The sequence below is a fragment of the Xiphophorus maculatus genome, chromosome 15 (genome assembly GCF_002775205.1).
Source record: "Xiphophorus maculatus strain JP 163 A chromosome 15, X_maculatus-5.0-male, whole genome shotgun sequence".
Taxonomy (NCBI): domain Eukaryota; kingdom Metazoa; phylum Chordata; class Actinopteri; order Cyprinodontiformes; family Poeciliidae; genus Xiphophorus; species Xiphophorus maculatus.
The window spans coordinates 7,748,535-8,218,114 of NC_036457.1; the positions used below are offsets into that span (position 1 = coordinate 7,748,535).

The 469,580-nt window shown below is 37.3% G+C and overlaps 15 protein-coding genes and 1 long non-coding RNA gene across 20 annotated transcripts; 8 read left to right on the forward strand and 8 right to left on the reverse strand.

Moving 5' to 3' along the window:
• The first annotated feature begins 23,619 nt into the window (after positions 1-23,619).
• Positions 23,620-39,200, forward strand: dusp10 (dual specificity phosphatase 10). Its single transcript, XM_023347965.1, has 4 exons — positions 23,620-23,815; positions 24,713-25,542; positions 31,524-31,892; positions 34,836-39,200. Exons 2-4 carry the CDS (start codon positions 24,759-24,761, stop codon positions 35,099-35,101), a joined length of 1,419 nt encoding a protein of 472 aa, XP_023203733.1. The 5' UTR covers positions 23,620-23,815; positions 24,713-24,758; the 3' UTR covers positions 35,102-39,200.
• Positions 39,201-116,446: 77,246 nt separating this feature from the next.
• On the reverse strand, positions 116,447-120,481 carry hlx (H2.0 like homeobox). Of its 2 annotated transcripts, XM_005803152.3 has the most exons (4): positions 119,817-120,481; positions 119,281-119,463; positions 118,974-119,158; positions 116,447-117,366 (listed from the first exon to the last, which is right to left on the reverse strand). In XM_005803152.3, exons 1-4 carry the CDS (start codon positions 120,286-120,288, stop codon positions 117,019-117,021), a joined length of 1,188 nt encoding a protein of 395 aa, XP_005803209.3. In that variant the 5' UTR covers positions 120,289-120,481; the 3' UTR covers positions 116,447-117,018. The 2 variants fall into 2 exon arrangements, with proteins under 2 accessions (XP_005803209.3, XP_023203037.1); XM_023347269.1 differs by lacking the exon at positions 119,281-119,463.
• Positions 120,482-129,620: 9,139 nt separating this feature from the next.
• slc35f6 (solute carrier family 35 member F6) lies at positions 129,621-137,353 on the reverse strand. The gene is made up of 6 exons (XM_005803153.3): positions 137,166-137,353; positions 134,787-134,859; positions 133,796-133,967; positions 133,378-133,593; positions 133,178-133,288; positions 129,621-132,026 (listed from the first exon to the last, which is right to left on the reverse strand). The coding sequence occupies exons 1-6, from the start codon at positions 137,240-137,242 to the stop codon at positions 131,539-131,541; spliced, it is 1,137 nt and encodes a 378-aa protein (XP_005803210.1). The 5' UTR covers positions 137,243-137,353; the 3' UTR covers positions 129,621-131,538.
• Positions 137,354-145,085: 7,732 nt separating this feature from the next.
• LOC111611421 lies at positions 145,086-148,893 on the forward strand. The gene is made up of 4 exons (XR_002754047.1): positions 145,086-145,340; positions 147,172-147,334; positions 147,673-147,741; positions 148,025-148,893. It is a non-coding gene; the product is annotated as an uncharacterized LOC111611421 (long non-coding RNA).
• A 5,989-nt stretch (positions 148,894-154,882) lies between these two features.
• Positions 154,883-192,153, reverse strand: kcnk3 (potassium two pore domain channel subfamily K member 3). Its single transcript, XM_005803122.2, has 2 exons — positions 191,773-192,153; positions 154,883-158,060 (listed from the first exon to the last, which is right to left on the reverse strand). The coding sequence occupies exons 1-2, from the start codon at positions 192,053-192,055 to the stop codon at positions 157,141-157,143; spliced, it is 1,203 nt and encodes a 400-aa protein (XP_005803179.1). The 5' UTR covers positions 192,056-192,153; the 3' UTR covers positions 154,883-157,140.
• A 10,734-nt stretch (positions 192,154-202,887) lies between these two features.
• Positions 202,888-238,497, forward strand: LOC102229080 (ectonucleotide pyrophosphatase/phosphodiesterase family member 1-like). 2 transcript variants are annotated; one of them, XM_023348017.1, is made up of 24 exons: positions 202,888-203,214; positions 207,763-207,835; positions 209,799-209,888; positions 216,837-216,894; positions 218,062-218,159; positions 218,237-218,316; positions 219,872-219,991; positions 220,708-220,817; positions 220,916-220,981; positions 221,063-221,135; positions 221,217-221,325; positions 222,925-223,056; positions 223,150-223,181; positions 223,319-223,446; positions 224,539-224,608; positions 225,594-225,681; positions 228,103-228,287; positions 228,407-228,446; positions 229,052-229,212; positions 232,895-233,024; positions 233,593-233,667; positions 234,319-234,451; positions 235,929-236,073; positions 237,478-238,497. In XM_023348017.1, exons 1-24 carry the CDS (start codon positions 203,080-203,082, stop codon positions 237,628-237,630), a joined length of 2,484 nt encoding a protein of 827 aa, XP_023203785.1. In that variant the 5' UTR covers positions 202,888-203,079; the 3' UTR covers positions 237,631-238,497. The 2 variants fall into 2 exon arrangements, with proteins under 2 accessions (XP_023203785.1, XP_023203786.1); XM_023348018.1 differs by lacking the exon at positions 209,799-209,888 and having other exon boundaries at positions 202,890-203,214.
• A 4,647-nt stretch (positions 238,498-243,144) lies between these two features.
• Positions 243,145-252,674, forward strand: sytl3 (synaptotagmin like 3). Of its 2 annotated transcripts, XM_023347356.1 has the most exons (14): positions 243,145-243,255; positions 243,434-243,692; positions 244,296-244,505; positions 245,616-245,683; positions 245,776-245,827; positions 245,909-245,975; positions 246,060-246,132; positions 247,821-247,948; positions 248,079-248,201; positions 248,351-248,520; positions 248,608-248,704; positions 248,988-249,158; positions 250,253-250,304; positions 251,012-252,674. In XM_023347356.1, the coding sequence occupies exons 2-13, from the start codon at positions 243,595-243,597 to the stop codon at positions 250,286-250,288; spliced, it is 1,293 nt and encodes a 430-aa protein (XP_023203124.1). In that variant the 5' UTR covers positions 243,145-243,255; positions 243,434-243,594; the 3' UTR covers positions 250,289-250,304; positions 251,012-252,674. The 2 variants fall into 2 exon arrangements, with proteins under 2 accessions (XP_023203124.1, XP_014325756.1); XM_014470270.2 differs by lacking the exon at positions 243,145-243,255 and having other exon boundaries at positions 243,347-243,692.
• Positions 252,675-253,382: 708 nt separating this feature from the next.
• On the reverse strand, positions 253,383-287,936 carry LOC102220601 (ezrin-like). Its single transcript, XM_005803123.3, has 14 exons — positions 287,839-287,936; positions 285,752-285,885; positions 276,992-277,075; positions 269,642-269,737; positions 267,991-268,265; positions 267,657-267,740; positions 267,415-267,561; positions 262,628-262,724; positions 262,295-262,458; positions 260,442-260,572; positions 257,975-258,135; positions 256,127-256,219; positions 255,745-255,984; positions 253,383-254,609 (listed from the first exon to the last, which is right to left on the reverse strand). Exons 2-14 carry the CDS (start codon positions 285,761-285,763, stop codon positions 254,445-254,447), a joined length of 1,749 nt encoding a protein of 582 aa, XP_005803180.2. The 5' UTR covers positions 285,764-285,885; positions 287,839-287,936; the 3' UTR covers positions 253,383-254,444.
• A 2,505-nt stretch (positions 287,937-290,441) lies between these two features.
• rsph3 (radial spoke head 3 homolog) lies at positions 290,442-294,123 on the reverse strand. Its single transcript, XM_023347941.1, has 8 exons — positions 293,893-294,123; positions 292,717-292,798; positions 292,440-292,581; positions 292,216-292,361; positions 291,899-292,102; positions 291,393-291,555; positions 291,179-291,265; positions 290,442-290,634 (listed from the first exon to the last, which is right to left on the reverse strand). Exons 1-8 carry the CDS (start codon positions 293,955-293,957, stop codon positions 290,555-290,557), a joined length of 969 nt encoding a protein of 322 aa, XP_023203709.1. The 5' UTR covers positions 293,958-294,123; the 3' UTR covers positions 290,442-290,554.
• Positions 294,124-300,509: 6,386 nt separating this feature from the next.
• Positions 300,510-318,513, reverse strand: tagap (T cell activation RhoGTPase activating protein). Its single transcript, XM_005803157.3, has 14 exons — positions 318,357-318,513; positions 315,742-315,827; positions 309,244-309,414; positions 306,897-307,070; positions 305,081-305,122; positions 304,697-304,784; positions 304,553-304,606; positions 304,160-304,229; positions 303,743-303,894; positions 303,462-303,623; positions 303,104-303,213; positions 302,576-302,762; positions 302,299-302,380; positions 300,510-301,936 (listed from the first exon to the last, which is right to left on the reverse strand). Exons 1-14 carry the CDS (start codon positions 318,429-318,431, stop codon positions 300,795-300,797), a joined length of 2,595 nt encoding a protein of 864 aa, XP_005803214.2. The 5' UTR covers positions 318,432-318,513; the 3' UTR covers positions 300,510-300,794.
• A 6,793-nt stretch (positions 318,514-325,306) lies between these two features.
• Positions 325,307-362,554, reverse strand: ppp2r5a (protein phosphatase 2 regulatory subunit B'alpha). The gene is made up of 13 exons (XM_005803124.2): positions 361,529-362,554; positions 347,690-347,886; positions 340,065-340,166; positions 339,866-339,958; positions 333,559-333,689; positions 331,967-332,026; positions 331,619-331,727; positions 331,480-331,533; positions 331,295-331,345; positions 331,084-331,203; positions 329,564-329,691; positions 328,745-328,846; positions 325,307-327,264 (listed from the first exon to the last, which is right to left on the reverse strand). The coding sequence occupies exons 1-13, from the start codon at positions 361,674-361,676 to the stop codon at positions 327,012-327,014; spliced, it is 1,548 nt and encodes a 515-aa protein (XP_005803181.1). The 5' UTR covers positions 361,677-362,554; the 3' UTR covers positions 325,307-327,011.
• A 937-nt stretch (positions 362,555-363,491) lies between these two features.
• dtl (denticleless E3 ubiquitin protein ligase homolog) lies at positions 363,492-372,533 on the reverse strand. The gene is made up of 15 exons (XM_014470268.2): positions 372,376-372,533; positions 371,341-371,478; positions 371,150-371,242; positions 370,376-370,437; positions 370,174-370,294; positions 369,898-369,963; positions 369,659-369,774; positions 369,037-369,110; positions 368,838-368,944; positions 368,653-368,757; positions 367,435-367,547; positions 367,245-367,334; positions 367,030-367,153; positions 365,191-365,816; positions 363,492-364,132 (listed from the first exon to the last, which is right to left on the reverse strand). The coding sequence occupies exons 1-15, from the start codon at positions 372,425-372,427 to the stop codon at positions 364,070-364,072; spliced, it is 1,950 nt and encodes a 649-aa protein (XP_014325754.1). The 5' UTR covers positions 372,428-372,533; the 3' UTR covers positions 363,492-364,069.
• A 507-nt stretch (positions 372,534-373,040) lies between these two features.
• ints7 (integrator complex subunit 7) lies at positions 373,041-381,986 on the forward strand. Its single transcript, XM_023347256.1, has 20 exons — positions 373,041-373,237; positions 373,392-373,521; positions 373,831-373,977; positions 374,058-374,195; positions 374,294-374,340; positions 375,395-375,594; positions 375,692-375,814; positions 375,891-376,008; positions 376,444-376,578; positions 376,695-376,792; positions 377,508-377,747; positions 377,822-377,959; positions 378,032-378,238; positions 378,345-378,539; positions 378,911-379,014; positions 379,102-379,170; positions 380,239-380,371; positions 380,593-380,691; positions 381,325-381,510; positions 381,636-381,986. The coding sequence occupies exons 1-20, from the start codon at positions 373,144-373,146 to the stop codon at positions 381,915-381,917; spliced, it is 2,883 nt and encodes a 960-aa protein (XP_023203024.1). The 5' UTR covers positions 373,041-373,143; the 3' UTR covers positions 381,918-381,986.
• Positions 381,987-383,744: 1,758 nt separating this feature from the next.
• lpgat1 (lysophosphatidylglycerol acyltransferase 1) lies at positions 383,745-437,475 on the forward strand. 2 transcript variants are annotated; one of them, XM_014470264.2, is made up of 8 exons: positions 383,745-384,265; positions 390,157-390,409; positions 405,563-405,681; positions 407,490-407,585; positions 411,701-411,980; positions 419,419-419,545; positions 432,232-432,338; positions 433,381-437,475. In XM_014470264.2, exons 2-8 carry the CDS (start codon positions 390,172-390,174, stop codon positions 433,530-433,532), a joined length of 1,119 nt encoding a protein of 372 aa, XP_014325750.1. In that variant the 5' UTR covers positions 383,745-384,265; positions 390,157-390,171; the 3' UTR covers positions 433,533-437,475. The 2 variants fall into 2 exon arrangements, with proteins under 2 accessions (XP_014325750.1, XP_023203621.1); XM_023347853.1 differs by lacking the exon at positions 383,745-384,265 and adding an exon at positions 384,343-384,818.
• A 4,551-nt stretch (positions 437,476-442,026) lies between these two features.
• Positions 442,027-447,265, forward strand: nek2 (NIMA related kinase 2). The gene is made up of 9 exons (XM_023347496.1): positions 442,027-442,364; positions 443,394-443,611; positions 443,689-443,929; positions 444,305-444,387; positions 444,471-444,597; positions 444,676-444,904; positions 446,356-446,410; positions 446,521-446,594; positions 446,854-447,265. The coding sequence occupies exons 1-9, from the start codon at positions 442,269-442,271 to the stop codon at positions 447,045-447,047; spliced, it is 1,317 nt and encodes a 438-aa protein (XP_023203264.1). The 5' UTR covers positions 442,027-442,268; the 3' UTR covers positions 447,048-447,265.
• Positions 447,266-448,242: 977 nt separating this feature from the next.
• Positions 448,243-453,535, forward strand: slc30a1 (solute carrier family 30 member 1). Its single transcript, XM_005803160.2, has 2 exons — positions 448,243-449,133; positions 451,406-453,535. The coding sequence occupies exons 1-2, from the start codon at positions 448,566-448,568 to the stop codon at positions 452,269-452,271; spliced, it is 1,434 nt and encodes a 477-aa protein (XP_005803217.1). The 5' UTR covers positions 448,243-448,565; the 3' UTR covers positions 452,272-453,535.
• Positions 453,536-469,580: the final 16,045 nt, after the last annotated feature.

The following is a 469,580-nucleotide window of genomic DNA, read 5'->3' on the forward strand; positions in this document are numbered from 1 at the left end:
GGGACCACTGAGAGTTGAAAACAATAGTACATGTACTCGATGGCCCTTGTTGCTTCCAGAAGCAGCTGCTTGTGTCTGGTGGGTTGTTTTGGATCCTAAAACAGCGCTAATAATGTGTGTTGATTTGCGATTTCAAACACTAATGCGTTGCTACTATTTAGTGAATAATATTGTGGCAGAAAACAAAGATTAAAGCTGACTTTTAAGGCAGATATGCAAAGGACATTTTGCTTAAGCAAGTTAGCGAATTCAATGCAAAATGTCTCCTAAACATGCAGCATAGTCAGTTCTGCTGACATGTTGCATCACAGGAATGCAGCTGGCGAAGTACTTGCTTTCTGACTAGTAATATAATCTAGAGTACGTCATTTGTACTCTAGATTAAATGTATCGATATAGGTGTTGTAGAAGTCAAGGCACCTTATCTCGTGGTGAGACGTGGTGGTTGTAGCAGTATTATTCTGTGGGGATACTTTTTGAAACATGACAAGGAAGCTGGTCAAGGTTTATGGGAGCATCTAGTCATCCATCCATTTTTAATAATTACATTTAATTCCTGTTAAATTCTAATTGAAATTAGTTTTTGCTTTGTTTTGAAAAGAGGTTGTGCGCTCTAATTGATCAGGTTTAGTGTCCTGATCAGGCGTTTGCTTACTTTTTTCAGAATGAAACCTCAACATAGTTTTTGAGAAGTTTCTCTGGACACAATAAAAATGTTCTGACCTCGTACACGGCATTGCAGCACAAATAAAATGTATTGTAATTGTTGTAGGGAGCCAGACGACCTTTTGGGAAAGTTTTGTCATTAGACATCAGACTGTAAACATCTCTTTCCTCACATCTGTGACCCGATAAACAATCACAGGAAATTATTTTGACTGTTGCTTCGGTTCTTTAACTGCACCCTGTGGGGCAGAGAAGGATTACTGAAGGATCTTTTTGGCATTGTGACCTCAAGCCTGTTATTCTCATTAGCCCCTCGTAATGTGAAGATAAACATCACTGGAAATATACAGAGTCCCGTGAAAAGTATTTGCTCCTTTGAATATTTCTTTTAGACGAAGATAATCTAAGTCTAATTCCTCCAAATTAAATTAATACTTGATCTCAGCTGTTATTGCCAAGAGCGGCACAAACAGTAATTAGGTTTAAAGGGAAAGTTGCTTCTTCACATTGGGTCATGTTGGTTTCTAAAGTAAGAAAATTATCATTTGAGCTTAAAAACATCTGTAAGGAGGCGTAACATCAACACAAAACATTCAAAATAAAACACACATTTATTTTGAACTAGTAAATCAAGTCAAAAACAAGAAAAAATATTATCATTTGTAGCCCTTTGGACTTTATTTCCATGGAAATATTTTTTAAATGCTTCAAAACCTTCCTTGAGTAACCATAGCAACTATATTTCTATCCAGTGAAAATAGGCCATTTCTGATTTCTGGTTTTACAAGTTTTACACTGTAGCGGAGGGAGGGACTTCAGTGCTGCTTCCAGTGAACAAACAGTTAACTGGTTTCACTGGTTTAAGTTTCCAGTTTGTGTGGGATGAAGGAGGAGTTCATGTTAATGTTGATTAGTAATGCGTACTCTTTGTAAAATCCATCAAGAAATGTGTCTTAATATGGCCTCGTTAAGACAACTTTAATCAGGCCTTAAAAAGTTTTTACTGTCTTCATTCTGACATCACTGTTAACTTACAAGCCCAATATTTGTGCCTTGAAAAGTATTCCTGCCACTTGAAATTTTTCACATTTTGTCACGTTACAACTACAAGTTGCAGTATCCTTTACTGACATTTTATGTGATAACAAAACACAAAGTATGGCATAAACATGGAAGGATAAAAAAAGCTATAGGAAGTCTCATTAAAAGTTTTTACAGACTAAAAATGTGGAATAAGATGTACTGCCCAAATGAGACCAAATTCAGGAAAAACCTTGAAAAGAAAATCTAGTAAAGACCACAAAAGACTTGAAACTAGGGTTGCAATTAGATCACAGCAAATTCATATGTTAGGATGTCCTAGTTAAAGCACATACATACAGTATATCAACCTGAAAATGTATGTCATAGAAAAATACTTTGACAGATATTTCACACTAACTAGGCTTGAGCTAAATATGCAAAGAAAAATGGAAAATGGTGTCAGATGATGTGCGTGTCTGGTAGAGAACTACCCCAAAAATTCTTGACGTATGAAATAATAAATACAACTGCAAATTTAGATTTTCATTTTATGGGCAATTTTGAAAACCAATTATCCTACTTTTTCTATTTATGCACTACTTTGTGTTGACTTATGACATAAACTCCTATAAAATACCTTAAATTTGTGGTTTTAAATACAGACAGCACTGTGTGTTTGTGTTATTAGTCATCGTCTCAGTTTGCAGACGGGCCGCGTTTTTCTGCAAAGAAAAACAAACAGTGTTGCCAAGATTGTTTCGGTTCTGTGCTTGATGTCTTGGGCGATTCTTTCCTTTCTGCATTGGACAGAAATTGAGTTTTTCTCCTCTTTCAAACCTTCACGCTTGCTCATTTTGTAGAAGGATAGATACGCTGAGCAGCTGGTCCCATGCAGAGTCTCGCTTGGTTGGTCTGCTGGGCGCCAAGGATTTTTAACCTAAAATCCAGACTTTCCACAGCGAGCGACATTGTGCAACATCTCAGTAACTCTGCACGACATTTCTGTGAGTGTGATGGGGGTTCAGAGGGTGAAAAAAAAGAGAGAGAGAAACTGTGATAACTCAGCCATGCAATTTGGACTTAACATACTGATGTGTTCACCAGTGCAGCATCCTACGAGCTGGACGAAGATAAGACAGGAGGCTGCAGTTAGAATACGACAACAGATCAAACAAATAAATAAACAGGATTTAAAAAATGCATGAATGCAAATCCCACAAAAGTCAGCTTTAAGTCTCATTTTTTTCTAAGATGATTTGGGTGCATTCAGACAAACCTATGATGGCCTACTTGTACACCAGGTTTTCATTTTCTTTCTCTGTTTTTTTTAAATAAATGCTTGCAGCTGTTGAGACAAAAATGCTTGAGGGATGTTCTGTTTTGCTAAACATCATGGAGGCAAAGAAGAAAAATATATGCATATCCTCTGAAAAATTTCCTCTCCGTTCTGTCTGTGAAGTTGAAAGTGACAACTGCAGTACCTTTGTTCTCAGAGTGCAGCCGCAAAAATAGCTTTCAATAATATATTAGGAAGAATAATAAAAAAGTGTGTTAGCTGCTTTCTGCTCAGCTGTGTATGTTCCAGGTCCTCTAGCCTTTTTATTTTTCTGTTTTTTGTACTGTGCGCCAGCTATGAGGAAAAAAAAAAAAAATCAAACTAGTGAACACCAACTGATCCTCTTGACTTGCGCTGATCCTCTTGACTTGCGCTCCACTTATCGAGCATAAAGTAAATTCTTAGCCCTGGAATAAATGGCTTGTTTCTCCACATGCATCATCATCCAATCCTAACCAGACAATTACTTACACAGGACACATTCCTTGTATTTTTCTACATGCAAACAGCAATGTAATGACTCAGACATGCAAAGCGCCTTGACCAACAGAGCGTTCACCTGAGGCGACGGGGGTGGAGATTCAATTTCTTGAGTGCCCCCGTGTGATAAATTGCAATCCAAATGTGACTTTCCTTCAGGCTCTGTGGAGGCCAGCCAAGTGGAGCACAAGTGGAAAATAAAAGCAGGAGTATTCAGTAGCATGGGGGGGGGATGGAAGGGAAAGAAGAGACGAGTCTTGGGCGGGCATCAATTATTAAGACGTGGATGACAGTCGTGACAGTACATCTGTATCACATCAGGGAGGAAATGTTTTAACAAAGCCAAGCGCCACGCTGCTGCGAGTATGAGACGAGTGTTTTGAGTTCTTGCTTCCGTTGTTGTGTTCGGATTGTAATAAAACCACGTGTTGGGTTTCAGGAGAATATTTTCTCATCATGAAAGCTATGAGGAATGGGTTAAAACAAGTTGACGTGGAATGCAACTCAATCACGCGAGTTCAAAAACAGGGTTTTTCCAAGTTGATGAAGACCAAAGCTTTGAGGGCGGTTCCAGGAAGTGGGAAGCAGATGTTAGCAGAAAGTAATCAAAGTAACAAATGAATGAACATGTAGGGAATGATTAAATGGGAATGTCTTCATATGTCTCCGCTCTGAGAACTGGGAAAACATTTGGGACTTAGACTTTAAAGTTTCATAAGGCCTATGTCTGGAAAGGTTTTCATATCCGTTGAACTTTTTGGGATTTTCACACATTGCAAGCACAAACTTTAATGTTTCATCTTGAGTTTTTATGTATTAGAATAATACAACGTCCTACAAAGCTGTAAAACAGAAGGAAAATGATAAATAGCTTTCCGAAACAAGCGTTTACAAATAAAAATCTGAAAATGTACCTATGTATTTTAGCCCCCTTTGCACTGATCCCCCTAAATAAAATCCAGTTAAACCAGTTGCCAGTTAAAATGTCCTATTGTAAATACAGTTGTTCTGCACCTGAGACCGTAGACGTTTGTTAGAGAATAGTACTATGACATAAATGGAACAAGTTTTGATTATAAAACAATGTCCTATCTTAAACAAAAGGGTTTGGTTACATTGAGGTAAAAATAGATTTATTTATTATTTCACTTATTTATTCATAGGTCAACCAGTATAATCACTACATATGGGATCAGTAAACTGGAATTTAAAAAAAAATCCCAGCGTTTTAACAGCAAAGAGCAGAATTACAAGACGACATTCAAAGTTGTGTCAACGTTTTCTGAACAGTCTCCACTAAAATCAACTATAGGCGTGGGGAACTCAAAATTAAGTCTCTTGTTTTATTAAACTGGGCTTTACGCAGACTTCCAAACCAACAAAAACTTTCTCCCTGAGCCACAGAAAACACAACTTGTTCCTCTAAATACTCTAAGCCTAAATCCCTGTGTAAAAGTCAAACTTGACATCTTAATAGTGGAGAGCTGTTCTAAATGTTTGCTACTGTCCATTCCCACAGAAGGCACTACAGCGAATATATTGCAAAACTATAAATTAAAGTAGTAAAGTACATCTCCATTGCTGCTTGAAGCTCTTAGATGTTGACATTTGATTTTATCTGTTTTTATAAGAAAAGTCCCTACATGCGGGAGATTCTGAAGCCATTTCTCTTTTGAATGTTTACATGATGTCATCCTTTTATTCCGGCCCTTTCCTGTCACTGTACACAGAGGCACAACGGCAGCAGTTGTCAGGAAATGTAATCTTTTATTTTCAATCGGTAATTTCATTTGTAATGGATATATTTATGCTGTTTGGTTTGTGATGTCATTCATCAGCACACACAAAAAGAACGTCGTGTTTATTCTATGCTTGTTCTGAAACTCTGCTTACGTGATCCCAGGTAGGTGTCAGAGCTGAGCGATTCTCCAGAAAGCTGCAGGTTAGATCTCCGTGACTCATGTGAGTGTGTACTGTATGAGCCCACTGACTCATTTGTATTTCTTTGTAATGAACCCAAACCACTAAACAGCAGCGTCTGGCTGACCTAACGAAGCCCTGTTTTTGTCAGCAAACTCGGCCCGAATGGGGGGAGACTGAGTGGTTGGAAAATAATGCGAAGCCTGATGCGTTTTGGACTGACGTGGAAGCTGGAGTGGGGTATCAGTCTACCTGTCTGTCTATGTAGTTCTGCCTTTCTGTGACTTCCTCTCATCCACCAGCGCGTCTGCCTGTTGCCAGGTGATGGAGATGGATTGGCTGTCATCAGTTAAAATCTGTCACGCAGATATTTAATGCATAAAGGCTGATGGGTCACTTAATTGATCGGTGAAAAAGCTTTTAGCGCTCTGTGAACAAACCGTGAACTCTGGTAGACTAAAGCTCACCAGAACTTTGCCACGCAACTGCTTGAAAAAGACATTACATGACCCATTGTTTTCCCAAATTTATTAGGGCAAATGATTTGGAATCAATCAATATCATGCGAAAGTGTGAGACAAAAAATGACAGTTCATGTTCTTGTTTCATGTTTTATAATAAATTCATTTACTCTACTTTTCTCATATTGATAATTATAATGCAGTACTGACAGTACAAGGAGATTTATTTTAGTAGAAGATGCTCTAGGGCAGGATGATATGATCGTTTCATATCAGTTGATATTGATAATAATTACTTTTTTGTTATGAATATATAAAATGCTGCCAAACTGATGACGTGATCGTTCCTGTTTCATCCACAGTTTTCACTCCACAACGTTTCTCTTTTTAAGCAGTTATGAGGCAACCTTTAACTGCTACTGCGTCAGTTACTCAACAGGTCGTTGCTAGGTAACCACAAGTTACTCAACAGGTCGTTGCTAGATAACCACAGAGTGAGTTAGTTTGTTGATTCCACTCACTTTGTTCAGCTGGTTCATTGGATGAGACCATCTTTTTGGATTAGGAGGCAAACATTCTGGCTTCTTGAAACATATTTTAAAAAATATACTCACCAAGGAATCTGCATTGGCAATCTGTGTGGGTTAAGAATTGATTTTAAGGTGTTTTCATTGATTTTGAAATGGAGTAACGGTCAATATCTGATTGACTTTTACTCTACAAGCCTACACTTCCACAAATTTGTTAAAAGTGTATCCTGAGTTTTAGTTGAACATCATTTGTTTTATTTTATTCATCCGTGTTTACATATTTCAAGCTTTTTTTTTGGTTCTATTGAATTTTTAACACTTCACACTTCAAATATAAACATAAAATTTTATGTCTCTATTCATCTGTTGTTTGTTTTATGAGTACTTTTTGGTGTTTTGGATTTTTATTTATTTATTTATATCTGGTGTTTTCATGTTGACAGTTTCAATTGCATTTTCCTAGTTCTACATTTATGACATTTAATTGAATAAAATTTCAGATTATTATAAATTTTTTTATTTGCATAGTTTCAAACGTTTTGGTGTGATAGTCATTTGCAGTGCTAATTCTTAAGGTTTGATTGTACTGAAAGTGCTCTATGGATGTTATATAATGGATTTTTAAAATTGATTTTCTGAAAATGGGCAAATATAAAGACAGTTTTATAACAAGGGAGCCAATTTAAGCTTTGCCACCTCAGCCGAGTCTGTCGGCTTGTAAACCTTTATTTCTGCTTCTTCTTTTGCATTCAAAAGGCTGCGATGGTGAGCTGCGAACTGACATTTCGCTGCTGGCCTTTCTCTACGCTGGCCTTTAAATTAGCTGTTTTGTGTGTCTTTGTGCTGTGTTTAACTGTGTGTTAGGTCAGATTAACAAATGCTAAGGCCCTCAGTAGGCTGAATAACAGCATTAACCAGCAAACAATGGGACTGTGGGACTAAGCCCTTTTCCAACCTGTCTGACAGCTTGTAGCGTTGATGTCATCCTCTGACTCAGGCTGTTACCGCCACCGCTGCCACCCTGGACGTTTGGAGGCATGACATCACCAAATGACACATATCATTCTCCACTACTGCCTCTGTGCTTTCAGTTCAACGCTTTGTTCTTTCTCTCTAACTCCAGTCATTTGCATACTCATCAACTCTGCTGCATTGTGGGCTTCCACCTTATCAGACTGTGATCACAGAGGAGGAAAGGTATTGTACTTTGCTCATAGAAATGGAGAAATCTGAATTTTTGTTGTTTTTGAGTTGGTGTGTGTAATTCCTTGGTGAGTATATATTTTTTTAAATACAACACACACGTTTTTGTATTTAAGTATTTTACTTTGTAAGCTTTTCACATTCAAAATTGTAAGTAAATAATCATTTCTTAAATAAACCCTTGAGAATTAGAGATCACTGAGATCTTTATGTCATCAGGAGGCATCCAGTTCAATAGTCAAGTGTCAGCTGCTGCAGCAAGGGGGGTTGGGGTGCAGGAATAATCTTATCTTATTTTTATTTATTTGTTTCCAACATGATAGACGTATAAAATCACACGCATGAACAAGGAATTGAAAAGACACATATTTTAGTACTACAATAATCTTAACATGCTCAATAAGAAATTGTCATGTTTCCAGCCCTTCAGCTCTGCCTTGGCTGTGCTGATTGCTCATTGCCCTCACCTGCACTGAGCTGGTTCCTATTTAAACAGCTGCTCGTCACCAGCTCAGTGCGAGATCGTCTGTTGCCACTGTCACAGCTTTCAAGCCTTGTTGTCCCACGTTCCAAAGAGTTTTCTGGTTTCTGATCCTGCCTGTTTTTGACCACAGAGTTTTGCCTAATCCTTCTGCTGTTGAAAGTCCTGTTGCTGAACCCTGCCTGTCTCTGACCCTGCCTCCTGCCTTCTGGATTTTCATTGCCTGAGACCCTCCCGTGCATGACCCTGGACCGTTTCAAGACTCAGCTTCTGGTTGGTAGATTTTGTCCCTGTCGTCTGCTTGTCCCCTAAGCCTCCCCAGATCTCCCCTTGTCCATTTACCCTACCTGCCCCTGGCTGGACTCCTGACCTCTGTGGATCCCCCATCCCTGACTCCACCAGTGAGGCCACACCCTTCCACACCAATTACTTTTGTAATAAAACCTTTGGTGAAACATCCTCTTGTTGTGGCAGCGTTTTGGGTTCTGGCTGATTCTGCTTTTAACATTACAGAAATAGGAAAAAGTAAGGAACTTATGAACTCCTACCCCATAAACTCATACCATATTTTCAGATGGACCCTCATTATTAAATAATAATAATAAAAAGAAATAAACATAAGTTAATTAATTTTCCATTTTATCTGGGTTTACATATGTCTAAATATATTCATCCATACATCAATACCCACACACACTGATAATAAGGTTGTTGTCACTAAATGATTGGTTTCAAAAACTCTTTAAGATTCCAGACTACAAAACTCTTGTTGCCAACCTCTAAGTTGCTGGTTGATACCCGCAAACATTGCCAATGAGATACTTAAGAAAGAGTATAGTGGGAACACAAGCAACTCTAGCAGGTATTCTTGTGAATGACTCAGTATTTATCCCTGAAAACCTATAAAATCGTTTTAAAATAGTTTCCGTAGATCTTCTCAATTACTCGGTCCCCTTAAGATAGTGGAGTCATGGTTTTAATTTTCAGAATAACGCTAAAATATTGAAAAAGCATAAATGTTTGTAGGAATTGTCAAATCACATTTAGCTACACAATTTTAGGTTTAAAATGCAATTTTACATGATGTTCGCAGCTGCGAAATAACCCCACTTCAAAAAAATTTTTTTTACCTATCCCTTAAGACGATTTTACACATTACAAATTTCCATTCATGAAAATTTACATTCAGTGTATTTTAGTATCATTCTGTTCCCATTCGATAGGGCAGGACCAAAATGTTATATATTCATGTTTTATTGATACACATTTACACACAGTTTCATCGTCCTGCTACCACTGAAATAATGTTTAATAAAATTGCTGTACTAAACATTAACAATGTTAGTGATGAGTCAATACAGACAATCAAAGGAGATATTCAGACCAAATGTAAATGATCCCCCTCCAGTATGGAAATGTAGAAGAAGACTGTTTTGCATATTAATTTGTATCTGATGTGTTGTTTTAGTTTATTGATCTTCATGGAAACTTTTAAACTTTGAAACTCTTTCAAGAGGATTTAAAAGTGTTGGAAATAAATATTTCAGCATTGATTTGCACAATGAAGTTCATCAAATTTGAAGGAATTATTTATTTTTGAAGGCAGACTTGAATGTTTTACATTTCTTCGGTTCCACCAAAGAACATCTGCTAAACGTTGCTCTGGAAAGGCAGCAAAGGAACTATCCTGCTGTATGAGGAAACTTTTCTCCTGCAAAAATCATCCATCTTTCACTTGGGAAGTGGAGCGTTTTACGTTTCTGACAGCTTGTTTAGAGTAATACGGGGATGTTACCTTACAACTGAGGTCATGAATGCAATCTCAATTAAAACTTGCAGAGAAAAACACAAGCTGATAGACCAGATCTTTCTGTGATTTACTGACAGTTCGGATATGACCGTATTAAACCAGAGCAGTTCTGTTTGTATGCAGGATGACAGCTGCAAACGAAGGATAAAGCTCAGCCTCCTGTGGGAGAAACCATTCAGACCTAAAATGTCCTGGCTTCCGCACAGCCATGCAGCAGATGACCCTCCCACTGTCCTAGAAACTGTTGCTATTTAGATATGATTACCATTGGGTGCAGAGAGAGTCATTGTTATTTATATTTTCTTATCTGCCAGTTGGGTTTATAGGTTTAGAGGGAGCAGAAACAGCCGACAACCTGATGGTTGAAGCAGAGAAATTTGGGTTATGACCTCAGAAGCGGCTCCTCAAATAAAGCATATGAGCATAAATATGCAGGGCATCATCAAAAATCCCTAAGGGGATGATGTAGTTCCCCTTTGGGTTAAGGTCAGAGTTAAATCGAGATCCAACAGCGGGATGAGAGAAATTATCTCCTCTTTTAGGGATCATTTTCATACATTTAGTTAAAAGATTGATGGAAATCCCAAACATGTGCAACAGATATCCACTTCCTGACTTAGCTTATTCACCTTTAACGTGACCAAATGTTTAAATTATACGACTATATGAACTGGATAATATTTAGTCGCTCCTTGGTGACCATGAGGATGAGTCACTGCTCCTCTGGCAAAGCGAACATGCCAGCAGGAGCCCCTAACACAAAGCAGACTGCAGAAACTCAGGGAACGCATGAGCTGTTATGAGTTCAGAGATGGAGCTGTTATTGTTAAATGTAAACCGTCCCTGTCCTGTTAATCTGTCAAAGCGGCAGGCTTTCCCGCACACAGCCAACGCTCCCAGGAGAAACTTTGGTGTATATTTAGAACATGATTTTTCTTCTGACTTTGACTGCATACAACCGGTTTATTCTGCTAAATTTAGTTGTCCTTTACCCCCACCTGGAAACCCCCCGTCACAGTTTCAGAGGTGGTGTAAACCACAAGATGACGTCTGAAATGTGTTAAAAATGTTGTCCCCTTTGCACACAGTTCATAGATCTAAATACTTTGTCTGTTTTGACTCCCTGATGCATTTCAGTAAGTTTGATTATAATTGAAATAGCAATTTATCTCAGTGATTCAATTCAAAAAGAGAAGCTCCTATGGAAAAAAGCTCATATTATCTACACTCACACACACATCTATGTATCACATAAATTACTTTATTATTTATTCATTTGCTTATTTATTTATTGTTTGTGTAGTAAATTTCTTAATCTGGGACCTGAATCTGAATTTTGTACCACAAACAAGCAAGATGGTATGACAATAAAACAATTCTTGAATCCTTGAAAAATACACATCACTGAGTGATATTTTTAAAGTGATAATTGTAAGAATGACCACTAAGGTTGTCGCTGTTGCTTTTGCACACTTTGTCCTTCCACTCTACTTTCCCCTGATATGCTTTTTGTGGAGGGTGTCAAGTCAGCAGTCTTCCCCATGGTTGTGTAAACCATAATATTACGATTCTGTACTTAAAATTGTTTTACATTGTTGTGGTGTAATATTCCAATTTCCTGATAAACAGAATTTTTGGTTCGCACTAGCTGTGAACCATAATAATTAAAATGACCAAAAATAAATATTGGAAATAAATCACTTGGTTTGATGAATCTAAATGAGTCTCGCTCTGATAAATAAATGCATTTCCGAGAACCTTGTTAAAATCTGTTTGATGATCTGAAACATTTAAGTGAAAGATAAAACTTCACAAGAGAAACTAAAGACGATTATTGCCATGGCAGACCGAAACTGAAAATAAAGCAAAAATGACTACGTTGGAAAACTTTCTGCTTTGCCGAAACTGATAATGAAGCTTAAGTTTTAAAAAAAAAACTTAGTTGGTCATCTTGAATGCAGAGTTCTTATAGATCCATTTTTTATAGAACCCAGGGGAAACAGTTAATCCTAATTTTAGTTATTGTATAGTTTACAGACACTATGATTAAACAGCAGCAGCTTAGTAGGTAAAAGAACAACTAAAGAAAACCAGCTGACATAAAGGAATTAAACTCTTAATGAAATTAAATAATAAAAAAGAATATTTGAAGAAATATTGAACTTATATTGGCCTACATCCTCCACCAGAATCTATTAGGAGTTGGTAGAGAGGATATTTCATGACTGCAACCATCACTACTGAACTCATGAATGTATGTATTTAAAAAATTTTTTTTTTTACAAACGTGTTACTTGCTAGGTGGTTATAAACAGCCTTAAAGGGAAAGGATTTATTCCCAAGAAGAATTGTTACAATTTAGAAAGAAATCTACACATCCACACAAAAATGTTATTGCTTTTTATGTTAAGTAACCATGCAAGTGTGATACACCATGAAGTGGGAGATTTTAATCATCACTTATTTGTACAGTCAAGAAAATCTGTTTAAGTGTACAAGCCATCACATAAATTATTAGTATTGCAATGCATCATATATGTGTTTTTTACAGTGGTCCTCAACCACCGGGCCGCAGACCGGTACCGGTCCACGGACCAATTGGTACCGGGCCGCGCAAGAAATAATGAACTACTTCTGGATCTTTTATTTTGAAAATCCTAAACCGGCGCGTCACAATTGAGCCAACTTGCAGCAGAATGAGTAATAAAACAACATCGGAGTACTGCGGCGCACAGCCTAACTTTCCCCTATTGTGTAATTGATTCTACTGTAGTTATTCAGAGCTTAAAGTAGATTTGGTTATCTAAATATGTCCATATTAAATTATAAAGCTAATACTAATAAGTCTTTCAGAATTATTACAATTCAAAGAAATTAGTAGCCTTAAAATTACGCTGCACTTGAGAAATTGGTTTTCTTCTTATGTAAATTTGTGAGATTTAAATTTATTGTTGAATTGTTTTGATTTGGCCCTTTGATGCTGTCACAGCTGGTGGGAGCTGATGCTGTTTACTGAAGTGGATGGTGTGTGGTTGTTTTAGAACAACGGAAGGACACTTGGACATGATTGCACAAAGGAATGTTCATTGTATAATTTCATGATTTTGAGAATTTGTAATAAAGAGACAGAGCTTGGGGAAGAAGACGGCGGTCGTTGCTTCATTCACTGAAGCTATTCATGTTTACAGGCTTTCCATTCAGAAGAAAGGAGAAGCAGAGACAACGATAAACATCATTTGTTACAATTGTTTCAACCCAGCTGAGACGTGTAACACGTGCACTAATTTTTTAAAGGATTTTTATTCATAAAACATTTTCTAAACATGGTCGTTTTTCTTCCATTTTCAATTGTGTGCTACTTTGTGTTGGACCATGACATGATTCCAGTAAAATACATTGAAATATACAGTAAATGTGCAATTTGACAAAATGGGAAAAAGTTGAAAGGATAGAAATATTTTCGCAAAACACTTTAATGTTGAATCAACTCTTTGTGACCTCACTGTACTGAAAAGGAAGTGAGGGGCTTTCTCAGCACACTGGTTTCGAACATGAAATACACGTCCAGTGGTGACACCCCATGTTTTTAAATGCTTTCAATGAAGAGTAAACATTTAGACAGGAAATCAAATTTCCATCCAGTAAAACAGAGAAAAACAAAACACAACAGTGTGACAGCACTTCTGAGGGACACATCAGATTGTATTGACAAACTGGGCTGACAGTTTTGTATTTTTTGTTCAAGACAAACAGTCAGACATTTTTATTGAGCTTGCACATTAAAGTAAAGTGTCTTCTGACTCAAAATAAGATTTAAGAAAAAAGATTAATAGTTCATTGAGAGGTTAGAGGTACTTTAAACTGTCTTATTCTATGTTGTATGCTAAAAGTAGAAGCTGATAAATATGCAGAAGGTGAAGAAGCAAAGGTCGACAGGCTGTTGAGTGTTTTGGCAGTGTCCCTCCTCGCCATTGCTGGACATGTTGCTTTTCAAGCTGTTGAGACTGCAGTGTGTCCATCTGTGCTGTTCCCTCTCAGAAGCAATCAGCAGTAACGCTTTTCCATTTATTAAATCTTGAGCTTATGAAATGAGGTGAGAGATGGCGGTCCAGTGAATATTCAAGACTAAAACAGTAATTAGTAAATGGGGAGAGGGAGTTGATTTGTAATTCAAACAGTCACATGTGCCCTGCTAAATGAATATATGTATGACGACTTGTTTCCAAGGTTACTTAAGGCTGAGAGTTTCCTGTGCCTCTGTGAATGTGACTCTGCATCTGCACCTTTGCTGAAGACAGGAAGTGGTTTGGATCTTTCATCTGGGCCAGCGAATGTCGCACCGCGATCAGTCACATTTTCCATGCCGAGCAACAACAAAAAAGCACGACGACATGACTGTGTTTCACATCGAGCTTTCGCATTATCTAATGTGAGATACGCAAAACCGCACCCTGTCATGTTTTCCACTGTATGACATTTTATGAAAGGAAGATGGCTTTCTCGGTCCACATCAAGATCTCGCAAAAGAGATTCTAAAATGAGTTTTCTCTGAAATGATGAAAAGCTTTCATCAGCAGAAATCATTTTCACATCCACCTGTTCCCTGTGTCTCAAGGCAACAGACTGCAGAGATTAGGGATAAAACTATGTTTTAGCATATTTTTGTGCTTTAAGCACAGATCATAACAGTGGAGGTAAAAAACAAAACACAAGCAGCAAATACTGGATGCCTTGCTTCATACCAAAAATAAATGTACCATGGATTAGTTTTCCACACACAAACAAAATCAGTCCAGGATCAAACTCTATTAAAACCAGATAACATCCATCTACCCATAGTCAATACTTGCTTGTTCATGCATCCCTGGTAAAAATGTACACAAAGGGCTGAAAATAAATCATTGTTCTGGAGAGTTTGTGACCCCATTCTTTGCTGCAGCTTTCCCTCAGTTAGTTTTTCCAGATTTTCCTATTGCTCTCTGTTTGTTTGGCTCAGTTGAGATTGTTTTAAATGTTTTAATTATTGCTCTGACTGTTGCTTTGGAAAAATTCAGATGATGAATAATTTTACTTAAGACAATCTTTTGACTTTAACAGATGTCCATCTAACTTTTTAATGACAATTTCCCTGTCGTTACCTTTTTGAAGATACGGGCCTCTGTCTCATATTATATGAAATAAAATTCAACTCAATTCAATTCAACTTTTACTGCAGCAAATATTTATAAATCAAACAAACAGAAAGTCATAGGATACTTCCATTCCTAAGCACTCCTGTCAGGTTGTTGACATCTTTTTTTAATTACATTGTTCAGACAGATCAGTTTCAGAAAAGTTTTCATCCACATCAATCCTCACAAATCCGCCCCTGAGTGTTGTTTTAAACATGCCAAGACCTCAAGGGGCAGTGTGGTGCAAACCTAAAACCTATGTCAGCCAATCAAATTGTTTCAAAACAACCACAACTTTCTGTTGGGAATTAAACGTGGCGCCAGTAGGTTCATTTGTGTGAACAAACATACATAGGTTGAGTTACTTTTAAGTAGCGTATATAAAAAAATATAAAATTACCAAAACACAAGACAATGTCAAAGCAAGTTATGTGGATATATTGGTGTATTATTTTTCTCAGACTTTGATGTTTGAGACCCTTAATCTCTGTTTTCCCATGTATACATGCAAACACAAATACTGAGTTTTCTCAAATCACCATTTTTTAATATATATTTTTTATAAATAATTGTTTTTAGTTGTATTAAACAGATGAAAAGCCAAAGTATGGACCACAAAATACATGGGCAACAGGCTGCCTAATCCAGGATGATAAAGCACAATAGTGTCGAAATAAACAACTCCCTTACTATGCATGCTAGCACTCTCATTATGGGTGGGAGGAGTCCAAAGACATTACTGTTATATTAATTGGTCCCTCTAAATTGTATTGACATAAACATGGTCTCTGTGGTACCACAGTCCAAATGTATCATCTCCAAAACCTTGTTCCCAACCTCTTTCATTGTTCCCTTGATTTGAGCGCAGTTAAATAATGACATGTTTACACAGCTGGTAAGTATACAACATTTATGATAAAGCCGCCATAATTGAGTTAAGCATCCTGTCATCATTACTAATTAAAACACTGCAATACAGACAACATTTACACTCCCAATTCATATCTGGGTAAATTAATCTCACAGCCGACAGATTGTTTTTCCCGGCGACAGAGTTAACAGGAGGCAGTTTTGCATAGAAAAACATCATGTGTGCCTGAACAAACAAAGAGCACTTCTGGGAACCAGCTTGTATTTTCACAAAACCTGTTTGAATCCGAAGTCTGTTTCATTATCAGAGACACAAGATCATCAAAAGCTCCTGTTATTGGCTGTCAACCTCTAACCTAAAATGGTTTTCTTGGAAATTGCTGATTAGCTGGCAAAGCCTCATTTTCATGCTGTTTAGAGCCAAATTAATATTTTTTGTTTAAATTTATGACTGTTATGAGATTAGACCAACGGTTGGGCAGGGGAAACCTGAAATACAGGGTGAGCTAGTTGAAGTGCTCAGTTCATAGAGCATCAATCAACCTGTTTAAAATTTGAATTTTATGTTAATGATAACAAAACCTGCACCCAAGTGCTTTTTCATGACTTATTTAGAGAGATGAAAGAATCAAAAAATGTATAAAATATCATGAGACCCTTTCGCTAAACACTTTAAGGTGGGATTAAAAACCTTTTTCTCCTCATCACCATGTATTTTATTAAAGTAACAATATGATGAGGGGTGTTGAAGTCTCCCTGCATCTCTTACACCTTACTGGCTTCCCACATTCACAGCTAAGCAGCAGCTGACTTGTTTAGGGACAAGTCAGCTTTGCAGCTCGAGGTAATAATGTGGTGATGATGTGTGGTTTGTGTGCCCAGACAGCAAGCTGCAGGATTCAAAAGCATAAAAAGATTGCTTATCATGCAGACAAGAAAAGTAAGGAGGCAGGATGTCGTCGTTAAATTTGAACCATTTGTTCAGCCAAACACAGGATTAATACACTCAGTTTGTCTGCGGTCATTGCTTCAAAAAAAAAAAAAGAAAGAGAATAGTATACAAAGAGTTGTGAAGCAGATTTTATAGAGAGTACTGATGTCAATGTTGTTACCGCACTTCCTGCTGTTTCTGGATATCACCATATCTACTTATGATTGGCCTGAGTGACCTCAGATGTAAGTCATCAATCTGGCTTTATGAAATGTTTTACAAAAGAAACAACAATCTCAAACCGATTCTCCCCGAATTGTGCAGAACACTTTCCCTCCATTATTTGTACATTTATATGGATGTGTTTTTAAAACATGCTATTTTTCCTCCTTGGCAGCTGTTTTGAGACCAGAGATACTTTGATTCGATATTCATATCTGTATAGGTCCTGATGTATATATTTTTATAAAACATTCTAGGGATCAGTGATAATGTACCCGATCCATGAGGGCAGATCTATCCTGTCAAATTCTATGATTTATGCTCTGAGCAAAGTCATACTTTATTTATTATTTCACATATTTAGAATTTCTGAACTATTTGAAAGGTTTTGTTGTTGTTTTTACGTTTGAACAAGGTAGCGAACCTATTGTTTTTGTCAGTTTCTGTTTTTTTTTTTGAGCGAAATTGAGTGGAATTGCATGAGAAGGCAATGGCACACCAAGCAAGTCATAAATTGAAAATACTAGCTGACTGCAACATAATAATATCATGAAACTAAGTTAGGTCTCTTTTGTTTGTTCTCTTTCTCCTTAACACATGGTGTAACAGGAGTCTTTGGAAATCCAATCATTGCCGATCAGCTGTGTCCATTTATAAATAACTACACAGTAAACTAATAATAGAAGCAATAACACATACCCTGCATGGTTTCAGGTTGCCAGAGGGGATAAATGGACTACTGGGGATTATTTTTGGGGACTGAATCCAGCAGGACCCTTTCGCTGCAACACTGGTCCCATCATATGCGGCTGTGCAGTCAGCCAACTTGGCACTTACTCGACAGGGCTGTTGCCAAAAGACACCTACTTATTACAACTAATAATATTTCCTGCCTGTCCTGCATACAGGCCAGTCGTGTTGTCTTTCACTAGGGAGGCATTATGTTTTGCTTCTTCGTGTTTTGACCTGTAGCACCACAGCAAATAATAAAGCGACATGTATTTGTCACTTCAGAAAAAAAAAGTCAATTGGTATTTTCAGACTTTTCAAATGAGTAAGTGAGGTGAAGAAGTAGGTTTCTGCTGTCTGCGATATAACTGTGACTCAGACTGAAAAATAAGACATTGTGATATGAGGATATGAGGTAAGAATATGACATACATAGCTAAACCACATTGACCCAGCTACCTAAAAGTATAATTACCCTTACTTTTTGTACTTTTCAACAGGAAGAACATTTTACTTGTTGCATTATGCAAGAGAAAAATTACTTCAATTAAATGTTTTTCCTTTTCTTCAAACAGTTAAGAAAATAAACGCTGACTCTTTGCCCCTTCATCCTTCAGACTTTCACATCTTTGGTCTTTTCATGCTGCCAGCTTTCAGCTTCACACAGAAGCTGTCTGCCAACCGACCACGGGTCCCTTTGTATACTTCTTGACTGAAAGCATGTTCTCTATAGGACATATAGATTTGTAACTCCATTAAAAGTCTAGTCACAATAACTATGGTTTGATTTGGAGCCATAATCTGTAATTTTATAGACATATACAGACCAAAGGACATAATAAAGACTACAAATGAGAATAACAATTAAATTTTATACCATGCTGCATTGATGGAGTTTTTACTGGTTTTACTGGTATACCTTTCAGATAAACTTCATTTTTGTTGTGTTAGCTATAAATCATATTCATAAAAATGAACACAAATAAAAACTTGTAATATATTACTTGGTGTTAGCTTGTTAGTTTCATTTTTTTTTGTTGAAGAACTGAAATAAATCACCTTTTCATTGTACATATTCTAAATCATTGAGAATCACTAATGTGGGCTGAAAAAGTTTAGCTTTAATTTTTTAAATGTAATTTCAATGTCCATGGAAGCCCAGAAATGTGATTCTTGACTCATATTTAGCAATCTTTATCTTTAATTTTTGAAAGTTAGTTTCTGCTACTTCGCTTACAAACAATAAAAGGTTTGTGAACTCTGACCTAAAAAGAGCATTACTTTGAAAAGCTGGATCTAAATCAAACTAATTCGATTATAAATGTGGGTTAGAAAGACATTCAAACATGTTTCATGATTTGAATGAAATTGGAATATGTTAAACAGAAGTCAAAGCATGATCAGTGTGAACAAATTTTTCTGTAGAAACTCAGACTACTCACACTAGAAACGCATATCCCATCGAGATCACAACATGAAATGCTCAGCAGGGTCTAAAAAATGCCTGCGGCAAAACTTAAGGAATCAGCGGAGCAGGTTCAAATTTCTGTTCATGACTCAACTAAATGCAAATTATTGAACAGACAACGTGTCCATGACCGAAGAGCATAGAGGACATTCAGTTCGCTGTGCTATATAACTCTGCTGCACCATTAAACAAAGATTTAGAGGGGTGATGACATAACATTATACAGGATAATATCATTGTAAAGGTGAATGTTGGCTTCAGTAGAGCTATTCGAATGGGAAAATGAAATAAATCTTCTGAGGCACAGTTGGAAACCAAGACATCCCAGTTTGAAGTTGCCTGGTTCACCACCATAAGAGAGAGTTTATAATTATTTTAGGTTTCTTCTGTCCCGTTGAGACCAGGGTTGATTTGGTTGAGTAAGAAAAATGGTCCACATGATAAAATCGATCCCTGCATTTGGTGTCTACATTTCCTCTTAAACTACAGAAAAACTTGGATTTTTTTTTTTTTTTTTCTTTTGAGAAGTTCAGCACGGAAATACCCTGTCTGAAAAAAGCATAGTTGGGTGTGGCAGAGGTTTTTGAAGCTATTCTACCATCTGATTAACACTTCTGGGGAAGAATGAGCCATCACGCTGCATAGACAAGAGTCTGTAAATAAAAACGTTAAATGTAGACGCCAGTGAGTGCGTACAATATTTATAGCTTAGTGGTTTCCATTTTGCAAGCTAATTTCTGATCCAGTTGCACTGACTAGGTATATTTAAGCTAATTAGCGGTTTACGTATGAACAGCCAAAAGGCAGTTTATAAATCACTTCCAACTTTTTTTTTCACAGCCTGGAAAGAAAGGAGGTACAATGGCTGGGTACTGAGAAACAGGAACAATTTCTTTTCTGTATTACATTACCTTAAAAGCCTGGAGAATAAACATCACACTCATTGTGCTTGGCAAAAGTATACATAACCTGAACTTCTACATATTTTGCTTTTTTTCAGCCACAAAACCCCACTGTTTTTCATTAGAATTTTATATTATAGACCAGCATAAGGTAGGTCATAATTTATAAATAAAATAAAATGTGTCCCCTTTACAGTAAAATCTACAAATAAAACCAATTCACCCAGTTATTAAAGAGTCCACCTATATGTGTAACTGCTGCTCTGTAAATGTTTTAGAGGTGTGTTACAGAACACTAGTGAAACCTGAGGGTCAGGAATAAAGCATTAAAGAGGTTTAAAGCAAAGTTTTGTTAAAAAAAAAAATCTATATTAATTAACGCAGGTGAGAAAAATCAGGGTGAGAACTCCATGAATCTTGAGTTTATGTCAGATTGTTGAAGAGGAAGCTGTTATTAAGTCATGTTAGGCATGGTTGGCCATTATGTGGTCAACTGGAAAATGATGGTAAAAGAAAATTAGCTTAAGTCATTTTTTCCTCTTAAATATAATATTTTAACTTATATATATATATATATATATATATATATATATATACAGGTTACGTGCGGTGAGGTTTATAGCTGGTGAGGTACTAACTTAATCATAATCAGATTTACCAATAATGACCCCCTGTATGTTATTGTTTAAGGAACCTTAAACCTTAAAGGAAATTTCGCGCATGCGTACAACGCTGGAGGGCAAAAAGACTATTCTTCTACATGTGATGCTAAGCCGCGCTGCCGCCGTAGTATAATTCCGTTAACTCAATCAAACTTGGACATGTAGATATTATTAATTTCGTGCTGTGTTTCATAGCAAAGGAAAAACCAGGTAAAGTGCAACTCGAAACCACTTCTTTCTCGCTCTCTGTATCAGCGGAGCAACTGTATTTCTAGCTCGCTGTTACTGTCTCTTACTCTGCAGTTGTGGAGTCACAATGTCTGGGATCATGAGCGCCCCCTGCCATGAGGCAAGAGAACTGCCTGCCTCACCTCGAATCTGTTCTCTGCCGTTTATGATCGCTCCTCAGCACACGAAACATGTTACACACACAGTTGGTGACAAAAAAAACACTGTACATTATATACATAAGCTAAATTATGGAAAGTCAGTTCATACATTAAATGTTTTTTAACCATTTTATTGGTGGACGTACAGACAGGAGGAACATGCTCTCATAGAATGGCAGCCAGTGCAGTTAGTGAGAGGTTGATCAATGGAAGGTGAAGCTCAGCTCGCTGCTGCCTCACCGGCTGAGCTTCTGAGCATTTGAATGGGAAAATGCGAAAATCCAGCGATTTTTAAGAAAAATAATCAGAATAGGTTAAGCTAAATTTAAAATATGTACTGTATAGTACAAACCACTGGTTGAAAATAGCAATATAAATGATCTTATTATTATATATTATTTTGCCATGATGACAGGTGAGGCTCTGCCGCACCTGCCTCCCCTGACCGCACGTCACTATATATATAAAAATTCCCTTCTCACCCACCGCGGGTGGTTCTTATCCTCTGAGCTCGGGTCCTCTACCAGAGGCCTGGGAGCTTGAGGGTTCTGCGCAGTATCTTGGCTGTGCCAAGGACTACACATTTTTGGACTGAGATGTCTGATGTTGTTCCTGGGATCTGTTGTAGCCATTGGTCCAGTTTGGGGGTGACTGCCCCGAGGGCCCCGATAACCACAGGCACCACTGTGGTCTTCACCTTCCAGGCCCTCTCCAGTTCCTCCCTGAGGCCCTGGTATTTCTCTAGTTTCTCGTGCTCCTTTTTCCTGATGTTGCAGTCGTTTGGTATTGCTACATCTACCACAACGGCTTTCCTCTGTTGTTTATCCACTACGACAATGTCTGGTTGGTTCGCCATTACTATTTTGTCTGTCTGGATCTGGAAGTCCCACAGGATCTTAGCTCTGGCGTTCTCCGCCACCTTTGGGGGTGTTTCCCACTTTGATCTCGGGGTTTCCAGTCCATATTCTGCACAGATGTTTCTGTACACTATGCCTGCAACTTGGTTATGTCGTTCCATGTACGCTTTCCCTGCCAGTATCTTGCACCCTGCTGTTATGTGCTGGACTGTCTCAGGGGCCTCCTTGCACAACCTACACCTTGGGTCTTGTCTGGTGTGGTATATCTGGGCCTCTATTGCTCTGGTGTTTAGGGCCTGTTCCTGGGCAGCCAGGATGAGGGCCTCTGTGCTGTCCTTGAGTCCAGCTTTTTCCAGCCATTGGTAGGATTTACTGATATCGGCCACTTGGGTTATTTGCTGGTGGTACATCCCCTGCAGGAGCTTGTCCTCCCATGATGGTATCTCTGGCACCTCAACCTCCGTTCCCTGTTGTCTGAGACATTCACTGAGCACATTGTCTGTTGAGGCTTTGTCCCTGATGTATTTATGGATCTTAGTTGTTTCGTCCTGGACTGTGGTTCTCACACTCACTAGTCCTCTGCCTCCTTCCTTGCGGCTCGTGTACAGTCTCAGGGTGCTGGATTTGGGATGGAACCCTCCATGCATTGTTAGTAGCATGGAGTTAGTAGCATATATATATACATATATATAGGAGCACGAGAAACTAGAGAAATACCAGGGCCTCAGGGAGGAACTGGAGAAGGCCTGGAAGGTGAAGACCACAGTGGTGCCTGTGGTCATCGGGGCCCTCGGGGCAGTCACCCCCAAACTGGACCAATGGCTACAACAGATCCCAGGAACAACATCAGACATCTCAGTCCAGAAATGTGCAGTCCTTGGCACAGCCAAGATACTGCGCAGAACCCTCAAGCTCCCAGGCCTCTGGTAGAGGACCCGAGCTCAGAGGATAAGAACCACCCGCGGTGGGTGAGAAGGGAATTTATATATATTATAGTTTATAGATTATAAAAATAATATATATATGTGTATATATATATATATATAGGCCTATATATATTCTTTTTGACTATTAAATTTTTTGACTATATAATTTTTTTCTTAAAAAAACAGTCACACAATGCTTTTGGGACTATGATTTAATAAAAAATAAGTATTACTTATGGAAAAGTATCTGAGTTGCTTTCACTTTCTTTTCAGATACAAACACAGCGGAAACAAGAAATTGTTACTGACAGTAACAATCCATTGAGGTGTGGGTTTGGGATTTACGAGCCGCACTTGAACGCGCCGCTTTCTTTTTCTCAAGCTTCTAGGCGAGTCCTTTGATTGGCTGCCAGTGACATCATGCTACCTCGTGTCTGGGACTGGAGGCAGTTCAAGCCACACCGCCCCACGCCCCGTCCCTCTTCCTCCTCCCCACGGAGGGACGCAGCTCCGCAGGCCCCTCCCACCGCAAGGCCGGACCTCACTGTACGCATAGAAAGCGCATTTCATATTAATGAAGACGCGCATTGGCTCACAGTCTCGTCAATATCTCTGGCAGACTTCCTTCAATATTATATGTAGGAGAGCAGGGTAAAAGTCCCAATAAAAAAAAAAATGTTGCCGATCCACAGCAAGGCTGGGAAGGACTGAATGGAGGCAGCTCTGTCAGCGGGGGGAGATAATAAATCAGTCTACAGTCAGAGCCCGACACTCACCGGTAAGCGCAAAATACAAGTTCTCAGTGTCGCAAGTTGTTGTTTAATCGAGCAGACGTAGAGCGATTATAAATAATGAAATTGAATATCAAAGGAGTGTTTTATTATGCCTTTTTTTTTTTTTTTACTATTTCAGAAGCGTGTTTTATTAAGCTTTTATTTCTTTATTGTACCAAAGTTACAATACAAAATGAAGAATTCAGTCTCGGCATCAGAATATATTTTATTTTTCCTACACATGCTGCTGTAAAATTGGATTTCCTTCAGTCTGCAGCTCTCCTCATCTCTGCCTTATCACATTCTCGGCACGTTCTCCTGCCGGTTTCTTCAATGAATTTGGCCATGAATGATCACTGCTTCTTTTCTGCTGAACCTGCACAGGCAATGCTCGGGACAGGCACAGCTCTAGGCGGGCGTCTTTATATAACATGCCAGGAGGACATGCTTATTTAAACCCCCTTTGATCAGAAATGAATTACCATCCCTTTTTTTCCCTCTGATAGCCTACCCTGACTTTCTATTTGGGTGAGAGACAAAGCTGCAGCATGGCGTTGATGCAGTGTTTTCTTCTCTTGTTCTAAAAGGTTTGGGTCAGACGGAGCAGAGTTGGCATGAAAAATTCAACATGACACACATATGTGATGTACAGTATCTGAGGGATGATTCATATTAATTGCTCCCACAGTGATTTAGTTACAGGACACCCTCTGATGATCTCACTGTTTATTATTAGTGGTCAGTCACTCCTAAATTTTCCTTCTAATTTGGGTGTAGCACCTGCAGGTGTTGACAGTGCTAATATTTGGCTCCACTATTCACATTGCAGTTTGCATGTTGATCTGTCAGTAAAGTGGTTGAGTTGTCAGAGTCTTTCATGTGGCTTGTCCCTGCCTTCGCAGAGCGGCTTGTTGAGTTCTCCGTAGACGTCCAGCCCTCGGCCTCCCCATGCCTCCATCTCCCCTCGACGACAGAATTGTGGTGGCGCTGCCAAGGCCTATCCGACCTCAGGAACTCCAACTGCGCCTGGACACCAGCTACCTGGACTCAGTCACCAGCAGCAGCAGCAGCGACACAGTCATCAGCACCACCGTGGTGAAGATCCGGGCGACGGCCAATCTTGTGACGTATATGCCCTCATCCAAGGGCTCCACGCGCTCGTTGTCGTGTGGATGCAGCAGTGCCAGCTGCTGTTCTGTGACTACCTATGAGAAGGACAGCCAGAGCCTCGGCCACAGCCAGGTGAGCGCCAGCAGCCCCAACCTCAGCTATGCCGGACCGCCCACGCCGATGGTCGGCAAACATGAAGCGCTCAGCACCCCCAGCCTCACCCAGAGCCAGCTGAAGCCCCTAGCCTCCCTGAGGGTCATCCATCCCAATGAGCTGGCCAAGCGGATGACCTGCTGCCCGCTGGGGCACCCCATTGGGCCTGTCCCCGTCATCATTGACTGCCGGCCCTTCTTGGAGTACAACAAGAGCCACATCCGCGGGGCTGTGCATATCAACTGCTCTGACAAGATCAGTCGGCGCCGGCTGCAACAGGGCAAGATCACTGTGCTGGACCTCATCTCCTGCCGCGAGGGGAAGGACTCCTTTAAGGGCATTTTTTCCAAAGAGATTGTGGTTTACGACGAGAGTACCACAGACCCCAACAGGCTAACATCTGCGCAGCCTCTGCATGTGGTCCTGGAATCACTGAGGAGGGAGGGCAAGGACCCCATCGTCCTCAAAGGTAACAAGAAGTCAGACATAATAAAAAAAGAAAGACACAACAAAGGGAACACACTTTCCTGGGCGTTGGTTTGCTTCCAAAAGGAGTAAACTGCTTTGGAAGAAATACGTGGATATGAAAGCTTTGGGGTAAAGAGTAGAGGTGCAAATGGTGACAATAAGTCTGGTAACTTCTGACATTTATCTTTCTGCTTTCCCAGTACTTCCTCTCAACACTCATAGCAAATTATAATACCACATTCAGTAGGCATTCAACCAATAATCAAAGCTAAGCACGTAGGCACTGGATAGTATGCGATTCCAGTGGTATAACCTTGAATTCCTCAGAAACACACAGAAACAATAACATCTATCATGATCTAACAACTTGCCAACTACCTTTTAAAAAGCATTGAAGTTTTGTGGGTGCGGGTTCTTTAGTTTCCACACCTTAGGCGTCTAAAATGTTGCCGTTCTCTGAAAGCACAGAAGTAGTCTTCTGTTAACCAGTTGAACGGCAGTGTGTAGCAACAGGTGAAGGAAGAGAAAACCAAATCCCTCTGCCACTTTCTCTGGCATTCAGTTAAAAATTGCTTTGTCAACCAAAAACAGAAATCATACATAAAATGGTTAATTTTTTAAGAAATTGTGAATATGACTTCAAACTGATTGCTAAAATGATACAATGTAATAATAATGCAATTTGAAATGTTTATTATTTATGGTTATTCTTATGCTTTCTAATACATAGATTAAAGCAAAACCTACAAATGTATTTAGTATTAGCTTTTTAGTTCTTTCTTAAAATATTTGACCTTTTCTTCTTCTAACTCCAGTAACTAGCCTGCAGTTGGCTGCTTTACAGACTACTACTCATCTCTTATGAACTCACAGTACAGCATTAATAAAAGTGATGGGTAGCACCCTCAGATATTACCGTACTTCAGCCCTCACCAGGCACTTTCTATATGACAAATATTAGGCCTTTTAGCTATTAGTAAAATAGGCAATTTAGTGAGATGGTCATCTTTGGCTTGCTGCCACTTTTTCCAACTTTGGTGTGTGTTTAAAGTATAACACAAGTGCAACAAGCAGAGATTAGATGGTTAATTTGGGTAATTAGTATGCAGTTTGCTGCTTTAACTGGAGCACCTTTAATATCTAAACAATGACGTTTTGTTTTTTTACTGGAAATGTCTCAAATTTGTTTTTCTTGCAAGTGGGAAAGGGGGGAGTGCAGCACTACTTTTCACTTCATACAGTTACAGAAAACCGTACTGAGTGCTACGTTTTCATTTCATTAAAAGGACTTTAAACCACAAGAATGGTGTGATGGGGAAAAAATGCAGTTGTGAAACTACATTTTACCCTGCATATGCATAATGCTCAGTGTTTACATCCTCTTCATACATCAACACATGCCTACCCTCTTTAGTCTCTTCTTTATGGCAAACATTAAATTTTGCATGAGGTGAGAAGCAGCTGTTAGTAAATAAGGCAATCTGTTGAGATGACAGTCTCTGGGTTGTTGCCATGTTTTCTATCTTTGGTGTGCTGCGTGTTTGAAGCTGTGTGCCATGTTGGAGGCTTGGCTGGGAGTGTTTTTTATAATGCCCCGCAGTCACCATGTTGCTGTTAGATCGGAGCACCTTGATCCTTTCTCTTCATGCCTGTTCCCCCTGTTCCTCCCCCCTCCGGTCCGTCTGTGGACTTTGATGAAACGAGGCTCCTCTCCAGTTTCTCATCTTGCGCTGGTGTCTGTCAGAAGCTCGGCTCAGTGGGAGGAACAGGCGGACCGTCTTACTTTTTCTTCATCTGGTTTAAATTCATCTAGTCATCTTACAGCCTCTTTTTTTATGACATTTCTTTCCATTTACAGTTTTATTACATCCTAGGCTAACACAGTGCAAGGAAATGACTTATATTTCACCAAAAGATTGTGACAATAAGTAGTTTTTCTGTTTGAAAACACACGGCCTGCTGATTTATTTACACACAGCCCATTATTTGCTGTGTTACTACCAAATTATAGTCAGGATTTACAGGTAAACATGGCTGCTTCCTTTCCTCCTGCAGCTAAAAGCAGATATAGATTATGTTGAATCCTTCTTTAATAGCCATAAACAGCTCATTGCTTGTTTTGGGAGGATGTCGCTGAGCTTCAGAAACAGCAGGTGATCAGTGAGAGGCAGAAACGGTTAGACAGGAACCAAGACGCTGCTGGCTCAGCCAAGAGGCAGAAGCACGTCTCGAGTTTTCAGTACTCAGTGAGATGGTGATGCTTGAGAGGTTTCATTCCTTGTCAGCGGATATTTCTGAATAATCTGGTCTCAGCTGGATTTTCTGTTACTTTTGATAAAAACAAAACATGCAGCTGTCATGCTTCAGATATAACATAGATGATACATGGGTGTTGCTGTTACACGTGGTTAACTTGTTTAGAGGAAACGAAAATAAACTTGGGCTTTAAATAAGTTTGAGGTTAAAATGGTTGATCCCCAGAGATCATGGATTGCTCTTCAACTTTCTAGCTATAATAAGGCTGGTGGCCATCAACAAAAATTAAAGTCAGGATTTTCTACATCAACAGTGTTTCCATCGATGTTTACAGTTTGAAATATGCATATACTGTTGATATTTACTGACACACTAAAGATGTGTAAAAAAACCATTATAATTCCTCCTTTTTTTCCTCTGGCGTAATGCCACATTTATATAAAAATAAAATTAAAATCATTGGTGCCAATGGTGGTTCATGTGTGCATGGCACGCTGGGCAAGAACATTAATCTGCCACTCTACGTTCAATAAAGTGCTCTCTTTTTGCCCCAAATACACAATACATTTTTCTGCACATTTTTACCAGAATTACTAAAAATAGTGTTTTTGTAGATCGTCTGTTTTATTTTACCAAAAGTTTTTGCTGTCGTCTTCTAAGAGTTCTCTTTGGGAGCATTTGTGGACAATGAGAAATAAATAAAGTTATGATGAATGTTATATTGTATAAATAAGTAAAAACGAGAATTACCTCTTGCTGAAACACAATAAGCTGTTAGGAAAGTACCTGAAACCTATATTGTTTTACTTTCACTTATGATTAGAGACCTCAGACAAAACAAGGAAACAGTTAAGACAACTTAAAACTTAAAAAAATATTGCAATGATTATTTATACTACTACTTATTTAATTTTGATCTCATTATTTACATATTGTGCTAAAACCATATGCGAACTAATAAATAACATGCAAGTGACTTAAAAATATTTGTACATATACAAACTAGTTAAGTTGCTAATTGGATTATTTAAAATCTGAAGTGGAAGATGACCAAGGAGGACATAATGTAAGAAAATACCAAAATACCAATACCAAAGCTGCTTATTTAACTATACAGGATTAAGCATAATACTATATTAATTTTAGTGTGACTCCTAAATGTGTTTTTTTCTGAAAAAAACCTATTGTCACTCAATTAGATAATTTTTTGTCGCCTGCTGTATTATTATTTTACTTTAATTCTAAAAATTAAATTTTTCATAAGGATGTTCTTTGTTGTTTTGATAAAGACAAACAATAAGCAGGCCGCATTAATTTCGTAAGGATAATTGAAACTTGTGGCTTTGTGGCTGCTCAGACTCTAAAAATGAAACAAATGAGGAAATACTTTCAGTCTAAGTAAAAATTCCCTGTTCTCTAAAGTCACTTTAGTTTGGTCACATCTCCTGTGATCACTTCCCTCTCTTCACCAAAATGTAATTATTTCCATATGACTGTGTGGGATTGGCCGTGTGTTTAGGCTAATGTCTTTGTTAATGTTTAACAACCTGTTTCATGAAAACAACAACTTTCAGTGGAGACTCCCACCTGCTTCCCACCCTTGGGGAAGTGGTTTTAGATGTTTTAGATGACCTCACATGGCATGATGTCAGCCCTCACATTGTGAACAATACTCAAACTGATACTTGGACCCCCTCCCCACAGTGCCAAAGGGAAACTTTGGCCTGTGGCATCGCTGTTGCAAACAGGTGCAAGCCAGTTCTTTGGAGAAGTGCACGTGCCCAGAAGTGTGTTTAACCCTGAGTGTGCCTGTTTCCCTGTTAAGTTAAGGTAAGCTAACTGTAAAAATAATTCAGAATTTACGTTAAAATCCGAATTGAGACATTCAAATTAGAACCAAATAAAAATGTGCGTAGTTTTACAGCTTCAAAGTTGGATTTTATCAGATACAGTATGCTTGCAAAGTTTAGTAGTGTTAATCGTAACCTGAGCCATGTGTTGGTCAGACTAAGTATTTTTAGCTTTAGACTCTTCTTGGGGGAATTAAACCTTCAACCCATGCTGTGTTGGCTCAATACATTGCTCAAACTATGAGACTTCGCTTAGATAAAGAAAAGGCTGAAAAAAAAATCAGTATGATGGTCATAATACATTTAAATGAAAAGGTTATCTGACATGACATTTGGTTTATGAAAGCAAAATAAAATCCAAGTTTTACATTTTGGGGAAGCTAATATTGTTCTTTTTTTGGTTTTTAGAAATAAAGTAAAGCTTCTACAAATCGAAAATATATGGGGAAAATCTATTGTGTTTTTTAATATCAGACAAAATCTTGCTGAATTAAATCTAAAATAAATGAATGTTTATTTTAGATAAACATTCTATTATTTTCTCCATTGCTTTTATATTGGAAAAATGTAGTGATTTCATTTTTTTTTCCAATACTTTTATTTAAGTTCTTTGCAATATAACAAACTAAAACATCATGCTCTTACATGTCTTAAAAACAAGCAAAAATTATATAAGCAAAAAAACCAAGCAAAAAAATTATATTAAATCAAAACCCCACGCTAACCTCCCCTCCTACTTTTTACAAATTAATTTACATCCTAAGTTGGCAATTCACTTTTTAACTTTAATTTCCATTAATTAATTCAATATTCTCTAATATTAAACATTAAGCCAGGAGGCTTCCTGACCAGATGCCCAAGCCACCTCAACTGGCTCCTCTCGATGTGAAGGAGCAGCGGCTCTACTCTGAGTCCCTCCCGGATGACTGAGCTTCTCTCTCTAAGGGAGAGCCCAGCCACCCTACGGAGAAAATCCATTTCAGCCGCTTGTATTCTCGATCTTGTTCTTTCAGTCATGACCCAAAGCTCATGACCACAGATGAGGGTGGGAACGTAGATCGACCGGTAAATCGAGAGCTTCGCTTTTTGGCTCAGCTCTCTCTTCACCATGGCAGACCGGTACAGCGCCCGCTTGACGGCCTGATGAAGCCAATAGGACCACATCATCCGCAAAAAGCAGAGATGCGATCCTAAGGCCACCAAAATGGATCCCTTGACTGCTCCTAGAAATTCTGTCCATGAAAGTGATGAACAGAATCGGTGACAAAGGGCAGCCCTGGCGGAGTCCAACTCTCACTGGAAACGAGCCCGACTTACTGCCGGCAATGCAGACCGGACTCTGACACCGGTCACAGGGACCTGACAGCCCGTATCAAAGGGCCCGGTACCCCATACACCCGGAGGACCCCCCACAGGGCTCCCCGAGGGACACGGTCAAATGCCTTCTCCAAGTCCACAAAACACATGTAGACCGGTTGGGCGAACTCCCATGAACCCTCCAGAACCCTGCTGAGGGTGTAGAGCATCCTCCCCCAATGTCTGCCCCTTTTATGTAAAAAAATAAAAGCTTCCAAATTTGATAGAAATTATGTTGAAGGGAAAGTCGAAGATAGCATTGAGAACCATCTGCTCACCTTTGGTCTTCTATTATTTTCACATTTCTGTTTTTGCCAGTAGTATGCCTAAGTCAATAAATACATGTTGATTTTTTAACACTATTTTTATTTGAACATAAGCCTAACTTCAATAATTTTGGGGTTAGAGGTATCTGATTTTTATAATCTGCTGCACTGCTGTGCTTATATGTGTTTGCGTCAACCAGTTGTAGTAATTTCAAGCAAGTGTTAAAAAGGTGCATTGCTTTCTGTGTTTTCAGGAGGCCTTAGCTGCTTCAGGCAGAGCCACGAAAACCTGTGCGAGCACTCGCTGCACCTCCACGAGGGTTTGGAAACGGGCGCGTCTGCCGGCCTGACGGGGCCTCTACCTCACTCCCTGCCCTCTACGCCGGACATCGAGAACGCAGAGCTGACCCCAATCCTGCCCTTCCTCTACCTGGGGAACGAGCACGACGCTCAGGACCTCCACCTGCTGCAGCGCATGAACATCGGCTACATCCTCAACGTGACCACCCACCTGCCTCTCTACCACTACGACACTGGCCTGTTCAACTACAAGCGCCTGCCCGCCACCGACAGCAACAAGCAGAACCTGCGGCAGTACTTCGAGGAGGCGTTTGAGTTCATCGGTAGGAAGTTCTTAAAACTGAAAAACTAAACCGCTTACATTCACAGATTAAGTAGAAGCACACCCGGGAGGGTGCAGAAACAAAAAATGACTTTTTTGTTGCTCCTACTTTTTTAAAAAATGGAAAGAACTAAAGGTTAAAAAGAAGGTTGTGAGGTGAAAAAGTTGTGAATCATCACTGGATTGTGCTTTTAGCCACACACTCCTACACACTGCTGTATATAGCTGCTGTGACTTTAATCTAGCATTTAATTGTTACTTTTTATGAAAACAACACAGCACATCCTTGCCTGAGACACATTTTGTAGACATATTTGGGTCTTGTTGGTCTTTTCTAAGTATTTATTAAGATACTGGATTGTGTGTCACATTTTAAAGTAAATAGCATGACAGCTATGCGGTGGTGGAACTGATAATAGCTCTTACATATCTGAAAGGTCACCCCCGATTGAACAATGCTGTTGTAGGACGTGTCAATCCAAAAAGGTCAGAAGCCCGACATTTTGTCATCTTATCATGCACTTTATCTCAGATGTAAATAGCTAAAAATTGCAAACTTTTGTTTAAACTACCTGAATCTCTCTAAAACACCCCTGTTAGTCTGTTTTCCTCAAAAATAAAATCCTGTTTTCACGTTAGTTACCAAGCATCTTTATATCACCGAGGTGCTAAATAATAAATCACTCCAAATGCATAATTTACATCAGAGCCACAGAGATGATTCATTAGTTGCAGCAGTACTAATTTTTTTGTGTTTACAGAGGATCAATAGCGCAGTTTGTGTTGACACAAAGAATTATCTGGTAAATGCTCCCTGTTGCGTCAGAAAGTGTTTCTTTCATTCATGCTCCACAGTTTATTTAGGTCTAAATGTTTTCACAGTATCATTACCTGTTGTGGAAAAAATCACAATACATTTGAAACAAAGTTGTTTTAGATATAATTCTATTTATTTTCAAATTGCATTTACTTAATTAACACAGAATGTTACTTTCATAAGATTTAAAATTTCCATACCTGTTCTCTTTGTGAATTAAAATATATTCGAAGAGTTTAAATTGTCTCTCCTGTAAATAAGGAGTAGTAGGCTTCTTTCAGCCAGCTGACCATCAGTGTGCAATTACAGGAGCAGCAGAGAAAACTCTGGCTACTCTCTCTCTCTGGTGTCACATTACAGAAGTAGGTCTTGGAGGAAGCCAGTGCATATGATTGCATCTCTAACAGATTTTTATTTTACTTCTCTAAAATAAAACGTGTTTCCTTTTTAATTAACTAGTTCCCTAATCAATATTACAATCAATTGTAATAAAATTAGTATGAGGGCATGAACAGAATAGAATTAAAAATAGTCACAGAAAGCAGGCCAATTTCTTTGGCATTTGAATTGTAGTCAGTAAGGAACTTAAAGCTTTCTGTTTTATTTGTGATCACGAGAAACGCCTCCAGTTGTTTTGATATGAGGTGATTTCCAGCAATTCAATGCTGTAACATTTGAAATGTCACTGAAAATCAGGTACTTCTCCATTAACAGACTAGAATAAATAAGCGCAGCAGCAGTTGTGTCAACAGAAGTCTTTGTTTACTATGCTACTTCCTGTGTGAAAATAAAAAATAAACCTGAATACGTTATGTCCTTTAGCTTGAAGAAAAAGAAGCCGTAGATGAAAGCTGATCATGTGTTGATCAGCTTTCGTAGTTTGGAGAATTTGAGAATAACATGGAGACTAACTGAATCCAGAGCACATCTTTAAAAATATAAAACAACACAAATTTTAATGTAATTACTCAAAACGTATTATTGCTTTTAGAATAGGTGAACTATAGAGAATCAAGCATGAGCCGGTATACCAAAGTTTTAAATACCAACGTTTTAAAACAGTTTTTTTTTTTTTTTAAGTGTTCTTTAGGTATATGGGATATCAAGTTACACAGCTCTGCCCCTCCCCCACCTGTTGCTGTCTGGAAGAAGTCTAAACTATGTTTTTAAATCCAGTTTATACCAATTTGGCTGTTAATAAACAGGAAGATGTAGAATCTAAAAAAAAAAAAAACTTATATCAAGTTAACAGTTTTATAACTACAGTTGGCACAGTACAAGCTGCTTGACAGCTCCTTTAATAAAAAATATTGTATTGTGGTATAAAATATAGTTTTAAATATTTTTAATGTATGAAAAAAAACCTCTTCACACAATCAGTTTTGGATCAAAAGCATAAGTATGCAGTTAACCAGAAGACATCCATGTAAAAATACATCTCTCCTTTCTTCTGCTTTATATTTGTAGTTTTTTTTTTTTTTTTATCATTTTGCATTTTTATTTTCTATAAGACAAATTGTTTTCAGTGAGAGATTTGTATCGACTTTGCATACATTTGTACTCACCAAATGAATATTTCCTGCTTACCCGATTTGATGGGGATCATAAATATACTTCATAAGACTTACAGTAACTGGCCCAAATGGGGATTAGAACCAAAATAAACGGAAATAGGGTGAAAATACATTAAGTGACACATGTAGTTTGAGCATTTTGATGATTATTTATCTTTACTGTAGATGAAAAAGCAAACTGATGGTTTATGTACAAGACAAATGTTTTGTTCCCTAAATATGTAAGTTTTTAATTTTGTTTTTTTGTTATTCAGTGTTAAGCATACAATTATTTCTATAAAGGTCAAAACAGAGGAAGTTTTTTTATTTTGCCAGTGGTCACTCTCAAAGCAGAACTTCAAAATGTGACTAAAGAACAGTAAAGAGAAGCAGTTCTCTAGATTCATATTCTTATCAATGGGGAAAGAGTTGACATTTGATAAAAGGCCCTTATCTTACGCATAGCCATAAAGGAAGTTGTAACGTGTTATCAAGCAGAATGACTGAACTTCCTCTTTGAGAATAAACCGCCTGTGTTTCCATATTTAGATTTTCTTCTCCTTCCTTTCTGCAGAGGAAGCACACCAAGCAGGAATGGGCCTTCTGATCCACTGCCAGGCAGGCGTGTCGCGATCTGCCACCATCGTGATCGCCTACCTGATGAAGCACAGCTGGATGACCATGACCGACGCCTACAAGTTTGTGAAAAGCAAAAGGCCCATCATCTCGCCGAACCTCAACTTCATGGGCCAGCTGCTGGAGTTTGAGGAGGACCTCAACAACGGAATAACGCCACGGATCCTCACGCCGAAGCTGATTGGTGTGGAAACCGTCGTCTAGACGAGCCGCTCGAACCAACGCTCTTTGCGGTCACTCTTGCTGCTGTGCGAACCGGTTGAGGTGACAAAGGGAGCCGGTGTGTGTTTTTTTTAAGAACCTCCTCGACTTCGTCTTGGAGTCTCTTGAGATCGCGACCTCTTTGCTGATGATGAGAGACGGCGAAGTCAGGAGGAGGCGGCGAATCAGGTGGAGAAGGAGGAAGAAAGAAAATCAATTGTGCTTTGGCGCAGTTACTTATAAAAAGGGACTGAGGCACACAGTTTGCAGACTCAGGCAGGGTTTGCCACAGTAGTGCCTGTCTAAATATAGAAAATAATAAAAGATAAAAGATAAGGACTTGTTTGGCGTGTTAATCTTGTTGTTCTATTTTTATACTGGGATTTTAAGGGGATGACCATGACAAGCCAACAAAGGCTTACTGTGCAATAATTTCCGCTGAATGCAACCTTGATCTTATATGTGTATATATTGGTAACGATCAAGAAAAACATTTCCAGCTCTTTGCTGAAGAACCATTTTGATTTTAATGTAACAACTGTTCAGCTCTACTGTATATGTGTTTATGGTGCATACAGTAATGCTGTAAGATTTGGCGCTGATCTGTGCAAGAACCAGAGAAGAAGAAGAAGAAGAAAAAAAAAGGTTTTACTTTAAGTGCAGCTTATGGGATTTTGTTTGCTGAAGCATAACTTCATATTTCGTGTGCTCGCTTCAGCGTGTTGGTTTTGCCATTCGTGCGTCCGCGTATATTTTTAGCAATACGCATACTACCAGACAGCCATAAGAGATCTTTTTATGCATGGCTGCTGGTGGAGAAGAAGAAGAGAGAGAGAGCGCTGAAATAATCGGGGAATATTGTAAAACAGGGCTACTGCTGATGTTTAATGTAACACAAGGGAGGATTTTCACTGCCTGCTTCTGTCTCCTCTGTTTGTTTTTGCTCCACTTCATCCATTAGCCGGCTCTGTTGCACTGCACCTCACCGTACACCGTCTCTGTCCACTCGCATCCAATATTCTTGGCAATGCCCCGCGTTCCCAGCTACTCAGCCAAGTTCTACGGTAGCAACGTTGAGGTGTGTGCTTCAAATAAACACAAATGTCCTGTTGTGGAGTTCAGTTTATCGTGACAGCAGTGGTGCAGCAGAGCGGCGTAACCTTTGGGAGGATTCGTTTTGAGCCGCCTGCTGCCTGCTGCTGCTGCGTGCTGCTTCAGTGCCTCTATTGATGCCTTAATTCATCTGCGTTGAAAAAGATGGCATGTATAAACAAAAAGCACTAATAACTGAGCGAAATTCACATAAGGGAATATAATTTTAGAAAATATAATTTTCAGATTTTCTTTTTGGTTTTCTGGTTTGCATTTTGCATCTTGAGGTCATATTAGAAGAAAACCCCATCTTATTCATATTTATTATGCTAATTTAGTTTGGTAATTTGTAGAGCCAATGTTTCTGATCAAGGAAGATAAATTAAAAGCGACATCAAAAAATTCAGAAGATTTTATTGTAACTTTGAGCTACTAGTGGTGGCACGTTTTTTTTTTTTTTTTTTTTAGAAATAGCATCAATTTAATATTAAACAGAACTTGGGGTAAACATAAAACATTTTCTATTTTTCTCCCGCTCACATTTGATCCATATTAAACATGCACAGAACCTTCCACATTTTGTTCTCCTTGTAATCATTTATAAATATGACAAACTCCTTTTATGTGGTGGTGGCAAAATACCACTACATAAATGATTTAAAAGAACAGAGCTTTTAATTTTAGTGCTTTTATTGTGCAGGGAAAAATTCAAAATTGGTGTAATCACAAACTCAGTTGCAACAGCAAATGGTAGCCATAAATATTCCAGTTGAATAAAAGTCAGTAATGCCCTTTTGATGAAGCTTTTTCTCATTTTGTAAGTTGATCAGAATTTCTAGGAACTTTAATTTTTAAGTCCACAACTTTCTGCTTCAGAGGTGTATAGATATGACATAGATTTATGTTTGCCACTCAAAAGGGGAAAGATGAGAGAAGATGCTACTGAAGAAAGGCATATATGTGTTTTTGTGTCAGGAACAAGGCAATTGCTCCCGGCCAAAGAGAACAACAATAAAAAATGTAAAACGACTGAAGCTGTAAGGAATAAAGCAGGACAAGGTTTGTCTTGCAGCTACACTCAGCGAGGCAACGGAGGTATAAAAACAATAAAAATCTCCAAAGCTAGAAAAGATTGCCATCTTAGGGTCACCAAATCATTAGAACAATTTATTGTGAGCAAAGAAAAATATACTGAATTACTGGTTATCCACTTTGCAGAAAACTGCTTTACTCCACACTGCTTAGATAGTTTTGCTAATTTACTATATTTCCTTCAAATAGTGCAGACATGCAGAAGATGTTTGAATCCACCATATTAGAGCTGGTCTGTTGAAAACTATAGAAAACTTTTTCAAATGAAATCGACATCCATGGTGGGAGATTAAATGCCAGTGTATAGTCTAACCAAAGTTTCTTTCGTGCTCTATTTCTTTTGGGTTTTTTTGAGTTATTGATTCAAGATTACATTACAGGCTTGTGACACAAATGAGAGTACTTTAAATGGTCAACTTTATGCCATTTTAAACAACTGTATAAAGCAGAGCACAAACTTTATACATGTTTTTAAGGAATCTGTGTGTATTGTTTTAAAAAACAAGCATTTAAACAGTTATGATCAGAGTTGTGTGAAGCCTTTCTGTTCAGGCCCAAGCTTTCCAAAACATCAGGAGTAGTTTTTCCTCTTAAGTGAGAGAGAGAGAGAGAGAGAAAAAAATTAATTTTAGAGTGAATCCAAAGCTGAACTGAAGCAGCCTCTTCGTACACTGTCCCGACTCTGTTTATGTCTGTCTGTCGTCCATAGCAAGGCATAAAATGAAGCACAGGGCTAACAATAACTTTGACAAGGTGCCAAAACCATCATCTGTTTTGCAATCCACCCACAGCATCATCCATTATATCCAATTGAATCCAATAGTTTAGAAAAGATCATCTGTTGTTTGTGAGCAGGAAGAAAGATTGTACAAGTATGTACGCAATGTCTGTTCAAGATGGCTTTAAGACAGAGATCTGCAACAAAAAAATAATTCCTCATATTTGAAAAATCATGCTATGCAAAATGAAATCGTCACAGGACGTTTCCAGCTAACAGTTGTGAGATTTGGATTTTCTTTGTAAAAGGGAAAAAATAAGTACATCTGTCTTGTTTTTGTTGGTGTCGTCACTTGTCTACTGGTGCTCCACGATGAATCGGAGTTTATAAACACCATATATGCTAGTAACCATTTAGAAGACATGCATCTTATGCATCTGTACTTAAAAAAAAAAAGAAAGATGGCAAACAAAATGTCTGAGCTGATACAAGACAAGATATAAGGATGTTTTCATTGAACCTGCTGGCTCCTGCAACTTTCAGTAGCAAACGGCTCTTTTTTTAAAAATTTTTTAATTGATCTCTCTGACTGAAAAATCTGACTTTCCTCCCTTATTGGAGACGAAGCATGCTGTGTGCTTCTGCTCTCTGAGGGTCGTAATGGTGCTTTTCGTCTTTCTTTCTGTGGAGGTCAGATCCTGACTGACGGCTCCAAAAAGGCATCTGCTCCCATTCATTTGGAAACAAGGTTCTGAATTAGGACGATATCAAGCCGTCACATTCAGCGCGGCCTCTTTACGACTCGGACTTGTTCAAGAGTTTCTGCTTTGGGCTTGGACGCTCTGGTAGATTTGGGCTTTGCTCTTAAGAGTCACTGTATATTTCTCTGTGTCTGTAGTCTACAGTCAAGTATTTACAGTATATGAATACATATATATATATATATAAATATATCTATTTTCTTTGTATGCATATATTCATTACTATTTTTGCACTGACTTACTGAGAAATGGGTTTATTTTTTTTTCCACAAAGGGTGCTACTATACTGGAGGCCTTCTCCCACACCTTTTTGCATGACTTGCTCAAAATTCCTCAACTGGTCTGTCATCTCTCCTCCTTGAACTGTTGCAACTCAAGCACTGTAATTTTGTATTCCCTACTTGTGAGCTTTGAAATAAAGACGGAAGCTTCAAATTTGGTTTGGTGTCCTGGAGGCCTGTTTTCAAGGCAGTTCCCGCTTCTTTCCTTACAGCTTGCTTTGCCAAGACTGAATTTTTTTTTTACAAATTTTTTATTTTAATTTTTTTTTACCTCAGTAAGCAAAAACGATATCCAATAAAAAAGTTACGCAGGACAAGTAGGTGTGCTACAGAAGAACATTAGTGTTTCTAATATATAATTAATGGGACACTAACAAAAAAGATTTAAAAAAATGTAAAACTTCAATCATAGGCTGTTTTTTAATTGATCCCAATTAATACTTCTACATTGACATTTAAAAGCAACAACAAGCGTTGTTGTGTTTTTGGCTCAAATGCAGTAACCAGAATCAGACTCTCCCAGAAATATCAGACTTCACAACAATAAAGACATTGCAGCGTTTATTTTAAGATCGAGCCTGTGAGCATTTTGACATTTGAGCATGTAGCGTAGGCAGCCAAAGTTGTTAATTATCAACACTTGCCTCCATTCAGCCATGTGTCACATAGCTGCTCCAGTTATGAGACTATATTTACCCCACCTTTGCAGACGTCCGTTACCTCATGGCTAGCGAGGTATTGAGGGTGTTTGTGGGGGGTAGCCTAGGGGTCAGGGTCTCTCCTTAGGAACAAGCTCAAAAATAGTTTTAGTGTTGTTTCTAATTACAAGCGATGAGTGCCCCGCCTCATTAATCCTTTCCTATCAGCACTGGGCAGGCTGGCGGGACCAGAATAGCCCTGATCTTTGTGCCTCTGCACACAGCTCTCCAGCCAGCACTGCATGGACGTATTAGGCAAAAACGCCCTGAGAGGAGGACTTACCTTTTTCTGCACACACATATCAAAGTGTGTACATAATTCCCAGTCAGGGGAGGCGGTGAAATAAAGCAGAGGGGACCTCTCTGCCCCTCAGGGCCACTGCGCTGGTTACCATCAAAGCTGCTCTCTGTCACTGGAAGACACACAAAGTCTCACCAAGACTTCATTAAAAGTTAAATCAACATAAGACGAGGTTTCTCATGTTTAATATGTTCTCGCATAGGGGTGAAAGTAGTTTTACATTCTTGCCAGAACTATGACTGAGAAAATCAGCAGTGGCTCGTTGTGCAAACCAAAACAAATAAAGTCAAAATATTTTACTGTAGGTTACCTGCATGGATAACGCAGAAAGTAGAAACACTTCCCAAACACTGAATCGGTGGAAATTTGATGCTTTTTGGGTACTATGTTGGTAAATACATATATTAAATAAATATATATATTCACTAAATGCCAGTGAATTTCTTAAACTAAATGGTCAGAGATGAATTTCCTTTTCAATCGCTGTAAAATTATTATTATTTTTTAATGCAACCGGATGCCAAAATTATGACATAACATAATGAAATTAAGGCAAGAAACAAAAACATCTGACATCTCTGCATAGTGAACTTCCACTTCACCTGATGACATAGGAGGTTGAAAGATGGCCAAAATAATTGTAAACAAAGAGGTCTTACACAAACATCTGAGTTTCAGGGGGATTTGAGAGTTTTAGTAAAGACTGAGAGCTTAAACTAGTTTTATCCAGTCAGATGGACCTTGTTCTTGAGAAAAACATTGCAGACAGAGGAAGAATTCATCCTGCAAGGACTTAACCATGGATTTTTGGGCCAGAATATAACTCAGATGGTCCATGAGGCATGATGAACAGTAACTTGAGTGCAGCTGCTGAAACAAATGGTGACAAGAATAACAACCATCTCAGAAACTTAAACCAATCTGAATATGGTTATTTATTTTCTCTACTTTTGTCACTAATATTCCCTGTTGTTGTCTCAAATGACTGCGCAGTCTTCTCCAACATAATTAAGGCATTTCTCTCCTCATATCTGCTGCTCTCTAGATTTTATTCTATTTTGGACCATTCTCTGTAAACATGAGAGATGAGTGTACATTAACCAAATCCCAGCAGTTTTTGAAATACTCAATTAGCCAGCCACCAGTTCAAAATGACTTAATCTATTTATTTTTTTTATGTTTGGACTCCTGCAAGTCTTCTTGCCTGCGTCTGGATGGCTTCATGAATTTAATTGCTATCATGTAATAGAATAAGACACTGATTGTGTTAAGAAGCAACTGAAAAAGGTGGCTTGTTAATTTAAACGTTTATGTGCCTAATGTGAACTAATTCAGATAAATCGTTCTACTCATTGAGATGCACTTGTGCTGTAAATATGTTTTGGCCTGAGATGTTCTGCAGTTTATGCAGAGGAGCGTCAAACCGTCAAACCTGGAGCAAAGACAAAAAGACAGACTAAGTTTCCTGGTAAGGTGTCGAGTTGGAAGTGCACAGACAAGAGAAGGCCCGTTTCACAGAGAACACCATGAAGGATGGGGATTAAAGTTTCCCTGGACTGACACAGGAGACACGAATATACCTCTGCAAATAGGAAGACGCAAGCAAGGAACAGATAAATAAGGACGCAGCTGTAGGAGACAACCTCTGTGAGGAAAGATGTTCAAAATGAAATCAAACACTGTCACCGGCTCTACACACAAAGGAGATAAAAACGCTGTCATCCGCGGCTGCTGAGTCTACAAGATTTTTCTGGGCGATGTGTAATTGGTTGCGGCACACGTTGGACTTTCCCGTTTGCCTGTCGTGTGTTGTTACATATTATAACGCACACTGACGACGGCGCAAGAAACAGGTCAGCACTCAGTGTGGCGACACAAAGCCAGAGGAGATGCTGCAGCAACGGATGGAGTTTATCTGATGTTTCAAGGTTACACACCCACTTCTACAACTCATGGGCAAAATGAAGATAATTCACAGTATTTCTTTCATTTAGTATGCTAATTTCAATCATGACTCATTGGATGATGAATAACACACATAACAATATGGTCCAAAATATCTCAAAGATACATTCAGTTGGCTTTGATTAAGGTAATTTATCCAGTGCGTCCCTGAATAACACACGACTTATGCATAGGTTGTGTGATAAAACCTGCTAAGAATAACTCTGAGTTCATGACTAATTATGTTTTTGTTACTTGAGTTAATTACACACAAGATTACTAAAAGATTCGCTTTTTAAACAGGTTCAAATCTTAATGGGGGGTGTAAGTTGGGCTTTCAAAATAAACAAGTGATCTTAAAAATATGAATCTTTATGTGACATTGTTGCATAAAAATAGACTCCAGATTATTGATGCATGACCCTAACCCTACAGTGGTATTAAAAGTAATTATATTGTCCTTTCAAAATGAAGCTGGCAATTTCTGTCAGCTGAATTAACTTATTTTATTTTTTATACTCGGTATACAGGATCAAGCTAATCTGACAACACCTGAAAACAATAAAATGAACACGATATAACCAGACATATAAACATAAATAACTCCAAAAAAGAAAACTATATCCACACAAAGAAAAACCAAAGCCCAAACCCAGGGATGGGACACACTGTGAAATGTGTGTGTGTATTATTTTGTTACATAATTATTAAATCTCATAAGCTTTATTTTTGAAACGGCTGAAAGGTTGTGCAAACACCTCTGAGCGAACTCTGCTGCCACCAAACACATTATGTTGCTGAAACTGCGTTCCATTTTCATCTGCAGGGTCAAGAGCAATGCGTCACCATTTGGCCGAGAGGGTTGAGAAGCCCTGAAGCTTTTGACATCACCAGATGATGAATGCAAAACACTTGAAGCAGCAGGAAAGCAGGTAGGAAGGTAGACCTTGAGCGAGTATTGTCTACTTACCAAAATGTACAACGGTTTTTCAGAAAGCGATTGTGTGCTTATGCCCTTGCGGAGCATTTGAATCAGAGCATCACAAAGAAATGCTGGGAACAGTTTGGGGTTGGCCATGAACGATTCAAATGTTTGATTAATCATTTCAGTCACTTAGAAACCTTAAAACCGAGACAGTTGATGTTATTACGCAAACTATAACATTTAGATTTCGCTGTTGCAGGAGTAGCTTTTTAATTATCTGATGTCACAGCTAATGTGGATAGCACAAATGTTTTGTTTTTCCTGTAACTACATTGCAAATAGTCTGTAATTACAGGTCACCTGGATGTACTCTAAAAACAAAAACAAAAAAGGAAAAACACATATTTAAACCTACTATGGAGCTTGGATTATGTAATGCAGGTGAAAATACCACACTTACTACACATAATACCACACTTTTACTAATAAAACCAGAAAACTTGAGAAAAGTCGGACCTAAACCACACAAGTAGTGAGATAAAATCTGTTTTTAGCATAGGTGTCACTTATGGCTCTTATTTTCTTTACATCACAACTCTCCAATTTTACTTAATGTCAGCAAATTAAATAGCTTTTGCATTGTCTTAAGAGCACAGAAATGATTGTTAAACACTGTCTATAAGTTTTATAGACGTTGTCTGGATGGTGCAAAGTTTTGCACCATCCAGACAACTGCTAAACTCTCCTCTAAAGTGTGACTTGTGAAGCTAGCCCAGTTTGGTCGTCTGTGTACTGTAGTGATCACGAGAGCTGTCTGGTTCTGCTCAGTTGCCCTCCTCTGTTCTTACTGCCAGGAAGCGAAAGAAATTAGCCCCCCTTCTTCCTCCTTCCTCCTCATCTTTCCATCAGCTTTTTTCTCTCTGGGAAACCCCCCACCACGGTCATCATGACACATTCAGCCCACCTATTATGTTGCACCATGGGGGGGCTTTGCAAGCCAAAACAGTAATTTAGACCCCTTTTTTACAGGAGCGCTTATCTGCCAAGTGCTCACCCAAGTAGTTAAAACCATTAATTGTTGAAATGCTGACCCGCTTTGATGGATGATCAGGTCTCACATTTGAATTCAGTTCTAGCATAATTTCACTTATGTGCAATTTATTTTATAGCACTTACAACATTTGGCTCATCAAGCAAATGAACAGTAAGAAGAAAAATCGGTGTAATAAGAGATTGCCACCTTTCATTTGGAATGTCTCTCACACGCAGACAGCCAATCAATAAGTCAAGTTGACCTGCAGTAACACGCCAGGTTCTGTTTGCTGGCTGTGAGCTTATGGTGAAGCTTTAAACTTGAATTTGTAGCCTTGACTTTTCTCAGCCTTGGAGGTTTCATATGCAGCAAGTGTAACTCAATAGCTCCATCAATTACCTCTGTTTCCTTGGTGCCTTTCACAAACAACAGCTGCAGATTTTATTAAACTGGCCATGCAATTCAGTCACACAGTCTAAAATATCACAGTGTCTTAAAACCATCAGGACGATGAAAGTCCTTTTCTCCTGTTGTTGTAGCTTCTGTGCACCTTTTCGGCTTCAACCCTCTTGAAACCTCTTGCTGCTGTAAATCCATCAGGTTTTGACGGAGACAAATTCAGTTTTTAGGAGACGACATGCCTACATGTCGCTCGGCGCTAAGGCACGCACGTTGTAGGATTGGGTTGCTACAGGGATTCATTTTTGGTTGGTGGGACAGAGGTACATTTTTTCCATGGTAACTGGAGACACATTGAACCAAAGTCCTTGAATAGATCCGAGAGCTCCTCTCATCTTTTATTCTGGATGTGAGTCAGAGGTTTACGCACATGTGAACACTCAAGGCTAAGTCTTAGCTGCGTGCACAAATAGAAGATAATAATAATAAAAAAAATAAAAATAAAAAAAATAATAATAATAATAATAATAGTAAGTATAAATTCAGTTAAGATTTCTTTAGATTTTTATACATTTTTGTTTTTTCTTCATTGATAAACAAAGATTAAACCAGAGTTTATAAATCTGTGGAAACCCAAAATGGCGGTAAAATATGTGAAACCCTAGGACTCATGAGCTCTGATCAGTTTTTGATTGTGGTAAAAATTTCTGTAGATTTATCTCCCTGGAAATACAAAATGCAAAAGAAATCACAAGAAGTGTAAATATTCGCTCTGATTTTATTTAACACAATAGAATGTGTGAAAAGTTAGCAGCTTTGATAGTACATCACTTTACTATAGACACAGTCTTATCCAAACTCTAAATCAAATGTAAATTATTCCGATTTTTGCCAGCTCTGATTGCAGATCATCTGAACACACACACATCAGGATGTGATGTATACTTCCTCAAAAAAAGCTTAACTTTATTGAGGGAAAAAAAGTGAAGCTTTTTACATTAGTGCTTCTAAAGTGCTTTCACATTAGAAGCACATGTGGATCTAAACCCCGCAAAAAAAGACTGATCTCAGCAAAAAAAAAAAAAAAAAGAAATCTATATTGAAGACTTAACTTTTGTAGCTGTTATGTCAACAACATCTATGAAAAGCTAGGCAAGCTGGTATAGATCACATATTTATTTTACCTTAAAGGACTGCTTCTCAAACCACTAAATATAAGTTTCTCCACATTTCCAGTGGTGCTGCAGTTTGAGAGACATTGTTTCAGTATTATCACCTTTTCAAATGGAGTAAAATAGCATTTCTTTTAAGCATTACAACATGCATACAGTCAGAAGTAGTTGGACCATGGAGCTAAACTACATCAGACTTTAAATAGTTTGAGTTTGAGATTATTTTTAATCAGGTCTTTCATGAGGGAACCAGCAATTTAAATGGTTATACTGGTTTTTGCATGCAATTCCTCATCAGCGTTCAGGAATTACACCAGACTGTGCATAATAACAATGTCAACAATGGAAAACAAAACAAGCTGATAAGAAAAAATGAAGGTGCCAACTTCTCACACTAGCTTGAAAAGAAACATTTATTTGAGAATACTTTCATCCCTTTAAACTTATAAGTGAGATCTGTAGAAAAAGATGGATACATAGACGACCAACATATTAGCAAATCCTTGAAAAGGCGATATGCATTACTGGAGAAAATCTTTTTAAAGATGAAATAAACTTGACAACACATTTATCCTCCTATCACCTGAAACAAACTTGTTTGATAAAACAGGATAATATATCCTGTAATATCCTTCTGTATTGCCACGATGTCTACAGGCTGCAGCGTTCTTGTCTGCCTCATCGAGGAGAGCAGATGTTCTCACCACGTGACGGCCACTGACACATTTCAGCTTCTTTCAGTCCTGTTGATTCTCGTCAGTTTTCACCATCTCTTTTAGTGTGTCATGTAAATATGCAAGTTATTAAAACACGTGAGTTACAATTGTTGGATTCAAATTTGCATACATAGTTTGATTTGAAAGGTGTGTGTGCAAATGTTAAGATAATTTAAGTTAAAAATAACAAAGCTCGAGCTACTGCACCGATAGACCTTTGTTCCTCATTAATAGTTTTATTTCCTCTTATGTTTTCTTGTTTTTACTCCACAAAGTTGTTGCAGTTTGCTGATAAGTCTTATTTACCAACAAGTGTGGTCAAATTGGTTATTTTGAAGCCCAACATAATTTACATTTATATCATAAAGGATCTCAAGGTGTGACCTAATATTTCCCTTCTATTTCATGCACTGTCACTTGATTATTCTTTTTTTCACATGTAAAATATGGAATTATTACTTTTTGACAAGTTTTAATTGAGCGGTAAAATAATGCTAATGCTTCATTTAATGATACAGTTTTAAAACAAATTATTTTTATGCCATTATATTTCTTTTTTATATGACTGTTTTAATTTTCAGAGGAATTTCTCCATTATTCTGTGTGTGACATGTGTCCTACTTGGATGAGGTTTTATTTACTCGTTTGACCACTTCTTTTTAATGCACTACTTTTGCATAAAATCCTATTAAAATACACAAAAATGTAAGGTTGTACAGGGTCAATTTGTATGAATACTTTTTCATTTCACCCTATGGAGTAGTGACATGTGAACCCATTTATTATTATTCTTTTATAATTTAACCAAATAGTGTGGCATTATGTATAACAGATGAGTAGAATAACCTGTGTGGACTCATTTAAAAATAAACAGAAGCAGCAACAAATCTGGAGCTTAAATATCTTAATGTAGAAAAATAAAGCAACAGAGTTCTTGCTCTACAAAAAAGGAGGAACTGTAAGAGTACATTTTCTCATGAGGAGACATAATGCTGCTTGCTAATACTTAGAAGACTGAGAAATGGCCAAAAGAAGAAGAAAAACTGGAAACTTTGTGCTTTAGATTTTATAAAGTCTGTACAGACACAGTGAAAAACATGACAAAGACCATTGAACACTACTTTCGGCTCCACATATACACGAAGAACATTTGATTACTGCCTCTAAATGACCATTTGTGTGGCAGTGAGGAACCTGAGAGCTGAGGGTGGGGGAAGGTCTAATCTCTGAAAGACTTCAAACAGCCTTAGCTCCTTTAGGATCTCTTTAGTTCAGAGTGAACACATCAGTAGAGCTGAGTCAGGACTTTATAAATAGCTCTGACTCTGATAAAATAACTCAGCTTCTCGGAAGGACTGCTGAAATTCTCCCTGCAGCCACAATTATGCTGTAAATCTATAAAACAGGAGAGTGCTGCCCTCTGGTGGATGGAAGAAGAACATTGATATCACTCTTGTCATTGTCAAAAAGGAGAGAGGAGAACATATTTCCCAGTGATCCCACTTCAAATGCAGTTAAATCACAACCCTCAATTCTGCTAACACAAATGAAATTGCATGTAAAAACCCACAGGAGGGGTAAAAGATTGGATGTCTAATTAATTTGATAGCCTGAGAGCCTGACATCGGTCCCAATGTTCAACTTAATTTGATGAGATCACAACTGGTGGGAGCTACAATCTTGCACCTCCAGCTATTTTCATACACTCATATTCGACGTTGCTGTGTTGACTATGAGATCTTTAGGAATATTTGTAATGCTTGAAAAGAAACACAATTAAGAATTTTTTTTACATTGCAACGCATGCTTCAGTGTTAAAACCTACACTTTCTTTACGATTTAAAGTCACCAAAGTGAAAAAACTGTTAAAACGTAGATGGTTTATTTAAAAAAATATGATGAGAAGGGGTTTATCATCATATGTGCGTAGCTATTTTATCATTTCAAATTAATATTTGATTATTTTACACTTTTCAGGGCAGGGAAACTATGCAGAATTACTTGACTCTATTTAGCAAAGCACAACATCACTGAAAAGGTCTTATAAAAATAAAAAATAGTATTAAAATCTGTCAGTTTGCCTTTGTTTGGTCATTCCAGACCAATAAAATTTCCAACTTGTCATATAACACATCTAAAGTAGAACATCATATGCATGTATTTAATAAGTTAAAAAACTTTAATTCGTACCATATTAAACAGAGTGATTCACTGAATCACTTGACAGAATAGATTAGTAAACGTCAATATGGAACAAAGTCCATATTGACATGATGGCATCACTCAGTTGCTGCAGAGTTGATGAACTGAAGAGCTCATGCAGTGACAGACTGCTGCGTCTTAAGTGCACAAAGCAGTTATTGCAGATCCTTTGTATTTCCTAAGTTAATATGGAAGAAAATCACTGTTAAAAACTGTTTTTGAATATTCAGACAGTCTCATTGAGTTTATAATGTCATTAACTAGTGCCAAAACAAAAAAACAATATTGAAGTACACATATTATCATGTATGAAAATGCACAGTTTTAACAAATATGTAAAGACATATTTTTGTAAAAGTTACAAGCAGAGTAAATATTCTCCTTTTATAAATTAGGGCCTCATTTACATCAAACCTATTTATATATCTACTCAAAGCTCAAAGTGGCAAAATGATGAAAGATGATTAAAAAAAAATCTTTCTTCAGTTTCATAAGTTTGCAAATATTTTCTTAGGCCTTTAAAACTGTATGGCTTTATGCTGCAATACAGCCAATTGGGATGGTGTTCTTGGGCTTGTCCTGTTTTTATTGAAATATGAAAATGATTTTAATGTCCAAAACCTTTAGTTTCCACAGATAATAGTACTTGTCTTGAAAAAGTAAGGCCTTTGTGTTTCATGTTTGTATTTGATGTTGTTTTAGAGTTATGGCTTCATTCAGAACTCGTTTTACTGTGGATAATGACACTCACCGGCTCAGGACAGTATCTCCAGAATTCCAGATCATAAAACTGGATCATAAACTGTAATCTTGTGATGAGACAGCATGATTAAAAACAGTTTCATTGACTTTGAAGTTAAGGTGTTTTTGCTGTGATCCTAAAGGGGACGTATGATACCAAATTGACATTTTACACGTTTTTGTACTTCCATTTGATTTACTGCTTCTAAACAAAAAACACCCAGTCAGTTCATCACAATAACTTTAGGTTTTTAGGTGGCTGGAAAATGACCAGATTCAAAAACCTCCGGAATGTAACGTCACAAATCAGCAAGTACTGCCCCTCACCTAACAAACCCCGCGAAGCCCAACCCGTTACCTAGCAACCCCCATGAAGCCCAACCAGTTACCTAGCAACCCCCATGAAGCCCAACCTGTTACCTAGCAACCCAAGCTGAGCTCCAGGACATTTCGTCAGCTGGAAAAGACAAAAAACACTGACTGGCAAAAAACATTGCCTGCTTCTGACTGCAATGACTGCTGGAAAAGATAAGTGTTTTGTTGTTGACTTCCCATCCAGAAACCACTTGCTGGTTGTGCAGGAGGCTCTACGTCTGCTTCTCGAATACGTATGGTTGTATAATTGCAACCATACATTTTCATATGCGAGTGTAAAATGTTGAGTTCGGGGCCAGCAGCAGATTATTTGTATTTAAAGTGACACGAGGCCCTAAAACAGCTCATTGTGAAAAGAGGCAGAACAACAATTTTATTATATAAGAATAATTTTGTGCAAAAAATATTGTGAGCATGTTTTGCATAGCACATATACCTATCCTTACCTGGTTACTAGGTCACCTGTAGCTGGAAGAAAAAGTGCAAATCCCCCATACAACGATCCCTTCCTTTCTCTATCCTGATGTGTTCTCAGCAACGGTTATAAAAGTCCTTTGCTGTGATTAATGCATGTTTATCAGATACCGCATTAGGACTGTTATTGTACAGATAGCCCCTCCTGTGGGTTATCTGTGTATATTTTCCTCTCTCTGTCTCACAGACTTTTTTTGTGGAAGAAGAAGTTCTTCACTGATGTGACAAGAGAATGCAAAGCAGGCCAGGGCACGACAGGACGGAGGGATGCCGCATCAGGCAATAAAAGTGTCATCTCCCCCGCCTCCATATAAACAGGTCGTAATGCTGACATGAACCAATGCCTATTATGGGTTCTGCCAAGGCTGTGACGTCGATAAACATCTAAAAAGTCTACTGTGAATGCTTGTTCGGAACCAATGAGGAGTGTGTTTTAACAAGCCGATGAGTGTCTGGACAAGCTCGGCCCATGGTAACGCAGGTAGACAACGCACTTGTTATGCTTGAACTTGGGAACGCTCTCAGGTTCAACACTTATCAAGCTGTCTTGTAAGGCCTAAACTTTGGATCATGAATATTGCAGAGGTTATGGGGTTATGGGACAGCTTTATTACTCACAGAAAGACCATTTCTCAGGGGGGCTGAGCTGGAAAGACAGAACAGCCATATGCCTCCTGTTTTGCATTGTAAAAAAGACTGCTGAACTCTTTAACTCTGCGGCATGACTTCTGATTCACCTCAAGCTTGCACTTCTTGACCTAAGCTGCTGCTGCAAACGAGCATCTATCTTTAGATGCTGTGACTCAGCATCTTGTGTCAGAAGGAGGCTAAAAGTCTGCAGGAATTTGGGGAAACTGTGTTTGATGTTGACGCAGACGACTGCGTAAGGGTAGAGAAACACGTCTAGGCTGCTCCACACACATAGCCTATAAGGCTGCAGCAGTCACAACAGTTTTCCTGCTCCCTTGGTGGAGATGCAGATTTTTGTCATAATGCAGGTGGCTGGCATCAAGGGAATGAAAGGAGGGAGTGAGGAGGAGAGAGTCTCCATATGTTCACCACGCCTCATACATGCATTCATGTCCACTTTTACTTCCTTCAGATGTTCAGCAGCAAAGCATGGTAAATTCATAAACCTGTCACTACTCTCCTGCACAGAAAAGCAACGACAGGTCAGTTTGCTAGACTGGCAGACGGAATGTCGCCCCCAGGTGTAACAAAGGAGAACTGCACATTACTGAAAGACGTTCAGCAGCATAAAATTAAATCAGCAATTCAAATCTTAGCCTGTAATAATTTCTGAAAGCACTAAATCGAATGTGTGTGAGTGTGTCTCTCTCTTTGTGTCTCAGTTTTTTTTCCGAGAATAATGAAGTTTTAACTTTTTAAACTTTTTATTTATTTGTTTGTTTTGGAATGTTTGAAATGTAAATAAATAAAAAAATAAATAAATTGAAAAATTATTGCATAAATAATATAAATAAGTGTAATTAGACAAATGAATAAATGATCTTTTATAATTAAATAAAAGATAAAGTGGGACAAGTTAAGTTAAATATCTAGATATTCATGTACATTTAGATAAATATGCACGAATGAATAAATACTAAATATAAATATAATAAATCAAATAAATAAAATTTAATCATTTATCATGTAGTCATATAACTCTAATTTGCCTTAATTAATTTTACTTAAATGTTTTATTGTAATTCAGTTTGTAGAAATAAAATCTTTATAAGATTTTACTTTTTTGTGCAGCAAAGACTCGCCAAATTGAAATACTGTTTTTAATAGACCATTAGGTTTTCTTCATAAAATTATCTTTTAAGAAACATTACTTTATTTTTCGTGCATTTTCTGCAATACAAAAATATTCAAGGGGTTTAAATGTTAGCATCTGGAAATGTAACATGACTACTTTAAGAAAAAAACATAACTATATTTATTCCTCTGATATAAATAAGAGACATTCAAACCAAAGGATAAGATGCACACACTCCAAAACTAAAATAAAAAAGGACATAATGTTTACTTAAATAAATTAAGGGTGTACATATGAGAAACTGCAGACACATACTGGTTTATGTATGGCAATAAGTTATACAATCAAAGTGACTTGAATTAATAAATGACTTCTGAAAGCTGCAGACCACATGTGCATGTAATTAATTGTACACAGTTCTAACTTTTCACCAGGCCTCACACGCTCATTTTTCCAGATTTATAAAATATCATTTTACAAACGTCATTTTATTCCAACTGTCTGTTTTGGTCATTATTTTCAGAGAAAAAAAAAAAAAAACCTAAAAAAAACCCCTTTATAATGTGAAGAAGTAAAAGTGATTCACATTAAATTTAGTTTAGTAATGTAAGAGTAGAAGCCCTACACATATTGGGGTAAATCTGATCTTTCTGTTTGGCTCTTGTTGGGTGATGAAGAAGTAATTTCTCCTCTTCAGTGTGTGATGACAGAGATGTACAGCACCGCTGAGGAAGAACTGGACAGGATGAAAAATCAAGCTGTGAAAGCTCCCTGGGTGATTTTAGAAGGAAGTGGATCCTTCTGGCTTTTAGCTGCCACAGAAGACAAACATAAATTAAACTTCACTTGTGGATCATGACCTAAACATTCAACAAATTTGAACTCCTACGAGACCGACTCATCTCACCATGCACAAGATTTTACCATAAATAGGTCAGATACTGAAATAAATTAGGGAAATTATGTGATCTGTACTATAATATGGAAGACGCAGAGGGGGAACCAGGGCAGGCTTTAAACCTCCTACAGTAAAAATGTTGCAAAGAAGAAAATATTGTAATATGAAGCTCTGCGCTTAGGTAAAATGAAGCATTCATTTCATTTTCTTGCATGTCAATTCTGACTTTTTCCTATTCTATGATGCAGTGAGTTTGATATCAATCACTTCAAAGTTATTTACATTTTTTATTTTATTTTTTGCTTTTAAGAGTACTACTTTCCACTTTTGCACATATTGTCACATTACAACCACAATTATAATCTATCTACTTAAGCGCTGCTGAATTAGAAATTAGTCTTAGGAAGACTAAAAATCAAGAAACATTTTTTTCAAATAATGTACAAATTAAAATGTGACAAGTTGTTTACATTGCTGTGTTTTTGTTTATTTTGTTCTCTGTTATTTATCTGGAAATGTATCTTTTGGTTTTGTCATTTATGTTGCATCTTCTACGATTAACAACGATCATGATAACTCTGGAGAGGTTTGCCATGAAATATGCATGGAGTGAATGATGTTCAAATGAAACTAAAACTGAACTTTTACGCCAACATGCAGAAAGCTATGTGAAAATTAACACAGCACATGAACCTGAATACACTTCATCATTGGGAAACATGGTGGTGGCAGCATAATGCTATGGAGATACATTCCTTCAAAAGGAAAGCTTCTCAGAGTAGATGGGCAGATGATAAAAGTTAAATAGAGGGAAATCCTGGTAGAAAATGATTCATTTTCCAGCTGCTCACTGGCCCTAAACATACAGCCAGACATGCAATTAATGTTTGTAATTAATTTATGGAACATTTTATTAATTGGGTCAAAAATCATCAAGTTATAAAATAATCAAGGGCAAGAGAAAATTGTTTTCTAATAGTAGAGGCACTAGATTTCTACAGTCCTACTTACTATAAAATCAAAATAAAAGTAAAATATGACAAATAAAAGACAGATTCTTTGTGCTAAGTCTAACATTTTCCATATTAGCGCAACTCCTTTAGTGAAAATGTCACCTTAAAACGTTTTAAAAGCATCCATCCATATCAACCACTTGTGTTCTGGGACAAAACTAGTGCCATTTTTGAATTACATTAAAAATTATTCTATGCTCTGCAAATGGCCATCAAGCTGCACTGTTGACCCCTGGATTAGCTCCAAACATATTCATGTGTTAGAACGTCTCAGTAACAATATAAACCTAAATGTTCAAAACTGGATGAGACGTACCCTAGAAAAAATTGAAGCTCCAGCTGCAGTAAAAGGTGTTTCCACAAAATATTTACTTGGCAATTTTAAGAAAATACTTATATATACAAAATACATATGTAAAAATAATATATGTATGTATGTTTTTATATAAAAACTTTTAGGTATCTAAAAAAAACACTTCCTTCACTTCCTTATATTGATCTGTCACATAAAACACCAATCAAACACTTTGAAAATTATGGTTAGAATTTGACAAAATGTTTTACAGCTCAAATAGAATAAAAACTTTTGCAAAGCACTTTATATGTGTCTGTTAGCTCCTTTATGTACATCACAGGGTTAAGTATTTGTTCATCTCATGACTGTTCATCTTAGTTCGCACAAAAAAAAAAAAAAAGGCATCAATCAAGATAATTTCATTGTTGTTCAAAAACAGGTTCAAGGGTAGGAGTTCTTCCTTTGGACCAGAAGAATAAATCCTGATCTAGAGTCTTTTTAAACAGACTGAATGATTTCTCCAAGTTTCACAGTCATTAAACAATTTTGTTCCACGTGTCTCGCTGATTTTGTTCTTTCATTTTGTGACTCGGTGTTTCCCACTCTCGGCTCCACTGCGTCCCAGAGGTTCCCGTTGGGCTTGTAAAGAAGCTTTCATAGAGAGGAGTATAAATCTTCAAGTGACAAACTCTAGTCTCAGTGGAGGGTGTGTATGTGTGTGTGTGGGGGGTTGCTGTGCGCGATCTGGGCTGCTGTGCTGTAAAACCTGGACCTCCAAGACGTCTGTACCCCTCTCTCTGCTATTACGCTGACATCTCACTGGACCCCACAACCTCACAGTTTGGACGCAGAGCAAACAAGATTGGAAGCTGCGGATTGTTAGGGAGAATAGACTGAAGGTGAGTGCTAGACTTTAGGGGTATATAAGGAGCTGTTTATTCCTAAAATGTTAATAAAAATTGCTGGTGTGATGGCAGAAATTAGGCGTAGCAGGATGACTATACGTTTGTCTTTACAACAAACGTCAGTCATGAGAAAATAATAATTATGATGAAGTTGAAAACCTGCATAAGCTGAATTCATGTTCCTCTACTAACATTAAAATGGCAAAGCTGCATGAGAGAGATCTAAAATAATACACGGCTTTAATTACAAACATAATTTTAGCATGTGTACTGATATCTGACATTATTTTATCGTTTCTCCTTTATAATAACTGTACAGCATTAAAAATGTCTAACTTCCTTCAAAACAGAACATTTTAGAGAGCATTACTTCACAATTTGTTTGCAATTTTGGATACATTTCTTATTCCAAATTTTTTTCCATTTTGTCTCAAATGTGCAGCTGCTGTAGACACTATTTTAAAAATTGAGCAAACTGTATAAATCAATTTATTTCATTGTTAATTGTGAGTAAAAGTGTGATTTTTAAATATAAAGTTCCTATGTGTAGCAGGTTTCTTCATTTAACATTTATTGTTTTGACACCACTATTTATCTGGATTTACTGCTTTATCCTTCCTATTAGAAAACCATCATACCTCAACAGGCAAATAGAAATAAAAACATTTAAAATAAATTAAATATATAATAATCTAAATAGATTTTTTAAAAAGCATTTGAGGTTTTCTTGCTCCAACAAAACCATCAGGTGTTTAATCAACTGTCAAAGTTTTTAAAATTTAAGATTTTTCTTTCTCTTGAAAATTTCTCAAAACAAAATTGCATTGAATATAATGTGCGTCACAAACATGCACACACGTAACAAAGCTGATTTATAGAAGATCTCCCTCATGTTTGTGATTATGCACAATTTTAATTAAAATAAATCTATAATATTAATAAAAAACACATTTATAGGAAACATTAAATTACTTTCAATCTACTAAGATACTGAAACAACATATCTTAGTAATACGAATCATAAATACATTTAAAAAACAATAACTGTACTGCTGACGTCGTAGGGATACAATAAAATAGTATAGTAACCTGTTACTCACGTTTCCATTTTAATTGTCCAGCAGGTGGCGCTGCGAACACCTCTTAAAGTCTGAAGGAAAGATAAACTGACTTTTAACTTTTAAAACAACAGATCGGCCTCCACGGCTGCTGAGCTGGAGGATGTAAATGTTCCTCCTCAGATTCCTGTTAGAACAAAAGATGGATAGATTTTCCAGACCCTTTTCGCAAATTAATAATATTGTCCCGCAGAGCGCATCGAATCCTACAACAGCTTTTTGACTCCACCTTTTTTTTTTCTTAGCTCCTTGAATTTGGCTCCAAATTTTCCATTCCCTTGCAGCAGCTGTGTTTTGAGTCATTTACAGCTCAGCTGACATATCCGAGCTAAATAATGGATTGGATGACAGTGAAATCATTTTTTCTTTAGAGACACGGCTGGATTCCATGGATGCAACAGCTGACAAAAGGCATATTTGACTCCACACTGTGTTGAAATTGTAGAAAGAGACTGAGTGGAATACATGATTGCATCAACTTGAGACCATCACAGGAGAAGATAGCTCTTAAAATCCTCCACTCTGTCAGCAGTGGGGTCGTAAAACTTTAAAGATGACTTAATTTGGCAGCAAATTGAAAATATAGTTTTCCGTAATCTGCTTTTTCTTTCTTTTTACATATCCATGTCATAATACCAAGTCTGTGGTTGCAGTCTTCACAGAAGAGTAGGATTATGTAAAGTGTATGATAATAAAATTATTATTTACAGTTCATAAAGGCAGTTAAATACTGCAGTTTAAGTCTACTTTGGCAGCGGTTTCAGTGTAAAACTTCCAGGAAATATTCACCCACTGTGAAATCCCCGAGTCTCTGTACTTCATCACGCTGGGTGGCATGGCTGGCACCGCACTGGAAAGCATTACTTCTGCATAGTGTTAATGGACTTACTTAACTCCTGGGTCCTGACTGGTGTTTTCCGATGAATTAAAGTGTCAGGAACCACAAATCAGCGTCTGGAATCGGTCATGTGGACACCAGAGTGGGAGTGTGGGCTTGTTGGGCGCTGCGCTCTTTCTTAATGGTTTGTTCCCTGGTTGCATGAAACTGGAGCCTACCTTGTACTCCCACCTACCCCATTGGATGCCACATTCAGACTGGAACCCCACCACTTCGTGGCAAGATTCAACTTCTTCCCCACACACGTTTTGGCAAACCAGTAACATTTTGTCAACTGAAACGAGTTAAGTAATCGCACAATCCCGCAGCCTGTGCATTACAGAGGAATTTCCATATTACAGCATGTGATACTCCCTGTTCACAGCTCTCATTCGCCACTAATGCGAACCCCTGGCCAGCCAGGTCGTAATTGGATAGCCGATGGGATCCTGCTGCCACAGAGGCAGAGTGTGTGGAAGCAAGAGATGGGGTAGTGGAAGTGGTGTCGGCTATGCAGACTATATGGATCCCACTTTTTAAAATTTTTTTTTATTAGAGCTCATTAGGACAGCAAATAAATCACAACTCCGTTTTCATTTAGGCAACAAGCCTCTGGAGGGTTTGGCTTTCCGTGATTTAGAATAGCTGAGAGAGGCGTTGTTTGGCTGAACGCAGCTCAGAGTAAAGCTGAGCTTAAGTTACAGCAGCTTTGCCTTTTAACAGCGTCATTAAAAAGCAGAACCGGTAAGTGCTCTCCATCAATCCAATGTGTGAAGTCGTCTGCTCGCGACTGATGCGAATATCAAAAATCATGCGCAATAAAACTATAATTTTCACTCTCTGGTTCCAGATGTATCGCTTTCTGCTCAGAACCTGGTGCCTACAATACCCACAATGCCATTAGAAGCATTGAGAGTGTTTCTCCAGGCCAGGGGGTGGATTTATGTCCAGCTTTTGTGTCTCTTTATTATAATTATGATTATGAACACAAATTTATTTTCACAGTCATTTAAACCGCCATCATTTCTGTTAATTTATATAAAGAAATGTCTAAGTTTGATGTCACTGCTGTTTTTTATCTTCTGTGTGGCACTTTGTGTTGCCTTCACTGTCTGTATAAATAAAAATTAATTGCCTAATTGACAAGAACTCCAAGTAAATCACAAAACTTGTGAAAATCAGGTAAGCTTTAATTGAGGGCCACAATGTTTTTTCTTATATACGTGGCTAAAACCAACATAATTCAGATTTAAGATCACATTAATTCTTTATTTTACAAATATATTTCTTCTGACTGGAAGTTAGTCCAGTCTTTGATCTTATAGAGTCTGTGAAGAGCAGTAAGCATTAAGGTGATGGCAAGGAGGCCTTCCAAGCTCAAAGGCACATTACCGAAGGTAAATACTAACAAGAACTGTGAAAAAGACTGGTAAACTATTGTAAGATGGGTTAAATTGCTTGATTGATCGAATATGATTGATTTTATCCATCATGACGGGTCAACATGTCACTAGTTTTAGATTGTTTAACTGTGTTTTAACATTTGCCCGTCTCGTTTTCTATTTGAAACAAACTTCTCGGTTGAATTAAAATAACTTTATTCAGATGTATGAATAGTTTGAAGCTTCATTGTATAGCTGCATTATAAGAATTGTTGATTATAATTTAAGGACAATAACGGAAATTTCTTCCAACTTTAAAGCTCATACTTGGAATGTAACTTTTATTTACAATTGTAACAAAGAAAGTGCCTGTCTCCAGTGACAGGCACTAATCTAAGACATTTTATTTATGCCTTAGATTAACATAAATAATATGCACAGCCTATAATACAATTTTCCAAATTACAAAAAATGTTTTGATTTTTAAGATTTACTGTGCAAAATGTGACCAGAGGGCTAGCTGGAAGTGCAGCTAATAATTAGTATGCTAAAAACAAGAAGACAAGAAACAGTTCAACGCCTTCACAGACAGTAAAAGACAGTTCTCTGTTTTTTACATTATGCAGTGGGCTAATCAATTATGGCCTCTTGTCTTTCTCTCCTTAACCTGCCTCTAATAAATAAACTCAACAAGCATAGGAGGCCACAGATTCTTTCTTCTCCAAAAAAACAGGGAATTTGGCTTAGCTGGGATTAGACTACTGGTAGATTATTATTAAATAGTGGAAAGGTTGAATCAGCCCTATCAGAAATGCTGATGAAGACTAAAACTCTCCAACTTCAACCTTCAGAAAATGTGCTTTTCGCATTCAGAAATGTAGATTAACAACGATTCCAAAATGCCTTAAAAGATATTATTTCCAGCGATTGCATGAACAGTGAGTTCTATTTTACTATGAGAACAAGTTTAAAAGGCGCCGGGCAGCACAGCTGCCAGGTGTCGTTGAGGTGCTGTTAATAAATAAAGCAAAATGTAACAGAGTCAGTCTCTACTTCTCCCTCACCCTTTAAATCCCTCGCTGCTCCTCTAGGAGTCACGTTTCAGGAGTTCTCTGCGATTGTAATCGAAGACGGTTTTATGTCTCTGGCTTTTTCTGATAACAGAATTAAATCAAGGAATTTAGTGCATACTGTGTCTGCAACAGAAATGGTTAGGTGTTGCATCAGGTTGTCAAAGATACATGCAGTAAAATGACTATTTTGTGCAATCATTTGAGCAGACTATTTGAATAGACAGAATTAAGATACCAAAACTTGCACAAATAACAAACATTTTGGTGTGATTAGAATAACATGATCATCTGTAGCGCTGTGTGGGAGTAAAGTATAAACATGGCTTGAACGAAGTTCCAGACATGCAAAAGTGACTGCAATAAATGCAGTTGCTATTTGTTTCCACAAGGAGTCAGATTTTCAAATTAAAAGTATTAATAAACATTACAGAGGCAGCGATAAAATAGGTTCACCCCTGATGTCCTGGTAACTTTCCACTGTATCATTGTTTGTCCTGATGATTATTATAAACAGGAGACACCACATGATGAAGCCTGAAATAGTTACACTCGAAGAGATACACATCGTTCTTAATTACATTGATATTTTCTAATCATTCAGGAATTTTTAGTCGATTAAATGAACTTTGCTCTGATTATGATTCTCCTGATGATGCTGCAGTCGAGTAGGTTCACTCCCAAATATCTTTAGATCGGGGCTGTTCGAGTGGAAGCACAACAAACAAGGTAATATTCGTGAGGAACAAATAACAGGCAGGTTTCCTGTTTGAGGACAAACAATCAAGAGACGCAGCACGACTGATTACAAGGAAACAAAAAACACAATTGGAGCAAAGCTGCTGAAAGAATGTATATTCTAGGAATGATACTGACTTAGGCTCCAGTTATTCCCGTTTGGGTACGTTGAATTTTATGTACTTGCATAAAATTGTGTATTTATGATTTTCAAAAAAACAGAAAATAAAGCAAACAGGATCAACAGTATAACATGATCAGTGGTGGAAAGGAATTGATTCTATACGAACATGTTTTTTTCCAAAGAAAAAACTAATTAACCAATGTTAATAAGTGTACAGCATAGCAAATATAATTTAAAATTGGTGTGACTTTTGACAAAGACTTGATTGAAAATTTTATTGAACAAGATTCGGGATTAGTTTTTACCACCAGTGTACGTTTTAACTTTCTGTCTGTTTTTAGAAAAATAAATAATTTCTGTGTGGAGTGCCCACCTAATCAGCATTTTTACTCCTATTTCCCCTCATCATGTGTGTCACCAGAACATTTTATATCCCTTGGTTTGGTCAAACTCAGCTCTAGTGATTGGAAGCAGCTAAAAGTTTAATTTTCCTAAAATTATTCAGTTTGTCTTTTACCATTGTTTGACTGCTCAAGAAACAAAACTTTATTCTAAACACATTGTCTGTCACACACTGCAATCCCATTTTGGGTTATAATTTTATAGCATGACATTTGGCCAAAAATAATGGTAAGAGATGAGCGGTTATCACACATTTTCCATATTTTGATCAAATGTTTCTACATACTCTCATTGTGCCTGAAGATTGTTTTAAAAAACATTACTTAATTGTGAATAACTAATATTCCTACTGAGAAGTTTAATAAGTTGTGTGACTCTTAGATATGTTGAAATATGTTGTCTAAAAAACTATCTCAGAAATATCATTGAGAGTCAAACAAATGATGTTAATAACATTTACTGAATGTTTATCTACTACAAGCCTAAAAGTTTTTAAACTGAAGATTATGTTACCAATAATGCTCCATGTAAAAGATGTGAAAGGTGGCAAACATGAACTGCTCGGTTTTGCCAAACCAAGGTGGATGCAGGGAAAATACTCTACTGTAATATCTTCTCCAAAAACCTCCACTTCCTCAGCAAACAAAAAAATTAACACAGAAATGAGTCAATTACTGTGATTTTTAAATTAAATTCATGTTCCACACACAATAATGGATATTTTAGAAAATTACATTTAAAAACCCCCAAAACATTTTGTTATTCCTTTTTACAATATTCTGAGGTATAATTTAGGTTAGCAACAAAACATAGAAACAAAAAAGAACCAATGCATTATTATTCAGCAAAATTGACTTATAACAAGAGAGCTATTTTAATCCACTGAAGTGACAGGAAGCAAATAATCGTGCATTAGCAGACAAGCTGCACGCACACAAAAAGTCTTTGCACAGACAAAGGTACTTGGATTGTTTTGGCAAGCGACGAGTTTATTATTTTGTTTTATGGGGCTTGGAGGCGGGGGGTGAAGTTGTTTTGCAGCACTGCCTGTGATACTGGGGGCTCTGTTTGTGAGCTTGTGAGAAAGGAAGCACCAGTAAGATCAATACATCCTCTACGCAGATTTCCAGCAGAGAGTGACGTGCGTGTGGGGAAATGAGCTGGGCCGAGGATACTTTGCTCGTTATGGGTTTGACATGAACTTGGCCCTGGGCCTCCCAGAATGTGATGAATGTATTATTTAATCTTCCTGTCTTTGTTAACCTCCGGGTGGCAGATTTCATCGTGATTATCTGTTTGTGACAGGATGAAGTGGCCTCACCAATTTGGACTTTGGATGAAATCTAATAACGGTCACAACATTAGTGCCTCTCCTGTGGGAACCCACTGAGAGGACAGGTGCTGCAGTTTAAAGTCCTGCAGCAAAAACAAAGTTTGAAATTAGCATGTCAGACAACATTAATGAGGATGACATTTTAACATTTGCAGCGGCAGGGTCTCAACAGATTATCGGCCTCATTACTCTGGGCTGAAAAGTTTCATGGAACAATGCAGAGGAAATAGATTAGACAGAAAAAATATATGCATTTTCAGTTTATTTTAAAAAGATTTTGTTGGGTTGGAAATGACAAACTGTAACAGAGTTTATATACATTTTATTTCATGTCATTTTAAATCTGTATAACACCTGCAGTTTTGTATATGCAATGTAGAAATTGTTTTTGTTATTTAAAAAAAATTCAATAACATCAAATGTCTTCCTAAAATAATGAATTAAGTCAAAACACAAAAATAAAAATCACTTTGGGAAAAAAAAAGTCATAGACCATTATTTTAGGAAGGTAACGATCTATAATAAAAAGTGTATACACACTTGTTGCCATTAGATGATAAATACTTTCAAAAGTTTTTCCACTTTCAATGTGATATATATATACTGTATATTTCCTTCAGATCAACAAAACCTACATATAATAAATCCACACCTGCCATCAGTTAAATAAACTTAAGCTGTTCCACTAGGATTTCAGACATAATTTGTTTAGATATTTCACAAAAAATAGACAGATCTAATTGAACAAAGGTGTTAGCTAGAAAAATAGTAGGAAAAAACCACAACATTTTACCAATGAAGCACAGAAATCGCTCAAAAGTTAAGATGGAGAACAGTCCGTGGAGCTACCAAGAAGCTAGCAGCAATCCTACAGGAAGTGCAGAAATTTTTGGTTGTGTTCTACGTTTGACAAAATCCTGTTTTTGTTTTTTTATATGCTTTTTTATCATAAACTTAAAATTAAGGAGCAGGGTTTGGAGGGTTTTTCTGGAAAAAGACATCAAGGCCTGTCTAATATTGCCCTAAACTTTGTGTTAGAATTCAAACTCTTGCCCAACTTAATAATTTAATGCACAATGTATGATTTGTAATGTCCTGCCTGAGTAATCTACCTTCTAAATTCTGCTGTATAGGTAAACAAGTACAAGTGAACAACATGGCGTAAAATCACATGTGAGGTCAAGTTTGGGCCCTAAACTACTCACATTGCTTCTGTTGGAAATTTTAAACAACTTCTGCAGTAGTCAACTTAAACTAATTCTCACATAATTTTATAAAAGTAAAAGTCATGTTGTTTGGACATAGAAAAAAAGATAAGCAACAAAGGAGAGTATAAATAAAGAAAAAAAATCAGAAAAGTATAAACACTATTACAAATGAAAAGTCTCTTTTAACTTGTTTCTGTTACATTTGCACAAACCTTTGTCTGAATTTAACATATTATTTTGCCATGTTTGAATAAAGAACTTAAGACATACAAAGAATGAAACTAATAAAAGCTTTCCACTTTGCTATTCAAATTCAAAGATAACAATAAGACAACTGTTAAACAATTGCCCTTTCATCCGAGAGTTCTTATGAAAAGAGGCCTCTAGATACATCAGTCCAGTAATGTGTGTGTGTGTGTGTGTGTGCTGGTAATAAATATCTTGCCTTTCAGACAATGACAGCAATATTTGGAAGCTGTAGACGTCAGAGGCTTTGGACGGGATTCAGACTCTTAAGACAAAGAGACAAATTTAGATCTTTGGTTTTCTGACCAAGAGGGAAACATATTCATCACCTGCAGAGTCAGAGACATTTCAGGAAACCTCGTTAAAAAAAAAACTGAAACCAGTATGTCAAGAAAGAGACACGTTTATCTATACAATACAAAGACGGAAGGCAGCATTGTGAAATTAACACCACTGTGTTCATGTTTAAACACAAATACAAAAACCTAATCTTTATACTAGGCTTTTATTGTTTACATATGAATGTGCTTTCACAGTTAGTTTCTTAACTTTACAGTTTAAAATCTCTTCAAAAAGACATGAATGAAAGAGTTTCTTTCTCTGTGTCCATATTTGAGGAAACTCTGGAAGCAAAAATCTATCTTCTTAACGTATCCGAATGCAAATTCTGTAAAACACAGATGGATTCAGCTTGGGTGGCTTTGTATTTGCAAACAGCAATACTGAAATCCTGCAGCAAAATAAATATGACAGGCAGAGGAGATGACTGAAAAACCACAAGAGTTACTTAAAAAATAGAACACTTTTAAGATAAATTAGTGCCAAGACTGAAGCTAGGATTTCTTGTCCAACATCAGTGTCAGACCTAATAAATGTACTTCTTAAATAAGAGAGAGAAAAAATTCCATAAGCCTTTTAAGAAGAGTTGAGGCTCTCTTAGCTACAAAGGGTAAACCATTACATTTCTATCTTGTTCTCTACATCTTGCAGGTAAAGGACACTATGTGATAACTGAGCTCAGTGGTTCATAAACTCAAGCGTTAAACAGGACGCCTAATTTGCAGAGTAATGGAGCTGCACGGCGTCTCAGTTACAGCTGCAACGACCTGAAGACTGTGAAGCAACTTTGAAAATGGGCCGAATCCTTTCAGAGATGAGGACACGTGAGTGAGAATCAACGATGTGAAAAAATATATTCTGTGACTATTTACACTGCGTATGACTCTAAAAATACTGCAGGCTGTTAATGAGGGGCTCCGTTGCGTCTCTACTCATCTCTGAAGAGGCTTTCAGCTGTTAGGCAGTCAAATAAATACAGTATATAGAGTCTTCCTGGTTAGACAGTCTTTAATTTGTGCACACCGTGATTCTACCAAAAACACTAAATCTAATCTAGCATGAAAGGAACCTTGAAGCACATAATCCTGGGCAACTTTGCCACAAAAGTGTAGTAAACATGTTTGCCAAGGCAAAAGAAAAAATAAAGGACATCTTTGAAAATTTGCAATCATAAAACTTGTCATGCGTTTTTGAAGCTAGGGTTCGCCTGTAAGCCTCTGAAGACAGTGAAATACGGGGTTAAGGATAGGTTAAGCTTTAAAAACAACTTGCAGGGCGAAAATTACACTAAACTCCAAGGCTGCAGCCTGACCAGAAAGGATCAAGCTCTTAAATTCAGAGACACGCCTCTATAGATCAGCTGGACTTAACTGACCGCAGACTAGGGCACAAGAAGGGCACCCGCGGACATTCGCAAGAGAACGCTTGCTGTGGTCACAATGAGCAAATCAGATATGTGGTCCGAAAACTACACTGTTGCATACTTCTCTGCTTGGCAAGGCTGTCCAATTTACAAAAAGGCAATGGTTGGGGAGAATGAGGATTGTTTACTAGCCTCAATTGGTTCCACACATTTAAGGAGAAAGCAGTAAAATTCAATGCATGCATCATTTTTCCTGCTTCCTGTTGACCCAAATGATCCATTATATGACAGTGAAGCAGGAGCCTGGAGATGAGTGGTCTCAGAAGCCTCTTCACATGCCTCAGCGGCAGCGCATCTCGTCCACCCTCCCTGCACAGGATGCAGGAGATTTGGATGTGCAGCGCAATGGTCAACCCCTGGTATGAAAGATGACTCAATCAAGAGAGCCTCTGACCGTAACAAGCATGTTGGAGGTTAAAAATGAAGGACAAATATGAGAGTTGTCTTTCAAATACCTTACAACAGTGGTGCCCAAAGTCGGTCCTCGAGGGCCAGAATTCTGCATGTTTTAGTTCTCTCCCTGGTTTAACGCACCTGGAGCAAATAATGGCTTATTAGAAGGTCTAAGAAGAACATTGACATGCTGAAAAGATTGTTACCATCAGCAGGGAGAAAACTAAAGCATGCAGGATGCCGGGCCTTGAGGACCGACTTTGGGCATCCCTGCCATACACCTTTAAAATACAAGACTGTTCATTAAAATATACAAATATGTACAATCTTATGCAAAGTTTTCAGACCAAAAACAACTTTATTCTGTTTGGTGTTTCCACCAACATCCTCTCATCAACCTGCAAGATTTTCACAGAGCAGCTGTATTTATGCAGAGATTAAATTACACACAGGTGAACTCTATTGACTAATTAGGAGATATCTAAAAACAATTTGCTTTAGGAGTGTCAGAGCAAGGAACAGAAAAATCCTGTTTTAGATTTTTATTTGTTAAATAATTAGAACTTTTATAAATCAATGAAAAAAATTTATCAGATTAATCATCCACTTGGGATGGTCACTTTTAGATCTTTAGTTTGCCTATAGACCGAAAACTGACTCAGTTTTTTATATTTTCACTCGCGTTTGCAACTCTGCATTGTTGATCGTAGCACAAGACCGTGCAACGCGCTGAAGAATAGGCAATGTGATTAATCTGCACTATGTAATATTAACACGTTATGCTTTTTAGATGTTAACACCTAAACATTGCCAGCCCTAATATTTCTCCTTCTACTTCACAGTAATTTGCTTTATAGTTCTTTTGAAATACATTGAGGTTTGTTGTTGCAATTTGACAGAAAGGTTTGAGGGGTATGAACCTTTCAGTTAGGGCTATTTTTCTCTGAGGAGTGACAACTTTCTTTTCTATCAGACTCTAAAACCCACTTGAGTTAAACACACCGATGTGTTTTGCTTTACCCTCTGGAAGGCTGGCTCTCACTGCGGGTCTCCCAGAGGACAACCAGATTAGCTAAAATGTGATGAGATGGTGACAAATATCCAACACTCCCCGGCATCAACAGTCAGTGGTGAAACCACAATGTAGAAAACTTCGACTCCGATTGGGCCGGAAAACAAAACAAAACAGAAAGACTGAGACGCGGCCAGGAAGCAAAGTATCCATTTCATGACCCCCCCCCTCCCTTTTGTTTGCCCGCCACCTGTTAGACATGATCATTACCATGAAGCAAGGGTGTAGAGGGCTAAGCTGGCCACATTTATATCAACAAGCTGGGATAAAACTGTCTAATTATCCCCCATGGTCCCCTGGCCCGGCCCCTCGACTCTCCTTGCAGGGTTGATCCCATTTGCCAGCCTGGCCAGTAGCCAAACTCCGCAGGCCGGCATGTGAAAGCACATCCTAATGACAGCTCTCTTTCAATCCCAAATCTTTGTAATTGCTCTAGTTAGCTTATACACATCACATGGCACTGGTCCAAGTCAACAGTTAGAAGGTCAGGATGAGGCTTAATAGTACAAGTCTGTGAATTTATTGGTGTACATGGTCTAAATATATAATCATCTGAAAGTGCTGAGGTTCATGATGACAGGCGTTCTCCATTTTGGAAGAAAATTAGGGTTTTCTGTTTGAGAATGAGGAGCTTGTCTGGTCAAAAGTGTCTCAATTCGTTAAATTGGATTCAATCTAATTAGATTTAAATCAGATGTTAAAATGACTTTGTCGGTGAGTGATAACATGAAATTATTTTCTAACCAAAGCAAATGTGTCACATGTAAGTTGAGTTTAGATCACCCCTGACTGAGAGCAAATGTAGACTAAACGTAAGCAATTTGCACCTGTGCAAAGCCGACTATTATCATAACAGTTTTGATGGCTACAAAGGGAATGTGGTGGGTGGATGCAGGGCGCCCGGATCCCCCAGCCCCTGGAGAGGTAGCATTAACGTCTTAATTAGGACGCAGGGGGGCAGATTCAAAGTGCTCCAAGATGACGAGGGACGCAGCAATGGGAAACCGGAGCTGATCGTCTTTCCGAGTTCAAGGCTAATTGCTGAAAGGGATCTGACATGGATGGGCAGGGAAACACGGATGGCATGCAGAAAGATGACGTGAGATCATTTCTAAAAGCTGTTGAACTAACGTGCTACGTATTTGTCAGAAGACATCACTTACATGAAAAGATATTTCGCCGTAATGACAATTTATCCAAATATAGAATGTTATTTGTTTGAGTTAGCAACTTATTTTAAGGCTACATTGCTAATGTTTTTTATTTGTCCTGCAGTGGCATCTGAAGACTCTGTGGTCTCTAAATGTTCTTTAAACCATGAGCGAGCTAATTGTCACTCAGCAGAAGCTGCTGCAGAGGCCTGTTTACTTTCAGGAATGTATTTGTCCTCAAGATCTCTGATAAAGCAGCAGCTGTGGCAGATATGATTACTACAACTGGGCAGAAACTGGAAGATTGCCTGGAGCGCTCAGCCAAGTTATGTCAATACATTTAGAGTCTACTTTACAGAAACCCTAAGAGCTGGAGTTCTTATATAAGAACATTATATAAGAAAGCAAAAGAAGATGTTGTTTTAATAAGCTTATTACTGGCCGATGATAATTATCACTCCTTTAAGGAAGCAGCATGTACCTTAAGACAATAAATAAACGGATATTTGTCTTAAGGATTAATTTTGTACTTTTGGGGGGTTCTGCAGAATAATTCCAAGTAGTAAGTATCTTCTCAGCAATACAAAGTTAGCCGTCTTTGTTTAGAGGCTAGTTGATCTGAGGCTGTTTCAGAGTGAAATTAATAGTTTACAAGTTTCACGTTGTTTAACAATCAGGAGTGAGCGGAGGCGTTTCGTAAAATTGACTTTTTGGAGCCTTATATCATGTTAAAATGTTATTCCCTCATAAAAAACTTACCTGAAGTGTTGTTCTGATTCTTTCATGCATGTTTGAAAAATCCTCAAATCTCCCATTGCAACCATTTGGAGGTGCACATTTGCTTTCACAAAGTGTCACCTATTTCCACTAAGCTTGGAGCCTCAGTACCCAGCTGAGTTTCCATCACTCAGCTCCTCCAGACTAGCGGCAGCAACAACTAGCAAACACCTGGTAGAAATGCACCAGTGCTGAGCTCATCATGCAAACTACTTCTCAGTACAACTCTCCTAAAAACATTTGTAAATGCCATAACAGAATAGCATTTTTGTGATGACTTCCTGAAGGTGGAGTTCTTAAAGAGACAGAGGCCAATTTCAAAGCGTCACATTGCGAAGTCAAATTTCTTAACTCATGATTGATATATACAACATTTTTATAACAACTGACTGTGCTATAAAATGGCACAATGTGCCTGGAAAATACATAATACCACCACTTTAAAAGATAGAAGTTCATGTAAACACTATTTATAAATTTTACACCACTGATCTGAATATAATGTTATGAGGGTTAAGGTTGTTTAACACAAGTTGCAAAATAGAATAAGTCAAATCCACTCCGTGAGAGTAACAAGACCAGTAAAACTGGGTAAAAATCTAAGAAACAGTATTTTTCTCCCTGGGGTTTTCCGTTAGAAAGTGTTGAATTTAGAGCAGCTAAAGAGGTGATTGAATATGACTAATAAACACAGAAATGAAGGCAGAGCAGTAGTGACAACCAGTAGTGACAATAATAAGCCACCTAAATAAAATCAGAAAACAAAAGCAAGTGTGAACCAAACATCGCAAAGACCTACTCATCATATGTTTGGTGTCTTAAATTAAAAAAATAAGATGTTTTTTTTTTTTTTTAAGAATTCTTATTCTGTCAGTGAAAATATTGTCTAGAAGGTTTTTCCATGCTATGAAAGCAACAGAATGGAAAAAAGTAAGTTTTATTAAATTTTGACTCAACTAAATGTTTATACTTACTATTTTCTGGTGCTAGCTACACCACCAGGTGGCGCTTAATCAGGCTTGAATTAATAAACATGGAGTCATATCTATCATCAAACACAAAATGATGCTATTGGAATTTCTTTATATTTCTATCCTTACTACTGTCTATTACTTCAGGTAAGATGTGAGGATAAACTGTCTCAGTGAATAACAGGCTTGTTAAGTAATACATTATCTGTGTCTGTATTTCTTACAACACAAGCAGAAATGTGAGTACTGGAAAAAACCCCAAAGAATATAGCAATCCTATTATTGCAAATATTGAAATGAAAGACAAATCTTCCATCAACTGAAATGACAGATGAAAGTAAATTCTAAGTATTTCTGTATTTGCAGGGTATTAAAAAATACATTTATGTTTTCTCCTCAAACTGCATGAGGAGCTCTGTTCTGTTCATTCATTGTTTCTTTTATTGACATAAATAGTTTTTTAAAATAATACTTTTACATTTGCTCTGCGTCCTATTTCATGAGATAAAACTACAGTTTTCAAACAACAAAAATCACCAACTTAAGTTAAAAATATTATATGTTACTGGTAATTTGATATGTGAAATATACAAATTTTTATGTAAATATGAGTAAACTAAATTATTAAATTGCCTAAAACAATTTTTTAATTGATATACTTCATATATTTAAATCATACTGGTCTTTAAAAGTCCCTACATATATTTATTTTCTGAAAACATGCAATATGCCCATTAACTAGTGATAGGTATAGACATTATAGTATATTTTTGGTTATTTCAACCCTTTTCAAGTATGCAGTATGCTGATAAAAATGTTATTGCATATTTATATTTATGAAGAACCATAAATAAAGCTTTTTTATGTATAGAAAAATCAGTGTCTGTTAAGATAAACAATTGAGTGCTGACATTTGTTACAGTTCAATAATGTCATACTAAACCAGGCTTTCTATTTAATAACGTGCGGTCACACAGATTTGCTACAAAATAAAAATAATTGCCTTCTCAATTCAATTCTTTTCACTGACATCATTCTCAAACATTTCTTCCGGACATGAGCTGAGTCTGATTGAGGCACGGCGCACTTCTGTTCAAAAGATCATCAGAAATTATCCCCTTGGTGGTGTCCAAATTTTATGGAGTAGTATAAGGCAAGCCCTCTCCAATAAAAATACAGGTGCTTTTCTTCTTCTTCCAAAGACTTTTGCAGACTTCTTACAGCTAAAACAGTGATATATCATTTATTTATTTTTTGACTGTTCCTAAAGTGACTGTTGGACAGGGCCAAGTTAGGACATTCCTGCTGTTTGTTTGACTCTTCTCCAAACATTAAGAAATGCTAGCTTGCACATTTTCCTTTTGGAATAAAAAGGGTGCTAAGCTTTGAAGCAGATGAATTGGTAAAGGACAAAAAAATCATATACAATTTCCATATGAAATAGGAAGACAGGAGTCCACAGGGAGACGCTAAATTGAAACTAAGGCTGTGCTTGATAGACCACAGGATATGCCTGCAAAATTTGGACATATCAAAATGGCGAAAAAGTCTGTTAGTGCCCATTCATGTAAACTGAATGGCTTGTTATGTTCGCCGTCCCTCAGAGGATACTTGTGAGCTTGGGGGAAGACTACAGGAAGAGGAAAATGGTTTTGACATAACTTTATTTTAGTGCTCTACGGGTTTTCTCTCCTCCCTGTGGTTTAATGTTGTATTCCACAGGGTCCCGGAAGGAAGCAGCCCAGTAAATCCGCACCGCCGGACTTAAAAAGGAAATGGTGTCTGAAGACAGGTGAAGAAGTGGAAGAAAAATACAGCCAGGCCTCTCACTCGGAGTGCTTCTCTCCTGAGGGTCATCTCCCAGCCACACAATTGTGACTGCAAAAGGTGTTTGGTTTAAATTTAGCAAGGATGGAAGCTGTAATAATGAAATAAAATTTCTCTTAAAATAAAATGTTCAATACTTCTGTTTTTTAGATAAGCCTATTGTAAAGTGCCACATATAAGCACATCTAGATTTTCAGGTCAGTTTCCAGCATTATATTGGAAGAAAGTCTGTGGGAACATTTAAAGCTATCGCAGGAGGTTCTCTGGGGGGTTGTGAGGTGGTACGTGAACTAGGAAGTCTTCACTTAGCTGATCATAATGAACTGAGCTGATGTTCACTCCTTTAAGGTTTAACTTCTTTTATTTGCAGGAAGTGGTTGGGGGGGATGAAAGGAAAACAATGAGAAACTGCAGTCACCTCAGCTTCTCCCAGGGCACTTCAAAGGGTTCGCACATGTTTTTCAGTTTGAAACAGACTCCGTTATTCTAATTTAAAGACGATCAAGTGAACATGTTTTTTCCTCCTCATTTGATGCCTCACTTCAATATGCTGCAACAGATAGACAAGCACGTGCAAAAAGACTCCACTTTAAGGCATAGTTGGCATCTTTGGATGTGAGGTTCTGTTTCTATTTAACTGAAGTTACTAAAAGTGTTTATATGTTCAAGGGGAAGCTGAAGGAAAGCATGCAAATTACATGCTGATGCACAATAAAATTAGAACAAATTGTGAATTTTTGAAGAACTTGGGTAAACTCTACCCTTACTTTGTCCAACAGTCTCACCTGCATACATTAAAAACATAACTTTGGAGGGATATTGTTAAACCTGCTGGGTAAGGGACAAATCTATCCAAAGGAGTTAAACTTCCTCAATGATTTCGTGGCACCAGCAGTGACTTCGTACCACTTCCCTTCAAACTTCAGCAAACAGGATGTTAGCTGAGACTCCAGCATCTCTCATGCTAAAAACAAAGGCATCAAGAGGAGAGTAGGAGAAAAAGATGAGAGGAGGAATTCTCGCTTTCTCTTTCCCTCACAGCCCAATTTTGGATAACTGGAAAACAATGAACAGATCGATAGATTGAAAATTAACAACACAAAACAACACGAAAACTATATCCTATTATACATCTCACACTGTTTCAAAAAAACCAAATATAGCCTGATAGTATACCTTTATACTGGTTAAATCCTGCCTTCTCAATTTACATCTGCCAGTCACCTCGGCCTTCCAGAGTGGGGAAAAAGCCAACAAAGTCAACTTTCACATACACAATGTAAACACTAACAATTATTTATCAATAAGAAATGTCAAGCAAACATTTTATGCATGCAAATTGTAACGGGTACCAGGGTTCCGGACCCGTCAGCAGCAGATAAAGCTGAAAAACAGCATGGAAATGAGCACAGTCTGTGTTACTCCAATTTCTCTCAGCTTATTTACTGAACAAACCAGCTCATTTAACTGTCAATACAGCCCAATTTATAGTTCAGTAATTTACTGTACATATTAGACATATTCCATCATTGACATAAACATCAACATTAGCTTTCCGTAAACCAGAAATAATCAAATAACATCATATTTTGTCACAATTCCCTCAGGAAACATGGACCTTCAGTTCACTGCACTTTATATGCATATTTAATCACACACAGTGACATATTTCATGGGCATGCATCTTAAAGTTATTGTAAACTGGCATAACTATCTTAGAATTCAAACTACTTTAATTAAGTGAATGCATCACATCACAATGTGACCTTTCACCATTGTTTAGAGCACAAATAAACCCTGGAGCCTGATAACAGCATATTACTCTCATACCATCCCAACTTCCTTTATAAGCGGTTACTGTTAGTGGTTGCACCTGTCGCTGCCGCTACAATGTGCTAACCAACTAGCATCACGGCAGTTAGCTACTTCCTCTAGCCGCTGCTAGCTCCGAAACACAACAAAACTCTTTCAATATCTTTCACACATTGACGCATCTCCTTAAACATTTCTCCAACAGTACCAAATAATCAAAAAGTACTTCATTAAAACGAACTTGAAGGTTATTCTCACCTGAAAAACAGCATGTAAACGAGCACACGAGCAGTCTGTGTTACTCCAATTTCTCTCAGCTTATGAGAAACGGCAGAGCAACAGCTCAGAGTCTCCATGCGCCACCTACTGGTGAAACACCATTACTACACCCATCGTCATTAACCCCATAAACATTTAAAGAAATGCATGCTCCTTTTTTCTCTATTGTGAGCACACACCCGTGGGCATCACAAAATGCTCAATTTACAAATCATTTTATTCTTTTAATGTCTTTAAGCATCAACCAATCAAAATCCACCTCTTATCACGGCTCTTCCTATAAAAGAGCTGGGTTTGAGGCGGGACTTCCACTTCAGCAGAGTTTCAAGATGGCTGCTACAAAAGGCACACCCATAAGGTAACAAACATTTCAACCACTCACACAAAAGGTTTATTTACACACTCTACAACTAAAAGAATGTTCCGATCTTCAACACAGTTTACTCTTTGTCTTTCAGCCATTAATGTCCTTGAATTTTGTTGCAGTTACATAAATTTTAAGCTAAATGAGAACAGAGTGAAACAAATAGATGTGTGTTGGGGTGGAGGTGGTAAACTCAAGAAAAGGTCCTTTATTATTGTTATTTCTTGCTGAAACAGTAAAATATCACCATATGGGCCTCAACCAATTGTCTCTAAAATGATCAACACACATTTTTAAACATCTTGAGTTTGAAATATCTGTTTAAAAATCTTAGTTTTTCGTCACAGTAAACTTGGTTGACTTGTGAGTGGAATGTGCAAGTCTCAATGATCCCCCCCCTCCAAAAAAAATCTTTTACTGGCCTTAGCACAAACTGAGTCGCACTAATGTAGTTTTATTATGGTATTATAGACTTCTATTGGTCGAGAAAACAGAGAAAAGTCTAACATGCACTATTACGAAAGTGCAGATGGGTGACATTAGCCAATACAGCATTGTATCCCATTTATCTGCTGTTTTTTCAGATTAAGATGTTTTAAATTTCCAAAATTAGCTAAAAAGGAGGCAACTATCTGACTAGCTTTCACATCACTTTGATGATTTATTAATAAAAAATACAAAAAACCCACTCTCTTAAAGATACACATGCTACATTTTTCTCCAAAGATCTTGCAGATTTTCCATTAAGAAATCATTCAATATGATCACAAGCTACCATAATGCTAAAAGAATAATGCTGTCAACGTGACCAGGGTGTGTCTTTTAAGATTATTTACTGCCTCTAAAAGTTGCATCCAAGAATGAATAAAAATGCTATCACTGTGCTCCCAAAACATAATTTATGTTTTTTTTTTCTGCTTAGAATCCAGCTGACAGCAAATGAAGCCAAAAAGTGATCCGTCTCAGGCAAGCTGCATTTTACAATCATTTCTAACAATGTACAGATTTCCATTAAGACACAATCTCTGAAATATATTCAGCATCAAATCAACTCGGTGAAAACTGTGCTCAGATACTGTGAGAGAATAGCTGCATTGTCATCTTAACTTTAAGCTGAGTTCATTATTCTTTACTTAAAGGTAATCAGTGGGGCTCCCAGCACCATGAATTCCACAGGACAATATTTACATATCTGCTTTAATCACTGCGCTTCATTTATTTTTACCCTATTAAAATAAACATGATGGAGTATTACCAGCTGGCTACAGGAATGTGGAGCACAACAGAGACTTCAGAAAAGTAAAATTGCTTTGGTATGAGAGCTTTACAACTGAATACACTTGTAAGCAAGCATAGTACATGAGGGGGCAGAGTGAGTCAGAGGATTCTCCGTTACAGAGATTTTTCCTGGGTCAGCGATTCATAAAAGAGGCACAGACCTACATTAGGGCTTAAACGTTTAACATGCTGAAAGATAACAGGGGTCCTGGCATGATGTCTGAACAAGATGTAAAGCAAATGTGCAGAAAAGCATAAAAAGTACCATGAAACCCAAGTGTTTCAATCTCCAAACATGCCATGACCGTGCGCCATCTGTTTTTTCCTCGTTTCATTTTGAAGCCAATGGAGAGGTCTGTAGTGATGCGTAACCCCCATAAATTCTGCAGATCCTCAGAGACGTCCCCCAATTTGTCCACTGGTGATTCATCTGGGAACTAATAGTGGAAGACAATAAGCAGTGAGCAAGACCATGTGAAAGACATCAGTAAACATGTGCATAAATCACACTGACCCAAAGCGATGGTAGGGAAAGTCTCTTTCCACAAAATCATCCGGTGGTTGGACGAGTACTGGGTTGCTGGCAAGTTGACGTTAAGGCTATTCCCAGATTCTTGATGTTTTGGCCTGCATGAATGATGAGAGCTTCTCCCCTTAGTGACCTTGAGAGCAATTTTCCTTTTGCAACGTGACAGTGCTGTTGATTTCTGCCAATCGAAGATAAAACAGCTGCATATCTTCATTCAGTTTCTTCTGTTACACACCAGGATGTAGGACAGTGATGAATCGGTTGTTGTGGATAATAGGCTTGTTCACGCTGCCACATAAATTATACATCTCATTTTCCGCCTTTGCAACTTCCACTGTATGAATGAATAATCACCAGAATCCTTGGAAATATAAATATTTTTAAATCATATATGAATTTAAATAAGGTATAATAACATGTCCCAGTGTGAGATGCAATAGCTCCCATTTGAAATCAATAATGTCAACTGTCATAACTTTTCCACCCACTGTGGCTTGGCTTGCCAATTGTTAGCAGCAGGGTAAGGAAATAAATTTAACAGTAGGGAAAGTGGCCAACGAATTTTTTTTTTTTGACAGGAAAAATATCCTTTTGGAATGAAAATGTATCTTTTGGAAAATGAATGTATAAAGATGTGAAGGTGATGGTAACTTAAGCTATAGAAAGAAGAATATTGGGATTTTCCATGTTCATTACTTCTAGGTGAAAGTTGATCCAGAAAGTTTGACGGACTTCTTTTAGTTGTCTTGTTAACTTTTTGATACTTTATTTAGATTTTTCCAGACAATAATTAATAAAACATAAGTTAAAGTAGGAGTCAGAATTTCTTGGGATCTGTGATTGTCCTCATCCAAATACATGGTTTGGAAGAATGACTGTACTTTGGCTGTACTTTGGCTGTACTTCCTGTGAATTAGGTCAGGAAAAGGGCAGCTAAAGTCCCTGCAGACCCCACACATTCTGGACACAAACTCTGAACTTTTAACTTCAGGTTTTCAAAAACCAGCCGCCGCAGAGAAAGTTTCTTTTCACATACGTCAGATGTCTTACACTTTTGTAAAAACAGTGTACAACTAAAACTTGTAGTTTTTCCTTTTCACATTTTTGCATTTCAAATGTTGTTATTGGATTATATTTAATTGTATATAAGGATTTGCTGTTTTTACATTGATGTCTTAAGATTTTGAAACATGAGAAAGAATGAATATTTCACTATCTTTTAGCTGGAATAACCATACAAAAATGCAGAAGAGTGCAGAAAGGACAAGTGGGGTACCTAACAATTATGTAATCAGTTTAATGTGGCAAGAAAATGTTTGTGGTAAGAAGAGCTTAATAGAAATAACTCAGTGTCACTCTGTGCTCCTAAAGCTGGTGACTAGCTGTGTAAGTGAAATCACATTGCTTCAATTGCTATAATGTCACACTTCAGCTGAAGAGTGAGAGGACGTTCATATCAGGACTAAACTTAGTTTCTCAACTTTTTATTTCAGAAGACATGCATGTGAACCTAATTTTCAAAGTAAAACAAGTTATTTTCTCACTAAAGACATTATTAGATGCATTTCTTTAGCCATCACCACCTAATTTATGGTCATATCACAGCATTTCAGTTTGATTTAAATCTGGACTTTGACTAAGCCATTTCCAAAGCTTAATATTTTCTTTCAAGCCATTCAGAGACGAACTTGTTGGTGCGTTTCATATTATTTTATGACTGCATAATCCATGTGCTCAAGGATTTTAGTTTATGAACTGACTTTGTCCTCCTTTAGAGCAGAATTTATTGCTGCATAAATAAAGACAAACTACTCTGATCCTGATGCAGCAAAGCGTCCCCAGACTGTCACTTTATTACCACCATGTTTAAATGTTGGTATTACGTTTGTCATGTTTCTGAACTGTTCCAAAATCTTCTCAGTTGATTGATGATTTGATCTTTTAGTTTAAAGGTGACCTGCTTTGCTTCATTGAACATGTTGGGATAGGTCTATGGGCTATACAAAACATGTTCATAACATTTTTTGCACAAAATTATTCTGATAAAATTAGATTTTAGTCTTCTTATTTCTGCCCATTTTCAGAAGGAGTTGTTTTAGGGCCTCATGTCACTTAAAATACAAATAATCTGCTCCTGGCCCTGAACTCAACATTTACACTGGCACATGAAAATGGCTACAAACAGATGCTCAATTACACAACCAAACGTCTTTGAAAAGCATGAGTAGAGCCTGCCGCAGAATCAACAAGAATGCAGCAAATGATTTACCAGCTTACAAACATGCTAAAACTCAGCTTAGGTTGGTAGGTAACAGGCTGGTCTTCTCTGAGGTTGCTAAGTAACAGGCTGGGCCTCAATGGGCTTGGCAGGTGAGCGGCAGTCCCTACTGATTTGTGACATTTTCCAGACACCAAAAAACATTTGCTAACTGTTGCCAAAGCATAAGTTGTTTTCAACTTATTGCTAAAAACTGACTGTTTTATTTATTTATTTATTTATTTATTTTTAATGTTTGGATTATCGTTTGTAGAAGTAGTAGAAACCCAAATGGAAGTATAAAAATGTGCCAGACGTGAATTTTGCAACATAGGCTCCCTTTAGCAAAAAAGTAATCATTTGAAAACTGTATGCTGTATTTAATTTGTTGTTAATAGTGTGACGGAAAGCAAAAACTGTATGTAAGGGAGAATATGCTTTTTCCAAAATATTGTAAGGTCACTGCTGTTTTATTTATCTTGGATTATGAATGACTGTTAGGAGCTACTTTTGAATAATTTCAGCCTACAGTTGCTCTTTCAGCAGCAGACAAATTAACACACAGCTGTTGTTTTTGCAGAGAAAAAAACTCCATCATACTCATATATCAATATCCATCTAATCCATATGCAGTGACAATTTTATTGTGCTCATAAAATGCTCTGAACTGCCCTTAAGAACACTGTATTTTCAGAAGGTATTTTAAAAAGGCTTAAATTACACTCAAACTGCATCAAGATGAATGGATTGGCAGCACTAGTATGAGAGCACTCTTTTTTCTTTCAAGACAGGGAATTTTCCCCCCGCTTGACCATGCCAAGAGCAGGAGGAGAAAATCAACTCCATTCAACTATTTGTCAACTCCCTTTAGAAACATTTAATAGTAATAAAATTTATGGCTCCAGTTTCCAAAGGATACTGCCAGTGAAGTTCATCTCTTCAAAAGTAGCTGTAAATGCTACCATTGTTTCACTATTTGATTTATGACTCAATTTTTCACTAAAGGTTTCAGCGTCAGAACCTTACGAGCAGTAGGTAGTGGTATGACTATGGGATATGCATGAATTCTGCCAAAATATTTACCAATCTGTCCGTTCTGCCAGTTCAGGGCTATCCACAGAGGAAGACGGGCTTTCTGTACTTTCTGCAGGATGAGCAATGACACTACCAGGCGGCTTTCAGGAATCTACTGGAACGGCGCTCGAATCGAGTTGCCATATGGCAGTGATGCTTAAAAGCTGTGTCAAGAAAGGCTGCGGCATGAACTCATATGTCATGTCTGTCGGCTACATTGTGCTTTTATTACATTTTGTGATTAAAATTACCATTTGCCGGACGTGTTTTAGAGGATTACAGAACAACTGAGGCATCATTTGGGGATTTTGCGTCATTTCATCGCTCAGACTTTGTGCAATTTCCTCATCTCCATTTCAAAAGAAAAAAAACACAGCCTTCTTTACAGTTATTCCATTGCTATATAATTTGGGAGATATCGTAAAAATATGTTAGTCATACTATGGATCAGTTCAAAGTGTTAACCTTTATTGTACAATGTAGAGTTGACTATAATAAGGCCATTAAAAGATGGCGTGATGGAGGTAGGTATGAAGGGGGAAAGAGGGAATCATGGTCAGAGTGAGTTATAGACCATCAAGGAGTAGTAAAAGCCAGTGATGAATTAGTATGTATTTCTATTTTTTCCCTCTCTTCTCTTTTTCATCCTGACACGAGGAAGGAAATGCTCTTTGTTTTCTTAAGGATGTGCAGTTTTTACCTCTCTCTCAAATCCTCCGGCTGAATCCTCAAGCCATCAAACTGAGGATTTAAAGGCCTGCGGTAGTAGTTATGGTTCCCTGCAGAAGCTCCGAGAGGCATCCCCAGAAGCCCAGAGGGAGGAAGGCTGTTTCAAAAGAAGCTTTCATCATGAGTTTCGTTCTCTGTGTTGTAATTACTGCGAAACATTTCCTCCTCTTTGTGCACTTTTTTCAGCTCCTATTACATCGAGGAGGAGACTTTTTTTCTCTTTCTGTTAATGCGAGAAAAAGCGAAAATCCTTTAAGAGGCTATAAAGTTTTGATAAAATGTTGTAAAATCAAAACAAATGTAGGAACTTTAAATTAAAAATCTGATTTGGTTTGAGTCACAGAGCTCAGCAGCAACATCAGCCACACCCTCACAACTCGCATGTGCACATGTGTAGATTACATTATGCTCCGAGTCCTACCACAGAGAGTGTGTGTGATTTATAGGGAAATAAATCTATCCCCTTCCTGACAGTTAAACCCCAACTCTAAAGGCTGGCACACAAGGAAAGCTCCCATTTCAAAAAGTAGAAGAAGAAGCAGAGCAAGCTTTAGAGGCGCCTTAAATCACTCGCCGCCACGAACTTTTGACATTTTCTCCCGGAGCCCTTAATGCTTGTATTGAACACCGAATGGACCCAAGTCGGTTTGGGATAAATATGTGTAAGCATCAACATGGAAGCATGCATCTGTCATATCCCCAGTGAATGAGTGGCTTATTTGTGAGCCAAGTTGAGATGCTGATGGTGCTCAGCTGACAGGTGGCTTAAGTGGTGACGGAGTTGTAGAAGCCACATGTAAATCTGGCCATTGTGACAGGGAACAACTTGTTGCTCTCAAATTGAATCTGTAAATGTAAATTGTTTCAAATGAACGGTGAGGAAGGGGTTAAAATATCTTAACAAACACGGTTGGCATAAAAACACACATAAAAATACACAGATTCAGACAATCTGTCAGTTTTAATACCCATGGGAATTGCTTTTAATTTTGCTTAACCCTGATGAAGGCAAATTTTATTCGAAAGTCTGTTACATCAGAAAAAAACATTTCAGAAATGAGACGAAATAAAGAAAATGTATTTATGTATTTATATGTTTGTTTATTTTTTAAACTATTTATATAATCAGTTTATTAATTTTATTTAACAATTTATATGATCTATTGATCAATTTATTTATCTATATTATTTATTTATCCTTTTATTCTTAATATCCCGGTTTCTTTTTAAAAATGTTGTTGTGCTTTATTCCTGATTCTGAAATCAGCGTTCGCTTGTAGCACCATGAAGTTACATCAAGTCAAGTTTATTTGTATAGCACATTTTCAGCAACAAAGTAGTTTAAAGTTATTTCACGTGCTAAACACACCACTTATGTAACATGCAGTAAACATTACATCTTGTCAAATGCCATTATGAAAATCATCAAGCAAATACACATTGGATATTGATCAATGGTCCACTTACTACAAATCAAATGTGATTCTAAATCGGTGGGTTTAAAGCCTTGATTTAAAGGTATTCAGCTGTTCTTCCATCTGCTGAAAGTTTTATTTTAAATGCAAAAATCAATGTACTAAGCATTAATTTGTGCATTAATTTGACTAATGCACAAATCCTGAATGTAAATACACAATAACTTGGGTTGATTTAGTGCTATGATGTTTCATATTTCAGTGTCAATAATGTATATTTGGAGTATGAACTTTAAATAACCAGCAACTATTAGCATTATAATAATTAGAAATATGTTTGGGTGGTCCACTTCAACTAGTTATTGCAAACTTAGACCAGCCTGAAAGGAGAAGTAAAGTTCAATGTTTTGCAAGCAAACGGGTATGATGCATGAAATGTGACAAAAATTTGACTCTTTTATTTAACCTTTTGAATTATTCTGTTTCCTTTCTCATATATACAATGTGTAGATTGTTTATAAACTTATACTGTGTGAATTCAAGAGTTCCTGGTATCTCTGGGCAAGCAGAGGGTCTTAAGCATTTGCTTAGTTCATGTGAAACAAACATGGCAGCTTACATGTTTGGCTTAATATTTATTTGTTTTTCATTTCTCTAAAAGAGTAAAATAAAAGGAAGAATCTGGTGAGCATAATTAATGTCAACATACAAGTCTTTCTTTTTGAAAGTGAACAAAAACATCCTTCAAAGACTTTATAATACTTATTCTGTCAAAACGAATGATTTGTTTACTTGAATAAAACTTAATTATGACAGATTTTGAGCAGCCAGACGAGTTTTGCTCCTTGCACGCAAAAGGTCATTTGCTCAACTGTGATTGAATCTCTAATCCAATATAAACGTTAAGTTCTCGCAAAGTGTCAATGCCTGATTTCGCTGCCAAAAGCCCAGAGCTGCTTCTTGAGCTGGAGACAAGGTCAAGAAAATAATGTTTAATCTGTTAGGGCTTTCTAATAATTATTTGGACCCTGGAGGAGAACCTTTTCTTTGGCTTGACTGTTGGGATCTAATATTTCACTTGATTGATGTGAAACCCATATCACGACTTGTTCTGCTAAAGTATGTAGTGGGAAATTCCCAGATCTACTTAAAAATGTGTTTCACAGCCATTGTAACTAACGCCCCTCACAGCTAGTTATTCATACTAATAATAACTTTAGTTTAAACTGAATATATGAGTTCACTTTAAGACCGTTTCACAATGGTCTCATGGAAAGACTTAAATGTACCCCAAACTGATTTATGTTGATCATATTTTCAGGATTCAGTTCAGTGTAAGAAAAAAAAAGTCCTTTATAAAAACTTTCGAATTTCTTAATTCCTACAGATACGAAGGCCAAGCTATGACCTTTACAGAAGTGTAGGAGGTGCTGTTAAAGCAATATAAATATTCATTAAAACAGCGGTAACAGTGAAGCCAGTGTTAGTTCATCCAATAAATCTCCAGCAGCATGAGGGACTGGAGGAAGAAGTGGCTGGTTTGTGATGCTGTGAATCTCAGAGTTTACTCGTAATTAATAGCAAAAACGATTCAGCTGCCACAAAAAGTTAACATATGTGTATTTTTTAAATAAGAGGATGCAGAGAAGGATAAATATATCACATTCACAACTGATGTACACATAGGTATGACTGAATAGGCCCCACAGAACAAATACAGTGACTGGTAATGGAGACTAGTAAAAGAAATACAGAAATATTTAAAGTTCAATTACATAAACAAATTGTATGATTGAGATTCATCTAGAAAAAAGCATCCTCACATGATGGGCATCATGCAGCCAAAATGTCGTCTGAACATAATAAAAAAGAACATGTTGGTAAGTTGCTTTGAATACTAACAACCTCCATAAAGCATATTGTTATGATATGATTATTATTCATGATATAGATACTAGCATAGAGAATGTAAATAATCAGCTTTGAAAATGAATTCCAGGATATTTGCTCAGACAACGTTGAGACTGTTAGATATTGTTTTCTAAGTTAGGCCCCAACGTTCAATAAAACAAAGAAAATGTAAAGACACAATGGCAATAATTTATAAGTTCATTATATGTTTACATTCTCAACCTGCAACAGACATTTACCACTTATCAGTAGTCAAATATACAATTAATCTGGTTTCAATGATTTGCAACTAGATAAAAATGCCACATCAAAGTCAAATTTGTCTCATATTTTTCTTTTGTTTTTTGTTCATGCCACTGTGATTGTTTAATTAATGCTAATAAATGGGCAATAATTAATGGCTGGTCAAACTGAATTACATTATATTGGAATTTAGTTGAACATATAATTATATTTAACAGAAGTAATGAACAGCAAGCATGTGGCGACTGTGGGCATACAGACTCATAGTTATTTAACTTTCTAACATAAATCCATTTGTCCATTACATTTTGAAGTACATAAGTCCACAATACAGAAACTTAAAGCCTCTCAGTTTAGAGAAACATACTGGTGCGTCTAACAGAGAATATTGTGACTGTGCAGCATGCGATCACTCAACACAAACGGCTCTCTGCTTTCCGCCTTTTACGCTCTGCTCCTTTTCTCTTTCGCGGCTGCAGCTCCTCGAATGCCGTGCATTCCTCTTTGTTTGCTCATAGGGAGGCCTCCCTGCGGATCCCGAGCATGACTTTCCCAAAGCCGATATTAATATCACAGGCCATTGTAATAGAGTTATTTTCATGGAAGCCCTGGAGGAAGTCACGTGGCTATGATTAGTCCCCGGAGGGCCCGGAGTCTCCATTAAGCTCGTTGTTTTAGCTCACATAACCATCAATGAAGTGGAAAAGCTGAGGAAGTAGCTATCACTCAGGGCTGGCTCGAGTGTTTTCTGAGCACCTATTTTGTAAATGGGGCCAGAATATTTTTCCTCTCTCTGTTTTTTTGCAGGGGGAATTATTCTTAAACCGCAGCTTGGAGAAGGAGCCTACACATGTGTGCGCTTATATTGACCCACCTCCATTTAGATTGATAGCAGTGGGATCTGGTGGTTAACACGCTGTTTAAACCTGGAGGAAAAAAAGGGGGGGAAAAACAACATGAGAAAAAGCCCAAGGACTCACACACACTCAGCAACTACACGCAAGGGTGAGCTCCAATGCATCTGCCATAAGGAAGACAACTTGAGTTAAGATGGAAAAAAGGCACCCTGGAATACATTTACTCTGTCAGGTTACTACTTAAACACACATGACTGAGAAAAACAGACACTGCCACATGCGTGCTTCCTCTCATAACTCTGCTCACCTCTCTTCTTGACCTAAAAGCCACTGGGCCACTTCCAAGGAAACAGGAAGAACTGGACCAGCAGGGCAGTTGACAGCTTTCAGATGGAATATAAGCGATATCGACCGTGTTCAGAGGCTTACGGAGCGGAAGGGAGAGCTGTTCTCTACTTAATCACCAAGATGCTAGTCCCATAATTGTCAAATAAAACATTTTTTGTGTGTGCTTTCAGAAGCTAAGAAAGCATGACAAGATTAAAGTTGATCTCCAAGAATTTAACACTTTGTCCTCCAAGGAGGCTGTTTTCCTTCAGCTCTCCGACTATAAAATAAAAGGCATTCATACAATCACAATTTCAACAATTTCAAACACTTTGAGTGCCATAAGTAATTTATTTCCTGAAATGTTAGTTTTCTTTGGAAAAGTCAGGGGGATAAAAAATAATTCTAAATAATCTGCTTAACTAAATCAAATCAGATAAATGCCTTTAGAACATGTGGCAAACTCGAGGTCCACGGGCCAAGTCTGGCACACCAGAAGTTTTAATTTGGCCCACTAGACTCTAGAAATAGAGAATAAGAGTATATAATAGAGAATATTATATCTTTAGAAAACTGGAAATAAATTTGCAGAGGACAAAGCACAAAATCTAAGAGGCATATCATCCTTTATTGGTTATTTGCCGCATTTTGAGCTGAGAGCTTTGAAAATTACCTTAATGGTGTGTGTCACTCTTATTTTTCATATAAAGAATAAATAGCTGTGTACTGTGGCTCACTGCTTCGTCTCTTCTGTGTATAGTTTTTCTTCCATATCTCATAAATCAGAGTTTAATAGCTAAACAAAAAGCCGATTGAGCTCCAGAAAGCTTGAACTACAACCGTTTGGCAGAACTTTAAAAGATTACAGGAAAAGTCTGGCACCTGGAAGAAAATTAAAAGTAGTTTTTTTTTACGACTTTATGCTACTGACTTTACAATTAGGAGCACATTAAACAAGTCTCAAACATATTTTATTACGTTGAAAAACATTTATATTATAAAATGGACTAGGTAAATATTAAAGATGAGCTCCACAGCTACACAAAATGGTGTCCTGACTTACATCACTTTCAAAATCAAATTTCAATGCTAACAGGCAGCTTTTTCATTATAAACTCATTTTCCAACAAATAAATCCAGTGATTTTATTGTCAGTTTTTGCTGTATTGGAAGATGTAAATGCCAAACTGAGCAGGTCATTATAAAAAGACCCTCCATTCAGCCACATCTGCATGTCGTCCAAAATGATGTAACCAACTTCCCACCCCGTCCCCTTATTAATGTCAGCTTCACGTTGGGCGCTGAGCTACATAAACACCCACACACGTGTTAATAATGCACACGCAGCAAGACTATGTGAGACCCAAATGACCCGTGTGTGTTAAACTGACGCTCATATAATCCTGCATGCATCTCTTTGTTCCTCACGCTGCTGGGTCCCGACTGGGCTTGCTGGGGGGAAATGGAAGATCCACATGGAGCCTGTGACACAGCGGCCCTTTTCCCCAGCCGGCGGGACCAGAGGAGGCCGCCGGGTCCACCGCACATTAACTGGAACAGGTGCAGCGAGCGGGGACTTGTTTTTCTTCATCGGCTCCTCAGGAAATCATAAAGCAAATATATTGCTGGAGGACGGTTTTCGGGGTGCCCTGTGAGCAAACTGAGAGGGGAAATGGATCAACGAGCGGCCACCAGGGACAGTAAATCAACAGGCTAAAAGGAGAGCTGAATGTACTGTGGGGGCCCCAAGAGCCCGGCCCAAGGCCAGGGCCTCTGTCAGTCAGAGTCTGGTGTTAATGTCAAACCCAGCTGCGCTTGGCAGAACATGCCTATAAGGAAATGATTGAGCTGTCTGTGTCAATCGCCGGTGCTCCACTAGAGGCCATCATGTCACAGGCCAGCCTTTTGGAGAACTTCAAGGTTTAACGTTTGGACAGACATTCTCTTTCACATCAAAAACTGATCTCATGGCCTGCTAGAACGCATCTCTTTTATTGTGGAAGCAATATAAAAGTAACTCATCTTTTACTAAGATATGCTTAAAAGATTCCCCGTGTTTGGAGTTAGAGTTCATCGCAAATTGATTTGTCTTGCCTATTTAAGCTTCAGAAATATCTCTGTGCCTCTCTATCAAACGCTTCAGTGCACACAAATTTCTCAGTGACTGGAGAGTGTTTCTCTCCCTGCTACTGCACTTAACTCAATCATCGTCAATCAGGACCATATGGTGTTTCTTGCCCGGCTGCCCCTCCCCTGCCCGCCGCCTTCACCGCTGCATGCTGCGCCACACACACACTCGCCTTTTCTCTCGGTTAGTTTACAAATTAGAGCAGCTGAGGTTCGCTGCTACTTCATTCAGGATCGCTTGGCCACAGAGGACGGTTTCCTGTGAATGGGGCCTTATTATGAGTTGGAGACACAAGGCCATTTTTTTCTGATTGAGTGTTTCAACACATCATATAAGGAAACAGCTGGACTACAAATTAAGATGTTTTCTGTGGCAATGATAAATGTGCTGTTTGGAGTAAGAGGGAGACACAAAAATTTCTAAACAATTTTTTTCCCCCTTATTTTTTTGGCACAGATGCTTTTACCACAAAAGCAAATAAAAAGGAAGCTCAAACATCTTAAACCTATACAGTTAAACCAAGATCATTATTGGTCTTCCGTGTGAGCATTTTGCTTAATCGTCCACTATTTTCAAAACTGCTGGCACAGAAAAAAAATGAAGGGGATTGTGCAACTTGGCATGTGTTCTTGAACAACACTTAAACTGAACTTCACGTGTTTTACTTGAAAACTTGCTCATAAATTAATATGACCGTTTGTGAGAGTTAACAAAGTGAAAAGGTGGTATTTTAACTAAAATATTGTCATAAACCACAAAGTGTGTTCCAGATAACATTCTTGTCCCTTGAATGTTATGACATGTTGCTTTGCTACAAATTTAAGTTTCAAACAAACTTCACTGTGACACCTGTAGATAATTAGTACAACTACCTGCGTTGAGTCATCACCTAATTAGTATATAATTTATTTACAGGTAATTTAGCCATGAATACAGCTGTTCTGTGAAGGCATTTGGAGAGTATTAGAGAACATTTGTGAACAAGCACCGTTACACAGAAGATATGTAGTTTTGAAGACATTTTTTTTAATCAACATTAATTTATGAATCAATATCAAATGATTTGAACAATTCGGGACTCTTCCGAACGCATATTCTAACTCTGGAGGAGCTACAGAGTTGCAAATCTATTACTTTTTCCTTTGTGAAGAAGTGGCAATAGGGAACCATTCTTGAAAGTAATGTAAGGCGTACTACAAAGATGCAACTGGTGCTCTGGTAAAAATGAAACCTTCTGGCCTCCATGGAAAGCACTGCTTTCCATGGAGGCAGTGTTGATGATGTGCCTGAACACATCATCAACACAATGAAACATAGTGGAGGCAGCATAATTCTGTTGAAATGCTCTACTTTAGCAGAAACAGAAACTGGTCACAGTTGTTGGAAAGATGATCAGAGCTAAATAGAAGGCAATTCAGAAAGAAAAGCTGTTACAGGCTGCGCTAAACCTGGGACAAGTTTAGTGCCCTCCTGAAAGGTTCAACTCTAAGGAGGGCAACAACCCTAAACATACAGCCAGATAAGCAATAGGAATGGTTTAGAACAGTGGATATTCATCTGCTTGATTACGTCAGTATGTCCAGATCTAAATCCTTCTGAAAATCTGTGGCAAGATTTGAAAGTTTTCCATCTGAACTGATAGAGAAAGAGCCTTGAAGGATAACTAATTAGAAGGCATGAAATTAACTGGCCTTCGTTCAATGAGTGAAACAAACTAGTTAAAACTAGTAAATGTAAACTTATTTTTGAACAGCTGCATGACTGTTTAAACACTAATAACACCTGAAACAATGAGGCTGCAAAACAGGAAGCTCAGTTTGAGTAATAGCAACAAACCTGTCAATGCACTGCAGAACTGTTTTTAAAGTTTTAAAAGTCCCTATAAATCTCTGTTAAGAGACAAACAAGATGTTAAGCTAACATGGAGATTTTTGCTACTTTATTTAGTAGGTAAAAATGAGCATGTTCTTTTAAGGTCTGACCCTGAGTTCTGGATGAGAAAACATCCTTTACAGGCAGACATTTTTATGTCTGGTTTCATCAAAAATAACTTCAGATCCATCCATCCTGGCAGTTAAAGAGCACTTAATTGTCGGAAAGTTACAGAAACCGTCAGATCTAACTCCTTTGAATCCAAAGAGATTATGGTGCGTGAAAAGGGATTTAAACTCTGCTAGACAACCCAACAAGCACCTTACATGGCTAAGCAAACATGCCTGAGGGCAGGACAATTAACAGAAAATGTAGGAATTATCTAGATGGTTAGTTTGATTGGCAATATCCATCATGGGTGAAAAGAAAAACACCAACTCACGAAAATCTCAGGATAGACATTACAAACCAACACAATAATTGTTCATTCTGGTGAATGGAAACAAGTACCGGTAAATGCTTTGCAAAACTGTTTCCCCTTTATGCATTCGAGGTACAGTGACAGTAATTGAGGATTTCCACTTTGGCATTTACAGGTAATTATATGGTAAAACCCTGTATAAACACCGGTTTAACAAAAGTGCAGCCACACTGCAGTCAGTTCTCTGCATGTAACGGAGCCAGATATCTATTGTCTGTGATTTGAAGTCCAGCAAGAGTAACGTGTGGTTTGGGAGAAAGTGATTGTTTCAACGAGCTCAGTAGGTATTTTGCAACTTAAACGAAAAAACCTGAGCCAAAGAGAAGTGAAACTACTTTCGGGGTTGCGCTGCAGGAGCAGCTGGAAGGCAGCCTGTTCCAAGATTCATGTAACAGGAAAATAAAAACGGCACTTCCCCATTTTTACACTATATGCAATTTCACACCAAATAATAAAAAAAACATGCCTATTGCAGAGGAAAACGGTAGCCCGTGACTAGCTGGGTTTCACAATTTTTAAAGTTTTTCTTCATCCTCAGTACCTTCCGGTGTGAGTGCTTAAACAGGATCACTTTTAAGGTCAATAGTTGGTTATAACTCATAATTTCTTCAGAAAACTATATTGATACCGCAGCATCTTTACTTCCCCATTCTGATAATGACACATTGAGACTGTTTCCTGTTTTAATATCATCACCATTGCAGGCTGCAAAAGTGAGACAAAGAAAGATTGACAAAAGTTTAATAAGCTCTTATGAAAGTGTTACGCTTGTTCTGCAGACGTTTATGGAAAGAAGAAACCTGTGACAGTTATTTTGAGGAGTAAGCAAGACATAACCATAGCAACCAAGCTGAAAACTCTTTAAAACTGATGATAAAAGTAAAGGTTGGCCCACATGACTTCGAAGAGGAGAGTTTTCAGACTTTTTTTCTTTTTTTTTTTTAGCTAACCCTCAACTCCGCCTGTGATGTGCAGCCAGGCTGGATATTTTGAGGGAACTATCAGCAGTCCCGAAGAGGCCCAGTGTTATTCTTTCTGCCCTGCAGAGTGGCAGAGACGAGCTAAATGTCTACCCATAAATTTGGCTCAGTGCGGGTCTGCTGCTGGCTGAGCATCAGTGGGGTGTACCAAGTGTGTGCCAAAGAGCCAGGCCCCTTCTTCTTACCACAGAACTGCTCATATATCTTCCTCCTCACTTCATTTCCACCCGTTCTCCACACGTTCGGCACCTGAAATCAACATTACCAGGGATATTTTAGGATGGAATGCTGAAACAATATACTTCATTGTTTAAACGTGGGATCGTCAAACCGATTTTGATACACAATTCCTGGCTACCAAACTTAGGATTGAGTCATTCCACATAAATTGCTGCTTCTTGATCTTGAACAAAGAAGCATTTTTGTTTATGCAAAGTCTAAAAGGGCCCTAATAGCTAATTTGACATGCTGCCTCTGTTAAGCTATCAGTGCAACAGAAGACAGTAAGACGTCTTATGAAGTGGCAAATTTGCTAGAAAATTGTTTACTATTTCCAGAAGGGCATTGCTTAAAACTTAATTTATTATGACAACCTCATTTCCCCTTTCAGTGTAAGTCTAACACACACACACACACACACACACACACACACACACACACACACACACACACACACACACACACACACACACACACACACACACACACACACACACACACACACACGCCTACACCCCCACTGTTCTAGGACAGCTTATCTGTCACTTACAGTTTTGGTATTTGCGTAACTCTGAAGATTTGCCACAGTTGACACCAAGCTATTTATGAGTCATTTTCATCAACCTTAAAGTCATTAGAAAGAAAAAAAAACACTGTATATAACAGTATAAACATCCTTCACTTTTTGGAAGTTAAATTTCTGTGATATAAGTTATATTTAATAACAAAATTAGCAGAAAAATACCTATAAAATGCTTCTTTTGGTTTATTTTGGTCTTTCTTGTGAATGTTTGACAACTGAAAATCACCTAATCTATATGTAAAAAAAATTTTTTGTGAATTTTAATTTTAAAAAGTTTCATTATGAAATAAATGTTAAAAAGAGACTTTTTGTCTTCGTTCGGCTATAAGATGGAAAAAAAAAGGGCTAAATTTTTCACATTTTGCATGTTTTTGTACTTCCATTTGAGTTTCTACTGGCTCTATAAACAGCCAAAGCACCTAAAAAGAAACTACCCAGCTGGTTTTTGGCAACATGTACATGTTTTTTGTTGCCTGGAAAATGTACCGTTTCAAAAACCTCTGAAATGTAAAGTCACAAATCAGCAGACACAGCCCATCACCTAGCAACTCAATCTCCAATCAATTTGGTCAGCTGGTTTTACTGCTGTATGTGCTGTACAATGGCTGCTGGAAAAGATGTGTTTTGTTGTTGACTTACCATCCAGAAACCAACTGTTGGCTTTCTTGTTGGTTGTGCAGAAGGCTCCACTTCTGCTTTTCAAAAATATATGGTTGTATAATCGTGCATCTGTTTGCATGTGCAAATATAAATGTTGAGTTTGGGGTCATGGCCAGCAGTAACTTCTTTGAATTTAAAGTGACAAGACACCCCAAGGTAGCTTGTTCTGAAAGGAGTTTGAAATAGGCAGATAAAAAAATCTCAATATCTAAGAATAATTTAGTGCAAAAAAGGTAATGAACATATTTAGCATAACACATACAAGTATCTTATGGGCCATGCTGAGCATATTAGGTCACTTTTAAGCATTTATTTTTATATTTAAAGTCACACAGCTCTTCAGGGACCCCCATAGATATGACTACCGTCGCTGTAATGATAAGGTGTTTAGATTACATTCACTCAGATCAAAGTGAGCTAACAAACACCTTTTTCAAAGAACATAAAGTCTCAAAATTATTTGAGATAGTGAACAGTATTAATAACATGCTCATTTTTTAATGATTGGAACACAATCTCAAATTCCACAGGCCAAATAGATGTTTTTCAGATTTTTTTCAGAGTGCTTATTCAGAGCCCCGCTTCATGATATTATGCCAGAACTAACCAGAGCTTGTGAAATGATTTCAGAGCTATAAAGAAGTCTCATGTCCCACTGCCTTCAGTAAAATCAGGAGCAGTTTTATTAAACAAGTGATTTGAGTTTTGGGAATTAAAAAGAGGTCATGTTTGTGAAATGTTAGCCTGTTAACTCTGCTGTTTCTACAGTAACTTACTTTAAATAGCCAGAAACTGCACCAGTTTCAAGTTTCATTCAGGCTGGTAAAGAACCGCAATGAGTAAACAAAATCCTCATAGCAGGAGTGTTTACAGTTTAAGGTAAAGATACAGGGAGCTGACACAGTGAGGACTCACTTAATTCTACGTGCTTGGGAATGGTGGCTGACTAACAGTGACCAGTGTTATGAAACATCTTTCCATGATAATGATGGCACTTGGCTTTTTGTTTTTCCTCTAAAACCACAAAACAACTACACCACTGCTGCCTATGTGATGTTTGTGTTTATTTCTTGGATAACAAAACGGATAATTTATAGCTGCAAGTACTTAAGCAGCATGGGAACTTTCAAATGAACCAAACCACAGTAACATCCAAACAAAATAATAAAATGCTTCTAGCGGGCAGATTTGAAGAGGAATGACAATTCACACCGTAATAGGTCCTAAGATGGTATATTATTTAACACAAACTAATAAAAAAGCAGACTTTGTCTCTTGCACAACTGAACTCATCCAACACTGAGAAAGTCTCCTCTCTGTCAAAGTCTTCAGTGTTGTTAGTGGACAGACGGGAAGTAAAACGGGTCGGACAGTCATAACAGGAATCATTCATTTTAATCACCAGGCACGACAGACAATGGAGCTTGTGTTGTTGCCAGTGGCAAGTTAGCATTTCTGAAATGTTCAGACTTTCACAGCCCACACTGACACATGAGAATGATGCACAGTTTCTGATCTTATAGACCACAAGTTGTTTATTTAAAATCCAATAATAGCGTCTATCCAAGACTCGCTCATTTGTCATAACTTCAAATAATGTTTGGAGATAAGTGCAGAGATACATATGAGGTAGCTGGTTTTTGTTGATTTAAATAGTCATCCACAGCATCTGCCTGATATAGTAATTATTAGCCTGTTTTTTTTATGTCTAAATAAAACATCTGATACACTTTTTGGTACATAATTGTTAAACTTGATCAAATAAGCCTCATTTTCAGAAAGCTAGTCTGCAACTCCAGAATTGCTGTTGGCATACATGAGGTACAGTACATGTGTTTTTGATTGATGTATTGTTTTCAGTTTTATGTCAGATTAAATGAATTGGAAAAAAAACAACATTGAGTATGGAACATAATTTTTATTGCTAATTGGCTGAGTGGCAGCATATAAATAGTTTTGCTACACAGTAATAAAGGTCAGCAGGATGGCAAAAACTTAACTCCTGACCTCTGCAAATGGTTGTTATTTTTAAACTAGAGGTATTTCAAAACTAGCTAAATATTCTACAGAAATATCACATTTGATCAGATGTCTGTGGCAACTACTTTTGTTTTGCATTTCCAGTGGCTAAGGGTTTGATTTAATGTAAAACTTTCAAAAAAGAAAAACTACTCATACATGAACTTTTGAACTACTTGAACTGTTTTTAAGTTGATTATATCATTTACCATGAGTTCTGCTATATTTTGAAACATTTTTAGTGTTTTGTCCATATCTCATAATAAACCATGGCTTTAAGTTAGCATAGAACAGGAAGCTATGAATTAGATGCTAACTGCAGTGTCGTTGGCTAACTATAGTTTCTTACATTGCACATTTTTTACAGGCTGCAATGCATTGTGTGTATGAGCAATAGAAAATTAGTTTGGGGCACAGCTGGAATATATTTTTGTGTTCAACCACTCCTGCCACCCACAGGCCTCTGTTACCCTGGGCAGTTTGCCATATTACCAATGCATTTGAAGCAAATTCCTTCTTGTCTTGAGCCTACTTTCTGTTAAAAAGTTAGTATTTCCTGTTAAAATTTAATCTGAATTGGGCTATATGGTGTCTTAAATCTTGAAATACATGCTTTTATCTTTCAAATTATTTACTAGTAACATTTTTAGTATTATAAATTGATCTATACTGATTGCTGGGTCCAAAGAAATTGTTTTCCTTTACTCTGTTTGGCTGGTCATTGCACTAGATCACAATTTAATGCCAGAGAAGCCTCTTGCAGTTGGCGAGATGAAATGTTGCATCAACATGACTGGGCGTGTGTTCGCCTATACCCCTGCGGGAGAATCTGGGAGCTTTTTTATCACCTTCACTGGGCTGCCGAGCTAAAATAATGCCCCCTCTGTTATCCGCATCACCGACGTACACTGAGCATGTCTGAAGGGATATCCTGCTGGCGAAATAAACTCATTCATCCTGCTTGCGGCGGATTTGGTGACACAAGATTTACAAAATGTTCCACACATCTCCACTCCACCTTTTTCAATAGACTGACTAGGGAAATGGACCTCAGAGCCTCTGTTATGTCAGAAAACATGAGTTTATAAAGAGTGCCAACATGAAAAAAAAAAGATAGGAGATTCAAATCAGCAGGTTTGGCTTCACTTAAACTGCACTTGCAACAAAAGCATGGGAAGGAACATTTAATTTTCAGGATACTTTCCGTTTATTACCAACCAATCTTTTATATATAGCTATGTTACACTAAAAGGCTTTGCAATTTTATGAATAACCTACAAGTTCTAACAAAAAGGTTTATAGAGCCAGTTGCCCAACAGCCAACCCAAAGACTTGAGCAAAGTTTTAAAACCACTATGAAACAATTCTGTGGGCTGGATAAGGAGGAACCATTAAGTAGCTGAAGTAATTCAAAACATCCACTAACCATAATACACTGTGTGGTTTCTGATTTCTGGAAAAGTGAAGTACTTAAAAACAATCGAATTTGAAAAGTTTCATTCTATCCTTCATTCTTTCCCTCTCTGCAGCAGCCGACGCCACTGTGGGATAAAAAATACCAAGAATAAAAGCAGAGTAAAATTGTTCTCTGAATAAAAACATGGAGCTGTCTCTGCTATCACAGATTGGTCCGGTTGTTTGACCCAAACCACACTTGTGGTAAAGCTCCTGTCATACCAGCTACCAGCAATGACATTGACATCAGAAACCAGAGGAAGCCTGGCTACGGCCACCCAGGTTTTCCAGGGGTCTGAAAAGCCAGAGAAAGTGTATTTTGGACAAGTCAGTCGACTACTTTTGCATTTCCTCCTATTATTAATTTTATGCAGCCAACCAGCTTTTGCTCCATAAATCATACCTGTGGTTTAAACAAGGCTGATGGGGCTCCTCTCTCTCCTCTTTTTAAGTTATGATGAGTAGATTATCTGCCTTATCCATCTGGTATTCCAGGGATTGTGCAAGTCACTTTCACTACAACACTTATACCAGATGTGTTTCAGACATTTTGTAATTGTTTTACAGTTCAACTAGATTTGACAAGCTGAAAATACGGTTTAGCCCTTTCTTTTCAGTGCTGTCATGTTTTGACACTTTAGTGTTATTGCAGCATCAGAGCTGCTAAAGAGGGGAAACTGTGGTGAGAACGCATTTCAATCTTTTCTCTTTATGGTATTTATGCTTTTTAAAAATGTGTGTATAATGTAAACACAAGGTTTAAAAGGATTAGAGAGACATTCACAAAGGTTCTGCCAGTCACTTTTTCTTCCCTTTGCCAAACTCTTCGTACTTTCAATAAACCTTTCCAATTGTTGCCTACAAGACAGTTTCATTTTCAAAGGCTATGAGCATTTGGTACCTCCGATTACACTCTTTGTTGGTTAGGTAATTAGTTTTACACAAAACACAATGTGTATTTCCAATGTGGGAAAATTCTTTGAATTTCCTAATAGTGTCTCTCAAGGGTAAGTCTTAGAATCATTGAAATGTATATTATTGACAATGTTGTAAAATTGCAAATTTTACTCTTATGCAGATGATACAGTTTTGTATCAGTTCAATTCAGTTCCAAAATACTTTATTGATCCCAATGGGATATTAATTTAATTACCGGTAAAGAGTTATTGCATATAACTCTTTAATTAATTGGTTATGAGGAGGAAAGATCTCCTCTAGTGGTCTGTGTTACAACAAATTTGAAGAAGCCTCTGACTGAAGACTTTACTTTTCTATGACAGGCTCATGAAGATGACAGTCGGGATTGTCCATAGTTTTATTAATTTAATGTAAAATCCTTCATTGCACCATCAAATATTAAATAGCAAAATGTTTTCAGTCTTTGACTTTTGTTTTTTTAAGTGTAGAAAAAATCTGAAGGCCATCTGTCATGTTGACAGATTCCAATCTTGTTGCAGACGCACAGACATTTTCAACTTTACTTGTTTCTTTTCCCACAATGTATTTTAATTTCTTAATTAAACACGTTCACCTAATTCAAGATGAGCTTTGCACCTGGATCCTGGTGTACTTTTACTTTTTCCACGCTTTTTCCTCAAACCGCCACAGTTAAACACTTAAACAATAAAAATTCCTTCCACTAAAACTCAACATAATCCAGATCTGTGTTGACTCATTCAGTGAGTGCTTATATATGCTAACCAGTGAGAAACTCCTTCATACAGACAGCTGACCTCATAAAGATGGACCTATTTGTGCCAGTAAAGCGAAGCAGCAGAGAGTCTCTGTGTGAATGTGTTTAGATTCAGTGTCATCTGAGTGCATTAGGCAGAATGTAAACACATAGCTGACATTTACTGAAACCAGTCTGTGTTCTAGCTGAAGAATCAAACAGGCAGCTGTTGTGGCCTCTTGCAAACTTTGAATCTTGATTTAAGCCGTCTTAAAGTTTTGCTTGCCGATACAAAGGCCGCGGCGTTAAATGTCACTTCCAGACTGCAGACAGACAGCTCGAGGAATTTTTAAACATTAGCAGGAGAAATCCATCATATCAAAACCGTTTTAGGTTTTATTTGGATCTCTGGTGTCTCTCATCTCTTCTGGGACATGACAGTAATTACACCCATCAAGGTGCTTGTCTGGAACCATCAGCCAAGAGTGTGGAGACTGTTTCTCCTCAGCTTGGACTTCTGACATCAGTGCTTCGTTTGTTTTAGCAGACCCTCAAGTATGCAAAGGCCATAATCACAGACAGGCCAGATTTATCCTGAGTTCTCGCCCTGGTCTAATTTATATACCAGGTTAACAGTTGCTGGAAGAATAATCCTATAAACAAGGTGAAGTAATAGGCAGAGAAAAGAATTTGTGGGTAAACTTTGCCTCTAAAATGGTCAAGATGGGAGTTTTCTTTCTCCGTCTGAAACTGTATCAGTGATTCACTTGATAAACTTAAAGTGCCACTGAATTTACACCTGATATTTAATGTTCTTGACACAAGGAGGACTTCTTTGCCTTTGAAAATAGTTGTAAAACATCATCTTTGACTTTGTGTGAGATTTTTCTGAAGCTTTTAAAATACAATTTAGATTATGTCATCAGTCTTATCTTTAACAAGGCTTTAGAACAAAAACAAATAAAGTTTGATCAAGGTATTTAGGGGATACTGGATGTCAAATGAAGAAGCGTGTAAGAAACCCTGTAGGAAATATGACTTCTGACATTTTTTTTCAACAGACAAACTATGAAAATATTGATTTTTGTTTTTTATTGTGAATGACAACCACTGAAAGATGTGGTTGTAATGGGACAGAATATAAAAAATTCAGAGTGTGTAAAGCACTATACAGTATAAGTCTGTATTACAAAGTAAATCAATCATATTTATCTGTTTAATTGTTGAAATTGTTTGTCAGGGAAGGGAAGTGATACTTTTTAGGCAGACTTTTTGTTGCAAGTGTCTGTATTGACTATTAATTAGGATTGTTTGGTTAACTCAGGTGAAAGCAGACTCCATACAAAACCAAACTTAAAACAGGAAGAAATAAACTTTTTGGGGGGGAAAAGCTCTAGTGTCAAAACCACAAGTCAGTTTAGAGTGGAGCTGGGCAATAAATCAATAATAATAATAATAATATATTGTGATAGATATGTACATGATCAATATCAAGAAGAAAATACATCCAATAAAATGTTCAATAATTTCACTTCAGAACTGCACAGCACTTATCTGCTCAACCTTTCACTGCTAGCTAAGCTAGGTTGGTGTCCTCATTTTATTCGTTCTTTGGTTACCTAGCAACTCGCTCACTCACTCACTGTATAGTTACCTAGCAACAACCTGCTAAGCAACTTGCCCACCAGCAGTTTCAGGTTTCTCCACTGTGCCTCAAAATTACTTAAAAATAAAATACAACAGAGTGGCGTGAAGGGGAAAATGGGTACAACAGCTTGAGAGGAAATTATGAATAAAACAGAAGAGGTCGACTGATTTGAAAGGCTTAAATTATGATACGTTTTTCAGCCCAACACTAGTTGAGAGTAAAAGTATCTTACTCAGAGGCGGAGTCATAGTTTTCTTTTCAAATCAGATTTTTTTGGAGCATTTCCTGATTTTTGAATTGAACACTACCCCATTACATCCACCACAAGTAACAACAATATTTATCATTATTTCTCTTTACTTTTGAGCTCCTGAGGATAAGATTGCATTAAACAGTGATCCCAGCCACAAGACGCCACAAACACACTCTCCTGTTGGCAGATGCAGAAAAGATGCAGAAGGCATCTTGTCAAGTTTGCATTTAGATCAGATCATTAGTAAATAACCTCTGTAAGAAAAAAGAAATCAGTCTGTGTGAGCAAAAGGAAAATCTCTTCTTTTACACAGACAGGGGAATTAATTAGGTGATAAATGCTGCCTGTTGCTAACAGTAGGACAGAAAACACAGCCGAGCAAGACTTGGCAGCCTTTCTCCGCCGTGCTCCATGAGCGCTGAACTGCGCTCCAGTTTCATGCATGTTTGAAAATGTTGTCACCCTTTTCCCTCTTAAAAATGAAACACTAAACACATGTGTAAAAATTATGGCATTTTAACAGCTACTAAATGAAAAGACAAATTATTTTTCTGCGTTAAAAGAGATGACTGATTTGCAACGCTCGTTACTGAGGTGTTACTCTATTAGGTTTCACGGTATTATGTCAAATGAAGTCAGCTTTTCCCCCGTGTTAATGTCCACCATGGCACATTTTATTCAAAGGGAAGTGGCTCTGCTAAATCAAGTATAGACATATTAAAATGCTTTAAAAAGTAAAATGGCTTCGATTTTTAAAATAATACTCAATGGAGCTGAATGCCAAGTTCCTACAAAGAGTGGAAAATATGGAAAAGTTAATCTGTCTGATAAAAGCGAATAAAACAACGGAAATTTGAGTGAGAAAAAGAATGGAGCTGTGACATGAAAAGCGAAAACCTGCGCCAGCAATCTTCTAAGAGCCTCTGCTCCAACTCACCAGCTTCTAGTCTCCACTAAAAGTTGACTTTACGGCTGGTTGGCACTTCTGACTTGCAATATGTTTTTTCAGATGGACACGAGTGACGATGGGCTGGTATTTCTCAGGCCTTCTTGTCTTTCCGTTATCACAGGATGCAGAGCTGGAAAGAGTGTAGAAGCAGCGAAGGGAGGACCGGAGCCCTAACGCATGATTTACTTGACCTCGCAGCGCTGGAACCAACAACCAGAACCTCATTAATTCCCAGGGTCATTCTGCTTGGACATAACTTGGTTAAAATCAGAATGAGTGGATGACTTCCAGACATACACCAAGAGTTATGAAATCCCTGGCCTTAACCCAACCTCCCTGGATCTCATAGTACCCACTCCAAAACCAAAGCTTTCTCAAAACGGGGGTTTAAATCACGTTGGGTCCTCTTGGAGGAGTCACCCAATCCTGATTGAAGGGAGGAGGCCAAATGGAACATTTTCTGCTTATTAGGCAGCAAATACGCTGTTGTTTTATGTGATTATCAACTATGAATGATTTTTCTCTCCCATCCATTCTGGAACCTTGGCCTGTCTTTTGTTTATAAAAAAAGGAGCTGGAGCAAGAGCAGGGCTGAAAGGGGAAGCCCAATAAATTACACTAATGCACACATTTAAAGGGGCTTATATTCCCTCTGGCCTGTTATCAAGACTACTCCAGTGAGAATGTAAACTACCTCTTTCTGTCCCCCTCCCCTGACCCAATATTCAATGTTAGCATGCTTTAAAACAACTCCACTGTTTATGTTGTCGCAAATAAAGGGGCAGATTATTTCAACTTTTTCTCGCTATTTCATGCTGGCCCCAGATTAGTCAGGCAAATAGTTGTCTAATGGTGCTGCTGGGCTCATTAATCCAAACAGATAGACCCGGGATTGTGTAAACACAGTGTAGTCAGGGGCAGTGAATCACACCTTCGGTTTGCAGAGGCCGACAGAGATGGTTGGGGGGGAGCATGCTGTGTATGGGCCCACACAAGGAAAGTTGTGGAAAGGAAAACAAGCATAATCCTGCTGATAAAAGCAGGATCGCTCCAGCGTTTATTTGGACACGCAGTGCCTGCATGAGGTTAGACCCTAATGAGACAGCAGCTTGTCCAGGATGGATTCATCACCGCCAGATCAGGGTTATCGCCCTCCGCCCGTGCCCCTCTACTTTTAATCAGGCTCCTCTCCGGTCACTCCCTATCAGCAGCAGTCCATCTCTGGAGCCGTCAGCATCCATCAGCAGCTGCAGACAAGTCCAGGGAGCTCCGACCGAAGAGTGCATTAGTAAGTTATTGCTTTGCAGTCTGACTTTATTGTCTGTCATGCTACAGAGCGTGTGCAGAGAGAACACTTACACACTCACCCAAGCACACCATTGCTCTTGTAATACCTTTGTTGCCTGGCAGCAGTATTCATATCCCTTGAACTTTTTCACATTTTGTCATCTTACAATGAAAAGCTTCACTATATTTTATAGGGATTTTACATACAAACGGCACACTTTTCAGATATTAATCAGTTTCTTCACAGTCATGAACTACGTGTGTTGGTCTATGTAACCTCAATGCAAATATTCGTTTGCATTGTTATCAGAGATCTAGTTATCGGTAAGGTGTCAAAATGTGAAAAAAATCCAAAGGTTATGACATGCTTTGCAAGACACTGCTTAGAAGAGCTGAAGTGGCAAAGAAACGTAGAAGAAATTTTGATGTGGAAAAGACATAAAAGTAAGACAAATATGATATAATATAAAAGTAAACTCCTTGATAAATGTTCATGTTAAACGCAGGCTATCGTCTTAAATCGGGGCCTCTCAGGAACACATTTGTCCACTGAAACACAAACTTATCTTCCACCCTCTCAGTCATAACATATGTCTATTTGTGTGTGTTTAACTTATAAGGTGATTTAGTGGTGTTAGTGTTTCTCACTACCACGACACGACCCACTCCCACCTCATCAACGCGCCCCCGCAGCCCCAAACAAGGACATTAAAGTCACGACAGCTCTTTGTCTTGTTGTCATTGCAATGAAACAATGCGGCCGTGCAGCCAGCAGCTTGCATCTTTCTCAAAAAGAATAAATAAATCCTTTTTTTCCCCCTCCCCTTCTCTACCACTCGTCAAGTAAAATACACAAACCTCTGCATCCGAAGGTGGGAGGCCTTGAATCATCCATTGTTGATGTTTAGACCAGTTAAATCAATAATCTCCATCTTCTTGCAACAGTGATAAGTGATTCAGCAGGAAAAGTCTTTAGTTAAGTTCTGAGTATCTGGTCCTGAGGGGGAGACACCTTCCGACATAAGAGAACAATGTGGCAAATTGCATTTCACTTTTTTGACATTTCGTGGCTGCAGACGACAATGTCACTGTTACTGAGTGGTTAGATGTCTTTAAAAGATATACTAATTGTGTTGCAAAACGCAGAGAACAGGAAAGTGAGAAGCTTCGAGTGGGACTGGTACAAGAAAATCACTCTGACTTATAGTAAAAATAATTAGTAAATGTTTGGAAAATATTCAAATGCACTTAAAAACTATTTAGTACGCAAAACAGTTTGAAGATAGACTAATTTCATCAACATGAACTGGGTGTAAATTAGTTTTCTTAATATTCTCAAATTAAAACGTTTGCAACCTTTACAACTGCATTTGGACCTCCAGCAGACAACAGTTATGTCGATTTCAAAATATAAAAATGCACAAAATGATAAAAGTGAGCCTCAGGCTGCCAACATCGCACACAAAAGTTGCAGATGAGTCACGATGTTACGTAGTTGCAGCACAACACAATGGCCACCCACAGCAAAAGTAGTGACAGCAGCTCAAATGTGAATTTGGAAGATTAATCTTTATATGGGCATTTACTTGGTGAGGAGAAATAAATCAGTAGAAATGTTTGTATCTTGGAGACCTAGTAAACCAGTACTCTGCACAGGACTTTAAAGTGATCTATGATGAGCCCAGTGTGTCTGCTATTTACCACAGAGGCAAATTACCAGTGGTGATAAAAAGCATGACTTTTAAAGTCTGCATCAATGCAGGCAGTTTCTCCCTGTTTCCAACTAATATTATTTATTTGATTTATGTTGGCTTTTGCCAGATTTCCAGGCACATAGAGCCATTTTAAAGCGCAATCAAGTAACTATGTCATATTCAGGTGTTATAAAAATGCTGTACACATATCAAACATAGCCAGGTGTTTGCTAATTGCTTCTACTGCTAGCAGATGCAGCTGCAGAGAAGAGTCTGGAGATTCAAGGGTTTCTCAAACACGCATGAAAGAATCAAGGCAACACTCCAGGTTAAAAAAAGTAAATTTTAAATAAAATCATTCTTTTAACATGACAGAAATCTTTTCTTGAATCAACTGTGTCTAATAAATAGATAAATCTGTATCTTTATTTTTTTAAAAAAAATATTTTAAGCTTTAGAATATTGACCTAATTGACAGACTGTACTTGGGACACCTGGCATAAAAGTCTTTCCTCCAAAAAGAAGCAAATAGTTGGGAATAATTCTGTGTAATTCAACATGTTTTACAACAATCACAGTCAGCATATACCCTTAAAAATTGACATATTTAATATCCCATGTAATTATTTTGCAGTAAATTTGATTATTGATGGTAACGCAATTTAAAATGTGCGCATAATTGATATTGTTTTTGCTAAAAATGCTGATTAACATTTTGCCATAATATTTAGAAGTTTTTATTTCTAATCTTTTTTTTAATCCATATTGGTTTTCCTCAGTGTATTGCTTTTAAATAGCTTAATCATCTAGTTTTTGGCAAACATTAGTGCTCTCTGGTATTATTTCAAACAATAGATCTGTAATTGCTGGAAGTAATCACTCTTTGTTGCTTTTTCACTCAACAACTCAGAGTTGTGCTTCATAAGATTAACTCATTCACCGCTTGAAAAGATTACAAAAACCTGACAGTGGAGATCTTTAATGGCATAAAATCCACGATAAACCTGTTTTGGCGTTCAGTGACATAACATCCCTCCGTTTTCCCCATAGGCAGTAATTACAGGCCGTGTAGCATGTGTCTGTAGGTCGTGCAGCCTCTGCTGCTGCCGAGGAGTCCTGCATCACATCACAGTCCGTAATGGAAGCCAGATGTCTCTCTGTCTGTTTAACGCTCATAATCAATAGCCTCATTCAATGCGGCGCTGACTTTCTCCACCTCTCTCCCCTCTGACAGCTTGTTATGTGAGAGGATCAGTGAAGGAATGGCATATCTGTGCTGCAAACAAGCACAAGTGTGTCAAGAGTGAGATTAACTAATTGGATTCCATCCATGAGTCTTTGTTTGGTGGAGGAGGGCTATACGGTGGGGGTCCAAGCGAGGGGAAGCGATCCCTCTCTGAAGCCTCAACAAGCTACATGACACGGCAGGCTTTCACCTCCAACTCCCAGACGAGGAATCTGGGAATGGAGAAACGATGGAAGGAAGGGGATTCCCATAAAAAAGTGAAATCTGTCTAAATAAATAACTTGAAGTGGCACTCGAGGAGATGCAGTGCATCTACACTTCCTGTGGCTGTTTCCTGCCGTCACGTAGGATCTCTACATATCTCCATCCATGAGCTTGTGCCAGGGGAAACATTATGGAGCTGATGACTTTTTTTTTTTCCAGTGTGAGGGGAAGTTGAGGGCTTGTGTACAACACCGGGTTGGTGCAGGAAGAGGCAGAGGTGTGGTGATTGGAGTACACAGGTCACGACCTCAAACTTGTAATGATCACCTGATGGATGTTGTGAGTCTGGGGTCATCTGTGTGTCAGGGGAGAATAGGGAGGAACAAGTGTTGGGCCTGCAAAAAAACGTGAGACAGTTTCCAAAACGTTTAATATAATTTTCTTTTAAAAGTGCCCTACATCTTGATGCAGCTTTTCTTACTTTGTTATTCCTACATAAAATCCCTGAGAGCAACTGAAAAACTCTCCTCTCATCTTCAGCCATCATTTGAATGTTTTCTATTTTATCAAAATATAGAGCAGTTACTGATACTACTGAATGTAAAAATTAAATATGGTGTAGAGGTAGAAATACAATCAGCCGAAATAATCTTTTGGAATTTCTTAGAAGTATTTGATTTTTTTATCTTCTTATATAAAACTTAAAAACGTAGAAAGTAAAGAAGTGAGTGGAAATTTGGTTGAACTTTTTCAATTAATGTAATAGTATAAGAGACCATAGCCAATGTCTGGATGGATGGATTAATGGATGGATGTATGGCTAGACAGACAGACAGACAGACAGACAGACAGAGTGTTAATGTTTATAATTTTTTGTGCTCATTTTTGAGAGTAAAACATTTTGGAGTTATTTTGATCATTTGAAATCCTAGTGTTCCAGCTGTACCTGAATGCATCATGAGCCTCTGTTGATAAAATCATCTCTTGTCAACTGATATTCCTCCAACTTTACATGCAGGTTGGGAGCAATCGATGGTTCGTGTAGCTGCTATGATGTCATCTGATTTTCCATGTGTGTCTGTGGGGTTTAAATTTAGCTTAACATTGTCTTATGTGAGTAATTCAAGTAAATGAAGAGCAAATTAGAAATTTTGCTCCTGAAAAACACCTTTCTTTCTCCACGGTAGCTGCATGAGAAAATATTCCCGAATGGCAGAGTTTTGTTTTCTTGTCTGCAAAATGAACAACTCCTACAGCAACTTGCTTGAAATGCATGTATTTTTTGTAAAAATGATATATATATTACTGATTTTCTTTTTCTGGTTTGAATGCATTCAGCTCTACATTTGCTCCCATACCAGGAAAGCTGGTTTTTACATTGACAGCAGATTGTGCAGAGCAGTTCCTGATGAGGGCCACTGGGAGACAGAGAGAGGGAGCAGCAGATCTAGGGCTGAGGCCTCCATCCGTCCGGAGAGGGAATAACTCCATCTCTCGCCGATAAAGGCAGCTGGCTGTGCGGACGCTCGGTAAACTTTTACAGTCAGATATGCACAGATGAGTGGGCCAGCTGTGCAGTGTCATATATTCCAAAACAAACCCTGCAGGAGCTGAACTCTCACCCCTTGCACATATGGGTTACAGGGCTTGCATTCACACTGTTGTTCATGCACTTAAACAAGTGCAAACTTTACACATAGCAGAAACAGAGAGTCACAGTGTGCTGCATAGGGCGCATGGAAGTTGGACTACGCGACCCTTTTAAAAACAACAGATATTTTATTCTCTGTGGTGCATGGAGGTTGTCTGACAAGGGCCACAGCCTTAAATAAAGGACAGTAATTATGAGCTCTCATCCGAGTCTGAATCTGTTTTCTAAATCTGTGAAAAGGAAGTGGGACTGAAGGATGTGAAACCAAGCAGCGATTTTTAAAAATCACCTGCTCACTCTCACTTGTGTGTTCCATCGCTGGTTGGTGCGGTGACAGGCAGGTACTTCTTTCTTTTAGTCCTTATTGTTTTGACCGAATCAAAACGAGCCGCTGGAAGTTACAGCGGTTCTCTCTGCCACACAGATCTGTTTATTTTGGAACAAGAGCAAGACAAGCCCAAGTGACGTTGTATTTATTTTCCCGCTCTTGCCCTCTCCTCCCCTTAATGAGCAGGCTTGCAAAGAAGAATTTCTTGATAATCAATCAGCAGGGTGTTCTCAAGAGCATTAACGCCAAGAAAAGGCGCACTCACACATAGACTTAGTGCAGTGTGATGAGGTCTAATGCTAAAGCAGATAGATAATAAAGGGTAATAGATAAGAGGGCATGATTTACAAGGTGAGAGATATTCTTGACTATGATTGGTTAACTTGGGTGGTCATTACTGGTTTATACAGCTGATATAAGCTACATTGTTCCTTTAACTTTCTGTGCTGTCTAATTCTGGTTATAATACATGCTAGATAGAGGTTTCTCAGAAATAGATAATGTCAGTTTTGGTCATAAAAATGAACATGACACTGTACTGAAAAACATGCCAAAAAAAAAAACATGGTGGTCAGTTATTCGGCATTAGTGGACATGCAGGTTATCTTGTTGTTCCCTGAGAGGGGTTTCATTCTGGCTGTTCTCTATAAAACTGCATCTGCGAGCTACGATAAGCCCCAAAAAAGGGGAAATGAGGAAACCTCAGACTATACTCAGCAAACTCAACTTTTATCTACAGAGAGGCCATGCAGGTGACCAGAGTTGCATCATGAATCAGCCTGTGACTGACTGTAACAAAGTCCGTTTGTGTTGTACTTTAAAAAAGTAACACAGGAAAACCTCTAAGCTTTCCACAAAATTATTTCTGTTTCCGAATTGCATTCATAGAGCAGAAAATTACAACAAACTCTCATTCCCACTGGACAAACATGCCGTTCAGTAATTAGTACCAGAAAGTAAATGAGTACCAGCATATCTATTAATGTGGATCAGACTGAGAAGGGTAAGGAAGCTAATACCAAAACTTCCTTAGAGTTTTTTAGCAACCACAATTATTTTATGAAGGCGTTAACATCTTGACCAGAAGGTCACAAAAAAATCCAGAACAACATTTAAACATTGGAGGCCTCACCTCAATTAACGTTGGTATTATTAGGTCCACATTGAGAATTATTCTGTGAACTGATGAGGCAAAATCCAGTTTGGAAATACTAAAGGAAAAGTTTCAGAAAAAGAACATTAGACCAATAATCAAACATGGTGGTGAAAGTGTGACCGTCTGGGTCTACTTTGTTGCTGTAGGATCTGGATGACTTGCTATGATATATTCAGCCAGTTTGTGATTTCTGAAACTTTTGCTCTATTTGTAAATATATGATGCCTCATCTTGTAAGCTTTTGTTATACCTCAGGTAGATAATAAATTCAGGTGACTTAAAAACAACATATTAGGAAATTATTAGGTTATGAGAAAGTCTGAATCATCTGTGAATTCATTCTTTGGTGTTTTAGTTCATGAGTTCCTCAGATCACATTATGACTCATTTTTATCATATTTATTGTGCAACTACCTATTTTCTTTTTCAGTCAGGAAAACACCGTATCAAGTGTTTTGTATTTTGTCCTGGTTGTAGGTTAAGTGTACTGCTAGTTCGAACCTAATCAAGGCTTTTTAATAAAATAAAAGAAAAAGAAAACTTGAAATTTGCTGTAAAAATTGCACCTTCTAGAATCATTAGTGGTTTGATTATATCTTCCATTTGGGGTTCTGTTCTTTCGCTTTCGTTTGTACCACGAGTCATTTGCCAGGAAATTGTTCTTACCAACCATGTGGCATTTCAAACCTGCTTCAGGGATTCACAGCTACTTTTTATTCTTCTCTTTATATAGTAAGGAGAACAAGGATTAGGAAATGTGATTATGTGACTTCATCAAATACCAGTGGGAAGTTGCTTATAGTTATTTTTGGTTTGATCTTTCATGTTTCCAAAGAAAGTCTTTATTGGTGGGATTTTAGCACAAATGAAACCTCATTATTTACATTTACTGTAAAATTTGTTCATAATTTGTTCCCACTTCTACCACCAGCTTAGCATTTATTTTGTTAAGATTTCTGTTGAAGAAAGAGTTAGAAAATTATGTAGCAACTTATTCTTTAGGGTTATTGACTACATTCTCACCTAAACTACTCTTCACACCAATCTACTGCATGGCCAAATATCCAGAATATGCAGAAAATTATTCAGGCACATGGAAGCCAAAGTTAGATCCCAAGGCCTAAACTCAATTTAATATACCCCCACCTGGTCATTTCCAGAATGCTAAAGCATTCACTGAGATCGTAAAAGAAGCAAAATCTTTAACATAAATGTTTACCATCTGTTTGCTTCAGCCTTAGCTGATTTTTACAGGAATCTTTTAATTTGCACCTGAACTATAAATTATGACTTTAAAACATAATACCCTCATCAGTGGAGAATATAATAACTTCACACTCTCGAAAGTCTACATTAAGCTTTAAAATCCAAGCAAATCTCTCATTTGCACCATTAGCTCTGATTGATGCTCGAACCGACCGTATGGTTAGTTTTAAAGCCGCAGGCAGTTTCAAGCAGCAGAGTGAAAATTTGCTGCTGATGACAGGTCGTGTGAAATGAAAGCGCTTTTTACGTCCTCTCCTTTGTGTTTGCTTCTCGGCTGGAACGCCAGGGCTCAGCCATAATCTCCCCTCCCAGTGTGTACATCACTCAGTGAATTTGGCCTCCATGGAAACGTGCAGGCGGTTGAACCGCTGCCATTTTACATCCCTAATTAATACCAAACCTCTGCACCCCTTTACAAATTACAGCATGCACCGCATAGGGTTGGCTTGAGACAGCAGCCTGCAATAAAATTCCTTCACGGGTACAATAAAAACATGGCGGTAGGTCAGAGGACTTGAAGCTTCTAACTGATTACTGCTGGCCATCAGCTCGGGGAGGGTAGGCAGGGTATTATTTGAGAATGGTGGTGAAAGAAGAGATTAAGAAGCGCTGTCCAGGTGGGGGACTCTCTGAGGGATTCTCCGCTATGAGAGCCATCCAAGGACAGTGGGAGAATATTTAAGTGGAGGCTGGAAGGAGGAGGAGGAAGAGTGGGAGAACTGGCCACCCCACTGTGCCCTGCTGGCTGTGGTTTGCAGCCAGTGCAGCAGTAGGTAACTCTGGAGCCAAGGTGGAGTGAGAAAGGAAGGGAGGAAACTCGGAGAGAAACCATGAAAAATGTGGAGCATGAAAATGTCTCCCTTGGTTTATGGCAGTGCAGCCCGGCATCCAAAAGAAACACATCTTTAAATTTAACTTGAGATGTCTTTTTTTTCTTCTTCTTCTTCTTCTTTCCTTCTTCCACTCCCAACTGCTGGCAAAGGCCCGGATTTGGAAGCGAAGCCAAGCTGCTTGGAAACTGCGACCATGTTAAAAAAGCACTCAATAATGTGGCTTTTTGAAAATGTGGCAGGAGCTCCTGTATGTGGGGATAAGCTTTCAGCGTCGGTGAACATGTTTTCTGCGTTTTGCAGCTGCAGAAAATATCTCGGTATTCCCGGGTTTTCAAAAAAAAAAAACACAAGATTTATACGCTAACACTTAATATAAAATGCTGTAAAGGGAATTTTTTAGATTCATAATTCAGGTAAATACTCTCCAGTTTCACATGTGGCACAATGAACATAAATGTCTCTTCAGGAGGGAACAAGCTGAACTGAGCTTTGAATAAAAGGCAATAAAGTCTTTAATACAGTGAATAGGATTAAAATGAAGAGGTCGTCTGGAAACATTTTGACGTGGCATCAAATTAAAGATTTGCAGCAGGTAATAATATTTTGCCGATCTCAGAGGGAAGTTGTCTCTCATGCTGATGATTGAGAGCTCATTTAGGAGAGAATTACCCTGAGGATCTCATAAATCTGCTACAATGGAACAAACATCTGACTCAAACCGAGGTATGCTTCTGTTATAACAACTAAAAGAAGCTCTTTTGATGACGAACAGTTCATTTATTTGGTTTTTCATCTACTTAGAGCTAAATTCCAGCGTATATAAAGCCTGCTGATTATTTATACACGTCTATAAGATGAAAACAGAAGGGTAAGTGTTTCCTTCTCTGTGTTATGTCTCAAATTTAAGGTTTAAATATTTTATTTCAACATTTCTTTTCTGCAATGATCCATACTTTCTCTTTTGATATAAGAGAAAAGATTAAATTTTTATGTAGAATATTGTTTATTTTCTTAGTTATGAGAAATACCTATCCACCAAATGTATATGGCAAATTGTTTTGTGAAATTATTAATACTCCAAGGAGATTTAGTTTTACTTTTACCAATATCTCTTTTCTGACACAATGTAATATTTTTCTACATTTTGGAGTTCTGTCTTGGACGTGACAGAGAGTTTGTGGAGGGAGTTAAAGATTAGGGTGATGGCAAGGAGGTCTTCCAACTACAAAGACCTGGAGCTAAACATCAGAGATCAATCTTCAAAATACCGATGGAAATATTCAAAAATCTGCCCAGCAAATACATCAAGGGTTATACTGCTGCAGTGGCAAAAACAATTTTACCATTGACTGTTGCATATAGTATAAAATTATTCTGTCATGCGATATTAATAAAAATTTTATAGAAACAGGTGTATTTTAATTCTTCCTACTTTTGAATTGTTTAATTGTCTTTAGAGTGATGCTTTTCTAATTTCTTACCTATTTGTTGGATGAAAATCATTTAAAATCTGTGCATGGGTTTACTGTGACAACCAGCCAATAGGGTAATACCTATTACTTATTATTTAATTATCATTTACTTATTTAGTACATTTCTGGTTAGTAATTGTATTACTGACTTTAGTAAATTCACATTTAAACTTAAATTGTCACCTGCAATAAATAGCATTTGGCTAGAAAAGTAAAACTCCAGTTAAAGTGACGAGATGAAAAAGTTATTTAACCTTTAAAAAAAATTATAAAATGTTTTATTTAATTTTTTTTTTAAAACCCAAAGAATTTAAACAAAATAAGGAAATCGACACGTTCTACAAAATTATCAAAGTGACCCAAAAAAGTGAATTTGTTTTGTGAAATGAAATAATTGGTTTGCTTGTCTAACATAAGAAAGCACAAATATCTCTTGCTGTGGTGAAAATCAGCAAAACTGATGTCTCCACCTTATACGAAATGCAAATACCACCTCAACAGTTATTGGCACTCCAAGTAAAGATGATGTATGAAAAAAGCTTTAAATGATCGTGATAAAAACTTTGTGTCCCCACAATGCAACTCTTCTCTGCAATTCTCCAACAGCAAGATTTATATGGTGTATTTAAACCTAATTAACACCACTCTGCATGGTGCCAGAATAATCCCAGGTCCTCATCTACCTTTTTATTTATTGTTCTGCATATTTACATATTGAGTATCTGTTTACCCGATCTTCCTTACATTTACTTAATCTTCCTGGCTTGAATAGCATGTTTTCTCGTCTTTCCCACTTTGATCAGTGACTAAATGAGACGGGCCTCTACGTCATTATAATGTAGACAGGTTGATGAGATGATAATGAAGATTTAATGACATAGCAGAAAATAAAACTACAAGCCCAAAGTCCAACAAAATCCAAAAGCAGGCTCAACACAGAACAGATGTGGCAACTTAAGAACAAGGCGAGAGCCAACACAAACAGAAACCTGGAATTGGTGAGTCTAATCAAGCATGGCAGCTTTATAGAGAAGATTTCTTCAGGGACCGAGGGAAAAACAGATTGAAGAAGAAGATGAACAGGTATGATCACAGGGCCATGGATGAACCAAAAACTGAACGAATAAAATGTAAGCTTCAGGGATAATGTGATGAGTTTATCCCAATGAAAGAGGAAACTTTTTTACTAATTTAAAGTTCCTCAACACTCTCATCAGTCAAGTAAAGCATGAATCTAAAACAATGCTTCAGTTACATTTCTTTTATTGGCATTGTTAGAGGTGAAAGTAAAACTGCACAATACATCGAGATTATATCGTCACTGCAACATCTGTGCAGCAGTCATAACACAAAGGACTGTTTAAAGACAAAGAAATGTAAAGTAATATATTCCACGTGTCATGAACTAACTTTTTACATGCTAGCGTAATGTTTGGATAGAGTCTGGACATAAATAACATTACGCTAGACGCTAAAGTTTGCAGTGTATAGAAAGCACAGATGAGAAAGAGCGGAAAGGAGAAAATGGTTGAATATTCTAACTGAACTGCAATAATTACCAATCATGACACTGTTGATCATGACACAAACTGTTACCAAAAGAACAAATTCACTTAAATTAGGTTTGAGAAAATTCTTTTGCAATTAAAATTTGATTTATCTGAAGTATTTTCACACATCAACCAATAATGGAGGCTGGTGTAACCTATATTTTAATGAGATGAAATTACTGCATGATCGAAACTGTGGTTTTATTGTACATTCTGTTTGAATTATAACGTAATTGATGTGTATTTTAGCTAGCATGCAGTTGGATAATTTTTTTCGGTAGCCTACTTCAATATAAAAAGGGCAGTGAGTGAAGTATGATCATTCAGTTGCGCAGTGATCCATGTCAGACATTTAGACTTTTAGTTGAAAAATAAGAAAGAAAGTCAGTTTTTACTCATATGATCGAGTTTGAATATCCTTGAAAAACAAAAGAAGCTTTTGTGACATGTTGCAGCTGTTCAGTTTTGTGTATATCATGTTTACAGTAAATAAAGGTTTGTAATAGGCTACTCATTCGGGGAAAGAGACATATTTAAACATAAAAATGCTTTTATAAATAATCATTCCTGTCTGTATATCTAGCACTGTTTTTCTAATAATATTCTGCTGACGAACCTGACTAGTTCTTTTTCCACTCTATAAAAATACATTCGTGAATCTAATCTTGATTAAGTTCATATCACCCTCCTCCTCCTAATCATCATGACAATTTAAGACATTATCAACAGTTCCTCCCAAAGGGGGAAGAAGCAAAAAAATACCAAATAAACCTTTATCTTTTTGTCTCAATTTGCAGTTTTCTTTTGTAACTGTTTTCTTCCAGTAGTCTGGCGCAGCCTCCTCTGATGCATTACGACGCTGCAGGAGAAATCTCCAACAGCCTATCCAACAACCTCACAGATAAGGCCTCAAAGCCCTTGAGACGTCACAGCTTTTAGCCTCGTTAATCCCTCGAGCACTTTGGACAGAACCCCCTTTCTTGTTTCAGAGAGACCATTTGTCCAGCACAGCTACTTTTTTCCCCTTCCAAAGTGTTAAATAATGATAAAATCTACAAGGCTGGTATGGTTTATAGGTTGCCCCTGTCCTGGGCTGCAGAGAGTGATGTTTTAATGGAGGTGGAAAGGCTGACGTTCAGCGAGAACCAGATGGACCTTCTCCTATCTTGCTCATAAACGTTTTTAAGACAGTTCACAAATCAAGATCTCTCAGTATTATATTAAGCGTTCGGATTGTTATTGTTATTGTACATTTGCAAATACTAGTGTGATTTATTGCTTTTTGAGTATAATTCAAATCTCAACCCACTTAGACATTTAATACATGAGTGTTTCACAGTTAATATTAGGGGCTGATGAAGTGCAGGGCTTTTACAGCATTCCCTGGAAACTGGCTATCATAACTCTGACAACTTCTCATCCAGCGTGAATTAAGAGTGAAGATTAAGATGAGTGCCATCTACTCTGGGGAAGGAAAATTTGTGGTTAGAACATCTTATCTAGGAAAGAAAAAAAAAACATGGTGGCAACAGGTATACGGCGCTCAGTAGTGAGGCAGAAGGGGGAAGAGATGAAGAGTGAAATGCAAGATGTGAAGCTAGAACAGAAAAAAAAGTGCAACCCTCCTGGGGTCAGTCTTCTTTCCGGAGGAGAGGAAAGTGGACCCTGTTGTTGATGAGGCCTGTGGTGGTCTGGGTTTTGGGGATGTTAACAGTGAAGATGAAGGTGAACCGTAGAACAGAAAGATAGGAGACAATCATGGCGTGTCGACGTTCAGTAAACAGTTTCACAGTTTAGCAATAATTTATGCTACAGCTCACAAAAATATCTAGCTTTTATTTGAAATAGACATAAAGTTTGTCTCTTATGACTTTTTCCTTTTTAAATTCTGATTTACAGAGTCAAGCAGAAATATAACCATCTACTAAATTATAATTGTGGAGAATGCCACACCATTCTGCTCTTTACAAATCAAAGCAGAGAGGATAACAAACTGATATAGTCAGGCTATCTTCTCTGGTAGCCAGCCTGTAGTAACAAACAATTTTAGAGGCACTTTCAAATACCTGAAGGAGCAGAAAACCTGACGAGCAGAAGGTAGAGAATACTTCATACGGTCAGAAATACTTTGGTTGCTTCCTCTAGAATTTCATTAAAATGATTTTAAACCACGTAGTTAGTATTATTGAAAATTGTTGTGGCTGTGAAACTTTTTAAAACCTTGGCAGGTCCTTATATCTGTACCCAGTTTGGTGTTTAAACATTAGATGTGTCTTTATATAAGAAATACAGTAATTAACAGCACTTATTCATATTTAACCCTCATGAAATAAATAGCTTAAGCCATCAACTAAATCTCTCACTTTGTAGCTCAGCTATTTTTATACTCATTCATTATATGGATGGGCAAAATGAAATAGTTGTTTTTATGTTAATTTTGATGAGAATTAATCTTCCTCTGATTGTTGAAAAATAATGATGTATTGAAGACCTTCAGACTGGCAGTAGTTGTTGGTTTTAAACGTTTTTCCACAGCATGTTTACACTCTAGAATACTCCTGAATGCAAATAGGTAAAACTGAATAGTTTGTGGGAAAACAATATTTATGTAGCCAAAAGATATTGCAACCAAAACATTGATCTATTCTCATGCAAATATCTGACGTTTTGGTTTATTATTAATAACCAGAGAGAACCTACCATCTAAACAATGTGAAGTTATGTTTTAAAAGTGAAAGTTGGGAAAAATCCCCATGAAAATGGGCGCTGGTGTCTAATAGTGGTTGAATGATGCTTTGGGTTTATCACACGGGCAGCAGAAAACAGATTTCAAAGTATTTTTTCTGAGCCAAACGAAGATAATTAGCCCTAAGAAAGCTGTTTATGGAGGTCCAGCGTTTGGCCGCGTCACTCTCACTCAGATCATGTCTTCATATACGCGTTGTTGTACAACATGTGTTTTTATTTGAGGTTCTATGCATACTTTTCATCTAACTGCTTTGGGAAATAAAAAGAGAATGCTTTGAAAGTTGAAGGAGGAAAGGATAGAAACCCCTTGGAAACCAACAAGCCAAATAATAAACATTTATTTCTAGGGCCATTAAAAGTGAGTTTACATTCTAAAACACTTGACAAAACCTCATTCAGGAGGTGGGAGCTTTTTCATTGATTTATTAAATTTTTGGCTGCAGGCTGTCACTGGAATATGTTTGATTTATTTTATTTTATTTCATTTTTTGGCAACTATGCAGTGAAGATGTTCTTTTTAAGGCTCTTTGTCAAGTAGCTAAATATTTTGTATACTCCACAAAGGCTTCAGCAAACTTCAATTTCCATCAACAAACCTCTCAGTGGCCCAGTGGTCTCACATAGACTTATGCAGTCATTTTTAAAAATATGTTGTTGTTTTTTTTCTACAAAAGCTCTAAAATATATGACTTAACATCGGCTTGACTCAACTTGTCATCTTACACAATCTTTTCTTCTGTGCTCAGCTGCAGCTGGCTTCTTCAGGAGAATTTTTTATGAGTTCTCACATTTTTATTCAGAATAAAGCCTGCAGCAATTACCATTTCCAAACTCCATGATGTGTGGGGGCTTTATTTAAGATTTGTGTCTATCTTCTAAAATGCAAAGACTCCTACAGACCCAGATAGGTTTAATAGTCTTGTAATGTGAGGGAGGGTATCATGATATCATGTCATTAAGCATCCTTAAACACGCACACACGCTGCGCATGTGCGGGCCTCCGCCTCTTGCTGCAATAAAAGCGGATTCCTTGTAATTCTGTCGCCATTGATGAGCATGACAAGGCGGATTGAGAAAGCACATTTCCCCACCGCTGTCATCCTTCGTGCTACTTCTTCTCTTCTTGTTGGTCTGCACATTGTGAAGCTGCAGCGAGATTAAAGCCCCGCAACGAACGCGCATTGCGGAGGAAGAGTATTAGCAACACCATAAACGGAGAAGAGGCGGATTGTATTTTTAAATGCGTGAAAAATAGTCACCCGGGTGTGAGCTGCTATCTGGAGCCAGTAAATGTATACAGGCTATAAATTGGATCCTTCCTTGGTGCAGGCTCCGAGTGCTCATTCCTAAAATGTATTTATGCGTCAAAATTAATATTTAGACTAATAATATAACTTTTTCTATGGCTATTTATTTGGATTAAACAACCTCCCGAGCCCTTGTACATTAATAATAATATTAATAGTCATATTTTGCCCTCTTCATCTCCTTTATTTACGATTTTAAGAATTTGTCTTCTTAACTGGAGTGCAAAGGGTATTTTTAGTATTATTAGAACGTTTGCCATCACTGGTAGACTCGCAAATACATAAATCACCAAAAAATACTGTAGTGAGTAAGCCAATAATAATAATAATAATAATAATAATAATAATAATAATAATAATAGATTTTCCCAAGTAAAAACATTTTATTTACATTTTTCAGTGCAAATTACTTTTAACAAAATAGCACATCTATGTATCAAAACAAACAAATATGTAATAATACTGCAGTTGTCCAAAGATTTCATTTACAACATAAGTCGAGTGGTTCCTGCAATAACAATAAAATCCGCAACCGCATCATCATCGTTGTCATCATCATCATCATCCTCAACTCTGCAGCTCTATTCAAGACAGTAATTATAGGCCAGAAATAAGTTTAAATTATGTCCGGTTAAGCGATGAAAAAATAATTAGAAGATAAAACAGCAAAATCTAATAAAATTCACACTTTTTCACCATGCTCCTTCTGCCTGCTGGGCTACAATAGTGTGCAAGAATGAATCGGTCTCTGAGCTCCCACTGCTGCTCGCTGGAAGTGAACTGACCTGTTTCCGGATGCAGACGCTAAACACTCCGCGGGTCTTTAATGTCACTGAGGCTCTTCAGACAAAAATAGGCTAACAGACGTTCCTTCATTGTTCGTGGCCTGATTTTTATTTTATTTTCTTTTTTTTTTTCATTTTTTTTTTTTTTTCATACCAACACCTGCGACGCCGTTGCCGTTGCCGTGTCCGTGGGCGTGGGGCAGGAGTCCGCGGTGGCCGCCTGAGCGCTCCCGCTCATGATCACGCTGGTCTTGTTGTTGTTGAGCTCAGAAATGTCCAAATGTCCGTCTCCGCTCTCTTCCTCCTCGGCTTCGTCCGACTCGCTGTCGCTCCGAGCCTCGCTCTCGCACTCGGACTCTGTCGGCTCCTTCGGCTCCAGTCCCCCCGCCTCTGAGGCTCCTTTCTCCGGCTTCTCGTCCTTCTCCTTGTCCTTCTGAGCCTGGGCCTCCTTGGAGTGTCTCCACTTCATGCGCCTGTTCTGGAACCACACTTTTACCTGGGAACACACATTAAGCACGCCTCGGTTTAATTTTTTCTTATGTTTTGTAACAATTTGGGGAAAATGAGGCAAGTTTTCTTCCATCAAATGTACTTAGGCCGGGCCAAACTTAGTCCAAAACATATCTTTTAAATTCGCAGTTTTCCATTTCTTTAATTAACATGTTTGTACTCAAACAGAGCGACACAGTTAAATTGAATATGAATGTTGCAGTTCAATACAATTACCATACATATTTTTGAGCTGGGTGAAAATATAGGGAAAAAAACCTGAAAACCATATTCCATATTCAGTGCAGAAACTTTGCACATCTTTGTACTTCAGTAGCAGTTCAGAAACAATTGCATTAAATTAAAATGTCTCACAATAATAATGATCTTTATCTTTACACACTGTTTAATTGATTATTTGATATTTCCATGTTAACTGATGAGCTGTAAACAAATACAGGCAGTGAAATACTGCTAAAGATATGATGGCCTTTTTCAACCAGTCAACTCACGCCTCACTGGCGCCATGCAGGCTGATGTTGAGTTAAAGGCCAAGGCTGCAGCTTCTAGACACTTGGACAAATAAAATGTGCACATGAAGCGAGGATGTGGCTGTAAGACATTGGTTGCATTTAATGTGAATAATGAAGAAGTATTTTTTTTTACTCACTATTATTCAGCAGAAGTTTTTGTATTTCATAATTTGTTTCTCATTAAATTGCAAGAACTCCTTTTTTTGTACAATGGAGGAGGGAAAACATCACAAATATACATATATATATTATAAATATGAAGCTGCTATTTTATTTTATTTTTTTGTATTTCATATTAGTGGCAAAAAATTTGCCGTTTTGCCTGTCATGGCACCTTTGATAAATAACACAGTGGATGCGGATGCCCTATAGTGTCAGCAGCAGATTTGCTCTGAAAAAGAGGAAAATGAAACATACCTGTGAATGTGTTGAATTGTTACAGCAACAATTAAGACCTGATTCACGCAGTAAATTGGACACAATTTACTGTTTTATTTTTCATTTTGATCTAAAGCTATTGCTACAACAGCTTGTCTTTCCTCTTTAAACAAAAGAAAATACACCGAAGCTCCTAAGCTCACTGCACTTCTGTTCCTGATAATTACATACGCACCAATCTGGCTTTCCTTGGCCGATACCTACTTCCAATTTTGTTGGAAATCTGACCAGACTATGATTTCCTCCCCTCCTCCCCACAAGGACTAAAACATTAAAGAGAAAAATGTGCCAGTGGAGGTTGAATCAAAATTGAAGAGAAAATTGAGGAATATCATCATCATCTGCATTTCCATCTTAAAGCATTTATCTGGGTTTTCTTAAATTCAAAAACTGCGTCATTGTGAATGTTGTTCGGTAATGTGATTATGGAATGAAAATGGCGGAAGTGATTCATTTTGCTTTAATATATACTGACAATATCTGACATTATACTGATCCTCGATCCGAGCAGATTAAAAGGTTCTCTGGCTGATTTAATCAGCGCACGTTTAAATGAACGATTCTCTCTGAGCAATTTTTGTGTGATGGATTTGTGCCAAAAATGTGTTTCAATCAGCTTTGTGCACTTTAACCTGAGTCTTACCTGAGCGTCTGTGAGCCCCAGCATGGCCGCCAGCTGTTTTCTGTCAGGCTTGGTGACATACTTCTGTATTTCAAATCTCTTCTCCAGGCCTTTCCTCTGCAGGTTCGAAAACACGGCCCTCGACCATGACCTTTTCCTCTTGTACGTCTGTGGCATTGTGTCTTTCGTGAGCACTGCGTAGGGACCTGGACAACAGACAACAAGGGAGGACATGGGGTTAAAGCACCACCCGAGGGGTTTCAAGGTTGAAAACACACAAGGAAATGTAATGTTCTCTGTGTTGCTCTACTCTACAGGTGATGTCTACCTGGGAAGGTGTCCTGAAACTGATGCTGGCCTGCGTGTCTGCCGCTGCCGCTGCCTAGTGAGCCCATCATGGAGGACGCGTCGCTCATCCCGGGGTCTATGGAGGAGAAGTAGGGGCTGGCTGGAGGTTGAATAGGGATGTGGAGGCCTGACTGACGGTTCGAGCTAACGATGGAGGTGAGATCTGTTACAAAATGAGAGATGATGATGGGCTTCAGTCAGTTTGGACACAAGCACAGGAGGGAGAAAATTTTAGGGAGACTTTTGAAATAGGTCTGTGTAGAAATGCGGATTTTTGCTGATGATCATGACCTGTGTGACCTCTTGTTAAGGGGCTCCTGAGTTTGTGCTAACTTGCTCTCTTAAACGCAAAACATAGAGTTGCTTCTAGTTTGCTGCTTTCATTTTCTAAACTGCCTATCCCTGTGCTTGATGAGTTCCTAAGTAATTATTTCTTGGGGATAATAACTTAAAATGTGGGTATTAGGACTGGATGCTTCTCTGCAAATGTTTTATTACAATCAAGTTACCGCTCACCTCTTAGAGAAGACTTTTCTTTGCATTTTGGATCAAAGTCTGTGGATAAAATCCTATCGATTCCGAATTTGAGGTCTTTACTTGAAGGCGGGGGTGCCTGCTGGGAATTGAACGGCGTCCTAGAGACGGTGGTGAGCTGCAGTCCGTGTCTGTTGTACGGAGACGCCGGGCTGAGTCTGGCTCCGAACACCGATGAAGGCTCCGGCGCGACGGGAGCAGGACGCAGCGGAGAGCCGCCGGAGTGCGCCTGCTGAGCGCGCTGCTGCTGCTGGTGATGGTGGTGATGGTGGTGTCCCATGTGCACCATGAGGGCGGACGATCCGGGGATGTTCTCCGCATCTCCTGCTTGCAAAATGTCTGCGATGCAAAACGACGGCTTCTTTATGGTATCCACAGCGAAGCCTCCGGCGCAGTATGCCGACCAGAGGCTGAAATTGGATGCGTAAAACGGGTTGAGCCCGGCGGTGTACATCCCGGAGCTTCTAACGACTCGTATTGTTTCTCAAATGATGTTATAAAAAGACAGACATGTAAAACGATAAGCACGGATAACGCTTTCAGGAGGACAGATGCGCGTCCTGGTTGTGCCAAAAACGCTCTCACTGGTCTGAAACTCTAACCCCGAAGTTCCACTCTGAAGTTCCTCCGCTGACGCTGATTGGTCGCTCTCTGAGCCAATAGGTGCGTTGCCTTTACTCATATCGTTTGTTGTTGCAAACTAAGACGATCTCTCTCTCTTTTTTCTCTCTCTTTCTCTTGCGCACACATGAGCAGGGAGCAATTTTGATCCTGAGATGATGGATTGATCACTTAAAGAGAGCCCACTCCTCACTCACATAACGCACTGAAGCAGTCATTAGAGCCGAAGGTTCGCGTTAATTTGGATTCTTCGTGTAAACTAAGTTGAAGAAGGCAATGTGAGGTCAGTTTTATAACACAAAAATACCAAGAAACATAGCATGACATTCAGCCCAGAACACTATTTATACACTTCAAACTTTTTTAGATTTTGTCACTTTACAGCATCAAACCTTATTGGGAACTTATAAGCAATAGACCAACACAAAAGTAAGGAAAATTATGCTTTTGTTCTAAAAATGTCGTACAAATATAAATCTGAAAAGTGTGGTGTGCACTTTTGTTCAACTCTGTTTACTCTTGCACCCCTAAATAAGTCACATTCAAATAGTCAAATAATAAATATTACATTTTCTCAAATGCCATAATCAGAATCACCAATGTGTTGATCAATGATTCAGTTACTACAAATCGAAGTCATCTGTAAAAAGTTGGGATTTTAGCCTCGATGTCAGTGTTTCAGCTGTTTGAAATGCTGAATGCTGCTGCTCGGTGTTTGGTTCTGGTTCTGGCGATGAAAAACAGACTGAAACCAGAAGACCTGAGTGGTCTGGAAGGTTGATACAATAACAAATAAAGCCCAGTGTAAGAGCTAAAACTGTCTTTTGGAGAGAAACAGTTACCACAAACATGAAAATAAAATACAAAAAAAGAAGCAATTGTGAAACACGGTGGTGGGAGCATTATTCTGTGGAAAGGGTTTTGTGTCTTTTTTAACAGGGACATAGAAGCTGGTCAGGGCCAAAGATTAATTCAGCTAATTACAGAGCAAGCTTTAAACAAAACAAACTGTTAAGGCTTCACACGACTTGATCCTGGATCTTTCAGCAGGACAACTCATCATGAGGTCAGAGGTACAATATGTTATACATCAGAGAATTTACAATGGTCCAATCAAAGTCCAAATCTGTGAGTATTTGGCAGAGTATGGAAATTGTGCTGCAGATTTTCTCCTTCCAGTCTGACTGAGCTTAAGGTTCGTTGGGCAAAAATGTCCATCTCTAGATGTGCAGAGCTGGAAGCTGAAAGTGTTGCAGGTGTTACTGCAGTGAAAGGTCGTCAGTGACTCAGACGCTTATTTGGAAAACGAGGTGAAAACAATATCTCATTTTCCTTCCGCATCAGTTCTGTCGATGACATACAGATGTCACACTAAAATATATTGTTGTATGGTCCTAATTTAACAAAATGTGGAGGAAAAAAATGTTTAGGCGGTATAAATACTTCTGCAAGTCTCTATAAATAGGTCAGGTAATAAACGATCAACAGCGCATTCTCATGAAGCTACGCCCAGGAGAGTCTCTATTAGCTCCGTCTCATCCTGTTTTTGATGGGCTCTGATTCGTGTTAAATGAGCGGATACGCCTGTTAGATATGCCCCTAAAATAGAAGCCGTTTTAGTATTTTAGGACACAGCAGAAATCCTTATTTCTTCCGGAGACGAAGAGGAGGGAAACTTTATAATGACTGTTAGAACTTCCCTTGTTCAATATTTGTGCAACTTTATCTCAACCTGCAAGTTGCACGGTGACGCAAATCCGTCCCCATGCTCATAATAAACAGAGGAAATCTATTCCCCCTCCTACGCGCACAACACAATTAACTTCAGAGGCGATACTTCATCCGCAAGGCCCCTCTCAAGATTCATGCCGCTTGGCTCCTGGCCAACGAGATTTTAGAATCGGATGATTTTATGGCCTTTTCGGCCGCTTGATTCTCGTTTTAAACGCGCAGGTTCACCTTCTCTCCACGCATTTTACGCTCAGTCAAAACCGACCCGTCTTCCACTCTTCTACAGTCTGATCTTCTCTGTTTGCTCCCCCTCCTCCTCCTCGTCCTCCAGCTCCAAACTCCGATCGCATGTTTCTCTCGCATGTGTTGAAAACAATAGCTTCAGAAGGCCCTCCGCGCACTCATTTAGTCCCGATTCACGCGGGCGGAAGCGCAGATGACCCTGACTGCCCGCTATCATGGTGTTTTCGAGTGACACTTTTCCGGGTTAAAATTAGAAAAATGACATTTAACGTTTGCCCTCCGTCCAGCAGTCAAAACAATCCAGGGAAGAGGATGTGGCGGTGCGCAGCGCGCCTCGAGTTATTTCAGGTGCTGATGAGCCTTTTCAGTGGGAAGCACTTGAGAAAACAGACGTCGGATCAGCGGTTATACCCACGCAGTGAGGAGAGAAGAAAAGGTTGCAGGTATCTGACGTGCATTTGCAGAAATGGTTTAGTGGGAAGATAATTAGATAATTTTGGGGAAAGAAAATTAAGCAATGTAGTCTGTCTAGAGTGTCTTGCAAAAGATTTCATTTCACTTGAAAGTTTCCTAATTTCATCACCTTGAAGCTACAAGGTTCACTGTATTTCACATGGACATAATCTTAAGCGCACTTAGCATTTTTTGACCTAACAAGTGAGGCAACCATTTGTATGTTCTCTACCAGAATCAGTACCTTCGAGGAACGCGAGCCTCCCTCCCATGTTTAAAGTTTTTTGACTGACAGGTTTTCTTCCGTATTTAGCTCCATCCCTCGTCATCTTCTTTGACATTGACAAGCTGCCATGTTCCTGCTGAGGAAAAGCTTCCCCATACCACGATGCTGCCACCATCATGTTTAACAGCAGAGATTGTTTGCTCAGGATAATGAGCCGTATTCCACAACACATTTAGATTTAGCCCAAAAAGTTACACTTTGGTCTCAACCCATCCCAAGTTTGTTTTATTATCCAATGAAAAAAACATGAACACATGACTTTTTATTGCTTAACATTGACTTTTTCCTCTTGCCCTTTTTGCATAAAAGGCAGTTTTATTTATTGCGACACTAGTAGTTCAGTCAACGCATTTTCACATGTGAGCTCTGGATTTTTGTATTTCTTATTACAGGATTTGATGAATCACCTCCTGGCCTGTCTTGGTAGATTTGCAGATATTTATTTATTCTCAGATGATGGACTGAGCAGCACTATGAGACGTCCAAATCTTGAGACGCTGCTTTGTAAACTAATCTTGTTTTAAACTTTTTAACAAACCTCTGAGACCTTCACAGATCAGCAGGATTTATAATGCTATTAAATTACATTCAAGTGGACTCTGTTTACCAGGTGATTTCTGAAGACTTTTGGTTGCTCTGGTTTTTATAGTGGGTATCAAATTTTCACAGTTTTGGAAATAATTAAAATTTTAACTTTTGTTTCATACTTTATGTTGGTTTGTCATTGAAAACTCAAATAAAATATATGGAGGTTCCTGTTTACAAAAGCCAAACTGTGACACGGTTCAGTACTTTTTAATGTCACTGTAATATAAAAAAGTGTGGCCTCACTTTTTCTTCTTTTCCCATATTATGATATCATTTCCGAAACCATAAAACTCTGAAAATTTTATATAATAAAAACGACACGCTTGATTTACGGATGATCTGTAAAAAAAAAAACGTGAAATATTTCTGCTAGACTCATCCTGGAAGGTGTTCATCATCATCATGTCTCTCCTACAAGTCTAACCTCCGCAGAGCAGAATGACTGATGGGAAACGAGACACTCTCAGGACGAGCTGTGTTAGTTAACACATTCATTTTTTTCCCCCCTTCACAAAGCTGCAGGTCGCCGTGGCTCACACAGTCTTAAATCCAACAGGGAAGAGTTTTATCACTTTTTACATTAACTCTATTTGGATCCTTTTACAGTGAATTGAAAATATATTAAAAAATAAACTCTTAAGACAAAAAACACAATATTTCTTTCTTTCTGAAATAAAAATATAATGGAAACAGGTGTATTCTCTTCCGTCAGATCATAATGTTGTGTCTCTTCATGAAAACTGGGGCTTGCAGATAATATAAATATTCTAGTTATAAAGTAGAAACTATAGAGAAATGCTATCTAATATAATTATCCTTATGTTTAAATCTTTGAGCTTGTGACTATTTGTGCTTGATTTTGTGTATTAGCCTGGCTCTGTTTTTGCTTTTAATGCTATTCAGATTTCAACACACCTTCTAAACACCAAAGATTATCAAAGAAAAAGCAGAAGTTCAGATCATCATTTCCATAAGAGGTCACAGCGTTTTTGAAATGGAGCAACATTCTTGCCTAATTGACTTGACAGCCTTGCGTTCATACTCTGCCATGAAGCTAATCAGAGACTAAACAAACACCATGAAAACACAATGTTGAAGCTTTTATGAGTCACATGCTCATTGTAGATGAAAACAAAGGCGTGCAACTGTGCACTACCCGAAGTTTAAAGCCTCTATTGTTGTCGCCTAATTGCTCCCTCCGTGTTTTTCAGGAAGCCTTATCAGAAGGAGAAGAAGAAAAAAAAAACTGAATGAGGACCTCGGACTGTTTGCGACCCACGCAGCTGGGCAGAATCAAGCGATTCCCATTATTACACTGAGAATTATTGCTCCCCTCCTGTAAGAGCCCCATCCAGTTCGGGCCAGGATTACTATTTCTGGCAATGTTTACCTCAGGAAGGAACTTTCGCAGATTTAATGGGACCTGGGCCATTGTACACAGACTTCTGTATGGCACGCTGCCATCATTTCCATAGAGAGAAGAGAGAGATGAAGAGAGGGCTACGTCTAAAGTCAATTCAAAACATGATTGTCCCGTTTATGTGACCCTGAGCACATCACATCTATGAGACCATGAACTCTCTCAGAGGTTCAGTGAAGACAGTTTTCACTTAAACTAAAGCAAATTCAAAATGTCAAACAACTGTCTGTCTCTCTTATCTGGTTTATGTCTAATGATATGCCTACTCACTTTAATTAAGACTTTGGACAATAGAGGAAGGCCTTTCAGCAGTCATATATTTTCACACTTGTTGCACATATTTAACACCTACATATTAATGTCAAATAAATATAAATTCTGTGTTTTGGTTAATTAAGTTTGATCGGTTTAAGTTGCCTGAGAGTACAAATATTAGTTATGAATAAATTAGTGAACAAGGTCTTCTTGTGGCACATAAAATGTTCCAGCAACATTATGTAGAAGCATTAATGAGTGTTTGAAGGCTGTGACTGTACAAGCAGCTCCCCCCAGTGTCTAAAATCTCATTTCTGCAAATGTGGACCTCATTTATTTTTTCACCTTAAACAGATTTGACTATCGTCTGTTTTTGTTTGAAAATATATATCCAATAAGGATGATGGCTTTCTGTTTAATACTTTATACTAAAAAAAATTTATCTTAGCATTTATAAATATAAATTTAGCTGACAATGCTGTTAGATATGAAAAAAGTGTATTTGTAGAACAAGTAAAGATTATTTTTTGTCTTATGGAATAAACTGAAAGAAATTATTAACACATATTATGTCTCCTTTATTTGTGCACTTAAAATAAATAAATAGTTTAAATGAATGTTATATGTTCTCGCAGGTTCAAAATGCAGTCTTCAACCTTAAAATATTTAACTGGAATTATTTACTTAAAATGTTTAATGGATCCTTATTATTAGAATATTTAACTGACATTTAAAATATAGCGGTTTTTATTCATGTAAAAATATTTATCAAAAAAAAAACGTAAAACGTGGAGTTATGTTATTTCTTTACATTTCATAAGTTTTATGCTCTAACAAAATGTTTGCACCATTATTTTTATGTGACTTTAGCCTGAAATAAACCTAATAATTTGAAAGCTCGGAGAAAATGTCATTTTAATCTCGATAGGCTTAAACAAAAAAAACTCTTTTTTTGGAATAATGTTATTATCAATAACTAGCAACAGGTTTATTAGATCACCAGTAGTTTTTTTACATGAATGAAAACAATAGATTAATGTCCAGTAAATAACGAAGAACATCTTGAAGTGGTTTCGGAATGAGGGAGGACAGACCCCCCATCACTCCCAGCTCGGCCAAATTAAAACCATGAAGTGGACATTAGCTGGACATTGGAGTGGTAGACTAGCCACACTCACCTCAGCCCACCCTCAGTTATAAACAACTTGAGGATGGTTTGCTTTAGTGGGAGCTTTTAAATATAATAGTGACTTGGAGACGTGGGGACATCCGTGTGTTTGCATTACAGATTAGTCGCTTCTTGCGGCTCTGCAGCCCTGCACTGCGCATTAACAGCATTAATCCACGGTTAACGCGCAGGAACCGTAAGCTGTTCCCGTATATATATATAAACTAATTGGATAGAGTCATATTAAGCTCCCATCATAAGCAGATCTGCTCGGATAATTTCTTTATTCTAATAAGAACAACAATGCCAAATTATACGTTAAAAAACATAAAATTTAAATATGATATATTTTTATTGTAATATTTTTATTATTTTTTGTGAACTGCAAATAAATGAATTTGAAACCCTCAAACTCCAGGTCACAGAAAAATGGATAACATTTTTAGTTCTTGAATTAAATATGCGTCATCGCTGCTATCTATCTATCTATCTATCTATCTATCTATCTATCTATCTATCTATCTATCTATCTATCTATCTATCTATCTATCTATCTATCTATCTATCTATCTATCTATCTATCTATCTATCTATCTATCTATCTGTTTGTCTCATGGGACAGTCCACATTATCCTATGGGACAAGTTTGTCCCGCCAACAGCTACTGGAAATGGTTTTCCCCGCTCTGTCCCTGGAGGGTCGTTTATGTTGTTTTGTCCATCTTTTATATCTATTATTTTATTTATATGTGAGAGGCTGCGGGTTCAGATCCAGCTGCTGTCAACAGCAGAATGAGGACATTTTTTGGGCAAATACAAGGCCGTTAGCTCGTACTATATGTTACCTTTTTAATTAAAATCCTCATGCACAAGACACGTGTCTGTGTTAGTTTAACTGTAAATCTAGATGTTGAAGTTTAGCTAATATTTTAGATGTCATTTTTTTAAAGCACGATGTAAATGTCACACTGCGCAGCGCTTACCATGCAATTTCCGATTTTTTTATTGCTTGGGGATATTAAGGTACAAATCAAGGACGAGATTTTCTTTTTTTTAGCGAAACACCGCCACCCAGTGGCTATGACAGACACTGCAGAGACTTTACTGCTATTCTATTATGATATTTTTAAAGTAGTAGTTGTGTGCCGGTGTGGCACTAAAAATGTCCAAAGTTGTGAAACTAATAATAATGTTGCTTCATATTAACATCAGTTTAATAAATACTTTTAGCAGACATATAGACCAGAGTTGAGAGCTGTCTCACTTACATGTTCAGTTCTGTAGAAGAAAATAAACAATTCGCTGCAAGAGAACATTTCCATTACCATCCCTGTGTGAAATCCACAGTGGATACATATTGTTTTAAAGGTGTTCACACACCCTAACCTTTACACATTTTGTAAAGTTACAGCCATCAACAGTAATGTATTTTATTACGACCATATGTGATTGACCAACACAAAGTGGGGCAAAATTATGAGCTGTAAGTAAAATGATAGCTGGTTTTCAAATGATTAGAAATTAGACCTGTCTTTTTTTCTTGCACTTATACCCATAGACAAATGTCTACAGAGCCAAATAGTGATTAGTTTATTCTCAGGAAAAAGTACTGTTCTGTATTTAAATGGAAATATTTATTTAAAATATGTCAGAACAATAAGACTTGTCTGAGTCAATTAAATTCATCGGTGTGTTTTTAACCCTGACTCAATGGCAGAAACCCAATTTAAACTAACGTGACTGTATCGGTCAGCTTCAATTTGAGGTAGAAAAAGTGCAGAAAACACTGCACTTTGTTCTGAAATATTTTAGTTTGGTTAAGAGGAAGCACTGGCTAGCACTTTTAAAGAAACTAAGCATAAAAAAACTTGCTTTTAATAAATAACTGCCGTACATTCATTAGTGGGCAGAGCTTTGATCTGTGCAAACAGTTTCTCTCCACAGCTTCAAGCAAAGACTTTTAAATTCAATTTCATGTCATAAAATGTTGTGCTCCACCATGTGCAAAGGGCTTTTGAGCTTGACTTAGTATTAAGTAATAAATGGAGGTTTTTGAGCTTCGTTGAACTCAGACAAGCCTGCTTGGATTGATTAGTGGGGACAGCTGCAGGTGTTCCTCACAAACACCTGCAGCACATACTGGTGCTTTTCTCTCTCTCACACATGTTCAAAGATCAAACAAACATGTGGAAAAATGTTCCAACATATGCAAATCTCAGTATCTTTTCAGTTACTTGAAGTCTCTGTGAACAGTACAATCAGCTGACAGCTCAATAATATGTGGAGAGTCAACTTTATGTCAGCATACAGAGCACAAAAACAGGCTTAGCAGATGAAAACATGGTGTGTGGCATTTTGAGTTGGAGCTCCTTTGTAATGCACCAAATTAAAACCAATCAGCATGTGTGTGTGTGGTCAGTTAACACATGCTCCTCTGTCTCGCTCAATTAAATTCATCATGGTTTCACATACAGTTCTCTGGGGATCTCTGGATTTGACCTTTGATCTCCACTAAAGCATGAAAAGGATCTTTGGAGCTGATTAGCTTAAGAAAGTGACATTAGAGCCTAGTGTTTCTTCAATATTCAGTATTATGAAATTAATTATTATAGTTTGCAAAATGTCCATAAACCTGAAACTTTACCACATTGTGTCACATTGTACTCATGAATTAAATATAAATTATTATGATTACATAGGATATACCAAAACCAAACAGAACATAATTGTGAAATAGAAACATATGGATGGTTTTCAATTTTGAAAAATAGCTTTATAAGAGAGATATGTGCTTTTGTATTCAACTTTTTGAGTTGAAACTTTGAAGAACCGCCTGTCTCTTCAAATACAGCTGAGACTTTGTTGGCGTCATCGCTACCAGTTTTGCACAACGAGATAAGAAAATAGGGAAGTTGTCCATTCTTCTTTGCATGGACAACTTTGTCCATGCAAAGAAGTTGTCCAAGCAAAGCAGTGTATATACTAATGTCATGCAGAGAAGAAAAAAAACATCACAGCTGAATGTCTTTTTAAGATACATGTTTATTATTATTCAGCATATTCAAAAGTCTTACTTTATAGCTAAATTGATGATGCATTCAATTTAAAATTATCTAAAAACTTAAAGGCCCTAAATCTTTACTTGTGAAATGTAAGTGTGGGATTTTTGTGCATGTTTTATTCTATAAAATCTTCAACTTTAACACATGCACATAAAAGTTCCCTTTTTTTATTCTTCATTGTACAGTCAATAACAGGACACTCTTGAAGCTCTGAAAAATAAAACATGTCAGAGTTTTCAATCATATCCACGTTGTTAATTTTAGGAATCATCCCAACTGGGATTTTAAAAAATTGGCAATACTTTTTTCTGAAATACCTGTAGTGCTGTCTACAAGGAAACATAATGACTGCCCATATACAAGCAGAAAACTTGGCACAACAAATGAAATTTACTTATTTCAGACTTGACACATGATGAGATGACTGTCTGACTTGAAACAAAATTTAAAAATACAGAAAAAGAAGTCATGTGGGCAGGTTTTTTATTCCACAAAAGTGCACTCTAGGATTTTTGCTCCAAATACCAACAAACTAAATTCCCGAGCTTCTTTTCTAAAAATGAAAGAGCAAAAATAATTAGAAAAAACTACACAAAACATTTTTTTGGCTTCTTTAAGAATGTCTAAGAAACTAAAAGTTCCTCTTACACAGAAACACTCCCTTTAAAACGTTGTGATGTTCAAGCCTTTCCACGTCTTCCATTTCTAGCTTGTAATTGTCTGACATTTTGGGACAAGAACAAATTATTCACATTGCAGAATAATTAATGTCAACATTGACATTAATTAATGTTGACATTAATTAATGCTTGAGGTTTGACCTCAAACCTGGAAGCCTTCTTCCAGTTACAAAGAAAAATAAATGCAACAAAGAAACTGGTAGTATAAGAAACACAATACCCAAATCAATGTCTGTAAATCTTCCTAACTTCTCACCAAAAGAACAAGACGCTTTTAAAATCCAGTTAAAGTCAATTTAAATTTCTCTGTCTTTACATTTTTATGCGAATCAGGATTTCTAAGCACTTTTATCTGGTATAACTTCCACTTGTATCATGGGGCTCCCAAGACTCTGTAACAAGCAAAAAACTTTATCTACATGCTGAGCAGTTATTTAGGAGTGATGCCAGTAAACTGGCTTTAATTTAAAATAAAGAATAATAATTTGGAAAAGCACTGCATTGGAAAAGCAGTGCTTTGGCTGTTATTTAGCTCACAGCTAAATAAAGCTGTGGGTTTTATTTAGCACTGCTAAATAAGTGGTTTATTTAGCACTTATTTAGCCGAGATTTTGCCCATGTAATCTCAGAGAGCATCCCAATATTAACTCTTCGAAATACCAAGACAATTTAAATAAAACTCAGATTAAAAGATTAAAGATAGTCAATGAGTCTCTCAGCAGCATATTAACCCAGACAACACAGAAAGGGTTCAACAGACACAAAATTAACCTTTTTTCCCCTCTCAAACCTAAATCCTGTAGAAAACCTGTTATAAGTGTGTACATGTTATAGAAGAAGAGTAAGTGCTATTCTACAGATAAAAGGGGATTGTACAAATTATTCACAGCGGGAGGACCGATGAGTGTGCCAGCAGTGACTTTGTTTTTTTTTTCTTCCTGAATAAATGTATGAAGTCAAATTGATTCGCCTTTAAGAAAGTGTTGTCAGTAAACTTTTAAAGTTCTCTGCAAGAAAAGAAAGTTCCCCCCCCCCCAAAATGTTAAAGTATTACTTTAAAAATTAGTTTCATACTACAGCATTTTATGAGATCAGTAAAAACCTGAGGCATGAACAGAAAATGCGTAAAAAACGTCTGACAGCATTTATAAGAGCTGCAGTTTCTGTGGAACTGTTTTGCCGAGTGTTTCAGCTCAGTTTATGTGTCTTCACTGGCCAGCACCCTTCCATCATTCAGCAGTCTCTCTCTTTCCGCATCGCTGCCTTCATCGTCCAGGTTCATCCTGGCGGCGCACCACGGTATCCTGGCCAGCAGGGGGCGGTGCAGTCCGTTGTAGAGCGCCGTGCCTGTCAGCAGGACCACAAATCCCAGAACCTGCAGGCCGTGAAACTGCTCCCAGCCCAGCGCCAGGCTCACCACCCAGATGACCAGCGTACGCAGGCTGTCCAACACCATCCGGGTGGTGGCGCTGATCTCCTTGGTGACGCTGATCCCGGCGAAGTTGAAGAAGGCGATGCTGACCGTGTTGCCCAGGAGAGCCAAAAGGATGAGGGGCTTGTATCCAATCTGACAGAAGGCGTCCAGCGCGTCCTCCAGGACCTGCCGAGGATTGTCGCTGAAGTTCCCGACGTGGATGAAGTACATGGGGATGAGCAGCAGGGAAAGGACGACAAAACCAAACAAACCTAAGGATAGAAAACACACATTTAATCAACCAGCTGTTTAAGTGAAATCAAATTAATCTTGGCTAAAAATTCCCCTAAAAAACAAAAGTTTTTGTGACTTGAGTGGTGCATACCAAAGAAACTTGTTACAGCTGCTGAGATCATTTTATCAGGATTTTTACACATACAGAATTTATGAAATCAAAAGGAAATAATAAATGATTTTGCAATTTATATTGTTGAATCTTTGCAGGCCTCTAACAGGTTTTCTTTCTGTTTTTACCTCTATCAGCATTTTTATCCCTGCTGGGCCCGGCATTACAAACAGGGACTATCGCCCAGGGCTCCAATATTTGGGGGACGGTCAAAGTTTTTTTTATTTTTTATAAGAATTTGGGTTTTGCAAATATAGAACATTACATAAAACTCAGAGCATTAACATTTTGAGATTTTAATGATTATGAGCAATAGTCCAGTATTTGAAAACTAGTAAGTTATGGTTGATTTCTTTGGGAACAACATGGAGTTATTGGCTAGGGGACATCATGCATCAATTCATACCTGTAGATGTATAGAAGTACTTCTTCATGTATTTAATTTGCATTAGGAAATTTATTTTCTTGGGCACAATAGGCTGGACTTAGGCATGCAATCTCGTTGGCCATATACTGTATATGCTAATACTGTGGTCAGGCTGCCTTTCCACACATGCAGTCATTGGACTGTGAAACAGAAATGTTTTTGTTGCAACAGGCCTACTGATAGCTGAGAGAAGACCTTGAAGGTGCATTTGTGCTTGGCTTCTCAGCTCTAAGATGATTATATAATTGCAAACAAAGGCTACATGAAATTCCATAAAGCTTACAAAGTGTCGTCAGACAAACTAATGCGTCAAGTAACAGTTCAGACGCAGTCAATACCCAGTAAATGACCAATATAAACTTAAAATCCAAATAATCACAAATAAGTCAATTTTGGAGATAGTTTTCTTTCAGGCTTTTTGCCACGATTATCAGTAGATGACTTGTTATCCAATTGATTCCTTGTCCCTGACCTGTCTGGTATGTATTTTCGTATTCACATCACTGTCCAAAGTGCTGAATTAGTGAACTTTTTTAAAGATTATTATAACATCACTTTTGTTGTTGTAGCTTACTTATTAACTTGTTTACCTTCAGTTCCAACGGCTCGAAGAGGATGCACATCATGCTTGTAGACAAACTTTTCCTCCAGCACCATCTGCACCGAAACGATGATCTGAGCCATGATGATCAGGAGATCACCTGCAGAGCAGAAGGTGGACTTTAACTGTATTTTAAATCTAATTAAAAACATTTTGTCTTTATGTAAGGATTTTGAAAAAGTTTTTTACCTGTGATGACATCATTGAGCTTGTGGGAGTCATCTCTGTGGCCACTAACAAAGTCGGCGAGTCCCACTACCACCAGGCCGAGGATGGTGACGAAGATGCCGAGCCACTGACTGGGTGCGAGCCGACGACCCAGAAAAGCTACAGACAGGAGACCGGTGAAGATGATGACGGCGCCGCGAAGCATCTGGAAACTGGAGGCGCTCGTCATGTTGAGAGCTAGAAGAAAAAACACAGTTCTGCAAACAAGATTCCAGAATTTAATGAATGCAGATAAACTGCAAAACGTTATTTTATCCAATTAATAATGAAGAGAAATGAATTATTGATTCTTAATGTCTGATAGAAATTGTACATTTCCAATCAGTCTTCTTGACTGAACCAGCAAACAAACCATACGAACCAGTTCTGCTGAACTTACCAACATACATGATGGACGTGGCTGTCATGTCACACATTGCAGGAGGGAAGAAGAGTAGAGGGTTGAAGCTCTGGCCGATGTTCATTCTTGGCTCTGGGCTGCGTCTGTCATGGCACAGCAAGATGTAGAAGACGGCGAGACAGCTGAACTCGCCCAGAAACATTCCCACAGCCTGGAAAGAGAGAGAGAAAGACAGATTCACCAGTGATTTAATTTACTCAGCAACTGTAAGATGCACCATGTGGTTTTTAGGAACAAAAAGCTGCAGCATGACAAAAACATATGATTCAAACATTTGAGTCCCAGTCTTATTCTTCCTTACTGTTAATTAAACCAATGACATGAGCATGGTAAAAACCTCAACTGTAGCATGTGTTAATATACACTCCATCCTATATGTATGAATCTACAAGTGGTGTTTTAGATGCTGCAGTGTCAGTTTTCTGTGACAGATATTTTGTCCCAAATGGAGTTTCTACAGGAAAGCATTGTGTTTTTAAAGTTATATATGTTTCTGCAGATGGAGCCATAATCTTTGGTATACTTAAATCTCACTTCTGCTGACAATGTTTCCCTGCACAGCAGTTTACTGAAGTGGCTAATGCTAGCATTTTTCTGCTCTATTTTGATGTGACTTGTTGATATTTCTTAACATATTTCTTTGCGGTTCCCAGGTATTCCTTTGTGATAATACTTTACAGAAGAAGTTGTTCTCCTGCCTCATTTATGAGGTTACACTGGTTAATAGTCCAGTGTAAATCTCACTTTGATTGTGAACAGAATTTCAAAAGGTGGAAAAGACCTACACCGCTCAGTTAACACTGATTCTTCAGTGCAGAAGAATATAATAAGTACAATAAGTTGAAAATACTTCAGATAGACAACCAGTTTATATTTGACACTTTTATACATAATATGTGCCCATTTCTGTGAATACAAATTTCAATCATCTCTGCTATAAAATGTTGTCATTTAAAGCATATTACTGTACCTGTACAAATGGATGGGAAAAGGCGTGTTCAGGGTTACCATGGCAACCCTTTGCTGAGAACATGTCAGCCCATCTGTCAGAGAAAAACACATCATGCAGATTGATTATTGACACATGAGTAACGTAAAGCATGACAGTGGCGAATGTTTCGACTAGACTTCAAAAGTTTCCAAAAGATGTCAGGAAGCAAATCCAATAAAAAATAATGTCTGCCATATAAGCAAGAATGTCCCAGTGGATGACAGCAGGCCAGACTCACTGCAAAGGCAGACAAAATGGTGATGACGTTGCATTTTACTTGTGCGGTTAATGAGTGCTTAGGTCGGCATAAAGCCTTTGGCTAGTCACAAGAAGCATGACTGACATGTGAGAGTCCTGTCTTCACATGTCAGTCAAGATTCAAATGCTTGTTTGAAATCTATTAAACTCAGATCAAAATCTACAATAATCTTCTGTTTTACAGTGTCACTTTGCTTTTACATATGTTTCTACAGCACTTAAAACAAGATGCAAGCACCGGCAGAATGACTGAGCGGCTATCTCTGCTGCCAGGAAGCGGCTCTGTGACAGGTAAGCTATCATGTGACTGTAGTGAAATCTAGCCTGTAAGTAGCAGAGTTTCCCTCTGAGCAACATAACAGTGCAGGGATTTTTTTTGTTGTTCTTTTAGAAGCAAGTATCGTTTTTCAATAGAACACGACACGAGGAAATGGAAGCGAGAGACAGGAAGGATAACGCTGACATCACAAAATATTGGAGAAGTTAAAAAAGCCAAATGTTGGGTTTCACCAATGTGATGTACTTTCTATAGGTTCCTATAGGAAAAGATGATTTAATATTTAAAAACAGAATTGTTGATCATATGTACTTCACTTTCAGGCTAACTCAAGAAAACCTGCTTATTCTATGACTTTAGATTACCCTCCTATCTGAAAAACGCATGTCTGTCACATTTGAAACTTTACACTCAGACTGCAAATGAGGCTTTTCTAGTCAAAGTTCCTTCTTTAGCCTCAGATTTTAGTTTTATGCCCAATCAGTAACAATCAAGACACATTTCAGTCCTGCTTCATAAACAAATAAAGCAAAAGTTCACTTTTGTTTTAATTCACTGTCTATTTTAATAATGCTGAAATCAAAAATGTTATTTTTACAACAGTTCTAAAGAGAAGAGTTTAAGCTTAATGTAACAACTAAATGATTAACTCAGACAAAGAAACTGAAGGCATAAAACACGTTTCAGTAGAATATTTCATAGTTTGTTGTTTGAATAAATTGGAATTTATCATTTTGCCTCTGTTTTAATTTTTCTTTTAGTGCAAAATGTATTCTTGCTATATAAATCTTTAATAATAAAATAGTAATTAAATATTAATTATTTTCTACTCTAGTTATTGCAAGTGATTTCTGATTAGGAATGTGCTAATTTTGTTTGGATGATGACAAACTTATTAAATAGGCTAAAAAAATAAAGCATACTTGTAATTTATTAAAAAGCAGAACACAAAAAACAATACTATAAAAAGGAATTTTGGAAGGTAGTAAATATTAGTCATTAAAATGATTAAACTTTAGTTAGATTAGTTTACAAATGTAATTTTCGATAATCTTTTAACTCTTTTCTTTAAGAAAAATAAAATGTATTTATCTAAGTGAATAAAGACCTGTAAAATTGACATAATTTCCACTCAAAAGTAATAATTAAAATTTAGCGAACTAAAACATAAATGCAAATTCTAGCATTTTGTTTTATTGTTGGATATTATGCTTGACACTGAGCATTTTACGACCAAATGACAGCAAGTCATGCGTTGACCTCACTGTACCATATAGTTAGCAAAGCAAGGCTATTCATTTGAAGCCCTGAGAAGTAAGATATATTTCATCGTGCTTTATTCAGCACAGGTGCCTTATTTTATCTTAGAAGAGATCAGTTCTGATTTAGACGTCTGATTTATGGCAAACAAAAAACTGGGTCGTTCGTTTCTCATTAGCAACCGTTTCCTGTCAACACCTTACCAACAGGAACATCTGGGTCAATATTTCACCGCCTGCTGATGCTTTTTACACAAGCTTCTTAATAGACAACGTTGTTTGGGACCTAGCTTGACAACAAGATGAAGTATTTTACCATTTGGCGTCAACAGCTAACGGCTAGCTAGATCTGTGTTGTTAAAAAAAACCTGAAACACGACTTAATGTAGGAAACAGGTGATAACGACTAATTCACGTGGATAAAACGGAAGAAAATAAGCGTTGAATTTATTATGTTGTTATAAACTGATTTAAGTTATTCGGGTATACTGTAATTAACTAACTATAAACACATAACACTGTTTTGAAAAACTAAATAAATAAAACAAAGTTACATTTACTCACTTTGCGGATAAGGTGTTGATGGAGCCAGTTGTGAGCATCAGCCCCGCCAAGAACAACTGATATTTTGTCCACGCCATGTTGGAGGATGGAAACGAACCTGTAACACAACCACCGAGCTGTGTGCTCTCTTTAAAGGGAGCCCGGTTGTTTATTCTTGCACTTTCCGCATACTCTCCGCTGTCTATGAACACCACATGACAGCTCACAGTCAGCTGACCTAACGGCGTGCTGCCTTCACGGACGTCCGGAAATGACGGATAGCAGAAATTTCACTTGAAGTGACTGAAAACTGCAACTCTGATTATTGATGCCTACCAAGATGTATTTTTTTTTGCTTATATTTCACTACTAAATACTACAATTGAGCAAAATAACTGCAAAAGTATTCATACCAGTCACACCATTTCACATTTTGTGGTTTAATATGTTCCACGTGCGTTGAAGTTGGTAGAAAAGGATTTAATATTCATCTTATTTTGTTTTTACAAATCAAAATTAGAAATATTTAGATTAGATTCATCCCTCCATCTACCTGTTTTGCACATTTAGAAGATGAAATATCTATCAGCTACCAGAGCACCTTCTTTCACATGTTGGCCTTTCATGGCCTGTGGCAAACTACATATCAGTCCTTTTAATGTCATTTTTTCAAGAACAGCTTTTTTCGCCATTCTTTCATACAAGTCCAATTTGATTCTCAGCAGAGTTGTGGACGTCTGCAGCTCCTCAAGAATTACCACAGCCCTCTTGGTAACTTCTTTTATGATCACATTGCCTAGCATGTCAGATTAAATAGCCACCTCCTGGTTGGTTTTCATATTTTAGTTTTTGTTATATTATCTGCTCCTATTACTGATGTTGTTAGGTTTCCTTGTCATTTATTAGACCAGAAAATAAGCAAAATAAATAAATAAAGACCTGAAACATGTCAGGACCTTGCCTGACATGTTTCAGGTAAAGCCCTTGGGCCATGACTCTTTGGGTACACACCTATCATTAACCCATAAACTCAGTAAGAACTTTCTCACAACTGCTTTTAAACTACGTTTAAACTGTAAAACTAACAAATACAGAACATTGTTCCAATTCTTTATGAATTTACAAACTGATGACTGATGTTTGCCATCTAAAAAACCCCCCTAAACTTTAACAATTCAGAAATCTACATATTTTACAGACATGTTTTATGTTCTTCTCACTTGTTTGGTGGGCTATTGGGCATCCTGTTTCTGAGGAAGATTCGACAATCTCTTTCGTTCTGCTGCTAGCAGGAATGCTAGCAGCAGCATTGCTAGCATTCAGGCTAGCAATGTTAGCAATGCTAGCCAGAAAATGTGTTATTTTCCACAATTGATTTTAGTTGAAGTAATTAATCACTAATTTGAGTTTACTTCATTCTTTAAATTTATTCTCTAAAATTTAAATCATTACAAATTAATAAATCTGCATTTGATGAAAAATTAAACACCATTGGCTTTAAGCTTTAAATCATATTTTTTAGTATTCAAGACATTTTAATGGCTGATCCTATAAAACTATATTTTAGACTTTTTTTTTTTACATCTGCATGCATCGACAGATCACTGCAGAGGAGGAAAATAATGGTGAGTGGACAGCAGGTGGAGTCAAAGTCTAAGGAACCATCAGGTCTGAAAGTGGGACCACAGTATTTTCTTCCCCTGTGTGGCCTCACGTGGTTAAAATTAGAACACAAATTCTACTTTCCATCTGGAAGTGGCATTTTATGAGGTCAGTCTGAGGCTTTCTGAACCACACAAAGAACAGGTTATCATTCAATGAGGGTTTAAGGTAATTCAGTAACTACTAGTGAATAAAAAGTCATTTAAATGAGTATAAAAAAAACAACCTTTGCCCGGATGCTTGACCTGCCCCTGTTTTGAATTCAGCACTGACGTTGCTTTAGAGATATTTTCAGTGTTAGAGAGTGTTTCTGGTGTTAGAGAGTGCTAAAAAGGACTCCTAGTGTTTTCACAGACAACATATGAGAACAAGAAGTCATTGGCTGATACTTCTTGTGAAGTGTGTCATCTCTTCTCAGGAAACAGCACTAAAAGCTCCAGGCCCCTTTCACTGTCACATTTAATAGTCATAACCGATAAAAATTAAAATTAGCCCATGACACCTAAAAGTTAGAGGGTTCCTGTTCGTCTACATGCTGTTGTATGAAATTGTAACATTAAAATCTGAGCCTCAGTTATTGTAATGCATTTTAACCAGAATATGGAAGTTTCACCTTCAAGGGTTTTTCTGTTTGCTTCCTGCTCAGTAAACTGGAATACATCTTAGTTCAGTGGAAAGAGACAAAAGCAACCTTTGTCAGTCCTTTTCCATAGGATACATATTTCAGTAGACTTTTTTTTTTAAATGTACCAAATAACACTTTCCTGTTTTGATGAAATATAAACTAAAAAAACAAGTCCAATCCTATATTTATTAAGTATCTTAATAAAGAAATGTTCATGTATCAATGTTTAAACTATTTGTTTCATCTGTGGAAAAGAAAGGAATTTAATTGCACTTTAACAGCAAAATCAACCAGATTTTACACATTAAGCAAAATATATTAAAAACAATGTTTTTGTAGAAAATAAATTAGGACATCCTATTCCATTTAGCTGAAATAAATAAGCTCCTTGTAGTCATCTACCACTCTCTGTCTGAGGAAACTTGATCTCACTCCTCACTTTCAGCTGTGAGATATTTGAGGGATTTCTTGCATTTAGAGCTGGTTTTAAGTTAACACACATCATCTCAATTAGCTTGAGGGCTGGACTTCGACAAAGCCCAAGACTTTAATTTCAGTTTCTTAATTTCTCTTAATTCTCAACCAGACCTTAATATATCCTTAATATATTTGGGTCATTGTCGTGTTACAGGGTCTACTTCTGCTTTTTGAAAACATTGTTATTTCCTTGTTATTCTCAAGTACCTTCCAATAAACAGTAGATGGTATGCTGACCAGGTTCTGCAGCAGTAAACCATCCCCAAACCATGACATTTCCAGCTCCGTGCTTCACAGCTGGCATGATGTTCTAATTCTAGAGTTTATGCCAAACATATCCTCTGTTCTGGCGTCCAAATATTTTGACTCAATCAGGTAAAATATTATTTGAGAACTCTTGGTCATTATCTGCATTCTTACAGATAAACTTGAGTCTAGCCTTTATTTGTTTTTAGCGAAGGTTTCCTCCATACACATCTCCTTTTATAGTTATACTTGTGCAGCAAGACAATGTACATGGCGAAATCTGAAGCAATGTTGTAGGTAGAGAGTGCTGTTGCCCCCTTGTGGATGACAAATGACACACATGTTGAGAAATATAAAGTAAAATCACAGACTAAAAGTCAAAATATACGGAAGAGGATTAGGGCCACAGAAAAAAAAATAATTCTGACTTTAAAGTCAGAATTCTTTTGTTTTTTCAGTGGCCACTCATAATGCATAAAGCACAAGGCAGAAAAGTAGCCAACATGGAGCAAATTTCAATCTCATTTCAAGTCCATTGAAAAACTCTTTGTGGAAAATCTGTTACCACAGCTACGAAGAAGCATTACATGTAAACAGTTAATGGGTTAAGTGAGTTTCATGGTCTACTTGATATAATGAGGTTATCTGACTCCAATAAATAATGTCTTTCAGCAGAAGGTCACTGGAGTGATTTTGTTTTGATCAAAGATTGCATAAATCATATTCCAAAAGAATCTTCTCCTTACAAAAGAAACAACAATCAGAACCATAATCAATAAACACCAAATCTAATATAGTCTTTTGAAAATAATGCTTTTGTCACTGTGTTTTTGTTGTTGTTGTTTACTTGTTGTTGTTTTTTTAGAAATTCTCAACTATTAAGAGATATAAAAGAATTGGTTTGCTCACAGGGACGTTAGAGGCAAAATAGCAAGAAAGGAAAAGAATGATGAATAAACTCAAACAATCCTTGATTAAGATTGGAAAATATTCAAAACCTTTAACAAAGCTGACTAAAAATCTTGGTGCCTTCCTCATGCTGACATTTCATCCTAAGGTTAAAATGGTAACATTTGTGGTACAAAAAAAAATCTAAAAGGGTTTGCAGGTGTATACCTTTAAGATAAGCAAAGCCTAACAGATGTTGTCTAGTACTTAAAAGATCACAGGAAAGTAACAGAACAAACTGAACTTCTAGAAGTACTTTATAATATTTTTTGCCAGAATTGGTTTGTACGTTGAACTGTAATTCCTAAAAAAAACTCGTCTGTGAAGGTTTGGAGGCAACATTTGACACCCACAGCTGATCTGATAGGCTGATGTTCAGCCTCCAGGGGTAAAGTTCAGCTTAAACTCCTCTTACATATTGACATGAGATGGACCGCAGAGCGGAGTCTGTTTCTCCTTAAGATCCTTTGCTTTTCTGCATCGGTCTCTCAAATGACTTTGTTGTTCAATTCGAGACACATATTAAAATTAAACAGGCACATCCCTGAGGAGCTAAAACATCTGGAGCTGTCATGCAAAATCCATGAGTCCCCAGAAGCATTAGAGTTTCATGTTCAACGGTCTGAATGCATTTGACTGACAGCCAGCCCTTGGTGGCGTGAGGTCTTGAGAAGGGTAAAGTGGTTTGACAAAGTCTGATCTCAAGCCGCTGATATGTCACATGGTCGGGTCAGACTGAAAAAGAAAACACATCTTGAGAAATTTATCTACCTTCCTGTTTACGGTCTAAAAACCACCTGCTGACTATTACTTATTTATGCTGTTATCCTCCTGCTCTGAGTAATTTGTGTCGTTATTTTAAAGTACCAGGTTGAGAGAAATCTTAATAAAATTTGTTTTGCTTTACATTTAGATTTACATATAGTTATAGCATACTGTTTTTGCAGTGTAAAGAGAAAAATTGGCTGAGCAGCACTATACTTTGTCATTTTTACTCCATAATCCTCCCAACAGGACAATCTGTTGTAGTTGTACAATGAAATTTTAAGTACTTTCTGACAAATCCTCTTGAGATTGATCATCTTATTAATTCACATACATTAGTCCAGGAAATTCTGATGTTATCTAACTTTGCTAAGCTGTACACACACAAAAAACCCCTCAGAGGATTTCACAGTGAAGCAGCTGTTGACATCACTGGGCCATTTTTAGCATTTTAACTCTATTTGAATATATTCCTAATCTTTCTGGGGAAGGGTTGTGGTTTAGTGGATCCAAAAGCAGAGCCTTGGAGACCGAAGAGGTTAAACGAAGCATTTAGAATGAGAAAATGAGAGGTAAGTCCAGTGATTTGGGTGCAGGTTGAAAGAGCATGTAGGGAAGAGAGAAATGGAGGTGAAAAAGATAGCGGGAAACAAAACAAAAGTGTTAAGTATGTTCATTAAACTTCTCAGGTAGGAACTTTTTTTCCCTAGGCAATACTTTATGGCTCACGTTTTCATCTAGATGAAAAAGAAATATGATCTTGTAAGAGTGAGCAGACAGGGGAACTTAAGCGGCTCTACTGATGGATAGATGAGAGTCAGTTGTCTCAAAGGACAGTCAGGGGTCAAGTAGACATCCTAACACACAAAGAGAGGGAGAACACAGGAAGAGGACCCTAAAAGGAAAACTGAACGTCTAAACTCGTATCTCGGGCTGCAGGCTGTTTTAACAGGAGTTCATTCTCCTCATCAGATGGTTTGTCCCTACCCACATGTGTCCTAATGCACTTTCTTCCTCAGCATCATGTCTAACGTTTTTTTAATAATGAGTAAGAATATTTTTCTATTTCCATAAAGCAGATATGTTTTGTAAAACTGTTACCCTTTTTATGTGTTGAGAGATCCCTCTCCCAGTTTCAGTAAAAAAAAAAAATGTTTTCTTTGAATGAAATACATTTCAAATTTAAATCTGTTAAAAGTACGAATAATTTGGGGCTTATCTGTATTGTCACTTCTATGCATTGCCATACTGAAGATATTGCCAGACAGGGTCATCGACAATTTTGGTTTTTGCAGAGAGAACCATTTTTGCATTGTAACTCCTCGTTTGTAACGTGCCAGATGGGTTGCACAATCACTGGAATGTGTGTCTGTTTTGGGATATAAATTAGTTATTATGTCTGAGATTTGGTCAATTAACTTATTAGCAACCAGGCAATAAAGCTCTTTCTGTACATATCATGTTCTTCTTTATGTAGGATGTGCACATTTCTAAGCCATTCAGGTTTAAACCCCATTTTGAGATTTTACTGGAATATTTTGTCGTATTGCAATGTGTCAAAAACCTTTAAGTTGAAAATGGACGTGGCCTTGCTCATCTCCTTGAAAATTATTCAAAACTATTCCTTAAAATGGTTTTTGACAGTGTAAAATGACTTGTTGCTGAAAGGTGCTATAATGATTGATTGATTTTCAGTTTAGTATAATTTCCTCGTCTCTGTGGCCTTAGACTCCTAATTACATGGTATGCTTTCACATTGATTTAATAAGGTAGTGTACCTTTGCAGAAGTGATATTTTAGTATTATAATGCATTTTCTTTCCACACAAAGGTCACAAGACAGCTGGAGCCACGCTGATTGAGGGAAATCTAATTAATTATCCATTTGCATTGCAGATTAAGCGGTTGTGTAGAATCATCCAATTGAAAGGCAATGAGGAAAAGTAAGTTGTTACAGGAGAAGAAAAAGGCAAATTAAAATAAAAGTCAATGCTGTATGAAGAGTGAGTGTGGAGATCTGCGTAGTAAAGTTATTATTTGCTCCATTGGCGGAGTAATGGTCGCTGATCTAGCTCCGTTTTTTAAGAATAAGGACTGCAATCATTGTCAGGGAGTGACTGTAATAGTATGAAACATCATTGTTCCCCCTAGTGTGGCCAAACTTTAAATTAATCTTCGTGCACTGCAGAGACGGAGGAAAAGATTAACACTGCATGCTCTGGAATACATTCATGGCCTTCAAACAAAGCTCCCCTATCAGAATGGACTATAAACAGGAGACTCTTTGCCGCACATCTGACAATGTGCAGTACGTTGTAACAGTGATGCCAAACATCACTGTAGAAAACAGCAGTGAGTGTTGTTTCAACACAGATGGATTTGTTCCTATAAACTTTTCCCTACCTGGAAATGAATATGATCAAGTGGAAAGAACATTAACTGGAAAGAGAAAGAGATGGAGAGAGAGCAAGACAGAGGTAAGGTAAAATTGAATAGTTAGGACTCATCTAAAACTTGGTGCAGTTGAAATGATGAAGCAGAGGAAACAGGTCTGTATCACATTGGCAAAATAAGTAGGTAAAGTATTACTATTAACAGATTAGATTATTTAATACTCTTTGTCTAATAATGAAACACATGAAGGTGGACAATTATTTTAGGAAAACAATAATTTCCTATGTTTTTTAATAAAAATTATTAGTAGCCCCAGGCATGAACTGGTTCCTGTCTCTACAGCTCTTCACCCCTAAACAAAATATGTATGAAAATGTTTGAAATCAATACATATTGGACCACATTTGGGCGCCCAAACAAAACAAGCTCTTAATTTATTTGCATATTGCACAATAATACCATTTGACAAATCTGCTCTTATTGCAATAAGAAATTAACAATCACTTGTGCTGATCTTTAAAACCCTGCCTGCTTTTTGTTGAAACTAGCTTTCAACAAAAAAGCTAGTTTAGGATACTTGTCATCTGATTGACAGATTTCTTGGTGTATGGAAAAAAAAAAAGAAGTGTAGCTGTAATACAGCCCCTACAAGAACTGTATTGTAGTCCACTTTTATGTGGATTTACTGTTCTGAATTGACATGACGCCACCTGCCAATCATTCTAGGGCGTTTGTCAGCAACTGACCAATCAGCGGTCGCAATTTGTTCCGAAGTACACGCCCCCAATTTCCGTAAACACTGCCGTTCATTATTGCTAACGCTATGGCTAACGCGCTGAGGTCATAGAGATTTTCGGGAAAATAAAAGGAAGTCATGGTCCAACTATGTCAGTGGGTAAAACGTAACTCCTACAACTGTTATCCAGAGCGCTTAGAGGGCAGAATACAATTTATTACATTTTCAAAACCCGAACGGAGTCTGGAATAATGCAAGAAATGGATCAAGGCCTGCAGCCCACCTCATGTCTAGTTTAATGAAACTGTGATCAACACAACTACCACATGCTCGTCTGTACCAAGGTAACTAGTTACAAACATCCCATTTTTTGTCATATGACACCGTATGACAGTCAAATCAAAGATCAATAAGTAAATGTAGTTACTCTTGATTTTTTTGTGTGTAAATTCCAAAGGCAGCTCTATGGCAGCAGGAAAACGTGCTGCAGTAACTGTAGTCCTTATATCTGAGCACCTTTTTTATGCTAAAGTTTATTCTTTAGGCATATTCCTGAAGGCAGATTTTCACAAGCCGATATTATTGAAGTTGTTACTCACCCGTTTTGTAAAAAATGCGTCCTACACAGCCTTCACACTCGCATCCAAAGAGACTTTGTGCCCCTCATTCTTCCTCTGACTGCGAAAGACTTGGGCTTTAAGTTGATTTCTCCGTTGTACCAGCAAATAACCTTGCAGACCTGATGTAGGACTCAGATCATTTTTCTTGGCTGTCGTCTTTTCTTCAGTGTTGGCTGATAATGTAAAAAATGACTCAAGTGTGTTGAGTTTCACTATCTCTGCCATTGTAGCCACAGTTTGTTTGTCTGAGGTTTGCTCTACTTCTGCATGAGGATGGAGCCGGCATCATGTGGGTAGACTTTCCAGGATGAGTTGTTCATTCAGTATTTATTTTTCTTCTATGGACTATTTTCATAGGCCGAGATAATGAAAAATCTTAACAAAATTTCAAGAATAATGGTAAAAAACAAGTGTTGCAATTTTGCCACAATTCTAGACCGAAATAATTGTGCTCTGTGTGTTTCTGGAAGGTCCGAAAAGATCTTGATTGAGTCTTGATTTTTTTTTGTTTTCACCCATGACTAAATTGGGATTGCACAAGAGATTAGAAACAACCATATTTGGACACCGTAATGCAGCCGGGATGTCCTCTTTGTATGATGGAGGGAAGTTACTAAGCTTTAAATCTGCCTGAACTGAAACTTCAAAAAACAAATCCTGGTTAGGATTCCGATGCTGCTTTCTGGACCAGCAAGGACAAGCTGCATTGCCTAATTAATCTAAGTGAAAAGAAACCTCAGAAATCTAAAACTTAAAACCATCATGTATAGTCTTATGTTGCTTAATTAAGCAGATTTTTTTTACTGCTAAACTGCTGTGCTTTTTAAAATGCAAAGCCATGTGATGGAAAAAACGCTGACCTGTGACCTGCTGTCATCCCTGTCTCCCCGTCTTCTCTCTAACTACTGTATCAGCAGCACAGCGGGACATTGGTCGTGATTATGCATCAGTTGCTGAGGGATGTCCCTGGTTATGCAATCGCAGTCCAGTGGTGCTCAGCATCTCAGGAGAAAGAACCTGAGCGCTTTTTAGCCCTAGAGTAACTCTAAGAATAAGGAGAAGTTGCTATGTACCTCACGTTGTGAAAAGTTATAGCACAGGATATTAAGATTGGATTTCATATCTTTAGGTGCTAAAATTTTGTATTAATCATTTCAGATATTCAAAGTTTTATAAAGGTTGCTGTAAGAGATTCACAAATCAACTGAACAATGCCTGAAAATGAAAACATTAACTCATAAGTTCTCTCAGATATTATATATTGAATTTATTTTACCTCTTTCAAACTCTTAAGAGTAATAAAACATTCAACAGGCGTCCAAGATTAATAAGGTCATTACTAAATGACATCCCGAGAGCAGCAGACAAACAGATTAAGCCCTGGTTTGTTTTGATGTTTGATTGTTAGCTCAATTTTGTCATAGTACAATGATATATCCAATGTACTACAAAATTACAAGGTTTTTGATCATGTACAGATGAAAGATATTTATAGTCAGCTCATCATTCACTGTCGAGGTCCCATTTTCAGCAAGCTGTGCCTGCGAATTCACAGACACATCAGCTCATATCTGGGCTGATTATCTAACCGTCAAGGAGCTTCTGCACCAGGGTGGCTGGGCTGTGCAGAGTACAGAGGGCCAGGCACATTTTCCTGCAGTTCTTCTGGAGGGACACCTAATCACAAGTGACAGAGAGGCACAACTGGAAATTTGAAGGTAATTTATGTTGACATCAGGAACATTTCCAAGTCTTTCTTCCCCGGACAAAAAAATATGATTGTGACATGATGCTTGTATTGTTGTGTTGATTTTAGGCATTCACACACACCTTAAAGCTGCAGTATGTAACTTTTATATATACTTATTTGTTGAAACGGTCTCTATGTCATGGTAGTTTGGTATGAGACAGATAATCTTTGAAAGGAAATCAAGCGTTAATCTCAGTGCTAACTGGAAACAACCAATCAGAGCCAGGAGGCGGGTCTCAGTGCTGTAAATCATGTCTGTGTACACCACTCATACTCCCCTTTCTCTCTTCTATATCTCAACTTTAGAGCCTGTTGTAGATGCTAAGGTTGTTAGCATGGCCAACGAAGATGTGGATAAACAGTTTTGCTGTAATGGTAAGTTGTTTCTCCGCCATTACCACATTGAGCAGGGCATGCCCGAGGATGATTGACAGCTGTAGTACCTTCCTCCTGGCTCTCATTGTTTGATTTTGATATTTCTCCAGATATCAGTAGTAGCTCAGGGAGGAGGTGGAGGAGCTTGATTCTTTTTTTTCACATATAATCTGTCTCATATTATACTGTCACAACAGGTTTAAAAGTGTATGGAGATTATTCTTACATATACTGTTGAGTTTTCTGCATTTTTGGGCTCAGACAGTCTGTCTGAATGCCACAGGATGCATGTCGCAGACTCTCCATCTCAAGAAAATCAGAAAGAACAGAGTTACGTCACTCCTAGAAGAAGCTTCAGAGAGCTTGGCTGCAGGTATGATGTCCACTTTGATGCTTTGTTGTCTATTCCCTCTTACCTGAGTGCTGACGTAGCAGCTGCATGTGTTGTTTTTGATGTGCTGTGGTTGTAAATCTTTCTTTTGATTCTCTCTCTGCTGTGTTGTTCAATCAAATCAACCTGGGCAACATCACCATTAGTCAGACCAAGCCTCACACAGACCTGCTGATGACGCAAACACCCCATACTTTGATTAGCTGAACTCACATGAACCTGCACATTACAAAAAATAAGAATGTCACCTTTTACATCATTAATGTTACTACAACTACTACTCCTTCTTGTACTTATTTGGCATGAAACCATAAAGTTAGGTGCAGGTTCTTGCAGAAACGTCAGCATGTTATTGGCACCACCAGTGAAGAAACAAAATTAATATTTTATTAATCTGTGGGAAAGCTGTGTTGAAGTTGAAGAGAAGAGAGCAAGAGACCCAGTTATCAGATCATCTGCCAAAGTTTTCCTTGATTTCTAACGCCATTGGAACAGCAGAAGACAAAATTATGTCCTTTTAGTATAAAGTACCACCTTGTACCGATAGGGGGCAGTGCCGAGCTGATCCCTATAGGTGCAACGGGAAAGAGATTCTTTTCTACTCATTGAATAGACTGAAAACAATCAGATAAATACAAAAATTACAGTGGGCATAGAAGTGTTTCATAATTAATCTCCTTCTTGATGATCATTTCTATTGAAGCAGTCAAACCTCTAGAAATAAGGCCAAACAAGGAAGATTTTATAACAGTAAGGTATGCACATTATGTACAAATACAGCTAATATCATCAGTGATTTTCAATTTTAATTAAAAAAAGAAAGCTTGCCAAAAAATAATAAAAAAAATATTATTTCACATTATGTAAGGTTTCTTTCTTGCAACTGTATTAATCAGTGTGAACTTTATTAAGGCATAAAGAAAAACTTTTAAAATGATTTTTTTAAATAAAGGTCAAAATTGAAATACAAGATTCTGTTTTGGATTTTATATATTTGTTCATCCGATTACAGAGGAGTCCGTGTCTGTCCCTGAAAATCACCAGACGTCTTTGCTTTTGCGTGGGCGGCACTAGATTTGTGTCTCAAGTGTATTTTTTAATTAATTCTCCTTGTGGCAAATTCTGGAACGATGTATCTTTTCACATGTGACATCAGTGTTAACATTAAGCTAAAATTACACATGCTGACTCTGACCTTGTGGCTACGTTGACGTACAACTCCTTCATAGAGCATCAGCGCCATTTTAGTCCCAGACCAGAGTTCATAACCCAGACATGTACTTTTAACCAAGAAAGTTGTAAAATTAGTAACATGTGCCTCTGAGATCATTCTGTGCTCCTGTTGTTCCCGTCTCTGCTGACAGCATAATCAGCCGTGATCAGAGGAATATCCTGGCGAGTGCCAGCCGACGTCTTGCTTAGCCACAAAGCTGGGGTCACATCTGAATCCACGCAAGCAGAATGATGACATAGAAGATGGTGTGGTTTGGAGGGATAAGGAGGGGTGACTGTACCAGAGTCAGCAGCAGCAGCAAAGCCAGAGGTCACAGTTATGCAACAACCCTAAAGTTAGACCTTCACAATGGAGACCTCAAACAGCAGCCTTGTTGCTGGCTGCCATTATCTTTCAACAGAATTTCAAGCACTTATTACAGCTTATTTAAACATGTAGAGTTTAGTATTTCAAACCAGAGTGACCAGTTGATTCATTTGTCATTTATTTTGACAATGCTTGCTGTTTATTTTTATTTATTTAGCCTTTTCTGTTAGGAAAAAGAGCACAATATTCTTTCATATGGGTAAATTTGTACAAGCGGCCTTTGGCTATTGGCAGCGGCGGTTCTTGATATGGGCCATATGATCAGTTTCCCCAGGTGGCAGAGAGGGGTGGGTGACCAAGAACTAGAAAATAAAATACATCTTATCTGTCAGTTGTGTTTGCTTCTTCCTGTATGCATAAGCAGTGGGATAAGTTTTCCTTGCTTGCTGCGAGTACTGGAAGTCTGGGTTGCCTGTTGTCTACTGGGAAAAAAAAAATTCTGATAATTTTATGCATTTTAATTTGTTGGAGGTTGGTTTGCCCAGGGCACCATTCCTGTTCGAACCACCCCTGCCTAATGGAGAACAGAAAGCACTGAGGCTGCAAAGGTGAATGTGAGGATTCTCTAAAGCAGAGGTGTCAAACTCACATGCACAGAAGGGCAAAATTAAAAACTACTTTTGAGAAAATTGTATAAACCTAAAAAAACAAGCACAGCTTAATATGATTAGCACATATAGTATTAAGCTATATGTGCTTAATACTATATAGATAAAATTTGCCTTTTTACATATTAAATAAAAGGCATGTTTGTGTTATTTATTTGCTTTCTCACTATTTCTTATCTTGGTTGAATTCCAATGGTAATATTTTTCTAAACTACACTGTAAAAAAAAAAGCCTCTAATTTACGATAAAATTCCTGCAGCTATAGTTGCCAACATTTTACCGTATTTATATGGTATAATTCTGGCAACCATAGCTGCTGGTATTTTACTGCAAATTAGAGACTTTTGTTGTTTTTTTTACATTGCTGTTAATGATAATGATGATAATTTCGGCAAGGAAAGTCCAGTAAGAAAATATTCTTGTACTGTCATGATCTCTCATTCTTACCAGTCCAGGCCACATGACATCTCTTCTTCTGCCTGAACTCACTATTGGATGTTAACAGAGCACAGGGGCACAGGTGGCATCAGCAAAGTATTCTGGGGTTTGTAGTGTTAGTGGTGTACATTTAGATTTATGTTGTAGGACAAATATAATTACTCAGAGCCAGATTTGACCTTCAAGCCTGAGTTTGACACCTATGTGCTTGTATGTATTCTCTCTAGCTTCCCCCTAAACTCAAAAACATGTATGTCTCTAAATTGCTTGAGTGCATGCATGGTTACATCCTCTGTGCTGCCCTCTAAGAGTGGGAATTTCTCACCAATGACCAAAAGAAGTAAACAGCCGCACCGTCACCCGGGGTTGATAAAGGTGGTAAATAAAAGGACCTTAAATATCTCACTTCTTTAGCTTTAATTCTTCTACTTGCTGGGATTGGTTTGAAAGAGAAAAAAACATGCACACGAATAACAAGAAAAAGTTAGTAATTAGATATGTTTGATGGCTGACACCTTCAGTTTGAAGTGACAATTAGTTTCTTTGCTGTCACCTCAGAAGAGAAAATAAATGATTGAGTTTTAAGCATCAAACAACACATTTCTTACTAAAAAGCAAACTTTAAACGTCAATTATGACATGTCAGCTAGTAATACACAATGTCCTGCTGCTTTCTTTAGAACAAATGGCTTCCAGTACTTAAAAAGACATTTCCTCTCCATGGGATTACCAGCCAAGAGAGGAAAGGGCCATTAATGGGATTCTCCACTCCCAAGATAAAGGACCTGGTAGAAAAGTTGAACTTTCAGCTTCCAGTCAAAATTTAAGTTGGCTTGTGCAATAAAACTAAGAATTGAGTGGAACTGAGCACTTGACAGTCAAAGGTGGAGGAAAGTCCACAGTTATGAGCCACCGTCAGCCTCCCTACTTTCGTTATTACTGTGTGTATGCTCTGCTAACCCTGAAAGGGACTCATCTAGAGATTATTAGGAGGAGGGAAAACTGTTAATTCAACAAGTTGTCAATCTTAGAGGAAAATTAAGTGAATAGTGAAGCAAAGACAGAACAGAAGGGTGGAATAAGGGTGCTTGAATCAAGTCTATTAAGGGGACTGAAACAGAAATCTATAATGTTTTTATAAATGGCTACAATTCGTGAAATGCTGAGGGTTTAAACACTCTTTTCTCATAAAATCAATGGCTTGCTCTGACAGTGCTGGGTAGTCAGAGTCACAGATGTTTTTCCACTTTGACAAGAGAAGAGAAGATTATTCTCCTCCTGCTAATATAGAGCTGATAGAAATGACTATTTGAGTGTGATGTATTGCCTTGCGCAGAACAGAGGGTTTTATATCCTCCCTCTATTGTCCAATTAAACTGAAAAACGTTTAGTCATCATCGATTTGGCCTGAGGTTACGTCTTCACATCAGTCACCACTGAGAAGGCTCATTGTCTCTCAGCTGGAGAACAGACAGCAGGTCATTAACCCTCTGTGGTGTTCACACATCACAAGCAGAAGCGTCGCTGCAGACTGATTTCCTTTTCCTCCGCTCATTTTGTAATGCTTGGTCATTGGAGCATAAAGAACTGCAGCCTGTCAGATGTCGTTTATGTTCCGAAACGCACTGAGCCGTGGATTCTTCGTGTTGTTTCCTACAGTTTGGTCTGATAGTGTCCTAGAGGAGTGGTCATTGCAGTTTCTTATTGTTCCACTGCATACTCAGTGGTGCAGCAGCTTGACAGCTGAATACATCTGGGATCGAAACAAGCAAGCAAAAATAAAACTCCACGTGATCGCTGAAGCTACCACAGGCCGCCGAGAGGACAGGATGTCCAATAGAACAAAGTATTTGTATTATTTGGGTAAAAAAGATGACCTAATAATTAAAGTTAAACAAAGAACAATAATGAAAGATCACCATCTTTTCTAAATGTAAAGATATTTAAAGTTCCAGTATAAGATGCAAATTGAATGGAAATTGACATTCATCAATGAGTAGGTTTAAATTTTGATTCAAAATACAGTTGACAACTTTGTGATGGAAAACATGACTTAACTAAGCAATCTATTTTTATATATTCATTCACAAATATAGATTTCCGTCTGTTATTTAGATGCTTAAACATTATGATCTATTTAAAAAGGTACATCATAATGAAAAAACAATTCCTTGGAATTGCTGGGTTTTTTAAAATGAGACCATTTTCCCCAGTTAATAAATGTACTCAATTTAAGATAATAAAAAAATATATTAGAAAGAATGAAGAGAGCTAAAACACTTTTGTCTATATGTATTTCGTGGAGTTGAGATGAAGAATCTTTGTCTTCAGGAGAAATTTAAATGTCTACAGACTTTAACCTGTTTTCCCTCCATCTTCCACATATTAAATTCTCTGACATAAACACCTCTCCCTTTTAAAAATGGTTCTATTTTTCTTATTTTTACAAACGTGTAACCTGTTTTGAATTTCTAAAAATGAGAACGCTCACAGAAGCAAAACATTAAGGAAGGCAAAAATGTTTTATTTCCATTACCAGACAGAAAAATATTATTGCCCTTGATGTAAAAACTTAAATGGAATGGTTTTCTAATGTATGCATAGCAAAAATTACTGACACAAAACATCTTGCTGCTCCTCTGGGAATGTTTTCTTTTTTTGTAAGAATGTTTATGTTTTAAACTTACTTTCTTTTTGGGGTGAGTATTTCCTTTCAGTGTACTGCTGTTTTTGGCTGTCCTGCATTGGCCTTAAATTCCTTTCTCAGTGCTGAATCTTAACTCTCTACAGAAGTCCTTGAAAAGAGCAAACAGGAGGAAAGATGCCATAAAAATCTATGACACAGTGCTCGTTTCATCAGCTTTAAGTATCAAACCTGATCACCGCTTGCTAGTGTGTGCTCTGATCTTATTTAGTCTCACCTAAACATTGCCTGGTTAAGGCTAGGATGTCTGTTCTGGAAATCTGTTTTTGCAGATGAAATCCGTCAGAGCAGCAGTGCATGAAAGACCCGAAGCAAACCCCAACAAAAACCCACTGAAGCACTTAAGTCTCCGAAATCTCTCATGATATTACAATTGTGACTAGCAAGCATTTAAAGTTTCATTAGGGCCACAGTTTTATAAACATAGTACAAGTTTATCTGTTATATAAATCAGAACAACCAGTGATGTGTATTACAGATGATGTGGAAAACTGTCAGCCAAAGGTCAAAAGAGACAGTGATTGGCTTCATGATCTCAGTGCAGGATTTGGGCACTTTTTGCTGAATATGAAAGGGAAAACTCCTACAACAATTAAGGAACAGCATAACAGTTGCATAATATGTATCATAACAGGGACGAATAAACTCTGAATCATCTTTTCTTTAGTTGCATAACCTTTCACTGTGGCTAAAATGTTAGCCATGATGGAAGCGGTAGTGACATACAGATTTAAATATCAGATTAGCGAAGGTGTTTTGAAGAACACAATGGATGTGTCTCATGCTTTTGTGCCTTCAGGTCAGAAAATTAATCAGGCTGCTGCTGATCATCCAAAATGCTGCTGCCAGAGAATATGGATCACATTACATCGGCCCCTAATCCATGCATTGGCTCTGTTTATAAAAACAGAATGTAAAATCTAATTAATGGTATGTAGAACCCTTTGGTCATTAGACAGCTCTTCAATCTGATTGGTATTTTTGCTCTTCAGCTGTGGGACAAACTGCTTGAAAACCTGAGATATGGTGAAAGTGTTGGCTCCTTTAAATCAGGTGCTTACTGCAGTTTCACTAATGCATTTCTCTGTTTATTTTTATCAGATTTTTATTTTCTTTGCATTCATAGTTCTTTTTACATTTCTACACGAGAAAAGTCCTGTTTTGTATACCTTATTATTATCTCAAGATATTGCAGTTTCAAATACATTTTACAAGGTTTTTAGTGTAACTATTATGAAGTGAACACTCCTGTTTTGGTTTTTAGTGCTGGTTCGTGGAAAGTAATATATCATTCAACCAGCCTCGCTGATGTATTCATACAAACCAAAACCCATTCTTCAGTATTCAACACTCAAATACAGTTGTCATTTTAAATTAAATAATATTTTATTATGCTCAAAAGAAAACAAAAACATGTACATGTAACACACACAGCTCTTCTCATCAAGTAGTGAGTTGATGAAAAACGCTAACAGGTTTACTGTAGTCATGAACTTTCCAGTAGAAAAGAAAAACTGAAAACCGTAATGACTCACTGTGAAGATAAACTACAGAAATACAATAAAGACAAATGTCAATTCTTCCATGAAACAAAATGAACACTGCATAAAAGACCTCAATTGGTTGAGTCAAGTGAATGTGGGGCTGGAGAATGCCCCACCGCCCCTTTAAGTGCAAGACGTGCAAAATCTGAGGCTGTTTCTTTGTTTGTGAGGTGCACAAAGCACAGAGCATCAATCCAAATGCCTCTCACTTCCCCGACAAGTAATAGGAGTTAGGTCTTATCATTTACATAACAGAACATGGTGGGATTCATTTAAAAAGAATCAAATATGTCAGACACTGAGTTCCAGTGTCTGAAAGCACAAACAGTTCTCTAAGGTGCAGCAGTGAATACGATATGCCTTTCTACAATACACAGGTGAGCTTACATGCTCTGATTTAAGATTTCAGATTATAGTCCAGCTACACAAAAACATATGATGAGAACATGTACATAATTCAGACTAATGCATAAGGACAACCTATGAAAAAATAAATTCATAGTGATTTTATAAAACTAAGGGGAAAAGTGGCAAAGGAAGCCTAGTGGTCAACAGTGACATTGCATGTCGGATCTTTATTGTGCTTTGCAGATGTGTTTTTACCCTTTTACTTTTCTGTCGTGTCATAATCTAAAAATGTTATGTATTTTATTGGGATTTTATGAGATAACAACACAAAGTACTGCTGAATTACAAAGTTAAAATTTTTAAAATATCTGAAAGTCTTTTATTTTGATTTTGATTCACCCCTCTTTACGCTGATACCCCTCAATAAATAAAGACAATCAATCACTCCACAAAGTTCAAGAGTGATTCTATAACGTCAAGAATGACGTTAGAGAGAAATTCAAAGAAGTGTATAGCTATAAAACTAAATCTCAAGCTTTGACCCTGTTACAGAGCACTGAATAATTTACCAATCAGAGAAGGAACCAGAAAAATCTGAAGAATCTGTCCTCTGGACAAATATTGGATATGTAATCCAAAAAGCTGACTTTAGCGGAAGAGAAGCAAGAACAAAATCATTCTTAGACAACTTGTGTTTGCAGGTTGTCATAAACCATGAAGGGCACATGCAGAAAAAGGTGCTCTATTCTGATGAGACCGAAATTGTACTTTCCGGCCTCTGTGCAAAACGCTGTACACACTACCCCCAAATTAAAATATGAAACGGCAGGATCCTGCCGTGGGGATAATTAAGGACAGGAACGGTGGTCCGAGCTTATTGGGGATAAGGAAAACACGGGTAAAACTGTCAGCGGCTGTAAAGGGTAGAGCTTTGAATTGAGGTTTACATTCCATCATGACAAGGATCCTAAACATAAAGCCTGAACAACACTGGAAGAGTTTATGATTATCAATCTGTGGACATTAAAACTGATGTCCAAGGATGCTTTCCCCACCAACCAGACTGAGGGTGAAATGTTTTGGAAAAAGAGTAGTCAAAAATGTGCAGATTAAGTCATGGCAAAACAAGGTTGTTTAAATTGACTAATTGAGATTAAATAAAAATTCACAGCAAACATTTTAAGGCTTTTACTCACAAAATTTTTGAAAGCTGCATTCACATTTGCAAGCAACTTTTTGTTTGTTGTATTACCCCAATAATATGCTTTAAAATGTATGATTCTGATGTGACAAGCATGAAGAAGTTCAATATACTCTTGCAAGGCAGTGTTTATGACAGCTATCTTAAACCAGTGAGATACTGTATATCATTTGATCTAATGTTTTCTCATGGAAGAAAAAAATAATCTTAAGGAGACCAGGAGGCTTGTTTGAACCTGCATTGTGGAAAAATAAATACAGGAAAAAGCATGTTTGTTTGTTTTATTTTTTGAAAGCTCTCACTGAAAAGAATAAGTTTTATGTGAAGTGTCCAAATATATACACACATTTTACTTTGACTCATCAAGTGAGTTCCTTACTAACAAGTTTTCATTTGAGAAACTGAGTCCAAACCACCAAATTATTTAATTCCAAAACAAAACCCAGATTGGTAGAGTCAGATCTCTGTAGCGTTGGCGTTTTCTTCCTTCGATGGTCTGCTCCAGCTGGACTACCTCACATGGTGATGCACGCAAGTAGACTGTAAAACAAAGTTTTCCAGCTGCTTAGATAGAGCTTCTGCGTTTATTCAGTCTCCTGTAGGTGTTTATGCTGTGCAAACCTGTGGACACCGAGCTGATGCCTGAGTGATGGTGCAAGCTGCACACGCAACCGTTAGAGTGCAGAGGGTTGGAGAAAGCCTCTCCCTGCTCCATGTAGGTATCCGACGTGGAGAAGTCACGTGGGATGATCATGGGGATGGAGTACTGCAGCTTCTCTCTGCTCTTATACCAAAGGCAGGAACACATGGACTGGAAGTGGAGAACCTCGGCGTAAACGTTACGTAAGCCGCGGCTCGCAGCCCCCCCGCTGCTCCCTCCGATTGCACTCCCACCGCCACAACCAGGGGGCGTGGAGGAGGGGGAGACCGGGTCTACGGAGCAGTTAAGGTGCCCACCCACCTGACCGTTATGGGCAAGAAGAGCCCTCTGCTCGGCGTCCCTTTTCTCATCCTCAGCATTCATTGTCATGAATCTCAGTACTGCTAAGTTGAGGAAGGCTCCAATCACCGCCAGGCCCGTCAAGATGTAGATAAAGCTGAAGGCCACATACTCCGGCTTGGTCTGCAGGGCGTCTTTATTCTGCAGCGCCACGTAGTCCCCAAACCCGATGGTGGTGAGAGTGATAAAGCAGTAGTAGTACGCATGAAAGAAGCTCCACTCCTCAAAGTGGGAGAAGGCCATCGCCCCCACGCATAGTGTGCTCATGCAGGATATGAAACCAATGGTCACCATGTTGGCCATAGAAACTTCAGTGCGCCTCATTCCAAGGCACTTCTTTAGGCGATGGAGCAGGTATCTGACAAAGGTGTTAATCCGCTCACCAACGCTCTGGAACATGACCAAAGTGAGGGGGATGCCTAGGAGGGCATAGAGCATACAGAAGACTTTCCCTCCATTTGTGCTGGGGGCTGCATGGCCATATCCTGTGGGAGAAATGGGAGAAAGAAGCAGGGTTACTGTGGTGAAACTAATGAAAACTACTCTGCAGATGACAGGGATCTAACAAGAGAAGGCTGAAACCTGGACTTGAAAGAGACAGATGATTTGTATTCTCTGAGTGGCTCTTCAGATAAATTCAAATACTCTTCATTTCACAGTGGCAAAATGCAATTGGAGATGAGAATGCACAGGAGTGTGGAGGCAGGAAGAGCCAAGTATTGATGTCGTGTATGGGAGAGAGGTCTTGAATAATTCATTGACAATTGGTCTCTGCAGAGTGGCTTTGGCTAATGAGTGCATTTGCACCTAATTAGACCTCAACATTGTTCCAGATCAAATAAACAGGACACCAAAGGCTAGGTTGTAAATACCCGTCTGTATTTGTACATCTGAAAGAGAGAAAAAAAATCTCTTTGTCTTGTATTACTCTGAATTTTTAAATCATAAAACAGGCAGCAGAAAGGCAGCAGTACACTTTGAACAGTGAAAGAGCCCAGAGCAAGAAATTCTCAAAGAAGACAGTTTTTAAGAGGGCTGCACATCAAAGTTTTGGGGAGAATTTTCTTTAAATTTAGCTCCCAGAGAAACTAGATATTTATATACACTGCATAAAAACACGCAACCTTTCTTTCCTCACAGTCACATTAGATCAGACTCAACCATTCTTGTTTTAGTTAAGGATAGTCCAAATTATATTAAATGCCACAATAATAGTAGATATTTTAATGAGACCTCTAATTTTTGGCTTCAAATTCTTTAAATGCAGGAGTTTATATACAATTCATGTGACTTCAAATGCTCTTGATGACCTTCAACAAGCTTCTCATAAAGTTTACTGGATATTTTTCCCATTTCACTTGAAAAAACTAATGTAAATGAAACCTTCACACCTACATTTTCCACTCAGACATTAACTTTGTCGTCTTTTAGCCACTTTATGACTAATTTGGTGGTATGTGATGGTGTTAGTTATGGATGCAATACACAGATTCTGTAAGTACTTTTGTTGCACCTGATTATATATTTGAATATACGTTGCATTCAACCTCTTTGACTTCCTTGTCCATACTCCTGACATGTGGAGCTGTTGCAAACAGAAACAGAGATAACCCCCTGATAACCACAGGTTACACAAGTCAAAGAGGTTGACCGAGTGTCCAAATGTAATTACCTGAGGGTTGATTTAATTCTCGAAGCTCTGGTTTTATTGGAACACCAATCTATTTTGTTCTACCATCTTTCCTTCTGGTGCCAAATCTGTTTAAACATTCCCCCCTTCATTCAGCAAAAGCAAGAGCTACAGTTAATGATATGATTTGAGTTATTTTATCTTTCGGAAGAACATATTTAATCCATATTGAAGTCCCTGTGAGAAAGATCAGCAATTTATTTATTTTATATACAACCAAATTACAACAATTTTCCATTTTAATGATCAACAATCCAAGCTGGATTTAATCAGACAATTTCAATCAGACATATTCAAATCATACTTGCACAGTCAGATCAGTTCAGTTTGATTCTGTATGTCAATCATACAGCTTTTGTCTAGACTTCTACTGCAGACTAGCTAATCTACAAAACATTAATCTTTAATCTGGTCAGTCTGTTCCCTGAGGTGACAGCTCAGATCTGTGAATAAGGCTTTTTTAAAAAATGAATTTTACTCTCTTTAAAGGTATTTTCATTATTGCCTTCCTTTTTCGAAGGCATTCCAGTTCACTTCCTCCATCACCGCACCATTCAACACATGCTGTAATCTACTGAAACAACTACAATAGATGAGAACAGGGACCTAACATGAACATGTTAGCTCTGGGAAAATACGTTTTCAGCAGAGTATGAATTTAACATGATGGCTTGTTTCACTTTAAGATTTTTGTGCTCTACCAAAATGTTGCAGCGCTCATTAAGCAAGTCAGCAGGACAGTTTGTTCAGGTGAGCTATAGACGAGGCTGCAGGGCTGTCACAAGCTCTTTGCAGTGGGGAACGGCTTACTGAGACGCAGGGATCACCAGAGTGACAGCGGGGCTCATCAGCAGCAAATGCTGGCGCTTGAGGCGACAAGCCACACACTCATAGCGTGGTGTGAGGGAGTAAAGAGGTCCCGCATGACAAAGTCATCCTGCTTTCTCAGGTTATGAGAATGTTATCATGAGACAGACTATGACTCCTGTGTTAGCAAGAGTACCATTTGCTCCTTATAAAAAAATTATAATAACATGTTACTACCTCCTGGAGAACTTCCTGTCCTTCTGGTACAAGATTAAATATTAACACTTAATATGTGCAATCGTGTCACTACAAGGGTTTGATGATTGCATATGTACTTAATATTACTGGGTCGGACCCATTTTTCCTTTTAGATGCGCTTTAATTGTTAGTAGGGATGCACCAGTATGAACATTTGGGCCAATGTCAGTAACTGATATTAATACTACTGCTGTTATGGTTTTATTTATTGAATTTTAACATAAGAAAATATCTATGCTTGTTCATAATGACGTATACAAACATTAATGATAGATACGGACATAGAAAATGCCAACTAAGAAGGAATGTCATAACCAAGTTAACACAAATGCTCATTTATTGAGGTAAGAGGGGTGGCTGTAAAAATAAGTTTTTTACTTCCTGCCACTTCTTTAAACATGTAAATCTACTTTACTACTGTTCTTCTTTTGCTTCCCTTTGTTCTAAATTTATTTTCTGTATATATAACTTTGTTTATTCTTTCATTACATGACGTTCAATAAAGTCAAACTCAACTAGAATCAAAGATTTGTAAATTGAGAATAAGCATTTAACTATTATCTGAAAGAAAACATTAGATCATCAGATGGTTCTTCTGAACAAATACTTGGTCTTGTATTTGGGAAGGACACTTCACTCGTCTCTCCTGCTAGTGTTGGTCAGAAATGCAGCGATTGCGTGGCGTCCTTGCTTCTGTTAGGTTGCTTCAGGGCAGCTGTGGCTTTAATGTAGCTTATCACCATCAATGTGTGAATGACTGAAGTAATATGAAGCACTTTGAAGTCCTCCAACTAAATAAAATGCTAAACAAGTACAATCCATTTACTATTTTTTGAAGCACTTTGGGTTTCAGTTTCTGCTTGCTGCCTGAACCAGTCAGATGACCTAATGTGTCTTTCTGAATCTAATTCAAATAAATCTTTTGATCATTTTTCTAAATATGAGCCAATCTGAAAATACCATCATCCTGAGAGGATTCTTATTTATTTTTAAGGCCTCAAACCAAGCGTGTAAGTCATTTTACCCACTCCTTTCATTTTTAGTTTTTAATCAAAAATGGGTGCACATCATTCAGTCTCTGATTACTCAGTCTGATTTTGCAAATTAAACGCCCCATATCATCTGAATTCACTCATTTATGGCAGCAAAACTACAATTACTGATCCAGTCTTTTTTTCATATTTCATCTTTTAGAGCAGTGATTGCTTGTTTGTCTGCTTAGATGACAGCTCACTGTATAAACTTGGCTCCCCAGGGCGTCTGCCTCTAAAATACTAAACACACAGCATCCGACGTCTTCATTGCACTGATTAATTAGCCTTGGGGGGGGCAGTCTTTGAAAATAGATCAAAGAGCAATATAATGTAGCTCTGAGGGCTCAGGCTCGCTGTCACTCAATTAAATTTCCATTGATTACCAAGAACAATTTGTTCTTGCCAAGAAAAGACTAGAAATGTGGCTCATTGGGGAGAGTTTCTCAAGCTGAAGATGCATCATCTTGTATATTTCATGTTTATAATTTCATTAGTTTGTTAACATGATGTTGTAAAGAGAAAATTTTGAGACAAACCATATTGTGTGCATGTAAAACAATGCAAGGAGCACAAGGAACAAGATGACACAGAGTCTTAAACAGCAGTAGTGCTGACAACGCTGATGACACTGGGCTTGACGGATAATATCCTCAGACATCTCTGCTGCCTGGAGAGCAGGCAGAGTCATGCTACATAATACACTCGGCTGTGTGTTCTTGTGTGTGTCGTGCAAGATTTCACACAAATGTAGCTGCTTATTTTCTCTTTGCACTGTTCAAAAGTTTTCGCACTCTTTTAACCTTCTCGCAGCCACTGGCACTCAGCAAAAATGAACATTGTTTCAAAGGGTTCTTGGGAATAAAATGGAAATTTGTGATTAGTCCTAATGAGAATAGTCTTTGTAAAATAACCTCTAACTGAAATTGAAGCTGCAAGTTTTAATTGTGGAAATAGCACCTCCCCAAACTTTTTGTCATTATGCTATGACAAAAACCATCATTAGGTCGTTGTATTATCTGTCTCTCACTCTCTGTCACTCTCAAAAAACAGTCAAAACCCAAATAAATGAAAAATATCAATGTTTTATTATACTATAGGCTACCTGTACGGATAAAGTAGAAAGTAGAAGCACTTAAGTGTGTAAAAAAAATACATATTCTGATTATTCTCTGACATACATGAGATGGAAAGTAAGTAGGTACATTTACTCGCATTGCTGTAATTGATTACAATTTGTCTATACTATGTACTTTTTGAAGGAGTTTTAAGAAGCCTAACTTTTACTTTTATTTTGATTAAGTATTTTATTCAATTACATTTGAAATTGTAAAAGGAAAAAGAAAACCCCAGAAAAAACAGCACTGATCCTTCAGCTGGGTTAGAATTAAGATCTGTGCTAGGAAAACCCATCAAATTAACTTCTGAGAAAAAGAAAAAAACACATGACTTTGCCAAAGGGACCGGTTCAACCTTTTGTATGACTTCTGGCACAGAATATTTTAGTGGTACTTGTACTTTTTTCCAGAATTACTAATTCTAAAATGAACATAAAAAGCTTAGGGAAGTATGTAGACAAATCACCTGTGCACGTCACACCTGCTAGAGCACAAACAAACTGACGATGATATATATGACAGCTTTTCTAAGAGGATATGATATCAAGGCTCTGTAAACACATTCTTTCTGCAAGGCTGAAGTGAGTTCAGAGGTGTTACACACATCCAGCCTTATATGGCCAGCCTAGTTCTTCCACATACAGGTGGCCAGAGGAGGCGACCCGGTGCGACGTCACCATTATCAGCGTTTACGGCCTCCCTAAAATGCTGAGCAGATTGGGGAATGTTCTGGTTACCCATGCGAGTAAACACTGATCATGTCCCCTGATTGGTACAGCCTGTCTTCGCACAGCAGTCCACTCTGCTCCCGCAGCAGGCCTCCCTCCCCGCTCACTTTCATCTCCAGCTGTGTCTGGCCAAAAATATCATAAACAAGACTCTGTGAATTGTAAAACTTCTGTCCACTTGTGTGTAGCAGCAGGCATATCTGCTAATGACACCCAAAGAAGTTATGGTAAAAGATTGCAGCGATGCAGTGTTTTCCCACGAACTATGTCTCATCCCCATCTTTTCCTTGGAGCCCCTGATCCCCATTAATTCTCTTGCACAGACACCTCAAACTCTGTGATTGTTTACACAGGCACTCAAACACAGCTCTGGTCCTCCCATCTGCCCTCAGTTTGGCTTTTGACCCAGAAGGCCTCTCTGGAAACTGCTGTGTAATGTCCCTTTCTGTAAAAGGTGCAGATTCTTGGCCGAGGTTTTATTGGAAATACAGCATCCATGATCCTTAATATTACCTTTTAATTCAATGAAAACAAAACATAATGGAAGATCTGACATTTAATTCAGCAATAAAAATAACCTTCAGATTTTCTCTGTCAACAGTTGCGAAGTGATTTGCTTCCTGGACATACTGTAGTTATAACACTACAATAATTAAGACTGCATGAAAAAAAAAGTGCTTAGGAATTTTTTATTTCACCTAAATTTGACTATAAATACAACAAGAACAATAAATAAATTCATAACAACTGTGACAAACAATGACTGATGAGAAGAACCCAAATTCACATTTCCAATACACATATATACACCCCCCCACCCCTGACACACACACACACACCACCACATTTATTTATATACAGTATATATATATACTTTAAACTGCCTTGTTGCTGAAATGTGCTAAAGAAATAAACTTGATAGTGAGGATTAAAATGAGAAACACATAAAAAATCTGAAGCTCACTATTAGATTAGTAGAAGCCGAGTCTCGGTATCAATAGGACGCCATGATTATAACCAGACCCAATAATCAACCCCCTTTGAATTTATTACCATTTTATGGCTTTCTGTTTTTTTAGCCTCAATGGCAAAACAAAATGAAATTTGTGCAAAGCAATGTCAATCTTTAACAAACGGCTATATAAATATTCACCAAGTCTGCATATAGTTGATGTGACTTTGGCTGCGACTGCAGCATTGAGACTTATACTGATATGTCCCAATCAGGCTGGAACATCAGGGCAGGGCAATTTTTCTCCATTCTTTTTATTTTCCCAAACACAGCTAGAGCTCTTATCAGGTTGCTGGAGGGCGTGGACAGCTCTTTTCATGTCCAGCCACAAATTCTCAGTAGGATTGAGATCTGGGCATTGATCTTGTTGTCCAAACCACATGATGTTTTTTTTTCCCTCTGCAATATGCTTTGTGTTCCCCTCACTGTATATGAAAAGAGTCCATAAAGATTGATTGACTGATCTGTATTCTGATTTCATTTGGACTCTCCCGTATGTCCTTGGGCGAATTTATATGAGCTTTTTTCAACAGTGACAGTCATCTTCATCTTTGACTGGTGGAGACCAACAGTTGTCTCTCCCATCTGAGTCACAAAACATATATGTTATTTATACTTAATATAATATCTTTTTGTCCATCAAAGTGGAAAAGTGCTGTCAGCTCATCTGTATACAAAACAAAAGTAAAAGAAGAGTCTGAAGATTAAAAGTCTGAAAAAATTATATTTTAAATTATATTTTAGCTTTGGATAAGATGCTTTTTTCCATGTTATTGTCAAAAGAGACAAATTGTATTGAATGTGATTTCATTAACAAATCAACACAGAGAAAAACGTTTAAGAAGGATGAATATGTTTAATAGGGATTGTGATGTTTTTCTTCCTCCTAGAAACAATGTTAGACTGCATTCTATCATGAATATTTATTTAAAAACAGGACATTTTAAGTATAAATCTGGATGCCTGTGTCAGAAACCGAAAATGGAAATAATAATCCAGATCACAAATCAAAACAAACTGCTTCCCTCGTGACAAATTCAACCTTACCAATTTTAAAAAAGATCCGTGGGGGTCAAATCTTGTTTAGAATCTTTCACCAGAGTAGGATCGAAGAAACATAAATCTTAGAAAATAATGATCTGCTCCTTCTGCACATCCTCTGAAAGTCAGTTATTTACAAAGATTATGACTGCAATAAAAAATCCCTCCCACTTACACTCCCCAGTGGTGACGCATCAGTAATTATACACAAAACCACAAATGGCCCCTGATACCATATCTTGTGTCGGAGCAAATGCTTTTCCAGTGAAGACAACCTGTGTGCTGATATAAATAAAACCAAACTGAGCAAGAATTAAGACCAAAAACAAATAAAAGTGATGGATGATCTCTATCAACTTTTGTTTCTTTTAGTCATGACCACAATCACCGCCCAACCCGAAGGAAGTAATTATTCCAATCAGAGCTATCATGTTTCCTAAATGCAAGTTACTTTGAATTCTAAATATAGCATATTTACCATCAGCACGGGTTTTCCTTTAATCCTGCTATTGTTTTCACGGGGAATTGGACCTATCTAAAATTTTCTATTTTTGCTAATGAGGATTTAACTACTGAATCCCAACAAAACATGTTGAGCTAAACCAGTGCCAGAGAAGAAAACTACCGCTATGCTAAAAATGTTAGAAGTAATTTTTAGCACCTATTACTCAAAATGCCAAATATTTTCATCATGTTTAGCAGCAAACTTTGAAGTCACTCATTTCATCCACTTGTATTGAGGATATTGTTATTTCAGTGAGGGTTGTAATGACCCATAAATTGAGAACTTTGTATTTTTTATCTTAGTTTTCTTCTCCAATCCCTCTCCCGCTAAAGACTACCATCACTCGTGAACAAAACACATAAATACCTGAACTGAAACTGACCCCAAACCCTAAGAAAATAGTTCACCCTTTTCAAGTCCGTGGCACAAAGTAAGTCTTTTGTCAGGCTTAGCCAGTCATCTTTTGGTTATTTATTAAAAGTGTGCACCCTTTCAAACTCCTACATTCAAAAAATATCATTATGGCTCCCTGTCTCTCTATAGTGAAAAGATGAACGACAACCAGTAGGTTGACATAGAAGCCCCTGCATGCCTCTCTTTAAAAAGAAACAGGAGAGTTCTGCTATTGGTCACACTTCCATTAACAGAAGCATTTCAATAAATTTGATCATTATAGAAAAGTTAATTTATTTCTGCCACTCCATCACTAAATGGAACATGTTATTTAAGCCTTTTTATTTATATTAATCATGATTCTCTTCCACTTACAGGTAATAAAAACATAATTTGAGATTAATTTATCACCTCAGACCAAAATAATACACTAATATGTGCTCATCAGAATACATAGTTTCAATTATGTACCCATATGGGTTTTTTTTGTTTGTTTTTCCCTGTGGAGATTTTAACCAACTTTTCTCAAGTGTTCAAACACAACAGCAAAGATCAAGCCAGAGACGATACAGAGTAACTACAAAATGGAAGATATTTGACGAGTCGTTGCCATTTAAGTCGGTCAAAGAGCACATAAGGTATCAAATGTGTCTTGGCTGGAAATGATTCCACAGATTTGCTTATTCATTCTAATAATGACGTGTCACCTTCTAGGTGATTCAGCTGATGCTGTTGGCGGGTTGATAGGGTTAGAGTAGTCTCTCCAATCAGCCCTTCATTACATGCTTCAGCAGCTAACAACAAATCTGTCCAGAAACAGAGAGAGCACAAGGGTGATGTAGCATGTATTTATCAAAAGCAATCTGATGTAACGCCAGAGGAGACAACATATTGGTGAAGCGTCTGGGTTCGATTTAACTCGGTTATCCTGGTGTGGGCTTCAAATCGGGCCTGGGAGCATGTCCTCTCATCCGACACACAGCTGAGACCCAAACTCTGCAGCGTCACAAGCCTTCAGATCCAAACGACCAGGCGTTGGATCTAAGAGCTGTGAAATATCTGTCAATGTTTTATTTTTGTGTGAAAAAATAAAATAAAATCCATCAGGGACCAATTCCAGACGCACAACATTAGGTTCCTTTTTAGGGGATATGAGAGGAAACCTTGGCAGGCCACAGTTTTCCATGAGGTCAGCAAGCGAGGCATTCCAGGCAAAGTGTGAGATCTCTGGGAGAGTAAGCTAATTAAATAAATCACGTGAGTTAAGTACCTGACACACAGTTGAAATGAACAGGATGAAGAAGGAGGAATTAATATTAAAGAATATGAGGCAGGAAGATGTAAAATGAGAACTGAAACCGCCTGTGGAGATGAAAAAAAATCCACTTGAAGAAGAGCAACACATTTTACCTCATTTAATCTTAAATTTAGCTTTAAGTCTTTAATTTACAGTCGCTGCTAATGTAGGAAGTCCAATTTGGGATCATTTTCAAGGCTTTTAGGAGAAAAGCTCATATGACAAGTATCTGTTTCAAGTTCTCCATTTGAGTGTTTCTCTTTGGGCGGCGGAGAAGTGGGGGTGGGAGTCGGGTGTTTTGTAATGTGATACAGGAATTTGAAATGGTCTCATTTAGAGTAAGAGCTGCAGAGACATACTGCATAATGAAACAACTGTGAAAGGAGTGGGCTGAGTTTTCCAACCAATCTATGAACAAATATGGGTAAGCCCAAATAATGACATTTGAACCGAACTGGAAAAACTTCAAAATGTGTAGGAATAATAAAAAAAAGTAAAGTGCAGTAACTGAGTGTGTGCATATTGGAAGCAATACCAGTTTGCCACCGTTTTGAATTTTGATTCTTTGTATGTTGTGATAAATGTATGATATTAAAATGTATTGCTATGCATTTAGGATCAATCAAAAAAAAATTATTTAGCTTTTTCTGTGTGTTTTCAGTTTTAGTGTCCACCATCATTTTGGGAAAGTAAATTTACAACCTTAGATTTCTTTGTCTATGGTCAGTGATTATATTTCAATATTTTGTTATGCTTTATAAGACCTGCATTAATTATAGTGACACTATTTAGTATTTTAATGATTAATTACTGCTTTTGTGCCATATCATTATCCTTTAGACCTGTTTTATGTCTGCCCACATTTAATTCTGTTTTGATTATCATGCTTACACAGGACTCTTTTGTTTTTGTTATAATAAAAGTTAATCTAACCTCTAACTTCACAGGCTTTTCCCATCAGGTCTGGGTTTCACTCTTTTTCAATCATGAATTAACCGACCTCAAGCACATAAGACACTGTTTAAAATACTGGTTAAGCTACATGGGATTTAAACTTAAACTACTTTTACTTGTTTTGCATTGACCGCTGTTAAGGAAGAATAATTTATAAATTAACTTTGGAAAAAGTTTGGCTCTCTCTCGTCCTCAAACTCCCAGGTCCTCTCAGCGGGCGACGTGCGGCCACCAGGAAAACAACAATGCGTGTTGACGTCACAGAATTACAGAGTTTAATCCCATACAAAGCAACGTATGAATTAACAACAAAACTGCAGAGGAACAGAGATATACATTCATTACCTGAGACAAGAAAAAATAGAGAAAGAAAAAACAAAGAAAAGGCAAAGACGCGTCTTTGGAGAGAGCTGATGCAAAAAAGCAAAATAGTGGCAGCTGTCTGAATTATTACTCCTGTGCACGAACTCTTATACTGAAGGTGTGTCTTTCCTTTTTAATATATTCAATTAAGGCGTACCTCTGGTTGACCAACTGGAAGCTACCTTGGACACTGTCGAGGAAAATTATTGATTTTGGTGCTTAATGCAGTTAATTTTATGCATGTGTAAAAGGGTAGGTTTGATACTCTTGTTTTAAACCGGACAGACAGGGGTTAGAATGCAGATCACTAAATGGGGCGCAGCCCGGCCAGAACACAGAAGCATAAATTAACATTCTTGCAGGCAGTGGGGGAGAACTGCTGGAGGCCAGCATCTGCGATGGTGTAAAACTAATGCAAAATAGAAAATTGAAACCCCGTAACATTTAACTTCTAAGTATTAATACCATGTTTACTGAAGATTGTATTATCTCATTTACAAATTATTAAAGGATGAATGTATTTGAAAACTGTATTATCTGTGACGATATTAGAAGCAAATGGAAATTGTTTGAATGAAAATGTTTTTTACTATTAGAAAATGGCTCAGGAATTATACTTTATTTTGTCCTGTGGATTTTATGTATTATTTTGGCAGAACTTAATCTTTTGGGGGGCTGAATGTGCAAAAGCAAAACTGGGGTTTGTAAAGATAACATTTTTTGAAAATTACCAGATGCAAGTCTCTTCGAGAACGTTAGGAGAGATAATGGAAGAGACGTCAGATTTATGGGTGTCTGCGAAATCTTATCTTAAGACTCTCGGCGCCGGGGACATTCGTACCTGGTATCGTCCAAGATTAACTGGTCCGCCTTTGTCTCTCGATAGAAACCAGACGCCTTTGGAACTTCGTTGTAAATTGGGAGACTTCTCAAGTTTCCTGTAGTTCCTACGGGAGTTTCTAATTGGTTAAAGAGCGGAACGCCTTAGTTGAATATATTAAATTGAAGAAACGCCCACTCAGTATAAAACTTCATGTAAACGTTAAAAATTCAGAATGCTACCACTGTTTTGCTTTTGGCATAAAAAGCTTTCTCCAAAGACGCGTCTTTGCCCCCAACCCCCTTGTTTTCTTTGTGTTTCTTTTTTCTATTTTTTCCTGTTACAGGTAATGAATATATCTCTATATCTCTGCAGCTTTGTTAATTGATTCATGCGTTATTTTGTGTGGAATTAAACTCTGTGATCTGTGACGGCAACGCGCAGTGTCGTGGTTTCACTTCCTCCAGCCGCAGTCCGCCTGCCAGAGATCCGTGGACTTTAAGGAAGAAGGAGCCAAACTTTTTGTCCAAAGTTAATGTTAATTATTCTTCCTTAATAACACTCAGAGAAACTTAGAACTCCCCCTAATTTACGCCAAAGATCAAAGGCCATTTGCTCTCTGTTTCAACAAAAGAGCCAACAGCTGCGTCCTGGCCTCCTGGGTTCTACTGTCATTTGGGTAAAGAAAAACATGAGATAAGATTTCACAGATACCTGTGGAATCCGGAGTCTCTCCCGTTATCTCTCCTTACATAAATTCTCAGGAGAAACTTAAATCCAGTAATTTGGTTCAAAGAAAGGTTATCTTCACAAAACCCCATTTAGCATAAATTCTGAGCAATTTTCTAATACTAAACAAAACATTTTCATTCAAACAATTTCCATTTGATTCTGATATTGTCACAGATAGTACAATTTTCAAATACATTCATCATTTACTAGATTAGTAGTTCTACAATTAGATAATACACTCTTCTACAATTAGATAATACACTCTTCTACAATTAGATAATACACTCTTCGTTAAAAACATGTTATTAGTACTTAGAAAAATGTCTTAAAAATTAAATGTTAGTGGTTTCAACATTCTACGTTGTATTCAGTTTTACACCATCCCAGATGTTGGTTCTGAAAGACTTTTGATCTTCTGTGAACCAAACAGACTTCTCTCCTCCAGGCTCAAGTGATCGTGCCCTGCAGAAGATGCTAATTTTATGGCCTCCTGTTCTCTGACAACACAGCAGGAGCCCCATTGAGAGATCCCTTTTGATCTGCATTTGGTTACTGCACTTTGAATACTTGCCCATCAATAGTTTAGTTTTAAATCCTTAACACAAACCTGTTCAAAATTAAGAAATTTCTTCAAAATAAGAATGTTCAATATACCTTTTACACATGCCGCAAGATTAACTGTATTAAGCACTAAAAATAATAATTTTTCCTCACCACCGCTATGAGGTAAATTGTGAAAAGTTAACTGAAACACAAAGATAAACTGTTTAAAATGGTACACCAAGATGGCCGCTGCTGTTTGAAGGGGATTAAAAAAAAGAAAAAAGGCGCAAATATTGTCTTTGGGTTCTAATCGTAGTATTTAGCGCTCAACTTTTAGTCTCTATAATCTTCCTAATGTATGTGGTTACATGTTAGTTGAACCTAAAACTGTTTCTTTAATTCACCTCTGGAGTCAATAGAGTGTTTTTGAATTGAATTGAAATGCCATAAAACATTGTGATGCAACATGACAGCTACAGTTGTTAAAAGGAGTTCAGTCATTCCTTTCAAACATTGTAATCCTGGTAGTTTTTGAGACAGATGTGAGCGATTTATTCTCAACACACCCCATTTAATTTCAAATTTTCAGTGGATGTACGATAAATATCTGGTTTCAGCTGTGCTACTCTGGAAGATAAACCCATGACTTTGGTAAAGAACATGGACGTTTTGGAGCAGTCCCTGATACCAGACCCATCACTGCCCATTATTCTTATTGCAGAAATGTAACAAAAATTCAATAATATACTAAACAGATTGGAAATTGCCAACAAAGCCCAAAGTATAGCAAGGTCAGCTTTTCCTTCCAGACAATTTTGGTTTTCAGTGAATTTCATTAGCTTTGTTTATTGATCCCAGTTCAGCAATATTTAAAACTAATTCTCTTGGGCATCAATTAGACAGTGGAATCAAAATTCAGTTATACATAAATAGGTTTAATAAAATTCATCGTAATCTGATTCATTACTTTCCAATTAGGGGTGCTGGGTCCTTTCTATTATCTGAATGTCAGTAGCTGTGTTATTCATATTTGTAAGTTAAATAGTAAAAGCTTCCAATTCTTCATTTGTGTGTGTTTTATCAGCTTTGAAGTCTTGGCGCATATCAGTGGTCATGGAAACATTTAAATTGCTACGTATTTTGAGTCGGAAAAGGCAAATTTAAAGAAGTAAAACTTTGTCTTTTTCTGAATTTTTGACTTAGATTGTTATGATTTTGACACAAGAATCTTCAAGCACACAAACGAAGCTCAGCCTCCACAGCTCAGACACCCCTGCTTACTTTCAACTATGCTCATGCAGAAGTGCAGCACTTGAAGAACTGTACTGCACTCCAGTGTGAATTCCAGATTAACCGACTCACTGCAGAGAAGTGCAAAATCTCAGCCTGAACACAAGAAATCTTCCTGCCAAAATTGAAAAAGAAATATGCTCTTGATTACATAAGCTAAGATACTTCCACACAGCAGTGTCACACCATTCAGCAGCACAGTCCAACAATGTAGCAGTAGAGTTACAGCAGACTCGTGTAAGATTAATTAGACTGCAAATCTAAACTGAATCTGAGCAGCAAAGCTCTACACAGTAAGAAGTCCCAGATGTCACAGCTAATGGTGGCGTAAGGATGACGAGGATAATTTTTTGCGAAGAATATAAAGGGCAGAGGCACACTTATATTTAGGATAGGAAGTGGGCCAAGTGTGAATGGGAAGATGAATAATGAAACTGACAGACAACACAGTTTTGGATCCATTTGCTCTGAAGACAGTGTTTTATCACACATCATAGTTAAAAGAAAAAGCATCTGGAGGAAGCAAAAAATTTGATGATAATTCCGGATAAACTGCAGTGGGTCTAGTTACTACTCTCTTTGTATCAAACTAAGCCATACCATTGTGACATTAGGAGGAAAAAGAGAAAACCTGAAGTACAGAGTGGCAGCATTATGTTGTGTTGTTGCAGGAGGTAGTGGCAGACTTCAGAAAGCAGATGACATGATGAAGAAAGATGTCGAAATGTTGAAGCAGCATCTCAGAACATCAAGCTTGGGAACAAATGACTCTTTCCACCAGACAATGTCCCCAATTATATCATAAAATAGTCACAAAGTGTCTTTGAGTCGGGATCATTAAGCCAAGATCTCAGCACTACACTGTAAACATTTGAAGGTGGTTTAACTTGAACATGAAAGTCCACCTGCTGCCTTGAAAATGCAAATTAAGCCAACAAGAAAATAGTTTTAACTCAGAAATTAAAATTCATGAAGCTGATTTAACAAGAGATGAGTTGTCTGAAAATTGTTTTTAAGTTGATTAATCTTGAATCGTAAGTTTGAGTTTAATGCTGCAATTTAAACCAAATAATTACTTTACAACATGTAAGAAAAAAACTGCCCTCACCTCATTAAAGAGCCACATTTCTCTATTATTTTACTCACAATATGAAGTTTTTTACTCATTTTACTTTTGAATTAAAATTTTTGTTTCAAATTGCATGAATAAAATTTCTGATCTTATAATGAATTTTATTAAATTCTGCTCAAAAACATTTAGTGTGAACAGGACATTATATTCAAGCCTTACAATAAACATTTGCATTAATAACACATCTCCGGCTACAAAAACATGCCACTAAGCATTCTAGGAAATAGTTCCCACTCCTGTGTTTTGCCTCTTTCAGTTTTTTTAAATGCTAACCTAAAAACTCGAGTTCATTCAACTCCTGGAGATTTGACAAAACTAATAAAATGTTAACACAACTTACAATTTTAAGTTTATTTTTCACGAGCTCACATATTTAAGTTTAAAATCAAAAACTCGCTAAATATATTTGACTTAAAGAGTAGAAGATAGCAGACACAACTAAATGCGGCTCAAATGTTTACAGTGTAGAAATATTGTGGGCAGACCTTAAAAATTTTTTGCAAATTATTCAGAGAAGTTTGTGGAAAAATACTCACAATATTTCAACTAAACATATATACATACAGGTTGTTCTACCAAATACTAAGAAAATGTATTTAAGACTTTGAATGAAAGCGGAAGAACATTTTTAAAAATGATATGTTTTAATTTACTGATTACTAAACATCAGACAAGTTATATGTCTTTATGTACTATATGTAAGTGTTTGGTTTCAGCCACAAGCTTATACTGTTATTTTTTTTGGATGATTTGCAGTCCTTTGTGCTTCTAACCATCCAGCCTCTCATTCAAATCATAAATTTGCTCGGCCTCAGTGTACCGATCTCTATCACCTGATTCCACGGATATGTTTTGGATCAACTTCAGGTCGTGCGGCTGCTCTTGGGAACCAGATGCTGTACTGATCTGACTGTTAGGCTGTGGAGATGGAGGCGGCATTATCGTCTGGCACATAAAACACAACGCTCAGTTTGCACGGCAAAATGGAAAACCACTTAGAGGAGAAACCACTGCGTTAAATGAGAGATCAGAGAAACACATGGGTGGACAATGATATCACTCATGCCTGGTTTAACAATGACTCTCTTTTTTTTTCAGCCTGTATGTAGCACCTCTTTTTTTTCACAGTGTTTAAAAACTACACTTTTAAAAATAGACAAATGTAAAAAATCAAAAAAAAATATTTGAGAAAGGTTTTGTCATTCAGACCCATAAAATGATGCAAACAACAAACATTTGTCTTCTTTTTAGCCAGCATTGGTTCTCATCTTGCAGCTCTCTGTGATTTTATTATTGCCCAGTCCTTTTCTTAGTTTAGCTGGTTAGACTGTTAAATGTTCATTCGAAAGTATATTTAAACAAGAAGTAGTAGTTTGGCTGTTAAAGAGGTTGCGCTAGTAGTTTTATAGTTTATTTAGTGTTTTCTTTTCATTACAAGTGTTTCGGTTTTTTGTTTTCAGAGTTCTCCATACCAGGAGTCTCTCAATCATGCATGAACACGTATGTAAATGTAAAACCTTTAGATCATTTGAATCATTGGTTTTCAGAATTAGTTATGCATCTGCTTCCCATATATCAGGGATATCTTGAATAAAAAAAATGTAGCTATGAAATATTTATTTAAAAGGTAATTTTAGTTGTTCTAAACATTTATTTCAACAAGACCACATAAACAATTGCTAACCTTGCTAAATACAGGTGATCTCTGTGCTAGATGAGTAATTTTTGAAGAAAAAAGAGCAAATTTTCTGAATTTTTTGCTATTTTCTTTGTCCTGTAATCATCTATATGAGTAACTTTTATCTTCTTTTTTTTCAAACCCAGTCAGCATGGAGACTGTTTTGGCATTCTTTAGCATCACAAGTACAAACATCTGACAGTACTTTCTAATGCTGCTCATCAACCTCTCAGATGACCTGTCACACTTGGCTCATTGCCATATTGTAAAGCTATCATGTGTCACTGCATGAGACTAATCCTGGCACCCAACTTAATGGCCAGAGACAATTAAGTCAAGTATTGGATCTTGTGAAGGTGTCACATGAACCTAAAAGTTAATTAGTTTCTCATCTGCGGCTCTATCTGCAGTGACGTTTATTGTTTATTCTCATCTTATTATTTGGGCTTAGAACCAACATAATCAATTGTTAATAAAAGCTATTCAGCTTTAGAGCTGTTTTGTAACAACTCTAAATAATGCATTCAGTGTTTTAACTCAAATGCCATGACAAAGTCTAAAGTTCAACTTAAAACACAAAAAGCACTTTTTAGCCATAAATGTGCTCTTTTCTATTTTTACTTAACGGATGGCTTGGTAACCTTTTAGAAAAGTCATGTTTTGTTAATTTCATAGTTTATGGTCCTATTCAGAGACACGTTTTCTCCTTTTCTGTTCTAGTCATTTTGACATCATCACTGACTTTTATTCAAGCAATATTTTCTGCAAATCTGCAGCAAATGCTAAGAATTTTGCATCCAAATACTTTTGCTAAATATGCAAGAGCTATTAAAGACTCCATGCAGACAACGCAGGTCTTCCAGTCACCTTGGTTAGATAACCAGCGCCTCAGGCTGCCCATATGGTGTGAGCAGACAGACTAGGAGCTCCTCCTCCACTCAATCTGCAGGTTCACCCTTCCCAGCTCTCACTTCACCAGGAAATACATTAAAGGGTTTTTGCTGTAACCTACTTTGAATTGTGAGCATGACAGGCTTGACCTGATTTTTTGTACCCAATACATTATATCAAATATATCATAAGAGCAATGTATATATTTTCTTCTTTTTCTCTTGCAGCTGATTCAGTCAATTTTATATCCTATCCTGCTATTTCATCAGAGTCAGCTCTGATAAGAGAATTTCTAATCATTCAGAATGGAAAAGAAAACACAATACTCCAGCTTATCATTGGGTACCAACAATGACTGTCTGTGAGAGCGGTTTCAGAAAAAAAAGAAGGTTATACACCAAAATATCTGATAACAAGTTTTCATGACAGTCATGGGTTTTTTTATCCAGTAAATTATGCAGTTTGTTAGAAAATTAAATGCTGGACGGAAATTAATGTTTTGCACCAAGATGGACGTTTCTTGCTGTAGTGACAACAATGACAAAATCCCACCGGAATGAATTTAAAAAAGACATACCTGCTATTCTTATGTTGGGTTTTTGTGGTTGTTTTTAAAAGGTGACTCATCACATCCACCTCATTTTGTAGTGAAAATACAAAATAGGCTACATTTCCCCCACACAGTCTGATTCAGCATGACTATGACGTAGTATGAAGATACAACTTGTAGTGTTTCCTAGAATATTATACTATTTCAAACCTACCAAGGCTTTTCTGTCCACCTAAAGTGAGAAGCAGCCAGAGGAGCTGTGCTAACTCTGGAAGGACTTTAAAGTTTTACCATATTTAGCGATAAAGGCTAATTTGCATCTCCTAAATTTCCATGGCAGGTTGATGATATAGAACAAAATGAAAACTTAAAAACTCATGACTGACCAACAACAAAACATTGTCACAAGGCAGCAGTCAATAGTCTACATATGATCACTGATTGGATTTTTTCAACCAATGTTTAATAGAAACCCAGTTTTGTTCTAAGATTTTTTTAAAAGATTGGACTGCAATGGTCCAACTTAAACATCTAGATACTTTAAAATTATAATCGTTTCTATTTGTGTGTCTTATAAGTGCAAAGTTATTAGTTTAGTCAGAAAATGTGAAAATCATATATTTAGTGTTTTTGGATTAACTACAGGTTTTAACTTGGCCACTGAATTTTGAAAAATGAAGCACTTTTATAAAAGACACTTTATAAAAAATAGTTTCAGCTGCTTAAAAATAAATCATTTATGGATCTGGACGTACCCAAAACATATTTTATTAAGTAAAAAAAAAAAAGAGTTCCCGAGACTCAACTTTGAGAAACATCTGTCTTTATAGCTGAAGCTGCAGAGTGGTGGTTATCTGTGGATACTGAGTCCTCCCATTTAGAAAGTCCAAAAAGTAACTGAATGCAGCTTTTTAAACTAGATTGATTTTTTTTAAAATGGCCACTACAAAAAAATGGGAAGAAGGTGAAATAGTCAAAACTGATTTTTGCTCCTCCATGTAAGGCGTAGCATGATTAACAGAACCTGAGCGCATTATCCTCATGACTAAACATGGTGGCTTTCTAGACGTAATGTATGTTCTCCATCTAATCTGACTGAGCTTGAGCAACTGCACGAAAAAGAATGGGCAACACTTAAAATCTATTGAATTTTAAAGCTGTTAAAGATTTGTAGATCAAATTGAAGTGAAGGTTGGTTTTGATTCAAAAAGCATGCCTCACTTTTCAGATTTTTATTTCTTAAAAATAATTTTAAAAAAGAACATACAGCGTTTTTTTCCACAGAATTTTATAAATATACTTTTCTTTGCAATGAAACACCTTAGGGTTTATTTTAGCAATATGAAGTGCTGTGATTGCAATATGCTGTACCTCCTACATGTGAAAAATTAGAGCAATTCCAGAGAAAACAGGTTAGCATCGTTTTGTTTCAGTTCAAGTTTCTCACAGGGGATGGGTTTGGATTATACACCCATTCTCTGTTTCCAGGCCTAAGGCGTAAACACAACTCACCCATCAGTGCCATTATTATTATTACTATCGTTTTGTCCTCCTGTCTGACAGTCCATTTCATTCAGGTTGGCTTGTTAAAAGATTAAACAGATGCTGGAAAACAAATAGAAAAATAAACTCCCCTGGGACAAATTGCATCCGCTGGGCCAGCTTCGGCTGCTTGGCGCTGTTGAGCTGAATCATTCCTGTGCTCGGAGCTTGTTGGAGTAGCACAAAGCTAACAGAGCAACCAAATAACCAGAGCAATCAAGAGGAACACCATCACAGGTTGAGGAGGAGGCGGAGGTGTCAGGAGCACATAAGATGTGAGAAAATCCCTTCAGGTTATTAGGATGAGGGATTTTTTTTTCTGTGAAGCAAAAACATACAATATTTACTTCACACGTTCTCACTTTGGTCTTCAGATGCTTTATGCACAGCTGAGAACCCGGCAATGCATCATGTGGACATTTTTCCCCCCTTTTTTTGGCACGTGTATACGTACTGAGGCAGAAAAACCGAAGGCTTCTGAGGCTCCAGTATCTCTGGGGGCAGACGGAGACAGCTCTGTGCTTTGGGCGTATAATCAACACTCAGCTGGCTGGCGTTTTTATCCCATTCTGAAATTCTCATGATATTTTTATTTGATTTCCTTATTAAACTGCAGTAGCGGCTCCTTTGTGCTGTGTATGATTATTTAAGTGCTCTGGTTACACACTACAGCGCTAATGTTTATTGAAAGGAGGTAAAGAGTTCACCTGCACACAACAGTGGCTCCATCATAAACCTGTCTATTTCCCATCAGCATTCAGATATTTCTTTAAGACATAAACGCAATTTGCAGCTGAGTACAGGCTGTAATATTGTGTCTCTTAAGTGTCATTGAGGGGAAACATTGTCTGTGCCATCTCCCTTTTAGGCAGTTTATGTAAAGTAGCTTGCATTAGTGTACATAGTGTATGAGCGTTAGCAGCCTGAAAAACTATTTCACTTTCATGTATGTAGGAATAAAATCTATTTCAAGACTTACTTTTATGACATCGATAAAATTTGGTGTGTTGAGACGGTACTGGCACCAATTCTGACTAATAAAAAATTAGGATACGTATGAGAGAATTTAACAACCTCTAAATAACCTAAAATTTAAACCACCAAGTGTTGCAAACTCACAGTGGTGCTGCCTCTAAGAAGTTCACTAATTTTAATGTTTGGTTTTCTATTTTATGGTTTCAAACAACGTATGTTGCGTTCTTCATTCTGCGTGTGCATGCGCGACTTCCTTTCACATTCTAAAAAAAAGATTGCTAGATTAAAAAGTAAACTACAGAGATGTACTTTAATTGCATGTATCAAGAGAAACATATACTTAAATCATAATTATGATGTACAAAAATTACCATGAACTAATAATTGGAACTAAATATAGTTTCACTAAAATACTGAGAACTAATTTGTTTGTGAGTGTATGACGCTAACCTAGCAGCATGCTTACTATTTTAAGAACAGAGGAGAGAAATTCTGATGGAGATTGCATCAGAAACAATCCTCAGGGTGATGTAATGATTTTTGTTTCTCCATTATACAAGAATCTTAAATGTTTCCCTCGAGTAGAATTGGAAAATAGCTGCAGTATGACTTCTGAACGTTTCCCGTATTGCTCTCCTGGTGCAATCGCCTGTCAGAAAAACGAGAAGCCAGACTTGTCACTGTACTACCAGGAGTTTCCAGTTCCTTTCCTTTTCACATCGTGAGAGGAAAAAAAGTGAAACAAACTCCCTCAAGAAACTTTTGAGTGAGTTTGTTTCACTAAAAAGCTTTAATTCTTCCCCAAGAATCTGATCAAATACTTAAAAATGTATATTATTTGGTCGTTTGGTATGTGGTTGAAATGGGTTTTATTCAAAATTTAAACAATGAGCTCTGTTTATTTTCACAATCAGTACATTTATTTAGTACACTGCATGAGTTTGAACACTTTGTTTTCAAAGCCAATAAAGCCAGAAAGTAAAGTCAGATAGCGACTCTATAAGAAAAGCTCTTCTAATACATAAATGACATCATTCCATTGCACCAATATTAGTTTATCGTTAAGCTGATTTCATCAGGAGATGTTATTCCGTATCTCTGACCAGCGGTTCTTTTATTTAACTCACACAGATGTTTCCCAACCAAAAATAAATGTTTTTACTTTCATAATCTTTTATATTTACTGTTTCACGCTTATTAAGGTTTGATAGAGTGGACTAACAACTCGCAACTGTTCAGAAATAACACATGTTGCAACAAAGACGCTGTCTGTGTAGCAACATTTTTATAGCGCAAAAATTGAGTTGGACTTGTTTTATATGACAATAAATATCTCTAATTCTGACATCCAGCGCTTCACCAGTGCCACTGGTAGTGAACAGGCCCTTAGCATGATGCCCCCACCAGTATGCGTAAGACAACAATAATTTTCTTAGGCTTAGAAGCTCCACTTAAACATTTCTGAGTGCCTTGTTCAATCTTTTCAAGTCTACTGCAAGCAAAATGATTCAACACGTATAAACTTTCTCACAATTTGACTACATCATTTGATACTTCTGGTGAAGTACGGCAGAGCGTTGAACTCTACTGTGCTGAAGCATTTTCAGCACTGAAATGCAAAACATCTTTAAGAAACATGTGAAGGAATTCAGTTTCCAAACACTTAAGCATTTAGGATTGTCACATCCTGCTGACTGAGATTCTGCACTATTTGGATCGAGCTAAATCCTGGATTACAGGCTGCAAAAGACTTGATGATTGGTCAGAAGTTCACTTCCCTGCAATACAACAAAATGAAATGGTTTAGATCAACATATCAGCGTCCGTGTCCAAGGGTGTGAATACTTTTACAATGCATGTCACTTCACTTTATTGTGGATAAATTTGTGTGTCTTACTTTGTTTTGTTAAGTTGCACAGTTACAGTGTTGATGGAGACATGCTACATGGTTGACTTGGTAATGCTCATGTCTGCGTATTCTCAAATTTACACTGAAAGCATTGGCATATTAATTAAACAGCTGTGACCAACCCTCACTAAAAGCTGTGTGTTGTGAACAAAGCACGTAATTCAATAAAGCAGGACAATGGATTGTAGGCAACACTGAAAGCAAAGAGAGACAAAACGATAGAGAAGAGCTCATGTTTCTGATCAAATCAATCTCACAGGAGCCAGTTTGCAGTCAACTAGATGAGACTTCACATGTAACATGGTTCATGTTTATCCAAGAGATTCACAGGGAAACACCGACTGACAGAGATTCAGATCTCACTATACTGTGTACTATTTCATTTAGCCAAACTCCAGTCTGGCCAGAATGAATTATGAAGTTCAGTAATGCATTATGCTTTGCTCTATGAGTCAGGCAAGCAGTCAACTTTCCATTCAAGCACTGAAGCATAAAGCAGACACACAACGGGTAAACAAAGCCTGGTTATACAAGTAAGGCAGCAATAAGAGTCACTATCGGAAACTTTCTCAAAACCTCCAGAGTGAGACCAGCAGCGGCTTTCTGAGTCGGAAATAGTGGTTGATGTCGTTTCATTTCTTTTTGCTTTATATTGTTGACATCATTTCCCAACGTCTTTCACTTAAAATATATAAAAACTATTACAAAGACTTTCAGATTTCAATAAATAAGAAGACTTTATTTTGTGCTGAAAAAATTAAGGGTGAAATTAGTCTCTCTTTTTTTCCATCTCACTGGTTTTCATCTCCATGTCACAAAACATCTCAGAGCGCCTGTGTGATGGGTTTGGAGGACGCAGCCTCACTGCAGAGTGCAGCTCTGTGTTATGTAAGGTAATTTGCTTGGGTGGATTTTGCCTTTTCATGCTCGCATCCAGAAGAGTTCCCTTACCCAACATATTCTTCACAAAGCATCTGCTGTTACAAACAGACACCCCTGTATGTTTGTTACTCATTAGATTCTGAGAACAAACAACAGCAACTACTGGAATTAGAAATAATTGTATATCAAATAAATAGTTTAGCTACAAATGAGATCAAATTAATCATTGTTCTCACAGAAATAAATATACATCAAATCTAAACATTCATCATGATACTGTTTTCATGTTTGTTACATTTATATTAAGTTATGTGCATTTCATGTATTACTGTGCAATCAGGATGTTTTAGCCAAAGCTTTAGGACAATTATCTCACTTTTTTAATAACCAATAATCACATACAAAGTGATTGTTGTATACATTTTTTCTGTAACCTTAACTATGCTTTTGACTGCTTACACTGCCCTGGATTTGAACACTTCAACTCAGATTTAAGTCTCTTCCATATTTTACTAAAGCACAACCTTTAAAATAAATCTACAAATCCCTGGTGATATAAAGTAGCAAAGTATCTCAATTTCTGCAGGATATTTTTGCTAAGGCAAAGTTGGGAAAACGCATAGGATAAGATAAAAGGAAGACCTAAAAAATTCAAAAGAAAAATCAGATTCTGTTAACAAAATAATGAATTCTTTAATGTTGCATTAATGAATGACAAAGCAGGACTAAAGCTTAGGTAAAACAAAACGTCTTAACAATGTCACTGCCACATGACAAAATCTCAAATGGATTTGACATTGTGTGTTTTTCTAAATCAGTCACTGAGGTTCTGCCTGTTACTGAGACATGAGGAAAAAGCTTCAGCCTTGATCTCTAAGATACGGTGAAGACAATTACAAAAGGTTTTTGTGCTAAATTATCTTCAAAGACAAATGAAAATGAAATGAGGAGGTGGTGGTAGTTTTTACTTCTTTCTACATGTGATGCCACATGTTATGATTAGTCTGTAATTCTAAACATTGGTCAATGTGGAAAATTTGAAGAAGCAGTTGTGGTGAGAATTATGTATTTTTTCTACTGTGTACAGTTTGCATTTCTCTGAAATCACTTCTAGTTCAAAGTGCTTTTAATAAAGAGAAGACTGATCATATTCCAATACCAATATTCAAACAGGAAGCAATCAATTTCTGATCAAGAGTTTGTCAATGAGAATACACTGCAACAATAAATTGTGTTAAGTACATGTACAGGTTGTAATTTGAAGATCTTACATGAGGCGATCTCTTAACTGGTTTCTTGGTTACCATGGTAATGATCCCAGCTTTCTGTTGCTGAAAATCCTGGTCAGAAGCTACCAGCCTAGATAAGCCCCTGGTACAAATCAATGAGAACTCATTAAAGATGTGCAAAAGAAACAGGCCATAAACAAGAGTAAGAAAAACACATCTGGATCCAAAAAAATAAAACAACTTAAGATATAAGTGTGAAACTTCACATCTGCAATAAAACAACAAGGCATGTTCTTTACTGCAATGTGTTCACTAGACAAATAAAGAAAACAAATAACCTCTTCAAAAAAATGATTTCTTTCACTTTTGATTTCCTCCGTTGCGAAAATGCTATTCAAATGTTACATGAAAGTGCATTGATAAACTAGCTAAAACAGGCAACATACGTGGATTTAAATCCAAAAGTATAGCTCAGTTATTTACTATTTTCGTCCAAAGTTATTATGAACCTCTGTGGAGTGTTAGAGGAATAACTTGAACACACAGAGCGAGGAGGAGAACGATGCTTAATGACATTAGCAGTCAACATTCTCTTTGTGAATAAAATCTCACGGCCCAACATCCATGTTTGGTAGAAAACCCCCCCATAAAAATTAAAAATATGTTCTATTTTTCATTGTATTTCTTCAGTTTTTTAATCAGAGAAGTGTTGCTCATGCCAGTTTTTATTTGTATTTTTTCACACATATGCAGAAGATTGCAGTGTGGAAATATTTCTAACTCTTTTAGGTAAAAAAAAAAAAAAACTTTATAAAATTGCCCCCCAATGACTGTTCTAGTGCTTGTATCAGTGCTTTTATTACTTTTTTAAAATATTTTTATTTCTATTTCAATTAATTTAAAATGAACTATTCCAGATTAAATAGTTAACATTTGCAAACTATCGGGTGGAAAATCGGTGGAAAAGACCCACCAAAATGAAGTATTAGTTTTGAATTTTAAAATAATTTCAAGCACAAAGCAGCAGGAAAATATTGCTTTGCAGGAGTTATATGATTGCCCAAAACCTAAAGAGGGGCTTGTCATAACTTCTGCCTGAAGATTTAGTTATGATGTTACCTTTTTTTTCCATCTTTTCAGCAGTGACACGCTGTGCTGTCCTCTCAGAGGAGTTGAAATATGTCTCTGCATCAGTCTGTTGAAGACCTCTGGGACTGCTGGTGAGAGTTTTATTCCTTATGCACTCCACCACTCACTGCTCTAACCTCTTAAGCGGACTGAATAATAATGATGATACTGATGTAAGTAATTACCATCAGCAATTCAGAATGTGCCCTCATTATGCAACAACTGGAAGTGGATCCTTGTCTGCTGCCAAATCAAAGCTGCTGCTGCCAGAAATGAAAATAGAAAAATAAAATATATTATCCATTGTCCGTCCACATATAGAACGGACGAAGAGCATGTCTACTCGTTTTCAGCCACAGCCTGTGTCACATTCATGCACTAATTGACTTGGTAGCTGCCCAGTAAATAAACATCACCGGTGGTGACGGAGCAGCTAAACCGGGGAGGGTGTCAGTGCTCTGATCCAAGCTACTTTTAATATGATGGAGACGTGTTCGCAGCAAGCAGTCGCCCTCACCAGCTGGCTTTTTCCCTGCCTGGATGTCATCTTGGGATTACAGTGACTCAGACAGATTGAATGGCCTGGATGCATTTGCATTCGTTTTCACTGTCCTACACAGATTTTGAGCTTATTGATGAACTATCGACAACCGGCTTCTCGGCCGAGTCAATAAGAACACATTGACAAAAATCAAATCATATCATTCAACAATATGAAGAACATGTTTTGTTTTTTTTTGCATGTACAGTAACTATCATATAGTCATTTCAATGGATGAGAGAAACACTAAACACATCATTTTAATGATGATAAAATTAATTGGAGTAAAGAACAAATATAAAAGTAGTAAAAAAAAAAAAAATTTACACATTTCAAACTGCATTTTTCTTGCACAGAAATTTCTCCAATGTGGGACAATAAAGGATATTTCTATTCTATTTTAAATTGGAAGATTGTTATTGCAAATGCCTTCCCTCCAATCTACCTGAAATGGAGCTATTTAGCATAGATAAAGGGGCTAAAACTTTGCCCTGTAGTTGTGCAAAGCTGGTAAGAACAAAGCTATAAAATAAAAATAAAAAAACTGCCATTTGGGGGCAAAATGGGGTCCTAAAAAGACATGCAAATGCCAACATTGTTTAAAAAATACTTTTTGTTTCTTTTAAAGTCACATCTGATGAATAAACAGACTGAACAATCTCATGTAGTTTATAGTGACAACCTGCTGAGCTAAGCTAGCGGTAAACGACTCTCCCTCCTCCCATCTTTACGCTCCCGTAGGAGAAAAATTATGCTTACTTTGTTTTTAGTGGGTGGATTTTTTTTATCAAATGGAGGCTTTAACTCTTCTAAGTAGTCTAAATGACTGAGTTTTAAGCTTAAATTTGGTGACAGTCTACAACTTGGTCAACAAGAAGAAAATTAGCAGTTTTAGGGTAAGGAAGATAAGGGAAAAAGAAAGAAAAATCAACAAACTTTCATTTTCTTTATGTACTTTTAAGCTAATCTTTAAGAACCAGAAACTGTACAACTTGTCTCCATGCATCACTCTACCACATCATAAGGAAATATATTTGTGTAATCCGGGTGGTACAATACTTTTTTTGTCTTGTATAAACATTCTGTGATATCATATTCCTTGTCACACAAAGACTGCTTTATTTTAAGGTCAACACATGTTTAAATAAAAACCGGCTCATGGAAAACAAAACAACTGCTCCTCACATCCCGCGACTGCAAGTTCATGTCCTCGTCACATGTCAAACAGCACATCAGATAACACAAAGGACATGTGACATGTCTTATTATAAAACACTGTGTGTTGGGATTTTGTCCTCTGTATGCAACAGACGATCATGGCAGTGACAAGACGTTCACCCCTGGAGGAGGGTGACAACCACTGTGATGCAGACAACCCCCCCTCTGAGCCCCAGAATCTTATTACACCCGCTTCCCGAACTCTGCTTGCTCAAAGCTCTCTCTTTTTTCCCATCTTTGTGCGTCTCGCATCACTTAAATCCATCCCCTGATGGTGCGTAAGAGGACACTCTGCCCTCTGCCTCATCCTTTCTTCTGTGGAAAGTATTGTCTAATTACTGATTGCAGTTTGACTGTGCACATATGTTTAATCAAGAGTAGAGCATGGCGCAGCCAGAGTTTGCCGGGAAATAATAATACTCATTTCTTTTATGTGAGGGCATTACTGTAGGCCATGGTTGCTTGATATTGTGTTACCAGTGTAGTATACACAGTGTTGCTGTTGTGTGCCAGGACTGTAGTGGAACAAGAGAGCTCTGAAGTTGTCATTAATACTTAATGGCAGACTGAAACGCCAATCACTGTGTTTCTGCCATCTGCAGGGCTCACAATTACAGAATGTGAACACGGACACCCGGGTTTTGGTTAGTGTGCAATTAGCTTTCTGCATCTGATACAGTCACTAGTCACAGGTCATGACCGACAACTGGACCAGTCACCAAATACAGGAGGGAAAAGTCAGATAGGAAGTCCTGATACAAGCAAGTTCTAAACAAATAGGAACTACATAATAGAACGGTCCTGCAGCTTTAAATGAGGGAGGGACTTTATGTTCTCTCCTTGCTACGATGCAGATTTATGCTTTAAAAGGCAAATATTGTTCAACAATTTTTCACGAGAAACGTGAAAAGAGAGACAAGAAAAAAAAAAACTAAATAAAATCCAATGTAACCAAATGGCTTCAGAATTCTGATCTAATTAGTAGATAGTCCATCTGTGTGTAATTTAATCTGAGCATAAATCCAGGTGTTCTGTGAAAGCCTCAGAGGTTTGTTAGAGACCATTAGATAACAAACGGCATCATGAGGAGTAAGGAACAGAAATTTATGGAGAAATTTAAAAATGTGAGGATATGAAATTTTATTCCAAGCTCTGAATATCTCTCAGAGCACAGGCAAATCTGTAAATGAAAATATTATGCTTCAACTGCAAACTTTTGAACACATGGCTGAAATGAGAGAACAATATTTATAGAAGAATAAATATGTTTTTTGATTATTCTAGAGGAGTCAATGAGATCCTGAGCCAAGATAGGAAAATCTTTTTAATGAATAACTACTGGTAATATATAAAACAGAGGCAAGAAAACAGCCAAAAGGTACTGTTTGCCACAAACCATATAGGAAAAACACCAACACGAGGAAGATGGTGAGCTGATAAAGTAAGAACAACCTGAAGTTGATGTGAGTTTGTGGATGGACCAAAATGTAAAATGGGAGTGTGGATCATATTGAACATTTTAATGAAAAAACTTACAAACAACATAGGGAGCCAGAGCAGAACAAACAAACACAAATATTACAGGAAAAACAGGAAAGTAACATGATATAATGAAATTAGATGGGAGAAAGCAAAACGTAGTGAAAGGAGCAGAAGTGTTTCAGTACTGGGAGTGTGAATGTGGAACAATAGACCTGGGCTGATTGGCTAATTGACCTCAGGTGTGAGGGGAGAGAGAGAGACAGAGACAGAGAGAAAGTCACACAGGAGGCGAGGGAGAGAACATAAGGGACTATAATAAATCTAACATTAAAAAATAACTAGACCTAATAAACTAAACTAGAGATACAAAGAATAACTAGACTCAAGAAATGATTATAATCAATTAGAATCACTAAGGAAGGACTGAACTAAAGTAAAACAGAAACAACACTTATCAAATAAAAGAAAGAGACTAAGGAACACCCAATAAACAAACCTGAAAACTCAGGATCCTAACCCTCTATGGCATGGCGTTGCCCTCAGGCAACAAACCACATAGCTGTACCTCACATTGCTCCTTTATTTTATTTTTTGGGGGGCATGATTTTTGACATATTTTTGTCCAAAAAATAGTTCTTTTATGAATATAGTTTTTGTTTGATTTGTATTTCATTTCTCATAATCAGTGTAGACAATCTTGGTGTTCTAGACCAATGTTACCCTGAGGCAACAAACCCAAATCTGGTTCCAGGAGGTGTCAGAGTCCGATTTTATGATTGACATGTAATTAGGGACCACCAAGCTCCCAAAGAATGCAGGAAAATATTTCTTCCCCACAAAAATAAAAAGTCATGCCATAGAGGGCTAACATAACTAACACTGCAACCTAAAGCAAGGGATAAAACCTGATGAGAAGACAGATCCAACTGAATACAGGGGAAACCTGGTTGAAAGAAACTATGAAAGACTTGCAGCTGGGGCAGAAGTTCACCTCCCAGCAACAATGACTTAAAACATACAGCCAGAACTACTATGGAAAGGCTTAAATCAAAACATATTCATGAATTAAAATAACCCAACTAGTCCAGACTGAAATCCAAAAATGAATCTTTGGCAAAATTTGAAAAATCTAACCTGAGCTCCAGCTTTTTGCAAAGAGTAATACGCAAAACCTGTAGTCTACATATGTGTCATACATAGACTACATGAAGCACACCCTAAAGTAAAAACTGTAAAAGTTGTTTCTACAAAATCATAACTCAGGAGGACTGGATATAAATTTTTAATAAACATTTGTTAAAAAATATTTGAAAACCATCTATTATTTTCCTCCCACGTACACTATTCCTTAAAATCCCAGTAGAATACATTGTAGTTTGTGGTTGTTATGTGACTCAATGAGAAAAAGTACAATACTTTTATTTTTTTTAAAAAGTCCTCCTACTGCACTGAATATTTTTTACTAAGAGTCTTGTATCACCTCGAAGTTATTAAAAAACTATTTCATGCATGTCAAACGGTGGAAAATTGAGTATATATATCAGATGTTCACAAAGAGCTATTAAAACCAATTGTATAAAACAGTGACAAAGACAGAAAATTCAATCCAATTTTTTTACTGATAAAAATATTGCAGTGTTGAATTTATAGCCAATCAGGCATAAATAGTTCATTTTGCTCATATAAAGTGAAAAGAAAAGTAAAAAATGAAAGCCAGAGAAAATATTGCTCAAAACCACTTTAAAAGATTATAACATATCAACAAATGAGGAATGACTTAAAATATTGTACAGTTCAGTAGTTCCTTAACATAATCTCTGCTACCATGACACATTCCTTTTAACACTTAAACTTGGGAAAGAAATAGAAACAGTGAGTTAATGGAGTTTGTGAAGTAAAACAGTGGAAAGGGACAATATTGAAGTTGTTAAAATGACAGAAGAGGAGTGAGAATAAATGAGCACTGGAGCCCTAATCACGGAAACCTGGCTGAAAAACAATTGAAGAGAAGAATCACTCTCATCACCGACCCAATCTGCCCTGTCTTAAATACAAAATACCTCAATTTGCCACTGAAGCAGCATCAACTAATACGATTCTGTTTCCTCTAGCCTTTCATTTGTGCTTGATTTGTTTAAGGTTTAAAAGCCTTTTCTAGTCATTCCAGAACAAAAATTACTTAGATTGTTGTTCCTTTTTAAAAGAAAAACATCTCAGTGGCATGCGTTAACAATGAAACTATTTTCAGATCATCTCTAAGGTTCAGAGCAAATAAAACCAAAAACATATAAAGATAGACGTAAATATATAATGTCTCAAAGATGATTGTTTTTTGGGGTTCTCACTGAAATATAATTTTACTAATTGTTCTACTGTGATTTGACAACTTTATTGTTTTGTTTTCTTTTACAAGAGAATATACACAGACTTTAAAAGATTAAGGAAGTGTTAGATTTGATGTTATTATTTATTAGTCTGGATACATAAGAAATCAAGTAATTAGAGTATGACAAATTGTTGTTTGAGATTCTAGACATTCATACTCATCCTATTTTCCAAATTATAAAGATCAAAATTTTAAGAACCTTTTGAGGTCGACGCCCGCCCTGTGGCGGGCATGACGTCATGTTTCTGTGTGTGTTTTTTGCTCCAATGTGATAATAAATTTTGTCAAAATGAAACAAACACTGTAAAATCACAAAGTTTAGGATGTTCTGAAAATAATGATACCAAACAAGGTAAGGTAAATAGTTTTTATGGTGAAAATATAAGGGTAAATTCAAAAAAGGACCAAAACGGGCTGTTTAGTTTGTATGTCGACACTGAAAGCACCTAAAAAATTGTAATTGTGAGGACAAAAAGGAAATTTTATTGTAGAGCATCAACTTGTGAGAAATTCAAGTATTCAGGTTGAAATTCACAGTGTCCTGCTGCATCATGAGTGGGTGTGTCACTTTTCAGGAACAGCTCTGGAGAAAATGAAGAAGTCATTCACCCCATTGAAAACCTCCTGGTTATTCCACCAAATATTGCTTTCTGAACTCTTCCTGAGTTAAAACATTAGTATTGTCGTTTCTAAATGGATATGTACTTGTCTTTTTTGCATTATTTGATGTGTGAAAGCACTGCATCTTCATTATTTTGACTATTTCTCATTTTCTGCAAATATGTACAACATTTTTGCTTGGAATTTCGGAGACATGTCAGTAGCTCAGAGAATAAAAGAACAATGTTCATTTTACTCAAACATATATATATAAAAAGTAAAATCAGATAATTTTAAGAGATCTCTTAATTTTTTCCAGAGCTGTATGTATATAAGGGCCAGAGCATTGCCAACATTGTGCCATTTTCATAATTTATGAAGAACATTAAAGCCAAATTTAGTAAATGTCACGTACTCAAACTGTTTTAAAAACTTCTATGCAATTGAGGGTCGTAACTTGAATAATTTTATGATGGAAAGTTAGTAGGAACCATTTTGCACACCTACTGTACACATTGATAGTAAATGTTAGGATAATCTGACAAGGCAATATTTACAGAGCTACAGCTCAACCTATCAAGCCGTGGTCAAGCTGTTTTTTACTATGACATTTGATTTTTACATATGTGTTTATAAAGTTTAAATGAATAACAATTTTCTGGAGACAAGAAAAGTCCTCAAGAAATATTTGATCCATTAATTGCCCCTAAAGTTGATAAACTTCCTTTCACTTTGATATAACTTCCCATCAGTAATAACCTTAGACGTGTAGGTCAGTTACATTCTGCACTGAAACAGAAAAAACAAAATGCAGAGTTTCACGTCACCTGAACGCCTCGTGCTGTTGCACATGAATCTTCTGGGGCAGAAATAATGAGAGCACAATACAACAGAACAAGTTTCCTCAAGTATCAAGTCTTAATAACTTTGGCTTATGCAGATGAAAAGACTCCTTCTGTCGGCTCCAGTAACAGAAACATGTTTAAGGCAGAAAGCATATAGAATCCTATAGAATCAGGCTAAGTTTCTGAAAATCCATCAGTCTATGCTAGTGACAATTATTTACCAGTGTAGGATAAATAAAAACCATTTTGTGTTGACTAGAGTTCAGTTCAGATCTTTTTTTAAATCTGTACATTAAGAACAATTTTACCTATTTCTCTATCTCATATAAGAACACTGAAGACCCAGATGTGGATTCTTTACTCAATAAAATTTTCCCATGCGGCTTTGACTTCCGCCGTCACCTGTCAATGTGGGCTGAAATCCCCCTTCACCCCCGCAGAGCGTTGTTATCACTGATTTCAAACATGCAGGAAAAGTTAGATGCAACAGGTTCGAGCATTCAGCAGCATCTATAAACCCCCTGTAGTGATTTGACCTCGGAAGAAGTGCTCTCTGAAGAGAAATGTAAGTTAGGTTAAAAAAAATAATAATTCTTGTAAGTTTGCTTAGGGGAGCCGCAGTCTTACCTATGGTCGTGATCACCGTGATGGCAAAATAAAAGGAACCTGCGAATTTCCACTGCACGCCGGCTTTGTGCGGTTTCAGCTGCAGCACCACCTTCTCCAGCAGGTCAAAGTCATCTTTGGAGAGGTTGAAGGTGCTGAGCAGCTCCTGCTTCCTCATGTCCAGCGTCTCCTTCTGGGTCGTCTCCTCCTGAGACTCCAGCGCGTCAAAGATCGCGGCGCCCACGATCAGGTAGGTGAAAGTGCAGATGATGAGGGCGAGGGTCCGCACGTTCTGCCTCTTCATGGTCGGTGGTCTGGTGCGGTCGCGGTGCGGGGTCAGGGGCGCGGGCGGAGAGGCAGCGCGGGGCTGCAGGTCGGGCGGCTCGGCTGGCTCATGGCGGTGGCGGCGGCTCTAGCGGAGCAGCGGAGCCCTCTGCTTGTTTTATGATGAAGAGGAGCTGTTCATTCAGCACCACTCCCCCCAAACACACCTCCTCCACCCGATCCCTCCCCTCTTCATGAAAAACCCCCACCCTCCCTTTAGTGTTTCCTAGTTTTCCAATGTTAGTAGATGGTTTCTATGTGTTGTTATTGTAATATTTTTTCATTCAGGCTTTAAAAAGTTTAATCAAAATTTACATTTAGGATTTTTTGTTTTGTTTTGTTTTACCAAAATGTATATTGTTTGGCAAACTATTTGAATTACTTTAACTTTTTTTTGTGTGTTTTTGACAGTACAAACACAATATATTTTCTTCTGATTTTACAGAAAAGTATCATTTTTAACGGGAAACTATTTAAAACACACACAAAAACCGCACTAAATTCTTAAAGTGTGGTGTGCCTCTGAATTTAACCCATATCACTAAATATTTTAAAGATCAAAACTGTACTTCTATCTGTCAATACACCTGCAAGTTTTATGGGATATGTCTCTACCAGCTTTAGAGACTGACACTGACGCTCAGGCTCAGTTGGACTGGATGGAGAGCGCTTGTGAAAAATAATTTTCCAGTCTTGCAATCTCAAACTTGGTTTGAAGCAGCTATTTCGCTTTACATACTTTTTCACCAATAGATGGAGCCACTGAACCATACGTACGTAAATAAAGAAATTAAAATAAGAAACTAACAAAAAATCTTAGCAGTATTAGCATTTTTTATTAACAAAAATGCTAATAAATTTGCAAATGCATATAAACAGTTATTTTTTGTTGAAACCTCTATAACATCTATAAGGGCCAGATTGCTGGAGTGCGCAACCAATAACTTAACTTTTTTAGGTCACACTGGCTTTTATTTGGTACTTTCTGACTACAGGGGGATTACATATTTATTCATATGTTTACCAAATATATGAGTTTGTTTAAAATGTGTAAAACGAGACCCTATCCCTTCCACTTCTTAATCATAAAGGATTTTTGTTAGTCTATCATAAAAAATAATACTAAAAAAACTCACACACACACATTGAACTCTGTTCATAACATGACAGAAATGTAAAAATAATCAAAATGTATGAATACCGTTTTAAGACACCATAAAGTTAAAGAGAGCCCCCAGTACAGTTGGTTTCCTCTCCACCTTTTGCCACAACTTCCTTACTGGTATTCATTTTATAACTCCACAGTTATTATTGAGTTATTAAGAATATAGCAAAGACATTGATTTAAGTTTAAATACTAAAAAACACAATATTAGCCTTTTAAGTCTATCAGGTTTTACCAGAAAATTCTTGTGAACCCTGTTCACATAAAAGTTTTTTGTAGAAACATTTTAATCCCTGAGGGACTATATGTACCACGACGGCTCTGTTTGGCAGACCAGTGACATAAATCATCAAAGTCACTGTGGCTTTCAAACTCCCTAATTTCAGTCATTGGTGTGCATCACAAGAATGTTTTATGGTATTAAAATGAATCTGGTTCAAACTTAGACTGATGCTGCCAACGTGAGTCAGTTCAAAGTTTCTAAAGAATGCAGTTGTTAATTTTAGCTCTGAGAAAAACTGAGTTGTTTGCTATCAAACCTCGGTTCTTCTTATTTCAGGGACGTCAACTCTGAAAGCAGTAAAGTTTGTAGATTCAAAGAACTGAGTTGGATTTGTTTTATGTTGAAAAGGAAAAAGGAAATGGATCATCATGATGCAAAAAGACAAATGTCAAGTGAAATATTGACCGTGGTCAAGTTTGATGACCTTTGGAGTCACTGGTTTCCAGTAAATGCTTCCCTAATGCGTTGTGCGTCAGAGCGAGATGAAGCTACGATTTGTTGAGGATGCTTTGAAGGCAGTTATGTTCATATTTTATTGCATTTGAGTGCTTATTTTTATTTGGGGGGGGGGGGGTTAATCCCAAATATTAATAGAAACATCTCTGGTTATAATACGTAAACAAACAAAATAATATTTTATGATTATTTCTTTACTTACAAAATACATTTAAAAGTACATGAAAGTACATTTTCAACTTAAAGCAACCCTCAAATTTAACCTATGCATGTGCCAACCTGTTACTGACTAATAAATCTTGGCTAATCTTAAATTCCTCCCTTTGAGCTGGGACAGAAATAGCTCTACTTTCAATAAACAGGTCAATCAAGTCAGCTGTGACTGAGCCTGCATAAATCCTCCCTCATAAATTGGAGTGCTGAAAGCCTCAGTCGATCAATGCATCAATTAATCCATAACACTTTAATTCAGAATTTGGCCTATCAGAAAAAAAGCAATTCAAAAGAAATGTAAAAAAATCCTAATGATATAATAAATTGCCTTTTAGGCCATCACATGTATTAGATTGAAAACTTTAGGTTAACATGTGCAAAATTATGAACTTTTTTACTTCTCTGCTGAACCATTAAGCTTTTTACGTCTGATCCATTCAAAACAATCGAACACACACAGAATGATGAAATGAGATTAAGGGAGTAGCCATAAGGCTTTCCGGTCATTGGAGTAGTGATGTCATTATTCAGAATGAGGAGAGGTCTGACAATGGAAAAGAGGAAATAGCAAGAGAAGCTTTATGAGCCCTCAGTGTTCAAGAAAACTGAATGGAAAAAAATTTCATTCTGAATTTACAAAAAAGCCTCTTATTTGTTTAATATCTCCTGATAGACACCTTCCAATCATGTCAGTGTCATGCATGAAATAATCTCTTAGACTTTATAGAACAAGTTAAAAGCTTGTTCTTGTCATATGGTTTCTTTATTTTCTCTGACCAACAGCAAACTAAGATTTTTGGTTCCAGTACTGATGATGTTTGTTTCAATCCTGTTCGAAAGTATAACATATGCACTAAAGTTTTCAGTCTCATATAATTATTACAATTGCAAACTAAATTGCAACCAGGCATACCAATTAAGTTGTAAAGCTGACACACAGAAATGAGGAGCATTTCTAACATGGTTTTCTGTTTCGTTATTGATAATCATTACATCTTGGTCATTTTCCAATATGAGTCTCAGCTGTTGATTCCCTGTTGTCCTGCAGGCATCCAGCTGCAGGGTAACCAGTGTTTTCTTTACTGCAAAATCTCCATTATGTCCTTGTGAGTCACAGCTCTTCCTGCAGCTACAGACCCATTAAACAAAATTGTCCAGTGGCAGCTTCTGACCTCTGGCATGAACTGTGAGCATGGCATCAAGGCTGGGCCCTCATTACTGTGATTCCAAAAAGGCAAAGCCTCATCTGCAGACAGATTTCATATTGGTTACCCAGGAGTGAACACACAAGATTAGAAACTTTGATGCAAACCTTACTGCTAAAGTATTCATACCTCCCAAACCTTCTCACATTTTGACACCTTGCAGACACAAGAATAGGGGCATTTTACCTTGATTTCATGCAAAATATCAACATTTTGCACCAACAGTGGTGCAGCAACAAGAAGGTTGTGGGTCCAAATCCAAGCCTGGTGTATTACTGCATGGAGATTGCATGTTCTCCTTCTTTCCCCATCCAAACACATGGCCATTAGTTAAGTCTGTCTCTTTAAATTGCCATTAATTGCGCTGTATCTCTATATTTCTCTACGATGGAATGCAGCATTTTGTTGCAAACCAGCAACAAAATATTGCTTTGCAACAAAACGCAAACTGAAAACTAAAAATATATTTATGAAGTAAACTCCAGGGCAGAGATGCAGGTTGTCATTAGTATAAACCAAGTAACTCAATATTATTACAGTGCCTTTGCACTGGATGTGTAAACAGTAATTCACTTGTAAGTTTCACCTTACCTAAACAGGCCTTTGGGTTGTTGACCTACTCTTTAAAATTTCAATTTACGATGTGCAAAGACACCAAGGCACAAGCAAGATGATGAGAAAGAGCACTTAGCTGGACGTTTATGAGTTGAAACACTAAGTGTTTCAACTCATAAACGGTTCACCAGGCTGCCATACAAAACTGCAAATGAGTTTATGTAATGGGTTTTTACCTGTTTGCAAGTCTAGTAAGTTAAGGCACCACTTCCTGTAACAGCTGGTCCAGACTTTTTGATGCATTTCAGTGGTCATAGTGCATCAACATTTTGTTATATCAGATCCTGGTTATCAGACATAGTGCTGTGTTATGAGCCCTCTTACAGTTTTCTTCTGTTCTCGCTGTTTTCTCACATGTAATTGTTTCAGAGAATCAAATAACTTTTTGACTTTCAGTCAAAAGGCTGCCACAGAAGATGAAAGTATTGTCAAACATTCATGAACCAAAACAACACTCCAGGAATGTTCAAAAATGTTGATTCTACATAATACACCTTTTATATTGGAAAAAAAAGTTGATTTGTTTCTATGTGAGCAATTGTTAAATCATGACGTAACAGTGACTAGCTACATGTTTTGTTTAGTTTCACCACCTGCACCTGGTCTGATTACTGGCAGGCCTACAGAATCAATAAATCAATTAAATATATTTTGTCAAAACATTCTGTTGACCATGAACATAAAAAGACCTGCATCACATCTTAATCCCTAGAACACTTGGAAATAGATTTTGTTGACTTAAGATGACAAAAGTACAACTCTTAAGGCTGGTGTGTTTGTCATTGCAGCTAGCATAAACATTAGCATTATGCTAATATGGTCAAATAAAGGTGGTGGTAGTGTGATGATATGGTGATGCCTCTGATTTAGCATAGAGAAAACTTGCTATAATTGTTGGATGATTGTTTTTTTTTTCTTTTTAGAATGAAATCCAAGACACCCTGGCAAGCCCACTTCTAAATGTCTCTAAAAATGAAGCTTTCGGATTGGTCTAGTTAAAGTCTGATGGATATGATGATCCAAAACCTTCCACTGCCTGTACAGATTTGCAAGTATATTTTATCTGAGGTTGTGTTTTGGGTCAGATGAATGAAAGTGTTTTCCACCAAGCTTAAATAAACTTTTCCAGTTCTGATGAGAATTTTACCCAAAGGGGGTTAGTGGTTGAAGAATGTGCTCTGTTTCTCCTCATCCTCAACATTTCTGAGCTCCATCTTAAATCCTGTTTGGATTAGAAAAAAAAACCTGCCTTATATTCAAACTTGTACACCCACTTCTTGTTTATAAAACCCTCTGCAGTTGTATGCTGTATTGTCATTAAAAGCCCCAATTTATTAACTTAACAGTGACAAAATAACATCTAATTACTGCTGTCATGCTCTATGCATGTGCATCTACTGTAAACACACACAGATGTAATAAATCTAGCTCCGCAGCTGTAACTGTAGAAGTTGCTTGGAGCGCTGTGTGTGCATGAGGCTAACTTAACTTCACTGGAGAACATATTACATAACACTGAGGACATCATTAAGGGCAATGCCATGCAGACAGGAGCTGTCCTACTCCTGGTTTCCACCCCCTGCCTCCTCCATATTTCCTGAAAGCATCTTGGGAGGGGTGCCCTTCAGCTGCCCACCTCTCATTACATGCAGATCAACATGGCCTGTAGCTTCCCGCTGACATTCAATTAGACTCCTTTTCCCATCATTTGCTCTGCCACCGTTACTCCTGCCATGGCCCCTGCTGTCATTTGCTAATTATTCTAAAACATCCCTCCAATTAGAGCTGACCCTGTTTATTATAGCCACGACGCCCCAGTGAGCGCTCCACACCTGTGCTGCCCTGCCTGATGAAGATTATTGTGGGGGAAATCACATGTTTGCAATATTCAGAAAATAAAAAGCTTGACTGGTTAAAAGTTGTGGCTTTAATACCTCCACCCCTGAGCTGCAGACCTTTGGACATTTTGTTCTTTTTAAATTTTCCCACAGAGTTTGCGTCTGAGTCAAGCATGATCTCATAGTGTGTGAAGATTCAGGATATTTTGCATTATTTAAGAGAAAAGGTTTTCTTAAGTTACATCTAAATCAATGTTGTTAGCCTCCCACCAGTTATGTTGTCACCAAACATGACGTATTAAATTAAACCTGCGCTTTTTGTGTACAAAAACAGAAAAATATTGGTATATGGAAATACAATCTTGGTTGATTTTCCACATTAGAGAAGGTAAAAACAATCCATCTTCATGTGTTAGACTAGTTTTATCCCAAAATAGTGCATGACCCAGTATTGATGTTCAAGTTTCATACTTTAACCTTTGACTTTTTAAATTGGGAGTCCAATAGATTGGTCAAAACATGACTGAATTCATCTACACCATTTGTATTGACTACCGAATATTTTACACTTGTGGTTTATAGATGTCTCTTTTTCCAAAGAAGTGCTTTTTTAAACATACAGTTACGCATGCTCTCCCATAATTTCATCCTTTGCACTATGACTATGCACACATTTGATGTAAATTCATAAAAGTATGTTTTGGCATCTTGATGATGATTAATTATCACAGACCCTAATTTTCCCCCCATAGTTCTACAATAAACACTGACAGCATGTCTCTTTTTAGAACCAAAGTGAAAAAGGTTAGACGCAGGCTTTTAGTTACTGATTTAGCTCAGAGTGGATCGATGACATGAGGAACACTGGAGTTATTTTTATAAATCATGCATAAATCTGAAAGCCAGGAATGAATGTGAACAACAATTAGAATGTTAAATTTATTGTAGGCGATTAGTCATATTAGTGACAGTCACTTTTAAATGCAGTGTAATGAAATTTCGTCACTTGCTTATTACTGAAAACTAAATGGTTATTGCGCTAATGGGTTGTTTTTAGAGTGGAAAAATGACTGTGCAATCAGAAAAACACATTTTTGCCATTTCAAATCATGTTTTCCTGCTTACAACTCGTTTATGTAAACATTTTAGGGAAATGTTTTTGTATCTTATCAGACAACAATAATGAGAATGTTAAAGGTTTCCTGAATCTGACCACTTTTACTGTTAATCTTTTACTTATTTTTTCACAGTAAAAGAAAAATGTGCTTAATTCCTAATTGATTTTGCTACAATCTTTAAGAGGAAATGACAAGTAATAATTTCTCATTCCAACCTTTTCTGACTGATGACAAATGAAAACATCCAATAACATTTTACATTTCAAAACAGGTGCTTAAAAGTGATGTTTTGAGTTTCTTAGCTGACTATTCTTGTCTCATGTCTCTGATTTCTAATATTTAACTCTCACTGCAGGACGCTAGCTTCTGCACATCTGGTCGCTATAGTTCTCTTCGCTGAGAGCTGTGGATGCAGCAAAGTAGCAGCTAATGACAAAAAAACATCAGGAAATGCAAACTATAAGGAGATAGGTGACAGAACTTCTATACAACGCCCCTGTTGGCAATAGATCATATGATGGGCATGAAAACTCATTGAGTGCAGGTTTAATTCATCCTACTACACCATCTGTCTCAGCTGTACTGTGTGCTTACCTGTAATTCATCAAGACACACCAAAAGAAGACCAGAGAGTCTCTTAACTGATGCCAGATTGTCCCCCAGTGATTGCTGTAATCTGACTCTTCTCCTTGCTATTTTACCAAAGTTTGCAAGATACTTTTCCCTTACCTCTTGGTGTCCTTAATCCTCAAGTCCCTTCCAAGTTTTTTTTAATACAACCACACAGGCATTAGTACCTCTGGTATACAGTTGCTGTTGTTTTGTTGACATCCATAAAGAGGATACACCAAAGTCATAATCTCCAATTTGCTACTTGCAAATCTGTGTGTGCACAACCATGTAGTGGATATAAATATGACAATTTTCTTTCAATAATAATTAATTGTGAGGTTGACATTGCATACCTTCAACATGGGATCAAAAGTTATTATATTTTAGCAGCTGGTTGATTAAAAAGATGTTTCTCCAAAGTACTGGTGATCCAAAACACACCAGCAACTCCACCTGAAACCAAATAAATGAATAATATACTAAGTGAAGGTTTTGATGTAGCTTAATCAAGCTCTGGACTTTAACTTAAAACTTCATAACGTCTGAATTAAAACAATTTTGAAAATAAAAGAACAGTGAGTCACAATTCGAGACTCATTGAAAGTTAAAAGCCAGGACTCTCAAAGTTGACTCAACCTGTTGTTGGGTTAAGGGGCAACTACTTTTCACAAAGGGTCAGGTTGGTTTAAATTATTCTGTTTACAAATTATATCTTTTTATTTACTCGGCTTGTCTGTCATGACAAAAATAGCAAAACATGAACAATTCTGTAAGCAGAGATATACAGTACATCTCTCTGCCTAAAATGTGCACCTTATTTGATCTAATAAGTTTGACAGTCCTCTAAGTTTCAGTAAGAAGCTGCAGTTTCTCTATTTTTTAAGGTTTCCTGGATGTTCTCCAGAAATTTGCAGTTTCATCTGTTATTTGTGGTTTCTTCATGTTTTCTGAGTTGAGCGTAGCTAGGCAGCATAGACAGTGATGGTTTAACCTGTACTTGACTTATGTGTGCACAGTTTTATTGGCATTAAGCATGCACCGACAATGAGAGCATACACTTTTGTATGTAGTAATACTGAATACAACGAAGATCTGGCATAACAATTCTGTGCTGAAATGCTGAAAAAATACAATAAATCTAATTTTTTTAAATGAACTCGACTCCTGCAGTCACTGTTACGAGTTACTTTTTACGACAGCAGAAAACGTGTCTCAGTTGAATGGGAGGAAATGAGTGGTTAGCATCAGCATGACCAGCAGCTGCCACTGTGACCAGACAAACCTCCTTTGGTACTGGTTCTTTCCCTCAGAATCTGTCTTTCTTCGTGACTGCTCGTCCTTCTTGAGCACTCGTCCTTCTAATGAATGTCTGTGAATGAGTCACACTTGTTACCAATTTAACAGTTGTCTTGTTTTCACTCGTTGTGCATGAAAATCAACATGTTTTCTCAAAACAAAATCTCAGTTCTCAAAAATTGATAATAAAACTACTCTGTATCTTATACAAAGCACAATATTTTCCTGCAGTTGCAGAGAAAATGAGCAGCTTTAAACCCTAAAAGCAACATGTGTCATTTTTATTAATTTCAGCATATCTACAAAGCTGAGAAAGAATAGCTAAATTAAGTTACATTCTGAAACAAATAAGAAGAGGAACATAAGGTTGGACTGAACTCAACAGAGTTGGTTTTTGTGGCAGAATTTTATAGTGAGCTGGGAAGCTTTGCAGCTGCAAGCACGCTTCCACAAGCTCATTTATATGAGAACTGTGGGTGCACTGCTGTCAGATACAATATGTCCCACACTGTCATTTCATGCTCTCTAAATTGTGATTCCTGCTGCTCCCTTCATACAGGGGTTGCTGCAGAAACACTTTCAGATGTATGATAAAGTTTATCCCAAAATCAACTTAAGGGATGTTGCTGTTAACAAGAATTTGTCTTTTTTCAGAAACATTATACACAGAAACCATTGCCAGAAGCATTTGCTTGTCTGCTTTCACACACACACACACACATATGAATTTGAGTGACATCTCATTTATAATCTTTGGTGTTTATGGAAATCTTTGGTCATTCTACCAATTTATTGAATTGCCAAACAGAAATGCGTGATTTGTCTCCCCAGAGAACATGTTTCCAGTCCAGTGACATGATTACATCCAACACTTTCCAGTTCATTTGTGGATTTACGACTTTGATGCATTTGCTCAGCCATGGAAACTCACCTCATGAATATCTCCATGTACTGTTCTTGACCTAATCTGAAGGTCACATGACATTTGGAGGGCTGTAGTCGATGACTCTCTAAAAATGTGGTTATCTCTGCTCAACCCATGCCTCAGCATCTGTTGACACCACTCTGCAGTTTTATGTTGCTCCTAACTTTGTGATATAGTTTTTATGGATTGACACATATACTGTAACAACATACACCCTGACATTCATATGTATCCAAACCTAGAATGTAAACACAAAGTCCCTCTTCAAACTTAAACATACTCAGACACTGTTTTTCTTGCTATCAGACACAAAGATAAACAAAGAGCAGCAGGACTGAACTCTAAGCTTTAAAAGGGTAAAAACAAGACAGAGGTCAGAGGTACCAGTAACATGTGGCTTCTATTAACACTTCACAGGACACAGATGATCTCGCAGAGGCGAAGTATGTTGAAGTTTGATTAGTATTATAATATAGTACAGCTTTTATTGACATAAACATTATTGGTGCTGGATTTTACAAATGTTACAACACCGCCATCTTGCGGTCACTACATTAAACTGTTACACCCCACAACCTGTGGGCTTTTCCAACAAGTTTGGACATTTTAATAACAGTTTCAACAGTATTGAGAAATTCCATTTTTTTAAAAATCAAGAAAATATCTTTTAAATTTTTAGAAATGTAATTAAAATGATTATTCTGATTAGAAATAAATAAGGGAAATAAATTATGTCAAGTTACAGACGTCAAAAACAATCAGCTACAGCTTGAAGCACTAAGCACTTGTCTGCAATATCTATGTTAACCACCGGATGGCGACATCTGCAGCATTTGCCTCATTTTCTTTCCAACGACTTTTATTTGCCATCTTCAAGTAATGTTTTGCCTAATCAAAGATTTAATTTTCAAAACACCATTCTGATACCTATGACAATTATTTAAAAAACAAACGATTTTTCTTAGCATAATATTACATGTTGCTGTGACGTTTTAAGCTAATCGTTAATTTTGCAAGTTGACAGCCTTTGCTCAAAGTTGTGCTATATCAAACAAGAGAGCAAAAGTAGTGCGGCTCTCTCACGTCAGACACGCGTCTATGTGACACCCTGCAACATGTGTTCGCCTGCTGGGTTACCGCACAAGAATACGTCAAAAAGGCGGTCCTTTGTGCATACCGGAGCAGAGGGTTCATATCCTGCTTCATTGTCGTGACAAACTCCTAACTGCATCTCATTGCCGCCTTGAAAACTGTCAGGACGTTAGTGCATTCAGCGGCATGGAGGGGACCAAAGGAGAGGAGCGGCAACCGGAGCAGGCAGCGTCTTTATTCGGGACGTCCGAGCTGGAGAGCCAGAGGATCAGCGCAGAGCGGAGGAAGAAGCGGAATCACTGCTGTAAAATCATTATTGGGGTATGTGTTGGAGCTAAAAAAACAACAACAACAGCAAAAAACTTTTAAGCTGGCATCACGTCAATTACTCACAACTAAAATAAAGAAACTCAATATCGCGTTTTTAAGAGTCTGCAATAACTAGATTTTAAAGTTTTAATGCCTTCTTTGAAAAAAATGCAAGCTCAGATTCAATTTAGACTTTTTGCAATTGTTTTATTGGTTAGTCAGTGTTAAGTTGCTACAACTTTCTTTTGCACTGCAGTGAAATCTCCATAAAATACAAAAACCACAGCTTCATGTCAACATTTTCACCCTGTTTGCTTTGCCCGTCATTAATCCACAGCTGTCACAGCTGAGACTGTCAGTGGTACCAGAGACTAATGTGGAAACTAACTGTTTTCACTTCAGCGCAAAGAGACAGAGGCCAGGAAATGACCCGCAGGTGTCCTCCAGTTGTTTCTGTGGAAAGCAGAACTAGACCTCACAGCACAGTTTAGGTCAATTGGAAAGTCATGAGCAAAACATTTGACTCACTCTGGGTATTGACGGAGAAAATAAATTGTTCTATTTGTAGTTTATTCATGTTTTTTCTGCCAATTTTCCTTGAAAAATGCTGTTTTCCAGTTCATTAAATTCTTCAAAGCTAAAATCTACCTTTTTACAGGCTGTCAGTGAGTCATTAGACAAAATGTTCTTTGAATCACATTTTTTAATCAGGCTAATTTTGGGGCATTCAGATCCTTTGAATTTTCACACATTAATGGGATTGTATGTGATGGGCCAAAATGGTCATCATGAAGTAGCAACACAACAAAACATTTTCAATACTTTTTCACAAATTAAAATCTATTGGCTGTGATGTGTTTAACTTCAGTTTTCAGTCCTCTTTTCCCTGATGCCCATAAATAAATACCAGTGCACCCAATGAACTACAGAAGCCGTATAATTAGAAAAGGGAATCCTCCTGTGAGTAACGTAAAGTTAGTATAAATACAGCTGTTCTGTGAAGGCTTCAGATGTTTGTTAGAGAACAACGGGGACCAAGCAGCTTCATGAAGGCCACAAACACAGCAGACAATTCCGAGATCAAGTTGTAGAGACGTTTAAAGCAGAGTGGGATTATAAAACTATATGTCAGCTATATGTCTAGAAATGCGTTGGTCACACTAAAATCAAACATTTTGGCTTGCCTGCAGACCATGTCTATTATGAACACACCCTGCCCACAGTGAAACATGGTGGTAGTCATATCATGCTGTGGGCATGCTTCTCTATAGCAGGACAAGGGAGGCAGGATGGATGGAGCTAAGTAAGGGACAATCCTGGAGAACCAAAATGTTCTGATGCAATGGTTTAGATCAAAGTATACTCCTATGCTGGAATGGCCTAGTCAAAGTCCAAACCTTTATCCAATTGAAAACCTATAAAAAGTCTTGAAAATGAATGCTTACAGATATTGCTCATCCAGTCTGATTTGTCTTGAGATATTTTGAAAGAAGGAAAGACACATTGTAATCTATATATGTGTCAAACTGGTAGAAACACATTAAAACACTTGTCTGTAAATACAGAAAATGTTGGTTCTACAAACAGCTTTCGACTCAGGGAGCTAAGTACAAATGCACACCACACTTTTCAGATATTTTTTGGGGAAAATAAACTGAAAAGTATGTCTCTTTCTCTTCCACCTCCTAGTTATGCACTATTTTGTTTTGGTTTATTTAAATCTCCCCAGAATTAAGTGAGCTGTGTGGCTTTAGCATGACAACATAGCATGACTTTCCCAAGGCATTTTGTGGCTTATGTAGAAATGAGCATGAATACATGATGTCTTAATTCTCTATTGGGTTCAAACCTACATCTGCCAGCAACGTGGTGCACTGTTTTTTTCTTTTGTAACTCAGAGTCACAAAATCACACTTTAAAGAACTTATTAATCTGCAAATCATGCAACTGTTACATAAAACAACATCTTAGACTAAAGTTTTAGATCCCAGTGTGAAAAAATGCCATACTGTTATTTAGTCAAACACATACTGTACACTTTGTGTGTGTGTATGTGGACATTATAAATGCTGCTTATAGTATCAGACCCAAGTATGTGTCACACTTCCTGTGCCATTTTAAACCTGGGTGAGAGTACCCATGTTATTTTGTATCGCCCTGAAAGGGCCTTTTACTCCCACAGTCAAAGGTTTCTCAAAATAGCCTCCTTTATTAATAAGCAAACAGACTAACCACGCCCAGTCCAAATAGAGCCAAAAATCTGCGATAGGTTTTTTTAAAGTGCAAAAAGCAAATGACTGAAAACTTTAAGTGAAAAAAAGACAGATTGAAGTTGTTTTTTTATGTTATTTTTCTGTAGTTAAATCATACAGATACGTAAGTAAATATATATATTTTTTATTCCAAAATCCACCTCATGCATAAATTATCAATGGAACTAATTTGTTTATGCATATTCCTAAATTGTTTCCTTCTGACTGAGTTATTTTCCTTCGAACCACAGAAACTCCAGATGTCTGCTTAGCACTGTAACCAGAGTCTAGACAGTGCAAAGTTCCATGATAATGCATGTATTTGGACCAATAACAATTTTACTCTTTGAAAAGGAGTAACTGGAATTTTCCTTCCAGCCTTTACCTCAACTTGAGGAAAATTAGTTCAACACTGGCAGACAAGGGATCCCTTAGTCTAGGTTTTTCATTCTGTAACGTTCACTTTCAAAGTGGACTTCAGACATCACTCTAACTTGGCAATCTCAGGTTCATTTTACAATAACAGCCTAAACTGAAGAATTTTGATGAACTGAAGCAGAAAAGTACCACTTAGAGTCAGACTTGTAGGTGTGAATGAGACAAACTGTACTTTTACTTCCCACAAAGACACTGCTTACATTTTATACTCCCACAAAAGCAAATCAAGGCACCCTGTCTGCTCACCTCTCCATAAAAAAGAAAAGAAAAACGACCAGACACCAAATACACATAACATGTTATCATAACTGTCTAGGAATGCCACATTTGTAAGTGTGAATCACACTAAAAGGATTTCTTGTGGTTGATAATCCCACCAATCCTGCTTTTTGAAAGCTGACAGCCTTGCAGCACACTAACTGTGAAGAAGTATGAGTTTGAAATATGTTTTTTTTTGTTTTTTTTTTGGGGGGGGGGGGTTGTTGCTTAACTTGTAAAAGAAAAGAAATAACCACAGACTAGCATTTTTTCTGCAGAAGTGGTAAATACGTGGTGGTCATCTTAGTAATCAAAGTAATGGCTATAATAACCTTTAACTATGTTTAATTTAAATAACTTTATGTTTTTAGTCCCACTCCTGCAAACTGCACCGTGTGTTGTGATTTAAAATAATACTTCCAGCAAAGTGATAGCACGATGGTCAAAGTTAAAAAGCAAAATATAACTTCTCACAAACAATATTTAATTCTGGCTACACAGAAGATGCCAAGCAGTCTCAGACTGCAGGGTAAGTAAACAACCACAAGAACCACTGAGGGTCTGTTTTAGGCGTTGCTGCCAGTGAGACAAGGCAGAACGCCCCCATCTCTCCATAAACAGGGTGTTTTCTTTGAAACGCCCATTTAATTACAAACCCCTCACCCTCCAGAGCTGTTGTCCCTCAGCAGATAAAACCTCAGCAGCACTTGGTTCACTCATTTTAACACATGAAGATTAATTCTGGGACGCAGTTAGCAAGCCTCAGAGAATAAAGTTGAACAATGTAACAATCACAGGACTGAATGTCAACTGAGTTTTGTGGTTTTAGTTATTTATTTGAAACAGTTTTCTTTATTTTTGCTTAATAGATAATGACATTTTCAATTCCAGTTATTTTTATGGTTGGCAAAAACTTTAGCTTTTTGGCCCCAATAACAAAAAATTTCCTAGGAGGAGTTATGGTAAAACTTTCAAAACCGTAGCCGTCAAGTTTACCAAAAATAATTAAACGTAAGACAATCAAATATAGCAAAAGTAAGAGAGTAAGTCACTGTTTCAAGGTTTTGATTTTGAAGCCTGTAAAGTTATTTTTGTGTGTGCTGCTTAATGAATCATGTACTTGTTTAGGAAAAATCTTTTTCGTTTTCGGGAGTGAGCAAAACGCTGAATCAATCAGAGAAATGCACATTTGTCTTTAGATATTTTATTTAGAAAATTAGAGTAACTATCAGAGATCAGCGTGTGAAAAAAGAAAAGCAAGCGATAAGTGAAACTTAAAACATACAATTCTCCTTTTATGTCTTATCAGTCATGTACTGATAAGTATGTACTGATAGTATGTGACTGATAATCTCTCTCCTGTAAGGAGTTTCTCTCAGTTTCTCCCATCTCTGGTTAATTGGTACCTCTGTCCGTAAATCAAACCCGGTTCAAAGGAGTTTCAGTTGGAAAGAGAAGAAAAAACATCTTCACTGAAAACTCTGTTATCAGTTCCATAAGTATAATACCTGCTCAGAAACCTTCATTATCAGTTAATTCTTCCCAGTAAATAAGCGAAAGTTTTATTTTCCAAAACTGGTGACTTAAACAGCAACTTGTTGTCTTCATTCAGGTTGCACTGCTGTGCTTACTGATCGTCATTGTGACTGTGGCAATTTCACTGAAAAATGGCTCTAAGAGCATGGGTAAGTTTCACAAAGACATCCAGTTTTCTGACTTTTTACACTGTTGATTATAAAGCATTATTTTTTTGAGGATATATTTTCTAGGATGCATGTGTCAAACTTAAGATCCGTAGGCTAAAATCTGGCCCTGAATAACTTTTTATGTGGCCCTCTTCCAGATTAAACAATAAGTGTGTTTAATATTATGTCTTAAACCAAATCAATGCAGTTTTTATTTGTTTACTGCCAAATCATATCAATCAGTCCCTCCAGTTTCTTGAGAATTATCGAGGAAATTCACGTAAAATCAACAAATCCCTGCAGTTTTTTGCACTAATAATTGGGAGTTTATTGCAATTTTTTTCTAAAATTGCCAAAAAATGTTTTTATTTGTACTAAACATCTCCCTCAGCCTTAATTGATGTCAGATTATAGTCTTTACAGCGTGTAATAAAAAGTCACATTTATTGTCACGCATAAGCGCAAATATTGCAAATATTTCCAAATTAGTACAACAAATTCTTTGATTTTTATTGCAAAAAATAAAAAGAATCACAAAATCCTGGAGGAACTGAACATCTGTTCAATAATATTATTTAATTTTAAGAATTCATTGATATTTTTACAGTTTGTGAAAAGGTTTTATCAATACATTCTGGCACAACCGGCCCTTTAAGAGCATTCATGATCTTGATTTGGCTAAAAACAAAAATTTGTTTGACACCCCTGTTCTAGGGAGTGGAAATGCATATGCATGCAAATGGCATTTGTTAGTGTTCATAAGAACGTTGCAACTGTTAAAGCTTCATTGGTAATCATCCTGTGCTTGGCAACCTGTTCCAGTTAAACAATCTTTAAACAAATGCTATTTTTCAAGTGGCTCAGAAAAGCCTTAGCTTAAATCCATCTGAGGAACAGCAAATCAGAAATGCTAAATAATTTAAGGATGGCCGTAGATTGTGGTAGGCTTACTGTTCTCAAAGTGTTGGATCTTATTGCTACTTTCAGTACTGTTGACCATCAGAACATAATGAGCAAGTTAATGAACCCGTTTAGTTTTCTGGAACAGTGTCAGTAGTACTCTGCAATGCTTCATACAAATGTGTCACTTGTGAACACTTTGTTATTGCCTCCCAAAACGTCAGTATTAGGCAATGTTTTGTTTCTATACAGTCATGACTTTTTATCATGACAGTATAGACTCCCTGTCACTCCCTGTGTGTTTGTAAGTCATATCTAAAAAAATAGATATGCACTCTTAATTTTGATAATAAGGAAAAGCAAGAGATATATCTATAACTATAGAACCTAAAGAAAATACGTTTTAAAATTCCCTACAATAGGCAATAAAAATGCAATTTCTGGCATGACGGAAATACAGTACCACTGTATTTATTCTCACCTAAAACAATTAAAAGTGCACATATCATATCTGAAGCACATGATGATATCATCATGTGATAATATCATATTTATTTAATGAGTAATACATTCATAAATAATTTCATAAAGTGTATTTGTAGTTCTAAATGAGAATTTTTAAACACTTTTAGCTTGCCAAAGTAGATATCTTTATCATCTAGTGTCCAGATCACGTATGACCAAATATGCAAATTAGGTAATGATGTCATCTAGTGACTTTTAGGACAGCCAATAGCGATTTTCCTTGCTGAGGAGTTGGCAATGTGTGACGCGTTGAGTAGAAGATATGAACGACAGTGGTAATAACCCTGGTGCCTAGAAAAAATAGTAATATCACATTTTCAAGAAAGTTAAGAGAAAATAGATAACGAAAAAACCAAAATAAAGGGTATCAGTTTATAACCTACTTTTCCTCCAAGAGAAATGAATAGACTGTAGTGTTATTCCTAACCTTTTGGCTTAGCTAAGGCTACTGTTAGCCTCCTTTTCACTAACATTTAATCAGTGAAAGGAAATATTTAACAAGATATTCATATATTTGACTTGTCCATGTACCTTTTAGCACACTTTACAACAAGTGAATATGAGTCACCAGCTGCTCTACCTCCCCATACCAGCGTAACTTCTCCTCCTCGCTATCACAGTGAAGAAGGTGAGCTACACTGTGTTCACTGACATGCCAGTTAGCATCACTGCAGCAAGTCACTGGGGATTTCTCTGTCTCTCTTGTAAACTCATTACTGACAGAGATTCAAACAGTCATTATAAAATATTATTAATTTAAAAAAAATCATGATTATGATTGGAAAAATCGGGTAGTATGTTTTATCAAACAACCGTTCCAGGAAAAAGCATCATACTAACTGAAGAATAGAGCTGGAGTGTCATCGTTTAGCAATGTTGCATTGTTGATTAAACCAAAAGAGAGTAACTGGGTAGAGCATCCTGACTCTTCTCAGATAAAAAAAAAGCATTTCTGTTTATTTATTTTAATTACTGAGGAAAATGAAATTCTAAAAACACTATATGTAAAGTATACTAGATATAAAGGCACTAAACATATTTTTTTTAAATATGTGACCCTTGATAGTTTATTGATATAGTGGTCATTAATGATGATAAGCATGCTGTACCATGCATTCATAGCCATACAGTTATATAAAAATAATAATTTTTATTATCACAACACAATTTTTTATTCATATTTGAGGAGTTGATAGATGGATTTGTTGGGTGACAGGCAGGGTACAACATGAACACAGTGACAAGAGAGAGAAAAAAGCAAATTCAGTGTTGACAGTTACGTTCCTCTCGTTGCCATGTGAAAGAAGGCCAAAGCGACAGGACAAAATCCACACATGCACGAGGAAAACATCCAAAATAAACAGACAAGGCTTCTGACTGCGAGGAAAAAGAGATACATTAGGGCCACCATGCAGCATGACCCACTTCCAAACTGTACACATGATCCACTCGAGTCAGTCAGCTCAGAAACCCTTGAATCACATGCAATAGCTACCTAAAAATCAAAGTTTAGGAAAATATACTTTGCAAACTGACATGCTTTGTTATTTTTAAATACCATACGATCAATTGCATTGACAAAACTGCCAATTGTCAATTTTTTTTGTAGTTGTGTTTCAAGTCATTACACTTTCTTTTATCACTAACCGTTTATCTTTTACTTCCTCTCTATTGTCCAAGATGTTTGTGTTTCAGACCATTTCAACACTCCCACAATCTGGTACAGGAGAATTTAGCAAAACATCCCAAACACAAAGTGATATTTCCATTTTCTGAGTTTTGCAGAAATGGATGCATGTGGAAATAATGATTCATATCAGTACCCAGAAATACTTATAATCCAGATAACTGCATTTCAGCAGAATCAGTGAGGAACTTAAACCGAAAAAAAATGTTTGGCACTAATTATTGTCAATTGTTCTGTGATAAACTTTTCAAAGGCAGAAGCAGCTACTTAAAGGAATGGTTTGGGGATTTCCAATCAGGAATATATTTTTTTTTTCTCTTTTCAGTTTGATGCCAACAACAACCTTATTGCAATCGAGTACTTCTAACCTAAACTTAATTCCAACATGACTTAATTTCTCACATTTCTGTCCACTTTATGCCATAATCACAGAGGAAATTTCTCAAATAAAATGATGAATTACTTGCATGTAACTTTTCTGATTCTTTACCCAAACATTCCAAATTAAGATCAAGTGCTTCCTGTTTTCATCTGATCATCCTTCGAATGTTTCCACAAATTTACTAGATCTAACTGTGGTAGATTCAGTTGATTGACCCTGATTTGGATGCAAACACACTTGTTTATATAAAATCTCACAGGTGAGAGCACATACTAAACTATTAACCAAGCAGTTAATACAAAGGAAGTGTCCATTCCATTTTAAATATTAATGCCAACTGTGAAGCATGGTGGTGACTGCATCATGGTGTGGATGAAACTGGGTAACTAGTCAACACATAAGGTAAAGTTAAAGCTGATTCTTCAAGGAAACCTCCTCCAAAGTGCTTTGTGAAAGTTCTGAGTGGCTCAAACTTAAATCTAATTGTACATTGATGTGGGGAAAGTGGTTGCTTTCAGAAAAGGCTTTAAATACTTAGCGATTTTTTTTTTTGTTTTTTTTTTGTCTTATGGACTACTCTGTGTAGAACTTTTAGTAAAAAGGTACACAGCACAATTTTTAGTAGGGTTAAAAATTCATCATGTGATAATATCATATTTATTTATAAATAAATATGATATTTAAATATATCATATTTATATATCATATATATCAGACAAGCTTTCATCACTTGTCTGAGAAGACATAAACACGGCCAGAAAGGCACAGAATAAATAGCATGATGATGAGTGTTATTATGTATTACATACATAATAACATTATGTATGTCATAATGTTATTATGTCATCAAAAACTCACCTAGAGTTTTGCTTTGATTCTTTCATGCATGTTTGAGAAATCCTTTAATCTTCATAGCAACCATTCAACTGTGCAAAACAGATGGGTTCAGCTCCGCCTCTGAGCTGCAGTTTTCAAGTTTCCACTTAACTTGGAAACCCTGCAACAGTTCCTTCAGACTAGCAAGCAGCAATTAGCAAACACCTGTTTCCAACTATGCATGTGCTGAGCTCGTTATATGATATACTTCTCAGTGCAATGCTGGTAAAAAATGTTGCTAGAGGGTTAATAGAGGAGCGATGTTGTGATGATTTCCTTAAGACGGAGTGCAGGAAAGAGCAGAACTTTTCAAAGAGACAGATGCCTAATTTCAAGGTGCGAAATTACATAGTGGAATTTCTTAAGTTATATTTGATATACATAGCATTTTATAACAACTGAAGGTGACATATTGACTTGATTATGCTACAAAATTATTCTATGTGGCTGGAAGACATATATACTGCCCCTTTAATAAAACTCTTGCATAAAGACGTGGGCAAAGCAAATCTCTGTTAATGCTTTCCATCTGCGCTTTATGCAACTCTGTGCTGAGCCCTTTACACCAGGAAAATTAGCAATATGCTTCACTTATCATAGTTTGGTGGATTAAGAAGAATGTGAACACAAAACAAATTGCTGACCACATAAAGGGTTAATTATGTCAGCTTCTCTGTGTTTATATTAATGCCAGGATTCTGTGTAGTTTCAGGTTTCTGTACCGGTCTTTGTTGCTCATTGTTTCTTCTGTTAACATTCTGTGTGCAGGTAGCTACATGTTTCTGATTTTCCATTTCTTAAGTCATGGGTTTAAATGTTGACTCAACTGTGATTCAAATCCGTTTCCACTGATTGCATGACGCCATTGATCACTTTATCTTTGGAGAAATCTGCATTCAGGTGCTGTTGAGTACAATGGTGATACTGTATTTGTCCACAATGGCATTTTGTTGCATCAAAGTTGCTGTGAGATTTATGAGAAAGAAAGCACGAAAAGTTATTCTTGAAAAAGATCCACATTGGACCCTGAGGAAACTCACAACATGTTAGGGAAGAAGGTGGGTCAGGTTACTGAGAAGCTAGATGTGAATGTTAACGCTCTTGGACAGTCTCAAATTAACCCCTGTGCAGCGTTGCTTTTTGTATCGTCTTACACTAAACCTGCTGTAACCACGTTTTCGTGAAAGAGGAATGTTTTGCGGAAGCGTAGTCTCTCACTGGTTGAACGTGGGCCATGGCACCAATGTACTTTTCATTGCACACTGGCACGCCAAAACATCCCTCCTGCTTTTCTGGGGCAGTAGCGGTGAGTGTGGGCTGCAGTCCTCCAGGGTGGGGTGTTCCCTCTGCTGTGAAAGTTTTTCCCCTTGTTTTTCCTGCCCCACTAACTTGAAAGCCATATGGAAAGAATAGTATTGGATTTTCCACACGCAGACTCGTTTACATGCCGTGTTCTACGTTTTACATTTACACTTCTTTCTGGATGTAGATTTTGGAAACAGAAGACATGAAAACTAGTCAGAGCCTTCTCTATAGATGGAGTCTGTGTGTTGTGTAAAATGCTGAGCATGGATTTTCTAGTGGATTTAAAGATCACTTGAGACACTGCATCCCTATGTTCGCTCCAAACCACAACGCTGACCTCGAGGCGGTGAGAAGGGCCCTTCTCACCAGCATGATAAGACTCTTCTGTTCCATGTCCTGTCAGCAAAGCACTTGACAAATGTATTAGTTGTTCGAAAACTGTGAGGGAACAGGCCTAGAATTTCCTGTCTGGCTGTGGGAACGATCTTCCTTCTTAGGTTTCATGAACAGTGACAAAATTTCATACAGATTTGATTTTTGGTAAATGAAACCACACAAGTAAAATACATTTGTAGATTAATTACACAAAAACTTATGTTTAAACAATTTTTTTTTCTCTTAATCATGATGATAACTGATAAAAACACAACATTTAATAGACAAAAATATTTTTAAGAACAGAAATGTGGACTTGATATGTTTATTTTTAATTTAAAAAGCTACCTTTAATCTGACATGCAAGACTCGTCAGAATATATGTTCCAATTTATTGAATTTGGCCGTACAGTGCTTTGCAAAGATATTTATACCTTTAAAACTTTTGCACATTTTTCACATTATAATTACAGACCCTTATCTTTTTATTTACATAAACCAACACAGTTTTACATGTTTTTGAAGTGCAATAGAATAGTTTTTCAAATGATATGCAAACAAAAAGAAAAGCATGGTGTGCACATATTTTGCTTCCTTAATAAAAACAAAATACAACAATATACCTTACAAGTCAACAGAGTCCCTCTGCATCTCAGTATAACAACAGATGTTCTGTGAATGACTTAAAGAGGTTCATCAGGATATATGAGTGAAGAAACAGAATCCTGAAAGCAAAGGAATAGGCTAAGGATAAGTTTCCAGAGGAGGTTTAAGCTGAATTATATTGTGAAACCTCACAGATCACTGTTCAGTTCATAAAAATAGTTTGGCACAGTTTGTTAGAATGATGGAATATCATTTAAAGTACTAAAAATATACGTGTTAGAATCTGGCAGATGTATTCACAGAGGTTCCTGATTGTCTGCTATAAGAAAAAATCGCAGGTTCCCAACTCAGCAAAACTGGAAATGTTGAGAAATGCAGGTCAGAACTGTTAGGGTTGATTCAATATGAGTAGCAGTAGAAAATTTATACATTTTATTAGAATTACAAAGTGACCAAAACTAAAGTAGCTGCAGGATAGAAAACGCCCAACTTTTGATGCAAAAACAACAACAACTAGAATCTTGCAGTGAGAAAAGGAAACCATGGGTTACTTTTATAGGCAGGGAGCAATGGGAACAAAGAAATGTTAACATCTGTAAGCTGAAAGCAGATGTGAACATCAAACAGACGAAGTGAGAGCAGCTTAGAGCCACTACTGAGTAATGCTTAAAATATTAATATTGAGGAATGACATCACGAAGACTTAACCAAAATAAAATGTGTTTTTAACACTTAGTATTTAACAAGAGCGTTTGATCAAACTCCAGCATTTAGACCTCAAAAGGATCATTAACATTTTTTTTCTGAATCAATTTAAGTTTTAATAAAAAGTTATTTTAACCTCTGAGTGGAAAAGTAGCCACTGCATGATGTTGAGAAACTGCTTCACATTACTAACCTGCAGATACTATCGGAAAAGTGGATTTCCCTTCTGGTGTTTCACCAGCATAGTTTGGGTTTTATGTCTGTGACTTCATTCCTTTGGCTCTCACTAAAACAGCCAATAAACTCAAAGTGGGATTTAATTGACCACAGCCATTTGTTGACATCAATGTGAATCTAATAAAGAGGAAACACTAGAAACAGCAATAATTCTTCACGATATTCCTTCTAAAAAGTTGTTTAACTGAGAGAGAAAGACAAAAGCTTACACACCCTAATCCATTTATTGTGAAGTAGGTTTGTCCAAACCTGGGACCTAAGCTGCATTGTTCAGCTTCCTGGATGTCCGCCATTTTGACAAGCTATAAATTAATGAAGGTTTCAGAGTAGCTTGTGAGTGTTTGTGTAAACTGGAACATAGCGTGTCCACCAGTTCAACTATTTCAATGACATCTTCCTGTAAAGTGGGTTAAAAAGTTTGTTTGTGTTATGTAAATTATTAAATGAAAACAAGATGTCTTTTGTGGATCAGTGAAGGATAAATAATATTTAAAAAGATCTATAAACGTCATGTACAATAGTTAATAGTTATATTATTTTAGTAGTTAGAGATAAAACATCCACTTACTGGAATTAGTTCTTGAAGAAAATTCAGATGTTTTTTTTATTATCTGTAAGCAGAATCTGGCCTGATTCTTTTCCTTTCTCTGCTAGTTAAGTCTCTTTTTGCTCAACATACAGTATATTCAGATAAAAAGAAATACGATTGACTGGAAATACTTCCCTAGCTTTACTGGAAGAACACAGTGTCCTCTGTGTACCTCTAAGTCCAGATATCTTTTTCATGTGAATGGGAAAAGGCAGTCACATAACTCAACTATTACGTTGAAACCAATATTAAAAAACACCTTTTTTTTGCTAGAGAGGTTTCAGTGTTCTGCGGGCTTTACTGTCCAGGGAATCAGCCTCTTGTAAGGTTTTTCATGGCAAACTGTTATCTGAAAATACTAATTTGAATATCTTAATGATGCAAGACACACAATACTTGGCAAACCTCACTTTTATTAGGATTTGTGTAAAAATCTGTCTCTCTATATTCACTAATTTCATTAAAAGACCTTCTTGGAAAAAGGGACATCAACAATTTTATTAAAAACTAATATTTATAGAGTGTTATTTACAAGAGTATGACTTGTAATGATCAAGGGAAAATTGTGCTGAAAAGAATAATATTGCTGATTCTGCACTAGTGTTCATTCTTAATGTTGGATTATTTGAATGTTGAAAAATGTGCTTAAATTGAAAGTTGTATTTAAAAAAATAACTTCACGGTCTCATTATTATTTTTTATTTAAATCCCATAATCTATAAGTGTTTGTGGTCTGGCATTGAGATTGACAGTGAAAAATATAAATCACAATTAACACAACATTTTTACTGATGGTGTTTTTCTTTCTCAACAGGAGGAAGTCTCTGGAAAAAATTCTCACAGGAGATCGGAGAGGCTAAGTGTCCACCTGGGTAATGAAGCTGCAGATGGCCCTCTTTTGAGGGATATATTTCTTTTTGTACTGAAAAAAGAGAATGGAGTTCCAACTTAAAAAAAAAAAATATTAAAATGTTTCGTGGAATCAAATTTGTCAAACTAACTTTATTTATGTTTAAGTTAACATGATAACTTAAACTTAATATATCTACTTTGAGCAACTTAATTTGATTACTTGTAAGAAATTAACTAGTTGGATCATCTGGCTTGTTTTTTCAGTGTGGTATGTTGCTAAAAAAAGTTATTCAGCCGTGTCAATTGCTGTTGTAAAAAGCCCTTTGTTGGAAGATGGTAATAAAATGGTGTTTAAATTTTAAATGGTCACATTTTCTAACACTTAGGGAGTTTAGTTTGTTCCTTTTTGTGTTTTAAGAGAAGTGTAGCCAACCCAAAATCTCAATTTGCTTTGTTTCCCCAATGGTGTCATTATGTTGGGTAATAGTAGTTGTCGCTATGGAAACTGGGTTAATGACTTTGACTAATCAGGCATGTGCTTGTGAGGAGTGTCGGCGTGTGTTTGCATGAGATGAAGCCACACACAAACATAGAGTAAACTAGACAGACTCATCTTCCAATGGAGAATTAAACCTGTTGCTCAAAATGACCTAAACTTTTGTTTTAAAATAGAAATCGCATAAATGTGGTCTGTGTTTTATTTTTTTACCTTACCCTGAGTATGATTTCATTGTGTGCATTCATTCAGATGCAAACCACACTTTTGTATATTGAAATCGAGTATTTGTACACTAAGGAAATAGTAATTTTGTGTACTTGCAGAGTCGTTTCTTCATGAATTAATTTCTATTAATTTGTTCACATCCTGAGCATTTCAAGCAGTGTTTTCTGCACTGCAAAAGAGCAATACAAGCTGAATGTGAAAGTTGTCAAAACATGTTTCCATCTATGGGTCAGGTTCAGCTCCTTCAATTGCAAAATATTTTATCAGTAATATAATGGCCCTGTTTTCACACCATTGGGTTTTTTATCACTGGTCTTACTGGTTAGCATCCAGAAATAGCTGCTTATAGCAAATAGGCAGCCCTGGAGAGTTTACACACCTATTTCCTCATACCGTTTCATGCTAAATGTACATGGAAGCAAGACAAGCAAATTAAATAAGTGAGCTTTTTTCCTTTGCCCAGTTTTTCCAAGTCTCCTCTTCTCCTCGTGTCCTTGGACGGTTTCCGAGCAGAGTACCTGAAAGATCACAAGAGTCGGCTGCCCATCATCAACAAGCTGCGTAAGTCAAAAAAGCGGTCGCCACCTCAACTCTCCAAGATTTTTCTCTTGGTGTTACAAGCCGTTTTTATTCTGCAGGAAAGGATGGAGCAACAACATCTTACATGAGGCCTGTTTATCCCACAAAGACTTTCCCCAACCACTACTCCATCGTTACTGTAAGTCAGTGGTGTCAGACCCATTTTCATTTTGGGCTGTATAAAAAAATCTGAATGTTCTTAAAGGGCCTGTACCAGGATGTATTGATAACACCATTAAATTGCTAAAATATCAATAAATAGGTGTTTGTTTCAGCATTCAACAAGTGTTTCTTAAAATTAAATTATATTGAACATCTTTTCACGTCGCTCAGAATTTTGTGATTTTCTTTTTTTTTTGCCAACAAAATCAGATTTTGTGGTGCTAATTTAAAACTATTTGTAAGGACTTTTTACTATATTTGTGCTAATGTATGATGTTGAGTGTGACCTTTTATTAATCGCCATGCTGATCACGGATTATACCATCAAGTAAGGCTGAGGCAGCAGTCACTTAAACTCATTGTTTTTGACCAATTTTGAGAAAAATTTGCAGTAAAATCAGAAAAAAATTTGAAGATCTGTTGATTTTGTGTGAATTTTGCATAAATTTTGCAGATTTGTGAAAAGCTAGAGGGATTTAAAGATGTAATTTGGTGTCTAAATGGCCACATAAAAAGCGCCAGCGGGCCAGATTTGGCCCCCAGGCCTTGAGTTTGGCACATGTGCTGTAAGTGTTTCAGTTTGTCATGAGTTTAATTTAGTCATCATTACTTTATGTACTCATTCAAATAATGTAACACCTTGTTAAAATATTATTACATTTAAAAAGTTTTTCGACTTTGAAAACAACATGTCCTGGACAACAGTTACGTTTAATCTGATTAACGTGAAACAAAGGTTTTCTTTTGTATCCTTTAGCTGAAGCCTGAAGTTACAAAGAGGTAACTAAGAATCAAAATTGTCTCTTTGTTCAAAAGTATCACTCAAGAGATGACAAAAATAGCATTTTGATAGCAGTACATGTGCTGCAGCTTTGCTAAACCAAGTTGTAGGAGGGTTGCTTATAAACTCCTATCAAAGAAGACTGAATGCTGTAATTAAATCAAAAATGCACAGTTTTTTATATGTATGTATTTTTAAGTTTATATAAGAATAATCTAGTATTAGATGAGTTGGTCCTCTCTAGTTTTGGATCTAAAGGACATAACTGTAAATGTTTTAAATGCTTTGCACCACCGCTGTTAATCGCTTTATTAATATGTGCTTCAAGGTTTTCTCTTCCAGCAGAGTTAGAAAGTCATTGCTCTATCGAGGCATAATAGCTTACATGTGCATGGAAAAAAACAATCAACTGAGAGCTTTTTAAAATGGATTCCATCTCTGCTTTTCATAAACAGACCCCACCATTAAAGTAAACTCTTTAGTATTTCCAGTAATTCTTTGTCTGGGGTCCAGTCTGCCAAGATGTGACTCCTAGAAAATACAATGCAGAATACAGGAGGCACAATTATTAACATGAAATGCATATTAGGGGGGATTAAAAACACATTTTAAGGACCTATATAGGACCGCAAAGGCCTTAATCGTGTTTGGAGCTTTTTATTTTCAGAGAAACAGGAGTGAAACCCATGCAGCTACTGTATCTAAACAGCTCAGAGCGACTGTGTGTTTATTTGATCTCCCACTCCTGCAGGGTCTTTATCCCGAGAATCATGGGATCGTAGACAACAAGATGTATGATGTGACCCGAAACACCTTTTTCAGCTTAAAAACAGAGGAGAAATTCAACTCATATTGGTACCAGGGAGAACCGGTGAGTATCTGTGTACGAAGGTCGAATTTCACTCCTGTAGTTCTTTTAGGAATGAAAGTGTTGTCTTATCAAAATAAAAGATCACAAAGCAGATTTGAGCAATACATTTGCTGCATTTTACTGTAATATCTGAATGTCTCTGAGTTACTCATGGTTTACCCTCCCTGGTCTTATTCAAAATCTGCTGTGATTCATAAAAAAGGATATCCCGACTTGCGTAAGACTGAGTACTCATCATACTGTAATTGGCCCTGAAAGTTGCAACGTTCCTGTTGAAATTTTGGATTCAGCTCAAGTTAAATGTTGGCTTGTGATAGTTGTGCATACTTAAGCACTTTGTAGTTCTTACTTAAACTTGAGGCCTCGTAGTTCTCAATCCTCTTTTGTGTGACGAGCTGCTCCGCCTCACTGTCTTATGTGCAGCAGCTGCATGACTTTCCAAAAGGGGAATAATGATCACCGTGCATAGCAGTGTCTTTCAGTAAAGACTACCAAACCAATACTACAAATCCTATATGCCAAAATATGTTTAGAGTATTAATGTGTCACAGAGCCATTCTACCCACAGACTGAAAATGATTTTTCAAAGAATGGAGAGATAAAACTTCTTCTAACTGACTCAAAAAAAGATCCCATGCCTCTTGTTTTTCTCCATTTTCTCTGCCGTCATCAAAAACGCTGCACTATTTTCCATTTTCTTTCTTTTCCTTATTCAGGTGTGGCTCACCGCAATGCATCAGAAACTAAAAGCAGCCACTTTTTTCTGGCCAGGTTCTGATGTCGCTATTAATGGATCATACCCAAATTTCTACAAGATGTATGATAAGTAAGGATGAACCCGATGGTGATAAGTATGTCGTTGAGTTAACTTTCAGTGTATAAGATGTTTTTGTAATGGCTCCTTTACAAACTTTTTGTGTGCAGGAACATTAAGTTTGAGAACAGATTGGAAACTGTGTTCGAGTGGCTGAGTTTACCTGAGCAAGAAAGGTGCTGCTTATTCTATGTTAACCACTAAAACCCTCATGGAAAAGCACAAAACATGTTTCATTTTTCTGTTTCTGGTTTTAGACCTGACTTTTACACCTTGTACCTGGACGAACCGGACAGCACAGGACATGCTTATGGCCCAAAAAGTTCACAGGTGAGTTAAAACTGTTACTGCCTTAGGCTTGTCCTTATTGTATTGAACCAAAGCGCTTACAGCTTTCTGTTGTTCCTCCAGGTGATTGCTGCTTTGGAGAAGGTTGACACAATTCTGGGCGATCTCATGGATGGACTTTTTACAAGAGATCTTCACCAGTGTGTCAACTTAATGCTTGTATCTGATCATGGTGAGGTTGTTGTTCTGTTCAAAAGACATAACTTAAAGAAATATAATCAGAAAATTAGAATAAACATAGAGGTGGTGTTAAAAATACAGACACATGACTCCAATAAAGACAGAAAATACAGGAGTTGCATGACTGAGAAGAGACTCCACTGACTACAGGATGAAAAATCAGTTATCCCTATCACACAAGGAGGATATTTTTGAGAGAAGCATTTCTATGAGTATCTGGAGACCATATGTCTAGCCCTGTAATTACACAGCAGAGATCAATGTTTCTATGAATGCGTGGCCAGGGCGATGCCCAGCAATTCCCATCAAAGAGTTTTCTTCTAAGAAAAGATAAAAAATTTTTGCATGGTAGTAGTTATTAGTTTACAGTTTGTCATGAAACACAGAAAACAAGACACACGCAGCAGGGTTCTCATGTCCCACCCAAAATAGTGTTGACAGATGTTGAGCTGAAAATATAAGCTTACACATCACTTCTGAAAGTCTTAAAGTGATTGTTTTTGTGGGGATCTATAAAGATCTTTGTATCAAGTCAGTATCTAATTTGCTGTAGTTAAATGTGAACTTATAATGATTTATAGATTTTTACCCTGCTTTAAATATCTACAGATTTGTGGCTGATTTCTGAGTTTTTGTTTTTGAAATGCTTTAACCTGCTAGACATAATTTCATTATATAACTACAATTACTAACAGTTACATTGTCTCTTAGATAAAAATAATTAATAGTGCTTTACAGACTTTTTCTTAACTCCTTGCCATGAGTGCTCATTAATTATTTAATCATGAGCAGAGGTAATGTACCACTGTGTAAAAGTTTTACTCTGTTTACAAACCAAAGGATTTAGTTAAAATTTTAATCAGTTTTAAACTGAGGTTACTTTCAGTAATTGTGAACTTGAGTGTTTTGTCACATCCCATGACAGGCAGAATTTGAAACTTTAAAAAAATAAAACACATTGCTGTTTTGTCTTCATCTGTCCATTAACTAGTTCAAGGTCAGTTTATTTCTTTATCAATTTGACAAAACATCCTGTAACAAACAGCTACTTTTTTGTCCTTGTATAAGGAAACATCCTTAATTTCTATTTTCAGGTTTTAAAATAAAGAAAGAAAGTAACATTTTTGCAATAAAATTAACAGATTTGTTTTCTATGAACTGTTGCTATTCTGGAACAACAGAAAATCATTTTTTAGTATTTTCTGTAAAGTTTATATATGTACACCTAATGTCAGAATAATGTAATTGCCAAAATTCTTTCTTGGGAACACAATCTTGGTCCATAAAGTTGATTCTGCACCTAAAAAGTACTTAGTTACCAACCTAATGATAGAAATGTTAATTATTTTATGGCTATTTTTTTGCAAAGATGGAAAAATAGCTAAGACCTGCAATTATATGCAGGTTCTTTATTACTTCTTGCCAAAGTTATTAAGGCTATACATCCGCGGATTGAAGGTCTTGTAATTGCACCACAGCACCATAGCAATACCAGTAGTTAAAGGAAAAATACACTTGTAATCTATTATTATTTATTTCTCTGAAAAGTATTTTTATGGCTAACATTCATACAAAGCCTTTACTTCAACAGGAATGGAGGAGGCTTCCTGTCAAAGGGCATCCTATGTGTCGACATACCAGCATGACACATCTAACTTCACGGTCATCCAAGGCCCAGCAGCTCGCATCCGACCAAAGCGCCTCCCACAGGACTACTTCTCCTGTGAGTTCCTATCCCCGCAGATTTAACAATCTTTTGGTCTTAGTTTGCTTGAAATCAGAGAGCCTGACTTTCCCTTACTGTTTATTTCTGCAGTCGACTATGAGGGCCTGATAAAGAACCTGTCGGTATGCCAAATATTCCAAGCGTGACTTTTGTGTTGTTAAGAAGAATGAAAAATCATGTGCTTGTGTGGCTTCATGACAAACAGCCCCATCCTCTCTCTGCTGTGTGTTGATCCTCTCCATCTGTGTGCATTCTGAAGTGCAGGGTTCCTGACCAGCCAATGAGGCCGTACCTCAAAGAAAACCTCCCAAAAAGGATGCACTTTGCCTACAGCAAGCGCATAGAGAGGGGTCACCTGTACATGAAGCAGGGCTGGCAGACAGCACTGTAAGTAATCAGATCATCATCTCCTTTCGCACAACAGTTTGCATAAACTGGACTACATTAGTGGGTAAAATCTGCTCCAGTCCAATAATATGGTTTAGTTAAGCAACAGTCTGTCTAGTTTGGGTGTGTTTTTATTTAATGTTATGTGGGGATTTTGATTTTGGGACGATTTAGAAAGGTCTGAAATGATAAATACCACAATTTGCGGTTATAAGTATTTGTGTAATATATGTGACACAACACGGCAAAACCAGAAAAAAGTCACTGGAGCATAAAGATGGAGAAAAAAATAAAACCCATCAATCTCTCACAAAATAATCATTTTTGTTTACAAAGTCTCAAAAATCAGTTTATTTGTTATGTTTATTTATTTTGGATATTTAAAATGTCTTCCAGATCTAGTGTTAAACGTTCATTAGAATTTAAAGTTTATTGATCTTTGAGAATGCATTCTTGTATTATTGTTTTGCCATTACTGTTATTTTACTTCAAAATGGTCTGAAAACAACAAAATTATTGTTTATCGCAATAACTGCTATTACACCATATCATCCAGCAAAATTTGTTATCGTGATACTTCAGGAACACTGGTAGTTCAAAAAGCCAACGCTTACTTTGTGTTCAGAAAGTACATTTTTCTGATGTACTTTGTTGAAAAATGTATGTAACTTTTATCTGTTACTTCTTATAACTTGTGCTTAAAAAGTTTTTTTTTTTCTTATAGAATATTCCAAAAGGTTTACATCAGAGCACATTTTTTGTAGTGAAGAAGCTGGGATTTTTTTCTAAATGGCATGTACAGTAGGTGACACGTCACATGATGGATAAACTGTAGTCATAAATTTTTTACAGTAACTAATGACAGGAACCATGTGTGATGAATGAAGCATGTTGGGAAGGAATAGCACAGATCCTTTGATTTGCACCAACCCTATAATTGTGGTAAATTGCTTCAAGCTGGATAAATAAAGCTACTGACTTGATAGAGTCAAGAAGCTTCTCCTTAATATCCACAACTGCAGTAGAAGATGTTTAATATGTTCCACTATTTCCTCTAATTTTGCTTTTCCTGTTCAAATGCTTTCTCCTCAGTAACAAAAACGATGTCAAGTATTGCACTGGTGGTTTCCATGGCTCAGACAATCTCTTCACCAACATGCAGGTCAGAGGAAGGAAGGATGTGTCAGCTTGCTAGAGACAAGACATTTTGTATCATGTCGTTTTTTAAGTTTGAAGAAAACAGGAACTTCTTATATTTAGCTGTTGATATAGGAGAAAAAAAAATAAAAAAACAAAGGTTTTCTATAATCAGAATATTAACCTCTGGGTATTTGAGACTTGAAATATTGAGGGAATACAACTGTTATCTTAAAAAAGCTTCTGTGTTGAATTAGAGGGACTTTAAAAACAAGTAATTTGTTTATTTAGTAATTCAACATGCTTGTTCTTAAATAAGTAGTCCCCACAAGTATTTTTGTTTTCATGTTACTGTTTGAAAACAATAAAATGAGATCATGAAACACTTTTGGTTCTTTTGCAGAAACCCACAAACCAATAGACAGGAGAAGAAATATTTGGACAAACCTCTACAGAGCCCTTAAGTAGTGCGGAGAACTGAGATTATCCGAGAATTGAGCAAATTACAATAATTGTGCAATAGTATGAGAAGTTTCTCTCAACTTATATACAGAAAGATTTAAACTTAATACCACTGTAATTAATCTTAGTCATCACAGTTTCTCTGAATTGTCTAGATTAATTTGTCATTTGCTAGAATTTGACTTAGAGTACTTAGTTGGTTACTTATTTAGTGAAAACCAAAGTTATTTCTTCCTCTCCGTTAGTGTAGAATAGAATAAAAACAGTCTTTATTGTCCCGCGAGGTGGAAATTCAGTATAGAAAACAGTTTAGGTTTAGATCAATTCCAAGCTTGACTTCTCTTTAAATATTTACCCATGAACTAAATAAGTGAATCAAATGTTTGACGTCTTGATGTTAACAGAGGGGCTGAAATAGTACACAGTACACAAACTGGTAGGCGTTGTTGCTTAAAAGCTTAGCTTAGTTTACTTCATCATGTGTACAGGTTTTAACCTGCATGAAAAGAAATTAATGAAGATGTTTTATGTTTCTTTTTATCTTTTAGGCAATCTTCATTGGATATGGTCCTGGATTTAAAACTAAATACGTTGCACCAACATTTGAAAACATTGAATTATATAACCTCATGTGTGGTAAGTGGCTGTTTGAGTTAATTTTTTTCTCTTCTTGCTGTAAATCATTCATGTTTCTTGATGTTTTGGTGAACTATTGCGGTAAAAAAAAAAAAAAAGAATCTTGAGTTTTAGTAATGAAGCTTGACGTGACAGACTCAAGTCGAGCTCAATTGGAGAATATTTTATTTTATTTGGAAAATAAAATTATCTTTTGCAAGACAATTCTGGTCAAGAACATTACCAGCATAAACAGAAAAAGCGTGCAAAAGCTAATTTAGCTCAAACTACATTATAAAACGAATAACAGTTATGCAAATTTTACACAAATTTTGGTAGCTTATTCAGAACAATCACACCAAAACTACACCAATATTACTAACAGCTACTAACAATAGCAGCAATTAGCAAACAAGTGGTGGAGCTGTACAACTGCTGAATCTATCGTACAGTTGTAAACAACATAATGAGAAGCAAGGTTTTCAGAAAACTTGATAAGCCTGGTGGTTAGGGTGCTCAGCAGTCTTTCATCCAGCGGCCCGCCGTGTTTTAAGTTAAAAAATGTTTAAAGTTGTAAGGAAATTTTAAAATATCACTTGATAATCATGTGTTACTGGAAGATTGGAAGATTAATACCCCGAAGACCAAGTATAAAGTCTTAAAAAATGCAAACATTTAAGAAAAACATAAATAAATAAGCAATGTTAAGCCTGATGGGGGCACAAGTAAAGCCTGGTGGCCCGCCAGGCTTAAAATACACTGGGGGAAACCCTGAGAAGCACTGTTGTGATTACATGCTGAAGGTGGAGTGTCAGAAAGAGTAGGCGCTTCTTAAAGAGACAGAGGTCAGTTTCAAGACTTTAAATTGCAAAGTTTATATAAACTGAATGTATCATAATTGGTTGCGCTATAAAGTGGCACTATGTGCCTGGAAAATACATAATAGTGCCCCTTTAATGGAACATTTTTGCAATTTCAAGACTTTGCTAAGCATGTTCTTGGCTGTTAACTAATAACTTTATACACTTTGGTCATGTCTTTGTTGACAGAGTTAATGTTCAGTCACACCTGTTGAATGGACGTTTACAGTTAGTGACTAATATCCTAAACAGAATGCTGCTCTGTCAAATTTTAACCTGACTGGCCTTAAAAAATGTCTCCCCTGCTCAGCTTTTAATCAGTTTTGCTACATTTTAGAGATAGTCTGTATGTTTGCAACATAAAGAAGTTGACTATTTGCTCACGTTGTTGTTTGGTTTGTTCTTATTTTCCTCCCGCGTTTGGGAGCGCTGCTGTCTGCCTCAGTAGCGACCGCATCCCCATAACTGACACATGTCAGTACAGGAAACAGGTGTATTTCTTCAGCTTTCAGTGGCTGCTCTGCTTCCTAAATATGTCAACAGATCTCACAAACCAAACCTCAATTTTAAAATATCCAAGTCAGAAGAAGTGGATATTGTAAAAAATATTGTGGTTATTTAATAAGATTATTTGAAGAGCAAAATAGAAAATGTGAGAAGCAACCAGTGTTAACCCAGCTAGTTTCAAATGTTTAGAACAAATGTTGATAAATTGTTTTGGATTTTTATGTGATAGATCAAAACAAACTAGGACAAAGTGCCTTCAGAAAATGTTTGCCTTCTTTACAGATTATTCCAGTTTTATCTTTTTCTTACTTCCACTTACATGTTTCAGATCATCAAACTCAGACAAAGATAAATGCAAAATGCAGTTTTCAAATTGTGAATAAGAGAAACAACTTGGTCAGAGACAGTAATCCCAACTTATTAATTATGAACTGTGATTAACCACAAATGACATCATTTTACCAGAACCTGACTACACGAGGTAGACAACAGATCGCAACATGCAACACGCATTGAATTCAACAATAGATGAGAAACTAAGTCATCAACATTCAGTCTGGAAGGGAATTCAAAGCGATTTCTAAGGCCCTGAGACTCCCAGTAAATTTAAGTGAGCCAACCATTGTCCAGAAATGCGGAAAACATGAAACAGTAGTAAACCTTCCCAAGAGGGGCCAGCTTTCAAAAGAAATCAGAAAACTCAAGCACAGCATGAACACAAAAGAACAATGCAACAACTAAAGCGCTGCAGGCTTTAGTCACTTTATGTTCATGATTCAGCAATAAGGACAAGGTTGGGCAAAAATGTGAGCCAAGTCCTCCTCCAAATGGCTTAACAATAAATTCCAAAAAATCAAAGCGAACATTTTGTATGGAACTCTAGAGTTGTGGCATGACTTTGAACTGGTTGTGCATACTTAGAAACCCTCCAATGTGTCTGAATTAAATTAGAAACTAGAGCAGAAATGCTTTTGCAGGTTATTTTCCTCTCAGATAAACATTCTTTACCTCAATTTGTACGAGTTATAAATCCTGTATAATGTGGGGGTTTTTTTAATTTCCTTTCCCCCATCAGACCTTCTTGGTATTCGTCCGTCCCCAAACAATGGGACCCATGGCAGCCTGAATCATCTCCTGAAGCATCCCTTCTATCAGCCCGTTCACCCAGCGCAGCTCTCCCATGAAACCCCCTGTGAGAGCACCAACCTGGTTCCCACAGACAACCTGCACTGCCTCTGTTCGTCTCAGAGCACTGAGAAGGTATGAAACTTTTTTTTAGCCACATCGGATCAAAATATTGATAGACAGATACGTCGGCTGTCTTGAAATGTATCTACAAGCCTAATTTAATCTGAAACAAATTGTGGCTTTCTTTGCAGGAGACAGAAATGAACAGAATTCTTTTATCAACAAACGCAGGTAATTATATATATATTTTCTTTTTTTTTAAACGTTTTTAAGCTTTACATCATGTTATAATGTTCTTCCCTCATTGAAAACATACATGGAGTGTTGCTTTGATTCTTTCATGCACGTTTGAGAATCATTTAATCTCCCATGGCAACCATTCAGCTCTGCAAAACGCCTGAGTGGACCTAGCTCCGCCTCCAATAATGCAGCTCCTCCTCGCCCCTCCACTGTGACTCCCCCACGTGGTTTCTTCAGACTAGCCAGCAGCAATTAGCAAACACCTGAATTGAGCTCATTGTACGATCTACTTCTCAGGGCAACGATGGTAAAAACATTTTTAAAGGGTTAATACAGGAGCAATGTATTGATGACTTCCTGAAGGCGGAGTTTCGGAAAGAGCAGGAGCTTTTAAAGAGACAGAGGCATGTAATTAGGATTTACATTTATTTTAAGTCATATTTGATAGATGTGGTACTTTTACAACAACTGAAGTTAACATAGTTACTTTATTGTACTATAAAACTGAACTATGTGCCTGGAAAACCCATAATACTGCCCCTTTTAAAATAGCACTGGGAAATATTTTTGTCTCACTCTTTAAATTTCCTCCTTAGAGACCAAAGCTAAGTTGCGCCGCCTTCATCATCCTTTCGGCACCCCTGGCGTTGTCCAGCCGGGCAACAGCTTTTGTCTGTTGTTCCATGCTGACTACCTGAGTGGATACAGCCGGGACCGCCTCATGCCGCTCTGGGTGTCGTACACCCTCCAGCCTCTGGTGAGCTCTCTTTCATCTCTAAACTTAGCCCCATCAGTCAGGGCTGCCTCGGCTGTATTTCTTCTGTGGTTTTGGTTTGGCAGTGGATTGGAGGAGGTTTGTACAGCATCTGAATCCCGTCTGTAAACAGCTGCTGCTCATCCTCTCTATCCATGCTGGCTCAAACAGTTCTTGTCTTTTTTCCATTTGTGGTTGAGCTTTCTTGTAATTCACAACCTCCGGCGCAGCAGTTCGTTTCCAAGAGACTTTGGATTCCTCTGAATGATTGAGCAAGTGGATGTGCTTTCCAAATACAGTATGAGCAAAATATAGCCTGCTACAGTACATTCTCTGCATTCATTGTTGGTAAAAAAAAAAGACAGTAAAATAAATTTACATGTACAGTCAAGACTAAGATTCCAGGAGCAAAATCAATCGTAGCCTAATTTAATTTCTTGGAGAAATAAAATACTCCACAGAAATAATCAGCGTAACTTGGCAGGCTGGATCAGCCCCCTACTTCTATTTTAATAGGATTTCCAAGAATGCACCAGGTTTAAATTAAAACTGTCAGCCTGACCCAGCAGGAGCTTCTAACTCCTATCAATCATTGTTTGCTACGGTTCGTACTGTGAATGAAAGTTTGAGACTGAGACAATTGCGAGGAGAAGGAAGTGAAGGAGTCTAAATTAATGTTTATGACCTGAAGTTTTCAGGTTTCTCTTCAGTCCACATTCAGGCTAGTTAAATTCATTCTAATTCTTCTTCTTCAACCATTAATTAAGCAGGGTAAAACTCCTTTAGATCAAAGATTTCTTTTAGAAAGGTATTCTGACAACAATAAAGTTAAACAGTTAGTTATAAAAGACACAAACTTGTGCTTAGGGATAAAATTCACTTTATATTTTAATATTTACCTTTGAAAAAGAATGAATTATATTTTAGTCATCTTATGAGAGAATCTGTTAAAGAAACGTTTGACCTTTTCTTTACTATTGAGACTGCTTACAAAACTTACCACAGAAAGTTATTAAAAAGAAAAACTAATGTATTCTTGTTGACTGAAATTTATTTTTCTTAGTCTCTTTCATATTTACTGACACCCCTGTTAAAGATGTATTAAAAGCATAAACATTTTAAAGTCTAATATAAGAAATAAACTCAGGAGAAATAAAATGTACATCTCATAAAGTCATACAATTACTTTGATAAATTCAAATGTGAAATTTATTTTAAATATATTTGCTTCCAGTACAGTGCATCTCCAATGTTTATGGAGGTTAGGGATCAAATCGTGATTAGCTCAAATATTTGGGACGCTTTCTATAAATGCTTAGTTTCCTATTTTATCTTAAAGGGGATCTATTAGGCAAAATTCATATTTTGCACAATTTTGTGCCTCCATTTGGGTCTCTACTGCTTCTAAAAACAGCACAAGTGCTTAAAAGAAACACCTCGCTGTTTTTGTAGCAGTAAGTTGTTTTTACCAGCAGAGCTCCAGCATGTTTGGTCAGCAGGTTTATCTCTGTATGTGCATTTGCCAACGCCATTCTAAAGTTAGAAATATCACTGTGTTACTTGGGATAATTTTAATAATATGACGTGTTGCTTTTCTTTCCCTCTGATTAAATGTATCTGAATCAAAGGCTGGATTTTTTTATGCTACATGAAGATAAATTTACTTTACACGTCTTTGTGGTACTAACACACCTCTCCTGGTGTCCAGTTATTTATTCCACAAATAATTTGGAGTCACGTTCCACAGAAATATCATGAATAGTTGAATCCATAAATAGTACTTGTGATGCTTATGATGTACTAAAGTATCATAAAACTGATGAAAACATGTTTGTTACAGTTTTTCTGTGAAATACTTTGTGGCATTCAAGTTGTTCTTGGCTGTGTAACTAAAAAAACCTGTACTTTAAAGATAATCTTTTTTGTATCAATATTTTATCTTTCGTATTGTTGCATTCCAGGACACCAGGCTCAATGGAAACTAGAACCGACGCTCTCTGCCTGTGGTGCTAGAGATCCATAATACAAGTTTGATACAGCAAGTTTCTAAATAGGCACATAAAAAAATTTACATTTGGCATTACAGAGTTAAATTACATTAATCTTTTTCCAATAATTACAAACGGCATTGCACATTATCTGAAGATAACTTCAATTATCTCATTATTTTGTAATATTGTGTTTATTTTGTAATGATTAAGAAATAATTGCCATTATCTCAGGACAACATATCTGCCTACTATGTTAGTTTACCAAGAAAATTATGTTTTCTAAACATAATTAAGGAGAGTCATTTTTGCAAGCGGACTGAGCTGAAAAACGTCCCAACAAGAAACACATCAATAAAAGTTTTTATTAATGCATAAACTACAGCATTAAACATTAAAGTATTAAAGGATTAATGTTGCCAGCAGTACTGCACATTGAAACTGAGTGTAACATACAATTACTATTCATTTTGGTTAAACAAGATCCTTACCTTCCCATTCTTTGAATCCAGTTTCTGTAATGTAATTTACAGGTACAAACTACAAACTAAAATTGCCCAATTTAAAACCAGATTTTGATCCAATTAGGAATTTGTGGTTTGAAGAGTCTCCATCCATTCCAACTCAGTTTGGGCTGTTTTTCAAAGAGCTATGGGCAAAAATATTAACTTTAAGACGGGTAAATATGAACTCCAAGGAATCGCTCTGTTCAGTAATACCTACGGGCGCTGTCCAGCTTCAGCTGCACTCTGCTGGTCATGCTAGAATGGGGAATTAGGAGAACACCAATTTAATTTTATAACATAACACATCAAAAGGCGTATAACATCTAATTCGAAATAAAACTAAGTACAAGACACATACACTAAATAATAAAAAAGAGAAATTATGTGAATATCCTCCTTCGGCCTGCGATCTACCAGCTTGGTTTTTCATTTTGCATCTGGAAGAAAATATATATTTAAGAGTTACATTGCCTCCCCTCATCCACAGCACTGATTATGTACTTGGTAAATAAATAATCTGTACAGTCACTTGACGTGTGGTGCACATTAACGTGGACCTAATAACATTGGTGCAGCGATCCGTCAATGTCATTAGGTTGGCCACTTTAGCTTCAATGCTAGTTAATACACACACACACAAGGAGGATTACACAAAAGTTTTTAACACATATTTCCTCCAGATACATTTGGTATTTTCCACGCTTAATGCCACTCGACAGAGCTAACATTAGCTAGCACGATATGCTAACGGGGATGTTTGTTGTTGTTTGACATGATTTTTTTTATTGAGTATTACATTTTTGTTTGAAGTGATTTTATATTATTTTTTTTGATTAAATAACTATGAAGCACATTTAACTCCATATATATATTAACCTTTGAAGAGGAGGGAAACATATTGCCTAAACTTGCAGCACTGTTTTTTTTACTTCCTGTAGATAATGTATGTGTTAGATAATGAAATGGTATCAATAACTAAGATATTCAAATTAAAGATTTAGACATCAAGTTCACATTAAGCATTTTTGTTCTCATAAGACTTTCAAGTTGAAAAGAGAACCAAAAGAGAGATATTTCCTCATTGATCTGTTCAAATCTAAGTCCAGCCAAGCGATCTTCCATAAGAGACGTGTCCTGTTGTCCTGTCCAAACTGTCCACACTGTCCACCGCTGACTGATTCCCTCTCTCAGTCCAGAGTGCGAACCCTGGACCCAGATGGGTGTATTCGAGCCGACTTTCGAGTCCCATCTTCCTCCGGCCAGCTGTGTCTCCTCTACAGAGATGAGGCCGCTCTGTCCTATGACCTGCTGCATCCACCCTGTGAGTGTGTGTAAATGTCTGTGTATGTCATGTAGGGGAGGACACAACCTGTGTAGAAATGAATTCCCTTTTTAAGCACGTAGGAGAGAAGAGTCTCTCGTTAACTTTTTCTGAGATCCCGTCAGTTCAGTGGATGTCGTTTTTGCATTCACACTAACACTGATCTGATTTGTTTTGGTTTCACATTTCTCCCACTTTACTTCATGTAAAATATTGATATCATATATAGAATTTTGTTGCCGCAGGAGGAAAAAATGTCAAAAAGTTCAAGGGGTTTAAAAACTATTACAATGCTCTAGAAAGGTTTGCTTCCAAGAAGCTTCAGCAGATAAACTGAAACAGGGAAATTAACGCACATCAGCAGGTGTAAGAGATCTGGATGACCACAAATTAAACATTTTAATTCCTGTCACTATGTTACAAAGTGAGGTCTGAGACTGATTTTTGCAGGAAAATAGCTGTAGCATTTCACATTATGAGCGTTTGTAGATTTTGCAAGTCATCATAAAGTGACATCTTTTGCTTCAGTTTAAAAATCCTGTTGCTTCACCTGTCATTATTTTTACAGATTTGAATGCCACTGGTTCAGAGACTGACTCGTTTATCAGCAGTAACATGGCACCAATGTTCCCTGCATTTAAAAGTGAGTATTGATGGAAGTATTTGTCAGATTTGTGTGTTTCCATTTTGCGATTAGAGTTATTACATTATTAATGCAATCATTTCAAAACTAAAAATTGTGATCACTGGGGAAAGGTTGTTATACAGGCTGAACAAAGTACAGAAATCTGTGATGCAACTTGCTCATGTTCATGGCTGTTGGTCCTTCGGCAAGTAGAAAAACTGCTTTGTGCATGCTTGAACAAAGCATGGCTGTAAATCTATTCATCAGGTCCCGAACTGAGGAAATATCTGCTTTTTTGACTCAGTGCCAGCAGCAAAACAAAGTTTTGTTACTTCATAGTAACTTAAAACTGTGAATCAGCATTATTAATTTATTTTGTTTTAACTGGAACATGCACCTTATAAATTGGATATATACAATCTGGTTACTGCTGTTGTTAGCTAAGTTCTGATAAATAAAATCCCTCTGAGTTTAGCCAGAAAATAAACAATAAATGGAAGGAAATTTCAGCATTCTGAATCCCTATAAAATGCTAGCAGGTGCTGCCTCCTGGTGGCTCACTGTTCCTGATACACAGGTTTACACTGATAACACAAACTTCAATGTTATTTGTTTGTTTGTACAAATTACAGGATTACATATATTAAACTGCATATTTATATTTTCCAGAGGTTTGGAGCCATTTCCACACTTCTATACTTTTGAAATATTCACAAGAGCTGAACGGAGTCAACATCGTCAGTGGGCCGATATTTGATGTAGACTTTGATGGAAATGTAGATCCAGTCAGCAAAAGCACAGGGTAAGTTTCTACAGATAAACCACAACTTTAGTGATTGCTGTTGCGTGATATTCTGTTTAATAAATGTTTTTGAAAAAACTGAACGTTTTAAAAAACTGTTCCTGTTTTCTATCTGTTAAAAAGATGACTGAATGCATAAATTTAACTTAATATTCATAAAGAAATGTGACTCTTGCTTTAAAAATAGGGCTGTTCAATCAAGTATGTATTAGTTTGGATATTCACCAACTTTCTATTTTTTGTGCGTTTCTTTCTTGCATCTTCATCGTGAATGGATCTCTGACTCAGACTCGATCAGTTTTGTTATTACTAGTCACTTTCTTACCAGTTCTGTCTGACAATATGAAGAAAGTTAAAAAGTTTCGAAAAGCTAAAGAAAAGACGAGCAGCAAAGATGATGACATTTGTCAGTCTGGAAATTGTTGTAAAGCAGGATTTTGAACTCCTCCTAGCAATTATAAACACATAATTGAACAGAAATCCTCAATTTCCTCAGCTAAGGTTCTTGCTTCAACAATGAAAAAGAGAGACTGATAAAGACGGAAAAAAGTCAGGCAAAAAACTAAAACCAAACTAAATGACCAGCAAAAGAAAAACGAGATGAACTTTAGCAGAACATTTGTCAAACCATATAACAAGACAGGCGACTAGACATGCCTGAAATGTGAAAAAAAATTCTCTGATGCATATAACCATAATAAAAAAAATCTCAGTCCTAAATTGAAAAAAAAAAAAAAACTGTTAGGGATCTGAAAAGGTTTCACTGGAATTGATCCATGGTCGGATTTTCTTTCCAGTCATGTAAATTCCTTAAAGGAAAACATTTCAGGAGAAAATGAAAGCTAAACAACTAACCTTAAAATTGAGCAAGAAGAAGTTTTAATTGAAGATGTGCAAACAGCAAACAGAGTAGTCATTACATATTCAACACATTTATTGGTTAAGATCAGACCAAAGGTTTCACACTAAGCCAACACTTGTGAGCTAAGTGTGTTTAAATGTAATTGTGGTTGTGCATATTTTATAAAATACCCAGGGCAATTACAATGTTGCTAAACAAAGATCGTGCAATACGTAAATCAAAACCAGTTGACAGTATGGTGGTTGTTTGGTCACATCTCATCAAACCACATGTGCTGAGCTTTGGAGAAGAACGCTATACATCATTACTGATTATGTTCTTCTAATCTTTTCCGTTTACTGCGATGTTTATTTCTATTTCATCTATGATTTAACCAGGAAATACTGACAGCCTTTCCTCATATCCCCTGGCAGTTATCTTGTGGTAGTGCCCCTGGTGTGGCAATGCAGGACTATTTTTGACAAATAGGGGGGGGGGGGGGGGGGACAGATTTGTGTCATCGCATCACAGAAGATGGAAATCAAAATAGTTAAAGAAAATGTTCTTCTTCACAGGAAACTCTTTTTGTTCCAGCTGTTTTTTGTTAAAACCCCACAAACCTTCCTCTCTCTCCAGGAACGAAACTTCAGTGCCAACGCATTTCTTCTTGATCATGACCAGCTGTCGAAACTCAAGCTTGACTCCTGTTAACTGTGAGGGTCCACTTCAGGCCATAGCCTTCATCATGCCCCACAAACCCGACTACTCAGAGTTCTGTGCTGTGAGTAACACCAACCACACCTCTGTGTACTTTACGTCAGATAAAACCTCCGTACTACAGCGCCGTGAAAATGTAGAGAAATCGCGGGGACAATCTTTCATGTGAACACAAAGCAGAATAACTGTGGGGTGCTACAATCCAGGTCATCTTAATGTAATTATACTTATTATACCTATTTCTAAATAGAGTCAACTTATGTGTACCTTAACATCACTATGCAGTAATGAGAGCAGTTATGTCTGTTACAGGACCTCTGTTCACTAATAACACACAGATCTAGATTATGATGTCACTATTTGACCCGTCCAAGCACTGAACAGATGCTTTGAACAATTCAATGTGTGGATGCATCATAATTTTCTCTGGCTGAACAGAAACAAAACTAAAGTTATCATCTTTAGTTTTTTAAAGAGGAACGATCAAGAGTCGGCTCACAACTTCAGTTATTGCAGCTGAACCTTCAAAGACACATAAAGACAATTACAAGGTCAGCCTTCTATCACCGGAAGAACATTTACAGGATTAAAGGACTATTCATTCAGTAATCTGTAATTAGTAATCCAGATTTTGTAATCTGGAACAAATTTACAGAAAACTGCAAAAATGATGAAATACTGACTTCCCTTAAATGAAAGCTTAAAAACCTTTCCTGCTTAGATTTGCCTTTGATTTATGATAATTGAAACATTGATTGATATATTTAATTTGCTTGAGAATTGTAGTGATAGTATTTGAGCCTTTTTGCTGAAATGTGCTATACAAATAAACTTGCCTTGACTTGACATAACCACTAATCCAGAGCAGGATTAGTGAACAAGTAGGATCTTGAAGACCAAGAAGGAACCAGACAGGTTGGCAAATAAAGTCGTGAAAACGTTTAATCTTTCCAGACCAATCGTAGCGCCGACAATCCAGCCAAATTTGCAGTGCTGTAATTCCAACACACTTTGCGCTATCTGAAGAATTCCAACCGTTTCTGAAAGAGGAGACGATGCGCTTTCCAGCCAATATTAGGTTATTACGGTAATTTCGCCCCCACCCTCAGATTAAGAGTGCCCCCTTAATCTGAGGGACACTCTTTTAATAAAGGGTAAATTGAGAAAATAACATGCTAGATATTGAAAGTTCCAGTTGTTATAGATAAATGGGCAAATATATTTACTCACAGGACATTTAAAGAACTGCGTACGATTAAAATAAGCAAAAAAAAAAATCCAGGCAGACATTTGAATCTTAGGTACTAAAACATCTCACAAATTAGCACAAAAGCAAACATGGCTGTTCTCCGAGGCAGACAAGGAGAGCATTACATATAACACAGTGTTATATATAAAATATTACACTGTATTATATTGATGCTAGTGGTTGTAACGTGACAGAAGTTTTCTTTCTGCCTCTCATCAGGCGGAGTCTGACTTGTCGTGGGTGGAGGAGTGGCTGAGGTTTCACATCGCACGAGTCCGAGACATCGAGCTGCTAACGGGACTCAGCTTCTACCATGGCAGGATATCGGTGGAAGAAACGATACAGCTCAAAACATTTCTACACACTGTTTAAACTCAGAGACTATGGCTAAAACAACCAAATACAGCCAGATCGGTGGGCATGCAGCTACCTTTTTTGGATGCACCATAAACAGTGGATAAAAGGTTCTTCTTTCAAACCAAAATATTTCTAACTTGAAGAGCCATTCACTTCATTGGTCATATAATAATTTTTATGACCAGTCTTCCTGTAATTTAGGCACAAATCTATGCAGTGAATCTTGATTTAAATAATAAAAATCTTTGAACTTCCTCAGACTTTTTGGGAAAAATAAATCGTTTTTTGTCTGGTACAGTTGTTGCCTGTGAAATATCAGAAATACATTACCGTACTGAATAAAATCAAAGAAATCATGCCATACTTTAAGAGGTCTATCCATCCAAGATTTGTTTCTTTCTAATTTTAATAAATTCTTTTTATTTGTATGATTTTGTACCAGTACTACTTTTAGCATTTCATCAATTTTTGAAAAGATTATTCTATTTTTAGTTTATGTATGTTGGTTATGCAGGTATGGATTATTTACCCTTGCACAGGCAGAAGATTTATCCACAGAAACAAAATTGTTGTGCTTTTATTTTATCCCAATGAGTGTGTGAAAGAAAATGGAAGAGGGTTCATTGTCGTTACACCTTTTAAATTAAAAGCAAATTCTAGCAGTCAATTAGCTGTAGTATTTTTTAGAATTAAATAACTAAAAAACTATTTATAATTAGCTTTTATTGCCCTCTCTTCCATTTTCCACACAAAGAGAAAAAGTAATTTATGGCTTTAAGATCATTTTAATTGTATGTATGTGTTTGCAATCTCCAGTTTGAGCCACTAGATGTCACTAAATCCCCCATCTGAAATTCTACAATAAATACTTTAATCATATTTTATGTTCAATGACTTGCTGAATTAGAGTTAAAAATGTGTTAAGCAAATATATTTTTGAAAATGAATTCCATTATATTGATTAATTACACTGAAAATAATGTTCACAAGCCTGTATTTCTGTTAAGTATGATGATTTTCTGCATACAGCTAATGAAAATATGACATTTAAGATTAAAATATCACTTCAGACCAATAAAAAAAACATTATCTGTGAGGAAAATAAAATGTAATGTTTGATATCTGCTTAAATGCTACTTTAATCTGGCAAACAAGCCTCGTCAGAATGAATTTGAGTGTATATATCAATGATTTTGTTCTCTATCTGTTCTTGAATTTCTTTCCTTCAGGGCTTTATGTGTTGCTATTTGAGAGTTTTTTCAGTAATGTGTGTGTACATGTGTGTGTAGCTTTTCTCCTGTCTTCTCCATGCAGACTGGATCAAACCACCATCACTCTACCTCCTGGTTCTCTTTCATTTCTATGTTATTTCTGTTTGTTTTTTAAAAGTGAGGCAGTCTGTGCTCAGATGGGTCCTTTATCAATCCATGTATGAGTGTTTGTGCAAATGTGTGTACGTGTGGGTATAAATTTGGAATCACCACACTGTAATTTCCAACTTATCGATTTTGCATTGAGTTCCTCAAAGTGTCCATGATGTGTTTCTTTTCAGTATTATCAGAAACATAAATATAAACAAATACTTTATTTCATATAAAAAACATTCTACACCAAACTTACTATTTGTTTTTTGGGGAGGGGGGTTTTACTATTCAATCAGAATCAGTGCTGATGCAAAAAGAAATTTTACGCGATCTCACGTCAACAAAAAAGGGACTTTTTCAGACGAACCAACGAGATAAAATAAAAACCAAGCAGCTGTTGCATTGTAAAACTCCTCCAGCTTGCAACAGCCTCTGTCAACACATAAAGGAAGGAAGCAGAGCTGCACACATTTCCTCTGCCGTGTATAAAAATCTGCCACTTCCTCGGGCTGACCGCTCTATCAGTGCTGTTCAAACTGAAGGTAAGACTTTGCATCTCTCTGCTCAGCATCTCTCAGCTCTGCAGTAACCTAATTCACAGACCACAAACGTAGCCTCTCTGCTTTCTCCTAATTGGCGTCAGAAAGAGTTCAATTCTCATGACTTTTGTCCGACATGCTGGTTGGCTTGCTTGGTTAACGTGTTGAAACTCTCATCACGTTCTGGGGTCAAATGTTCTTAGAATATTACGTACAGAGATGTTTTTAGAAATGCTGATGTAAGAAGGAACTATGTGAAGACAAAATTCCTAAATGCAGTTTATTCTGTAAAACAATTACACTGCTTACTTTAAATGACTTCATTTAAAGGTGTTTTAAAGTTTATTTCCTTGCAACAACATTTGGGAACGGTGTGGACTGTGATTTTCCGGAATTTAAAGCTGTGTAACTTTTACAAAACTATGTTTTTATGCATTTGTTAAAACTATCATTGTTAGAAAAAACTTACCATTCCACAAAAATTATTTATCTAGCCATGCTAACTAGCCTTAGCATTCGGGGGAGGCTGTGTGGTGATGAACTAGCTGTAGTGTACCAGAGAGAAAGAGGGAGGATATGAGAAGCGCGTACACAGGAGTGATTAACAACGCTAAGACAGTACTCTTGTTCTGTCGGAGCAATTTATTTCTGCAGATAGTCAGATCATAGGAAGAAAACAAAGGAAGTCGATTTTTTTGCAAATTATCTGTCTCATACTGTCAGTGATAGTTTTAACAAATAACTTAAAAATATATATATTTTTTTATAAAAGTTTCTTACAGCAGCTTCAAAAACACAGATTATTTTTTAAACCCCTCTTCCGTTAGCTCAGAGGAGCTTTTGCTTTCTCATCTGAATTTGCTTGCAGCTATGAGTTTGCATGCAGTTCCTTCCTCAGATCTTCCAGGAAACTCTTCTGCAGCCGCTGAACACGTCACCTATATTTGGTTTGGTCATTCTCACGCTACTCTGGAGCCATATTTAGGTTCCGTGGTAGTCATTTAGGTGTCTTTTACTGTCACTGATGTGGTCTGCTGATACGGTCAGACCATCCCCCTCTCTGTTCTCAAATTGGAACTGTGTCTCTGCTAAACCACGTGGAGCCTTATTCATCTATCTCCTCTGCATAGGAGGGCTGCATGAGAAATGAGTGTGTTTTACCTGTCAGGCCTGGAATGACTGTCGCCCCACTGCCTTAGCTGCTGTGTCCCTTGCTCATCAATCATGTCTAATTAAAACCAACACTGATTTTTTTTCCGCAGGCTTCCTGGCAGCTCTGGTTAGTACAAGTGAAGAGTCTTATCTGCTAATACAGGCTGACACTGAGCTATTCAACAGGCCACTTCTGCACCACTCAATAGCTGTGACGCTGCTTCCTTGGAAGTGATGACCTCAAGCACAGATTTTCCCTTTTAGGGACTAAATTATTTTTGAGTAAGATATCCAATTAATTTAAGTTTATCCTTTAAAATCTTGTACATATATGTCTCCCTCAACTATCAGATGCAGTTTTCACTGTCTGGCAATATATTAGACATCTTTTTTTCTTTTACCTCAGTCAGAATTGCTAAATATATCTCTGTTCTCTAATTAAAATATTTTTATAACTTTCTTCAAATTCACAGATTACGGTTTCATGCCTTTATAAGATTAAATCAAAACATTTCCATTATAGGCGGAAAATCTGTGGATGTATTTTAAAGGGGACGTATTGTACAAAATTCCATTTTTGTATGTTTTTATTCTTCCATTTGGGTCTCAATTTCTTCTTAAAAAACAATCCAAGTTCTTAAAAAAATCATTCAGACATTTCCTGGCACCTAGTTAATGTTTTTGGGTGGCTGAAAAATGAGAAGTTTCAAAAAACCTCCTAATTATTAAAGCGGTTTTTGCGGTGTTTTGCACTGCACTGTTACCTAGCAACCCCAGCCAAGCCCAGACTCTTTACCTAGCAACCCAAGCTGAACTGCTGGACATTTGGTCAGCTGGGTTTACCACTGTCAAAACAAGTGTTTTGTTGTTGCTTGCCACCCAAAACCCACTTGCTACGTTTTTGTTGGTCGCGCAGGAGGCTCCACTTCTGCTTTTCAAAGATGTAGGGACGTATAATTGTGCCTCTGTTTGCAGCCATTGCCTTAAGCTTGTGGAAGAACACCAAAATATTTGTAACTTATGAAGACTTATGACTTCAATGAAAGTACAAAAACCTACTCAGGTGAATCCTAACTGGGCAAACAAAGAAAAAGCTTAGTCTGAATTAGTGTCAGACAGTGAAACAGTTGCCTAAATATCTGCTTTCAGTTGTGGCTTCACAAGTTATTTCTAAAGTCATATTTTTGCAGATGAATATAAATATCTTCATGGTTTAAAGGCTTCCTCTCCACCAAGCACAAGCGTCATTTGTTGATTAATTCAGGTCTGGAAACTTGACAATCCTTCCTGACAACACTGACCATATGTGTCAAATTATTGTCCTGTTAAAAGGTCCACTGCTGCCTAAAGCCAAGAGTTTCCAAAGTCAGTCAGAGTTTTTTCCTCCAGAGTCAGACGAGGATGTGTTTCAGACAAACACAAAGCGAGGCAGCGTGAATCTTAGCAGCTTTGGTATCAACTTGTCAGCAGTAATTTCTGTGAATCATGAATGCAGATCAGTTTAGATGGTGGAGTGATTGTGTGTTTTCCCTCTTAACTAAGCGAATTAAGAAAAAACAACAAAATAAGCAACAATTTTGCCTCCTTCAAAATATACGATTTTAATTCTGAATTTGATTTGTTAGAGAAGTTCAACATTGAAGTATTCAGACAGGAACATAGTCGTGTAGTAAATGCTTTACTATGAAAGCTTTTCTGCCTGCCTGGAATACAGAAAAGGATATCAATAAATCTGGATTCAGGAAGTTTGATAAACTCAACGTTTCTGTTTTATTTTTAGTAGGTTTGACGTCTGTCACACAGCTTTGTAATTTCCCCAGGCATGAAAACTTGACTGTCATGGTTTCAGTGTTATGAGGCGTTTCTTGTTGTGTCATCTTCCTGTCTTGATTTAAGTGATTTGGCATTTATGCTAGGATTTGTGTCAAATCATGCATCAGCAACATGTCATTGCTTTTTTTTTTCTTAATATTTTGATAGATTGAATTGACAATAAATCAAAATGACCCTTCAAATGTGTTTACTTTTATTCTGCATGGTTGCATCAAAGTATCTGAGTTGTATGAGGGAACACACAAAGCACAATTAGCAAAGGTTTTACACTTTTTCAAATTTATATACGTATATATTTTGTGTTTTTCTTGCAAGTGCACAACTGGCTAGGATCTTTAAGATATTAGAGTTTATTTCTCCTTTTTTTAAGCGTTTTATAGTATGCTCCCTTCTCTCTCTTACAGTTATTTTAGTTTTTTACAGTGAAGCTGAAACTCTTACAGAAAGGGTTGATGAATGATCTGAATAGGTTTTCTGTATTAGAAGAGAAACTAGGCCACCGGAGCACAACAGTCATAAATAATGCAAGACCTGGCATTTGGTTTTTGTTTTGCAGACATCATTGAAGCGCCACTGCACTTCCTGCAGCTGAGAGAGAACAGGTTTAACGTCTGAAGAAGGCGAGAGCGATTCTGACACAGGACTTTGTCTGAAGGACAAACTAAAATAGAAAAGAGGAATATCATTTTCTCTGGAACCCTAAAATAAGTATTATAGTCTAAAGTTACTGTGAAGAGAAGAACATTAATGGGGTATTTCCAGCTTTTTTTGTGGCTAGAATTATGTCATTTAGTCAAGTATAAAGAAAATTGCATCGTATCTGACTGAGGCAGGAATTACGTTTCGATGACATCACAGTCAGAAGAAAGAAAAGATGCAATCACGCTGACCTTTTCTATCTCTCTGTGTTTCATCTTTTTTTTGCTCCAGAAGGCAAAAGAGGAGGTCTGTGGGGGAGGACCTGTTAGAGGGGGAGGTTTAAAGAGGAGAGAGCGAGAGGAGGTGGAGTCATAACAGAGGAAAGCACAGTGGTGCGCTTTCAGAGAGGACAGAAGCGGATACATCTGAGCAGAAACTGTCGCCTTCTAAAGATGGATTTAAGTTTTCTCAAAGTTCTGGAGAGAGAACGCGTCCTGGAGGTTCTTCACAGAGACAAACATCTGCGGAAGATTGAAGAGGAGAGGATCAGGTGAGTAGTTTTGTGCTAACATGAAGGTCTTGCGATGAAACTGCTTCTTAGTAACGCAGGATGAGTCAGAAACTGACAGCTCGGATGGAGGTCCTAAAAAGGACCAGTTCAGTGTAAATATGACGTATGTGTTGCTCTTTAAATGCAAATGTTTTTTTTGTTTTTAAAAAAACAAAAACGGATGCATTAGTGAGCTGTAGAGTCAGTCTGTTTTATGAGCAAATCCAGCTAATTTCTCACAAAGTATTCAAACCTTATAGTCACAAATTCTACATATTTTATTGCGTTTTAATGGAGCACCAAGTCCTCTGAGGTAAATCTCTATCAACTTTGTTGTTTTTGCACTTTATTATTTTTGCAAAATGTCCTGAAACACGTGGACATACATTTTCACGTTTTGCTGTAAGGTCTGGACTTTGACTGGGCCACTCCCAAGACACGACTGACTGCATGTTTGCAGTTCTTCCATCCTTCATACCTTCCCCAATCACAAGGAAGAACAGCATCTCCACAGCTGCTGCCGACACACAAACTGCAGCTAAAAAGAGAGGGGCTATAAGCCAAGGCATTAAAGATCTGTGGTTTTGTCCCTTTCTACTTCAGGAAGATGAAGTGCGATCTGCAGGACCTGCGGAGGAAGGGCGCAAAGAGCTATGCTCGGCAGTACGGGGAGAGGACCTGCGCCCGGTGCCAGAGGCCTCTGGGGAAGTTCTGGAACACCGGCGCCGTGTGCCGCGGCTGCAGCCACCGCATCTGCAGCCGGTGCCGTGTGGGGGTTGCAGACTGGAAATGCACCGTGTGCCATGCTTACAGGTGAGTGATGCAGCCGTGCAGATGAATTGCGTGACTCGGTGAATGAAGAAATGAGATGTGTGAACCGCCACTAGCACAGTTGGTTGGTTATATAATTGAGACTTTCACTTTGAGTCAGTTAAAGCCACTGTGCTGTAAAGGGGCCGTAGGTCTCTATTGTGAACAAACGGTGATAAAAGTGAAATGTTTCCCAAGATTCCAGCAAAGAGACAAAAGAAGTTAGTTATAAGAGGTGACGAGAAAACCTGGATTTTTAACAGAAAGTTCTTGCTCCAGACCCAGCAACGCAACCACTTTCTGAGTTTTCTTTTCTTCTTCATTTCTTCTTTTTTCTTCTTCTTCTTCAATATCATATTTGCAATTTTGTCCCTTTTTACTTCATTTCATAGTTTGGAAAATAAAAAAGCACGCAGCCTCACACAACCTCCACCAAACTTAACAGTGGGATGAGGCGCTGTCACAGACACTAAAGTTTCTTTTACACCTAACCCACTTGGAAAGTGGTCATTTGTTTTTCCTCTGAGAAGATCTATGTTCCTGGCTTGCATCTCTAACAACTGGCTGGTATTTAGAGAGCATAAAGTGTTTGCATAAAGTGAGCCCACAATGCCATTCTTTGCTGAATTTTTCTTACAATAAGCTAAAACACAAAATCTTATTAAATATTTTTGTTAACTTCTAGTGCAAATAACCTTAATACAATTGAAAAAGTACTAGTTCCACTGCCACTAGTGTTTTATTTTATTGCACTGGTACCATGGGGAAAATATCTTGTTATATTGCCACAAAAACTAGTTCTTTTTATCAATATTATTGTATGATTTTCTTAAAACAAGCTCCTACTGTATGTCTTGCTAAAAGGTTACTTGTAAGTTAGTTTTTTCCTCTTTTAAGTGTACTAAGATGTTTGCACCAGAAACTAGATCAAAAATACTTGCTAGGATTATTTTTTATTTTTGCACTGCGGGATTTAGGGTAATAATGAGCTTGAGTTCAATATACATCGATGGAGGTGATTGAAAAGAAAACAAATTGATAAAACAATAATTTCTGCACTTTCTTTTAGAGAATTTGAACTGTTTTATGATCGTCTTTGTCTCCTCTCAACAGGGAAGTGAAGATCAGATCAGGAGAATGGTTTCTGGAAGAAAAGGCAAAGAAATTTTCTGCCACCAAAGGTTTGTTTGAACTCAGACTGCATGAATATAAAGCACATATCATGTTTTTTTATTGCATGTGTATAAATCTACAGTATTTCACACTTTTACAGACAAATATGAGACAGTGGGAGAGAAACTACTAAACCTCTACACTGTGCAGAGGTAGGATTTACCTCTTTGTGTTTACTCATTCTCTCATTAGTTCCTTCCGCATTTTCTCTGATTATTTCCTGAATGTTACAGACACATAGCCGTTGTGCCTCCAACTCCTCCGCCTCACCTGGAACAGGATTTTAGAGGCAAATTTAGGGTAAAGCACTGAAATATTCCAACTTGACATAGCAGTGAAACAGCTCAACAGACTGACTGACTGCTTTTGTGTTTTGATCTGCAGGAACTGAAGAATTCAAAGGCTTTTACACAATCTATGGAGGATCTTAAGGATTGCTTCAAGAGTCACATTAGAAGTAAGTTCTTTTTTCTCACATTGAAAGCTGAACTCATAACCCTGGGAACATTTTATAGATATATAACCACCAAGTTTTAGTGAGATTTCATGTGATAAGCCAACAGAAAATAGCAAGTAAATTTTGAAATAAAAGGAGAAGAAAAAAAGCAATTTTCTTCACTTCATTTGTTTTTCAAATAAAAATCTAGAAAGTTTGTTGTGCATTTCAATGCCCCTCAGTTCATACTTTGTAGGACCAACTTTCTCTGCTATAAAGTCTGTAAGGCCTATCCATTTTGTTCATCTAGAGCAGTGTTTCTCAATTCCGGTCCTCAGGCCCCCCTGCCCTGCATGTTTTAGGTGTTTCCCGTCTACCACACACCTGGATTGAATCTTTGGGTGATTAACGGGCTTCTGCAGTACTTGTTGGCTGCAGAAACCGTCATGCAATCATTTCAATCAGCTATTCTGGTAAAGAGGCACATCTAAAACATGCAGAGCAGGGGGGCCTGAGGACTGGAATTGAGAAGCACTGATCCAGAGACTTTTGCAAAGCATAATCTCCATCAGGTTGGATGAATATTGAGTGTGAAAAACAAGTTATAAATTTTCCCACAACCTCAAAACCCACCATTGTAGCTCTGGTTGTATGATTGTGGTCGTTGTCTGAGAAGATGAACATCCCTCCAGTCTATAATCTTTTTTAACCTCTAGCAAGTTTGGGTTTTTTTTCCTAGTATTGCCCTGTGTTTAGCTCCGGGCAGCTTCCTAGTTTATATTTACAAATATATATAATCTGATTAATCCACTTCTATAGACAGCTTCAAATTTACTCACATACAGTCCAACACAAAGCAGTCAATTTCTAATGCCGAAAGATTGTTCTATAAAAGGAAGCCCAGTCTATTCCTTGAAGTCATGAACTATATGACAAAATATGAGAGAGTGGATTGCTCAAAGCGTTCCCACCATGTTTCGTGAGAATTGGTTGTAGGGTTATGTGTAAGATGGTGTTCCGCAAAAAAGCTGAAATCTTCTCATCTTCCTCACACGATATGCAGCAGATTGTGACAAGGACTTATTCTGCTGAGGTGTTTTGATCTTGTTTGTTCGTTAAAATAAACCCCTGACACTTTCACAGAATAACTGTTTTTATACTGAGATTGTGCAATATCAGCATAAATACCGTATTTACTAAGTAGAAATGAACGTACTAGAGGTTCAAATCAAATGCATGCCACTATTTTCAGTTTTTAATTTGTAAATTTGTGCATTATGTTTCTTCCATTTCACAATTACAAAGTTACTTACCTTGGTTTATCACAAACAAATCCACGTTTAAGTTTGTTGTTTATAAGGTAACAAAATGGTATGAGTGCTTTTATAGTCAGCTTTGATCCAGAAACGTGATTTCCTTCGGATGTTATATCAATATGCCCTCATCTGTCCCCCAGGAAGCTGAATATACGCACAGTCATAACCACAGAGGAAATACGCTCAAACTCATACAACAGAGAAAAAAAAAATCCCTTCGATGTTTTATAACTACTGCATCAGCAGAGGTTTCAGAAACAGAAACACATCAGATATAAAGATAGCAATGCCCGAAGAGCCTTTTAAGGCTATCCGGGCCAAATCTTTTAGCTCAGCAGCTACTTGGTTCTTGTCTATATATTTGTAGTGTGCAACTTCCCTTTTTCATTGCAGAATTTTCCAATTCTCAACATGATGTAAGAGGAGACCTGCTGACAGTTGACCTAAACCAAAAGGGGACATGTTTTCGCTACAGCACCCAAAAGAGCCTGTCAGACACGGACATCAGCAAATCTTGCTCCGTAAGTCAATCAAAGCTGCTGAACATTATTTGTCATCATCACAAATTATCTATGTGTTTAAAAATTAAAAATTAAAAAAAAAAACCCAGCAAAACAAACTGTTGATTTTTTGTTTTGTTTTGTTTTCCAGCTCTCTAAACGTGAAAGTCTTCCAAACTTGTTCAAGAAAAGCAAAGACAGCGACCACGAAGGTTCATCTACCGGTGCAGAGGAAGAAACCTCATTTAGCTCAGAGCACTCTTTCAATCACAGAGTGAGTGATCAGAGATAACAGCAACACATCCTCAAACAACATCCTCTAATTATTAAATCAGAAGACGGACTGTGATCTGCTCTTCACACTGAATCTTTCTTTCCTTTGAGACATAAAATGAGGAGAAATGTTTTTTATTGACCTCCCAGGGCAGCATCGGTAGCATTGGCACCGAGAGTGGCGTCTTTGAGGGCATCCTTGTAACCGGGGAGATGGAGCTCGCCGTGGCCTACAACAGCGGCAGCTCCTGTCTGGAAATCACAGTGGGCGCCTGCAGAAACCTGACGTACGGAAACAGCAAGAAGAAGAAGAGTCACCCGTAAGAAAAGCCTCATGACAAAATGTTTCAAACGCCTAATCGCTCGCCGCCTGAGCCTCATCATCCTGTGTTTATTCCCTTGTGTAGGTACGTGAAACTCTACGTGCTGCCGGACAAGAACAGTAAACTGAAGACAGCGGTGAAGAAAAACACGACCGACCCTGTTTATAATGAGGTTTTTAAGGTAATAAGATAAAGTATTATAAGTATGACGTCATTTTTCAACAATGGCTACGAGTGAAAAAGCATCCCATTTTCTGTCAAAAAGCGATTTGTGGTTTAATTATGACCCCTCATATATTTATAGTTAATTGACATTAATAGTAGCTAACTGATTGGTATATTTAGGGTTAAAAGTCTTTAAGGGTCATAAATAATCAATAAGGAGCATGAAATAATTGTTAATAGAAAGAAGTGCAGTTCTTTTCTATTGTAAGTTTAACATTTTTTTATTGGTCTTCTTACAGTATAACATAGAGCGCCATCTGCTGTTTGGAAAGAGACTGCAGGCATCTGTTTGGCATTCAGGGCCCCTGAAAAGGAAAGTGTTTCTGGGTGAGGTGCTGCTTCCTCTGGACGGCTGGAGACAAGAGAACAGCACCTTCCAAGGCCTCTATTGGTACCCGCTGTGTCCGAAGGTACGGGGCGTTTTAGCTTCAAACAGGGACAGAAGCTCTGAAATGTCGTCCAGTATTTATGATTTAACATGTTTTATGGGTATATAAAGTTAGAACAAAATTTCTTCATGAAATGTTTTAATTACTTCAGTATTGAAAGACAAGGATTGAGAGGGAAAGTTTGAATTTTTTGAGGATTCAAAAATATACAGAAATGCAAACTAATATTTGGTTAAATGTCCCTTAGCAAATTGCACCTCTGCTACATCTTTTTTTTTGTAGTAGTAGTAGTAGTAGTCAATTAAATTCTGTTATATTAATGTTTGTTTATTTAAACACTCTTCTTGTCAGAAATTGTGGCATCAGAGTCAACAAATGTTCAATGGGATTTTAGGTTGTGGCTGTTAAAAAAACAGATCGATAACTATCCTATTTGAAAACAGATTTGTGATGAATTGGAATAATTTTGAATCTTGTTTATCTTCCTTCTTTATTAATTCATCCACTCTTTTCAATAACCCAAAGCACTGGCAGTAAAACTCTCCTAGAACTTCAGAAACAGTTTTCTTTCATATAGGAGTGACATATCTGGTCAGATGAATAAAACTTGAATGGAAATGCGTTTTCTGAACACACATAAAACAGAATGGATATGGCATTAAAAGCCAATTCTCTGGCAGAAAAACCAACCAATATAAACAAACTCCAAGAAGAGTTGCTAATGATCCAACCAGAATTAAGCTCCTTGCTGGTTACCACAACCTGCGGAGGGACATTTATCCAAATATTAATGGGTGTGTATGTGTATATATTTTGTATATTTAATGTTGACAGTAAATTCAAACTTCACATTCATATTCCTGTTTCAAAAACTTGTGTGTTGTAGTTGTAGCCATCATTTTCTATGACGGTTTATCAGTGCAAAGTGGAAATTAGTGTCGCATAACATTGAGTTGCTGCCTTGTTTCAACATTTAGTTGCAACTTGCTGATTATATGAGGTCTTTGATCAGCATTTAATAACATTTTCTGTTCCATGTTTCCATTCTCTGTTTGGTGTGGCTGTGAAGGATTTTTCTTTTGAAGTTAATCCTGATGTTTTTCTGTTTTTATCAGACTGAGACTGGCACAGCAGAGTACAATGGTCACTGAACCTCCTACCATCCTGGTGAGTTTATCTGTCTTACTTTTAGTGGAAACCTTATTTCCTTTTTTAAATATGTGTACACTTAACCTGCAAAAAGATGAGATTTTATGATTTTCCTGTCTGCACTGCAAATGAAACACCACACTGTAAAGATTAGATATGGTAGTAATGAGGTTTGGTGTGCTACGTGAGAGAGCCAGCGCTTTCCACACATTAAGAAAAAAATAATAATAATTCACAATCTCCATACCGTTTAAAAAGTAGAGCAATAAAAACCCCATCAGGATACCTGATCGCTCAGTTCTCACTTTTGGCCACTAGATGTCAGTAAACAGCCTCATTTATGAAAACCGTGTGGTCAGGTTCATGTCCTAACAGGCATCGATCAACTACAGGCCTTATCAGAGGCGTCAGACTCCCTCCCCATAATGCAAACACTGCTCTGAACACCCACGTCAGAGTGTGTAAATAATCTGAGTGTGTGTGTGTGTGTGTGTGTGTGTGTGTGTGTGTGTGTGTGTGTGTGTGTGTGTGTGTGTGTGTGTGTGTGTGTGTGTGTGTGTGTGTGTGTGTGGGTGTTGGTGTGTGTGGGTGTGTGTGCTCTTGAAAGTTTGCAGGCTGGTGGGGTGTGTTCTGTGTGTTCTGGTGTGAATTCAAGAGGAGGGATTTAACAATATATGGTGTCATGTGTTTATGTTGATACTCATGAGTCTGTATGATCTGTTTAGGGGAAGACAAAGAGGCCAAAGCTTCACCTGGAGGAGGACTGGATGTACTCTAAAAACAGCAGACGTCTGCTTTCAAACGCCTATAGCAACACTTTACATTAAACTTAATCTATGAAGCATACAAATCAAAATACTATGTTATGGAAATCAAGTTTTCCCCCGGGAAAAAAACATTTATAAAATCAGTGGATAAAGTCTACTCATAAATTAAATATATGGTCTTTCTCTGTTAGCTTGTCTAAAGTTTGCAAAGGCTTTAATATCAATTTGGACCAAGCCGGTCAATTACAGCTGGAAGTGAAACTGAAAGGATTTCAGACAAATTTGAATTAATCTTTAGACAATGCATAAAGGTTCTTCAGTTAGATAATCTGTAAAATATAAGAGAATATTAACTGTATTTTATAGGTATAGTTGTGTGTATTGATGCTTTAGGTCCTTTTTTTCTACTAGAGTCAGTAATTTATGACTAAATCTGCTATCTAAAATTAACATTTTAATCCAAAAATGTTTTGCTCCTTAAGATTATTTATGACATCTAGAATATTCCGACCTCTAATCATGAATAACTTGTTTTTAAAATAGTAAATTTGGAGTTTGAGTATCTTTGTTTATGTGCACACAATTATTCACTATGTTAATGTCTTCCTTTTGGTAGCTCTCCAAAAGGAAGACTCTACTATGTGAACTCTGCACCCTGTTGGCCGACGCGTTTCTGTCTTTACCTTCAAAATCAACATGTTTCACATCTTCAAATACAACAAAAACAGAGCTGGCACTTTTCCCTAAGAGTAGATTGCATGTTAAATAAAGTAGGCTTCAAAAAAGTAGTGAATGAGGTTTATTCATAAATCACATTTATAGTAGAACAACTTTTAAATGATCATTAATTTATTTTTAATTCACAATTCATGCCATAAAAAAGTGGACCCACTTTAAATCACCAAAATATTTAGTGCTTACAAACGTAACCGTTTAAAGTAAAGTGTTGCTGCCTTTCAGATTCCGATCCCTCGTTAATCTTTAGTTCTTCAACGTGACGATTTTAAACTCTGCATCTCAAACGAGACGATCTGAAAGCACTGACATGTCTGACAAACGTAACCTGGAGCTACAGCCGCCGCATCGCAGGAAGTGGTTTCTTCAGCAGGACGAGTGGGTCCGGCTGGCTCTTCAGCATTTCGTCCTGCACAATGATGCCTTTCTTGTTTCGGAGCATGTGAGAGACTTCCTCTGGTTTCAAGGCTTTGGCACGCTGTTGCTCTGGAAGGAGAGCTGCAGTCGATGACACAGTATTTTTCCTGAGTCGCCATGGCAACTGGAAAACTGCCTGACTTCACTTGACTCTTGCAAACAGACAGAAAACTTGGCGATACTCAACATCCCTCAGACTAAGTTTTATTATTAGTATTATTATTATCAAACTACTGGGCACTTTATTCTTTATGTTCCTTTTGTCACAACTATCTTTTATTCATAATGCTTTTAATTTATGTTGCTATTTGTTTATTATGTATTTATTTCTAACTGTATGACAACCTGTTTACTGATACATTGCAGTAGTATGATGACATAATCATACTGTTACTGGAATAAAAACCAAGTCAGAAAACTTCTCTTCTCTACCTGTAAAGAAGTTTTGACCTACATTCCAATAAAAGTCTTAAAAATACACAAAATAATCACATAACTTCACAATTTTATTTTTGTCTTTTTTCTTATAAAAGTATTCTAGTTAAAGCATAAAGTTAATTTTATTTTATTGGAAATATATGTGATTTATTGCAAATTTAATGCAATTTCTTCAACTGTTCTGAATGTTTATGAACTTAAAAAAAATAATCTTTTTTAGGTATTTAGACTTTTGAATGCTGATTAAGTGAAAAAACGTTTAATATCAATTAAGACCCAACATCCAGTGTAAGAGATATTTGATCAGATCTAAATCAATAAGATAAAAAAAGAAAATTGTTGCAATATGTATTAACTTTAACACAAGGTAGAAGAAAACTAAATCTAAATACAAAAACTTTTTTCTCCTTGGTGCTTCAACTTAAATCATTCAATGTCTTCCACTTTATGTCTGTTTTCATTTTAATTGACTTTTGTAAGGCAACAAATCTTATTTAAAAAAATAAATCATTTCAGTAGCAAGAAGCAAACTGATAATATAAAATACAAATAAAATCCACAAGGCTCCAGTGACGTCCGGGAACACCCTGCTATGGAAGCGACCTTACAGCAAATGTTTGCTTTTTATTCTGTATGGAGCAAAATGCAAATTACTGGAGATTCTCTGCAACAGTTTCCTCTCTGCCCCACATGCATGCTCATTTCAAAAAGTTACAATCCTGCAATAAACACACAGGGGTGACAAATCAAGTTACTTTATTGGCAATATGTTGAAACCTCATTATAAAATCCTGGTTATATACAAATCCCAGCATAGCCGAGCGTTTCTGCATGACGGTTTTAGTAAATGCTACTTTAGTCTAAGAGTTTGGTGAGAAATCCAACTTTAAAAACAAACCTCCACATGTCATTGTAACTGTGAGTGACCAGACAGAAAGGCCACTTTAGAGGGTAAAAACCCTCAACATGTGCTTCTTATATTGTAACAATGCGACGTTGAACAAACTGATAGAAATACAAACAAAGCTTCGTATTATTCAACACGTTGCTCTGAATGATCTGCACAGCTAATGAAAAGAAAGTAATCTGGAAAGTTCATCTAAATTTATTTTGTCTGCAACTGGAGTTCTCCTACAATAAGATTAATAATTTACAATAAATCTCTTTAGTTAAGTGATCTAAGGGAAAACATATGGAACATAAGACTAAGCTGTTATTTGGGTCAATACATAAAACCTCTGAAAAATTAAAAGTTTTAATATTAGTAGATAGCAAAAATATACAAACCAAGACGAAATACCCTTTATGTCCCATATACAGTATAAATATCAAACTATGATTTTGTCTTAAAAGCAAAAATAAACATAACTGGAAGTGTTCAAATATAATGGAAAATAAAGATACATTTTCCTGCGTATACTGTCTCCCCCTTTCTGAGTGGTCGCTACGAACAAGGCCTTTTCTTCCAACGCAACGATTTGATTACTAGGTGCATTATAACAAGATTCCCACTACTTCATTAAACCTCCAGTGAAAAATAATTATTTTGGTCCGACTCCATCAAAAAAGTGACAATATTCAAAACACTATAACAAGAGAAAGGACAAAAGATTTTGGCACTAAGGTTTTGCAGAGCGCTGCGTCCTCCCAGTCTTCTGCTGCTTCTGTTTAGTCAGCTACCAGCGCGTGTTAAACATGTCTTTGGGTGGATGAGAAGGGGACGTTTGTGTGTGTCTCAGCAGCAAATCAAGAGGAATAGTGACCATTCAGAAAGGGTGTGCGCTTGAGCGGCGACGGCGTCTTATAAGGCCTCAAACTCGTCGATCCTCTGCTTGGTGTTGCCCTGCCGGATCTGTCGCAAGGTCTTGTATTTGTCTCGGCCGGCGCGCACATTCTCGCTGTGGAGGAGATCGTTCTGGGTGTTCTTGGACTCGTCACGGGCCTGAGCCAGCTCTGAGGTCAGGGTCTAACAAGAGGAGGAAGAAATGTGAGAAAAATATGGAGCAAACTGCACTTAATAAACATCCTCTCCTACTGTATGTGTTCAATAAGTTAATATTAAAAGTCACCGCATTGTGATGTTTTTTTCTTGATTACTGTCCAAAAAAAAAAATCTTTGGTCACTTTGGTCCAACATGCTTGGTCCACTGACTTGTAATACGGGACACAGGTCAGTGGATGTACAACTCACTAGAGCTCATGCAGAGTAAAATATATCAAAGAATCTGAGAATAGTCTTTTGCAAGTTTGCAGAAAAAAAAATCCCTAAAATTTGAATATTTTACTACAGGAACCTTTCCCCAACAACCAGAGCGGTTTTGTAGGAGCATTTTATAACCCCTGTAGTTTCCACTGCACAAACCAGGTGCAAAATCAGATAAGGTGAAACATAAATATACAACATGAACCCTCCTGCGGTTTTAGCACCACGCTCATTAGAAGCGCAGCAAATGCCACAGTCGGACAGCAAGGAAGCGGTGAGTTTATTCACACAACAAAACCCTAGTAAAAGCGCACGCGGGGTCAGTGTGACCCCGCTGGACCGTGCACAGGGCAAAAAGCTCTTGGGGGTCTAATGGATCCCATCTTCTGAAATCCCTCAATAGACTTTAAGTTTGAATTTTAATATTCAATGAGAACATAGAAGTCAAGATTTTATTTCAAGTTTGTTACAGTTGCATTGTTCCATTAGATTTTAGGTGACTAAATAGCATTCAAAGTGTAATTACTGGTCTGAGGTTCAACGCTCTCACCAACAGCAGACTGGTTTTGGTTAAATTGGACTGGCAAAAAAATGTGATGTAAAGTCCCTTTTTGTTAGATAATATTAAACAAATAAACTATTTTAAATTGTCTCTTGAATATTGTATATAAAGGTTTAATTAAGCTGTGTATTTTATATTAAAAGTGGCATTATGTCAGATTATTAGACTTTTTTCACACATGAATTAATATAGAGAACCATCATTAATATGCCAGCTTCATAAATATATATTTTTTTAAGTCCATGGTAACAAACATTGCCATAACGTAAATCAACATAAATTTTAGTTTGTTGATTTTGTTCCCGTCTGATTTGTTGTGTTTTTTTTTTTCCTCACCTTGAGCTGCTTCTGGACGCGCTCGTTCTTCTCGACCTCAGTCAGACGCTCCTCCTCCTTGCGGTGGTCGTTGAAGTCGTCTATCGCCAGGTCGGTGCTGTTCGTGCTGTTGTTGTCCTCGCTGTCGCTGTTGTCATCCCGGTGGTTGTACCCTGGAGGAGGCGGTGGAGGCGGGGGCACCGTCAGCACCATGTGCAGCTCCTCCTTGGTCTTAATCAGATCGTCTTGAGCCTCTACGGCCTGAACAAAACAAAAAGGGTCAAATATGTCTTCATCGGTCTCCTTCTTTTTCAATTTAAGCTGACTTACAGTGCTGTGATGTTCTACATTTATCTACTGCGACAGGAAGTAGACAGCTACACATTTCAGTTCAAACTCTCACCCTGTTCTGCCATGTGCGAGCCTCCTCCTCCTTGCGTCTTCTCGCCTCCTCCAGCAGCGCGATCTTGGCTGAGTGCTCCGCCAGCTCAGAAGCCTGAAAACAGGACAGATTTTATTAACGACATGCAAATCAGATCCAAACAAGGATGGCGATGTTTGGCAGCAGTCCAGAACAAAATGAATAATTCCTGTCTTAGACGAGATGGTTTTTTTGTATTATTGATTGAATGTAGTCGGTTATTTTTATTTCACTTAAAATCTTAAACAGCTTCAATGCCTGTAAATTTAAATAACAGATAACTACCTTTAACATTAAATTGTAAGATTTAATGTTAAAGGTAGAGGTAGACATTTCATATAGAAACATTTTAAGATCTGCCTCTACCTTACAAGATAGAGGCAGAGGTAGACTCCTATACTCCTGTCTTGCATTAACTATAAGATAGGAGTAAACCACAATCCTTAATGTTGTCGTAATTTTAAAAGCTGAGACAGAAGTGGAAAAGCACGCTGCGCACTGAAGAAGCGCCCCGACCCTGCAGGTGTTGTGACGCATTCCTTCAGACAAGCTGAGCTTGTTTTGTTTTTTTAACGCAGCAAAGTGAGATCAGCATTAAATAGTTTCTGTTGCTGCTCTGTCTGTCTTACTTTATCCCGCTGTGAAGCAACATGACGTGAGGTTTGTTAAAGGAAAATTCAGCGAAGGCAGATCATCATCTGCTTTCAAATATTCAAAACAAAGATGACGAAACCTAAATACTTCAGGTCCAGTCAGTACGAGATCTGGAGCGAGTAGAGGAATGCTCACCTTGTTTTTCTGCTTGACCCTCCAAACATGTGTGATCTGGACGGTCAGTCTTGTTCAAGAGGTTGTCAACAATTTACAGCTGTTCAAAGTTTGCTACAGTGCCACAAGTATTTCTTTAGAGAATGGTTTACTTGAACACTACCACAGGTGCACCATTAAACTCAGTCATGTTTCAAGGGTTGCATTCTGGGTTAGGGAAATGCCCCAAAGCTTACTGTTTGATTGGGAATTACTCTTTGTTGGCGCTTGCAGGGCAAAGCAAAATTCTACATTAAAGATTAAAGATTTATGAAACTGATTTTAATACATTGTACAAGTGTATTCTTTATTCGCTGTAGCTACAAAGAAGCAATGTAGCAGGAAAAATGTTCACAAGCAACTGGGAAAAGTTCACTGGTTGGTCAACAGCAGGTGAGGGTCCTTGCTTTACAAACCACAAAATCATTCCTGTAAAATGAGATTTTATTTTGTCCAGTTCTGTCTATTTTGAGTTGTTTTAGGGCATCTAGTCACTTTAAATCCAAATGAGTTGCTACTGGGCTTGACCCCAACTCAACATTTACACTTGTACGTAAAAATGGCTGTTAACAGATGTGCGATTATATAGTCACATATCTCTGAAAAGCAGAAGTGTAGCCTCCTGCACAAGCAACAAAAATGCAGCAAGTGGTTTCTAAATGATAAGTTAACAAAACATTTGGCTTTTCCAGCAGCCATTGTACAGTGAATACAGCGTAAAACCAGATGTCTAAAAGTGCTCGAGCTCAGCTTGGGTTGCTAGGTAATGGGCTGGGCTTCGCTGGGGTTGCTAGGCGAGGGACAGTACCTGCTGATTTGTGATGCTACATTTGGAAGGTTTTTGCTAATTTTCCAGACATTAAAAAGCATTAATTTGTTGACAAAAAAAACACCTCTGTGTATTTTTTAAACACTTGGGCTATTTTTAGAAGCAGTAATGATGCAAGCTGACGTACAAAGAAGGCGCAAAAATATGAATTTTGTCCCCTTTGAATCAAAACGTGGCGTCATTAAAGCACTAACCAGCTGCTCCTGGGTCTTCAGCTGACTCTCAGCCTGGCGGGCCAGCTCCTCTTTAGCCAGCAGGGCAGCCTGACGTTCTGCCTCCAGACGCGCAGCCTCCTCCTCCGCCCTCCTCCGCTCCTGCTCCAGCATCATGGCTCTCTGAAGCTGGTCCTGCAAATCTAACAGGCAGAGGAGGGACAGCTTTATGCACTTAATCTCACATGAGGGAAGATTTTGGAGTGACAGGAAATTTCAAAACAAAAACTTACTTTCTTCAAGTTTCAATAAGTTACATTTTTAAAACCACTTAAAAGCTTTTTCACAATTATGGACAACTACATTAACTTAAGTTGTATTTGGCTTCCTTATTTAATAAATAAATATAATTCGTCAACTTAAGTTGGTATATTTCAACTTTGGCCAGTGACTACTACAAATTCTCATGTTAAATTGTAAGCTTAACCATGGTCTTTGTATACTATTGAGATCCCTGTTTTTAAGCCACATCTTATCAAATCTGCATTTTATTTATTTTTATCAACAGAAACTGAATTAGTGTCTAAATCATTTAAACTAAAGATGTACATTTAGGTAACAAAATGTCATTTGAGACCATACCATAGCACTTAATTTAAAAATTTTCCACTTTACTTGTTTCCAGACAATCTCCTGCTGATACACCTTAACCTTTACAAGCTGGAAACCTTATATATGGCAACCTCAGCATTTGTTGGGGACTATTTTCAGGTGCGGATCAATACATGCTATATTCAAGGCAGCTTACAAGTTTTGCATTGTTACATAGTTTTCCTTTCTTTTTTGAACATCAGTAAAGTAAAATATTAAACTTGATGTTCTAACTGTGACTTTGTTTTCCTCAACAGTGGAAGATAAAAGTTTATCAGAACATGTCTTAGCTCCTACTGAGACATTTAATTTCCTCTCATATCAGTATATGTATATCTGTACCTTCATTACAGAATAGTAAACATTTAATCAAGTCATGTTTTACTGGACTGTCATCTTAACACTGTTTCCATTTCATCAGTGGGGCTTCATCTTATGTTTGTTAAGCTTTGTGATTATTGTAAATATAGAATAAGAAATATATCTTAAAATAGTTTGCATACATCGCAGTCTTAGTTGAATTAAAGTAGCTTCATCTGAGGCTCTGACTCAATATGCACGTTCACCAGTTTATGCTCATGTGTCGTCATTAATCTCAGGCTACTTGCATTTTGTTTGCATAAACAAACCATTTCATACCCACATAATGACATATTGCATATGGCTGTGTATCTCCTGGTAATTATGGATTTACAATGAATTATGGAGAAGCCTACTCAGAAAATGTTTTACTTTATTCCATTGATTGTGGTAGTAATCAACATTTAGGCAAATTGTCACTAATTTAATAGGATGTAAAAATACCAAAATAAATCTGAGAAAGCTTTTGATAATGTAATATTTATCAGACTCACTAAATCACATTTTTATGCAGAAGACAGAACAGTTTATAACTCATCAGCTGTCAAAGCATGTTCAAAACATCCCTGACAATGAATATAATAAAAATGTTATTAGTTATTTGTATTTGTAAAAGTTAAATTTGACTTTAAAAAATACAGTAAATAGTATTAAATAAATTGATCCCAATTTGATTTATGTGTTTTGTCATTTCACAAGTTCTGCACTATATTACACCAAGAAATAATTTAAAGTTTATTATTCAAATACAAACTCAAAGCAGTCTTGGCTCCGGCCATTGGCTGATACTGATGGTGATCATGAAGTAAATAAAAGTGAAAAAAGGATTTGTGCTTTTTTACATAAGTACAAAATAAAAAGTGGTTTGATTCAGGTCTGCCAGACCAGGGAAATATCTAAAAACTGCAAGACACTGACTCGTCAGGATTGGACCCTGCTCTAGATAAACACCAGTTACAACCAGTGGATTTCCCACAGTAGGAAGTCAAATTATTCCTTGGCCTAGATAAAAGTTGAAAGTAAATGTCATTAGTTTTTATGAGCTGCTTTATGAGAAGGAAACAAAAACAGGGAGTCACATGCAGATCTGATGAGCCTGTGCCAACAACAAACGAAGTGGGACATCTTCTCCCTCTAGTCAAACTGAGATGAAAACTAACGAATATCTTGTTCTTCATCGATTTGTGAAACAATACCGAACACATCCTTATTGTGTCACTTAAAAAGGTAATCATTTTAAATCTAAAATTATTAAGTTTTATGAGTTAAATAAAATAAAGAGGAACAGCGCGTAAATCTGACGGCACTTTCTTCATGCTGCTATTTATACAAGAAGTTACCGACACAAACAGAATAACCTGTTGGCCTGGTGTTTACAGTACACACATGCATAATTACAAGTGTGCCGTCATTTCAACTATTTCCAGCAGATAGACTCTTTATATCCTGTCATAGATTTAAGGAGAGGCTTGATGAGCCACAGACCCCTTTAACTCACCTTTCTCTGCCTTTTTAGTCTTCTCCTCAAACTGGTAGAGTCTCATCATGAGTTCCTGTTTCTCCCGCTCCATCTGCTCCTTCTCCCTCTCGATGGCTTCCCTTTTCTTCTTCTCATTCTCCAAATGAGCCCTGGAGACAGAACAGAGAGGTCATAAAGCCAACCTGGTGGATGCTATGAATGCTAATAAATTACATGCTCTATTTTTATTTACTAAAGGGTATCAGAGTGACATGAGCTGATTATAAATGTATTTTTCTAAACATATTTTGTAAAATAACATGAAAAATATCCTTTTCATTCAACTTCACAGCTATGAATTATTCTTTTCTGGTCCATCAAAAAGCAAGCTACATTGTTTGCCTTTATATAAGCTTTGTGATGGTGACAAAATACAAAAGCTAAAAATAGGTATCCATCCCTGCATCGTTTGTGGCTACAAAGTCTAAAATAATCCTCATGCAAATAATATTTGCTTTGCACAGAGGTTGATGTCAGTTTACAGTCGTCTGGCAACACAGTTCCCATAAATATGACAGTACTGTTTATGACAGCATGCCAAAGTATGCAGAGAAATTGCTCCTAAAAAGCAGCATGATGTACTCTAATCAGGACTATGAACAGCAGGTTTAATTAGCTAATGTTGCATCTGTGTAATATTCTTATTTACAGTTTAATCATTTGGCATGAGGCATAAATTATAATTATATTATTTTGAAGATTGCTTTGGCTCAAAAAGCTGTGCCATCTGTTAATGGATGGTTCTAGAAATACATGCTAAGACGCAAACTTTTAAATGTTTTGAGCATAAAAAAGTTGATCTGCGCCTTGAACATCCTAACTGACTAGCAGACATTATTCAACTTCACAGTCAAATAATTTTGACAAATATTCAATGTTTTGGTTCTACTTTGTGAAAATATGTTTGATGTCATTTTTTATGACAAATAAAATTTATTTTTGGAACAACGTCAAGAGAAACCACCTTAAAAAGTTTTAAGCAGCAATGCCCAACAAAGACCTTTATAATGCTTATTTCACAATTTATTCACATCATAAATATTTGATATCAACACAAAACTTATTACTTCTGCTTTCCATGTCTTGAATTATTTCAGCTCTCTATTTCTTTAGCAAAAGCGGATATCTCCCTGAATGTTTTAAAGCAACTCTTCCTGAACTTTCTTCCATCGTTTCCCAGCAGCCAAAACTCGCACAGCCTGCCGAGAGCTACTGTATGAGAACCAGTCCTCTTGTCTTTCATGGTTTTCCTTTTGAATGTCATTGTCTCATCTGTGTTGTGTTACATCATGATGTTTAAACAGCTGTGTGGACAGACCACAAGCTGACAGCTGTGGCTGGGACCACGGTCATATTTCCTCTGTTCAGTGCTCCTACATTTGGAGAGGAATTTAGTTTCCAATTTAGAGGTTTCCAATTTAGTTGTGGTAACCCTACAGCACAAATTATAAACATTAGCTGGGCTTGTGCTAAAGCACTACACAAACAGCATTTGGCGAAAGCTAATTCTTATGCGCTAACTCCAACCATGTCACCAGCTCTGCTGCTCATTTTGCCTAGTTTGACTGCAGCATGGATTTAGTCAGAAAGCAGACAAGGCATCAAGTAGATTTCAAACTGTTCAACTTAAAATTAATACAAGAATCAGTGAAGATAATCCAATTACATCCTACTAACAACCCTTAATTTACTTAAATACAGAACTAATATTAAAAACTTTAATCAAACCAGAAATGATTCAGTTTTTGACCAATCCTAAAGTCTGATTTTTTTCAGGATTAAAAAAAGGATTAATACAGTATATTCCTTCATTCATTCAAGCTCGTCTGTACCTCTCCTTCTGTTTCATCTGCTTCTCCTCCATGGCCTGGGCCTTCATCTGCTGCACCTCGATTGTGTCGGGCTTACGACGACGCATGTAGAGGTCATGGTTGCCCATGCACAGGTGCAGGATGCTTTTGTTGATCCTCAGTCTCGGGGCATAAAACACAAAGTCCTGAAAGTTTGGGGAGGAAAGAAATTGAGAAAATTTAATCAATCTTACATCGCTACTTGGGTTATAACAAAAGTTCTTTAAATGAGGGAATAGTAAAAAGTGGTGTAAAAAAACGGATTCTAATGTTGAAAAATTAAAGTAGAAATGATGCCCATGACATTTTACTCACTGGAGATTTTTTGTCTATAGGCTTGATGATGAACTTCTTGTCATTGAAGGAAATGTTTCTGATCTCACTCCAAGGAAAGCCAATCTTTGGCGTCAATCTGAAGAAGAAATCAAATAAATTATTGCAAATAAATACATAAATTAAAAAAATGAACCTTTTGGATGTAGTCATAAATTATTATTTCATTTTATTTTTTTAATAGCATGTCAGAAAAGTCAGATGATATGGTTGTCCCATTTATAACAATGTCCACCTTCTTGAAGTTTAAGCAGTTATTTTGGCTTATCACCATTACAGAGAAGTCGGTGAAAAACAATACGGTAAAATTTCTGGAATATGATCCTCTCTGTTTACATTCGGTGCAAAATTTGAGATGAGGAAATAGAATAGGAGGGTGCGCACAATCAGTCAAGTTGGGACAAACGTTTATTGTATCATTTATCATTTTGAAACAAAAGATAAAATAAAATCAACAGAATTGTTGGAATTTTTCATATGAGCATCAATAAACAACAATAAATTGATAATGTGCCTTAACAGATCAAACTTCTTTATGTGACCGTGTCCTATAGAAGAATATTTCACAGTTGTGTTTGTGGAGCAGTGACATGCAGCCATAGCCATTCAGTTGCTTAGAAAGAAAGACTGGAAAGAAGTAGTAAGTACTTTATAGTTACTTTTATGACTATCATATCACCAAATTCCTACAGTCACGAACCAGAAATTAAATGTTTCTGTCCTGATTATTAGATGGTTAAGATTTCAGATTGCTTAAAATCTTCTGAAAAACATTTCTGCTAAACCGCTATTTACCTCTGGGCCTCTTAGTACTAATTGAGCATGGTTTAAAAACTCACAGTCTAGATGAGTACAGTTGTTGAACATTGGCATGTTAAGTTGTTGTACCCCAAGAACAATAAATGGGACACACTGTTATCAGAAGGAACTATCGGTCATCTATATGCATAAAAACTAACAATCCTTCTAGTTACTTCCCTAAAATCAAATCAGTCCACAGCTACAAACCGCTTTCGGTCTAATCTCCCGGATCAGGGGATAAATCTGGGGTGTGGTGGCTCACTGTGCTGTTGTCCCAGACAAAACTGAGCCGCTGCCCGTCTCGCTCCATACAATGCAGAGCGGCGCTGTCAACAGGGCCGAGGCGATAGTGCTGTAATCTGTTAAAGCAGCAGCTGAGCATGCAGCCAAACTTGCTGCCATGAAACTCCCTGAACTGGAATTTCACTCCATCGCTGACCCTGACACATGCTTGTGGAATTGAGAAAACAATGTGCTGTTATCTGCTGAATATTTCCCATCGGAGCCGTGTGGTTTATTAGATGTGCTCTATCAATCGGAGTGTGCTCTAGAGAACTGGCATTTGTAAAAAGAGATTTTGTTAATCTATACCTCTGTATCAATCAGTAACAATCTTTAGATATATGGGTGTTAGAATGCAAATATGACCAATTTTAAGAATAATAAAATGCAGTTTAAGCAGAGGTGCTCGGTTAAAACAAGCATGGCAAACTTCAGTGTTTATTGCCGGAATATAATTTCGCACTGTGAAAATAAATGTAGAGTTAAACTTTTACCAGGAATCGCTATGGTTGAAAGAAAGTTTTCTCCAGCAGTTTAACCTTTTACAGGAGCAGGATGGCTTCTGTCACTTTGAGTGCAGAAACAAGGACAAAATCAGATTAAAATGGTAATAATCTACCTGAGAAATATTCCTGGCAATAGGGTAAGACTTACTGGATGTAACCTGAACTTAAAGGCAGGGCTTTTATCTATACAAACAGTAAGCATTTTTTATTTGGTGAAGTTTTGTTTCAGTCATCTCCAGTTTGTTCTTCTTTACAGATCAAAGTTTCTGTTACATTTAATCAATTTCAGTGTTTTTGTTTGCAAACATTTGAAGCCAGCAAGCCATGCCGAGTACCAGTGTGTTACAGATTTTATTTAAAATACAATCTTTAAATTGCAGACTCTTTGTACAGTTGGAAGATTTACAGATGTTATGTTCCAAGATGAAAGTAAACAATTATTCAGTTGTTATTAATATACTGATTAATGTTACTTAATGCCACTTGACAAAATGCAATTTCTGTTACTGGCTTTCAGAATTGTTGACGAAATTATGCGTTCATGATGTTTTTATGATATAGAGCACTTTTAACTGCCTTGTTGCTGAAATGTGCTGTACAAATAAACTTTGATTGATTGACTGATTAATGTTTTTCACTCCTGCTGCTTGGAGTCAGGAACATATCTCAGCTAAACAGCCAGGTTTTAGACAAGATGAGAAAAAGTAGTTATAAAAAGGTAACAAGTACAGGGGGAAAAAAGTGCTAAAATATGCCTATAGAGTAACACAGTAGTGCCCCTCCTCCACTTGTTGCTGTGCACTGCCAGTCACTCATACATTTTTGCGTTACCACTGGAATAATAATTTCTCATTTAAAATAAAATTTAATTATACTTTATACTTGTTACAAATTTCTCAAAGGACAACAAACTAATAAAAAGGTTCTGTTAAAAAAAATAAGGGTCAAGGGTCGTCATACCCTGAGAGTGTAATGTCTCCTTCAAAATAAAAAATAAAATATGGTACTTAAAGCCATTTGTTTTGTTCTGTATATTTTTTTTAAACAAAATATCTTCAAAGAATGTTTAAGATCTTATCTTAGGATTCGTCTAACTTTCCCATCCTGAAAGATGCTAAGATTTACAAATCATGAGAAATGTTTCAAAATAACCACAAGTAATGTGATATATTAATCTCTGCAGGTTTTAATTTATAGAGCAGAAGATTTTTTTTATGTACTTCAGGAGCATAAGGAGTTAAACCTTTTGCTCCAGGCTATACCTCAGTGAAGCCTTGGCTGCACTGTTGCATTGTGGGTCGGTCGCCCTCATTGGGAAAGACTGTGCTACAGTTCAGCCTCACATTCTTAAGTGCCGCAAAGCTTGAAAAACCAGTCAGTGTTGGCATGGTTACAGCAGAGGGCAGCGCAGAGGAGAGGCCTTTCTTTGCTCATCAGGACAAGACGTTCAGAAACACACACACACACACACACACACACAAGGTCCTGTTCCTGAATGCTTTACAATCACAGTCATAATAAATTACAAACTGGATCTTCCTAAATACTCACTCAGTAATTTAAAAAGACAAAGAATTAAGCAGTGAAGCCTCAATTAAAGTTCTTAGTATGAAGCAGGTGGGTGGCTTAACCTTAACATTACCAAAATGTGCTGCGCTTGTTTCTTCCACCAGCAGCAGGCTGGCCTGGAAGCTACCAGAGGAGCCACTTTAACACAAGGTGGACTCTAATCTACAGCAGAGCTGGCAGCATTTCCAGTATAAGGTCAGTGACTGAAAGGCAAGTCACCTGGGACAAAGAGCTACTTTAACACGGTGCACTTCACTCCACTAATCCCACAGAGGACAGGATCTGTCTGAATTTAATTCACCAAATACACAGGGTGATAATCCCCCACACTGTACTGCTCTGTAAATAAGGTGCACATAAAAATCTGATCTCTGTGGGATGTGAGCAGCAATCTACACATGTAGGCCCCAGAAACCCTTCAAAGATGAAAGGAATATTTTCATTTCTTACTCTCGAACAGGAAAAGTAAGTGTTGACTGCTGGCAGATGTGAACCTGGTTCAGCAAGTTTATCTTAGTGTTTTAAGTGGGAAGAGCTCGGCCTGAGTCAGGCGAAAATCATGATAAATGCCTTTGTCGTGAAACATCTGCAGCTTAAATCTAATTGAAACTATGATTACGTGACTATTAAAGGCTCTAATAATCCACCACAATTAAATAATTGCACTACTGATAGTTGTGTATATGGATTAACACATTCTTTTATAGAGAATTAAAATAATAAATGTGAACACACCTAATAAAATCTAATTGACAGGAAACATGTTTATTCCTCTGAAAATTCAACATAAAGAACGACAATTCAACCTGAAACTGAAAGAGCCAACAACTTCTAGACTGATTATCACCACCAATAAAATATCTGTGCAATCCAGCCAGCAAAGGCCTAATCATGCAGCGATCACTTCAGACTTAACATCTTTAGTGTTTCAGATTCATTATTGTGTTAAGAAGGAGACTTTACCATCTATGTTTACCTGTTTTTTAATTCAGTATATGTGTGTTTAAGCAATTAACTGCTCCTCAGAACAAAAAAACTTTAATACTTTTAAATTTATTTTAAACATTTCTCCAATAGATTTAGAAAACAGTACTCAACTCCTAATACAAATGCACAAAAAGTTTTATAGCTGTTCCAAGCAAGAACAGATATGAAAAGTTGCTTAAAAGAAAGTTATTAGTGTGCTAAAGACAGTTTTGTATGACATTAAATCTGCTCCTCGTATTAAGATGTAATGGTCGCTGAGAGCAGAAACGGTATTAAACGTATGATAAATGGCAATAATTTATGTGTGTTATGTTGAATTGGCAAAAACTGTTTTTGTAAAGTTTTGACCTGCTAATAAGAAGAGACCAGAAATCAACTATTAAAATTAATTAATTAAAACCAGAAATATATCATAAAAGTCTATTAAGAATTTAAAGAATAACAGACAAACAACCATTTGACATTACAGTCCTAATTCAACAGGACTAAAAGAGATTCCAGTCAACATACATCTGGCCAAGAAGTTTAGCTTTGTACAACCAAACTGTAGGTCAGAATATAAAGAAACACCAAAAGTATTTTTACTTTTGGAATAAGTAATCTTATAAATAACAAAATGCTTACTTGTCGTCCTTCTCATAAATGTTGAGACCCAGTGCGTCCACTCCCAGCCTCAGCTCTGTTCCCTTCTTATTCTTAATGTCAAAGTAGTTGACTCCGTACATTTCCAGGTCCTGAGAAATCTTTAGGTACTCCAACATGGCGTCCTCCCTGCAAGACGATCAGGAAACGATCGGCCAATCAGCCACTGCACTTCTCACAGCAGAGTTTAAAATTATCAACACAAACTGAGTTTAATAACTCACCTCAACATCCCAGAGTGCTCCTCGTGCCACACCTGGATTCGTTCCTCCCACTGTTCTTTGGATAACTTGTGCTGCTCCATGACTCTAAACACACATAATTAAAACACTTATTTACATCTCAGCAGCAATCACTAAGAAAATCCAGTGATTTGCTGTGCTGCATAACCAAAACTAATGTTACACAACTGGATTGTAAAAAACATTTTTTGGTAATTACCCCGCTAATAGTATTTCTTCTTCTTTGTAAAATTACCAGTTAAAGTGGAGTGCAAAAATAATAATAAGAACATGCCAATTATTCAAATCTAGAAGAAAACAACGTCGCACATCTTACCTCTGAGGCAGCATGCGTTCATTGACCAGATATCCAGGCCGGTGGACTTCTTTGTCGTAGTCACCAAACTTGGCCTGGACTGCGTAGGAGGCCAGCAGGACTGCGGTCTCTGGTGGACAGTAGATCTCGTCGCCAAGGATGCCCTCTTTTACTTGCAGGAAGAAGAGCTTCTGGGTGACTTCCTGAATCAGTTCCTCAGAAACGTCCTCAGGGAAGAACTTGGCCCGAAACTTAAACTGTAGTGGGTTGTCCTTCTTCACATCTTGAGATGACACCTGTAGGGGATTGAAAAGCTCAGTTAGCCGTAAAAAGCTAGAAGTGAGCCTGCTTGCAGTCTGTGGAAAGACACTGATCTGGTCAGACGAGACCAAAATATAACTTTCTGACCTTCTTGTAAACCATTACGTGCATAAACACATCATGATGACACATAGTGGTGGGAATGATTTCAATTATCAATCGCAGAAGAATATCCGATAGAGTCTGCAGTAAAGAAACCTAAAATCTACTAGAGAGCTGTTCAGACACTTGTTGCTCTTCCACAAGACATTTCATTACCTGTAGAAGCTGGAAATCAACTGAATCATTGTAGTATCGTGTACTTAATTCATCAATTAAGGAGTCTAGCTTCCCTTTCATTAGAAGTCAACTTTCACAACTGCCAGCTCAGTGAACATTTTCACAATGTCCTCCTTCCTCTAAATACAAAACAGGAACCAAGCACTCTTGATTGATGGCTTAAAACCAGGAATGTTCCAGTTTGAACTTTTTATTGTGCTGATTAGCTGCAGCGCCCAGTTAGCACCCTGGGAACAGCTTCCTGCTGCTGACTGATGCAAACAACCCATTCTCTTTTTCTATGCGTCTCTCCGTGACCCTTGTTTTTGATAGTAAAATGCTGAGAGGCAACTTCTAAGCTTAGCAAACAGAGGTTAGCATGTGATGCAGAGGACATTAACCTCAAACTGACTAATGCAAACTTATTGACCAACTTTTTGCAGTTGTGTGGCACATTACTGAATTACATAACAGCCAGGCTCGCAATGGAGTTTTTAAGCACATATTAACCATCTGCATATGGGTTCTTATTTCTAAAAAAAAATCAGTGGAATTACCCATTAAGAGATTTTCCGTAAAGTAAACCATTAGTTGGTCTATTTAGCTTCAAAATAGACAAATTATATCCAGAACATCTGGAGTCCTGCGTCTTTGCAGACATTACTTCATCTGCAGCCCAATTTACTTTAGTTAGGTTAGATTATCCATATCTCAGAGAAAGAAAGTGCCTGGTGTAGTCCAGGTAACAAATGTTTACAAAAGAGAAAGATAAAGAAATGGTGGCTTACATAAAGTTCAAATAATTTACCTCCAGCTGATAACATGCAGTCAGGAAGCGACTGAAAATAAGCTGCCATGCACTACATATGTAAAATACACACATAGCAGCGTGGTAGCTACTGATTTACTAAAACGCAGACATCAGGTCACTGAAATCACTTTTCAGTTCACAGGGTTGCAAAAACTAAAGTAGCTATTTATCTGGAAATGTCACTTTATACCCAAGATCCTTCCATTTCTATTCTAGTATTCATTATAACCCGAATATCATGAAAAATCATCTATTTTTCTTTTTTGTTAAATATGTGCTTACCTTTTTGTCCAGTTTTAGCCAGTTGGGGTAACCTTTGGTGTCGACATACTGCAGTCCGAAAAACCACACCTCACGTACACCGATGGTTTTTAACACCTAAATAAAAATAAAACAGCAAAATGTTTATAGGTTGTGGCTTCCATATAAACTACTGTACTACTTTTCATTGCAATTTTTTCCCCTTCATATTTTTAAATCAATAATTAATGATTATTTGACCAAATAATGAAATGCACAAATATAAATGAAAAATGTTCCTCAAAATAAAAAAGATTGATGGTCATATTTAAATATCGAAGAGGAAATGGTAAGTTGCTACTGGTCAGGCAGATTTAAAAACATGAAAAAGCTAAAAAAAAAAAAAAAAACAATAATAATAATAAAATAAAAACCTCCTCAAAGCAAACTACTTATCTTTTTAATTAAAAAAACATTTCTTTTTAAATCTGGGAAAATTTGAGAGGGACATCAGTGTATTTTATCATGCAGTGTTGACAGGACTCGATACTAAAAACACACAACCCATGCTTTAGGAAAGCAATATGTGGCGACATAACTTTTACAGCAGGAAGAGATTGTACCTACAGATACAGTTGTTTTTGTAACAGTTTTTCCACGACAAAATATATCTTCCTCTAAAGCAATAAGTTAATAAACCGCATTAAAATTTTTCAGCATGTTATCTCAATTCAACTCAAATTTACAAAAGGCACCAAGCTAATTTGTTGGTTTTATTAAATTACAAGGCCTAAGTGCCAAGAACTGGGTAAAGAAGTGAACCATTACTAAAAAACAGACCATAAACATGTTTATTTTTGATAAACCTTACTCCTAATTTTAAGTTTTGTGATCTATATTTTGCGCGAGAGGACAGACACTCATATTTTACCCTTATTGGCAAAGCAGCAGCTCTCTAAATGAAGGGTTTTCTGTTCACAAGCTTTTCTGTTATTAAGCTTCAACAAAGCAGTTTTATTGTCCAACCAATGGGAGGGAGTGATGCTGTAAAACCAGGATGTGTTGCATGACTGGTGTTGTGTACTCCAACTTCAGGAACACAGTGTTAGACATTCAACCATGAAGGGATGGTATGATAACTATCAATTTAACAATACAACTCAAGTCCCAGGAACAGGAAGAGGAGGAGTTTTACTCTTCTGACCTCTTGTTAAGCAGTGAGAAAAAATCAGGGAGGCAGCACGCAACCCAAAACCCCCTTTCTTCACTGGTGAAGGAAGGCTGCCCATCGTTCAGGAGCTTTGGATCCAAAATGAAAGACTATTGCATTAATCAGTCAAAGGAGTAAACCTTGATACTGGTTTTGTTTGGAACGCTGCAAAAGGAACCTTGAAGCTACAAGTTCTCCAAGATTGCTGTCAAAAACTAACGCTGACTGCCACCCCACTGAAGGAGAAGAAAGGCAGCCGATGTTCAGTCGAGAGCAGAGAAACACAGCTTCACCGAGTTGCTGCCTACGCAAACCAGCGGTAGGAAAATGCCCCAAACAAACCCCTGAACAAACGCTGTGGTCCGATCCTGGACCGGAGTTGAGCCGACCACGTTCTGAGTCAATGCTGCAGCTAACTGATTACCAATTCAGACTTGGTGAATAAAGCATTTAACTGTGCACAACGAAAAATTAACGCACATTTACCCTTTGTTTTTTTTTTTAAACATGAGTTTATTGTTAATATACCCTTGTATATTTGAGAGAAGTTATTTGTATTTCATTCCATACACCTGTGTAGTGTCCTGCTGTTCAGGTAACACCTGTGCTAGACTAGTGCCATCATCTATTATTATAAAATCTAGGTCAAATCAGGCATTATTTATAAATAATAACAGACTACACCACTTGGCAATTTTCTCAATTGAGTACTTTTGATCGAAATTACTAGTTTTATTAATAATGAACAATTATTTATACCCAAATTTACACAACCTACTAGTATGACAATAGGCAAGAACACAAACAGCTGGTCTGCATCTTCAGATAGAAACTGTTCAACGACAATTTTTATTAGTATCCATCAATGCAGAAAAGTCAAACCGCATTGGAAAAACAGGAATACTTAAAGATAGGCAGTTTTACTGTTTTATTTTCCCCTTACAATAAGTTTTTTAATTCTGGGAAAAGACAGTTATAGGTTTGGAATAATCACTTCTTACACGAGAGGAGTTACAATTTTCCACTGGCTACTGAGAGAAACCAGAGTCTGTCTTTATGGGTTGCACAGAAGTTTTCCTACACCAGAGAGGGACTTTTTTTTTTTTTACATTTTTGCTTCTATGCATCTGTTATTAAGTCAGTCGACCCTTTGCCAGGCCCTTTCTGAACACATTTATTCCAAAAATCTCCACCCAGTCAGCAGGTGAGGTGGTAAGATGTCTGGCTGAAGTTTAAGTGAACATGTTGGCAAGGCTGCATACGCCAAGGATAAGCTCCAAGAACGATAAAAATAAACTCAAAAACTCCCACACAGTCTGTGGTTTGCACAAAATACAGAATCAGACTGGGATGTGGGACTAAATACACAAATGGCTCAAGTTCAGGCAGCACCTAATGGATTGTACTTAATGCAACATCAGGAAGACGCCTGAAACAAGAGATTCTCCCAAAACAAGCAGGCCTTTCATGGTTGTTTTTGCTTCAGGCCTGACTGAGTGAGATGGAGATACAGTTTGCGGCCACACAGACACACATAATCTGTTTTTTGAGTTACAATAAATTATTAAGCTCTTTTATAGCTTAAACAAGTTTCACCTAACGAAGAAATAAACCCATTTTAAATCCAAATTGCATTTGTTCTGTAAGAGGAAGGTGTTCTGGCAAGTTCTCATGACTTTTGAGGGTTCAGACCCCCAGTTTCGTAATTACTGAAACATTACTGAAAGAAATCTTCATAAAAGCATAAGTTAAGGGCTTATGCTTTTATATAGGTTTAAATAGACAGGTTTGAAATTTAAACCTGGTTAAATAGCACATTTTTAACAGGGATTGCAGAATTTTATATAAATCTTCCTCAGTTAGGCAACACGTTATTAGTGCACTAGAAGAATAAACATGTTTAATATATAAACGGAGATATGAACCTTAGTTCAAGATATTTATATAACAAAATGTAAACAGATTTGTAAGTAAAAAAAATCCACCTCTTTCCACCAGCAGATCTTTAATGAAAATAAACTAAATATAGAGATTATTACAATCATCCAAGCTTGCTTTTACTAGCCAAGAAGAAGAATTTTGATCTAATATTCTTCTTAGCTACTAGCTAAGAAGCTAGAAAGCGCTTTCTTCTTCTTAGCTAGCTAGCTTTCTAGCACCAGATGCTAGCTTCTTAACCTGCCGTCTAGCACTTTGTGATAGCTTCCTAGCTAGCTAGCTGACATGTGCACAATAAAAATGAGAATCAGAAATCTCTTTGTGATCAGTAATTTGGTCAGTACGAAAAATACATTTAAATACAATGAAAATTACATAATAAAAACAGACACTGAAACCATTGTGGTCAGTTTAAAGATGTGGATCCTTCTCAGCTACTGAGTCACCAGCTACCTCAGACTCATTTTAGGCAAAAGAGTGAAAGTTGACACACCACAATGGCAGAAAGCTGGAGTATATAGATTCATCTACCAGCCATCACATAAGGACTGAGACCAACTCCTCTTGGTTTATGAGATTTAGGCCAAGCAGAGAAAGAAGGGAATGTTGCTGGACTGAAACGGCAGAACTCTGCATCCTCTGAACTGAATAACCTAAAGTCCACTGACTGAAGGGAAGGGTGGAGTTCACAGACAGAGTCAGGCTGTTGAACAGCGACAAAAAGCACAAAGATGAAAGAGTACTCTTTTGAGGTGAGGAAAAGTCTCTTTTTATGATAGTGAAAAAAGGTGAGTTTACTAACATGAAGAATAAGTAAAATTAAGAACATGCTAAGATCAGAGCTGTTACCTGCTTTATTTAGAACAACTTTGCAGCAAACTTTGAATGTAGCTCAGACATAGCAGTTGGGTGTCGGGTAGAATTTGTTTGGCATTTTGCATCAGGCACCTATAAACCAAACTGGATTTGTTTCATCAATCGAACCTTCCAAAGCTCCTAGGCAGACTTTTATCTAGACGTAAATTTTGGTTTGTCACCTATCAAACAACATCTTATGAACAGTTTCTCTTTTTGTTTTGCGATTTTGTTATAAGATGGTATTTAGTCGAGATAAAAATCTACACCACACGTTTCTGGTGACTTGACAACAGACATCAGTTGATCAGAACTCAGTACGTCAATTTATAATCTTTTTTTGTTTCTCCACTCCTTTTTTCTCCGTGTTTCACCAAATCCCTCCTTCGGCTGTGTTTACTAATTTTGGCATGACTGCATAAAAACATCTAAGCATTATTTAATAACAGTGTGCGGATTTAAGAAAAATCTGGCCACAAATGAAACAGTTTGTGAAGAGAATCAGTACAGATTAAAATAAAATGTCAAAATCGAATCAATTCAAAATGGGTTTTTCCTCTAATGTCAGCTAATCAGTGCGATTCTTTTGTCTTTTGTGACGTTGATGTCATAAACTCAAATACAAAGTGGAACCAAGAGTGCTTTTTAAAAAGTTTTATAAAATCTGACAGTGTTGTGCCGTTATTGGCATATTTGTTTGCAGTGGAGAAATACTGCTGTGGAGGGTCTTTAAACATACCTGACAAACGCATCAATTAAGCTGAAATTGATGTTGCTCGGCAGATAATAAAAGAAGCATCTACACAAAGTCACGTGGAAGTGAAACTGCAGCAGGGTGTGTAGGGGAGTGGCAGATGTTTCTCTTTAAGACCTGAAAGACGGGGACTAAAGGTGTGATCAGTGCTGACCACAGGGGCCACACCAGACTGAGACTGAGCTCACTGCTTTTACTCAGCGTTCCGACAGAACCTGTCCGATGCTACAGCAACATGACCCAATGGAGGTTCAAACCATTCCAGGCCCGTGTTCAAAGTGGCAAATTGATCTTTGCATTGCTGTGCTGTGGAACAGCACAGCAATCTCAAAGGGTGGGTGGAAAAACTCACCAGCAGCTATAATTAGACTAATAGCTTGTTTGTCTTTAAAAAAAACAAAACAGACTATAACCTTGTTGGTTTTATAAACAACTGAGATGATGGGAGAATCCCCTGACTGGCAGCCACGGTTGCTAGACATGCTATTGAAAAACAGGTTTTACAGGAAGTGGTTAAAACAATGCTTTTCCTGCTCTAGTCCTGTCATGAAGCCACAGTGGAGTTCGTACTAATCATTCGTCATCTAATTTTGGATTCAAAGGACGGAGTTTTACAATAGAAGCGCTCCAAGAAAGGAAAATACAAACTATTGTCTAGGAAGTTACCATTACTGAACTCAGTCCCAACTGACCACAGAACAGTGAAAATCTTAATTTTAAAAGGTGACTGTGGCCTCAGGGAAAAATAACTCCAGTTAAAATGATAAATAAAGCTGTCAGCTAACAGAAAAAGAAAAAAACTTGTCTTTACCAAACACACTTTGTTTTCTAATAACACAGGTTTCATTCGCAACTTTAAGCTAAACTGAACTGAGGGACAAAAGTCCTTAAATGGGCTGTGTACACAGCCGAAATTTAACAAAAATTATCAGAGAGCTATTCTAAAGTTCATTAACTTTTTTTATTTGTGTTAATCAGTTTTACCATTTAAATCTTCCCCAACTTTGGTCTTTTCTTAAGAGTTTATCCAGGAACAAAAAAGCAGCTAGATGTTACAAGATGGTTCACAGACACTTAAACAGCTGAAATTTCAATTATATTTTCTATATCCTTAGAAACTGGTGACATAACTCACTTTGTTTTCAATAGAGTTGAATCGGTAGCCATAGAATAATTCTGTTAACTCAATCAAACTTGGACATGTAGATGTTATTAATTTCGTGCTGTGTTTCACAGCAAATGGGAAAATTGTTAAAGTACAACTCAAAACCACTTTTTTCTCACTCTCTGTATCAGCACACATACGCGCAGACTCGTTGCCATAGCAACTGACAGCACCACAACAAACAAACAAAAAAACACTCATATTTCCCACACAAAGAGCAGAACATTCACTCTGTTGCAGTAAAATGGTTTTAGGCTTAATGTTTATTTTGCGATTATTAATACGTGATTGCTGTGGTACGAGGAGAAAACTATAAATATATTGCTGCACTTGACTTTACTGTATTTCTAGCTCGCTGTTACTGTCTCTTACTCTGCAGTTGTGGAGTCACAATGTCTGGGATCATGAGCGCCCCCTGCCATGAGGCAAGAAAACTGCCTGCCTCACCTCGAATCTATTCTCTGCCGTTTATGATCGCTCCTCAGTACATGAAACATGTTACACACACAGTTGGTGACCAAAAAAAAAAAAAACACTGTACATTATATACATAAGCTAAATTATGGAAAATCAGCTCATACATTAAATGTTTTTTAGCCATTTTATTGGCGACGTACAGACAGGAGGAACATGCTCTCATAGAATGGCAGCCAGTGCAGTTAGCGAGAGGTTGATCAATGGAAGGTGAAGCTCAGCTCGCTGCTGCCTCACCAGCTTCGCTTCTGAGCATTTGAATGGGAAAATGCGAAAATCCAGCAATTTTGAAGAAAAAAATAACCTGAATTGGTTAAGCTAAATAAAAAATAGGTACTTTATAGTACAAACCACAGGGTGAAAAGAGCTTTATATATTAATTTATCATTATATATTACTTTTCCATGAAGGCTCTGCCTCACCTGCCTCCCCTGACTGCACGTCACTGGTGTAGTTGGTGAGGAAAGCTTAATATAGCTGTGTGTGTAATGTGTTAAACAATAAATACTCAGAGAGCACAATGCACATGCAAAGATTTTCCATGGAGGTTTGCCTGCTGAGCCTATCAGTTACAGGGTTTTCATTCATTCCACTTAAATAGGTAAATGATTGAAATTTGACTTTTTTAAGCCAACTTCCTGAAAAGGCAGAAATGTAAATCTATATTTAATTGTTTAAAAGTGACAATAGACTATTTAATGTAACAAGCTTTTCCTTTGTACATGTTTAGAAGTCACCATAACCCCTAATAACCGGAAAAGATCAATAGAGATTTATCTTTAGTACATAAAACTTAAAATAAGTGGATTGAAGTTCAAAATACTGACATCAACCATCTCATTTGTCTTTTCAGATGACATTTCTCTGAATGCATTTGATCTGATTACCACTTTCTATTAACAGGTTTCAGTCTGAAAGTCGTCACCTCATTTGAAAGTCTATTCTGTTCCAGCTAGGACAAAGGTTAAACAGGAAAAAAAAGGACATTCACTGTACCTGGTCAAACAGCTGCTTGCCCGTAGTGCTAGGCTGGATGGCGAACTCCAGCTCAGCGTCCATGGTGGTGACGCGTACATTGACCTGTAGAGGAACAAAAAGGCAGCAGTTTAAAAGCTGACACAGAGAAACAGAGCAGTTTTCACAAGATTTAACATGCAGCACTTTTTTTTCTTCTTATAGATTTTTTTTTGTTTTGCTTTTTTGCTACATTTTAGAAAATTAAACAAAAGATAACATTAGAGAAATATAATACGAGAGCCTGCTTTCAAATGTTGATTTCATTTATTAAGAAAAAAGTTGGCCAAATCAACCTCGCCCTGTGTCAGATAGTAATTTCTTCTTAAACCTAAACTTGCTAAGTCACCAAAAATAGAATGAAAGCAAGCAGCATGTATACTTGAGCTTAAAGCAGCGGGGTGTTGTTTTTATAAAAAATGTATATATGTTTTTACCTATTTATGATTTATATACCTAACATTTTAATTGGAGTTATTTTACCATCATTATGTTGCAACAGCTAATAAAAGACACAATGTGTGAAAAAAGATAAGAGCTCCTTTGCCTCTACCCTATGCTGTCATCTGAAAAAATACATTGCTCCATCAGGAAGAAAAAAAAACAATGAGAGCCAGGAGGAGGGTTTTGGCGCTGTCAATCAGCCTCCTGTTTGCACCACTCACATCCTTCCCTAAATGCTCAGGCTAGATAGCATTGCCTATGACAGCAGATAAAAAGTTTTTCTGGAATGGCAAGTTGTTTCTCCGCCATTAGCATATTTAGTAGCACATACAGAAGCTTGATTAACAGCGCTAAGACATTCCTTCTTGCCACGGTTGGTTGTTTTTGACCAGGAGCAGTGAATCTCTTCAGGCTGCAATGGCAGCACTGGGAGGAAGTAGAGGAGATTGATGTTTTTATAGATTATCTGTCTCATACCATCACGGCATGGTGACAGTTTTAACAAACCTGTAAAAAAACATTTTTGTAAAAGTTACCTAGTGTGGCTTTAAGGTCAATGGCTGGTTATTCCTTTGGTTAGAATGGTTTTCTCCTTGCAATTGTTTCCTTGGTATCATTTCACTGACTTTAACTCAAGAAAGTGAGGTTTTACGTAACCTAGATGTTGTTCTGGGTTCAGTTTGACTTTCTGGATTAGTCATTGGTGCACTCTAGGAGTAATTTTTTTATAGGCCAGACTCTCGCTGTAATTTGGTTGGGTCCCAAAAACGTATTAAGTTCTTTGAAATAATTTCAAAATTCAAAAATGTCAGTGACGGTTTTTTACTCATCTGTCCTAGAATTTCTTAGTTTAGGGCATGGTGTGTTGCCATTTCAGATAATTTTCCCAACTTTTGCTGCCAGAAAGGTTTTGTTTAAGTGTCTTAATTTAACAGTTGGGTAATAATCAGACAAGGGTGTGGTTAGAGAAACAACTCAGCTTTCCAGGAAACAATTCATACATAATTTAACACGGAAATAAATATTTTTACATAGGGTTAAGTTGGTTTGGATAATTTCCTTCCTTCAATAAACTAAATCATATTTTAAAATTGCATTTTGTATTTCCTCCAGAAATCTTTGCATGACATTTGTTTGATCAAATTTGAAACATTAAAACGTGACTTTAAAGAAAAAAATAAAATAAAATCAGACAAACTCCTTTAAGCGTAAACTCTTTTTCACAGTACTGCAAGGTGAAGCATGCCAAACTACTACAGGACAGAGCTTAGGTGTATGTGTGTGTATTTGCGTATGTTTGGTAAGGGGGTGTATTTGCAGAGTAAACAGCAGGGGCTCTGCTCTTTCAGAAACACACTATCTGATTGAACTGAACTGTGCAGCAAAATCTGAGGTATTCAAATATCCAGAAAATGAATTCAAGTAAATAAGACATGTTTTCATTAAAAACAAAAAGTCACATGCTGCAATAAAGCAAACCATGATATTAGAGTGCTGGTTAAACTACAGTCACATTTGCAGAATTAAGGCACATCTTCCAGATCTCTGGTTAATGACTGATCACAGCGATCTGCACAAACGGGACAGCCATCTACCTGAGCCATGCATGATGCACAGCAAGACAGTTCTCTTGTCACAACAATCCACCCCAGTGATTAATCCACAGTTTCAAAATATATATGCAAACAGAACGATTGCCATGACAAACGGAATAATAGAAAATGACGTCAACTGTGTATCATAATAGGGAGAAACAATATTCAGCACTGTAGGTTTAGTTCGTAATCATCAAACGTCATGAGAATTTAGACAAAGGCCATAAAACAACCCACAAATATTTACAATGGCCGCTTTGAGGCAAAGCGCACACTGAATGACTTTTCCTGTGGATATAATGTCAAAAGTCCCTGGTATTTGCGGAGGTTATGAAAGAGACGGACCCTGCGAGTATCGACTGGGCTTATGAAAATGACACCAAGAGGTTAGTGGACACAGAGCTGAGAGGGAGAAAGCCAGCTAACAGAAGTCTCCTGTGACATCTTTCATCTCCAGTCCATTGTGACCGAGCCTCTACGACGCCCACGGGAAGAGGGTTGCCCCTGTCTGGTGACTCAGTGCAACTCTGATTCCCATGAATCTACAAAGGCTTAGTGATGGTAAATCCTGCAGAAGCAGCAAATCCAATCACAACATTGGATAGAAAGCACCCGCTCCTACGCCGGTCAAGGATATGATAAAGACGAAGCAGTCTAGACAGTGGCTATTCAAGAAGCCCTTTATCTCATAACATGCGTCAGCTGCTTTTGAAACCATAAAAATCGGAAACTTTGAAAAGCAAGACACTTTATCCCACAGCCTAAATTAAATTACAGTTTGCAGCTACAAATGTTTTTGAAGTTCTGTACCCCAACAAAACATGTGTGCACAATTTGAAATTTAAGAGTCGGCAGGCTAATTAAGAGACCAGTTTCAAGGCAAAGCTAAAATGTAAAGAAAGGAGGGAGGAAGGACTACATTTTACAGCAAAACAAAGCTTTCCTTTCAGCTGTGCTGCCCCGGCAGCCCAACTCACTGGAGCCAGATTACCAAATATACCCACCCAAACTGAATCTGCTTTACCGAGTGTTTTCCTTTTATTAAAATGATGATCTAGACATTGGACAGTTTGGGAAAGGTTTCTTCCATTTGCAAGAAGTTACAAGCAAAGCACCTAGAAAAAACACACAAAGCAGAATAAATGCATGTGTGGCACAGACAAGCCAAAAGAAACCACTGACTGAGTGACACGTGATCTGAACCAGAGATCTCCAACGGCAACGCACAATAAACTGTGACCATTCACAGCGGGGAAAAAGAAAAAAAAACATGACACATTTCCTAAAAATATACCTGGCAGGGGCCCACAGTTCCACTATCCAGCTTTAGTCAGACGAACGTATGCGGGGTTCCATATTAGTCATTACAGTAATAACTGGCTTCATCTTTTCAGCTAGAAAAGCACTCAAATATAAGCTGCCATGACAACAAAGTGTATTCAAGTTTGGTAACCAGGAAAACAAACATGTCTATTATCAACTTTAACATTAAGAGTAATTTCAAACCAATTATTTCCTAAGAAAGGGGACATGACAGTGAGAAACATTTATAGATGTTATCAGTCTAAATAGAAAAGTTTACTGCAGGCTGTTTGCCAAACCTCAGATTACGGAGGACAAGAGTGGCTTTTATCCCGACTGTGGACTAGATCTTTACCCTGAGTTGTACTATGGGAGTTTGGTTGTCCAGTCCGCATGTTTTGTGAAACTCTAGGCGACTTGTACTCATATCCATTTTGAGGCATTTTGAGGCGAGGGCTGCAGAGGTATGAAGCAATGGGTATGCATTTAAGAAGTGCATAACCAAAGACTTTTAGACAAAGTCGAGCTTATTCAGGTTGGACTCAGAGTTTCCTCTCGTCTCCCATCATGTAGTAATATCATTTTTATAGTTTGAATCTGAAATGTTTTCCATCCTGTCATGAAAAACTGAAGGTATAGTAATGGGTGCCTAGTCTCAGAATCTCCATGTCTCATCTTTGTTTATGTAAATGATGTAGTTCTGTTGAAATCTTCAGGGGGAAAAAAAAACCTTCAGCATGCACTGGTGTGGTTTATGGTGAATAGAAGGATTATCTGCAATGTGTGTGTCGACTGTGTGACTGCTATGGTTTTATCTGCTGCCTCCTATTAAAGGTTTTTGGAAATTTTGATTAAATTCCTCAACTTAATCGATTATGTGATGTTTAAGTTGGAATTGCAAAGAGCGAAGATTTAAAACATCTTTGCCAGAGATAAGCTGCGACTGTGATGGTTGGTTAAATGGATTTGTTTTCTGTTAACCGGAGATAAACCAATGAAGTACCCTTGGAAATGAATCTAAGCTTCATATATAAAATCCAACAAAAATATTTTTATTTTGTAATACTCTGAAAAAAATAAAAGACCACTTAAAATGATCAGTTTCTCTGATTTTACTTATTATAGGTATTTGTTTGAGTAAAACTCAACATTGTTCTTTTATTCTATGAACTACTGACAACATGTCTGAAATTCCAAGCAAAAATTTTGTATTTATTTGCAGAAAATAAGAAATGGTCAAAATAACAAAAAGGATGCTGTGCTTTCAGACCTCAAATAATGCAAAGACGACAAGTTCATATTCATTTACAAACAACAATACTAAGGTTTTAACTCAGGAAGAGTTCGGGGATCAATATTTGGTGGAATAACCATGAGGTTTTCATTGGGGTTCAGTGCAGTGGGCTCTTAATTTTTTCCAGAGCTGTATATCTGGAAATGATGACGTTCTGAGTCGGCTGGCCACCAATGCATAAGTTACATGACGTGAATAATGTTCTCATCATTTCCTAAACCTAAGAGATACACATTCTTCAGCAAAAATAAATCAGGTGCAATGTACACTCCTATCTAGGCTATAAAAGTTTACAAGCTGCTTTGGTCCTGCATCATAGGTTTCACTTTTAGTTTTGGTTCTGTTTGTTTTGAATTGACGAGCTAAAAAACAAAACTCAAAAGAAATGTGCAGTATTTTGAATTAAATTACATAAGAACTTAGAAAAAATATGTTTTAAGACTCTTAAGATTTTTATTTTTCTAATTTGGTATTCAACATTTTAGGTTCGGAAATGAAGCATTTTCATTTTAATGTAACAAGCAGGCGGGTTCCATTAATGGACTCTTAGATTGCCATTGTGTGGTAATTGGTACCAATAGAGCTTTTGATATGCTGGTGATGAAATGATAAATATATTTATCATTTAGCATCACAAAAAATTTTGATGTCAAATCAAATGTTGGTCAGCATTAATTCCCACCAATGTAACTCAAACTATTAAAGACACTGGATCAGTCGCTCTCTTTTTACCATTTTACTTTTCACTTGAAATTCATTCAGAAGTCTGCTTAGCCCAAAACGTTATTTTCCAAGCAATTTCATGTATGCTTGTAAAGAAGGGACCTGCCTTCAGCTGCAACAAAAGTTTTAATATTGATTCAGAGAACTTCCACTTGTGATTTGTCATTTTTTAAAGTGAAATCAATAGACTGCTGAACTGTTATATCCAGTTAATGTTTAACTTATTAAACAAAATATATATTTTCCAGCTGCAGTAAATGTTAGGGCACATCAAGAATCCCTAATATTTTTCAGGTGTTTGCTTTGAAACTTTGTGGATGAGGCGGATTCCTTTCCTGCAGGTTAGGCAACAGGCACCAGTCAAGTTAAAGAAATGAGGTGGTCATCACATCTGTGGTTACAAATATGGGCTGAGCTGCATTCCTGTGTCAGGTCTGTTCAATATTTAACCCTAACAATAGCTTACATGTTTAACAAGTATCCAGAACAGTGGGAACCGCCATTGTGATTGAGATGAACCCATCTACAAGAGATATGGACCAGCCTCAGGAGTATTTAAAATACAGTCCTCTTAGTTTCTGAAGCATGGATCACACCCACAGGGAGCTCCACATGAGATCAAGTAATAAAATGTTTGAAAATTGGTAAATCCCAATAATAGAACTGGTCATTACTATGGAAACACCCATCATCAATGATCACCTGCGATGGTAGGCACTCCTTGTTTGGTTTGTGTCCTCAAAGAGACAGGATTCTGGGAGAGCCAAGGAGCGCTATCGTTTACTTCTCACAATGTGTCATTGAAATAAGTGACACATGAGTCACAGAGCCGTCGATATGGGAGCGTTACACACACACACACACACACACACCCACACACACACACACCCACGCCCCCACGCACACTGGTCCTTAAATATGGTTCAAGCTCCTATAATAAAAAAAACATCTCTCCTTTCCAACCACTTAATGCTGTTTGATTTTTTCCCAAGTTGTATAAATCACAGCCACTTTATGTGTTTCTATGCAAGTTAGGATCAAATTCAAGGCAACTTTATTCTCTTATCCTTTGATCTTAGCGGAGAAAAGCAGCTCAGGTGACACATAATTTACTGTCATCACTCCTAGTTACATTTTCATCCCTATAGCTAAATGTATGAAAATATTTTCAAAGTGGTTATGGTCAGGCGTGACCTTTGATTTTGATGATTTCTGTGAGGCTTTGCTGCTATGCTATTAAAGAGAATGCCAAATGACCATTTGAGAATTCAAACCCACAGGGTCATTTCACATAACTCATCCTATGTGGAAAATAAACGCCCCAGCAGACATGTTCTGATTTGTTTACCATAAAATATAAAAATGTTGGGGGTTCTGTGATACTTTTCTATAGATTTTCAGATAATAAAATGCCAGTAGATTCCATGAAGTTTAAAATTGCATCTTAAATGTTCTAATAGAGTTCTGTATTTCTGCACAAAAAGACAAATGAAGCCGTTTTCAGAGATGTTTGAGATTAATTCCCTTCATATTACATCTCCTAAAAGTCCACTCTATAAAACTCTGGATGGATTTATAATAGTTTAAGGCATAATAGTAGACCGTTCGCCCAGGTTCTTACTCTTCCTGTTGGCTGTTTGTTGTCTGATCTCTTTGAAAAGGGGCCACTGGTGATACAGAACCTTCAATTTCAACTTTTCAAATGTAAAATGTTTAAAATATGAAAGGAAATTGACTGATGACCAGCTAAGACCAATGGCAAGATTATGGGAAACTCAAAAATCCAATTATTTTTCCAGTCAGTGAACATATTAAGCACTAACAGATAACTGCAACTGTCTTCAGTACAGAAGTTGTTATTGAAGGAAAAAAACTCAAAGTTAGCAATTTTCATTAAAAATTAAGATGGGAAAAGAAAAAAAAATAGAGATCTGCCATTTATTCAGGTGACACTTTCTAATCAGGATGTAAAGATTTAGCAGAAAACCTGAACGAATTACAGTAACTTTGCTACACTTTGAAAATGTTGACTGTCTTTTGGAAATCTTAAAGAGTTTTGCTAAGGGTCTTAATTATCTAGGAAATACAGACAGAGATTCAGACAGAGATTCAGCAATCCTGAGCTTTTTTCCCCTCTTCATATTTTTGATTAAATGCTGGCTCGACTCACACTTCTCAAGTCTGTTAATCTAATTTCACACTTTTCACAGATGTGAAAACACAGTTTCTTACTTGAATCTCACCAGAAGCAGAAGTGAGACTCAGCAGCTGCGAGATGAATTTTTAAAGTATAAAGCTTTATACTTTAAAAAGCTAAAGTATAAAGCTTTATACTTTAAAAATATATTCGTCAATTCTCCTGTTGCAAAGATTGGGTGAATCATAGGGGAAGGACACATTGTCAGCATCTTCTTCTGAGCTCTTCACGTTGCCATGGAAAGTCAACTGTACAGTCTAATATTGTGGTCCAAAAAGGCTGCTTTGTGGCAACTGCTTGTTGATGCTTTCACATGGCAATGATGTAATTTCCACAGAAACGCTCATGACAACCCAGAGACCTTTTTAAACAAACCAGCAACACACGTTATGAGTCCAACAGTTGCTTTGGTCATCGTCATTACAACACAGGTTTGTACACTAAAACAAACTGTAGATAATAGTGATTTTCTTTAATCCTTCCCATTTGTTCCTCTTTTGCATAAATTACTTATTAAACTCCACTTTACAACATTAAGTCCAAGCAGAGTTATTTGACTGGAGGGAAAAAGTAGACGTGCTTTAGTCCTGTTCATAACGGACAATCTCCATCACTTTTTCCTGCCTACAATAAGATGCACATGTGCGCCTCGTCGGAAATTTCCAAGTAGTGAGCTGAAAGAGGGGTGTGTATGACTGTACACCGTGCAAAGACTGGGGTGGGGCAAAGTGAGTCAGGAGAATGTGAAGAGAAAAAACCTGTTCGAATATATAGTTCAGCTTCTTCTTCTTCAACTGGCGGACAACTCCCAAAATCCAGACAGTTCAACTTTCAATACACTTTTTTTGTTTAAAATACAAGAAATAGGATTCAACTGGTAATAATCTGACAACTTATTAACCTACACTTTAACCACATCTCATATATATATATTTTTTTCTTTATCTTTTTTGTTTCAAACTCCATTTTATACTGTTATGCGACATCTATTTAGTGAAGTTGATCATCTTTAATTAAACTCCCACACTATGTCTGTGATGACTTGTGTTATTTAAATATTTTTAGTGACATATTTTAGTAAAATTAAAGTATTTATGATTAGTGTAAGCGCTACCACAGGTTTCCAACAACAGAAGTGATTCAAAAGGGATCGAGTCAAAATATCAATAAAGTAAAGGGTCACCTACCGCTTTGGGCATTTTGCCGTCCTTTTTTCCCCCGAGCTGCTAAGAAAAGAACTGCTAAATATGAGAACCAGAAATAAATAATAAATAAAATAAAGACGTGTGCTCCGTGCGGCTCCGGATCTCAGAGCGTCCTCCTGGGAGAGAGAAAAGAAGAGAAACGAGTTTCAACCACTTGTGTGCTACTTAAACTCAGCTGCTCAGATCGACACTCCTGCAGGCGACAGTCATCATGAAGATGAATCATCAAAGTCCGCAAACGTAGCACGCGCCACACCGGAATACTTCAAAATAAAAGTCGAACAACCAAGAAATGCTTTTTGATTTCCATACAAAGATATATATACAGTATATAAAAATATAAAACATTCAATTTCTTCCAGTTTTTTATTGCAATTCAAGTCGTTCAAGTCCAGTAAATAACTTTAAATAATTAAGGTTGCCACAAATTGTAAATAATATATGCTGCCAATAAAAGCAGTGTTGGAACACACTCCTTTTTATTGGTGCTCATGAGCATATTGAACAGTCTTGTACAGCAGAAAGTGTCAAGAAAAAGATCATTAACAATGAAAGAGAGAAATGTAGGTCTTTCTTACAGAGAAATTATAAAGAAAGTCAAAGTGTCAGTCAACTTCATCGTCAAAAGGCTCTCAGAAACTGGGGCAAATTCTGACAGGAAGAGAACTGACTGATCCAAAGTCACAACTGAGTCCAGAGGACAAGTTTCTGAGAGTTAACAGCGTGCTTGATATGCGGCTCACAGGAGTTGTCCTGGCCGATGTAAGCAAAACTCAGTTTCAACTGTGAAGGAAAGATAGACAGAGCTGCAGACTTGGGAATACAAGTCCACAATTGGAATACTGACTGGAAGAAGACATTGTGGACTGATGAGTCAAAATGTAAAATCTTCGGTTCAACATGCTAGATCTTTGTACGGTGTCAAGTAGGCGAAAAGGTGATTCCATATGTATGGCATCAACTGTCAAACTCGGAGGAGGAAGTGTGACGATCTGGGTCTGTTTCGCCGGATCCATAGTGAGAGGAACCAAAATGGTTCAAATGGTTTCATTTGAACTAAAATGGTGACCACAGCATTCAACAGCACAATGCATACCTTCTGGTATGGATAGTCAGGAGTTCATACCTAAGCAAGATAATGACCCGCAACATAAATATGCTTTAATTTCAGTGTGCAAAGAGACATTAAACTGCATATTTTAATAGCAAACTTGAAAAACTGGGGTGTTCTAAAACTAAACCTGGTCCTTTGACATTTATTTTTATTTCATTTATTATATTCTGTTAAAAATTTGCATCACAAATATATTGGGATCATTTTCAACAAAAAGATTTTCAGGATTTTATTTTATTTTAAAAATTACAAACCGGAAGCCCTGCAGCTTTGCGTTAGCTTGACAAAATTGAGTCACAACGGCACATATGGACGTTACGTTTTCTATGCAATGCGCCTCACCCACTTTCTATAATAAATGTTTATTCTCTCCACCCTACTTTATTCTAACCTTCAGCGATGACGCCTGCTGCATTCGCCAACAGGCGCACACCTCAATTTATTTTCTTATCCAACTATTTGTTTGTGTCGCCTAACAAAGTCGATCGCAAAACACGCAAAACTGCGTCTTACAGTGAAAACACACTAACAGCTTTTAAGCGGTGTTACCTGTTTACAGAGTGTTCAAATGTAACAAAGTGAAGATTTGTGGACCTGGAAATGTTTCTGAGTTTTTGTTTGGTAATGTGCACACCCACATACATCGAGAGAGAAACTAAGCTCAGAACTGTTTCATTCATCTGTTTTTTAACACATAGTTTTACTAATAAAATTGAGCACAAAACTGCAAACTTTTCAGCATCTTCAATTTGGGTGCTAATACTGAAATTTGGCTTTGAGTGGAAGCCCACATCCTAATCCCACAGACACCTGTTGGGAGATTTTCCTCCTTTGTGCGGCGCAGCAGGGAAGTGCGCGGCAGGATAAAAAAAAAGTGCAGAAAAACCAAGTATTTGCGGATTTTTAAAGGTGCACTCCTAACTCAAACCAATAGCTGCTGAGGTGGAAGTCTTACCGGAGCTTGGTGTTGGGTTTTGGGAGATGAGTTTGTGTTTGTCCGGAGCGGACAGCCGCAGATTTTCCTCCAAACTCAGTGAATGCAGACAGACGCAATATGGCGCTCCTCCATCCCAGACAGAGTGGAGAGCGGCTGCAGGCGCCGGGAAGATGCGGGACTCCACAGGTTCACATTTTCACCTGGGCTTAAAACCTTTGCTACTGTCTACAGGTGCATCTCAACAAACTGGAATATCAAAGAAATATTGATTTATTCCTGTATCCTGTAATTTAATAAATAAGTGAAACTCATGTACAGATTTATTACACACAAACTGATATGTTTAAAGTGTTTACTACTTATAACATTGTTACCTTCTAGCTAATGAAAGGTCAATCGATGGAGTTATGTCACATGGAAAACCCCCAAAAGTAAACAACCTGAAGGCTGCTGTGAAAGCAAATGCTATAGCACATGAATGCAATAACTCATACCAAAGGTGCTCTAACTAGATATTTAATTGCATTTTCATGGACTGACATTTCAGTTGTGAAAATATTTTTATTATTTTAGTTGAAAATATTATGGTTGCTTGTGCATTTTTTTCCTACCACTCAATTTTCAATCAATACGGTTGTGTGCATATGGGAACAGCCAGTTGTTTCAGCAACAATTATCAAATCACCCTGGATTTCTGTGGGCCATAACATAACATTTCTGTTTCTGTTAATATTGCAATGACCTGAGTGACTGATCTTTGAAGCCAAATCTATCAAAATTAACTGATAAAAATGAATGAAATATAAACTTATGGGTGCACTGATTATAATTATGAGATTTGCGTTTTAAAATAAACTACTGAAATGAATGTACTTTTTAAATGTATGAAGATATTTGTGCATAATTACAGGACCCTCATTCAACTGTGTCCTGTAATTATGTAATTATAAAATGTGTTTAACGCTGAATTTATAAACAACTGATTTAAATAGTGATTCCTTACTGATTACATTCTATATTTTAGTTATGATTCAGTAACAATCTGACTAAGAAGGGAACATTTGCCTTTAAATGAGCTGCGTAAATCCGGTGAGAGAGATCAGTCATGTGTGCAGCAGGAACCGTTAATACGACCCGACTGAAAGAAAGCATTTGAAGCGCATCCATCAGCTGATCATAGACTGTGAACGAGAGGTTACCTGCCGCTGGTTACGTCACAGCAGAAACTTTCACAGACAGGAAGTGATCCACCGCACCCAGCGGGCGGAACTTATCCGAGGAGCTGCAGCGAGCAGAGGTGGGAGGCGTCAAAGGTGAGCCGGCCAATGGCGCCGCGGGGATTAAAATAGAGCCGTATATATCCGAGGTTTCACCTACTTCTCTACATCACACGAAACCACAAAGGGATGCGGTAGTCCTGCTCACCGCCACTCCTTTCACCGAGAGAAACGCAGCAATGTGTTGCATTTATCTCCAGGATCTGAAGAACTAAAAATAAAACTTGCCCATAATTTGGCGCAACATCAAGCTTAATGAGCTAATATGAAAGGAATTCAAAGGTTAAAGGAAATTCCCAGATTGGTAATGAAAGATAAAAAAAGAAAGGATGTGGAGACTTGTTCTTTGTACTCTTTTACTATAAGTGCTTCGTTAAGCTGAACAGTTTGCTTGACAAAAATGCAAAACATTCTTTTATTTGCCTGTAGGCGCATCTGAATTAACTGAACAGATGCTGATGCAAATTAATTAATTCAAAGGAAGGCACTTTGAATGATCCTTTGACTGTTTGGAGCTCATTGATTGCCACCAGTTGAGTGTCTCAGCTCATAAAACCTGAGAGAATATGTCATGTTTGTTTGCTCTGCTTTGGCTGAGAGAGAGGCAGGTTGGGACATCAGTGAGAAGCTGCTTATGGTTCCTCTAATGCAGAGCTCAAAGCTCCACATTTGTAGTTATGTGTATAGTTTATTTACGAGTAGATAAACACTGCCTAAACAGTGAATAGTTTAAAAAAAAAATCTAAATGATTTTCATAGATTTCTGTTTCTGATAGGGCTTGACCTAAACACACAGATTTGACCTTTCACACCCTTTTAACACGCTGTCACCACTCTGAAAGTATTCTTAACAGACCATTTTATCTTATTTTAGCCAAACACACTTATCCCAAAGCGATGTCATCCATGACTCTTTAAACCAATACATAAATAAATAATGTGTGGAAATACTGAATGGATGGCAGTTTCACCCAGAGAGTATTTTTATCTGAAATGATTGTTTACATTTTAAACAATGTTATCAAATGGTGATGTAAGAGCTGTACCACATAAAGAAACTGAGCACCTGAGAGAAACATTCATCACTTTCAAATATTGAGGAAAGGGTTTTGACATGGCATCTCTTGCTAAAATATTTTTTATAAAAGTGACCATTAACAGAAAGCAGACTCAGCCTTCTGATTGGATAGTTGCATGAATTTATGTAAAGCTTTATAGGTTTACTAATATACACCTAAGTCATTTTCTTAAGATCCTGGATCAACAAAACCAACTAAATATATTTCTTAATATGAAAGCTAAAGTAGTTTGTTAAATACAAGCCAAAGGGAATCCTTCAGATCCTTCAGTAAAGCACATTTATTTTTTCAATTGACAACAAACTGAATCGTGAAAGATAAAAATACTTTTTTATGACTTTTATTTCTGATGGAACATTTTCTGATCACCTGACCTTTTCATGAGTCACAGCAGTTCTGACCCAACATGAGATGCGTAAACTCCAGCAGTCTTTTCTGGGTGACTTCATAGATGATGTCTGAAACAGACACACAAGATGAACATCTTTAAAACGCATTTTGCTCAGTAATGCTCTTGCTACTCTTCCAGGAGCTGTGTAATGTTTAGTAACTACCAGTAGATGGCACTAGATGAAAGTATTATAACTTTATGCAACTTTTTAAATATTTTGGTGACACATAGATGGGACTAGTAAAATGATTTTTGTCCATTAGTTCTAAGGAGGCACGTAACTGTGGCTGTTTCTGAATAATTACATTTCTTTGCAAAATTATTCATACTCCCTTGAACACTAGAGCAGGGCAAGTTACTTGATTGCAAAATAAAAGAAAAGAAAAACACAAGAACACATGAAAGTTTTCAAATCTTGCCCAAGATGTTCCTGAAAACCTCTGAAGACTTCACAAAACATGACAACGGATGCTAAATAATAGAGTGGGCTGAACATTTCAAGTGTAAATAATTTACCATGCTTCTTTTTTAGAATAACACATCTGAAGCAATTGATGAAGCTGTGATAAAGTAAAAGGTTGAAAACAATAAAAGGATTCAGAGTATCTTACTGTCCAGCACTTCTCTTGCTGCATATCTCTTGTCTAATTGGTTGTTGACCTCAGCAATGAGCCATGGGAGGAAATTCACTGAAATATCTGCAAAAATAACACCAGAAACATATATTTTTTTAAAAAAAACATGCAATGGAAAAGCCTCCACGCAGGCACTCATAGAGCACCAACGCCCCCTTTTGGTAGAACAATGAAAGCTGAAGAGGCTCGCCTTTCTCCACAGGGTCATAGAAGTAGCCGTGGTTTCTGAGAGCGGTGAAGACTGCAGGGATTAGTCCAGCCAAGTACTGCTGGCTGAACACCCGGGCGGCGATCTTCTCTGCGGTTTCCTCCTCCTTCTTTAGCACTTCCTTCTGCTGGGCAACTCTGCGCTCCTGGAATCAAAAGGAAAATGTTTTTTTATATTTCTGTGTGTGTGTGCAAAAAATACCCCCCTCCCCCCACACACACATATATATAAAAAAGAGATTTCTAAGAAAAGCGCCAATCAGATTAGATTTGATGAGTCTCCTTAACAACAGCAAGCCCATCAAACCAAAACCACAGATCACACCACAAAACATAAAAATAGCTCTTATAAAGTTACAACTACTGATTGAATAATAAGTATAAACTATTGCCCATGCAACTTTATGATAATAAATAATCCATTAAATGAAATGAAAATGAAGGTAAGAGTGTTGAATGCTTAATAATGGTAGCTGCTTGTTCTCGTACTTTCTCCTCTCGGTAGCGTCTCTCCTGCTCCTCCAGACGCTGCACCTCTGCCAGCTCGTTGTTTCGGAGCTCTTGGAAGACCCTCTGCTGGGTCCGCAGGCAGGCCAGCTCCTCCTCCTCCATCACTTCCAGCAGGGACTGTTCAATCGTCTTTCCAACCAGAACCTCCAACACAGGCTGCACCTCCAGGTCAAAGTCAAACAGCTGCAGAGGATGCATATATTTAGATGATGCATTGTTTGCTTTACCCTGTAGTCACTGTTTGTCTGTCAATATGTACACATTATCTTTATTGTATTTCTGCTGAAAATACTCACATCCCCCTCCTCTATCTGTGTTTCAACATCTACCCCAGATTTGGCAGGAACGAAGAGCGGAGTCGATGGTTTATCCAGGAAATCGTCGGTCTGACAATCCATCTCACTAACTTGAATGATATTGCTCAGCTCCTCAAGGAAAGAGTCTGGAAATAACAGAGACAGTAGTTTGTTTACAGGGTTCAAAAGTACATTGGAAAACGATTTTAGCTAAAGTGCTTCACCTGTTTGCACATCAACATGTTGTCTGCCCTCTATAGCTTCAGGAGTCTTGGTTTTTAACTGATCCTTGGCCTGCTTTCGAGCAATAGCTCTCCTTCTGTATGCCTGCTGTCTTTGCTGCATACCAGGGTCTGAATGATTATTCTGTAGAAATTGGGGGATACAAGATCATTCAAAATTCAAGAATACTTTATTTATTCCAAAAGGAGATTCAATTAAAAAATAATAATGATGACAAAAATGTAGAAAAAGAGGGTAACATAGATGTTTCATCCATACTTTTGAAATGACCTGCTGGCCTTGGAGATTTCCTCTGACGACCCGACGATCATACATAATGTTTCCATACTGCAGCTGGCTCCTATTTTGGCAATGAAAGAGGTGCAATAAAATCTTCAGCAGTTTAACTTTGTCATCCTGGTTGTTCAGAGAGACAAACTGATCCTGAGTAATGTTATATTTAGATACAGAAGGAGTGTTAGAAATGCTTTTTCAGACATTTCGTTCGATGACTGTGAAAAACATTACTAGAGTGCAGTGAATCCCAATTTCACTTTTTTGTACCTTTGGTTTTTGTCAGATTTAGATGTTATTTTTCTTTGATGAGTTCGAAGGAAAACTCAACTTTATAAAAGAATAAAGATGAGTTTATTCTTTTATAAGTTACAGCCAAGTGTGATTAAGACCTGACCTGTATAATAAAGAAGTCTCATTAAACAGGGGGCCCTGAATATTATTCTCGAGCATAAAACCCAGACAAAGAATGTCTGGTCATCAGCTTACCTGGCTTAGGCAGCAGGAGCATGATTTAAAGTACGCAGCAAGTTTACCTCTGAATAGCTCGTAAAACAAAAGAAATGCTTTACATTAAAGCATTTTCATTTAGAAATGGGAATTTCATTATCAGACAGTGAAATTACAGTTAAAATATGCAGGTTAAAGAGGTACTTTCTTATTTAAATGTCAAGTAATACCATAGAAAAAGAAAAAGAAACCAAAATTGGACTACTATTTGTACTGACTTGTCTGACTACTGTAAAACCAGTGGATTTCATACTTTCTAGTTGTTGTCCTACAGTGAAAGTGAAGGACTTTTTTACTTAAAAATCCTTTATTTAAAACATAAAAACATTAAACAATGGCAGACATAGACAATAACTTGATAACATAAATGGATTTAACTTTATTTTTCTTAAGCTATTTTGACTCATCTTTAAATTACAGAAACATGCATGGAGTAGTCAGATTCTTTTTTAATGTATTTTAAATCCTAAAAATAATTTCAAGACCTTGTATTTTATGGCCCACAGTGAGGACCCGACCCCACGCTTCGGAACCACTATGCAAAATTACACTGCTAGTCTGGACCTGAGAGCTCATACAACTACTATGTAATAACAGTAACAATCTTGCAGCTTTATCGTTTTAGCTAAACAGTTTAAAAAAGAAACGTACGGGTCGGGCAGATCTCTGTATTTGCGGATCTCCACAGGTTTGGGGTGACTTGAGTAGGTGTACATCCCGTTTGGTTCTCTGGGGCAGTACAGACGGAAAGCAATGGATCGGAAGCCGCTCCGAACTTTATTTACCGAGATACAGTTCAAATTGGCGCTGACACTTGGCGAGTAAAGTCGTCTGTTTGGAAGCTAACAAGTGCGCAACGGTTGTAGCAACCGTATCCAGGAAGAAAACCAAGCGGACGTTACGTCACTTCCATTCAACACCAACATTTTTACGAGTTGGCTAATTATAACGCTTAAACCTATTTTAATTTTTTTTTTTTTTTTTTTTTGCCTACCTTTTTGCTGATAACTAGGAATATTATTTATGTGCCGATCAAGTTAATTCAATTGCGTCATGTTTTTAAAAACGCCCAACTAAAAATAAAACATCAAACTTTTAAGGATGTAATAGTTTTTCAAATGTCAGAAATAGGATAGGAAAATAAAATAAATATGGATCTTTTCAGTTTGTACCCAATTATCAAAAGTTCAGAAAATACAAATCTGATAGAGCGTCCACAGAAAAAGTATAACTAACAGAATTGTGCCTAATAGGCATATAAAACACAGAAACAAATTATTTATGAACACTTATGGCTGGCTGTGTTGTCACTATAGGAACTCAAATTAACATGTTTGCGTTACATTCTTCTTTCTATCATCAGTACTTGGACTTTCACAGCAGCTTATATGTTTCTTGTTATTTGCAGACTATTTTTGCCTTGTTGAAAACAAAAAAAAGATCTCAACTTCCTGTGGTTCAGGTCTACGGAGCCCGTCTCAAAGCTAATAAAGACACAGGTAGTGCAGGAAAAAAAAAGTTCTGAGTATAACCTTTTGAAGCAAAGACCACATCCTGCATAAAAAGCCAATAGGTGAAAAGTCATCCTCCTATTGTTGCACACCTACACTTTCCCTAAACTATAAACATAAAAAGTGTTACTAGAAAAGCTCTAATTCAGTCTGGACACTATCTCATTATCTTGATGGTTACATCGTGATAACACCGAATATCTACGTACAGAGGCCTTTGGGAACAGGCAGTGTGTGCAACATCGACTGCTCAGCGTGCATGTGGGGTTCACAGGCAAAGCGTGACTGCACTCTTGAAAACAGATTTGTTTTGCTCCCTGCCAACAACAAGCTGCGGCCAGCATGAGGTGTTTAGTAAAGACCTGAAACGCAGCTGAACACGGCGCCGAACCACAGGCAGCATTCTCAGCCCTACGTACAGAAAAGACTGAAAGTGTCAGAGAAAAGTAGGACAGCGACCAGCCCTAAGCTGCGTGCAGGAGCAAAAAAGGTCACAGCTTTGTGAGAGTGACGTCAGAGGTGGACCTATCAATTATTTCATCTACATCTTGGTTTTTCTCGACAGAACTGTCAAAAATAATTTTTCTAATACTGCTATTACATAACGTAGCCCCCACCACAATATTTATTCACAATGTGGAGCTAAATATAGCTGCAGCAGCATATGCTTCTTTGTATAATGAGCATCCACTCATTCGAGGGATTTGTGTGCTTTGAGGAGCTGGGCTTTGCATCCCTTAGTGCACAATGCATTGTTCATGCCTCAGTGGTCCCAAATCATTACGCTTTATTAAAATGAGCAAACGGCCAGGCTTTGCCACTGTATTAGCCTGTTCTCGTTAGCCAGAGCCGCAATATTATGTAACCAGCAGGGCAAGCTTCCACACGTTCACCCATTGTTTTGGGGGGCGCTTTGAGTCTGAGGTTCTCCTCACACCACCTAAACGTTTAAACTCTCCGCTCACTCTTCAAACACAGACAGGAAGTTTCCAGGTTGACGTCAACAAGAGAGTTATCACATTTTAGAACAATGGGTCTTATCTTGGACAGTGAAGAATTGAAGTGTTACACATGGGCGTAAAAATATAATCTGTGGAAAAAAAATGGTTGCTGAAACCTTGCAAAAGGTGCATCTTTTGTAGAAGCAGGAAAACAGAGAGGCTCCATTGTTTAAACTTTGCCACTTATTCAATTATTACTCTGTTTTATAGTCCCCAGTCAGAAATCAAAAACCTGCAGGGCATTTAAAATACATTTGTCCCCTTGCAGATTCTTTCTGTTTTGGTTTTCTGCTCACATTTAAATAATTTGAGAAATTTTCATCAAAATATAAGCTAGGTCAATACAAAATGTGAAATTATAATGTAATGTTTTAAGCAAACAAATCTGCGTGTATGTGGAAAAGTAATTGCCTCCAGCATTTGTGATGACTGGCAATGAGTCTTTTGCATCAATGTGGAGGAATTTCCATCCACCCTTCTGCGTAGAATTGTTTTATTTCAGAAATGTTTAACAATTTTAAAGCATAAATGGCTGAAAGACATGTCTTACCATCCAAACCTTGTTTTAGTCTAGACTTTGACTAGACCATTCCAAAACCTTTATTAAGTTTTTTCTTCTTCAGTCATTTAGAGATAGACTTGCATCCACATCCACCACTATGTTTAACATCATGATAGTTCATAAACAGTATTTATGAAATACTGTTACATTTATGCCACATTTAACTGTAAGCTACATTTCATCATGTGTAATTTTAAGAATGAAATCAGAACAAGCATAACTGAAAACAGACGAGAAACAGGATGGGGTGGAGTAACAGGGTGGAGTAGCAGGGTGGAGTTACTGGTCATGTTAATGCAGGAATCTGTGAGAGGACAAATTAAAGTGTTGAGCCTAAATACTGAGGGATGAGTGGAGGATGACACTAATATATTACTCCAACTGAAACTTACAGATCTTTACACTTTCTTTGATTCTTCATCTTAGCTGACATCACCAAGAAGTAGCAAGAATACAACCTCTTTGCAAACAAGCCACTTTGGAAATATTTTTTGATAAAACATTCACCAAGCAGAAATGATCATTCAATCAAGCAAGGGAGGCGCTGCAGGGAGAAAATATAATTATTTCCAAGAGTAAAAAATGCAGATGATGTGCTGCTCTTTTTATGATATGGTCTGTTTGCTTCACAACATTTCTATTGCAACACAGCATAAGAAATCTGCCAGTCTTTGTGCCCCAATTATCTTCGTCAACACCGTGTCCCCGTTTATTTTGCTGAACCCAGACTTCACATGAGCGCTGTCGCTGCAATATTTACTGCAGGACATGTTCACACTGCTGATTATTGAGCAGCTCATCATGCTGAGCACTCGCGACACAGTGTGTATTTCTCCTGCCTTCATTATCGACAAGCGGTCACAGTAAGCTGAGCTGTGACAAAGCTCGCTGTCAAGAGCTGCTGGACATGGTCATTATGGCTGCCACATCAAAGGTAGCCTGTTAATAAACACGTGCTCATTGAGTCACATTGAGAGGAGCAAAGGATAAAATATTAAAATGCAGAACAAAAATACGGGTCGATTTTCGATTGTCAGGTCGATTCAACTGTTTTTCATAAGCAAAAGATAAAAAGAAATAATCCAAATGTCCACAAATGTGATAAAACAGCAACTTAAAAATACAAGAGATAAAGATACACTTGCTGTCCGTTTTATTAGACACATCTGTTCAATTGCTTTTGAATCAGCCAATCACCTGGCTTAATAAATAATCACCTCAACATGTATTTAGGCATTTGGGGCCTTTCTTTGTGAAGCTTGCATGTTCTCACCTTGCATGTGTGGGTTCTGTCTGGGTACTCTGACTTCCTCCCACATCCCAAAAACATGACGGTTGGGTTAAGTCAACACTCAAAATTGCCCTTAGGTATGAGTACACTGAAAAAAAACGACTGCATTTCCAACTTTAAAAAAAATGCGTTAATTGGTCACACACGTAATCAAATTAAATTTATCCAGGTTAATTTAATACGTTTGTTTAGTCATCAATGTAAACAAACATAAAGTAAATTTGTGTTCATTGTAACCAATGAACACTATATTTTTTTAATTTGGAGTTCCATTCTCTTTTTTCAGTGTGTTTTGCATGGTTCATTGACCTGTGTTGTCCTGTTGGACTGGCGACTTGTTCAACCCGCCACTGAGCCTCCTCAGAACAACAGCTAACTGTTTTATTACGTTATATCAATATTTCAGACAAGCAGTTAGTGATCATAACCTCAAACTAAGATCCCATAGGTGTTAGTACACCATAAGAGCTTAGATTGATCAGATCTAAAGTCATGTAAAAGGCATTATGAAAAGCCTTGGTGGATGTAACTACTGCTGTGCAAAGGGTCTCCAAGATGTGTTTCACTGCAATGTCATGCTAAGTTGCCAGGGTAACTACTACTAGCAATACAAGCTGATGAGAATATATTTCTCTCCATTCTAATGTTTAGAAGTTCAGATAGTTACTTATAAGCGGATCAGCCATATTTAATCTGAAGAGATATTTACTCTGATGTTGGCTGCACATGAAGTGTGCAGCCAACATCACACATGAAGTTCTTGGAAAAATACTGGCTTAATCAACTTGGAAGCCAGAAATCCCAGCTTCTGAGGACAAACTGAATCTGTCACATTCACAAAATAAGTCACCACCCGAAAAAGGTCACACACTCTAATATTTAGGTTTGATTACAGGACACATATGATGTGGCATTGTTTTGAAAAGATTCTGCAATGTCACAAAATTTATTTCTCTTGCATTGATGACGGCAGAGTCTGACTGCTGCACAAAGCCTTCTCCAGCATATTCCAAAGATTCTTAATGGAGGGTCTGGACTCTGTGGTGACTGATCCATGTGTGAAAATTATGTCTCATGCTCCCTGAATCACTTGTTTATAATTTGAGCGTGATGAATTCTGGCATCGTCATCTTGGGATTTGTCTGTGTCATCAGGGTCATTGAGTATGTTGATAGCGAGCTGACCTCATTCTTGAACACGTATTGTTGCTGAACCGAGACCTGACCAACTACAGCAACCCCTGATCAGCCCTCACTAGGCATGATGGGTAGTCACTTCACCCACCTCTCTTCTTACCCTGGAACTCTGGGTAAATCTGCACTCATCAGACCGCATGACCTTCTTCCATTGCTCCAGAGTCCAATCTTTATGCTTAAATTAAAGCCTTTCCTCCCTGTTATTTAAATAGTCACAAACACAATCATTCTGAATTTTCTTCCGGCCACATTTCCTCCTGAAAGATGATGGGTCCTCACAATCCTTCCAGTTTTTAATAATGCATTGGACAGCTCTTAACCCAGTTTTAGTAGTTTCTGCAATCTCTACAGATGTTTTCTCATGTGAAATATTTCATGAGTTTGTTTTGTCTGTCTGAATCTCTAGCATCATGTGAACCATTATTGTCGATGTTTAGAGTTTGGAAACAGTCCATTATCTAACCACAAGTTATTTGTGGCGAAGATCATCAAGATTCATCGCAGATGCACAAACATGTTGACTTAAGACTTTTCATGTTTGCTTTTTAATAATTCAGGTGTGCATGTTTAAATAGAGACATATGATTCATATTGTGACCTTTCTGAGGATTGTTTTAAACTTGTAATGACTTCCGTTGTCAATGCTGCAACTCATGATGCTTTTTCCAGTGGCATTTATCATTTCTTAAAACAAGATCTCTAGTTTCTGTCTACAGTACATTGGTTTTCTCAAATTCAAAGTGTGATCAAACATGTTAAATGAAGGTCTAAGATGAAGATTGTGTGAATTTACTTGGCAATGTTTGACTTTTACGATGCGTAATATGTCGAAAGATCTTCCTCTTTCAATTATTATCGAATATTTTTTGTACTAGTTTGTTATTTTAACACCCAGGTTAAACCGTTTTCAAAGGCCTGCTCTTTCTCAATCAGATGCAACAATGCAATGAATTAAATCAACTTCTTAAGGAAAGAAAGTTGTGTAAAATGTTTTAGAAAGGAAGGAAGAAGCGGTGGCATCAGCCCATCGCACCGTCACAGAGAAGAGGAACAGCAATTCGCAGAAAAACCAAATCCGTCCATGTGACGCTGTCTGGTTTCTATCAGTTTTAGCATGCGGCGTCTGACAGAACATGCTGTTCTCTCAATAAGGTTGGCTGCTGTTATTATGCAACACATCGAGTAAAAGGAAGTGGAGCCCAGCAAGTTATTTGCTCTGTTTTCTCATTAATTCTGCTGCTAATGAGCTTAGGATGCAACAATTGAGGACTCCGTTTATTTCAATCAAAGACTTACAAAAAGAGCTCTTAAAAAGACAGCCAAGACTTACTTTATTTTTCATATTTTATTTTTATTTTATTTTCTCACATAGTCATCTAGAACCATTTATATTATTTGGGTTTTACAGATAGCAAACATTTGTATCTGCTGGTGTGTAAATCTATTTACAATTTAGCACACAAATAGGAAAAGCATAACTAATCGTAATTAAAAGTGCTTTAGTGTAGTGGAAGAGGAAGACCGTGAAAAGTGAAGTGCATTCACAAAAAGCAAAACAAGAAAGAAAAATGAACTGTGCTCGATGTCATATGTTGCACATAAAACACACGAAACATAGAAACTCATAGCATATTTCGTCCACAGACAGCTGTGTTCATAGCTTCTTGGTGATAGACTAGATATCTATCATGGTAACTACATATAATGTAATATTTGTACTTTAATAGTACTACTGAGGATGTGCATCTTCACATTAGGCACATCACTGACATTCATTCAAACAAAAAGATGAAAAATAAACTTTTCTGTACAAAAACAGCTGCAAGCATATTTACAATGCATAGAACAGTTCCAAACATGCTGCCATCATTGGAAGTCCAACTATACAAAAACTGTGACTAAATCTGGGACAGAAAGAAATTAACTCTTTGCTTTAGCTTCACTCAATTTCAACTAAATTATTTCTACTTTAGAGGAACTTTTTTAGTATTTTCAAACATAAGACTCCTTTGCATACGAAAATTCCTCGAACACTGGCTGGCTGCACCTCCGGGACACCATCTCATGCTGGCCTTTGGATACCGACTCGGACATCGCTCTCTGGCGAAATGGCTGCCGCTGCTCCACGACTGTGTCCTGTGCCATTTGAGAGAAGCAGTCCTGGTTGTATAAGTACTCTCTGACTGGAAGGTCATAGTTCATAGAGGAAGGGCGGGACCTCGTTATGGCATCCTGTACGGTCATGGAGCCATAATGCGGAGGGGGTGCAATGTTCTGCACAGCCTGCTCATATGATGGAGGTCTGGAGGGAAGCCTGCTGTCCACCTGCTTGAACACTTCGATGGCGGACAGAGGGCGTGGCTTGGGCAGAACGTCGGCGGAGGGATCTGCTTCACTCTGCGAATCCTCCTGAAGAGTCTCTGGGAAGGAATTTTCCTTCTGAGCGTCCTTCTTTAGGCTGTTTCTGCTGAAGGCACCCAAGCTCCTGGTTCTCATCAGGACCTTAGAGGCCACCCTCATGGACTGTGATCTCCTCTTCTCCTCTGAAATCGGCCTGGGAACGTCCAGTTTGCCGTTCGTCGTCACCAAAGGTTGACTGTTGTCTTTCTTGGAACACCTTGGCGACCCCGTGGGGGAACTGGTGAAGACGGAGCTCTCCGATTGGTTCGAGGCGGTACTTTCCAGGGAAGAACAGGAGCAGTCCTTGCCCATGTAGGGCAGCAGATCCATGTTGGAGCTGCAGCTCAGCTTAGGGAAAGACAAAACCGAGCTGGCTCCACCACGGCTTTTCAGCAAGAAGGAGTCGTCTGAGATCTGCTTTTTCAGCGGCTGGCCGTCAAAGTCGTCCCGCTGCATGTAGCAGTCGTCGTGGCTCCTGGCGTGGCTGCACAGGTTCTCCAGATTCTCCGGGAGGAGGAGGATGGGTTCGGAGCAGCGGCGGTTGAAGGGAGCCTTGTTGTCGAAGGCGGCGTCGGATTGCCAGGACGAGGTGGTTATGCTGGGACTGAGGGATGAATACGAAGAAGACGAGCCACGGCCTCCATCTATGGAGCTTCTCTTCTCTCCCGCCTCTCCATCGCCATCTGGGTCAGTGCTGTCATACGCAGAGTCATGGTGGACCGAGGAAAGAGAGTCTACATGGTGGGAAAGAGACACAGTTAACATAAATAGATAAAGTGTATGTGTTGGTTTAGTCTCTGTCCAAACTTCACGCCACTGGGGCCAAAACTGGTAAATTTAAACTAATGGTGGCCACAAAATTCATTCAATTTAAAATGCAAAAGTTTGTTTATTTGATTTGTTTTTCCTTTTTCCCCAATTGTTTATAAAATATGTATATAATTAAAGATTAAAAACATGAAAATGGCTTCACTGTTAAAGGAAAAACAGAATTTCCCAATTTTCTGAGTCAACAATTGTTTTATATTTTGTTGCCAAAAAAAATTATTTCAAAGGCCACGCTTTGGACTCTAATTATGAGTTAGTCTTTAATTACCTTCATCTGTATCCAGCAAGCATGGAATATTTTCTCCAAGAATCATGCAGTTCTCAATCAGGAACTGAGTAAGTTCTGTGGCCTGCAGGAAAAAAAAGAAAAAAAATGTAAAACAAGCCAGATAGAACGTAATTTCATTCCTACACCATAATCTAGAGGTAAGAGTCCCTGCAAGTGTGATCTGGCTTGTGAAAACTCATGAGGTTTTCTGCACAGCTAACCACAAAGCTTCAAAGCAGAAAAAGTGAGAGAGCACATTCATCTCAAGAGTTTCTACCTTCTGCATCTTTTCCCTCTGCCCGTCCAGCGGCGTCCCATCCAGCTGCAGCAAGGTGGGGCCGATGCACACCGCCAGATTGGAGGCGTCCATTTTGTTGATGTCTGAGCTCTCTAGGATGCAGTGGAAGAGGCAGACCAGGTACTGCAGGAGGAGTTTGTTGGGCCCCGGAAGATCATCGAGTACCCTGGCAGCGGAGGAAGGAAGAGAAAAAGAACAGGAAGGAGATAAGTTTGGCGTTCTTCAACTTGCTTAGAGTTTGTTCCCTTTTTTAAACTGATCAGACTCAGAAAGAAGAAGTGGCTTTTGTACGGCCTACAGATGGAGGACAGTGGGGATATTCTGCAGAAAAAAACTCCACTCAGAAAAACCCTTGTCTGCTGTTAACCGCATAAGCATTGATAAAAAAAAAAAAACACAAAAGATGTCCTTCCACATATAAATACCACATCTTCCACTGAAAAGATGATTCAGGTGCTAAAAATGTCTCTGGGAAGACCAGTTGGGAGTGGGTGTAGATTTACTCACTTTCTGATTTCCAGAGTTCGCTGCTCGGTGTCTTCATGGTCCAGAGCTGCTGTCCACCTGTTGTAAAGGTCAGACCTGAGCAGGCTGTGGGGAAGTTCCTTCAGGAAACACTGCAAAATAAATAAATAAAAATAGGGATGAGCTGCAGGAATAAAAAAAAAAACATTTCTATGATGGTTTAAGATCCTTCATAGTACAGATGGTTTCTTTAGTGTTTAAGGCAGCTATGGTGGAAAACAGGTAGCAGCTGGTGCGATAAACTGTTGTAACAATGTGGGTTTTTTGCAAACCAATGATATTTCTAGTTGTAAAAAAAGGCGATTTAATCTTAAGAATGCCAGTGTGTTCTGTTACTCACTTTGAGGAGTCCGACCAGCAGATGGACCTGCTGACCCTCGAGGTCCACATCTGTGCCGTTATCCAGCTGCTCTCTGAGGTCCTTCATGAGCCGCGTGTTGCACGGCTTCCGAAACACTCCCTCCGTAGACGGGCCCCTCTTCTTCAGCAGCAGCAGCAGGTCCTGATGGGAGCAAGATGCAGTGAATAAACATGCAGCTAAGTAGATGTTTGCTGTTCAGAAACATGGGATAAAAGATTTTGGCATTTCCTTTTAGGTTCAACATTTCAAAATAAACTTACTGTGATGGGTTTGGGAAGCGAGTAGTCATCAGGGCAGATGTTGCTAAGTGGCTGCCCAAACAGCTGATTCTTGGTGCCTTTATTTGCGTGGCATGCCTTGCTGGAAGTCCTCCTGAGCTTCATCCTGTTCCTCACCAGGTTCCATTTGGTTTCTGAAGACGACAAATGCACTGTTAGCATAATCTGGTAACACATCACATGACTGAGTCAAATGCAGTGAAAACAAAAGTTTGTTTTGTTCACTTGTTCAACCTAAGCAGGCACTAGATTTTCTTTTTTTCGACTCTGCGGTTAATTTTTCAAACCTAATGGGCCCTCCCCCTCTGCACGGTGGCAAAGACCTGCACCATATCCACCGCGAGAGAGAGAGAGAGAGAGAGAGAGAGGAAGACGTGTGCAAAAATTGTTCAAACTCACCAGAGGACTGTGTCAGTCGCTCCTCTTGATTGTTCAACTGTTTTGACAAAGCGCAGTTCTTCGCATCGCCCTGGCAACATAATAAAGGAAAAGAGATGTGGTGATGAACATGGAAGAGGAACATGAGCATGCAAGAGCAAAAGCAGAAGAATATGGGTCTTTTTTCTATTTTAAACCACATAGCACTTAGCAACATGTCCAAAGTGAATGATCACAGGTTATGTAACCAGAGGCATAAGCAGTCACCTCCCATCTCATTATCAGATTTTTGCAACAATCTCAAGTTCTACTGTACATCCTGCACATATCTACACTTGCATGATATATAGATATACATATATTTACACAAAAAAAAACACATGTTGATCACAATAAGTTTATCTTTTGACCTACCTCCGGTGTAAGCACAATTATTTGCTCCATGCCACCTCCTGTTAGAGTTTTAGTCTGTAACCAAAAGACAGACGTTAGGAGAAGTGTAATTGTGTAACAGTAAGCTTGAATTTTTTCCAGTTTAACGTGGCAGTGTAGACTTACAACGATGCTGCCACTCAACACCTTCATGAGGACGTCCGGGGGTGAGGAAGAAGCACAACCAGTCCTCGTTTTTGCGTCTCTAATTTTTCTGCAATGGCGATAAATATAAAAATTGTTCAAAATGCTGCATGTTTCCATCAAGATCTGCTCTAAACTCTTTTATATATATTCTTTAAAATTGAAAATTAAAGCTTGGTGTTAGAGTCTAATCAGTGAATCCTTATGAGTTTCTTTGTTTATAATAACCAAAACCTTCATTCAGGAATTTGATGAATTAATTTTTAGTTTCAACTCAACATCTGATCTTAACATTTAGCTGCACCAGTAGTCAGAAAATATGCAAGATATGTAAATTTGGTAAAAAGGATTAAATATTGACCTCACCTGTGAAGAGTATCTGACCAGCGTTCTTTCACCTCAGGCGAGCTGTGGGCGAGAAAACAGCATGGTATGAGTTACTAAATCCACAGAGCGACTCCAACACGCTTCTCTGCTGACAGTGGGAGGAATGAGACGAGCCGCGCACCCACTGTGTCTTTTAACAACTCTGGTGGAAAGTGTATCTCAGTCATGGGAAGAGGAAGCAGCGTCACGGCATGCCCCATTCAGACACCTTCCACTTCCTCATAGACGTACAGCGCTGCGGTGGCTTTGTGTCCACCAGTGGAAACAGGACGGCGACCCAAATATGCGTGTCTATTTGCTCACCTGCGAGGCTCCGGCATTAAAACATCAGATATACCAGCCGGCACTCGCGTTTGTCTGTTAAAATGCCAACACACTGTTTATCTAAGGCTCCAACTCGAAGTGAATGTGAAACCTTCACACAGTGAATCATAACTCAAGTCCAGTCAGACAAAAAGAGAAGGGCTCTCATCTTTAAACACAACAACTCAAAACCCACTTGGGTATTAATCAGTTTCTTGGAATACATAAATGGGTGAAAAACACAGTCCCAGTGTTCGATTGTGATGACTTTGCGAGAAACGTGGGAGTCACTAAGCACCACAAATGAGCAATTTGTCATCTGGTGCCGCTATAGTGATCAGAAATACACAGCAGGGAAAAATACACTTTCATTCCCTTTTAGCCAATCACAAAGTCTTGACTACAAAGAATGAGCAAGGTTTCTCCTGCACTTCATCCTTACAGTAAAGGCCTGCATTTCTTGCCAGCCTCTGCAGTTAATTCCCTCACGCAGAGACGTGCTTTGCGGCGATGTCCAAACTTCCTATTTTTTTGTGGAGTTTTGTCTTGTGATGCTCCAGGGCCAACTTTCTTTTTGGTACTTCCTCATTTTCCGAAAGGTCACACATCATATGACCATTCTACTACTGAATACGTGCACATGTTCTCGGTTAAAGACTTGCATTCAGACATTTTGAGGAAAAAAAATGTTTACACCAAATTTCAAAGGTTTTCATTCCCATTTCACACTTTCATATTTTGTCACATACACACCTGCACAACCAACAAGAAAGTACAAAGTGGTTTCTGTATGGTAAGTCTAATTCTAGTCAAAGTCAAGAATTAAATCCAATTGAGAATGTGTGGCCTCCATCCATTCTGTCTTAACTTGAGTTATTCTGCTAAAACTAATGGGTAAAATGTCAATCTAGATGTTCAAAGCTGGAGTAGAATAGACATATCCAAATGGTGCGTTCACACCAAACCCGTTTCACGCGACAGGCATCTCTGGTCTACATTCAAAGTCTAATATGGAGGCGCGTCGAAGGTCCATTGTGGTGCGTTTCGAGTGACCAGTGTGGCACGACTTGAAGCCTTGGGAGCGTTTTGAGCGTCTGACAAACTGGCCGGTAACAGAAAACAACAACCAGAGCAATTTTGACGCATCTTGCGTGTCTTACGCGCCCTTGATGCACCTTCAAATAGACTTTGAATATAAACCAGACATGCCTGACACACGAAACGCGTTTGGTGTGAAAGCACCACAACAGATCACACTTTTCAGGAAAAAGTTTTAAAAACCAAATATCCTTTCACTTTAAAAGAAAGAATAAACAGGTGTTCATTATTCTTGCTTGCTTAAAAAGTGGTGAAAACTGCATGGATGAAGTAATGATCACATGAAGATACTCATTGCTACACAAATGCATGATCCTGCTTGAGACACTTGTGAATCAATCAGGTTACATGCAGTTGTTTGTATGTGAGTCAAGTGCTGTGTTTGAAATCTCACCGAAAACACACGAGACAAAAAGTGAGAGCCCAAGCCAGGACAAGAGTCAGCCTGGGATCAACGTCCCCCGCTGTCCCACTGTCGTCCTCCTCTTCTTCCTCTTCCTCCTCAAAGTCACAAAGCCAAATGTCCTCCAGGTTCACTCTTTGCTTTAGGCGGTAGCTGGCTGTTGACCTGTTTCAGCAGAACAGAAACGAAAAGCAATAGGAGAGCTAAATCGTTTTTCTGATTTCTATTTATGCCTGTTTTTGGCATCCACGCAGTGCAAGTCTCAGTTCCATAAATTTCTATCTTATTTATTGACTTTTCTTTTAGACTTTGTAAACAAAATGATGAGAAAATAGTTTTGTTTTGAAGAGTTTTGTTGTTGAAGAGTGTTTTAAAGAGGTTTACTTTCAAAACCATTCACTGTTTATCATTCACTGTTGAGACAGAGAAATGATGGTTTAGATTACATTTGTTCTTAGTATTCATTGACATTTCAATGAATTTCTCTGTAAGTACAGCTCACTACCTGTGCTCTAAAAGGCTGATAGTTGAGTGAAACACCCAACAAAACCGCATCCATAAGACCGTGAGCCATTTCTCCCTTTGGGTCTAGACTCACATGCTTGTTTTGGTTAGATTTAACTAGAATGTCCTGCACTATAGTTCACTTCCCGCTTTTGGAGCGGTCTCCAGTCCACTTTGCATTCACATACCAACTGAACCAAGACCTAGATTTGTAGGTGGACCAGAGATCAGAGTTCAATTACACATTCACACCTCCCCAAACGAACTGGACTTTCTAGAGAAACGAGCCAGAGTTTGATTAAAGTGAACTAAACAGGATTGGTGTGAATGATGCACCCTTACATGGCAAATATATATATTTTATTGTCTTGACCGGCATCAAACCTATATAAGCAATTAACATTTCTATAATTTTTTTTAAAAATCCCATTTGAAACCAAATTTTCTACATACATAAAGCTCTGGAAAAAAATTAGAGACCACTTAATAATGTGAGTTTCTCTGATTTTACTATTTATATGCATATGTTTGAGTAAAATGAACATTGTTCTTTTATTCTATGAACTATGACAACATGTCTCTGAAATTCCAAGTAAAAAATGTTTATTTATTTGCAGAAAATGAGAAATGGTCAAAATAATGAAAAAGATGCAGTGCTTTCAGACCTCGAATAATGCAAAGAAAACAAGTTCATATTCATTTAGAAACAACAATACTAATGTTTTAACTCAGGAAGAGTTCAGACATCAATATTTGGTGGAATAACCATGAGGTTTTCAAAGGGGTTCACTGCAGTTCACTTCATTTTTTTCCATAGCCGTATGTGATTGTGTGTGTAGGTAGAAATTCTCAGTGGTATATAAACAAAAAGCTGACCAAGGCTATTACAATGTGAAAGACTATTTTGTAAAGATTTTGTACAGTTTTCCAATTGGTTTCGCCATCTTCAACTTTAATAGTCAATGATCCAAAGCTGTTTTCCGACCATCTTATCCCCAAACTAAAGTAATCATCGAAAAATTTGAAAGTAAAGCGTTGAAAGCCAGACACTGTAAACAACTGTTTTCACGTGACCAAACAACTGGCAGTCTCTCCAAAAAAAATATGAAAACTGAGTAATGATGCATAAAGTCATCTGTGGAAGTAATTGGTGCTCATGAACAGGTTTACAGTGGCGTGTTGTTGTCCCAGCTGTGTATACCTACAGGAACAGTGGGTAGGTTGTGGTACAGAGATGACTGTGAAAATCCTCCCACTCAAAAGCTATAAAACTTCCACCGACTTTTACAAACAGATCGGATCTGAGCTGTGAGACAAAGTACAGTGATAGTTATTAAGATTTGTTTTAAAGTACAGTAGTTCTGTGGGTTAGAAAAGCAAGATGAGACTTTTTACTAGAGTTAATTTATGTGGTATCTGTATCGGCACTTTGACTTAAATTAAAAGCAGATAAAAGTTACTTATGGTTTGAAATAGGTATCTGAGAAAAACAAATTTTTTAAGGGAATACCTTTGATTTCCCCATCTAATAACTTCTCTCACAGGGAAGCACCCTGCTTTCTTTTTCTATTATTGTAAAGTCAGAGTGACAACGTTCGACTGGGCTGCGTTGCTGGGAGATTCCCCAACACTCCAAGCATGCAGTTCAAAAATACACAGTTTGTTTCTACTTCCCCATTTTACTCTGCAACAAACACGTGGCATTTTCAACAGAAAGCCCTTCAAAAAACAGAAGAAGAAAAAAAACTCTATAAGCCTATAAATCAACTCCACTCAACTTGATGTTCCAGATTAATCCAAACGCTATATTCATAGGAATGTAGGAAAAACTTACTTTAGTTTTGCGAAGATGAGGACATCAGTGAAAAGAAACAGGTGTCGCTCCTTAGTCTTCGTCCCCTCAGTGACTTGGGCACATTCGTCCAACAGCAGTTCACCATTCTCGCTGGTCAAACCCAGGACAAACGGACTCTGTTCAACAGACACCCAGCAGGGAGCCTCTTCCCTGAGCCAGAGGACACACACCAAAACATGAGTGATTCTCAGCCTCACCAGGCCAAACAGACTCCAGAAGAATGAAGGCTGTTTTCTATATCCTGCCTTTAATGGGAAGAGAATTTCAAATCCTTAAGCTGCTGGGAAATCACCATATTCAAATTAATACACTTGCAAAGGTCATTGTTAGACAAAGAAAGCAGATGGTCTGAGTTAGTATCAGTTTGAAACAGCAAGTGTAAAAAGGGTAAATCCAGGCAAGTTGTGGACACTTCCTGCTTTCTATATTTTATTATTGTTGGTTTGTTTTTGATTGCTGTTTCGTTCTCATTGAGCTTGAGTAGTAAAAACCTCAAATAGTCATGTACTGTAGTTAGTTCTGGTTGTAGAGAATTTGAAGAACAATACTGGAATTGAACATCATTAGCATTAAAACTTTTCATAATTTAATTGTAAATGATTCATGTATTCAATCACAGGATAATCGTATATGGTTCTTTTTATTTGAAGTGTTGTATAAAACTCTTCCCTTTATAAAACAGCACAAAAATATAAAAAGACCTACATTCACACTAATGACATATAACTAACATTTTAAGTGACTTAATTATTCTCTATTTATGTAAAAGCATTCATATTAACTACCAGAGGTCACGTAAATTATTACGCTGATGCTTTGAAAAACCTTATTGCTCTCTTAGCAAAACATCATAAGAAAAGTGACTGATAGGACAATAAGCTAACAGGCTAACAAGCAGATATGCTAACATTTTTGGCTTTATTCTTTACATTTTATTTTAAAATGTCACACAGATTGAAATAGTTTGAACTCATAAAAGATTGAAACAGTTAGCTTAGCTAACTATAATGCTAACACTGCACCCAAATAGCTCCTCTGTGAAAAAGGAGGAGCTTCTGTTTTACTTCAATGTCACACTTTATGTATTATAGCAAACTAATCTTAACAAAGGCTAAAATATATTGTGATGATACTCAAACTTCTGAGAAATGATTCTGTTTAATGGGGAAAAAAAAGGTAGGACATTACATTTGTCTTTGTTAAACACCCTTTGCATTTGCACCAAAAAAAGTCACAGTTGTTATAATGCCATTATGATGTTCTGGGGCAGTTTTGCTGTTTCAGGACCCAGATAACTTGCAACAATTCAGGTTATCTCTGCCTAACATTATATGTTTTATGATCTGGAACATGTAAGTGAAAGAAAAAAGCAAACATACAATAAAGCTATAAAGTGTCAAATACTTTTCACAGCTCTGTAGGTGGTACAAATCCACAGCGGAGTCTTTAAATACTGTAGAACGGTAGTGATAGGCAGCTCACTTAGTTTATATGGTCGCAAAATGCTGAACCGATTATAGTTGGGACTTATAAGGTAAAATCAGCAGCTTAATTTTAATTCTGCCATTCGCATTCAAATGTTGAGTGTGATAGTTATTCATTTTTATAATTTTGAAAAATGTTCTTGTGGTTGTGCTTTACCTAAAGTTGTAAGGTTTAAAAAAAAGTTTTGCTGTTTTGAAACTCAGGCTTTTAAAGCAAAGGCGTGAAACAAACTGTTAATACAGCTATGTTCTTTATATGCAAGCTTTTATACTTTTTATGGTGCCAGACACGTACAGCGCTCATGTTTCAAAGGCACTTCAAAATATTTCAACTTCCTCACCGGGTGTCTGAGCAGAAACAGATGAGGGCAAACTTAAATTTGTTGTGGGGAGTTGCAGACACATCCTAATAAAAGTCAGTTCACTCGATGCTTTAAGAGATCATTAAAAAGTTTAGTAATTCAATCCAACAACGTACTCTACTACTACTACTTTACTGAAATTCAACTTAAAAAGATAACTTTCTGTTACATTCAGTGTGCTGACTTTAAGCGTTTATTGCCGTGTACCCAAGAATATCATGGGAAAGTTAAGTGGAAGAAAAATTGCATATCAGCACGTAAAGTGGCATCCTTTGAGTCCTGCAGCAATGCTTATTCAAGAGTTTGTGAGAGATTCATGCAGACTAGACTGAATGAGAGACAACGTTAGAAGCAACTTACATGAACTGAGGAGAAAAAGTGTAATTGCTCTGTGGTCCAAAGTCCTCTTTTCAGGTAAATTTTGGATTTTATTTTTGGAAATCAGCAGTTTTTCAGCAGGTCTTGGCATCTGCCCACACAACAATACTCACTTTAAAGGCCATGGTGATACTATACTTTGTTAGCGACCTGACTCATCTGACCTAAATTCCACAGAAAATATACACAAGACACACCGCACCGAAGCAGTAATTTATGGAAAAGGAACACAGACCAAAAACTGCAAGCACATGCTTTTCAATAGGTTGAAATTTTTACATAAATATAGTTTTTTTTTATTGGTCTTATAAAGTTTTCCATAAAACTGAACTTTGTATTTATTCTTGGCTGTAATCCATAAACATCAAAATGACCAGAAATACCTGAAATATGTCACTCTGTGTAGAGTTACTCTATCTGATGCAGTTAATTTTTTTGAATCGAGTTACTGAAATAAACTTTTTAATGACGTTCTAATTCACATAGATCAAGTTGTTTGTGTACCTTAATACTAGACTGCCCACTCAGGGAAGAAAGGACTCTGAAGAAAGGTATCAGGAAGCACCACACAAAGGTGCAGCTAAACTTCAAAGGGGTTCATTTTCCCTCTGTGTGGCAAAACTAGCAGCCATTTTCCAATAAACACATGAAAAAGATTGTCAAGGATGATTAACAAATTGATCATGTTTATTATGGAAAAGTTGGGTTAAGTGATTAACCAAATCCAGGAAAGTCACTTTTGTTGATGTTTGTGTCTAAGCTAGTCGAAGCTGAGATCAAACTGGTTTGTGTTGAGTGAGTGTGAAACCAGCTTTGGTGTTCGCTCATCCCACTGCCTCTTGGGGAGCAGAAATTCAAATCGCTTCCCCGGAGGTGGTTTCCCTGCGTTTTCTCTGTGGCCTACAATCGATGACTCATAACAAGCAGACAAATAAAACAGTGTGAGTTTTCTTGGCACTCTAAAATAAACAACATAAAAAAAGAAAAGCAAAGAGAACTTTGAGCATGATCTAATATCTGTGGTTTTATCAATATGATGCTGGCTTTGCTGCAGCTTGGCTCACTTTTTGAGGTTGAATTGGAAAAAATTGTTTTAAAATGAGGTCATAATTTTTCACACGTTTCTTTGTCTTGTGGATAAAGCTTTTTAATTATTATTTAGATATAAAATTGTAATTTACAGCTTTATTTTATGCTATAGACAGTGCTTTCCACACGTAACATTGTAGAGTAATAAATAAAGGAAGAATAAAACCTCTACTAACCTCAGCATGTGTACGTCAGAGGCATACCCACCAGAGTGAAACTAACACCCACAGCCCGCCCCCCTCCATGATGTCGAATGTAATGAATGCAACGTCGAGCACTGACTGGCTGGTTTTGTGAGGGTGGGTTGTGTCTGACATTTGTCTCCTTTGCTTTGAAGAAGTCACCCACCACTGTGGGGGTCTCCGCTCAGCCCCCTGATGATGACGGCTTGGAAAGGTTAAACGTTTGATAAACAAGATGGGTCGATACAGAGCCCACATGTGTGACTTAACTAAATTTAAAGTAGGTAGAAGGTGTCATGGTGGATTTTTTTGGCTTTTACTCTTCTATCAAAACATTAAAAGCAAGATACAGTAGTTAAACATATTTCATAACATAAAACTAAAGCTTTAATTTCATTTTAGGGGATCTGTAGAGACTGTTTTTGTGGCCCTCCAGACTTGAAAAGGCTACGTACTTAGAACCTTCCAAATAACATTTGTGTCTTAAATATCGTTTTATCAATCAAATCAAATAAGTTTTATCTGTATAATGCTACATTACATATGTGAAAATATTACTTAACTTTAAAAGGAGCTCATCGAATGCAGAGATAGTTATTCATTAATATTCGAAAAGTTTGTTTATTTTGTAGTTTTGTCAATATTTTCTACCAAAACTGGTCCTTTGAGGAGATTTGTGATCTTTATATTGCCCAAAAGGAAATGAGTTTGACATCTAAACTATATACTTCTTCAGGAAACTTTTATGTACAAAAAAATGTATAATAATTTAGTTTTTCTACGAATTACTGTAATTGTTTGCCACATTCAACGGGCTTGAATCATAGAAATCCAAGCGCGAACTGAAACCGTAACAAACAAATGTTGTTAAATCACTCAAATCCTGTCGACACATAAAAATGGCGGAGAGGAAAGTTTAAGAGTATTTTAAGGGTATTGTGTCAAAACGTTTGTGGGTAAAACCCCTCGGGGGACATCTGTGTTTGAGGCCGGCCTGGGCGCACAGAGTGGTAAACATGGTGGCAAGTCGCAGGTGTCACACATGGTGGGTTCAGGGGGACAGGAAGTGTGCTTCTTTCTCTGTTTGCTCTGCGTGAGGTGCGACTTTCAGATTGAGTGCTGCCACCTGTTTGTGTGGGGATCTGGGGTCTAACATTTTTATGTTTTTGTAGTATTCTAACACTATTAAAAGGAAAATGTGTCTTACTGAAAGTACAAATTAGGCTTTCAAACCAATTGTGTGTGTTTGATTTTGAGAAACATGCAGATATTTGGCAGCTTTATTACTCATGTTTAGTAAACAATCCTACATTGTGTAACACTGCATTGTATTCAATCACTCCATGTCAAGTTTCTTACAATGTAAGCAAATGCTTACTTCTGTGACACTAAAAATGCAATTAAGTACAAAACAAACCATGAAGCACCAACAAAAAAACAAAGATAATAAACAAATGCAAACAGGAAGCAAACACAGATGAGTCAAACAGAAACTTGCTTGTGAAGAAGTAGAGTACCTTCAAAAAGTACTCATAACCTTTAAACTTTCTCACATTTTTTTTTAGATTGCAACCAGGAACTTTTATTAAATTTGTTTTTACGTGATAAATCAAGAAAATGTAGCATGCAATTGTGATATGGACAAAAACTGATGCATGGTTTTCGCTTCTTTTAGTTACGAAAAAATAAATAAGTAAAACGTATTCTAAGCATTAGTGTCGAGTAGTTATATTTTAAGATCACCACACTTCAGAGATACTTCTGCATATCATCAGCACAGAATGAATCATTTAGATAAATAAGAAAAAAACAGTTAATCGTCTCTGACTCTCGTTGCTCTCAAAGTTTTAAGCCAGTTCTGCTTTCTGAAATCTGACACCCAAACTAGAGAACGGTTCTTATTACTGGGCTAAAGGATCACAATATGCTCTTCAAACATGCAAATTAAAAAATTTGCATGTTTGATGTGTAGTGTTTTGTGTTGTTCTTGTATCAATGTTAATATTTTGGACATATGGCCAATTCATTTTGGAGAAATATTAACAGAAACATTTTTATAATTTTTTTTTCTTGCCTAACATCATAACAAACTAAGTGCTGTATCTTCATGGACTGAAAGGACGTGACTACACAGGAAACATAGAAAGGCAGCTTGAGGCTTGCAAACATTAACTTCTAAAGACATGTCTTATGGTCTGAAACCAAAATTTAAGTGTTTGGCCATAAAAACTATTGTAACATTTGGAGGAAAACAGGAAAAGAGTCACCAACTTTGAAGTACAGCGCTGGCAGCATCATTCCCTGGGATTATTTTAGGAAATTCTGACCAATAATCTTCACAAAACAGATAGCAGTTTGAGAAAATATTATTTGTACATATTTCAGTGTAATATATCATTTGACTGACTTTCCCCACCATTTATATTTGGTTTTAAAAGTATTAGTTTGTGCCAATAATTGCAGCTGTTTTGTGATTTTGACCTGCGCAGGAACTTCAGAAGGAAACTACAGAAAATATGTTTTTGTAAATACATCGGAAATAAATGCCTTTCATCAACTGCTCCATTAAGTTCAAGCTGTTTTGACCAGTTTCATTTTATGAATCAGTATTAGATGGAAGAGGTTCGTTGGTAAAAACATCTGACAAGAAAATGTGGTTACATATGTTGGCATTTGAAACTTTCCTAATAGAATTAGTAAGAATAGCAGGTGGTTTTACCTTTAGTTTCGCTTTTGAATATATTGATAGTTTTTTTTTTTTTAGAAACCTAGCTGCTCTTATTTATCTTTATTATCAATTGTAGTTCAGCTTTCTATTCAACACTTCCACCGTTACAACATGTAAGATACCCGTGAGAACCAGCAGCAGCACAAATCGAGGGAGACTCTATCGTTATCTGAAGTTTAGAAGCTTAGTTCATGTGTGTGAATGAACCTTCACGTGTTTACGTGTAGCAATGGCTTCAGATAAATGATTTGCACCTGATAGGAGACCATGGCATCCCAAGGGCCTTCCCAAAAACCAGGGACGGAGCAGAGCGCCGCCTCTGAGCCAAATGTCTGAAGTGCTGAAGAAGAAAGAGAGGTTAAAGGTTAATTTAGGCATTGCAGCTTTATGACAGGAAAAGACTTTGGTGACTTCCTAATAAAGAAATGCTTCACTGACTAAGACTAGAGGTGGATTAAATTAAACATGATTTGATCATAAAATGAAAATATACATGAAAATATTCTAAATAAAATAAGATGTTTTCTCTCCTTTAACATGAGTTAAAAAAATCTACATGATAAACTAGAGTTGGAATCTGCAAGCTGAGACTCCAGAGCCACAAGTGGCTCTTTAGACCGTCTACAATGGCTTTTGATTAAAAATTAGAAAAAACCAACTAATGTTTTTGAATACAGATATAATAACAAAGACAAATAACAAACAAAGTTTTTTAATTACTTTCTATTTTCCCATGGAATAACTGCACTGAATTTCCACCACAGAGGATGCTTTTTAGATCCTCTTTTATATTCGTATCATTTTCCATAAATCTCAACATTCCATGGGAGAAAATACATCTATGGTATTTTTAATAAGTTCCAGGTTTTTCTTTATTTCAATACCTAAAAACAGAAACAATGACTTTTAAAACTACAACAAAACTCCTATAGTTGGCATTTATCTTTTTTTCTAAATCATATTTAGAATAAGTGTCACCAACCTTAAAACAGTAAATATTAGCTTTCTGGCAACTGATGCCTTTTGGAAAAAGTCCACTTTTATGCAAGCCACTTTTACCAAGACAACTTGGTATATACAGTATATATATTACCAAGTTGCTCCAGTAGTATTTTTACTACTCTTAAGTACCACTCTTAATTTAAACACAAGGTTTAAATTAAGAGTAATGACACAGTCAGTAAAATAAAGGTTTTCACCATGCTTTAGTTTTTCCTAACAGACTCAAACACAAGTTTGAGCTTTTGTTTGTGTGTGTTTAGTACAAAACAAGAAGCGTTTTCATCCTGGCTGCTTTTGTGCTCTAATTGCTGGACTGAGTAATTAGGTGAAGCATAATAGACGCTGAATGAAAACACAGCGAAACACAAACAAACAGGAACTGGAATTCTAAATAAAAGGGTCTCCGTCTGCAACCCGGGCCCCGCTGCCACATGCGGGGCAAAGTGAAGGACATGAAGGGGCTGAGGTGACCGGGCACACACCTGCCGCAGCGTCTCTGGCTGTGAATGTACGTCACTGTGAGCTTTGAAGCTTTCGGCATACTTGTGTATAACTAAAGGGAGAAATTAAACTTTCCCCCCTTTTTTTAAATATTATAATTAATAATACTTTTTGTATTGTTAATAATACAAATATTTTTCAGTCATCTTCAAGAATCACCTCCCCCAGGGAAGACAGGGGAAAAAATAGTCAAGTGCCTCACTGCGCCCCCTAAAGGTAGAAGGAGGTGCAAACTGTAGTTTAATTTTAATTTACGGAAATATTGCATCATTTTTAACAAATAAAAATGACGAAAAGTGGGGGGTAGGGAGGTTCCACTAAAAGCCAGGTAAAAGATTTTTCTTATTCATTCTGTTGGTTATTTAAAAAATACAAATAAAAAAGTTTAAAGTCTTTTTGCTACTCTAATCATTTTTATCTAACTCCATCTTTTAAAAGTAAAAAATATCTTCTAATGTGGCTTTCCCACCCTTCATCTAAATATTGTTAACATACATATATTTAATAACAATCTTTCAAAAGTAGTGAGTCTGTATGAAGGCCACCTAAATAGCACATAGATAAAAAATAATGCTTGGTATGGTTTCCAAAGGAAAGCAGATATACATATATGCATAATCTCACACTGTACGTTTTACTTCAGTATAACATTTATGAGTATTTTGGGGAAGTTTTTAACAAATTAATTAGTAATCTACTTAATTAGTAATCACGATTTGGCACATCTTTTGTTACCGCAGTACAGCAAGAAGAAGATTAATTTTATATCTGGTAAACTATTTTTGTTATATTTTGGATAACTGTACTACTGAGGGACCAAATAACTTTTATTGTAAATGTTCCAATATTTAAGAAGTCGTTATGCTACGTTGAACATGGACTTTGAAGACAAGGCCCACAGCATCACAGGTCCTCCACTATAGTGAGCATGAAATGCTTTTCCACTTAATGTTTTCCATCAGACCCGACAGCAGGAGTATTTGCAGAATCTCAGTGCCATCTGGGCGAAGCACACAGGTTCAGAAAAAGCCCCAGTCCAGTCGTTTAAATTTGCAATAGTAAAAATAAATTTACAAAAAGATCTCTTTGTAGATTTAACCAAGTTTTAATGATAAATGACTAGTGAAAATCATCTGTCTCACTTGAATGTCCTTTTCGAAGGGTTTAAATTTAATAGATTAAATTCATGCTTCTTGTCTGTTAATGTTAAATGGGAAACATTTAAATAGTTTTGGCTATCGAACCAGATAGCCAGAGCTATTTGGCTATCTGGCTATTAGACAATGGTCTAAACCACCAGTATAGACCATTGTTTGTGATTTCAGAACAAGCAGAAGTTGGTTCTAGATTTTGGATCAATACTCACAGGGTGCATTGAAGCAGCTGCATCATCATAACTCCCCCTCCTCATGGCTGCAGCTCCATAATCTGCAAGGTCCATGCTGTCCTGAGCTGTTTGATGTCTGTTGTCAGTTTGCAAAGTAATGGAGGATCAGCTCTGCAAGAAGCCAGGAGAGCTGCTGCAAACCGACGCCTCCCGTTCTGCAAAACGTTCTCTATTGAGTGCTGCTAATGAGGGTTTAAACAAAGGAGGCTTGCCTGGCAAACAAAAACAGGAGAGGGGGGTTTTCTGTGGTGGACCTCATGGTGCTGCAGTCCCAGTCTCAACACTCCAACATCTCCCCTCCTGCACCAACACCCACCATCCCAGCCTGGGATGTTACGCTCCAGTGAGGCAACTTCCTCCCATAATGAGATCGTCATGCATCCCATTAGGGCCTTCCCTCTTGTCCCCATTTCCAGGCTAATGAGGGTGACATGTTTGAACAATCGGGGTCACATAGATTGGTTCAAAACATGTGAAATACAGTAGGTGCTCGCAGAACATGGTCTGTAGGAGCTGAGCGTTTTAATATTTAAATGGCTCCTCTTTTACTTAGTGCCAGATGATTGTTGTGTTCAAATGTATACCACAACCATCCATTCCCAGAACCACTGGGAAATTTACTCGCTATCTCAAGAAAACCATCAGGAAAAAGTATATGCAGAAATTGTCCGCTCTCGGCTTCCGTACTCTGGTACAAGCTTTGCTTTAACGTTATTTTTTGTCTGCTGAACCTTTAATGCCATTTGGAGAAAAAGTGAATATAGTAAGCACTATATATTGTTATTAAAAGTACTTTATCATTTACTGTAAGCATGCATCATTTTGCCCCCCAATTCTAGTTTTTAAAATTTACACATAACATTACATTTTCTCCATCTGTACTTAAGTAGTCTTTACACAAAATACTTTTTTACTCTTACTCAAGTAATTTCTTTGATAACTACTTTTTACTTTGACTTAAGTAATATTCGAAAGTAGTGCTGTTCATACCGGAGTACAATTAACTTGTATAGTAAGTTTGATTTTATGATAAAAAAAACATTACAAATTTAAGATTAAAAAATGTATTAAAAGTCAATATTTTTATTATAGTATTTCTTTCTAATCTCATTGACTTTCTGAGGCCCCACTTTGAGAAACACTGTGCTAATCTACAATAAAGCTCTCATTATGCAAATCATCCAAACTGAAACGACTCCAAACTATCGTCCTCGATACCATCCACTCAACTAAGAATGCTAAATGTTAGATTTGAAGCTGATTATCTGGGACCAGAAAACCGTGTTGGCAACAAAACATAGAGCTGCGTAAAACATTCATGCATCTTTGACCAAGAGCTGTGACAAAAAAAAAAGATGGCGACGACCAATCACTGTAGAGCTTCATACCCACCTCTTGTCCTGCTTCTCACGCAAACTTAAATTTTGTCTCCCTAAAATTCTCTACAGTAGAGAGGAAAATCTCTTTTAAGGGATGAATAACTAGTCAGGGTTGACTGGGACAAGAATGCACATTAACAAAGGTTCAAGCAGCAGATATATTGATACTTTACTCCTTTAACCCAATTCTCATTGAATGAAATAATAGTTTTTTCCACCAACTGTTTTCTTGAGGTGGTTGAATGCAATTTTTATTTCAAAACTTGAACTTTTTCAACCTGTACTTTTATTTTTACTAGACTATTTTTTTTCATACAAGCACTTAAGAAGAGAATGTGAGTACTTTTGACACCTCTGTTCTGAGACCTCCTGTGTTTCTTTTGTCATGGAAATCTGTCACTCTTTGACATGTAAACAAACAAGCCTGTTTCATTTAGTTTTTAAAATGTTTTGTTGAACTACATTTAAAAATCAATGTATGATATTTAGTGGTAAATGTCAGTTTCAATTTTGTCCTCGTGTGTAGATAAAAGTCTAATTTTCCGTTTTGTTATTTTGATTCACTCTAACATTTCAAGTACAATCTAATCTTCCAGTGACCTTTGTTTCTGTTTCTGCTTCTGTGTATCGGTTGAAACCAGAACCCTGTTTATGCAGCAAGCTTGCTCGCTGCTATTTGCAATTTGGTTCTTTATTCTAAAGATCGGAGTTGCAAAGATATCCAGACGGCACTAGCCTACTAACCCTAGAATAACGCGATGGAGTTGCTGAAGCTGAGGCGGACGAGCCCTCCAAATGAGGACAGAGCCAAGAGCTGAGGGAATCCAAAAGATTGGTTCTGAGACAGTAAACAGTACCTGACCCAAATGTGTGACACTCTTAATGGTGGTTTAACTCTAAAATATGTGTGAAAGCATTTAGTACATTTCATAGAGACAATGAGAGAGAGACCTCTGAATAAATTAAGACAATTAGATATATTATTGTGATTCACAATTAGTTAATCATTGATTATTTTAACTTGAATTCTATCATTAAGTTTAAATTGTTTAACGGTGTGACTCTGAGAATAGACATAATCATTTATAATATATCCATCTCATTCATTTCAGCAAGGAATGCAAGTAAGGTCGACTGATTCAGTGGAAGAATTCACTTTAACATAATTTTCATAGATTTAAAAACAAAAGATTCTTAATATAAAAACATAATTAATTAAGCAGCCTAACAATTGCAACAGTGAATGTTGGGCTGTTTTTTGAGCATTTTCCCTTTTTGAAAAAGTTATTTATGTCACAATTACTGAAACAAATCCATCACTAAGGTTTTTAAAACTCTTCCCAGATTGGTAGAGTTAACTGATGCATTTTTACATCAGTCGGAATAAACAGTCTATTAAGGTTTTAACTATATATTAATTTAGTAATGACAACTATTATAGAGAGACTGTTCTAAAATGTGTCAAAGAGCAGTAGTATGTCTGCTCTTAGTATGTAGTATGTCTGAAACATGCAGTGCCTTGCAAAAGAATGAATATATTTCAATTATCACAGACCTTTCATAATATAACCCATAAGTAATGAATAGCAGCCAATGTAAGAAAAATAAATCGTTCTATAAGGAAACCCAGCCGGATGCATCTAGTCACCAATTTGACAGCAATTCCTCACACTGACCAAAGAAAAGGAGAACTCCCTTTTAACAATAAAAAAACTTCCAGCAGAAACCGTTACATGTTATGCTGTTAGGTGTAACAATTTTAACAAATATGTAAGAAAAAAAAACGCATTTTTATCTCAAGAATCTAAAGGCATCCTTGGGTTGCAAGTTTGTATAACATGGTTATAAGAAGCACAACATTTAAAGGTTTACCAACTTTTTAAGTTCACTTTGAGGCAAAATAAAGATATTTGTTTTGAGTTATAGTAATTTTAAACTTTCCACAAATTAAAAGTGTGCTTAAAACATTGAAAATATTTGCAAATTATTTGAATTATAAAACCAAATTTTATTGTTGGCTCTGGCTAGGAGGCCGTCAAACAAACAAACACAGCCTTTGGCCTTTTGTTGTTGTCATTATGAGCTGGCTCCACTCCTGCAGGATTTGTTTTCTTCTTATTTGGAGGAGTTAATGGTTTCTAGGTGCTCATGAAAAGCTCAGCACGAAGCCAATTCAGATGAGGCCTCTGTTGTTGTCATGACTGGCTTGATTGCAGCAGTTACTGCTAATAATTTACCAAAACTTTCACCCGGCTCAGTCTAACTTAACTGGTGGCTTTAAATATCTTGAGAGGAACTTACCAGCAGATTTGCTCTCTCGTTTACTTCTCAAAGATTTTCTTTACATTGCAGATTTGCAAAGCAACACATTTTCCAAATGCCTGAAAAAAAAACACCTGCAAGTTACAATGCAAACATTAATGACCACCCAGGTCGGTAGACTGCCCAAAAGTATGTTAAAGTAGCACTACCTCAACATAGTTTTACCCAAGTAAAAGTAAAAAGTAGCTTTCCAAGAAATGACTCAACTAAAGGCAAAAAAGTATTTGGTAAAAAGGTCGCTGAAGTAAAGAGTAACTGATCAAAACATCAATCATTAAATATTTTAAAATTACAATATCAGATGGACCAAAATATATAATAGTAATGATACTTCTTTAAAAGATTACTCATGTAAATGTAAAAAGAACAGCATAGCAAGAATACTCCTAAAAGTATGTTTTCCAAAGATTTACTCAAGTAAAGTTACTAAGTAAATGTAACTAGTTTCTACCCACCTCTGCACCAAGGCGACATTTCACAGTAACCATCCATCTCCACGGTAACACAAAAACAAAACAATATGGCAAAAGAGTGCATAAAAAAGGCAATAAATTGAGATAAAAATATAGATTTTTAGAGTGCACTCAACTGAAAAGTCATTCTCTGTCACACTGACAGCGTTGAGCTTTAAACTCGACTGTTTTTTGGGGTTTTTTAAGTTACTGAAACTCCTAACAAAGCATTGCGAACTGCAATTAGGTTTACACTGGATTCAGTGCGGAAAACATTGGCATGCTTTGTTGCCGTCTCCCATCAATGCGGTCCATTGTCCCATGGTTACATCACCGGCAACTCATTCTCCAAAACCTGATTAAACCTCTCGGTGCTCATCTTTCGACAGAAGCATTCAAACACAGCCTGTGCTGTTCAAACAGGAATTTTGAAAGGGAAGCTTCGGTCCAATGAAACGGGGATTTTTTTTTGTCTCTTTCAGCTTCTCGACTCAATTGCATTGTTTTGCCACAGTGTTTATTATTGGTGAGTTTGCATGTGACTTCCTCACTCGTGTTGGAGGTGTTAGTTCTGGGGAAGAGTCTTGAGGTCAAATGAACCCACTGGACAATTGAGGTGAATTGTCTGTACAACACCTTGTGTTATTTCACAGAACTCAAAGAATATTCATTCACACCTATGGTTAAGATGTGAAAACCTCTAAAACACATCTTTTATTATATTGGAACATTTTTAAGAATCTATTCTTTGGTTTGAGTTTTTTTTTTTTTTTTATGAGGAAAATACATGCAGTTAAAATTTAAATAGTGAAAGTACAAATTCCTGGTTTTCACATAAAAAAGTGAGACCAAGATTTATAATGTCTGAACTTTTTCTGCTCGACAAATACCAACAACAATCCAACATAAAAAACAGGGTAAAATGTAAAAACAATCAAAAATCTGCAAAAATGCAGCTGCAAAAGTTTTCACATCCTTAAAGTGATACTTCGTTGGAGCTTTTGATTTTATTTCAGCTTTCAGTTCTATTGGGCCCAGTCACTTGGCATCACTACAGTGACCGACCTGAAATAAAAAGTCAGCTGTCCAGTTGAATCTTTCTGGCATTTGCTTGCTGAAGAACAAATCTTTCAGGATTAAGAAAACAACATAATGAGCTCAGACTGATGCAGAGCATCTGGAAGAGGAAGTCACATATTAGAGAGGAAAACCTGATGGAAACAACTGAATCATCACTTACGAGGGATACTGGAGGGTTGCTAGGAAACAACTCAATAATCTCAGTGTGCAGCTGAAATGTCTATATTTAGAAAAACTGTGTTACTGAGAATGACTCCTTATATTCATGTGATAAACTTGGCATGACTATTTTAAATCTTATATATTTAGCAGCAAGAAGATGGGATGATTTATAGCTGCCTGAGCAGCAAAGTCTGCTTCAGCTCTTTGGCTTGTGACTAAATCTTTCAAAATGTTCCCACATGCCCAATTTAAGTCAAAGTTTAATGCATAATAAATTAAATTACAATTTGACAAGCTAAAAACCATTAACTCTTGGGAAAAAACAGGAACATAAAGACATATTCAAAATGTGAAAATATTCAACCCTACAGGCACAATCATAGAAGTGAGTTTTAGATCATTTTCCTTTTGGGATAAAAAACTGTCAAAGTTTCAACAATCCAGTCGTAATTTAAGGAAAAACTGAACATTTCAGTTTTAAACTCATTCTTTATTACAACCTCACTGTGGGATGCACCAGTAGCACTGTCTTAGAAACAGACCCACAGAATGATGCTGCCTCCACCATGCTTGGCATGACATGCTCTTAGGTTTCAAAGCCTCATTTTGACTCCTAGAAATGATCACGCTTTGACTTGGCGAAAATAGTTTGGATTAATTAACTTGTGGAGGTGATGACCACAAAAACTTAAAAACAAAAACATAGTAGATTTTCAAAGTATAAATCTGTAAAACCATACATTACAAATACCTTAAATGTCCAGAACTTTCTTTTAAAGTGGTCTTTATTAACAGTTCCTTATGTTTTATGACGTCGTCTGCTTTTTCCTCGTTTTTAGTCCTTTGTACCCGACTATAACAGCATGCTGCTGTGCGTGCTTAAAAAAAATGACAAAAAACAAAACAAATGAACAGTCACAAGAATTATGAAAGCAATTCAGAAAAGACAAGAAAGACAGAGGAAGAATTTCTGCTGGTAAAATAGTTTTTAAAAAATCCTTACTTTATGTCACATTACTGCCAAAAACATGAATGCAATTCACTAGAATTTATTTGGTTACAGTCTCTGATGATGTTTAGAGGACATTAAAGAAGAAAGCATCAAGAAGACCAAGAACTATGGCAGATGAGTGTGGGAATAAGTTGTAAGGAGGTTTAACGCAAAGTTAGGTGACACCACATCTTAAGATTTGAGCATCTCATACAGATCTGTTCAATCTGAAGTGTGTGACAGAATTGCAAACCCACCAGGGCACACTTTCGGTAGTTGAACTTGGAGACAGAGAAAGAGTAGCTTTAATGAGTAGCAAATGTCCTTGGTATGTAGTTTTCCATGTAAACTTCATACTTATTCTTATAAAATCTCATTAAAACTTGTGATTGTCACATGACAAAGCAGGAAAGTTTGAGTATGAATCCTTTTCCAAGGCATTATTTAAAATAAGTAGAAACTTTGCACCCCCTGCTGATCTTAACAGAAAACTGCAATGTTTCACCAAAAAAAAGAAAGAAAAAGAAACAGTTACGCTTTGAATAGAAAGATAAAGTAGACTTTATTTGATGGTGAAACCCAAACAGTGTCTGTGATTACAAAACAGGTTCCCCGTTTTAAAGTTCACAGAGGCTGGAATGCTGTACTGACAAAAAGGCATCAGAGAAGACCGACAGATGAACTGAACAGAGCAGAAACAAGAGCAGACATCAAGTTCAGAGGGAACACCATTCAGCACTGGCTCTCAGAAGTCTTTCCTATAAATTGTGGAGGTCAGGGGTCGCGCTTTTCACATCATGTTTGAGCTCCCAAGATCAGACGCGTCAGGCGAAAAGTCACGGATGGTCTGGATTTCTCATCTTTCATGGGTTTTCTGGTGCAATATTCTTGGTAAGAGAGTAACAGTATGTCTAGTTTAGCACCAGGAAGGAGCCGAGACGATTTTAACTGTTGCTCAACCACAGCAACGTCGAAGCCGAGTGGCATTTCCCTGTAAGTAGCCTCCAAGCTCAATAAATACACTCCAAAAATACACAGAAGCTTATTATGCATCCCATTCCTGGATGACCCAAAAATATTCATCTTCATCAATGCTCAGGCTTTTTTCTTTTTTGGGGTCCGTTTAGATTAACGGTTTTAAAGGAACAAGTCGTTATAGTGGTAAATGTTTGCTGTCTGTGTTGCGTTATTTAATACTTTTAATTTTCTTGTAATGCATATTCTCAATAAAGCATCTACATGCTTTATGTAGATGCTTTATTCAAGCATCTACATGCTTTATTGAGAATATGGATTACAAGAAAATGTGTTAATTAGTGTGCTTTTTAAGTTTAATTTGGTAGATTTTTTATTCTCAGGACAGAGCCATCGTTTACAAGCGCAAAGTTGAAATGCTGAGCTAATCCTTTAAATCAAAAAATTTATTTTTTGAATATCGAAAGCCCTTTTCTCAATACTTTAGTGTGACTCCTTTTATAAACAGTGACAAATGTATTAGCTTCATGTTTTCACCAAGATGAAAAAGTATTTACCAACACCTGAAACCACAAAAATAGGCTAAAAAAATATTACATTTACCTTAAGTATTAATCACTTTTAAATTTTTAGTCTAAAGCAGAGTGTTTTCAGGAATAATATCTGTTTATCATAAATCATTTATGGCCATGATTCTTCGTCTCCTCACAATTTTTAAAATTTTTTTTGCATATAAACAGCTCTCTGTATAAATATATATACGGGTGTCTGTATTTATCTGGGTCTGGTCCCATGTGCGAAGAACAAAGAAAAACACTCCCAACATTCGAGTTCCCTTCTCGTTTCAGGTTTGCACCTACAGGTGTGGGCAGCGACGAGGAAAAGCACATTAAAAATAGACATCTTTAAATAGCTGTTCGGCTTGTTTACTTCTAAGTGCAGCACGGTTGGAAATTCAAGTCATCATTTCCTCTCCTTCCCATGTATCATACACCGAGCACGAGAAAAAGAAAACATTACCGATTAGGAAACTAGACGTGGAAGGATACAGCTCTGATCAGACATATAAACATACGGCAGCCACATTGTAACATCCAAAAAAAATAGTCTCAAGAGGAAATATATATTTATATATACAAAGAACTGCTGGTGTTCTTTGTAGAGCTAAGATTTATTATACTGCTGAGGTGTAATTTGTGTTACATCCTTGTTAATCTTCCTCCAACGGTCCTGAAAGTTGAAGCGCTTCAGAATAAAAAGCCGCCATCCGCTGTCATTTGGCACATGAGACGCTCTCGCAGGCTATATCGGTAGCGTCTTGATGGAGGTCTTCCATGATGACGGCAGTATCTTCAACATCGCTGCTGCTCTCCAGGGTTTCATTATTGTTGTTGTTGTTACTGTTGTTGTTGTTAAGGGCTGCAGGTGACCCGTGGCTGTTGTTCTGGACCTCAGAGGCGCGGCTGACCTGCAGCTCCTCCAGCTTCCTCCACAGCTCGTCCCGTTCCTGCTCCTTCATCATCTCTCTGGAAAAACAAAACAATGTACTGTATATTCAGACAACCGACTTAATACAAATTGCTGAAATATTGATGCCTTTTTTTTTCTTTTTTGAATTCACCTCTGAAATGGATTTAATTATGCTTGTAATCTTTGCACAAACTATTAAAAACATGTAGGGCTGAAACAATTCCTCGAGTGATTCGAGTACCTCGATTATTAAAATTCCTTGAGGAAAATGTATCTGCCTCGAACCTTCGTTAAGTTATATTTTATTATTTAATGCACCGTGTTCCAGCTGGGTTATTACTTGCGCTACCCAGCGCTCTCAGTTCCGCCAGAGTTGTTGACGAAAGCTAAGTGTTAGCAGCATAACATCCAGTTTTCAAGTTCAGCCTGGGAGGATTTTATTGATTAATGATAATATCTGGGTCTTTGTCGTTTTTCGGGGGACCGATAAGCATCCTTAAAATGCTTATTAAATGCCTGGAGTACGGTAGTCTTTTCTCCTCCCAGAGCTGCTTCCTGGTGGCCGGTTCAGAGCGAACAGCAGTGAAGAGCACTGCATGTTTATTTATACAGGTGAGCGGATAGACTGAACACTGTGGGTGGCTGTGCATTAGATGATTAACGCAAGTGTAGCTTTACAGACGAACAGGAAAATTTATTTCATATCATCCCGGTCTCAACAAATGGGTGGCGGAGCCGACGCCCTGAAAACATGAATTCTAACTGAGGAAAAAGTTTGGCCATCCTACCAGCTAATTGTTAATTGCATCCTTGTCTGAAATAAATATAGTGAACGTATTTTCCCACTCCTCACTTTCAGCAAGGCCAACTGACAGCTACAATATTTGTCGATAGTTTTTTTCCTCGAATAGTATTGATTTTTCATCCACGAGTATCAAAAGATTAAATCCTACTTTGAGTTTATGTCAAATCCACATGAATTAAATGACAGCTATCACACATGACATTTTTTTACCCAGCTGCACATGTACATTAAAAATGAGACACAATGAAACATTCAGTTACAATTAATTAATTAAATAAAGAAATGAAATAGATAAATTACATTATATAAATGAATAAGCCCAAAAATTTTCTCTCTCTGGATAACCAAATAAACAAAGCCACACAATTAACATTTAAGCAAAGCAAATAAATAAAAAAAACAATAGTGATTACACCAGCATTACACCATCAGTTCAATTAATTCAATCCAAGAATATGGGACATTCACAAAATGTCACCAAAATCACTCTGTCCCTCTAAAATCTTTCAGAAAATTGTAAAAATGTATCGAATCGCATCACTTGCCAAATATCGTGATATGCATCGTATTGTGAACAGAGTACTGTATCGTATTGTATTGTGAGAATAGTGTATCGCTACAGCCTTATTGTTGAGTAGGTAAAAAAAAGTTTTGGTGATAATAGATAAAAATTATGAAAACTGTCACTAATATTTGATATTGGGGGTAAATGGAGGTTTAATGCTTCTTACCGCTGCTTTTGTGCTTTATAGGAAGCTGTCAGTTCGTCAAACAGAGGGCAGTTCATCTCCATCAGCGTCTTCAGGACGTTGTAGATCAAAGCCACAATTGTCCTGAAACAGAAAAAATACTCAAGAGCTTCAGGAAGACGGTTCACAAACTGGATATAACTTTTAAAACGAATTTTATTATTATGTCAACCTTTAAAGTATTTAAGCTTTTCTTTGGACTTTTGCTGCCTATATTCACTCAGCCAGTCCAGTTAATCTAGTTGACATGTATGATGAAAAAAAAAAAAAAATAAAACAATTAAATTGATATAATGGCATCTTAAAATTATTTTTTTTAGTCTTGGAATTATTACACCACAAGAACAATTGACCAAAGAGACAATATTTTCTTAAGGACATGATGTACATAAGTGTATGTGTACAAATTGAAACATGCCTCTATTATTTTTCTGAAAGGCAGAAAGTGTATGAAGAAAACAAAAACTTGTGCTAAATTATCTGTGACAAACATGATGGTGCTATCATCATGTTTGATGATAGCACCATCATGTTTGATATATATAAACTGTATATGTACATATAAACATATACCGTTTATACGTGTGCATACAGTTCATTAAACTGTGTGCATATAAACACAGATTTAAAAACAGACCACACAAGGTTTATGTGCATGAAAGCTCATCTTTACGGTTACTCAAAATTAAGTTTAAATAAAAATGCCCTTTTTCTGTTCTTTTATTTAAATAACTAGTTTATGTAATCAGTCCCCGTCCTCCTTAAGATTATTTTTACACCTCCTACAGCAACAGTACATACTGGTTCCAGTGCTCTTTAGAGATTTTGTACAAGCTGCTGAACATGATGGGAAGGATCTTATCGATGTTCTCCTCGATGAGGCTGAGGATGTACTCGTTGTTCCAGAAGTACAACGCCCGCTCTGCTACCTGTCAGGACACACAGAGGGAACTTCAGAAAAACAAAACAACCATTTTTAAATTGTTTTTTAATCTAAAATGAGTTTCAAATATCAACAAATCAAAGCTCACAACATTAAAAACTCCTAACACAAAGCTTTTGAATCTATTAGTCTCCTCTTTATTAAAGGTCCGAGTTTAATTAGAAAGCAGGAACACTTTTATGTCTAATGAACATTTGACACCTAATGAAGCATCTAATGCTGAAAGCCTGTTTTTTGTCGGGAAAGGTCAAACAATAAAAGAGATTGGATCTCTGAGAAGCTAAAATCATCCACAAACTTTTTATTTATAACAATTAGTAATAATGGCACCTACAGCTCCACCTTCTTCAAGTAAGCAGAGTCTGCTTATGTAAAACAGGTTAACATTCCCAAAACTGTTCCTAAAAACTCAATTTAATCTGGAAAAAGTAACATTTAAAAAAGTTTAATGTGTATTTATGCAGTAAAACACTATTACAGATTTACAACAAATCTCATTATAAGCCATTTGTGACCTAAAGAAATTTTTAAAAAAGTCAAACATTGTCACATCTTGTCCAGTGACCCGGTTACTGACCACAGCTTTAGAAGCTTTATAAAATAAACCTTTGCTACGCTCCTCACTAACATTTACGGTCTCATTTACCTGAGGGTAATTTCTCTACTTTGTGCTCAGTAATTAAAAGTTTCTGTTTTTCTGCTCATCCTTACAGGAAAAAGTTCTTCTTTAAGAACAGGTGAGACTACATCTGGAAATAAACGCAAGGTTGTTTGGCACTGAGAGACAATTTGAGACTTTTCTTTAACTAGGCAGGTTTTCTGGCGGCGTACCATTTGTAAAAAAACAAGCGTCTTTAAAACAAAGAAAATACATTTATTAAGCAAATTCTTTCTTATTTCTGGCTATGTTTGCCTATGGTTTAACCAGTGTTGCAAAAAAGACTGAAGCAACTAATTTGTAGAAAGGAAAACATTTACTTCCAAGTCTGAAAATAAAGGTCTGAAAATAAACCTTTTTTGGCCCACACTTATTTAGACCTGAAATAAATCAAACTTCAAGCATTCAGAAAAAAGGAACTATGGTAAACTGATGCAAATCAAAGAATTACATCTCTTCAGTTAATTTAGTAATATGCACAAAGGTCTGAGGAAAGTACAATTGCCTGAAAATATTATGAGCAAGCATTGCTGGTAACTTAAAATTCCATCTGACTAAAAACAAGTTGATTTAAATGAACAGTAAACTCTATATTAATAAAAGGTTTCAGTGTTTAGTCTCTGTGTAAAAGTTAATGTTCTTCTGTTGGGTAATGATGTTAACTAAAACCTTTTAGGGTTTAAAAAGATCCTTCCTCACATCTGTGTATTTTGAGCTTACCTGAAAATGTGGGTTGGACACACATTTAGCAATCTGCTTGAATAATGGCTCTTGGATCTTTTTAAACTGCGATGGTTCGATGACATCCAGGATCTCCTCTATTTCGCCCAGGAACATCACCTAAGTGGGAAGGTGAAAATTACAAAAAAAAAAAAAAAACTAGCACCACATAGACAGAAATAGCTGAAAACTGCACAGAGACAAAGAATACCTCTTTTTGGCTGCAGGTTTTCGGCCAGAACTTCAACAGGCCACGGATCACCTTTAGAGACAACAGAAATTCTGTTTTATGCTCATTCGTGTGGGTGGTTTCTAGTAACCACTATAAAATAATTCGCTGCAGCAGACTAATCTAGTGCAGTGAGCTTTGAGTGGGAGGAAGGATAAAAACAGTACCGGCTCGGTAAGCGTGGGATCTTTCTCCAGGAACTGAACCACACAGTAAGCCAGCTGAAGTACAGAAAAAAAAACATGCATTTTCATTTCCAAGCCACTAGAAGGTGCTGCAATACAGAGATCAGAATTTTTTTTCTACCTGTGCATGGAAAAGGGACAATGCTTTAGCTGTGTGCAACGGGATGAGCACCTTCATCAGGAACTGCTTGTGCTCTGCTTTCAGGGGCAACGCGAAACCGTTGATGATACTGTAAACAAAAAACAGGCCTCGCTAGATTACAGAAAACACAAAGAAATCCCATCAGCAGAACGGCTGTTTTCCAAACAGCATGCTCTGAAATACTGATCTCATTCTGCTCATGCCTACAAACCAGATCAGGACACAATCAAATGTACCACCATGTACAGAGACAGATTAAATCAGCATAATCAGTTTTATTTATAACAAAGAAAAACCCAAAAACCTTTTATTTTAATCTTCCCTCACCTTCCGAGGATCTCCAGCAGTTCAGCCACACCATTAAAGTGTTCGGTTTCATAAATGAACCTGAGAGAAAAAAAAAAAAACAAGCAAAGATATAACATTATTAAAACACGAAACTTTAAAACTGGAGGCGATTAATCAGATTACTTGAATCTGAGTGAATTTAAAAATACTGTTGAACTGACTAACATACAGAATAAATAAGTGAAAACTTTATAAACTCCAGGTTTTCTGAAAGCAATATATGGTTTATGAAACAAACATGAACAACGTGTGCTTAAGAAAAACTAAAAATATTTGAGGATTTAAGGCAGCAGAAAAGAGGCTTTGTTTAAGTTATGAGAAATCAAACTTAACTTGTCTTCAAAAACAAAACCAAGAGAAAAATGCAACGGAAACAAAGAATTTATAGATTTAATTACACATGAAAAGGTTCAGGAACAGGAAAACTGTAGGAAAAAGAAAACTGCCACTTCAACAAGGGCCCTTCTAATGTCCTCTATTTTGATTTATTTTCTGAACAAACAATGCAGTGGGAGCATCATCAGACCTGAAAGTCCCTCCTACTCTACAATAGTAAACTCATGGATAAAATAATTTCTAAAAGTCTCAAACACAGTTGGTTTTATTTCAAAGCGAAATAAGAGTTGCATCCTACTGTAGGACAACTTTTAAGAACCGTATTGCTGACAAAAATGCAATTTTATGTCTATAACTGTTATTTTTGGTACTTTATTGACCCAACAACAATAAAAACTGTGCACAAAGATCCAATTTAAATCACTTTTTTACTCAAATATCTTTAAATGATTCTTATGTTTGATTGAAAATGACTGAAATAGTAGCTGTAGTATAAAAAAAAAAATCAGAGTTGAAAACTATTGACACTACTATAAAAAAATTATAGAAATATCAGTCTCCTTGGAAGGGAAATTTTAGGAAATGAGGGCCAGCTCAAAACTTTTGCAGAGTAATATCCATATGAAAAAGGAAAATCTGAATCAGGTGTCACCACGACAAAGAAACAAACAAAAATAATCAATGAGCTATACATAATTCACCTTCACCTGTTTGATAAAGCATTTCCATCTGTCTGCTATGTACAGAGCCTGACAACTGTGGCCCTATTTATATCCTCCGTGGCAGATGGCCAACGTCGGGGTCACCCGTTTTGCCACCTCGCCCGTTGGAAACGACATCAAGCGTTCCCTGCCTCAATCATCCAAAGCTCATTGTCACACAGCAACAGCAGCAATAAAGCTGCAGAGAACCGCTGGTAAGAATAAGTGATGCTTCTCACTCACAGCTTCGAGTCTCCTTAGTAATCAGGAGGGAATCTGAGCTGTTAAGATGAAAATTAATAAGTTATGCTCATTGCTGGAAACTACACCTGCATTAAAAGAAACAAAAGACTTTCTGGGTAAAGTCAGAGATTGAGCAGACATTTATAACAGACTTTTCCATTCTGTATTTATCTTTTGATAAATGATAACATTTTCATTTTCTGGAATGTATTCCACACAAATGAACCTGTCCATATTTCTATGCAGCATTTATCAGTGAAAGACATGCTTCTCCGCGAATTTTTAACTCACTTCAGGAAGATGTTGTTGATCTGCTTCCTGATGAAGGCTCTCAAGCCCAGAAATTTTCCGTAAATCCGATGGAGAATAGTCTTCAGGAAGTCCCGCTCCCTCGGGTCCTCGCTGTCAAACAGCTCCAGCAGCTGCAGAAAGAAGAATAATCTTATCAAAACTTATTGACTTATTAGCAAACATCAGGAAAAAAGGTAATCTATTTGAGTTTTGTTTTTAAGAAAATCCTTCATTTTGTTTGAGAAGCCAACAGAAACATCCTCCATAATCTGGTGAGCTAAAAACAGACATTACAAGTCATAAAGGATTTGAGTCCTTTATGACTCAAATACACTCCCTTTACTACATCCCAATACATGTGTAAGCTCATATAATAACTCCTCTTGGTGGTGTTAGACCACGTCATGTTGCTTGAGTCCCAAATATCCTAAAAATGTCTTGGATTACTAACTGTAATGCAGCTAAGTGGCGACTGTTTCCAGACAAAGTATGAATAATCAAGCTTTGTTTTACCAGAAACTCACACTTTACTTCCCATGCACACAGTACATGTGCCTGAGCGCTCAATAATGTAAACAGCCTTGAAGCCCCCAGAATTAAGCAGCTATTTACAGACATGTGATGAGTCATCATTACAATTCAGTTTGAGGAAAGCAAAGTCAAAGTCACCGAAATAAAAAAGTAGCGTTTGTGGGTTTTGTGCTCATCTTCTGCTCGCATTTTACAGCCACCTTGGTGAGAGGGCAGACAGCTTGTTTCTATCCCAGTTTACTGCCAAGGAAAAGACTTCACCACGTTTCTGCACGCTTTTTTTCCTCTGCTGATTTAAATGCATTCAGCTGTTCTGTGTCATCCAGTGGCGCAAGCAATCTTACTGTTGCAACCGAGTATTGCGACTGTAGATTTGCACAAGGATGCAAATGTTTTCATGTTATTACTTCTTGCTCCACAGGAAATTTTAAGCATCATTTTATAACCTTACATACAATCATTTCAAAGCTGGTGAAGTTTGCAGCCAATGTTGGACGAGTTTTTAGAAACGATGCATTCAAAACCGAAACTAACAAATCCAGCAGAAACTTCTCCATAATATATGTAATGTCAAAATTTAACACCACTTTAGGCATCACCAGATCATGATGTTGCCACCATGTTTCATAGAGGACCTAGTGAGAGGTCAGACCTTTGGTACTTTATTGATCTAGTGAGTTTGAGGTGATTTGCATGTGGTTGTCCTGTCATCAAATTCCAGCAGATTTAACGCGATCCTCTTCACTGCTTCTGTGGTTCATTTTCTGCTTGCCTGTCAGCTCAGGTGGAGAATGTGTCTTGGTAGGCTTACAGATGTGTAAAACACTTTCCCCTGCTTTGAACTTCCTCATAACTTATCCCTGACCTGTCTGGTGTGTTGCTTATTTGCTAATGCTCTCTGAAAGCGGAGACCTTCGAAGGCTTTATTTAGGTAATTTAAAAAAATCACTATGAATTTCAGAAATGTCCACAGGTCAGGTTGTGTAACGTCACAATATATGGAATAGTGGACAGACATGGATTTGTGAACGAATCTTACAAATGAAATGATGAATGAATTTAAAAAAAGGCCTGGAAATATAAATATTTTGTCATACTCCATTGTTTCCTCCTTTTTCAGACCCAGACATAAATTAAATTCCAAACTTTTTCAGACCATAGGATCTCTGGATCTTCAAAGAACAGATTACACTGAAATTGAATTACATAAAAGTAAAAAGTTTCAATTAGGTGATGTGTGATGTAATGTATTTGGCATTATTGACAATCTTTCTAAAAATACAAAATTGCAAGCCTGCAAAGTGCAAACTAGATAACTAGTTAAGTGTGTGATTCTTGCAATACTCAACCTTGAGTCTGTTCAGAATAAATAATTAAAAACTATATATTTGAAAACATTCAGACTTTCATTGCATCATTTTGAACTAATGTGGTTACAGCTACATAAATACTGTACAGTGCTATTGTGATGATGTAAGTTGAGTCATTTAATTGTACTTGTGATGGTCAGGTAAATATTAACAAGCATTATTAGGATTTCTTTTGTGATAAAAGCATATTTGACAATGTGGTATAGTTAAACAACAGATTGATATGCGCATCATAAATTCCAGCAGCTCTGGTTATTCACTTGCAGTAGGCTTTCAAGAGTTACATAAGCACTCAATCAACACTGAAGTTGATCAATAATATTTAAATGGGATGTGCCATTGGGTCTGTGTTTATTATGAAATGAACACAGCCACAGCGTAATACAGGGGTGTTGGTTTCGCCTGAGGGGGAAACATCAATATTCAATCACAAAAGGTCACGCTAGGACGTTAGCTCTCAGCAAAGTCATCATGCAACAAATACACAGAACTGCTTATAAAAAAAATATGAGATCTAAGATGTTTTTATTACTGCACAATGTCATTGTTAATTATGACTGTTAAATTGTCACTCAAATGACTTTATGATATGAGAGCAGCTTTCTATTTCTGTCTAAAACCTCAGGCTCTCATTGACACTGGGTGGACAAAGTCAAATTAAAGGCTGTGCTCTTCATTTTCTCACCCTCTTTCATTCTTTCCAGTCAGATAAAAATCCATTTAATAAAAAAAATACTTAAAACAGAAAATATTTTAAACATAATTCTGGTGCAACCTGACAAAGTGACTGAAGTTAAAGAGCAAGCTCATCCGACTTGTTTGCAAAGGCTCAACTGATCCAAACAGGATGACATCAAATAAACCACAGCCATGTTAACAACCTGCTTTTAAACAGCTCCTTTTTAACACTGGTAGTATAAATTTTGAAATTTATTGTGTTTCAATAAACTGTCTAAAACAGAGATATTCTTTTTTAGGATGCAGAAACTGCTAGAACATCCTAATCTGCAACAGACTCCAAGAAGACAACCCACTTGTTGAACCATTAGTTGAGGGTCAGCCAGATTGTTAAATGATTAAATATTGGAGCATCGTATGCTCATCATTTCAGAATGATGAAGTAGAAAATTATCAGCTGGGAAATACTTAAATACGGCAAAAAGAGGAATATTAATGCACTGAGTTGAGGGAAAGACATGTCCCTAGATATTGATCTGTGGTTATAAATAAATTGATTGGGACTGTGGACACAGGAAGAGTTCAATAAAAAAAACATGTCTGATCATTATCTCACTACAGATGCCTATTATCAAACTTTTATCAATCTATATTCATTACATCACTCAACAAAGAGACAGAATGCACTGTTTTACAGAAATAACTATCATAATCATTAAGAAAATGAGCTAACCTTGATATAAATACAGAACAAAATGCTGCCTTTAAAACAGGCTACTACGCATTTTTATACAAACATTCCAGACTTTTCCAGACTCGGTGTTCCAGAGCTCGCAGCCGTAAAGCTCACCATAAATTTACAGTAAATATTTCTGCAGCTGGCAGGCTCTAAATATGGAATATGTAAAACTAAAAATCTGGAAGAAGGGATACGAGAAAGGAAGGCAGGAATGAAGGACAACTTTTAGATAATGCAATAGAGAACATCTGATAGTCTATTTGTATGGAATTACAAATATTTCCCATTTTCTTATTTTCAATTTCCATTATTGTTCAACATTACCTTAACACCACTGTGTTTGCTATGCAGTCTAGAAATTTTATTATTTGGCAGCAGAAAATTATGGATGACTTTTAAACATTTATTTATATATATCTCGTTAAGAAGTTGTATATCTGCAATATTGTATAGAACAGCCAAAGAGGTCATTTCTTTATGTTGGCCCATCCTTTGTCGCTACACCAGCTTTGGCTATTGTGGAAACGCTTTTGGAGACTGTTTAAGGGAATTGCTCTACATTTTTCCAGAAGTGCATTTGTGAGGTCAGACATTAACGTTGGGCAAAAAGGTCCAATTGTTAGCTTCCCCTCCAGTTAATGCAAAGGTATTTTATGATGCTGAGGTCAGGACTCTATGCTGACTAATCATGTCCTTCCACACCAAACTCTCACCTATGCGTTTATAGACTTTGCTTCAGGCACTAGAGCGTAGTCATGTTGGAACAGGAGTGGGTCATTCCTAAACGATTCAAACAAAGTTGGGGGAGCGAAATTGTGCAACACACTGAAGTACCTTTCCACCAAGCTGAGGGGATGAGCCTAACTCCTGAAAAGCGGTCCCACAATAAAACCCTCTGCAACAAACTTTATACTTGAATCAGTCAGGTAAATACTCATCCGCTGGTTTTCCAGACAAAAAGGCATGATTTTCACTTTGGAAACCACGTCTCCACTACTCCAGAGTCCAGTACACCACTGCATCTGATGTTTTGCATTGAACCTAGTGATGTACGCTTGGATACAGCTGCTCGGCTATATCCTAAACCTTTTCTATGAAACTCTCCACGCATCTTTCCTGAGCTAATTTGAAAGCCAAATAAATTCTGGAGGTCTACATCTATTGACTCTGTATTAGTTTTGCGACCACATTTCAGATTTTACATGGGAAAAGCACTTTGTGGTAAAATTGCTGTCACTCCCAATTGCTCGCTATAATCCCACCAAGAGTTGACTGTATAATATTTAGCAAAGGAAATTTGCCAACTGGACTTTTTGCACAGATGGCATCAACTGTGCTCCTAAAAGCGCATCATTCTTTCATGCAGGTATTGTACACGGTGGATATCAGCATTTTGAAGTTCAAAACTTAAAAAGGTGCATAAAGGCAAATGATTGATGATGAAATGATTTACCCCTAAAACACAATCCAATGGAGTTTAATGCATGTTCTGATCCAATACAAAGCTCTTCAGCTACTGATAAAATATTCTAATCACAATTACTTTGGTGAATACTATTTAAGTTAAACAAAAAGAGTTCGAGCAAATTTTGAGAATGTGCCTAAATTGTTCTGTTGACATTTACCTCCATCATTTGGAGCCAAAGCTGAAATTTACTAACTGTACACACCTGATTTGAAACAAAATGGGTTAAAGTGAGAAATTGACTACTACAAACCAAATGAAAATGGGACTTACAAAAAAAGAAGAAAGAGTGCTGTGTAGAAAGCTGAAAAGCACCATATATGCTTTATGGTCCTTCACTGACTCAAACATGAGTCAAGAATGCATTTTTCTACATTTGCAAAACTGTAAATGAAGTTTCACAACAGGGAAAAGACCACAAAATATATTGCTGCAAGTCCCTGGATCATCACATATCGGAAGCTCTTCAATTCTCTAATATTCATGGAACAGATTTTACCCAATCTATAAAAATGCTATCAAATTAAAAATAAAGACAGATGTCAAGTGGCTCATAAACCCAAATTAACTGGACACCAGAATAATCTACTAATCAACATGGTGAAATTCATGAGCAATGAAAGATTTTTGTCAGAGCTCAACTGGTAAAATGATGAAGTAATAATACACTGTGCACTAGATGTGGGTTTTACTTTAAATGAATTTAAGCGTCTTGGGAGGGGGGAAAAAACCCAAAACACCCTCATTATAGTAAGCCACAAATTGAGGTTCCCCACAGCAACACAGAAAGGCACAGCTACGCTCTGTACAAAAAAAGTTTAAAATACATCCCGACAACATGCATAAGCTTCACATATGGTTATTTTCCAGAATGTCGGCTGTTTTCTGATCCAGCATCACCAAAAGAGTAAAACAAACCAATAAAGTGGTGGAGCAGAAAAACGGACATAATGAGCCACAAAGAAAGCCACCAAATCTTCACTCAGTTTTTTTTTGTCTCCTTGTGAATCTCTGGCTCTCATGGCTGCAGCACATCTCACTGGGAAAGTTGTGTTTTATGATAATTGAAGTTAATCAGGCCTTTTCTGAGTGGCTTTTAGTGCCAGCCAGTGCTGGACCACACTCTTCTTCTCTCCTCCTGAAGAGTAAACAACAGGCAGCTATTTAAAGCTCACAAACGACTCACTCACATCATGGAAAGTCGAACCAGGCACCTCAGATGTGGCTCGGCAGACATTCCAAACCTTATAATGTCTGTTAGCAACTGCTACAAGACGTGAAGCATTCCTGAAGTAGGTGGGTGCTGAGCATGGACATATGTAGACGAGTTGCAGCAGATTGTCTGATTCAGCCACAAAAAGTGAAGTGTAGGCTGGTGAAATGCGGCGATAGCGTCTGCTCTACTTGACACATTTGAAATCTCCAACTTTCTTCATTTATATTTCCACACTGTGAGATACATTCACAAAACCTATATAATGCAACAAATTGGTAATGCATAACGTTCAGGAAAAATCCACCTACCTGCAGCACAAATTTCTGATCAATATATCGCTTTGCAATGCTGGGCTGAAAGTCTGGATTCTCCAAGAAGCGCAGCAGAAATTCATAGACCAGCTGGAAAGGAAAACAAAACACATTTATAAAATAAAAACACTCTGCAATCACTCTGAAACAAAAGCATGAAATCTCAAGTGTAAGTGTAAAAGTTTAGAAAACATACTTGGATGTGAGGCCATGCAGCTTCTAAGGTGGGTTCATCCTCCTCTGGGTCGAAATCGGGATTGTCACTTGGTGGAAGAGCCCGGAAAATATTGGTGCTGATCTGCAGGGAGGAGGGGAAACAACATAAATTTTAATTAAAATAAAACAATCAAAATTTTTAATGAAGTAGAAGAATGCTGAAAAAACATCATTTCTGTGTGAATATATGATCCTATGTAAATATTTCGGCCTGGTATGGATCGTTGTTTTCCGTGTGTTTCACTACCTCTGTGATTAATGTCAAGCTCTTAACACAAGCATCTACTGGAGATGTTCCAGTGATGTTCAAACTTTGCCCCAACATTACAGATGCTTATCAACACTGCTACACCAGTCCTTCCTTCCTGTTAATAAACTGCATACTGTATTGTAGCGTGGTGTGGCTCTAAATGAATTTGCTTACAGCCCATTTGCATGCGTCACATCTCACATGCCGATGATTCTTCTGATAACATTTTGAAAATACAGTGCCTTGTATCTTATTAAGGTTCTTATGTGATAACACAAAATGTATAACTGTGATGTTCAAAGAAAGCAAAACACAACTTTAATTTTTTTCTTTCAAAAAATATTTGAGAAGAGGGACATGCATCTGTATCCAGTATCTAGAAAACTGACACTCTTAAATAAAATCCAGTTCAACCAATTGATTTGGCATTACCCGTAGATATCCAAGCAAATATACAGGACAATTATTTAGACTGATTTACTTGAATATGAAGTAAATGGAAAGTCTTATGAGGTTCTGTGTGTGGGTTTCTTAAAATAATTTGGGAGAGAAAGCAAACATGTGGAAGATGGTGTTCCGGTTAAATAAGGCAACAGTTACACTATTTGACCTACTTACAAATCATGTGTACCAACTATTTAGGAGAAAGTTCACACCCTACATCACCCTAGACGGAAAATACAGTCAGTCATAATGGTGGCATTTTGGGGTTGCTTTTGTGTCAATGGAAAAATTAATGGATCTTTATACAGGAAAATCCAGCGGGAAAATCTGTTAGCGGATGCAGAAGACAACACTGATCGAACTATGAGTCTAAATCTCAATGTTTTATAAAGGCCCAGTCAGAGAAAATATGTCAATCCAGTTGAGTTTTGCGTGACAAGACTTAAAAATAATGCTATTCACGAATGCTCTCCCTTTTATCTGACAGAACAGAAGTTAATTTGCAAAGAAGAAAGGGTTCAAATGCTTGTGTTTAGATGTACACAGCTGTGCAGAGCTAGTTAGTACTGAGACCCTCAAAAGCAGCTGAAATAGCAGAAAAAGGAGATGCAACAAAGTACTGAGTCAGAGGGGCTACAAAGGCATCACACCTTTTTGGACTTTGCTAACTTGGTTAAAAAAAAAAAAAAAAACACCATCTACATTTCTCTACATTCATTTGAAATTATACACAACTTTGTGTTGCTCTATCACACGCAATCCCAGTGAAACATATAGAATAATGTTGGTGAAAAGTCACTAAGCAGCCTGAGCCACCTTTTGATTATAGCAAAAATAATTAATGTTACTGAAACAGAAGGGCAACTGACAGACTATTACAAATTCTGCATCTGCCACAATCTTTTAATAAAATTCTGCAACGAAGACAGTCACTGTAGACAGGTCGCTGCCACCTCTATCCCCCGTATTGTTATTTTTAGCTAGGGTAAATTTGAGAGTGATAAACACACACACAAGCAGAGGGGAGCTAGAAAAGCCAGTGTTATGTGATTGGATGGACAAAGTCACGCTGAAGTGATAGAGGCGACATCAAATTAAGTATTGGCAGCTGGAAAATCCAGCTGACACTAATGGGAGAGGAAGGCAGCAAAGGAGTTTTAAACCTCAACAAACTGAAAAACAAATGGAAAATCAAGAAAAACCTTTTCATCTAAGTAGTTTCTGAAGCAGCTGGCAGCAACATCACAGAGGGAAAAGTTAAAAACATTTACTGATGGCCTAATAACAGCCAACTAATAAAATCCACACAGCTGTTAGCCTAATTGAAATTTGTAATCAGACATGAATGACTTGTGATAAATTGGGAATACCAAAACATCCTACTAATACACGACTTAAGTTCTTAATATGCATGCTTCTTTTTGCAAAATGCTGGGTTTTATTTAACAGTTTATCTGCCATATTAGCACAAAAACTTCACCAATGTTAAGACAAGTATGTCTCACAAAAAAAAAAATTTAAAAATAAAAACTCCTTTGCAACATGCTAATCCAAATATAATCCAAGCTGAGGTATTTTACTGGTAGCTGGACTACCAGTAAAATAGTACTTGTAGTACTATTTTATTACAAGTAAAATAGTACTACAAGTACTATTTTGTAGTACTATAAAATAGTACTATTTTGTACTACGAGTAGTACTTAACGGCTCCTTTGTGGGGCACAGTAAATGTTCAGTTGTGATGTCACCGACAAGTTTCAACAAACATCGTTTGGGAGTCATTACTGCCTGTGCACCACACTGTTAAATGTGCCAATTAAGAAAAAAAGAAAAAAAGTTGCTGATAATTCTGACAAAGAGAGGGAAGTGAAGCCTCAATGCATACCCACAGCATAATGCTGCCACCACCATGTTTAATTGTGGCGATGATGTTTTCAGTGTGAAGTGTCGCATTACCTTTTTGCCACAAGGTGTTTTGAAGGTAACCCAAAAGTTAAATTCTTCCTTCATCTAACCTTCACGGCTCGTGGCAAACATCAAAGAGGTCTTTATGTGTAAAAGTTCAAATGGTGTGAATATTTTTACATGCAACACTTTCATCAGGCGGGTGTCTGTGTCAACCCTATTCTTATAACTGATGCAGCATTTCTGCTTTAGTCCTTCGATGAGTATTCAGAACACAGACCCACGACCACGACCGTTTAGTTCTGGCTTGAAGGAACGGTGTGAATAGAAGAGGGAAAGTCTGCCATGTCCAACATCTGTTCGTGAACACAGCTGCTTTGGTTTCTTAGCAACGTCACAATGAACACAGACTGATTTTAATACTATACTCCCAACATGCACCTCATGTAATGATCTGCATTACTCAAGAAGGTGAAATAAAAAGATTGGATGGAGCTTGAAAAACTGCAGGAATATCTATTTTATTTTGTTGTTCACTCGCTGCAGCTTTAACTGAACCTCGGGGGGAGGGGGGGCATTGTGACATTACAAACTGCTCTGCTGGAAGAATCTAAACTCAGGAAGAATGCCTAAATTACTTTGACATTCAGATAATCCAGGTTTGATTATCTCAAAGGGATAGTGGGAGGCTTAATTTCGTTCAGCTGTAGTCCATCCTTCTCAAGGACATATTAGACTCTTGGCTCCTTCATGGCAAACACACAGAGATGTTATTACATTACTTCCTGGCTTCCTTTTACTTTGGAAAAGTCTGAGCAGAGCAGCTGTTTCTGGGTTAATGAAAACCCCATCTGGTAACATCAAGCATCTCATTCATTCTCAAAATCCCGACATAAAATCACTTTACGGTTCCTTTGTGGGGCACAGTAAATGTTCAGATGTGATGTCACCAACAGGTTTCAACAAACATCGTCTGAGAGTCAATAAAGTTTACCTTTGTCTGTGCACCTCTCTGTAAAATGTGCCAATTAAGAATCCAAAATAATGAACAAGAATGGTCATTATGATCCATTGATTAATTAAACAGTTAGTTGGAAATGCAACGAAGAAATCTAGGAAATGAGTAAGAAAACAAGACATGAAAATCACAAATTTACTTTTACTTTTGATCAAAGATAACATTCACTATGAGGGTGCCAATAGACATATGTGTGAATATTCATGGGTTGAGCATTTGTGCTTAATCCCCAATGAAAGTAGCCTCTACTAGTTTTTCCTCCACCGGTCCCCTTTATTTAGCCCCATCAACTGTGAACAACATCAGTTTCACCAAAGAAAGGAATACCCATAGCATGATGCCGTCACCACCACAATGGAGTTCATGGTGTGTTTAAGGTCATGTGCGGAGTTTGTTAACTAGTAGCAAAAAGTTTAACTTTGACATCATGTTATAAGAGTACCTTTCGTTGCGTGTTTTCAGCATCCTCTAAAAAGCACGCAGGTTCCGTCTGTTTATTAAATAGCACATCATAAAATAGATTTAAGTGGTCTGAATACATATATACTTTTTAAATTTGTGTTTTTAAATTGAAAATTATGTGTCCCTTTTGCTCTACTTTAGAATTAAATCCTACTTTGTGTTAGTCCATTATAGAAAATGTACCTTGTGGATGTAATGTGAAAAACAGCGAGAAAGTTCCAGGAGTCTGAATACTTTAACAAAGCACTGCTCCATTTATTAGTCCCCACCCCACACCTCTACAATATTGAAAAACAACTAGAGCTGGACAAAACAAGAGAAAACAGTGTGGGAGAACGGCAAACATGGGAGGCGTGCGAGATATTTTCAAGAGGGTAAAAAGGAAACAGTTATTTATGCGTGAAAGTTATGTAGGAGGATTCAGAACAGGCTGTTCTTAAGTGTGAGAGCTGCGGATAAAACTCGAGTAGGTTCACCAAGGATGGGGCGATGAAGCTTTGTCTGCCTATGGGTGATAACAACCAACACCTAGCAACTGGCCGTGCAAGAAACCGGGAGAGGAAGGTACAGCAGAGAGCAAGTATCGAGCTCGCCCGCAGCAGAAAGAAAGAAAATGACAAAAGGATTCTGTTTTATGTCTGATTATACAGTTGAGCTGGCAAATAAGTAAAGCCTCCTTCGACATGAATGAGAAACCTTGTTGTTTGCACACCTGACAACCTCAGTATTCTCTCTGCAGCAGAATATTGGGCAGCACTTAAAGCAATTATCTCTTCATTGTCATGTGAGGCCAAGCACAGAGCATCAATGAGAGCCATCAACAAGCCAGCTTCCAGACAGGGTGGCTGCCATTAGTCGCAGCTCATTCAGAGGCAGAGTGCATCACAGGTACGTGATTCTGAGTCAGGTTTTTGTGTCACGTTTTTTCTTTCATCCGCAGCACAAAGGAATTACACCACCAACAAAGACTGTAAGCATGTCGAGTTGTGCATTTACACTACAACTGCAAAATAAAAAAATCTGTACCCGTCTGTACTGACTATTTGGAATAAATATGGATTTTACTTAATCAGTTTTATTTCTTAATTTTATTTTATTTTTTTACACCTTTCAGGTTGCAGAATATTTGCTACCTTACATTTGACAAGTTGAAAATCAGATCACTATGAAACAAACTATAATAAAAACTAATAATTTTATACAATCCTTTCAAGAAGTGTTAAATCTTTCCACATTTTGTTACAATATTCAAAAATTCAGTATTTTGTAGAATCCCCTTTCACTAAATGGTCTTTCTAAATGTTTCTACCACTTTTGCATGTTTAGAGTCTGAAATGTTTCCCTATTCTTCCACGCTTGGTCTACATGGATTTTAACAACCCCCTAAATTATGCCTCTTTCTTAAGGCATTCTTCCAACTACAGTTGTGTCCTTGACATTAAAGTCAAGGAGGAAAGCCACATTTACAGAGTATGTGTTTAACAGTAACCCTGACAACGTATCATTTCACCAGAGTTGTGCATCCCTGCATCTCCTCCAGAATTACCAAAGCATATTGTCTGCTTATCTGATTAATGTTCTCAATGTCTGGCTTTTTAAGTCTAGTGTAGGTGGACTTCCATTCTTTCAGTATGTTCATTTTGTGCATTGGTTTTTGATAAATTCCAAAGCTTCATCCCACCATCCCATTGAGTAGGGTGCAATCCGCGGATAACACTGCCTTATCCTTTTATTCCCCTTCTACTGTCTTCGTGATGCTGTTTTTTCACCACCCGGTCTCCAACAAATCACTGAGACCTTCACAGAACTGCCTTATTTGTACCAAGATCAAATTACACACAGGTAGACTCCACTTACTAGTTACATAGAGTTCATCCATGGCAACCTCTCGAGTCACAAGGTTGCCATGTATTTTATCTCAAGGGGCAGGGTGTTGTTTTTTCAGGCACTTTGTGCACAATAAAACAACTGTTCCTTTATTATAAAAATGTTGTTTATATCAAACATAACAAAAGAAATTTGACTTTGTAATTTTACTCCTTGGAATTGGGCTACCATCTCTTTAAGATCCTCCAGCTCTTTTTCCGACACGCAGCCTTCAGCATCACAACAATGCTCCTCCATCCAGCCGTTTACAGCCATTTTTAGGAGTGCTTGACAGAGAGGTAGATGGTCTATCACATAACATTCTAATTAAATACATAAAACGTTTTGGCTGTAGTGAAACAAAATGTGATAAGTTCAAGAGGTATGAACACTTTCATCAGCAGCAGCAACCTCCCACAATTATCTCTGTGATCTAGTTTTTGGGTTCAAAAAACTCATATCAGAGTTTGTTTTAAAAGGGTGGTGAAAAACGACAGCACTTCATCTAAAAGAGATACAACACACTGGTTTATCTTGTGTTAACTCAATTCTGCAAAAAGATTTATATTAACTCGCATTTTTAGTCATCAAATTAATACTATTCTTATTTATGGAATAAAAGATTTCAGAATAAGGAACTTAAAAAATAACATCTAATCAAGAGGTCATTATTAGTTTGGTGCAATATTTTTTTTTGTTACGCCATCAAGTACTCCAAAGGATTTCCACACAAAACTTTTAAAAGTGCACGACAGAATCCGAAATCAATAGCATGACATGAATTACTGCCTACAATCCTTCAGTAATCTAAAGACTCCTTAACTCAGCTGAGGCTACGCTCAGCTGCATCCATCATTATAATCTCCGATGTGGAGTGAATCACTGCAGCACTGGCTGTTGTCTCCTAAATGCTGCACACATGAGTCATTATTACACCGTGGGAGGAACATCAGGCAACGCACAGGGCACCGGTTACCAACACGTACCTACACTGCATCGGTCAAAGATACTTTGAAGGGTTCTGGAAGAGTTGTCGAACATTGCATTGTGTAACATGACTCCTGTACAATCAATATGCTAATCGCTAGACCCAAATGTTTACAGCGTTGTGCTGCATTCAGCAGATTTTGATGGTGCATATGACTTTAAATTTGCGGGAACAACAAAATTAAAATTCTCACTTGAACACTTCTAACTTAGAAATGTCCCATTTTTATTAATGTTAGTGGACACTGGATGAAAACTAACAGCAATCTACTGGTAAATGTAAATATCTAACCTATTTTAAGAAACTTTTCAGATATGATCCATGGTAGTGCATGAGAGATGAAAAAAGGCGATGTGAGATGATAAGAGATTCAAACTAATCCACAGTGGACAAAGTGGCCTTTGTGCTGGAAATGGAAGCAGTATGGTTCAGGGTTTTAGCCTGAGGCTGCTAACATGTCCCTGCTGTAAAGCTGAGACCACATACTCTGTCTAGACACAAGATCAGCCTCTGCTTCTATAATCCTGCTCAAGCACAGAGGGAGTTACCAACACCCACAGAACAGCATTCTAGCCTGTTAAATAATCAACACTGGTAATAGCAGTTAACTTAAGTTGTCCATTTAATTCCTGAATTTAAAAACACCGCTTAAACAGAGATGTCCATCCTCACCATGTTTGTGATCTCTGGGTATGCATTCTCAACCAGCACACCTCTGTTGGTGGAAAGATAGTCCACCAATTCGTTCAGCGCGGCCCTTTTCACCTCCTTGCTCTTCAGGTCCCCCACAGAGTCCAGGAAGTCGAAAAGCGTGCAACACTGCTGGAGTTTCTGACAGAACAGTTCCTGCTGGTCTGTGGAGGGGGCATCTGGAACAAAATGATAAAATACAATCATTTATTACAAGAAAAAAAGAGCCATTATCAATTACATTATAAAAAACCCCCAACAAAAGCAGTTGTGACAAGAACATAGATATGATATTGTTAAACACCAAAAATGTAAAATGAAACACTTGTACAACCAGTCTGCCTTTAATAATCTGCTTTATTGCAACATAACTCGTCTCACAAGGCGACATGATCAAGTGAGATAACAGAAGAAATGCATACCACATGACGACCGTCCAGTCATTCTAGGCTGCGACTGAAGAGCCTTTTAAGGATCAAGTGGTGAGAGCATCCAGGGTTATTAGCCTGTCTGTCAACTTTAACCTGAGCTAATCTATAAACTGTGTGCATCTGCACTGTGATGCTGCAGATTGTTGTGGAGAAGCCGCACAGTCGGTTTGATTTACAACAACCAGACACCCTGAAGGTTCTGAGGTTACGATAAAATATACAGCCATCCACCACAGCTAATGGCAGAGGAGCAAAAGTCTTCATTAAAATTAATGATGAAATCTCATTCCTGCGTGTTCACGTGTTGAAAGACAGCAAGTTGCCACTCTGTGACTTTCACTGACAAACCTGTGGTGACTGCTGTACTGGTTGCAATTTTCTGTGCTGCTTTTTATGTTTGAAAAGGTCTGATTGGCTGATCTTTGAATGATGCAGAAATTTCTATTCGACAAGTCATGGTAACCAACCAAGCAACTACTGGTACATCCACTTTGATAGTAGACAACTTGAACCACATCAAGTTCGAAAGTCACTGCATTGAGCTTTTTATTGAGCAATATTATGCAACTGAAGAGGCATCGCCCAATAAAACGATGAACAGGAAGATCTCAGTCAGACATGGCCAACAAACCCATAATAATTTCACACATAGCAAGAATGTTCCAGTGGTGTTGACAGCTGACAAAGTGCTTACGCAACTGAACCCTCGAGGTCAGACAGTGGCTGTTGCTGGGAGTAACCTCAATGTGTGAGTGTAACTGTACCAAACTGACTTGTTAGCATGCAGTGCTCTGCTTTAATGCAAATTTTCCAAAGTATCACATCTCAATGGATACCAGAGTGAAAGGGCAGACTGAATACCACACTGGAACAGGAAGGATGAAAGAGTCATGACACCCCCACAGCCATGCTAACATGACACAGTGATGGCTCATATATCTGCAGCAGACATGTGCCAGCTCTTTGGGAAAGAGTAAAGGTTTTCTTCACTGTTTACAAGAGTTAGAGGATCGCAACAGTGTGGGACCACCAAAGGAACATTTCAACCGTTCAAAGAGATGAACTGTTGTGGGTTTCACTGACTGTTGTATGACACCAGAACAGGTAGGCACAAATAAAGAACAACAAAAAAATTAAATCAGATAATTAGCATATATTGAAATAATAGGATAAAAAAGATCAAATAGCCTCTTCACAGCTTTTGTCAAAACTTCAGTTTCGTTTTTAAATAACATGGACAGAGACACTGGTCTCTGCAGGTAATTGGATGTATAAACAGAAAACTTCAGAACAGTCCAAAAATAATGCTTTTACATTTTTGCAAATTTTGCATCTAATTAACAAATATTTTTATTGTCTACTATGGCCATGAAAGTAGTACCAAATATTCTAAAATGTTTCTTCTAACCTCCATCCCTCCCTCAAGTATATTAAGAGACAAATTTTGTGCTTCTTTGCAGGAAATTGTCTTTATGCCCTTGAGGGGAAGAAAAGAGGCGGGCCTCTTAGATACTCTCTGACATGTAGATGCTTTCCCCAAAGTGAAGCTATTTTTGTCTTTCACATAGAGATGCATTAGTACACAAATTCCTCAGGGTGCTTAAGCAAAAAGGAAAATATTTCTACTAGACTCAAGAAGCTATAAACAACAAGGAACATGAAAGCATTTTAGAGATCAGACAAATTTATCAACTTATGAACAGTTCCAGAAACTGATGTGGATACAAGCTTTAGAGTGGAGGATAAATAAATCTTCTCATAGAAACTGTGCAGAGCTTCAGGGAACACTGATCAGTCTCATCTAGATGATTAACATGCTGTGTCATAACTACTCTAGACATAAAAGTGGAAGTGGCTCAGGGTTAAAAAAGAAAAAAGATAAACAAAGCCAAGTCTAATCTCTATGTAATTGCCAGTTAACCTTAGATTTGCTGCTCATTAAAAACTGATCTTTAGTCTCTCGATGACTAATGCGTCTTCAGAAGACAAATGCATCTACTGGGAAGAAATTACAAATGACCTCAAAGCAAAAGGCATGGCTTTACAGATTTTAGCTTTTTACCCTACAATTTAAAATTGTAACTAGAATAGGACGCCCCCAAACTTCAGACACACAAAATAATTACATCCATGTAATGCAACCAAGAACCGTTACAATTACCAATGCAATCTAATGCCTTTTTTTTTTAATTCACATTTATATGATGCTTCATCTTAAGGTAAACAAATCCAACAATTTAAATAAAAGAAAAGTACACTACCATTGTTTTTAAATATATTTAAAAATGCCAATGTTTGAGATAATTTATGTCCAAAAATTCAAATAGGTGATGTCAACAGGTTGTTATGTAAAGTAAACATAAGAACTAAGAAACAGAAGTATTTAAGAAAAAAAAATTACTTGCAGATTGTTTACTCTATATATAGACACACAGATACATATATGAAATTAAAGTAATAAAGGTTAAATAAAAAAAACAAAACAAAAAACCCAGACCAGCCGAACTAAAATATAGCTTCTTAAAAAAGGCTCAAAAGAGATCAAGTACTCAGTTTTTAGAGATTGGATCTATTCTAATCTATCCTTTGGTTTTTAAATACATATATACAGCTCTAGAAAAAAATCACAAGCCCACTGCACTGAACCCCATTGAAAACCTCATGGTTATTCCACCAAATATTAATGTCTGAACTCTTCCTGAGTTAAAACATTAGTATTGTTGTTTCTAAATGAATATGAACTTGTTTTCTTTGCATTATTTGAGGTCTGAAAGCTCTGCATCTTTTTTGTTATTTTGACCATTTCTCATTTTCTGAAAATACATTTTTGCTTGGAATTTCAGACATGTCAGTAGTTCATAGAATAAAAGAATAATGTTAATTCTACTCAAACATATACCTATAAAAAGTAAAAATCTGAGAAACTGATCATTTTAAGTGGTGGTTTAATTTTTTGCCAGAACTGTATATTCTCAATTTTGAGGTTGCTTAAAAATAAAATAAAACAAAACAAAGCCACTAAAAAAGTAAGACGGTAAAATTGTGGTTTTAATTAATGTTGACTATTAGATCTAAAATTTAACATTCATCTCTTTTCCTGGCACTTGCTTCGGGTCACTTTTTCACCATTATTTGCTGCATTTTTCCACATTCTTCTGTAATGACCTCAAATAGAGCAGCTCAGTAAGTTACAAACAAATCAAGTTTCAGGTAGACACACTCAGCAGATTCTGGATCATATTTTATTACATTTCATCTGCTTGAAAGGAAGTTAAATCTGATGAAAGATCAACTTGCAAATTTTTTCCTGGGGTCCATTTTACATGGGTCAAATTTGATGATGACAATTTAATGTAACATTGATTTGTCTTATTAACAGATTTTTTTAGGTAAGTTAATTACCATTATTACTGTGCAGGAAGTCAGATTTTGATGGCTACACTACGCATGCTACTATCTTATAAGAATATGATTGCATAGTTAGAAATAATAATTATCTACAAGCCTGAATTATCTCACGATGAAATAGCAGCTACAGCAGTGGAAAAATATTTTATATCCTGGAAATAAAAACCTCAAGATGACTTACTCAGAAACATACACTTTGCAACAAAAAGATTCAGCGACTAAACAGGAAATGTGAGCTCAGACGTATAACCACAGCACTGCATAGAATGCAGAACAGAGGAGAATAGAGGAAAATGTTACATTTAATGTTCTTAGTAATGAGAATCAGCTTAGTTCTACAAGTTTGGACAAAAATTTAACTTTATGTGATAAAATGGCAGTAGTTATGGAAAGAATTGTATAAAAGAAACTGCAAAGATGGATGCTCTTAAATGATGGGTTTAGAAAGTGCAATAACCTTCAGGAGAAGATGTCTTCCTTTACAGTAACATATCTGCATGCATACAGAAGATAGCCTTTTCTTAATGTAATAGCCAAGAAACCTCCACAAAGGTGGAGCTTGCTGTAAAGTGAGCCACAGTACCATACAAAAGAGAAACTGGGGTGGGGGGTTATTTAATCTTCCAGAAAATGAATGAGCAGAAGGAACCTGTTGATTAAAAGATCAAGTCTGAGAGAATAACAGGAAACAGTGTACCTAAATCTAAAATTAAACAGCTTTTAGTTTTACATTTTTATCTTCCTGCTTGCGATAAAGAAGTGTTTCCCAACAATTTTACAACAGTAGTACAAGGAGTGATCTTTTAAATTTTTTGTTCCATGTCATAAAACTACTGAGAAAATAGACTTACTAAGTTGGGGAAAAAATTGTATTACTATAAATCCAGTATGACCACCTTGAATAGACAATTGGTGAAGTGAAAAAAGTTAATTTGCAATTTTTATATTTTTCACAATCACACACGGCACTATACAACATCCTTAAGAAAGGTGTTGGTCAGCTGACTATAAAAACTTGGGAGTTTGCAGCTCTGCCGGTTCTCTTTAATAAGAACAGTAATTACTTCACCTGTTTGGATTGCATCCCTGCCTCTCATTCAGAACACGGAAAGCTCAGAACAATTAAAATATGCTATTGTTAAGTCTTTTACAATGTATGGACTGTGACAGACAGGGGGGGAAAAAAGGTCATCCTGCAGCTGTTGGACTGGTTAGGTAGGATTCTGCAGCCATTTGTTTGATTTAGCGTCTCCATATTTGTTTAGCCTGCGCACTGAAAATATGCTGGCAAAACATTGTAATGAAAAGACAGCATCAAGAGTAACTGGAGCGGTACAAGAGAAAAGCACATAGTGAAAACATCAAAAAGGTAATATTAACGGAGAGCTTAATCAAACTAAATCATCTGTGTTCTTATAAAGCTGCCAACAAATTACTCGTTTTAAATTGATATGATCTCCTACAGAGATCTGAAATTTTAGATATAGTAATGTTTAAATTTGTAATTTCCACTTTTACAAGTTTTTATTTTAAGCAAAAAGTCCGGTTTTATGAAACATTTAGATGGCATTAAAGAAAGCACAGCATGACTGCTCCTGACATTCTTCTAACCTCTCATTTAACTTTACTCACACATAGTTGGCTTTTCTTATTACACTGGACAGAAAGGGTGTGTCTGAGTGAATGAGTGTGACCACGTGGGTGTGCACAAGAATGCATGCATTCACGCATGACCTAAAAATATTTGTAGTCAGTATAGTCAACAATAAAATGACTCAAGATTAGGCATGGCTTTAATGTACTGGTAACAGAGAGCGTCCAGAGCTTATTCAAAATTGACAAATTTTCTGTAGCAGATTTTGACTAAAAAGTTGTAAAATGCATTTTTTCCTCCAGAAGTCGCTGAACATTTGCGGCTCTAAACGAGTAATTTAGCTTAACGGAGGACAGGAAATGTCTCTTTAGATTGAAAAGTTTGCAGATAGACCCATTCATAAATCAGATATAATTTATCACAGCTGTTGGACAGAAATGAAAAATTTGAAATATAATGACAACAGAGGCCATGGCGTAGGTGGTAAGACTTCATATTAAAAGTTAGCAAAAATAAATTTCTGTTCAGCAACAAAAATCCAAGTACAACTTATTATTGTTTTAGATAACACGAAAATCAACTAATCAAAGTTACAGAAACATGCAAAATATGTTAGACTGAGAATACTAAAGCTATATGAAGAACAGAATTGTATAGTGGAAATGAAACTTGTGGTGGAAAATCTACCATAATCATAACTGATCAATTAATCATTGTTTGACATTTTGATGACTAGTCGTGGTAGTAGTCAAGTGCTCAACTGCTTGGCATGCAGTGTGTAATCTCTTTATGGCAGATGATGAGGACGAGGAACTGAATGCTATTGTGAGAAAATCAGCTGCCAACAGAATGTTAATAACTATCAGCTGTGGCTAATTTGTTTGTTTACAAAACTTCAGAAAAAAACCCACCATTCAAGATCTGCTTCTAAATCTGTTCTATGCGAACAACTAGATTTAGTTCCACAATAACTTGGCTTTCATTATAAAAATTAAAATTAAGAACATGTTATTCTTGACAATTTCAAATCAGAGAAACAAAAAGTCAATTTATCAGGTTGTTTGTGCAACAGTCTTCTCATTAAATTTAAAATCCAAAACAGCCTCCCATAAAAAAAAAAAAATCTTAGTGAATGACTTGAATAGAAACAAACCCATCTGAACAGTATGCAGTAATCTTGCCGGCTGGACAGAAAGTACAAGCGCTGTTTTATTACCTCTTCATCTCTCTAAATGACTCAGAAGCTTGAGCGTGAGCTGTGGTGAAAAGTGAGGTCACGATCTGATCAAGAGATGTTTGGAGTGGAAAAATATGCCTGCAACATTCCTCTGTCTTACTTCAACTATAGATTTGAAAACATCACCGTCTGCCTTCACGTCACTCTCTAAAAATCCTACAACAGCAGATCCACATACACTTTAATTTACCAGCACAGCAGCTGCTGTTACATTTGAGCCAACACAGGACAGCAAAAAGGTGAATAGATGACACCTGTTCAGGAGGAAAAGGTTTTAAGTCGACGACAAAATAAATGATAAAGATGACATACAAAATGAAGAGAAGTATTGTTCCACTTTTGCCAAACCTTTTTGGGTTTTAAAAGTAACCATCTGTCGTGGAATGTTTTACATCAACCACGTGACAATCCATAACTTCCTTGGGAATGTTTTGAATTCTATTTAACAACGGATGACTTAAAATAATTTCCTATAGTTCTCTCAAAGTCTACTGTAAGCCTATGTAGCTCTGCAACTCCAATATTTCATCTATATTTAATAACTATTGTGTGCAATACAAAATCTATGTTACATGTTTTTCTGTAAATCATGAGCACACTTAAGAGGAATGATTAATCATTGATAATATTCAATGATTTAGTCGAGGACAAAACGATTTGTACCAGAGTAACAGTAAATAGCAAAACTACAATCTATACAGCAAAAAGCAACCCACATATGGATACCTATCAACATCACAATCTTCATGAAAGTTGTACAAAAACAATGAAATCACAGTGAGCCAAGGTTAGAACCGGTGAATACGTTATGACAACCACACAAATCATGCTAACCAGCAGCATTTCTGAAGAGCACTCCCCACATGCAAGAAAACGGCACATCACAACCACCATGCTTCATTTAAACTCAACCCCAATTAAACTCTGTCAACTGCTTGAGATGTTGCCTAAAACATAAAACTTCAGACACCTTCAGCGTCTGGTGACCGATGCTCTGGCAACTTCCTGATAATACTACCACTTATGCCCTCTGGCACCTGTTCTTTATGTAGGTTTATTGTAGTTTGAGTTATTTACATACCCAAAGCTGGTCTCTGAATGTGGACCAAAGTATATTCAAATCAGACCAACCCTTCTTGGTGCCTAACTTAGGGCTAAATTGTTTTTGTCTGTGAAAGTAAATAATAATAATAATTAAAAAAAAAACATTAATGCAAATATTGTTTCACCAGATCTTTTAAATATTGTGGATTTGATACACTTAAATACACACTAAGTATGAAATTATTAAAATACTAATGACATAATATCTTGAAGTAATAAAGCGCATTTAACTTATTGGTGAGAGAGGATTGCAAAAACTTCTCCATACCATCTACACTTGATCTTCACTTTGTACCAGATTTTACTACCTTACAATTCTTTCATATATGAAGAACAGACCTCTATTCATTGCTGTTTGTTATAAGAAAATCAAACAAACCAAACTAACAACTCTTTCTACCATCAGACTCCACAGATTTATATGATAAATTGAGGAAGTATTTATTAAACAGAATCTGCCAGAAGCATAAATATGACACACCCTTCGCTAACAAAGATCTGTTCCATTGTTTCCTAGAAAGGGCCTGATTGATATCTGCTCACATGCTGGGAACAGCATGTTAGGGACACACAGGAATCAATGTACCAATAGGGAGGACATGTTTTTTTTCCAGTAACGGATGCTGATGAGAAATTTCTAAATTTTACTCATTTTCAATGATCAGATTGAAACTAAAAACTTCATTCATTATTTTTTACATTATGTAAAGGATTGACTTGCATCAATTTAAAAATGAATTTAAATGTTTCAAATTGGCACAAAAAGAGTTAGAAATCTCCCAATTACACATGTTGAATATAAAATGTTTACATTGTGTCAATTTTCTCAACAGATGCTACAATAATTGCTTTTTGTTGCTTATCACATATAGTAATATCTGAAGTAGAGGACAGGCAGATTTTGTCTGCTTGGATAAATCAAAGATTAGTGGTAGGAAAGCCAAATTGAGGTTTTAAATGGTCCAATGAGAAAAGGTGGTTTTCTTGGTCTACTGCAGGACTAAGAACATAACCCCCTTACTTTCATTACTGTTAATGAAGGTGCCTTCCAGTTTTGACAACGGAAGAGACTGCGGTCAAATATTAGGATCAGTGTCTAGAGGTGGACCCAATAACACAAGGGCATCTAATCTGGTTATAGCAAGGATGGTGATTAAGCGATTAACTCTGACAACTGTAAGTAAGTTAGTTAGTTAAGCAGAAGTTGGAAGAACCATTGAGCTCTGTTCCCTCTACAATCCCTCTCATTTTCTCTAACAATATAATTTCTGTGGTGCCATCAAAACACATTTCATTGGCTCTTCGTGGTCTGAAAATAAGCAGCTAAGGAAAAGCTTTTAAAAAGCAAAGAAAGGCGAATAAAGCAGCGGTATATCCATAAAGCAGGAATTCATACCAATCTAAAATCTTTACAAAGGGAAAACACAATAGTATCTTTTAAACATAAGCCTCACCTTTGCTAGTGTAAGAACTGTGGCTCAGCTGAAAATTTTACTCCAGTGACAGATAAATCAACCTTAAATGAAGCGGTCTGTATTTGGAAAGTCAAACATGTCCCTGGCTTGCTCTCAAGGCTTGAGGCTGCTATGGCAACAATGTTGGTCCCTAAATGACTCATCTTTTCACGGTCTATCTCACAACAGGAGCTATATGCCTTTCAGCCTCTCCACTGCAGGAGGGGATGAGCATCTTTGCAAGCTACTATCTTTCATCACCTAAAAACGATGACTCAAGAAATGTCTCATCTTGGTCTCGTTACTCTGGAAACCACAAAAATCAATCATATTAAGCTTTTTGTGTCATCTGAAGTAGTTGTAAAATTAAATTGACAATTGGGTAATGCAAAGGAAAACTGCTCGTGTTGCATGTTTAAGACAGTCTTATTTGACTTCAAGCTCATAAAGCTTGTACTATATAACTGAAACTTTTGTTAAGTTATACAAAAGTATAACTTAACATACTTAACTGTGCAGAAAAGATTTAACAAATTGTAGAGACGCTACATCCCACACTTCAAGCAATGGGACCTTACTTTAAGGAATGACTGATAGACAGATTGCTGGACAAATAAATGGCCATATTGACAGATGATTGATCGATGAATGGACTGATGGAAAAATCCAATGGTAGATTAGTATATGAATGATTGGATGGATGGTTAGATTAACAGTTACATAGGGGGGATGGAGGGAGAGATGAATGGACACAGATGAACTTATGGATGGGCAGACAAAGAGACTGATAGATTGAGGTAGGAATGGTTGGTTAAATTGATTGTGTACGGCTAGACTAACGAAACGCTTACTGATTAATGGGCAGATAGTATGACAGACAGATGGCTGCATTAAGTGGTGAAAGACTAGTAGGATGGACAGATGGAAGGACAAATTTGTCTGATTGAAAGCTGATGGATAGATGGATGGACGGATGGATGTACAATTAGAGAGACTTGAAATAACTGATGGATTGACAGACATATGGATGCAGTTTATCATATTTGACAATTATGTACCAGGTAGAGTTTCTTTTTTTATCCAATAAGAATAGAATGCTACTTGTTTCCAGACTTTTTAAGGCCGTGTTGGTAAATATAACTTACAGGTGCTATATGTCAACAAATGAAGAACCAAACAACGAATTTGAACATGACAATTAGGTGTATTTTCTGGAGAAAACCAAATTACTACATGTTGGATCACTTCTGCAGACACATTCACCTCAACACATCAAGAAGCAGGTTTACTATTCAAATGCAAAAAAAAAATGTCCAAAATTGGCCTCCCTTCCAATATTCTGTGTTTACGCATTAACAGACAGATTGGCTGTATACTGTATGTAAAGTTAAAACACGAGTCAACAGACCTTTGTGTATCTCTCATCAAAACTGACCACGTGTATATCCAGACTGATTACAGTCTACTGCAGTGACTTTTACAGCAGTATGCATCACTGCATAAAATCTCAAGATATATTCACATTTTTCATTTTTTACAACTATAAATTTTTAAAACTATAATTTTTTACAACTATAAACTTCAATGCATTTGTTGGGTGTCATGTAATAAACCAACAGAAAGTAATGCAAAAATTTGGAACAGAAAGAAGGTGCCTGGTTTTCATTTCTCTCTTTTTTTTTTTAATCAAAATCTCTTCTCTGGTCAGATGAAACCAATATCCAAAATTTGATCTACATGCACATCTTAGGTGGGGTGGAAGACTAATGCTGTTCTCAACCTGAACACAGTAAGTTGTGGTATCTTTTGTTTTTTTTATTTTTATTTTTCTACCAGCAACTACAAAAAGGGTGGCCAAATTTTATGGGAAGGTGGCAGTTAATATTCCAGCAGTACAATAACACAAAATTAAAAATGTAAAACTGGCACCTCAATAAGCCAAAAATGCGGTGAGACATCCTCTCAAAATAAAGTACAATAAAAACTTGAAGTAATTTAAAACTGATCTGCTAACAGACAATCAATGCTTGTTTTAATTGAGATATTTCATGGGTGTTGACAAAATAAAAAAAGAAATATATACATATATGTATACACACACACACACATATATATAATCAGCAGAATTAAAATCAAACACAAATAATGTTTGAGTTTTAAAATGGAAAAATAGATGGATAATTTGCCAGTTTTACAACAGTGGCATGGATGCATGATTTTTCCAGTCATATCAGTGTTCTTCAATGAGTTGGAAAAGAACAAGGTTTGAAATTCCTGCTAAACATCTGTCATCACTTTTAGAACCTTCTCCATAGCACAAACATTTTTAGAATACTAAATGAGTTCAGTGTTTATGATAGTCAATGGCGACATCAGCTCATTTGTGACATGTTTTGTTTTTAGCTTTTGAAAAGTTGCATCAAATCTGTTCAACTACATGAGCAGACAAGTCCTTTTTAGTTGACTTGCTCTTCCTCATAGCATCACCCCATCCATCAAGCTGCTGCAGCTTGCCTCAGCAGAAACCAAGAGGAATTTACAGAATCATAGTCCCGCCTGATGCAAGACCATCTTTAATATGCTATATCACTTCCTTGACAGACAATGGAAGCTGAGGGGAGCATTTCAGAAGAATTATTGAGGAAAATTATTCTCACACTGTTCATTGGAACTGAAATTATCATCAGGCTTAGCAGGATTGGTTTTGGCTCCAGGCTAAAAGAGGCTAACTGGCAGATTCCTCATCAGGCATCTGTTGGGGTTGGTAAACATGCTTTCAAGTTACCAAAGGCCTTTGACAAAAAAGGACTAAAACCGAAAGGAGTACTGGTATGTCTTCAACCCTGACAAGGAACCAACTTGTCTAATATACCATTAAAATGATGACTAAAACATGTGGAGTTTGTTTCAATACTAAAACATGTGCATTATCTGATAGTCCATCCAGATAGTGAGTCGTTATGCTTACTTTTACCAACAGCACATAGCTGTGTATTAAACTAAAACAAATCTACAAAGAGCCACATTCCACAAAATTGTTCTGAGGCTTTCTTTAACAGCTGCTCTTAACAGAGGAAAATCTCTAAAGGAGAAACGATCAGGTGGAAAAAGAAGGCGTATGGTATGTAAAAGGTGACTCATTTACCCTTGTCCTTTCAGTCATGTGAATCATTAAGTATGATTAAGCACCTACGTTTATCAGCCTGATATGGGAAAGGATGAAGGTAAGCAAAGCCACTTTTTTTGCAGTTATGACCCCAAAACACCCCACACTATTCAGTTTTTCTAAAGTGTTAAAATATAAACCTGAAAAGCGACATCAATAGGTCATTTTCTGCTCTCCAAGTTGTCTTCACTATAAACTGTTTGTACCACCATTGAGATAAAATACTGACAATAAAAGCTCCTCATTCAAGGCAGCAACAGAGCTTGTGGTCTATCTTGTTATGATTTGTCTGCAAGTCCATGCAGGTAAAAACAGACTGGACATGGGTTTGAAAAAGTGATAGGCCAATACAAATTTGTGCAAAATTGTAACGTGGATGAAAATGACATGGTTTTTAAATTTTTTATTTAAGAGATGAAATTCCAACAATGTGGTGTGCATTTTTATTTAGTAATTCTAGGACAATATTTTGTTGATCTCTCTTTTGCTGTATTTACATCAATAAGACTTTAGGACCATCTTTACCCACATGTATTTGGGGTCATGTGGAGGGCTAGTGTTTCTTCACATAGTCTTTTTAGGTGTTCACCAAAATGTCTGACCACACTACCTTCTTCCAAAGGTCTTTTGTCTATCCTACATGCAAAACTAGACTTCTCATAGCATCCTCTTACAACAATGTTTTTCATCTCGAGTTACAATTTCTTCTTTCCAGCTTCTTTGTATGAAACAATCTTTGCCAAACTTGTCAATTTACCTGGACGGCCACATCTCAGTGGGTTGTTAGATGTCCTATAATCTTTCCATTTTTAGACTATGCATCACCTGACATCTCCAGGAGATGTCCAACAGTTAGCATACTGTTTTAAACTTCTCTACAAGTTTCTACCCAACATGTCAGTTTCCCATTGCGCTTTATGATGCTGTTTCTTCACTAATGTTCTGAGATGAAATTACTCAGGATTAATTTGATGTTTAGGGGAACTATAAAAACAATTACTTGTACTCGATTTTCATAATGGTGTAGCATATGAAATCCTAATAAAATACATTGAACTTTGGGTTCATAATATGTATTTAATAATATAATATGTATTTATGTAGGAAAATACTTTTGAAAGGCACAATATCTCATGTGAGTTCCTGGTGCTAAGAGAAGCCATGAATGTGGTGCACGTTTGGAAAAAGTTCTGAATTATTCTCAAACACCCAGTGGTCAAGCTCTACCATCTGCAGAAGACATGACAAATAAAGGGGACGCGTCGATTTATGCCTAGAAAAAGGCCTCATCGAGCAACTTATATTTACCCACCAGCTTTCCTTTAAAGGTTGTGTTTGTCTGCAGCAGATCCAACAGTATACACAGAACAATGGCCAGGACATAGTATTTAAAGCAACAGACACCCTCCATTATCCTCTTACCGTACCTTTGAGCTGCGGCAGCGGGGACAGCTCGATCGGAGCGCTCTGAGTGCGAAACTGAGAGGAGCCTTGGGATTTTCTCTGCTTCTGCGCCTTCCTCATAGACTTCCTCGTAAACCCGTCCACTTTCTCGGATGCAGAGACGGCGGACATTTTGATGCACAAACTCACGAAGGTAGAAGGCGAGCTACTGTAAATCAGATGATTGAGGTTCTCCGCTTCCCTCTTTCTCACATCAGCGTCAAATTCTGGAGCCAACTGTCCGAGCTGGGGCTCGTATTATTCCGTGTGATCCAACATGGTCATGCCTACATGTCGGTTAGACGGAGTCCTTAAAGTGCATCTTTGAACAGCTTCTACTATGAGATGCGAAACAGTGCTTTACACCCCCCCAAAAAATCTAAACTAAGACGAAAACGCCGCGCGCCCCAAAGTTAACCACTTAAAAAAGACAGATTGACGTCTAAATATCTAACCGTTCATGCTCATCTGTCGTGCCTGCAAACGGTCTACCTGTTGCATAACGTAGGTAAGGCATTATCATTAAAAGTTGCCTGGATAACAATCCTGACTGCAGCCGAGCAGCACAGCTATGCTCGCAGCTAACGCATCCAGCTAGCTTGCCAAATTCAACTGATGACAATGCGGCGCTACAACAATACACTCCAACGTTGGCAAGGAAAAAGTTACGAAAAATCCGCGTCCCTTCGAATTCACTTAGTTCTCCGTTCAACGGCAACTCCGCGACTTCTTCAAGCACCGGTTGTAGCTGTAGTTCCGTTGAGTGTCTCTTGAAAACAACTATCCACGGGCGACGAAGTTGAAATGTTCTTCCTTAGCAGCTGGAGGTTAGCCGTGACTGCGCAAGAGAGACGTTGACGGAGGCTATTTCCACGCAATATATAATGCCACAGTCTCGTTTCCACGGCCTCTAAAAAGACCGAGAAGAAATTACTGGATGCCGAGCGTAGAAGGCAGCCATAAACGCTCCCAGGCGTTCCGTCGCTCTTAGTCTCTGCGTTCTACTAGAGAAGCGCTGACGGGTGAAACGTCATCGATTGACGTTACTTCCAGCCAATCACGGGCGCGTATTTTAAAAACTTGAAACTTTTTAAACCAATCACATCGCACGGAAAGCGGGTCAATTACATGTGAAATGTAAAAACAAAAAAGACTGACGTTGTTCAGTTGAATGTGATCTGACAGGCAGCTGTAGTAGTCGGGTAAAATTACAACACAGAAAGTATTCTGCCCAGCCCAAAAATATGTACAACAGCCTTCACACAAGAGTGGAGCATTTTAAGACTAGTTATGAAGTGAACTAAAAGCTCTTACCCTTTCAAATTCTTCAGGACCCCTATTTTGCGTTCTGTGAACACAAAACTGCTCTCTCATTTGTAAAAATTCTTCTTTTAAAGACAGCCATAGAAATAATATGTATTAACATGTTTTTTGGGTTGTTTTTTTTTTTACAATGCTGATCAAATTCAAGCTTCAGCACGCAAAATATCAAAATTTTCACTTTTATAATCACATGAATCAGTTTTATATGATAATACTGTTTTTCAGAAGGCGTTTTTTTTAACACCATTTGAACCTGCAAGTTCAAATGGTGTGGATTTTAAGGATTATGTAAAATTGGCTTCTCTTTGATGATCTCACCATTGTCCCATCATGTTTCAGTTTGAGCCTCAGTGATTCCAGGTTGTTCTTTAACATCTTAAAGTATTTTTACCATGAATTATGCCTAAAAATCCAATGAATGGTAGGAAACCAACCAATTCCAGGGAGAAAAGCCATTGAAGTTGTACCATCATGCCACCTAAAAATGAAAAACTCAAATGCATTATTAAAACAAATGACACCCAAACGCATAATGTCAACCTCTAATTGGAACAACAAGCAACATACCACACAGATTGAAAACTTTTAAATTTAATAAAACTTGAATACTGAAATGTGCATCAGTGAAATATAAACCAGAAAAAAAGCAGTTTTTGATTATTTTGTACATATATACATCTGTTCATAAATGGAACAAAAACATGCTGAATAAAGTTTTACATTGTATAAGACACACACAGGCATGAATAACCTCAAAGATTGAAAAGAGCTGATTGAACAGATTTCAGATCATGAGGTCCATATGATAAAGAACATATGTCAATCAAAATTCAACTTTTCTTATAAAAAAGAAACAACACGTCTAGTAAAAATATTTAGCAAAATGAATAAGAAATCCATTGAAAAAGTTTTTAAACAAATCAAATTAGCACTTTAAGTAGCAGCTTGTGCATCTCTTGAGATTATTACAATTGAATACACTGGCAGATTTACCAAAATGCTCATTTATTTCTCAGATGATGAGATATTTTCAGGCAGCAGATTTCTGTCTCAGTGGTACCAGTGTGTCAGCACATTCCAAAATTACTGCCAGAAACAAATAATCAGTTATAAAAAAAAATTATGTTTGGCTGACATTTGTGCAACCAGATGAAAATAAAAAACATAATAAAAAATTGTGGCACATATGTGACTCAAACAGATCATTCCTGAGGCCCTTTTGCAAAATATGTGGAGATTTTCTTGATTTTTGGTGACCGATGAATCTGGAAAACAAAATTAAACAGGATAAGTTGAACACATAGTAAACACATAAAACATTAAAAAAAATATCTGTCCGACATATTATAAAGATAAAAAACTTAAACAAAGATAGAAAACAAATTGTAAATTAAATCACTCCTAAAAGTTGTGTAAATAACAGGGCAAATTTTTGTAGAGATGCACCAATCCGTTTTTTTTCCAACTGATAAGGTTTTAATATTGAAAAAAAAGTTGGTACTTCATCAACTTTTTTGATGAGTAAAAAAGTTGATGAAGTACCAACTTTTTTTTCCCAAAGACTATAGCACAAAAAAGAGACTTAAAAATACACTCAATAGCAGTTTGTGACCTAAATAAAGGAATTGTACATGCATTTGAAATTTTGAAACAAAAGCTTCAAAATTACAAGAATTTTAAAGAATTTTCATTCTCTGGCTTACGAGAGAAAGAAAACCCCAAATTAAATGTCTCAAAAAATTTGAATACTACATAACATAAATAAAAACAGGATATTTTAAAAAGAAACATTAAGACTTCTGATAGGTATTTGCATTTTTATGCACTTAATACTTGATTGGGGGTATTTTTGCATGAATCACTGCATCAATGCGACCCCATGAATTTCCAATATTTATCCTTTTCACAATATTCTCATTTTCTGTGACACATTTGTAAGCCATGGTCATCAATATTACAAGAAATAATGGCTTGAAATATTTCACTTCAAGTGTAATGAATTAATATAATATATGAGTTTCACTTCCCAAAATGAGTTACAAAAAATACTAATCTTTTGAGATATACTTGTACCTTTTAACCTTGTTAACAGAACAATGCATTAAATAGTTAAGGGAAATCCTAAAGGAAGAACAGCTACATTGTTACCATCTATTGGTGCATCTCTCACTTTTACAGCTGAACAAGACTTCCTCTCATGGTTTACTTCAACAAAGCCACCAAACTTCAACAAACCATGACAGGAAGCTGAGAAAAAAGAACAAAATCTGAAGGCAGAGAAAGAGTGTGAGTTTACGTCCAGACTTGGGATCTCTTTACTTACTGCTGAGGTTGGTGTCTTCTCCTCTTGTTTCTTATGTGCACTAGGACCACCTTGACTTTTTTTCATTTTTTGACCCATTTCTGACAACCAGTTTCCTGCTCTAGGAAACCAGTTCTCCTTCCCAGCCTGCCTGGAGGTAACTGGTTCGCTGTCGTCTGCGTGACAGTCTCTCTCTACTGCGCTCTCCTGAGCGAGGCAGTGTACATCAGACAGGACGTGGCTCCTTTTAGATGCAGGGTTGAGTTCTGAAACACACTCGCATTGTGCTGCGTCCACGCAGCTGCAAGGTGAACTTTCACCCGTTTCCAATCTGCGTTTGGCCCGTCGCTGTGTGGGAGAGGAGCCACTCGCTGGGCTCAGAGGACACGGCCTCAGCACTTGGTGTGGTGGAGTAGTGGCGATGACCTGACTCTGAGATCCATGGATCGGGGATAACCACTGCTGGATAGAAGATGTTCTCTGCTGAGTGGGAAGTGGGACAAAGCTGCTCGGTGACGTGGTGCTGGAAGGTAGTGGCAGGGCGGCTCTGTTAGGGGCACAGGCAGCGAGCTGCGGCGAGGCGAGGCCGCCGAGACTTGGCGTCTTCTGGGTATTCACAGGGGACGTTGCAGCTCTGGCTAAAGGCACTGAACAAGAGAAAAAAGTCCTGTTTATATCAGCCAGTAGGATCAGCAACAGTTATTTATGATGGAGAGTTTATATAAACACTGCAAAAACACAAAACCTTACCAAGTACTTTGCCTAGTTTCTAGTGTAAACTTCTTAGTACACTTTGAAAGAAAACTAACTTGCAAGTGACTCTTCAGCAAGATATAAGAGGTTCCTTTAAGTCAATAATGCCTCAATGTTCATTAAAAAGTACTAGTTCCACTGGCAGATTATTTCACTTATAGGGCTGCAACTAATGATTATTTTTGTAGTCGATTATTCTGTCAATTATTTTGATGATTAATCAGATTTTTAAAATGACACATCCTTCCAATTTTTTATGTAACCACTTAAGCCTTTTTTATACAATATTAGAAAGACAATAAAAGATGGAAATTAATGATTCAATTCCCTTTTCAAAGAAGAAAATAAACATCGTACTGCCTAAAATACAAAAACAATGTACACTTGATTGTAAAGAAGAATGTATTTTTGTATAGTTTTGGCTTAATTACTGCGATACATATGTGATTCTTTCAGCAAATGGTCTGTTTTAAAGTTTCCAATTAATCGATTACTAAATTAGTTGATTATTTATGGAGTGCATCTATCATGATTAAATTCTGTTCATCATTTTATACCAGTGGATTTGTTTTTTCTAAAATCAATATTAAGGACTTATTGACTTAATAGAAGCTCCTCTGTCTTGCTGAAACGTTACTTGTAAATTAGTTTTGTCTAATTTTAAGTATTCAAAGATATTTGCACTAGAAACTGGACAAAATATACTTGGTATGAATTTGTGATTTTGCATTGAAGGCTTAGGTAGCGTTTCCACATTGTGATTCTGCCTCCACCATGTTTAACTATGAAACTGGAGTAAAAGATCTCATCAAGGCAATTTCTTACACTGCATTTTATTTAGAGTTAACATGCATGGATACTTGATTTGTCAAGACGCATGGAAGCCGTCTACTTCATAAATATACTCTAATTTGTGTTGGTTTATCACATGAAATCCCAATAAAACACATAAACATTAGCAGTTTAATGAGTGTAAAAATCTTTTCCAAAGGAGATGTAAGCAGTTGCTTATCTCGTTTTTCCCTTGGTTGTTGCTATGTACGAGTTAATGAAAGTTAGACTGATCAATAATAACAAAATCAAAAAGAACTAGTGAAGAGTACTAACTTGTGGGAGATTTGGGACGTGCCCAGCCTATGAGGTTGGCTTCACCCACTGGTGACTGTGCGCCATCCGTTTCCCGACGAAGCCTCCAGACCCGTATGGTGTGGTCGTCGGAGCAGGAAGCAATCTGCCGACAGAGCAGCGGGGTGTAAAAATAGGATCGGAAAGAAGCAAGCAAAAAACACAAAAAGGAAGACAGTTCAAATTCGCTGACTCACTTTAGTGAAATCTGTCGGACACCACACGACAGAGGTCACTTCCTCACTGTGTCCATGGAGCATCACGGGAGGATGTTGAGGATCGGAGATCTGGAGTATTAAAAGAAGTAAAAAAAAACAAAAACATTATTGCTAGGAGACATTAGGATGGATAATAAAATACAACTATTAACGTAATTAGAGACTGCACCTTCCAAATATAGGTGTAATTGTCACTGGATCCACTGGCCAAGAACTGGTCATCAGGGCTGATCGTGGACTTGATATAGAACGAGGAGTTCTGGTGTCCACTGAAAACGGCCACTGTGGGGGAAGACAGATGTAATTTAAAAGATCACCACACAGCTCTTTAATGTAGTAAATTATAGGGTTGAAACAATTAATCAGATTAATCGATTATTTAAATAATTGTCAACGAATTTAGTAATCTATTAATTAGCTGGAATATACTGACTAAATAAAAAGTCATCTAATGAAAGATCAACATTCTCAGAGCAATAATTAAGCCATAACTATAAAAAAAATTCATGCATTTTGCCTTTAAAATAAAAAAATCTTTCTGTGATTATATTCTACCCAGAACTCATTCAGTTTTAGCTTCACCTGATTCCAAATCTGTAAAAAACAAAATCTCCTATAAAGCAGCTTCTGCTCTTGAATTATGAATCTGTTAATGCAGAAATGAGCCAATTAATCTACAAATAATCAAACGCACACTAAAGGAATGCAATGTTATTTTAGTTTAGGCAGTAAAATGTTAACTTTCTTATTTAAAAAAAGGAATCAAATATTTTTTCATTTGAATCTTTTTATGTTTAAAACAAATAGTTAAATAAAAATATCTGAAGGTAACGTTATCCTCTGCAAACATTCCAAGATTAAACATGTGTTTAATCACATGGTCACATGGGACTTCATGTCTGCTTTGAAAAAAAATGGTGGTGACAGTATCATGGTGTGGAGGGACGCTGGACAAAGTTGATGAAGACGTAGATAGAGCTAAATACAAGCAAATTCTGGAAGAAAACAAGTAAAAGGCGACAAAAAACTTGAGAATGGCCTGAAAGTTAACCTTGTGTAACTCAGCAATCCTGCAGTTGAAGGGTCATAACATAAGGATGAATCCAAATGCATGCCACACTTTTCAGATCCTTAATAAAACCATTAGAAAATGATGTATCCCATTTCTTTCCAGTTCAGTTATTTGACTCTCTTTGTTGCCCTGCATAACACACATACACTTCTGGGAAACCACGAGGGGTGTGACTACTTTCAACAGTCACTAAAATAACAACTAAAGACTTTCATCTTTCACATGAAGCTATTTATTTCCCATCAGAGGTCAGCTGCAGAGCTCTAGCCCCATCTAGTGATGCATTGGGTGTATCTGGAAAACGTCTCGATTTACCTGGATTCGTCTTTATTCCACAGACACTGAACATGTAAATGTTGTCATCTGTGCAGTTACACATGATGTTGGACCTGGTAGAGTCCAGAACAAGTCCAGAGTAGCCTGCAACGTATCAAACAAATAATTCAGATCATTTAGTGACGTGTGGCACCTTTCAGGTGTGCATACGTCACAGGACTGACCCAGTCTCATCCGAGTGGAAGAACCAGCATATGGATAGCTCTGCATAGGCACAGGGTCACGATGGTAAGCTGTGTAGTTCTTCCTCAAATCCCACATCTTTATAACACTATAAAATAAAAAATAAAATGTAACCTTCCAGGATCTGCAGTGTGCTTTTACACAGTTTACACAGATTATGAGAAGTGCTTTTTTTTTTACCCATCAACAGCACCCGAGGAGATGAGTGTGTGCTGATCCCGAAATAACACCACTGTAACACTTTGCTTGGTATCCTGCATAACAAAAAAAAACAAAAAACGATAATATAAGTCGCCTAGTCAAGACCACAGTTCAAGAATGATACAAATTGACCCATTAGCACAAATAGTTAATACAGACGGACACTTAATGTTTGTTTTTTTTTTTACCAACAAATTAAAATTTTCTAGAAAAGGAAAGTGGATGGATACTTTCCATCGGTGGATACAACGCCGAATATTTTCTTTAATTATTCGTTATTTAGGAAATGTAGAAAACTGTATGCCTCTCTCTTGCAAGAGGTATTTGTGTAAGACCTCTCTTTTTCTGATGTATCCATATGATTTAAAGATCCCATCTCTTCACCAATCAGAGCACTTTGTTAGTTTATCACAAATATTCCATCTTTAGTTCATTTCAAATAAAACAAACAAAAAAGTACAATAAATTTACTTTTGCATTTTTAATAATAAGAGAAAACACCAAATTTTTGTGCTTCTAACTTTTTGTTTTTAGTCCCAAATGATAACGCTTATCAAAAATAACCAATTTTTCACTCTCTTAGAGAAGCACGTAAACTCACCACGCTCGGAGCCATGCCACGCATGCTGCTCCTTTTTTTCTTCACTTTAGACGAGGGATTTGTCTCAGATTTGTTATGAGCGCCACTGATCTGTTTCACCTGCTTGTAAAAACCATCTGTAGGGCAGAACATCAGATGTGAAAACGGAGTGTTAGTAAGATTTTTCTTTATGTCTTTGCTTAAGATACCAATGAAGTTGCAAAATTGCAATAAACCCTTCAAAGTTACTGATAACTCACCTTTTTGGCTGCACCTGATATCCCAGACCATAATATTTCCATCTCTGCCCCCAGTGCAGAAAACAGCTGTTTGAAAAAAAAAACATCAGTAACATGAATGAACTACTGTAGATGTCTGAGGACGACCAGAGCCAATCCACGTCTTGACTTTTTTCCTTGTTTTTAACACATTTAACCACTTCCATAAAAGGAGAAAGAAAAAAAATTAATCTTGTAGTTAGAAATCTAAGAGGAAATTGAAATTTTAATGAGAAATTCAATAACAATTCAGCATACCTTTCTCTCCTGGTGCAAATGCAACCGACTTGAGGCTGCAGAGGTGGCCTTTAAAGCCTCCCAGCAGTTCCCCAGACTTCACATCCCACAGTCTGGCCATCTGGTCCCCTGCAGCAGTCACCTAAAGATGCCAGAAGTGATCAAAGTATATTCAGCACTTGTGGAAATCTTGTTAAGAAATTAGGGAGGAGCTTCCACCTACCAGCTGAGGTTCCCTCGGCACCCACGCAATGTCAAAGACGGCGTTCTCGTGAGCCAGCCATTCTGTAAAAGTTCACACCAAGTCAATTAATGACATCTCCCAATTCAGAGGTGCCCAAAGTACGGCCCAACAACCATATGTGCACACAACTACAATTTAAAAAAAAAACAAAAGACACAAGTTTGCCAGCACAGGCGATTGATGCACCTGGAGACTTTATTTTTAATCAGTGCAAAATTATTAGAAACAAATTAAAATCTTCTTACAATAGAAAGCATTCATCTTTTATTAACCACCCTTTTTGCATTCTCTTTAATTTAATAGTGAACAGGAACATATCTATTTCCAAACTTTACTCAAAAGCAAACTTTGATGCATACAAATCTCCCAAATCCGCTTTTAATTAACCGATTAACCATGACTAAATAGACTAAGTATGACTCATATTCTTTCCTTATACTGAAACTTTTACTTTTCTTTCTTTTCAAACAAGCCCCCCAAAAATGTGCAAATTGGAAGCCTTATTTTCAATGAGACTGACATGCAAAATTCCTTTCATTTTTGAGTATGCAATGATTTACACAACTCATTCTTATAGAACTACTTAATTTGTTTTTGTATGCTTAGTTTATTGTTGAGCAGGTTAAAAAAAAGGTGCCAATATAATTTTCTTAAAAATTATACTTTGTTTGGTTCTTAAGTAATTTTGACCCATGTGACAAAGAGTTTGGACACCAATGTCTTAATTATTGCTAGCACAGCTCTTAAAAGTACCTTTAAGAAGAGGGTTTTCACGACTTTCTGTGTTATAGATCCTAACAATGCCTTCTTCGTTAGCTGCTGCGAGGACGTTGGGCATGTTTCCGGCTACAAATCAACAAGAATCACAGGTTACATGGATGGCCACTCTTCCTGAACCTTTGTCCGTTTAATTTTCAGTGCATATTGCATTCAAAGAAGATTACCAGTGGAGAAAGCCAGCCCAAATGGCGGCACTGTGTCTCCTGTGTTGCCGTAGGAGATGTGCTCGTCATGCCGGGTGCACTGGTAGCTTTCCAGCAGCGAGCCCAAAGGGATCTTGGAACACGGATCTGCAGGGAAGGCTGAAGGAATTCATGCAAGGTCAGAAGAAGGAAGAGGAAGTTGTTATTTTGTCACAGGAAACATAAACCTTTCATACCCTTTAAAGTTTTCCACATTTTGTCAAATTACAATCGCAAACCTTATTACAGCTTTTTGCTTTTGAATGTGATTGACCAAAGTAGAGGAGAATTGTGAACCGAGTCCCCTTCACAAGTAGAAAACAAAAACAAATGTGAAAAAATAATGGTCAGTTGAGATCACAAGTTAAGTTTTTAGCTTATATGCAAAATATTAGATATCACTCATCATAAAATCATAGCGGTGGCACTATCATGCTGTGGGGACAAGATAAACATACACCATGAGTTACAGTGGACTGGCATACATCAAATCTTATGAGAGTTAGAAAGGCTCAGTCAAAGTCCAACTGAGAATCTGTGACAAGACATAAAATGTTAGGCTAACAGTTACATTTTCATTCCACTTTGAGGCCTGTCATATAAAAAAGTGCTAGAATGCAGTAAATTATAATTTTAAAAGCGTTTTTAGTCCAAACTTATGAGTTTTCCATACATAGACTACATGTAATTTATGGATGGACGGCAAACAAATGCGTAAGAAGTATTAGGCTGGAAAACTTTCTAGTTTGCAGTAAAACTTTAGCACAAACTAGTACGCATAAAACGAAACAACTATGGGAATATTACAACAGATAAACAGAGACGCAGTAAAGCAAAATGAAATACAAAAATATCAGTACAAAGGTTATTTTAAAATGTAACATAAATCTAGCTGTTCTTATTGTGATGCAGATCATAGCTGCATTAGCGATTAGATAGCCTACAGTACGGGTAAAACCCATGCTTAGCATAGCATATTGATACACCTCCCCTCAGACAGAACATAGTGTGTCTCACCGTTCTGCCTCCGTCTCCCCACTCCTCTGTCAACAATAGAGTGGAAAAACATCACCGTGCTCCAGCGGCAGGCGAACTGTTACACACGCCAATAATTTTGTCCGATCGTTAGCTGGTGGTCTCTTTCCCCCCTTCTTGTTGCTACCTGGTATGATTTTTTTTCCCGCGAACAGAACGTTCGATTAAAAGGACCGAATTCCGCGCGAAACGCCGCGTCGTGCGCTGCTATTGGTGCGTCAGACAGCGATTCCGCTTCCGTTTCCGCAACGTAAGTGGACTTTCGCTATAAACGGCCTAGATGCAACCAAATCCTGCTCTAAATTTGGAGATGGATACTTTTTGAAAGATTCCCACGTTATGTGCCCGCAAATAAAATTAAAGTAGCAAGCTGAATGTCTCTTTGTTATGGAGACAACGAGAAGTATTTAGTGAGAAAAACGGTCAGTTTAACAGAATTTGGTGGACCAGCAAGAGTTTCTTATTCTCCTTGAATGTGCTACCAATAGGTTATATTATTATAATAGTACAATACATATTTCTGAAATGAAAGTGAAACATGTTTTCAAAAAATAATGCAGCGTAGATGACCAGAAACATGGATCTTTAGAAAGCAATGCATAAGCTTAGTTTCGACATTTTATTTCGAAAAGGCCAATTTCAGACCGGATGTAATGTCATAGTTGCCGTTGACGTTCTGAACAGCAAGATGCTAACGCTACCTGTTTATGATAACCCCATTTATTTAAAAGTTTAATTTAAAAAACAGAAATGTCGCTTTCAATGGCTCGGTCATTCCTGTCTGAAGCGTGTTATGGGGAGCAGGAGCTGGACGCTAACTCCGCTCTCATGGAGCTGGATAAAGGTGCGTTAGCTAGCGATGCTAACAATGTAGCATAGCGTCTCATTGATTGTGTTCTGGTTCTGTTTTGTGTTTGATTCGTGTGTTATTCATATCATACAAGCTCCAGGAGGGGTCACTGCTTTACCTTAACCGGAAATCTTGTGTTTAATTTCAGGGTTGCGGTCGGGGAAGCTCGGAGAGCAGTGTGAAGCTGTGGTGTTGTTCCCCAAACTCTTCCAAAAGTACCCCTTCCCCATCCTCATCAACTCCGCCTTCCTGAAACTAGCAGACATTTTTAGGCTCGGGTATGACAGCCTTAATATTAAAAATGAATATTATTTAATTACTATTAAATTTAGTAAATTAAATAGTAATTAATAAGAGGACGAAACACCTTTAAAATAAATGTTCGACCTGATTTTTACCTGCTAATGAAAGTAATGTTTTTCTACGGTAATTGGTTGGTGCACCAGAGGATGTTGTTTATGTTTCTCGGATGTATTAAAAGACATTAAAGGTTATATGTTGGAATGTTGCATTAGATGGAAAAAATAGGTGAGAATAATTTTACTGTTAACAAGTTCATTCATACAATCTGCTGTCTCTCTTTTCAGCAACAACTTTCTGCGTTTGTGTGTACTGAAAGTGACACAGCAGAGTGAAAAGCATTTGGAGAAGATTCTCAATGTGGATGAATTTGTTAAGAGGGTGTTTTCAGTCATACATAGCAACGACCCCGTGGCCAGAGCCATTACTCTGAGGTAAGCTGGATGCCATAGAATAAATAATTTTTAACTACAGCCAGGTTGGAAAGAGCCCATTCATTGTTTTATTTCTGCAGGATGCTTGGCAGTTTGGCCTCCATCATCCCAGAGAGAAAAAACGCCCACCACAGTATCCGACAAAGCTTGGACTCTCACGACAACGTGGAAGTGGAGGCTGCTATCTTTGCTGCTGCAAGTTTCTCTGCACAGTCGAAGTAAGAAAAATTCTTGTTAGAACTCCGCTGTATTATCTAAAAAAAAATGTACTTGCTTTCTGGTTTAAATTTTGAACTTTACTGTTTTTAATTTTTAGAGACTTTGCTGCTGGGATTTGTAACAAAGTGAGCGAAATGATTCAAGGTAGAATATGATTCCTAATTTAACTCTATTAATTATTTACTAAGAAACATATTGATGTTTAATTTTGTCTTTTATTTGTCTCTTCTGAGGAAGATGTAAATACTTCGAATAATTGATAAAATAGTTTTTTTGTCATTTTTGGAAAATCGTGGTTGTTTTTTCACCAACACGCTCCTTGAATTTGATTTCAGGTGAATTTTATGAGGGGATCCTAGACTAATATATATTTTTTTCAAATTAAAAGAATAAAGTCGTAATACTACAAGAATACAGACATGGTAACACAAGAATGAACTGATAATAATAGGAGAATAAAGTAGTAATTTTATGAGAACCCAACTCAAAAAATAACAAAAAACTGAAATGAGGAATGTTGAGCATTTTGTGAAGTTATATTTTGTTATAATTTTTAGAGAAAAGGAAATACTTCATCTTTTAACACTTCAGCATCAAATTATTATCTGTAGAAGGTCTTTGAGTTTATTTCAAAGAAAGAACCACACAAACCGAGCTGGTCACATCAGTCCTTGATAACTTTTAAAAATTATAAGACGTTCTTCTGGTAAAATTGCATCTTTTCTGTGCTAATATTTTGACTATATTTTTGTAATTAAACAAAAAAACAAAAGAATTGTATTCTGACATACAATTCAAAGAAGAGATGATTGAGGGGGAAAAAAACACTTTTGTAAATATTTTCTGTCATTTGTCATTTCTGTTTCAGAAAAAAAAAAACGAGGAAAAGAACCCATTTAAATCCAATCTGGTAGAAAAAAATATGAGAATTTATTTTTAACACATATCGCCCAGGCCTAATTTTGAGTCACCACCATAGCACATAAATGAAATCAAGATACAAGCTTTGATGAGGCAAAAACTTCCCTTTTTACATTTTTTTAAATTCTTTTTGTAAATTGTCACATGTCTGTATTAGACACAAACTATCACAGGGTGTGCTAATGTTTTTTCCAGTAGTGTATTATTTGGTGTTCAGGGTGGATGTCTAGTGTCTAAATGACTTTTTTCCCCATTTTGAACCCGACTACGGCGGCAGGTTTGGACACGCCTGTGGATCTGAAGCTGAAGCTGATCCCCATGCTGCAGCACATGCATCACGACGCCAGCCTGGCGTCCAGCAGCAGAGAGCTCCTGCAGCACCTGGTGAACTCCTACCCCTCCACCCCTATGGTCATTGTCTCGCTGCACACCTTCACACAGCTGGCTGCCTTCTCGCTCATTGATATCCCCAAACAGGTATAGCCACAGAGAAAGCACAGGTTTATAGTGATACATTGTGTTTGATAAAAGTTCTGTGAAATAATAAAGTTTGCTGTGCTTTTTATGTCTTCAGTTGCAGCTTCTCCTTCAGTACCTGAGAGACGATCCTAGGAAAGCTGTAAAGAGACTTGCGATAAACGACTTAAAGCTGCTGGCTATAAAAGCTCCTCACCTTTGGATCAGAGAAAACACTCAAGTAAAAATACTGCCAGTCACTCTGCATACTTTCTATTGTTTACAACTTTAAAATGTAACCATTTTAATCCTTTCAGACTCTGTGTGAGTGTGCTTTGACCATCCCTTACAACAGTTTGAAGCTGGGAATGTTGGCTGTCCTATCAACCCTCTCTGGGACAATAGCCATCAAGCAGTACTTCAGCACTGCAGCAAGTAAGTAAATAAACTGTTATTAAACTTAGACATATTTCTAAAAAATGAAAAACGGGAACCTCTTAGGTTGCTGAATAGAAGAATAAAAGAACAGAGATGTTCATAAAGACGTATGAACTGTGGTTGCTCTTAAAAGAATGTTAAAACTTCACTTCATGAAGTGCTTTAACTCATAAAGTTAAAGCGGTGACTGATTCCAATCTCTGGACCGTTTCTAATTCCTGTTCGGGAATCTCTCTGTCATCTTTATTCCTGTACTAACTGGTTCCACTTAATGACCAGCGGCACCCTCTACTGGCCAAACAACAACACTAAAATTTTGATCATTAATCGACAAGCAATTTTAAGTCGATTAATTCTTTGCATCCCTAAAATAAACTTTTAAATATATGTGTGTAGTCGTAAAAATGTAATGGCGTAACACTTTCTCCTCAGCCAGCTCATCCATCCCTCCTCGACTCACTGACCTGGTTAAACTGGCGCAAGAATGTTGTTACCACAGCAACCTGTCAGTGGCGGCTCATGGGGTTGTGGTGCTTTCCAGCATTGCCATTTCCTGTCCGGAAAAAGGTTGGTTTCTCTGGACAATGGCCTATTTGAGGTTCTTCCTCCAGCACAGATTCCCCTCAGTAGTTTTATGAGAGAGTTTCTTTCATTGTGTGTTTTTGTGGGTTTTTCTTCCTCAGATATCGTGCAGCTGGAGCAGGACACGGTGTTGGGAGTGGAGTCTCTACTGATGTTGTGCAGTCAGGACAGCAGCCCCAGTGGACAGGCCACTCTCAAAGTAAGACAGTAATATAAACACAACAAAAAATAAAGAAGTTATATATGCTGTAGCACTCAAAACTGTTAACTTCATTCCCTGACACTTTTTCTAACCTTATGAATGAATGAAGTCATTTTTGAATTTTCTTTTTACGGTTTTATATTTGAATTTTGAAAAGAAATTGTGTGATTATGGGAAACAAACTTCAACAAATGATGCCAGTCAATGAAATTAGTTTTTTTTAGTTTCTGGAACTGAGCCGTTTCAAAAACCTTCTGAATGTAATGTCACAGATCAGCGGGCTCTGCTCCTCAGTTAGCAACCTCTGTGAAGCCCACTCTGTTACCTAGCAACCGAAGCTGAGCTCCAGCATGTTTGGTCAGCTGGTTTTACTGCGGTACAATAACTACTGGAAAAGACAAATGTTTTGGTGTTGGCTTAAACCACTTGCTGCATTCTTGTTGTTTGTGCAGGAGGCTTCACTTCTGCTTTTCAAACATGTACTATTGTATAATTGCTCATTTGTGTGCATCCATTTTGTCGAGCGTAAACATAGAGTTGGGGGAACGTGGCCAGCAGTAGTTTATTTGGATTTTACCTCTTCAAGAAAATATAATAGATCACCTTTAAGTCTACTTTGTGTTGTCAGACAGGTTCTATTTAAGTAGGTTCTAGACTCGGAGCCTACCAGAGATTTTTGCCCTCTTAAACAGCTGTTTTGTTTACACCACAGACGGCGCTCACCTCGCTCGTTAAGCTGCTGAAAAATCGGCCTCACCTCAGCCAACCAGCTGTGGAGTTCTTGCTCGGCCAGCTCCACTTATCCTGCGACTCATCCCGCGTCCTCATGTGCCATGCCCTGGCGGCCATCGCCACCCATCTGCCCGTGCTGGGAGATGGCATGCTGGGAGATCTGGTTGATCTCTACCGGGTGGCCAGTCACTCCTCCACCGGCGAGCAGCAGGAGCTTCTGGTGAGAAACGCCGCACACATCAGCGTCCTCTCCTGCTGCTTAGAGTTGCATTTAATGGCCTATGATCACTGTAGGTTTCCTTGGCGACTGTGATTTTTGTCGCCAGCCAATCGTCTCTGTCATCTGAAGTGAAGACTGTCATCAAGCAGCAGCTGGAGAACGTTGCAAATGGCTGGACAGTGTATCGCATTGCACGGCAAGCCTCCCGCATGGTCAGTAACTTTAATTATGAAGATGACATCACAACGAAATAAGATAATAAACGGCTTGCTATTGATCTGCAGGGCTGTCATGAGTTCTCTAGTGAGCTTTACCAGTGTCTCCGGACCCGTGTGGCGTCGGAGCATTTCTACTTCTGGCTGAACAGCCTGAAGGAGTTCTCCCAGGCAGAGCAGTTCTTGAGTCACGTGGAGGAGGGCGACTACAGTGGCGCCATGAGCGCCATCGCAGAGGCCCTGCGCTCCTACCAAAAGGGCATCGCCTCTCTCACGGTGAGCTGGGGGAAAGAAAAAGTCACTGAAACTTAATTTAGACTGTAACGAGACCTCCGTATGTATTACCGTTTTTATAAGATGTGATTAATCGCTCTGCCTGCAGGCCGCCAGCACTCCGTTGAGCCCGCTCACATTCCAGTGTGAGTTCATTAAGCTGCGCATCGACACTCTGCAGGCCCTGTCGCAGCTCATTTGCACCTGCAACAGCCTGAAAACCAGCCCTCCGCCAGCCATCGCCACGACAATCGCTCTCACATCAGGAAATGACGTCCAGCGCTGTGGCCGCATCTCAGTCCAGGTAAACACTTAGCAGCTTAGGTTTTATTAATGCTTAGAAGAATTTGAAAGATTCAATAAGACACATGGTACCTTGAAATTTGTGGTTGTTAAGTGATGAAATGTGGAACAAGGTCAGGGAGTTTGCAAGGCGCAGTATAAATATTTATAAATGCGTGTGTCAGCTTGCTGGACCAAACTATAGTAGCAGAAACCCAATCATTATAGTCCAGTCATACTTAATATCATCTCTCTTCTATTCTGTTATATCCACATCAGTTATGATTCCAGGGTCTATTTGTTATACCACACCGGTCACTGATATGAAGAATTTGTGCATCAGAGTGGAATAAATCTGATGTGTTTAATCGTGCTGTTACACTTTTCTTCCAGATGAAGGTCTGCATGGATGAGTTCAGAGGTCTTGCTGCCCGCTATGCTGATCTGCACCAGTCGTTATTTGATGCAGATTATGCTACCCTTCGCAACGTGGAGCTGTATCCTTAAACATCCATCAGTCCTGTCAGACTATAACCGCCCTGACTCCCCTGCTGTCATGTCTTGGTCCTTAACTGTTTGTTCAGACAACAGCAGAGCTGCTTGCTGGTCTCACATGTAATCGAAGCCTTGATACTGGACCCACAGGCAGCCAGGTTGGAGTCTCTGATGTAGCGGTTATTCTTCCATAAAGCCTGAGAAAAATGATACAATTTATGTTTTCAAATCATTTTGGTCTGGAACATCAAAAGCAGTCATCATGTGAATCATTTTCATATCAATTTTGCTCTATTAATGTTTGAATATTTTATTTTAGTGTGAAATTACAACTTTGTATCTAATTTGAAGTTCGTTTAGAATATATAAAACCTTTACATAGGCAAATGTAGGGCTGGGAATAACAATTGTTTTATTAATCGATTATTCGGACGATTAATCAGTTAATTGGATTTTTTAAAAATTCCACATTCTGCAGATTTTTTATTTAACCACTTAATCCTAGCCAGATGTATACATACATGTGCACCGTTCAAACTTTGTTAAACATTCTTGAGCAACTTGCAGTGAAACTACATGCTCATCCACGTAATTCATATTAATTTGAACATAATTTTGACTGAAGTTCTCACGGATAAATTACTCTTGCTCATAAATTTCCAGATTGGTCAATGTAGAGACATTTCCTGGATGTTAATCACCAGATCATTGCCAGGATCAGTTTCCTGTTGGAACACCCAGTCCTACCCTGTATTATTTTTATATCTGCAGATTTGAGATTTGAAGTTGAAGGATTTGTCTTCATTTATTCCATCCACTTTTTGTAATGTCACTTGTACTGCTGGTAGCAGAAAAGCCCTACACCATGATGCTCAGGAGTCTGTGATGCTGTTGGCTTTCAAAGCCCTTTATCGACTCTGCCAAATATTTTCTTTGGTGGCAAAAAGCTACATCTTTTTCTCCAGTTTTGATTGCGCTTCAAAGTGTTTGTTTTGGTATAAAAGGTTCTTATGAATTAGAGAAGACCGACAAATAAAATGTGTAACTTTTACACCTTGTGTTTTTTTTTTTTAATCCGTTGTTGAAGTTGTATCTGTTGAAGTTGTAGTAAAAGCACAAATTGTAAAACTGTAGATGCAAGCAACAGCAGCTTTTAGCAGCTGACCGTATAGAAACCAATATGTGGCTCACGTTTTTAACATTCCCACGTTGTCGGTGTGATTTAGTTTTCAGGAGCACGGCACATCGGGTTCTGTTCAGACCGAGAGCGAATATGAGCGACGGATGATGTCGGTGTTTAACCATGTGCTTGTAGAGGTAGAGGGACTCTCCAAGAAACACCCTCCTGTTTCACACCTGGTGAGACTACATCTATGATCACAGAGTTTCAAAGAAATTTGCAGTTTTACTGCAAGATTCAAGACATTTGTGCTTGTGATTTGCTGTAGTGCAATTGGGGGTTTATAAAAAGAAAAATCTTCCAAAAATACTTTGGAAGGTGTATTTGTATATAGTCTTTTAAAAATAGCTTAAAGGACTAAAACCTCTGAACGTAAGAGTGAATTGTGTTTGTTTTCCAGCATACCAACTGCCTCTGTGATGCTGTCATAGCCTTGCTGAAGGTTCCGCTGTCTTTCCAAAGATATTTCTTCCAAAAGCTCCAGTCAACCAGCATCAAGGTAATTGCTTTACAGTCACAAGTACTGAAACCAAGCCAACAACACAATGACTTGGTGTTTGTTTGCAAATAAAGATTCCACATGATTGAAATTTTTGCTAAAAACACAAACTTGCTTTGAATAATAAATGAGGATTGATAATACTTGTGCATATAAACAAATGGCACCAATCCATAGCAAATTTCATTGGAAGTCACTTTTTTTTGCTTCTTTTTATAATTATGATGGATTTATTTCACTCGATTCTGTCCAGATTTGAGTGAAATAAATTCAGTTAATCCACAGACCAAATTTTTTTCTTCTCTTCATGACTCGTTGACTTATGCAACTTATAGTCTGTAAAATACTGTAGTTGTTTTTGTTTAAAAGCCTTCCAAAGGTTGTTGTACATTATGCAGCTATTATCCAGTTACCATAAATGTGGGGCTAGAACTTAACTTAAGCAAGTTAAATTCCTAACTTGGTTTTAGCTAAGGATTGTTGTTTTGTAAGAGAAGTGATTTCTAAGAAACAGCGACTTACACTGTGAAACTTAAACCTTTCTGTTGGTCAGAAAACAATGTAAAAAAACAACAGTTTTTCTTGTCTTCATAGCTTAAAAATAGGTCATTTCTTGTGTTTTGCATTTTCCAGCTTGCTCTCTCTCCGTCACCACGAACTCCAAGTGAGCCAATCCCAGTTCAGAACAGTCAGCAGCTGACTCTGAAGGTGGAGGGAGTGGTACAACATGGTTCCACACCAGGACTCTTCAGGAAGATCCAGTCTGTTTGCCTCAATGTCACATCAGTTCTACAGAGCAAGACAGGGCCTGACTACAAAGTATGATATTTCCCCCCCACCCCCGCCTAACCATTCTACTTTCTACAATTAATTATGCTATCATTTAACAGGTTTTACTGTTTTGACTAATTCTTTTATCACCACCCTGGTTCTTTTTATTTCAGATACCACTTGACAGTAAAACAAATGAGATCGAGCAGCGAGTAGAACCTCACAACGACTACTTCAGCACCCAGTTCCTGCTAAACTTCTCCATCCTGGGCACCCACGTGGTCACTGTGGAGGCGTCTGTGGTGGACGAGAGCGGCATCGAGTGGAAGACGGGGCCGAAGACGATGGTATCCGTCAAGTCCATGGAGGATCCCTACTCCCAGCAGCTCCGCCACCAGTTGCAGCAGAGTGGAACGCAGCCTGCCCCACAGAGGAGCTCATACATTCGCTTTTAGTCAGTTGCTTTATTTTTCTGTTTTTGTTTTTTTTTTACAATTTGAGCTTGTTCACTTTTTTGTCTTGTAGAAAATAAATGTTTTTTGTTTGTAGTTTTTTTTAAACTCTGGTGATTAAAAGACTTTTATTTGAATTATTTAACCATTTATAAAGTAGCAGTTTTTGGACTCAAAAGATGCTAAAGACTTGATGTTAAATTTATTAGTATTAATTGTGTCAATATAATGTGTTAAACGTCCTTGGTTTAATCATTTCCACATTATGTAATACTGGGCCAAACCACCAGGTGGCACAATATGAACATTACAGAATATTTCCAGTTGGCGAGGGCACGTGAAATACATTTTAGAGAGTGACGTTTATGTCACAAATTTATATATTGTTCATATATGTTCATGCAGTGTGTATATATATATATATATATATATATATATATATATATATATATATACACACACTGCATTAACGTAATTGATATGATTAACTTATATTAATACTTTGAGTCGGAGTTATTTAGGGATTGACAAATTTCAGTTCAGAGTCGGAAGATCCAATTTATCTTTATTTTCTTATTTATTTATGTATAGATGTACATATGAAGTCAAGCCATCAATTTTTGACAGCAGGGAGTCTGCGCAGTCAAAGACTAGCGTCAAACAAGCATCAACATAAAGTCACCCTGAATAAAAATTTGACTTCCGGTCAGATTTTTCACAATTAAAGTGCAATTTTAGGTCGTAGTTGAACAGTGAAAAGTCGTTTTACCACATGGTATTTACAGTTTAGGTTTAACAGAAACCTTGATAAACCTCTGATAGTTGTTGAAATAATTTACAAGCATGCTGATAAATGTATTTATTTCTTCCTAAGTTCTTTTAGATTGCTTAAAAAAACGACAAACTATTTCTTAATTTAGTGTTTTATATGGAAATTATTTTATAATTATTAAAAGCTGTTATTAAAATGTCACTTTTGACTTGCAATAAATTTCAGGACAAAAATTTAAAATTTGAACACTATTTTGGGTATGTGAAGAAATTCTTCTCTATTTAGTAAAAAAAACAACATAAATTTGACCCATTTTTAAGAACAAAAACATGTAAATCATTTAAAGCAAGAATATATAAGATGATTTATATATTTTTTACTTAGATGTATTGTTTTTAAAGTTTGCTGGATTTTTTGAAAACTTATTTTGGTCTCTTTTCTGTCAGTTCAATCACTGAGGGTTTATCTTCAGTCTAGTTGTACTGAACGTTTTATTTTTGGGGGTTTTTTTGTTAAAAGGGAAATAATGCTGTCGACTGACACCCCATGCTTCCTTAGGATCAAAGGAATCATGGGCTTATTTCCCGTTATTTAATTTTGTACAGAATATTAGTGTGCTGAATTTAACTGTAGTGACATAAATATGATTAAACCAAGTTAATTTGGATTCGGTTGGGTTGCACAGTGAACTTTTTTCACATTATTACCATAAACATTAATGTCTTTACTTAAAATTTGACTTGACCAACAGAGAGCAGCAGTAAATAAACTTGAGTAACTGACTGATTGCATCTGTAGTTGTATATGTAGGGTTATTATCCTGCTGGAAGGTGAATCTCTATTCCTAGTCTGACGCCACTATTTTCTTTACTTTAGATATTGTGTGTTGCTGCATTTTTACACACAGTTGTTTTCTTGAAGGCCAAAAGATATAATTTTGATTCCATTTGAACTTTTTCCTCATGTTACATGTGCCCTATCTACAGAACCACCAATGCGCTCCTTGGTCCTCTTATTTTGAAGGTGGACTTTAGCCATTTCCGGTTGTGTACCGTTCTTCCTTTGTGTACATTGCCGCGGTGTGATTCGGGATCTGGAGAAAGATAACGGGTCCCCTCCAGCCTAGAAAAGAAAAAAAATCGCTGCTCTCTCTGTTAGTTGCGCACATGTACAGCTTGCGTTGCGGTTATCTAAGGAGCAGCGTTGAGCCCAGGCCCGCCTCAGCAGCCTCTCCCCTCGGACTGTTTGCTGGGCGCCCAGGAGCTAGCTGAGCCGAGTTGATGGTGATGGTGATGATGATGCATCTGAGGATTTATCCCGGTATCTCTCCCTGAGATGGAGCCAGCGACGTTCAACTGGAGCTGCTAACAGCGCCCGAGAAGACCCTGGATGGCTAAATGGGGGGAGGAGTAGCTCTATCGCACAGGGGTTTCTTTGACATTTTCACCTTTTTAAACCTCAATCCAGATCAGATTTAACAGACGTAACATGCCGACTAGCAGAGATAGCCATTTTATAGCCTAGCTTCACAGTAAATCTCGCTTCGGCCGTCCTTGGATGCTTCAGTGACATTAATTGGGTGAGTAACATGAGCTAGCAGACTTTTACTACTAAACTACAGGGTGGGACTACACTCTGGATGAGCCGCTGCGCTTTGAATCAGCGTCAAACTTAACGTTTGCTTTCACCTCCTAAAGCAGCTCACCAATAAAGGCCCCTGAGCTCAATCTGTTATTTATTCCACATTAACGCTGAAGCTCACAGGTGGTAATTTCCGACGCGTTTAGCCGCATCTTTTCCCTTTATGCTAACTCATACTGTTGCTAGCTAGCATGTTATGAAGTAATGGACTTCGTCCCCCTTCCCCGCTGAATGGTCCTTTTAAGGTCCTGGTTTAGCCTGTTAACACCGTTTTGGGTTGGGCGCTCGTTGGTATCAAGGCACGAATGACAACCAACCATCTTTATTAATAAATCCCTTTTGAATAATAATCAGAGCATAGCGTCCTCTACGCGTGTGTTGCATATAAATGCCTCGGAAAAGCCTGATCCTCAACCGGTTAGCGGAGTAAAAAAAAAAAAAAAGAAAAAACCATTTCTGCCAGAGATTCTCACCTGTCTGAAACGTTCCAGGTAAATGTTTGTGCTTATTTTTATAGCCTGCTCGTTCAGTTCTGGTTATACACATTTATAGTGTTGTGTTCAGATAACGCAAAATTTTTTTAAACCCTTTTACCAGTTTCAATGAATGCTGTTATGTTATTGTAGCTACTATTGACATTGTGGAGGGAAAATGATATCCTAACTCCTACATCACAGTGGGAGAAAATTTATCGCACCTTTTGCATGAATGGCCTGTTTAAGTTAATTCTAACCCTCATTTTATGGCTGGACTTTGACTAGGCCAACCCAGAACCTTAATTTTGTGGGGGGGTTTGGACCCAGTCTCAGAGTGGAGTGGATTTTAGATCATATCTATATGTTATTACTTTTCTGAAATGCTTCTTTAGTTTTAGGGAATGTGCTCCTTCCAAAAGGCCAACATTTGTCTAGTTAGTGCTCAGAATGTTTTCCCCAATTTTTTGAGGGGTGATCAAGAAGTGCTGGGGCAAATATGACTAGGGCCTTCATGTTCTTTTTAATAAGTTGTGTTTTTTGCCTCGGATCTGTTCCATATATCTAATTTTTGTTAAGTCTGTTTCTCTTTGTTGAATTCTGCGCATCGGGCCTTCAGTGCTTCAGATGATCTCCTGAAAGAGTGGTTGATATGCTCTTGGGTGTAATTTTGGTTGGCTTGCCACTCACTCCATGTTCTCGCTATTTGTAGATAATGCTCTCACTGTGATTCACTGGAGTCCCCTCACCTTAGAAACCACTTTGTAACCCTTTTCAGGCTGAAACACGTCAGTCATTTCTTTCTCATCCGTTCTTAGATTTCTTCAGATTTCTTCTTTGGGCCATGATGTGTTGGTTTATTGAATATTTTTGCCTACTTGATATTGTCATGTTCTGTTGTCCAACCCAAATGGAGTTGATAAAAAATCATTCAGTATTTAGTTTTTGCTTCCCACATGTGGAAATTGGTAAATTTACAATACATTATCATTAGGGATGCACAATATATCGGCATCAACATCAGTGTTGACTGATGTTAGTCATTTTTTAACCTATCGGTATCGGTCCGATAAGTAAAATGGGGTCGATATGATGTGAACAACTGACGTGTATTTCCATTTTGTTGCAGTTTGTGCATGTATTTCAGTAGGGGAGAGAGTTGGCCATGTGGTATTTGTTTAGTCATGTGACAGTGAAGTAACATAGGACTGTTGGGGTGATCAGTTGAAGCAGAGAAGTAATGTAGTTGGTTTGATCGAACGTGTAGGGAGATGTACACATCAGTAAATATTGGTTATCAATATCACCCCAAATGTTGCAATGAAACATTACATTTTGGGAAAAAAGAAACATTTTTGTTAAAATAAATTGCACATTGCAATGATGAAAGACATGCAAAAAAAAAAAATCATCAGAAATACACGACCTGACAAAATTTTGGTACCATTTCTATTGGCTCATTGCCAAAGTCAAAGTTACGCAAAATAAAATACAAAAATCAGCAAAAACATGTCTGAGGACCCAGATCGATAGCTCTGACATCTTTTCTCTAATGTTTTACGACAAACTCCACATCTGTACATGGTAAAGTTTTCGAAAACAACAATCTGGACAGACATTTTAAAATTGTATCAAAAGAGGACTTGGATTGGTTTTCCTTGTCAAAACTAGAGCTGCATGAAATCAGGAAAACATCATTACAATATTATTGCTAAACATTGCGATTACAAAATATCAGAAGTTTTTCACCAGTTACTGCGAACTTCAGCGTCATAGCCATTAAGGATATGTTTACATCAAGTAACGGCATAGACATGGATGTACTGGGAAGTTTATTCAGCATACCAAAAACAGTTTGCATGGTTTCAATTCATGGGACTAACATCCTACCAAAAATTATAATCTGTTGCATTTACAAACACAATTGACATGGCAATGATGGTTGTGGTGTCAGATATTATGCAGCCTTCACCAAAACATAGTTAATCAGATGGATCAGTAAAATAACTTTGAATTTATGCAAAGGTCATTTGTGTTAGAAATTAAAGCAACTTCAGTATTTAAGATGCTCCAGTCCTGGGATGATTATCATTTTATGTTTTTTTAATAGATGCTACCATAAAACTTTTAACAAATATTCTGGAGTGATTGACTTCTAATAGTTGTTTTATTCAACCAAAATGTCACGTTTGTTACCGTAGATTATAATTTTCCCACAGTTTAAAAACAGTGACATCATTATTTGCTTTGAAGCAGAAAGACATTGTGCTTTGTAAAGTATGTGAACACACGCTTCTCAAAAAATACATTCTATGCAGGAATGTCATTTTAAACTGTGTTGTAGGACCGAACATTATAAAACATAAACCGCCTTAAAAAGTCTGAAAACATCAGTGAGAAAATCACAAATGTCGTTTTATAATAATTTATTGACAGTCTGATGTTCAAGAATTGGTAGAAAAATCTTAAGAGGTTCTGAAATGAAGTAAAAATAAATTCTGGCGCAAAAATGATTTTATGTTTATTTCTGTTATTAGAAAGCATAAGAGTGTTTCACAGTACAGTAATGGTTTTTTGGAGGAACTGAAACCTAATCACAATATGGAACTGGCATTTGAGGTTTTTTAAAATTAGAAATATAGCAGACAAGTTGTTTATTTTTACAATGCCAACAGATAGCGGCAGACACACAGCATCACACATTCTCCACCATACATAACAGTAAGCATTTTACTCTTAATAAACTCACCTGAAAGTCTTTCTGAAAAGCTCAATGTGATTTGACCAAAACACACAGTTACAGTTAAAGTTCTAGTAAAGCTGAAGAAACCTGTTTAGGTGAGCAATGGTGGAACATGAACATGCCAAATATCTCTGTGGTGTTCTCTTGTCTTTACAGTTTTGAAGAACAATTGGCCTCTCTATCAAATCATTTGTATACTTCAGTGAAACAGAAACTTGTGTTAAAACTTACAGAATGGTTTGGTTATATCCAATTTACTGGAATTATTATGGCCGTCAAAATTTATTTTGGTCTTTGCTGGGGAAGATGTGGCTTTTCCCTCTCTCTCTCTGAGTAAATGTACCGTATTTTCCGCACTATAAGGCGCACCTAAAAACCTTCAATTTTCTCAAAAGCCGAGAATGCGCCTTATAATCCGCACTATATAAGCCGTATATATGACTTATATAGTGCCACATATATGGCCATATACTGTATATGGCCATATATATGGCCATAAAACACACTGGGTTTGTGTAAAGACCCCAAAATGGCTCCTATTAAGAGACACGCTTACGACGCAGAGTTTAAGCTCAAGGCGATCAGTCGCCCAGTAAAACACGGGAATAGAGCAGCAGCGAGAGAATTTAACATGAACGAATCAATGGTGCGGAAGTGGATATATATTGTGATTGCACTAACGTTTGATTTACCGTAACAGTATCAGACTGTTTTTTACGTGTTTATTGAATCGAGGAAAAGTTCCCCTCCACTATATGTTATACCTTGCTGTTGTTAAAAGATAAACTGTGTCACGAAAATACCATGTCACTTACTTTACCTCGGGGGAAATAATAAAACAGCTTTTTATTCGTTTTGGGAATGAACGGAGTTTTCAGAACACTGGTTTGTAATCTATTAATAAAGTTTGACTGACCTATCTGACTATTTTGTTGACATTCCCTTTAGCGCAGGTCCATCTAATGGATGCATAACGTAACCCCAGCCTCTGCTGTAGCGTCTATTCTATGCGCCTTATAATGCGGTGCGCCTTATATATGAAAAAATTTTTAAAATAGGCCATTCATTGACGGTGCGCCTTATAATGTGGTGCACCTTATAGTGTGGAAAATACAGTACTTAAAGGCTGGATTTTTCAGTTAATACTTAGAAAAATTGTTTATTTTAAGGCTTTTTGCTTATCTGTATCAGGGAGGAAATGGTTGCGAAGGGAGCTGTGTTTCTGTTTTAAAAAATGGCTACGTAACAGCTATGCGATTATCTTTGAGATAGATGGAGACCGATTATTCTGAAGCATATAACAGAGAAATAAAAAAAATAGTGAAAAGAAAAAAGTGATTTAAAATGGGCTTTAATAGCAGAGTTTCTTGGAAATAGTTTTCATTCTGTGTAGAAAACCAAGCCTAGATTCTCACTTCACTGTCTTCTAGTGACTGTGATTGGTAGATACAGAAAACAAAATAAGACAAAACAAAAAATTCGCTCTCAGTAGATTGTTAGGAGTTTACCGATAATTGAATCTAGACTGGATGATGAAACTAAGCAACATTAAATTAACTGTCACACAGCATCGAAATGTCTGATCACACTTTATTTACATCCCCATCCTGTGATTTGTCACGGCTTCTCGCCATGCTGGTCATTTTACTGTCATCTATCTGATATCAATGTTGACGCTCTGCTGTCTGTCAGCTATTCAGTGTGATTTCCTGCTGCTTGTATATACTGTACTTGTTTAATTTGGGAAGTAAAGGAACAGTATCAGATCCTGCTCTTGGCAAAGCTTTATCTATTTTCCGGAGAATATCTCTCCTTTCTGGCGGTCTTTTTCACCAGGAGTGTCTCATGCAACCTTTTCACTTTTGATACAATATCAATATTGCAGCTTTGAGTGTTGCCTAACACTGATATTCACCTGATACAATATCAGCACAAACCATGCATACTTTTATTACTTATATTTGTAGTTTAAGTTTGGACTTGATCAAATGTTATTACTCAAGTAGAGAACAAAAATCAATGACAATAGATTGTATCAGAGATTTTAGAGGCTGGCTGATATAATCTGATACTCGTTTTTTGGCTTATATTGGATTGATTTCTGATATCGATATTGGAATCGGGAATTCCCTGCTTATCTCACTAAAACTCCTCCTCACGCCATCTAACATTTTGATACCTTAGGATTTATCCTAAAGGTCTAAGATGCTTTGTGAATATTAATATTTTTTGAAAGGCAATTCTGTTTACAGAGTCTTCATAATCCATTTTATTTATGGTTTCGGTTTTGTGTGGTTTTAATTTCCTTTTCATTTTTTGTTTTTTTGTTGTGTTTTATTCTGGATATATAAAATGTCTTTGAAGTATATTAGTATTTCAGAAGGTTATTATTATTATATTATTATGCCACTTCATTTCATAATGGTCTTTGATAAATTATTGATTATCACAATAATCTTTGAGACAATCTATTATCCAGATGTGACAGTTATGCTGCTATATTCTCTATTTCTATTCATTGTTTTCGTGCACATCTTCTGTCTATAAGCAGAACATTTTTTTATTGTAGGTCAAACAACACAAGTCTCCAACGGCGGCTTTGTTTGTTTGCAGACGGTGCGTTTCAGAATGGCACAGCTGATGGATGGTGCCGGCAAACTGAGCTGGGTTCTCCTCAAGTCTGTGATGCGTTTCACCTTCATGTTCTTCAACAACTGTGTGGCCATCCCGTCCTACTGCTTGTACCTGCTGCTCCTCCAGCCGCTGAGAATATGGGACAGCTCCGCTTTCTGGCACATCGAAGGAGTCATGTTCAAATGGCTGCTGGCCATGGTGTCTTCGTGGGGCTGGATCGCGGGCTACACAGGTGAGGTGCTTCAATGGTACCGAGGCGGATTTGCATGCCGTTCTCTCTGGTCTCAGTTTGTGTTCGGTCTGCTCGTGTTCCAGGTTTGTTTTTGCTAAAAAATACAAGCACATAGATTGAAGTCACTAGCAGGAGACGGAAAGATGGCTGAATACAAATGAGATCGATGACGAACGCTGATTCTACGTTTTTTGTCAAGTTCCTAATTATCTAAGAAACTAATTTCATTTCACAGCAAATATTTTCATGATCAGGTGGCTGAATGTAAAGTTTTTGATTTCTGTTGGGTGAATATCTTGAAGTGACCAGGGCAACTGTGGTGTTTGGTTGCACACAGTGGAGAGCAAAATGCTTACAAATTGCTAAGAGGGAAATATGGAGAGCAACAAAGCTCTCTGATGAATAATTGAATGGTTTCAGCATGTAGAAAGCAGTAGCATTGAGATATGTTCATAATTGTGTTAAAGATCTTGAGACTGGCTGAATCATGTGAACTGTAACTTTTATTTTATATGATCAAAGCTCTTTTGTTGGGTGTATAAACTGTTTTGTTTTGCTCATTTCAGCTTTGTGGTCTATTCATATTTTTCCTCTTCTTTGTGAAATGTCAAAAAAATTCTATTCTGAGCCAAAGGTGCTTCTAATGCAGACAGACTTTAGCTTGAGGCAAATGTCACATTATTCCAAAGGGCTATGTATCATTGCTGAGACAAAAATTCACCAATTTTAAAGAAGCAGCAAGTCTTAAAAACAGTCCTGATTAAAAGTGTTTCCTGTCTCTCTTAAATACGAATTCTGCTCTCTAGCGCATTTTGAGAATGCAAGCAAATGCCTCTCTTTCATGGCTCAGAAGCAGAGTAAAGGATTTGGAGTGGCCTAGTCAAAGTCGAAACATAAAATTGGAATGAGTTGTTGTAGCGTGACTTTACACAGGCCATTTTTGATTATGAAAAATCAAAAATCTTCAAGTGTGATTGAATTAAAACACTTCTGCAAAGTATGTACCTTCATAGTGATTTTCTTAAAATAAAGATTATAAATGCTTGATGGCAGTTGTTGCAACAAGCGTGTTTTAGATTCAGGAGGTATTACTTTTTGACATACCATCTGGTTTGCTGAAATGTCTTTTTATTTACTCAAGATATCTTTAAATGATTTTAAAATTTGCATAAGAAACATTTAAGTGCACCAAGACAGAAAAATAAAAGGGACCAAAAGCACTGTTTAAATGAACTTTAGTTGCTTGACATGCATGGTAATTGTGTTGCTTCATGACCCACCTTTTTAAAAGCTGAGTGGTGGAACTTCATCACACACTGCAATTCTGTTCATGTTCAGATTTAGAGCAATGCTGGATTGGTTGAGCGCAAATGATTCAGTTTGAATGCATGTATTGTTACTTCCTTACTGCCAAGGAAAGGAAATGATGTCGCATTGATGACACACCAGGGATCTGCAACTCCTAACGCTTACTGGAGTCTTAATGTGCGGCTGGAAAAAAAAAAAGGTTTTTGAACCACTTTTTCTTCTTTTGTATCTTTCAAACAAAGTCTGGAAGTTGATCAAAGATGCATCAGTCCAGTTCTAAAGAGCGATTGCGAAATCTTTACTGATATTTGATGAGCAGATATGATACATTTCTGAAGAGGTGAAATACAACTATGATTGGACTATGAGGATTGTATTCTTACAAGATAAGGTCACATGGTATTTTTTTCCACAACACAAACGTGTGATGTTTAATGTTTGATGTTGCTTAGCTGCTCTGACAGATACCTTGTTTATGATGCTGTTAGATATAAAGAAATGAACTCTAGCCAGGTGGGATAGAGAAGCAAATATTTGAGATTTAACTTGTTCTGGATAGCTTTGTTTGAAGTAAAACTTTATCTTTACCCTGACCTTATTGACCTAATGAATGTATGAACATCAGACACAATCAACTAACATTTGCTTTGATTTCTTAATCAAATCATCAATGCAAGTCAACATTTAACTTCTCTTTCTTGCTTTGACATATTGATATGCAATCAGAGTGAAGCGATAGCAGTGACGTTGTGGAACTCCATGGATTGTTAAATAGTTGAAGTTAAGTCATGTTATCATGTTAGCTGGTGTAGCAGAACAGTAGTGCTTTGTAAATATCGGATAACTCAATCAGTGCTAAATGGTTTCTGTCAACTGTGTGCACTATACTCTGAATGTTTAATGTCAATGATTAAGCAAGGAGGTGAATGCACTTAAAGTCCTCAGTGTTTATCACTGGATGGTCCTTCAACTTTAACTTGAAACTCAACCAAGAGTTGCATCCTGTTTTCCTAATTAGATGCAAAGTGGTGGGAGAATGAACCTACACAGGCCTCTCATGCTTCTTCTCCTGCGGGCATACAATCGATGCCAGTTGTGGGGCGTAGCTCAGCTTTCAGTGAGTTGGATGGAAAATGTAAGTCATTCATTCATGTGTAATACAACTGAGCCTAATCGGTGTCAAGACGCTTGCTTGACAGGAGGAGGACCCGACCCAAGCCTGCAAACATTACGTCACATCAGAAGCATGGAAGCTAATGGCATTGTAATGTCACCTGGCAGATGTTATGGGAGCATTCATTCCAGCCCAGTTTAGTCTGCTTTAATCAAACTCCAGTTCGTTTGTTTAGAAAGTCAGTTTTTTCTCCTTTTTTGCTGGTGTGAATGTGATGTGGACCAAAAAAGAAATCTTACAACTGCTAAAATCTGATGCTAATATGTTTACATTTTTCAAAAAAATGAAGTTGCTCTCATGTCTTCTTCTGAGGTTTTCCTATTGTTTCATTCAGTGGTTCTTGGTGTAGCCTCCACAGGTGAGGGGATAAACAGGTTTTTCACCTGGTTTGGTGATGGTGCAAACAAATGGGTCGCCAATAGAACCAAGTCTACTGGATTATCATGTGTGAAAACACTCTAAGAATAAATAACCAAACAAATTATAAACTTTCTGAAGAGACATGCCTAAATCTGCTGTCGTTGTGCCAAGTTTAATCTAGGTAAAGCTAGTTTGTATTAGAAACTCACATGAGTTGTATTTTGACTTATTTTGACCCCTTCTCAATGAAGTTGGAACTTTTTTCCCCCTATCATCCAAAGCTCCACACTGCAGTGGAGCACATGGCGTGAAGCCAGCAGAAGGAAGATTTCAGTGTATTTTGCAAGAGTGGGTGGTCTGTCAGACCTGTGAATAAAGATCAAAGCAATCACTGAGCACGCAGGCATCGCACACTTGTTTTCCAGTTAGATGTTGCATCTCCCAGTCTTTGATCAGACTGGTAATGGTGTTTGCATTGGAAGCAGTGTAACATGGATCTTAATCTTCTTGCATACATACATTTTAACAGACCTTGTGTTGTGTCTACCATCCACTCAGGCTCGTCTTTGGTCTCTCTTTATCACCTCTGGGTTTCTGGCAGAACTCAGACTAATTATTCCTTATGTATTCATTTAAACAGATCAGTGATTCATTCTTTTTGTTGATTCAAAAACCCTTGGCTGTTTTATTTACCATGTTTGTTGAAATTATTATTTTTTTTCTTTTACAGGACAGCACATAAATAGTTTATAGATTTCAAAACAAGTAATCATAGGAAACAAAACAAATCTTTACCTCAATTTGACATAAAACATTATCTTCCACACTTTAAATTTGATTTGAGTGACTTTCCAGGTCTGGAGAAGTGCAGCAAAAATAAAACGGAGCAGTACTGGGTAAACTCTGGCCTGTGGGTTAGGGGTTAGTGACCAAAACCGCCTTGAGTAGCTGAAATGTAGGAATACTTGAGACCTGCTCAAAAACACTTATAACCACCTGTGTTAGAAGTTTACACACCAAATATACCGTAACAGGCATTAAAATGCACAGTGGAAACTATCTTACCAATGCTGCAGAAGTTAACTTTCATTGTCTTCCTTATTTCCTTATATCTCTTGACCAATCAAAGCCAAGAAAAATTAATGGCGGTCCTGGATTGGCTACTTTGGAAATTCTAGGTAATGGCGTGTCTCGTAGCATTGCACCAAGGTATTTCAGCCCCCCAAGCTGCATTTTCTTTCAAATAATAGATTTGTGGTCTATAAATCGACAAATTCACAAATAGTGAACAATGAATAGGCTGGGGTCCACTCTGCAACCCTCTGACCTTTTTTATTTGACTTTAAGCATAAATGAAATTAGCAAAAACACAAAAGGAAAGATTTTTGACAACCTGTGGTATTTCCATGATATGATAGGCTTGCTCTGGCCAGGTTTGGGGTCAATGGATACAAGATGAATGGTCAAGCTAAAATGATGGGTGTTAATCATGACAATTGTGTGTTTTTAAAGGACAAGATTAGTTTACATTTTAAAATCTGTCTTTAGTATGTTGATCTTGACAATTAACCTCACTAAATTAAACAGAAGCCTTCTTGTGTATTTTCTAGGCTGAACTCTTGGAGTTGTGAAAACATTTTCAAAACTTACATAAATTGAAAGCTGATACAAAACCAGCCAGATCTTGAACAGGCAGCTTTCTGTGTGTGCAGTCTGGTGTGGAGAGTTGGTGAGCTTAAAAAAACTGAAGATGTGCTGGAACATCTCGAGATGATTGTGTAAAGAGGGATGCCACAATGGGCAACCCTGATCAACCTCTTCTTAAGACTCTGACACAATGGGGCATTTTCAGTCAGAGGCTTCTTTAGAGCTGCCGCAACCAACTGCTACAGGAAATCGTTCTTGCCCACAGCTGAACCCATTTTAAATAACTCTTTGATGAAACTTTAATAATTTACCTTAAAGAATAATGAAGTAGCTTGAATTGAGTCCAGGAAATCAGTTTTGGTGGTTGAAAACCTGACTGGCATTTTAAACCCAATTATCATCTCGGATTAATTGCTCCTTTGACCTTTATGGACCAAGGATGGTCAGACTTAATATTTCCTGGCAGTAGAAATTAAAGCACGGAGTGACTCCTCCTTCCTTGGAAGCAGCAACAGACTGCTTTTTATTTGTTAAAGCCGCCATATACCCACAAAGTGCTACCAGTCACTTGGCTGATCAGACCTAATCACTGGACTGCATAGGTGGGGACAAATCATATCTGACAGACATTTCCCTGTCAGTCCTGAATTATGTTGATTCCTCCCCACCCTCCCCCTTCCCCCAAAAAGAATAATTTCTAAAGTTTGTATATTACACTAAAGATCTTTGCAAATCAAATGTCCTGTTTGTAGATTCTTCTGAAATGTTTTAACCGTGTCCAGCAGCTTTGTATTCTTGCTCTAGAGGCTTCTACGTATGAAAAGTAGGCTTCAGTTGCTCGGTCAACACACTTTGATAAATGTTTCATGTGGCTTGTACATGAAAGCTTAGTGTAGGCTGATTGTAAGTCATGTCGTCTTGTACAAGTGAAGGAGTGAACCACTTTAGAATAATGGCCCTATAGCTCATGCTTAGTTGAGAGGGCGATCGCATGAATGGGAATTAACATCTCTTTTGTTCTGAGGTCCTGGTGAAGGAGGGAGGCTTAAGCGTGATGCCCTGATATTCAGAAAGCGTGCAGGACATTTATGAGAATGAGTAGAGCATTATGTGGGAAATCTATATCTCACTGGCGTAGCGTAATTGATACAACACACAGAGCAAATGGATGGCACCAAATTGTCTATATGTAAAACAATGATGGAAAGAAACTGAAGGCCATGTTTGATGCCTTGACTCCAAATTATTAAAGTAGTTTTTTTTTTTTCCTGAAGCCATTCAGAAGTGGATTTCATAACCCAAGTTTGCTTAAAGTTAAGGTGGTAAACTGATGGCTGGACATTCTCCTTTAGGATTTAATGGTAAATTATAAATGGTCCACATTACTGAATGTCCAGATCAAAAGTAATCTGCTCAAAAAACAAAGCTAGCTGTCTTAGAACAACAGATGTATGTTGTTAAATTGTCAATCATCCTTTGAAGCACTGTTTAAAGATTGCTTGCTATATTGTTTGCTAAAACAGAAATTTCTGTAGATCTTCACCCATATTGAAGGTGTTGATAGAAGTAAAGCACTTTTGTCTCCTGCTTTGGATTTAAATATTGTGTGGAGTTTTTTTTAAACGCTGAATGGTTCTTAAAAAAACAGATTTTAATATTTCTTTACAAGGCCTTAGGTGTAGATGATCTTAATCCTGTCAGACATGCGGTAGATTGTTTTCCTCTTGCAATAAAAATAGTTGCCTTTGGTGACCTTTCTGTCACGACTGAATCCAGACTCATTCTTGGCTTTGTATGTTATTTACATCAGTTGGATTGGAGGAGTTGTGCGTACTACGTTTGTCAGAAAATACTTTGAAATGATAGCAACATTCTGATAAGTCATATTTTCTGTTTCTACCTTTTGAACTGAAGTACCAGCAGTTAAAATTTCTCATTTGAAATGTTATTTACAGCTGCCCTTTGATTTAGCTCTAGAAAAAACCCTTTTTCTGAGGTTTCAGCATGGTATTTTGTTCAATACTTGTTGGTTGATGTTACTGTTGGCAGGGTTCCTACTCAGTCCGGAAATGTTTGCTTAAATTCTGTCTTTTTAGGGAATAAAAATCTATTTCTTAAGAATAAAGTGATTCTTATGGTCATTTTATTACAATCATACAGCCTTTGGTTTTACAGGGCATGTTTGTGATCGACTTGATCTTTTTTAAGACACTGTTTACCTCTAAATTGATTTTTTTTGCTATTTAGTTGTTTTTTTTGTTGGTTAATTGAATGCTTCAGAATGTACTTGAAAAATAGACTGTCAGAAGAATTAACGATTTTAAAAGACCTTGGTGTTGGTTACTAATTACTGAATGGCAAAAAATTTTTTGCCATTCAGATTTATTTTATTTTATTTTTTTACTGAATCCATGTGTGGGTTTAAAACTGGTGTAAGGGATAAATAAGATATTGAAACTCAATTTCTGAACTTTTTTGAACCAAATACCTATAATTATTTTTTAAGAATCTACATTTGGTTAAGAAGAAATCCCTCCATATTTGACAAATTTTAAAGTGTATTTAACTTGCCAAAGAAAAATGATAATAAACCAGTTTGCTTTAGAAGCTGGTAGAATAAGAATGAACTTTAATTGCCTAGTTTATCTGTATAAGTAAGGTAACTGAGGTTTCTCATACTCGCAGAATACAGATACTAAATACAAATATAGAAGTGTATAAATATACAAATATAATGCATAAACAGTAGTGTTGATCTTTATTTGAATTGCTTGAAAATTGGAGCTAAAGTGAAACTGGTTCCAGAAGAGTTGTTACCACAGTATTATAAAGTGAGGGAAATAATACAGTTCTAGTGATTATTTAAATTGAAAGTGACAAAGTCATCAATATTTGCAAGAAAGCTGTAAAAACTCTTTTGTTTGCAGTTTTCCATAAGCCATGTAGGTCAACACAGCAAACAGGTAGAAGAAGGTGGTCTGCACACAACTATGTCCTACATTGTGTTGGTTTGTAACAGGAAGAAAAACAACAAATACATTAAAGTTTGTACAGTAAACATTGCATCCAGCAGTATTAATGTTTTTTATGACTGTGATCACATTCTCCGCTACTCTTTGCCAAACATTCTGGTGTGCTGACCTATTGCCAAGGTCTGTCACAGTTTTTCTGTCAGAGTGACCTCACAAAAGCATCGATAAATAGAAAGTTGGATTGTTTAAGGATTGTGAAAGATGTTTTTGAAAAATGTGGCCTGAAGCTACTGCAGGGTAAGGACAAATGGGCTACTGTTACGTACTCATCTGCTGGGATGAGTTTATCTGAACAGGGGAGTGTTGTTTCCAACAAAGTGATGTCATATAATGTCAGTACAATGATAAAAAAATGTAAACTTATGAACCTATCAGAGCGCACAGTGTGTCTGAGAGATTACAGGTACATTTGGGAAGTGCAGTATGATGTCCATCTCTGTTCAGGTTTATAGCAGGAAGTCAATTCAGAAATACTTTTTTCATCCTAAAAGTTCCTGATTGGCAGCAGAGACGATGATTTATAACATGTCCTGAACGGCATCAATTGATGACAAGAACTGCTAAAGCTAGGTTCACAGTTGATTCAATTCAAAAATACTTTGATTCCAAAGGGAAAATAAATGTTGTAAGTCATATATTCAAGATTCTTCTGAGGTGTTACAGATGGTGATGGCTGTGGGCAGGATGGTTCTCCTGTAGCAGTCTGTATTACAGCAAAATTGAAGAAGCTTCCAACTGAAGACTCTGTTTTTGCTCATGAAGAGTGTTCTCTGTAATTTTTGTGTCAAATTGTTCCTTGCACCATTGTCATGATGTTTTACAGTCGACCCCAGAAGAGAACCATCCTTCTTCATCAGGTTGTTGCTGCATTGTTGGTGCAGATCATGTGCATGCTGCCTTTCATTCAAAATAAACGATTTGCAAGGTGTTCTTGCAGAGGATGTTTGCTGCATTTATATGATCCCTCTATGAGAGCTCTTTAAGATAATACCTCACCAACAAACGTGCTAAGTATAAAAACTGCAGCGTTTGCACGCACAACCTTAATACACCTCATTTGCTTTTGCGGCTCCTCTTTAAATCTTTGTCTCTCTGTATTTTTGGAAATCTGGGCAGAGAGATGTTGGAGTAGGGGATATGGTCTTTGCCCATTATGATGAATGGAAGAGATGATTTGAAATACTTCCTTCTCTCTCTGGATCCATGAAGTTTTTGAACGTCTCCGTTGGGGTTGCAGTTTAGGTATTATTTGAGCTTTGAGATGCTAATCAGATGCTAATGCTAATCAGCAGCTCAAAGGCTTATCAGAAATGATGGTGGTAAAAAATAAGAGACATTTCAGCTAGGACTGAAATGATTAATTTGATGAATCAATGATAGAAATAATCATCAACTAATTTAGATGGTTTACTGGAGTATGCAGAAAAAGTAGATAATTTGCTGGAAAAAAAAAGTTAAAGTAATTGAATCAAAACTGTACAAAATGTTTATGCATTTTGGAATTTAGATAAATACCTTTGTAACCTTTGTCTTTAAATATGTTCTACCCAAAACTAAAGTGGCATAGTTTTAGCTCCACCCGGTTCAAATTCACTAAAGGAATGCTATGTTATTACATTTTAGGCAATAAATCTTTTATTTTCTTATTTAAAAAATAATTGAATTATTTGTTTATTTGTATCTTTTCTATCATTGTCTAAAAAGGCTTAAGTGGTCAACATGAAAATCTGCAAAAATCTGAAATTTTTTTTACTTGGCTGATTAATAGATTGATAAAATAATTGATTACTAAAATGATCAATAGTTACAGCCAAGTAACTATGGCTGTAATTTAAGTCATCTTCTGCTTCAGTGTGAATGTAATGTTTCATTATATGTAATGTGTTGATGTTTTATCCATTATGATGCGACATCAACCTTCTCACATCTGTTTTATAATTTCTCTTATAAAAATCTATTTAAACATGCAGACACAGCTTATACTATATTCAATAAAAGCAGAGAAGAACATTATTTTTAGCTAGTGCATATCCAGGAATCCTCATTTGAAAATAAAGCTTTATAGTTCAGTGGGGTTAATGACTCGATGCAGTCTGCTGCCTACCGCTGCCAAATGCTCATCAAGAAGAAGGATTGCTGTAAGCATGAACTGGGAAAAAAACAAATTTTTAATATCGATATGGATCAGTTTAATAATGCAAAATATCTCATTTGACTGTAGCTCTAGATATGCTATCTGAAATCCAGATCTTATTGCAACCCTTAATTTTTCTTCCTGCAGAAACAATTGTCACTTAGCTTCTTAGTAGCTGCTGCTGCAATAAAAGGAAAAACAATAAGAGCTTTGAATTCTGGTTTTCTCTGAACACAAATCGTTGGTTTTCATTAAGTTGACTCAGTTACCAAAAACCATTGACTTTGTCGGGGGAAATAATCTCTCTCTGTGATGGTTTCTCTTTATGTGGAAGATGAGGAGATGTCACGATGTGCTGTCGATTTACAAGAGGAGATGGGTGTCAAGGTCAGTGGCACAATGTTTAGCTGACCACAGATACCGGATTAGACACCGTGCCTACAGTGTTGCTGTCATCCCGTCGTGATAACTGTGTCATTTCTCAAAGACAATTTCCCTAATGTATTCTGTCTGACAGATGACCCAACTCGCTGATATCATTATGCTTCACTCTTGCAGCAGTGGCATGTAGGAAGGTATGTTCTGTATGAAGTTGCATTTTCTTAAGGGAACACACACTTCATGGACTTTGTGTTTATCTATGCTCTTGATATCTGTTCTCGTGAGTGTTTGTATGTTTTACTTGGAGACAGGAGGTGAAACAAAGGCAGAATGTCAATTGTGTCACCAGATGAAGAGAAACTGCTTTTCTGAAGACATAAAAAGTCCACTTGATGAAAAAATACAACAAAGTGGGGCGGAAATGATTAATTGGGATGAATTGATTATTCAAATAATTTTCAACTAATTTAGTAAATCATTAACTGGAGTATACAGACGCTAAAAAGATGATTTGCTAAAGAACAGCACAGTCACAGCAGTAATTAAGCCAAAATCTACACATTTTTCATTTAAGATAAAAAAAAAAAATCTTTGCCTAGAAATATTTTCTACCCAAACTCCCCAAGTGGCATCGCTTTAGCATAACCCAGTACAAATGATGTAAAAAGACAAACCTTTTGCTGTCCAATTATCAGTTAATTCAACAAATCAACAATCCAAGCAGATCTGGCTAAAGGAATGCTATGTTGCTGCATTTTAATTAATAAAATATTCATTTTATTTGAAAAGGGAGTTGAATTGTTTATTCATATCCGATAAAGCATTTCTAATTCTATATAAAAAATAACAAATATGAGGTGGGCTTAAAGTTTCTTCTGAATCTTTATCTCACTACGGGCCTCCCAGACAGGAACTTGAGTCCTCCTCTGCAAATTAAGGTCTCACATTTACAACATTTGCATTACACAGTGCTAGAACTGGTCAGACCTGCCCTAATTCTTTGGATATCACCTGTACCAGCTGGAGCCTGACTGAATCTTCTCACCTCCCTCTTAATATGCAAAGCTGTTCAAGTGTTTAATTTGCAATAGCAGCTTCTGAAGTTCCCCAGTGGCTTTGGTGTGGTCATCAGCTCAGCTCACATGAGCTATGTTTCAGTTGTTACAGCTGCCATATGTAGCCCATCAATACTCTGATAAGGGAGAGAGGGTGTTGAACTTGGTTGTGTGCTCTGAGCAGACACCTGACAGCGTAGATCAGGAGAACTGTAGATCCAGTTCTGTTAGTGCGGATTGACACGGGGCATTGGGTATGTGTGAAGTGACTGAAAAGACTATAGTACACAAATACATAATAACATAAGATACATTTTTAGATAGATTAAGGATGTTTTCCCTTAATCTTACCTGATAGTCCAGTAGACTCAGTTCGATTGGGGAATAAATTTGCAACAATTGTTAGAAATTCAGTTGCGGTGGTTTGCTTTCACACTGCACTGTGTCAAACAAACCAAGCCCATTGAAAAACCACCTAGAGCTGCGCAACCATTTCTAACTGTATTTTAAACTCTTCCCTTTATATAGAGTTCTCCAAAGAAAAATAACTCCTCACATTAGGTTGATGTAAATATTCTTACAGGTCAGCCTGTGTCTAGTTTGAGTGAAAGGACGCACGCGCTATCAGCACTGAGGTAAATTTAATAAAACAGCGGCAGCGCGTGAGGCAACGAGCAGAGGCGCCAGCTGTCTGATTGGTCAGATCAATTACTAATTTTTCTAAAAATAAAAACAAGCAATGCTTAGCCTGGTGGGGGGCCTTTTAAAATATGGCGGGCCGCCAGGCTTATAATACACTGGGGGAAACCCTGAGTGGTCTCCGGTCCGCTTTGGGTTCACATATACATTCAAACCGCACCAGAATTCACTTTAACCAAACCGAGACCTAGGATTTCAAGCAGACCAGAGTTTGCTTTTTTGATCAATTGCGCATTCACACCTGCCCAAATGAATCGGACTTTCTACACAAATGAACTAGAGTTCAATTGAAGCGGACTTAACAGGACTGGTGTGAATGCACCCTAATAGAAAACTGGATTAACATTTGTCACAGCAGTTGACGCTGTGTTTTATGTCTGAAGCCTTCACACAGAATCAGTGTGTGCATTTAAAAAGGCCTTAAAAGAATTTGAAATGGAAAATGGCATACAACATAGCATACAGCAATGTTCAAAATTGCTGTCATGATACTCACGATGCAATTCACCAAGGTAACCCTGAAAGCAGACCACAAGATGCTTAAGTTACTGGTTACTGTTGATGTGAAAGAGCCTGCCTGTTCAATAAGATCAAGACTTCTCAATGTTAAATTTTATGGTTCTTTATGGTTGTGTTATATCTTCAAAAATTCAATTACATTAATGCATGTTTCTGTTTTGTATTTAGTAACGATTACATGACGGTTCATAATCTTAACAGCATCAGTCAGTGACGCAGTTGCATTTTCCATTGAAGCAGGTGGCGCTGTGTTTAATGTCATTACGAAGCCATTACTGTTTGCTGTTGTCTGCTGAACGGCTGCTGTAAATGAAAGTAATAGGCATTTTGTTGCATAAGAGAGAACAACTCTGCCTCTTTCTACTCAGAACTTCCCAGCCGATGGTGGGAAACCCATCAGAATAAATCTGTGTGGGAGCAGCTTGTACAAACAGGCAGTGCCGTTTCTCTGTCATTTTGTTTGAACCTTTTGGAAAACAGACTGGTGATCATAAAATGTGCACACAGATCATAAAGTGGTCAGCTGGACCTCAGTGTGTGGGCGGCTGTGGGACATTCAGGTCCACTTATGGGAATTCCTTTGTTTTAGTAGACAATGTTTTTTTTTTTTTTGTTTTTTTTTTATTAGTGTTGGGTTGCTGCATGTCGGGATCAGTGTTTCTTATGTACTTATCCTTATGTCACCTAATCCACGCTTACAGTCTCTTGCATTTGAATGACGTTAGTTGTAAAATAAAAGCGAAATGAGTCATTTCTGCATAACCTTTTTGTCGGCTCCTGATCAGTATTGCTTTGTGGGAAGGTAAGGCCTCCATGTACCTGTGTGCTGCATGTCTTACTTGATCTGCCTTTTCTTGGCCTAGAGAGCTTCAGTTTGCAGCTATATTTTTTGCTCCCTGCTATTTTTATTTCTTTGACAGTGAACAAAGCTGCAGTTCTGCTCTCTGGTGTACATGGATGCCTTGTGTTGATTCACAAAGGAGGGAAGCATTATTCATGCACATGCAAATAAGCCTCACGTCATGTTGCTGCTACATTCTGAGCTAGCTTGCAGCTTTTCCAATAGATATTCAGGGATTTCCCATTCAAACACTGCTGCTGATCAGGTTTAGACTTACAGCTTAATGATTGAATGTATAAGAAGTTATTTATATGCGTTCCCAACAACAGACTAGAATGTTAAAGTCATCCCTTGTTCCACTCAGTGGTCACAGATAAAAAAGTGAGTATGCTACCATTTCCTGAAACCTCACTTCTCCTTCCTCATTTCCAACCACAGACCAACATGTTCTCATTCAGTATGAGTCAACATGCATCTTCATTAATGATTCAACTAAGCAAAGAGCATAAAGTCGCCACACACATCCATAATGCTTCTGGAGGAGTTTGTTTCAACACATTTGTCGTCAAATTGGATTATGTAGAATAGTCAGGGTGGGGCCTGCGAACCCAGCAAAGTCTTACAGGAAGAAAATAAAACTTATAGCGCTCTTGTAAATATTACTTGAAATGCACTAGTAGAAACTTAAACGCTGCTTTTCCAAAGACTGACAGACAGAAGAAAACCGATTTACATGAACTGCTTTAAAACAGATTCCACTTGCGTCATAAAAGCTTTTTAAAAAAATCCAATAAATAAAACATAATTTTTTGGAAAAGCTAAATTAATATAACTTTTTGGGGTTCAACGATGTCTGGAAAAGCCTGTGTGGTTTTAGAAAAACGGAGTACATCCAGTTCTTGCTTGTTCTGTTGAAAACATTTTTGGTGATAAGGTCCAGATTAATAAAACTTGGTATTGTAGGAATGTACTGTGCTCATCATTCGTGCAGGGAGGATATGTATCAGCAAACATGTAGCAGGCTAGCATGTTGTCAGAATGACAGAACGAGGGCAGGTGTTGTTAGTTTAAAGCCCTATGCATGTTGACAGAGACAAGAGTGGTTTTTACTGTGTATGTACTTAGGAAAACACACCTTTCAGAGATATTGATGAAAGGAAACACACCTATTGTTTGACTTTTCTATGTTTGAACTAAGCTTGTAGCCTTTGATAAACGATTTGACGGTTTGAAGTCCTCCTTCAAACACTAAGACTGCCCTATGGTCTCATGAAGCTGTGAGATCGAACATGGCTGGATCATGGAGCATTTTGCACCTGTAAAAAAGGTTTCTGCACCTTCACCATTAATTTTGCCCTTTATGTAGAGAAGGAAACAGTCATGATACATTTCAGGTCAGAAATGGAGCACAGATGCAGCTGTCTTTAATGACATAAGTCCTTAAAACCCAAACCCTGGTTTTTGAATTATGCTGCAACTATTTAATATTTTACTTTATAAACCCGCTGTGACACTGCTTGTGCATTTTCCTACTCCTCTTTGCTAAAAACGATGCCAGGGCTTCTCTATAAGACAAAATTTGAATTTGAACAGTAGCCTGTTTGCGCAATTTGGAGGTGTGTGTACCGGTACTTCTTCCCACCTGGGATCACCATTTTACAAGGAGCAGAGCTCATACCGATCCCTAATTGTGTATTTAAAAAAAACTGATGAAGTTCCTCACAATATAAGGTTGGTTTGAATCTTCAATTCAAACATTTTGGTTAATTTCACTAAATCAAACATTGCTGCGCTGCTTTGTATCTACATAGCAGAATGGGAATAACTTTGTAGCAGGTTATTAACTGACATTAAGAAAACATGCATGGATGCAGTCGTGACTTGAATATATTTAGAGATGAATGACGTTCAGAAATATTGTTTCAAACTACAACATAGGCTTCTTGTTAATTTTAGGAATTGATGGTTGAATGAAACTTGTGTTTTTGTGTTTTGTCTTTCAGTCACAGAGTGGGGTGATGATGTGCGGGACATCTCTGAAGAAGAAGCCATGGTCATTGTCAATCATCAGTCCACTGGGGATGTTTGCACTCTCATGATGTGCCTGCAAGACAAGGGCACGGTAAGACATTCAGGAACGGAACCGTGTCAAAGCTGCAGAGGTGTGATGTCAATATACGTAAAAAGCAGAGCAGCTGCTGTAATGGTGCTTCCAGCAGTTCCTTTAGCCATCCTGTTGCCTCGGACTCATTTTGCATTAGACTCTGAGCCACACCAGCTTTAAATTCAATGGGTGTTGTTTTTGAAAGTGAAATGAGGGTAAATTTCCAAGTACAAATGTGTCTTGGATGAATGATTTTTACTGTTTTTAAAGGCTCATATAAAGTAAACAGATGACTTTCTGGGTAATCCAAAGAGCTAATTTCTGTCATAATATTTCTGCTGTTGAAGATGATTTGTTTGTTAGAGCTGTATGCCTGTGTTTTGGAAGTTTATTATGATGTAAAATAGTTTAGTACAATTCTCATAGAGGCGGCTATTTGTCAGACGTAAGCTGGTGTTTCAGCTATTTCTTTCTGCAGTTTATTCAGTCAAATCTACCGAACCTGAAGAAGACTCATCTTTGGATTATAGTTTAATTCATCTATTTTTTCTCTTTTACTTTGTTCTTTTTTACTTATAGGGAGCTAAAATATAAAAGGTAGTATATTTATTGACTTTTCTTATGTTATTAATAAAGCATGTAAATGATTGTATGTGTAGCTGTTAGATTGAATTAAATACCCAAATTAAGTTTTACTTAAAAAATTAGACTGTCACTGACACTCATTTAAGAAATTGGCTTCTAGTAGTGTTCTGCATTTGCAACTAGAAAGTTGAGTGGAAGAAAGAAGTGTCATCCCACATTAATGTAGCAGTTTAAGCAAAATGAGTCATGGCCAGATATTGAGTTCATATACATTAAAGTACATCAACAAACATTTAAGTAGACCTAAATTTCTGCTCTAAAATCCTTATTTACTGGGCTTATTTAATACTACAATATATGAGACGCTAAATGTTGTGTTTTTATTATCTATAAGCCATTGAAATTAATAGAAATAAACACTAATGACTTCTTGTTTTTTTTTTTTTTTTTTTACTGAATCACTAAAATAAAAGCAAGCCTGAAACGATTAGTTGTGATGAATCAATTATTAAAATAATCGTAAAGTAATTTAGTAATCGATTAATCATTAATTGGATTATACAGACTAAAAGAAATCAAAAAACTGAGAGCAGTAATTAAGCCAAAGTTTTTTTCTATATTAAATATAATCTACCAAGTAAGTCAGTTTTAGCCTCACCTGTTTCAAATTCACTAAAGGAATGCTATGTTTTTGCATTTGAGGCAATAAAATGATTACTTTCTTAGTTAAAAAGAAATTGATTTCTTTTATTTGCATATTTTTTTAAGTATTTCTAATATGGCATATAAAGGGTTAAGTAGTTAAATGAAAAATCTGTAGAATGTGCCTATTTTTTAAATCTGATTAGTAGAATAATCAATTACTAAAATAATTGGTAGTTGCTGCCCTAAATAAACTCATATCGTAACTTGTTGATCATGTGTATTTAAGTTTAATAATGGTGTGTTTCCATTGGTTACTTCTGTATTGTTGTTTTTGTTTTTGTTTTGGCTGGTTTGGCACTGGAAGTGCCGAGTCACACTGCACAGACATGATCATGATCCATCTCCACCGCTGCATGGCTGGCCCAGTTTATCCTCTTAACGAGCGAAGGCCAGTAAGCCGGAGCTGCATTTGTGCAGGTCATGAGGGTGGACATGCTCAGGAGGGGACAATGTCGGTTTGTTCCACTTCTGAGCGAAAGAAAAAATGTGGTTGTAACAGATATTTATTGTTTTTTTTTGTTTGGTTTTTTTTACAGGTTGTGCGGAAAATGATGTGGTTGATGGACCATGTGTTCAAATACACCAATTTTGGTCTAGTGTCACTGATTCACGGGGACTTCTTCATCAGACAGGTAGGAGAGCCAAAGTGTTAAATATTCTTCAACATTAATTCACTCCCTCTCTTCCGTCCTTGAGCCGACCAGCCTATTTTTCTGGTTGGTGTCTCGCCCCCTAAAGGCAGCAGCAGCGCTTGTCGCTGGAGAATAAAATCCTATTTTTGTCCCCGTAACTTGTCAACACCTTGTTTTTCTGATGGTCGAAGGATTAAAAGCACAAACCTCTGGGCCACAACACACCACTTGTAACCCCGACTGCTACAGGCTAGTTGTTACTGCCTGTCTCAATTGTGGATTAGAAATCCATCCTGTTATCGCTGCTGGTCAGGAGATGGGTGTATTCCTGCAGCTCTGGTGTCCTGAGAAAGAGAATTGCAGTCGACAGTAATGTGTGAATGTGGTGGGGGGCCCGCTTGGCCCATCTGGCTCCATCTAGACAGCTGAATATACATATGGAAACGTCACGGCTCCTGCTAGCCAGGGAATTCATAGAATGTCAGGGATGTCTTTGTCTTCAAGGTAGACTCAATTATACCAAGCATTGGTGTGTTTTAACATACATTTTTCATTTTTATTTTAAATCTTATCTATTTAAATTTTCTTTGGTAGCAGATTTTTGTATGATGCTAATCAACAAATAAGGGTGCATTCACACCAGTCCTGTTTAGTCCACTTTAATCAAACTCTTCTTCATTTGTCTAGAAAGTCTGTTTTTTTTTACTCCAAAAGCAGGAAGTGAAATGTAGCACAAGGCATTCTGGGTAAATATAACCAAAACAAATACGTGGGTCTTGCACTAGTAGCAGAAATCACTCGTGATCTGTTATCAAGGACAAGAGAAATCATACAACAGCTAAAATTTGACGCCACTTCATTTCTGTTTACATTTCATAAAGCAGGAAGTTGCGCTCATGTTTTCTTCAGAAGTTTTCACGTTGTTTCATCAGTGGTGCTCGGCACAGCACCATCGGCAGGTGAGGGGGAGAACTGGTCTTTCAAAGTGTTTGGCTCATTTCACGAAGTTCAATGTCAAAGAGAATGTAGAAATACAGTTGATATGAATATATCCATGTTTTATACCAACCAACTTGTTATTTTACCCTCTTCATAAGGGTTCAAGCCTTAATTAGAGAGTTCAAAACACGTCATCTAACCCTGTTATTCAATCCCATGGTAAAAATATTTTACTACAGTTGACAGATTTGCTTTGTGTAAGCATGACATACTGGTGCCAGCACCATGTGGACATGGTTGCAATTATTTTAAGATTTTCTGTGCTTCCAGACCCCATTTGCTCTTTCAATATTCTATCTACAAAATGCTTACATTTCATTAAATCTGAATCGGAATGTCTTCACCTTGGTTAAAAAAAAAAAAAGAATAAAATCCCGTCATCTCTCACAGTTTGAGCATGGCGGAACAGCATGAGAGGAGGGAATTAATTTTTTTCTTTTTAGGTCATGGCAGCGCTTTGCTGTGGGATTTCACATCAGGCACTGTGCCGAGGGTGAAGCCAGACGGGCTGTAGAGGAAAGTCTGAGCTATCGCAGCCATTTCTGCCCTTCTCCTCCTCCTCCTTTTTGTCATCGCCCCCTTTGGCATTCTCATGTGTAAATTCCTGACATCTTTCCCCAGAATCCTTCACACATCCACTCAGCAAGCAGCTGCCCCGGTCACCCAGGGCATCTGCTGTCCACTCAAGACTGGCACGAACGTCTCAAACATTGTTACACACAGCACAGCGGCACATGACCAGAGCACAGCAAAGCTCCATCACTTATTATTATTATTATTATTATTATTTATATATATAAAAAGATCAATAAATCCCCCTGACAAAAAAATGTTTGAATGCTTAGTTTTGCAGCATTCAAGTTATTTGTGAATGTACAGTGCATCTGGAAAGTATTATTATATATATTTTTGGCCCAACTAGTTACTGGACTTTGGTTGCATTTACTTTTTCACTGAGGGTCATGTTGGTTGAGGTAGCATTTTTTCCCTTTTCGTATTTACCCAAATTTCCTGATCCAAAAACATTTAACTGTGGCAAAAAAAATCAAAAACAGAAATGATCTGCAATGAAGCAGCTACTTTTCCATATGACTGTACTTTGAGTTTAATAAAATTGAAGGTAAACCTTTATGGACATACTTTAAAACAAAGCTACGATGTCTATCAAAGAAACAGCAGCTCATTTTGCTACGGTCATTGTGTTGAGAAAACAAAAAAGTATAAAAATCTAAATGGGAGCCACTAAGTCAGAACAGAAATGACCGCATCTCCAAGTATAACAATATTTGCTGGTTAATTTGCTGGTTTACTATCTGCTACCTTTCACACAGGTTTCTTACTGCAAAATCAAAACTGAGTTATAGCAATAACAGTGGTGGATGCTGCTCCTTTTTGTTTGTTTTTGCCACCTGGCACTATTTTTGAATACCCAAATTTATGTAAAGGAGTGAAAAGCATAGTAAACCAATAAACTGGGTTATAGTAAACAGTTTGATTCACTTTAAAAAAAGAGATTACTTAAATTAAAATAAATTTTTAACTCCCTTCTTCAAATAGGTCAAACGGAACCAGCTCTTTTTGTTTTAGTTTACGGTAGTTTTCTTTTTTTTCCCTCTATAATCGTGCTGAGTGGAAAATCTTCTGGGACTGTCCTGTGTTGGTTTTAGCGCAGCTAAATGTTGGTTAAGTAAACTGATTAAAGCATGTAGCAGCTCAGCCAAAAACACTGCACTGTGTGTACACTTCAGAGACAGTTGGCCTGAAATCAGAGCAGACCGGCTGATAAATTAGTCCCATCACAACCTTTGCATTTGCTGAAGAGGAAACGGGTTTTGTCTGCAGAGTAAACTGCAACGTATCTTTAATGAAGTGTTAAACTTCCTCATACTCGTCTGTTACACGATATTCACAGGTTTTCCATTTGGATAAATGAATTGTCATTTTACTCCCTAACTCTGGTAGTGCAGTAATTGTGTTGTGTTACATTACAGCTGCACTGGCAAACAAGTGTGCACACTTAAAACACGCAGAGCTGCCCGGCTGAGCTAATACATTTAAAATGGTGTTTGACCATGGCTAACTAAAAATCAGTGCAGCTGCTCCTCATCCTGTCCTTGCTAATGCACTTATCGTTGTCATGGTCATCATGATTTGCATCCATTTTGAACGTGGCATGGCAGCTAAGTTAGAGTCAGCAATGTTTGTGTTTCTTTTGTTGATTCTGCTTTGACAGGAATACAATCTACTTAAATTATAAGATTTTAACCCAAACTGTCCACACAGGGTTATTACAGTCTGTCTCCATCCATCCCTTCAAATCATCCATCTGTTTGTCCGTCTATCCTTTAGCCTTCTCGATTAAATCCGTGCCTTCTGCAGAAATATCTTGCTGTAAATTTATGGTGAAATTAAGTATTTAAATATGTAATTGTAAAACTTTTGTTGAATATTGCTATGACAATATTGGTTCATTTTCAGGGCTCTTTTCCTTCTTTTCATTGGCCTCAAAAAGTGAATATCTGCTTTGGACATTGAGGGCAGAGAAAATCCATCCAAAAACCCAAATACATAATTGACAAGCAGATTTAGTTTGCATGGCTCCTGAAATACAATATACAACCGAAAGTGGCATCCGAACAATGCTTTGTGATTGTGAAATTACACACACAGACATTGCAGTGACACTTGAGATTCAATATAGTCAGTGGTGAGATCATTTTTGCAAATCCGCCAACAGCAGAGCTAATTTTTTTTTGTTTAGCACTTCTGCTAACTTTGAAAAGGTTTAGCACACTTGGCTTCCTATAAATTTACTTTTCTGAATAAATTCTAAAGCGTTTATTTACTTGGTTTATTTATTTTGCCTCCATATCTAAGCTTTCAACATCTTTTTTGAACTTTTATCGACTTCTAAGAATTCTTCAGACATTTATAATCATGCTCCTATTTTGAAATCTGTGTATGCAGCAATTTCCGTTTCCTCTCCTCACATTCTCTTCTTTTCTCCCAATAACATTTTTTAGCGCTAACGCTAAAGCTATGGAGCTTTAGCGGAACATGTGGAACTTTTGTTAACACTCTACATTTACATTTTTTGATTTTTGTTTTTCCATCAGGGTAAAGCTCACAGAGACAAGCAGCTGATCTACTTGAAGGAGCATCTAGAAAAGTACTACCACAGCCGTGACAGGAAGTGGATAGTGCTCTTCCCTGAGGGCGGCTTCCTCAGGAAGAGGCGAGAAACCAGCCAGTTGTTTGCAAAGAAAAACTCTCTCCCTCACCTGACCCATGTCACGCTGCCTCGCCTGGGGGCCACCCACGTTATCCTGAAAACCCTGTCGGCTCAGCAGGAGAACGGAAGCGTGGGCAGCGACTCCGGGACCCGCAACCAAAGAGGTAATGGGAATATACAAATATTTTTTCCCCAACTGTTAATTTCCTCTTTGAATATGTTTTTCCAAGCAGTACAGATAAATGTAGCAGTTCAATTCTGTTCCTGGAGATTTGTCTTTTTTTGGGGGGATTTTGTTTTATCCTTCAAGTGCGTGTGAACTTCTCCCTGCGCACAGGGCTCTGTCGATTTCGATAAAATGTTGTTTAATGTCTGCTGCAGGGCCGCAGGGAGACGCATGCAGCATTAAGCCCCCCTCCATTGTTTTGCTGTTTTCTGGGAGTTTTGCTTTTAAATGAGAGGCGACTAGTTGCAAAGATTGCCAGGAGAGGAGAGAGGTGGCATGGACTGAGATGCCAGAAATTGCATCAATGTTCCTGAAAAACCCCAGTGGTGATTTGCAAGAGAGTGACTTTTTTTGTTCTTTTTTTTGTGCCAAGAGATCAGCCCTAAATACAACCAGAGAGCAGGAAGATAACATGGCAATTAACAAGAAATGGTTTAATGATAGTCGTCTGACTTTCCTTGGTACAGTTTGGATCAACAGGTTCTGTTTCTGCCTTTTTGAAGTTGTTCTGTTTAGTAAAAGTTTTAAAGACTATTTTGAGTTGTTGCTAGTAGTGATTTGGAGTAACCTCGGATTGGCGTAATTGAGAACGTGGCTCAGATTTCTTTGGGTTTGCTAAAGCAGCTTTGTGTCCTACAGCCTGAGCTCTAGCATCTACAAGCCGTCTGTTTGTCCCTCTGCAGGACAGACTATTCGTCCAGGATAAAGAAGTGGTTTCTTGCCATTCAGACTAAAACAGAGACCTCACAGAAACATTTTTTTTTATTTTTTGACAATCAAAAAGCTTGTATTTTTCCAATACAAATAGATTTTATGTTAACGACCAACACAAAGTAGCTATTATTTGTCATAAGACTCTCATACCTCTAAATAAAATACTTTGGAGTGCAAGTCTCTGAAGCAGTGAATGGAGTCCACTTGTGTGTCATTTATGTCTAAATGAAAGCAGTAAGTCATTAAAGGCTTTGGAGGTTTGTTGGAGAACATTTGTGGACAAACAAGATTATCAAGAGTGAGACAATTGTGGGAAAGTTTAAAGAACTTTTAAAACTTTAAAATAAATCATACGTGTTCTGAGAGTTTATGGAGGTTTTGTTGAAGTCGGTATACGTACACGTTTAATTTTAACTGCACTAGACTCATCAATAGCTGCATTTTCACTACAAATCTGTGTAAAACTTTCTCAATATTCCGCTTATGGTGAAAGTACACAATTTTGCAATTGCAGTGTTTCCATTAAATAAGAAACTCATCTAAAATCACATTCGAGTAAGTCTATTTATGCAATAATTCATTAAAAAACATGCAGCGGGATCATCCTCCTACCACTTCATGTTGTCTCTTTAATTTTTTCTGCCAATAGTAACATCAGGTTGTTGATCACATGACTTGTGGGATGCAAAAAAGTGTTTCCATTCCAGTTTGACGAAATACACTCATTTTGATAAAACCAAAAAAAAACCACCTCATCCAAGCGCAAGAAACATTTTATAGAAAAATGAGTTTTTTTCTAAATGGGTGTGTTTTTCATGAAGTAAATTTATTGTTGTACTTCCAGTTTGCACAACCAATTGGTTAATATACTGTGAATAAATAGTCAAGCCCTATTACGCATCATACTGCTTTTTAGTATTTTGCCTCCAGATCTCATCCCAGTTCTTCCTTCATGCGTCCGTCTCTGGTACAGCAGCTCAGGAGAAGAAGAAGAAGAAGAAGCGGCTGCGTGGGGGCTTGTCCTTCTGCTTGGATTTAGCTAACCATGTTAGAACCGAGGGCAAGAAAACACTCATTCCCAGAAGCGCGCTGTGCACCTTGCTGCTCTGTCCTCACCGTGTGAGAGTGTGTCTGATCAAAGTCGCTGCTCTGCCTCACTCTGACCCTCCCTGATGCTCTGCAAGGTGCTCTGAGCTTGCTGACTCACTCAGAGACAAATGGGGCCACTTGGAGAAAATATGATTTGATGTAAATGTGCGTGCCACTCTGTTTCAGCCACGCAATGTCATCCAAGCTAAATGCTCTGCTCAGTGCGGATATAATGCACAGGGGTCACTTTTTGCAGAGAGGCCTTGTGTGCCTCGCAGACCGATAAGGTCGATGTGTGATTATAAAACTATGTTTGCAGTCGCAGATAAGCAAAGGTTGAAGATGGGAACCATTCAGGGTGGGAGTGGAGCTCCCTGAGAGCCTAATATAAACACGTCACTGTATCCAGTTAAGTTGAGCTTAAAGTGTTGTAATTGGTCGGCCGAATGGCCTGATAGAACCACATATCTGTCAGCGGAGTTCCTTCCTCTATTTACAGGAGGGCAGGGCCAGTCCGATGTCATTTCAAAGAGCGTGGCTGTTGATTTCACAGTATTGTTTGTCATTTCTTGGAAGCCACTACGAAACCGTGGCTCAGGGCTTTATTCTTCTACTTTTGGAAGGAGATCTGCTGGTGTTTCAATACCAGCAATGCCATTCAAGTCACTTAGCTGCACAGCCAGTCAGAGTGTTTGTTACTCCCCTACCTCCTACTGCCTCTTCTCTGCGGGATCGCACGTTAAATAAACAAAGGTGTGCATTTGTCAAAGGTTGGGCTTCGCTCCAGAGAACACATCTGAAAACTAAGGTTAAAGGGAAAGTAAGCCTTCGAGGTCCTAATTAGAAGCAGCAGTCAAACTGTGAAACTTGGTTAGACTGAATCAATGGACACTAATTAACAAGAGGGCTGCATTCACAAGCATGTAAACAAACTGTCAACGCTATCATCTTCCCGCATGTCAGAATGAAGTTACACAGACTTTACAAAGCATTCATACCCGTGAACTTTCCACATTTTGCACATTTTCTTTTGCAAAACATCTCAACTTCAGAAGTGGGTAGGGCAAAAAGGCTACTCGCATACTGAGTAATTGATCAAAACATCAATCATTTTATATTTAAAAAATACATCATCAGGTGGACCAGAATATAAAATGATGTGGAAATTTTGGTATTTTAAAAAATTAAAAATGAATCATATCAATACGTTAAAAAATGACAAAATCAGGCTGAATAGATATTTTTCCAAATCAATTTCTTTCAGTAAACTTTAACAAAAACTGCAGGTTTGTGTTTGTGTCTGGTCTGGTGAGTTTTTGGTTAAAACATGCTTGTTCTTCATTCAGTGAAGTTGCACATAGAATAAAATTACTTAAGTAAAAGTACCGCATAGTAAAAATGCTCAAAGAAGTACATTCGACAAAGAGTTACTCAAGTAAATGTAACTAGTTACTACCCAACTCTGCTCAAGTTAAATGGATTTGCAGGTTAAATGTTTTGTGTGGGGACCCTTTAGATTTTAAACTAATAAAATCAAAGATGTTGAGTAGTCAGTTAGACTAGAAAATTATCTACTAAATGTTTTTCCTTGTGCTTTGACTACAGAAAGCTCCAGCTCTGTTTATAGTATTCAGAACAGTGGCCTGGATGGTGAACGGTTGGACAGTTGTAAATGATAAGGTGTCTTTCCTGGTCCGTTTGGCGTGGCATGAAAATGATGTATTGAGCTGCGGCTCTTTGTTGTAACGTTCCTGTTGTGGTTTTCAACCTCTCCTGCTCAGGTTGTACTCTGCTCAAAGTGTTGAAATTGTTACTTTTTGTCAATATTTCTCCTTTTACATCTTCTTACGGAGTCTGATGTAATACATGCAGTCGGTTGTGAAATTGAGTTCCTCTTTTGTCACACATTTCCCCTGCACAAAGAAGCCAGTGTGCTTTGATTGGGAAGTGCTTGCTACACATTAACAGCAGCCGGCTCTTTGACTCCTACCAGGGCAGTCAAATAAGCGCCCCTGCTTCACCTCAGGTTTGTTTCAGATGCGTCTGTGCTGACGAAGGCTGCTGCTGCTGTTGGCTGTTTTTACATTTGACAAGCAAATGCAGACTTGTCAGCTTGAGAGGAAAATAGCGTTTAGTTCATGCCTGCCGGCGGATCAGTTTGGAGGTTAGGATTTGTTTAGGTGTTGGACCTTTAAACAAAATATAAATTTTTCTTCTTTTACGTGATCATTCACTTCATAATATTTAAAACAATCTCAAGATTGAACGATCTAGAGCCCTGAAATCTTTTGCATGTCCATCCTGTGTGTGTGAGGGTTTATGTGTCTGTTTATTGTGTTTGGCAAGACTTTTATTTCCAAGGAAAATTTTTAGTTTGTTGCACACATGGATATAAAAGTTGGACGTAATGCATCATCAGTGATCTGGGAAAAAAAATCTGATTTGTGCTGTTCAGACCATCATAAATCTAATATAGGTCACATTTCAGCAAAAAAAGCTGAATTTGGGACACCTTTGTCTGCAGGGTGAGAATAGCCTTTGCTTCACCTTTGTTACAAAGCGGTATAGTTGTCTAATGCTTGTCTATCTATTTCTACAGGTTCCATATATAAAACCTTATTCCAGTCAAAATATCTCCCTTAAATTCATACGAGATTTGTACTTTGTAAATTGTATTTATGCCTTATAAACTGGCTAAATTAGAGGTCAGAGTAAATCCAATTCTGTCTTGACTCAGTTTCAGTCTGTCCAGTTAATTTCAGTAAAAACCCATCATATGGCCAGATTTTGATCCAATTTCAAACAGCAAGTTCAATCCCAAATAATACATTCCAGTCAAATTCAATTGTTTATTGCAAGTTGATAAAGATGTGTCTCTTTAAGGAAGTATTGACTTTGCTCCAGTCCTTGATTTTGTGTGAATCAATCTGACAAAATGAAACGTCATCGTGTCAAATATTGTTGCACAGTAAGATTCTCTTCTAACATGTGGTCTTTTGCTGCTAGAAATTTATCTGAATAAACTAAAATTGCAAAATTAAGCTCCTTTGTAAAATTATTTGAACCAAAAAACACCTGGTGACGGATGTAATATTATGAAAATATGCCTCCTGTTTTACCAGTAGCCAAGAGGAGCTAGCTTCATTACTAATGAACATATGTGACAAAATATGTCAGTTTTTATAAAAATATGACATAACTGAAAGGTGTAATAAGCTAAATAGTACATTAAACTTACTAAGCATGCATTTACAAATTGGAATGATCAAATTTTTCAAGAAGATTGATCACAGCAGAATATATTTGCTTATTATTTATAAGCACAAAAAACATTTTTCCTTCTCAGTTACCCACTTGTATGTAGAGACTAGAGATCTGTCACTCGCACACTTATTTTTAAATATTGATGTATCAAAATTAAAATTAAAAACATTCAGACATAAGTCTTAAATTTTACCCAATATAACACCTACGTGTAATCTTGTTGATTGTGGACAAAACCCACTTTTTCCAAAGTGTTTTATTGTTAAAAATATTTTCAGCTTTTTTGACACAAAAAAGAACCTTATTTCTACAAATTTCCATCTTTCCCTCTGACCAACCTGATTACAGATGCAGCGATTATGTTCTTAACCTGAACAAAAATGTCCCGCCCACAAAATCTGCCTCTGTCGGTGCGAAAGGTGTCATAGCAAGCTCCGGTTTTATGCAACAAAACACCAGCGCCCTTAATTGCATCCACTCAGACTCACTAATACATACTCTAAAGAACAGGGAGCCAGGGTAAACCACCTAATGTGACATAATCTATTGCATTATGAAAGAAAAGTTACTGGGCACTGCTAACATATTCCACATTTATCACCGACATGAACAGAAACTTCCGAAGGTTATTTAGCTTGTTTTCCTTTAAGGTTGTTGCAAAGTCTGTCTGTGTGTCCAAGAAATCGGCTCTTCTTTAACATGTTGAGACTGGAATGAGGTCTTCCTCTTGGTTGGAGATTTTCCCATCACTGTTCTCCAGAAGTGACTCATGTTGTTGCTCTTCTGAACTGCCTGTTCTGTCATGATTTCAAGATATTTCATAACAAATTAATTATGTAGTTTTGCTCTAAGCGAGATGTATAATAAAGATTAGATGAGCCGACCTTGCTGCTAAACATCTAATCTAAATTAGATGTTGCTGCACAACATCTAATTTACCTAAATGTGTTGCTACAGAACTGACCCAGCCAAGTATCCCTGCAGCAGATTCCCATCCGTATCCCATCAGCCGTCACCAACCTTTCAGCCTCATTGCATTTTTTATTTTAATGACACAGTTTAACGACACATCTGAAATTTCATTTAAAGTATTATTCGGGTCTGAATGGCTATGAAATAGGGAAAAGAGTGTGTGTAAAAATACAGCTGAAAGCAGAAGTTTAGATTCTTTCTCACTGTCTGAAGTTAAATGAAACTTCTCTCGTTTTAGGTCAGTTTGAATTACTAAATGTATTTCTATTTGCTTAATGTCAAAATAATGAATGAAATATGTAAGAGATTTATTTATTAATGTCTTCAAAACCAGAAGTATTCTCAGTATTTGGTAGCGTTGCCTTTGAACTGTATGACTTGGCTCAAACATTTTGGATTTTTTCCACAAACGTCTCACAATAGTTTGCTGGAGTTTGTGTCCAGAACTGGTGTAACTCAGCCAGGTTTGCAGGTCGCTTCACTCCCTCATATCCCTTTCAGATTTTCCTAAAACTTTTTCATAGGACCGAGATCAGAGATTTGTGATGGCCACACAAAAACATTAACATTTGTTCTTTTTAAGCTACTTTATATCCACTTTGGCTGGATGCTTAGGGTTATTGTCCATTTGTAAGACCCATTTGGCTGGTCTTTAGATATTTCTTCATTATTTCTACATAATGTTGTGTAGTCATGATGACATCTATTTTATAAAATGCATCAGTTCCGCCTGCAGCAAAACAACCCCACCACATGATGCTGCCACCCTCAAACTTCACAGATGGAATGGTGTTCCTTGCAACCGTCCCACTTTTTCCTTTAAATTTAACAATGGTCATTATGGCCACCAGACCACAGGACATGTCTTCAAAAATGAAGGTCTTTGAAGGACAGTTTGACTGTGGATAATTACACTGTCTTGCCAGCTTCTTTGGCTTTTGTTCTGAAGTTGATTTGCACATTTTGGACCAAAACACTTTCATTTCTGGGGCACAGAAGCCACATCCTTCCTGAGCGGTATGATGGTTGTGCATTCCCATCATGTCTAAACTTTAACGCGGTTAAAGTTGCAAGTCCTTTTTTCCCTTTTTCCTTTGTCTTTTCAGTCAGGGATTTGTACAGGCTCCATATATAAATCCTGTTGTCCACTGAATTGTCTCTCCAAAATTTATAGTGAAATTTTGTGTTTAGATTTTAAACGTGATCATATAAAAACAGACTGAGAAACTTAAGTCTGGAACTAAAATTCAGTTCACTGTTAGAATAATATGTGAATTTTGAATTAGATTTTGCTATTTATCTTCACAAATCCCATTTTTTCCCTTCTTTCATGACAGTTAATAAAAGTAAAGGCCTGCAGTGGGTTATAGATGTGACCATAGCGTACCCCAAAGCAAGACCGATGGACATCCAGACGTGGATCTTTGGCTACAGGCCTCCTACAGTCACACATGTACATTACAGGTAAGAACCTGATTACATTCTCTCTTTTCTCATTGGTTCTTGTCCAACAATTCATCACTTTGTCGCTCTGTGAGAAAAGTCCATAACTATGCTTGGTTATGCAAATAAACTGCTGCAAATATGCAAAAATTTGTCATAACATATACGATAAAGTAAGGAGGCTTTCATTTGCTTATGGAGCAGTTTATCTTGCTAAAAAAACATGTGTCTCGTGACAGAATGTAAAATATGCAACATCCTCGTATACAGTCGCCACCTTGTATCCAGCGGATAAAAATATCTTTGCTCTTGTGTGAAGTGATGCAGTTTTTCCTCCGTGCTGTCCCGTTCTCCTTGCCCCACAGATTCTCCTCTGTTATCCACCTGAGACCTCGGTGATGGTTGGCCCTGATTACATTTTTTTTTTTTTTTGGTCACGGTTCGAGGGGAAAGTCAACCTTTGTGTGTTTTCTTTGCCGGCTGGATCAGAAAAGATCAAAGATCATCAGGTTGAAGTTGCCATGACCTTCCCTGATATGTGAGGGTGTGTGTGTTTGTGCTTCTCCGTCTGGGCGGCGATAGGACCAAAAAAAAAAAAGGTGATTTATGAAGCCAGGCTCGCATTTCTCTAGAGGATTCTCTGTCCACTCGGGCAACAAACCAAAGGACTCATTAAATCTGTAATGAAAGCATCTTTAGCTCCTCCCTCTTTTACAGGACACTCTAATCAGCCATCAATACGATCAGTTGAGTCAGCAGGTTTTTACACTGGGACGGACAGGGAGCGCTCCAGGCGTGTAGACGATGCTGATCGCTGAGAAGTTAGACCCACGCTGGTTCAGGTGCAGAGTCAACAAGAGAATTAATGTGGCTGCTGATCAAGGAAGCACAGTGGGGGGGGGAGCAGTGTGATTCACTGTGGTGGTGGTGATGATAGCAGAGGCAGTTAGACCGCTGTGCCACCCTACAGCTTTGCTTCTGCTGTGTCATTTAAGGACAGATTTTACTACAAGAGCAGCTCGTCTTATATTTGTTTTTCCTTATAATCCTTTTGGCAATCAGAGCATGAACATCACAATTCTCTGCATTTTTTATCCATGTAAAGAAAAGAAATTAACAAGATAAACAAATAGGCTTTTCTGTTGTTCAGCTGTAGAGGGTAGAGTTTTGTCTACAAATCACGTTTTAAAAGCTGCACCGATTTTGAGTTTTTGTCTGATCTTCAAGTCAAGCAGGATTTTACCACATTACAATTTTTCTTTAAAGTGGACATATTATGTAAAATTCATATTTTGAAAATGTCTGTACTTCCGTTTGGGTTTCCACTACTTCTAAAAACAAGTCCAAGTGCTTAAAAGAAACCACCACGCCATTTTCTGGCAACAAGCTAATGTTTTTTGGTGTCTGGAAAATGAGCCATTTCAAAAACGTCACAAATGAGCAGACACTGTCCCTTGACTAGCAACCCTCGCGAAGCCCAGGCTGTTACCTAGCAACCCCAGCGAATCCCAGCCTGTTACCTAGCAACCCCATCTGAGCTCCAGGAATTTGGTCAGCTGGTTTTACAGCTGTATGCTCCATACAATGACTGCTGGAAAAGATGTTGTTGTTGAAACCACTTTCTGGATTCTTGTTGGTTGTGCAGTAGGCTCTACTTCTGCTTTTCAAAGATCTACAGTTGTATTTTGCTGCAAAAGTATTGATAAAATAGCTACATAGCTTAACAATTAGCATATCTTTCTTTTATTCAATTATTTAGGTTATTCAACCATCAAATTGGGGAAAAGGTCTTTCAGATATACCTGGAATCCTGGTATATCTGACAGACCATTCTTTTCCAGCGTCCCACCAGATAGTTTGTTGAAGCAAAAATGAATCCCTGGCAGGCCAAAAGAAACAGCTTTGTTGTCCATTTTTTTGTTTGCAGATACGGCATGTTCATCAGATTTACCTGAAACACAATACAAAATTTCTAGGTCGGAATTTCTGCATAGAAAGAAGAAAATAAAATTGTTAAAAAATAATAATGAATTACACTTTAAAATCTAGTTAATTAATTGAAATTAACACATTTTAGTCCCAATTAATTAATACAGGCTTGCTTTTGAAGTTGGTCTGTATATTTAATGCTCTAAAATGACACATAACTTGTATATGGTTCATTTATTGCTGTGCTATTTAGTGGGATTGATTTATTTGCTTCTTCATTTGATTCCTGCAATAACTCTCAGCCTGTATTTAGACCATAAACATGGAATCTTAGTTATTGACAGCATATTAGTGGAAGCACACATTTCTGACTGATTTCTCACCATTTTAGTCATTTATTAGCAGAATCTCATATTTATTGCGTGTTTTTCTCTCGTCTTTGTAGCCATTTCTGTTGTTTACATGTCCTCACTGCCCGTCTTTTCGTTGTCCTCTTCAGTAGACCCACGTCGGTGAGTTCAGGCACCACTGGAAAACAGAACAAGACATTTTAATGCATGTGTGTTTGAAATCCAACATCATCACCCTGCTTGTTTCAGTGTCAGCCAGCCTTAATAGAGGCCGTCCATCCTCCACTGTGTTATCATCTGTAGGGGCTCTATAGGCTGCATCTGTTCATGAATATTGAGTAATATTCTGGATGAATCCACATCAAGGGCTCTTCACTTTTTCAAATCCGCCTTCCTCCTCCTCTTCCTCCCCTCCCATCAGCCCCACCCTCCCATCGCTGTCCCCCCTGTCCTCTCTCTTTCCGTATAATCTCAGCCTCCCAGATTGCAGCATCATAAGCCCTCTGTGAATGGCAGATGGGAAAGCTAGGTGGGAGTACAGAGGCCGAACGAGGGCAGAAGTGGGTGTTAAATACGCTAAAATCCGTTTTCCTTTAAATGCACCGTCTCTTCTTCTTTCTCTTTTTTTTTTGCTGGTGTTTGGTTTTCTTAAAGCTGCTTTTTGGAAATATCTGAAGTTTGATTTATGGAGTCTGACTGCCTGGTCATCACATGGTGGCTGTTGAACACAAAGCTTGATAAGTTTGCAGCAATAAATACTGATTTGTTGCACATCAAAAGAAGGAATTGTCTCCAAGTACTTATTACAAAATACTTTGACTTTCTTCTCCTTTTTTCTACTACGGCCAAGCTAATTAATAACCCAGACAAGCTCAGGATTAAATCCTTCATATTGTTCACACAGTTGTAATGAGTGTCTTTGGAGTATAAAACACTTTTTCCCAAGGATCAAAAATTTATTGGGGTTAACTTACCATAGAAAAATGTGCTAAAACTAAAGCTCATTCACAGAATTGATGAAAAAGTAGCATTAACAAAGCTAAAATATTCATTTTCAATGCACATTTTCTAGATTTAATACACTTAACATGTATTGGTACGCTGGGGTAAAGAGTAAAAAGGATTAGAATAAATTAATCTTGTAGTAGGATAATTCATAATGAAAATTTTGGGAAAATCCAACCTTTATTATATTTAATCAGTAGAGAGAAAAGCTCACATTAAAGGCTTTGGCATATTTCCCAGTAAGACTCAGCTCAATATTTGTTACCATTTCTTCCAGTACAGTCACTGGGACTGAAAAGGATGAGACGTTTTCTGGTTGTTTTGGTCGCATGTTTAAGTTCATTAACATTTATTGAACTTAAATAAATATTAATGAATACCTTGTGAGGACCCAACTTAAGTTTATTGACAGAAATCACCTGATTTTTTATCTAACGTCTGCTGTTTTTCACAGCTAATAAGGATAAAATGGCTTAAAATGTCACTTAAATAAGAAATAGTTAAAAGTGCAGAATATTTAATGCTGCTTATGTGTTTTAGATCTTCATTCTGATCCAGAATATATCAGTCTGTAAATGTTTCTTCTAATATTCTCTTGATCAGGAGCCACATCAACTTCCTCTTTCACTGACCTTGACCATGAACAGTCATACGTTGGGCTGTTTGCTGACATCTGCATGATTATCCAGTCAGACCCGCCCATATAGTCCAGATCCACCGGTAACAAAGCTTTTATTGCCCTCTTCAACCTGCCTCCTGCTCTGATAACGGAGGTATATGGGCAGGTATATGGGGGGAAAGTTCGCTCAAGCCACGTAGACATGAAAAATACGTTTGCTGCTCCACATCACGTTTCAGGCCGCTTAATTTTATGCAGACTGAAGATAAGATAATTCAGCATTACCACCATATCCATGATCTTCTGTTCGTTTTTAAGCATAACCGAGAGGTGTAATCTCAGTAGGAACGTGAGAGTTTTTGTAACATTGTGCTGACTCATGGTAGACCGGTGAAAGGAAATTAAATTCTGGTCACTGTCATTGCTCTCCTCAGTACAGATGTTCATCGAAAGAGTGCAACTTTAAAACTAGGACTAAAGAGAGGTGGGAACCAGAGGAAAAAGATTGTTAAAGTAGAATCAATATATATTATTATTATTATTATTATTATTATTATTATTATTATTATAGCAAATAAAATAAGTTCATACCAATAAGCTAATAATCAAGCTTTCTCCTACCACTGATTTTAACACTCTAAAAGCAAATAAATATTAAGGCTGAAACAATTACTTTGATTAATCATGATGAATTGATTATTGAAATAATTGCCGCATTTTGCTATCCAATTATTAACTGTTGATTACTATAAAGTAATCGACAGATCCACTATTTTGATAAGTCGAGCAGAAAGGACTGAAATTTTCAAATGCAGATGTTAGAAGATGCTACAAATGATTAAGCATACACTCAAGGAATGCTGTTATTGCAGTTTGTTCTCATTTAAAAAAGTAAATTATTTGCTTATTGGTATTTTTAACACATTTCTAATATTGCATAAAAAAGCTTAAGTGGTTGTATAAAAAATTTGCAGAATGTGATCTTTTTTTCCCCGATTAATCGTCAGAATAGTCAATTACAAAAAACTTTTAGCTGCAGCCCTAATAAATTTAAGTGAAAAAAGATAATAAAATGAATCACTAAAAAATAAAAATAGTAAATAATAAAAAATGAAAAACATTAAGTAAAAAGCAAGAATTCATAGCAAATATGAACATGTTAAATATCTTTGAGTTTATTTCTGCTTTGTGATTAAATTTTGCTTCGTTGACTTGAGGAGTTTTCCATCTCTTTACGTTTGGGTGACGCCTGTCGCTCTGCGCCAAGCCGCTTCCTGGAACAGTGAAAGTCTTGACATGGAGGAAACACTGTGAACGACCAAATGGAGCTCTTACTGGTCAAACGTCAGCTGCTCCTAGGTCTCTGTCTGATTGCTGGTAAGGGTTCTTGGTCTCCACATCAAGTTAGCAGCGATCTCTATTAAGGAAACTTCTTGACTGTTTCTGAATGATGCATAAAAGCTCAGGCGTCACTGTTTGAAAGCGACTCCCTTGTTTGTTTTTTGAAGGTTTTTCCCACCAGAGATTTGAGCCTAATAGACCAAAACAATGACTGGCATCACTCCAAACAGCCTTGTGTAGAAAGCAGACTTTTACAGCCAAAGTCAAGTTTAATTAGCTTCCTTGGCAAGTTTAGAGTGGAAACAAAATCTCAAGAGCTGCACAGAAGCTAAATGGTCCGTGCAGGGCCGAGTTGGTATGGTCAGCTTTCCAACTAGCCTGCTAAATGAGGAACTAGCATCTTATTACTTTAGTAATCGATTATTCTATTGATTATTCTGATGATTAATCGGATAAAAAAATTGGCACACTCTCCATACTTTTCATTTAACCACTTAAGCCTTTTTTGCAATATTAGAAATGCATAAGAAGATGCAAAAAATTCAAATTCTTTTTAAATAAGCAAATAAACATTATATTACCTTAAATGCAATAACATAGCATTTGTATTTGAACCAGGGGAAACTAAAATTATGAAAATATTTGCAGATAAAGATGCTTTCATCTTAAATGCAACATGTGTTTTGGCTTAATTACTGCTCTGAATATGTTTTTTTTTTCAGCAAATTACTTCTTTTTTTAACAGTTATTCTATTACGTTAATTGTTAAAATACAATCAGTTATTGTATTTCAATAACTGAATTTTTATGATTAATCCAATTAATTGTTTCAGCCATTAGTTAAATTATACAACGTGTTGTGCAATTTAATCTTTTCGCTTCAGGTGTTAACTCCTCAGCAACTCCTGCTGTAATTATACACGCTGAGGCATCACATGTAAGGATGTAATTAATCGTTTGCATGTAGCGCAGGTCGTCACGTGGTGAAAGCCTGACGCTGAAGTTTCCTGACAGCAGAAACTCCAGCTCCCCTCAGCTGTCTGTCTTTGGGCGTCAGGTTACCAAGCAGGCCAGTGCCAAGTGGGTTAGAGTGGAGCTGAGAGCGCAGCCGTGGCCGAACGCCAACACACCTCCACTGCCGTCATCACTACTGTACCCTGCAAACACAAACACCAGCATCTTCAGATTCCTTACAGCGGTGTTTCTGTTTCTCTGAGGGGAACATTGTTTGGCACTGGCTGGCAAATCCTCAGTTGGCTTAACTTGGCATTTTGCAACAATCGTGATGCTGTAAATTAATCAATGCTATTTGCTAATTTTTCTCTATATATATGACACTCAAATCAATCATGCATATTCAGTTTTTTATATATGTTTTTTTTATTATTGAATTTTCTCTTATAGGACACAACCATCTTAACATTACACTTAAATCCAGAAATATACAACTATACAAAACCCTTAAGATTAAGACAGAGAAAATGAAAAGACAGGTAAATACAGCTCTGGAAAAAAATTAAGAGACCATTGCAGTGAGTTAAAACTTTAGTGTTGTTGTTTCTAAATAAATATGAAATTGTTTTCTTTGTGTTATTTGAGGTCTGAAAGCACCTTTTTTTGTTATTTTGACCATTTCTCATTTTCTGCAAATAAATACTAGTTTTTTTGGGGGGGGGATTTCAGAGACATGTTGTCAGTAGTTCATAGAATAAAAGAACATTGTTCATTTTACTTAAAAATATACCTATAAAAAGTAAAATCAGAGAAATTAGTTTTGTCCAGAGCTGTAGAAACTGTAAAGTCAAGACACAGATCCCTGCATTAGTAAGCCCTGACTTCAGTTCCTAGGATATTTAAGGTTCCCAGAGATTCTCAAAGCCGCTGTTCAGTCTTGTTAAGGCACGTTAGTTTTTCCAGTCCCAGCGAGTTTCCTCTATTCGAAACTTTTTTAAAGAACTGCTCACGAAGGCAATTGGTTGCACTGTATTTTAGGGTTAAGAAATCCAGAGTTTCTTAATTTTGGACACGTCTGCAAAAGTCTGAAAATCAACCACTGTCTCATTTCACTCTGCTATGACAGAGAGAGCTGACCGACAGACCACCAGGTCACGTCTGCACGTGAACGTTTAAAAATAGACACCACACTGTTGCCAACATAGTGACTTTGTTGCTATATTTAGCAACGTTTCAGAGCAAAAAAATCTCAGTTGGCCAAAACTATAATTGGTAGGTCAGGTTTTTTAAAAGCTTGAATTTTTTTCCAAGTCAAAAATGTTTATTTTTGACTTGAAATCTGTTATTAAGGTACTTCAACCGTCAAATTGGTGCAAAGCGCTGTTACACCCAGTCAGTTTTCAAATGTTTCAGGAGCCGCTGATCATTCTTGGAACTTTCTTTAATGCAGATAGGCTAACTCTTTTTAGCACAATTTGTACACAACAATAGTCTTTTCAAGCAGCCCATCAGATTGTTTTTTTTAAAAACAAAAATTAACCCCCAGTGAACCAAACAAAGCGTTTTTTTTTTCATCCGTCATTTTATTTTTGGATGCTGCTTGTGCATCAGATTTACAAGCGTCAGAAAAATGGCAAAGTTTCCAGCTCAGGACTTTTGTGTGCATTAAAAAAAAAATCATTAATTATGTAAACAATTTTAACGCATGACCTATGTAATTAATTTTTCAAAACTGACACGTCATAATCAATATTAATTAATCAAAATGAACTCGTTAAAGTCTCCCTCCTACTGCATATGTATGCATGCCACACTTTTCAGAACATTACAAATCTTTGGGAAGTTGCACCTCATTTTTCTTCCGTTTAATGATTGTTTGCACCACTTTGCATTGATCTACATAAGAATCCCGTTAAGTTGCGTTGAAGTTTGTTGTAACATAAACGATGTGGAAAGGCTTAAAGTGTATGACTCCTTTTGCAAGGTAACGAAAGAGCTTTTATTTTTACGTGTGGTTCTTTTATTACAATATTTACCAAAGAAGACTGAGGTTGATAACATTCCTCACCTTGGGTTTACTGGAAGAAACCACTTAGAAAATAAGCGGCTGCCTAAACAAATGACTAGTGGAGGATATATTTAGAGATCAGGTGTTTTCTGAAGCCCTACAACTTTCCCCTCGCCTGCTAATTTTCATCATAAGTGGTCATCCGCTGGCGTTTCTGCAGATGTGGCCACAGTGGCTCTTCTCAAAACAAAGCTGGCTGATGATCCAGTGAAAGCGGCAGATTAGCGCTCGCCCTCTCTCTATTAAAGTGCGTTGCTGTTTCTTTTGGACCCGAATCGGTGGGGGCTCTCCTTCAAACCTCAGCTGCTAAAACAGCTTGTGCAGCTGCTCTGAGCAGCAGACGAATCTGATTTCTGCATGAATATTTCAGCTGCAGGAAAGCGCCGCGGCAGCCACCTGCTACCCAAGCCCATAAATGCTCCAACGCGACTAATAACTGGCCAGGGCCGGCTTTTGTTTCTCCCCTTGCTATCGGCTTACGTTTCTGAGCTCGGAGCCTCTAGGAAGGTGTGAGGCTCTTTCTAGGTTTACCCGTTTTGCATTGGGTAATTAATCATATTCACTCCTTCATTTTACTACGTTGATGTAATGAAAGAACTTGGTTAACCCCTTCGGGTTTGGATCTTTACAAGAAGTAATATGGATTTATGCGTCGATTTAATTTATTATCAAGAAAGTAATAGGTGTTTGTGCTTCATAGATCAAAGTGTATTGAGTGAATGAATTTTTCCTCTTTTCCAAGTATTTTGACCAGATATCTGTGTGAGTGGTTCCTCTGGAACATGATTGACCTGAACGACACCTGATAGCTTTGAGAAACGACTTTCCTTTACCTCTAATCAAACTATCAAGTTTGACAACACCAAGGTTTGTTCTTGTTGTTCTGAAATCATTTAATCAAAAAAGAGAAAAAGTCGTTCTCAGAATTGGGTAAGATTTCTTCCTGAATGTTCCTGGCATTTCACACATTCTGGGAATTTGCTCTACATAGTTGAGATCTTGTTCAAACTTGCCACCTTGTAGGTTGCTTCTGTGTAGAAAGTGCTTTTGTCCGTTAAAAAACTAACTACTGTACAGAGATCCCCCAGATACACCTGCTTAGTCAATGCTACATAAAAGCAATAATGCTTAATACATTAGTGTGACTTAAATATGCAAGAAACAATGATTATAAGAGTAATTTATTTTATAGGTTCATTAATTAATCAGCTCTCTACTGATTGGAAATTATATTTGCTTTGTATGCTTTTACTCTCTAAGAAACACGATAATGTTGTTTTGAGAACATTTTTAAGTAATAAAACGATAATGAAAAAATAATGATGCAAGAGCACATTCTAAAAGATCTGTTAACTTTAAATTCTAATGAACATTTAATATTTTTAAATATCCAAAATAAATACACAAAACGACACATAAAATGAATCGTGAAGTTTTTGTAAACAAAATTGTCCTTCAAAAAAAGGGCTAATTGCGACCAAAGCACCAAACTGAAGACTTTTATCATCCAGTTTTTGGTAGAAAGAGAGAAAAAAGAGATAAATGATAAATCATGCCAATGGAGATAATTGAGTTTGTTTTAATTGATCATGCGATTAATTGACTTATTGATTATTGTGACAGGCCTATGAACTACTGATTAAAATTACAGCATTATTAAAGAATTAGACATCAACACTTTTAAACAATTATTAATCAGTATTTCATGTCCTAGTTACTGTTTGTGACAGCAGACCATGAAACTCTTGTCTGTCATGTTTAAAACAAACCTGATTCTAAATCCCATGACCATGTAAAAGTCCAAACTGGTTCCCTTTACCTTCATGGTGGGCATTATGTGGACAGGAAATGTTGAGTGCAGAGAAAGAAGTGCTTATCTGAGGGAGGAGATTGTAACCTCTGTTTGAAGGTGACCAGGAGCTGTCTGGTGTGCAAATGCAGCCCAGTAGAGACCCCTACTGGCAGGAGACGAGATTTCACCAACAGCAGCTCCATGACTGTGCCTGAAAGTCACCTTTTCCATTTAGCATCTCTTGTTTTCCTGGGATCCATAATAATGTTATTTCATATTATTGATAACTGATATGTAGTTTTTTTTGGGAAACATTCTGTGGAAGGAAAAAATATATTTGAATGTTTGTTTTCCTAGATGAATAAAATAAGTTGTAGTAATTTTGTATTAATCGTTGAAAACCAAACAGTATTTTCAATATATAGTTCAATGTTTTTTGCCCCAGAATTGTGACATTATTGTGATTAGAGATTTCTAAATTTACTTTCTTTTGATCACTTATCAAACTGAGGAATAATTGCAAAATTAAAACTAAAGGGGCAGTACTTACAACTTATTACTCAGGTTTTAATAAGCTTAATAAAGCTGGTTGAATCATAAAAGAGTGAAGAAAATCATATTAAAAAGCAGAAATAAACACATTCACTGCTTTTTTCCTGGATATTTTATTTTGCAAACATTATTATATTTATATTTTATATTGTATTTTATTTTATTCTGGAGTAACCTCATAACATTGGAACCTCAAAACATTGTCCTGAGCCGTATGCAACGAAATTTTGTTCTGTATACACCCTGTGCATGCAAAATGATAATAAAGTCAGTCTAAGTCTAAGTCATTATTTTATTTTGCATTCTGGATTTTTATTTCATACAAAAAAAATACAAAGATTTTTTTATTTTTTATAGTGTAATGAATCCATTTAGTTAATGAGAGCTTCTGCAAAATTTCTGCTTTATTTACACAAAATCCCTAAATTTCTCACCTGTAAAGAGGCTCAACATTCAGTAGTTTTTAACCATTTTTCCCCCGGATGGAAAATAAACAGACATTTTAGTTATGAGCTGTTAAAATATTTTTTATTTTCCGTCGACCAAATGCTTATTGCAGAGCGTAACTGCTGGTAATGGTGTGTTCGTACCTCTACTTGTCCCCGCTCTTGGCTCCTCTTCACCGTTCCCGTCTGCATTTAGGAAATGCTGAGAACTTTCCAGCCTCCACATATGAAGCTGAATCGCTGAGGCTTTTTAAAGTGCAGCTTCTCGCTGAATTGCGACTGACTTCTCACTTTCTTGATGGCTGAACTGACTGAACTTTAGCAGTTAGATGTTTTTTTTTTTCTGACTCGGTCCTCCCACTCCCTTGTGAGTCATTTAGCGGAGCTCCATGAGTCTGTCTGCTGTCGGGGGCTCTCCTCAGCACTTCTGCCTCTCTGTGGTGCTCCACTGAGGCTACCAGCTAATGAATCCACAAAAAGGGAAAAAAGAAAATCAGCAAACACAGACAGCTGTAACAAACACCAGCATGAGGTGGAACACTCTGTTAGGGAGCAGTTTTAGCATTCATTGTTTGAGTTTTAGGCTTTAATAGTTTCTGAATGTTTTTTATACAGTACTGGTGAGTCTTTTGGTGCTAAATGCAGCAGAGTTTATGTTCCTGCTTGTTTGATGACTCTGAGTGCAGCCAAGTTTGGGTTAAAAACACCAGATTTTAGTGGGTAATTTGAAGGACAACCTATTGAACTCTGTTTTCTAATGGTGTAAAATTACCTGAAAATGAGGACTGGGTAAATGTGACATTTTTATTTAAATAAAAGTTAATTTTCAAAGTAATTTCTATAAATGTGCGTTAAAAATCAGGCTGAGTCAGAATCAAATTTATAAATGTTCGCCTCCGAACATTAGTTGCTGTAAAAAGTTCTGTTTTGTGTTTTAGGTCCATTGTTTACACTCGGATTCATGCAGCTAGGTCTAGGTGATAAATTGATTTTTATCAATTTAATTATTTTATTTTTTTATTTATTTTTTTTAAAACTTTCATTTTATGGAAAAATCTCTTTTTTTTTTCACCAACAATGCATTTCTTGGTTTTCCGTGGTTCAGAGTGATGAGTAAAATGAGGAATGTTGAGCATTTTGTGAAGTTATGCTTTGGTATAAGTTTTACAGATAACACTTAATTGAAATACTTAATCTTTTAACATATCACCATAAAATTATCATCAATAGCAGGACTTTGAAACAGTTGTGCAAAATCAAAGAAGAAGCCATGGACTAAGTTGCTTGCATTATATCGCAATGCTAATGAAGCTTTTTTAAAAATTGTATTTAAAAAAATACAATAGATGTTAAGAAACTAAATGGTAAGACTGTGTCTTTATTCTGCTAATAATATGAAAATATTTTTGTAAATAAACAAAAATTCTCGTAGCGTAACCCTTATTGTCGGGTTTTGAAAATATTTTCTATCATTTGTAATTTTTTTAGAAAAGAAAGTGAGGAAAAAATAAATTGTATCTCATATGAAAAATATCTGAGATTTTAATTTTCAGCCCTAGCTTCTGTTATATTTCCTCTGCAGGTCTGGGACTCCAACTTACACAGAAATACTTTTTTTTAATGTCTTTTCCATCTTCTTGTTCTGCTTCAGGATGTACCCAATAAAAGAGGTTCCTATTGAGGCAGAGGCCCTGACTGACTGGCTGTATCAGAGGTTTGTGGAGAAAGAAGAGTTGTTGGCTCACTTCTACAACACAGGTAAGTTTGTTCAGCTAAAGTTTATCATTACTCAAATGCATAGTTAGTTAACCTGTCACTGCTGGTCAAGCTTTACCAAAAACTACACTGCAAAAACGCAAAATCTTTTGTATTTTTGGTCTAATTTCTAGTGTAAATATCTTAGTAACTTACAAGTCAAAACATTGCTTAAAAAACTGAAGGTCAGGACAAATATTAAAAATAATTGTACTTCAATTAGAGGGATTCAGATAATTGTTGTGAGGAGTTAAAAACTGTGTTTTCACTCTTTAAAAAAGTATCAAAATCACCTGCTAATCAAATGCTATAAGGTTTAAATATGAGTAAGAGTTTGTCGACACACTCAACTGTTTTGATTTTGATAATACAGTATGAATATAAAAAAGTGAAGGTATAATAAGATAATACGCTTATGCTTCCATCTACACTTTGTGTTCTTGGCATTGACAGTTAAATATTTATCTATTTCTGTCTTAGTTTGTCCTTTCACTTTTTTTGTTTGTTTTGAGCAATGTATGTTTTTTTTTTTTGTTTGTTTTTTTTACTTGTGTATGGAAATGTTAAAAATTACCCCCCAAAAACATGAATGTGCAAATATTTTTTGCAAGAAATTGGAGATTGTTTTGAGTCAATAATTCCTTAAAGTTGATGAGAAAATACTCGTTATAAATGAAATAATCTGCCAGTGGAGCAAGACATTTCACCCAACTTATAATGCGTTATATTAATAATAAGCCTTATTAATCTTACTTAGAATGTGGGAAAAAAATTTGTTTTACTACCAAATTTATTATTATACTTATAGCAAATATTTTTGCATCAATATATTAAGGAATTATTGGCTTAAAACAAGCTTCTATTTCTTTCTGAAAAGTTAGTTGTAAATCAGTTTTGTCTTATTTCAAGTGTACTAGGATATTTCCACTAGAAATTTTCACATACTTGGTTAAACTTTGTTTTTGTAGTGTATCACCTCGATGAGATCAATAAAAGGAACAAAAATTTAATTTCAGAGTAAAATGATTTCTCCGTCTCCCTCCAGGATCATTCCCTCCTCCAGATGGCCAGAAGGAGGCGGCTTCCCGGCAGATGACCCTCGACCCCGTGTGGCTGTGCATGGTCCAGTCGTTTGCTTTCGCCTCTGGCTACATGTGGTACAATGTCCTCCAGTACCTCTACTGCTGTTTATTTTGAGCGCGCGGACGAGCCGGGAGTCTTTATCGGACCACTGGAAAAGCCTCAGGATCAGTCGCCATGTGTGTGTGTGACCCAACGTCACACTTTAACCCCTTCCCCTCCCTTTGCCTCCCTTCTTCTACGATGGATGAATGTACATCTGCAGCATTGGAGAGACCTGACAGGAATCAAGGAAAAACTAAATCATGAACACAGATTTCAAAAGTCCATAAAATACGACAACAGTCACACAGATAGGTAACTCGCACACAGACCCAACGCCACACATTCGCTTCCCCTCACCGTTCACATTTTAATGTTTACACGTTCTCATACATGTGGACACTTACATGACTTTTAGTGGAAGGCGATGAAACGAGGCTCAGGACCGGACTCGCTCCCCCCTCTCCGAGGCTTCAGCCGTTGTAGTTTTTCAGAGTTTGCAGTACGTCTGGACATGTCCGTTCGACTAGAAGCTAAACGCCCTCACTCTTCTTCCTCGCGAGAGTCGCCGAAGCCCCCCCTGGAACTCTCTTTGAGCCCGCCGATGATTCTGCTGGCTACACGTTGCAGGGCAGGTGGCTGTTTAAATGTTGAGGCGACGCAGCCTTCATTGCACTAAGGATCCATACTGCCCTAACTGCTCCCCGCCCCAGGAAAGACTTCGAAATGGTAGCTGTCAATTGTTTAATTTATTTTTCATTTCTTCCTTTTAACCCGCATATCTTCGCAACGACCGCCATTGTATTTGTTGTCTTTATTTGGGGGCCAGGGGATGTTGTTTCTAAATCATCAGGACTGTTTCTGTCCATGTGTCTGATAATGTGGCAGAGCTTGCTGAAAAAGTGGGATTATGTTTCTACTTCTGCTCAAAATCTAAAGGGATTGTAGCTGTGATGCGTCGCTAGATGAAAGAAGATGGGACTTACCAAAACATTTATTTAAAAAAAACAGAAAGCTGAAAATTTAACAATGGAAAAAGTAGGAAAAGATGAGCAGACTGGTCATCTAAAATGTACAGTGCTGTGAAAAGTATTTTACCCCTTTTAGGCGTTTTTTTCTTTTCAGATTTTTATTTGCATTTTTGTCGCTTATGTTTCAGATCATCAAAAAACTTGGTATCAGACATAGATAACCCCAGTACAAACAAAAAAACAACTAATTTCAACTGATTATTTAATTTGTTAATGTGAAACTCAATATCAGCCATGTTTTGGTCCACGTTCATTTGGAGATTTTTTTATTTTTCATCTCAGCCACGTCGGATAGTTTTCCAGCATGCGTTGCATATTTGAGATCATAACACAGCATCATGTTTTAGTCCAGGCTTTGACTAGGCCACACTTTTTTTGGAGCCATTCGGAGGTCGGTTTATCTCAAGTGTGCTTGAGATGAGGTGATGAATGAACAGAAGAAAATCCTCCTTTAGGATTTTCTGCTGCAGACCAAAATTTGCTGTTCAAGTTAATTATGTAAAGTCGTATTTGACAGCTTGTTTTCCAAAATGCTACCAGGTTTGAATCATGTGTCAGAAGACCTTCCCAAAGGTAGATTTCTTTTGTCTCAGGTTCACAGAATAATAGTTTCCCAAAATTCTTGGGGAAGTTCAAGATTTCCTTTGGCAGTTTGTAACAGACCTTTATGGTCTTTGTGGTGCGAAGCATGACACATTTTGCCCAGGTTCTTTATTATTGTTGAGCACTGACTATGAACCTTTACTGAGACAAGGGAGGCCAGCCGTGCTTTAGATGTTCGCTGACCTCCTGGATGAGTCGTTGATGCTTTTTTGGAGTAATTTTAATATTTCTGGGGAGGTTCTGCATTTGTGAATATTAACTTTCGCTGTAGTCTGGAGTACCAGAAATGAAACAAACACTGTAAACCTTTTTGGGTTGATAGAAATCTGTGACTTTCTTTGAGATTATCCAGCCGACTTCATGTTTCACCTCCAGTGGTCAAAATTTTATTCTTCAACCAAAACAATGCAATCAATCACTGTTTGTTAATTCTTAAAAGGGAATCAGTTACCTCCCAAAAACGCAAAATCTTACCAACTATTTTTTTGCCTAGTTTCTACTGCAGATGGACAACTTGAAATAAAGCAAAACTAACTTACAAGTGATGTTTCAGTCAATAATTCTTCAATATAAATAAAATCCTAGTTTCACATACAAATGGAAAAATTTTTACCTTTCTAAATCAATATTAAGGAATTGTTGACTTAAAACGAGCTGCTGTATCTTGCTGTTAATTTTGTCCTACTTAAAGTATGCTAAGGCATTTGCACTAGAAACTAGATGAAAAATACTTGGTAAAATGTTGTATTTTTGCAGCGTTCTTTCTAACCGAGGTCCATGTTCGTTTGGATAACCCTTTCTCTTAAATAAAATCATTGTTTGAAATCTGCTTTTAATATTTATTCAGGTTATCTGTCTGATATTAATAGTTGATCTGAAGCATTTAGTTGTGATTTTAAAAAAACAAAATAAAATAAATCTGAAACGGATAAAAGAAAATCGACAGCACTGGACCTTGTGGGTTCCTCTGTTTACCCGACTACGCTGCAACTCACACACAAAAATACTTTCATGTTGCTGGAGGATATTAAACTTCTGTCCTGACAGTAATTTCAGCAAAGCTGAATGGAGAAAACAGATATTTAAGCCATATAAGACTTATTGTTGGCGGTGAGAAAGTGCATTTTGTTTCTTGATTTTATAGAAAGCTACCCTAATGTTTAGCATTCTACAATAGAGATTTTGGCATACAGAGTTATAGGTGTCATAACTGTAAATTTACAGCATAACCTGCCTAAATGAGTGTGTGTGGTCGTCTTTACCCCTCATTTTTATATATAAGACTCATGTCGTGTTGCTCTGTGACGTCACATTTCGAGAACCGTTTCACCTCCAGTGGTCAAATTTTTATTTCAAATGTTTTTGTTTTATTATTATTTTTTTCTTTTTTTAGACTATGTGAACAGTTTTCGTTTCTCCATGTCATGCTATGTTTAAATCTTGTACATAACAAAGTTGAGAAAATGTTAGAAATGACTGCAGTGTCTCTCATTGGTGGTCCATGATCATTTAAAAAAATATTATTTTGAAATATGAATGTTTAAGGAAAAAAAAGAAAGGATTTTACCTTAACTTTACAGTATTACCCTGTGTTTTCATTTTTATTTTGTATTTTTGGAAATGTGCTTATAAGGTTATAGCTGCTGTACCTCCATGTGTGCAGTGACACACAGGGGTCCAGTGGCAAACTGTTGAAATAATGAATATTTAGAAGAAGAGATCTCAAGCCTTACCGGACGTGCCGGTTGAATACAATCTCAAATAATGCTGTTTCCTCTCGACACCTTTTGGGTTTGGTGTGCGTTTCTGAAAATTATTGAGGTGACGAAGTAAAACGTGAGTGAGGAAGGAGCAACCGTCGCGAACGATTGAAGCTCTCTCGAATGTTCCCGTGTCGTGGTTTTAAAGGGTATTTGTAACTTTCGTGGAGGAGCAGAGGTTATCAATATCAAACTAATGCAAAACGAAAGGTGCATTTTAGTTGCTGCCCTCCTGCTGTGCCACTGTTGGTAAAAACTGTGTGAAAAACAAAAAAGGGCTACCTGATTAGGTAGGTGAAAACATTTTGAATCAGACTGTAAATGTGTTTCATCCACTGTCCCCCTCAGACTCCTTTCCATTGTGAGAGTGACTTGAAATAAAGCATAATCTTACTGCTTTTATTTTTTATTTTAATTTCAATGTTTTCACTATGTTTCCAAAGAAGGCAGGGGAAATGTTTTAAAGATGTGGTTTTAGGAAATGAACACAATAGGGATTAAAACGTATAATGCTAGAATTGTCTCTGATTTTCCATTTTGTACTTCTCCTCTTAATTCCTAGCTGCACAGCCATTTTACAACACAAACAACTTGTGCTGGAATAAAACATCGTAAAGATCCTAACAGTGTGCATCTCTTTTATTATTCTAGTCTATAATATTCTTATTCTGATGGTGCCATAAGCTTTTTCCTTTTCCTTGATGACCATGTATGCCTTAATGTATGTACAAGCAGAAATTTTAAGAATAATTTGGAAAAATTTTACTTTGCTCTTGTGCTTTTTCAATATCTAATAAGTTTTTTTTTCTCCCCACAAATAAGTATGTACTGTACCAGTTATTCCGGTTAAAAGCTAATGGTATTCAGTTTTTGTGCTTTTTACAATCCCTTATTTCAAGTATCTAGAAAATTACTAAATAAATCTACAAAATGCTCTGGTAAGTGTACAAAAAAAAAATAATTTCATGATTGCTAGCCTCCAAAGGTAATGGGTAAACAGTACTAGCATAAAAATGCATGTTCGAATGAAACATTACCTGTTTATTAAGGGTGCTTTTTATCCATTTATTTTTTGTTATAAAGAAGCAGCAAAGTAAATGATTCTTTATATGCACTACTGCTACAAATGCTAGCTGCCAAAGCTAATCATAGCGTTGGTGTCCAAATGTGAATAAAAATTGTCAGTTTAAAGAGTAAATCAATCATGTTCTGATTAAAGGTAACCTGCTAATCAAACAGATGTTTCTATATTGTAATTAATTTAAGTAAATTCCAGTAAATTCATAAATATAATGCTTCCACAAATGCCAACTACAAAAGCTAATAACCAAGCTTAGCATTACCATCCAATGTCAACACAAACTGTAAAGAGTAAAACCTTCTGATGAAAGTTTATATTTTAATCAAACAGATGTTTTTATCATTTGTTCTAAGTAACAATATGTACATTACATTTGCTAAATTGCCACAAAATATAGTTGGGAAAGCGAATGGGCAAAATTAGCATCATCATCCATTTGCAGATATGAAAAAAAATTAAAACCACCACTCTGGAACCTTTTCACCATTTGCCACTTGTGTGTTAGACCTATAAAATATTTATTTTGCTTATCATTGTGCACAATGATCCTTAGAATGAGATCTTCTTGCAATCCATGAATGTAAGGAAGAGTTAATGTCTTTGGTTTGAAATTTTCAATTATATTTTAACTCATTGCTCCGTAACATGGATCATTTTACTTTTCACAATCCCTTTAAAGAAGACCTTTTTTTTCCAAACGATATTTGAGCTTCAACAAAGTGCAGAAAATTCATTGATTTGTACAAATGTTGAGGCCCCAAAGTATTGGGTGTAAAGCCGTGAGAAGAATCCAGGATTTTAATTTGTCGACTCCTATGGTGTCCTTTCATGTATTGTGCGGCATGAAGTTTTCAGAGAACTGGTTTCGACTGATCTCAGCATAAACAAAGCTTGTTCTTGCTCAGTCGTGTTCCTGTTATTTAACCATCCTGTCTGTTTAAGCTGTTTAGTGTCTGGGTTTCGTTACATAGCTCCTATTTCAGGCGTTACCTCAAGCAGGGACTTGGCAGGATGTCTGCTTGCACTCAGTGCATTAGTAGAACTGTTAATTACTATTACTACATGATATTAATTAAAAGGTGATTTCATTTTGCATCATATTAACTCATTTGTTCAGTATCTGACTTCTTAAAACCCTTAGTTGGCAGTTTAAGAAGTAGATCATTTGAAGCTTGAATCAATTTGAGTGACAGGAGAAGGTCAGGCCTGAAGAAAAGCCAAACGCTTTGGGCAGAAAATGAGAACTGAGGCTGAACAGCAGGAAGTGAGCTGGAAAACAGGATTAAATATGCACCAAGGTTTACCAAAACAGTCAGGAGGCAAGGCAGGGCAGCTCCTCTTCCACATGGTCTGCTTATGGAGGAGGAAGTAAAGGAGGAGGAGAAGCTCTCCACACATGGATGACAAAGGTCACCCACATGGCACAGACAAATAAATTTCAAGACTAGCTTTAATGTCCGCTGCAGACACACCTGCTTTGATGCCCGGACACCTGCGCTGAACTATTTCATGGGAGCTGCTTCCTGAGGTCCTCAATGTCACGCTTTAATGCCTCGGCCATCATGAACGCTTCAGAGAGGACAACGCTCCCTGAGTCAGCGAGCAGTAAAACATCCAGCTGTGGAAAAAAACCAGGGCCAGCCTGAATGTCACTGCAGCAGCTGCAGGCATTAAGGAGTCGCCCTCTCTTGTAAATCCTTGAACGTGTCTCACACGCACATATTTCTGGTTTACAATTAAAAGTATCATTTTTACAGCATTGACCAATTTAATGTGACTTTTACTCATGTTACAGGATGTAATAATCCTGGGTATGTCCGAAGTATTCAGAGCTTCACTTTTCGCACATTTTATCGTTCTACAGCCCTATTCCAAAACTGGCAGAGTTCATTCTTTAACTTCATACATTTACGAGTACAACAATTATTAATTTTTTTGCTAATTAAGAGAAAAAACTCTGGTCTAAAAGTTTTCCCAGACTTTGCTCACTACTTTCTTGAAGCAATCAGAGGCCTCTGAGCCGCACAAGTATATTTACAGACTCCTGCTGCAGTCGCTTATTTGTTATCTTGACTGCATACTTTAAAGGTGACCTACTATTCTTTCTTGAACAGGTTAGGATAGGTTTATGGATTATGCAAAACTTGCTCATTAGAGGTTTTAGCACAAAATCATTCTTGGATAATGAGATTTTAGTCTGTGTATTTTGAGCTCTTTTCAGAATGAACTATTGTAGCAAATTTGGTATCACTCAATTGTACTACAAACATTTTAACTGCAGAAACCAACACAAACATAATAGAATTCATTGATATCAATTTTACTTGATTTTGTTTTAAGGGGGATAGAGGTTGATTGCTGGTGACTTCTGCAAATGATACATTTTTTTATCTTAAAAATACAGCAGCACAAAACACCACAAAGGTAGCAGAGTTGATTGAATGTGGGGCAGCTGGTTGACCTTTGGTGACCTCTGGAAATATATTTTTAATATTTTGAAAATTTCTACTGCACAAACATTTGACGCCGATTTTGTTTAATTTGCGGAAGGCTGGAGGGGTAACTCTACCCAGAAATAGGGAATCAAGGATCACACAGGAAGTGAAATCCTCACATAACCCTGATTACAACCTTGCTGTCACCTCAAGAGAGGTGAGGAGGTTACTGTGGGTTGGAGCTGTCCGTCCTCCCTGCCTTCCCGCTTCCACTCATGCCCTTTCATGAGGGCAGCTGACGTCAGAGCCGCCAGGGGCCCTCGACTATCTCTGTTGTTTTGTAGCTGTCAGTTTTCCACTCTCTCCCCCTCCTACAACTGTTCCTGGCCGATGTCCAAGCTCTTCCAGCTCTTTGGAGGACTGACCTTTGCAAAGGCAGACAAACAGACCGGATCTGGTGCTCAATCAGTGTGTGGTGGCTAGCAAGGCAGAGAGGACTGGAGGGATAATCTGAGCTGTTACCGAGGCCGCCCCACTGAGAGGACTGTCAGCAAGCAGAAATCCCAGAGACTCCATTTATCCCAGTGAGGCGTCGCACATTTAGAGAAATCATCTCTCACCTGGAGGATTTAACCAACTCATCTGATAAATTGATGATGCTTTGCCCTTCTTTTGTGTCTGATAATCACAAATAAGACCAGAGGGTGTTTAGAGCTACAGGTGTAAAGTGTGATTTATCTGTGAATGAAAATAAGAAACCACATTTAGTGGAGAGCTTATTTTGAAAACGGAGGGAAGGATGCATAAAAAAAAAATTAAACGATCACGGGCAAACATGCATTTCTGGTGTTCTGGCCAGACCAAAGACAAATACCAGGACTTTTGAAATGATGATCTTTGGTCAGATGAGTTTTATAGTTGCATCATTGGGGATTAAATAACATTTATTCAGCCAATATTTCAGTGTCTGTACTGAGTTACTGTAAAAAGAAGAGAAGCACAGCAGTTAGCAGTATCAGTAACATACTGTGGGTGCAGAGTGAGAGGTCACTGCATTTTATTTTTCCCAGGTGGTAATTCTTTGGGTGTAAGCTGTAATACTGATACTGTAGGTGAACTGTTAGGATATACAGATATTTTTAAATAAATTAGTGAAAAGTACATTACCCAGTCTAAAAGTAGCAATATTTTTTAAATCTACACAAGTACAAGAACAACTTAAATTCCAATGAGAAATATACTAGACCTAAATTATATGTACATGTGTTTTTTCACTTTATTTGAAGACAGACAATTTTTTCTTTTTAATAATGAGAAGACGAAGAAAAAGTCAACTTTACGACAACCACTACTAATAATAACAGTAATAAAATTGGAACTTAATATACAATTTTGTAGAATATTATTTATTTCGATAATTGCTAAACGATATCAAAACACAGAGGCTTAGACGGACTTTTCCGAGTGTTTTGGCGCCACCGTGTGGACAATAGATGGGATTAACATCTACCCGCGCTACTCTCGCGGTTCTTAAACGTTTAGCAACCACATGATTGTTGCTTCACATCGACCAATCAGAGCCGACCAAGAGTAGCGATTTAGCCAATAAAATGCTAGCATTTCGGCACCAGTTTAAACTTATTGAGAGTGTTTCTTGTTTTGAGACCTACACCATCCACGCATAGAAAGGACCGATGGCGCCACAAAAAAGGAAAGCGTAATGTTTTGTTTTAGTTGAAGACAAAAAACAAAGGCATTTTGTTGTGTTGATTTTTGTTAGCATTTTTATTTGGTTGTTGTTGATTTAAAGAAACGTTAAGCCACGACAGAATCCATTCCAGCGTTGACGCTAACGTTAAATCGGGTAATTTATAACGTTAGTTTCGGCAAACACAACCAAAATGCCGTCCCGCGTGGAGGACTACGAAGTGTTGTACACTATAGGCTCCGGTTCTTATGGACGATGCCAGAAAATAAGAAGAAATAGTGACGGGAAGGTCAGTATGTGTCACAGATACTCACATTTCGAACTACGAAACCCACAACTAAAATATTAGTAGCTAGATATCATGTGTGAGTTTACATTGAGGGCTTTTAAGACAAAATTGGACCTTTCATAGAAACAAAAAATGTTTAAAGGGATTTAATTTGCCTAATAGACCCTTGTTTAGAGCTGAAATCTACCAATATGAGAAATTGGTAAGCTAAAACGGTGATAAAGAAATACAAAACGTCTTCATGATACGTTAAATGGGGGTTAAAAATACATTTACGAGCTTAAAATAAAACTAGATAATCACAACGCTTCGAAGACAATAGGTTAGATTCAATTATTGACGAACGCTAAAGTGAAAAAACCTCAAATTGATAAAAGGTGATTATGAGTAATTCGAAGTGTAAAATATCTCAAATTTTGCTTAGATGTTGTGTATTGGTATTTATTATAAGTGGTTTAAAGTGTCTGGTCACCCACAGTGGTATCCATATGCTTATGCTAATTAAGTTTTAAAATAACTCTTTGAAAAATACAAAGTGGAGAAAAAGAAATGTCACATGATGTAACCTTTAGTAAAATACCATGGTGTCACAGGATTTACACAAAAATTTCATTGTGTAACGGGATCCAGTAGTTTTATTTAAAACAGTCAATTATTATTCCTACTGCTGCTAAAATAATCTGAAATATTGAGTTATGTCAGTCCTTGTGATATGTATAATATTTACTTAAATTATGCTGTTATTTTAGTTTATTTGAAGCTATTCTTGTTACGGTTTGATAGTGGGATTTCCTTTGTGTCTTTTATTTTGTTTAAAGCGTTTGTGATTCCTATCTTAAAAGGTGCTATATAAATAAAGTTTTATTTACTTACTTTTCAGCATTGTCTGTCTTTTTATCTCGAGTCTCTTCAGAGGCTGATCTCCCACTTTTCTTCTTCACCTGTGTCTCCTGGCTGTTATTTTATTTATCTTTTTTTTTTATTTTCATCTCAATCCTTCTGGGTTATTAACGTTCTTGTGTTGTGCAGATCCTGGTGTGGAAGGAGCTGGACTATGGCACCATGGCAGAGAGTGAGAAGCAGATGCTGGTGTCAGAGGTCAATCTCCTCAGGGAGCTCAAGCACCCCAACATCGTGCGGTACTACGACCGCATCATCGACCGCACCAACACCACACTGTACATCGTCATGGAGTACTGCGAAGGCGGGGATCTGGCCAGTCTCATCAGCCGGTGCATCAAAGAAAGGTCGTTTCTGTGGCCATGTTTGCTTTTCTTCTCTTCTTTTATACATTTGCAAAGTTACAAATTTGTTTGCACTCCAGGCGTTATTTGGAGGAGCAGTTCATCCTGCGGGTCATGGCGCAGCTCACCTTAGCCCTGAAGGAGTGCCACAGCCGCAGCGACGGCAGGGCCACGGTTCTTCATCGGGACCTGAAACCAGCCAACATCTTCCTCGACATCAAGCAGAACGTCAAGCTCGGGGACTTTGGTCTGGCGAGGATTCTGAACCATGACACGAGCTTCGCAAAGACTTTTGTTGGGACGCCATACTACATGTCTCCAGTGAGTTGTGATCAGTTGCATTTTAGATGTGATTATCTTTCTGGAGACAAATTATTTAGATTCAGATAGAGTTTCTTAAGTCTTAGTACCTAAAATGTATTGTTACTTTTACGGTACCTTTTAAGAGTCCATAGTCACTTATTTTTTTATTTTTATTTTTTACATAAATGTATCTATTTTTCAAATTAATATGCAGATCCAAGTGAATAAGTCCCAGTAAAATGCATCAGTTTTTGGTTGCAAAGTAACAAAATCTGAAAGTGTTCCTCTCTTATTTTATATATATATATATATATATATTTTTTTTTTTTTAAATCAGCTTTATCTTTAAAACCAAAACCGGTCATGTTGTAATTCAGTCACTGTTTCTTTCAGGAGCAAATAAACGGGATGTCATACAATGAGAAGTCAGATATCTGGTCTCTGGGATGTTTGCTATATGAACTTTGTGCATTATCGTAAGTTATTCTACACACAGTTTGGCAAAACAGATTTCTCAAACAGTGTTACACCACATCAAGCTGATTGTTTTCCTGTTCAGGCCTCCCTTCACAGCGTACAACCAGAAAGAGTTGGCAGAGAAGATCAGAGAGGGGAAGTTCAGGAGAATCCCCTTCCGGTACTCCGAAGAACTCAACACCCTGCTCAGCAGAATGCTCAACTTAAAGGTTTGAAATATTAACTTGTTTTTTCCTAAACTGTACCTGCATTTGCACCTGTAAGGATGTCGTCCTCTTCGTCGGCAGGACTACCTGAGGCCATCGGTGGAGTCCATCCTCCTGAGCAGTTTGTTGAGCGACAGCGTTGCCGAGGAGCAGAGAAAGGCGCGGGCCCACAGGAAGTCTGTGGGATCAGACTGCGCCCCTCAGAAGCTGACTGAAGCGATAGCTGTCTCTGTGGCGGAGCTCAAACTCCGAGAGCAGGCGCTACGGGACAGAGAGCAGGCGCTGAAGAACCGGGAGGAGAGGCTGGAGAGTAAGTGGGGAGGCACAAACAGAATATTCCATATCTTATGGAGTGCTGTGCAAATATATCCAGAAACCTTCGGAGTTTTGCTAGGAAGGCAGCTTAAAATCTGAAAATCTCAGTGTAGCCCTTGACAAACTAGATTGAACGATGTTCTTACAGTCTGCAGAAATTTTGTTTTTTCTTGGGGTTTTCAGATCTTGAGTATTGAAAAGAGAAATGGAATCTGGAAAGATGTTTGTTTGCATACTGTCTTTTGTTTTGCTTTCTAAAACATTCTAATCTCAATGAGCATCTTTTATGTTTGATTTACCACATAATGCCCTAAGGGTAACACTTTAACTAATATAATGTTGTTTTTAAGTCACTGTGAAGCCACAGATTACATTTAATCATACCAAGGCAGATTCATAGCTTTTGTGACAGTAATACAACTTTAAATCAGTTTCAAAGTAAACCTGGAAATCCACAACTGCCCTTGTGTAGATCCCAAACAAAACATTAAAGACCACCAGATTAGTTTAAGAAAATGCATAGTTTAGGATTTAGTCCTGATTTGACAGGAAGTGTTAATATACTGCTGGCTAGTTTATTTGAGGCCATAAATGATCCTTTTGAATATTACTTGTATCAGAAACCAACTTCAGTTTTGCATTATGTGATGATTTCTGAAATAAACAGAAAATAAATGTAGACAACTGTTCTAACATTTTCCAACTTTTTATATAATCAAATGTGCAGAGATTTACAAAGATTTTCTGCTGGGATTGTGTGGAATTTAGAAAGTAAATATGTCGTAACCCTGCGGAAAAAGCAAACTGAAAGAAATTAATTAAATCCAGAAAATCTGGACATGGAAAATAAATTTGTTTTGGAAGTGAAACAGCAGCTCAAATCCCACAACTTGGGGGGTTTAAACTAAGAGAAAACTGAACCCATTTCCATGAGAAACCGCTAAATAGTTTGTACATGAAAGAGATGAATGTTTGATCACTTTTAGCACCATATGAAATAATAAAAAGAATCATAGCAAATAAAATTCTTCAGCAAAAATCTAGCAGCATTTCAGTTTGTTCACCTACCAGTCCTGAGTTCCTGAACAATTAACTGCAAGAACTTGCAGAAAATGCTACAGCATGCTAGCATTCAGTGACGGCATTCTGGAGAACATCGTATTTTGTTTCTAAGTTATTGAATATTTTTGGTTCAGGAAGTTTTAGAGTCTCAGTATTAAACTATGAGGTTGAGGTTTACTTTGGCTTCACTGTGAAACACAGCTGGCACGTTGTGTTGATGGCTACAGGTTTGTTCATGCTGCCTTTTGTAAAAGTGTTGCAATCAAACCGTGACCTACTTTCACTTCCACAGTTCCTGGCTGACAGCAATGTGTCTAGAAGAAATATGTGCAAGATAAACATATTATTTTTGGGAAACTAAAATGGTTTTGTTTTTGATGGCAGAAAGGGAGCAGGAACTGTGCATACGTGAGCGACTATCTACTGAGAAGCTTGCACGGTAACACTTGGAATAATCTAAACTTTAACGTATTTTACCTGTACTGTGGGTACGCTTGGAGTCTTTCCAGCTAATTGAAACTTTGTCTTCTGGTCTCGTCTGTGATTCAGAGCAGAGAGTTTACTGAAGAATTACAGTCGGCTGCAGCAGAAGGACCAGACCCTGGCTTATGGCAAAGACTTAGGTATGGGAATCCAGCAAAGGTGTTACCACTTACGAAACCAAGCCCTGAACTGAAAACAGCTCTGGTTTATTATTTTTGAATTTTAATCACTGGATGAATGTATTTATCATGTCAATAAAGCTTTTATACAAAAATGGTGTTTTAATTACCTCGCATCAGGGTTTTAGCTCATCAGTTACAACCTCAAATGACCTGGTTATTAAAAATTGAATCTAATTTTTCTGTGTTGGTCACTTGCCTCTTTGCTGTTTTGCTCTAGATCCGGAGGATCTGTCTCCCGGCAAGAAGAAAGTCCACTTTGCAGGTGAAAGCAAAGAGAACCAGCAGCCTGGTGGTCCATACCAGGATTTAATGCTGCGGCGGCTGCAAACCGCTAATCTGCGCGCCCAAAAACTGAGTGAAGTGGAGAAAATCTGTCAGTTCAAAAGCAGGCAGATCCTCGGCATCCGTTGAACAAAAAAAAAAGATACGGTTCAATTCAAGAGAATTTGAATGTGAAATTCTCAACACTGGATTTAAATTTAATAATTCATATATATGCATAGTATTTAAAGTTTTATTATACACTCTGTGTGAGTGCTTTTAAAATGATAGGCAGCTATTGCAATTTTTAATGTGCTTTGTATAATTTTGCTTTATTTATGTGAGCCTTACGGATTATTTTGTAAATATTAAAAACTGATTCCTTTGGGAATGAAACGTGTCATTGTTCATTGCAAACAGACAAATGTATTTAACAGCTTTCTAGTAAGTAGCCATTTGCATATCATTTAAAAAGACACTCTTTAATCAACACTTGATGGTTCCCACAAGGGGTCATCAGTTTCCTGTGAAAAATGTTATCACGGGCAATGGAGCAGAAACAGTTTGCGTCCAACAATCAATACTTAATTGTTGGATGTGATTAAAAAGGAAATGGCTATCAACACTCTGAGTCATGAGCAGAATGATTAGATTATTAGATGGCCTTTATATTCCCTAATTGTTTGACAAATGAAGCATTTGGTATTGCGACAATAATGTCAAAATAAATTCATATGGAAAACTCCATAAGTTTTTAGGACTCATTGGGAAAACTAATGTATGGTAAGAGTACATATTTATTACATCTATTGTAATAAAACTAATGAGTGCCTTTTTCCTTACTGCTGGAGGTAAGTTTTTATTCAAAATAGATTTGTGTCCAAAGGCATCTCACTGCTGAATTTCTTAATGTAAAATTAATAATGCATAAAGCCTTGCCTTTTATTTATTACAAAATGAAATTGCCATAACAGTCAAATGGATGTATAAACTTAACTAGCATATAAATATAGGGAGCTAATTTTGTCACCCCTGACCCTCCATATATAAAAACTTCAATGATAATAGAATAGCACTTAAGAAAAGTGTTATTTTGGTATTTGAATACATATGACACTCGTATATTTATAATAAGCTTAATAATAATCTCACTACTTTATACTATAGAGAATTTAAGGTAATTGTGGTCAAAAGCTTCTCATTACAAAATGTAGATTTATCATCATACATAATATTTAACAATTTATAGTAGAACATATTTAATTTGAATGGCATCGCGAGATTACAGTAAAGATGAAGCGTTCCTAGCAACCTCCGTTGTTCGACTTATTTGTACTTCCTACTAATGTCAGTTTTGAAACCTGACCAATCGTGTTCCTTCTTTTGACTAATCGTCCAATAGGAGCCCTTATAGGCGGGTCCTCGCGTTGCCGTGGTTCGTGTGGAAAGTTTACCGGCTCGGGTGCAAAGTTTCAACCGTCTGCAAACCGGAGCTCGTCGGCAGAGGAGTCAGGGATATGCTGGTGACGTCCGCCGGGTTTTCACACGGTTCCTAGAAGCCAGTAATTCCCATGATTTCCGCTCTTTGGATGTAGCTTCACCCGGAGGACACCGCGAAGTATTATCTCTCTGTGAACTTGAATCGACGAGGATCACCAGGTAGCGAAAATGGCCTGTGGACCCAACCGTGTCCGGTTGCTATGTATGCTCGCACTGACTTTCGGCTTCTTCGTCGTCGAGGTGGTGGTCAGCCGCATTACCTCTTCCCTGTCGATGCTCTCGGACTCCTTCCACATGCTGTCGGACGTTTTGGCGCTGGTTGTGGCTCTGGTCGCGGTGCGGTTTGCCGAAAGAACCCACTCGACCAACAAAAACACATTCGGATGGATCCGAGCGGAGGTGATGGGGGCTCTGGTCAACGCTATCTTTCTCACGGCGCTGTGCTTCACCATCGTCCTGGAAGCCATCGAGCGCTTCACCGAACCCCAAGAGATCGACACCCCAATGGTGGTGGTCTGGGTCGGCGCCGCGGGGCTCCTTGTCAACCTGCTGGGGCTCTTACTGTTCCACGGGCACGCCGGGGGAGGACACTCCCACGGGGGCAGCTCTCATGGGGACAAGGGAAAAAAGGGGAAACCCAAAAAGCTCAAGAACACTGGAGATGGGTCAGCGGCGGAGGAGACCAACAATCTGGTGGCGAGTCACAGCAGTCCGGGTGATGGCAGGTCAAAAACCGGTGAGTATTTAAAGTTTGGGCCAAACCTGTTGAGATGTGATGCATCTTACCACACCACAAATTAGAAGTCAACTGATCAGACTTATTTAAAATATAAATCAGAGCTTTCCTGATTTGGAGATTAAATTCGTTCTGTTTTGTCGTTTTCTAACTTTATATTCAAAAAGAAGAGGTTTCGCCACACATACAGACCTTTGGTCAATAACTACCAGCTTTGGGAACATTTTGTACCCATTTTGATGAGATTTGAACATTTCTGTAATAATATATCTCCACAATTCATCAAAAATACTCAGCCTGCAAGAAAAGTAACCATCGGATGGTTGAGTACACGGACAAGAAATAGAAGGCAGTAATGTATTTCTTTGAGTTGTGGGTACAAATTGACCAGGAGCCTAAGACTTACAAAGAGGTTATCCATAGTTACATGGTCTAGCTAACCACAGAGATATAATCTAGCAGATAAAACAACAAACTTGCCAGTTTTCATCCTAAGTTTGATATTATTCTTTAAAAAGTTAACAAAATATTACCTTCAACTTTCTTTTGAATCTGCTGGTTTTGTATTGGGAAGACTATTCCTGAACATTCAAATCTAGAAAAAACAGATAAGCAAAAATGTATAAGACTATGGGGTGATGCACACCCAGGTGGGATTGATGCAGAAATCTTTCATGATTGGTTATAAACATTCTCATATTGTGACTCTATTGAGCTTAAAATCAACTTCTAGCAGCCCAGGTTATCTAAAAGCACATCTTTGCATTGTCTTGACAATTGCAGCAGTGACTAATCTACTGTTTCCTTGACAGCCAATTGTGCTCAGGCATGTGTGCCTGTTATCACACATTTATTGAGTCATTGCTGTGGCCACAATTACTGACTAAGCGAGTAAAGCCTCAGATTTCACTCTCCTCAACTTTTCGAACCCCTGAAATAAAGTATATGACTCATTCAGGAGAAATTTTTGAAAGGGATTAAATTGAGCGACGTTGTGTTGGCACAGTTTCCCATTAAGCGAGTTCTTTATGTGATGCTGAGAGTCGTGTAGTGGTGTTGTGTTACTACAAACTGGCACAAAAGGCTCTTCAATTCAGTAAGTGGATGTTTGGAGTAAAACAGCAGATCCGCGGTTGGTTCCTACGTCCTTCAGACCGCTTCATTTATTCGCTCACTGAGGGGTTAATCTCATATACAGAAGACCATTTTCCCCTCCATACTGTTCAGCTGTGCCAGTTTCAATAAATGGCCGCTATATCCCCTTCTCTGTGCACTGATTGCGTTACTGGGTCATACATCAGTGTAGCCGTGGAGTCGACAGCCCCAGACACACCATTAGCTGTTGATGAATGACCAGACGGTGCCCAGGGATGGAAGGGGGGCGCCGCCGTCCCTCAGGTGCCACTCCCTCCTGTTTGTGCTCCTAGCTGCCTGCAGGTACTAATTAAAATATGCTTAATGTGAATTATGTGTGGAGTGTTGTATATAGGGTACAACATGCTGGGAGTTCATTCTTGCTCTTAATCCATCAAGACTGCTTGGTATGCTTTTGTCCTGTGTTTTCAGCACTAATAATGCAAATGGCCAGTGGGGTGCAAGACCCTCCAGAAAAAACCCACCAGTGTTTAGAATAAGAAAATGCAAAAAATGTTCAAAAGTTAAAACACTTGTACGTCTTAATTATTAATCTTGTTTTTAAAAGTTGTTTAACTTTTTGTGTTACTTGCTGTGAAGGCGTGGGCCACCATGATGTTATAAAAACACAATCATTTTTAGTACTGCTGTATAAATTATTGAAATGTACAACAAAATGTATGTTATGATGTAATTAATTTGATTTAAAACAGCAGTTACACATAATTTTTTCATATAAAATATCTATTATTACAGCTATAATGATGTTTTTTCTCAAATGTATCTTGAGTGTGCAGGTATTTCCTATTTGTTAAATAAAACATGTACTTTGACTGTTTTTTGTTTTTTTTAGTTTAACAAAAATCAGAGGAAGATTTTGAATTTTCATTTGGATTGAAAACGACTACATCTACAAGCAGCCAACCCTGAGTGCTGAAGCTTTTCTTGAAACTTTAACAATGGAAATGATTGAAACTTTTTCCAACCGTTAATATTGCAGACCTTTATTAGGATAAGCAGCCAGTTTCTCAGTCCGTGTGTCTATTTAAATGTTGTACATTTGTGTCAAAGTCCATTTGAGCACTCGGCTGTCATGCAGAAGTGATATGAACTCACCTCCCGAATCTTTTATCTGCAGATGTCAGCAGTAAAGACAACCCGGAGGTGCAGATGAACGGCAACACCCAGTTCGACGGCGACCAAGACTCGTCAGCGCAGCTCAACATGCGTGGCGTCTTCCTGCACGTCCTGGGCGACGCGTTGGGTTCCGTCATCGTGGTGGTCAACTCCCTCATTTTCACGTTCGTGTGGAGGCCGTGCACCGACAAGAACTGCGTGAACCCCTGCATCAAAAACAGCGACACGGACCTCCAGGCCTTCAATCAGACAAGCGGGGGGGAGGCAGGTCCCTGCTGGGTGCTGTACCTGGACCCCACGCTGTGTATCATCATGGTGGGCATCCTGCTCTACACCACCTACCCGCTGCTCAAAGAGTCGGCTCTCATCCTGCTCCAAACCGTGCCCAAGCAAGTCAACATCAGACGGCTCAACGAGCGGCTGCTGAGCCTGGACGGCGTGCTGGCTATCCACGACCTGCACATCTGGCAGCTGGCCGGCAGCCGGATCATCGCCACGGCTCACATCAAGTGCCGCGACCCCACGTCCTACATGGAGGTGGCCAAACGCATCAAGGACTTCTTTCACGACGAGGGCATCCACGCCACCACCATCCAGCCGGAGTTCGTCACCTTCAGCTCCCAGTCGCGGGACTCTCTGTGCGAGCTGTCCTGTCGGACTCAGTGCGCCCCCAAGCTGTGCTGCGAGACTGCAGACAAACAGAAGGGTGGCGTTGATCCCAAAGCAGCAGCAGCAGCAGCAGCAGCAGCAGCAGCGTCCCCAGCTGTGGATGTCGTCATTGAGACCCCGGAGCAGGCCACTGTCATCCAGGTGTCTCAGACTGATGCGAAGGCAGCCGTCCGCAAGGAGGTGGAGTCGTCACTGTGAAACGAAATGCACAGGCGAAACAGGTGGACCACCGTCACTTCCTGGAAGCTGTAACCTCGTGGACCAGTTCTGGACCCGATTAAAAAGTAATTCTTTTTTTCCGATCACTTCTCCAACATTTTGGTGAAGTTGATCCCTCTCGTTTTATCATCTCTTGCTCTGGCAGCACGGTTCTGACGCTCGTCGTCTTTTTCACGGACCTCATCTCCCCCAGGACTGGAGCGACGCCTGCATGACTGTCCGTCGTTTTTAGCACCTCGTCGTGATGTGTCACCTCATCCTAACGGTGTCGGGTTTTTTTCTGTGCCAAAGCTTCTCGCTGCAGAACCGAGGGGACAAATGGATGTGTAGATGAGCCTACAGACCTTCTGGTAAAATTAGTCCTCGTTATTTTGTGTGGGCTTTGAGCAAATCTATTTTCTTATCCTTTTGGCTGCAAGTGGAATAGTATTGTATTTCATAATAATTTAAGTATTTAAGTTATTAGAAATGATTTATCTTTCTGTAGATGCTGTTTTATGAGATTTAGTTTTAATGATACAGAAGGATTTTTTTTCGTCCTGGAGTTTATTTGAATGGAAAAAAAAAAAGAAATGTTTTAGTGATATATTTTCAGATTTGATGTTTTTATAAAAATCTTGTCGTTGGACTTTCCTCTGGCCTTGACGCAGACACCTCTCACCTTGCCTTTTAAAGAATCTGCTGTGGTTTATGACAATGTTTTGTAGTCGGTGTGAGGATTTCTTGCAGTGGTAGGTTTGGAAATTTTTAAGCCACACTAGCTTGAAGTTTGAGTCTGTTGTGAAGAGGCATGCGCTGGTAAGATAGCAAAAATATTTCAGTTTCACAGTATTACAATAAAACAGCAGAGCTCGATCTATTTAATTTGATTTAAAACAAAAACAAACAACAATTATTTCCACTACGATTGTCGCAATATTACAGCACATCTTCTTAATTCTGATTTTAAATTAGGCTTCTTTCAGCAACCTGACAACAAGTGGGGGAGGGGCTCCAGCGCTTTCTGTTGAAAACGTGGAAACTGAAACCGGCCCATGCCTCACCATGAAGAAACAAGCACTGTATGCCCTGCGATGAGACACTCTGAACTGGAAAACCTTCTTGTGCTGGTTGATCTTTTCTTTTCTTGTGCTGTTTTCAGCACCTTGTCACAATTCGTGCTGGAGAGTTTTTATATATATGGATATAATATATCTCTCTATATATACATATCTATCTATCTATCTATATATAAAACATGTTTCCAAGGCGTCCACTGCAAAAACTCAAAGTTTTACCAAGTATTTTTGGTTTAGTTTCTTGTGTAAATATCTCAGTATGCTTGAAATAAGACAAAACTAACTTAAGTAAATTTTCAGCAAATATAGGAGCTCATTTTAAGTCAGTAATTCCTTAATATTGATTTTTTTTTAAAAGTACTAGTTCCACTAGTAGATTTTTTTCCTACTTAAAACATGGAGGAAAATGTCCTATATCTTGGTGAAAACTTACTTCTAAGTCAGCTTTGTCTGATTTTTAAGCGTTTGCACCAGAAACGAGACCAAAATGTAGTTTTTGCAGTGTTGTAGCGTGTTTGCATGACCAAACCAAGACCTGATGTTCTACGTTTACCAGCTCTACTCTGAGCTCTCGCTGCTGCTCCCTAGCGCCTGCTGGAGTCCGCCGATATAACTCACAGCTGTGTTGGAAATGACTCGTCATAAAGCTCGCCGTTTGGTGAATTTAAAGTTCATATGGTGGCCTTGAAACTCATATGACTTTTTCCTGTCAGTCACCACAGATATCCTCTGAAGTTGGTACATTTCAGATTTCCACTCCCTATTAAATGTGTATGCAATATAGAAAACGTGCTGGGAAATGTATTTTTGTTCATTTGTAGCGTTTTGTCACTTTTACTGTGTCTTTTATGACTTGAGCTCTATGTGAAAAGGAAGGTGTTTTTATTTCAAGCACATGTCTGCTGATGTGTTTTAAATATATATGCACATATATCTATATATATTTACAGTACCTGTCCGATGTGTCATTGTGAAATAAAACAGCTGTTTGGTCCAGCTGAGAAACAGAACACATCTGTCTTTGTCTTACTTTCAACAGTTTTACAGCTAAAACTGTTTATTTTTCTTTAAATCCAGGATGTCCAAATATTTATTATATGGGCTAAAATCATCATCTCAAAAGTACTAGCAGGTGAAAAACATATAATTTTAAAAATTTAAATTTTTGGAAATTTCAAGTTTATTGTAGTAGTTCCTACAATAAACTAAGTAGGAACTACTTTAATTAAACAATCAGATTTTTTTTTCCGCAGGGAACTTCGAGTGGTTTTCACATGTTTTCCTTAAATGAAAGGCATCCGGCTTGCTTATTATTCTGGGCTCAATTGAATAAAACTAGAAAAATTTTTAGTGTATTTGGCGGGGAAAAACAGAACCTCAGTCAGTCTTCATTTGAAAACACTTTTTAATCCCGCACTAAAAGGAAATGTGGGTGTACATTAGAGTGTAAGTCAATGAATATGTAGCTCTGTTTACCATGATAATAGTGGAAAACCAGAAAACTTTGTTACCTCTAATGTCGTTGTAAGTAGATTTTCATTTCAAAGTTGTAGTTTTCTCTTAAATTCTTCTGGAGTTGTGATTGGAGGCCGGAAAAAATCAGGGCAGGGGCCACAAATGGAACCCGAACCCCACTTTGAACACCGTTGCTTTAAATATTAAGTCGAAACAAAGGAATTATGTCAAAGGAAACACACAATGTCCATCAATCAACCATAAAGTGAAGTAAAACTGCAAAGCTACAGACTTTAAAAGACAGACTGCTGATATATGCATATAGAGTTCACAAACAACATCCACATGCATGGATAAAATCATGCAGGTGGATGTTGCATGACATCCACATTCAGATGACGCTGAAATTAATATTTTAAAATACCAATGAAGCAGCACTGGCAGCATATGTTTCCATAAAACAGAACATCAGTAAAAAAGTTCAATACTTTGATTTAAAAAGTGAAAATTGTACAGCTTCGTTATGATGATCTATTTTGAAAGCTAATAACAACCCATAATTCAGTTTCTCAGAAAACATTTATATTACCATAGCCATTAAAAATGATACATGCTTAATAGTATTTATTATATTATGAGCTTTGTAATCATAGGGAGGACTGGTAACTTGACAGGCCTCTTGTCCAATAAGCAGCCTTGAAGGGTCATGGCTAAAGAAGCTGGCTATTTATAAAGTGCTGTGTCCAAACACAAAAGTTCTGTGAAAGAAAAAACTGATACAGAAAGTGTGTGCAAGCGACAGAGAGAATCTGTTTCTGTCATCTTTGACAATTTTTGCTGATGGAAAATTAAAACTCAAATTCAGTTGTTCAAAAAATGCACTCAGTCCAGTCAGCTTTTCACCTTAGCGCTTATAAGACACTTCTGATATCGCCGGATATCAGAAGTAGCTTAAAACAAATCAGTTGTCGCCATTACCCTGGATACGACTGGGCATGTTAAAGCACTCTCTACACACAGTCAATGTTTGTAATCATGTCAAGGTTGCTTCTCTGTTGCTTGTGTACAATTTTGCACCAAATTTTGTCCTTCCACTCAACTTTCTATAATTTACTTGGCTCCAGCTTTTTTTCTCCATGATTGTGTTTTTATGTAATAGTGTAATTCTTTGAGGACCTGAATCTTCTGTAAGCCATTGTGATTTGAATTGCTGAAATAAATGTAACTTTTGGTTAATATTCAGTTTTTCAAAGATGTACATCTAATTGCTTACGTTACATCTCATCAGTTTTGGTATTTACTACTGCTAAATCTGGACACAGTTTCTAAGTCCAACAGGAAATATGTAGCTTGTCTTCCACTTAGCAACAAATCCCCAAACAGTCCAAGCAGTAATAATGGTCAGCAGCAAAGCAAGTTGTGGAGTGCTGTTCTGCAATTACATAAGTCCATAATTGCAGCATTTTCACAGCTTCTCTTTTCTCTCTGACAAAGCAGATTTCACTGGGACTCTCAGCCAGCTGAGGCTGAGGCTGGCTGACTGTAAATTGGGGGCTAGGGGAGTAGACACTTGCTGAAAGGGGGCTTATATAAGAGGCCGAGGGCATTCCTGGGGGCAACAAGTGCACAGACCTACCCAGCATTCCTCTGTGCAGCCGAGGCGCTGGCTTTTCACTCCCTGTTCCCTTGTGGAATGGACAAACACTGGCTTTCAATAAACTAATGTTTTCTCTGACTCGTTTCTGTTACATTTCTCTTTTTGAGACGTTTCAGGACTTCATAAAAGTCCTGAAATCTTTACCGGCAAGGATGCTAGCTAAAAGCAGATTGGTTTTTGTGCATCTAGTTTATGGAGTAGTGTAACGATGACTGTGTGTCTGTGTGTGGAAGGCCATCTGTCGCCTCAGCTTTGTCCATGGGATTTGCAGTCTGGGTGAATCCGGTCAAGAGAGGGAGGGGTTAATGCCGATTGAACCTGCAGGTCAGGGGTCACTCTGCTGCTAAATGTATTCACCTTTGCTAACGCAGCATTTGTGGGAACAGTAACCTGGGTAAACTGGGGAAAACCCAGCTTACCCCAAAGCAACCTGATGTCACTTTTTGTCCTGCTTGTGCCACTTATTATTATTATCATTATTATTATTATTATTTGCAGCAGTGGAGACCGCTTTGAAAATTAAATAGTAAGAATCTTGATAGATGTTATTACTTTAATTGCTTTTTTGCAGTTGGTGTTAAAATAGTCCTCCATCCTATAATACTTAAATATACTTATTGTAATATATATTTTTATTTTTTCTGCATTTATGCAATGAGGGGAAAAAAATCTCATATTAAGAAAACTGTAATAATATGAAGGGATATTAAGAAATTATTGTCACGAGCAGCACAGAAAAGAGCCTTCATTCTCTTAGCAACTCCTCAGAGTAGGAATCAGGTTGAGTGATTATTTAGAGTTAATTGATTTTTCTCATTTAGAGCTTTTTTTTTTTTTTTGCAGTGAAGACATATTTTGCTAGTAATATCCGCCGGCGACTTTGTGCCATTTTTCTCATCATTTATTAACTCCCCAGAACGTAACACATTTGGGTCATTAAGACGTATCTCATTCACTAATGTTAATCTACTAATATGTATTATTTTTTAATCACCACGCCTCGATAAACAGTTGAAGTACTCTCAGATAAAGCTAGCGAAAGTTAAAACGGCAAGATAACGGCGGGTAACCGTGGCAACCGGTGACAGTTTTACGGCAGACTGGTTCTTTCAGCAGTTTGCGCGCGCATCCGCTGTGTTTACAAACAATTGATCCCTGTATACTGTAGGCCTTAATTTTCACGCACACTGAGGAGTATAGTTCAGATAACAAGCATGCTTGTTGAAGAGGCAAGTCTCCATAGCAACCTATCTCTGGTTTTCACGATAAATATTCTGGTAGTTTTATCACAGTTATACACATGTAATTAGATGTTACATTAGGAGCCCAATGAGTCAAGGTGTTCTGGGAAAATCTTGAGTTTTATCATTTATTTTATTTGTGGCTTTGTTTTGACATATAATCACCAGCTAACCTGATTCAAGAGCACAAAGCAGAGCCTGAGGGCCAGAGATCCCTGGTCTTATTTCTGGACAAACGAGAAATGGTTATAGGGAAGATGTGGCGTCCATGCCCTAAAGCAGATCGGCTGTATGGTTTAATCTTACAGATTATAGTGTTTACATACAGTTGGATCAGCTTAGCATTAGGAAAACAGGTCAAATAACATGTATCTGATTCCTAATTGAGCTAACATTTGAACCAGAGAAATTTGTCAATAATAATTATTATTTTATGTCAACCATTGTAAAAATCCAGTTTAAAGTAACAAACATTAAAAATGTATAGGCTTAGATTGGGAAATCCAATTGCGCAAACAATAAATTAAACCTATTACCAAATATGTGTGGTAGAAAAATGACTTAACAAATTTCAATTGTTGTGAAATTATGTTGTAAAGAAGTGAATGGGCCACAATTAAAGCTTTTCTATCTTTAATTTAAAGCCATTTTTACTGGGCTGAGTTTTCATCAACGGTGTGTAAGGGAAGAGTCCACAACGACACTTTTTAGAGACTGTGGGATTTTTGTGTGCCGAATTATCTCCAGCTTTAGTATCAGTTGACATTAATTGGTTCGAAAAGGGGGCTCTCATTGTCTTTGAGCGTCGGGGTTTGATAAAATGCCGTGTAATCAGTTTCATGTTTGCTCTGAGGGAAACAAAAACCTGAACTGAAACAAGGACATGTGAACAAAAAGCAGAACAGGGACCAGTGGCTCATTCACTTTGCTTTAAAACTCATCGATCGGTGAGGTTGTTCCTGCGTCAGTCGGTGTGTAAGCTGCAAGAAAGTGATGATGACACAGGTTGTGAGTGAGGACGAAGGAACTTTTTATTTTCTCTCACTCAGGGATGCTTTCATTTTTCTGTTTTACGTTCTAGGAAGGTCATGGCCAACAAAGCAAATGTGTCTCGTCACCAACTAGCTCCAAGTAATATGTCCTTATGGACATACTATTGTTTTTCTATGTTACTTTTATCCTTTACAAGTTAAGTTAAAAAAACTACAAAAACCATAGTAGCTTATTAAAATAAAGCAAAGTTTAACTGCAAAAACAGAATTCATTTGGGAAGCACTTATCTTTTGGCAAGCTCATTACAGGTAGTCGTGATAATCTTGTGGCATCATATTCAAAAAAGACTGTAATTGCTGTGAAAGGTGAATAATCTAAAAAACTTTTTTCCATAATGTTGTACGGGGTATTTGTGTGTAGAAGTTTGAGGAAACAAATTAATCGGAAACAATTTAGAACGAGGTGTGTGAATATTTTCAGAAAGCGCTGCACCAAAGTCTGGACCAAAGTGTAGAGTTGCCAAAATAGACTTCTTTTCCTCCAAACATAAACTTTTGTGCCAAACTTTGAATTGGTTAAAAACATCATTCCATGTCATAAAAACCCCCACCACACCCACAGTGAAACATGGTGATGGCAGCATCATGCTCTGGAGAAACTTCTCATCAGATGATTCTGAGATTTTTGTCAACATGGATAAGTTTGTAAAATAATTTCAAATACAATTTAGCTTTATTCAGATGTTTTATTCAGATTTTTCTGCATTCCTTGCAGTCCAAGGTCCAAATAAACATAAAGGAATCACTTCATGCTTTATCAGATGCTGAGCGCATACATTGATCAGCGTTATAATTCACTCATAGTGTGATCAAAGTTCTTCTAATGGGGCTGAACGCGAAATAAAGTCATAGATTAAACCTGCAGGTTGAAACTCTTCAGTACAGTAGGAGTGTTTTTGTTTATTGTTCTGATGATGGCAGAAAACAGAACAACTTCAGCTCTGACTGACACTGATTCAAGCTCAACAGCGTGGATCTTTTCGCTTTAACATTAAATTGGGTTGCACAGCTGGCATCCAAATCCACTTTTGGGATATAAATGAAAAATGAAAGCAATACCTTTTAGATAGAAATACAGTAGGTTGAGTGATCTGACTCTGTAAGACAGTTGGCAGCTCATTGTAAATGTTACTGTGACCATCATAGTTCAATCAAAAACCAATAAACTAGGGCAATTATGTCAGATAGCTGAGTTTATCTTGTGAGAGGCTGTGATTCAACAGCAGCCTGCAAGACATAAAGTAGATCCCTTCGTGTTGCCAGGTGGAAGTCAAAAGTGCTCAGATTAGATTTTATTTCTCAGTGCACAGGGCGAAACACACTAGAGGTGAAGAAATTATGTAATTACGTTTTCCTTACAGATGTGATAACATTTCAGAAGTTTCTAAATTCTGTTTATATTTTCTTTCTAGCAATTCAGCATTTTGCTTCAGTTTTACGTTCTCTCCAAAACGCTTGGTTTTAAGTTTGGGCACAGAAAATTTGTTGAAGCTTTTTGATACGGAAAATATTTTTTTAGGCTCATCAGTATGAAAAGCAGTTCTATCCTGGATAAAAACAGTCCCACCGCGGAGACTAGGATGAGAAATACAAAGCAAAACCGTAAGAATTAAGAAAGATGAAGTTAAGATGAAATAGAAGTTTGCATTTCCTCATCCTGGGTGTGTTTTTCTGTTTTATCAACCAGTCTGGATGTGTGTTTGGTTCATAGTTTTGCAGGAACACCTGAACGTGTCCATATTTCAACCTTCTAGCATTTGAGTTAAAGTGATTTTTGCAAACTACTAGTTCTGCTGGCAATGCAACAAACCCCCCGCAGCACCATGCTGCCTCCACCACACTTGACAGTTTGTGAAGCATTGATTCTCAAGCTTAGTCTCCACTGTCTTCCCCTTTAATTGCAGGAAATAAAGTTTCTTTCTGTCTTTATGATTTTTTTTATAGCAGTTTTTATAAACAGCCAGAAAGCGTTTACCAAGTTGTAAAACATTTCTTTAGAAGGTAGATATACAAACTATAGCTCAGACTGTAGGAAAACAGGCAATCAGGAGCATCATTTTAATAAATGATGATGAACTAAGCATAATAATTTATGCTGCCATAAAAGGAACATTGCTGAGTATGCAGAAGCATTAAATAAATTGGAATAAGCATTTGAAGTATTTGAAATATTTGAATCTGAGATTTTAGGTGTTTCCTGCGATGCAAAATGATAGGAATGAATTTCAAAGGTTAAAACCAGTTTATCTGAGATGCTCCGTACATTTTATCAGGTTGACAAGAGGACACTGGACTGTTTTGCATCTCTTGAAAAAGATCTGATGGAATGAAGATATGAGAATGGAAAGAAAAGGGCAGACTGCATTCTTTATCAAATGCCTTTATTTCACTCTTATAAAAAAGGAGGTACAAAATTAATTAATTTAATCAGCGTATACAAATGGGTTGGAGTTGGAAGTTGGAAGGAAGAACTGGGTTTCCTCCTCTTAACTCCAGTCCTGTAATAAAAAAAAAAGGTGAATCAGATCATGGGTTTGGAAACAGAGTTAATGTTTCACCATACAGCCTAGCCTCACTCATCAGCCTCTCAGACTTTGAACACAGAGTTGAATGGGTTCAACCAGTGATAAATGTTTCCACACCAGTACGGTGATAACAGCTCCAAACCTCACACTGTCGCCGTCACCCTTATTATGCAATCAGCATTCAGGAACCAGAATTACTGAGGATGAATGACTGCCGTCAGCATGCAGATTGCATGCAGCAGCAGCTTTTTTTTTTTTTTTTTTTACACTTCCTTTCCCCATTTAACCTTTAATTAACCAGGATTAAAAACAAATCTAATTCAAAAAAGTGTCCTGGGATAGACTGTAGCAAAAAATGTTAAAAACAAGACAATTTCAACCTTTAAACATCTAGATTCAACATATGACTCTAGAAAAATCCCAACAGGTAGCGGTTTCTGTCTCCTTGTTCTATAATATTAACCAGATAAATACTATTATGATTATTTATTTAACTGGACAACCAGGTCAGAGAATATTTTGGTAATTTTCTGATGAATTATGGAATTATTAGAATGAATTTCACTGTAGTGTTAGATGGAGGTCAGCCATTAGTTTTTGGGGAAAACTATTTAATTTCTACGTAGATTAAGGCTACTAAAGGCTCTAACGTCCTCAAATAAACGAATAAAAAATTTATACATAATAATATGTGTGTGTGCTGGCTGAGGAAGATACAAGGAGAGAAAAATAAAAAGCATCGCAAACACGCACAGCTGAAGACTGCTGAGTCATCGTGATGGAGGAGGAGTGGCTGCTCAAACCTGTTTTACAGACAGCTAACCACAACTCCTACTTTTGAAAAGCCTTTCATGGAAATGTCTGTGTCTCCTTTTACTGATGATGCTCACTGAAGAAGTTATTTTCTTTTCAGGCTTGAAAACAGAACATTTAGTTGATAAGTAGAAGGTATAAAATGAGTATTTTCGCTTTATTTGAGAATGAAACAGCTATCAACAATGAATGTTTGAATGAATGTTCTAAGAATGTTCTAAGTCTTTAGGAATGTTTAAGTTTACAAAGACAAATACTATCAGGCCTCAGACGTCTCTAGGGAGACAAAAAATGTGGTCACACGAACTCAGCTCATCCCTCGCTGACTGACACACAAACGCTTCTTCATGACGATGTGAGCAAACACGGGTGATAGTAACAGAACATTCTATTTCATTGTGCTCATTTACTTTAGTGAACTTTAACTGGAATGCAAATAAATAAATTAAAAAGTTTCATGTAGCTGGCTTATAAAACACCTTTAAATTCGAATTGCAACACACATCTAATTTGCAAATATGGAGGACTAAAACCGACATAGTCACAAATAAAAATAGGAATATATAAATGTTTAAATGCAACAGGTCTCCAAACCCATCAGATTGTGAGGATATCTAGTGATTTCTCCTCAGGGGATTCTTGCTTTGGAACCTTTAATTTTCTAATAGTCCATCGTTTCCTTTTAAGGGAAATCACTTGGATTCATTTGATGCTAAAAAATAAAACCCTTCTTCATCAATTACTGCTCTCTTCTCTCTTCTTCTTCAGAATCTCCAGATTTTGGATCACAGCTTACTGGCATTTAAAGAATGATTATATATATTTAATCCAAGTTTTCAAAGGTGCTCCATATGGAGAATGGTAATCCCACAGAATGATGCTGCCACCGTTGTGCTTCCCAGTAGGTTTGGTGGTCTTTTGGTGATATTCCAGTACTGTTTTTGAGCCAAACTGACCTTTTGAAAATGAGACCCAAGCTTGGTTTCTCAGACCAGATGAGATGACATTCTTGTAAAAGGTTTTGAGAAGTTTTAAGGATAGTTAGCTGCTTTTACCGAAGAAAAAGGGTTTCACTCTGGAAGCCCTAATCTTAAATTCTAAAGATATAAAGAACACAAGAGATTGTTTTTACTTGCCAGAGATTCCTGCAGCTCCTCTGCTGTTGCTCTTGGCGTTCTCCCTGAATTGTTCTGGTTCTGTCTTCTTAACAGTTTTCAGGAGGAAATGTTATGTTTTTAAACCTCCACCTAAATGTTAAACTTGAACAAAGAGATAATCTGTTACCTGTCTGAGAATGCAAAGAAAGAAATATCAGGAAAATCTCAATAAAACAGCTGGAGTTTCTTTTTTTTTTTTCCAGATCAAATACACTAGCGTTTGACTCAGGAACACAGAACGCTGAAACAGAAATAATAAAAAAAATGCATTAGTTTAAGGGTCTGCACACTTTTGCAATCAAGTTGTTGCACCTTTTTATAAAGTTCAGGTGAGTTGTAGAAAATGATTATGGCTTTCACGATAGCTTTGTACGTCTTTCCAGTCTGATACATGTTAAAAGATGACTTTTTTTTAGATTAGATCAGTCCTACTGAGGTGTCCAATGTGTGACTAATGATTAATAAATGCATTAAGTGAGTGATTACGTCATATCTGCTGTGTTTGTGATCTGTTTCCACTGATTAGTGAACAAAGACCTAATTTCCTGTGAAGAGAATTGATGCGTAGAGGTCTTTAGATTTATTAAAATATAAGTACATCAACATCTACTAATGTTATGCACCTCCTCAACATGACATTTTTCCTTCTGAAATGTTGAAATATTTGTACATGTTAAGATAAATAATCTAAAAATCTAGTTGCAGCTTTGTAAACAGTATCATTGAAACACGTGTTTTCACGTGCACTCTTATTATATTTATATTAATATTCTGGGTAAACCTGCAGGTAGCGCGGCTCACATCCAGCTGCTGCTGAAGCTGCATAAAGGTTTGTGTTTCTAATAACATGTCCTCTACAGTAAGAGAAGCAAACTCAACAACCTGTAGGAAAACGTTTGTCAGAAAAGCACATTTCGATTGTTTTTAAGCTTGTGAAAAATAAATCTGCTCACATCATCTGAATAACAAATACAATGTAAACATAAAAGTCCCACAGTGCACAGATACAAGAAGTCTCTAAGGGAAGTTATTTTAGACAAAAGACAGATAAGTAAAACTCTTTTTTCTGTGTTTACCTGTAAATAAATCACTTTTTTTTACCCAGAGATAAATAAACAAAAGATCATAGAATGATATGTAAACCTTTTTTTTTTTTTTTGGAAAGAACTAGATATATAATGGGATGTCCTAATTTTTTCATGTGACTGCATGCAAAATTAATTCATTTTTGCTCAGGGAAAGTCATTCTTCAATTTTATAACTTTTCTGACCATCTCTTCTTTTAATATGTCAGTATAGCAAACAGAGAAACGGGCCTGGGGCTGACCCACTGACATTCATGGCATTCCTTAAGGATTTAAAGCTACGGGGCATGTTTGCTCTGAGGATAGTTTATAAGAGTAAAAGTATCTTTTGAATGACGGATGGAGGGAGAAAACAAATTTGGGTTAAAAGTGTCTTGTTGTGACAAATCACCATGATTCTGTCTGTGCTAAAAGTTTTTTTTATTTTTTGCATTTTTGTTGTTTTTACAGCTCATATTTGTATTGTTTAGTGTTTTTGTCTGTTTTTATACAAATACCTGCATAATAATGCTGAAAGAACCGTACAAACTAGAGATTTATTTCATTATTTGATACCAAAAGGTTTGCGAATAGCTGTAATATGTTGGCATCTTGTTTAGCAGAAGAGAGCAAAAAGCTTTTGGATGCAACTCATGATCCCAACTCTTTATTTCTCATTGGAAAACATGCCATTGATAAAAAGAAGATCTTTCCAAAAACAATTTATTACAGAACCTGAGTGTCAGGTTCTGTAATAAACCTGACAATAACAAAACATCCCCAGCAGCTCAGTTCAGTATGACTGAACTGAGCTGCTGGGGATCAGGTTCAGATGATCAAAGATTCCTAGAAAGGTATTCGAGATGATACTGCTTAAAGTACACTCTGCTGAGTAGTGAGAGCTGATTCACTGACCTCAGTCCACAGAAGGTCTTTACAGCGAAATGGGGCTTTGGATAAAGGCCAGAGAGAAAAACACAAAACAAAAGAAATCCGAGATGTCAGCATTTTGACGTTTTTTCCCCCCCCCTCTCGCTGCTCATGTGATCGGTCCTGTACTTCCTTCCCTATAAATGGATCCAGAAAGCAGCTTGAGATTTTTCTGTCTGCTCATTTCAGCTCCACTCAAACAGTGAACAACGTGTCTGTCACTTGATGACTTTTAAACTGCGTAACTTAGTCTGATCAGGAGGAAACTGAAGAGTTCTTAAATTACTTGTATTAGAAAAAAAGAAGAAAATGCAAAGATTTTCCTCATGGGAGCATTTTGATATGATATCCATTCTTTTTCTATTTTCACTTAATTCAGATAATTTTCTTTCTTTTCCCCACATTTTACTTTTTACTTTCTATTTTTTATTCTTGGTCAATTGTGTCAGCGTTTTTATTATTTCTTTATTTTTTGTTTGCATCAGTGACAGGAATGCCGTTGTTGTAATTTTATTTTCTAGTAAAGATTTGCAACAAAGTGTTAAGGCTTTGATCCACATGCAATATTACACTGTGTGATGACTGCAGAGGTAAAATCCCCAGCTTTTATTTTCACTTGTTTGAATTATTCTAAGGTTTAGTTTTGTTTTCAGCTTTCAGCTTGAGTTTTTTTTTTACCTTTTGGTTCCTTTTCTAGTATTAAAAACATTTTAGTTTTATTATGATTTGAATGGGTCTTCATAAAAAAACACAAACAATGATTTCTTACCTTATTGGAGATGTATTTGTGACTCTGAAAACATGTTTAAGCTAAATATTTTCACAATACTACCAGATAGAAAGGCTTTCAACAAATCATTACCAGGTCGGCAAAAATATTAGAGATATGCTACCATGCCTATACACTTTTACAGCATCTATTACGAAATAAATCTGATCCTGCCCTCACCGCCAAGAATTGAGAATGTGAAATTTAATAGTCAAAATGAAAATCAACAGAAATAATAAAGTGGATGCTGAAAAATTTAACTTAGGTACTGTAGTTCTCTGTTTTACTCAGTGCAGCCCAGATCCCAACTTTATACAAATGTGCAACAACAAAACCTGAAATTATAGTGCAAAGGAAGAATAGAAGCAACATTTGCTGGATAAAATTACCAATGTGGGCAGAAAGCTGGTTTTCCAGCTCAGACATCATGTGACCAGACATAAACAGCGTTGTCCCTTCTGTTATTTCTTTCTAACAATTTCACTTATATACACACACAAAGGGAAGTTACATTTAGCTTTGCAAAATATCAACCTGATTAAATCCTTGCGTTCTGAAAAGCATCTTCCAGTAAGATTACAAATTTCTTGAGGCTCTTTTTTTTTTTTTTTTTTTACTTTCTAAACTTTTTATGTCTTTTATTTCTTTTCACATCTCCACAGTGCTCATCACTCTGCCATATTATTGTGGCGTTGCAGTCTGTTTGAATGTTTGCACCGGACTAGGATCGGAAATCTATTGGCATATCAGCTCTACCAAGATTTTTTTTCCCCCCACCAATTAAATAAAAAGATTAAATGAACATTAAAGTTTCATTTTCCTTTATCTCTAAAAAAAGGCCAACTATTATTTACATAACAGAGGAAAAAGACGAGACAGTAACATTGTGTTCTGCTGTGCTAATCATGTGACTGTTACTCAGTGCCTCTCAGTGTCGAGTGCACAAAGCTCAAAATGTGTCCATATGAGCTCAACTGGCCTAAAATCAACAACGCGCACATTCACAGCGTCTGCACCCAGCCACAACGCTCCACTGCTGATCCTTCACCAGAGAAGCGTTTATTGTCTTTAATTTGCTGCTCAAAGAGTCCTGCTTGGCCTGAGAGACACCTCTGTTTCGGATTCTTCTAGGAGTGGGGATGTGTTCAAGCATGTGCAGTTACTGTATGTTTGTGCAGAAGGTACAAAGACCTGTTTGTTTGATCAGGTCTTTGTATTTTATTTTAAAAAATGTGACGTTCCCAAAGCAAGAACCTTCATTCCTGCTGCTTCTTTGTATCCACCCAACAGCTGCTAAACTCATACCACATGTTGTAACTTCAGGTGGATTGTTAAAAAAGGAGCTTTTCGTAGATTTCATGAGGGCTTCGGGAGCTGAGACGGTGGTTTTCCTCCCCCTAGTGGTGCGTTGGAGTAGTGCAACATCAAGGAGCTGGGAAAAATTCAACTTTTTAAAAAAATATTTTATTTTAAAGGGAAAAATTAAAAGTATGGAATATGTAAAACCAAACGCATTTATTCCAATGCAATTGTAAAAATGTGAAAAAGAAATATAACCAATAATATAAAAATAAATGTATTTATTTTATTTTACAGTGATAAATTGAAATTCTTTCTCCTTCTTACTACTGCTAGAAGGTGTAAAAAAATGACTGTAAAGATATAACACATTTTAGAAGATATATTGTTAATATATACTATACTAGTTTGGTATTCAGAATAAAAGTCACCCTGAGGCACCATGTTAAACTCTTGATGATCTGATCTGATTTGAAAATGATCGCTGTGATGATCCTGTGACCTCACAAGATGATGCAACGTGCTCCTGCAGTTGTTTACTCCGTGGCGATCAATAGGCTTTATGTTCTTCAGTCTGAGGCATGCTGACTCATTGACACGACAACATATGAGTCATTTCATCAGAAAAAGTGCATGCAAGATTTAGAAGTAGATATATTTAGAACTTTTTTTTTACAAAAATATTGATTTGCTTGCCTCTGGTCAACTTGTTGATCCTCTGCAGAAATAACTTCCAGCGTAATTGATATAAAGATCTTCACATTAAGAGTAGATGAGCCTCAGAGACTCATGTTGTCCATGCAGAATGGATGAGTGAATAAAAAAATATTCATTAGTGGAATGGACGGGGAACAATTTGGCTTTTTGTGCAATAATGTCTTTAATTTCATTGCTGCAGCTTGAAATTGTTTTGGATCAACAGTGAAAAAAAGAATGAAAAGCTCCGTGCAAAGGTAAAAACTAAACATTCCTGATTACATTCAGAAAGTTCAGAGCTGGAACAAAGCTCCTGTCTTATTTATTGATTTAAAAAAATATATTTTTGTTAAATAGTCTCCAAAACAGAGAATCAGATCTAAACAATGCAAACAATTAGAGGTGATGCTTACAGAAATGGTTCTTCTTCTGTGCCTAATTCCCACTCCTCAAACCCCACACACACTGCAAAACAATAAACTTTTTTTTCTATGTAACAGAAAGACAGATGTTATTAATCAATATCAAATACTTTAGCTCAGTTCATATGTAATGGTTTACATAATAAATGTCATTGACATTTACAATGGTTCTTTTTTTCCGCTTTAACAACAAAAGCATAAATTAGAAAGGTCTCACAAATTTTAAATTGTGCTCTAAGTTGACTGGAGAACATCCCAGTTGAATTCCTCCCAGTTTAAATGTGAATTATTTTCAACTAGAGATAGTTTAACACAGTCCATACTCAATAAGAAACAATAACATATCCTTTTAATAAAGTACCTTAATCCTTAAATCTAAAATTGGGACTTCACACCATGATGAATTAATTTCAGATGCTGTTTTCTGTTTTCCAGGGGTGAAAAGAAAACCAGAAATCTTCCGATTCAGCAGTTTCTGTTTTGCTGATGATCCAATTCACACAGTGAAGGTGATAAACATATGATCACGTGAGGAGGAGCAGAGACATGCATCTGATCACGTAGCCGATCTGACAAAACTCTGGAATAACATCAGTGCTGATGACGCACCACAGAGACCCCCCCCACAGCAGCGAGCGCAGCATGCCACTGATGGAGGGAATCACTTTAGAGGATTAAGACTGTCATCTGTTTGGATTACAGAGGCTGCTTACCTGGCCATCTGTCACCTTCAGGCAGCTTTCTGCTGCCTGTCCATATTATTCACTTTTACAGACACAGCAGATTTGTCACAAACTTATTACACTTCAGAATCAAGTCTGATGCAATGTCAGATTATTTGTATTTACAACTGAAACCAGATGTTTCCATACAGGGATGCACAACTTGACATGAAATTAGACTAAACGTTTGGATTACCAAAAGTTTTACTATTAGCTCAATCCTAAAGTAAGTTAATAAATATTTTCCCCAAGAATTAATTTCAAAATAAACCAAGATGACTTTTCCTGATGTCATGGGTTGATAAACTTCTGATAAAAGCAAATGACATTGTTTCTGTAGCTGGCATAAGAGTTTCATTATTCACAATGAAACAAATGCTAACATGGACTAGAAAGAAGCCATTACTCCAAAAGTAACAGAAACCCGA

Excerpts from the sequence above, each read along its gene's own strand:
- dusp10 (XM_023347965.1), top strand. The coding sequence starts at position 24,759 with ATGCCTCCATCTCCCCTCGACGACAGAATTGTGGTGGCGCTGCCAAGG. Across the intron at positions 25,543-31,523 it reads GGACCCCATCGTCCTCAAAG|GAGGCCTTAGCTGCTTCAGG; the intron begins GTAACAAGAAGT and ends CTGTGTTTTCAG. Across the intron at positions 31,893-34,835 it reads GGAGGCGTTTGAGTTCATCG|AGGAAGCACACCAAGCAGGA; the intron begins GTAGGAAGTTCT and ends TCCTTTCTGCAG.
- hlx (XM_005803152.3), bottom strand. The coding sequence starts at position 120,288 with ATGTACACCGCCGGGCTCAACCCGTTTTACGCATCCAATTTCAGCCTC. Across the intron at positions 119,464-119,816 it reads AGAAAAGTCTTCTCTAAGAG|ATCTCACCTCCATCGTTAGC; the intron begins GTGAGCGGTAAC and ends ATTTTGTAACAG. Across the intron at positions 119,159-119,280 it reads GTTTCAGGACACCTTCCCAG|GTCCCTACGCAGTGCTCACG; the intron begins GTAGACATCACC and ends TCTGTTGTCCAG.
- slc35f6 (XM_005803153.3), bottom strand. The coding sequence starts at position 137,242 with ATGGCGTGGACAAAATATCAGTTGTTCTTGGCGGGGCTGATGCTCACA. Across the intron at positions 133,968-134,786 it reads TTTCCCATCCATTTGTACAG|GCTGTGGGAATGTTTCTGGG; the intron begins GTACAGTAATAT and ends CTCTCTTTCCAG. Across the intron at positions 132,027-133,177 it reads TCGAGCCGTTGGAACTGAAG|GTTTGTTTGGTTTTGTCGTC; the intron begins GTAAACAAGTTA and ends TTCTATCCTTAG.
- kcnk3 (XM_005803122.2), bottom strand. The coding sequence starts at position 192,055 with ATGAAGAGGCAGAACGTGCGGACCCTCGCCCTCATCATCTGCACTTTC. Across the intron at positions 158,061-191,772 it reads CACGGTGATCACGACCATAG|GATATGGCCATGCAGCCCCC; the intron begins GTAAGACTGCGG and ends TTTCTCCCACAG.
- LOC102229080 (XM_023348017.1), top strand. The coding sequence starts at position 203,080 with ATGGAGGGGACCAAAGGAGAGGAGCGGCAACCGGAGCAGGCAGCGTCT. Across the intron at positions 216,895-218,061 it reads GAGGCTAAGTGTCCACCTGG|TTTTTCCAAGTCTCCTCTTC; the intron begins GTAATGAAGCTG and ends TCCTTTGCCCAG. Across the intron at positions 228,288-228,406 it reads CGTCTCAGAGCACTGAGAAG|GAGACAGAAATGAACAGAAT; the intron begins GTATGAAACTTT and ends CTTTCTTTGCAG.
- sytl3 (XM_023347356.1), top strand. The coding sequence starts at position 243,595 with ATGGATTTAAGTTTTCTCAAAGTTCTGGAGAGAGAACGCGTCCTGGAG. Across the intron at positions 243,693-244,295 it reads ATTGAAGAGGAGAGGATCAG|GAAGATGAAGTGCGATCTGC; the intron begins GTGAGTAGTTTT and ends TTTCTACTTCAG. Across the intron at positions 245,684-245,775 it reads GAAATTTTCTGCCACCAAAG|ACAAATATGAGACAGTGGGA; the intron begins GTTTGTTTGAAC and ends ACACTTTTACAG.
- LOC102220601 (XM_005803123.3), bottom strand. Across the intron at positions 267,562-267,656 it reads GAGCACTCTGGGATGTTGAG|GGAGGACGCCATGTTGGAGT; the intron begins GTGAGTTATTAA and ends ATCGTCTTGCAG. Across the intron at positions 258,136-260,441 it reads GACTAAAAAGGCAGAGAAAG|ATTTGCAGGACCAGCTTCAG; the intron begins GTGAGTTAAAGG and ends TCTGCCTGTTAG.
- rsph3 (XM_023347941.1), bottom strand. The coding sequence starts at position 293,957 with ATGTACACCTACTCAAGTCACCCCAAACCTGTGGAGATCCGCAAATAC. Across the intron at positions 292,799-293,892 it reads TACAGAGATCTGCCCGACCC|GAGCCAGCTGCAGTATGGAA; the intron begins GTACGTTTCTTT and ends TTGCCAAAATAG. Across the intron at positions 291,266-291,392 it reads CTATGACCCTGTGGAGAAAG|ATATTTCAGTGAATTTCCTC; the intron begins GCGAGCCTCTTC and ends TTATTTTTGCAG.
- tagap (XM_005803157.3), bottom strand. The coding sequence starts at position 318,431 with ATGGACCTTGCAGATTATGGAGCTGCAGCCATGAGGAGGGGGAGTTAT. Across the intron at positions 303,214-303,461 it reads TGCTGGTCGGACTCCTCAAA|TGTTTCCTGAAGGAACTTCC; the intron begins GTGAGTAACAGA and ends TTTATTTTGCAG. Across the intron at positions 301,937-302,298 it reads CTTGCTGGATACAGATGAAG|ACTCTCTTTCCTCGGTCCAC; the intron begins GTAATTAAAGAC and ends CCCACCATGTAG.
- ppp2r5a (XM_005803124.2), bottom strand. The coding sequence starts at position 361,676 with ATGTCCGCCGTCTCTGCATCCGAGAAAGTGGACGGGTTTACGAGGAAG. Across the intron at positions 331,728-331,966 it reads CTGCTGGAGATCCTCGGAAG|TATCATCAACGGTTTCGCGT; the intron begins GTGAGGGAAGAT and ends TTTTGTTTACAG. Across the intron at positions 327,265-328,744 it reads TATAAAGCACAAAAGCAGCG|AGAGATGATGAAGGAGCAGG; the intron begins GTAAGAAGCATT and ends TTGTTTTTCCAG.
- dtl (XM_014470268.2), bottom strand. The coding sequence starts at position 372,427 with ATGTTTTTCCACTCTATTGTTGACAGAGGAGTGGGGAGACGGAGGCAG. Across the intron at positions 371,479-372,375 it reads GGGGAGACGGAGGCAGAACG|CCTTCCCTGCAGATCCGTGT; the intron begins GTGAGACACACT and ends GAATTCCTTCAG. Across the intron at positions 364,133-365,190 it reads AGAAGACACCAACCTCAGCA|ATTCATCGGTCACCAAAAAT; the intron begins GTAAGTAAAGAG and ends TTTGTTTTCCAG.
- ints7 (XM_023347256.1), top strand. The coding sequence starts at position 373,144 with ATGTCGCTTTCAATGGCTCGGTCATTCCTGTCTGAAGCGTGTTATGGG. Across the intron at positions 373,978-374,057 it reads GCCAGAGCCATTACTCTGAG|GATGCTTGGCAGTTTGGCCT; the intron begins GTAAGCTGGATG and ends TTATTTCTGCAG. Across the intron at positions 374,341-375,394 it reads AGTGAGCGAAATGATTCAAG|GTTTGGACACGCCTGTGGAT; the intron begins GTAGAATATGAT and ends CTACGGCGGCAG.
- lpgat1 (XM_014470264.2), top strand. The coding sequence starts at position 390,172 with ATGGCACAGCTGATGGATGGTGCCGGCAAACTGAGCTGGGTTCTCCTC. Across the intron at positions 407,586-411,700 it reads GGGACTTCTTCATCAGACAG|GGTAAAGCTCACAGAGACAA; the intron begins GTAGGAGAGCCA and ends TTTTTCCATCAG. Across the intron at positions 411,981-419,418 it reads CGGGACCCGCAACCAAAGAG|TTAATAAAAGTAAAGGCCTG; the intron begins GTAATGGGAATA and ends CTTTCATGACAG.
- nek2 (XM_023347496.1), top strand. The coding sequence starts at position 442,269 with ATGCCGTCCCGCGTGGAGGACTACGAAGTGTTGTACACTATAGGCTCC. Across the intron at positions 443,930-444,304 it reads CGCCATACTACATGTCTCCA|GAGCAAATAAACGGGATGTC; the intron begins GTGAGTTGTGAT and ends TGTTTCTTTCAG. Across the intron at positions 444,598-444,675 it reads GCAGAATGCTCAACTTAAAG|GACTACCTGAGGCCATCGGT; the intron begins GTTTGAAATATT and ends CTTCGTCGGCAG.
- slc30a1 (XM_005803160.2), top strand. The coding sequence starts at position 448,566 with ATGGCCTGTGGACCCAACCGTGTCCGGTTGCTATGTATGCTCGCACTG. Across the intron at positions 449,134-451,405 it reads TGATGGCAGGTCAAAAACCG|ATGTCAGCAGTAAAGACAAC; the intron begins GTGAGTATTTAA and ends TTTTATCTGCAG.